The sequence below is a fragment of the Pseudopodoces humilis genome, chromosome 2, assembly GCF_049639895.1.
Source record: "Pseudopodoces humilis isolate 2021_Gansu_Grassland_sample_001 chromosome 2, ASM4963989v1, whole genome shotgun sequence".
NCBI classification, from domain to species: domain Eukaryota; kingdom Metazoa; phylum Chordata; class Aves; order Passeriformes; family Paridae; genus Pseudopodoces; species Pseudopodoces humilis.
The window spans coordinates 84598974-85085109 of record NC_142201.1 but is presented as its reverse complement, the minus strand read 5'-3'; the positions used below and the strand labels follow the sequence as shown (position 1 = coordinate 85085109).

The 486136-nt window shown below is 43.6% G+C and overlaps 16 protein-coding genes and 1 long non-coding RNA gene across 49 annotated transcripts; 4 read left to right on the top strand and 13 right to left on the bottom strand.

Annotated features, from left to right (window-relative positions):
- Window positions 1-280: 280 nt before the first annotated feature.
- On the bottom strand, window positions 281-75161 carry PAK1 (p21 (RAC1) activated kinase 1). Of its 12 annotated transcripts, none has more exons than XM_088051159.1 (16): window positions 75046-75161; window positions 47992-48071; window positions 32109-32319; window positions 28261-28361; window positions 26674-26821; window positions 25509-25546; window positions 23481-23597; window positions 23000-23174; window positions 19996-20059; window positions 19095-19143; window positions 17026-17138; window positions 11599-11716; window positions 11051-11150; window positions 9078-9274; window positions 7379-7516; window positions 282-5516 (listed from the first exon to the last, which is right to left on the bottom strand). In XM_088051159.1, the coding sequence occupies exons 3-16, from the start codon at window positions 32296-32298 to the stop codon at window positions 5430-5432; spliced, it is 1635 nt and encodes a 544-aa protein (XP_087907285.1). In that variant the 5' UTR covers window positions 32299-32319; window positions 47992-48071; window positions 75046-75161; the 3' UTR covers window positions 282-5429. The 12 variants fall into 12 exon arrangements, with proteins under 12 accessions (XP_014115209.2, XP_087907290.1, XP_087907289.1 ...); XM_088051160.1 differs by lacking the exon at window positions 75046-75161 and adding an exon at window positions 74663-75018; XM_014259733.2 differs by lacking the exon at window positions 75046-75161 and adding an exon at window positions 74365-74442.
- Window positions 75162-78663: 3502 nt separating this feature from the next.
- LOC148184902 (uncharacterized) lies at window positions 78664-90609 on the bottom strand. 2 transcript variants are annotated; one of them, XR_015771984.1, is made up of 6 exons: window positions 90503-90609; window positions 90014-90029; window positions 89739-89802; window positions 88384-88505; window positions 87953-88067; window positions 78664-78765 (listed from the first exon to the last, which is right to left on the bottom strand). It is a non-coding gene; the product is annotated as an uncharacterized LOC148184902 (long non-coding RNA). The 2 variants fall into 2 exon arrangements; XR_015771983.1 differs by lacking the exon at window positions 78664-78765 and adding an exon at window positions 86275-87017.
- Window positions 90610-100869: 10260 nt separating this feature from the next.
- On the top strand, window positions 100870-114367 carry AQP11 (aquaporin 11). Of its 2 annotated transcripts, XM_088052275.1 has the most exons (5): window positions 100870-101028; window positions 101063-101167; window positions 101269-101913; window positions 106005-106121; window positions 112863-114367. In XM_088052275.1, exons 3-5 carry the CDS (start codon window positions 101319-101321, stop codon window positions 112913-112915), a joined length of 765 nt encoding a protein of 254 aa, XP_087908401.1. In that variant the 5' UTR covers window positions 100870-101028; window positions 101063-101167; window positions 101269-101318; the 3' UTR covers window positions 112916-114367. The 2 variants fall into 2 exon arrangements, with proteins under 2 accessions (XP_087908401.1, XP_014115214.2); XM_014259739.2 differs by having other exon boundaries at window positions 100870-101167.
- Window positions 114368-116458: 2091 nt separating this feature from the next.
- On the bottom strand, window positions 116459-128935 carry CLNS1A (chloride nucleotide-sensitive channel 1A). The gene is made up of 7 exons (XM_005530998.2): window positions 128786-128935; window positions 126013-126149; window positions 123684-123791; window positions 122829-122939; window positions 122230-122403; window positions 119800-119884; window positions 116459-117250 (listed from the first exon to the last, which is right to left on the bottom strand). The coding sequence occupies exons 1-6, from the start codon at window positions 128932-128934 to the stop codon at window positions 119817-119819; spliced, it is 747 nt and encodes a 248-aa protein (XP_005531055.1). The 5' UTR covers window position 128935; the 3' UTR covers window positions 116459-117250; window positions 119800-119816.
- Window positions 128936-138466: 9531 nt separating this feature from the next.
- On the bottom strand, window positions 138467-199252 carry RSF1 (remodeling and spacing factor 1). The gene is made up of 16 exons (XM_014259761.2): window positions 199021-199252; window positions 174376-174467; window positions 169924-170016; window positions 169075-169280; window positions 166908-167128; window positions 161448-163177; window positions 158864-159061; window positions 157539-157643; window positions 156129-156208; window positions 151467-151521; window positions 150066-150172; window positions 147097-147164; window positions 145783-145990; window positions 143640-143863; window positions 141486-141677; window positions 138467-139758 (listed from the first exon to the last, which is right to left on the bottom strand). Exons 1-16 carry the CDS (start codon window positions 199217-199219, stop codon window positions 139184-139186), a joined length of 4353 nt encoding a protein of 1450 aa, XP_014115236.2. The 5' UTR covers window positions 199220-199252; the 3' UTR covers window positions 138467-139183.
- A 257-nt stretch (window positions 199253-199509) lies between these two features.
- On the top strand, window positions 199510-208936 carry AAMDC (adipogenesis associated Mth938 domain containing). Of its 3 annotated transcripts, XM_088051178.1 has the most exons (5): window positions 199538-199579; window positions 200938-201032; window positions 203054-203204; window positions 207053-207148; window positions 207902-208936. In XM_088051178.1, exons 3-5 carry the CDS (start codon window positions 203070-203072, stop codon window positions 208040-208042), a joined length of 372 nt encoding a protein of 123 aa, XP_087907304.1. In that variant the 5' UTR covers window positions 199538-199579; window positions 200938-201032; window positions 203054-203069; the 3' UTR covers window positions 208043-208936. The 3 variants fall into 3 exon arrangements, with proteins under 3 accessions (XP_014115234.1, XP_087907304.1, XP_087907303.1); XM_014259759.2 differs by lacking the exon at window positions 200938-201032 and having other exon boundaries at window positions 199510-199579; XM_088051177.1 differs by lacking the exons at window positions 199538-199579; window positions 200938-201032 and having other exon boundaries at window positions 203025-203204.
- A 2676-nt stretch (window positions 208937-211612) lies between these two features.
- INTS4 (integrator complex subunit 4) lies at window positions 211613-245992 on the bottom strand. Of its 4 annotated transcripts, none has more exons than XM_088051175.1 (23): window positions 245453-245619; window positions 244940-245134; window positions 242894-243011; window positions 242061-242167; window positions 241671-241856; window positions 240370-240420; window positions 239638-239726; window positions 239259-239379; window positions 238665-238736; window positions 237476-237650; window positions 235173-235378; window positions 232822-232964; window positions 231771-231886; window positions 229835-229968; window positions 228918-229075; window positions 225566-225659; window positions 223299-223379; window positions 221452-221582; window positions 220484-220543; window positions 218668-218827; window positions 218203-218346; window positions 217352-217472; window positions 211613-215131 (listed from the first exon to the last, which is right to left on the bottom strand). In XM_088051175.1, exons 3-23 carry the CDS (start codon window positions 242925-242927, stop codon window positions 214938-214940), a joined length of 2577 nt encoding a protein of 858 aa, XP_087907301.1. In that variant the 5' UTR covers window positions 242928-243011; window positions 244940-245134; window positions 245453-245619; the 3' UTR covers window positions 211613-214937. The 4 variants fall into 4 exon arrangements, with proteins under 4 accessions (XP_087907301.1, XP_087907302.1, XP_005531052.2 ...); XM_088051176.1 differs by having other exon boundaries at window positions 244940-245131; XM_005530995.3 differs by lacking the exon at window positions 245453-245619 and adding an exon at window positions 245922-245992 and having other exon boundaries at window positions 212424-215131; window positions 244940-245131.
- A 1899-nt stretch (window positions 245993-247891) lies between these two features.
- On the bottom strand, window positions 247892-253282 carry KCTD14 (potassium channel tetramerization domain containing 14). 2 transcript variants are annotated; one of them, XM_014259741.2, is made up of 2 exons: window positions 252156-253282; window positions 247892-249494 (listed from the first exon to the last, which is right to left on the bottom strand). In XM_014259741.2, the coding sequence occupies exons 1-2, from the start codon at window positions 252222-252224 to the stop codon at window positions 248823-248825; spliced, it is 741 nt and encodes a 246-aa protein (XP_014115216.1). In that variant the 5' UTR covers window positions 252225-253282; the 3' UTR covers window positions 247892-248822. The 2 variants fall into 2 exon arrangements, with proteins under 2 accessions (XP_014115216.1, XP_087908409.1); XM_088052283.1 differs by having other exon boundaries at window positions 252165-253282.
- Window positions 253283-256844: 3562 nt separating this feature from the next.
- LOC148184901 (mid1-interacting protein 1-B-like) lies at window positions 256845-258521 on the bottom strand. 2 transcript variants are annotated; one of them, XM_088052226.1, is made up of 2 exons: window positions 257927-258521; window positions 256845-257169 (listed from the first exon to the last, which is right to left on the bottom strand). In XM_088052226.1, the coding sequence occupies exon 1, from the start codon at window positions 258336-258338 to the stop codon at window positions 257949-257951; it is 390 nt and encodes a 129-aa protein (XP_087908352.1). In that variant the 5' UTR covers window positions 258339-258521; the 3' UTR covers window positions 256845-257169; window positions 257927-257948. The 2 variants fall into 2 exon arrangements, with proteins under 2 accessions (XP_087908352.1, XP_087908351.1); XM_088052225.1 differs by having other exon boundaries at window positions 256845-257223; window positions 257927-258514.
- Window positions 258522-262843: 4322 nt separating this feature from the next.
- Window positions 262844-263992, bottom strand: LOC148184900 (mid1-interacting protein 1A-like). 2 transcript variants are annotated; one of them, XM_088051564.1, is made up of 2 exons: window positions 263501-263992; window positions 262844-263225 (listed from the first exon to the last, which is right to left on the bottom strand). In XM_088051564.1, the coding sequence occupies exon 1, from the start codon at window positions 263918-263920 to the stop codon at window positions 263519-263521; it is 402 nt and encodes a 133-aa protein (XP_087907690.1). In that variant the 5' UTR covers window positions 263921-263992; the 3' UTR covers window positions 262844-263225; window positions 263501-263518. The 2 variants fall into 2 exon arrangements, with proteins under 2 accessions (XP_087907690.1, XP_087907689.1); XM_088051563.1 differs by having other exon boundaries at window positions 262844-263230; window positions 263501-263991.
- Window positions 263993-269546: 5554 nt separating this feature from the next.
- LOC106629108 (mid1-interacting protein 1A-like) lies at window positions 269547-270691 on the top strand. 2 transcript variants are annotated; one of them, XM_088051568.1, is made up of 2 exons: window positions 269547-270034; window positions 270310-270691. In XM_088051568.1, the coding sequence occupies exon 1, from the start codon at window positions 269615-269617 to the stop codon at window positions 270014-270016; it is 402 nt and encodes a 133-aa protein (XP_087907694.1). In that variant the 5' UTR covers window positions 269547-269614; the 3' UTR covers window positions 270017-270034; window positions 270310-270691. The 2 variants fall into 2 exon arrangements, with proteins under 2 accessions (XP_087907694.1, XP_087907693.1); XM_088051567.1 differs by having other exon boundaries at window positions 269549-270034; window positions 270305-270691.
- A 3117-nt stretch (window positions 270692-273808) lies between these two features.
- On the bottom strand, window positions 273809-276097 carry NDUFC2 (NADH:ubiquinone oxidoreductase subunit C2). The gene is made up of 3 exons (XM_005516146.2): window positions 275910-276097; window positions 274838-274984; window positions 273809-274012 (listed from the first exon to the last, which is right to left on the bottom strand). The coding sequence occupies exons 1-3, from the start codon at window positions 276046-276048 to the stop codon at window positions 273963-273965; spliced, it is 336 nt and encodes a 111-aa protein (XP_005516203.1). The 5' UTR covers window positions 276049-276097; the 3' UTR covers window positions 273809-273962.
- Window positions 276098-278432: 2335 nt separating this feature from the next.
- On the bottom strand, window positions 278433-289255 carry ALG8 (ALG8 alpha-1,3-glucosyltransferase). 2 transcript variants are annotated; one of them, XM_005516147.2, is made up of 13 exons: window positions 289145-289255; window positions 288198-288276; window positions 286978-287171; window positions 285424-285533; window positions 284006-284073; window positions 283348-283474; window positions 282661-282764; window positions 282425-282545; window positions 282011-282150; window positions 281424-281563; window positions 280645-280742; window positions 280170-280242; window positions 278433-279053 (listed from the first exon to the last, which is right to left on the bottom strand). In XM_005516147.2, exons 1-13 carry the CDS (start codon window positions 289222-289224, stop codon window positions 278822-278824), a joined length of 1566 nt encoding a protein of 521 aa, XP_005516204.1. In that variant the 5' UTR covers window positions 289225-289255; the 3' UTR covers window positions 278433-278821. The 2 variants fall into 2 exon arrangements, with proteins under 2 accessions (XP_005516204.1, XP_087907918.1); XM_088051792.1 differs by lacking the exon at window positions 289145-289255 and adding an exon at window positions 289000-289138.
- A 1210-nt stretch (window positions 289256-290465) lies between these two features.
- Window positions 290466-304459, bottom strand: KCTD21 (potassium channel tetramerization domain containing 21). 2 transcript variants are annotated; one of them, XM_014252812.2, is made up of 2 exons: window positions 304420-304459; window positions 290466-296128 (listed from the first exon to the last, which is right to left on the bottom strand). In XM_014252812.2, exon 2 carries the CDS (start codon window positions 296096-296098, stop codon window positions 295316-295318), a length of 783 nt encoding a protein of 260 aa, XP_014108287.2. In that variant the 5' UTR covers window positions 296099-296128; window positions 304420-304459; the 3' UTR covers window positions 290466-295315. The 2 variants fall into 2 exon arrangements, with proteins under 2 accessions (XP_014108287.2, XP_087907351.1); XM_088051225.1 differs by lacking the exon at window positions 304420-304459 and adding an exon at window positions 301633-301904.
- USP35 (ubiquitin specific peptidase 35) lies at window positions 304026-330103 on the top strand. 6 transcript variants are annotated; one of them, XM_088051222.1, is made up of 12 exons: window positions 304026-304163; window positions 306454-306590; window positions 313763-314459; window positions 315619-315754; window positions 319575-319704; window positions 321082-321183; window positions 323016-323174; window positions 323931-324124; window positions 324246-324339; window positions 325822-325928; window positions 326725-327940; window positions 328539-330103. In XM_088051222.1, exons 3-12 carry the CDS (start codon window positions 313778-313780, stop codon window positions 328707-328709), a joined length of 2991 nt encoding a protein of 996 aa, XP_087907348.1. In that variant the 5' UTR covers window positions 304026-304163; window positions 306454-306590; window positions 313763-313777; the 3' UTR covers window positions 328710-330103. The 6 variants fall into 6 exon arrangements, with proteins under 6 accessions (XP_087907348.1, XP_087907345.1, XP_087907346.1 ...); XM_088051220.1 differs by lacking the exon at window positions 306454-306590 and adding an exon at window positions 313197-313434 and having other exon boundaries at window positions 304029-304163; XM_088051219.1 differs by lacking the exon at window positions 306454-306590.
- A 1819-nt stretch (window positions 330104-331922) lies between these two features.
- GAB2 (GRB2 associated binding protein 2) lies at window positions 331923-425759 on the bottom strand. Of its 3 annotated transcripts, none has more exons than XM_005516150.3 (10): window positions 425626-425759; window positions 372069-372369; window positions 349105-349345; window positions 345857-346443; window positions 344734-344828; window positions 343722-344004; window positions 342624-342714; window positions 341207-341309; window positions 340230-340355; window positions 331923-338636 (listed from the first exon to the last, which is right to left on the bottom strand). In XM_005516150.3, exons 1-10 carry the CDS (start codon window positions 425695-425697, stop codon window positions 338493-338495), a joined length of 2043 nt encoding a protein of 680 aa, XP_005516207.1. In that variant the 5' UTR covers window positions 425698-425759; the 3' UTR covers window positions 331923-338492. The 3 variants fall into 3 exon arrangements, with proteins under 3 accessions (XP_005516207.1, XP_014105066.1, XP_014105061.1); XM_014249591.2 differs by having other exon boundaries at window positions 340230-340323; XM_014249586.2 differs by having other exon boundaries at window positions 343722-344001.
- A 12087-nt stretch (window positions 425760-437846) lies between these two features.
- Window positions 437847-485370, bottom strand: NARS2 (asparaginyl-tRNA synthetase 2, mitochondrial). 2 transcript variants are annotated; one of them, XM_014249598.2, is made up of 14 exons: window positions 485193-485370; window positions 482688-482797; window positions 482228-482348; window positions 481402-481542; window positions 478138-478218; window positions 470426-470526; window positions 457279-457411; window positions 451032-451130; window positions 450573-450610; window positions 448733-448799; window positions 447109-447246; window positions 445903-446000; window positions 444317-444343; window positions 437847-438578 (listed from the first exon to the last, which is right to left on the bottom strand). In XM_014249598.2, the coding sequence occupies exons 1-14, from the start codon at window positions 485313-485315 to the stop codon at window positions 438434-438436; spliced, it is 1422 nt and encodes a 473-aa protein (XP_014105073.1). In that variant the 5' UTR covers window positions 485316-485370; the 3' UTR covers window positions 437847-438433. The 2 variants fall into 2 exon arrangements, with proteins under 2 accessions (XP_014105073.1, XP_087907327.1); XM_088051201.1 differs by lacking the exon at window positions 447109-447246.
- Between the last annotated feature and the right edge of the window lie 766 nt (window positions 485371-486136).

The window sequence follows — 486136 nt, the reverse complement described above, 5'->3', positions numbered from 1 at the left end:
TGCTTTCCAGAACATTAACTATGTCAAACCAGTTAAAATAAATGGTGAAAGTCACACTTTCTGCAACAGCTTTTAGTGTAGTCACTTTGCTCAATCAAATAAGATCTGAATAATCTAAAATAGGTCAGAGAAACACAAGCCCTTCTTCAAGCATCCTCCTTCATTTCTACTATCACTGCAAGGATCATTGAAACAGCAAGTCAAGCAGAACCAAATAATTAATCAAGGTTTTATTTAAGGTTTCAGTTTTTATTTTTAAAATGTCTGAGCTGACCTGGCACATTAAACAAACCCAGCAGTACAGTACAGGAGTTATGCCAAAGCAGCATGGGGAGAAGTACATTATCCAGCAGATTTTAAAACTGCAACAGCCCCTGTATTTCCAGGTGGGACACAACACAAAGACATCTACCAAGAGTGGAGAGCTGCAGTCAGAAATCAGTAGGTGCAGAGCAAAAAGCCTTCTTTACAAACATGAGACTGAAGTTGGGCAGCTGCTGACGTGATCCCAAAGCAGAGCTGATCTCAAAGACAAGACACTGGTGCTGCAAGGCAGGAGGGAACAAGCTGCTTGTCATCCACAGAAGCCTGTGTTAAATTAGTTTTTGCTGTTTCACACATTCAGGAAATCTGGCCCCTCTCTTCAGTTCCTTGGCACATCAAGGCCATCTCCTCCATTCTAGCTCCACTTTTCCTTTTCAGCTGAATTTTGTAATTTTTTGTGAACCTCCTGGATTAGCTCCAGCTCTTAGCACAGGCTGTGACTCAGAGCCATATTGCTACTCCTCTCTCTACTTTCAGCGCCTTTTCCCTTCCCAGACTCCTTTCTGCTCTCCTCCTTCAGAGATGCTGCTGCCTTGAGATGCAGCAGGCTGCTGGGGCAGTCCCTGAATTTCCTCAGCAACTGTGTAACTGAAGTTTTAACCTTTGCTGCATCCTACCCTTTGGACCAACTCTGTCTCCCACCACTCACTGTAGGCTCCACTCTGGCAGCAAGTTTCTGTCCAGCTCCCATCTGTACAGCAGCTTTGTTGCTGTTGGACATTCCCCATCAAAGCTGGCAGCTGCTTCTCCAAGATCCCACCTTTGCCACCGTGAGTTGTCATTAGCAACAAACTATGAGATGCTACAGCATTCATTATACATATGCTCCATCCAGTTGGGCTTATGACCCCAAAATACATTTACAGGCTCTCTATTACAGCAGAAATAAGAAGCCATTAAAAAGTCTTACCGTTTTATAATCAGCAGATAATCAGTTCACCTATAACAATTTCAACACTGAGGATGTTGTCATTCACCAGATAAATAGACTATGCTCTTAATTAAGAGTGGGCTTCAAACAAGTATTATTCTTGGAAACTGGTCAGAACCAATTTTGCTGTCAGCCAAGAAGGGTGGGCTCTAAGAAAGGAGGCACCGACTACAGGCCATTGCAATCCTTTCTCGCACAGAACTCTGCTGCAAACGTGCCCTACTTACACAGACCTGCAGCATTTCGAGACATACATCGGGATACTAACAGAGATCTCAGCTAAGAAGAGCCAGACTTTTATACACCTCACAGTCCTGACCAAGCAACATTCTCAGTACTTTTTCAAAACCAACCCCCTGAAAAGGGGCATCAAGTTGGCAACAAAACACTGCAGCAACTCCAGCTGCTTTGCAAAACAGTGTCTTTTGTGTCGATGTGGTGTCTACCCACCAAACCTCTTCTCAAGCCTTAGCCAGATCGTTTAAGTCAAGTAAGTGTCTCCATGGAAACCTCCTTTCTCAAGGAGCCTCCTTTCCTGGAGAAATCCCTGCACCCCTTTTGTTTAAAAGGGGAAGGCAGTTTAGTAGGAGCATAATGCCTGTCTGGAGAAGTGCCTGTAGCAACAAATCAGTCAGATTTTTGTTCTTTAAACACACATCCACTAAATGAAGACATTTCAGGGATGGCTAAAGGTGTGCTACTGCTGCTGCAGCCAGCCAGTTCTGCTGTACCCTCCCATCCCTATCCTGGCTCTTCACTCTCAGCCTCGCAGAATCACGAAATATCCTGAGTTGGAAGGGATCTGCAAGGATCATTGAGTCCAGCTCCTTGCCCTGAACAGAACAACTCCAAGAATCACATCATGTGCCTGACAGTGTTGCCCAGATAACCCACCTTCTTCTCACATGGTCTCCATACCCCTCTCATGCAAAAACTCTTGGACCCAAATAAAATTTGGTTTGTTTAGAAAAACCTCTAAACCCTAAAAATCCTAATAGCTAAAGTAATGCAAATCAATGCCCACTCTTAAAACACAGGAAAAGTCCTATTGAAGATACCAGTTGATACTTAAATAAGATAATCTCTGTGTTTAAGAAAATAAGATGTCTTTTAGCCTCTCCCTCCACCAAGCCCACTGTAAACTGTAGGATATTAAATTTTTTCTGGTATAACATTGCTTCAGATCCCTCAAAAAAAATCAATTTTCTGAAAGTTTTCTGAAACTTAATGTTCTAATATGGAGGAGAGAACTTTAATATTAGCAGGCAAATTAATAATTAAGGGCTGTGATTAAAAATGGTTTCAACTCAGGGAAATCAGTTAATAAGAGAAAGTTAGGAGGGAAAAAAAGGCACCAAAAAAGTTGTCAAGTTGTAGTCATTTTCAAGTAACAGCAGGGACAAGATATTCTCGGAAAAATAAGCCCTGAATATTAGATTTTAAGTCAGAAAGTCACTATTTAAGAGCCCTCTGTAGACAGGATTGTGTCGTAGACAGGAAGGGCTCTTTAAAAGCTAACGGAGGAGCTGGTTCCGGGCAACTCACACACAAAAAGAGAGGAAAAAATGCATTTCAGAACAACAAAATAAACCCATTCTCCTAAGATTAGGCTAATTACACTTTCTTTCAAAGGATTTTCTGATAACACAAAAATATGATGTGTCTGGTAACTGGAAACTAGGTCCAGGCACACTGTAGCAATCGCCTCCTTTTCCCACCCACCCATCACGAGTGGGGACAAAACAGCCTGGGACAAGATGACACACAAGCATAGGCACAGTCTTGCAGCTTTTCCCAGCAGAAGGAAAGGCTTTTGGCAACACTCCTCTCCAGCAGCCAACAGAAACCAGGCAGGACCAAATCAATGTAGAAGCCAACGAGACAGAAGCACATTGTAAAAGGAGGGATAAATAGTCACTGTAGATCCCTTTCCATTATGCAATAGAGGATCCAGAAGAGCAGCTTAGAAGACATAAAAATAACCTTTTCTATCTTGTTTGGGGAAGTTTAGCAGAAATCTTGCTGCAGGAAAATAAACTCCCGTGCATGCTCACAGATAGGGCACATCTGCATTAAGGTTCTCATCTCAATGAGATGCAGAGAAGGGAGTGAGGAAGGGAATCAAAGAGAAGTCAGAGACGTTAAACACATTGTGGATCAAATTGAACCCTGCCTTGTCTGAAAAATAGTCAATTGCCAAATCTGACAGTCAAATGAGATTTCAGATCAGGAGAGAGCTAGACACTAATTCTATTCCTCCCACATATGCCATCCTGAGTCTTCCAGAGGGAATACAAAGTCCTTTTCAAAGAGAATTATTTAAACATAGTGGCCCTTCTATTCTACTATCTCCATCTAAGCTCCAAGCAGATGAGCTCATCAATAGATCATATCCCTTTGCAGGTTGGCAGCTGTACTGTTTTGCCCAAGGAACTCATCCTTGGATATAAACTTCGTGAGAGGAAACCTAACAATTCTGGGAGATTAAATATACATACACAAAGGGAGAGAGGTTGCAAATTTGGGCAACAGATTTCACCCCTCAGCCTTCTGTCAAACAGTGACCACCCTGCAGCACAAAGGATGGGAGAAGGCCCCTCAGAAACAAAAGAACTCACAAAGCACCTATACCCACTAAAGCTGGTGTAAGAGCTGTCATAAACTGTGGAGCCGATCAGTATTTAATCAAAGCCCAGGTCCAGGGAGGAAAGGGCTGAGCCAGCAGCAGGTCTCAACAAGATGGAATGAATTTCTGTCCAACAGAGAGATGAAAGGTTGCTCCAGAATAGGTTTGAGGCCACCCCATATGTGACCAAAGCAGTACAGAGAAAGCAGCTCTCACAGTTACAATGCACATTTTTTGTATCGATTTTCTCCACGTGTAAAGTTACGCCCTTGGGAAACACTCACTGTCCCCAAAGGGCTGCAGAAGGGGTAAGAAACAAGGTTAAATTACTTCATCCAACACATTCAAGAACCTGGTGACCATACGAGCAATGACAGACTTGTCTGGTGACAGTGAATTCTCCAGTTCTCCTCTAGCCCCAAGTTAAGAAATGCAGCAGTCACTTTATTAAAAATCAGTATACAGTTGAACATAAGCCCAGTGTTTACAACCAATCCCTCTTCTAGTAGTTCCAGGTTTCCTGTTGTTTTACAGAATATTGGCAACCCAAGGAATCAGTAGCATAAAGAAACCATCATTTAAAAAAAATTTGTCCCCACATCTCCATGGAGAAAGCAGCATCCATTACCAGTTTGTTTTCCATTGGACTTGCTCTAAGAAACAAGTTTTGAACATATTTTGTGGGCAAATCTTGTCTTTACAATAGTAATTGCTCTGTTTGTTAATCACACAGGACAGCATCTCTAAAAAGCCTCACAGCACTGATAAAATAACCCTAAGAGTTCCCTGTCATTTTGTTCCTGTGATTTATTTCCTAGAACAACAAAAAAATATTCAAGATTTGTTTAACTAGTAGAGTTGCCACTAAAGGAGGAAGGGAGGACTAGGGGGCAGTTCATACAATTTGGCAAAGAGACCATCCATGAATTAAGTTCTTCAGTGGCTGCAGGAAGCACACAGAGGCTTTGTCCATGCTTCCTCAAAGCATCCAGCAGTGCTGCAGGAGGGATGCACCTTCACCTCCTCGTTCCCCTCTCAGCTGACAGCTGTTCACATTGCTGCTGCCTGCTTCCTTCCCTCCTCGAGTCATCCAAAGCACAGAGCAGCCTCTGTGGTGTAATAGCAGCTTGGCAGAAGCAGGCAAAATGCAGCCAGCAAAAGATTTAATTTATTAAGATAAACATGGTCTAAGGCTCCACATTATTTTTAAAAATAAACACCATAAGAAATATGAGAACAAACTGGCTTCACTACTTGTAGGTCAGGTTCAGACGCTCTCGGAAAGATCTTCTCACCCATACAAAATGTTCTTCCCCTCTCGTCCCCATCACGAGGATGGAAGTACAGTTCACCCTGTAAGATCAGCCACGTCCGTGTTGTGTGCCCTTCCACGTACAGTGAACAATGCCCCTGCCACCCTTCAGGGCAAGTCAAAGTTTTAAGAACACCTCTGTGAAGAAGGAGCAGAAGGGGAGAAGGGCAAATAATTCAGTCTCTGAAATGAACATCTAAAAGTCTTGACATGATGACTCTGTTGATTTCACCACTTTAATGGTTGTTCTTGGCTGCCTCTTTAGCTGCAATAATCAGAGGAGTGAGACTGGATAGAGGTTTTGCAATTTTCAAGAACTGGTGCTAGGACAAAACAAAAGAAAAAATGGTTAGATTTTTCAGAACATGCCCCAGAAGTGGCTATTCTAAACATTTTCACCTAAACCCATATGAAATCTAAGAACCTACTCTAGTCTCTGAACACGTGAATCCAGAAGCTCTGTTATTGTGACAAAATTCTGGGGATTGCCTGAAGTAATTAAGAGATTTGCACCCAACACATGCTAAATTATCTAATGTTTGCATATGCTCGAGATCAAACAAAACTCAGCGAATTCCCCGTGGGAATTAAAAGTTGCAAAATCTATAGTGAAATCCAGTGTGAAAAAAGGTGTATTAAAAAACAACAACCTGTGTGATTCAGACACAAGGCACAGGGCTCCATGCAGGAATCACCTCTCATTTCCCTGTTGTCACAGGTCTGGAGAAAGCATTGCCTTTGCTTTCTACAAGATAACATAAATTTGCAAAGCAGCTGAAATTTAGGAGAGCAGCACAGGGCTTGCAACACAGCACCATTCAGCCTCCTATACAGGTGCTCTTCTTTAAATAAAACAATATTGATTATCAAAAGTCTACAAGCTGTTCTGAAAACAAAAAGCAACTATAACCTGCAAGACTTCTGAACATGAGAAGGGATCAATCCCTCAAGGCAACATGCTTCAGGATTGAAAAAAAAAAAAAACAAAACGTAAAAATTCAGAAGCCACAAGGCAGTTAAGAACAGGTTGAAGTGTTACAGCCAGAATGTTCTCCTGCTCCAAGGAACAGGACATAACTTCTTTCTGATATTTTAGGAATGAAAAGTCCAGAAGAAAAAACAATCTTTCAACTACTAGCATACTGTCAGACATTTATGTTTCCTTATAGTCTGGAAGGCAGCAACACATCCAAGTCTGAGCCTAGTACACAAATTAGTGGAGAGAAAGGAAAACAAAAAATGGAAACCATCTCATACATAAGGTCTGAGTGTTCCTGATTACAGATATATTTTACAAAGACTTACATATTCCACCCTCATGGCAAACCTTGACAAAAAGAACACACAAACCACTCCTCTCATCCATATTGGTAAAAATCCTGGCAGCTTGAGCCTCAACTTTCACTGGGAGTTGAGACTAAGACACCAGGTTTTCAGTGAAATATCTAATTATAGGGTGGTGAAGTTGCCCAAGAAGCTGTGGATGTCCCATCCCTGGAATTGTTCAAGACCAGGTTGGATGGAGCTTTGAGCAGCCTGGTCTAGTGAAAGGTGTTCCTGCCCATGTCAGAGGAAGTGGATGGAACCAGAGGATCTTTAAGGTCTCTTCCAATCCAAGGCACTCTATAATTAAGATATCTCACAAGCTTTGTTCCATCATCTCTGTAAGTAGTCATATCAGGTAAAATGTGGTAAAAGTAAACTGCTCCAGTTAATTGAAGCCATGAATATTTCAAAGAGCTTCATGATTCCTTCACGATGAAGGAGACAGCCAGAATATCAGATAGCTAGAAGCCTTCCTGCTGTCCACATTGGAACAAGCATGATAAGACTGTGACAACACACAGGTGTCATGGCCAGCCACGTGAAGAAACCGTGGGAATCAGGGGGCTCAGCATCTGGCAGGCTGGGACGCAGCTATTTTTTGAGGTTGGACACAGAACATGCTGCACAGCTGCTGCCAGTAGCCAGTACTGGAAAGGGAGCAATCTGTTATCACTTTATTATAGATTTATGTTTGAGAGCTGTTGTTTTCAGTTGCTTTTTTTCTCCTGAGAGGTTACCTTAGCTGTGCTTGTGCTTTCAGCTGATGCAGTATTTAAGACCTCAAAGATCTCATCACTAAGCCTGGCCTCACTCAGGATTGTGTGATTACACTATTCCAGTCTTGTTCCCCATCACCTACCTGTAGCAGCTCTTTTGCAGAACCTCTCTTTTCCACGTCCATTTCAAGACAGCGATTTAAGAAGTCTCGGAATATGGATGAAAGCTTTTCTGGATTCTGCAGTTCCGGAGTCCCATTAGTAGCAATGAGATACAGGGCCTGAGACAAAAACAAGCACCCAGGAAACAGGAGGTTATGAAGATTAGATCCCATCTCTGGATTAGAGACAACCATTTCTCCACTCCCTCCCCACAGTTCAATGGGGAGGAAAAAACCCCACCTTATCAGGGTCACTAATCAATGCCTACATTTCAGCAAACAGAATAGTTGCCAGCCCTTTATTGTTTTACCAATCCTTTATTGTTTTACCCTCGTAATCTGGGTTTGGATCCTATAGCCCTCTCAAGGGATTACAAGGACAAAAACAACATTCCTGAAACAGGGACAAAACAGACCCTGTTTACATAGGGAAGTTAATTGGCAGGACTCTACCATTACTCCTCTAGTGACTATATCCTCATGGGAAGGTAACCCTGACTAAATAGATTTTTTTTCTGTTGGTACTTTGCCTGAGTGCACAAGGCCTAAAGCATCAACATATTTAAGATGCAGCTGGCTTCTTACAAAAGATGACCAACAGACCCTTTGGCATCTTCTAACATCCTGCAGAAAAAAGCAGTTTTGCTACTGCTTGGGGATAAAGCATTCACACATCCTCCTCTGAGAATCAAGAGACTCAACATTCATCCATTTCATGATTTCATGTGACAAACTTCTTGGATGAATTTTCAAAAGAAGCAGAATTCTGTCAGAGACTTGTTAATATACAGGCCTTTTGAGCACATCACTCAACACATCCCATGGGAGCAGTCTGATAGCCTGGGAATTGGCATAAATTAAGTTAAATGAGGCCAAAGTATTATTACTTTAACGTAACACTGTTTTATTTCTTATAAAACATATTCTTATATTTCTTCTTGGCTGCTGCACTTCTGTCCCAAAAATCACTTCCATTGCAAGAGATGGGGAAAAAAAAAAGAGAATTTTTCTAGATCACTCCAACCCATGTAACTGGGGAAAAAACCATAAACCTAGCTTATATTAAGAGCAGTGATGTCCTACATGCTGACAGCATATCTCCATTTGTTAATAATTAAACAAAGGAAAGACATCAGGAGGTTTAAACCCTGTCTGAAGGGTTTTCTTCTAATTTTACTTAGAGTGTGCAAGGAGGAACAATTTGCCCATAAGAAAAAGCTCCTACTAGAATAGAATTGAATAGAATCAGAAACACAGAACGTTTTGGGTTGAAAGAGACCTTAAATATCACCCAGTTCCAGTACCCCTGCCATGGGCAGGGAACCTTCCACTTCACCACATTGCTCAGAGGAGAATTCTCTCATTCACAGGGTAGAAAGTTTCAAGACATGACTGCTTTGTTGCCTTAAGGTAGAACTTCTGCCTCTATTAGCATCCCAGAAAGTGGAAAGTCGTGAGTGTGCATGATCTAACTCATAGAACCCACACCTCTGCTACCCAGCACAAACCATGGCTTTTAACTAAGACTATCTCAGTGTTCTCACTATGACATCTAAGGAGACCACGGAATTGTTTGAATTAGATGGAGCTGCAGGTGATGAAACCACACCAGAGGATTCACATGAGCTCAGTTTCACCAGCAGCTTAGTGAAGACCTGAGGAGAAAAGCAGGGTTACTTACTCTCAGAGGGTTCTCATTGAGGTAGGGGGGCTCTCCTTCAATCATCTCGATGGCCATGATCCCCAAAGACCAGATATCCACTTTGGGCCCGTAAGCTTTCCGTGTCACCACCTCAGGTGCCATCCAGTACGGGGTGCCCACCATGGTGCTGCGTTTGCTCTGCTCAGGAGTGATCTGGGCACAGAAGCCAAAGTCAGCTGGAAAATTAAAATAGGGTAGAGGGAAAAGACATAGGAATCAGGAGGTTTCTCCAGAAACAACCCTTACTGACACCAGAGCTACACTACGCTTTACCCTGCTGCACTGTCTGCTGTGCTGCTGCTGCAACTGTGACAGGAGGAATGGTTTTGTGGCTAATGCAGAAGATGGTGCTTAGAGCTAAGTTTCTAAACCTGACTCTGAGGTCATGAGGATTCTGGAGCTGCTGACTTGTCTGTGTGAAAGATGGGGATCAGGAGATAACCACACACAGAATTAAGACACTCAACTGTGCTGCAGCATTGCACAAATGTTACATGCTATGTAATGTATGGTCTAAAGACCATCCCTGGGTATGTAAAAACAGGAATTAATGCAAGTATGACCTACCCCAGACCACACACTCTACTGTCTGGTGATATTTTCAGTCCAAAGGGTATTACTTCCCCTGTAGACATATCATCCCTCAAACAGCATTTATTTTATAGAGCAAAGAGTGCTCAGAATAAATTTAAAGTACCTACATTTATATTGATTGTTTTCTTTCAACAGAGAGAAAGATACAGGGCCTTCACACAAAGATTGCTGCACCCTATGTCCTATTTGTATTTGGCTCACCAAAAGAAAACTAAATCTGTTCTTGAGAGCCCAGCAGAATCAACACAGCAAGATGCACCGCCCATTCTGACCCGCTACGGCATTACAGGTCTAATTTTAGGCAGAATGATGAAAATTAAACTGATTCCTAGCTGAGTTTTCATCAAGGGTAAATACCAGGAAAGGACATATGGTTCATAAACAGGGCAAATTTCCAGCAGAGACAACAAGCAGCTCAGATCCAGAAGGTTACTGCATCATATCCAGAGGGATTTCTCCAACTTTAAACTACAGTCCAGTACCAGCACACTGTGCTCAAAGAAGTTATTCCATAAGAACAGAGCACTTTGTCCCCCATCAGTTATTCCTTGCTAATACTCCTAAGATGTGGCTCTATCAAAGCGCAGCTATAGTTTAAAAAGCAATTATCTGCAAAAAGACCCCACCTTCTTACTCAGCATATCGTCGCTCTGAGAATTTTGAGTCATATCTGCTGTCGCTGCTGACAAAAATAGATTTATTTATGCCTGTTGGGCACTAGCCAACAGAACTGAGAGGAAGAAAAAGGGAGCACCATTCTGTTAAAGCCATAGGTGGAAGATGATAATTCACTGGTTTCCAGGCTTTTCTCTGCATGGACAATGACAAGCACAACTGCTACCTTAGCTCCCAAGGGACAGAACAGTCAAGATTTTCATTACTAGTGATACCACAAGGAGGAAGCAACATTTAGGCTCTAGTCTGGTTTAGCATTGTAAGATTAAAAGATTTTTAGTTACACAGCTTTCAATTCTCCCTCCACTTCCCCTGTCCCTTGAGTACCTGTAGTATTTTCCAGATTGAAGAGGTTGTTCATAAATAAAGACTTCTAGCCTTACATGTTCCAACTCAGCCTTCTAGACTGGAGTAGCATTAAAATACTGTTATTTTAGTTCACATAAACAGATGGCCCAAAGCTAAAGGAAGCCCAAGCCTCACTTCAAGTCTGGTTCACAAGAATTTGTGTTTGCCAATCTCCATTAAAAAAATGCCACAGATATATCTACACTAGCATTTCTACAGCCTGTTCATCATGACAGCATCAAGCACCTCAAACACCCATCTCCCTAAAGTGCCTGGCCCAGAGCAGATAACTGGCACAGGTTGATAAGTCATCAGCAGTAATGTTCCCTGCATACTTAGTTTGACAGAGCCATCCATTCCCAGCAGGATGTTGTCACTCTTGATGTCTCTGTGAATAACTTGGTTTGAATGGAGGAATTCCAGGGCTTGGAGACACTGAAAAATAATTGAGATAATCTTACTGTGCATGAAATGATTTACCAGTCACAATTAGCCAACTAAAGGACTCAAACAGACTGTGCATTTTTGGTAGTAAGGGTGCAGTGTGTTAGGACCTTTCATATATTCAGTATGTGCAGGGCCACGGAGAGATGTCACAATGGGATCAGCAGCTCTAGGAGGACAAGTTAGTCCTGAAAGACTTGAGGTACAGACAAAACCAAGAGGATCCCACCCCCATTTTCCACTCTAGTTCCTCCTTCTGGGGTGAAACATCTTGTATTAGAATTGTGTGCTGCAACCTCGCAAGTGAAATCCATCCTCTAAAAGAATGACTGTCACAGTACAGAAGCTGGAAACATTTCCACAGAGTCTTTGACAGGTTGTGGAAAGCCCATGTCCCATTCCCAACCAGAGCTCCCTCTGAGCGCGAGCGCTGCCTCACCTCCCGGCACACGGCGGCGATCTGTCCCTCGTCCATGCAGGTCTCCGTCACGACATCCGTTAGGGAGCCTCCTGCCAAGTACTCCATCACCACCCACAGCTCTTCTCCTACAAGGTAACTGAACAGCCCAAGCCATATTTTAAAATCAGAATGCACAGGGTTTTAAAGCTCTCTTACAAGTACAATAAAAACAAGAGCTGCATTTAGCAGCATTGAGGAACCACAAACTCCTGGTGCTTTCTGCGCATGGGAGCATCCAATCACAACCCGAATGACCAAAGAGAAGAAGGTAGAGGAGAGATATAACGGGAGAGCTGGCTACGAGTTTGCTGTCCATAAACACAAGGCTGAGTTTTTCTGCCATGGAAAGGATGCAGACTAAGATGGAGACTGGACCTTACAACTGCTCCTGGTGCTGGGAGAGAAGGCAAAGAGCTGCTACTGAAGGATGGGGTCCAAGCATTCAACCCAGATATTTGGCACACACCAATGGCTTCTGAGGGCTCTTGAACTGGAAGAGGTGGGCTGGGGGCTGCTTTGTTATTCCTGGCATCCTGCTGTCCTAAGTGAGTGACTGCTTTGCCTCAGCCCAGGGACAGCTCTGGGGGACACAAAAGAGGGCTACCCACAGTCAATCACAAAAGAGCACTTCTTTTTAAAGCATCTTGCATTTGAAAATCACCTCAATCTTTTCCATATTATCAAACTAGTTTGTGATTTGGTTTGAAAATTTCAGAATCATTCACAAAGGCAAAGGAGTAGAACTTACTGGATGAAAAAGCAATTCTAAAGACTTAAAATAAAAAAAAGAAACCCCCAGAAGGCAGGTCTTTTCTAAAAAGGGCCCTTAGGAAGATGAAGAGTAGACAGCTGAGATGAGAGTGGCTTTTCTCAGTCATTTGGGATATTCCTCTCTGTTGTGTGTGTGTGTACTCATGTCTAAAAGTAGAAGACAGGAGACGAAGCCTTCTGCAATAGCTCATTAAAAACAAACAAAAAATAATTAAAAAAAAACAAAAATAATGAAAAACCCCCACAAAAACAAAAAAACACCAACCATTTCTGCCCCTTTTTGGACCCATCAACACAAACCTCCATGACAAATACATCAGGATGACACATTCCCAAGGAAGGAATAATCAGTTTGAAAACCCACCTTTTCAGCCTATCCTCTCATATTTGAAATGAGTGGACAGATGAGTCAAAAGTGAGAGAGCAGAGAAACTAATTAAAAGCTTCCTCTGGCATTAGAGTTCATTAAGGATACATTTGCTTTGCTATGAAACACTGATATCCCCATCCTACTGAGGAATGAATTTTCCAGGAGCCAAATGCAAAAGCTGGGATAGGTACCAGGGAACAATTAAGTAGAAAGCGATAGTAAAGGAGAAAAAAGCCATTAAACTTGTCGAGAAAAGTAGACAGAGATGAGTGAGACATCACAGGAGTGAGAAAGGTATGGAATTTACCCCCAAAGGACACACTGTTGTTGATGAAAAAAATCCCCCTAAATAGTATTAATGGTCTGAGCTACACCTGGATGACAGCAGTGTTACAGTTATGGACACCTTTTAATTCCAGAGACAAAGTAGACGTCTTGGTTTGCTGTTGCTAAAGACTATGTAGGGAAGTGCCATCTGCAGATTCTTCCAGGATGCAAAACCCAAGGGCACAGGGCTGTGCTCCTGCAGCAGAGAGGTCCCAAACTGCACTACAGAACAGAAGTTGATGCACTGGCATTTTGTTTTCCCAGCTCTACAGACCCCAGCAACAGCAGTACCACCTGCAGAGCAGCCCCTTTGAGTGAGAGAGGAGCAGCAAGACTGTTTTTAGAAGCACTCCTGCTGACTCTGTGGGTCATTTACTTTCTGTTGGGCTCTGAAAGCCCAACTCCACCCACACTCTTCCTTCCTGCCCCTATGCCATAGCTACTTCTTCACTTCTGGCAAATCAAGCTCTCTGCAGATTTTATCATCCCCCTCTTGACAGATCACCCACCACGGACATCACGAGGCTTCCCTTCATTGCTAGTAGCACTCTCTGCAGCCCAAATGCACTTGACTGTAAGAGTAGAGTAAGGGCAGAATGGGCTCTTTGCATGGCAATCTTGGGTTCCACATGTTGGGAGCAAGCTGGTATCTCTCTGCAGCCAAGACAGATGGAGTGAGCCAAGAACCACACTGTGAAACCAAAGCTGAGCCATGAGCAGCCACAAACATGTGCCAAGACCCTGGCAATGCAATAATTGATAGATTTGACATAAAACACAGGAGGTGAAATTAACAGTATCTCCCTGACAGCTGCCACCAAAGGAATGTCATTTCAGGGTGGTACTTTCTTGAGGATCTTTCCACTCTTTTGATAGCTTTAGCCACTGAGCTGCCCACTGTAGGCATGAGTCAAACCCACTCTCTCAGCAGTTCTAGAGACACCACGAGGAAGTCCACACACCTACACGCTGCTCTGATGCGACATCAGGCACAGCATGGTGTCACATATTGTCACCCAGTCACCTTCCAAAGCAAGCTGGCAGTAAGAAAAACCTGAGGAAAATCTTTCGAAGAAGGAGATGGTCTACACCTTTCTCTTCATCCATCTGTAGGAACAGGTAATGTCTGATCCCATAAGGTGTTCTTCAGCCTCCACTTAGACACCTTAGGATACCTTGTTCACCAAGCCCTCTATATCACAAATATACATTCTTTATTGATAAAACTGATGGAATTCAGAGTTGCCCAGAAGTGCAAGTTCATTCACTAAAGAATTTTGCACGAGTAACATGCTTTCTACATGCAAACGTGAATGTAGCCTGGAAAGAAACCGGTGTCTTCTTGTAGCAGGACTGTCATACATCTTCGGCTTTCTTCGCTGACCATCCATCCCTACTACAGTTTGGGGCTGGGGTAACAGAAGCTACCACTTATTTGGGGGGTTTATTAAGTTAAGAAGTTCTTCAGAACAAAACTAAAGGGTAGGAGTTTGCTTTCCCTGGCATTGGGCATCTGATGCCTGTGTTTAGATGGCTGAGCTTAGAAGCAGGGCTCTGAGGGCCTCTTTCATGCAGCAGAAAGGAACTGGCACCCCCAGCAGGTAACTCAGCACAAGTGGCTGTTTGTACAGAAGACTAGTGTCACTGTCTTCAGAGCCAGCTGCTTCTAAATCCAGCTCCCAAGTACAGCTGAATTAGGCCGTCCCACTGTCTTAAATATCACAGCACACCTCTGTGCACTGGCCACTACGACTGCAGCAGAAAAGCTGCTTAACCACAAGCAAGTAGGCCATGCAGTTAACAGAGGACAAAGCACAGGAAACCCCTGCATAAGGGCAGGAGCTGAGAGCACTGGTTTATGCCAGCGACTACCCTGCATGTCCCATTAGGGACTCAGAAGGCGAGACACCGTAACAGAACCACAAAGCAGAAACCAGGACCCAGAGTGGCCAGCACATCCTTCCTCCACCTCCTTCAGCAGGAGGCAGAAGAAGCCAGCAAGTGGCATCCAAATATTAGCTTAATTCAGCACTTGGGAAGCACAGGCCTGTTAGGCTGGGCAGGAGGGACACAGCTCCCCAGCAACAGGATCCTGCAGTTGCAGAGGTGAAGTGGCATAATCGGCAAAAGAACCCCCATGCTCGTCCCAGTTTCTGTTCTGTCCATGTGTACCACTCGAACAAAAGCTAATCCCTCTGAAAAAGATTAGTGAAAATGGAGGACAAAAGCAGCAGCTTTTATTGCTGAAAGTTTGAACAAAAAACAGCAGGATACTGAGCTATTCTGCAGCTGGAATGCACTGGCTAGACAAGTGCATGCACACAGCGATGCTCTCTAATGAGAAGAGCATGTCTCTCAAACAGTTTTGCCAAAACAAAGCCTCTAATGAGCCAAAGGAAAATAACAGTTCTAGCCCAGATGCAACTCACAACCACTTGTTTCATTTTACACTGGTAGCATTCTTCTACTCTCTCTAGGAAAGAGGGTGTGTGCCCAGCATCAGTTCCCTGCACACACACCTCTGTCATAAAAATTTCAGGAGCAGACTTTCTGTCTCCTCAACCAAGTAGCTGTTTACGGCTATGCATGGGACACAGCACCAAAATTTCAGCAGAGCAACTGTTGCAGTTTATATAAGTACCACCTTTTTTGGGTAAGACATTAAAAGCCTGCAAAAGAAATCTATTAATGAAACAGCTGATTAGATTTTGACATACACACAGCAAAAAAGTGTGCAAATCCTTTCTCAAATTTCCAGGGATTCTAGGTCACATCCCTTCATTGTATCTTCCAAAAAACCCAAGCTGCCAAGATTAAAGTCTGCAGCTCACCTTATCCAAGCAGTCTTTTCCCATATAATAAGGCAAACCTGTGGTTCATCAGAACTAGTACATTCAGATGTTGAGTGCAGCAGGCTGACAATTGTGCTGCAGCTCAAATGGAACGAGCTATAGTTTTAACAAGTGAGTGACACCTGCTTGACACAGTGCAGCACCGTGGTGTTGACAGTGAATTCAAACCACCATGGAATGCTTTTGCCTGCTGGGCTTTCGGCATCATGGAATGATAGAATGCTTTGGGTTCAGAGTGACCTTAAAGACCACCTTGTCCCAAACCCCTGCCATGGGCAGGGACACCTTCCTTTACACCGGGCTGCTCAGAATCTCACTCAACCTGGCCTTCAACACTGCCAGGGCAGCTACATCTCCTCTGGGCAGCCTGTGCCAGTGTCTCAGAGTAAAGAATTTCTTCATTATACCTAACATAAATCTACCCTCTTTTATCTGAAAACTTTGTTCCCTCTTATTCTATCACTATCTGCCTTAAAAGTCACTCTCCCTCTTTTTAAAAGTCCCCTAAAGTACTGCAAGGCTGTGTTGAGGTCTGCCCTGACCTCATGTTATGTGTCACATGTCATTCACCCTCATTGTTGTTATGCTCCTGTGCAAAAACCTCAGTGGACAGTTACAGGAACAAGACTACATCTAACCCTGAAAGCAGAGGAGTTTTGCTCCTCTGGCAACAGAACACCAGCACTGCAGAATCAAAAAGGGAAAGGAAAAGAGAAAGGGAAAGAGAAAGAAGAGGAAAGCAGATAGAAATAATACATTTCAAACTGTTTCTTCTTCCCTTTTATTAACACAAAATAAATAAGCAGGAAGTTTATTGTGTCAAAATTAGCAAAGGAGAGAGATGAAAAATGGAGTCCTGACAGGACCTTAGCTGCCAGCATCTCTAAAGAGAGCCTAGACATCCCATTAACATTGGTTCAGATACCTGTTTCTTCTCATTCTGGAGAATGAGGCCACCCACACACCCACAATGCCACATGCATCAAGCAATGCAAGGTTGTCCTACACTTGCATTAAGCTGAGCCAGAAGCCCTTAAGAAGTGTGACAAGTGTTTCCCTTTGTGAGCTCTTCAAATAATGACATACCTGTCCAAGTAGTTGACAATGTTGGAGTTTTTGTTTTCCCTCATCACAAGGATCTCATTAATAATCAGCTCTTTTTTGGGCTGCTGCTGCAAATTCATCTGTTTGATTGCAACCTGCAGTGAAAAGAGATCAAGCAAAGCATTATTGCAGGAATTTCTGAAATTTCTTTTGGTGTTTTTTTCCCTGCTCCCATGCAAATTTTGGCTTCTAGAAATCTAAAGTAGGATGGGTGAATGACACAACATGCTTAGTACTTCAAGACAGTAACTATTTCTTTTATGACAACAAGACCTGGGGGAGAGAAGCATCAATAAAGATAGATAAAAGGCTGAAAATAAATGAATTTGAGTCAGCTTTATGTCCAGTCATGCCTGAACAGCAACAGGGATAGATTTGTCAGCTGCAGCCCTTCGGTTCAGTACCTTTCTTCTTGTTTTAGGAGACCTGCTCTGCATGTATGTATGCAAAAAGCAGGAAGGTTACAACATGCTTTGAATGCTTGTATTCAAGTTTCCACACTACCAATACTTTGTGAGAGCACCTGGCCCTCAGAAGAGCCTTCAAATCAGTAAACCTACTCAGCATTGCTGGAGGCAGAGATAATTCATAGAGGTTACAACTCCAGTGTCTTTGGTACCATATTTAGGCAATTGGAATGAGGTGAAACTATGCCTTGACAAAACTGCTACAAGCAGAGAAAGAGGCCTGGGTGAATGGACCAGAGCCAGCAACTACAGTGACTCACAAAAACAAGGATTGAAAAAAACAAGCCACTGAGTGCCAATATAGATAGATACAATTAGCATTTTGATAGTATAGCAGGGAAGACTATACAAAAGTCCCAACACATGAGAAGGCAAGAGCAGACAGACGTGCTGGTTTTCCACAGTACTCACAAGGGCTGCCAAACAGTACTTAAAAGAAGACAAAAACAAAAACCCCATGCTGGTCTTTGTACAAGACCAGAGAGAAGAATGAAAGATGAAGAAGTGAGGGAAGGCATTTTATGCAGATAAAGAAATTCCCAGTGTTTCCCTGCACTGAGCTCCTGAGTTCATTGCATTCATAGAAAGGAACAAACAACAACATGACAAAGTTACAGCAATCCCAAATGCAGACTTAAAAATTCAGGGCCTGATGACACTAGTGTAATAGGAATGCTTTAAAAGTCTGTTGTAATACAAGAGTTCAAATTTTCATATGGGAGTCACCCAAGGGGTCCAGAAAGAAAGCAGAAAACCATCAAAGGACTTCCCCCTCCTATAAAATTTCTCAATGCTTCAAAATAAATATAAGAACCTTTCCTTAAAGGCTGCAGTTGAACTGTATTAATTCTTCATTAATTAACTGAAAAAGAAGGTGAAGGAATTTCAGCAAAAAGCACAATAATGAAATTTACTGGTGAATAACTCTTACACTGTACAAATGCAAAGTAGACACACATTGTTGCAGACCTCCATAAATATATCTGGAATCACACAAATTTTCATCTTTTTAAAAATTCTCCATCTAGAAATAAAGGTTTCCACAGATGCTGCATATCCACCACTATTAGTTTATTATGCAGGCAATAAGCATGTCACTTTTTATTACTGTGAGGGGAAAAAAGAAGAGACAGGCATTCCTTGTCTCACAACTGAAGGGCAGAAATTAAGTGGGCAAAGGGTGGGACAGGAACTATTTCTCTGCAAGTTAAGTAGTATAAGTGTAGGAAGCAAAGGAGCAGAGGGCAAATAAAAGAGTTTGCATGGAGACAGGCAGCAGTCTTGAGGAAGAATAGAGAAACTTTTACTGAAGAACTGCCCAGACCAAACATTTGCTTCTAGCCTTTACAGTCACAGAAAGAATCTTTATAAATATGAAATTATTCAGGAATCAAAACTTGTGAAGTCATTTTTCCAGTTCTCTGCTTAGACCACTCAACCATGTATCATTAGTAAGCAAATAAAGACCTCATTAAAAATAAGATGTCATGAATCCCTGAAAGACAGTCTTTATTTTGTAGCATCATCTTGAACTTTTGAGACACAATCCAAAATCCACTGCTGTGGTACTCTGGCAGCACTTACCTCCTGTCCTGTAGCTACATCTATTGCTGTGTAAACTGTACCTGAGGCTCTAAACAAAACAGAGGAAAGAAAAAACAAAATAATTTATTAGTGTCTCAAAGTAAAAGTGAGAGCTTAACACCTGTCTCTCTAAAGTGCTCTCAATCCCATTCCTTTACATGCAATAATTCCAGTGGTAAACATCATCTGAAATATTTCTGAGACAAGGCTGTTGCTGGGGCAGAAGCCAGAGGATTTATGGAAAGAAAAGCTCCTAATAAGGGACACTGTGGTCGTCCAAACCTTTGCTGCTAAACCAGCAATCTGTAGGACTGAGTTTATTCCATTTCAAGTGGCACGACCACACTACCCTGGCTTGCAGAATGCCCAACATGATAACAGAGCAACAGGATCAGCTAAAGTAAAAAAATAGGGCATTTGTAGTGAGGAAAACAGGAGTTCGAGCCTCAGCACATGGACCTGACTGCAGATCTGTGTTTTGCCTCAGTACAATCTCTCCCACAGCTTCTACCTTCCCCCCTACCTTGCTTAGAGGAGCACAGCACACGCCTTGAGAAGAGATGATTTAGAAGTAAATCTGTAAATTGAAGATAGTCTTGCAAGTCTCTCCCTGCTTGTAGCTGTATTTATCAACCTGATTACCTAATGGCATAATTTCTTACAACACAATTGCACAAAAATCCAGTCCTTGTCACTTTGCCAGGAACAGGAGAAGATTGGGGAGAATGTGGAACCCAGCAAAACAACCAAAAACAAGAAATCAAATAAACAACCGAACAAAATAAACTTCCCAAAGTATCCTAAACAGCCTTTCCAGCAAGCTAACTCAGCCTAGTTTTGGTGAATTCCTCTTAGCATAAGGAAATGAAAGGTTTAGGACAGAGAAGAAACATATACTAACCCCTGCCCAATCTTCTCAAAATTCGTGTACTTCTTTTTTGGATCGCCCACACTCACGATACTTCCTACAAAAAAAAAAAAATTAAAAAAACCAAGAGGATTTTCTTCAAGTCCTTTTTTCATACAGCTACAAGAACTAGCTGCAAGAACAGCTCCATTGGCCACAGCAGGCTGTGTCTCATGAACCACCCATCAGAAACCCAGGGGCACAGGGATACCAAGGAAGTCTTCAGTTATTTGTGCACATACCAGCTGCAGCACTCCCCTGTATCAGAACTGCCCTTCAGAAATGATGGGACGCAGACATTAAGAACATTTATCCTTCACTGGCAGTCATTACCAGGTGCAGGATGGGAATACACAGGCCTAACACATGGTAAAACAATTATTTGTTGGAAACCTGCTATTTAAAGTCAATCCCAGCTTCAACACCCTGGATGACCTAAGATTCTCCTGCACTACAATATCTCTGAATTTGGAGGCAATAGTCTTATAAAACTAGTCAAAGATCTCCTTACACCATGACAATTTTTAGCAGAAAAACAAGTATTTATGATGTTTTGGTACCAGCACAACCACAACCATTTACTGACCCAGTGACTGCGCTGCAAAACTCAGGAGAGAAGGTAGAGACCGTTCAAAGCCAAACCTCCCCTGGCCTGTCCTTAACAATGCTCAGCTGCTCTTCCAGGAACTTGACACCCAGCACAGGTTTTAGCAGCAGTTACCAGCATCCCTCCAGTTTTGGAGAGCAACCTGAGACCATCTCAGTTCATTCTCCCAAAACCAAAAGAAAGTCTGTCACTGCCTTTCTCAAAGGGAAAAGCACTTTGCCTGGTGTTCCACAGCACGGGGCTGCAAGTGGCTGCAAACTTTAACTGATATTGACAACTCCCCTACAGCAGGCAGGAATAACACCATTTTTAGGGTGAAGGAACCAGAGCCAGCAATTTCTAGAGCTCAGCTGGGAGCCAGTCTCTTCTCGAACAGCACCAGGGTGGTTATAGGATCAAGGGATGCAGAGCTGCATCCGAGTTGGTGTTTGCAAGTCACCGAAGCTGGCGACATATGGTGCTCTCTCACAGGGTCTGGGGCTGAGCCTTAACAGATGTATATTGGCAAAGAAGCTGCTCACGGTCATTAAGCCAAGAAATCCAGTAGCAAGCAGAGCAAGAGCAGGCTATTTTCAGACACCACTGGAAAGCAGCCAAATCCAGAGGGTTTAGGACAGACAGAGGTAGAGGTAGGGAATATCGCTCATGTTTGGAGAGGAGGGCAGGAAGAGAAATCTGGCTTTACAAAACCCACTCTACAATTACAGAAGCAATGCTGTCTGCCCTCAGGACTGGTATTTCTGTACAAATATTCAGAAATTCTCCCTCAAAGCCTAGCACAAGCTACAAGCTCAGACTGCAAATGTTTCCCCAAGGCAAAGACTGGACAGAATGCTGTGGTGACAAGCAGCAGTTGCCAGTTTTGCAGTTTAATGCTGTTAACTCTAAAATGGGGGTAGAGGTGTTTCCTATCTTCCAAAGAGTCAGGTGAGTATTTGTTAATATTTGCATCAATGCTGTGTTTCTGCTGAGAGGCAGAGATTGAGCAGCATCCTTTTAACCTCTGCACACATTTAGCACACATTTAGTACATGTAAATATAGTTTTGCTTTACAGTTTTAATTATTTTAGTAACATGTCAAACTAAAATGTCAAAAGGCTGCTTGTCTGCACAAGTACAGCTCCATTGCCCTCAGTGAAAATACATTTTTACTTAGATTAAGACTAAAGATTAAAACTTCATAACATTTTTCTGACTAGCCCACATATAGAAGCTGACACCTGGAGCAAACATGGTGTTAGAAGGTACATCTGCTTCCCAACACTCCCAAAAGTAGCACTTGCATTTCTCTGCATGACTGAAGCGGGTGTATTTTTATTAGACTACCACTTTTTTTCTGCCACAGTTGCTGCTCGCCCTACCTGGTCACAAAAATGTCTTGAATCCTTAATGTAACAGATCCTGCTAATTGAGTGAGTGAAGTTTTGAAACAGTGGGTCTGAGTTTTCCAATAGTAAGCAGTCCCAGTTACTAAAACATCAAGTCAATTTAGGATTTATTTAGAGATATGAGTTACTCAGATACCATTTTAATATTTTTTAAAAAATTTAAAATTATATCCTCAGATTAAGTGTTCAACTACTGGACTCTTATTCCTAAAATACTGACAAATATATCCACAAACCAAAGAGGCCAGCCTTAGCACAGAGGTGCTAACACAATTTAAGCCAACTGACAAACAAGGCATGGATGTAACTAATACAGGATTAGTAGTTCAAAGAATTAGAAATGTTCTACTCTAATAAAACCTGGCCCAGGCTGAGGATAGCAATCAATTGCATGAAAGAGCTGGTTCAGCTGTTGAAATATGCCACAGCACAACCCAAAACCACCAGGAAGCAGAGTGAAGACTTGTACTGAAGGTTCTCATATGTTAAAGACACGAGAACACAACTGAGAGACTTGCTGAATTTTTCTCAGGGAAAAAAACGACCAATTTGGCTACCCACAAAATGTTAAAGCACTTAAAAATAACCAAGTCACTTTACACCATGATACCGTGGAAGGAAAACTTGGGGATGCATTAATTTTCTCTCCATCTTTTAGACACCTTATGTCTAACATGGCAATATAATCATTCATGCTTCAGAGCTACAGAATAAGATGTGGAATGATCTCAGACTTCATCGTTAAATAGATGTTATTTGTTCAGGGTTTGTTTTGCAGAACCTGAGGAACTATAACTCCCTGGGGACTTCACCCAGTATCACAGGTGCTCAGCTTAAACTCAAGCTCACCCCTTACATCTGCCCCCAATTCTGTGTTGTGACTGCGTGCTCCTGTCTTCAGTAAGGGATTGCAAAATGGGGAAACATTTTAGCTTATTGGCATTCTGAGAAACCAACACAGCAGGACCTGGAATTTAACTTCTTTAAAGAACAAGGACATACTTAATTTTTCCAGTATCTCTTCATCTGACATTTTTGGCTTTTTCTTTTGCTTCTCTGTGTTCCTGACCAGCATGTCGGGTGCTGTGGTGCTGTTTTCCAAGGGAGAAGAGATAGGAGAGGTGGCCACATCTCTGGTAGGCGGAGGAAGAGGATCTATCACTGAGCGGGTGTATATCTAATTTTGTTGAGAAAAACACACAAGTCAGGTGAAGATCTAAACACTTCTATTCTATTGTTGTCAAGGCTGCATTTCTATAGCTGCTTTGTTAGCAACTAACACCACTAATCAAGGACTTGTGCCCTCCCTGCACAACCAGGCAAGTGACAACACTGAGGTACTCTGCCAGAAGAATGGCTCCCACTGCCTCCCTCCTGCTCCCAAGAAGGGCTCAGCATCAAGCCATGTAGAGGGACAAAGAGTCACAGGCAAGGTCTGACTGTGATTGCAGCAGTGCAGGCTGAAAAAAGAAATTGTGCTCACAGATTTGGTGTGTTCAGGACGCGGAGCTATCACAGGGGGCGGCGCTGCATCATCATCATCATCCTCATCCTCAGACACTGAGGGCACTGCAGGGCTCTCAGAGACAGCCTTCACATTCTGCATAGAGTTGCACAAATAGCAAAAAATCAAAACCCAATCACATGTTATAAACAAAATCACAAACACTGGATGAAGCTCCTAACAGAGTTTGCAATTGAGCAACTGCAGAAAAACAAGAATCAGAACAGGTTGGTGAGTTACGGTGTCTGAAAAATTCAAAACCCAAGGTTCCTGGGTCTTCATGACAACTGGATCTGCAGTCCAGCACTGCCTGACACAACTGTTCAGACAGACCTCCTTATCTGCCTGAGTGCAGCAATCCTCTTCCCAAGGACCTGAGGAGACTTGGGCGCTATCACTGCTTTCCCAACATCCACACAGCTGACCAGCAAGTTTTAGGACACCCAAATTTGGAAATATCTGTCCCTATTTATACTGTCTCTTAGGGATTTTTGCTTGTTTCAAACCCTGACCATTCAGTATGGAGATTTCAGACTTTAAATGCTAGAGTTCGCATCAAACTCTTAATGCTTTCTCCAAAAGTTAGGAGGTAAAGTTAACATTGCCTCTGGTACTGTGATTGAGAATTAATTCATTAATGTGAGATTTTGGAATCAGAATCTGGCAAAATCTTTTCAAATATCTTTTAAAATTACTTCCTAACATAAAAATTTATGGAAAAATAGGAACTTATTTTGTTTAGAAACAGTTTTATATATGGTTAAAAATTACCTGGAATTTTCTGCAATACTGTGATTAGGAATGAAAGTAGCTTTTAAGCTTATATATTTGAAACTCAATTTGAAGTTTATTACATTCTTTACACTATAAACATTTCAGAATAAATTTGGTGAGGTCCTCAACCCACTAGACCAGTTCTGTTTGCACATCATCACTTCTGTAAGAGTGGCAGGGGAAAAGTATTAAAAGTCCTCAGAAAGAGGGAGAAAGCAACACAGTATTTTGCCGAGCCTAAAACACTTCAAGTCACCATCATCCTGACAAATAATTGTCAAAATGCACTTGACATAACACAAAAAGCTTAGCTTGTTAAAAGCAACACGGAAAACTTGTGTTCTGGCAGCTTCCTGAATATCCCCAAAATTAAAGATTACTCAATGCCCTCCCTCAGGCTATCTCAGTAGATGGGTAACTACTTCTTTTGTCAGGATTTACTTAAAAATCCAACCTCAGATATTGAAACTTCTGAGGACTGACACACAATAACGTGTAATAATGAACAATGTCAGAAACATTTTTCTTTTCTTTTTAGAGAGTCCTAAATTATCAGATCTGAATAAGCTGCCTTTGGATGGGAGCATAATAAGCCAGTTCTAGGTAATGACATGGCCATGAGAAAGCAAGAGATGAAGGAATTATGGGGTTTTATGGACCATCTTAAACTGGAAGTTTTTTTCTTCCATCTCACAGGCATGTACAGAAATTTATCATGTCTCTTAACAAAGCAATTAGAAGAGGTGCCTGGCCCAGCAATGGCTGAGTAAAGGTCAAGCAGAGAGGAGGAGAACCTCTTATTTCCTGTTCTATTAGAGATTAGTCTGGTTAATCAACATTAGCTTTGGTAAATCAGACCTTGCAGGTTAGTAAATAAACATCATTATATCACAGATGTTTATAAAGACATAAAACCTGACAGCAGAGTGGTTATCAAATTTTAGGTATAGAAAATACAAACTTCTATGCAAACAGAGCTATTTCTACTAATTAATTCGCTAACTTCCATTCACTAATTCACTATTCACTAAAAATCCTACTTCCGTCTGCTTTATTCCCCATCAGCTGAAAAAAAAAGTGAAGGAGCCTGCCTGCTTTTATAAATATGTACTGGCTATACAAATATATATAGTTCAGATTTTAAAACACTAAGCAAACTACAAGTTTACACGTAATTAAGTAGTTTTTGTGGCTTTTTGAATCCCCAAACTCAAGACACAATGTGAGGCTTACCAATGTATTAGATGAATTGTAATCCTCTGCTGATTTATCTGAAAGACAGACAATAATGCCATTAAAAATGAGTTATAAATGCAGCAGCAGTGGGGAAAGAAGAACGGGACAAAGTCTCTTTAGAAAAGGCAGGAAAAAAGGCTGCTCCCAGACTTAGTTCCCTAACTCCAGCTTCCCAGAACCAGCTGAACCCTGGAAGATATAGGAACAGAGGGTAAATAAATGCAGACAAATGCAGAAGTCACAACAAATCCCTGCAGCAGGAGGGTGGAATTGCCCAGAGCAAAACCCGAATGAATATTGTCCTCCATCCATGTGCACAAAGTATTATCAGTGGACTAAGTCCCCAGCAGAGGCACTGCAGCTGATTCCCAACTGCAAAATTTTCAGTCTCATCCACCTAAACTTCCTGGAATAGCACAGAGGACCTCACAAGCCAATGACGGGCTTCTCATCTGACTATCCAGGCACATATGGGGAATATTTGTGCTTTTATCCCTGCTTGGAGCCTTCCTAATTAGTACCAGATCTGGTGACATGGCTCTATCCCCCTAAAAGAACCAATGTAGGGGTTAATATTTAGAAAGGGAAGGAGCTGCAGTTGAAAGGAAAAGGAGTGGTGCTCGCAGATGTTCTTCAGAGGGCAGATAATCTATAGAAAGAGGCACAAAACCTTGGCAGTTTTGACTTTTAGAGGAATCCAGCCAGCAATTTTCAAACATCCAGGCAGCTGAGGTGTATTCCTCAACCATGGCACAAGGGAGCAGAGAGACTCTCATCCCCCAAGTACACAAAAAGCAACATCCACACCCGCCCTGCAAACTGTAACTGGTGCAAAATTTAGCTGCCTGTTTTCTCCAAGGACTTCCATCAGGGTGATCCCAGCCCCAGCAGTCTGGGATCTGCCTTCCAGATGCTGGCTGTGAGCATCAGAAAAAGCATGTGCTTGGGAGGCTCAGCCAGTTGACTGACCTCCTCTTTTGCAGCTATGCTAGGCATCCAGATTAACAGAACAGCATTTTAAAAGAAGGGTTCTTGAGCAGCCAGAGAATCTCATTCACATTTTCCTTGAAAAGAGAGACCTATTTGTTGATTAAACAAAAAGAAACCCCACATGCCCTGACCACAGAGAGTTGGACAAAGCAGCCACATGAGACCCAGGTACCTGTGAAACTCATGTATTTCTGGCTGTTGGAGATCTTCTTGGAGTTATAAAACTCCAACACGTCCAGAACTGCCTGGGGGTTCTTCTTCTGCTCTGACTTGGTGATGTTGGAAGTCTGCAGCAGACGTGCCCATTGCTCCGGCATTCCCTGTGGGAAGAGGCACCTTGTTGACACATGGCTGGCCTAACACGCACAAAACATAAACCCACTGTCACAGTTCTGCCCCAGCTCTTGGAGTTACACAGTACTGTGAGGGAAATAGGGACAAAAGAGGACAGAAAGGGAGAGGAAAGAAAAAGGTGGTGAATGTGTGCCTCCCTAGCCACTGCCTGTGTTACAAAGCACACTTGGGCATGCAAATGTCACTCTGCTCTTGGGTCTCTGGTTGACTCCCAGGTCCTTTGCAGACCAAAATTCAAAACCAAGAGAGAACACCCAATTGCTGCAGTTTGGGAAAAACCTCAAGAAAAAAACATAACACAAAATCCTTTATGCACAGGTATTCACATACTTAGACAAAGACTACAGAAGTAACATATGCTGCATAGCCTCCACCACAATGGACATGCAACGCTCATTTGGGTCTTCTGGTAGCACTAGAGTTCTCTGGTAAGAGCAGTGTGGTGCCCATTGTAACCAGAGCTGGGAAAGCAGAGGTGTTAACTTCACATCAGAAGCTCAGAATTTCATTATAGGGACATCATTTCTGCCAGAAAATAAACACGCCTGGAGAACAGCCAGACTTGTGCCTTTCCTCACCAGCAGGGATAACAGTTTGTATGGACAAAGTGGCAGAGATTGGGATCCATGAGCAATGAAGTTATCCTCCCTGTTCAAAAGGATGGCTGGATACAGCCCTCAGGTAATGCCCCACTAGCACGTGTGGGGTAACCTGTGCAAGTCTAGAGGCTGCCATGCAAAACACACATGTATACATGATTCAGGGTAGGGGAATAAAGCCCCTGAAAAAGCAGCATATTAGAGACAGGTAGAAACAAACAAACAACTCAAGTTCACAACCAACTTCTGCTGCTAGGAAATACTGTCTCACAACCAAAATAAGAATGAAAAGATGATGACGATGATGATGAAATACAACTCTGTCTTTACAGCATTTTTCATGTCAATGAACAAAAAAACCCACCACACATAAAAGCATCTGACATTTAGCCTTAGGGCAGCACATACATGTTCTGGCCTAATTAGCTGTACTCAGCTGTGTGCCTCCCAAAGGAAAACCCTCAGAGCCTCACCTGGGGGACACAGACTGTGCTATAGACCTCTTTCAGCTCTAGTGGAGGGAGGGAAGGGAAAAGAGGAGAGATATACCATGTTTAGCTGACCACAACAGCCAAAAAACCAGAAAGGAAAAGTTCGCTGGCAGCCTGAGCTCCTGGGATGTGCCAAGTTTGACAGTCTCTCAGCATGAATTAGTGGGTAACCTCTGCAGACGTGTTTCAAATGAGATCAAAATAGATGATGGTAATAGCTCTTCCAGCATTAATATATAAAAGATTAATGGGCCCTGGCTCCTCCTAGCAATAAGCTAAACCACACAGTTCTCTTTTTCCTCCAGATTCACTTACTGTGAATTCTCCTGTGACTGCATCAAACCCCACATGAATAGTGTGTTCAAAGTCTGAAGGGAGGGAGATCTCCGGCCGCTCTTTCTCTTTCTTCTTATTGGCTGCAAGAGACAAAAACAACAATAAAAAAAATATCCATACACGCATCAAGAACTAAAATCTCCCCAACAGCTTCAAATTCACCTACATAATCACCCCCCACTTTTGCTAGTCATAGGATTTCAATCTGAAGCAGACAAACAGCAAGTTTAAAAACTTTTTTTCCACACTTAAGAGCAGCCACAATGAAAGAACTACAGAAATAAAAGTCAAGCACAAAAGAAGGAAACTGATATTTTCAGTATGTAAAGTATCAACTAGTAGACTCAGCAGCATGAGAACTATTTACCTAAAATATCCACTCAAACTTACACAGGTCAGAGTCAAAAGCTCTACAGTGGCAGTAAGTGGAAGCCAGTCAGTTTTGAAAACATCTTTTTATTTGTTGCTTTAAGCAACTTAAATATATATATTTTTATGTATATATATGATTTTTATATATATATGTGTGTGTGTGTGTGTATATTATGTGCTTTTAAATATACACTTGTCTCTCATACAAAGCCAGGGACAAAATTAACTACAAATACTGCTTAGAAATTGCTTCCTTCATCCTATTTTCTCAAAAGTTTATGAAGAAACCTAAATATAATGCAGGATTCTGCTATAAAATCTTATGAGTGAAAGCACTTCTTTTTTTTTGCTGACAAAATGAACTACAGATGTTTTTAATAACCAGCTTTGAAGACACGAGCAAGATGGCAGAATCTGGCAGGTGAGAAGCTGAAGTCATAAAGAAACAGGGAAGGAAATAGATCAAAGTAGGTGCACCCTGCAAATTTTAAACTGAGGTCTTCACACAAGATTATCATTATGTACTGGATTAAGTTCATCCATATTCATTATGCATTAAGGACTCCACCTTCCTTTTAGTATTTATTGTATTCAAGAAATTGAGATTAGTTTAAGCAAGAACCACATTCTAGTCAGCTTTGCTGCTGCTTATATTTATGCTGCTTATAGTGGAGCCAGGAGAAGGTGAGCAAACCACTTACATTTCCCAGCTGCTCCCCTTTTTTATCCAATGCCAAACAGAATTTGTTTTGTGGCTGACATTCCCCAGTGCACTTTTGGCAATGTAAATGCCAAACCCCAGGTATCTGAGAAGCCTGCAAGGCTAACACACAGCGTAGCAATTCTTTAAGACACTGCTGTGGTTGGTTGTGTAGATAGGCTCAGGGGTGGCCCCAAAGGACTGAATCCCATTTCCTTCAGTACCAGCTCCGGCACTGTTCTCTGTATCATTACAGAGCTACAGTTGTACAGAGCAATTTTGGAGAAAGAAAAGGATCAGATGCTCCATTTGGGACATGAAGATGGAACAGATTGTTTTTGATCCCTCTTTCAAACAAAGGGAACGGGGGAAGCTGAGTCACAGAGGAGCAACAGAGTTGCCAAGGGGAAAAGAGCCACGCTGGAGGAGCCATCCCTGAGAAGGGAGTGAGGAGGAGACAGGAGCAGCTGCTGGCTAACAGATGGTGAGCATCTGCAGCACAGAGGCTGCTGCATGCACTAGCACTGGATGGAAAGCAAGAGGCAAAGAGGTGCAGGGAGTGCCATCAGAGCCACCATATTCCATAGGTCTGCCTACAGGATCAGTCCACTCTTCCAAGCCAAAGACTGAGGTGCCATCTCAGCCTAGAAGCCCATTGCTCAGGTGAGGAAGAAGAGGACACCTCTACCAGCATCACTATGCAAGAGTTCTGCATGGACAACGGACACCCACACATGGTCCAGGGTGGCTGCCACAGCAGAGTTGAACATATTCCTATAAAAGCTTAAGGGCATTAAGTTGTTATCCAGAAGTCTTAGGTGTTTTTTTATCTAACACATCTAAAAGCCTAAACATTAGTAAACCATGATACAACAGCATCCCATAAATTGGGATGAGTCCCCTGAGCCCAGGAAAATTAAAAAAATTCACAAATCCTGCTAAGAGCAACAAGTCACACAGGCTCTACATCCCATTGGGCAGGACCCACCCAGTATTAAGCCAACAGGTTTTTTAAATACCAGGTTTGTGGTTTAGGCTTGGGCAGAGGAAATCGGGACTACAAATTACTTCCTAAATTTTGCAGGCAGAGCATAACACCTCCAGAGCGGCCTGGCAAGGGGTATAGCTCAATGCAAGTGTGCAAACATGCATGAGGCCCTGGATTTATGCCCCTTTGTATCCCTTACACAACACCTCTGCTCTGTACAGGGCTAGCACAGATTTGCTCAAAATTACTTTCCTCTAACTGAGTGGAAACCAACTTCCCTTTAAGTTCAGCCAAACTGAACACCCAAAATTATCTCAGGCACAAACCAAAGTGTCTGAACACTGAAGAATTTCCCTGCATTTAGGCAGCATGATGCACTAGGAATTTAGCTGCCATCATGAGACTAGAAGAAGTTTTCATAAGACATAAATCAACCAATTTGAAGGTCACAGCATTAAAATGAATTTTTTGCTCAACAGGAATTAGAGGACAGAAGCAACCATTCTCGTTTGGGCAGGTGTATTGCAACAGAAGGCTCTGCTGGGCTTGGCTAAACAAAAATCTCTCATGTCTTGAAGCATCTGCCATGTTGGCCAATCTTCAGTAAACATAGGCAGCTTCAGATCAGTAGCAGTCTGTCTGCTAAATTTCCCCAAACCTTCATTTTTCTCCTTGTTCATAGTTCTCCTTCATAATCCAATTCAAACCAGCATTTCAGGTTCTACTTCTTTTACTCTTTTACAAGTTTCAGGTGATTTCTTTGATCTCTGAAACAGTTGATCCTGGAGATTTAAAAACCCATCCTCCCTTAAGTAAGCCAACACAAAAATTCTGCCACTTTTTTAGGATTCATACTCATAATTACAAGTTCTAACCCAGACCTAGCAGACTGTTAACACTGAATTCACAGGTTTCTTGACTCCAGGTTCAAATCCCCACACTTGTAAAACAATCCAAAGTTGCCAAAAGGATCAGATAAGAATAATACTAATGAATGCCACATTCATTTTGTAGAAAATTATCCACCACCATGCTTATTTAAATTAGTGAAGTTATCATTTCAGTCAGTATTTTCACTAATAAAAATTAAGAGACAGCCTCCCCCCTGAAGCCCAGGGAGTTGAAGATATTTAGTCTTGACTTTAGTTACAAAGTGCTTAGAAACCATTGCAATACAGAAAAAGCTGATGTATTACGAAGAGGAACTCCAAAAAATAGGTCAGATATAAAAAGAAACCAGCACATATTAGGGGATGAATTCTTTTTTTTTTTTTTTGCATCACTTCAAAAGATTCATATGAGAGATTTTTTTAAAATATCCTCATCCTAAGAATTAGAATTTCATGTACAGTTCACAGTTCCTATCTCTTTTTCCATCTGTTACAGTCCCTTGAAAATGAAAAACTTCAGCGCTCAAGAAATATGCAAGAGTTTTTAGTTATAGATTGTTCTTAAAAGCTAGTAGATAGTGCCTGACCCAGACATTAGAACACAGTAAATGGCCACAAGGCAAAATATGACAGGTCTAGTAAGAGATTGCATCTTAATCTTGTATAATTCAAATTATTTGGTGTTTAAAACAACAAAACAAGCAAAAGACCTCCCTCTCCTCTCCACCAATTGCCAATGTGAAATGACCAAGACAGATGCGCAGGAAACAAACACACTTTTTCTAAAACCTCAACCATCACTAAGCATCAAGTGCTTGACTGTGTTCAAGCAGAGGAATGTTCAGACAGGTTTATTAGAAGAGATAAAACACTCTACTTTTATCTCCTGGCAAAATAGATCGGTAAAATCGATCCTTCCTCTTCTTTTCTTCTGGATTGGGAGGCAGAGGTTTCGAGCCATGGTTTAAAGTCCCGGGATCTTTGCTTCCTGAGCCAATCATAGTGCTGGTATTTCTCATTGGAGGAGCAGGTGGTTTGTCTTCTGTTTCAACTCCATTGTTAGACATCTTCAGTTGGGGAGTCCGTTACTGGAAATTGGAAAAGAAAACAAGTTAGAAGCTGCAATTTTTTATTTATTGTAGACTAGAACCACACACTATCAAGCAAATCACAAGCAGATATTTGCAGATGGACCTGCAACCTCAGTCCAACCAGTAACCCAGCACTGCTGTGTTCACCATTAACCATATGCCCAAGCACCACATCCACAGGCTTTTTGAACACTTCCAGGGATAATGACAGCAACACAAACCCAGCACAGAAATTTGTGTCAGCACAAATTCTACTCAGGATCCAAGTTTTTTTTTCTTTTTTTTCTGTTCATAAGACTGTGTTCAAGCATTTGAGTTATTGATCACTGAGAAAAGCCTGTTTCTGGATACAATCAATTCTCAAGAAAACCATGGAGCAGAAGTGCAGAGTGGGAAGGTAGATATGAAGTAGCAAAGGATAAAGATAATCGAGAGGAGCCAACAAGCTGCTGAGCTAATAATACCTCTCAGATCCATGCCAGTTCTCCTAAAAACTACCTCAGAAGGTTTGCATCAGTCTCCAGCACAGCACGATACAGAGACTAAAGTTTGTACTCAGAGTTTTGATACAAATGCTCAGGCTCCTTTGCTAAAAAGCTGCTGAGTGGGTTCAGAGGCAGAGGTGGCCAGGAAGCCCTGAGCTGTACCCACGTCACCTCAGATGCAGCAGCATGGCCCTTGGTTGTGCCAAGCCAGCCCTGGCCTTTCTGCAGTAGCAGCACACTTCAGGAGCAACTCCAACTGCCAGGAAGTTGATTGCATTTTGTTCTGATGGGAGGGTCAAATAAAACTAGATCCCAAACACACACTTAAATCCATAAGTAAATAATCCCTGCTGTGCAGATTTAAAGACGGAAGCTTGGGAACAGGGTAATAGATTATTCTGCAGCAACTAGCTTGTTCCACCCAAATGAGATCAGCATTACTCCAGGCACAGCCCGGCTGCAGCAAGATCCTTCTGGAAACTGGAATTCATCTGCACTATGTTTTCTTTCAAGAGTAAGTTGGGAGTTAACTGCTGAATAAAGACCAAAGTGGGAACAGCTTCTGTTTGGGTGGAAAAAGCAATTCAACAGCTTTACCAATTTCGCAGGCAGTAAGGGAAGATGTTTCACTCAGGGAGAATTACAGGGTGGCAGAAAGTCAGAAGCTGTTTGCTCTCTGCAAGTAAGAAGTCTAACTACAAAGCTGAGATCACTGCTGACTGCCAGGGAGCCGCTTTCCCTAGGCTGGACTCTGTGTGACACTGAGTCACACTCCAAACAGATCCCACCAGCACAGTCCTACGGCCACACAGCACCCAGCCAGCCTTCAGAGTCTTCTTCAGCCAAGCTACTGATCCTCAGCGTAACTGGCAAGATTTGGACCCAGAGCACACTGCTCTCACTGCTGTGGGGAGCTAAGGCAGGCAAACACTGCCCACAGAAGTCACCCAGCAGCAATGTGCCAGGTTTTGCCGAGAGCAGTGTTTCCCTGTCACCTGCCAAGCCATGGCTGGCCTGCGGCTCCACCTTCACTTCCACTTGATTGATTCCCGGTTTCTTCACAATCACCCTTAAATGGGAGGGCTGGCAGTGTTGCACAGCCTGTAAGGCTTTGGGCAAGTCTTCACACACAGGGAATTTTGTAAAAGGTCTGACCCTAGCCCCATTTTCCATCCATTACAGCCATGCAATGGAATATTAAATGACAGACTAGCGTTTGGGGATTGATTTCAATGGTTCTGGCATTTGGGAGGGGTAGGGAGGAAATTATCTGTGCACTTGTCTGGGCGTGTCCTCGCATGTGCCCTGTGCATGTCCCACCACACACCCTTCAGCCTCATGCCATTCTTGGGTATAAAACACAACACAACTGACAGCTGGAGTGCCAGCCATGAGGTGGTTGGTGCAAATGAACACTCTTCCTGCCTAAGCAGTGGAAAAAAAATCTAAGCTAAAACCCAACCAAAAAATTTTGGCAGCCACTGCTGCACAAGTATCCTGTGAAACATGAAGATACTGAGGCCTTCCTGATGGGATTTGCACATCACAGTGTCAGTGGCTGGAACTGAACTGGCACAAACCAGTTGAAACAACATCAGCAACAGTGTCTCATAAGAGATTAATTCTCCGCTTTGATTTTATGTAACTACAAGAAAACAAATTGCCAGGAAGGTGCTAGGAATATACTGCAGACAGGGAAGCAGAAGGAAAAGGAATGTTAGCAGCCTTGTGCCTGCCAAACAGAGCTCCCCAGGAGTGGCACATCTGCTGCTCTAACACCCTGGCTTACCCCACAGGGGTTTGAATAAAGATGCATCCAAAGATTCCCCCATCAACCAGACTTCCTGGAGCTGCAGGCATGGCTGGGATGGAGACTGACTCATTTCTGGGTCCCTCTCCTACTGAGCAGAGAGGTCAGTACACCTGCTGCCAGAGGCACAAAACTAAGCAGGGGACTAAGAGTATTTTACTAAGAGTAAAGTTTACTAAGTTAGGGGCTGGATGAGACTATAATAGAGTAGGATGTGGCTCCAGGCTAGAGAGAAAGAAGTGAGAAGACGAATTAAAAAAAAAAAAACAAAACACCCAGATTACAGGGAGAGGCTGGTCAAGTGTTGGGGGAAAGAAAAAGAACATAAGGAAAAACCTCCAAAATAAAGAGTATAAGAAAAATCTCTGGGTATCAAGCATCCTCCCTCTCAGTTCCACCACTGCAAAACCCCAGCAACATCTGCTCTCAGTTTCTTCAATATAAGAAAGTTTTTCAAAATCCCTCAGTTAGAAAGGATAGTGCACAAGTGAATTACTGTTTTACCGCAGGGACAGAAACTGGCAGTACAAGCTCTTGTTTATCTTACATTACTCCCTGAAAGAGCAAGTTACTGCTGAGAAGTTACATGGTTTTACAAACAATATTGTTTCACACCTATTTGATAACTGCACCTTTGCTGTAGGCAAAGCCTATAGTACAGCTCCCATTTTGCCTCCATCACTTACGCTCACAGACCTTTCTCTTCATCAAAGTCTTATGTTTGGAGTGACATGAGCTGTTTGGAGATGAGGGATTTGAGAGATCCCTTGATCTACAAAACTAAGAGACTTACTCCACAGAAGTTATCCGCTGTAATAGCAGCACTAGAAGGTTCCCAAAAGCCCTGTGCCACTATGTATTTAAAGGGAAAACCAAAAACCTGCTTAAGTGAATCCTCCCACTGCAATACAGAGGTCAAATGCGACATTGTTATACTTTGAGTTTCTATCGCTTCAAAGTAGGCAGATGAAACCCCCTCTTACACCCCCCAAGTCAGAGCTGGGACCCCAGAGCCATGCCAAGTGGTTACAGAAGTAGCCATCTCCCCCACTGCAGCCCAGCTGGTTAAGCAAATTCTCTTTTTCCTAAAATAATCTCCTGCTAATTCACATTTAAGCAGGCTTTAAACAAACCCCCTCATGCAGGCGCTGCTCAAATTCAGAGCACCAGGCAATCACTTCCCCAGCCAGCAGAACATCAGTGCTAGGCCACTGAAATGAGTCACTCTGCTCAGCGCAGTCCATTCCAACAGGAATGCAAAGCATCACTGCAGCACTGAGTTATTTCCTTCTTCACACCAGCACGACTCTGCCTTGAGAAATCCATCTTAGGTTTCCATGGTGTGATTAAGTGAGCAGTGGAAGCAATGAAACAGCACATGAACTTTTCAACCAGAGTCAGATGAGGGAATACATTTTAGCTGCAGACACAATTATTCTCAACTACTATATATATTAAAATACCAGCACTCAAACCAAACTCCACAGACACCACTAGGAAGGCATAGCTGTAATGTAGGACTATTGTTTCTGCAGACATTTGGGAGTATTGAAAGTTTGAATTGTTTCAGCACGCAGCAATCATGAAAAGTTTTATTACATACTGCAATCTGTGACTGCTGTAGTCAAGTTATAGTTGCCTTCAATGCACCCCCATCCCTTCCCATCAACTTTTGCAGCCCATTAGCTACATATCATTGTCCCAGACCCAACAGAGTCCAACAGCAAACCTGACAAACTCTCCTTTGACTCTTACAAAACACTTCTGCAGACAGGAAAAAGACAGGCAGAAGACAGAACAAGCAGAAGAATTGAACAGAAGACAGCACCCACAGGGGTCAAGAGTGGCATCCAAAATCTCAGAGTACATTCACACATGCAAAGATCCATGCAGGTCTGATGATCTTTGTTAAGATGATATAACACGAAAGACAATCACAGAATCATTAAGGTTGAAAAAGACCTCTAAGACCATCAAGTCTGAGCATTAACTCAGCACCATCGTGTTAACCCTAAATCACACTCTCAAGTGCTACATGTCTTGGGAATCATGAAGTTTATGCCTAAAATACAGGCATAAACTGCAGTACAAGCACAGCCCCCTGAGACATTCACCTCACACAGGGACACAGAAGTAGGTGGGACATTCTGACCCTATTGAAGCGCACACACACGCAGAAAAAAGAGACAACAAAGACCCTCTATATGTCATTTTTCCCTCCCCTTAAGCACATCATTTCAAACCTGCTGCTCCACACTGAACTCTAAGTTTCTATCAAGCTTCTTGTGTTCTCTTTGCATTCCTTACCAAGACAGACAGATGACTGATTGCTAAAACAGAAAGCAATTAAAAAGTCAGAAAGGCTGAAACCTACGCTACAGTAGATGCCATACAGATAACTATGTCCGATGCATACTAATTGCAGGAGTCAACATGAAAACTCATAAAAGAGCCATCTATAATTCATGCAGTCTGGCAAGAGAGTAGCTGTAAGTTACTCACTACAACTTACAGATGAATAAACTGTATTAAACAAAACGGGGAGGAGGAAGATGCTCAGCAACTGCTCTTTCCTCTCTGCCTACTCCCAGAAGGAAATCTCACATTTTTCCAAGACACTAGTAGACTTTGTTGGCAGGGTGAGGAAAGGGGGTCTTGCCCACAAAAAAAAAAGAGAGTCTTAACCTTTAATTGAGTTGATCCCGATTAGAGTAAGTGTTTTACCCCTGCACCAGTAACCCTGCATCTTTCCACCCCATGGGTACAAACTGCCTGTGCACAGACACAGTTAAAATCTTCTCCTTTCCCCTCGCTCTGCCCTGGTGAGAAAGAGCACAGGCTGTGCCCTGCTCTGCTCAAATACATTGCAAACAGCAGATTCCCTCCCTGTGTGTCACGCTTCCATGCAAATCCCAGCAGAAAAAGTAACATCAGAGTTTACCAGCTGGGTTTCCACACAGAATGAAAAGACAGTCATTCGTTTTTTATTGCTTTACGTGGGACTAAGTCTCAAACACCAGTCTCACACTGAAGGAAAGGCACCCCACGCATTCCACCTGAAAACGAGGCAAGAGGTGTCCTCTTCCTCCACCCAACAGCAGATGGGACCTGGAACACATGCTGTCACAAAAAAGGCAGCTGCAACACACACACCCCGAGGGAGGACAGACCGATCACCAAATTTAGAGGCGATTAAAAAAACCCTCAGAAATTGTAGCATGGAGCTGTCTCCCCAACCAGTTACTGCACATCTGAGCTCTGTGTAAATGTGCCAATTAAACCAAAAAAGCCAGCAAAGCACCATCCCAGACCTGGCATTTACATGTAAACTAAAACAAAAACAAAACAAAAATATAAACAAACAAACAACAAAAAAAACCCCAACAAACTAAACAGCAGGTTTGCATAAAGTTCAAATAAATAATTACAAAACAGCAGTGTTTGCTGATGTCTTTTTAGAACTTACCTGTTAGACCCAAGCAGCTGCTGCCAACACCTAAAGATGCAGATTAAATTGCTCAATTAAATGAAAGTATAATCACTCAACATCAGTACACACGTAGAAGAGAATGCATCCACTGCTACGGCACGGGTGGGTGAGTGGGTGTGAGGAGGGGGAAGGGAGACACTCTCATGGCAGATGGCCAACTACCAGTTGCAGTCTTGCTCCACTGCCAGCTTTATTTCCATAGTGCCAGACATAAAGGATGACTGACCACTTAAAACTCAACAGGAAAAGCTGGACAATTGCATGGCTTGGAATTTTAAAAGCCAAAAGTCTGGACAGTCCTTTCAAAAAAATCCTTTAATTCAACTCCAACACTTTGGGCTAAATGCAAGAACTGCTGGGTGGGATTCCCTAGTGCAGATTTTGCAGAAGGATGTGGACATCACTACAGTGAGCAGAAGAGCTGCAAAATCTCTCCCTGGGATCCATGCTAACCCATCTTACTGCACAGATATGCTTCTAAAGAAGAACAGACTAATTATAACCACTCGATTCCTAGCAACAGAGTTCTCCTTTCATTCAAGTTAAGGAAGCTTCTTTCTGTTTTGTTTGAAAGAATCAAGGCCCGGTGTTCATCAGCTTCCACTGTGTGGGCCCATGCATGACCACTGTGACGGTAACCCAGGCACACTGAGGGTTTCAGCAGTGCTGAGGCAGGTCAAGCCCTTTTCACCACATTAGGCTTGAATCCAAAACCACAGAGAGGCAATGCCAGCTTAAATTGCCGTGTTTAGACTTGGCTTCAGCTGTTGCACAAATAAATGGCCATATCAAACAATAACCATTCCACAACCAATGCCAGCTACGCCCAAGTACCTGGAACACATGATGAATTACCCTTACTTGTATTCCAGTACTCAGGCTTGGAGAACTGCTGGGAGATCGGGTCTGGCTGACCCCATCCCTGGGCAGCAGTCTCCTCATTTTGACCAAGCATTTACCCACTTCTAACAGCACTTTTAAACAGCCCAAGAGAAATAAACTGCATCCATATTCTAGGGGAAAAAAAAAAATAAATCCAAGCTGTGACAGAAAGCACCAAGAGTATCATTTTTAAAAGCTCTCAGCCCACAAATCATCCTCCTTGTTTCCTCATCTCCAGAAGTGCTGCCTCCCCTCCCCCAGCTACATGCCTGAACAAGCAAGTTGGCTGTTGCAGATGTCAGAACAGGCTCCCTTTTCCAGCACAGCACAGAGCAGCCTTGGCTCCGGTTCTGCTTTTGCTCACAGGAGGGCAGGGCTTCAACCACACAAGTCAAAGTAGTCGCTGGAGTCGGAACTTGCTAAGCAGGGTGGGAAAAATAAAGGCCTCTTATGTTAAAGCATATCCAAAGCTCATATAAGCAGGTTTCCTGGAGGAAATCTGTGCTCCAGAGGAAATGACTAGATGAGGCATAAAGAGAATATATTAATGCACACAGTTAAACCCACCCCCACTACTCTTGCCTAAGTTCCTTGGCTCAGAGTCCTAACTACACATTAGCAGCAACAGCAACTGAGAGCAGCCGAATCATTAATCATTCTTCCATTCAAAAGTTTCCAATGCAGAAGATGGACATAGAGCACAGGGCTCAGAATTAAGCCCTGCTATCTCCTAATGTGGAATAATTCCCAGTCCAACGTAGTCACACTTTAAATACATGCTAGCATTTGCAAAAACCGTACCTTTTTAAACGCAGAAATCTGTCATTTAGCAATGGAGGTGGGGGTAAGAAATATATAAGATGATGAGAACATTGTCAGATCAAGTCAACAACATCCCATAGGCACAGAGGACACTGCAATGCAGTGGTTAGCAGAAAGCCATAGTACATAAATAGATGAAAGTTTACATTAACCTGTAAAAGCTGAGTTTTTTCTGAGGTGAGAAAACACTAAGACACAGAGACCTCTGCAAGGACGAAACCAATGTTCTTAAGAGCAAAACTCATTGAACTCCTTTGTTGCTGGGAAAGTAAAGAGCAAGAAGACATACCAATTATCGTTAGTGAATGAAGCCACCCAAGACCCTCAATTAGACTGAGGGGAAGATGACACAACAGTTCAGTGCTAATTGGAAATGCAAACATTTATCATCAGAGTAGTGCTTGCTCCTGTGTATAGCTCCATTGTGTTCATTGCAGCTAATGACAGCAGGAAGCCCAGTGCTCCATAGTATTTATGTAATGACTGGCAAAGCTGCCACATTCCCTTAATTGCTAGTCAGGATTTTCATACTGGCAGTAGTTTTCAATTAAATAAAATCACAAAGACTGGTTCGGTTTCATGCTGCTTTGCTAAAAGTTTTGGTTCTTCAAAGCTGGGGAAAGAGGGAGAGTGAATAGTTCTCCAAAGATAGGATAAGCTCTGCATCAAATATGAGAGGTTTCTGTAGACAAACTGAATTTAGAGTCAAGCACCATCAAGTACCCAGTGCTGCAAGAGCTAATTTAATATCAGTAAAGACAAGCTATTTGAGAACTGCACATAAATCTGCTTCAGGTTTGCAATGATTACTCCTTCAAGTACAATATATGAAATGCTCTATGAGCAGTTCACTTACAAGGCAAAATGAAAAAGCCTAAGGTGGCTTACAGTTTCTCCCCTAATTAAACTGTCACAGCAATCTTCTTTGCTACAAGAACATCACCTCTGTGCTTATCATTATATGCTATCTAGCAAAACTCCCTATTCCACCTGCTTTATGATACCAGAACATACAGGAGGAGCCATAGTGGCAAGGTCCCAGGTCCCTAGACTTCCTTACTTGCACCAAATGCACTGCAGAGCACTAACTAGTCCATTAAGAATCATCATCATTTAATTTAATGAGCAGCAGTTTGTTTTTAGGAAGCACCATCAAGCCTTTTATCACATCATTTACTCAGATTCCAATCATACTTACTGCATGTCAGCAGAGAAAGGAAAGCTCTATAGGACAGGCACAAAGGAACTGCTGTTTCTGCAAGATACTACAACCAAGTCTGCATTAGCGCTCAGTTAAATAAAGCCCATGAGCCAAGGGAACTATTTTTACTCCACTGAACAAAAGGAAACATAACATCATTTATTACAGTGGCAGGCCCATTTTAAGGCACCATGTAATTAGGAGTAGGAGTTAATTGCAAGGCTAGATATAGCAGGCAAGGTTTTCCTCAACATCTTTGAGCAAGGTTTTTCTGGGGCACAGATCTTTTCACCCTCTGTTCTTGCTACAGTGACCTAAGCAGCTTTCAGTAGGATGCAAGGATCTTCACTGCTACCTATTTAAAACTCATTCTTTCTGAAGAAGCAGCAACTCTGCAGCCATAAAACCCAACCCAGAGGAGACTGACTGAGCTCCCATTCACAGCCCTGTCAGCATCTGAAGCAAGTGACTTGCTTATTTCCATCCAATTCCCAGTGGACAAGCATCTACCTCATACAATTAGTGACAATATGAACTGCAAATTCAGCAGAATTGGGATTTCACTGATGGATAGATTGCCAGTATGCATGTTTTATTCATCGCAAGACTGCTTTGTCAGGTTTGTTGTTTGTCCTCTGTGTACTTAAAATGCTAAGAATCTTTTTATGGTCACTACTCAGCAGACAAGAAGCTCTATAGACAATGTTGTACCTTTGCTAAGTGGTAGCTAAAACTCAACAGATTTCCAAAATGGAGACAACAACCGAAGACAGATGCTCTAGGAAATTATATGAGTTAAGGCATTTTGTTCAATACAGTATCCCTCTCACTGCTTTAAATCACCTTGCTCAAGATCTACAGCTATTTCCTCCTAAGGCCACCAGCATAAGAATCAGGAGAGCACAGCATGCAGCCAGTCCAGGTGCAGTTTTCTGATCTCCCTCCATCTTCCCAGTTAAGAGTCAAGAATGCTCACAGCATGCAGTCATAGAGCTATGGTACCTATTCACAACCCAAAGCTTTCTCAGTGTTTTGGCCACACAAACCCAGCACCCACCCCATGTTACCTGATCAAACTCCCTCTCTCCTATCCACGGGAAGAGAGTATAAAATGATACTTTAAATTTAAAATGTATATTTAAAATTTAAATATGTAAGTAGCACACCATATTTTCACCTCTCACCTTTACAGTAACAGCTCTGTTTGCTAAAAAAACTCAAGATACAAACAGGGCGGTCAGTTTTGGAAACAGCTATTGCACAGTTCTCAAGAAATCCCAGGTTTGGTCCTTGAGCATACCCAGGAGCAATGCATGGGGATGCACTTCCCAAACCAATTTTCCCCCCTTGACTTTATGTCATTTACACTTGTCTCAGGTAAGCACTGCCTTCCTCTTTACTAACAATTCATACACATATTGTGTCACAGCCTGCACTAACTCCGTCTTTCCTGTTCTTACACTCCTTGCAGAGGGGTTCAGTGAAGTAATATACAATTGCTGTGGGAAAGGAGATCCTTCAAATCAATCCACAACAGAGCACGACCTGATGGCTTAAGTGAACTGCCTCCTTTGCAAGTATGAGGTTGCTTCTTCCACTCTGTCCAGTGTTTCCTGTGGCCCAAGTTTTCATAGAACCATAGAAAAGGCTTGGGTTGGAAGGGACTTTAAAAATTAAAACCTCAAGTCCAGCCCCTCTGCCATGTGCAGCAATTCTTCCCAGCAGATCATGTTGCTCAGGGCCCCATCAACTTTTTGTTCCATTCCTGGTTATTCTTGTACTGCTGGTATTTGCAGGTGCTGATTCACAGCCTCCCAACATGTGCACGTTTGGCTGCTTTTATTTTTAAGAAAAATCTCTTCAGGCTGGAAATAACTCTTGTTTTCTTGTGAGCATTCTTCAATGCACATCTAGTTTTATCTGAGGAGCTTAAATATTCTACATTGACAAAAGTTTTGTCAGTCTCTGGTACTCTATTAGAATGTTATAAAACAGACATCTAAACTTGTGGCCTGCTACTTTGTAAGGTCCCTTTTAGCTTTAAAAATAGAAGTTGGATTTGAGCCTAATATATATTCTTTAAACTTACAGCATGGTTTGAATTTACATCCCCCACAGCTGAAACTTCCCCAAAGGGTTTCAATTAGTAAAGATAATTAAAAATCTGCAAAAAGATAATGCTTTATTTCTGACAAAATTTTATCAAGACACATTAAATAGAAGTAGTCAAAGCCCAAACCATGACTTTTTAAAATGGGCTCTCAAAAAGTTGTCCTAAGCAAATAAGCCCATAATTCTGTCATTTTAGTATCTTGTGTTGTCAGCAGACAGCTTCCAGCATAGATCTGAGATGATGTATTGTCTCCAACCCCTGGTCCACTGGCTCCTAACCTTTTCTTCCCCAGAGCATCTGTGCTGTGGGTACTTCCCTGGAGAGTCATTAACTGCTTCTACCTCAAAGGCTGAGATTATTGGCATTTTTCTCCAACTACATTTCTAACTATTTAAAAGACCTGTCAGGACAGAGAAATAAATACATACCAAAAAATAACAATTCATCAAACTCTCTGTAGAGGCATCACAGTAAAGGGAAAACCTAAGTTTTGGCTAATACCTTTAAAGACCTTTCTCTATCTTGCATGCCTGTAAATTATTTACATAGCATTCCACACCCTCTTTTAATGCCAGCATCCCAAGGGAGAAGGTGGATTAGAATATTGGTATCTTTAACTTAGAAGGCAATTAGACCAACAACAACAAACCAGAGCTGTATGTATGCTCAAAACAATCTAGTTAGAATTCTATTTTACTTAAAAATCAGTTAAACAATCCCATTATGCTGAGAATTGCTTTAGGCATGGTTCCAACCAAGCACATCTTTTTATTTAGTATTTTAGTTCCACACAGAGAAAGTGATTGAAATAACACTGTAGACTACCATAATGGTCCTTTCTGTACACCAAATTCCTGTTCCAGCTAGAGAGCTTGGGAAGATACAGAAATAAATGTTCCAGTGTCAGTCAACCACTTGGTAATCCACTTAATAAAAGAAACGAAAACATCTGCTAAAATAAAAGCAGCCTACATCTCAGGCCACTGTGACCAGCAGGTAGAGGAAGGGGATTCTCTACTTCTGCTCCACTCTGGAGAGACCCCACCTGGAGAGCTGAATCCAGCTCTGGGGACCTCAGTGTAAGAGGGACATGGACCTGCTGGAACAAAACCAGAAGAGACCAGAAAGATGCACAGAGGGCCAGAGGACCTCTGCTATGCCCACAGGCTAAGACAGCTGGGATCATTCAGCCTGGAGAAGAGAAGGCTCCACGGAGATTTTAAGAGCACCTTCCAGTATCTAAAGGGGCTACAACAGAGCTGGAGAATGAGTTTGGACCAGGGCATGGAGTTACAGGACAAGGAGGAATGGCCATAAGGCAGAGCATGTTTAGATTAGATACTAGGAATAAATACTTTCCTGTGAGGGTGGTGAGGCACCGAAACAGACTGCCCAAGAAGCTGTGGATATCACATCCTTGCAAGTCTTCAAGGCCAGGTTGGATGGGGCTTTGAGCAACCTGGCACGGTAGAGGGCAGTCCCCATGGCAAGGGGTTAAAATTGGATGATCATTGGGGTCTCTCCCAACAGAAACCATTCTAGGAGTCTGTGAAATCCAGTTTCCTCAGTCTTCATCCCACTGCCTGCAAGCCTCACCTCAAAGGTCACCTAATTCCTCATATTTCCCCCTTTTGCCTCCTTTGTCCTTGTCCCCGCTTTGCCTCCTCTGCTATAGCTGCGCAATTTGCATTGTTTTGTTTTTAAAAACAGAAAATAAACATTTCCAATATCATCTTTCATTTCTGGATTTGTTCTTACATGGTCTGTGGGGCCTTGCTGCATAACAAGCATTTTATCCACAGCAAAGACCAGCAGCACAGCTAAATTACCTGAGCCAGTTACCTACCTGCATCACTGACTGAACTGGAGAAGGGGGCAGAAGGAGCAGGGCAGAGGTCTGTCCTACAGAAGAGAGTGTGGATCTATAAACATGTATATCCACACACATACACACACATTTACATGTGCATATGTGTCTATAACTTGCACCACCCAAGTTAACTCACTTATTTTGTTTACTCCCAGACAGTGAGTATGCATCATGTGATATAACCATTTATAAAACAGTTATCCTCAAGTGAAAGTACTGAAAAGAAAAGTTGTGGAAAGTTATTTTGCACAGACTGCTCTAAATTAATATAATTTGGTATTGCACATTGCCCAATTGCTTCTGTAAGCATTCATACACCGGATCTTGTTTCTATTAACTGGAATCTATATTAAATTATAAAATAAATAAACCTATTCTCCATAGGCATGTAAACAAGGTTGTTGCCAAGATCCATGCTGCCCTAATGCACATCAACAACTACTACCCACAATACTGAAATGTATTTGGGAATTAAATGAGGGAAAAAAAAAAAAAGACACTTCTTGAGGCCATTTCCCCTTCCAAGACACTTGAGGGAGGGAGGGCCCAGCAGCTTAGCAAAGGTTAACCTCACCAATTCCCTCCAGGCTTGTGCTGAAGAAAGAAGAGATTCAAGGTCTTCAAATTCCAGAAGCAGAAATCCTCCTTTGCAGCCATTTTATTCTACCAAATCAACACACAGAAGACAGTGGTGGGTCCTCAGACATCATCTTTACCACTCCTTATCCTGCTGAGCTTTCCAGTCTGCCAAACTCAACCTTCCAATGCCTCTGGCTTCTTGGGAAGTAGAGAAGATATTGTCAACAGACAAAGATAATAAAGTTCCTGAACCACCTGGAGTATTATCCCATTATTTATTTTTTGCATTTGAATGTACAAGTCCAAGGAACTGATGGGTAGAACCAGGTTTTGCTCATCTTGGCGTTTTGTACTAAGACTAAACTTCATTGTGAAGCCCTCTTGCCTCTCCAAATATCATTGGGAAATAAGGCAGTATGGTTTTGGGGTGGTGAATGTGTACATGATTATGAAGAACTGGAAAGGTTTTCCTTATTACACGCTTTCCACAGATTTAAACTTTTTCAAATTCTGCCTGAAGAGACAGAAGCACATTTCTTGCTGCCAGGACAGCAGGGTAGACCCACAGTAGTCTCCATGACTGTGTAACAGTGGTGGACAAATGACCCTTACACTCCTAAACAAAATCAATACAAAGCAACAAAGTCTTAGTCAGACCTGAGAAATTCTTACAGGACACAAGTCAGGAAGCCAGAACAACTTGGCTTTGCATGCCTGCAGGATTAAACACAGCCATCTGACACCATGCCACGGTCCTGCAGGATCAGGATCACCACTGGGCTACAGCCTGGTGGTCACCAGAGCCAAAGCCCATCCCACCTACACACACAAGCCCAGCACGGAATATTGCGTCATGAGTCCACAGGACCATATGGCAGGAGCACCTCTGAAGGCGGAATCAGGCAGCCATGCGAGTGGCAAGCTGACAGAAGAGGTAATATTTGCTCTGAACCTTTTCTGTATCATTAGTGCTTGTGCTAATTACTATAACCAACAGCAGCAGTCATTCTGATGGGAGGGCTGAACAGGAGTGACGCAGCTGTCAACTCCATTCAAAGAACTAAACCCTTAAAAGTTCATCGTTTTGGGGGCAGAACAGAATCCATACAGCAAGATGCACAGGATTGCAGATTTTTTAGGGCAGAAAGCTTCAGAGAGCAAGTACAGCTGACGCAGATGTTAAAAAACTAAGTGCGTTTGCCTGTTTCTCAGGGGGATTTAAACAGCAGGTGAGTGGGGCTGGTCCATGGGACATGACCCTTTTTTATTTCAGCTATTTAGATGCAAATTGTTCTCCCTTCCTCCCCCTCTCAACACCATCTGTTAGCCCAGAGGTTTAGACTGTGCCTAGGATGTAGGTTTTGGGGGAGGGGATATAGATAAAGCATTGAGAGAATTTCAGTTGATGCTACTATTTCCTCAAGGGCACGGTTCTGGAGAGAAAAAGAAAAATCACTTTACAATACTATAATAAAATAACAATAGGATTTTTCCCTCGTTCTACTGCATTTTTTTCCTGACCTCATGGATTTCCTGTCCTAAAAAGAATTCCTTGTCCAGCTTTTGGCCAACAAGCCACATTATATAGAGACATTTATAGCACGTTGCTATGGTGTTAGCAAAGGGCATGAGCTTATATTGCATGAAGTACCAGAGATTCAAGGAATTAAATTCCTAAATAATAATAATGAAGTCCTTTACTACAAGGCACAGTATTTAATATTCTGTTAGTGCTAGTGAAGCTGCCTCATCTCTGACTTTCCTAAGTGAACAGCAATGGATTTTCAAGAACTGTTGAGAGATTTGATTCATTAAACACTTCACCCAGGGCTCTGCATTCTTTATAAAGGAAAGACTAAGGGTGACAGCAGAGAGTCCACTTTAAGGAAGTTTGAAGAAGATGCACTACTGGAAGTGGTGGCTAACAGACCAAGTAGGTGTGCTGCCACTCAGAGGGATGTGGACAGGCTGCAGAAATGGGCCAACACCAACTTTTGCACTTCAACAATGGAAAATGCAAAGCCCTGTTGCTCAGGAGCTAACAGGCAGAAAGGAAGCAGAAAAAGCAGAGCAAGACCTGAGATTCCTGGTGGACCATGAGCCTCCAAACCACCTTTGTAGCAAATAAGGTCAACAGCATGTGGGCTCTATTAGGAAAAACAACTTCCAGCAAGTCAAGGGAAGGGATCCTTCCCCTCTGCTCAGGGCTGGTGAGACAAATCTGGAGTGCTGGGACAAGTGCTTCCTTCCCCAGCAGAAGAGAGACGTAGATATACTGCTGAGAGTCTAGCAAAGGTCCACTAAGATATTTAAGGGACTAGAGTATCTGGCATATAAGGAAAGGTTGAAGGAGCTGGCCTTTTCTTCAGCCTGCAGAAGAAAAAGTTCAGAGGGGTCTTATCAATGTGCATAAATACCTGATGAAGGTGTAAAGAAGATGGAACCAGGCTCCTCTTGGTGGTATCCAGCAACAGGACAAGGAGTCAATGGGCACAAACTGAAATACAGGAAATTCCATTTAAATGTAAGAACAAACCCCACAATAAAAACACAGCTTTTTTCTAGGTGGGGATGTGGGGAGACAGACACTAAACCACAGAACCCTGAAAATCACAGATTGCTTAGGAAAATAATGGGAATTTCCATCCTTGGGCATGCTCAAAACCCCACTGGATATGCCACTGCTCAGACTGTTTCAGCTGCCACCACATTAGGTGGGGAATTGGACTACACTATCCATACAGAGGTTCCTGCCAACCTGCAATTACAAGCCACACAAACTGAGGTTTTAAAGGAGAGAGATACACAACATCATTCAAACTACTTGCCTGAAGCACATTTTTACTCCTCAATATCCAAGCCCCCAGTTTAGTGATGAAGACAAAAGCAGTCACGACAACCTTGAGCAGAAAAATCTGTACAAGTGTTGAGATTAGTACCATAACACCCTCATGAATTTTAGTGTGTGGAGTACAGTCCCAGTACTTAGGAGATGCCAGCTCTTGTCCCAGTTCTCAGAGACCTCATTTGTGATCTTGGAGGTACAAGATGGGGAGAAAGCCAAAGTACTTCTTGTCTGCTCAGCCCTCCTCCTATCAGCCAATCACCTCTTTAAAGGAAAAGCAATTCAGGTAGTTAGAGAGCACGAGAAGAATCCCTTCCAGGAGCTTCTGCAACTTCAGTTCTCAGGAAGAAAAAAAAAAAAAAGAAAAAGAAAAAGAAAGCTATGTACACAATCCTGATGGGGAACTCAGAGGTAAAGGGGGGCATGGAAGGATTTGAAAACCCTTCTTCCCCCCTTAGAGTCCCAGTGATGGGGTAGAAGACCCCTCCTGAGCTTGAAATATGAATAGGCAGTGACCACCTAAGGAGAAATGGGCAAGCAAAACAACACAGTGTGGGCTTCAGAGCCTCAGCTTCAACTGAGCAAGTTCTTGGGGTGCCCTTGCATAACACTTGAGGCTGACACCAAGTTGGGTTCAGTCAGACTTCGATGGTGATGCTTCACTGAGCTGCCAGGAAAGAAGCTCTTCAGTTGGGAAGACCTTCTGCCAGACAAGTTTTGCACAGCAACATTTTCTGAAGAGATTTGGGTCTTTTTCTTTTCTTACTGTTGAGATACTGCTTGATTTTAAGTGTTGCCAACACGAACACAATGTCTTCCCTCTTTCTTGTACAGAGGCAAAGCCAGAACAACGTATGATCTCAGTTACTTGGTGATAGTCAGGAACTTCAGGTACCTACTTGCAGACTATTGACTTCTAAAATACATTTAATTCAATTTTGCTGGAAAGCACTATACTGACAAAAATTGCAGGCATTTCATAGAAACATTCCTTAAAAAGAAATAAAAATCAGTTATCTGAGCTAACAGAATTTCAATAAATTTGTGCTGGTGTTTTGAACGATTTTAAAGTCTTCAGTTTAAAATACATGGGGTTATATATTTTGAAAAAAAATTATTTACAAAAAGTAGAGTTTTCAGAACATCAGTGTTTCCCCTACAGAATGAATAGAATGTCTTCTTCATGCACTGCTCTAAATCACCAGCTAATTTCTGTTTCCAGATCTCTGGCATTTAACCAGCACTACTGAGAATCTAAAGAACAGTTACTGGAAATGTTTTTGGTTAACCAACTTCTTGTTCACAAATCTCAGCACATGTACAAACTTTAAGGGCTGCAATCCTGCAGCTTGATCTCTAGTACAAGATGGAGGCATCAAGTCTCAGTCTCCTTGACTTTTAAAGGACAGAAAGGTCATCTGTAATAGCTATGGGGTACTCGGCCTTGATGCCAGCAAGCCACCCACTGAAAACAGTGGGAGTTTAGCCCAAATTAGGATTTCAGGATTTATCCCTGTAACACCTCCCACACAGTACTACCTGACAGCTTCTGAAAACTAGCAAAATGTGAGGGACATGCCAACACCATCCCAGATGAGGTTTCCAAGGGTGTGTTTTGTAACAATTGAATTCAACCAACACCAGTTTGCATATGCACATATTCTCAGAACTCCAAGGGGGTTTAGCATACTGATTGTAAAAGCACAGTGGCTAGAAACACCTCTCTGACAGCTACTCAATGCCAAACAAACCACACTTTTAGAGGATGAAAAAACACCAACCCCAAACCACAAAGCAGTTGCATCCAGGATATCATTTAACTTGTGCAATAGTACCCCCACCTTCAGATGTTTTTCTAGAACATTTTTCCAGCACCCAAATCCCCATCTTTTCCCACCCAATACCTCCAGAACTGCCCTAAAATAGTTACTGCCACCCCCAACATGACCTGGGACAAGGTGGATGGGCTTACAGCCAGGAGGCACCAAGGTCTGAGAGGCCAGTTTCTGCCCACTCAGTGCCTCTGAACCCAAATCTAATGGTATTGATGCTCAGGAAACCAGTTTACTGCTGGCTGATGAACTTTCCCATCCTTGTCCCACTTTTAACTATGCAAATATTGAGCAGGTAAGTATGTGCCAGAGCTGAGTGTTTCTCCTGAGGGAAACATGTCTATGAGCCCCGTTCAACCCAATCCGGCCTTGATCCTGTGGGGAGCTGAGCAACAAGGAACACAGGTATTCCAGGGGCTAAAGGCTTTGTACAGCATCGCTGCTCTGAATGGGGGGACCTGGGTTTTGCCCAAACTGATGCTCCTGGTTTTACAGGCAACAGCATAGGGTCTGTAGCATCTAATTCTTAAAAAGATCCTTCATTTGGATCCCTGGAGGCAGCAGGGACCCACAAGACAGGGTCAACATGCAATGTTGGTGCAAGTCAGGCCATAATGGATGCACCAACTGAAATACAATAGGTAAGATGAGCAGTCTCTTTAGCTATCACAGCATCTCCCTGACAGCAACCAACAGAAAATAACCCAAACAAATGATAAAAGAAGAGTTTAAAAGACAGTCAAGGACAATGGGGCTTTCAGAGACTGAAACATGACTCATTTTGGATCCAGAGCACAGCTAAGTAGACACGCTGCTGAAGAAACAAGACAGGTTCCACTCTAAAAGCAGCAATTAGTTATCAAATGACAGAAGACTTCCAGAGGGTGTTCAGGATGCTTGCATTTTTCCCTGAAACTAGTCATTTTTAAGAGGATCCAAATGCAGGAAAAGGAAAGAAGTCTGACTCAAAGAAAAAAAAAAAAAAACTCAAACCAAATAGCAAAAAAACCCAAAACCCCATAGCTGTCATACTTATGACTTACATTCTCTAGACAGGAAGTCTTTGGAGCAGCAAAAGCCTCTCTGCCCTTCACTTCACAAACCCTTGATATCATAATCACATTTTTAAAATATTACCTTCTTGAATGATGCAGATTAAGAGGCGTAAGTAATTCTCTGACATACTATTGAAAACCACGCATCAGCATGAAACAGCATTTATCACATTCAAGGCCATTAAACTATTACTTACAGTGCAATAAATTGTATCCAAGCAGATACCACTGTCACTGCTGAGCACAAAACTGAGGAAATTCCTCATCACTGGCCCCTGGGGCTTGAGTGAGAGAAGCTGAACTGCTCCTGCTTGGAGCAGGGTTTTGTCCTGCAGAAACACTGCAGTATCTCAGCTAACACAGCAATTGTCCTGTAATTATCATGCACACTTTATAGTTAAAAAGAGAAACAAAAGGGACCTTTCACTTCAAAAGTAGTTTTTAAGGCAAAAACAGAGGAAAGCTTTTCAAATGATGACTGTGAAAGGACAAGGAGAGAAGACTGTGCGTTTTTATGGGTCAGTAAAGCACTGCTGAAACAAATGTGGCAGGCAATGGTCATGGGAGACCAGGGTTCATTTGCCACACCAAAAGTGGGTTTATTTTCACAAGAGCTAGTGCACTTGTCAAGCACTCAGACACAGCCCCAAACAAGAAGGCAGCCTGACAAGACAGAACAAGACACCCGGCTGGCTCCACAGTCTAGACAAAAACTTGCTTCTCTGAAGCTTTTATATTTTCCCTTCCTCTTCCAGAGTTAAAATTGGAATGGTATCAGTTCCTTTCCCAAATGGAAAGCCCTCTGAGAGCAAACCTGATTTTGAAGCTTTCTAGCAACCACCCAGGTCAGGCCGCCAGAGCTTGCTGCTTACGTGTCTGAGTTCAGGGCATCCGCAGGGTAGTCTTGGGATCAGAGCAGAGCTACAGTTGGATGCTCTCCAGAGGTATTTTAGGAGAACAGCATCAAATTGCCACACAAACGCAATTGCCAAGTTTCCATCTACTGTTTCAGCAATTTGCTTGACACGTTTAATTTCACAGGAGAGAGTGGTAGGGTAATATGTTGGTTTTATTAATATGTCCAAATTCCCTAGCACAGCACTCATATCTTTGGTATGGTGCAGGATTCTTTCAAGTTCTGCTTTTGATAACAGAAAGCATTACAAATTCTTCATGCCGCCTCAAAAAACTATTTGGATAGACTGAGTTTAGGGCAGTCATTGAGAAAGGTGCAAAGCAATATTCTTAAATTACCTATTTAAACTACCCATCAAAATCTACAAATTTGGAGCAGAGAATTTTGGTCCTCTGCTTTCTTTTCAGAAGTCCATTCAGAAAGCCTGTTGAGCATCTGGTCACTTCTTTACCTACCTCTTTCAATTCCTGTAGCCCACAAAGAGCTAACTTATCTGGGAAAAAAATATTTCCTTGCCTTCTGCCCCACAGAATTTAAGAGAGCTCAAATTCTGACCCCTTTTGAAAACGCTGTCCAAGATTAGCATGTTTCTATGCTCCCATCACCAACTCATTGTCCATCCAGCTCTTGCCCATTGTACCTCTCCATTTCCAAGCTTACAGACTTCTCACAGCATTCCAGAGAATACCCTGAGATCAGCTGAATGCATCAATATGCATTTGGATCATCTGTTAAACCCACAAGGCATCCACTGTCAGAAGAGCCTTAAAGAGTGGAGAGTGTGTGTATGACTTCCTCATCACCATTTCTTTTTAAAAATATTTCAGTCTCAATTCCCACAGAACCAGAATGTCACCTAAAGAGGACTGTTTGCCTTCAGAGCTACATGAGAATTCAGGTCTTCAAGCAAAGCTGAGCTATCAAAAAACCAGGTTGCTCATACATCTAGTTTCCATTATGGAGAAGTACAGTATTATTTGTTAGACTCTGCACATGTGAACTGTTCCTCTTCAACATTTCAGAGCAAAAAAGTGAGTAAAGTTTTAACCTGAAAAGTGAGAAGAGATTACAGACCTCTAAAAAAATTACAAAAGCCGTGTCATTCCATAACACTTCACAAGAAGTGACCTCTACCTGCAGGAGTCTGTCATTTGGATTATTAATTTTTTAAACATGAAGGGGCTGTATCCCAACACTGACTTTCAATCCTTAGAGTGTTTTAGTCTGAAGATGATTGACCACAGAAAAAAAAATCAAGTTAAAGAGTGCAGCAAGTGGCTTCAAACCTTTTTAGCAGGTATATGGTTTCAAGCACTAGTTTGATATTAGGTTGAACATCCAAAGACACAGGAAGCACCAACTCTAAGCCAGAGATGGAGCAAGTCCCAACTTACAGTCATACAGAGGCAAAAAAAAAATTCCATTTTATTCTCACCAGCTCTCTGAAGTTCTCTTCTTTCTTGAATCCTTGGAGAAGGGCATTTTTCCTGCTCTATTCCACTTCACATGGGATTCCATGTAAGTTGAAATTCCACCTTTCACATTACTTTTTGGCATAATCTTCACACAGGAAAATAGACTTTAAAGAGAGCTTGAGCTTGTAAACACTGCACCTTCCTACTCCACAAGTCAGACAAAGTGCTCCAAAATCATACTCTGTGTAGTAACAGAAATTAAGATTTTACCAGTTTCCTCAGAGCTCTGCAGAGGCTAAGGAAAATAATTTAATTTTTCAAGTCACAAACACCACTGGCCCCATCAGCCTCACAGATTCAAGAGTGGTTTTACAGAGTGGGTCATGCTTCTGCAGGAAATCTCCAAGCCCTGAGCAAGAACAATGCTGGCCAGAGCTGTGACAATGCAAAAGTGACAAGCATCACTTGAGCTGGTGACAATCTGGTCAACAGTTACTGCTTACAGACCCATGAGAGCTCCATTAGCAATATTATAGAAAATATTTTTGTAGAAATCCACTCTCAGGCACAAAGGTAGAGAAAGGTACAGCACAAAGCTCTCAAGCACTACTTTGCTTGCTCTTGTACTAATGAGAGAAACCCACAGCAGCACAGACTTCAGCATAAGCACGAGCCACTCATGAACACTGTGGTCTTTCAGTACCCAAATGCTGTCTACAAGAAATCTGGAGGGGAACTGCTTACAAGGGCATGCAGGAAGTGATAAGAGGAGAAGGCTTCAAACTGACAGAAGGGAGGTTTAGATTTGATATTAGGTAGAAATTCTCTACTGTGAGAGTGGTGAGGCACTGGCACAGGTTGCCCAGAGAGGCTGTGGATACCCCATCCTTGGGAGTGTTCAAGGCCAGGTTGGATGAGGCTTTGACCAACCTGGTCTGGTGAAAGTTTTCCCTGACCACAGCAGGGGGATGGAATGAGATGATCTATGAGGTCTCTTCCCACCCAAACCATTCTATGATAGATACCCTGGCTCCAAGGCAGCTTAACCTGGTTAAGCCATGACACTGCCCATGCTCCAAATACACCTCCAATGGCAGTGAAGACTGAGCTACAAAGACAAGCACAAAGCCAGGTGACAAAGATTTCAACATGATAACAGAGTTTCAACAGATATTCAAGCACAGCCCCAGTTTCCTCTAAAAATGAAAGGCTTCAGTGAGATAACTCAAGCAATTAAACCTACACAAACTCTTGAGTCATTTGCTGGGTCAAGATCCAGCTGATTCCAAGAATCTGTATGCAGGCTGCTTACCCAGAAATTAACCTACTGCCTCACAAAGTGTTGCTTAATTTAGAAGAGTGATTACTTACAGCACCTGCTGCTAGCCTCACAGCCCCATACACCAGCTTCTCCAAAATTAATGCTAAGTCTTCTAAAATTATTTACATAAGTAATTAAGGAAAGAACTAAAAAAACTGTGCTAAATGTAAAACAAAACAATCAGCTGGGTTATCAGCAGCAATTGAAACTGTAATTTCCAAAGTAAATACTGTGAGTTAAGGCAGTTTGAGCTGAAGTTGCACAGCCAGTCCTTGTGGCAGACTCCTTCCCTCAGCTGGGAATAAACAGCAAACACTGCACAGGAGACACACACCAAATTGTGTACGTACATGACACACCATCTCAGAAGCAGCCCTTTACAAAATAGGTGTCCTGGCTTTAAATCTAAAGCCGAACCCATAATAGCCTTGTCATGCAAGCAAAGAGCCTCTAGCAGCAGCTGAGCCTGAAATCAGCCAGCAATGGAGAAAGGGAGAGAAGAAAGGAGGACCAAAGAGCAGCTGGATTCCCAAGCCTTAGCCCTTCTCTAGAAGTTTCTGTTCACATCTACAGATAGAGACTCAAAATAAGCAAGCAGGCCCTAACAGGATGGATCCAGGAACGCCAAGGGAGCTGGAGGATGCCGCTGTGAGGCCAAGCTCAGTAAATTTTTGATCAACCATGGCAGCTGGCAGAAGGGCCCACAGACTGGTGGAAAGCAAATGTCAATCCTGATGTTCCAGAAGACCCAGGGAACCACAGGTGGGCCCACAGGAACCTCATGAAGTTCAGCAAGGAGAAACACAAAGTTCTGCACTCAGGGAGGAACAACCACAGGCATCTACATGTGCTGAGGGTCACCCAGATGGAAAACACTGGCAGAAAAAGTCCTGGGGATCCTGGTTGTCACCAAGCTGAGCATGAGCTAGCAATGGGTCCTTACAGCCAATAGGGCAAACGGTATCCTAGGCTGCATTAGTCCAAGTATTGCCAGCAGGTTCGAGGCAGATGATCCTTCCCTTCTCCTCAGCACTGGTGAAGGCACACCTGGAGTGCTGGGTCCAGTTCTAGGCTTTCCTGTACAAGAGAGAGTCCAGCAAAGGGCCACAGAGATGCTGAGGGGAGCATCTCTTCAATGATGAAAGGTTGACAGAGCTAGGAGTGTTCAGCCAAGAGAAGAGCAGGCTCAGGGGGATCTCGTCAATAAATACCTGCAGAGAGGATGCAAAGCAGACAGAACCAGGCTCTTGTCAGTGATGCCCAGTGCCAGGGCCAGAGGCCACAGGCACAGACTGAAAGGCAGAGGGCCCCTCCAAACATCAGGAAACACTTTTTCGCTGTGAAAGTGACCAAGCACTTACACAGGCTGGCCAGAAAGGTGGTGGAGTCTCCATACTTGGAGATATTCAAATGCTGTCTGGGCATAGTCCTGGGTAACTGGCTGAGGGTGGCCTTGCTTGATAACAGCAGGTTGGGCCAGATGACCTCTGGAGTTCCCTTCTCACCTCAGCTAGACTGTGGTTCTGTGGAGACATGTACCTAAAGGTGTACAGGCATCAAGAAGAACCCTTCCAAGAGGCAATGCAAACTTTTATCTCAATTTTGACTGCTGAATGCATATTTTTATTCTGCTTTAAAAACAGTGATATTTCAGTAATGGTTGCTGAGATGTTGCATGCTTCTTTCCAGGAGAAGGGGTTCAGAATTAGAGATGTAATCCTTTACCACACAGGTCTGCCTCAGAGAAGAGTCAGGCCACTGGCTTGTGTGCACACAAATTGGAAGCAATCCACATTTGGGGGCTTATTTTTTTTTCTAATCAAGACCAAGTTTATTTGCAAAAATTCAGCTGGGATCTTAAAACCCACCTCATGCACTCAGAAAGACTTTTTCAGCAGATTGAAAACCTCCAACAGTCTATGCCTGCTTCCTCCCCTGACCCATATATATCAAACTCTAAAAGCCACAAGCAGCCTATAGAGAAAAGTTTGCCTTTTAGGAGACGGAACAAAGAACATAACATTCCTGTCTGAGTGCAACAAAAACAGTTTGAACAAGATTTCAAAAGGTCACAGTCATTACAGCCTCCCAGAACTAGAGACACCCAGTTGCAATTCAAGCTACACAGCTCATCTCTTTCAAGCCCAAAAGCTTGGCTAAGTTTGCAGGTCTTTTGGGGACACTAAGCAAAGTACCGGAGTGCCTCAGCTCCAGACACCGGCTGGCTCAGACGCCAAAGCAAGCAAAGTAAAACTCAAAGCACTGAGGCTTAGGAGAACTGTGTGGGCAAAATCTTACTTCATCCATTGCTTTGCAGCTGTGTAGCAGGCCCAGAAATCATCACACTTCATATTATTCCTTATGGTGTTCTTATTTCCCTGCTTATGGCTTATGTATTGAAGCATCTTCTAATCTGTACAGCTTTCCAAAAGAACCCTCTATCTGCTGTTTCACTGCACAATGAATTAATGAAGGTTTGATATAAATAAATAGCCTGAAATTATTTTGGAAGAGAAAATGCACAAGAGTTTCTCCAGAGAAGCATACAACTCCTCCTTCCCCCGCCCTCTTGGCCAGCTCTGCCTATATAAGAGGCTCATAAAATTTCAGGACTTTTTTCTAAATTTTAAGCACTGCACAGAAAACCATTCATACATAAAACACTACTCAGTGATAAAATGTTACTATTGTGGGTGAAACAACTTCTGATGTTTCAGAGTACCTGAAAGTTCACAGTAACTCCACTACCCTTCTGTAAACTGAGGACATAGCTAGAGTGATTTGAGAAAGGTCACACAGGTTTACAGCACAGAAGAAACACATCTTCCAGGCTTCTGTCTTGTCCTGGTTCTGCACCTGCAACCCTCCAACCCCCTGTAATTTTGCAAGGCATGGAGCAGGGACCTGCTGCTGGAAAAGGCTGCCAGGCAGAAGTTGCTGGGGCTGGTACCACACTCAGAATGGAAACAGCTCAGGGCAGGAGGAACTGGCAGTGCTCTGCCATCCTTATCCATCTTCTGTGCAACTTTCCCAATCAGAGACATTGGCACTGCTCACTCTCTTTTGCCTTTCCACCTGAATGAGCCTCACAGATTTGTTCTTGTTTTAAACTACCAAGAGCTTACAACACTTTACCCTACTCCCTATAGGGCACAAGTTGCATAAAGCAGAGATTTGGATCATTGCTCCTGGAACAGTTTATAGTGTTCTTGTTCCAACCACCTATGCCAGGAATGGAATTCTCATGCCACAGAATCATAGAGTCATTAAGGTTGAAAAAAAATCATCAAGCCCAACTACCAGCCCAGCACCACCACCATATTCTTCATTAAACCATGTCCTCAAGTGCCATAGTTACACATTTTCTGAACACTTCTAGGGATGGTGACTCCACCACTTCCTTAAGCAGTCTGTTCCAATGATTTACAACCCTGTTGTGAAAAAAGCAAAAACTCTAATATCTAATCAAAACCTTCCTGGCATATCTTGAGGCCATTTCCTTGTGTTCAGATGAAGGAAATGGTCAGGCCTCTTTCTCTGGAAAAGCATTTCAACATCAGACATTTTTCTACAGCTTCTGCACTCTGAGTGCTTAAAGCCCTCAGCACATCCCCTCAGACCGACACGACTGGCATTGACCTTGCTCCCCACTTCACTCACCTCACACCAGGCTGAATCTGTTGACCTCCACTTGAAGCACATGCTCCAACCTATGAACTCACCCCAAAGCAAAGCACATCCAAGCTGTGACATAACCATCACATTCCTTTCTCTCTAGAGTGCATTTAATGTTGCTCTTCTGAACAGCTGAAGGACAGCTATTCCCACATGCTTATCTTTGCCCCACCTCCTTGCTCATTTGTTTCCTCCTTCCCCAGGAGATTGGTGGCAGATGACCACCTGGGGCTGCAAAGCCCCAGCATCACCAGTTAATTCCCATCAATTTTAACTCCCAAACACTTTTCAGATCAATGGCATGAACTGCCACTTCAATTAAATATTAAGAACTGAGCATCAAAACCCTCCTTTAATTCATGTAAGATTCTGATAAGATAAGCCAAATTTCTAGACACTCTCTAGAGACAGCTCTTGGGACAGAAGCAGAAATAGAACAAAACCAACACTGTCCTCATGGAGTGGCATCACGCCAAACCTCTCTAGGCTTTTGGCATCAGAAAAAATTTCCAGCTACCACCAGATTCAGAAGGAATCAAGCTGAAGTATCAGCTGTGCAGTCTGTCAGCAGTTCAGTTTCTTCAACCACACTGAGGTTCTGATAACAGGATAGTAAAACTATCTCCAGTATGAGAGACTTTCTGAAAGGGATGCTTGCTTCAATCACCACAAACAAGCAGCAGGTACTAACAACATGCCAGGTTTGACTCAAAATTTATTAGCTTCTTTACAGAGTTTGTGGTTTGTTTTTCATATTTCTCTTTGTGCACAGTGAAAGAGATAGTCTTTTATTGGTATGCCCCACTTCCAGTACAGTTCCAGCAACAGCTGAGTTATAACACCTTTATCACTTCTTTTCTCTTAACAGGAAAAGAAATAAACAAAAGGCCACACACACCCCCTGGATTTTCCCTCCTTAATGGTACAGAAACATTTTACATATCTGCTCTCTGTCCCTTTCAGGTCTTACAACTCAGAACAAATTTTAGCCAACAGCATTTGTTTGTGACTTCCAGTACCATTTGTTTTCTTTCTCAAAGATTCAGAGAACCATCTTGACCCAATCCCATTAGAACTGCTATTAAATTAGCAGCACAGCTGGCTGGTGGGGATCACATTTTGATCATAACAGGTACCCCTGTCCCAAGGAGATGGCTACACCAAGTGCTGGAATACAATACCCTGGCAACAGGAACGGTGGCAGCAACAGGACATGGCTGAAAGGGCTGGGAGAAGATTCACATCCCATTTGGCCATTCCCACCACGGGGACAACAACTGCAGGCAGAGCTGCAACAACCACCCCAGTATCTGCCCAGAACCACAGATTAGTGGCCCAAAATAAAAGCTATGAGGAGGCAGTGGAGGCACTGCTGCTGCACTGGTTCAATTCCTCTGGCTGTCAACCAGCTTGGAGCAAGTCCCACAGGTACAGAAAACCTAAGGGATTGGAATCAGGCCTCCCCATTGGTGAGGCAACCCGTTGGTGAGGGATTTCACTGGCTTTATCATCAATCCCTCAGGGCTGTTTTCACTCTCTCATGAGAATCTGGGATATAGTTATGTAAAACAGATTCCTCATCCTTAATTAAAATAAAGTTCACATGCACACCCTGCTGAAAGCAGCATTAGAAAAAAATTATTTCTATGAGGAAGGAATAAGTCACTTATAATTTAAAAAAAAAAATCTCATTGTGCACACAAGGGAGTGTTGAACACTTGCCAGCCACCTGGATAATTGCTTCCTATGAAAAACTGCAGAGGAGAGCCCTGGGGAAAGTAAGGGTCATGCAGAGATTTTTGCAAAGGCAAGAGTATTGCAAAGTGCAAGTGGGATTTGCCTTGCACACGTGAGTGCCTGAAAGCCTGTCACCAAATTCTACATGTTCTGAGGCTACAGTCACCAATTCTCCACTGCACTAGTATGATCTTCCACCTATTTTAAAATCAAAGCCCATCATGTTAATCACAAGTTCCTTGGCTGTAAAAGCATGAGAGCTGATGGTTGATATTAGCTTTACCTGCTGACTTTGTGATTTAAACCTGTGTTCCTTCCCTACTTCCCATATGGAACAGTCTGAACTATTTAAGCTTCTTCTTGGAAGGTAGCCCATTTCCTTGCCCTTTCTGTAATGCCAATGTGCTCTGCAAGAGATATGGAGACCAGAACTGCACATCACCCACAAGATATGGGTGCATTGAGCATTTATACCAAAGCTAAATGGTGTCGTTCATCACTTTCCCAATGAGGATGGTGGCCTTTTTGGTTGCTGCTATACTGATGTTTCCCTCTCTGTCATAAGATGTGAAAATGTCCCAAATTTTTTACTTCCTATTATATCCATGTGGCTTTCAAACCATAAAAACGCCTTTCCTCCAAACTTACAGGAGCTCAAAATGTTGACAGAAGTTTTCTGAAAATCTAAACATCTTTAACCCCTCCTTATTGACACCCCACAGAACTTCATGGGATTGGGCAGCAGGATTTTCCTTTTCAGAAGCCACACTGACTTTCCCAACAATTAACACTTCTCTACATACTCAGAGACCCTTTCCATTCCTGGTAGCATGACTCTTTATTGTGTTGTTCCCAGGATCCCCTCTGGAGCCCTTTTTATAGTTGGGAATCACACTGGCAGCTCCCCAGTCCTCTGGCACAGCAGCCGTCTGTAGTGATAAATTATACAGCTTGGCCAGCAGTTCTGCAATTTCACATTCAAGCTCCTCAGGACTCTTGAATGCCATCCAGCTCTGGTGACTTATTAACATTTATCTATTTGGTCTATTTTTTCCTTTAGTAATTATCTCAAATTTGTTTATCAATCTATTGGCTACAAAAAGTGCACTTGACACAGGAACATCCCCAACACCTCCAGCAGTTAAGACTCAATATTCTCTGCTAATGTTTTATCATCTTCAGGTAGCTTTTTTACACCTTTGTCATCAAGCACTCCCCAAAATAAGCAAATCTTATTGGATTATATCCTCACACATATAATATTTATGACCTAGTGGATATAATAAGTGATGTGCTAACATCTCAGAAGAGCAGTCCCAAGACAGACACCTACCTGGTGTCCCCCTCCCACCAACATGTGCTCTGGCGCAGCTGTCACCCTGCTTTTCCCTCCCGGTGAAAGTTTCAGATACCTCTAGAGATCAGTGAGATTAAACTGTCCCCAAGGCAGCCAGCTGTAAGGCAGGGTGGAGATCTAAGCACTAACAATCCAAGTTTGGGACATGAGCTATTGAGGCCTAAAGCAGAGTTTCCTAAAGCTCCTCCTGTCTGGGAAGGCCAGCACAAATGGACAGCAGCTTCTGTGTGATGTGATGACATTTATAGATGCCAACCAATCTGAGATGCAAACAACTACAGATTTTAGTGGTTTCCCCTGATTGAAGTACTAAAGTGGGCACTTTCCTTGCTGCCACACAAAGTATTTCTGTTCCTCACAAGCACACCCTCTAACACTCACAAGGTTCTATGAAAATTCTCCTTTTGGATGAGGCTGTGTGTGAAACTACCTGCCTGCACAAGCACTTGCAGAGTAGAGACTCAGTCTCCTTCTTCCACACCCTCCATTCCTTGGCATTTATACCCTTCAGTATAGCAGTCCTGCTCTCCTACTCCTTTTATAAAAACTACACAAGTATATAGCTTTTATCTTCCTCTTGCGTCAATCCCTCCAACCCCGAAGTCACTTCTGTTGCTTTCCTTCAACTTCCTTCTGTTTATCTACTAGAAAGTAACAAAGATCAAAGGCACCATTACATCACAATAAAAAAATCCCCCCACCCTTCACACTGATTAGCAACATCAGACCAAATTTTCAGAAAGATATTTAAGAGTTTTTTAAAATACTTTACCAGCTTAGGTGCCAAATCCCAACAGTTTCCGAGGGAATCAAGCGCCCACGCGCTTTCTGGATTCCCACTAGATGCCTACCCACATCTTTTAGTACATAACCACATGAAACACTACTTTTGTTCTCAAGGTTAGGCTCTCAAGTGCTTATAAGACAGTCCCTGAACGTTCCCACTGAAACACACAGGCTACTGAGAGAGTTATGCCTCCTGGTTAGCGAGAAGAAAAAAAAAAAAAAAAAGGAAAACAAAAAGAAAAAGGACAAGGAAAGATGAGAAAAAGGGGGGGAAAAAAAGAAAGAAAAAACCCTCCACAACTTTTAGTTTTTGCTCTTGCATGCCAGGCAGATCTTACCAAATACCTGCTGCACTGTTCCTGCCAGATGAAAGCTTTGTTTTCATCTTGGCTATGAATTCTGAGGCACAGATGTTGCTGAAGTCTTTCTGTACATATTGCAGGGTATTCAGAGATAAAATGACATCATGCTGTATCAGAAATGTGTTCTCCTACTTCTCCTGTGCCTGCTGCTTCTCTGTTTGCCCTTTACACCTATATGACAGAACTAAGCATATTATTTCTCCAGCACAGTTCCATTTTATGCTCACTGAGAGCCTTTACTGGAAGTGTTTAGGTGGAAGGTGACAAGGAATCACAGAACCTCCATGAAAAAGCCATCAAACATTTGTACAACTCCTACACTATAGCACTTTGGCTATGAAGTGGAGGACTGCAAGGTAGCACGGGAACAGCAGAACAGTAGGATTATTTAATTTTGTGAGACTGGCTGCAGCATTAGCAACTTAATTCTGTCTCGGAGTAAAAATATAGTTCAAGCTGAACACCAGAAGTTTGGGCCCAGCTTATAACCATTCTTTCAGTTCTGAAAGACTTCTCAAGAATACATATAACACTTACACGACACAAGGCATTATCCAGATAGGTGATGGGAAAATCCCAAAAGTGCTCTGCTACACTAACAAATGAACCCACTAGGCAAAGTACGGAAGTCCCTACAGCACGACAGAGCTTACAAGAATTATTCCTTATTATGGAATCAAAGCAGAATTCAGAGCAACAGAACAGGATGGGGAGAAATACATGATCCAGTTGTGGTTTTTTGTCAGGGTCTTTCTCACAAAGACATTTATTAACCACAGAGAACCAGCCAGAGAACAGTCAAAATCAAAAGGCTGAGAAAGCTGGGGCAGTTCAGCCTGGAGAAGAGAAGGCTCCAGGGACACCTTAAAGCCCCTTCCCGTAGGTAAAGAAGGTTAGAGAGGGACTTTTGACAAGTGCACAGAGTGACAGGGCAAGGGCCCACCACCCTGATGTTTTTTTCCCCTGATGGGGATGGTATTAAGATGAAGGAGGGTAGATTTAGGTTTGATATTAGGAAGCAATTCTTCACAATAAGAGTGGTGAGGCCCTGGCAGAGGTTGTCCAGAGAAGCTGTATCCACAGCTGTATCCACAGCCCCATCCCTGGAAGTGTTCAAGACCAGGCTGGATGGGGTCTTGAGTAACCTGCTCTAGTAAAAGGTTCCTTGTCCATGGCAGGAATGAGAAATGAGAAGATCTTTAAGGTCATCCCAAGCAATTACATGATTCTGTAAAATCCATTCTGCACCAAGGACTTTCAGATCTGCAGCATAAGCAGGTCCTGCAGGAGCTGACTGAGCAGGTGCTAGAGGTCCAGAGAGCTTGACAGAGGGAAATATAAACAAAATAAGCAAACTAAAAAGCTGTGTACAGCAGGTACCACAATGACAGAATAAAAAGGCACTTACTTGAGTGTCAGTTCTGAGGAGCCACTAGATCTCACCGTATGTCTTCCAGACCTTACTGCCAGCTCTCAGACCTGCAGGCAGCTCCCTGATCTTTAATAGTACACCATAGCTACAGTCACTAAATACTGCTTTGCAAAGTTTCCTGCCAGGTCAGCTCACAGCCAAGTGCTGAAAAGGAAAAGCACCCTTGCCTTTGGATGGCTGTGTGCCATGATGAGCTCAGCTGTGTCAAGCTTCATCCTCCGATCTCAGTTCCTAAGAAACTCAAGTGAAGAGCGCACTCCCAGCAGGTGGAGAGAGATCCCTCCCATCCTTTCATCGTGCACTCAGTCTCCAAGAAAATGCAAGTTCAGAATTATACTTTTAATGTTAATTTTGAGTTGACCACATGAAAAGGAAAACAACTGCCAATGGCCACATCCTTGCTTTATAGTCTGGGGGAGGAGGGGATTGCAAGCTGGTTTTAAGAAAAAAAGCAAAACACAAGCTTCTCATATGCTAGTCAAGAAGAATCTTAAGTCAACCACACTCTCCTCCAAAATTTGTAATTAATTCATTAGGAATTTGAGCCCTCACAGAAAGGGTTTTTAATGCTGAAACTAGCACAAGTTATGACTTATAGAGAACCCTTTCCCTGCTCACCCCATTCACACCCCAGAGAAAAGAAAAACAACGCTCACAAGAGCCCCATCACAGAAGGGAAGAACACGAATTCATGAGAAAGGAGATTCAGAGCACAGAGATCAGGCATGCTCGTCATCTTGGATTTCAGATGATTTACCTACAGCTACAGGAAGTGCAGATGGAACAGGATTTCAAGCCTTCAAAAACAAATACAGCCACACCACACATTGGATGAGATCACCTTGTTGAAGTCACTGCTCCTCGATATTGAGCCAAAATAACAGGGTGGGATTCAAAAAGCAACATCATCAGAAACACAAAGCATACATTGTAACACTAAATTTAAAGTAGGTATGATGTAAAAAGCAGAAAGCCACTTGCTGCTCAGGTGAGATTCTTTTCATATTCATGACCATTACATCCTAAACTGCACATTTACACATTTAATGTTGCCATCTGTCATCATGTGATGAAATGTTTTTGAAACAAACAAAAAAAGCCCACACAAGCACTGTTGGTGGTATTTGGACTAGGTCCCAGGATGAATAAGTATTGAATCAGAAGGCAGGAAGAGCTCCTGCAGGATGTACCTAGTGTTAGAAAGAATTGGCTCTTAAAAAAAACACAAAGGTCATCTAGAATAAAATTGATTATGTAAATTAAAGAGAAAAAAAATTATCCTGATGATCATCTAATAAACTGCAGGAGATAAGGGAAATCAAGACGAGAGAATTTCAATATTAGCATTTTTCTAAAGTAATAAATAAACTTCAAAAGAAGCCTTTGCTTGCAAGAAAAGACATTTTTGGTTGGACAAAGTAAATGAGTAAATTCTTACAATTTTTTACAGCTCATCACTTCTGAATGTTTTTCTTTTGCAACTCAAGGACTTGTTTCAGAGGCACACAAAACAAATGAAAAGCTGTCATTCTGAAGTCTACAAGATAGTGCGATTTCTGATCTGCCCTTGCAGCCTTCTTCTGCCCTGACACCTCCAAATCCCCTCACCATGAGTAAATTGGAAACAAGCTTGGGAGGGGGGACTGTTAATATGAGCTGGCAGGACACTGTTTCAGCAAGTATAACTTTGATGTGAAAGCCAGAAGCCCTACTATGACAGCGCAGTGAGTCACTTGATGACAAGTCACTGAGGTATTCAGAGATGGATTTTGAATTCTAACAAGTACCACTGTTTTGCCTCCTCTAAAGGAAGGATGTGCCTTTATTGAACCTGGAATCCAAACACCGCCTGTGACCGTCTGCCTCCATTTAAAGACGGCCTACACAGAAGAATACACTGTTGCATATTTTCTGTCTTGCAGGAGAGCCCTGAAGGAATCTTGAGTTGTTTGCTTTCTTCTCTTGGATCCAGTTCCTCCTTTCGTCATTCCCAGCCCTACCCTTACCTCCTCAGCCTAATCAAATCTACAGATTTAAATATTTCCAAGTATCTCATCACCAAAACTATCTGCTTGATAGAGGAAAACAATGGATTTCTTCACCTATTCAGTCTTCATCCTCCTCCCAAGCCCCAAAGAAGATGCTTCTTACTGGGGTGGAGGACAAAATGTTTTACTTCCCTGCTGCTCATCTGCAGGATCACAGATGATATCTTCAGGATCACAGAATTATGAGCAATCTGTTTCTCATCAGTCTTAGGAGTGGCTGGAGAAAGTAAAGATAGGCAGGAGATGGACAAGGTTTCTGTAGAAAGGCAAAAGGAAAACCAACAAACTAACAAACAATGCTTTAATAGATATGATCAAGGAATGGAAGCAGAGGAAAGAAACCAAACAGGAAGAATACAAAAGTTAGCTCTTCCCAGACACACTGCAGGTTAAGTTCAATATTGTTGTCTGGGCTCACAGAACCGGCAAGAGACAAGTCTGACACTGGAGGTTACAGATCTAGACAAAATGTCAGTTTAATTTTATTCATACTCTTTAAAATCTGGTTTAAGAACATATGCAAAGGAATTAAAGCAGGCCTGGAAAAGTACTACCAGCCTCACTACTTCAGAGTCTTCTGGTAGTGGATGAGACTCCTGCTGATTGCTGTGAATATGGTACAGCCTTTTTACTCATTCTCTCTGCCACCAAGGGAGTCAAAATTGCACAGAAGAATTTTATAGCACACACAAATGTAAGAGACTGCAATTTTTCCCAGACACCTTATTACCAAGACATATAGGCTGATGCAACAATAAGAAATTTGATGAGCCAGAAACTGAAATGCAGATTTTTATATTAGATCAAGATAACTGTGAGACAATACTTGTTGCAGGTGCTGCAGTTTCCTCTCCTTCCTTCCCTCACAATTTTTCTGGCTTTCTGTAAGGCTACTCAGTAAAGACTTTGGTGATTTTGGAGAATCAAGTTATAATGCTAGTAACTCATTGTAAAGAGGTAGTAGATACCGTCACTTCCTCACCCAAAATTCGGAACTGGAGGCTCAAATCAAAGCCTCTGTGTGCTTAAATCTCTTTATTTAAGTCTTCAAGGCACATTTGGATCAAATTCTGTCATTTCTCTCTACAGATAGGAGTAGGAGAAGTCACTTTTATATGAGACATATTTTTGCATAGCTTTTACATCTCCAGAATCTTGGAGTTTAACAGAAAGCATCAAACACCTTAACACACACCCACAACTGCATACATTTTACCAAAGAATCTTACCCATGAGTTAGGTAATCAAAAAGGCGATGGTTTTGATGAAGGACTATGTGGTTTTATCACTATTTCATTTCTGGGTCTCTCCTTTGAGTTCAGCTCCCAAAGTTTTTTTTGTTATCACCTGTGATCAGCTGTGATCATGAGATCAGAGAAGCAACACTTCTGTGAACACACATCTTATTCCAAAGTGGGACTGAAGGTGAGCACAATGGCAGGGTAAAACAGGGATGGGAACTATAAGCTTGTGGTTAACATTTTGTGGTTAAACAGGAAAATTTGCTCTCCTGGGCAGTGTGGCAAAAAAAATTTTCTGTAGAAAAAAAAAGGAGCAATGACCACATCCATGAGACATGTCATCCACTTAGCAATCACTCCAGGATCCTAGTTCTATGACTTTATATTCCTCCAGCCTCTTTCTTGCATGGAAACTGAGTACTCCTAGAGCAATTTCAGTAAGAATTACCACGAGTGAGGTGGCTCAAACCTTCTCAAGCAAAGGGTTAAAAAAAACAAACAAACAAAAAAACCCCACAACAACAACAACAACAAAAAAAAAACCCACAATACTTAGTAAAACACAGAAATTCACATTGGAAATCCAGTTCTAAGTAATTTAAGGTTCCATAAGGCAATTAGATCTGTATCTTTAAAAATTGCATTTGTGTACTATTGGAGACTATTTACTTATTTCTGAAGAATTGGGAAAAATTTTACTCTTTTCACATTTAGGAACATGCTCTTTCAGATGTTTGATGCTTGAGTTCCTGAGCTTGAGTGAAAATCAATCTGTGTGCTGTGTTTTGAAACAGATTCATCAATTTGCTAAAATTGGCCAATATATGAATATCTGCCATTTATTTTTTGACCCTACCTAAAACATTAGCCCAATTATACACTAATTTAGATCACTCTCAATAAAAGAAACTTTTTAGTACTATGCCTCCATCTTCCAGTCTATTAAAAACATTGCCCTACCAAAAACAATGTTTTCCTAAATAAAACACTGACGAAGTTGGGCTCTATTAAAAGTCAACACAATCTGCGGTTTGCAGAGGAAAATGACATCAAAATTTGCCTTGTATGAGATATTCCTGAAAGGACGAGGACATATAAATTGTTCTATTTCCAGAAGAACTGCAAAATGTAATGGGACTTTCATAATTGAGTGTCTTATTAATTTTAATGAGCTAATCAATATTGCATTTCGAATCCTGATGTGTCTGCTGCTAATCCCTCTTTGTGCTATGCACTCCCTGGTCTTTGCAGCTGTTACCTGACAAATCTACCTTCTATTGTGAAGGGACATGGGAGTTCAGGCTCAGGTGACCAGTTTAATGAGCAAGAAAAGCAGAAGATACATTATGAGCCCGGCCTTATTATTTTTCCTCCTCTACCTTGACACAGCTGGCATTAGAGAGCTCCATAACAGCTTCAAGCACCTCACACAGGTAAGCACAGGGCCTTGAGCTGAATGAATCTAACACCTTCAGTAGTATGCAGAGAATTGGGAAAGAGGGTTTGGAATATCCCTCCCTTCTGCTGCTGAAGGAAATCAGCTTTTGCTTCACCTCAAGCAAGTATGAACTCAGGAAGCGCATGAATTCCACATTCAGCTGTGACTTCTAGACTCCCAAAGCACGATTGAAATAAGATATTCTTGAAATACCTACTAAAGGCAAATTGTAGAATCATCCCAGCACAAAGCCTTCCAGCTGAACTTGTTGGCAAAACTGCATAATGGTTACTTACAGATAGCTGGGGAAATTAAATACAAGTTTTACAAAAGGAATCACTTCTCTACTCTTTCTACAGAAGAGATTGCATTAAGAGGCCAAGCCACTCTTACTTTAGATTATTATTTGTACCTATATATTCCCAAATGCACGTTCTCTGCTGATCCTATCTTGTAATTACTTTATGCTAAATAAGTGACAAGGTATTTTGCATTACACTATATGCAAAAGAAGAAAAAAATCCACATGATGCAAGCCTCTGGTTCAAATAAAAATATTTCTCACTCCAGCTCTTACTTCATGAATAGAACATCAGCCCTGAGAAATGGGCTTTGCCTTGTAAAGGAAGCATCGTCTAAAATACTGGTGTGCCCCTACAGTCATTAAGAAAAGTAAAAGTGCAAAGCCCTACTGATGCTTAGAGAAAGTAACTCAAAGTGGTGCTGTGACCTTAGCAAGCCAGGCTGTCAAGCTGTGTCCCAACCTTTTGTATTTGATTTTCCTTCTCTCTGCTGCCATCTGGAAAGTCATCAAATGCCATCAGCTGTAAACCATGGACAGACACTCTAACTACACGGAGAGATCTTGCAAGGGCAGGAAACAAAGCCTTAAGGTAAACTTGGAAGACTTCTCCATTCCCAAATTTGAATAGCACAATTCCACTCACAATTTGAATAGCAATTATTTTCCTCTCCTGATGTCCTTTTAGATTATAGATGGACAGACTTTATGGAAAAAGAAGAAAAAATAAGGCATGACACAAGTCTTTATGCCCCATCTGCCTGCAGCACACACTCCCCACTTGACTTCCTCACAGTCTCACAGCTAAAGGCCCACCAAGATCAAGGAATTGTTTGCAGCTAGATGTCATATGATTCAAGGCAGCCACAGTCTATTGTGTGTACCATGTCTCCCACACAATAGTTGGGATTACAAAGGGCTATTTTGGTAGAAATTATTTCTTTCCAGAAAGTACCTTTGGTTACTACTTCTGCAGTCTTATGATTTGGCCCAATTTTCACAAATTTGGACTTTTTTTTGTACACCAGTCACCTTTTCCTCTTCCTTTCGTTAAACCTAAGATGATACAAAGTTGCCTGATTCAGCACCACTTCTGACTTTTGACAGGAAGTAAGAAATAAAATGGCTTGAAGGAAGTTATACTAGCTTAAGAGTAAAACAAACTAGCTATATGGCAGGTCCAAAGAGTACAGATTGCAAGAAGGAAAGAAACTATGGAGAGGAAGTTATTGTTTAACCTGCATCTCAGACACACAGGAGATTGATAGTGCATGAGTGGAAGCCAGAACACTTGGATTGCTAGCCTGAAAGAGCTAGCAATTAGTATTGTGTATTAGTACACAAACCAGAACTGAATACTTGGACTTTTTCTCCAAATTCCCCTGGAAAGCCACTTCTCAGAGGGCTCTTTTTGTTTCCTCTTCCCCCATCCCAACAAAAAAATGCTAAAATGAAGAGGAAAAGTGAAAGCCACACGACAACAGTGTTTTTGCAGGTGGATTTGTTAGCAATGCTGCCTGCATCCCCACAGTGAGAGGAGCAGGTAAAACTCCTTTCAGCTGCTCAATATAGAACACAACACATGGGAGACAGAGGAGACCAGGGAGACTACAAGAGGAATCAGCATTTTTAAAGTGCAACTCCCTGAGCTATTTTAAAAATATCTACAGGAGGGTAGAGGTGCATCCTAAAAGGGCCTTTTTTTTCTGCAGTTCATAGTGGGAGCCTGGGGAGATACATTCATCTCAGAGCAACCGTGTTTTGAGTTTGGAGTCATCCATGTGTTCATCAAATGGATCCCATGAAGGGCCCTGAAACCGTGGCATGCACCCCAGTGTCATGTGCCAAAAAGATGACAGACCATGGAAGGACCCAAAGACATCCACAGTTCAGAGGATGTGCCTGAGGTGTGATGGGACAAAAGGCAGCTCCCTTTCCTGCACACAGCCAGGAGCAGTCATCACCACTGGAGCACTGAGCATTACCCCCCACAGCCACAACATCCACATCTGCACATGCTGTGCACAGCTGCACCCAAGTGCAGGAATTTCAAACTTGAACTTCAGTTTGTGTAAAAACCTGATTAGTACAAACAGCATCAGGCCCTCTTAACCTATTCATCCCCAAAGAGCAGATTAAACCTCAGATGGGAAGAACTGATCACTGACTTCTGTGCTACCTGGCTGACAGTCCCAGTTCTGCTGCCACCGAGGGGAATGGACTCAGCCATTCCCATCTCTGCGAACAGGGCTCCTCCCAGGTGAGAGCTGTGCAAGTGCATAAGAAGAGTGAAGAGTCACACACTGGACTCTTTTCTCTTGAGCAAGCCCTCAGCATCAAGCAGAACATGCTGACACTGTCCCCAATTCCTATACAAGCCAAGACATCAGGCTGAGAAAATTAGTTCAGCTCATTGCCAAGTATAGAAAAACACTCTTTGACACAATACAGTTCTGGCACACAGTATTATTTTGCCTTCTCACAGAGGTAAAAAGCCAACCGTACCTGTCAAAGAGCTAATGGCTGGCTGTGCTCTTAAGAAATATGGCTGATTTTTAGTTGTCTGGTTTCAGTCTGTGTCTTGCACATCCTCATCAAGACTGGTCAGTTCCTTTACAAAGTCTATTTTCTTCTGTTATCTGTTGTTGACGGGATGAACTGTAAAACCAGAACACTTTGAGGGTGGAGCTCTGGATCATTTCTGTATTTTTCAACTGAGAAAAGTTTATTTCAGCTCTAGGTTGTTCTGTACACTCTTAAGCACTTAAGGATATTGGACCATAGCAACAAGCTTTTGAAATTACAAAACTTCCCACATCAAGGAAGTGAGACAGGTGCACAAAAAGGAAAAAAAAGGAAAGAAGCCATACTGCAGCTCACATTTATAAAAAGACAAAACCCTTGTCAGCAAACTGGTAAAATGCATGCATTGGAATCAAAGCTGAGAGAAAAGGTCTCTCTTCAGAGACTTGGAAAAGGATAATAAAATAGTTCTTTGACCTCTCAAGCAAAGAGAGCTAGCATCAGTTTTCAATCAAGTGCAAACAAGGCAGTAATAAACACAATAAACGAGCAATATATTTTCACTTGTGGCAGTTATATTGAACTTGCCACATATTACTTCCAATATCCTCATGATGCACAGAAAAGCATTAACTAAAAGCCTCCCTATTTTTTTTTTTCTGAGCAACATCCAGAGCACATAGTATTCCTCAAAAACCAGTAAAAGCATTTTTGCTGTCATGCCACAAGAGCATTTTCCTCTTCAAGTTTATTTTTGGCTTTCATTTCCAAATCAAAGAATGGTAGTTATATCATCCCATTTAAAGATGTGAGTCCTTCCCCACAGGACTCAAAAAAGGCTAAAAAAAATCACCTGGCAGTTTATTGTCCAGTCTTAGACTCCAGCTTTGTTACACAGTACTGCTGAGAACAAATTCTGTTCTGTGGCACAAGACAGGCAATCCAGAGTTAAATCGAACTGGTATTTAGACATACTCAAATTCCCACCATACCTTCTGTTCTCTGTACAGAGATGAGCTTCACTTCTCTGACTTATCCACCAAAAAATGCACAGGGAAAAGCAGTCTCCAAGCATCCAGTGGACACACACGCAAACTGTTCCACAAGGAGGAGTTTTTCCAGCCCGACCCTATAAAGCTGAGAGCAAGATCAGCACACCCACACTTAAGAGATATCGGAGCAGCAGACAGGAAGGTGCTCCCTGCTTGGCCAGGTAATGTGTGCAGCACCAGGAAACTCCAGCTATGGAGAAGGAGGAGTTGGTTCAGTGAAAGGCATTCATAAGCCACTGGGCAAAGAGTAATTGCGAGCAAAGAAAACAAACATTCTTCAGTCTGTGCCCAACACAGCCGTTTCACCCAGCCACAATACCTGCTTTCACTTTGAAAATGAAAAGCTTGGCTGACTGACCAGCTTTTATGGTTGTTCTTACACACATACACATATACATGTCTCATACATAATTACCACGTAAAGTACACGCCTTACAGCCAGTCCCAAGCAAGAGCCAGGTTTTGACACCTATTTATAAATCTTGCTCCTGAAGAAAAAACTCCTAGAGGCAATGTCAGAATAAGAATCAAGTAATGCTCAGCAGGAGCAGATGCACCGTGACACACATACGGATGGAGCCAGCTATTCCCAACAATCGTGAATTCTAAGCTCTCTGGATAACAAAAGCAGCAAGACCAGGGATCGCAGGCATAGGAGAGCTGTGGATTGGGGCATTTCCATGAACAGCCGAAAACAGAAGCGCTACTGCCTCTGAAGTCTCGTCGTGCTGGTGCTGCCTCCTCCTTCGAGCTCCCAGGTGCATTCAAGAGCACCCAGAGATGCCACCCGTCTCCGATGTCCCTCCACTGATATCCACTCCCCAGGCAGAAGCCCCTGCTTTGAAGGAGGCTGGATTAGAGACCACCTGACGTTCCCTCCAATCTGAATTATGCCACCATCCCGAAGTTCAGCTTTGCTTTTAAGTACTTTGCTAGCAAAAAGCCACGGTTTCGTACACACACGCGGGCGGAGGGGTTAAAAGACAAGCTCCCACCTTTCCATCCCTTCTTCACCAGCCACACAAAGCCCGAGGCTTCGTCACCCCATCGCCCAGCACGGGTCCAGTTCCTCAATTCTTTGTGTTTGCCCAAAGCGCCCGCCCCTCCAGCCGAAGCCAGGACGCCGTGCTCGGCAAAAACTGTGGGCTGAGCCCCGATTGCACCCCAGCCTCTGCGCCGGGACCCCAAGCATGCGGCCCCGAAGGTCTCCCCGCTCGCAAAGCCCGGGGGCTGAGAGCAACTCCCTTTGTTAAAATGAATGAGCCGGGGAGGCAGGAGGGGGAAATCAGGAGGAGGGAAGGCAGGCTCAGTACCTTCTTCTAAAAGAAAATTTCAAAGAAGGAGGGAGAAGAGAAGGACTGAAGAAGAACGCACCCGTCCGCTCAACCCCTGCGCAAACTTCCCGGTTACAAAACGATCGAGGAAATCCCCTTCCCCGGCGCGGCGGGACTCACCTTCCGCCCGCCGCAAGGTGCTGCCCGGCTCCCCGCCCGGCCCCGCTGCCCACACCACCCCTATTGTGGGCCCGGCGCCGCCCCCCGCCCGCCTGGCCGCGGCCATTGGCTCCGGGGGGCCCGCCCCACAGCCCCCCTGCCGCCAAGGTGGGCAGCCGGGCCCGCCGGGCCGGGCGGCGGAGCGGAGCGAGGAGGGGAGGGGGCAGGCCCTCCCCGCTCCGCCGCTCGGCGCCGGCGGGGGCGGGCATCGCAGCCCAGCGGCCCGCCGTGGAAAGTTTTTTTGGGAGGGGGGTGGTACCTTCCCGGCGCAGCAGATCGGGACCCCGGGGCTGGCTGCGCCTCGGCGCTGCCTCGGGAAGCCGCGGGCTGTGCTCCGGCCGTGCTGCGGCTGCGGGCGGCTCCCGGAGCCCCGCAGGGCAGAGGGCGGGAGCGGCGCTGGCCTGTCTGGGACGCAGAAGTCTTTGGCGATCACGCCATCAGCGGAGCTGCCACGCAAGGAGTGGATGGCCGGCAGCTGCACCCTCGGCGAGCGGCGCTGCGATGACTTTATTTGTGCTGCCCGTATCGCGCTGCGCTATCGCGGAGCCGGCTCCATTGTGCTGAGGACTGTGTGCGTGCAGATCCAAAAAAGGCAAGAATAAAATGGGCTCTGCTGTGCTGCACGAACCGAGGCGTCTATACCTTATATTGCCGGGATCCGAGTGTTCCCTCTCCCCGTGATGCAAAGCTTGCTGGAAACTTGTCACCCTAGTTAACTGGAGTTTTCGGCTCAGCGCTTGTGCTGTGCCTGGAGAGAAAAAGAGGAGGGGTTTGACTGCACGTACAGCGCAGGGCTCTCGGGAAAAGAGCACGGGCATGCTGAGGTGTTCTTGGGACGTGCTCTCTAGAAGTACCAAGGCGGAATGTTGAAGTGAAACAGGTAGATAGAGGCAAAGGGGAGAAAGGCTGTATATCGAGACAGCATGCCCCTACACACGACAGATTAAAACAGCGCTGCCACAGTCTCGCCCTTCCCCCTTGTACCGACATTTATCAGTTCCCGTGATAAGTTTGTTCGAGACCTAAACCAGCAGAAAATTAACACCGCAAAAGTAAACAAATGGAGGAAGCGAGAATTCGAGTCTGGGGCTGATAGGGAGAGTGGGAATGCCACAGAGTTGATTTCAGCCAGCTGAACCTGCTCTGGAATTGCACACTTCGAAGCGCTTCCCTCTGTCGGATGCATTTAACATTGGATTCAAATCCACGCACACCCGCAGATTGTATGCGCTCCCTCAAGCACCGTCTGGCCGTAGTCTGGTTGCAACGTAAAGGTTTTTATGTAGTTCAGGGTAATAGGTATCAGTCACATCATTTCAAAGACAGGATCAGACCGTGTCCAGAATCCCAGAGATACACGGGAGCTTACAGGATTGCTGCTGGGGGGGCAGGGAGGAAGTGAGGCAAAAACCATGCAGCTCACCTTAAATGCTGGATCCATAAAGGGGGCTCCATCAAAGCTGGAGTTAAAACCCAAGAGTTACCCTTTGGCCCTGAACTGAGAGCTGAAGAGTGTCTTCCTTTTGTAGCATGCTTGAAATCCCAAAGCCTTTTCAGAAACATGGATGCACCCTGACAATTTTTTAAAAAATAAATTTTCAAGTCGGGCAAGAGAGCAGCCCAAAATACTCCATAAACATTCCCGTTTTACACAGTGTTTTACCAAACACATTCTTTCAACCACAGGGATAAGTCAGGTAATGGCAGTATTTGACCTAAGGCCTGGTCCATATACACCTGGTGTACCTCACTCTACTGTGCCCTGGCAAAGTCCATCTGGAGTGCTGTGACCAGTGCCAGGCTCCTCAGTCCAAGGGAGACATGGAGCTCCTGGAGTGGGTTATATAACTATAGTCATAGTGTTTGCCCAAAGCACCTGCCCAAAGAGCTACAAGTATGATGAGGGGACAGGAGCATCTCTCATGAGGAAGGGCTAGGCATGTTCAGCCTTGAGAAGAGACAACTGAGAGGGGACCATCAATACACAGGTTAGCTCAGAAATTCTTTTAATTAAACCTTTGTATATTTGCTCCCAAGGGATCTCACCAAAACTTTTAAGAATCCTTACATTTTCCTATTTTCCTACTCTGTAGTAATGTGGAATCCTAATGCGATATCCAGGAATTACAATACTTAGAGTTTTCTGAATTTACCCAAAGTTCAAGACTTCTTTGTCTGAAACTATTGCTGGATATTTCAGTGGGAGTTCCTAAACTAAAGGAGGAAGATGTCCATGAACAGCATAAAATGGATAGAAAGCTATCACTGAAAACCAGAATTTGGTACTTGAGAAAAGAATGAGTGAAATGTAAATAATTTTATTTGCATTTCTAAGCACCCAGAGCTAAGTGTTCAGGTGTTTTCAGGGAAAGGATCCATCTTGCCTTGCACTCAGGTTAAAGTCAGATGGCCCTTTCCGAATATGGAGGAAAAAGGGGATTTCTTACGCCTCAAAAGGGTCTCCTGTGTTCTGTGGGAAGAAGTCTGGCACCAGAGCCCAGGCTCAAAGACCAACTCTGTTGATCAATCGATTTTACAGTGATCACATAAGAAGTGCATTTTCCTCCCCTTCAGACATACAGCAGAACAAGCAGTACAGCTGCCGTAGGGCCAGCCTGATGATTTCTTCTTTGTCAGCAGCACCAGTATCAATAGTTCTTACTCTGCTGTCCATCTCTGTTCCTGAGCTACTCCCTGCACTGTGCCAACACAACTATTTGTGCAGTATGTAATGGAAGGGATCAAAGAACTGGTCCACCTAGGAGTTTTCCCTTTTAGCCAGATCAAATCCTCAAGTATCTTGGCTGACATGATGCAGGAGGAACATAAGAGAATGTGAAATCACAGGAGCTGAAGCTTAGCTGAGGGACATTAACTTGTTAGGATGTGCCCACTTAGTCACCTGCATTAACCTGTCCACTCATTTAGTCTGCTCAAGCAAACAGAGACAAATTTGACTCAGCCTAAATGGAAGAAACCAGAGTTCATGAATGACTTGAAAATTAATTACAGGTCTCTAGGTCTTAGTAGCAGGGAAAGGAAAAAGACAGAAAAAGAAAAATGGAGTCCTATAGTTATACAACACACAATTACCAAGTTCCTCAGCCAAATATCTTACTGTGAAGATGCAGAAACAGCAAGCACCAGCAAGCAAAAGGTGATGGTGGGTCAGCACACCACTGACTGGAGCTTTTTCACCCAGTAAATCAAAAGTCAATCCAGCAAAGTAAGGTTGTTATGGTAGTGTGAAGTGAAGAAGAAAACAGACTATGATTCATCACTGCCCTACATATCATGTAAGTTTGTACAGCTCTGAAAAGATATGTAAAACACTTTAAAATCACAACTATTTCCTTTTCTTTCTGTCCAGATAATACAGTACACTAAAGCAGTGAGGAATGTGTTTCTGGACACAAATCTATGATGCACAAATGTTTCTGCTAAACAAACACACAAAAGCACAACAGCAACAATCTTTCATTTCCTCAGTAAGTTTTAGGGAGTTTTAGTGCCAGAAAAGCAAAGTAAAAAATTTAAAAAATGGCCAGAACACCTGACTAGCGGAGAGCAGCATCTGGTTCCTATCTTATATATCCTGATGTTTGATGGTGTGTAATACTCAATCACAACAGAAGTTAAGATCTCTTCCAAAATGTACACAAATAGCACATTACTTCTGATGCATATTTAACATGAAAATGCACCTCCTACCATCCTGCAGAAATGTTTGCTATGATTTCTCTGCCTAGAATGAGTTCAAATACAGGAGTGAGAACTGGGGTCACCATTTTAGCAAAGCTGGCTCTGGGTTACACTGTTTTGATCATAGCACTGAAGTCAAAAATCTAGCTTATGCAAAAACATTTCTCAGTATTTTACTATATGCAGTTGTTTCACTCCAGATGAATGGTTAAGGCATATTATACACATTCCCACTTGCCACTTATTCCTCCATTTTTGTACTAAGAAGTTCACAGTAAAGGGTCAGGATCTGTCTGGTACAGTTACAACAGCAATTACAACTTGGTGAATTTTTTGAATTTTTTTTTAATGTTTAAATCCCAAATAATTCTGGTTCTTCTTATGGGTTACTTACTTGTTGGTTAAGTTACCCTATAGTTGGTTGAAAACTCAGAGGAACCTTCATGCCATTCCAATTTTAAATAATCTCTTACCGCTTCATTGAAGTCCTGGAATCTTGCAAAACCTCTGGTGATGAATACACTTTTACATTCCAGATCTCCTTCAGCCAGGAAATTGCACAGAGACAGCTAAGAGCACTCAGTGCTTCGGTGAGCAGTCAGCAAGTCAGGGAATACTAGGGAAGCCACAAATGACTGATTCTGGAAGCCTTGTGTATCTCTGGAAGTCATAAAATACAGATGGGCAATGGCTTAACAGTGACATCAGTCTTTGATTCATTAGCTAACAGCTGAATTTAAGCACATATATCTGAGTTTTGAGGCATGCTGCTAATTCAAGCTTAAAAGCAAGGGGGGAGTTTTGCCCTGCAATGTGAGTTTCTTTGGAGCTGTACAGAATCCCAGCTTTGGCTTAGGTTTTATATGTTCTCTCAATGATCTAAATAGTTTGGGTTTTGGAAATAATATTACTAGGCACTGGTAATCTTAGGTAAAAAAACATATCTAAATGCTGTAAGCTCTTTTCCGTGGGTGGAGGTATAAACTTCAAACACATTGGGTCAGTCACTGGAGCAATAAGAATTCATACCACAGGCTGACCATTTGTATATAAATCCTACATTGTGCAAGAATCTGTGGAGATGAGTGCCATAACAGAAGAGTCTGTTTTCAGATATTAAGAACAGTACTGATGTGCTCCAAAAACAAGAATTTGGTTCAGAATTTCATCTTTCAGTCTCCCAACTGCAGTCATAGCTGTGGTTCCCTACATCAAACTTCACTCTGCCTGCAGTCTGAAAACCCCCTGTTCCTGCCTGCCCCTAGTCTTCTCCAGCTGTATCAAGAAACATCTACTCATTCCTACTTCCTCTCCTTTCCCCTTCCTCCCACCTCCCAGCCTTTTTTAATGACTCACCTCACTTTGAAAAAGCCTTTCCTCCCTGATTCCACCAGCCAACCTAAGGCTAGGATGTGAATATGGTCTAGATACTCTTTTAGGGATCTATGTCCCATCTTGACTGGAAATTATCCTAGAATGGTTAGGGTAGAAAGGGACCTAGAGGACCATTTTCTTCCAACCCTCCTGCCATGGGCAGGGACACCTTCCACTAGACCAGGCTGCTCAGAGCCTCACCCAACCTGGCCTGAAACATTTCCAAGGGATGGGATGTGCACAGCTTCTCTGGGCAGCCTGTTCTAGTGTTTCACCACCCTTGTAGTGAAGAATCATGTCAGCAGCTCTGCTTTACAAAACACAGGCAGCAGCAGACAAAGAGGCACCCAGGGAGAGCAAGAGGGGCACTGCTGAGAGGGAGGGGAGGGAAGGGAAGGGGGAGCTCGTAAATACTGCTCATTCACTTGGGCCTTTGGAGCATGAAGGAATTGCTGCCAGTGAAGGAGGTGTGGAAAGTAGCACAATAACAGCAGGCAGGCAAACATCTCAAGCACATGAGAGGCTGTCTTCCAAGTGACAAAATACCTACAGAAATCACAGAACAATCTATGGTTGCTGGCTTTTGTTCAGCCACCAGTACAAGGTCCTGGACTGATACTGTGTGGCACAGCCTTCTTAGAACTGCTTAAGTGACTGTCCTGGCCTCACATGTGAACTGGTTCTGTGCACTGTCTCAGAACCATGACTCTAATTTTCTCTCCTCAACATAAAGAAATCAGAAAAAAATAACTCAATACTGCCCAAATGTAAACTTGCTACCTAGAACAGGTTTCCCAACAGATTTCCAGGATTCAGCTTACAGACTTGCAATGGTTTTATAAGAGTCAGAATCACTTTTCCATTAATTTAATTGTGGTTTATTGTGGTTTAATTGTAGACCTATGATGAGAAAAATCCTCCCCTGTGAGAATGTGGAAGAGCTGTGGAAGAGCACAGTAGAAATAGATTTATGCATTTCTAGGGCTGAACAACTCCTGCTGAACCAGTAATAAAACAAGTATAACACTACTGAAAGTTAAAACAATCCAAATTATTCTGAACCATGCTATTTTTTAAAAATTTTCTTTTACCCATAAGTGGGGAGAAATAAAAAAGAAAGCATAACATCAAGGGGACACAACTCCGAAAGTGTGGAAGAAAAAGAGTGTGCTAAACTTACCTTTCATTAGGGACTCCTCAAGTTTAATGGGCTACCATGCAAAGAAAATAATAATAAAAATAATGTTTAAATACATTAGCTTTTCCTCTATTTATTGACTTTTTAAAGAAAGCCTCTGGAGAGTTTTCCTTTCTAGTATCAGGGCTTAAAAACATAGCTAGGCAATGCAAGAGATAGTCTGAATGAGACATCAGACAGAGACTACTAATCCAGGGTTATTTATTACTCCAAACCTAACAAGAGCAGCTCATTTTTCTATGCAGAAAGTCATAGTTACATGGGAGGACGCTGTAAACAGTGGAGGGTGAGGCTGAGAGACATTGTAACAGCCTAATGGCACCACAAAAGTAGATTATTTTGCCGGTTTTGCTGAGCTTATTTAAACCAAATGACTCTGAAGACCTGATCCTATTTTAACTGAAGCCAGTGAAAGATTTGCCACACATTTCAGAGTACAAAACCAGTCCTTCAGTCATAGCATCTCTGCCAGATTTTGTTTCACACCCTGCCAAAATGTCATAACTTGAATTACTTCAGTAGCTTGAGCCATTTAAAACTGGACTGAATAAAACCCTGGAGAATAAACTGCAGAGAGAAATCTTCCCCTGTTCTTTCCCTTATCTCTGCTCTTCTGCCTCACTGGGTTACATGAATAGCAACCAAAAACTGCAGAGCACTGACAGACATGGTGTCTCTGGGCATTTCGGATGTTTCACAAGCAAGCTTTCCTCCACTTCTACCTATTTGTATTGTGTCCAAGAGGGCCTAAGTGGATCGTAACAGAAAGATTATAGAGTAGCTGACTTCAAATGTTTTGGGAAAACTGCATTGAATTTGAGAGATTTCATGGCAGCTTCAAACATCAGCACAGTAAAATTTTATTAAAGTCCAAAGTAAAGGTCTTTAGCAACATAATCTGAACTGACCTGGAGCAGACGAAATATCATAGAAAAGGCAAGATAATTCAAGTTATTAACTCATTAAAAAGCTGGAGAGATGGAACATCCGTTTTGCAGGGCAGAGAGCGACTTTGATAGTTAACCCAATAGGGGGAGCTATACAAGCTCAGGGGCAATTTGGCTGAGGACAGTGACACTGACAATTTAATTATGCTGGTTGGTCACACTATAACCAGAGTTACACTAGAGATATAGATCACAACAAGCCTGCCAAGAGAGCTGGCCCTGCAGAATTCTTTTGATATGATGTACATCTCAGTGCTGTCCAAATTGCTGATGAGTCACAGATTGTTCTGCAGGACACAGGAAATCTTAATAAATTATTTTATTGCATAATCCTTTCCTACTGAGTCCTTGTATATACCTGCAGGAACTGCTAAATAACAACATACAACCCCCTGAGCTTTTTCACTGGCTGCCTTAGCAAACCACAAAACTGCCTGCATAAAACAGGTTTCAGGAACATACCAACCTCTAAGTTTACATGCCTGTCAAGTTGCCTCTGCAATTGGAGGAATGTCAAGTTGCACTGGCTGCAATTTGCCATAATATCTCTGATGAGGTTTCTATCCTGAATCTCACCATCTTGTCTCAGTTTGTTAATTAACAGGTTTAGGAATGGCTATTTTTCCCTTTTTTTGCCACATTTCCTGGGATATGAAGAGATCCTTATCAAATTATTACATACTTACCAAGTAATTAACTTCATCAGCATAAATTAATCACCAAACCATCTTAGAAGCTGTATCACAGATGAGGAAAATGAGGTAAGAGCTCAATCTGTAGCCTCAAGCTCTGCAGCAAAACTACTGAAATAATGCTTTTTGAATTCAGGAGTTCCTGCTTCCCATTTCTGCTCTCAGACTAAATCAATCCTTTAAGCTGCCTCTGAAAGCTTCCAATTGCAGCAAATATAAACCTTGTGGAAGGGACCTGGGCCTGCAGTCATACAGAGAACTAATCTTCAGCAGACAGGTGAACTATAGGGAAGAAACATTTAATATTGCCACTTGCAATTGGCAGCCTCTGACCAGAGGCTTTGCGTTCACAGAGAGCAGCCCTGCAGGAAACTGTGATACTGAAACCGATTCTCTGGTGACAGTGGCCTTTATCACAGAGATGAAGGTGCAAATGGCTGTCTAGAGAAAAAGGTTCTAGAGATCCAATAAACAGTGCAGAAAGTGAGTCAACTGCTGATGTATGCAGACCGTGTTTGAAAGAGGAGGGCAAAGCTACTTGCTGAAGGGAAACTGGGTTTGGAACATTTAAGCTTCAGGGTGGACAATGCTTTGTTGTGAAATCTGTGTATTGAGAATTTCATATTTTGCCTGTATGGCTCGATTTCTAAGAAGAGCATTTTCCATAAAACCATATTCAGGAAGCCCATGCTGAAGTAATTCTTTTTCCTCTTTAGTTTGTAAGTGGTTACAAAACAATGAAGCTCTCAGTTCTTTACACTTCACAGGGGAGAATGTACAAAGAGCTGCTTAATCTCTTTCAGTTCAGCTCTTTAATTCTCATGGGTATCCAGTTGCAAGGTATCTGTATCAGTCTCTGAGTTCTCAGCTGTGACTGTTTGCTCTTGTTTTAACACGCTGTTTTAGAGCTGACCAGGTTTCAGCATGAACTTGTGAGGGCTGCTGTGCCTAAATCCGTTTGACGTTGGCAGAGGAGCAGCATCACAAATCCAGCAGTGCTCGCTCTGGTGATGAAATGCCTAGTAAGCACTTTCACAGTGCCAGGCTAATCTCAACGCTGAGATTTGCCATCCAGAAGGAAGCAAGCTGTACAACTAAAGGAGGCACATCACCAAGGAAGATTTGAATGCTTTCTGATTGGTTTCCCAAATAATTATGTCATTTGCTTCTAATGAGGCTAGCTTGCAATTCAAGTATTATATAGTTTTCTCAAGTGCAAACTGCAATTAAAGAATCAGAAGGCAAGATGCAAACCAAACCACAGGATCAGCTAAGAAAAAATGATGAAACCAGATAAATTAATTTTCAATTTATTTCCTTCCATTTTTGCCAGACAATGTCAAATGCAAAGTGAAAAAAAATACAAACATATTTATAGCTAATGTAATAAATTAACACCTGTATTCTATATTAAAGTGTGAAATTCGCTAAATTAAAATGCAAAACTAAAATGCTATATTTGGCTCAGTCACTTAGCAACAGCTGCATCAGTTTAAGACGTTTCCATTCTGCAGCTGTAAGCTGGTACCTCAGGCTGGCGCTCCCACAGAATCATAGAATGGTTTGAGTTGGAAGTGACCTTAAAGCTCATCTCATTCCAGGCCCCCCACAATGGGCAGGGTCACCTTCCACTAGACCAGGTTGCTCAAAGCCGCATCCAACCTGGCTTTGAACGCTTCCAGGGATGGGGCTGCCACAGCTTCTCTGGGCAATGTGTGATGGTGCCTCACCACCCTCACAGGGAAGAATTTCTCCATGGTATCTAATCTAAATGTACCGTGTCTCAGTTTAAAGCCATTTTCTCCTGTCCTCTGACCTCATGCCCTTGTCAAAAATCCCTCTCCAGCTCTCTTGTAGCCCTTTAGGCACTGGAAGGTGCCCCTCCAGGAGACTGGAAGGTCTTCCTGGAGTCTTCTCTCCTCCAGGCTGAACAACCCCAACTCTCAGCCTGTCTCCACAGCAGAGGTGCTCCAGCCTCCTGATAATTTTTGCAGCACTAGTCAGATCCATGTCCTCTCCGTGCTGAGGACCCCAAAGCTGGATTCAGTACTCCAGGTGGGGTTTCACAGGAGCAGAGGTGCAGAATCCCCTCCCTCACCCTGCCGCCGGCACTGCTTTGGATACAGCCCAGGATGTAGTTGGGCTGTGAGTGCACATTGCTGGGTAATGTCCAGCCTCTCATGTACCAGCACTCCAAGTCTTTTCCTCAGAGCTGCCATCAATCCATTCATTCTCCGGTTTGTATTGATACCAGGTGTTGCCCCAATTCACATGAAGCATCTTGCGCTCGGCCTTCTCAACCTCATGAAGCTCCCACAGACCCACTTCTCAAGTTTGTCCACGTCCCTCTGGATGCCATCCAGGTGCATCAGCTGCACCACACATCATCTACAGACTTGCTGAGGGTGCACTCATCCCTCCACCAAAGTCAGCAGAAGGAAATGTGTGCCTACATTTTGCCTGCTCCTCTCCAAAACCAAGTGCCTTAATTCAGATACATTTTTATCAGCTATCTACTAGTTTGGTTTTGTCATCAGGTAGAAGCCTCAGCACCTGCTCATTCTGACAGCTCTGAACTGAAGCAGTAGCCCACACCAGAGGAGCAGAATAAGCAGCCACATCTTAAACTATCACAACAATACTCACCAGAGTGTACCCAGCAGTGTCTGAAGATGAAAATAAATTGTGAAAAAGCATGAAAGTGCCCAAGGAAATAATCACAAGAAAAATCGCTACAGGAATTTTGTCACAGTGCAACAAACTATTTAGAAATTACTATGCCAAAAAGAAGGAGCATAATGGTCAGAAGATACCCCAGGGAAAAGGGATATCTAGTCTTGGTCCAGGCTATCTTGACTACTTAAATGCAATGCTGTAGTTACTTATTTACTTGTTTCCTGATGTGAGTGCTGTGATGTGTGTTCAGGTCAGTGCTGTCCTCTGTGAGACAGGTGTGCCTGGGGCACAGCTTCCAGATCACAACCCTCAGTGGATGCAGACAAAGGAATGCCTACTCTGAGGATCATGCATAGAATTAAGAGCAGTACAGGAGTTGAACTGCTTGCCAAGAAAAATTCAGAAAGCAAGAAACTTTGCCAGCCAGAAAGAAGTCACTTGGGCTAGTGATTTTGAAGGGCAATTTTGAACCTGTACACCTAAATTCCAATAGAATAATGATTCAAAATTAATATTTTGATCATTAGATATTCCTGCCAGAGAACACCACTGTAATAAACAAACTCAGTAAGTTACATTAGCAGAAAGGTCATATCTGTGGGATGGTGCTTACATTTTCTTGTTCAAAAGGATCAAAGAAGTTTCTCTCTAGGAGCTGCACTATCTCCAGCTTCACTGAATGCCCTTGGGCAGGGTGTCATGGTGTACTTGGAGCAACGGGGTACCAGGTATCACCAGGTGTCATCTGCTATTCATTAGGCTGGAACTCCCTTTAAGCACGGGGATGCTTTCTCACATGCTTTCCTTTGGCAAGAAGAGCTACACAAAATCTTTAAGACTAGCACTGCAGCCTCCATAATAAAATTTAAGATAAGAGGGTGCCATCATGCTCAGCCACAAAGAAACAACTGCTATGCTGGAAATTCTGCTTGTTTTATTAATCATCCTAATTTTTCATTGTGTTGTCTCTCTTCACAAACAGAAAGACAGGAAACAGCTATCTGCTTTTAGCCTGTGTATAATCTGCACAGTCACCAGGGATGCCACAATCTTTGGCTGATGTATTTCAGTTTTAAGAACTAAACAGACAAAACACGCACACAGCCTAGGCTGTACAGTCATTAAAATCCCATTTAATGCCCATACATGAAAATCATTCCTGAACCACGTCTTACACAAGCCAAGATCATTGCTCCATCTGAAGGTTTTATCAGTACCCACAAAGGCAAGGACATGGCTTATAGGCACCACTATAACACCAATTATGAGTAATCATTTCCAGCCTAAATGATCTGGTAATAATTTGCCAAGCCTGAACTCAATAGCTCCAGCATGACACACACACACACACATCCAAACCACCCACTGGTACTGCAAAAGGCAAGAGTTACTGTGCTTATTTATTTATTTGCACTGGGAGCAGCACATCCTATTGTAGAAATGGAGGAAAACCACCCAGCATTGCAGATACATGACTAATCCCTGTAACAAACAGGCACTGAAAATATACCCAGGAGAAGAACCTAATGAGCTGAGTGGGCCAAATCCTCCTCTGCTCAGTATCCTTGATAGTCATTTATGTTTTGCCAGGAAGCAGGATAACAAGAGTTCATCACCTCTGTTTTCTTCTGCACTATGTACATGTTCTGCACACACACACACACATATATATATATGTATGTATATATACATATACACACATACACATATATATATATAAATCAGAGCTATTAAAAAAATTATCTTCAGCTTATATGGTACTATAGTCAAACCACTAGTAAATCCACTTAAGCTTTTGTTAGCCTAGGTAGGAATTGCATGTGGTTCCTTCCTACTACAGGAGCTTAATGTCCTTCAGCAGATGGTCCTCAGGCTTAATAAGTAAATATAGAACTGAAGATTTGTGTTGAAACATGAAAAAGAAGTAAGCAGGTCACTATTATTAAACAAATTCCAATCAGAGGTTGCCAGTGCCTGTATCTTTTCCTGGTTTTCTTTCCCAAACCGTGGAAGGTAACCTGATGACTGAGAAATCACAAAAATAGCAGGTTACAAGGCTCACTTAATAAGGGAAAATAAACTGAAATGCATTCCCTTAAGTGCTTTTAAAAACTAAATCAGCTCAGCAAGCAACCTAAATTCTCAAATTTATGGAACTATTTAGGAAGTTCTCTACTTCCAATGTGTTCCCCCTCTTCAGCCTTCTAGGTCTGTTTTGGTTTTGGTTTTTTTAACAGCACAATTATTTGAAGGTATTCAGGGTAAGCAGAAACGCAGCTGAAATTACTGCTTTGCATGGTGTGAGGAAGGAGAAATTTCCCTTTTAAGTCCACTCTGCAAACTACTTCCAAAACCAATACTTAAGTCTTGATCTACTTTATAAAATACTAGAAAAATGATGTTTTGTAGGTTTACAGACAGGATAGAGAGCAGAATTTGCACTTGCCCAGGACTTACCAGCAGACCATGTCATGCACACAGTCATAGGCAATTTTGCATATCCAAATAAGCCAAAAAACCCTCAGGCACAGCCTACGCATACGCAGTGACAACACCCTGACAGCTGCTAGTTGTCAACCCAGACAGAGCTTGGCAAAACCAGAGTGGGGTCTGCCCCTTTTGCTGTTTACCTGCATATTTTCCATGAGTCTTTCCTTCATGACCTGTTAGTTTAACATACACAATATGTCATAAAGCAACCAGTTTAATGGGCTCACAGGATGCAATCACATAAAATCCCAAATAAGTAGGGAACTGTGACCTCACCTGTTTGTGTCACCCTTCTTGCCCTAATCCTTACTTTCACCTGTTTAGCTCAGTTTTCTTTGTGGCAACACACCAGCTACTTCACTGAAGTCCCAAGAGATCCCATTTTCCTTGTCAAAAATCAGTTATTTCACAAAATAAACATACTCTTGTTGTGATACTGTCTATTTTGGTTAACTCCATTTACTTCTTACCTGATCTCCATTTCTTTCTAAATTCTCCAGATTTGTTGTAAAGCCTCTGCTTCCATCAAGGCCAGATTAGTTCTTCTGAGAGGCTTACAGGCTAAGCTGCAGTTTGCTGGTTGCTCTGCAGGATGGCCAACGAAGAAATAGCATACTTGAGAAATCTGCTCCACAGAGATTTGGGTTTTCTTTAAAGTAATTCACCTTTTTGCTTGCAATGCAACTCCAAAGAAAGCATTATATAGCAATGAAGTCATAATGTCAAAGTGTTATTTACACTTTAATTGCAAGGGAACTGTTTTTGTTAGCTATGCCCACTATTTTTGTTAGCTGAGGTATCACCTTCTGTGGCAGAGAGGGACGTCATTAGGAACATCTATACCAGCACTTCTCCCTTGTCTAACAAAGTAATCATTCAAAGTGTTATCGCTGGTACTTACTGCAGATCAAAAGAAGGCAGCTGATGAAACCGAAGTTTGTCTGAGCGCGTGAGATGACTTTTCTTGTTATTCCAATTGGAATGGAAAGTTCTGATCCTGCAGTTCACCCACATGCCTGCAATCTGAGCCAAATTCTCCTGTCAGTCACAAGTTTGCCACACACATGAGACCAGAGACCTTCCAGGTCTAAGTCTACAGACTTCCATGCAATCAAATCATTGCATATTAAGCCTACTGTTGTCTATTTTTTATTTTCACAGAATCTTTTATCCAGGCTTCTAGGATGCTGCAGAAACCGAAGTGTATCACACAACCTCCCTGTATTAAATATACCAAATAAGTTTAAAGAGGAAGAGTGAGACACAGCTGCCAAAGAATGCACTGACTTCCAAGGTCTGCACCAGGAGACCTGAAGAAAGCTGGAGCGGAATGATGGCTGGCATCCACAGAGACTGAGCTCCTCAGATAAGTTCCTTGACCTGAGAAAGCCTGATTCCCATAGCTCAGTCAGAGGGGACTGCTGGGTGAAGAACACGACAGACTGACTGTCCCTGATCACCTGCCTGCCTGCCTAAGGCAAGGACTGACACTGAAGCATTTTCAAGGAAGACAATTCTACCTGGTTCACGTGTTACAAAACCAAGTAGCTTATCTAATACTGTAAGAAATGCATAGAAGCCAGAAACTTTCACAGTCATTACTGCATGCCCAAGTCACTTTGAGCTCTCTGGGAAGGAGAAGAATAATGGATGTCTTCAAAACCACAAGCACTTACAACAAAACAAAATTACAGTCTCTATTGTTTGTTAACAGCACTCAGCCTGCAACATCCAGCTGGGGAGCTCTGACATGCAGCAGCAAGGCTTAAGGATTTTAAAAGGTTTTATATTAAAAATTATTACTAACCATCTTTATCAGCACAGAATTTAGAGTTCTAAGGTGGTAACAAAGGACAGCAGAGATTGTGCAAAGAGAACATGTCTCCAGTTCAAAAAAGCGCACAGTCTAAGTAAAACCAGGGACTACACACTGCTGTTCATGCTCCCAGCCAAAGCTCATACATCCCACTTTTTCAAATGTAGTCCAAGTCAGTAGCAACTGAAAAATCTGGGCTTCTGACAGCTATTCTACGTTGTGACTGCAAAGCCTTAGAATCCTTGCCTAGGGCTTCCAGGCTCTACCTCTATACAAACAATACACAATGTTAATTAAACACACAAAAAAGAGGCTGAAAGAACACTGATGAAATTTGCAAATCTAAGCATTTGAAGGCTGCAAAATGCCAAAGTGAATGTCAGCTGCACCACCTTAATTATTTCCCTTTGCATATATTCCTTATGGTGGATTTTAATTACCTGAGTTGGTGCTGTTTTTCCACAGGTCCCAGCTTCCTCATTTGGTTCACAAAAAGAGCACTCACTCAAGAGAAGATTGATGTCATTTGTCTTTATGCACACAGTTTATGCAATCTTAAGTAAGCTGAGCCTCCTTTGGAAATATTTACCACAATGAACTTACAAAACCATAATTTAGATAATTCATAGATATGTCAGTAATCCACCTTTTAAAGCAACAGCACCTCAATTCCTTTTTTCCCCTAATTTCCTGCATGTTCAAAAGTCATACTCACTGTAAGCTGGCCAAACCTGGAGAGGGAGAATATTACATTATTATATAGTTTCCTATGATTTTCATCATGATAGAACCTCAACATTTCTTCCTTATTTTTATAATATCCTAGAAGATGGAGGAGTTAATCTCTCCAGTCCTATAGGGAACATCTCTTGCTCAGTCTCAGTTTCTCACTTCCCGTACATCCTGTCATTTCTGTTTTGTTTGTCCAATATATTTGTCCCCACGCACATCAAACTGTTTAGGTAAATCTTTCTCTACTCCCCCACAGCCAATTCAACACCTTCATAAGGCCAGTCCTAGTTTCCTGTTTATGTCCCCTCTCTCCCATCATCTCATCCAGCCTCTGTCATTCTCCCACCCACTGTTTTATTTTACTGTTGAAGTTCAGCACAACTCTCTAGAACATGAGAAGTGAGATTCTTTTTTAAAGGCTCCTGACTTGGCCAAATTTAGGTCAATTTTCACAGGCACAAGAAGTACAGACCTGACGCATAGCCCATCCTCTTGCCAAACAAAAAGAAACCCCAAACAAAAATTCCCACACCACAAAAGCAGCTGGACTTCTAAGATATTTTAACACTGAAAACCAACTTATTCTTCTCTTTTCATACTGGGAAACTACTAAACATCTCTGGCTGAAATTTCTGGGGGAGGTAGGGATGAGTCAGGGCAAAACAGACCCCCAGCTGAAAAGCATCAGAGTTAATTAAAACTAAAGGTAGTCTCAAACAGAGGCCCCATTACAAGTCATTAAAGGAAATTGATTACTTTTTTGCAAGTTATGCTTTTTTTGTCATCTGCATATGAGCTGTGCTTACCCTGGTAAAATATCAATCATATTTCTGAAGAAATTTGCAAAGTTACGGTCTACTGACTCTTAACATCAGTTCATTAGATTTATCTCGGATGATAAACACTGAGGGAATTAGGTTTTCACACATTCTTATTAAATACCTCTCCCAATGGGATCCATGCAGCTAATTAATACATTTTGAATATGTTTTAAGTATGTTTTAAATGCATTGCATGCTTTAGTGTATAAAAGGCAACTTTTTTTTCTCCGTACTGCCTTTTATTAGAACCAGTAGGATTCAGTTTCCTTGCAGTATTACCAAGTCTAGTTCCCTGGTTCGTTATAGGTCTGTGTCTTGAAATCTTAAACATTTATTATCCTTGTTATTGGTGGTTTACCAGCTGGAGATTATGGAATTGGTCTGGAGTGAGCACATTTGCAAACACCAATTCAGAATCCTACATAACCAAGATTTCTTTTAAGCCCTAGCTCATGCAAAAGGGGTCAGGCTCTGTCTTTTTATGGTATATTTACTTCTGAAAGTAAACATATGTCTTTCTCACTTTCCTGACCTTCAGTTTCAGTTTTGCTCTTACATGCAAGTCAGTTTTCCCCTGTCCAATTTGAGTCCAATTTCACTTTTCAGAGATTGGTCTGAAGATTCTGCTGAGAGCAGACTGGGAGAGACATTGCATGACTGAAATCCTGTGTTTGATCTTCAGCTTAAATAAAACCCTTCTTCCTGTTTGTATTTATTGTTTAGACAAACTACGCAGGATCAGTGGTGCTCTGGCACAGCCTAATGAACCCTGATGTAACTGATAACTTGACTTTGGCTTTGCTTTAAGATTACTTCCCAGGTTTCTTGGAGGTTGTTGTATTTTAGCAAGGAGAAGTATTACTGACAGTAAATGAGCCTGCACATTTTTCAGCTGTGATTCTCGGAACATAACTGATAATATGACTGGAAAGGAATCCTTGAATCATGAATTTGTGTTCTCTGCTACTAGGAGCATGGGAATCAAAGCTGAAAGTAAGCATGTTTGGTTTCTGGCTCAGCAATGATTGCCTACTTCACATTTCACACATCTTTCCATTCGTTCTTGTGTCAATATTGTTTTTTACATTGAACAGGTCATCTCTCTGTGGAGCTTTAGCTTCTTCCATGTATTCTGAAATAGCAACAAAAGACATTTTAGGATTTCATTTGCCTTCATCTAGGCATGTCTTACAGCTGCCAGCTGGCAACTGAATCCAGATGTTTTACCTCTACTCTTTCTGTAAATCTCTTCTCTTCTATCAGATTTTTTCCTTAGTCCCTAGTACATGACCATATGACTTCTGTTATTCCAGTCCTCAAGGTTATGTGGGCTTCCTATATGATGTTCCACTTCTTCTTTGTTTTGATTTTATCTTCCAATTTTATGTCATTGCTAAATTTAATTAGCAAAGTTTCTCTCCCCTGAAAATTAGCCCTGAAAATATTGTTAATTTATTGCTTTTATAGGTTTTTGTTTGTATTGTATCACTGTTTTCTTCACATGCATATAAACACTTATCTCTTTACTAGATCTAAGTGATTATCTAAGTAGTTAGCACAGTTGTTACATTTTCTATAAACTTTAAAAGTGACATTTTTTATGATTACTTGGCCCCTAGGTGGACTGGGAAATTGTGATGGCACTTCAGTCCAATTCCTCAATAATATGGTAACTAAAATGAGACTATTTCATTTGTTAAGTTCAGAAATATTACCAGCTAAGAAGAAAGGCATCTGTTCATGGTTCTCAGGACTATTTTTCCCAAATAATTCTGAAAACTCATTTCAGTCACATACTGAATTGTTTTTTGAAATCCTGCGGGGTGGAAATCAAAAAGGTGGAAGAAAATGGGTGTTTATAAAAAAAGCTTAAATTCTGGGAAACCAGTGGCATTACAGAAAATCAGCAGCTGTCTGTGGTTATGCACTGGCTGAATCTGACCCTAAACACTCTGTTCTTAAAAATGACATGGAAGTTCAGGCCTGAGAGACTTCAACGTGGCACCCTTCCACTGGTTAAACCTCATAGAAATGTAGATTAGCTGAGAAGTGGCAGGCTTGTTTCTAAGATCTGGTGTCTCAGTGTTATACTTGAAGTTGCCTATTATTATCTGTCTTGAAGTATGATGCCTAACATGTCTCTGAGGAAAAAGAGTCTCTTGATGAGATGAAGACGCAGTGCCCTCATCTCACCCTCATGAAAACTTTCAAAGCTCCTGGTGATTCAGCTTGGGCCCAGCATGCCCACAGCAAATTGCAAACCCATTTCTCACTTTTTAGGCCCAGAACATCTGAGTAGGAGCAGTGGAAGATAAAGAAAACGCAACAAAATCATAGCCAGCCCCCTGAGCACAGACTGTGTGCTCTACACATAGGAACTCCATTATGCTTTCAGGTGTCACAGTTCTTGGGTTACCAATAACATGAAGTGGCTGGAACAAGTATCTGTCAAGGGTGCCAATACCTTGATTTTGTGATCAAAGTTGAAACCTGGGAGTCATGAGGCTCCACATAACCCACAGCCTTCCTGTCATCTCAGACAAGACATTTAACAATCTTTTGGTTTACTGCCCAGTAAAATGAGCAATGTTTTACTGCATCTTGTAATAGTGCTTGTAATAGTAGAAACACACTTTTTAGTGCTCATGTAATATTCCAATATCATTGTTGTTTCTAATTAATTGTATTACACGAGGGCTGGAGATCCCATCTGAGATGTGACTGCATGCCACTTGGCAGTGATGATCCGTAGAGCCAAGTGTTGATGCTGACAGTTGACAAGTAGAAGGCTGCAGACAGGCTGAGCTGGATTCAAAACAAGTCCACAACACACGGTTATGCAATAAGGATTAGACTGCACCTCTCTTGACTAGCATGCATGCTTTGCTACCAGATTACCTCATCTCTCACAAATGAGTTATGATTTGTCTATGGAAAGAATCAACCACTCAACACTTCTTACGCTGCAAAAAAATACATGGATTGAAATATAAAATATAAGCAAACAAAATAATCCCCTATACAAGAAAATACTGTATCTGCTTGAGTGAAGTGAAAGAAACTCAGCTGTGTTAATAAATCTTGAATCTTTAATTAAACTTTCAAAGCAATTATGTGAATGCAATGATAAGCAGGCATGAGATGTCTCCTAGTACTAGAAGCAGCAGCTTCACTAACATAAACTTTTGCCACAAGGAGTCACTCACTCAAAATCTTCGTGTCTGACACTGAAGTTCTCCTTTGCTTCAGCTTCATGGCATCAGGAACAGACAATGAGCAAACGTGCCTTATCAACAGGAATTCTAGCAAAGAGAAGCTTACAAAATGCTCTCTCTGAAGGAAACCACAATGGACATGGGCATGGTACAGCTCAAGTTGAAGGCGCAAACATAAAAACAGGCATAAATCAGAATAATGCTCCTTTTCCACAGTTCCACAATCTTTCCTTTGGCACCAGAGGCAGACAGCATCAGAGCCAACTAAAAGTTGTGGTCGTTCCCTTTTTACCTGGTTCTCCGCTCACCTTTGGTCAAGCTTGCTGCTGCAGCTGTCTGATTCAAATCCTTCTCAGATGGGCTGCCTCCTTCTCTCAAAATCTTTCATCACCTGTTCATAAAGAAAAGCAGAGCTCCCTTTTGCCTTCTGAGCTACTGCTATTGTACTTTTGAGGCTGTAAGCAACATGAGTCACTATCAGTAACAATTGAGAGAGGGAGAACAAAAGAACTCACTTCTTTTCCACAAAGAAGTTTCTGGCACGCTTGCTAACGCACTTTTTTGATAAATGTTTTCATACATGTTGAGGGAATGTGATGTCTGATTACTGGTTCAGAAGGACACTTGGCAGGTGTGCACCAACATCATACAGAGAGATGATTTACACTTGAATACACAGTTTACCTAGAATAAAACTCGAATTCAAGAACTTCTTTGCCTGGGCCAAAACCAAACTGCTTTGGTAACAAGTGCAGAAGGGAGCACCCCTAGCACAAGCCCTCCTGCTCACAGAGCACAGCAAATGCCACTCACAACCCAGACACATGAAGGAGAAAGACAAAACTGAGTGTGAACCAAGTTGAAAAGTTTCCAAAGAGTCTAAAGAGAGTGTGCTATAAAGACTGGTAGATTCCAAGTATCTAACCCAGCCTTGCAAAACACAAAGACATACTGAATATATTGTGGTGCTACTTGAGACAATGCAGTCCCTAAAAACTGTATTTGTACAAAAATATTCATTGGAGCTATTCTAATTCACAGTGGTAATTTATTTGTTGGGTTTGTTCCATGGTACTTCATAAAGAGAAAGCTAAGTATTAGTGAGAGCAAGCAGAATTCAGTAATGTATCTTTCTTTACAAGTTCAACAGAATATTGTATTTTGCACGTATACATTTCTTTTTCCTGGAAATAATCACAGGTAAAAAGAAAATAAAGCAATAATAATTTTTGTTGATCTATGGCACTATGCATATTAAACAGAAACAGAGATTTCAGTTGGTTCTTTTGGAGATTGTAGTCCTAAATATACTTGAAAATTAGTAATTTCAGCTCAGGGCCTTCTAACTGGTTTTTCAGCATTTACAGTTCTTAGAATACAGTTCTGTGTTACTTCATATAATCAAGTAAAGTATGTTCAAAAGCAACTTAAAAATTCTTTTGAAAGTTGGGTGTAGCAGATCTATTGAGACAACAAGCATTTACTTCATGGGACTCCCTGCTCAATACAGGACCATGTTTTAAGGCTGGCAGTTTGATTCTGGAAAAAGCTTCAAACAGATGGAAAGTAACATGATGGGAACAAAAGATGAAGGACTGCACACTGTGCAATTTTTGTTAGCAAGTGTCTTAACTATTGTGATTGGACTATGGCAGCTAACAGCAACACCTAAGAGAGGCAAAGCCAAGGATTGTTTTGTATTACATAATCCAGAAGGGGGGGAGGGGGGAACAAAAAACAAATTGAGAAATGGCCTTGAAGAACAAGAGCCTCTGAAAAATGTGAAGCTTATTCTCTGCCTTTAGCTTTTTAAACTTTTATCCTTTTTGATGAGAGTGGATTTACTGGGCCCTTGCAAACCTCATGATGTTCAATGAAGTTCAAGGTCCTGCATATGAGTCAAGGTATTCCCAAGTAGTGATTTTATCCATTTTAATTAATTTGTATATGTCTAGTTACCTCAGAGATTATGAACATCAGGTGGTTTAGAGATTTCCTTTGTCCGTGATTCACCCCACAAAATAACACTGCTTGTTACACTTACAGGAAAAAAAAGTCCTTCCCATCAAAGCCAACAGCATGATCAGAAAACAAAAATCAGTGGTCTAACTCAGTGCTAGAAGTGCAAGATGGTCAGTCATAACTGGAGAGCAAATAAACTTTCTGGCCCTTTTGTATAAGGCAGTAACCTTTGGAGGCAGAGTAGGGGAACAGATGGAAGCAACCTCCCTTCAGTTCCTGGTGTCTATATCAAGCAGGGTTTGCAAAAACAGCTTTTCAGTCCAGTGGCTGGGCCTAGTCACTGTGATTACACTCACATTAGTAAATTAAACAAGTCTGGGACCAGTCTCTGCCCCTGAGGCCAGCTGGCACAGGGCATCCAATGTCCAGTCCATGAAAGCCTCAGAAAGTCAGTGAAAGTACAGTCTGCCTATTTGTTAACAGCAGGATGTATCCTCTAACCCACACCCTGGAATATTTTGAGATATTGCTCATTGGCCCCAGCTAAAACCACCAGTAAGGATTATGAGAATCAGTAGAAACAGCTGAGTTTGGTGCTCAGGAACATCCCTGATGCTGTTTAATCTGCCAGTACTGGCAGAGCTTTAAAGAGTCTGTACAATTTCCACACTTCGATCTGTGCCAATGCCCTCACCAGGTCCTCATGGCAAGAGCCCTCAGTGCCATTTCTTGCCCTGAAATCAAAAGGCTCCTGGATGTACTATCTAAGAGCTCAGACTCCTCTGTACTGAGCAATTCCCCTGCTGGCGTGATCCCCGGCTCTTCCCTACTGCCCATGCACCGGGATCTCTGCACACCAGGGCTTTCGGCTGCCCTCTGGTGCAAACCTTGGCTCTGGCATCCAACTGCTGTGAAAGGGGAAATGTCACAAACCTCCATAGCCACTTGCTAAGAAAAGCTGTGCTGAAGCTGTGCCTGAGCTTGCCAGGGCCTGCTCAACAAGGATTTTCTGTTTGGAGGCACTATGACTACTTTTACTTTCTGTATTTTACTTTCTGTATTTCCAATGCAGCTTGAAATGTCAGTAGAAATTGACTAATTTTGGGGGGAACCAATTGAACTACAGGAGAGAAAATGGGGCACACAGATTCCCTGGTATATTGTTACCTGAACCACAGAATCAGCTCCTCTGCAATTATTCAATAACATTAATTTGGATGGAAGCATTGGCCAGCATTTTGTAGCATGATAATGCCCAATTTCACCCCTGCAAAACCCATCCAAGAATACTTGGCATGTTGATACCCTCTAAATGACTCAGCCTGCCGTAGAAAAAGGAAGTAGATGAGGGAATTTTAGGAAAGAAAGAAGCTGAAACCATACACAAAGCTAAGAACAGTTAACTGTGTACAGAAAATCAGGAAATTTAAGGGCTTGGGCAAAGAAGAAAAGTAGGAATACGCATAAATAGGAAGGAAAACACAAAGACTGATTTGCATGGGAGGGAAAGTGGGAGAAAAGGATGTGGAGGGACTCTGAAATGAGGAGAAAAATAAATGGGACAAATCAGATAAAAGGGAAATTATATATGTCCTGGTATAGAGCAGGCAGGAACATGAGGGAATCTTGCTCAGGGAGGAGAGAGCATACACAGGGACAACCTGGAATGAGGCAAAGCCACCAATGCCACCAAGAAGAAACTGATAAGCCTAACTAATTCAGTACCAAAAACTATATGTTGTAAAGTTAATTTTAAGAGACATTTCAGACTTGAACACTCGTTTTTACAAATTACAAAATTAAGGGTTTGAAGTTGTTCATAGGAGATCTACTATTCTCTATTCCACTATTCCTTGTGACAAAACACAAAATAAAGCTCCTATAGGAGCACACCAAAAGCAATTGTTTGGAATGGCACTACCCTCTAGTGGTTAAAAAGTACAATTATATGTACACCAGGAAGTAAAATATTCACAACTGGTCATGCAGATAACTAAAAGATGCAATCAATTCCAATCCACACTCCGGTAATTCACCAAGAGACCGTGCTGTTAAATCAAACATCTACCTTATTAGTCTGTTTTAAAATAATAAATTCATGATTGGTCATACATGTAAATAAATGTTCAAGGCTCTGAAAGAGACTGGGTTTTTTTTCTTCCACATTACATATATACAACATCATTGCTGGGTAAAACAGTTGTTTCAATGCATGGTTTTCATGGAAGTGGTTTGAGACTTATGTAATGACTTAGTCATGTCTCCTGCCTTGCCTCACTCAAGCTTTTTGACATCTAATCTTGTACAAACGGTAAAAGCCAAATATTAACTCCTCTGTCATTTTCTCTTTCCTTTCTTTATATCATCACTGTTCAACTGCTGTTTTTCCCCTCTCCTGTTAAAAACAACCCTATTTCTCAAAGTCAAATGCACCTTCCAAATACCCATTTAACCCCAGACTTCTTAGGCCCAGATGTCTCAAGGGTCCTACATTTCTGCAAGTGAGGAAGAGCTTATCATGTCACTCCCTTCTAGAGAAACAATTCTGTATGTTTCAACTTTGATCTTTATGGTAGGTTGACCTTCAACTAAAAGCTTGCTGTTGTTGTTTTGAAGTAATACATCTGTGTATCGCTTCCTTGCAAGAAACACTCTGTGCGGACCTTGATCTGGCAGAAGTCATTCCTGCGAGGTCTGATAAACTGTCATTGATGCCACCTTGTGGCAAAACTACTGAATACCGGAATTCTGTAAAGACATTCAGCATTTGCCCCTCCTTGCAGGTGCACTGAACTGCAGCACAGTGGTTACTGCTGCTTGCAGCACTTCAGTTTTAGAGTTCATAAAACAAGTATCTGGACGCCCCTAAAAACACATCACCAGCCAGTGACAGAGAGGAGGAAAAGTAGGAAGAAGCACCATAAAACACTTTTATTTTTGACTTATTACGGTGAAAAGTAAATCAGTATACCAAATGACACGAAACAACCATTCTTGTGCGCAGAGCTTGGGCACAAGAATTTTTTCTCTTTTCCCACCAGAAAAACACTCTGGCAAGAGGTACAACCCATTCCAAACACTGCAAAATAGCACTACAGGGAGAGACTGAAGGAAAACTCAGCCCCAGCCTAACAGGACAGAAAGCATTTCCCAATTTCCCAATTACCTCACACTGGGCTCACCCTTCTTAGTTACCAGGCCAAAAGAATTAACCTAAAGGAGCCCATGACTATTTTCCCAGGACAGTCCTGATGCCATTTGGGCCCTGCTATGAATGCCAGCCTTACCACATTCAGCAGAATGAGGCTGATGCCTATTTTTAGCATTGCTTCCACCAGAGAAGCCCAAGAATCACCACCTGCTTCCTCCGGGCATACTGTCAAACACCCTTCTCCCAGCAAGTGAGTGGGAGGAAGAGGCTGAGTCAATCTGCACACCTGCGTTTTGCACCACCGGGTTCCCAAAAACACAGGAAAGAAACCCCTCTCATTACAAAATGTGGTACATGTAAAAATTTCCTTAAGAAAGGATGTTCTGTAATGTTTGATCTTCGTATATTTCAAGTCTGATCAACAAGAAAGGAGGTTTAATCCATGAAAGCAGCCAAGAAGCTCTAGGTGATGTCCAGGTGTCAGAAAAGCAAATTGTCAGTAGAATTGTCTTTTTAAGGTTTAGGGTTCAACAAGTTTCAATGAACTCTGGCCTAGAGGAAGCTTTGGAAGAAGGATGTACCGCAGCACAGAATTTACAGGCCACAAGGACATTTGGCAGAACTTACATGATAAGGAAGAAACTAGCAAAGACAACTCAGCAACTGTGCAGAATCAGCTCCAGCTGGGTAAAAGGTAATTCAGGGTGAGAATTCAGGGTGAGAAAGGTAATAGCAGGGTGAAATCCCGACCACCAACTCATGCACCCCTAACCCAAGAAACACACTGACTCAAAAATTATAAACACTGAGCATGCAGACTAATTAACATGAGAAGTGAGGGAATCATTAACCAATAGAAGATAGAGTACTAATAAGAGAACTATGTAACTTGTAGTCGGTGAACAAATCTTATGAGGAGTGTGGCTGAAGGTGCTGGAGGTGCTTATTCTGGAGAACAGGAGGTTCAGGGGGGACATAATCTCTCTACCGCTCCCCGAAGGCTGTAGCCAGGTGGGAGGTTGGTCTCTTCTTCCAGACAGGATGAGAAGGCATAGGCTTCAGCTATGTTAAGGGAGGTTTAGGCTGGACATTAGAATTTCTTCACAGAAGGGGTGATTAGACATTGGAATGGGCTGCCCAGGGAGGTGGTGGAGTCACTGTTCCTGGAGCTGTTTAAAGAAACACTGGATGTGGCATTCAGTGCCATGGTCTGTTGACATGGTGTTCGGTCACGGGTTGGACTTAACGTCATGCTAGAGGTCTTTTCTAACCTAATTGTTTCTGTGATTCTGCAATGCCTGCTACAATGTATAGATAGTAACAAAAGTTCTGATAGTTGGCGTGCTCCTTTTGCTGAACACCACCGAGCACGCAGGCTTGCGCAGCTCTAAATAAATAACCAGTGTCTCTCTCTCGAGCACGTTGCAAACCGCGGGGCGTGGGATGTGATCTCCGCGGGCAGCCGGGCCCGGGGTCGGTGCCGGAACTGTGTCCGGAGCCGGAGCCGTGTCCGGTGCCGTGTCCGGTGCCGTGTCCGGAGCCGTGTCCTGTGCCGGTGCCAGCCCGGGCGACCCCGCGGCTCTGCCCCTGCCCGCCCCGCCGCTCCCTCAGCGCCCCGCGCGCCCCGCCCGCATGCGCGGTGCCGCAGCTCCCGCCGGAGGGGGCGGCGCGGCCGAGCCCGTGCCCGGCTCCGGCTGGGGCTGGAACCGCTCCCGCAGCCACGGACACACCGCAACGCCGATCGCGCCGGGGAAATCGGCTCCCCTCCCGTTCCCCCGCGGCCGGGAGCCGAGGTCCTCCCTCCCCTCCCTGTCCTCCGGCAGGCTGAGGGGACAGGGGAGCCCGATCCGTCCCGCGGCGGAGGGGCTGAGGGGGCAGCCGAGCCCCCTCGGCCCCGCTCCCCTCCCCGTGCTTTTCCACCGCAGGGAGAGAGCTTCCCTGTCCTAACCCCTGCCCTCAGCCCTGCCCTTTGCTCCGCCGAGCGCAGGGTGAGTCAGGCTCCTCGCAGGTGGGAACAGAAGCTGGTTCCTACCTCCAGAGGAAAGCGGCGGCATTTTCCCTCCCTCTCCTGCTTTCTTTCTCCCCGCAGGTGGTGGGGCTGGACCTTCCGCCAGCCGTAGGGCCTGTGAAGCTCCGGGCATGGCTGTCGGTGGGCTCGGCAGCTCCCTGCTGCTGATGTCCGGCGTGGTGGTGACCGTGGGGCTGTGCCGGAGGCTGGCCCGGCGCCGGCTGCGCTCCAACCCGCTCCTCTTCGCTTTCCTTGTGGAGATGTTCAGCACCTTCCAGATCTGCGCCTGCACGAACGAGCTCACCCTGCTCGGCAACGTGGAGCCGAAGCCGCACACCGCCCTCACCCTCACCTACGGCTTCACCGTCCTGCACGGCCTGACCCTCGCCGGCAGCGCATGCAATCCCTGCGGGACTCTGCAGCCCATGTGGGGCGGCGGGACATCGCTCAGGATGGGGGGACTCAAGATCGCCGCTCAGTTCGTGGCTGCAGTGCTCGCCAGAGTGTTCATGCACTTTATCTGGAGTCTGGAGATGGCAGAGCCACATCTTGGAGCACTCTCACAGGGCTGCAGCAGCCCCATGCAGACTACAGAGATGCAGGCGTTCTGCGTAGAACTGCTCTTTTCTGTCGTTTTCCAGCTGGCCGTCCTGCGAGCCGAAAGTGTTAATCCCAAATACAGAGTCCATTTGATTGCTCTTCTCATCACCATGCTTGCGTATGCAGGTTAGTATTTTTACTTTTTTTTTTTCTTTTGTTCCTGCAATAACGTTGTAGTGGAAGGGATTCTTACTGCTTTCTTAGAAGTGTTAAAGTGCAAAATGCTTTTTCATAAGTTACATTTTCCTTGATGATTTCTTTTTGTATCGTCCTACACATGCAGAGTTCATTTGGCGTTTATTATATAAAGTTTGCCCAGTTGCATTCCAGGCAGGTATGGGGTTAAAAACGAGATGAGTTATGCAGTTAAAGTGATGTCAGGTCTGCAAGTACATATGGTTAAGTGTTAAAATATCTCAGTGAAGGATTGTTTCATAATCCAACTATTTATACAGCGTGAGAGATTTCATACTATGTGCTCTGATTACTAAATGACATTGGGAGAGCACCGCTGGCTGCACTAGGAAAAAGTGCTGATTGTGCAACAGCAGGGTACAGACTGGTAATATAGAAGCTCTGCATTTAAATAATGCATAATTCATATCTGTGCAGTTTATTTAACAACTTCCTTCAGTCAGAAGTGGGAATGGTTATTTGTGGAATGCATACAGAAATAATACCTCATGAGACCAAATGTAATAAAAGAGGAAAAAAAAAAAAATAAGTGCCTGTTTTATTAGAGCCTCCCTTGTCTGTAATGTCCTGTGTGTCCATATCCCTGCCTTTCACTACCTGATTGTCACCTCGTGCTTCCCAGAGCTGGGACGCTGTCACCTGTGCATCCTCTCTGGACCAATGGGAAGGGAGAGGTGAGAGGAGTCAATCTGAACTTCTTTCTTCTGTTGGTGTTCCCTCTTGTCCACATCGAAGTGACAAGAGTTGTTAGGTCACTCGAGGACTGCCCTGCAGGGAGTCCTTCTCCTGGTAAGGAGATTGTATAGCTTGGAGAGGTGAAAGAGATGATTACAGAACTCTTGCTGTTGCTACTGCCCCCACCACAGAAAAAGTCATCTAGGGAATTACCAAATCCCTTTGAGAGAGGAAGATCACTTCTCTTACCTGCAAGCATCCAGGATGTCATTGATGCCTTGTCCTAAATGTTTAGCTGTATTAATGCTATTTAACATAATAGCATCTAAAACAGTGTACAGTCACATTTTGAGATGTAGTAATGTAAAAATCTTTACTCATTATCTTTAGCTGAAATTAGCTAATACCTAAAAGATAAAAGTCGATGGGGAATTTTGAGAATTAACTTAGCAATTTGAACTACTTTCTAAAAGCAGAAGCAAGGTGTCAGTGCATTTGAGGACATTAAATATATTTCTGAGTTGCTTGGTGGAAGTGTAGCCAAATATCCTCCTCCCTCTTCTACAAGCTTAAAAATCTGGATTCCTGATTCCTAACATTCTTCTCCTGCTTAGCAAGCAGTCATATAAAATAAAACGTGTCACACTGCCTTTCTTTTAGCTAACTCATACAAAGAATTCACTCCCAGTGTCATTGGCCAAGTTCCTATCTTTTTCTAGCAGAAGGCTGTGTGCCATGTGAAGGTTGAGTGTACCAAGTGCCCTTCTGTGCCATAAAACTTGGGCTTGTTGGGACTCTCCGGTGCAATCGATCTGCACGTACTTCTAGGAAACCTCAGGCCTCTTTTACACCGTGTGCACAACACCCTGTGCTACCGGGACATTTTTCTTTGCATTTCTTTTAAACTGCTATCTACTTGTCTACTATAAAAATATATAGGTATTCAGATCCTGTCTTAGCTCAGGCAGTAATGAGGAGCCTGGTAAGTGGCCATGGACTATGTCTGCAGCACATATCCCAAATATGCTGTAGACCTCATGGCTTAGCCCTAATCATGTCTGTCCCACCTCTGCTTCTTACACGCAGTAGGGAGAGTCACTGACAAATCAAGTGTCACAAATAGTGGCCTGCAGCAGGGTGAGTTCTCAATTGCAGGCTGTGAAGACAGACAGATGCATAATTTAGCTGGGCTGGATCATTCTCAGGAAATCTTCTGCACCTCGTTGTTTACTGTTTAGAGGTCTGCCATGCACCTTACTCCAACAAATAACATCAGGTTATACAGTATTATCAAAATTACAAGCTGTTTCTTTAGTTTTTCTTATACTTTTTCACAATTAAAAATATTTTGATTTGTTTGGGTTTTCTTTTACATTTGGTCCTACACAAACCAAGTTTTTATAGTAGTACATACTGTACACAAAAGGTCCAATACTTCACTTTCTTTTTTCTACTACATAAAGAGGGGAAAAAAGAACATTATGTCTTTGCATATTAAAGGAATGGCTCATTATCTAAGGATGCAGACCATATACAAGATGGTAAAGAATATTTTAATATTTTAATTCCTTTGGGAAAGTACAAATTTAGGAGTCATAAAAATACACCTTTTGAAGGCTTTTTAATTTAAAGGCAGCATTGCAGCTAAGTCAGAATCATATGAAATGGATCAGATTTTTCTGAGCCTAACATATCAAGGTACAAATTACATACATATTTTGAATTCTGAGTTTCTTCCTAATTTTGGCCTTTAATAAAGGCAAAAAGGTAAAATAACTTTCTTATGCACTGTGTAGCATTAGTTCCCCTTTTAAAGTTTTTATGCATATCCCATCAAAGAGATTACACTTCTTCTGCCATAAAATAATTTGTCTTTTCTGGTACACAGACTGAGGTATTAAATAAATAATTTTAAGTAAGATTACAGTGGTACCCCTGGCCTATGGTTGATATTCCAGTAGTTATTAGTAATGGATATTGAAGAAATACAGCAGTTAAAACCCTGTCTAATGCTTGATGTTCATCAACTGCATCCTGAGAGTGAAATTCTGCTTTCAACTGTATGTTTGTGGATAGAAAAGCAGAAGCAGTGGAGTCATAAATAGATTAAAGCAAAGTAAATTATTGTAGCTGGGCTTCCTAGCAACCATGGACATTGCTAATATGTCAGTGTGCAGAAAAACAGACTGCACAGTAAATCTGACTTGTTCTTGAGAGCAAGTGTAAAACCACAGTAAACTGAGTAGGCAAACAAAGATTAAAATTTTCCTGAACTGTAATAATAGTAAAAGAAATAATAGGGAGAATATAGAAAGAGAAATACAGAAGAAGTGAATGACAAAGACCTTACTAAAACTTTGGATAAATGATTGCGCAGTCACAGCAAATGAGGATTACAGCAGCAGGGTAATTTGTACAACGGGTAAGTTCAAAGCTCATACAAGCTTACTTGGGGAGAAGTCAAGAATAAGCTGTAAGGAATTATACAGATGAAATTATAGAATATTTTATGGTAATAGGTTAATACAAAAAACAGTTATGGGGTGGTAAGTAACTAATAGGACAGGAATACAAGTAGTTTAGCTATGAGTAATGCTTTTTCTGCAGAATTGCAATGAGAGGAACAACATATGTCAGAATTAAACACAGCTCCAGGTTCATCTGCAGTGTAATTATGGTTTAGTGCCCAATGTAATGTGTTTGGATCTTGTTATTTAGAAAATGTTTAGACAACTTCATCTACATCTGAAATCAGAGGCAAGGAAAGATGCTTGGCTTCCTTCTACAAGACAGTGGAGTGGCACTCACTTTTATTTTCTTTGAACAACATATAGAGTTTTCCCACAGTTCTTATACCATGTGAAAATCTTAACATTCTGTACATTGATATAATATTGGTGTTCTTATAAGAAAGTATAGAGGTGAGCTTAGCAAGAACACTACTTGACAGCTTTTTCTTTTATCTTGCATATGTGTTTCATGTGACATAAGGCTGTAATGTGATGGGTTTAATTTCTGTCTCCTCTAAAATCATGATACGGAAATAGATTCTAGTTTTATCAGTAGAAACATTCAGTATTAGCCAGACTTATCTCTTCAAAGAGTACTTGTTAGAAAGAGAGAAAGGAAGTTATAGCTTACCCTTCACATGTTTTAAAGCTTTGAGAAAACAGTTAAACTGTCATCAGGTGAATAACTTTAGAAGAGTTTTACCTGTTCAAACTGTTTCTGCTAATTAATTTCATTGCATGGTGTAGATTTCTTGTAGTATGGTGTATGTGCATTTGAATTTAAAGTAAATATTAAGAAACATGGTTTGACTTCATGCTGTGTACATCTTATTGCAGGTGGAAATCTCACAGGAGCAATATTTAATCCAGCACTGGCTTTTTCATTACATGCAGATTGTTTCTATGACAAATTTTTGAGTTACTCACTAGTATATTGGATAGCACCATGCTTAGGTAAGTTCTTAATACATTATGTGTTTGAGAAAGTGTTATTTAGTACATGGTTCATAAATCATAATAAGTGTTCTTTATTTGAGAGTGCTTGATTTTTGTATTAAATAAATCCAGAAAATAGTAAATTATAATGTATATATGAATGTTTAAGGCATTCAGAATCATGGTTTCATTTTGCAAATGCAAGCTGTTAATTTCAAATTTTTTTAATACTCTATGTGGAGTGCCTGTTTTGTGAATTACAGAATTATTTGGATTGGGAAGGACCTTTAAAGATCATGTAGTCCTTATCTGAAAGAAAATATCAGCCTGATTACCTTCAAAAAGAGAAACATACTGGTTACCACACAGTGTCTGTCTTGTTTTGTGACAGTTTACAAAAACATGGGGATGATAAATTTTAAAAAAACCCTACCCACAGATATTGGGACAAGTGCCTTCAATATGCTTTCTCAATTACCACTTTTATTATATCAAATCTTTTTTATCTGCATAGTGTCTAAACTTTTTAGTTCCCATTCTGTGTTTTACCCCTAGTCACTGTTGGACAAGGTCTGCTTTTAGTTTAAGAATAAGAAGTGTTTAGCAACTAGGTTTTTTCTAACTTAAATTATGGTTTTAATTAGGAAGCTATTGATTTTGACATCTAGCTGTGTGCAGGTGAAAATGCTCTATGTGATATTTCATGCTGTTTGTTTACAGTTGGTCCCTACAAATCTTGAGCTTTCTGCTTAGGGTATATAAAGAAGCAGTCTGCTAATCCTGAGTTCTTTCATGAATGTTGATCCTATTAGAAGGTACAACAGTGGTGAAGGCACAACAGGATGTAAAATATACACAGGAAACACTGGAAAGGGCTCCTGTTATGACCAAAAACTTATTTTTCTTGAGTTCACATATGTGTGTGTTCAACTTGCCTTGACTCTGTCAGCCAAAAATGAAGACAGAAGTTTAAACCTAATTAAAATTCCCTTTAATATAATCTTGTTGAATTAGATCTCTAAACAGGATGACTGAACAATAGAGTAAGCTTTATGACTGTTCAGTGAGTAATGAAATTTCATAGGCAAAGCTGATCAGCATTGCTTGGGTCCTTACAGACCACATAATATTTCTCACAATTCAGCTTTAGCTTTCATTAACTGATTTCAACCTCATAACCCTTTAAAGATTTTCCAGGTTGTAAGTATGTGGGATTTAATCTTTTAGCAAGTGATTTAAAGAAATGGGAGGCATTCTGAAACCCCATGTTCTGCTTACATGCCAAGATGTATCCTGCAGAACAGCTTTGCAGAAAACCTCCAGGTGATTTTATGATGTAAGAAAATCAACAGTTGTTAACCAAAATGGACCCACGACTTGAGGAACTTAGAATGCAGTTAGGGAGCAGTGTTACATTTCTATGAAAATTCATAAACAGTGGTCTGTCATTAGTTAACATCTGGAATATACATACAGGATACATTGAATGCTGTCTCTTGATTTATGAGGGAAAGGAACTCCTCCAGACTGAGCAGTTACAAAGGTGTGATTACTCAGGACACATTACTTCTTGCACAGTGTCACTGCTGTAGACAACATTTAGTGACAGATCTCAGGTCTGTAGATCACCTGAAGGACCAAGTAATCTATTGGTGATAAAAATATCTCATTACAGACCAAGGATGTTTTGAGGATACATTTAAGAGACCACATAAATCAAGGGTTTTAAACAAATATAGTGTCTGAGGTAGAAGTATAGAGGGGATTGCTGTATTTGAAAACTGAATTAATGAATACAGGAGTGCAGATCTACAAATCTTAATGTGAACTTTTTCTGATACTTTTTGAAAATAAGAAAATAATAGGAATAGACTTTTTTTCTTCCACAATTGGATCAAATGATGAGGCATCTAAGAAAATTACCTGTTATGATGATAAATTCTGGTGGAAAAAACCTCTAAGCAGAATCATGAAAGTAGATGATAAGAGAAAGGATATTTAAAATTCAATTATAAAAATTACTTTCAGAATCCACGTCAGCAGAAATATTGTTTCAGACTTCCTAGATACTGGCAGAGTCACAATGATATGCTAACCTGATGTCTTACTTCTTCCAGCATCAGCCTTTTAGATGGTTAAATTACTTTTTCCTTACTTTGGGAAATTCTTTCAGAAGGGTTTTTTTGTGTTTTGCTGTAATAACTACCACACAGTAGGCCATGGAATAACATATCAGGAACTTAAAATTGCCAGTGCAAAGTGCAGTATATTATCATTTATGGCTGTAGCAAAAATCCATGAAGGCAAGGATATGGAGAGTGTTCAGTATGTAACTGAATCCTGATCTGGCTGTAAACACATTGTAAACAATGTTCATAGAAAGAACACTTGGAAGAAGAGGAAAGTTGGTTATCACTTTCACAAGACAATGATGAAATGGTAGTTTTCTTTTAGGAGAAACAAATTACTGGTGATTAATGGTCTTTCAGGAATTTAATCTTGAAACTGTAGTTAATTACTCATTTTTCAAAATGGCTTCACCAGTGTTCTGGTGAAGGTGATTCTCCAGCAGCATTAAACTCTGGATTCCTGCAATAAACATAGATGCCAGCAAGTGTTTGTAACTTACCACAGGCAGGCCTAAGTTCTGCACTGTGAATGTGGACTCAGTAAGTACCAGTGGAACAAAGATGGTTTCTGTTTTACTGCCAAAGGATTTCATGTTGGTTGTCCAGGCATGATTATACCATCAGTAATGATGGGGACTGAGCTAATGCTGCTCTTTCAGCTAATGAAATACTCTTTCCTGGACAGGTGCCAGCTTAGCATATCACAGAATTTATGGTAGAATGAGGGACATTAAAGACCATCCAGTTCTGACCCCTGCTAGGGCCAGGGACACCTTACACTAGACCAAGATGCTCAAAGCCAGCCAGCCTGGCCCAGCCTCCTGCTATGCTTCTAACACTATAAAAGCAGAATCAAGGCCCCCTCCTTTAGATCGCTTTTACTAGAAAGACTAATACTATTCCTTAGAAAATAAGTGCCACAACAGTCACTTAGCAGTAGATGTCAATGGAGGAGGCAAGCAAGGGAGAAGGCAACAGGTGACACTTTGACTTTTCTGCTCAGAGGAGAGGCTATTTAGAGGCTGCCAGCAAGTTCAGAACACTTAAGCAAAGAAACAAGAATTCGAAGTCCATGTGCAGTGAAGTGTTCTCAAGGACTTGGAAGCAAAACAGGTTTTCAAGAAACAGCTAGAAAACAAACTACTCCCATTCCCAGACCCTGGTCCTCATAGGGGTTTTCAGCTCCACAGACATCTTCTGACAGAGCAAAAACTCTTATGCAATGAATAGATGCAATCCCTGAAGTTCCTAGAAACTGTCTGTAATTATGTCTAATTCAAATACTAAGAGCCAGTGAGTAGTAATGCTGAACTTGACCTGCCTACAGAGAAGAATGGGTCCTGAATGTGGCCACTTGGGTTGTAGTTCTCACAAGAGTTCACGGTGCAGAGAAAGACTGCAGGTATCTATTTACTGTTGCATAAAAAGCAGAGGTGTCCAGACTTTGGACTTCAAAACAAAATTCTGCTTATTTAGGGAATTGCTAAGTCTGTAGTAATTCCCTTGGAAGCTACTATAAATGGGAAAAGGTGATTTTTAGGAAAAACTTGTTAAAGCTCAATAATACATTTAGATGTGCAGAAGGAATCCGTCACATAGTGTTAGACTGGGAATTTGGACAAAGAGCTTCCCTACAACAAAGGAGAACATGTAAGAAGTTGAAACTGGGACAGCAAAGGAGGAGTATAAGAGCTTTGCGCAGGCACTTGGAAACAAAGTCAGGAAGGTTAGAGCTCAGCTGGAATTAAGAGCAGGGACATGAAGAGTTACAAATATACTAATGACAAAAAAAGTCCAGAGAAAATGCAGATCCATCAGTGGATGGCATGGAAAAGGCTGAGGTACCACTCAAGCAAAATTTCCTCCCAAACCCCTATGTAAATCAGTAAGGTTTTGGAAAGGAAGTAATAAACAGGGAACAATAAATAGGAACAACATATGTGACTGTGAATCCATTGACTCTAGTGTGATTCACCTAGAAATGAAGATAGAGTTGTCCAGTGTTGGAATTGTCCTTCATTTATGAGAAGTTAGAGCAGTGGGAGGAGGTTCCTGCCAATGGGAAATGTGCTAATGCTATTCCTGCTTTTGAGGAGAGAGAAGCCAGGGAACCATAAGCTAGTTGGTCTCACGTCAGTCAGTGGGAAGATGATGGAATACCTAGTCTTGGAATCCATTTCCAACCATTTAAACAATACAAAGATACACACAGGAACAGTCAGCACATATTTAGTGAAGGTAATCCATGCTTGACCAGCTTGGCTGCCTTCTGTGATGAATGCATGTGGCAATGAGGAAGGAGCAGGGATGTAGCATACCTTCACTTCAGTAAAGCTTTTGATACCACTTTCCACGGTGCTCTTTTGCACCTTTCGGTGCTCTGTGGGGTCACACAAAAGGCCTGTTAGATGGAATAAAGATTGGCTAAACCACTGACCTCAAAATGTCACAATCAATGCGTTGACACCTGGCTGGTGGCCAGTACTATGCAGACTATGCTGGTGTCAGAACTGGGACTTCATACTCCACAATATGTTTAACAGTGACCTGAATTGAAGTTTGTTCTCAACAGTTTGGTCTCTCTGCAAGACAAAGCACAATTCAGCAATTTGGGATCAGCATTTCTGCAGAGGGATCTCCACAGGCTGCAGAAGTGGGCTGAGACCAACAACATGAGATTCAACAAGACTGAGTGCTGGGTCCTACGCTTTGGTCACAACAGCCCCATGCAGGGCTACAGGGTGGGGTCAGAGTGGTTGGAAAGTGTCCCAAAGGAAAGGGACCTGAGGGTGCTGGTTGACAGCAGCTGAACATGAGCCAGTATGTGTCCAGGTGGCCAAGATTAATGACACCAGGCCTGTATCAGCAATGGTGTGGCCAGCAGGACCAGGGAAGTGATTGTCCCCCTGTACTCAGCACTGCTGAGGCCACATCTCAAGTACTGTGTCCAGTTCTGGGCCCCTCAGTTCAGGAAGGACACTGAGGTGCTGGAGTGGGTCCAGAGGACAACAGAGCTGGTGAAGGGTCTGGAGCACAAGTCCTGTGAGGAGTGGCTGAGGGAGCTGGGGTTGTTTAACCTGGAGAAGAGGCTCAGGGAGGACAGTATCACTCCACAAATACCTGAAAGGAGGCTCCAGCTGGGGTAGGGGAGGTGTCAGTCTCTTCTCCAAGGCAATCAGAGATGGGATGAGAAGACATAGGCATAAGCTGTGCCAGGGGAGGATTAGGTTGGACATTAGGAAGAATTTTGTCACCAAAAACATGATTAGATATTGGAAAGATCTGCCCAGGGAGGTGGTGGAGTCACTGTTCCTAGAATTGGTTAAGGAAAGACTGGATGTGGCACTCAGTGCCATGGTCTATTGACATGGTTGTGTTTGGTCACAGGTTGGACTCCGTTATCTCACAGGGTTTTTCCAAATGAATTGATTCTGTGATTATTGCCTCCTTCTACTCAATGCTTGTGAGTTGACATCTGGAACATGGGTGGTTTGGAGTCCCCCAGTTCAAGAGGAACATATCAAAAAACAGGATCCAGGCAGTAGAGGATCACCAAGATGATAAAGGGCCTAGAGTACCTGATCTGAGAGGGAAGGCTGAGGGAACCAGGCTGCAAAAATAAGATAAAAGTGACTGTTTTAAGCACAGTCAAGCATTATTTCAAGAGTAGTTACAAGAGATTAACCATTCTTTTTGGCAACAAGTAACAGCAAGGCCACGAATTGGGGCATGGGAAGTTCAGCTTAGACTCCAGGAAAACATTCAGGAGGAAGTGTGCAACAACACTGAAATTAGTTTCCTGGAGAAATGCTACAGTCTCTAGCTTGGAGGTTTTTGGGACTTAGCCAGGGAAAGCCTCACTGACCCACCCAACATAGGCAAAGTTCTGCACTGAGTGACAGACTGGACTAAACAGAACCCCTTCCAATAAGTTTTTTTTTTGTGATCTAGGAAGTTTCATAAATACAAGCTTATGTGTGGGCAACACCATCAAGCAGGTTCTTCTTCGTCTCTGAAAAAATAAACTGATTTTTTTACCCTGCAGTAAAGAAAAGGTCATAGTAAAATTTGGATGCCCTTTGGATTTATGGGTCCCTTCCAACTTGAGAGAGAAGTTTCTTTATGAGAATTTTACACTATATCCAATGTTACCATTTTTTCAACTTCAGAATAAACCCAAAATGAGAATGATCTTCAAAACAGCCCACTATCCTATACCCACTTGGCAGCACCTAAAAATCATGTGGTTATCAAAACAGACATAGCTAACAAACTCAGGTGAGGGATGGAGGTTAAGCTGCTGGTTCAGTCATTTATACATTCAGCTACAAAGAAAAGAGCCCTGATCAGGAACAGGAAGGTGCCCATGTTGGATTCACCCAGCCAAACTCTCTGCCTTTGGCTTGGCTTTCACAGATCAAAGCATTAAGCATACTAAGGAAAACAAGGCTATTAACTCACAGGGAGCACTTGCATGGCCCGTTGAAGCTTCCTTTGCAAAAAGTACTGATGCAGTCCCTGCTGTAGTGTTAGACACTCAAATATTTGAATGTAATGTTTATTTTCCATACCAGTACTGTATCCTCAAATGCATTTAAATAAAGGTCCTTTCTGTAACTTCTCATTTCAGGTACAATACTTGTGGCTTTTATATGGGATGAAATCTTTCCTCAGGTATCTTGAGACATCAAATCCTGAAGTTTGGGAGCACTACATTGAAAAACATTTTCAACATCTGCAGACATAAAGCTTTCAGAGAACTGTTGACAGACTTACATGCCATCTTTATGCTGTATTTTCAGATTTCATGTTTGAAATATTTGACTTACCACTTTGTATTCAAGTAATAATTTTGTAAATGCATTTTGGAATTTTGGGAATATCTGCCACCATTTTCAGTTAAGCCATATGATGTGAAGGACTGTTAAAACACAGACTTTATCACTTTAGCCATAAGTGCCATTTGCTGACCTTTATTAGCATGCAAAACTAATTTTAGAGAAATACCCCGTCCTTTCAAGGTTTGATTTTATTTGATTTCTTCCCATTGAAGGCCCCTCTGCAAAAAGGGAGCTGAAGATTTCTTATATTGACTTCATCATATTCCTACTTGCCATGTACCTACCTCTGGGAGGAAAAAAAGGCTACACTATTTCCTAGAAGAGTATCCACCCCTGTATTCTAGAGGCACCCTACACCAAAATTAAAAGTCTGTATAACCAACATTGTTTTAATAATACCTGAGTGCAGGTAAGTAACCCCTTGCCTTCTTCCAGGAAGGCTCTGTCCCATCCTGTTCCATTGGAGATTGTTGAATGTTTACCTTGGTTGGAAAAAGCAGTAATAAAATACCATAAAATTCTGTGGACACACACATCAAATGGCATTTTAGGCAAAACCCTCTACTTTTTATCAGCAATTACTGCTGCCTCTTCACATAGACACAGTATATAGGGATGAATCATGCAGTACTCAATTTGTCCTTGATTTTATGTAGCTCTTCCCAACTTCTTTAAAAAACAAATGAATCTGCAGTGCAGGAGAATAACAGAGAGAAAAACTACAGGAAAGCTACATAGACAAGCCCTTTGTAGCCTCAGCTGAGGCAAACACCACTGATGGGTACTACCTCTGAAGCTCTGTTTCTAGCACAAGGTTTCTTCTGGCTGCAGCTTAATTTCTAAACATGCCAAAATATATTTCTCAATTTTAAGAGTAAATTCAGGTTTTTTTTGTTTTTTATATGGCTACTTGGTCTGAAAGAAGAGATGGTTAACAAATTCTACAAAGATCTCAGTATTGTATCCCTCACCTCATCATCCAAGTCACCTTGCAAACCATATTTTAAGAGAAAGGGAATCAAAATGGGGGGGTTTTCACAGTAAACAGATGAAGTCTTTAACAGCTACTATTGTCAGCTATCTTTTTTGCAAGAGTTTGGGAAGGAAATATTTCCATGTAATTTCTTCCTTGTTGCAATAAAATCTTTTCTCATTTTATTTTTCCAAGCTACCTATAAGATTGTACAAATTAAATCAATACTACCTATAAGATTGTGAAAATTGACTCAGTCAAAATGTGCTTTACATATAAGAGTCCTGTCCATGACCCTGTATTCAGTTATTAATAATAAAAAAAATGAGCCTGCTAGTATGATGAAGATAAATAGAACTGCTGGTTTATCATTCAGCAGCTCTTTGACCATAGTGTGAGTAGATCTACCAAAGGAAACTTGTCCTTGTTAAAACTCTCCATGGCATGGACCACACACCAGCACAATGAGCCTGAAAAAATACATATTTTTATACCTTGTTCTGTTTCTAAAACAGACCTTTTTTGGGGTTTCTACCTTCCCTTTCTTGCTTTACTGTTTTGTTTTCTATCTCTTTTACCTCCTTTTATAGTGATCCATATCTAAAAACTTTATCCCCCCACTTTTTCACCTCATGTCTTATGGAAACAAGTCTTTCAAAATCTACATGACGTGATGTCTCCTCTGAACCCATGGAGCCCACAGGATAGAGGTCTCAAAAATAAACCTTAAAGAGCATAAAAATAGACAAAGAAAAGAGAAAGCAGATATACAAACCTAGAGGCAAGCAAGATTTGTTAGAGGCCCTGCTTCCACATCCATCTACATCCATTTTTGATGGCCTGCAAAACCGAAGTCCATAAAGTGAAGAGGTCAGATCAGATCTGACTTCTCCATGTCTGGCTTGTTTATTTTGGCACAAAATATAGTTTAAAAGAAATTGGTACAAATCTGGGTGATTAACAAGTAGTTGCTGTATTTATAGGTACTGGAATGCACGTTTTTTTAAAAAAATTCTAGGAATTAGACAAGCCTTAAATTGACTAAATTAATGCAAAACAAAAGAAAATAAAAACAAAAGTAGCAGAAATAATGAAAAATAAACTTAAGCTAGGAACTGAAGAATTTAACTGGTTTTGGTAGTGCAGGCAAAAATGAGTATTTTACATTTGAGGTAACGAATGCTTATGAAGTCCAGAACACAAACACACAGACTAAATACAAAAGTTTTATTGAAAATAAAACTTGTCAATCCACTAGACACTTCTCAATGCTACCTTCAGCATTCATGCAGGTTTGTTTACACCTCACCTAAATCAGCCTTGCTCCATTGATTTGACTGGAAGCATTACAAAATGTCTGCTCCTGGATCTCCACATTACTACAACACAAATTCTCCTTCTGGATGTAGTGAGGAGCTGTGAACAGCCCAGCTGCCCTGGAGTTAACCTTGCCCATCTGCCAGGGTATGTAACGGGCTGCCATTTAACGTGCAAAACAACAGAAACACCACTCCAACTCGGATTTACACACACCTTAGTGAACCAGTCTGCTTCAACAGTGAATGTTGACCTAGAATTCAATGAGCCTTTTGGCTCAATTTTTGTTCCAATTAAGAGTTTTACCTGTCCCAAAATCTCAGGATGCCAAGATTCTCCAAACGCCAGTGCTCTGTATCAAACATCAACTCTGTATCCTCCTTTGTAACTCTGAATCCCTAACAAAAACATGCACACACTCACATGAACAGTTTGTATGTATACAAAGGGGCTGGTAAAGACATTCCTGTAGAATGTCTTGTTGCATAACATGCTGACTACCTCATTTATTCAGCTGTCATGGTTCACAGCACTGTTAAGACATCCCTAATTTGACTGGCATTCCTAACGAATATTCAGCAGAGTGGTTATAATTGTCACGTACCTTGGAACCAAATCACATCCTAAAGTGTAAGCAGAGCCAGTAAACTGTTCATATACCAACATAGCAATACCTCACCCTCCCCTCCACCCCAAAAAAAAATCACAGTTCAACTTCAAAGTGAAAGAGAATGGAGGAAGTTTGGTCCAGACTTTCATTTCAATACTGGAAGAAGAGAGGAGCAACCTGAATTTGCTGGTATTTCCCAGTGGCAAAATCACCACCCCACAGAGAGATAAAACAGGAAAAGCTCCAGCAGGACCAACATCTTGCCAATCTAAAGCTGGGTTCCTAAATTTGGGATGTGTCTGACTAACTCTGTCATAGGCATACTCTGCAAATGCTCTGCCCTTTTATCCTCACATCCACGTCAATGATGAAAATGTCTTTGGCTTCACTGAAGATTTTTTTTTTACAGAAGGAAGTTCTGAAACTCAAGGGCTCAAGCTGCTTGCTGAAGTAAAGGAGGGAGAACTGCAACAGTGAGCTGGTAGTGAGATACAAAAATCTTAGTTTATTTAACAAGTTAACATTTAATACAAAGACACAAAACAGTTCTTTTTGTCTGGACCTTACAGCCTTTATTCCATCTCCTCTACCACCCAAGCTCAGCTCTCAGAGAAATGAAAGGCATAGCACTGAAATGATAAAGCCAGTTACTTGAGGGGGTTTTAATTTAGCTTTTCCTTTAATCCTTGGCCAACCCTATTTCCTTTCAGTCGTAACATTTCTATTCCCATTTCTACTCCAGAGTCAATGACAGGTAAAAAAATATGGAAAATTCTAGGACAGTCCAAAATTCTGTTCTACTTACAGTTTTTTTTTCTGAAGTCCAAGAATTCCTACAAAGACTTCTTTAAAAGGCCAGAGAGTTTGGTCAGAGAGACTGTGGCTGCCCCATCCCTGGAAGTGTTCACAGCCAGGTTAGGATGGGGTCTTGACCAACCAGATCTACTCAATGGCGTCCATGACACATGGCAGGTGGGGTTGGAACCAGATGATCTTTAAGGTCTGTTCCAACCCAAATCATTCTGTGATTCTATGAAATGACCCCTGATTAGCCCCATTCAAGTGTTAGATGCAAGAGGTTTTATTGTTTTTGTTTATTTTGTTTTTTTAAATAACCCCATAGTGGTCACAAATGTCAAACCCTGTTTTAAACATCTCTACAAGCATTTACAGACCTAGATGTCTAAACTTAGGTCATTAAAAGAAAGGTTAACTCCCGATAGTCACTGCAATGCCTTCGGTTTTACAGCTTATTCTGCAAGTGCCACAAGAGGAATCTGAAAGACACAAGACACCCAAGTTTACATAATTGGCATTAAAATAAAAGGTTATTAAGCATCACAGAGTAGTAGCTATCTGTTTGTTGCAGTCAGAGGACCACACTTTACTACAAGCCCATGAATTTTCAGAAGAGCTGAGCATCTTTGCCTTTGGCAGCAGCTCTAACTCAGGTCAGCTCAGGACAGAATGTGCTCACAGCAGGCACCAGGGTGCCCTGGCAGACCCTGCTGCACTCACATGCAGACACACCAGTTGCCTAAGAACAATTGCTGCAGCCTCGTGATGCCACAGACAAAACACCACTTATTGCAGCAACACTGGAAATGTCCTGCACCAACTGCCAGCAAGTCTTCCAGGAGCTTCAGCAGGAGACTGTCACATCTCATTTGGGTGGCATGCAACAGGAGCATCACACAAAGGCATTGTTTGGGAGGCAAGGCAGCACACTGCTCTCTAAGGGATCACCAACAAGATATTCCTGTAGATCGTTTTGCAGTTCAGGAGGTTAAAAGGGCCAAGCTGCTCCATGGAGTACCCACAAGATCACAACATGCTCCTTTTCTACCCCTACATACTTGAGTGTAGAGCCAAGCCATCCTCTGAGCAGGGCGATTAGCACAGACCTCCAAGAGCTATCCTTGTCACTTTCTACCTTCAGTTCTTTATTGCTGCCTTAGAGACTAGATTCCTAAACTTCCATAAATTACATGCACACACTCAGGCTGGGGGTTACTGTAAAAAGGGCCATCGCAAACTGCTACCTGGAGTGATGTCACTGCAGCACCTGACACAGCACGTGCAGGTCGCTTGATCTGCTCTGACAGGGATCAGCCCCGCAGCTGTGATCAGCACACGCAGAAGCAGAGGAGAAAATCTCCAGTCACCTCTCACAGCATTCACCTCCCACAGCCATATGCTGTACCACAGCAGGCAGAGCAATAATTCCACTAACCAACACTACTTCTTACTGGGTGTATTTGTCCTTTTCTAGAAGAACAGTCTACAACACTTCCACAAGCACTTTCAGGATTCTTAGGGATCTGCTATCAACTACTAACTCTCCTTAAACAGTTAAATTTTAACCAGGATAATAGATAAAGCAGTCAAATTTGTATTTTTCAACAGCGTGATTTTTCTTTTTCAGTAATCCATCGACTGAAGTAATCTTGGAGATGGAGTCATCAGAGCCTAAATTTCCATTCGCTTACTAAGAGGCACCCGATCTACAGCTAAAGGCTTTTCTCTGATTTTTACGTGTGTCCTTTACCAAACTGGAAGACCATCCAATAGCAGGATGACCAGTATACAGATTTTTTTTTGAGAACTCTTCCCTGTTCTTCAAAGTCCTTCCCAGGGTAGAAATGCTACTACAGAAGTTTGAGCTCTTGCACTAGACAATAAATACCAGTTCAGGAGCAGTGGCAGTGGTGGAGGTCAGTAAGAGAACACAAGGCTACTCGGAGACTTTCAGAACTGCAGCAGCAAAGAAAAATAAGCAACAGAGGAGGAATGCAGCTGTGCAGCACCCCTACACAACTGCCCTCCTTGGGGACTGCAGACTCTTTCTTTGTGACACTGTAATCCCATATCAACTACTTTCACACTTTTCTTTCAGTGGGTCACACTCCTTTTTGTGTCCCTTTCCTCCTTCCTCCCCTGAGCTTTTGGCTGTCTGCTCCACAGCTGCTCTCTCTGGCATTTCAAGTGGGATAGCTGGACACTCACTTTAAGGTAAGAGCTGTCAGTCTCCTGTCTGAGACAGACAGAAGAACTGGGACAACACAACACCACTTGGCAGCATGTACAGACTGAGCACTAGTGAGCTGAAGCCAGGGTGGCATCACAATCCCACTGTGTCTGTGCATCTCTACAGACACTCCCAGAAAAAGCTGCTCTTCCTCTCCTTCCCAGCGCCACCAAGGAAACACTGGCACATCTTGTAATGCTACTAAGAGGAGAAAAACAGGTGATGGAAGACAAGGGATCACTCTAGCATAACCACCTGAGCAGGGTGTTGTCTCCAAGTTGTTCACTCCTGACAGCAATCCCATCCAGATAGCTCTTTAACTTTACCAGGAACTGCTCCTGCTCTGCTTATAATAAAGGAAGAGCTGGACTTGCAGTGCTATGAAGATCCTGCCCCCTTGAACAGCCTGGGAAATCCTACACACTACAGGCAAAACAACAGACACTAAAGACAGGAACTTCCCAGGGATGCCTCCAGCATTCATAGATCAGCATCTAAGAGCCTTTGAGATCAGACAATTCTTAAATCAACTAAAAGGTTGGCCTGTCTTCCAGACACGCACATCCATGCAGGTTGCCTCTGCAGGGTAACAGCTTATGCCAATAGGCATTTTGGCACAGATCACTAAACATCTTTCTACATTTGTGATAACTCCAGCTCCCTTTTCCTTCTTCTATATCACCATCATCCTGATATCATGAGACACTTCCGGTAGGATCACAAACATTACCCAAATTACAGAGAGGGAAGGCTCTGCAGGACTGAAAAACATTGATGTGAGAAATCAGAAGAACTTACAGCAACTCCTGTCCTCCTCAATGATCGACTTCGGCATCTTCAAACTGTCCAGCAACTACCGGTGCTACGTCCACCTCCATCCCATCTGAAAAAAACAGCCAGTGCTCCGTAAACAAGCGGATGAGGGATGTTTTCACGGGAAAGAGAGCGGGTGCCCTCTGCTGACAAGAGGTGGCCAGGACAGAAAACCCCTTCACTGAACTTCTGAAAGCAGCCTAAGGAAACACCGATGAGCTCACAAGTTTCTGTGTTTGCTCCAGCACTGTTGGCCAGCCATTTAAAGATGTCACCGCTTCCTACAACCTCCTCTCACCCAGTCTTATTAAGGGACTTAAACACTGGATTTTAACTATTCCATGTTTTAAATAAAGTTTAGGTGTAACAAATATCATGATTCCTTTGAATAACTTTAGCAGAAAGAGGCTATATCCTGTTCTGAAACAATCATTGAAAAGATTGCCCTATGCTACAATGTCAAAAAATAAAGTAACTCTGAAACTGAACCCTGGGGATACTTATAATTGCAGAAAGCCAAGCAGCAATACTGTAGCAAATAAGATTAGGAAAGTAAACAAAACTGAAGGAAATTACTCTGAAACACGTGGCATACTTGGTGTCCAATTTATATTCATTTCTGGAATTTTGGGATTCAGAAACCTGACTAAATTTTCAAAGAGCACTGCTGAAACAGGAGCCTATCACCTATGGTTCTCTTTACATAAATTTATTCAAAATTGCAGAACAAAGAGAACCATGAAAACAACTGACAAAACAAGATTAAAAACCTCTCCCTGCAGATGAGAACAAATTAGTTATTATTTTCTAGAAATCCACAACTGCTGCATCATTTTCCATCTTTCAAAAATAGGAGGGCATATAAAAAGCACTGCAACTTACATGTAAAAAAGAAGCAATGCTACTGAACTACTTCCCTGCTCTTCTCCCAGATAATGTATTGCTCTAATGAAAACAGTGCACAGAAAATACAGTGTCTGCAAAGTCAGGTCAACAAAAAAGAAATTTTACTCCTTAAATACACATGATCAATAGAATTAAGAGACAGCATACTTCATAGAAAATATATCTTTTTTAATAAATCTGTTTAAGTGTGTTTGAATGATTCAGAATTCACCCTTAACTCTGTTAAGATAATTGTTGGCTTATAATTTAGGGTATTAGGGAAAAAAACAAAACCAAAACCCAAATAAAAACTGCAACTCATTTAGAGTAGAAACTGCTTTCTAACCCTAGTGTAGACTGACAAGTTTAGTTTTTTTTTAGTCCTAAATCAACTTCACCACTCTTACAGGAAAGCATACCAAGAAGAATCAAGTGCTCTGAACACTGAAGTTCTCACTCTTTAACAGAACAGACCTCAATACACAGCAGGCAACAGGGTGCCCATAGGCATGTGGGTGATCCCTCACCTTCTGCAGGGAGGTATCACCCATGGCATCGCACTTGCTCAGTCCTGCTTTACGGATTAGCCAAATTAGAGAATCACCACTTTCATATCATAGAACCACAGAACGGTTTGGGTTGGAAGGGACGTTGCAGCCATGGGCAGGGACACCTCCCACTAGACAAAGTTGCTTAAAGCCTCATTCAGCCTGGTCTTGAACACTTCCAGGGCTGGGGCATCCACAGCTTCTCTGGGCAAGTGGCTAACCACCCCCATCGTAAAAAACTCTCCTTTTATCATCTGAATCTCCCCTCCTTTGGTTTGAAGCCATTCCCCCTTGTCCTATAGTAAGTGGCCTTACAAAAAAAAGTATCTCCATCTTTAAGTACTGAAAGGCCTCAGTAAGGTCTCCCCAGAACCTTCTCTTTTCTAGGCTGAACACCCCAACTGTCTCAGCCTGTTTCCATAGCAGAGGTGCTCCAGACTCCTGATCATCTTTATGACCTCCTCTGGACTCACTCCATTAGGTTCACATCCTATTATGCTGAGGACCCAGAGCTGGATGCAGCACTCCAGGTGGGGTCTCACCAGAGTGGAGCAGAGGGGCAGATTGCCCTCTCTTGCCTTGCTGGCCACGTTGCTTTGGGCACAGCCTAAGACATGTCTAGTGTTCTGGGCTGTGAGTGCACATTGCCAGGTTATGTCCAACTTTTCATCCACCAGCACCCCCACATCCTTTTTGGCAGGGCTGCTCTTAATCCCCTCATCTCCCAGCCTGTGTTGATACTGGGGGCTGCCCCAATCCAGGTGCAACACTTTGCACTTGGCTTTGTTGAACCTCATGAGGTTCCCATGGACCCACTCCTCAGGTTTGTCCAGGATCCTCTGGATGGCATCCCATCCTTCTGGAGTGTTAACTGCACCCCTGAGCTTGGTATCATTTGCAAATTTGCTGAGGGTGCACTCAATCCCACTGGCTGTGTCATTGATGAAGACATATTCTTTAGTAAAACAAAAGCATGTCTTACCTTCAAATTCCCTTATGGAGTCCTCTGTTCTCACTCCAGCCATGTTGTACTGGGTGCTGACAGACTGGGCTAACATGCCTTCTAACCTCTCCAGCGTGGCCTGGCCTTCTGCGGTTAAATGCGACAATCCCTCTTCGTATGTGTAAAAGCTCGGGATGTCACCTTGTTCTAGCTCTGCAAAGACAAGTTCATCTTCACCAGACCGAAGTTTAGGAGCCAGAAATAGGAGGAATAGGGCAGCAGCTGAGCAATTTATGCTCAGATTGACTGTCTGAGGCTGCTTACATCAGGTACAGAATACACTCAGCAATATGAACTGACCACACAGCAGCACAGGCACTGAACCTGGGCTAGGACAGACACTGGGAACAGGAAAGGCTGTTTTTTGTGTCTGTGGGCTTTGGAGAACAAGAACAATGCTTTTGCTGAATTACTGTCATTTGAAACAGCTAAACTACAGGTTTTCTGCAGATTTATGAATTTCTATACTGTGCCTGTGACAAAAGGGGTGTTTAGGCAAGATGAGTAACAAACAATTATGACAGATACCAGGTATCCAAGTGCTGGCAGGTATTTCAAAAGAAGCAACTGTTACCAACCGCGGGCCTCAACATCGTACTCGTCCCCTTCATAATCGTTGTCTGAGTCCTCATCGTCTGGGTCTGGGTGCAGGGCCTGGCACTCACACATTGCTGAGAACATGGCTTCCACTGCAAGAACACAAGTAATCACAAACCTCCACCAGCACCTCAAAGCAGCAGGCAAGAAACCCCACTCCGAGTGATCAGAGTAAGTGAGAATATTCCTGTAGCAGAACCACAACTGAATTTGTGTTTGAAAACACCATCCAGCAAGCCAGAAGCCATGTAAGAAACAAATCAGGTTTCAAAGATCCAGCCTGGTGCCTCTTACCAGCACTTCTGCATTATTTCATTGATGATAAAGGTTTATCTCTGGACAATTCTGTCTGTGATTACCTACTGCAGAAATCCTTGCAGCATCTCTATCCCTCAGATTCTAAAACTTGAATCCAACTGTAAGCTCCACACCGGACAGCATATGACAGCCTTCCAGTGGTAGTGTCAGGGCATTAGCATGTTTCTTAATGAAATTGTCACTGACTCAAACATCACTGAATTTCTAATTAAAAAGACATTTCCCATACATATTCTCTGTAAATGTATATAAGTGAGATAATCCACGTTGTGTGGATAATCTCATAAATACTGAACAGTTTCTGTTTTAAAGCATTGGAATTTTCCTTGAGAAGCAGCTGCTTGAAAGAGTCCATTTTCAAGCCAGATAAAACAATTTGCTTTGTTCTTTCCAGCACACAGGAATCAAGTCACTAGAGAAGGACACTGAAGGATCATGGTATTTACATCTCTACACCCAAGTGTCTTCCACATGTAGCCAGGACTTTGAAGTATAACACAATTCCAATTTGCACTTACAGGCTGATTTGTCGCTAGGTACAAATCTGAATTCTGCAATTGGTTCAACGTCATCATCATCACTGTCATCCTCCTCCCCTTCAGTCATGGGAGCCTCTTTTGTGTCCTCTTTAAAAAGTTGAAAGAATTAGAAAGAAACATCTTTGTTTTGTAATAATAAAAAAAAAAGTCACATTTGTTTATTCTGTCACGAACACACACATAGTCAAATCAGAAACAACCTAAGAGAGGCACAAAACCTCCACTCCATTCTCCCAAAAACCCCATGAGACTCCAAGGCCCACATGGATATATAAGGCCCTCTCACAGCACCTCAACAACACTTGCAACACATATGAAAATTCTGTTTATAACTTAAGGAGTAAAGATTTCTGTACTGGTAACACAATGTATTCAAGTCTTTCGGGAAAATTTCCAGATTCTTATTAGAAACAACAGTGCTCAAAACCCCCCAATTCACAGTTGTTATAATTTTTTAAATCACATAGATTATTTATGGATCCTTAATGTTATTGTCACAAAATCAGCTAGCTTCCAGTGTGGCCCCTCACAGGGGCCTCTGACATGTGCAGAGGATCTCTGCTTCATTTCCAACATTCCTAGTCAGCCAGCAAGATGTCACAAGTGCACCCAGAACCAGTGACAGCTGCAGTGCTCCCTTACTTCCATATACCTTCTACATGAATAAATAAGCATCAGTGTGGTGTTTCACTTTCTGTGAATAAAACCCCACAAAAAAGGCTGCAGTTCTTCACTTCAGGGCTGGGGACGCTGCACTGACAGCCTCAAAAGTGCACAATTATTTTCTACAGGAGAAGAGGCTGTTCCACTGAGAGTCGTTTTTATCACACACAAAACTGGCACCACCAAGAATACAAAGATGCCAAGAAGCTGCCAGCCAGCTGCCCCAAAAATGAAGTGTGCAAGGAAGCTATCCAGTTCTTTTCCAACTGACACCCGCAGGCACAGCTTGTTACTGCTGAGTCCAGCTCTTTGTTTGCAATGCAGTCAACCCCTGAGTGCCTTTTTCTAAAAAGGGGCGAGCACAAGGCACAAACACACAGAGAGCACATGCAAAACTTTCAGAGGAAGAACGCAATGTACCCTGCACAACTGAGAATGAAGACTGCTGAAGCCAACTAAGTGGAAAGGTTTAACGCTATTCAGCAGTTAAAACTGCAGGCCAGGGCTAGACTTTGGAAAGTAAAATCTACCTGCTGTGGAAGATTTACTGTAGGCAGGGTTAATACACTAAAAAATAGACCCACAAAAAATACCCATTAAAAAGTCAGTCTATTAAAGATTTCTAGATAAAGGCTTTCACAGAATATCCATATTTTCAAACGTCATCATCAGAATGAATTAAAAGCTACCAACAGTATCTATCTTCAGATGAGGCTCTTTTTACTTCAAAATAACCACAGTTAAAGGAAAATGAGGATGAGGAACCAAGAGGCGTATGCAAATGTCCTCTTATTATTTGTAGTGATAGACTGTCAGAGAACGTTAGTAACATAAGAGAAACAAATAATGAAGAACACTAATAGCTTAAAAGCATCTCCACCTCCTCAGAGTCTTGTCATTACTTTCTGGATACACCAAAATAAAAATTAAATGCCAGATTTTAACTTTAGCTGTGATGACCAGTAAGGCATGAAGGGGAAAAGGAGACCTGCTCAATACCTAACACTCATTTAATCTTCAATTGCGATGGCAGTTTTTGACACACTTAAAATGTTAACAGGTCTGCCAGAAGAAAACTATTTATATATATAAATACAATCTTCATACAAACAATGAAACAGAAAGCTTGCTTTCTCTGCATCAAAGCAAGAATGGTTAAAAAGGTGGGTTTTGTGGACCATCTACAAAGATTCATTGAAGCCTGGTAACATGAGCTATTGCCTTTTCTTGTTTGTATTTAACCAAGCTGTGGGAGAAAATGAATGGAAAGTTCCCTGGCTGTGAAACAGCAGGAATTCATCAAGCCTGGAGGGGGGCATCAACATTAACATAAATTCAATAAAGAAAAAAATGTACTCAAGATGGAATCACAGGGAGACTGGCAGAGGAAGTAAATTGTTTAAAACAGTGTAAGAGAGCACAGGACTGATTCTCAGCGGCTTCAGTGTACACAGCCACAAGCTGGGAGCAGAACTGTGTGAAGAAGTGACTCCAAACAAATGCAAAGCTGTGCTTCTAAAATAACTATCCTTCAGGAAAATAAAATAGAAAACACAAGCAATTACTTAAAATCAACATTTCCTCCTTCTGAGAAGGAAATCCTGTCACTCAGGACTGCGTGTGAGCCACAAGCAACACTCCTCACCTTCAAACTTGGCGTTCACCATGACGTACAAGTGCTCCCTTGGGTAGGTGCTCAGGTCCCTGGAGACGGCATGTAAACTTATGGTGGGGTAATCCAAGGAGAAGCCAACCCCAGAGTTTTCCAGCCAAGACAGGCGACTAATGAGGGAGGAGAAAAAGAAGAGACAAGGTAGAAACTAACAGAGGAATCCACAGTACCTGATTGAAGCCTGCAAAAAAGCAAACCAACCCCAAAAAGTGAGTATTTGTGGGCAAGGCACTTGGCCCGCTCTGCAGGCATACACAGTCCCGGACCTGCCCGAACAGGACTTTGCAACAGCATTAACTGATGGCTGAGGTAAAAGACACCTTTGCCTAAAGAATGTGAAGCTAAGAACCCTAAACACATCACAGCTTTATCACATTTGCACTAAATGCTGAATTTCCCTCCTTGCCTCACCATTTTCTCCTCCCTGCAGATAGCTATCATTCCAAAGACAACAAGAGGTTTCAGAGTGTGATTTGTAACTCGAGCTATTAAATGTGGTTTTCCAAGATGAAGAGTACACTGAAAGGCGAGCCAGTGGCATAATTTCTAGAGGATTATAGACCTGATGTGGGTATAGCCTGGATGTAGAAAAACAGCCTGTTGTGTGATCAGCAGAGACAGGTTATGGGTACTCCTCCACTCACAACTTCTGTACTATAGCCTCTGCTTTCCCCCCTTTCACTGTCATCCCTAACCACAGCAAGAGACAGCACAGGTTATCATCACCAGGATGCTTCCTCTATATCAGAACAATCAACATCTTTCTAGACACTCAGTAATCAAATTCAAACTAGATTTGGGTGCCTGTAATCAGTGATGTCACACAGTGAACAGAAATACTCAGGGCTAGAAAGCATGACCTCCAACATGTGTAAAACTCAGCATTCACAAGCTTTTGTGATGGGACAAAACCAATGGAAAGGTCACAGAAGACTCCTTGCCCTGGAAAATCTGGCTGAGAGCAAGAGGCAGTGCAGTGGGAGCAAAGAATTTATTTCCTAGCCCCAACTGTCCAGTCCTCGATATTTACAGCTGCTGATGGAGAGTAAGGACATGGATCAAGAGCCACACTGAGCTCCTGGATGCCCCATTCTCCCATGGCACTCCTGCAAACACTGGTGTTTTCTGTTCATCCCAACAAGTGACTCTGGTGAAAGCTCTATGATGCACTTGAAACACGTGGAGAGGAAGCTGGCAGACCTGTAGGTCCCTCACACAAAAGTCTACTGAAAGCAACTTACAAGGAAACTCAACATTACATGTCCTCAGAGCACATACCCCACAAAGAGAAGTCCTATTAGTTGTAACCAAACTAAATAAAACTGAACAAAATTCAAGAGAGATTCCTCTCCAACACAGCACTAACAAGCTCAGGTGGGGCAAAAACTCCTCTGACAATATTGGCCATTTCATAAAGGTTTCCTAGTCTGAGATTTTTAAAAGACAATTCACTCCTCAGTGTACATTTTAAATTATGTTTTTGTTCCAACAATGCTCTTCAATTGTAGCATATTTTATGAGTACTTTTCATGGTTAAAGAAAATTACATTGTTTTAATCATCAAGCTGTCTCTCCGAGCTATACAATGCAGGGAGAATTGAAAGGAGACCATGAAGAGCTCAGATAACATCTTCCAGAATAACCAGACTGATTTCTGCCTAGTAAGAACAGTCTCCACGTGATTAATGCAACATGAAAGACTTCACAGAACCAGAGTAGTTATTAACAGCAGAAACCCAACAGCCCCGTCTAGTCCCCTGTCAAAAGAGAAGAGCTGCTGTGGTTTTATTATAGAATGGTTTGGGTTGGAAAAGACCTGAAAGATCATCCAGTTGCAAACCACTACCTTGGGCAGGGACACCCCCCACCAGACCAGGCTGCTCAGAGGCCCATCCAACCTGGCCTTGAACACTTAAAGGGATGGGACATCCACTGCTTCTCTGGGCAACCTGTGCCAGGGTCTCACTCTGCTCATGGTAAAGAATTTTCTCCTAATAACCAACATAATGCTCTTTTTCAGTTTGAAGTCATTCCTCCTTGTCTTTTCACTACAGTTCCTGCCAAAGAGCCCCTCTCTGGCTTCCCTGCATGCCCCTTCTGATACTGGGAGGTTGCCATGAGGTCTCCACACAACTTTCTCTTCTCCGGGCTGAACAGCCAACCTTCTCAGTCTGTCTTCATAGCAGAGGTGCTCCAGTCCCCTTATCAACTTCGTGGTGTCTGCTGGACTTGCTCCAAGATTTCCAGGTCCTTCTTATGTTGGGGACTCCAGAGCTGGATACAGCACTCCAGGTGGGGTCTCAGAAAAGCAGCGGGACAGAATTTCCTCTCCTGCCCAGCTGGCCACGCTGCTTATGCTGTGGCCCAGGATACAACTGGCTTTCAGGGCTGCGAGTGCACATTTCTCCAGCACGCTGCGTTTTACAGAACGGTTTGAGTGGGAAGGAACCTTACAGCTATCTCGTTCCAAGGCCCTGCAGTGGGCAGGGACGTCCCCCACTGAACCAGGTTGCTCCAAGTCCCATCCAGCCCGGCCCTGAACGCCCCAGCCAGCCGGGTCCCCGGCCGTGCTGCTTCCTCCTGCCTGGTTTAAAACGAGCAGGAGCAGCGGGACGCCCCGCAGAGCCCCAGAGCCCCAGAGAGCTTCCCTCACATCACGGCCCCTTCACCCGAACCGCCATCCCGGGCCCCTCAGAGCCGTCCCGGGCAGCCCCCGAGGGGTCCCAGCCCCGCGTGTCCCCCGCACCTCTCGGCGATGTAGAGGGTGCCGGCGCCCAGGCTGCGGCCCGCCAGCAGCGCCTCCGTGTCCGGCTGCTGGTGGCGGACGCCGGCGGCCGGCGGCGGGAAGCGCTTGAGGAAGCTCATGGCGCCGCCGCCGCCTCCCTGCTCCACCATCGCGCCGCCGGAAGCGGAACCCGCCGCTCTGTGATGCGATTCCGCCCTGGACACGATGTCACCGCCCCGGGGAAGCGATGGCACCGCCCCGGGGAAGCGATGGCACCGCCCCGGGGAAGCGATGGCACCGCCGCGCTCCCGCAGCGCTCAGGTCTGGGTGCCACGAGTCCGAGTTAAGTCGTTCTTGTCTGGAAAAGAGGAGCGAAGGGGAGTGCTGAGGTGATAGCTGAGGGCTGGAGCACTTCTGCTGTGGGGGGGACAGGCTAAGAGCTGTTCTCCGAAGAAAAGGCTCCAGAGAGACCTTACAGCCCCTTCCAGTACCTAAAGGGGACAAGAGCTGGAGGGGGATTTTGGACAAGGACGTGAAGGGATAAGACAAGGGGAAAAGGCTTCAAACTGACAGAGGGCAGAGTGAGATTAGATATTGGGAAGGAATTCTTCCCTATGAGGGTGATGAGAAACTGGCAGAGGCTGCCCAGAGAAGCTGTGGCTGTCCCATCCCTGGAAGTGTTCAAGGCCAGGCTGGATGTGGCTCGGAGCAGCCTGGTCTAGTGGAAGGTGTCCCTGCCCATGGCAGGGGGTTTGGAACATGTGTTTAATGTCCCTTCCAACTCAAAACGTTCAGATTCTATTACTGACAGTACCAAGAACAGCCACAGAACCACTGAATATCCTGAATTGGAAGGGACCCAAAATGATCATTGAGTCCGTCACCCAGCCCTGCACAAGACACCACAAGAATTACATCTTGTGCCTTGAGAGCACTGTCTAAATGCTTGATCTCTGCCATGTCTATTTTAGCCTGTAAGCCTGGTTGGACAGGTGACAGAGGGAAAGACAAATACAACAGCTGCTCAATTACCATTACTGGATGCTGGAAGGGGAATTTCTAGTGGGTGACCAGCACCCAATGTCTCATAAATACACAGAGAAAAAAATCACAAGTACCTGAGTTGCTTAAAGGGTATCCAGTTGATTTCCCCCAGCAACGATGAAGTTGGGGTCAGGAGCCCGACACTACTGCAGTACCTGGTGAGCAGGGGGTGTCTCAGGACAGCACATTCCAGGGATGGAAGGCTGCCACCCCCTCGTGGCCCTGCTTCTTCCCCCAGATTTACACCATGTCTTGCTACTGCAGTGAGATACAGGGATTACTGATGTAACAGTGAAGTACATCTCTGTCAGGGAATGCTTCTGTTAATGCCATCAGTGAGACAGCATCACTGTAAACATCCCTTCTCCCTGACTTGTCAGGATGGCAAATGCTTCTGCCATAAAAAAAACATACCAAAAGCCCATACAAGTTATTAGCTTGTCATGGATGTTAACCTTCCCTTTCATTAGTTTAAATTTACTTTTTAGGAGTCATTTACCTACTTGTGTGCAAACATGGGTTCTCACAAACATGAACCAATTATTAACAAAACTAGGTCTCCATCTTTCCTCCTCCTGGACTTTCCTAGCTATGGTCTTGGATAGCAAAGAGCAGAACATAACATGGTTCTCTTAGTCTGAGCTATTGACAATGCTTTGGAAAGCTGCTCAACCATGCCTACCCATTTTGGATTTTAATTATGCAAATAATAACACAAATAATTGTTGCTCATACAAATCATCACCTAGACTGAAATGAAAACAAATTCCACAATGAAGTGATATTTAAGCATGGCTGGAATAGCTTGAAAAAAACTGTAACAGAGGCAACATGAAATGAGGAAAACGGAATTTCTCAACCATCTTCAAGTTTGCCACACCAAGAAAAGTGGTCAACTGGAAACAAAAATTTGCAGTTCATCCAAGAACATGGATCAGACTATGGCAGCTGGTGGGAAGAGATCCAAATACATGGAAATACCATTCACTACACACTTTCACTCCTATTCATGTCCACCTCCTTACCTAATGTGGCTGACATATCAGCCACAGAGAGTTCTCACCCACCCCTTGTAGTTAATTCCAAATCACACAACAACTTTAGGTCATTATAAATTAAGATTTCTGAGTGGTTGGGGTTGAGTTACCGCTGGTTGAAGCTGCTGCAGTGAAATAGAACAGAGTTAATTTCTCTTCCTGCATCCAAATGCCAATCTTTCTTCTGTGGCATATCACTCTTCCAAAAGAAAGCAGGAAAAAGGACAGTTTAAGCCCAGGCAGGAAGTTGGTTTTGAGGATGAGACATTAAAGGACGAGAAATCCATATCTTCCTTATTTACACAATCCAGACACTTCACATCAGAGTACTGAGTGCTGCACCTAAGAGAAGCTTAGAGGGGGAAGGCAGATGTTTCCTCTAAGTTTGAATGGAACATAATGGCATTACCTGAAAACTTTTCTTCAGCTGTAGAGCTTTAAGAAGTGAGTTAGGATCCAGCCCCACAATCCAGCCCCACACTGACATCTGAACACTGGATGTCCAACAGTGATTTAATAAACCAGGGTCATGTTCAGAGGCAATGGAGAGCAGCAGGTACCTTCACAGGGTTGTCACCTTAGCACAGAGGGCAGGAGTCAGCATCCAGGGGAGCTTGTTTCTCTCCACAGCACTGCCTGCCATAAGGTGGCCAGTTCAGACTTAGATACCCAGAATCTGTTAAAAATGGAAGTGTAAAGTTCTGGCAGTGGATTTGGAGCAAGAGCATGGATTTCACAGCAATTTTCCACCACTACAGAAACACGCAGCAGTTTAACTTCAGCCACAGATACATTCAAAACAAAGACTGACAAGCTTCAGCAATTCAGAGAGAAGACACTTTCTTCTTCGATTTTCTTTCTCCCTGACTTTCTCCTGGTAAAGTCCCAAAATATCATCCATGTCCATTGCCATGTGTCACAACATCTGCTTCTTCAGTGTGTCTCTGCAGATTTCCATCTTTTTCCCCATTTTTTCCAGGTTTTATACATCTTAGCCTAAATAAATGAACGTGGCTCCTCTGTCAGGAGCACCACGTGGACACCTCGTGGCTGTCTACTGGCTCAGCCTTCCTGGGTACAATGCTGGCTGTAGGCACACTGGTTTTTGTCAAGCGACTGCAACATCACTATGAGATGAGATATAAAAAGTATATAAAAGATGGAACATGCACAGAAAACCATCGTGACTGCAAAAACAAATCCATCAGGTCTTCCCCACCAATTGCCAGAGCTGCTCAAAGAAAGAAAGGTTCTGTCAGTTGAGCTGACATAACAAAACCAACATAAACCAGGAGTTGCCCATTCCCCTAGCAGGCAGTGGCACCATCACAGGCTGGAACAATACATAGCAGGCATTACTCAGTGCTTGTTCTAAAACTAAAAAAGGTGTGTCCATGTATAATGCCCATTAAAAAGCACTTGTATCTGCAATACACATTATACTTTGTACATCAAGTTATTTCAATTTTTTTTTATTATGACAATTTACATGTCATATTTATATGAAAGAAATGACAGTAGATATTATAACAAAACCATTATGAAAGAAAAGTTACACAATTAGGCCTACAAGCTATAAAATGGCTTCAGGCCCAGCTTATACACAAAGAGTTCTGACCAGACTGTAGTGAGAGACAACGCTGAACAATTCATTAACAAAAATATTGGCACCAGCCTTAACATTTTTTCTTACTTCATTTACAAGGAATACAGTATTTAAACAGTTGTGTACTGCAAATCTAAAAACATTAGCTGTTAATAAACTGCAGTTAACCCTTTGAGCACTATGCCACCATGATTTCCATTTAAAAAAGTTTTAACGCAGCATGTTTTACATGCACGTGATATTACCAGTAAGAGGGAAAAGACAGTGAAAGCACCACCCAATTTATGTGCAACAATAACACTTCCAGTTTTTTCAAGGTATCTCCCCCCCCTTCCCACACACACAGTGTGTGTCCCCTGGGTCCTTTGCCTTTGATATTGTAGCAAGTCATGATTGAAGAAAGACTGAAAAAAACAAGGTTCAGGACTCAAAAAATGCAAGGATTAAACTCAACATAAAGAGCTCTGCTTGTGCAACTTTACTGTGTTAATTGTTTAGAGAAAGAAAACAAAAGATGAGGCCAGCTGTGGAAACCATTCTTAAGGACCTCAAGGTGTCTTTGCAAACATACAAACAGCACACAGGAGCAAGACAAAACTGCATTTCATGTAAGTGTATCTTAAATTTTAGACCTATCTGGCAGATTAGTTTCAGTTCTCAAAAGAATACTGGAAGGTAAGCATCCACATGGGACACTGAGAATCCCCAATGTCTGTCTCATGGACAGGATCTGTGTCTGTGGGAGAACTACCCTGCACCCAGGAATGGTGACATTATGCATTTGGGTCAGTCCCATCGTCTCCTGGATGCAGCAGGAGAGCTGTGAAACACAGGCAGGAACCAGCAACTGCACTGGAAAACACAACAGTTTAATGCAGTTAGGGGGAGAAGCATCCTTTGAGTGAATGTAAGATAGGAATAAGGTACTGTACAAGATTTTAGAGTCCATATAACGAGTACAAAATAGAAAACTAAACAAGGCTTACAGCTTTATGATTTTGACTTCCTTTTATACCACTACCTTGAGTGGTAGATTAGTATCTATTAAGGACTTTTATCTGTTCTAACTAACAAACAGTGCACTGTTTACTAGGTCTATCATATGTTTTTGTAGAAGGACTTTATCCCTGTAGAGCCACTTAAGTTCTGACAGACTGATCCAAGTTCAGCTGTGTGGGATACAATAAGAGGAACAAACAAGAATGCAAATTGTGTGGACTCTGACTGTCATCCCTGGAGACAAACATTGTCATAATATTCTACGGACTGATCCCAATTTTTTCTACGTCCACATTGCACAGATGGAGGGACATTATTTAGTCCCTCAAGGAAGGAGACATCGAGTACATTTTCCAGTTACTTTGAAATTCAGGTGAGAAAAGGAGGGTATCGGGATGATTCTCCTAAATGGAGACCTTCCTTTGGAAATCCAGTCTTTAAAGAACAAGCAACGAGTAGTTTCTAGGCCTGTCCAAGACCTGTCTTGCAAATGGCATGAGTTTGCATACACACTATTCCATTCCACTGCCCTCCATCCATTCCCCATCTCCCCCTGTTATTGGAACAAGCATCCAAACAGCAGGAGTGAGTGACTCTGTCTGCACCTGGGGAACCAGTGAGACTGACTATACACAAAGTGCTGCAAAGTGCACAAAGTAAACCAGCCGAACAAACGGAGCTGCGCCGTTGCTCAGCTCTCCTCAGCAACCTTTGGGGTTGTATGGAGCAACAGCAGATCTACTGGCAGGCACGTGTGCCCCTCTAACTGCAATGCTGTCCCCTCTCCTGCTCCTCAGCTCAGGTGTGGGGCACCAGCATTTACAAGATGATAGTCAAAAACCCAAGTTGTAAGACTTGCTTTCAATTGCAGTTGAATAGGAACACTTTACACCACAGTTCCAACTATAAAAACTCATCTACTTTAGAGTGTTTTATTCTTTCCTCCAGAAGCTCTATGCAAAAAAAAAAAAAAAAAAAAACCAAAAAAACCAAAAAAACAAACAAACAAAAAAACCCAAAAATAAATGGATTCTTTCTGCTGGATTTTTTTTAACTTTCTGCCTTCCAAAATTTTAAGTGAGATACAGTCCCTATGCTGTTAGGGAAGGGGAGGCAGAAGAGGCTACCAGAAAATGTGATCTTGATCCTGTAAATTGTTACTTAGACAATATCCTAAACACTTCTATGGAAGTTTTAAAAGTACTTAAGGACTTGCAAAATTCTGCTGCCTTATTTCTAGAGATTCCCACACCATATTCAATGCAAAATTTTTCCCAAAGTTGCTATTTTGTTTGAAGATACTTGATCTTCTACATATATTTTTATATATTTATTTTATCTATTCACCAAATCAGAAGCATATATCAAATGCAAATACATACCTAGTAGGGTACACCCTCCACATCAGAACCATATTACAAGTCTGTGAACAGCAGTCACTGCACATGTATCAAGCCCAATTTTCAAAGCCTATATAAAGCTTTTTTGAATTAGGTGATACAATTCTCTCTGTCAGACCAGTTCTGGGGGCAAGCATTACTGCCATGATTTATTTAAATCATTGTGTACAAAGTGAATTAAAAAGACAGATACCATAAAAATTCCTTGTTTACTTTTCATAAAAAGTAAAGTTTGTAAAAACACATGATTTGAAATCATTATTTGAAGGTTTAGACTAGAGCTTCCTACTGAAGAAAACTGAAAACCATGTTCTAAGCACCTGAAAACAGAGGTATAAAATGGACCCCCTGACAATGAAGGATTAAAATTATTAAACAGTCGTAGCATCTGGATACCAGTGTAGTTCAAATAATAGATGTGAAAAGAAATCAGAGCAAATGTACCACTACCATACAATTTTTCTTTTGTGAACATACATCTTTTGCCCCTCGAGCTTCTCAATTTAAGGTCTCTCATCAAGAGTTCAGATACAGCAATTAGAAAACAGAACTGAACAGAAAAGTACAACTAAGCAATTACCTCCCATAATATGGAGAGTAACCGAGACACTTAATACAACAAAATCTTGAAGGTGACACTTCAAAAATGAGCTTTTTTGCAAAAAGAATCTGTTGTTTCTCCTAAATGCTGCTAGACCAGAACAATCTTTTCATTCTAAAAAATAATCAGGAAGATGAAGTGATTTTATAATGCAATTCAGCATGTACAAAATGAAAGTATCAGAAAGTTGATTGTTCAGCACTGACCTTACTACGGGTTGTTAAATGTGATGTCATTTTCTATCTTATATCAAGAATATACTCAGGTTTATTAGACTCAACCAGAAGACAGAGACTGTGGTGAAACCAACCCAGTTAATTCTATCCCCTTTCTGCCTAGATTAACACACCCCATTCATTACTGCAGAGTGGCCGTGCTTGTGTGTTTTTTGTCGCTGAGTCACAGAAGACCCACACAGGGAAGCAAATAGCCAGCATTTATCTTGGTGGCACAAAGAACATCCACTCCTCCACTTGATTTATATGTTCTTCTTCCCAGCAGTGCTACTTAGACTACATACAGAAATCAGCTTTCTTCCCAATCAGATATATACAGAAGAGCTTGCAGGTAAAAAAAAGACAAAGCTTTTAGTAACAATCATTGTGGAATAAACAAGTTTGCTGAATAAATGCTCTGCATGCTCAGCCAGTAGCTTGTTCTCATTAAAATCAATCCCAGGTCTGTTTCCCATTTCCCATATGCTTTGAGCTTTAAGCCCAAAGCTACACCTGAAGATCACTATTCAAAGACACCTAACTTCTGATTTCACATGGAACACAGAAGGGCACAAGATTGTAAGGACACCAGGAAGACATTTTCACTCTGGAATTACATAGACATATTGTAACAGCATGAACCCTGTGTGATAGCTGGTCTCTTGTCAAAAAATGTCATCTTTCCAAATAGGAGATGATACGTTTTCCACCAAGCAGAAAGCCTTAAAAATGACATAAACACCAAGTTTTAAAATGGTAATACTTTTCAGAGAATTTTTTTCAGTTTTTCCTTGCATACCATTCCCACTGATCTAAGGAGGAACTCTAGATCCTGTGGGATGAAGCCCTATCAGATACCAAGGGTGACTTCTTAGAAGACAGAAAAGTTGCTTTTAAGAAGAGACCTATAGAAAGTACAATTTGTTAACAACTGGCCATTTTTGAAACATGACACTTCTGTTGCAAGCTTCAATGCTCCTATTTTGCTTCCCGGTCTTTCCTGCTTTTAAATTGCTCTAACTCAATACTCAATTTTTTTCATGATTAGTATATCCAGAATTGCAACTTTTTTAATTTCTTACATACACAAGTACATCCCAACTAAGTATTTAGCTTTTGGAGTTGAGTCTACAAGCAAGAACGTTTGATCAGATACTAAAAGGTTCCATCAGACAGCAAAAGCAAATATGGCACTGCCAAAACAAATGAGGAATCATTGATTACACAGAGTTGATGGATGTGAATCAGTTTTCACTGCAAGTATTAAAAATGCTCAGCAGCTACTACCATGGACACATGGAAGCCTTATGTTCTTCTTCTAACACACAAGTATATTAGAATTTAGAAGCACTACATTTACACATCATCTAGACGAAGAAAAGCACTAGAGTAGCTTACAACGCTACATATGCTTTTAAGAACTCATTTTAAGCTTCTGTGGCTCTTCACTACCCCCTTTTAATCATTTAACTGTTAATTGTTAACATCAGTAAGGTAGGAAAACATTTAATCTTTGATGAAATCAAACTGCCATGTAGAGAGTGATTTCTTTTTGTTTTTAATCACAAGCTTGCTTAGCACATCAGCTAATGAGCAAGTTCCATCTTTTTGCATCTTTCTGATCCTAGTTTTGTAGCATGATAGGTGCACTGCTGGAACCCAAACAAGTACGGAGTGGTTCTGACTGACCTTGTGGAATAAGAGGTGGGGAAACAAAACCAAGACTTTAAAAGGCCAGAAGGTAAGTAAATTTTGGATCTAGGTTTTCTAGAGAGGTATTTAGTAAAGGCCTAATGCTGGTTTTATTGCAAGAAAACAGAAGTGCTTAATAACTGACTAGTAAATACAATGGAAGGGAATCAGGTGGGGCAAGAAAGGAGAACTCACTCCTCAGTGGCAGCAGCAGTTTTGGTGCATCCATTGCCGGCAATGGACATAAACACCAAAAATCCAAATCTCAGAGCAAAAGGATTAATAGATGTGACCTTTCAGGATTTCAATGTTTGGCAGATCTGTTTGAACTGTCTGTGTCCTACAACATGTACAAATGCTATAGCCTGCATCTTAATCAGAGTAAAGAGAAAACAGAATGCTCTTGATGTGCCCCATGTTGATTTGGTGGGGTTTTTATTCCTCCATTGTCTTTTTTTTCCCCCTTGAATAAAAGCTTCATATCACTTCATTCCCACTCAAAAGTTGATGAGATGTCTTGGAGTCAAGCGTTTTCTCTCAGAAACTCTGCCTTCTCAAAATCAGTTGGTCACATGACAGTTATTAAACTGTATTTTTAAGAAAATTCTAATGGCCAAAGGCCACCAACTACATTCAAAACCTGCTGATACATCCAGGCAGATAAGGTAAAACCAAAACAAAAACACACACAAACCCCAAACAGGAAACCTCCAAAAGGAAAACTGTTCCATTTGTTTACTTCAATTTGAAGTAGATATTAAGGGCATGAATGGACCAGTCATGATTTATTTGAAAATCCCTCCATCCTCTTATGCACTGTCATTCTGTGGTCAATGCTGTTTGTACAAACACATTTTGTTCAGAGTACTCCGACTGGTGATGAAATTCACGTGGCCGGGCAGCGACCGCAGGGTTCTTTTGTCTGTAAAAGTTCGCAGTGCTTACAGACTTACTTGACATCCAGCTTACAGACTTACTTGACATCACTATGTCCTCCCACTAGACACTGTGCATTGAAGGCCATCTGATGAACTGTGCATGAGATCACTTTTGAAATTCATGGCTAGAATGTTTCGACTGTCAAAAACTTCATTACAGTACACTTCACTGTACAAACACTTTAAAGGATGTTTATTAGGAAAGTCTGCAAGTCATAATGAATAGCAGAGTTCTTGTTTATGGTACCTTCTTGGCCTCTAATAATTCTGTTTGCCTCCAGTATTAAAATCAAACTGCTTCCATGAAGGTGATTACTAAAATGAGCTATGGTAGGTTAACCTACAACTCACAAAATGCGACAGTACAGACATTAATTTTGCTTTTAACTGTCTGTTAAGTTGTAATCTAAGTTGTGAACATTTAAATATAATATATATCTCATATGAAAAAGCTAAAGCACAAGTGCTTCTGCACCACCCCCCTCCCATCCCCCCACCCCTTGAGCCAAACCCACCCCAGTTCCGGTTTGGGCCCTGACTGATTTGGAATGCTTTCTTAGGCCACCCATTTCCACAAATTTGTATGCACTCAGGAAATATAAAGTCAAAAATATACAAATCTCTTGTTGTTATAAGGTTTTTGTGAGTGAAATTACCCAGGACCATGGACTTGGAAGGAGAAGGGGGGTAAGAGAGGGAATTTACAGCAATTCATCTTCAAAGTTCAAAACTGGTCACTTCACAGAAAGACTGCAGGACTGGTGAAATTCTTGCTTCTAGAAAGTGATACTGTAGTGGAGAAATTTCTAGGAAAAATAAAACAGCTTTTAATAACTGGCCCGCTGGTATGAGCTACCGTGGAATAAATTAGCACAAAAATGGAAGTCTTATAACTGTTCACTGTTACAGACGTAATCAACAAGGTCAGTCACTCTCAAAAGTTCATCTTCATCTTCCTCTGGCCCTACCGCTTCCTGCCCACTCCCTGTCCCATTGGGTGCCAGGCTGGCGCTGGCTGTGCTGTCTTTGGGGGCCTGGGTCTTCTCGCTTGGCTTGCCAATCAAGTTCTCAATGGTTTTCCCTGGGCTCTGTCCATTAGTGGAAGGCAAGTCCACCAGGCTGTAGTCCAAAGGGCTTTCTACTTTCCCTACATTATCAAAGTCATCTTCATCATCACTCTCTATCCGGTAGCAGTGCTTCTTGGGGTTGTCTTGGGGGGCTTGTGCTGCTGGCAGCTTATCTGCAGGAGCGGGGGTTTCTGCATCGTTGTTCGCATTTTCACACGCATCTTCCTCGTCGGTCTCGATTCGATTCAGGCGTTTGCGGACAGGCTTCCCTTCCTCCTCCTCATCCTCTCCTTCTTCCTCGGAATAGTCATCTGTACTTCGCCGACGTTTTCGAATCAATCGCTTTGACTCCTTTGTGGATTCATCATCTTCAGAGTTCTTAGATGTGTAGCTCTCTGGAAGAAGCAGCAGACTTAGAGCCATTAGCAAATCTCAGTGCAACATTTATTTTTCATCTTTCACACACATCAACAAGACAGTTCTCTGAGCACACACATTTCTGTCTCCTTCCCTAGGTTCCCTAGCCAAGCCAAGCCAAAAGGCTTGCATTCTTTTTACTTTTTAAATAAACTTCTAATGTAGCAAGTATCAACAATTTATGGATATTCTGTTTCCAAGCTGAGGAGGCTTTGGAAGTAGGTGTGTTCTCACCTGAAACTGCTAACTCCATGCTGGGAATACCGCACAACTGCATGCCTCATCTCTATACCCTAAAGTATGTGCTTTATTTGCACCCTGACAAACTCAGAACCCAAACAATGGCTACTCTGTCATGTATCTACACACACACACAAAGCTGTACTATACCCCTGCCACTCCCAAATTATATACAACTTCTTCTAAAGTCAAGGAATGCTGCCTGTCACCTGAGGTTTGCTGCTCTTTAATGGGAAACTTGTTGTTTTGGCAAACTGGAATATTGCCTACACACTGACAGCCTTTACACTGATCTTTGATAGCTGGGATAAGAAAAGATGGAAACTGAAAAATCAAACAGCAAACATAATTTGGTGTCTCTTTGTGATTCCCGTTAGAAATCATGGGAAGTTTAATTTAAAAGGGTATTATTTAATGCAGGTTCAATTTGATAGACTGTCAGTGTTCCTCTATTTTTAAAGTAATTACAATTCCAGTAACACTGTTGCATGTTTTATGATACACTGTGGGAACTACGGGAGAGCGCTGGAAAGGTTCTAAATGGTGCTGATTTTAATACATGGAAAGACAATACTAAAAATACCCAAGGAAATGGGATTTTATGAAGTAAAGACAATGTCAATCAGGGAATAGTCACTAGTACTGGCAAAAAAAAGCCGCCACAGAGCCTGAGAACAGGGCATAATGAAGATCATGTTTTTGGGATACTACAGACTTGCATCACATACTTTTTCCTTTCACCTAGAGGATACTCTACCACACTGTAATCTCAGGACAATCTCCCTTCCTAAACTGAGGCACTCAGGCTATCAAGGACAGCTCATTTTCTGAGGAAGCCTGGTATCCATTGCAACCTGCACCACCCAGCATTTGGAAAGCCAGACCTAAGGTCTGATAAGTCAGGCACCCACAACCCAAAAGAGCCAAAGTCAGTGGCTGGTTTTGCAAAAGCTAGTTAATTAGCTAAAACATAAAGCACACCAATCACTCGTGGTGTGCCTGACATTACTGAAAGAGGCTTCCTCTGCACTTGGCACAGCTTCTTAAACAGGAATGAAATAAGTCTGAACTATCAACACAAACACAGTCAGGGTACCAAATGCAATGCCCTTCCTCTTACATAAGGGAATCTTTAGAGGCTTGTGGGATGCAGCTTTGTGACCTCTTAAAAGAAAAGTGGTGAAACAGTTGCATTAGTGCCAGTTTTGGAATCCCAACACTCTGTGTCAGGCACAGTTAATTCAGGCCTGGAAATCATGATTAGGGACAATGATAAATTTGAGAAGTGACTCAGTGCATCATAAAGTACCAGGGGACTGTTTCAGAAGGAAAGGGTTTCTGAGAAACATCAAGGAACTCTAGAAAGACAATTCTCTGAAATCTTGGATTTATATAACTTTCCCTTCATGCTGATGCTGACATACACCTGGCTCCTGGAAATGCTGGACTGGACTGTTTATTTTACCTTCACTATCTGAAGTGGAGAGCCTGCGTTTATGAACTCTTCTCAACTCCTTCCCATATCGGACACTTTTCTGTGAGCCTTCACTTTCTGAATCTTCCTTATAATTAACTTGTCTCTTCTGATTCCGTCTTGATCTTCTCCTCCTAGTTTCCAGGTAATCATCATCACTGTAATCTGTGTAATCACCACTCTCTGTACAGAACAAAACAGTGAAGTGCATTATTCCATCAAAGCAAAACTGCCTCACAAAAAAATTAGGTAAAGTTTCCTAATTCAGATAGTTTCCATACAGTGTTTTTGTTCCCTTATCTCTATTGGTGTCAAAGACATCTCTGCAAATCCTGACAGTGGAAACAACCTTACTGAATTAGAATTGATGGTGCACGTTACCAGTGTCTCAGGAGAGTCTGTTCTGCTTTTAAAATTTAAATAAATTGTACTCTACTAGAAGACTTTTAAGAACAGGTAGGTGAAAAATGACTGACAAGATGAAACTCCAAGACCTGAGTTATGTAAGTTAACAACAAAAATCAGTTTCATTCAATTGTGTGTTTGCTTAAAACAGAAACCATTCAGAAGAAACTTACCATCAATCACAGCTCTTCCTGCACCAGTCTACTGCAGCTAATGTCTTCAAAAATTAAATTTATTTACATCAGTTGAAAACAGCCTCAACCCAATTTCAGCTGCTTTTCACTGAGCTATGCCAGAACAATTATCCCAAGATACATTTCTATAAAAGTCACACACTGTTCCTAAGTTAGTGATTGACATGAGTCACAGATCAAAGTGCCATCCTCTTTACTTCCTAAAATATTAGGCAAAGAAACAGAGCAAGTCAGCAAGAACAACCAGCTTCAGAAAGGAATTCCATCTCTGGAGACTGAAAAGAAAGCCTATTGTAGGGCACCTGATTTCCTTAGCTCAAATCAAGCTTAAAGCAGGATCCTGCTTTAAGCAGGATCATATATAGGACAATAATGAGGGTAAGAGAAAAATAGAAACACACAGTTAAGATTATACTTTTAGATATATATGGAATGATACTGGAATCAGTTGATTTTATCACAGATGTTTGTCCACCAGGAAACAAACAGTTGCTCTTGTGCATTTCAGAACAGATAAGCAATCTCTTTAGACTTCTGCCATTACCTTCATTGATACGAACTTATGATCAGTGCAATGATGCACTGAGGACAGAAAGACAACAATCACTCTAATCACTCATATAGTTGTCTTCATCTGTCCATGCATGAACCACCTTTCTTATGGAAATCAATACTTCAAAGCAACTTACTCCAACATGTTCATCGTCTGTATTCTAGACAGACAGATAAAACACTGGAAAGTTAACACACACTGCAGTAAGTTAACACTCCAATATAGTTAGAACCTTAAATTCACAGTAAGAGTGAGAAAAAATGAGTGCTCATTTACACAGCACTTTGTGTCTCAAATGAAGCAGAAAGGAGAAGGACAGTCTTCAGAGCAAGATGCTGATCTCATGAAAAAGTTTATGTAGTGCACAGGTACTATTCTCACACTTCAAACCATGCCAACAGAAAATGAAGTAGTTGAAGGACAAGTAGAATAAAGTGAATTATTAGGTTCTTCTGTGATGCAAGAGTCCTCCGTTACTAAAAATTTTAAGGATCATTTCAGAAGAGAGAGATTCAAGGTGTTTTTCTTTGCTTTCAAGCCTCCCAGAAAACACAGAATGCCGTACAACTGAAGTTTTCTTCCATAAAAGTGAAAGAAAATGTTTCTCTCAATCTTTTTCATAGGTGCGTTCAGAAGGTCCTCTACCAGCTATAAAGAAGCACACTTTTGTCTCCATCCTCTTTCCTATAATCGTGTGCCAAACAGAGAGGTACAGAGGTAGCTGCAACTATCCACAACGGTGGCCTCTAAAATCATAGCACAAGAATTTATTTAAATACTTAATTACCTAGAAATACCAAGAACCTAGAGTTCAATACCAGTTTCCTGAAAAATACTGACAGCAGAACAAGTAGAAAAATGCTTTACAGCAAAGATGACATCTAAGTTGACCAAAGCATGCAAATAAGTTAGTGTCAGTCATGACAAAAACTCAGATTGCTATTCTCCCTCTCTCCAAAACAGCATTTAAAATATTAGATTGCTTATACTCACCAGACTCTCTGCTTGAATTTTCCTCAGACTCTTCATCTTCATCATCTTCAGAGTATTTTTTCTTGACTGTTTTCCTTCGTAACCGCCGGCTTTGCCTCATGGGCCTGGAGAGGTGTCGCCTGGAGATGCGGGCGCAGAACTCGGAGTCACTGTCCTCATTTGATGGTGGGTCATCTTCACTTTCATCCAGATTTTCCTCTGATATTACAAACTCATCCTGAGATCTGTTCAAAGGAAAACCCCAGACAACAGAGATAGGTCTCACAACCAAAGGATTGAACTAGTACTTGCATTTATCACAAGCAAATGATAAGTATCATTTTATACAAAACAAAAAAAAAAGCACAAATCTTATAATGAGGAGCAAACACCCAGAGGGAGATCAAGCTGCCACCTCACTGACATGAGGTTTTAGCTGTGTGTTTGGGATACAGCTCTACAGTGCATGACATAACACAGCAGATTGAAGAGCACATGGAGATAAACTGTGTGTCAAACCAACACTGCCAGTGGCATTAACATAGGACAGATCCTGGAGTGTTCTTATGGTTCACTGCAGTGTAATAATGTCTGCATAGCAGTAACTGTGGAGGGGAAAAAAACATCGACCATATTCTAGCAAAGGTGACCTTTCCTTCACAAACCCAGCATTGTCCCACACAATTTCTGAGAATTAGAATATTGTATCTTAACACAAAACTATGTCTCTGATGCAAAACATGCACCTCACAACCTTATAAACTTGTAACATTCCCATAATTTCAAGTGAGCCAAGGCTTTTTAAAAAACTATTGAGCACTGAAGGTACACAGTCACTTGCATTTGGCTGCTAGCCAAATCTGAATTCCTGTGTAAGATCCAGAAGGCCCTAAGCAGAGGATGGAGTTGAAAATGCATGAGCACATTTTAACAGATCAATGCACTATTAATTCTGTTACATTTCCACAAGCTACACTCATTGATAGGAAATTTCCAGCACATGTAGCTCAGTTATTCAGGGTGCCACTGAAATGTCCTCAGCATAGTCACAGGTGAAAAACAAAGCCCAAAATTTGCATTTATCATGTATAGATTTTCCATACACTGAGTAAATTGACTCAATGATTGCTGTAAAGCTTTAAATGTTACTGGTAAAGAGCCTACAGCCTCATGCTTCCTTTATTAACTTGCTTCTTTGAGGCAAAAAGTTTATCTAAAATTAACAACTTTTCTAACTTCAGTAATTGCCCAGACTTATTGATGAAAAATTCTGTGGAAACTGAGTTTCAGTCAGCCAGACCAATATTAATTTACAGTTTAAACTTCACATGACAAGTATTTGTTTTCTACAGTATAAACCACCTCTTAGACTGTTTTCAAACTCTACGTCCTACAGAGCAGCAATCAAGAACTAATTTCAGAGTCTGCCTATCAAGATCTGGATACTCTAAATAATGAAAATTTTCCTCTTCCAATTTCTAAAAAACAATCAGGAAAATTGTCAATTTTTTCTAAAAAAAACCCCACAAAAACAGGATTTTTTAACTCTTTTTAAAAGGAATTCTTAAAAGGAAACAACCAGCCTCATTTTAGCTGCATTTTTTGTACAGATTTCTGCTCAACAAGTCACATCAGCCATAGAACTGAGCCTACCTGGCTCCTTCACTAACAGAAGCCTGCAGTGAGGCCTCAAACATCCCAGTAACATTTCCAGAATGCGTTATGCTTAAAATACAAATTGGATGATGTCAGCACATGGATCCAGAGTGTAGCTTTTCCACTACAATGACGTTCCCCTGGGCCAGGAGGACTCCACGGTAAGGAGGTTTGGAACTGGGTGATTTTCAAGGTGACTTTCAACCCAAAACATTCTATCATTCTTTGATTTTTACTGGTACTATGCAGTGCCATTACAGTACTGGGAGCATGCTCCTGATGATCATTTCAGGGTGTCTTAGTTTAGGGCAAATTAGGAAGGAAAACTCCAAAGTTTCCTTCCTAATTTAGACTCCTCCTAAAGAGGAGTCTAATTAGACCCCTAATTAGACTCCTCTTCCTCTTTAGACTCTTCCTAAAGAGTCACCCCAGGACACAGGGGCACTGCAGAGTCTCAGAAGCCTGTAGAGGTCAATGAATTATGGTGGGAGTTAAATTGCAGACCTACCCATCACTGATCTTGAATTCATCCTCACTCTCTTCTTCATCCATGTTACTGTCACTATCCAAGTCATTTAGTCGCCGTCGTTTCTTGCGTCGTGCTGCAGCAGCTCTTTGTGGTCGCTTGTTTTCCTTCCTTTCCTCCTCTAGGATTGTAGAAATGTCTTTTCCACGGTGACCTGTGATATTTGACATGTCTTTGCCTCTGCCAATGCCTGAAATCAGTGACAGAAAGGGGAAACAATAGCAAGTTTATTTTCTTGTTTCACTTCTTACATATCTTTCTTGCATGTACTCAACTTCAGTTTATTTTCTGTCAAGCAGAATATTTTCTTGTCAAACAAGACTCTGTCCAGAGTCTTGCTCCTGACACACACAGCCCAGCTGTGGTCACTTGGAAATATTATGAAATATATGAAAATATAATAAAAATATGGAGGTCCATGCAGAAGGTCATGGTTAAGTGTCTGCATTCTGATGCTCAACCCCAATCCACATTATTACCATGCCAATGCCTTTTAAGAGGGCAATTACCAGAAAATACACCTTTTTCAAAGTGCTGAATACCCTTCTTGGGAGATGAAGGTTTTCAGTTGTGGCTTGGCCAAGAAGTGGAATTTTTGAAAAGGTACTTAAGTGTTGAGACTTGGTAATTTTTACTGTAATGGACTTTGTGTTACACACCAACAGACACAATTTTCAGATTGTCTACATACATCCATGAGCCTCTGAAACTGGTGAGTGTGTGGAGGTGCCAAGGCCAAACAACTGAAGGACTATGTTTCATGGCTGTTTTCTTCAGACAAGTTAAGAGAAGCACAAATCCACCTCCATCCCTAAGATAGTGCTGAAGATCTCTGTTTTGGTCCCAACAGAGAACAGAATTTCACTTTACTCGTGTTCAGCTGAAAAGTGGTAATAGAGCTGGATGAACATTAAGACAACTTGGTACACCCAGTCTTTAGGGGGTTCAACTGCAGACCAATGGGTGAGCCCTTTTTACAGGGGACAAATGTCAATAGCACTGCTGCCATTCCAATCTCAAATCCAAAACTTACTCATTATATATATAAAAACCTGTACAGATTGGATTTAACTATCAACGTTTACTGATTTTCTGACATCTTTTGGCTGTGTGGGATGGCCACTCCTAAGGGAGATTATTTAGTTCACATCGAAAAATAGAGCAGTAAAAAAATTCCTGGCAAACTACAGAGTTTAAAGGAGAGGACTGTATTTGTTGCTTCTCATACCAAAGTTAATTTGCTCTCCAACTTCTTATCACCATTGCAATGCAAAACAAGTAATATCACACACATACCTCCTCCATCAGCCTCCTTGATATCATCTTCAATTGCCTCATCAATTGCCTCATCAAATTCATCAAACCTAAAAATAACAGCTTCCATTTACTACTTTGAAGTGAACCTTAATTAAATTGTTACAAAAACATACCTCAAAATCTGAAGAAATTACACTGCACAGAGAGCTGGATACATAATTAAATAACTAAAATAATGGGCCAGAATTTTAAAAAATGGCTATTTTATAATCAGTTGTGTTTCTTATTTCTATTTGCTTTCAGATTATTTACCACTGTCTGTCTTACTATTGAGTTACATGAACAGAAATCCCCTTCCATTTTACACAAAAGATGTCTGAATTGAACAATATATAATCTGAAAGTTCTTTAAATGGTTTCAATAGCATTTTTACACAAAGTATTCATCATTTTTTCTACAACTTTATTAGATCACATTAGCTCTACCAACCTTCAAAACAGCCTGAGAATCATCTATTAAACTAATTGTAAAATTCTTTAGTCTGTCCACATTTTCATTCAGAACTGACTTCACATAGCTGCTTTCTACTCTTAAAGCTCATGATACATTATGGATCTGCAACATTCTAAGCTGAACAGCTAAAACACACAGTACAAAGTTCCTCATAAATCTACATAAACAAGTTGTAATGTAGTGTTACATAACTGAATAGGACAAACAAAAGCAGTCTTCAAGTGTGCTTGTCCTGCAACAGCTTTTATAAAACTGCTTAAATCTCTGCACCCTCACTAATTCATTTAAAGAGAACAGCAAACTAAAGAAAAAAGATACATTACTTTCAACACAAATGACCTCAGTTTGTTTCTTCAGTTATGAATTCAAATTCAATAAAAAAGGATTGTTACCTGTTTGAAAAAATAGATGCCTTGAACTCCAACATGCAAAAGTACAAATTTTATAAACTACATAGATAAGACCTTTTATTTAGATGCAAATTCTTGTTCTCATTTTTTAGAAGTTTTTTTGTGTTTTTTTCAGATACAGACAACTAACAACTGGACAATACATCCATTAAAAATTCCAGTTCTTAGTCATGAAAGAATTATTACAGTTATATTTACCTTGATACTCCATAGAAACCTGCAGCAGTACAAGAAAAAAAATAAATCTAATACCTTACTCTGTATTCCCAATAGTAAGCATAAAGCCCTTTCTCCTTGAAAAATAAGGTGATGGACTTCTGATATTTTTATATTCCTAGGAACAACTACATGCCACTCTCAAGGCAGCTGTACCCAGCAAGGAAATAACTCTGAAATTATTCCATCAGTAAGATTAGTTCCACATTACTCAGTTTTCCCTCCACACAGCTAAAAAAAAAAGCCCTCTTTAAAATGTGACAAATCACTTAATGCTTTCAAGCCACTGCTAACAAATAACCTCAGCTCAGCCACAAGCTGACAGCTGCTTGTCCATCAGGTGTAATGGAACATAATTTCTTCTGCTGCTGCTTTATTTATGATGCAGGTTTTTGCTAACTTTCTCATGAGAGGACTCAACGGATGGGTAGTACAAAGGGATTACAGATCCTTTAGAGAACTAGAATGCTCCATAATACAGATCTGTTTCCTACTAGAATAAGTATTTATGTATTATGTAGCATTTATTTTTCCCTGCTGTCACAACTCTCCGCAACACCAGTGGAACTTCACTGCAGACATATAAATCTGACACGCTGATACACAGAGTATTTTCACCAGCTCAAACTTATGTGTATTATGTAGTCTGTGAAAGACATTATCACTTTTTGTCAGAAGACTGATTCTTCTGAAACATTATATTCAATAAAAATTTACTGCCATTGCACAACACAGGTCCTGCTGAAGTCATGTCACACACACCCTACAGGCAAGGGGTTTTTTGCTCCTGATCAGATGCTGCCTGTCCTGTCATTAATACAATAGCAGTCTATGCAGTCTTGCCTGTAGCATAACATTCCTTACAGGAATGCTTAATGTCCCAAAGCAGCAATGGCATTTTCATTAGTGTGACTTCCGCTGCTCATTCAAAAAGTTACCAAAATCCAACAGCTAAGCAAAGTCAGACTGAGTGTTCTGACCAGGCTGGAAAACCCAGCCTATGCAAACACCATGCCTCTCCTCAGCAGCAAAACCAGGTTGACTATAAATTCAATGATGGTTATTGCTGGAAAGTTATAGTTTTTGATGATAAAGGTCTACATACAGCAATTACTGGAAAGATAGAGGTTTATTTTAACCTTCCTAATGCATCCAGGATAAACCCCCACAATCACTCAGGTAACCAACCACATTCTTTTCTAATCGCAAGGGCATTCTGCTTGCCTGGTGGACTGAAGATGATACAAAGTGTCACAAGGTATTATCTAGAAAGTAGTTTGTAAAAAGAACTTGGTAATACACTGAGAACAAAAGCTGTTATTAAGAATGTTGAATTTTGAAAACCTTAGTGACCTATTCTACTTTCAGAATGCAGAGTCAAAATATCTTGCCACTTTCATTTACTAATTGCATTTTTGTCACAATTTCTCTAAATGCTTGCATTTTATGTGCACTTTGTGATGATTACATTTTAAATTTCATGCCCCTTTCATATAAGGAAGGTCTACGGTGGGGGAAGAGAGCAAGGAATTGCAGGCCTTTGACACAAGGGGAAGTCTCCCTTGCAAGACAGAGGTTTAATTCACCTGCTTTAACTCCAGAAACTGCAGTAGCACTGAAACCCCCTCCAGTATTCCTGAACAAAACACTATACACATTCTCATTTTTTTAATGCATCAGCCCTTCACGATACTACCTCATGCTCTCACAGCCACCAAGCATAAGCAGTATTCAGAGGAAAGAACAATGACATTTTAGTTTGGCTTCTCTGTTAAATGTAAAAGTTTACATGAGAAGTGGTGAGATGATTCAGAAAGGAAACAACAGTATTACTTTTGCTGTACAAGCTATTTTAACAAGCTGCTGACCTGTAGCTTATGCATTTTCGGGTTCTAGTAGATCTCCTTTCAAGTTTCGATTTGGGCTTTTTGGAATCTTTCTTCTTTTCTTCCTGACCTTCAGGTATTTCCGGCTCCTGTTCAGATAAGTCAGAAGTGTCAGAAAGTTTTATCTCCTCCCTCCCTTCATACTTATTATAACTGAACTCATAATACAGATTATTCATTTTGTCTAGAAAGCTCATATGCCCAGCACAGCACATTTTAACTTGTCAAATAGTGACCTATTACAGCAGTTCAGGTGAATTTGCACATTTTATCCTTACAGGCTACATAGCGTTCCAAACACAGAGTTTAAGGGTTCAGGCTATTGGATCATTATGTTTATGCTGTAACACTGAGATCATGCCTTGGGTGATACTTCCAGGACTAGTAAATGTGGCAGCTGAACAAACTGTGGCCACCACCTCTGCATACTGAGCACAGGGCTATCTTTACACAGTGAAGTTTCAATTAAGTTTCATGCAGGTTAGTTTTATTTTATTATTTGCAAGTTATTAATTTAAAAGCAAAATAATCTACCCCCAGGCTACATTTTTCAAATATTTGCTCTCATCCATAGATTCTTTTGCAAGTTTATAAAATCTGTTATAATTTTTCTGTTATTCAGAGACAGGGAGAACAACTGCCCTTGTTACATCCAAGCAGACTGAAAAGCCTATGTTTAAAATGAACGAAGTTCCATTTTAAACTGCAAAGAATGGATTATATAATTCCAGATGAAAGCATTTGGCTAAGACTTCAAGAGACTTGCTTTACAGTGTATTTAAGTGAGAAGAGGCTGTTCTTCATGTGAATCAAAGCATTTTTCCTCTTTTCTCAAGGGAAACCATACAAAAGCATCTGTTAATGAAACACTAAATGTTTACAGTTTTTAATCACGTGACCTTAACATCCACTCATTAAAAGCTATGCTGCCTAGAGATACTACATATTCTCTCTGAATCATAAGCCAGAAACATTTGTTTCCATCAGTTCCAAAGGAAAGCTGTAACAATTAGCTCAGACCTAAATAACTGCACAGCAAACACCAGAGTTAAATAACTGATTCCCACCTCTATAAACTACTGAGTACTTATTGAGCACTCACCTCAAAACCCAACTGTAATGGGCAGGGAGGAAGTCCTGCAATCCCTCACTGGGAGAGGACTCTGTGTGGCATCAGGTGGCTCTAATAAACACCATAAAGCTCTCTTGGTTTCTCTGCTATAGTCAGTCTAAAATGAAGGGTCTAGAATTATTTCTGATCTGCATATAGATGGTTTTTTCCTTCCAAGATGCTATTAGCACCTCTGACACAGTACTGAGAGACTTCTTCCCTGAGAAGTTTGGAAAAATAAACAATAATAACACATAGACACACTAGCTTACCTGAGGTGGAATGATGTTCTCAATACTGATACCCACGTACACCAATCGCTCTTTTCTTGAGGAGAGAAAGAAAATAAAAATAAGATTGCAGAAAGTCTGCAGATACCTAAATTAATGCTGTAATTAGCACCATCTGAAGGTCTTACTATATCACTAGGCAGAAACATCCCAAGAGGAAGTTCCAAGTGAAACGTTATTGAAGTTGGGATTCTGTGCTAATTCTCATGTGATTACATTTTCCTGCATGTATAATGTAACAGTTTTCCAAAAAGTTCTGACAATCAACAGTACTTGAAGATTGTGGGCACCACAGAAATTACTGAATTTGGGGTTTAAAAAGCAAGTAAAAACTGACCAAAAAATATCAATGCTGTGATGAAGATTATGTTGTTAGATCTGTAACTAGCACCAATTGTGAAGGTGATGAAAGATAAAATGGGAATTCAGAATCACACTCAACTGGAAAAAATATGTAAAGATACAATTCAATCTAAAATGGATAAATGCCAGATATGAGACCCAAGCAGGAAGAACAAACTCTAGAAACACCAGGGGACAAATAACTGCCTACAGAGCAATTCTTTGCCAGAGAAGAACAGCCTGAGCAAAGACCAGCAGAATCAAACTGCTGCACAAGAACTATGATGACAGATAGATGTGCAAATAGGACAACAGCCAACAGGACACCTGAAGGACACCTGCCATGGCAGTCAGTCCTGTTCGTACCTGGCTGGAGCACTTAGAACCATCTGGGCCCTACACATTCTCCAAGAAACATGTGATCCAGCTGAAGAGTTCAGACCTAGAAGTGGGAGTTACTGGAGTGTAGCAGACATGCCCTTTAGAGAAGGGTTGAAAAAATAGGATGGATCAGTGTAGAGAACACTTGTCCAAAGATGGGAGAGAGTGGGAAGTACTCAAATACAGGACAGACTCTTGTAAGGAGAAGTAGGCTGTCCTCCTTGTCCACAGTGTGTTACAGGATTAAATCTATGGAAGCAAAATTCAGTTTACTTTGCTTTTCTCAACACAGACATTCTGCATCATATGAATTGCCTCGGGGACAACTCTGGCTCCTGAAGGACACAAGTCTTCTCTAAGTACTGTTGTATGTGTCAGTCTGAACTAGACATGGATTTCCTTACACTTCACAAACATGCTGACCTTCATGGTGCTGGACTGACGTTTCAAAAAAGCAGTCTCTGAGGAAGAATAGCCAAGTACCAATGCAGACTAGGGTGGGTAACCAAATTCCCATCACCATAGGTCCCTACTAGCCTTTTTCTAGGAAAACAAGGGGTAATTTAAAGAAATTAAGAGCACAATGAAAGTTGGTGGCATTTACAGTCTGGAAAGACTCTGGATTTTTGCACTGAAGTGTCTCAATCAACCAGAATCAGACTGTTGAAGTTACAGGGAGTGCTCGTATGAGTCTGTCATACTACACTCGAGTTGCAACAGGACACATGATGCATATAACTGCAAAAATACCCAAGACGTATATTAATTTTAGATATGTTTACTTCACTGTGTTATGTTTTGCAAATAGAAGCACCCACGTGTAAAAATTTTGTTTCCAATACTTCCATTAAATTCTAAAGAATCTACATCTATTTTGAAGATCTTCTGAGTAGCCTTCTGCACTTTCTAGCATAATATTCATAAATAAAATGAACAAGCACTGTTCCTAAAGTAATACTTAAAAAGAGTAAAAATGGATTTTATGTTTACAGCTAAAAAGGCCAGGGACTTCAAAAACTTGGTATCATTATGCCTATGTATCCTAATGTAAACATTCCTAAGTGACAGATGAAAAGAAATCTTCATCCAACTGGGTACCATTAGGTTGGTTGGATGAGGAGGAAGGATGCTATGCATAATCACTATGCTCCTGAAAAGAATAATTAAAATAACATTTCAAAGCAAGGAATACAATTACTGAAATGAGAAAGGAACTAGAAATGCAAACATTTTAGTAATCAGCAAGTGTCTTTGATGATTTACTCAACTTCTCATTTCTTGTAATGCAAAACATCAAGAGACAAGAGATGAGAAAAATTAATCTGTTTTTAAACATGATCAGCAAGGTTTTCCAGTTCTGTTGTTCTTCTCCCTGGCTTGAGTATACACTGCTTAACAAATCAGCAAATGGAACAAGACAATCCTGCTGAGGTCAAGGTTTTGAAATGAAATATAAAATGATATCAAATGAATTCCTTATTCCTTGTGGCAGACAGGAGCTCAAGACTTTAGCCAAGAGTTTAAACATTTGAACCAAGACATCTCCAAAGGCAGCACTGTCTGGTTATAACATCTTCCTAAGCAAATTAAACAAAACATGTTATCTCAATTACACAGCAGCAAAAGCTGTTACAGGGAAATCATAAAAGTGTGTATGAAAGCATGTACTCCACCTGGTTTGGCCTGTGAGAATTAGACAAGTAGCTCCTAGAGGGATTTTCCATCAAGAAGTCTCAGAGTATCTAACATGGATTAAAAGGGAGATCCTAAAAGGCTCTATTGTCCACTCCATCCAGCTGGTGGTAGGACACAATTATAGAATTTAGGCTGTACATGAGAAAGCTAAAATTCAGGTTGCTGTGGTAGCACCTTCAATTCATGAACAGAAAGGGGGGGGGTGGGGAAGATATTATTTCATCCACGTATTTGTAAGGAACGGGAAACCTGAAGGATTCATTTTAAAAAACCAGTGAAATAACAGTTTGGGGATGCACAAGCACACGGCTGAGCAGCTGAATCAGCCTCAGATTCCTGAGAGATGGAAAGAACAGATCAACATCACTATTTCAAAGAGCATGACAGCAACACTGGTTCAAAGAACCTACTAGGTAGACAGATATAAAATGACAGAGTTGGATTTCTTCTCTTTGCCAAAAAGACAGACACCAACCACATGTTTCCAGCAACACTGCATTCAAGTATGCCTGTGCCCTAAGCAACCAACCTGCTTTAACTTATACACCGAGCTGTAATAACAACTATCATTTCCTCTGGCATTATGATTCTTCAGTCTTTTTACCTTATTATTTGCTACAATATAGCATTAAGTTGGAAGACTTCAACATTCAACTACTGCATTATGAAGTCTATTATAACTCAAGCTTATTTCTAAGGAAAAAAAAATAGAAACTAACTAAAAAGTTCAATTTTATGACATACAATATAAAACATTAGGTTCATTTGGTAGGAGGATCAAATTGCAAAACAGTTATTAAACATCTGTTTCAGACACTGAAAACTGTGATGATATCAACCGTATTTTCTCCTGCTGCTCTCAGAAGATTGTGTTTTTATCCAACACTGGTGATTTCAAGAAAGCAAGACAGACTGGCAAAACTTTGCATTCCATGTAATGTTTGCCAGCAGACTATTTACCAAAGTAAGTCCAAAAATACTGTTCACTAGTAATGAGCACTCCCACCATAAAGCAAAGCAGCAGAGTTCCTGTGTGTCCCATACTCCTGCACAGATGGAGACTGTGTGTATATGCTGAGTTCACTCATAAAAACAGCTGATAGTTTCATTTCCACAGCTACAAATTCAGCAGAATTGGCAATGGATAATTTCACCACAGTATGATCTAGATACACTCTAAGCAGAAGTAGTGACATCAGGAACAGTTGGTACTTGAGCTGTCATTATCATTGCTGTTGCAATAATAACAAACAGATTTGAAGAAAGCTGAAAGCAGACACAGACTGTGCTCCCATCTTCCCAGCACTGACTCACTACGTCTCATGTAATACTACAGTCCCTGCCACAAAGACAAGCCCGCACAATTACTTTCTTTAGAAGGGTCTCACCTTCTGGTGAAATTTGCCTTTTAAGATAAAATTCATGCAAAGTTTTGTTTAATAATACATACAGATGTTATTAAATTCTGCAAAGTATTCAATATATGTCCTAAAAGGTATAAATTATGCAGACTGTGTTTCATGTCCCTCATTTCCAGGTCTGAAAACTGCCAATAGAGTATTCCAACTGTTACGGCTGCTGTTCCTAATGTTTGCATTTAGCCTTTGGTAATGGCAGGAGTGGACAGTTGGTGAGAGCAGGGTGGTAATAATGCTGAGATTGTGGGTTCAATCCCTGCACAGGCTATTCACTGAAGAGTTGAACTCAATGATCCTTGTGGGTCCCTTCCAACTCAGAATCTTCTGTGATTCTGTGAAATTTCACCCACCCACTGCCCTACTGCAATTGCTGCATAATCTTGTACATTAGGCAGAGTTGAATGAAATCTAAAGCAACAACTCTCAAATCCCACAGTAATCTGGATGACTTTTGGAGCAAAGTCAAGACTTGAACTTGCTTACAGCATGAACTCTACACAACTGACAAGTCAGCTGAACCAGTGCTGGAAACCCTTTAACTATTGGTATAAGAAAGTCAAATTTATGTTCAGGCACTTTAACTAAAGTTTAGTACAAATGTATTTGCTTCTCTTTTCTAATTATTGTACTTTTCCTCCCTTCTTGCAAGCTGTCCCAGCACTGAGCCAGCAATAATCAGTGGCAACTAAAAATTGGTCTTAGCAATTCCCAGTCTCATCACTGCTTTTCTCCCCAATTATTTTAATGCTTGCCCAATTATTACCACCCCCTGCACAGCACCTCTATGAGTGCATCCAAACAACAGTACCTGCGTTCTGCACGCTCCTTCTTTTTTAAGACAACATCCAGATCTTGTAATTGTTCCTCTAATTTCTCACAGAGTAATTTCTAAAGGAAGGAAACACAGTATTAGTTTATTTCATAACCAGCTATTTTCACACTGAACTAATGTTCACACTCTTCATTCACTCAGTCTGTATCTGGAAGAAGCCTTGCTACAGAGGAGGCTCCTCTTCAATGAACAAGGCTTTACAATAAAGCCTGTCTTTTTAAAACATGAGCTCCACCATCAAGTCAAGGTTGGATGAGACTTTGAGCAATCTGGTCTAGTGGAAGGTGTCCCTGCCCACGGCAGAGGTTGGAACCAGATGAGTTCAGTGGACACTGCAGCAAAAAGCAGAGATACACTTTAGGATCATTTTCTTACCAAATACTCAAGGAGGTGTATACAAAAATTACTTTTAATGGATAAATTGTGCCTTAGAGTCCATGTTAATGCCCTCCTTACACTATTTCCAAGGATGCTCTTCACTCTTTTACACATCACTTTACATACTGAAGACTACTTCAACAGCAACAGAACAAGGATATGCTATAAGTGTAAAGAAAACATTCTTACATATTCAAAATCATCACTACTAAAAACACTCCTCAGAAGACAACTAAAAATCAACACCAAATAGAGTTATCTCACATCAAGACCAATGTCACTAGCTTACTGTCAGGCAACAGCCCTTTTGGCACAGAATTTCTCTAAAACCAAGGAAGGGGGTTGGGATCAGGCAGATTACTCTAAAAATGTGAATAAATGGTTTCCCTTTAATTTAATAAGAGCAGCATCACACACTTTCTGCTTATACTCCCAAGTACCAACCCAGCTTCTAACCTTGGAATAAGGATTCATACTGGTCTATTACTTCACTAGAACAACCCTGGCTTTCCCAGCAGAGACAAACTATACCCTGAGATTCATCAGCAGCCTTCTCTAACCAGCTTCTGAGGAAATGTCTCTGAAGAAGGAATAGCACTTCAGAAATAGCTGTTTGCTCTGGCCACTGATCCATCCCTTGTTGCCTACTGCTTCTGCCTCCTGGATGATAAATGTTTCTTTTGGGAAAAATTAAGACATTATATCTTTAATACTATACTAGTCCTGTGATTTAATCAGAGATGGGACATAATTAGTGTGACTGGAGATTCCCATCTAAAAATCAGCAACATACAGTCACTCATCACTAGCAGAACAAAGAAAGAGAAAACCACGTCACAAACTCAGTTTTACTAATGGACGGGAGGGAAGATCAGCAGTCCTACCATTCACCCCAGTCCATTTGCTAACAGACCAAAGAGATATAGAAAGGACTTGTTAAAGTCCCAGCCAATCTCCACAACCACAAGGAAAGCTGCAAAGAAGAGTGAAGTCACACAGGAACCGTACATGCTGGCAAGGCGGGCAGAACCACTCTCCATCAGGGATGATCATCAGCGGAGGGCGAAGGCAGGCTGTGTGGTAGCCGCTGTCACAAGAGTCACACAACAAAATCTGTGCAAACAAAACATGTCATGAATATTTTTTGGCATTCACATGTAACAAGCTCCAGAATTATTTCTGCAGGCAAGGCAGAAGTGTTTGGACTGTGCCAAAAAAGAGAAAAAAAAAATTAAAAAAAAAAGCCCTGTACTACTTACCCTGTACCACACTTCCAGGGCCAAGGGTGGTTTTTATGAAGAAGTTTATTTATGACTGTTTTCCATGCTAACACCAGATTTCCTCTTACTGTATCTTCTCAGTACTTAGTAGTACTGGCCTATGTAGATAGACTATGTACCTTTAGTGTAAAATCTGGTAATGCTTTCCAGATCCTAGACAAGTGGAAAACTCCATCTGGACAAGACATGATATTACCCATTTTCCCTGTGCTATCTTATGCAGGAAACCTGGCCTTTTTCCTCAGTCAGGATAATTTTATGACCTGGGCAGCAGGAACAAAGTCTTGCAGGCTTGCAGGGCATCCACAATTAGGCAACTACTAGAAGTTCATACCTAGTTGGGAAAATTTGAGATATCCCTTTCCATAATACTTGAGAACAAAGCTAGCATAAGCTGTGTGTATATCTACTTAAATATTTAATCTCTAACATCCTAAAGGTCAAATTTTCTCTCAGCTATGCCAGGATATCTGTCAAACACCCAAGACTGGGCTTGTTTTCTGGATTCGTATCAGGACTGCACATGATGATCTCCCAGACAAAAAGATGAACTCATGATGGTATCTACCACAAATAAACGAGAATCATGAGATATAGCAAAATCTTGTTGTGCTCTGTTTGGGATTTCACTGTACTCAGTCCGCAGGGTGAGATGCAGCTACATCTAATGATGACTATGCAGCTATGTGGCTATGCCATTGATGCCTTGGAAAGTAGACATCACACTGCTGGAGTTCTTTCTAATGTTGCTTCCTCTGTGTTCACTGCAACTGCAAGCACACTCTCAAAGCCTCACCCAGACTGATTTTTCAAAGGGCTATGGTTAGAGTGTTACACCTTGTAAAAGATGCTATTTTTGTTTTGGCAAACAGGAAAAATAACTTCCGTCCCTCCTTATCGAAGGTAACTCATCTACTCCTGAGTTTAACACCTAAAACCTAGATACTCTCCTACAGATGGCCACCCTGAAGGATGATGTGCCTGCAGACACCATCAAAGCCAATCCACCAAATCTGACACAACAACCCACAGAAGCTTTTCCCAAAAACCTACCAGCTCAGGATGATTGGGAAGGCCACACTTCTTGCAGGGCTCATCGTCATCAGCAGGTGGAGCTTCTTCTTCTTCCTCTTCCTCCTCTTCTTCCTCCTCCTCAGAGTTTTTTTCACTCTCAGAGTCCTCAGTCTCTTCGTTACTTGAGTATTTCCACCTGCCACGTGTCCGTGTACCCGTCCACCGAACTTTGCTTCTCTGTGAGACACCATTTCAAAGAAAAAACACAAAGGAAGCCCACAAAGTTTCTTCCCAGATCTTAAAAAAATATTTGTCTCCAGAGTGAAGTGATTCATTTCAGTCAGAACAGCTGCAGTAAATTTACAGCAGAGCATTTGAATGAATATATTGGCTTTCCAAGATCCTTAAATTGCAACCAGATAAAAGGAAAAAAATTGCATCTATGTGTATAAAGAAATTTTCAAGTAAGATTTAAAAGTAGAAAGATAAATTTTTCTACTCATCCCCCTTTTTTCTATTTTAACAAAGCAAACTGGACATGGTAAATTCCACACTTAAATCTTCTGACTTTTTCATGAAAACTTGCTTCGACCCAAAGAGAATCTTATTTTCTACCACCTGTTCCCCAACAAGGTTATGCATATTATTTTACTTTAGAAATGTGTTTGTTTTTGAAATAAGAGCACTGCACCTTTTAAGAGCATAACTTCTATCTAGGTCTTCTTTCACATTTATACTTTTTTATTATTTTTTCTTACATGAAACATAATTCAGTTGGTGCTTCTTTTCTGCTTATCAAAGGGGCATCTACCCCCTTTTATTATATACCATATAACGAATGAAAATATTTTGAATATATATATTACCACATTTTGAATGAAAAACAGATTTCAATTAAAATTCAGAAGACTGAATTATTTAAACTACTTAGTGCAAATAATATATTTTACATTTAAAGCAACATGTCAAACTGAAAAAACTTTTATTCCCATTGACCAATTTGTTTCTCACACCCGTCATTCTCTCACAACTTATTACCCCCTCCCCACAGACACTGAAAATGGGAAGTAACTTTTCCAGCTTTTTCAACTCAAAACATTTTTTGAATTTTGACTAAATGATTCACAGACCTGAATAAGTTGAATAAACTAAAATGCACAAAATTTCTCCTGCAGGGTGGACTCATACCAAGGCAGTATTTGTCATATTGGCAAAATTTTGTTTTGCGTCCTTAATATCCATTTCTACCTGTTTAGAGACTTTACTCTTTCCTAAGCTTTAGTAGCAAAGGTACTTCAAATCCATAATAGTCTAAGTTAGGCTACGGATTCATCATACAGCATCACAATTTTTAAATCAGGTTTTTCTAAGACCCATCTTTAGAAAGAAAAGAAACCCCAAGATATAAAGTAAGCTATTAAAGATCCTGGTATTCTTCATCCTGTTTAAATGATAGAAGCTTAACAGCCTAAAACTTCTTCCTCCATCATAATTATTTTAAAATCTCTCTAGAAAAGTAAACATCTTTAGATGTCTTGATCTTTCACAAATAGAGATCAAGTTAAAACAGTTAAAACACCTGCAGCAATAGTACATCAAAATTCTAATGACTTTAGGACTTATAATCACTCTTACTTTCACATATTTTCTTTTTTAATTAAAATCTTTAAGTGATTTTTTTTTCATTTCTCCATGCATGTGACAGAATTTTTCAGTATAGCTGTTACGACTCACTTAAAAATCAACTGATTGTTCAGTTCATTAAGATTATCCAACACAGTAATATGTGAAAGAAACTTGCTAAATGAGTGAATGCTACATCAGTCAAAAATATGTTGTAGTGGAAAATTAATAGGATTTTACAAGTTGATATAAAAAAGTGCACTTAAAAATACAAACTCATTATTCCTCTTTTGTTTTGTGCTGCTTATCCAAAGAAAACAGAAGATAAATGAATAAAAGGTTATTTATACACAGTCTCAGAAAAACACCATATAAATGCATGTTTAATTTTCTGTGATATATTTACCTCATTTACTTCTAAAGATCTATTCTGCATAAGCAAAAGTTAATATTAAAAAAAACCATCTGTACCCACATTAAAATATGTATCACATATGTGAGAAAAGCTAAATTATATCATTAATTCACCACAACCATACCTTTAGCTTCACTCAGAAAGAGAAGTCATAATATTTTTATTCTTCCCCATTTGTTAGTTCCTTTTAAGCTTATGATCACTCTGACCAACCAGACACCACTAAGTATCCATCTAGTAAATCCAGAGGGGTTACAAGTCTCTATTCAGCCACACAGTTAGAAAGAATCACATCTGATCATGCCATTTTTTAGAAAAATTCACTCAGGTTGATTTGGTCTACTTTGGTTGGTTTAAGTGACAGATTTTATAAACTGTCAAAGTTTATAAAAAGTCAACAGATATTAGCACTCTCCCAGAGGGTGTTTTTAAATTGGTTGAGTCCACTAACTGGATTGGAAAGTTAGTTTCTTGCAAAAGGAAAGACCAAAGGAACATAATCCTCAGTATTTCTATGTAAGAATATTCTCCTTATAGATAAGATTGGGGGTTTTGGTTACTTCCAAGTAATAAAACTGCATTTACCTTGTTAACTTTAGAATTTGTCTCCTTCTCCTGCTTTTTTGCATCTTCTTTTCGTTCTGGTTTTTGTGCTGCTGCAGGTTTCTCCTCTTCCTCTTCAGGTCGCTTCTTCTCAGGCTTCTGATCCCGAGTCTCTACAACTTTCGGAGTAGGCTTGGATATTCTTGGCGACCGCCTTAATGTGCGGCCAATGCTGACCTCTTCTGGCGGTGTTTCTGTCTTTCTCTTCCGACTAGAGATCCTGATTGTTAATTTAATTCCTTCTTTTTGTCTTTCAGAAGTTATTTCTTTATTCTCTGTTGCACAGGTTTCTTCTTCAGAAACTAGCTTATATTTAAATTTGCTTTTAGGTACTGGAGATTCCTTTTTACTCTCTGAGGAGTCCTCTAGATTCGATGCATGGGCATCACCTAATCTATCTGGCTCTGTTTTGGCAACTTCTGGTTCTTCCTCTTGTTTTTCAGGGCTGGATTTTTCTTCTACTTTGCTCTCCTCAGGTAGAGCCATTTTACTATCAGAGTCCTCCTTTTCCAAAACAGGTTTCTCTACTGTAACAGGTGAGGTGGATGCAGGAGGTATCTCAGCAGCTTCTGGAAAGTCGTTTTTCTCCTCAGGCTCATCTTTACTTTTCAAAGTCTCTTCTTCAGCCAGTGCAAGCTTAGGCAGTTCTGCAGGAGCAGATGAATTTGGGGACATCTCTAGCTTCTCTGAACATTCTTTGGGTGGTGGCAGGCTGTCGTTTTTGAGATCAGTGGCTTGTTTCTCTGCAGTTGTTTTGGCACAGTCTTCAGGTTTTGAAGACTCTTCTGCCACTGTCTCAGTAGTTGTGCTGTCAAGGGACTCTTTTTCCACAGGACTAGATTCCTCCTTTGAAGGCACTTTCTGATTAGAAACCTCAGAGACCACAGTCCCGATCTCTTTCAGGACAGTTACTGCATTTTTCTCAATCTCACATGTTTTTATAATTTTACTAACAGAATTTAGGGAGTCTGATACTTTTTCCCCACTTTTTCCATTTTTCTCTTTTAATGAGGGGCTGTCTTCCATAGCACTAGCAGAGTGTTCCGACTTACTATTTTGTATGACGCTCGGGGTTACTTTTTCACAGCTAACCTCTCCATTTACTAGAACTTTCCCATCAGGGCATAGAGCAGTAATGGTAGGGACTCTCTTAAAAGCTTCTTCTTCTGGTTTCCCTTCTTCCTTCAAGACATCCTTTGTTGGAGTAACACATTTACACATGGGCCCTTTTATTGGACTATCATAGTCATCTGTCAGTTTGATCTCTCGCTTTTTAAGTGGTATTTTTGCCTGCTGGTCATTTTTAAGTTTTTCACTTTCTTCCACAGATTTCTCCACAATTTCTTGTGGAGTTTTGACATTAACACAAAATTCTAGCCTCTCTGGCTCATGAACTGCTATTTTGTCCATACAGCTTTTTACTTCTTTTAGGTCTTTGGGTTCTGTTTTGTTTTCCTTCACCTCTACTTTAACAGGCTTGACATTTTCCTTAAAGGAGTCACTTTCTTCCTTGACAGTTTGCTTTTCTTCATTGTGTTCTGAAGGTTTCTCTAATTTCACTATCACTGGCAATTTTATAATTTCTTTTTCTTCCACTTTCTCAATTTTTAGTGCATTTTCATCTTCTTTGACCACAGGAGGAGGAAGGCTTTCTGATTCCACTGACTGTTCCTCTACCTCCTCTTTTTCTTCTTTGATTTTCAATTGATTTTCTGTTGACAGAGAAAAACAGCTATGAAACAACCAAGGGACCTACAGGATTACAAAGAACTTCATCAAAACAGAGGCATACCTAAAAAACCCAACAGTCCAAGTCTTGCACAAAGGACTCTTCTCTCACTGAATTAGTAGAAATCTGGCTTGTCTAACACTGTCATTAAATAAGTGGGCTGACAATTTTTAGCTATAGAACCACTATTCAGTCTAGTTATATACCAAGATAAACCTAAATTTCAGAAGTTAAGAGCAGAACTCTAGGTTTATGCTTCTTTCAACACACATCTCAGTCCCTTCTTCAGTATTACCACAATACTTCCAGAGGATACATAAAACCTAGGCAGAGGCATGAAATCTCACTCAAGTCACTAGACTATTTCAGAAAACAGAACATGGTGTAAGATTCCATGGCCTTCAAGAGAAACTGCTCAGAGAAATGAGTCCCCTGTTTGTACGTGTTTTTATTTCAAGATATACTTAGCTATTGTAACAGTTCAGAGAAAAGACATTCAACATTATGCCTTACGGCAAAATTCATCCAGGTTCTCTGGGTAATGACTAGATCTCGTACCTGCAGACAACATTCTCACTCAATTCATCTGCTGTTTTTAAAATAAGCAATGAATAGTAGTATATCCCAGGAAACCTGCAGAGCTTAAAGAATCAGAAGAATTCCACTGTGCTAACTCAGTTTTAGATCGCTAGGGCTTGAAGTACAGTCCTAGTATTTAGAATAAACCATACAGCTATTTTGTCACTACGCACTTCAGCTTGTTATTTATTTTTACCACAGCCTCTTGAGACTTCAGGGTTTTGTATTTTACCAACAATTTTATATCAGCCAGAAATAGAACTAATCAGAAAAAGCAAATACAATAGCACTGTATATACCAGAACAGCAGCTCCTGCCACCCGGAACATGCTTTTGCAAGTGTGCAACAACTGCAAACAAAAAGATTTTACTTTTTTCCTTGTACTTCACTCCTCTCCAACTGAGCTAGTGTAATTTTTTTGCATGATGAGAGCTTCTGAAAGTGGTTAAAAATATACAGGGGAAATGTCGTGACAGCTAGCAATTACATCAAAGAAATTAATTGTTTTAGAATAGTGAGAAGGAATTCACAGATCTTGTATTTTCAAATACAAGGCATGTATTCATATAAATCTCAGTATCAATACAGTAAAGATGCATCTCTAAGGCTCCAGAAGTGGTAAGCTGCTTTAGAGGAGTGCATTTTGAAGGCTCGTGGCTGGCCTTTCCCCCTTCATAGAAGTGACTCTGCTCAGAGCCCCTGTAAGTGCCTCTGCAAAGATACCTGTCTGTAACAGTGAGAATGAGGTATTTTCTGTGTCCATATTCTTCCACTTTCCCTTTATTTCTGTCTGTCTCAACTTTGTTCAGCCATTTCTTCCCATCACCTACTGCTTTCTCCCAAAATTCATTAAGGACCACCAGAATCCCAAAACCTCACCATACCAAAAATCAGCAGATGTTCTATAGTTCAACTCCCTGAACCAATCACAAAAAATTTCACATATACACAAAATGACTTGGTCAATGCACAAGCTCTCCTAACGCTACTAGAGTCAATCAGTCAGTAAATATGGAATTATTGGGTTAGGTTACCAGGTATTTGCATGTACTAGTTTAATGATACGTGAACAACTGTCAAAGCCAACAAGTGTCAGGGCTTCCAGCATATTTTCCCTACATCTTAGTAGGGCTTTCAGTGCAATCCCTGGACTACAAGGAGGAAATGCTACAGTTTCTCAACTGAAAGGCTCTAAGGAATGTTCTTAGAACACACTGACAGCACTCAAATCATTGCTAATGTAAATAATTTCATTATTCATTACCTAACACAGGACATGGACTTGTAGGAGTGAGGCCATGAAGATGCTCAGAGGGCTGGAGCACCTCTGCTATGGAGACAGGCTGAGAGATAGGTTGTTCAGCCTGGAGAAGGATCTGGAAAGACCTTATAGCATCTCCCAGTACTTAAGGGAGTTGCTTACAAGACTTTTGACAAGGGCATGGAGTGACAGGACAAAGAGGAAGGACTTTAAGAGAAGGGAGATTGAGATTAGGTATTAGGAAAAAATTCTTCACCGTAAGGGTGTGAGGCACATGTTGCCCAGCAAAGCTGTGGCTGCTGCATCCCTGGAAGTGTTCATGGTCAGGCTGGATGGGGCCCTGCACAAACTGATCCAGAGATGTCTCTGCTCATTGCAGGAAGGTTGGACTAGATGGCCTTTAAAGGTCCCTTCCAACCCAAACTATTCTATGATTCTGCAACTAGTGCCTAGAGGTGATTTTACACCAATACACAGCCTAATGCGAGTACTGAGCCAGGTGAGTGTGCCACAGGACTTGGGGAATTATCTACAGTAGGGACATTTAAAATGCTTTCAAATGGCTGCTCCTGAATTCAATGTAAAGCAAATGAACACCTGAAGAAGAGGTCTCAATCAGATGATTTAAGTTGGCCTGACTGAGATAAAAGCATGATCAGTACATGGAATTAATTCCACAGTATTGGTAACTAAGCAGGTTGTGTTGGCACTTACATGCAGAGTTAAATACTGGAAATGCCTTGGACTGAAAGACAATTCTTCTAGGTTTTGTCACAACTTACTGCCATTTCTACAATCATCTCTTAGCACTTCCACAACAACTACAGCTTTATCTAAATATTTATTTATTTCTTCCATTCCACACTGCTTGTTGCAAAGAAGGAGAACAGAAGAGTAATTCCTTCTCTCTGATACTCAAAACCAAGACAAGCCTTGGCTAATTCCACATATCAAATTAACTTCTACACATTTGCAGAAATACCTACTAACACATTGGAATATTTAAATTTTGTTTCTGATTGTAAAAACATTTTCCTATATTTTAACAAAATAGTAGGGCCAGGTAGTAAAACTGGGTAAAATTACTTGGGAAACAAGCTTCTAGTTTTTCATGCCCTGAAAGAAGACCAGATTCTTAAAAAGTCAAATAGTTCAGGCTGACTGATACTTAGCAAAACCAATGCACAAACCAGCAAGTCAGGCAAGTTACTAAATATGTGCAATGACATGATAATAAGGAAGGAAAAAGCTTCTTGGCTTTGATCCTGGAGATCTGCTCCAACCTAAATAATTCTGTGATTTTAATAGCAACAAGATATTGGAAGCAGATAAGGACAGCCTCACTTCTACAATGTTTTAGCATTTTAAATTGCTTTAACTTCAGCTCATGTCTTCTTGAAATATCATGTCAACTGTGAAACATTTGAGGAAATAACCTATATTTTTTTGTTTCGAACTCAAAAGCAAGAATAAACATCACACCCAATACTGTCTTGATTTCAATCATGGCATTGCACAAGCACATTTTTTGCTTTTCCAAATTTTAATGTTGCTAAAACAGGAAAAGTTTGGCAGCAGTTCAATGCCCCACAAAAACATACAATAATGAGCATTTAAAATATTATAAAAAATGTACAGAAAAGAAGTTACTGAGAAAACATTTTTTTCGCACAGCTCTCTTCCTATAAATAAATGTTTGAGACTAAATATGTACTGAAAAACCTCCAAATATATTCAGAATTTCAAAGTATTCAACATTTACTTGATTTACTTTTTTTAATCCTAATCTAACATGGTAACTTTTTGTGAAGCTAAAAATTCTAACATTGCCACAGCAAAACACTCAAAGTTTGAGTAAAGGAGGCAGAAAACCTTGTGCAGCTTCTTCTTCACCCTTTTTGGTGTCTTCTTCACCCTTTTTGGTGTCTTCTTCACCCTTTTTGGTGTCTTCTTCACCCTTTTTGGCGTCTTCATCTTCTATGCTTGGACTTTCACGTGATGAATTCTCCTGCTGAGAATTGTTGTTTTTCAACAGAGCAGGATCAATTTGTGCTTTCAAGAGCTCAAGGGTCTCGGCAAGCTCATTGCGGTTTCTAGAGGAGAAAAACACACTGTCTGATAAGCACTTACCCCAAAGGGATTCATAAAGAATAAACAAACATTATCTGCTTAAATTAATTACTCTGAAAACATTAGAGTTATACAGTGAAAACATAAGCACAGTGAAATGCTTGTCCCACAAGTGGATGCACCTTTGCAGTCAGAAACCTTTCAATTTATCCATACCAAAATAAAATTATGCTTTTGGAAGGACCTTATCTACTTACCTATCTTAATTCCTGCTGGGTCTGGATCCAAGCTCCTACTATTATTCTGTTATTTACAATCCTCTTGTTAGCCATCACTGATTATTCTTTGTCATTTCTTTTTTTCTCTCAGCAGAGAACAAGCTACTGCTCTCTGCTTATGCACCAAAGAAGCAATCATATAATTTGAGTGAAATTTGCAAAAGCAAACAACAAATTAATTTAGGTACTTTTTGCAAGTGCTTATCCTAAACACATGCAACAAACAACACCAAGTTTCTAGAGAACTCCATCAACTCAAGTTATGACAGCAAAAAATGCTGGTGCACATCTGTATGAACATGAATCTCAGTGCGGTGTAACTCCTTATTTAAATTGCACATCCAACTATAAAAAACCCGCTTAATTTATAAAGAATTTGAGCCATGATTGAACAGTCATTGCCTTCTTAATGGATTAGAATAATAAGGCTCTCACATCTCTATTTCAAAGTCAATGTTCAGCAATTTGTTTTCCCCAGATTTACAGAAAGAAAGGAAGCCTGTAACAATCCCAGTATGTGGAGTCTCATGGGCTTTAAAACCATTTCAGGTTTCTTAATGTATTAATGTGGTTTTTTGCTGTGAATGTGGAGTGTTACAACCTTCCCAGCAGACCCCTGGTTTCTTCTTCTTTTGGCAATGCATTTTGGAGTCTATAATGCATGGAAGAGGTGGATGATGCATGGATCAGCTCTTGATCTGTTTGTTTGGATATATTTACTTTATACCCCCACAACAGCTGTCTACACGTAACTCACAGTAATGCTTATCATTTTACGGCCCATTGATAGTGGTTTAAACACTTTTGTACGACTCCCTCAGTTACTGAAGTCATGGCAATATAAATAACCTGCAGATAGTTTGGGTTGGAAGGGACCTTCAAAGACCATCCAGTTCCAACTTCCCTGCCATGGGCAGGGACATCTACAAGACCAAGTTGTTCAAAGCTCTATCAAATCTGGCCTTGAACACTTCCTGGAATGGGGCAGACACAGCTTCTCTGAGCAACCTGTGCTGCTGCCTCACCACTCACACAGAATTTCTCTGTAATATCAAACCTAAACTTGCCCTCTCTATCAGTCTGAAGCCATTCACCCTTGTCCTGTCACTACATGCCTCTTTAATAAATCACTCTCCCCTCTTCCTGAGTCCCTTTAGGTACTAGAAAGGGCTCTGAGTTCTCCCTGGATTGTTTTCTTTTTCTGGCTGGACAATCCCAAGTCTCTCAGCCTGTCTTCATAGAGAGGGGCTCCAGCCCTCTGAGCATCTCCTTGGCCTCCTCTGGATTCCTTCCAACAGGAGTTATTGCAATATAGTTTCCCCAAGAACAAATCTGTCCACTTGTAGCTTTCGTAACAAAGCTGAAGTTAAAGAAGCAAGAGTGTTCCATTTTCTAAGGCATTTAGCTGGCCAGTAAGCAACATGGAGCCATCAGCCTCAAGACAGTCTTCTCTTGCTTCCCTTTCTATATATTCATCATAGCTTGAACTAGCAGGAAACATAATGTGATGGTTGCTACCAACAAATCTGTGAGTTATTTCTGTACATGATTTTTCACTAGAACATAGATGTCAATGCAGAAAATCCCACTGTCATGAATCCTACTGTGTGAGAAATGAAGATTTATTGAAATATATTTCTGAGACTGAATCAAAAATAGCTAAAACCTTCCAAAATAAAAAGAAGGAATACCTAACAATGCACTTCCATGTGGATCCATCCTGGTCATCCTGTTCTTCTATGTACATCCTGACATTATGCTCTTGATCCAGTTGATACCAATACATGAGGCCGTCTTTGTCCCGACCAATGGGCTGCAGACGCATGGCATCAGCATCCTCCTCGTTAATGATATTCTTAAACTTTAGATTGTCATCAAATTGACATTCACAGAGATACTGAAAAAGAAGGAAGACTGGTAAGATATCAAAAATATAAACAGAAATAAGAAAATCAGCTCATTTCATTTCAGTGTGATTTAGAACTTGCTTTTAGGCTGTAGCTATCAGTTTTTTCCAGACCATGTTGTTTTAAAATGAGATACAAGGGTTTGGGTTGGTTTTGGGGTTTTTTTAACCTGTTAAAGCTTACAAGGTTTATTGTAAATTTGTTATACACAGTACAAATTATCTCATTCTACAATAGAACCCATACATAACTCAGAACCAACACTAACAATTTTGTCAAGGCCACAGAAAATGAGTCCCATTTTGCCTTTAGAATTCAGCAAGGTAAAAAACACATTTTAAGCCGTGTATTGCACAGGCAAAGAGCTCTTGACAAAACAGTAAGCATGAGACTATTTTCATACAAAGTGTGAAAAATATGCAAAGTGTTACATGTAGTTTGGGCCCATTCCACTACAATGAATAATAAATACTATGTCTGTTCCAAGATCAGCTCTATATTTAATATATGCACTTATGGTTCAATCAAGCCAAATTTGCAAGACCTTCAAGTGAGTGAGGATTATTCTTTTAATTGTAATTAAAATTACAATTAAATTAAAGTAATTTGGAACCTTAGCTGATGAATGTGTACCTTCAGAATCCCCAGTTTGCATTCAACACTCATTTCTAGGTATCCTTTTTTTTCCATCTCCCAAGCCCAAGTGCTGTTGAATTCTTGACATATCTGTTAAAAATGAAATAAGCAGATTTCTAAGGTTAAGAGAAAAAATCAACTTTACATATTTTTATTACTAGTTCCTTACTACAGTAATTAACTACACATGATCTCTTTGGGATTGCAGTCAGAAAGTATTACAGAAAAACAAAAAGTAAAACTGAAGCACTGTTGAATTTTCATGAAGAGGAGATCCTCGAGGTCCTGATCACCACCACATTCTCTGAACATTCTAAATTAGCATGACTCTGGAATGGGAGGGTATTATTGTCTTTGCTGTGCACATACCTCACATTTTTCGATTTCTGTCTATTTAGAATATAAATTCTCTCAAGTAGACACAACTTCCTATTCTATCTCTTTGCAGCACTCAGCAGACAAGTTACCAGGGTCTCTTGGGGCCCCCTACGTCCTTCAACTTTACGGCAGATAACAAATGCAACTATTACTCACGCCACACTGTGGAACTATCATTCTTTACAAAATATCTTGACCTTCAAGCTGCTTGACAAGTATTTTAAAATATTTTAACCACATCAATTCAATATTCAACCACACCAATATGGGGGAAAAGAATCCTATCACCAGAAAAAGCAGCAGTAGAGGAGAAATAGATTGAACCAGCATGAGCTCCAATAATAAAGGTGAAGAAGAAATTCCCTCTCCTCCTAAACAACTCAGATGTGCTTAAGACAACTCTCATGAAGAGATAAGCTGCTTATCAATTGAGGACACATGGTGGGATCTCCAGTCAGTGAGGCTATTCCAGTGGAAATATCCATGATGAGGCAAAAGCTGATCATAGCTACACATCCAGTTGGAATTATTTTGAAGTGCCACTGCTCTTCAGTCTGCAAGGCTGGACTCAAGCAAAACAGTGCAGTCTCCCAATCAAGAAATTATTATAAAGTGTAAGACACAGTTAACCAAGCTGCTTAGAAATCTTCCAATCACATCTGAATACAGCTTTCTCTGGAAACAGCAGCAAAAATAATCCTAAATTTCACCCACCAAAAGTACAGGTTAAATGACTCATAATGCACAACTCCACCCGGGCTCCAACCAAGTAAAGTGGCTGCTACCCCTCCCCTGTCCCCAAAGCCATACTACCAACCCTCCACTACCCCTAGTACTGACACTATTTCTCAGGTGGCACAAGGGTAAGCCTGCAGTTAGGTCAGCTCAGCCAAACCGTAAATTATACTTTGACTTTAAGCTGTGACCTACAGAGAACAGTGACAAGCACTCTGGTCACAAGGGCTCCTGCTGAAGAGCAGGTTTTCCTGCTCTGAGGTTAAGGAATATTACACAGGGACTTCTCTGATGCCGAACCAAAGCTCACAAGCAGGAGACAATCACTGCTCGCTCACAAAATGAGGCTACTCCCCTTTCTCTCTCCTTTTCAACTATGTAATATGAAAAACACTGGGAAATTGTGTATCAAAACCCTTGCTCAGGGCATATGCCAGTTGCTGTTCATTACTTACTCATTAAGTATGAGAGCAATAACAAGAAGCTTCATGTGCTACGAAGTGTGTGACTGTCAAAGCAAAAGCTTTGAGACATCAGAGCTGATGAAGCATCTGTTCAAACTGAAATGACTACATTTTGACAATTAAAAACCAGATAATTGTGCTTTCTCCTGACAAGTACTGTCACAACCCTGAACTACAGAGCTCATTGATCCAGGCTCTGCTGTGAAATCTTAGTCTCTGCCTTCCCAGAGAGGATGCTTCACACTGATCACAAAGCTGCTGTTTGCAGGAACTGCTGGCTTTTGCGTGCTAAGGTCAGTACCTTTCCACCCTGCAAGAAATGCTAAAACATTTCTCTCAAGTAATTTGAAAGCAGCTATGATGGCATCCAAAACTACAACACATTCCAAATGTTCACTTTAAACAAGAAAACAGGAACATGAAAGAAGTGTCTCCTTGACAGAGGAGTCTCCTTCATCATGGGACTACAGACACGTGAATTCTAACGAGAAATGTGTTCAGAATTACTGAAGTACTGAAGAAGTAGTGATTTTGGGTTGAAGGTTTCAGATGGACTGGTGCAGAGAAATCTTCTCTGTATAAAAATGTAAGTTACATTTGACAATAGTTGAACAAAACACTTTGTCAGGAGACAGTGCAATGTGACCTCACTACATGCTTCTCAGAATCAGCTAAACTAGACACTTCCTCTTAGTAGTTGGAATGCTTAGGACCAGGCATTTTTTTACCTCAGCCATACATGACCATAAAACATTCCTTGTGCAGAGGAGGAAAGTCAGACTCACAGAGACCTACAGCCATTTTCTTCCATAAAAGACTAGTGCACATGCTGGTGGATCCAGCCTGGGTGGTTCACCACCAGAAGAGGGAAGGGAAAGAACTCTCAAGTACCATGTTCACTTCCTATCCCAAAATATATCCATCTGTCAAAACACCAGCCACAGATTAGAGACAATTTTTATGATACTCTTTATATGCACAACAGTCAAGTGAAGCACATTTTATAATTAGTTGGTATATAAACAAAATATAATATATACATGCACACATTTAATATTAAATTTATATTTTAATATAAATTTAAGTATATAATATAAATAATATAAAATATATATTATTTTATTTTATTTTATTATTAAATTAATATTAAGAGCATGCAAGTCTGAATGTCCTCCACTAAAGTTTCTGCCTAACTAAGAACATCTAGAATATATCAAGCCCTGTTTTATCAAAGCAACACATTACTAGTTTCTAACAAAGGAAAAACAGGTCAACGTTGCCTCTTAGAGTGTCATCAATAATATGTGGAACAATACTGCAGGCATCAAGGAAAAATGCTCTCAGTGGTTCCATGTCTTTTCAGTTTTTCCTGGCTTTTGTGGCATTTCCCAATACTCTTCCTTGCTTTCCTAAATTAATCATATTCCTTTGAAATGGGGACAATATTAGCATACCTTTCTAATTAGTTATATTCAAATTCCTTTGTTCTTCAAGGTTCCTTTGAACCACTGGCCAGAATAAGCTTCAAGTTAGCTCTGGAGACTGTTAAATGAAGTAGAATTTATTAACACTTACTTAGTCTTAACAGGGGTGTGAGGGAGGGTTTCCTTACTGCTTCCCTGAAGAAGAATTTCCAAACTGCTTTGAAGAAGATTTTCCAAACTACTCCCTCAAACTTGTTTTATCGCCCTGTTTTCTGCTTACCACACAACTGGTAAGTGACTCCAGTGGGGTACATAATATCACGAGTCAGAGTTGGGTTTTCTCAGTTTGCTGCAATGGTTTTTGGGTTTATTAAGGAATTTAACACAATTCAGTAACCACAGTACTTGGTAATACACAAAGTACACGAAAGTTATATAAGTCATTACATTACTATTTTTAAAAATTACCATCAATGCTTTACAATTGGTTAACAGGTAAGAATTAACAAAGGCCCTTTAGCAGGTTATTTCTCAACACATTCCCAGCCCCAAAAACATCATCATCTTAAAGGGTACACAAACCTCAAGACAAAGTCATACATATGTAGAGCTTATAGACAGCATTTAAGGGGGAGATCTGCAGCTGGATTTGCCAAGTGCCATTATTTGTACGGTTGCTATTACCATGATGCTGTATTTCTACACAAGATGCGATCACGACTGTACAGACCATAACAATATTACAATTCTGTGGATTAAAAGACACATGAAACATATCCAGAGGGGACATGGTAACCTATTAATTTTGACTATCTATATATTTTCATTTTTTGAAGCAGAGTAAATTATTTAAACTGGAAACTATTTGTATGTAAAGTATCAGCAAAGACACAACTGCAATTAAAATACCAAGACAGAATTATGTAAAACAATGGGATGCTCTATTTTTACTGATGCATAATTACATTTTCATCTTAGCTGTGCCATCCTGAGCATGAAGATATAAATCACTGTAATACTTTCTTTTATTATCAACACATGCTACAAGACCTCTGTATGGTTCCTGTATGAATAGCAGCCAAATCACAGCAATTAAATCATATTTGGACAAGTGACATACAAATGAACTGCTACTGTATAAACCTCTGCTCAATTTAGCCCATTTGCAGGCTTCTAAATCTTCTTTATTTAGGGTCTTAGTACCCAAGAAAGTATTTTCCTGCCAATTATGGGGGTGGACACTCTTTCACATGCAGAAGAGGGAAGTTATTTTCAGAGACTTTATTCCACAAGCCTAGGCAGCCTGCAAGTTAAGCTGGGATCTGATGCACGCGTGACAATGCTGGCACAGCCCAAGGCTCCTGTAGCTCATATTAGGGCTTGCTCACACAACTGCCCATCACAACCATATTCCAGCATCGCAGAATAATACAACATGCATATTGTACCTTGATCAAGTATTTTTCCCATCTGTCTGCTGTGACAGACTTCCCAATCTTTCTCATCAGTTTCAAGTGAAGCTCCACCAATTCTTTTGGTACTGCAATATTGAGACAGAGAGAAAGAAAAATACAAAAAGAAGTCATTAAGTCTGGTGCAAATATTCTTCAATGCTAAACACTGATAACACTGAAACACTGTGACAAACTAAGACATTTTAACAAAACAGAGCCTTCAAGCCTGCTGAAGAGCTGCCATGTGACTGAGAAATGGAGAAAGGTTAATTTAATTATGAGTCTTTTTGTTTAGATTTGCATTTAGGATAACCATCACCTTTCAATTCAAGGATATAGAAGTGATAAACCTGTGGAAATTCTGGCAGTGTTAAAACCACAACTGTACAGGAACTACTCCAGTCAAACACCTACAAAAATAATACTGCAAGCATCACACCTGCAGCTGCCTCCAGAAACCCCAAAGACATATTCTGCACCATGCCTGGAATATGGCTGGATCCAAACTATTTTTTCACCAGGTGCATGGTATGGAAGTAACGTTCCTGAAACTGTTTTCACAGACATAGCTTTGCTATACACTTACTCTTGTACTGGAGGAACAGAGAGGTACAAGATACGGCGCTTGAGGAACGGTTGCCAGAAGTGCTGTGGAGTACAGCTGCACCACTGCTGACACAAAATCAAAGTTTTCCAACCAAATTTATGTATTTCTTAGTGTACACTCCTCAGAAACAATTTAAGCAGCTTGTCTCAGCTCACAGCTGTGATTTATAAATCAATTTGGCACCACCAAGTGGCAAATTTGCAGAACATTTCTTTTATAAGTTAATGAATATCATAACTTCTAAAAAGTATGTAATTGATAATTATTAATGCAACTCTGAATGCCCAGTGACATCAGCTTTCTCATCTGTAATTTGTTGAGAAAAACGTAAAAAATTAACTTTTCAAGTATTTTTATTTCTCTACTCTGCATACAATTTTATGTTCTAAAAGCATTTTCAGCACTCCAAGCACACACACATTGAAAGCTTTAAACCCAAAAAAATTTTATTCTCACAATTTATGATTTTTCTGTTTATTTGACACAAGAAAAACAACTCAGACATCAAATACCTTTGTTCTAAACTAGCTATCACTGAGATGTTTGCTCTTTTACTGATTTATACATTACTGGTGTGAATATTTTCAATGCCTAATTTGAATTCACCCAACATTTGTCTTTCCATCAAGTGCCTCGATTTTCAGGTGAATACACTGAGTTGCTAAAAAATCAGTTTGACAAAAATGCTTGTATTGTTTCAGAAATAAAGAAATTTTATATGCAAACTCCTTTGATAAATAAATAAATAAATATAAAAAGTACCAGCCTGGTACCCTCAAAGAAACCTCTTTTCAGTGTAGATAATTCATAAACAACAAGTCCTGACTTGCTCTCTTTCATTCCATTTGCATATAATATTTCCATTACATACTGAAGACACCTAGTACCTCTCCTTGCTTTTCCTGAAAACTGATGATTTTCATGATTTTGGACTAACATCTATTTTAAAAAGAAAAAGATCAAAGGTCTTAACCCCAATAAGTGCCAAGAAGCTGGCACTAACAAAATTAAGCACAAAACACTTTATACACATGAGCAATTCTATCTATTCTATTCTATCTATGTTTAGTCATACAATTAAACCTCTGCTTGTGTTTTTGTGACATGGAACTGAGCCAGAGTATTCAAAATCTTGCTGAATCAAAGCTTTTGTTCAGCATCCTTTTTTGTTTGTTTTTAATCAGACCTCTTTTTATGGGTACATACTGATAGGAATCCTAGTTTAAAGAAGCACAAGTGATTTGTTTCAAATAATCAAATTCCCAGTCAACAAAAAAAAACCCTGCTAGAGCTTTACTGTTGACAAAAATTTTAAAAATTGGACTAATAGCGTACTCTTGGGTCAGCACATCCTGAGTTGTGTCAGTATCTACAGAAACTTCACTTTTCTCAGTTTCAGCATTTCAGCTCTTGTATTTCCAGGATCTTCAGGATGTATCAATGTGATTACTTCTACAGACTTCACAAAACACTTCACATCCATTCTCCGTTTACTACCCTTTCAAGATGCTTTTCATGTATTACACAATATTAACGACTGGATTTCTAGGCTGGCTTTTTGCCTCTTCCCTTCAGTGAGAGGAATCCCACAGTAGCCTCCTGGTGTAATGAAGGAGGCAGGAGGTTTGGAGAAGAAACTGATGTCTAGTTTGCTCTCTAGGGAGCGTGTAGAGTGCAGCCTGACCAGCCATGTGCCCCAACAACCACAGGAGCAGAAGCCTACAGGACTGAGAAACAAACTCTGTATTAAATCCAAAGTAACTGTAAATAATACAGGATGTACACCTGACTTACCAAAAAACACCAGCTAAGGGAGACGGCCTAGGAAGGCTAAAGAGTGGTGGCAAATGTCTCCCAGAGCACTTAGCGGGCAGGGAGTAAAACTGCACTAGTAAATTCAACTTCAGTCCTCTCAGAAATGCACTGAACCTGCACAACTATAAATTAACTTACTTTTGTTCAGACTACAGAGAATTCCTGAAAAGCATTCATTGAAGTGAGACATCGGTACGGATCATTTTTACAACACTGTTCTACCCTACATGTAAGAGAAAGAACATAACACCAAAGAGAATGGACATAACATAACTATTTTGGGTTGTTTCAGCAATTAACAACTGTAGACTACTATCTCCTTTGCAAAATTTCATCTCCATTCATGTGAGACCTGCATCACTCATTTCAGGAACTTGTATAAGAATATTCTGCATTTTTAAAAATTTCACATAAGGGAAGGAACAATGCACAGCATCCTTCTTGTGTAATTGCCATTGTGTGTGAGGTTTTGGTCAAAAAAGCTTGATGGAACGTATCAAAAAGAACCCTCTAAATCTGAATTATTTTCTCCAACTTTTATGAAACTTTGATCTCTTTGGAGAGCAATAAGGAGTTCTCTAAAACATTCTCAGAATATGCTTACGCAGTGGAGAAAACACCAGAACTGTGAACAGGGCTAATAGCATTTGTGCAGCACTTATGTAAAATAACTGTTTGAAAGAATTGGCTATAATTAAAGCATGGTGCATTCTGCTGGATATTCAAAAATACATACTTTGCATAGGAAGAAGTCATAAGCCAGGAAGAATGAGTCACTATATACAATTATAAGACTTCTGGTGGAGTTCAGCCCATTTGTTAAGCCCCGTACCTCCCTGGAGGGCAGGTTGTCATATGGGCCTTTGGACACTATTCTGTCTACCCCAGCATTTCAAGGAGCATCCTATACATCAGCCACATGTCTAATATTGGGAACATCAGAATAATTGAAATGGAAGAGAAAGCATATAAATATGTGAAAACCCCATCATCTGGCTAGAAAAGCTGTAACTTCCAAACACCTACAACACCACAGATTAAAGACAACTTTGCATGTAACCATAACCCCATTTCACCCCTATTTATTTTCCCTGTCAAAATGAAAAGGCTTTCAACTCGCCTAAAAAAGCCTGAAACAGCAGATGAAAACAGAAAACATGACAAAGTCCTGAGTCCACATGGAGGATGGGGGAATCTGTTATTTTGAAAATTATTATAAACAAAAAATCCTTGGTATCAGAGCAGATCGGGAGTGCTGGACACAGACAGGAGGATCAGAATCATCATGTACACAGAGCACCTGATATTGATGTGGATTGCAAAGCCTATGCCTACTGTCCTCCTTCAGGGACCCAGTAAGGGAACACTGAACTCTTAGTGCTGGGGGGACCTGGGGTGAAAGGAACAAAAAATAAAACTCTGGGACACAAAGGCCGCTGGCAGTTTTCATGCTTCGTGAACACAAACAGGTCTTCCCAGTTACACTAGTAAACCATTTTCCATGCTAACTTGTTTTGGCAAGTGGAGGAAATAAAATGACTCATAAGACATATAAGGCAAGTATTTCCATTAACCATTATGTTCTTTTCCATTCTTCTGCCTTGACCAAAATTACCTGTGCATGCTATGACTACACTGTCAAGTAACACTCCACTGAGCAAGAGGACAGCTGAAATTGATGAGATCATTAATGATCTCCCATCTCCTTTCTGCTAAGGGATGGTAGCTCTCAGCAACCTGCACACAGCTGATGTGGATTAGCTACTGGCACCCTGCACAGAGTTTAATGGCAAACAGAAGATGGTTTCCACCCTGTTCAAACTGCTCTGCTGTGAGTGCTAGAAGGAGCTGTCCTGGAAGCACAGGCAAAGGCAAGAGCATCTCCTCAGACATCAGGAAAGAGTCAGTACGTGGCCACTGTGGAACAGGCTGCACAGAGAAGCTGTGGATGCCCTACCCATACAAGTGTTCAAGGACAGGTTGGATAGGGCTTGGAGGAGTGTGGTCCAGAGAGGGTGTCCCAGTCCACAGCATGGCGGCTGGAATGATCTTTAGGGTCCCTTCCAACCCAAACCATTCTATGGTAATTTTCCACTTAGCCCAACACACACTAACCATGCAGTTAATTCCCTTTACAGACAGATCCTTAGGCATAAAAATTTGCTTACAACCAGTCAGCTGCATCTCTTACAAAAGGCAGAAGAGTCCCCAACTGACAAGTGACCACATTTCCAGCATCTTTAATACTCTCCTTCATTTCTGTGTGAAGTCTGAAGTCCCACTAGCAGTCTGAGGCAGCAAACATCTTGTCTTCTAGATTAGTTTTAACCAAAGAGAAATCTCTCATCTGTTTCATTAAACAACTCGCAAACACTGACTAAAAGAAAGGGAATAGTATCTTCCCTTTGGCACCAGCATTGGTTTATAACAAATATTCTTCTTGAAGAACTATCTAATTTGTTTCTTAACTCAGTATAAGGGAAATGTGAGATTCATTTAGTTATTCATAGAAATTTATAGATCACAGAGAAAAATGGCAGCCTTGGTATGAACTTGGCATGATAAATAAATGGAAAGACAAAACCCCCTAGATTGAAACCAGACAAGAAATTTCAGTAAACCTCTGATAAAAAATTGTGGCAATAAGGAGCACCAACACCTTCACACAGCAAGCTTGGCATAAAAATAATAAATTGGAATCAAGTGACCTCATGTGAAAAACAGCAGTTGTTCCTGATTAAAGGACAATCTAAATATCTTATTTTCTGAGTCATTTGATGAGTATTATCCTACCAGTGTCTAAAAAAAAAAAAGAAAAAAAAAGACGCACAGGAAAGGGGATAAAATGAAACTGCTCTGCCTCCTGAGTGAATGAAAAGAGCAATTAAACACACTGTAATTAAACCACAGATCAAAACAGAACGAACAAGTCACCACGTAGCAGTTTTATATCCTGTTCCTAGAAAGATTGTTGGCAGGCATTACAAACAAACAAACCACGCTCACATTTAAATGACATTGTTATCCTAGGAAAGCACTTTGAAATCTGGATGCTCACCAGCTAGATCATTTTCACACAAATATCCGAGTACATTTATCTCTCTAATCTGTACAAATACGTATTAGAAGACTTTCCTCTTACCTGGACTATTCAGAGCACAGGTCACTCTAACATAGCCAGCAAAGGTAAGATTTTTATCCTGCTGGTAAACTCCCTCCTACACATTCCCATGAGAGGAACCCAGCACACTACCACTTTCACTGCCGCTTGCAAATGAATCGTGACCAACATGGCAAGTGTTTTCAACTGGGACCAAAATACCTTTTCTACCACCAGTTCTTTTGGTAATTACATCACCAACGTAACAGACCTTGCTAGCAGAGTTGCATCCTGACCTCATTGCATCAGTCCAATCCAGCACTGCCAAGTCCCAGCACTAAACCACATCCCCAAGTGCTGCATCTACACATCTTTTAAGTAAATCCATGAACAGTGACTCCACCACTTCCCTGGGCAGCCTACTCCAGTGCTTGACAAGCCTTTCCATGAAGAAATTTTCCTAATATCCAAACTAGACCTCCTCAGCACAACTTGAGGCCATTTATTCTTGCCCTATTGTTTGTTACCTGGGAGAAGAGACCAACCTCCACGTGGCTACCACATCCTTTCAGGCAGTTGTAGAGTGATAAGGTCCCCCAAGCCTCCTCTTTGCCAGAATAAAAAATTCCAGTTCTCTCAGCTGCTTCTCACCAGACTTGTGCTTCAGACCCTTCACCAGTTCTGTTGCCCTTCCCTGGACACACTCCAGCACCTCAATGTCTTTTTTTGCACTGAGGGGCCCAAAACTGAACAAAGGATTCGGTGTACAGCTTCATCAGTGCAGGGGATAGTCATTGCCTGGGTCCCACCAGCCACACTACAGCTGATACAGGCCATGATGCCACTGAGCTTCTTGGCCACCTGGGCCCACAGCTTGCTCATGTTCAGTGGCTATCAACCAACACGTCCCAGTCCTTTCCCAAGAAGCAGATTCACAAACACTCTTTCCTAAACCCACAGCACCACCTTGAGCACCCTTTTTTCCCATATCTTTTATTCTACAATCTTCTCTTGTCTAACGTTCAATCTGCTTCAATACACTTTGCTTTCTAATGCCCACACTACCATCAGTCACCTTCTCATTGTATATGAAACTGAGATTAAAAAAATCACTGTCATTGTCATCAGCATAACTCTTGAAGCTGGAATTAAAGGCCATACAGAAGTAAACAAAATTGCTGGAGAGCTGTTCTTCAGCAGCCCTTTAGCAGATAGAAGATGACTTAATTTTTCACAAGCCCCATATTTCATTCTCTGGCTATTAAGTGCCTAGAAATGTTAGGGACTTTTTAAGCTAATATTTTACAAGGAACAGCAGAAAGGATAACAAAAGCAGCACTGATGTTAGAATAAAGCATAAAATTTAGCAAGAAAAGCATGCTGTACCGTGCAATGAAAAAGAATAGGAAGTAGAAGAAAAAAGATTACTTTTAAAACAATGCAGGAAAAAATAGCACAGAATCTATTTCAGAAACTGGAAATAGTCCAGGAAAGACAGCAAATGGAAGCCCAGCTTACTGACTCAAAAAACATATTGAATAAAAAATGGGCTCCAGTCCACAAACTTAGGACATGTGAAGAGCAAGTAAGACAAATCAAGCTGTGGCAGCAATATGCAAAAACAAGCAGAATGCCCCTAAAAACAGGTACTGAAAACATCTGAAATTGTCAGACTGCCATTGTTGGCAGTTAACTCACATGCAGGGACAACACTGTACATTTCTACCGTCTAAAGTCAAGTGCACTTGACTTGCTGATCTGTCATCTGGGAATATGCAAACCCTGACTGAAACTGATGGGACCACACCCCATGAAAGCAAAGACATGGCAGTACAGGTATCCTTCATTCTAGCTGGTACAAACAGAACACTAAAATTACTCCAGGACCCTCCTGCCTGCTGATGCATCTCAGTCTCCAATACAACCAAGATGTTTAAACCATGAACAGAAAATCCTCTTCATTTCCTTCCTTAGCCCCGAACTGTGTAATTGGAATTCTCAAGGTTCAATGACAAAGGTGAAAAGTTATTGTAAAGATTACACTTTAGGAGAGGATTCTAGAGTGCTTCAAAGCTCCTCAGTGCTACTATGCAACTCCATGGCTGCATGGATATACTGGGGTAAGATCACTTCAGAGAAATTTCAGTAGTTAGCTTTTTCTTCCACTGCAAGAAGCAGGCAGAGATGAGCTGCAGTGGTTGGCATCAACATGCCCAGTTCAGGCACTAGGAGCCAACCTTTGGAGCATGATGAAGAATACACTTGCCCACTCTGCTTGTGTTAGGCACAAAGGTGTCTGACAGAAGGCACAAGTGGAGTTAAGAGCCGTAACAAAAAGAACAAGCAGGTTGATCAGAGGGGTTGATCCAACTCTGCAATAAGAAATGCTAAAAAGGCACATACTCAGAAGGGCAAACCTTCTCCAGAAATATCAGTAGCAAAAGGAAGATTTACATCCAGATGTCAGTCTGGACAGAGGCACTTGCTGGCCACTACAATCATGGATATTCACTCTTGCAGAAAGGGTGTAAGCAAAAGAGGTTGAGATGGCAATGTTCACCATGCTCACCTTTTGATCTAACACTAAGAAGCTGCACAGCCATTCCAGCAGTAAAATTTAATTCAGTGTCTTCATTTACTCTCGGACCAAAATTACAACACCCTCTCCTAAGAGGGTGGCCCAGAAAGAAGGTAAGCAATTAGAAGAGAAATGCAAAATTCAAGGGACCAAGGAAAGAAGTAGAGAAAGTATAATTCCTGTGCAAAGGAGCCTGAGCTTTCATGTCTCCACCCAACTCCTGGAATTTTTTAGATATTTTGCCATTAAGAAATAGGAAAGGGCAGCAGCATAGCAGTAGGAGTCATCTAAGCAAATGTAGATATTGACACCTGAGCTAATTCCATATAATCCATTTACAACCCATATAGAGAAACACACTTTCAGAAAGAGTCAGCTCATCCTGAAGTAAAACATCTGAGCTCTGCTAAATACATTTGGAGAGATTAATTTTGTTAGAGAGTGTCTGGCAACTTTTTCCAGAAAAAACACCTCTTTCAGTGGGGGAAGGTCTTAAAGAAACAGGAGTATTATAAGGTACTGGAGGTGGGAACATCTCATTCTTAAACCCTTCCCTAAGCTCTTACGCTCCCCGTTACACATAGAATTACCACTGCAGATCTGACTTGAGCTCCTACAATTTATCTGTGCACAAACACTTCCAGCAGACAAAATCACATCTAAGCATGGCAGCATTTAACTTCAGATGAAAGCTTATATCCTGCTATGTTAAACTAAAGCATCCTCAGTGCAGTGAAATAAGTGAAGTGTTTAGTACACATGAGCATAGAGTTGTACACATCAGTAGTTAAGAAGCTGACAGCTTTATTTAGCTTTATTCATTTAATGAACATAACAAGCTGCTTTTAACACTTTCTATTAGAGGATAAGTTGAATCAAATGCCTTTTTCACTCCATTATATGAAAATAAGTAAATGCATTTTAATCCCTTACTTTGTTTTGTTTCTAGAAACACCCCTCTGGTGTCAATTTTGCCACATTTCTCACGTACTGTCCAAGGGTGAATATTAACAGCATTAACAGGGGGAGGATGTTGATTATACTACAAAATCACTTTCTCCCACATCTCTCACTTGAATAAAAAGGCAGTATTAAAAAACTCAAGTTGAATAAAAACCACCTTTCTAAAGCAAGTTTCATTACCAAGAATGGTATATATGAGGAATTAAAATTCCTCAATCTTCTCTTCAAATGGAAAAATCCAACCAACCAAAAAGAAACAACCCCAAGCCTGACAACACCAAAGAGCCCCAGATATTTATCCTCTTCCATGCATCACATGAGATCTACTACAAAGACATTTCTGTCCTTTCTTAGATTTAATTTTAAAACAGCACTTTTTTTTCTCCAGTCACTGGTGACCCAACCTGTATTTCAAATAAAACTCATTTACATTCACGGTTTCACCATTTTATCTTTCATTTACTAACAATTTTACTGAACCATAGCAACAGGCAAGTATTTCTTTGTAGTTTCTCAGTAGCTGTCAAATATTGCAGACACCTTTTTTTTTTTGAAAGCCTAGTCTTGCAAACCATAATCTTTTTCATATTTTTTATTTACTGGACCCTAAAGAAGTACAAAAATAAAACTACAGTGCAAATACACACATTTTATGCTTTTCAAAGCATCCAGCAGTGACAAACTGGCACAGAAACATTTGAGTACTACTCAATAAGCATTTGGTATTTGACAAGCAGCAGCATTATGTGAACATTAGGTTTTTTTAAGGATCAGGATAAGCAAACTTTGAAGGTGAAGCCAACGCAAGTCATTCTGCAATGCAGAACACACTCCCTGTCAACTGGAAATAAGTAACTTCATGCTTGTTCTGCTCTAAGGTAATATGAGTTCATTAATCTATCAGCAGTGCAAGTGAAATTTTAAAATAGTTTATAAAAATATCAGATATCCAGAATGAGATGCATCATATCTCAGAGACTTGGGCAAAACAATCATAACAGAGCAACATTTCCAGCAGCTGACAAAGATTTCTGCAAAAGGTAGCAGTCATACAGCTGGATGAAAGTTATTCTACAGATAAATTTATGATCCCAAACAAAGAATTCTACAACTTTAACCCAATTAGCACAGAATTTGAAGGTTCTTTTATATCATTTCAGAGCTCGTAGCAACTTTTTGTCCATTATGTCTTAAGAAACCCAGGAAGCATGTGAGAATAGAAATTTAAGAAGCAGAATTGTCCAAGACAGTTATCTGACAAAGTGTTTGTAGTACATAAAAACACAGTGTGGTTTTTCACCAACTCCCTTAAGTCTAGATCTAAAATGAAGAATGATTTAGACTTAAAGCAAACCATATCCTCTTGAGAACTGGTAACCAAATCATGCACTAAGTGAAGATTCACAGAAGCTTCATTCCTTGAAATGCCCAGCTCTTAGGTATGAATTTCTAAGAGCAAACTCATGTTTTGACCTGTCAACACTATTAAGATATCTACCCCCATTAAAATAATTCTTTTAATTGCAATAAATGGTTGTAACTTTGGGGCCGTTGCAGCTTCCCAGGGGAGCCAAGACTGTTACCTTCAGGGTCAACATTATCTCCTGTCTGTCCAGGCAACCTCAAAGCCTCAGACCCCTTTGCCAGACTGGCAGCACTGCTGCCTCCCTGCCTCTCAGTAACTCAGGCTCAGCTGCTATCAGACACCTCGTACACAACTTTTAATGTGAGCTAGAAAGTAAGACAAGGGTAACAGCCTGAAGGGACACTGAAATTGTTGCTACCATTTCCACAATGCCTGCCATCACTGAGTCCTCATGTCTGAGATACAAACTCTCCAACCTACACAACCAGAGACACATGCTATCTGGATCTGGGAAGAACCTGGCAGCTTGGGCTGCAGACAGATGGAAAGTGTCACAAAGTAACCCAAACACACAACAGTATCTGAAAGCATAATACTTCTGCCATCAAATCCTTCCTTCCCTTCCCAGATAATACAAAACAGACATGAAGGTCAACACACTGAGCAGTAAAAACAGCTGAGAGTGCACCGCATTTGGAAAAGAAAACGATGAGCCATGGTGTGTATCACTCGATGTGCCAGTGACCACCAGCTGCTGTTTCAGAACATGTGTAAAGAAAATGTACAGCACGTGTAACAAAATTACCTGCCCCTAGGTTAGCTTTAAATCACCTTTTCACAGAGCCTGGCTTAACATAAAAACAAGAAACTTCATGTTCTTAGTTTTATTTTAAAATATTTTCACTACAACTCAATGTTCATCAGTTTCTAAATATTTCTGGGTTCTGGCCTCAATAATAATTTGCAGCAATCAGCTGCAATTACAGAACATGTGAAAGGCATCTAAATCTCAATTATTTTTGAGTTTCATTCAATGCACCATTTTTCTGGTCTTACACTATAAAAGGAATGCAAAACTCTAGGAGTCTTGCTTTGAATACTTTTAAAAATGCCCTCTGAAGTCAACAGTATAAGCTGTCATGCAGTCCAGTCCTCCTTCCTCTACATTCCACATTATCTTCTAAGGTGGAGCTGCCACAGCTGAGCAATAAAATCGAACAAGCAAACAAGCGAATGACAAAACAAGAGGCAGATACACTACTCAAAATAATATATCCCCCAAGTTTCAGCATGATTCTCAGCCCACTCCTCATGCTATCTGTTACTTTGTTAATTTTAAAACTCCATGTCCAAGTTAATAGGATGCTTTCCTGACTTACCACCATACTACCTAGAGCATTTTGTTGAGCTAACAGCTAATTTTAAATACTCTGGAATGTATTTGTTATAAACATTTTCCTTTATGATGCGATGCATACTTACAACTCTCCTTCATTTGCAGTTTAGTTGCCCATTGGCAATATTATATTATCAACAGCACTGCTTCCCCTTAGGCTGAATTAGCCATCTTATACCTTGATCTTTTAAAAAACAACTCATGCCCTTCTAGCTCCTTAGCAAATGAGATTAATTGTCCACGCTATAAAACAAAAATATAGAAATTAGGAATTCTACTTTATTTATACTACAGTGACCAAAATACAAAATAAACTATTGTTCTAACCAACTTCCTGTTATTTAATCAGTTTAATGTTTATCATGGTGCTTTCCCTCTGCACTGATGGCCACTCTGGATGCTGGCTCACGTTCAGTGGTTGACTTGGCTTGAGAGACGCACTCCCTCATGTTCTGCCAGCTTTCTGCCAGGTAGGGTTGTAAGAGCTGGACAGAAAGCAAAGGCCTTCCTTGGCAAGTTCTAACTTAAAATCAACAGCAAGAACACAGACCACTGGTAACATCAGTTTGCATTAACATGCTGGGCTGTAGACTGCACAGGCTAAAAACATTCTCCATGCCTCACCTGATTCCCCCTGCCACAAAGAATAACGTCAAAGAAAGGGCTGGGCATGAGAACTACTATCTGGGTCATGCCACGTAAGGTTGCTCTGGAACGCCAAGTTAACCACCTTAATCAGTGACCTCCTTAAAAATACTGCATCTGTATGTAAGCATATGTCAAACATGAGCCATCTATCTTTGCTTTGGAGGAACTATCCATGCTTTCAAAAGAAAACAGCAGAGTATTTGTCTCTGGAGAATACCTAATACAACTATTAGAACTCTGAATTTACAATTTCATAAAGTTCATCAAAACTAGAAGTAAAAAGCTCCTTGCTTTTGATTTCTTCAATCTTTGCTAAAGTGTTTAAAACATGCTAGTCGCTCAGATTTCCATTTCTTTACTCAAATACACACCTGTATTTTTTTTTTTTACCAGCTGTACTTCTAAACTTTTTCAGAATGCCAAGCTAATACCTAATCCAGGCAATTCAGCATGCTTCCACATTATTAGCCATGTTCCACATAATTTCCTAATACATCAGTTTCACCATATTTTATCATTTTTACCAGAAAGGCCAAAGATATCAAAAGATAGCAAAAGAACCAAGATATCAAAAATTAGCCTAATTAACACCTTATGCAAAACAGTTATTTAAGTTCTCAGTAACATACTTATTTTAATCATTGCATTGTGGCTGATGATTTTAGCCATCCATGTCTCCTAGATTTTTCTTCTTTTTATGTAACACATTTTTCTGTCCACATGTTCTGGAAATTCCCCTTGGACATTTCAGCTTCCTTCCTTCTACTACTAGCTATGAATATGTTCTCCTCCTGGACTTCAGCGGGGTTAGATTTCCACCTTTCAAACTATTTCTACTCAGCATACAAACCGACCCTTAGCCCTTAGGCTTATCCTCACCATCCTACTCCCATTTGTCCAACTTGTATTCAGAGACATCTACTAGCTTTGTGAGCATGCTCTATCATGTAGGAGATAGTGCTTTTATTCCTTGATTTATGACTACTCCTTCTGGTCTCCCTTTATTAAGGTTAGGTCTTCCAAAAGCTTCCTTCTTGCCATACCAATTTTTCTTACCTGCTGCTAAACTTTCTTAACCTTGATACACAGTGCTAACATGTTATTTAAGAGGTCAGCTAATGCTGTCTGCTACAGATTTTGTCTAAACTTAAATATACATTTCAAGGGATAATTTTGCCACTTAAGGGAAGTGTCTTTTGCAAAGCAGGGCATTCACATCGTCACTCTATGCCAGCTTAAACTGGTTCCCTCTCAACTACCACCTCCAGGCAATACTGGGAGAGGGGTTAAGTGTTCCTTTTTGTTGTTGTTGCACCCCACCACACAGCTTGGATGCTTTATTGCAATATATTGTTGATAACTACAAGAACAACACACTGCAGGCTCTGGGATCAAACTAAAATTTCTACACTTTATCATTCACTAATTAATACAGCTTTTGTGAACTATCACAGCTCATTCTCAAGAGAAAACCTTTATAATCCTGGTAGTCATTAATACTAAAATGAAATAAATGTGCCCTAGCACTGGTGCTCCTAGATAGCTGTAGATAAGTTGGAAAATAGCCAGGGCAGTACCAGAGGGACACTGAGTAGAGTAGAAAATAAAGTGTTTACTTACACACAAATCTAATCAACCATTTTTATTCAGCATACTACTGGTTCAGGACAACTGTTAGGAGAAAAAAATTGTATAGCTCTAGACAACCAAAAAACCAGGCAGAGCTTCATGCTGATAAGCACCATTTTCCTGGAAAAGAGGATTTTCAAGATGAGGATAGGTAAGGTATAATTTGCTTCATACCCATCCTTCAAATATCGACCAAGCCTGTGAGTTCAAAGGTATAAGCAGCATTTTTCTCCAAAGTACTAAAAGACCTAAATGATCATAATGGAAAGAAACCGAATACTAAAAAAGAGCTGCTGAAACATAGGAATCTCGAAAATTAGGCCTCCTCTCACTTAGAGAGATTGTTTTCCCCAGACCACTAGACATCAACATGGTTAGAATATCTATAGAAGTTCTGAGAAATTCTCTGCTGCTTGAGCTTTAAGAGCTTTGTTTAGCTCTTGGGGAATATATGACACACTGACAAATGCTAGAGGCTACTAAGGAATACCTGTTAATGCTAAAATGTTCGTCTAGTTTTATAAATGAGCTGAAGCAAAGGAAAGTTCATTGATTTGGAGAAAAAATGGAAGAGGAGAAAAGGTAATGAAATAGGGTGGAAAGATCAGCTTACTGCTATGAACAGCCACAGACCTTGCTATTCCACAACTAGAACATTGTGCTCTTACTGCAAGGCTGGAGGAAATAAAAGAATACACACACCTTTTACAAATTTTATTATTTCTCAATGGTTTAAACATTTTACTGAACTCAAGAAACATCAACAGCCAACCATTAAACTCCGCTGCACTGCTCTGCCCCATCATCAGTGCTCAAGTAGGGAGTAATGAAGAGCCTGCAGCACAGTGGGAGGGTGCTCCACAGCACCACAGCCCACACAGCCAGCCTGGCAGTTCCCCCACCATGGGATGGGTGATCCCTGCAGTGCACACTGCATTCCCAGGGAACACTGCCTGCGTCAGAAGATACTCCTTGAATGCAAATTAAGCCCTCTCACCAGCCATACACCTACTTTCCCTTCCAGAGGAGCACAAGAGAGATTGTCCTAGGAGGATACCAGAAGAGACTTGTCCCAACTATGGCAGATAACACCAAGTCCTGAACACCTCCAACTCCCAGCTGTCATGAACGTGGAAGAACACAGCTGTACCAAGAAGCATTGTACGGGCCAGAGTGAGACCTTGATATTAAAATGGGCACTTCCAAAGAACTGCAAGATAACTCACTTTGAGGCAGCAGTGAGCACATAGCCACAGCATTCTTTATCAGGTTATCTATTCATCATTTTCCCCATCATCTGCCCCTTCCTGACTGTTCGGTAGCTCCTGTCCTCTGCTTCACCCCACACACAGGAATTCTTTCTGTCATTGTGATCAGGATTAATCAGCATAGATTCATTCAATCATGCTTGACCAACCCAATTGGCTTCTACCATGAAACAACTACCTAGATGGATGAGGGAAGAGCAGTGGATATTGTGAACCTTGACTTTAGCAAGGATTTTGACAATGTCTCTCACAATATTCTCATAGACAAACCCAGGTAGTGTGGACTGGATGAGTAGACAGCAAGGTGGAACAGCTGATCCCAAAGCAGCACAGGATCTAGTTGGAGGCCCCCAAGGTTCAATACTGAGCCCAGTACTGTATAACTCATCCATCAATTACTTGGATGGAGGGGTAGATGGCTCTGCAGCAAGTTCATTGGTGACACAAAGCTGGGAGGAACAGCCAACACCCCAGAGGGCTGTACAGCCCTTCAGAAGGGCCTTGACAGGTTGGAAAGATGGACAGAGAGGAAGGAACCTTCTTAAATTCAGCCAGGGCAAACCCAGGGTGCTGCACCTGGGAAAGAATAAACTCACAGAGCAGCACAGGCTAGGGGCTGACCTGCTAGAAGTGAGCCCTCTTTCTTCCAAAGGACCCAGGGGTCCTTTGGACAGGGTGAACAACAACCATGAGCCAGCACTGCCCCTGTTGCTAAGAAGGCCATCCCTAAGGTATCCTGGGATGCCTTAAGGAAAGCCTTGCCAGCAGGATGAGGGAGGTGATCCTGCCCCTCCACTCAGCCCCAGTAAGGCCACATCTGGAATGCTGTGTCCAGGTCTGGGCTCCTCAGTACAAGAGAGACATGGAGCTCCTGGAGGAGGTCCAGTAGAGGGTTATGAAGATGATTGAGGGGCTGGAGCATCTTTGTTAGAAGGAAAGGCTGAGACCTATGCAGCCTCAAGAAGAGACAGCTGAGAGGGGATCTCATCCATGTATGTAAGTATCTAAAGGGAGGGTGCCAAGAAGATGGATCCAGGGTCTCCTCAGTGGTGCCAAGCACTAGGACACAAGGCAATGGACAGAAACAGATGTACAGGAAGTTCCACCTGATTATGAGAAAGAACTTCTTTATCATGCACTAGAACAGGCTGCCCAGAGGGGTTGTGGAGTCTCCTGCTGGAGATATTAAAGAACTGTCTGGATGCAATCCTTTGCAATGTGCTCTAGGATAACCATGATTTAACACAGAATTGGATCAGGTGACCCACTGTTTTCCCTTCCAATCTGACCTGTTCTGTGATTCTATAATGTAAATGTCAGCTTTGGGATGAGCTCAGAAGGGTATGTACCAGGCAGTGGGCACTAATAACTGCACATATCTATCAGCTAAGTGTTCTTACACTAGACAATACAGCTTGAAGTAATCCCACATAAGAGAAAAGAAGTTCATGGTAAGTACTGAAAACTAAGGAAGACCCTGAGCTACAACAATGGATGCAGGGAGAATATTCTGAGAAACTCTTAGAGCTTCTGTAGACCTCTGAAGCTGGCCAAGGCAAAGTGGTGATGGATTGCTGGATAAACCATCCACCTTACATTCAATAATGGGGTCACACACAACTCATTTTGATGTTTATCAAGTTCTTCAATACAAATGTACCACAGAACACTGGCCACAAGAATTTCCACCTACATTCCTGGTTCTTATATACTTGTCCTGAAATAAATCTTAAGACTGTGACTTGGAAATAATATCAGAAGCTTTTCCTCCAGTTCTGTACCAACCAAACTGTGTCGGAATTCAATATAGCCACCTACTAAAAGCATACCACTCTTCCTCAATGAAGCCACATGCTCCAACAGAATCTGCATAATCCCTAAGAAGGCTGAGCTTTGCGAGGGGGCTTCAGATGCTCTGTAGCTCATCTGTGCCCAGAGAACAGTATCCCCAGTTCCTTTTTTCCATTCCATATGGCATTCTGCCATCTCTTTCAGATGGACAGTGTTACTGGAAAGAGAATGAATTGCTTCTCTCACCAGCAATAGTGTTTTCCTGGCTTCTATGCTGGATCATGAGATGTGGAGTCTACCTAAAACTGCATTAACAGCATAAATATAAAAGCACACTAGGATGAGCTGACATGCCAGCTCAATACACATAAAGGTATAAAGTCTCCCCATGGAAAAACTAACAAAATAGGAATAGTTATGAGATAACTATTTCCAAGGTAAAATTCACTTCTTAAATGAATAACTGAAGAGCATGTGTAGATGTGGCACACTGACCTTAACATCAGATTAATCTACATTGACTGAAGTGTAGACCAGGTGAGTTTATTCTGCATTAAAGACTTATTTCCCATGAAGTCGGCACAAGAATGATCCCCTGGCTACTCATTTTCTCCAGATTTGACCCTTTTATGCTGTTTGAGGATATCCGCTCCAAGTCACTGAAGTCTACCTTCAACAAATTATTCAGTTTGGTGTCTAGAAACATGAGTGTGTAGCCTCCATCATAAAAAATGAAACAAGCACAGAAAAAATACACCAAGTTCTAACGGTCACTAGCTATGCTTTTATTCTCCACTAGTTAGTTCCTAAGTTAAAAATGCAGCATTTTACTAACAGGTGGTGGATGAATAGCTTTGACATAAATGTTTTGGTTCAGTCCCTAGATGCAGCAGGAAGGCACTATTATATACTTATATTCCACAAATACAGTCAGGTCAGCCTGCATTAAGGTGATAACTACTTGACTGATTCAGAACAGCAGTTAAAATTTCTTATTCACAAAAGAAAGGGTGTGAAAAGACATGAACACTCAGGCCTCCAGAGATGAAAAGCATTACCTCCTGATACAGCTTTACGGTAGAAGAAACCTTTTAATATCAATATAGCCACACACTTAATATGTTAACGAAGAAGATGCAGCAATATATAATGTGAGAATAAACCCCACCCACCCAGCACTACAGACACTACCAATATTATATGTCAGATTTTGGACATTTACATAAGAGGACACTGCATGAAATAATCCTTCTTCATTGAAACCAAGTAATAAATCTTATGTACAATATCAATTATTAAATTTAAAGTGAAGCAATGTTTGACAGTACTTCCATATCACATTTATCACCTACTTTTAATACTAACCAATCTACTGTGGATATTACGAGTTGCTGCAACGTATCACAACTTTTTACCTAAGAGTAACATCAAACCCTGTAATGTCTGATCAACAGTACACAAACATGCTTGATATCAAACATTAAATACAAGAAAAATCAAATCACATTAACAGAACACCATTTCACTACCCTTTTCCTTGGGAACACAGCTGATCTTGAAAGTCTTGCAAGCTCCTTATGATTAGATAGAGTTGCCTTTGTTTGTTATATTAAGCAGCTACAAAGTTTCAGGTATCTTTCTCCCATATATATTCAGCAGCAGTTTAAGTCAACTTTAATTGTTAACTTCTTCAGAGAATGGTTAAGAACCCTTGAGCTTAACGTTGTATTACTTTCCTGGTATTGGAATGACAATAAAAAAATCACAAACATAACCTACTGAAAACAAACTATTTCAATATCCAAATTAATTTGAAAAAATGTTTTAGGTGTCCAGAAGATTGAGGGAAAATACAGTAACTTATAAAACATAACTTACTGCTTTGAAGTATGGTAGCCCTGAAGACTTTTTTTTTTTTCAGGTATACCCTACAAATAGTTTGCACAGGTTTTCCATAAGCTGCCTGCCATTAACCTAAGCACTCATTATAAAGACAGAAAAGGGGAGAAGAGATCCAGAAAAATGAACCTCCTACCAGGCATTTGCACCTCACCATGTCTTTCTTTAAATCATAAGCCCTGGTCAAAACATGCAGAGGGGTTTTATTACAACACCCTAGTCAAACATAACACATTCATGCTGCAATTAAGCAACAATCTTCCAGGCTAGGTCAGTCTGTCAGGGTGACTGTCAAGAGTCAAAGGTGACAAAGAAGTTTGAGCTGCAGTGAGAGCATGGAAGAATGCTTCAGATTGGAAATCCACACAAAATTCACTTACTGTTTTCAATAATATCTTTAGCATGATCTTCACCAGCAAGATTTTGATGCAATTTTACTGAAAGAACACACAAAGCATGTGTACTTGTGACCATTTCAATGAAGAACAAATCAAACACCACACTGCTAAGAAAAGCCTGCAAAATCGATGAGCTAATGCAGCCTAGCACACTTTGGAAGATGCCATTCACCTCTGGGAGAGGTTCTCCCATTCACACACCAGGGAACCTGGCAAACCAGCAAGTGTTTTGCGTAGTCATGTGTAAAATTAGATTTCTGTTGTGCAAGCTAACATTCTACTAATATTTTCATTCACAAGAGACCAAGTGCTTAATTAACATCTATACCAATTCTCAAGCTATTTACTGACACAAAGGAGGTGGTGACTTGTTAGCATGGTTCCTTAAACACAGTCCTAAATACAAATATAGTTTTTGCCCCCCTCTACCACATTTTTTACTATTTAAATTTTCAGCTTCTACTGCAAGTAATAACTCTCTCCAAAATAAATCCAAAAAAAGTCCACCAAACCAAAAGGAAAAAAACAACTAAACAAAAAAATCCCAAGCAAACAAAAGAGCCACTACAGCATTTGTTCATAAGAACAAAGAGAAAAAGTATTGCTTTCCTGTGATAATTTGTTCCTGTTTGCAGTTTTGCCTTTGGAAACAAGCAGAGGCAAAGGAGATGCAGTACCATAGCATAAGGCAGGATGATCTATATCATTACCTTAGTTTTGCATCTAAAGTACAGCAACATAGTTGTAATGACAGCTCTCAGCCACCAGAAGTTACAGCTAAAATCATATACTGGGTCCCTGTGGTGGACTTGGAGTTAATATTCTTCATAGTAGCTGGTATGGGGCTTTGTTTTAAACAGTGTTTATCATCCTGGCATGATTTGGGTTAAAAGGGACCTTAAGGATCATCTAATTCCAACCTCCTATCATCAGGAGACACCTCCCACTAGACCAGCTTGCTCAGAGCCCCAACCAACCTGGCCTTGAACACTTCCACGGAATGGAGAAGCCACAGCTTCTCTGGGCAACCTGTTCCTGTGAATACCAAGTTCATTTTGTTGTTGCTGAGCTGCACTCACACAGAGCCAAAGCTTCTACTGCTCCTCACTGACCCCACCAGCAAGGGGGATGAAAGTGTACAAGGAGATGGGAGGGGACACAGGCAGGACAGCTGACCCCAAATGACCCAAGGGATAGCCAGACTACACGATCAGCATGTAAAGCTGGGGCAAGCAGAAAAAGGAGTGGAACATTGGTAACCATGGCGTTTGTCTTCCCAAGCCATCACCTTACACATGACGGAGCCCTGCTGTCCTGGAGATGGCTGAACACCTGCCTGCCTATGGCAAGTGGTGAACAAGTTCCTCATTTTGCTTTCCCTTTTCCTGCTGCCTGTCTCAGCCCACTGGTTTCCTAACTTTTATCCTTCCAATTCTGTCCCTCATCCCACCGTGGGGACAGTGAGTGAGTGGCTGCACAGGGCTGAGTTGCCAACTGGGGTTAAACCACAGCAGTTGCTTTTTAATAAACCCTATAAGAAACAATTTACTTTCAGAGGCATATCAACTAGCAAATCTTGTGAGTTAACACTGCCACCATCTTGACAGACACTCAACTTTAACCCTTTTCTAAGACATTCAAGATTGTCAAAACTGCAACACAAGTCACAACATTGTACTTAAAGCAAGAATAAGCACCCATAAAGGCAGGATAATTATTCTTCATAAAATCTTCACCAGACAACTATAGGTCATATTACTTTTTTTCAATGGTTACAACTTTTAAATGAGCCACCAAGCAGAAAAATTAGGCTATTTTATCACAGAGCTTTTTTAAGTAGCAGACTATTTCCAGATCTCTCAGTTTATCCTGTTATTCAATAGGAATGGGTGAAATCAACACCATACATTCTTATTTTCCCAATCAAGTATGTTTGACATTACTCACTAAATCCCAACCTGTGTACAGTAGGTTAAAGCATGCTACTAATACAGGTTAATTTGCTATCGCAATTAGTCAGACCAGCATTGAAAACTATTCATACCTGAGCACTGCTGTCCTTACTATTTGTCTTGAAATTCTCAGCTAAGGAGAGGTAATACATCAAAGTGTTGTCTATGTGATTACAAAAATCTAAAAAACCCCTAAGAAATAACTGATAGCTTCCTATCTGTCAGCAACTGCTCAGCATCCCTTCCTGTACGGAAAGGTTATACCTTGCTTCCTTAATAATGAGCAAGTACTTTGTTCTAATTGTTAACAGGAAAGAAAATATGACTGTTATACAACTACTGAACAACATCCAAAGTTAAGCTCCTTGTTCTCCTAGGGGCTCCTAATGCCAAGGAAGTAACTTCTGCCGTCATCTCCCAAGAGTAACTCTTCAGACAAGACAATATAGGCCATGCTTAAAAAAAAACTAAACAACCAACCACAAACAACAACACCCACAAAAAAATTCCACATTTTTAAACTGCTGAGTATCTAAACTTTTTTTATCAAAAAAGTTTTAAAGATAATTAAGAAAACCCTCAAACTACTGATTCCTTTCCTTGATTGCAAGATTAATATGAAGAGGAGTTACAAATAGGTGTTATGTCAGTTGAGATTTAATTTCTAAAAATTCAGGAGAAAAACCCCAACACTATGAGGTTCTGTAGCTATTTCCCTAGATTTTATTATGTCACTGCAAATACACTGTCAAGCAATGCTAGTATCAAAAGCAAAACTAACTGTACATTACAAACTGAAAACAAAATCCTTTTGCATTACAAGGAAAACTACATACAATTGTAAATAACAAATGTTCAGAAATAAAAGAACCCCTTCAGTTTTCCACCATTGTTTAGCAACTTTACAACTTGTACCCTTACAAGCACCACCTGGAGGGCTACTTGAAGTAAAAATCATGTAGAGAAATCTAGTCACTGCAGCCATTTTCCCAAAAAATGCACCAGGTAATAGTGTGCACCACAGACCAAGACTACAGACCAAGCCAAATGAGTTGGTTTTATCAAAGGAAAAGATATCCAAGACACCCACCAATTATCAGACTTTCTTTCTTAGAGACGATAATTATCTCTACAATTACATCAGCTACACCAAGCACAAGCAAAGAACCCCACTACTTCACACATTACATTTTCAGAAGGTGCATCTGCTCCCATTTGAGGGGGCTGTTCTAAAGCAGGGAGAATGTCCCTTGCCAAACAGGAAGGGCAATATAAAGTTTAAAAATTCGACAAGTATCAAATCAACCCATAAAGCAAACTGTAACACAAGTCATTTGAAATCTTTTTAGAAAAGAGTCATCCAGTAAACACCGCCCTGTTGACAACCCCCACTGTGCAATTAAAACTCATCAGAAATTATAGTGTTTGGGTATTTTTTAATAAAATTAATATTTTTAAAACACAGGCCACTATCTCACCTTTTCAGTTTAATTTATTCTGCAGTGCACATAACTAAACTACTCTTACATATCCATTCACTTTGTGCCACACAGTAAGAGCATTAGTTTTCTTTGCAGACACCACTTTAAAAATGACTGTTTTCACTAAAAATTCAAACTTTTAAATGTGTTGGTGTTTTTATTAATAAGTTTTGCAACAGTTTAACAGAACAACGTTTTTTCTAAACAGTTTCTCAAGACTGAGACAGTCCTTTATATAGAATAAGAGGAGTGGTGGGGAATTGAATCGAAATATGTTTTCCACAGAATTTTGTAGATTTCAGCTGTCTCTTTCATGTTGACAGACAACATGAGGAGAAAACACATTAATCATGTTTCATTCGGTTTCAGCAGTGGCTGTTGTGAATTCACAGACAGGACACCTGCACTTAGCAAAATACAACTTCCTTTATATGAGGAAACACCTACACGCCGATTTAATCACACACACACACCCCTCTTCCCCTCCCCAGTCAGGGTCTGCTTAATGGAGGAGGCGAGAGCGAGCGCGTTTTGGGGAAAAAGTAGGGGCTTTCGGACCAAAAGCAGCCCTGATCCGGGATTCTCCAGCAGCAGGAAGTTTCCAAGGGGCCTTGCCGAGCATGCGCCATGAGCTGCTCGGGCTCCCTATGTGGCAAGAGTGCAGAGGCAACAACCAAACGAATAACAGAGACAAGAGATCAAGAGCAACAAGCTCCCTCCCCTCCGTATTCCTGCGGCCGCCTCCACACAGCCCTCCTTCCCTAGGCTGCTCTCTTGGCCCGGGCCCTCCCGCATCCATCGCGGGCAGCTGGAATTAGAGAGTCTGGCAACCAAACCTGCTACTGGAGGGGGAGGAGAGGAGAGCGAGAGCAGCTCGAAGCAAACAGCAGAGTGCATAACCTATCCCTCCACCTCGCACGTCTCAGGTGGCGGCGGGGGAGCAGCAGCGAGCAGCCACAGCTTGTTCCCCCCGCAACTGGAAGAGGGGATGGGGGAGGAGGAAGGGGAAGAAAAGAGGGATGGAGGTGGCACACAATGGCTGTCTGTGTTTGTGGGGAGGAGACGGCCCACAACAGCAGCCGGGGGGGGGGGGGCTCAGGGCTTCTCCGTGACACCCATTCCTCATCCCAAATAAACTGAGGTGGGGGGGGGGGGGAGGAGGGTCACTGGGGATCGGGACATTCCCGTGTGTTTGTATATGTGTGTGCGTGCGTTCCCTTCTTGTTTCGGGGGAGAGGTAAAAACGAACAGAGATATAGGGGGACAGGGGGTGGGGAAGAGGCTGTAAAGCGCCCCCCAAGCTGTGGGGAAGGAAGGAGGTGGTAGAGAGACCGGCTACTAGCGCCAAGCTGAACGAAAATAGTTATTTCGTCTAATCCCTGTTTTCTGCAAGGAGTCCCACCCGCACAGAGCTCGGGAACGAACCCAGGGAAAGGGAGGGGGAAGGGAGGGTCGGAGGGGGGTCACAGGCGGCACTGAAAGGAAGGAGAGGGGAGGGGGAAGTCCTCCATAGACAGCTCTCCCACCCAATATACACACACAAACAGCTGCTCCCCCCAAAAAAAAGCAGGGAGAGAGGGCTCCCCTCCCCCCGGGAATCCCAGGCCCCTCCTCTCCCTCGGCGCGCTCCACCCCCGGGGCCGGGAGGAGGCGGGGGGGGGACAGCCCCGGCCCCCCTCCGCCCCCCGGGCCCCCCTCAGCCGGCCGCCCCGGAGCGGGCGGGCGGGAGTGGTATCGGACTCGCTCACCCTGGTCTCCGGGCTCCTGCGGTGGTTGCAAGACGCGCTCCAGCTCGGGGAAGGGCAGCTCGGGCAGGTCCAGCAGGGCCCCGTAGCGCTCGAGGAAAGAGCAGACAACGGCGAAGTTGGGCCAGGAGCCCGGGCAGCGCGGGCCCGCCGGGGCAGGGGGCGGCGGGGATGGGGCCGGAGGGGCCGCCGCCGCCGCCATCTTGGACCTGGGGATGGAGAAGGAGCTGGGGAGGGGGAGGGAGGAGGGGGCGCTGCCGGGCCGGGCCGCCACTATCCCACAATGCACCGGGGGGACGATGAAGGCAGGGGAGGGCAGGGGGCGGCGGCCAGAGCGGCGCGAGCCGGCTCCCCTCCGCCGCGCGCGGCGAGGGGGAATGAAAACAAGGCGGGGAAGAGGCGGGGATAGGCCCAGGGACTGACCAATCGAAACGGGAAGGGGGCGCGGCCGGCAGAGAGTCCTGGCCAATGGGAGGGTGGCAGCGCGAAGGCCTCGCCCCCTCCCCGCGGGGTCGGGCGGAGGCGGAGCCTGGCGGGGCAGTGGGGTCGCGCGCGCGGGGCGGTGAGTGCGGGCGTGCGACGGACCCGCGGCGTGAGGGGAGCGGGCGGGAGGGCGGGCGCGGCCGGCGCCGGTGGCAGTCGCGGTCCTTGTGCCCCGTCACTAAAAGGCCGCGTTTCGGGGGGTTCTGAACTGCACCTTCCCAACTCCCTCCCTCCATCCCCCCGCCGTGCTTCTCAGGGTTCTCTGTCCTCGTCTCCATGCTTCTCTCCGCTGTATTCACAAAGTGCTGTTCCCCCTTCTCTCTTACTACCAGATCCCCGGTTAAGTGCCGACACAAGGCTCCCCAGCGAAATGGAATTGCCGAATTCCCAAAGTGTGTTTTCCTCCTACGTGAACTTGACACCTTCCCCCTCCCTACGCAGTTGATCTAAACTTCTCCCGTCCTTTCTATTTGCCTTGCTGCTGTCAGTTTTCAATCCTGACCTTCCTCTGGCTCCTGTAGCCCCTGGAATGAGAAGTCACCTGCCTCCTGACCCTGCTCCTAGACAGCGCTGGAGAGCCACGTTGTCTTCTGACAGACACCTTACAAGAATTTGTTCTGCCCAAAACTTCACGTACACCGATTTACTCTTCCCCTTGTATCCTCTTCAGTCTCAGGTTGCCCCTTGGATATTACAAAACGTCCTTTCCTTCTGCAGTGTCTCAATCAAATATTATCTGGTGCACTGCTCCCGTTCACCTCTTACTCCTTTTGTTGCTGGTTACCTCCATAGAACAAAGGTGTGCTGGCAATTTTAAAGTCCACCAGCTTGCCCAGCTGCAATTCAATCTCAGCTTTCTTCCGCTTCTTTCTCAGCTACTTTTGTCTTCTGCCATCCTTATCCATCACTTCATTTATCTCTTTCAGTATAGTCCCCTGGCATAAACATGCATTTTTCCACCTTTTAAGTTCTTCTTCCTTTATTTCTGATGTTTTTAAACTCTCATGACTTTGCTTGTAGAGTCCTGAGCCATTTCTGCTCCTTGGTTCTTTGTGTTTGGACTACTGCAGTTTGCAGAAATTGCTGTTTTAGGTTGTACTTGCAAGTCATTTAATTCAAGGTCTCTTTTGATCTTAAGTGTTACTGTATATTTTGATACTTTACATTTCTCACAGTGAATAATTTAAAAAATAATTTGTTCGAGAACTATTTTCCTGCTCCTCAGTGACTGGACCACACTCTACATCAAAGGATGCCCAAAACTTCTGTCAATGAGTGCATTCTTACTCTAAGATATTCTTACTTATTCAAGTGGCTTGACCTTACTGATAATCTCTGGCAGTATTGTGGGAAAGGGTATTAGATGATAAATTTTTACTTGTACCTTGTAAGTTTTGTTGTTTCATATCTGCTATTTACTTATTTTTATGCTGTTAGGAAAAGATTGCATGGAATCCTTGCTCTCCCATCTGCAGTTTGTGCCAGTTTGATTGCAGAGTTCCGGTCTTGTGATACTCTTTGGATTGGGGAAGGTGATATTCCTGATCATTTTATTGTTCATCCACTTCTGTCTAACCTCCAGGTCTAATTCTACCATTTCATCTGAAAAGCAGCACAGGCAAAAATTATTTTCATTCTTCAGAGCCATGTTCTGGGTGCTTTATTCAAGCCTTTGCTCTTTGATTTCATTCTGTTGGGACTACTGCTGGTTATTTCTTCAGCTAGAATCTCCCTTCAAGGCAGACCTTTGGAAAAATAATCTTACAAATTTTTGTTCTAATCCACGATTGCATCGTGGATGTGCGATGAGAGAATTTGGAATATATGAATCCAAGCAAGTTTTAGTCCCCTCTAGCTGCTTCCCTTGCTTCCTGTTTGTCAGGACACATGTGCCACTAACTTCACACGGGAGTGAGAAGGAAAAGAATTGCCCCACTATCCTGTGTGAGAAGCACCTCTGGCAAATTCAGTCCTGTGATGAATCCAAAGTAATATGTTTTTTCCTTCATGCAACGTTTTAGGTGGGATACTGAGATCTGCTTCTGGCAATCCACGGAGAGCATGTCCTGTCTGGCAGTGCTGCATCTTTTGTAGCACGTGCAAGACAGGAAGGGAGGCTTCCAGGAGGACTAGAAGCATGGTTGTCCAAAGATTTATCTTTTGCAAGGGCAGTGCCTTTAATTTGTGCTTCCAGGGTTTATATAATTAATTTAAACTATTCAATTCCTGGTGAATGTAAACAATTAAAAAATAAAGGATGAGAATCTGTGTATCTGGAAGGATCTGCCACAGAGATTTTCTGGATTAGGCAGAGGTAGACCTCTTTTTACTGGAGAAACATCAAGTTTTCTTCAAAATGTGGATATCAGACCATGTGAATTGGAAGGGCAGAAAGCTAACTCTGCCCTGGAGATGTGTCAGTGGACTGCTATGCTAGTCCAAAGCATTTCCACGGTATCATCACCCTGTGGTTACTCTCTTTCCATTGCCAGAATCACTGCAGCAATCAGACTGCAGCACTTGAGGGATTGTGAGGAGTGGGAAGCTTCCTATGGCTGCTGACAAGGTGCCTTGTGAGGCAGAGTCCCTGCCCTGCTGGTGCCCAGCAGTGATCGTGGAAGCTGATCCCAACATCACTGCAGCACACACCAAAAAGCAGTTGAGCTACAGTGGCACTGATAAAGCTCTGTCAAGTTCTAGGCAACTGACATCAAAGGAAGATGTGTACCAGTGGTTGGCTGCTAAAAGAAAAAGGGAGAAAATAAGCAGACACTTGGAAAACATGACTGAAGGGATGCTTATTTAATCTAAATGAAATATAAGAAAAATACTGAGTGAAATCCTCAAGAAAAAAAAAAATGGTGAAAAAGACAAAGATTAAGCTGTTCTATTTGTCTCCAACAGAAAGGATTAGAAATAATGGATTTAACTTGAAACAATGAAGATGGAGGTCAAACAATTAGACAAGTTCTTATGTGGATGTGTAATTATCCTGGGAGACTTGGTCTCTGTCAGCAGTGTCTAGGAAAAGGCTCGACCCCTTTGCATCCCTGAAAGTCTTGTTTTCTATAGCAGTTACACTGTTTGGTTCATGGCTTTATTGTTGGGTTTGTTTGGCATTTCCTTTTAACCTCATTTACTACTTTAATTGTAAAAGAAGAAAGTGGCCAAACAAGTAGTGCAGATTTCTGATATTTTAGGAAATTATTATCATCTTCATTGTTCATTTTAGGGAGAACATTAAAACCCAGATGTGAGAGGATATTTTGGGACCTGATCCTTGTTGATAGTTTTAAAAGTTGAACATCCAATACTTGAATAGATTTAGCACGTAAAATGATTTGCACAAAATCCTGCACAAAATCCCCAAGAGAACTGGTAATTCAACAAATCTGCTGATCCTCAGTTCAAGTCTGTTGTCACAAAACCACGTGGATAAAGTCTGTAATAGCGTTTCCTTCCTAGCTCCTTGGGGCGAGGACAGAATTTTCCATTTTTATTAATGTGCTGCATATGTTGGCCTGATGTTAAGTATTAAATATCCTTTTTCCAGACTTTGTTTCAACTTCATGATGTCTTCCCCTGAAATCGCTTCCCTTTCTTGGGGTCAGATGAAGGTGAAAGGCTGCTCTACAACATATAAGGACTGCAAAGTATGGCCAGGAGGAAGTCGGACGTGGGATTGGCGAGAAACTGGGACTAATGTAAGTTTGCTGCTTCACTACCCTGCGTTTAAAACAGGACTCTGAGAATGGTCCAGAAGACAGTGTCAAAGTTCCAGCCAGAAATTCAGTGAGCTGCCTTTTTCTTTCATCCAGCCATTAGATTTTCCTGGGAAGAACTGAGTGTATGTTTTGGAGGTGACTTTGTGGAGAGGTCAGAGGGCTGCAGTCCCACAACATCCTACACACAACAGGATATAGCAACTGTTCTATAGCAACATAGCCATGAGTTCTGACAACTGTAGCCAGCTGGGGTGGTGGTGGAGTGCCGAGACCCTGCACCTCTCAGCTGCTATAGTGAATTCAGCTTTAGCTTTTAAAAAGGCTGAGTGAAATTCAGCTCTCAGCGACGCAGAAAAAAGAGAGATAGAGCGTCATATTTCATCTCTCTGCCCCAAGAAATCTCTGTACAAATGCTACTGGGCTTACAGGAATTTGACCTTTTATCTCCTGGAGGTCAGGGCGTGTTAAAGGGAACAACCAATAAGAAACACAGAATTAACATGAACTGAAAAGGATGCTGGACAGGTGGCTTTTTGCTTCACCACACCTGCAAAGTTGGCCAGCTAAGTTTTCTCCCCTAAGGAGAGTGGCAAACTGTAAATAGTTTCTTCCCTCCGAGGAAGGACGGGTGTATTGTTGGCTGGCTCACTGTCCCCCACAGACAACCACCCCGACCAGACAACTCACACACACCTTAGAGCTCTCAAACAATATTCCTCATCTGCTTAAGAGTGCAATTGTCGTAAGATGCCAGTAACAACCTCTCTTCAGACTGTCTAAACAAAAGTTATCTTGAGAGAGATAGGAAATTACGATAAGTAAAATAAAAATATAGACAGTAACTGACCTTGCATGTTTGAAAGACAACATTGCATGTGGTTTGGTTTATATCCTTTTCCTTGGGGTCCCTTGTACATATTTCAGATGAAAAATATGCAGATACAGTGTTTCATGCACTATTTTCTCTGTGAAAAGCTCACAGTCTGGCTAACCACACAGCAACTTCTCTTGGTAGCCATATACTAAGTGTTTGCCCTTGTAATTTTTAAAGTTTATCTGTAAATGCAATCAGAATTGGATGAAAGTACATGGAGCAGTATTCAGATTTAGAAGCAGTGTAGCATATATTGTGTTAGGAACACAATGTTGATAATTCTCCCCATATTAGAACTTGCACTGCAATAGATAATTGGCTAGGAAAAAAAAAAGTAAGATGTTATGTAAGTCACTTGAAAAGCTCCTGCTTTAGGTCAGTTCTATCCTTGCACCTGAGGAGTGAGGTGATTTTCTTTTAAAATAAATTGCAAACAACAAGTATTAAGAATAGAACTAAGCTTTTTCTAGACTGTATCTCCAATGTTGAGAAGGACTGTCAAAAATTTAATTTTGTCAGCACTAGAAGCAGTAGGATTCAACAGCTGCATTTTCTGCCCATTTTTTTAATGATGGACTACAGTTTGCCTGCTTTCCTTAAGCATGTTTTTCCTGGAGGTAGCTGGAACTGAAGTGTGGAAAACAAGCAGTGCTGGTCATGTCCTACACTCTAGTTGGAAATAAATTGCTTCCTTTCCTCCTCTGCTGTCACACTGCTGTCTAGTGGAGCATTCTTTCATCAGGAAAATTGTATAACTGGCCCTGCAAGGTTCTGTAACTGAGCACTAACAGTTATTGTGGCCTTAACCCTTGGAGATGAATGGCACCCTCTCTCCCTGGCTGGCTGCATTTCAGTGCCATCTGCTAATGGCAGAAGAAAAGAAGTAGGTATTGCTGAAATAAAGGCCGGATAAAAGAACAGGCAAGAAAATCTGCTGTCAAATCAACAATGATACAGTTATTTCATCATGTTACATGTTTCCTTTAGTAACACTAGTTTCTTACTGGCATCAAAGTGTCTCGTGTAACCAAAGAAAATCCTTTTGTTCCATGGATTTAATGTCTCAGGAATGCTTCTCAGGTGACAGTAAACCTTCCCCAGAATCTAATTATTGTAATTGCAATAAAACATACCAATTCTTGTTGTCTAAGTTTTGAGTCTACTTATAAAAACCCCAAAGGAAAAGCATTGCCTATTCTGTCATAAACAAATACTTAGAATGATTTGGGCTGAGAAAGCTCTGCCTATTCAAGTGAATTCTGCATTCCAGGTGTGGATATGGAATGTAAATGGACTAAGGGGAACACAGCCTTTGGTCCTGGCAGCCCAAAAGGCCGGACATGTCCTGGAGTGTGTCAAGCAGAGTACAGCCAAGGGAGGTGCTTGTCCCACTCCGCTCTGGAGTGGGAGCAGCTCCACTTCAAGTTCTGTGTGCAGTTTTGGGCACCTCAACATAAGAAGGACATCAGACTGTTAGACTGTGATCCAAGGAGGGTGATGAAGAAGCTGAAAGGCCTTGAGGGCAAGGCTTATGACTAGCAGCTGAGGTAATTTGGCTTGTTCATCTTGGAGAAGAGGAGGCTGAGGCGTGTCCTCATTGCACTCTACACTTTTCAGAGGCTGGGCAGTGCAGGGAAGGTGCTGACCTCCTCTCTTGTGACCAGCAGTAGGACCCACAGAAATGCAGTCAAGCTGCAAGGGGACATTCAGATGAGGTGTGAGGAAAAGGGTTTTTTTACCCAGAGGGTGGTTGGGCTCTGGAACAGACTTCTCCAGGGAAGTGGTCACAGAGCACACTTGTCAGAGTTCCAGGAGCACCTGGACAATGCTCTTAAGTTGTGGTTTAGCTTAAGATAGGCCTGTGAATGATTCTCATGGATCCCTTCCAACTTGAGGTGTTCTTGTGGAATAAGTTTAATTCACTCATTGGAAGTAGCACTCTACCATGGAAGGTTTTTTTCACCTGCAACTTTAGGAGCTCATGTGTTTGTTTAGGCTTGAAAAGTCTTACTTGCTCCATTCTCCATGAGTCCACCACAGCATAAATATTACCTACTTCAAGTGAGAAACTCAGACCTCCAGAAAACTTCAGCATTCTACTTAAAAACAAAAGGGGGAGGAACAAATAATGTTTTAAAAATAAAAATGCACACCAAAGAGGGCCCCAATTATAGCCACAGGATGTACAGTATCTTACTCTTGACCACATGAAGACACATAGAAACTGAATCCAGGAGGAGAAGTACTGTAACATCATAATGTTTTATATTAACATTATAGGTGTGTTTATGTGTTGTTCATATGTTTAAATTATAATAGCAGTAAATGGGCGTACTTTTTAAAACCTCTGTTAATGTGCTGTGAAAATTCCTTCTTTCTTTGAGGAGTTTGGTTTCAAATATTCTTTTCTCAAAACAAATAGTGCAGAAATGGATGCTGTTAGCTGAAATGAAGCCAGCCAATACATTTCAGTCCTCTTTGGTGAGATTTGCAAAGTAAACAAGAAAATTATTTAATATTTTTAATTATCTGAGGAGCTCTTTGTATTTAAATTGAGTAAACTTTGGCTTGCAACAATCTTTCTTACAAGTAGATTTTTGTTATTGAAATCAAACAGCATATTGTTGCAATTTACTGGTTTCACTTTAACGGTTAATATTTATAAAATGCCCAAAGTCAAACATAAATGTGTAATACATCTTTTTGGTTTTGGCTGTTTAATAAGGAACTACAATCTTGCTATCAATCAATTAATTATCATCGTTCATCTACATATTAAATACCTTTTTCAGTTTCTAATGTTGTCTACTGTGTGTATGTACAGAAGAGGGTTGTGTTACATTGTTACATGTGGTTCTGCTAATTTACCTTGCTGCTCTGTGTTCAGGACACACAGATGCAGCTTTCGTGGCTGTCAGTACACAGACTATTATTTTCCTTCCCTGACACTTAGCATTCTCCAGGAGTGCAGCCAGCTGACCTTGAAGAAGTCGTCAAGAAGGGTGTTAAAACTATGGTGATTGGTCGTGGCATGAGTGAGGCTTTGCAGGTAGGTTTTTGTTCTGTGACAAGCATAAAGAGAACTGTTTGTTTTCCCTCTCCCTCTGATTAGGAGGAAAAAAATTAGATCGATGATGCTTCACTAAGAGGGAAAAAATTGAGGATCAGTGTGAATAAGCTCCTGTCAGGGGTCCCTCAGGTCCTGAAAGAAACATCATTTGAGCTTCCCTGTATTAGTGTCAATGTCAAGCAGTAAACAGGTTTTTGTTCTGCTACAGGAGCAACTGAAACAAGAATTTTTCAGAATGTCATTAGGCCCCTCCTCTTGCAATAGGTTATAACTGGCTCTCTAGCCTGCTGTAAATACTTTGGTAATTAGGCATTCTTGTCACAATTGTTGCCAGGGTGTCGTTCCAGCAGATAAACTAGCTACAGAAAGCTCACATCAGAAGTGCTGAGCTTTACTTGGTGAGAAGCAAGTCTTTAGCTTTCTGGTGAGATGAATAACACCTTCTTTAGATTAAATTCCTTTAGTTCCAATTCTATTTATTTTTGTAAGAGAGGACTGCATTTTAAGGTGTGCTAAGGAGATAGGAGAGGTGTCCGTATAAAAGTAGCTTTATTGAAGAGAAAAAAAAATCAAATCAATCTTACAACTATCTGAGCATTATCATTTTGGCTACTGGCAGTTACTTAAGCCGTGTTTAACAAATGGCATCAGTACCTGGTTTTCTACAAGTCTTACAGTCTAAGGGGAAAAGAATCTGATACTTGCTTTTGTGATTTCCTTTTCACTTCCGAGGTTCCAGCATCCACCGTGGACTATCTGAAGAAGAACGGGATTGACGTGCTGGTGCTGCAAACGGAGAAGGCTGTGGCGGAGTACAATGCCCTGGCCGCTCAGGGTGTCAAAGTGGGTGGGGTCTTCCATTCCACCTGCTGAAGCGCAGCTCACTCCGCCTTCCTGGCCCGCAGCCAAATCTCAGACACACCTCTGCTGAATCAAATTGCAATCAGCAGAGGGTGAGCTTAAGTGCCAAGGCATTTGTGCACTGACAGTCTAAAGTGCAAAGACAGTTTATTAGTTCAGGATTTAAACAAATCGAGGGCTCACAAAAGGCGGGGCTGTTACTGTAATTAAATTATTCAGTTACAGAATCATTTCCATCTATTGTTGATATTGACCTAATTTTCCTCTGAAGGCTGTCCATAATCTTGTTACTTAATTTTTCACCTGTTGACTAAATCAGGAGATTATGTTTTAAATACTTTTATTAGAAAATGGCCCAAAATTACATTACTGGCTACTGGAACGCAGCCATAAAATAGCTGATGAGCACAAACAAATGGTAGATATGAAGTAGATATAAAGAAGCACTTTACCACCACTGGATAAATAAGTTAAATAAGTTAAAAATAAAATAAATTAAAAAGCAAGCCCAGAACGTACAACTTTATCTCCTGCAGGTGACCTCAGTCAGGGTATTTTCCAATTTATGAACACCACATAATAGAGCACTTTTAAATTTTTCGTTGAGCCTGAAGAAAGGGAAAATGTCATCAGGGTATAAGCATAAAACCTGTGCGAAGAATTTTATTATTAATTGCTAGTTGTGAGAATTTAGTTGTCTGATACATATCTATTCAGAAGTTCTTACATGCTTAAAATCATCAGAAAGGTGTGTTAGAAAACTAGAGTTTGCAGCATAAAAGATTGATCTTTAAATCAGTCTGAATTGCTGCTGGCGAGCTGGGGACGCATGTGAGAATTGGTACCGGTCATCATTATCTGATGATTTAAATGTTGTGCATTATTACACTGAAGATTTAAACTGTTCTCTTGGTTGCTGTTCTTGGTGGGCTTCTATCAGTGTTGCCAGTTACAAGTTAACTACTGTAGAAATTTTGTCCCTCCATGCTCACAGTTTCTTGTTCTGTACATATTAATTCTGTGTGTATTAATAAAAGTACTAAGATGAAGCTTTAAAAGCCCTGAGGCACTTGGAGCTATCCAAACAGTAGTAGAGAGGCTTAGATTGATAGGAGAGCACAATAACTTTTCCAAGACACACAAAATACTATGTTCTTTTTCTGTTATTTGCTCTAGTAATCATTTAAAACTTTTTATCTGATGAAGTATAAAGTGGTGCAAAGGCAAAGTGAGTACTTGAAAGTTTCATCTTGCAGTCCCCTAATTAGAGCAATGTTTTCTGTTAGTGTAGCTACATTTGAGGCAAAATCTTACATAACCCAGCAGGAATTGCCTTTCCAGCTGCATCTGTGTTGTCTGACACAGCAGCTGGTATAATGCTCATTGTAGCTGCTGTGACATTTTTCTGCATAACTTGCCTGAAGGAGAAGGTGGACTACTGACCCAGAAGACTGTGGTCATCCCAAGGGAATGCCAGCAGAATGAGTTCCTACCAGCCCGCAGAGTGTGGAGACTTTTTGCACTACATGTTATCTGATAGTGAAGGTGGTTTCACTCTCTTGATTGTGGTCATGTATTTGTGTTATTTTATGAGCTTCTGGGCCTTAAGGCAGCCTCAAATGGGAAAAGGCTTTGTAATGCGTTGGCTGAGAGGACACTTAAAAAAATGGAACCATGCACATTACACTGTTAGGAGAAGTTGAGCAAACATCTTATCTTACTCCTCCAGGTCTGTTTTTTACGTCTTTTTTTTTTTATTATTTAACACATTTTCATGTTAATGTGGCACATTAATGGTGATGCCACATTCACCAAAACTGCCTAGCTCAGGTCCTGCATTTGAAACAAATGCTGTGGGCTCCTCACACTGCTCCTGCCACATGATCTGTCCTCCCAAAAGGCATGCAGGGAGCAGAGCCTGTTTTGCATTGCCAGGTGACTGAGGAGTACCCTACCCAGCTTTGTGCTGCAGCCTCTTAATTCTTCCCTTCATTTGGCAACTCGTAGGATGCAGAAGATTCCACTTCCAAAACAGGGAGCTGCAGTGTGCAAAGAAATGGATTTCTTTTTTTAAAGTTAAACTGCTAAGTTTCACCACCACCAGTACGAAATTTTGGTGTCAACAAGGAGATTACCTGCTGCAAGTCTTTTCCATCCACGTCTTCTCTTGCTGCACTCATCACAGCTTCCTGAGTCAGCACTGTCAGTTCCCACAACAGCATCTGTTCCACTTGGGCTGCTCCAGTCACTGAAAGCCCGATTTCCTTCTTGGTGTCTGAAATGCTTTGCTATATGGTGGAAGCAGCTGGGATTGATTCATCAAAAAATTCCAGCAGAGCTCAAAATGGTATCTTTGTTAAATTGCTGCTTTCAGCTAGAGCCATAAATAATTTGTTAAAATTACGGGCTCATAGCCCAAATCATGGGAATGCACTTTTATAGGGCAGGATTTCTTACATACACCACTGTTCTGCCTCCCACCAGGAAAACGATCTCCCAGTAGGCAGTGAACTCCCACCCTGACGCTGAAATTAAAGCCGAGCTGCGGCTGGGCTGGGAGCCAGGAAGATTCCACCCCAGCTGCTCTGCCGCCGAGTGGGTCAGTCCCCAGCCTTTATCTTTGTGAAGCAGCATGTGTGAGCTGGCAGCCAAGAGAAACAGGCCATAAAAGGCCCACAGACACCAAATGCAACACAACCAGCATTTTTAAGGAACATTGGGAAGCATTTGTGCAAAGCCTGGCATCCACAAGCCTTAAAACTTTGTATTTTGAAGTCCCACTGATACCACGTTAGCAAACTGTAAAGTAAAAGGACAGCCTTTTCTGCATTCCCAGTGCCTGTTACTAAGAATAAAATAGAAGATGCCAGTGAAATAAGATGAAAAAAGTGATTATGATGATAAGATGAAAAAAGCAAGACAGGATTGCAGAGGAAATCCATCTCTGTGAGCTTGAACCCAAGATGATGACCAGTACAGCATGGTGGAGAGTGCAAGTCTAATGAGGAGCAGCCTGAGGGAGCTGGGGGTGTTTAGCCTGAAGGAGGCTCAGGGGGACCTTATTGCTCTCTACAACTAACTGCCTGAAAGGAGATTGTATCCAGTGGGGTGTCAGTAACAAGAGACAGGACGAGAGGAAACAGCCTATAGTTGCACCAGAGGTTTAGATTGGATATTAGGAAAATATCTCTTTCCCAAAAGCGTTGCCAGGCTTTCAAACAGGCTACTGAGGGAAGTGGGAGAGTCATCATCCCTGGCAGTGTTTAAAAGGCATGTGGATGTGGCACCTGGGGCCATGGCTTAGTGTGGGTGTGGTAGTGCTGGGTTTATGGTTGGACACCATGATCTTAGAGGTCTTTTCCAACCTAAATGATTCAGTGATGTCATGCAGTCCTGATTTAAATGCAGGCCTTGTTTTTTCATCTTCCCAAGAACTCGCTTTGTACTTTTTGCAGTGAGAGTCCCTGCCCATTTACTTTTTCTGGTCCTTTTTAAAATAAGATAGGTGAAAGCCACACCAGGTCTGAGTTAATGTCTCATAAGCTTCAACTTTGTTCCAAATACACTTATGTATTGTTTTATGAGCTCTTGACTCAGTAATTGAATTATATTTACTTCCAATAATGTAAAGGTGAGGGATGTTTCAACATCATTGGTTCTTATCAAATTATTTGCCCTTCCTTCATAGATTGCTCAATCTCCCTATGGCTGCAGCTGTACTGGCACACTGTTCCTACACTTGGAACCATCTGAGAGAGCAGAAACTCCCCATACTTGGGTGACTGTCATCTGAAGTCCTCTGTTCCCCCTTCAACAGAGATGAAAGATGCAAATTATCTTTGTGTGTGACTACAGCCCTTTGTTTTTCTTTTCATTCTGAGATCAATCATTTTATAGGCTATTGCAGTGCAGAAGCCTAACAATTATCCAGAATTAAAGGACAACGGGTGAATGGCATGAATGCCTCTGAGACGACACAAAGAGCATGAACTCTGATGTTTTTGAGAGCAGAAAAACCTTAATGTCTCAAATCTGGGGACAGGAAGAAGTCAACATCTGGATTTCAAAAACTACAGTAACTCCCGCTTTTTATACAAATTTCTTTTCCATTTCCCCATATGCTGGAACATGGTGTGAAATGGGCAGTCCCACACACATATACAGGCTGCACAGAGAATGATTTGAGAACAGCCCTGAGGGGCAACACCTTGGGAGTGCTGGTGGGTGAGCAGCTCAACATGACTCAACAATGTGCCCTGGCAGCCCAAAGGACTCTGCTGCCTTTTTGGGCTGCATCTGGGCAGCAGGCCAAGGGAGGGGACTCTCCTCCTCTGCTCTGGTGAAACCCCACCTGTAGTGCTGCATCCAGCTCTAGGGCCCTCAACATAAGGATGTTGACGTGTGGAGTAAGTCCAGAGGAGACCATGAAAATGCTGACAGGGCTGGAGCATCTCTGCTGTGGAAACAGACTGAGAGAGTTGGGGTTGTGCAGCCTGGAGAAGAGATGGCTCTGAGGAAACCTGAGAGCTCTTTCCAGTACCTGGGGTTATACAGAGCTGGAGGGGGACTTCTGACAAGGGCATGAAGTGGTAGGACTTTAAAGGGGGGGTCTTTAACCTGAAAGAGGGAAGGTTTAGATTAGATGATGAATTAGTCATCTGCTTGCGGAGGTGAAACTGAAGGAGGAAAGGAGAAGCGGTGATTTCTTCCATGATCCAAACCAGGAATCAGAGAAAAATCTACAGAAGAGAAGCCAACTGCAGAATCTGCTCTCATTAGCAGATTGGAAATGTTCATAGCAGCCTTACATCTTCAGCTTGTTTTAGGCATCTTGAAATTACAGTTGGAAGAACTTTTCCACATCCTGCAGTATTTGATTTTTGGTGGCAATACAGAAGGCACTCACTCTTTGCCTGGTATGTTATATAGAAGGGGGACAAGGATAGCATGAGGAGAACAAAATAGTAGCAATTTGATCCAGTACTTAGAAAAAGAGAGAAAGGTGCCAAAACTTTGATATTGAAAATATCTGCTGTGCCTACCACACTGTGGTCTGGAGCCTATGGACACGATCTAAATTAGAAACATTACTGAGATGACAAACTGCACAAAATACTGGTGAAATGCAAAAATGTGAGGAAGAAAAAGGAAGAAGTCTGTAATGAGCCCACTCAACTTGTCAAGTATCTGCCCAGACACAGCTTCCTAATGAGAGATACATCAACCCTGTCTGCTGGGAACTGAACTGAGTATGCCAAAGACAAGTCAGATGATAACAACTTAGCTGTCAGATGGGCAGGAGATTTTCAAAGCAGTGCCCTAAAGACAAAACACCAAAAAACACTTTGTAAAAGCAGAAACAATAAGAAAGTAAATTTAATTCAAGAATACCTAAAGCAGCAGCAAAGTTTTATGGCTATGAGCCTTTGGGCTACAACTTACCAGTGCTAAAAAATAAAAATCACAAGAAACATGCAATGATCTTATTAGCCAAGGACCATGCAGGCATCCATGTTTGCTCATAAAAAAGAAACAGAATAGCATGAGTATTCCAATTTTATTGTAGGAAAGCATGTAAGGGGTTATTTACACTAAATACAACTGGAAAGTATTTCTTCACTGTTTTGCTTACTTGGTAAAAATACACCTTTTTTTAAAAAGAAAAAAAAATCCAAACTAATTATTGAACACAGGCAACATTTGACCCCTGCACTAGAATGTTTCACACATTAGGTCCTCCTAAAAAATCCTACCAAAGGATTGCTACAAATCACAGGAGGCTCCTCAGTCCACTAAGCCTGGCATATAGAAGCAATGCACAGACATACTTCCCAACAGGAACGGCGGACGGATCATGTTTTAACTAATTCTTGTCCCTCTGTACTCCCAGCTCACCTCCATTGGGGAGCACCGACTACCTGCCCAACTGCTGCTGAGCGGACTGTGTTCGGCTACTCCGACTGACAATAAAGACTTTGAGTACCAAAAGTGCTGCTGAATTAAAAATCATATATTTTCACAGCCCACTAAGATTGGTTCAGGCCAGGATCATCACACAGAAACAGATCCTGTAAAACTTAGTGGTTAGGAATTTTCCAACTGGTACTTAATCACATTGCTCCTCAAGCTGCACAAAGGTGCAACAAGACACAAACTGCTTTGTTGCTGTAGCTCAATTAAACTCCACGTCCTGCTGACTGAAATTCTGCCACCTGCACCAAGAGGTTCCTCATGCCCCTGTACCATGAACAGCCTGTGCTCTCCCCAGAGCTGGACCAGCTTCAGTACAGCTGTAGAGGATGTAGAACTGCAGTTGGCAATTTCCTTCCTAGGTGCTCTTCCCACACAAGAATAGTACTTTTTAGAATAGTATTTTTTCTGTTAAGAAATTAGGTACCAGTGCACAAATGTAAGTTTTAGACATTCAAAAAAAAACCCCAAAGCACCAAAACGACCAAACCCCAAAAAACCCAGAAACAAATCAACAAGCCCCCACAAAATGCTGAACTCAGCTTCACTTGAGAGTACTGTAAAAATAACACTGATTTATGTGCCCAAGCATTTACATAATAAATACATAGCAGAAAACCTAGAGGCCTTGGAGAAAGACTTTTGATAAGTAAAAACTGAAGGTACAGCACAGTGAAATTACTACTGGAATGCTGATTGAGAACAGTTCTGTTTCCATTGAGTCAATATAGAAAACCCTGTATTTTCTTGAAACCACTCCTAACTAGCTAAGGAACTCCTGTATTTGCCTGCTGCTTAAGAGACCAACTGTTCTTCAGTTTTATTTTGACATATGACTCCCTTCAGGATGTTTTGGCTTGGTTTGCTATCTTGGACACAGCATCTTGCTTTCATATAACCCAACAAACCCCATAAATAGGTTTTTCAGTGCCAGCCTTCACCGCCTGGCAGGTTTGGGCATTATATACACCTTGACAGGTTTGCTGAAGGGGATGGTCCCCTCTATGCCATTTTCAGAGGATGGGAGAGCCTCCAAGCTCTCACTCCAAGTAGATTTAGGAATTCTGGTAGATGCTTTGCTCCTGTTGGAATTGTAAGCCAGCAGCAATCGCACTTCAATCTGACATGGCTCTGCAGAGAAAAAAATAGAACAATCCAAACGTGATTGTCATTGCATAGTGAACAATCAACATCAAATGAATTTTAATTCCATGTATTCTGGGTATGCACAGATATGTTCTGGAGTGACCAGAATCCAGCCTAGTGTCTGAAAACAAGCCTTTGGCATTACATTCAGCACAGCAGAACTAAGGACTGTTCTAGGTTTATCCCCGTCGCTCTTTGTCATCACTTGAAAAATATCACCACTAACTTGCAACTTTAAAAAATAACTGTTGGAAAGTAACTCCAATGAAATTATAACAATCATTAAAACCCCCACAGAACTAGCAGGCCCTGCTCACTGTATTTCTGTCAGGATCAATCCAGATGACATCTGGTAAAACTTGTGGCATAGGAGATTACTTGAAGATTGTCTTTTGCTGGAAGTTTTCACACTGCAGACAGCTATGCAGCTGGGCAGAGCAAGGTTCTGCAGAACTAGGGTTTCAGTATACACAATATTGCCCTGTACATACTGCTGGATTTACATACCCAAAACAATTCTCCTTTCTAGACTGAGTACTAGAATTGTTTAGGTTTTCTTTATGAACCATACTGGTTTGAGCTGGGATAGTTAATTAGAAAGTTAATTTTCCTTCATAGTAGCTCACCAAGATGCCTTGTTTTGGATTTGTGACCAAAATAATGCTGGTAACACAGGGATGTTGTAGTTATTGCTGCATAGTGTTTTGAAAAACCCATGAGTTTTCTCACATTGCCCTTCTGATCCTCTACCTATCCCAGTGGGGAGTAAGCACCAGGTGGTGTGCAGGACTTAAATGTCTATCAGGGATAACCCATAACAGGACCACAATATTGAAACCTAAATGAAACCTGCTGAAACCCGCAGGATTTTAAGATGCCATGTCCAGAGCTGCAGGGGTCTCCAGCTGAGACATCATCAGCACCAGACAGAACACAAGAAATAATCCTTTTGCACAGGTACTTCACCAATTCTTATTTGCAGCCCACAGTCACCTCTTTCACTTCTGCTCTACACCTGGCAGTTAATCAGTGCTTTGCACTTGGGCATTCTCCTTCCCGAGACTCTTTCTACTGGCCTTTAACAAGTTTCATTGTCTTGAATTAAGGCAATTTCTCCACTTTGAATTCTGACCCTGTTTCCTGAGCCCCTCCCAGCTCAGTGTCTTCCCCCTGTTTTATATGCCTAAGTTCCAATGTCAAAGTTAATGATTAAAATAATGCCTAGAGGAGACACCAGAACAGAATCCCTCAGGGCCATGCTTAAAATGTCCTTCCAGTGAACACTGAAAAAGTAGAAATAAGGACTTCAGCTCCCTCTGGTGAAGTAATATGATCAACCCTTAAACCCAGATACTTCCAGTCCTAGAAACAGTACCATGTTTTCTTCTCCAAAACAAAACAATGACAGCAGGATGAGTGAGTACACCATGGAAGTACTATATAAAAAAAATAAAAGGATACATGAAGGAACACAGCAATAAACAAAATTATGTTAGTTAAAAAAAAGGTCAACAAATCCAATGAAAAACTGCTCAGAAAAAAAACCTCTCAGAGGAAATCCCCATATCTGAGTAAAGGTGAGGGGATTAAAAGAAAACAGGACAAAGGGAGCTGTGAATGAAATACACTCTGCTTTTGTTGTTTGAAGTCCAGAAGCCAATTACTGAAGTGCTTCCATGGGGAAGTACGAACAGCAGTGGAGATTGAAGGGGAATGTGTGAGTCACATCATCATCAGAGCTAAAGAGGGAGTTTTTAGGGCATTAAGAGAGTGAGAGTTGAATCAGCAATGAAATTGTACTGCTGTACTGTTCTCTGCCATGCTCAGATACCTGTGGGACCCGAGACAATGACTTAGAAGGAGTCAGTTTACCATGATCCCTTGTCTTGACCTGAGGTTGCAGACCTGGCTCCAAGAGCTGACTTCGCTCTGCACAAGAGTGCACAAGAGTGGGTGACCTCACCTTGAGCATAGCTCTCATGTGAAGGCTCCCAGGGCTCTCCCAAGACAGCAGCCCCTCTATTTCCCTACAGAGCAGCAGTGCCTGGTAATCAGGGAACTGTAATTACTCAAAGGCCTGATCAACACCAAGGGCAGCACCAACCACAGCTGCAGACTCCAGGATCCTCAGAGCCTCCCAGACTGTGGGTATGTAACTTGTATTTAATGAAAGTGCAGCCACTTAATGTGTATTATTAACGTTACCTGTCCAGGCTGTGTGCGAGAGGTAAACCTGAGTTATCAGCCTGTGCCTCCCAGGGCCAGGATTTCGGAAGTCAGCTGGTTTAGGATGTATTAGCTGTGCTTGTCCATCTGGATACAACACCTGGAGGGGAACAAAAAAAAAAGAAGAAAAGAAAACAACAAAGGAATGACAACTGCACTGGGGATCTGCACAATGGAATAGTGCGTTACTTGGCTGTTTTCTGATTGAGTTAGAAAGGCAAGACAAGCAGGCTTTAGCTTGGAGCCAGGAGTTCAGCTGCCCTGAATATAACAGCCACATGCTGCCATTCAAACCCACAGGTCGAAAAAAGGCCACACTGCCATAAGTTTCTTCCTCTGCATTGTACCTGAGGTTTTTGTTTCTTTGTTAAGCAGTGATGCTGCATATTTTACTTGGATCATACCACTCCTACCTCCTCAGCTGCATCTAAGATTAGTGATTCAGCAGCAGGAATAAAACCTGGAAATACAGAGAGCCAAGAGCCTGCATATTTTTGTACCACTCGGAACAACTTCTTTTGCTCCTCCTCTCCCTCAACCAGCTGGAAGCTCACCAGCACTTACTGGTGTTCATGTCCATGACACGCACAGTGCACATGGAAGCACAGAATGACATCCAAGCACTCAAAGCAAACTCTTAGAATTGCACCCAGGTCAACTCTCAGTGCACTACAGACAAACCAGTTTCTGAATGACTGGTCAAAACACAGAAATCCAGCATTGTTACTAATAAAGCATATCATTATTTGGAATCTAAAAGCAGTGACATCCTTAAAGAAACTCCCCCCAAGACATAATCTTGTTTGCATTTACATGAAATGACTTCTTACCTGAACTTTAACAGTTCCTTGGGGATCCTGCACATGTTCCAGAGTTGCATCAACATCCAGTGCCACAACTAATCCTGATGTAAACCTCAGGGGATTATCAGATTCACCAGTAGGCTCAATGATATTTGCAGTGGCTTTATGGAGCTATCAGGGGTAAAGTGATTGGCAAAAATCAGAAGGTGTGGGAAAGAAGAAAGAAAAAAAAAATCGTAATTACTTCTGCTCTTAACAGACATGTGCATAAACTCTGGATTTTTATTTTTTTTTATACTGCCAGGAATTACTATGTTTTCCATGCTCTTAGCAGTAGTCCGGAGGATGCTAGGTAAGAAGACAAAGAGGAAATAAATAACAGTTGTGTCTGACCAAGACCCTCAATTCAAAAACCTTCATGGCATATATAAAGTAGTCAGTTTCCAAGAAAGTCCTCAAGGATATTGCATTTTAATTTTCTGTTAAACCAACCTGCTCTGGAAGAGGAAGGTGGAGGAAGGTACTTTGCCGGAGTGTTGTCTGGAGAATCTTGACCACTTCTGAAGGCTTGGATGTCACAAGTCTGGGCATTAAGTCCAGCAATTTATCTACAAAACTGCCTTGCATATGTGGGAGCTCAGAGATGAAACATCTGTGTCAAGAACAGATTAAAAATCAAATACTTTTTCCACAGTATTGTTATTTTCACTCAAGCTACTTAATCCTTATATTTAGTTATAATGACAGAATTAGATACCTACATCCCTCTTCTGATGTGTCTCACATGTAAGAGATGACTTTGGCTACTTATGTTGGAACTGTGCCTTGTGCTCAAACTGACACCATCAAGGGCTATGTGGTGTGGGCAGCAAGTCAGAGGGGATTCTCCCCCTCTTCTTTGACCTTATGAGGTCCCACCTGGAGTACTGTGTCCAGTTCTGGAGTTCCCAGTGTAAGAAGGACAGAGGAGGCCATGAAGATGCTCCGAGGGCTGGAGCTGAAGACAGGCTGACAGAGCTAGGTGTGTTCAGCCTGAAGAAGAGAAGGCTCCAGGGAGATCTCATTGCAAATTTTCAGTAGTTAGAGGGGGCTTATGAAGAAGACTTTACACAGGCATATCATGACAGGACAAATGAGAATGGTTTTAAACTACAAGTGGAAATTAGATTCAATTTTAGAAGGAGATTCTTCACTTTGAGGATGGTGAGGCACGAGCACAGGTTTCCCAGAGAAGCTGTGGATGCCCCATCCTTGGAAGTGTTTAAAGCCAGGCTGGATGGAGCTCTGATCTGGTGGAACATGTCCCTGCCCATGGCAGGGGAGTTGGAACAAGATGGTGTTTAAGGTCCTTTCCAACCTAAACCATTCTATGATTCTGTGATTCTATGATTTTACGACTCATCAGGGAATTGAATAGCTACTCCAGAGATACAGGTATCCTTAGTTGGCTGAGCAGAATTTTATTTCTAGTTGTGACTAAATTCACATTTATTATAAGCTTGGCAGCCATGGCTGGTTAACTGATAAGAAAAGGGGACCAAATCTGCCCTACCCTAATGCCCAGCTGGAGCTGGAAGACAGAACTGGTAATTTCCTGTATACCTTTTCTTTGCACTGAATCTCAGGATAAGCAGAACTCATCACTATCTTACAGAAGCAGAACCATAGAATGGTTTGGGTTGGAAGGGACCTCAAAGATTACCTAGTTCCACATCCCTGCCATGGACAGGGACACCTTTCACTAGAATCAATATGATCATCAAATTGACACTTTATATCTATTCTCCCTGGAAGTAAAGATGACTAAGAGGTGGCAAAAGCAGCAGATAGGGCCAGGAAAGATACTGCAGAATTCTTGTCTGACTTATTGTTACATGTTGAGTACATCAAGGGTAATCTGCTTTTTCATTAATCTTTGAAAGGTTTAAACACCCTCAGGACTCCAGGAGACAGAATAACAAAAAACACAAAAAAAACACTGCAAAAAAATCCAACAAACAAACAAAACCAAAAAAATTAAGTATTTATCAAAACAGCTTCCACTCAAAGTAGATAAACCCTTACAAATACAAAAAAAAAAAAAATCTATTCCATAAGAAATTAATTCAGAGCCCATGTTTCTGAAGTACCAGCATAATATCCCCATGTTAAGGACTTCTTGCTTTATTATTATCCCATGATAGCTTGCAATGTAGGACAGCAGGGAAGGGAGATGTGAAGAGATAAAAAACAAAGTGAATATCCCCTGATGACAATGGTGGTGGACATTTTTTTCAACAAAAATTGAAGAAGCAATGGAGTTTGTCACCTCTGAAAGGAATCCACTTCTTGGAGGAATTTTTCACACATCCCAAAAAGAGGTTCTACTCTGTAATGAAAATAATATTCCTTAGGTTACTTTTAAAGAAAGAAAAATGGCTCTCTGGCTATACACATTTAGGTGGTTTGGAATCCCATTAAACCTCCTAAAAATGGGAAGATCTTACAGCTTTTGAACCAAAAAAGTGTTCCTCACTTATCTATATCCCCTTCTCACAAAAAAACCCCAAACATTTGCATAAGGCAGTAATTAAGTTCCCAAAGCCACTGCTAGAAAATACTCATTTTCCACCTACAAAACAAGAGGTTAAAAGGCAAATATATTATGGACCTCCATGGTAACACAGTAAATTGATGGCAATGGACCTGAAACAGAAGTAAACTAGGACAATAACTAATTTGCTCTAATTCCACCAGCTGGAGTTCTCATTCTACAACCATGTGTCACTTCTTTAACTTCAGCAGCCAAAACAAACCACTCAGAGCCTCTTGTGTACCCAAGCCTGCACAGGAACAGTTTATGTCTGAGTCACACTAAGCAGTTGCAGATCAGTCAGGAGGCCAATACTTTCCTGATCCTAAAAATTCAGCAATAAATACTTAATGAAGCAAACATGTTTGGTGCATTTTTTTGATATGTAACTTTTCCTCATTTAAACAGGTCCCAAATATCAACCCTACAATGTTTTTAACCTATTTATATGTGCATCAATGAGAGAACTCAACCCCCAAAACTCATCTTCCCAATAGCTTTGTCATCTAATTCAGGACTGTGTCCCTATACAGCCATATCAAAGGCAAAAGAAGGTTCTTTGTTCTGAATTACTCTACCAAATGGTTACTGGCATGGTACCCTGCTATGTGTCTATTTTATCCTTGCTGTTTTTTTAAACAAAGCTCAAAGACAGTAATTTTAGAGCTAACCCTAAGAAGATCCTCAGACCAAATCATCCTTACCCTCTAGTGGTGCGGGCAGTCACTATCAGCTGCAAGGCCTTCGCTTGCAGTCTCATGTGGTGAATAATGACCACTTGTCTACTTTCCACTCCGCTGTACATGAACTCCATTTTGTAAGTTTCTTCCAGGATCTGCCAGACAGACACCACAAGGATAAAAAACCATCAGACTGTTAAGCCCTGGTACAACGCAATCACCAGCTTCTGGTATTTTTATCTCATACCAAGGAACACATGAAGCAAGAGGAAGTGCTCAGATCAATACAGTTGAGTTCAATACGACTGTGCAGATGCTAAGAACTTTCAAGTTATTTAACAGGGAATATTCCCTTCACCTTGCATTGATAGCAAGTGACCTACATTCACCATCACAACGGAAAACACTTTCCAGGGGATTCACATGCTACTCAAGAGGGCACCCAAGACAAACATTTCAATCAGAGAAGATTTCAAAAGCTGGAAGGCTTTTGTTTCTACTCATCACCAGCAGAGAAGGCTTTCATGGACAGCAGTACCTGTCGGTTACATCCTAATTCTCTGAAGACTCAAAATATCAGCAAGATCTATGAACTTGCTTTTACCCTAGATTTATTATCAGACTATTGAATAGTTTGTTTGCTTCCTTACCTTTTCTTAGGGCTTAGCTTCAGTTTTTCCAGGATCTGATCATTCATACACTTCTACATCACAGAATCACAATAACTCAGATTGGATGGGCCCTCCGCAGATCATCTAGCCTGGTTCCCTGCCCAGAGCAGGTCTCATTAGATCCAGTAACTCAGGGCCACATCAAATTGAGAACACAACGACAGAGGTTCCCCCAGCTTCTCTGGGCAATGGTATTTAACCACTCTTACAGGAAATTTTCCCTTTACAGCTGATCGAAATTTTTCATCATTTGCCAACTGCCTCTTATCCACAGTAGTCTGGCTCTGTCTCATTTATATCCTGTAATGATACAGTGCTAGAGAGAAGTAAATCCATCCTGAAAGCCTGCTCTTCTCCAGGCTGGACAATTCCATCCCCCTCAGCCTTCCCTTGCAGGTAATGTACTCCAGCCCCTGACCATATTGGTGGTCCTCTGCTGAATTTGTCCCAGTTTGTCACCATCTTCCTTCTACTGGGGAGGCCAACACACAACACAGCTCTCCAGGTGGCATCTCCCCAGAGGTGGATCATTTCCCAAACTAAGTCATCCCAGTTGCAGCTGGCCTCTTGCAGTGCCTTATAGTCAATGTACTGAACATGAGGCGATTCCCTTCATTCCAGTTCCCCAGTCTGTTCAGACCAGCAGCCATGCCCTCCAACACACTAACTGGTTCCTCAATTTGCAGGACCCTTACCACTTATTTATTCAGCCACAATCCTGCAAGTCTGGAGAAAAATAAATGATGGGAGACTGTATCCAAGCATTGCAACTTCCACTGCCCTCCCCTTGTTCATAGCACCAGTCCCTCACCATAGAGAGCAGTGATGGTGGTCAGCCATAATTTGTTCTTGAAAAATGCATTTGGGCTTTTCCAAGTAGCTTTGTTGATTTTGTCTAGGAACAGCTTTTTTAAGTATTTGGTACATAACTTTCCCCAGGAAAGAGGCAAGGAGAAGCAGCCCACAGTATTCTGGATTTTCTTTCTTTTCTGGAAGATGAGTGTGATATTGGCCTTCTTACAGCGGGGTCCCTCCCTCACCACTCAGCCTTTGAAAAGAAATTACCCCAGTTTGGGGAACTAAGATTTACTTGGAAGACTGTGGCAGTGGAAGGTCAGAAGTGTGTTATTGTTCCATGGCCAGTGAAAGACTCCTACCCAAGGATTGGCCTCTGTGCAGGCTCAGCTGCTTCCACCTCACCTGCTTTGCTGCAGCAGATGCCAATGCATTCTGTTTCAGGTACAGGGGAGCTGCCACATTCCACAACTTCTCCTGCAAGGCCTACAAGAAAAAAAACATGAAATGATGATAAATATCCAACACAATCTAAATACTTGGTTGAAAAAGCATGCGAAAGCTTTCTTTTGTGCTTTTAAATACAACATAGGGAACCAAGGCCTCCAAAATATAGTGTTTTATAAAGAAACAAAGATACCTATACAACTAGAAAATATAAAGGAAGTTGAGACTAATATTAACAAATATTAGAATAAGAGTGAATAAGAGACTCATCAAGCCAAATTCCTTGTACTTCATAAAGAAAACCAACAGCACACTTGTTATCAACCCCCTGAGACCAAGACTGGGGCAATGGTGACAAAAAGTGGAAATAATAACACCTGTCCCCAGAAACACATTTACTTCCACAGCCACATTTCTGAACTTTCCTCTGCTCCACCAAAGATCCTGGAGTTACTAAGAATATTATGTCTAATTCAGCCACTGATATTGGTATTAAAAAAAACCAAAACAACAAAAAACCATAACAAAAAAACACGCCCCCAAAAACCCCAACCACCTACCATACCCTATTTGCTTTATGTTTTAAAAAAAAATGTAGAAAGCTTGACTGGATGATTTATATCACTACCTCCTTTTTGAAGATGCCTGTCCTTAGACACAGCTATGCACAAGGCTGGCTGTAGCCAAAGCTCGAGAACATACCGACTGTATCCTTCACACAGGCTGGCCTAAGAATCCCAGCTAACTACCCCTAAAATCACAGGATATGTAGAGCCTTTAAAGGTATGGAACCTTTTGAGCCTTGAGAGGCTGGGGAACGAAGATACTTTTCCCCCCAGCAGCTTTTTCTTTGTTTGGACAAGAAGCAACTGGGAAAAAAATCTACTGAAAAAGGCTACTCGGACATTCAGGTTCTCTGCAGTATCAGAATTTCTAATTGTATTGTGGAGTAGAGGGTGTCCCTTCCTGTAAGAAGGGATCTGGAATTAGATGATTCTCAAAATCCCTTCCAACCCAAGATATTCTGTGATTCCTGATATTATCAGCTATTTTTCATTCCATGCACATTACTGACTCCTCTGCACCACTGATCTATTGATTGTTCCACAGCTCAAGCCAAGAATGGCTGATGCAGCTTTTACCCTTCTTCCAAACAGAGCCCACCTCTGCCAGATGCAAAAACCATCTGGTTCATTCCAGTCAAACCCTGGAAAAGGGCAACAAAGCTGTCTCCAAATGCTAGTCCTCTGCCTGCACAGCACATTTCACTTTGGATTTAGCTGGATTGTACTGAACTGTACCACTGCTCATCTGAAATACCTTTGGGTGATAAATATATTCCAATGATTTGAGGCCTGCCATGAGATATGCCAACTGGCAGCTATGCATTAGCAAAGCAACTGAAATCCCTCTTTGGTTTTACATAACGAAGCACTCATTGAGTTCCTTCTGGAAAACTGTTTGCTGCTTGCTTTAGTTCTTGCTTTATGTGTGTGTAAGTTAAACACTAAAGAATGCCAAGAGACTAACTAAAATACTACTGCCAGCTTACAGCCCTGAGCCATCTGATCCAGCAGAATCCCTGACCATGGCAGGGACATTGGAATTAGAGGGTCCCTTCCAACTCAAGATTTTCTATGAAGTAAAAAATTAGTTCCTGTTTACAGCAAGAAGCTGATTTTGAAAAGGAGCTTTTGCAAAGGGCTGCTGCAATGGTGTCTAAGTAGCCTCTTGACCTGCTAATACTAATTAGATAGATAATTTCAGAACTATAAAAGAATGCATGACTGATATTTAGTTCAATCAAGTCTTAAGAACTCCTTTGGCATAGGTGCCAATAAAGCTATCTGCAAATCACCATCTATAAAAATGGCACTTATGGCAGCAGAATAACAAAAAACATTACAGTAGCCACCAGCAGGGAAAGTTACTCTCCTAACACAGTTGCCCTCAGTGTGATTTCTGTCACATCATAAACTCTGCATTGACGAAACGCTCATGAACCAACATAAGCCCTAGGTACAGCAGCAGAGGTCTGCATTGGCAAAGTTACTGCATAAATTATTTGCCACAGGAGGGAAGCAGGATTATCAGAAATCCACAGAACCCGCTCTTTCATCACACATCACTTTTCAGCATGAACATCAAAACATGAAAGCATGGCACTGTGATGGACTGGGGGCATTTTTGAAGAACAGCTAAAAAAAGCCCAGATGAAGCCAAACCTTGATGAGGAGCAGCTGACACTGAAGGTAAGTTGCAGTGAAATCTGCCATCCCTGCCAGTTCTGACTGCAGCTCTCCAAGCCTCTGAAGATCACTGAAGCATGTGGGGGGTGGGAAAGAAAAAAAAGAGAGAGAGAAAATAATGTTGAGACAGAGAACAGTTTAATCCAAATACACTCAGAAGGCAGTGACAATAAAGCCAGCTATTCCTGCTGCCTGCTTTTATTAGAGCAAGCACCAGCAACAGCAGCAAAACACACACTACAAACCAGTTTGCACCTTGGGACTTGGCATGTCCCTTCTTCTGGGAAGCTGACACCAGCACAGCAGTGGAGGCACTAAGTCTGTCAACCCACATTACTCTGCAGCCCCATGGGAACCACACAGAGTGGCAGCTCCAGATTTAACTTAAAACACTCCAGCCTTCCACAGCAGCTAATGACCCATTTGTGTTACACTGCTGGGAAATCAAACTATTCATGTTGGCTAAGAAAGGTTGTTTGGAACATGTCAGGCTCATGCAATGAAGTGTATCTGAAACAGAGCTACCCTTTTAAGCCAAGCTAGAATCTGATGTACTGATATTTTCCCAACTAGATGGTGTGTGTTGCCTGGTATTTCTTGTAAATCATACAGCAATATAAGCAGCTTTTAATATGATAGAAAAAACCTGTCAGTTAATAGAACCCAAAAGGCTTTAGTTCTCTACTCCTAGCCATGTTTTCTTAAAGCGAGCATTAAAAAAAACAAAATTAATTTTTCTTACAGAAGAGAAAATAGGTTGGATGATGTGGTTTCAACATATGCCTTTTCTTCTCTACACTTTGCTTCGATCCAAAGTCTATTAAAATTGTCACTCGACTTCCACATTTCCTATTGCATTATTAATTTTTTCAGATGATCAGTTTCTTTTGTTTATTTTAGATTTGTCTTTCAAATTGTGAAATTTTGGTTCTGCCAAAACAGAAAGTTGCTGAGCCCTGAGACATTGCAAAAACCCATGATATTATCTGTATTATATGCAGCCAAAGAAAATCTTTCCTAAGCAGAGAATCAAAGAATTGTTTATGTTGGAAAATATTTCTAAGATCATCCAGTCCCACCATTAAGCCAGCATTGCCAAGCCCACCACAAATAGCACATCTACAGGTCTTTCAAATCCCTCCTGGAATGGTGAATACATCACTTCCTTGGGCAGCCCTTTCCAATGCTTGACAACCCTTTCCATGAAGACATTTTCCTACTATCCAATCTAAACCTCCCCTGGCACAATTTGAGGCTGCCTCCTCCTATCCTCTTCCTTGTCACTCAGAAGAAAGGACCAGTCCCTATCTGGCTACAACTTCCTTTCAGGCAGTTGTAGAGAGTCAAGTTCCCTGTGAGCCTCCTTTTGTCCAGGCTAAACACCCCCAGCTCCCTCAGCTGCTCTTCATCAGAATAGTGCCACAGTCCTTCCTAGCTCCATTGCCCTTCCCTGGCCACACTCCAGCACCTCAATGTCTCTCACAGTAAGGGGTTGTGCATTTCTCATCAACAATGCACCAACAGCCAAGCCAGCCTCAACCTTACACAGAGATTCCATTTCATCTTTTTCCAGAGAGAAGAGGAGGCTCCCTGGATGCTTAATTCCCATGTCACAATCCATCACAACACACTAATGGGGAACAGGATGTCATCTCTCAGCTAACAACTAGGCAGATATTCCATTTCCCAGTCTTACACAGTTCCCAATTCCACTAATTCTACTTCCTTACAAATCTTAAACAGATTCCAACATCCCTGTAAGAAAAAAAAAATTATTTTGTATAGATGAAGAAACTAAGCCATAGACAAATTCGCTAAACAGCCTGTCTTACATTTCTAACCACACTGCAGATTGAAGCTCCCCCCCAGGCTCTGCAGCCAAAACTCTCCCAACTGCCAAAACTGTCCCAAGTAGACACAAACTCCACAAGGTCTGTTATTTCTGTGGATGACAATGATAAAGGAGGAGGGATTTATATTCCATGACACTGCTATTAGCTGCTTCTATCCCTCTGCTCTCAGCAACAAAATTGCTGGTGCAGGGTTATCTTGCCTTCTGCAAAATAACCTTTAACACTTTTTTTGGCTTTGTCCAAATCCTCCCTTTGTCTTAAGGATGGAAAAGAGCAGCTGGTTTAGTACAATTTCCTGGGGGGCAATACCACAAGGAAAAAAGCCAAGCCAAAAATTTCCATCAACTCAAAGTCATGGCCTGAGAGGTTCCCAGACCCTCATACCTGAGAGTTTCTGGATGCTTGGCCTAAAGATTACCTGTTTCAAGTGTTTAGTGCATTAAATGTTTCAAGACTGTACTTCAGGCTGGCACACAGCAGCTGCAAAACAGCTGAGGACAAACCTCATAGGTCCCACAGCTGGGTTTTCAGTGAGGAGCACACTGTTTACTCTTTGCTGCAGATGGGTGTGACAGTGATTTGCAGCAACATACACACAACAGAAGGCAGCTATTTTGAAGGAATAAAAAGAATTAAGCTTTTTTTAAAAAAATCCACATTCCAAACAAAGCATTTTAGATAGTTTTTCTAACTCTTAAAATAAGGCTCTTTTGCTCTTTCCAAGCAGAGGAATCACATTGAAAGGATCCTTTTCAAGTGTTTTGTTTGTGTAAATCAGTCTAGAGATGAAATGCAAGAGGCAGCACAAAACCCACACTGAGAAGCAACACCACACACCCTTATCTATACAGCAGCAGACAGCAGCATGCAAGAATGTTTTCTATTCCTGGAAAAGCTCTCTGATTTGAAAACTCATGAGGAATGGCCAAGTCCTTTGTAAGCGGGACTGGCAATGAGAACCCAAACCACCAGAAGCAGGTCCTTTCCTGCTGAAAGGCCACAGGACCCAGAAAATGCAAGAGCAAAGGGACAACACCTTACCCCCCAACAAAAGCAAAACAAGAAAACCTTGTGCATGTACATTACAAATAACATGATCAAAATTACAAGGACACAAAACTGAGAATGAGACACAAGGCTGTCACCCATAAACCATAAAAGCTGAGTGTGCATTTTAGCATAAATGAACAGTCCAAAAAGAACACCCTTACCCAACTCTTACCATGCTCTGTAAAGATACCCCATGCCCAAAATGCACACTGGTTATGCTGGGGGGCTGTGCCAGACCTGAGACCATAAATTTTATTTTAAACAGGTCATGAACACTCTTTTATCACAACAGTCTCTAAAGAAAGGCTCAAGTTAAGCACTGGACAGCAAATTACAGCACTCATATTCAGAAGTAAAGCACCTGCATCAGAGTAATTGAGCATCCTAACACATCTTTCCATAAACAGGGCAGCTTGAAGCCTTACCGGATTGTAAATTCCAGCAGCTCTTGTATGCCCTGTGGGTCGAGGTGCTGAAAGTTGTAAACCCTCTCCAGGCTCTGTTGCAGGAACTGCTGGGAAGGATCTTCATGTGGGGTAATACTGGGAGAGACAGCGGATGACACCAGCTTTCCACCTGGCAACTAAGCGAAAAGGAATACACACAAAAAAAACCAAGAGAAAAGTCTAACACAAGGAATAACACTGCAAAATGCTGGCATCTATTTAACAAGAAACTGAGAGCTCCAATTCATTTCTCAAATATAAAATTTATACCAAGGCTTTCAAACATGCATCTTTGTTAGTTAATCCTCCCTACTTTACAATCCACTTGCACTAGAGATCCTCAGGTTAAACTTCAACATCCCTTTGAGGGAAACATCTTCCTCATCCATTAACTTTGACACTGTGAAGTCAAGGGAAATCTGAGACTGCACAAACCACCACTCATTTTACGAGTTCTGATAAGACTTACGGCCAACTTCAATCCCACCCATATTTCCGTGCAGGAAAAACATGTTGCAGAGCAGAATGGAACACATTTCACCCAAGACTAAACTGTTCAGGTAGGACATAAGTGAAATGTTAGAAGATTTACAAAGGCCTTTCCCACACACACAGTCAGAGCTACAGAAAACTCCCAGGAATCCTGCCCTCCGAAGTATTCTTACCTAAGCAGCAAACTACCTACTATTCTCACTTTTTGAGATTATTGAATTGAAATTATTGAGAGCAGTAATATTACTATTCTCTCCAAAATATTACAAATCCCATATAGTAACAATTTAATTCCCGTGGTGCACAGGAGAAAAACCTTTTAGAATTGTACACAGACAGAGATAGAAGAGGCTGGCAATATTTCTAACAAGTGCCAAAGTCCAAACCAAAAAAGTCCAACTTACTCTTAATGGAGGGACCAGGTGAGAGAGACTGTCCCGAAGATAGGCGTAATGTCTGAATGTATGGTCAGAGAACAGGGCAGGCATTGTTGGGCAACTTTTAGCAGCATTAAAAATCAGAACCAGAACAGCAATGTCTATTGCAAATGGATTGTTAAAGAAAAATAATCAACAGCAAGAAGAGCTCCTTGAGGATGGGAAGTTAAAACAACAAGTCAATAACCCTTTGGTCAGGATTTGTCTAGGATGCTCTTTATAGTTGGAAAATATTGAGCAAAATCCAAAGAAACAGCTGTCTGAGCAGATGAAAACCAAGGACAAAGTGCAAACATTACAGGGTGAGCCATTCTGGAGAAAGGATGTTCTGCCAACATGGGGTGGCTCAGAAGCAATACAAGGAAAGGAGCCAGAGATCCCAAATACAGAACATGCGCATTAGGTGGAGTTTCACTCTCCTTCACAGCTTATGCTGTGCTCACCAGTTTGTACCACAGAATCACAGAGTGGTTTGGACTGGAAGAGACCTGAAAGACACTAGTTCCAACCCCACCCTGCCATGGGCAAGGACACCTCCCACTAGACCAAGTTGCTCAGCTTTTTTGGTGCCCTAACAGCATCCAAAATTATACATTTACTGCCAAGTCTTTGAAAATAGATGCATAACCTAAGATGCCATGAAAAATACTGCTCTCTGAATTTAAGCAAAGAATCAAACATGGAAAGATCATTCTGAAATAGAAAACACATTTTCACAGTCTGAGACCCGCAGAAACTGAGATCAGCCAAAGCCTTTAGAAGTTAGTTAGCCCAAAGGCTGACACTTGCAACAGGGCTGATTCCAAGCATAAGCTCTGATTCAAATTTCCTAAGTGCTTTGAAGCAAACAAAACCATGTTTTTAAATATCAGTTTACACTGGAAACACACTATTCAGGTTTACTTCAGTTTCTGGCTCACACGCCTGTCTTCACATAATATGCCTCTGTAAAATTTAATACTCTCTGGTTCCTGGCAGGAAGGTGCACAGAGTTAAACAGCAGCATTCCTCCCCCTGCAATACTCCTTTAATTCTCAACTCACAGGACAACTTTACTCAAATTATTACTAAACCATGTAATTACAGATTCATTTCTCTCCACCTGATTCTAACCCTTTTCAATTCTCACAAGGCATTCATTTAATCTGTGTAGAATTTCTGGTTGATGGCCCGTGACTGGTGAGAAAAATAAGGAGCAGCTTCTAGAAGAAGGTTCCAGTCCAATGTGTCTCAGCACATATCAGAAATAATATTAGGTTCTGCCATCACACAGAATGGAAGAAAGGGGAATAACAACAGAAAAATGCATTTCCAAGGCATCACCTGTTGTTGAGGAGATTGGTGTACCAGTAACTGTTTGTATTCTAAAGCACTGGAAGAGCTAACATTAATATAAGGATTTCTGATATAGAATTATTTCAGAAAGATGAAAAATTCAAAGCATTATGGGAATTCAGGCACTGCTGTACTTAGAGACAGTGCTGTTTTATAAACTGCACAGCAGTGAGCATAGCAAAAGTTTTACCTAAAAAGAAAACAGACATGAAAAAACACTCTTCTTATTTAAAAGCTAAAGCATCTTCAAAATTCATGCAAACTAGACAAATGTTTTGAGATCAAAGGGCTCATCTGCAAAGTCTAAACTTTGACAAATTGCTTGATTATGCACCACAGCATAAAAAGAAGGCAAATTACAGTCCACTGGTATTTATGAAGATGGTTCCAGCTAACAGTTTTTCCATCACTTGCTGAGTTACAAACTAAGTGCACAGGGATTCAGAAATAGGTACAGGATTGTTTATCTGCTACAGTAAGAAATGGCTGAAGAAATGTGAGAGTCAGGAAAGCATGAATAAAATCTACTGCAGTCAAAATTATCAACTGGCTTAATGCATAAAGATACAGGCTGGGTCATCCATGTCTGGTTCCGGAGTGTCAAAGAACGGATGTGTGCTCAGCAGCTCTGGGACTAATGGAAGCACCAGAGTGGGATGCCTGCTTCCCAGGAACTTCAAACATCTGGAAATACACAGATTGAAATATATGTTAGTAAACAGGCACATTTTGAAATAAAATGTTCTAAAGCATTACTACTTTATGTTGCAGCAACACTTTTAGACAGTCAGCAAGAAAATCCTGCTATCCAAGCTCACTGTTTCTTTACAACTGACCATTTGCATTAATATTTTATAGGATCCAAGAAAACTGAAGGACAAGCAGTAATAATTTGTTTTTATTTAAAATGTCCACAAAATAGCTAACATTTGGAGTTATACAATCCAGGAAGCTCTTATACTGAAGACTAATGGATGAGTGAAATTTTTTTTTCTTCAGAAATAAGGAAGATAGGAATCAAAACCCCAAAACCCTCAAACTCCAAAACCAGTGTAAAAGTACACTGGAAGTCAAAGCAGGCTAACATAAGTGTTTCCAGTAATATCTAAGAACTCCATCTCAAACTATGTGTGTGGAGCACCATTCCCTTTATTGATTTCATTAAACAACCAAAAAATCTGACACAAAAGTTCCTTCTTTTTACTTAGAAAAATTCCTCTGACAGCACAATGCCACAGAGCCAATCCACTTATCACATCTGATATAGTCAACTACTGGTAAATATTACTATTTAACACAATGTTGAGTGAGCAAAAACACTTGTGTAGAAGAGATGAGGTTTTAAACTGAAAACTGAATTCATCTTTTCTGTGGATACACTGAGTGCCTGGAATAGCAGGACAATTCCAGAAGTGGTCATCAGTTCTGGATTTCCAGTAGAAGTATTGACAAGCAAGAACAACACAGAGTTTCCACACCAGTCATGAGTGTGTTTACCGAGTAACAGGATTGTACATCTGCAACACCTGTTACCTCCTTAGCAAGCTCAGTATTTCCTAGCACCTCACTTATTAAAAAGAAGAGGAAAGTAAGTACAAAAGGACACTGAACACACTCACTTCCATATGGATTCTCTGTCTGTAGGATACTTGGTCAGGTTTTTCAGCAGCTCCACCAGCGCAAGATGGATGCCTTCTTTAGTTGAAACATTGGTGCAACACAACAGTTCATGAAGTGCTTCCCGAATATCCCTCGAAGAATCCTAAAATAAAAACCCAACCCAGACACCACTGAGCAAAACATGCCAGCACACACATTTACTTTAAAGGTGGCAGTCTCTGTTCCTTGGCAGAGTTAATAAAAGAGCTCTGTGAACAGCAGTGCCTGTTTCTGGTTACCAGAGCTAAGCACAGATGAAGTGACAGACCAAACAACTGCTGCAGGGGCTCCTGGTCTCATGCCCCTATGTGCTTCCTTTACTGGAATGAATGGGAACTGCTTCACTGCTGACCTGCTCAAGCAGAGCAAAAATAACTACTTGGTTTGGGTGATGTATCTTTGCAGCAAGAGAAAAGGAAGGCGCTGGGCAACTCAGTAAAACAATCACCAAAAGTTGTTTTAGCATTTTCACAGCAGCTTTTTATTATTTTCAACCCAGGGAGCTCAATTCCACAGGCCTTCAGCCCAGTCACCACAGCCTCCAGAGGGTCTGAGTAAGCACTGAGGACATGTCAATGGCTGGACAGACTAGAATATTCAGCTGAATAAATTACATTCCTTCTCCCAAAAACCACCTTGACATTCCTTATCCATGTATCATCACATCGCCTGCTATCAGCATTTGCCTGGTGCTGCTGGAAACCTTGTGAAAATTTGATAGGATACAAAAACTGGATGCTTTTCAATGGTGGATTTTACCTTTTCGATATTATAATTTGCTATGTATCAACAGCTCATTCATCACGGTCTTACACAGAAGAAGAAAGAGCAATCCTCCTGTAAAGGCTCTTCAATGACAGCCAACACACTCGAATGATCAAAGGGTTTTTGCTGGTCAAAGACAGACTATGACCACAGAGAAGACAAACTCTAAGGACTGGAATAATCTCAGACATAAAATACTCCAGACCACCAGAAATGCAATACAAACAATGCAGAAGAAACAAACAACGTGAAGGGAGAGAGATGAGCACAATTCAACAGAAACTGAGATAAGGACAAGAGGGAAAACAAATTCCAAAGTCTAGTCAGAAAAGGAAGGAGTACCTGGTATGATATTCTGATAAAGTGAAAGCAGTGGGGTGAAAACAGAAGTTACCTGTAACACCCTGGTGTTCCATATTTATGTTGCTGGAACCAATTTAGGCACCAAAGTTAATAGTATTTTTCCACATCCTTTACTTTTATACTGGAAGATGGATTTTACAGAAAAGCACCAAACTTCTTTCAGAATCAGACAAATCCATTAAAATGTTAATAATTCTACACTTAAGCTATCCCAATGCCTGATAATAATTATGATAGTATAAACCACAATACACATAGGGTTTATCATACACGATAAATCTGCACAGAAGAGCCCAGCCTAACCAGCACATTTTCATACCTCAATGCCTTAAACAAATGTAAATAATGACAAACATGTGAAGCACCTAAAGCTCATTGCTGCATTTGCAAAGTCATGTCATATTCCACAGCATTTGTTACAGACTGATAAAATAGGTTAATTAGTGTGCTACTTCCTGAGGCACATCTGACAGTAGCAATTGCTGACCTGGGTCAAGAAAATAAAAGGTGAAGAGACTGAAACAGTGGATTTCCAGCACCTCCCAAAGCACTTCCTAAAAGAAGCAGAAACTTGCCTACCACGAGAAGCAAATTAATAAAAAAAGAATGCCTCAGGGACTATATCTCAGTAAATAAATAAGGTCTGAAAGGAAGCAGTTTGACACAGTACAATTCTTACAGCTAAAATCTCTTCCTGGATCAACCTCACCAACCAGGAAGAGCAGCTGACTCCTGATTCCCTAAATCCTCAAAATTATATGGCAGAGCACACTGACAAACTCCCTAAACAAAAAAAAGATCTTAGGCCCATGGCCAGCTCTACTTGGTGAGCAAACATGTAGCCAAAGCAGCTGAGGCAAGGAAGCAGCAAGAAAATGAAGGTGCATGTAAATGAGGTGCATAGAATGCTGGACCACAACACAAGACAGAAGGAAACACGTGGAGGCAACAGCACAGTGATCCAAGGAAGAGTTTTAATCTAAAATTTATCTATTTCAGAAGTATTCTGCTGTCCTGGTGCTTACAAGCTACCAGATTTTAGGAACCTTTGGCAGTGTTCAAAAAGTCAAACCCCAAAAAAGGATGGATTTGCTCTCAAAGGAAGGGACTGATTAGCAGTATATAATTAAGCACCCCAGAGCAAGCAGGAGAGCAATTCTTGCCCTCCTCAAGAATTTCTTACCTCCAAGACAGCTAACACGGTATCCAGCTGGTCTTCCCGCAGTGTGATATTGTTGGAAATTTTTCTCATTGTGTGTATTGACTGCAATCTGACCTCCTCAATTTCATCATTAAACATGTCAACCAGAAAATCCAGGCATTTCTCCGCAAAAGAAGGCGAGGACTGAGCCAACATACACAGGGCTTCAACCGCAGCGATTCGAACCTCTGTTGAAAGAGAAGCAAGGAATTAACTGTAAATTAATTAAAACTCTGGTTTAAAATGACATTCACTCAACAGCGAAGTCTTGTACTATTCAAGGGCTGGACTAAGGACAGGAGATGTCAAGGAAACACTGAGGGCAACAGAGCCTAAGCAGGGACCCACTGGGGATCTTTTCAGAGGGAAATCTTCAAATCAAGTCTCACTTTGGGTACAGCCCCTGCTGCTGCCATAAGCATCTGCAAAAGGGACCTGCAGGTGAAAACCAGGTCTCCAACCCATCAATAAATACTGCATGTTTCACAGTGTGTTTTGCAAGCATAGCATTAACACTGGTATCTTAAGCAAACTAATTTAGTTAATTAAACTGTGGTTGTTTTCTTCTTCCTGACATTTTAATTGCTTGGAGCTTTCACTGCATTTTTAACTTGCTATGTAGCACTTTATGAATTGGTGAAAAGCCCCAGAGAATCAACATTTTAGCAGTTAACAGAATGAAAATCTTCTGCTTTCTGACTATAGATTCCTCAAAACAAAGGAAAAAGTGCCACCTAAATATTAAAAAATATTTGAATTAAAGTAAAAAAAGCATCAGAAAGCATCCCGAGTGTACTTAAGCTGTAAAATATTGCAGGAATTTGAAGAATACCCAAATATAACAATGTTAGGCAGACATGAGATTCTCTTCCCTATAATCATCCTCATTAGCTTTCCTAACATTTATGTGGCTAGGATCACAAAAATGGTAATTAATCTGATGTCTTGCAAACATTGTTATTTTAAACACACTTCTAATTTTCACTCAAATTAACTCATCTTGAAAACATTTACTTGAACTTTTGTGGAGCTTTTAGGGCTATTGTTCTTAAAGAAGACATATGACTCCTCAGGATTCTGATCAAGTACAAAAATGCACAGACAGCAAGACCCCTGCCTGCTCAGTAATGAAGCTTTTGTCACAGCTCTGAGTCTCCATGGTCATTAAGACCCAGGTATTAAGAGAAGAGAAACATTTTGCCGATATTACTCTCATAAGCTGACACGCTAATTCACATTTAAGTTACAACATGGAATTCAAGAAATGAAGCAGCGTTGCCAGTCAGGAAAAGCTCAGCACTATTTAAAAATGCTGCAGTGGAGAGAGAGATCTGTGTATATTTCACATTTGTTCATTTTATCCACATTCCTCAACAGCATCATACTGACACAAGACCTGTGGCATAAGAAACTGGAGAATATGTTTCATTGGGCCAAGGAGCTGAACCAGTGAAACATTTTTTATTAGTCAGGAAAAAAAAATGGTGCACTTTCAGCTCAGGGAGAGTTTAGCTACTGGGAAAACCTGCACTTATTTGCAGGACTCATGGAACAATAAACTCACTTTTACATCACAATCTATAGCAATATTTTTGTTATGGTGTTTTTCTATGTTTTAACTTAACCTAGTCCTTCCAGTAACATAAAAGGCAAATTCAAAAATAATATTCAGAGCTTGGAATTTTCATGCTTTGTGCAAATACCAGCCTCACAAGTACCAGGGGAGGTTTAGATGGGATATTAGGGACAACATTCAGGTTGTCAATCATTAGAACAGACTACACAGGGAAGTGCTGGAACCACCATCCTTGGAAGTGTTCAGAAATCATCTGGATGTGGCACTTAGAGACATGGTTTAGTAGTGGACTTGGTAGTGTTGGGTTAACATTAGGACTCCATGGTCTTAGAGGTATCTTCCAACCTAAATGATTCTATGAATTTCCTTCCTGATGACAAAACACCAACAGAACAGCAGCAACTAACTCTGCCAATTTATGGCCACATGCAACTGCTAAATTTAAGTCAACAACAACAAAAAATAATCCCAGTGGGTTTCTGCAGACCAGAAGCAAACCACTTATTACCATACACGTCATTAAAACTTTACCATTTATAGGAAGCTATTTGCTTTTGGCTACTCAACTGAACATTTCTATCCAAAATTCTGTACAACACTACAGTCAGTACCTTTGAAACAGTACCTTTGAAAAAACATTTGAAAAATTATGCTTATTAGCTAACAGACATCTCTCCCCTTTAGCATCCCACGGCAAGTTAACACTTACCGTACATCTCATCTTCCAGGCCATGAACAAAAGCCCCACAAGCTCCTGATTCAATCAAGTTCACAGCACCAGTATCGATTTCCTCTTTGGGAGCGTCATCTCCCCACTTTCTGCCACTTGAAAACTCCCCAGAGCTGTAGAGCTCTTTGGCTCGTTCATGTGCAGTGCGCTTCCTCTGTCCAAACAAGCATTTCAGTTACAACCATGTAAGCTTCAAAAGATGACTGAACAAAATATTAAACTGGATCTGAAAACAGATGTAGCTGGAGGCTTAGGCACTGACACTCATGCAAGTGCTAAGAAAAGCAAACAGTACCTACACTTCTTTGGCTATTTCTAACTGCCAGTAACTCTTTGTAGTTTCGATATAGGGAAAGGATAATAAACACATACATTTTAATTAACATATTCATAGACATCCATTGTAAAAAAAGCCAAACTGGGTCAGAACAAAGGCCCATCTAGTTAAGAACCCAGTAAGTGATCTGCAAAAATGCTATCACTTTGCAGTTCAACTTGTTAAACTGCAATTAAATACTTCAATGCTATCAATACTATCCAGAATTCAGCAGTGTGTAAAATGGGATATTCATTCAGTGTGCTTGCTAGTCTGCCTCCTTTCCTCACACACTCTAAACAGTGCTGCACAGCTTTTTCTTTAACAGCCTCTACAAAGCAGCACACAAAAAAACAGCAGCTCTTCACCATTCTTTTGTAGACATAAAAAAACTAACATAACCTTGAGCATGTTGCTTAAGGAAGGAATGGTACTGAAAAATTTTGCTCACAGGGCTGAGTAGCCTTTAGCTACTCATGTTTCTTGAAATGTTGATGCTTTTTCATCAGATCTTGCAGTATGTTTCCAAGAGCTTGCTCCTAGAACTAGGATGCAATCTTCCCATACACAATAAGCAAAGCTTTTAGCCAAAAAACTATCAGAACACCACAAACATTTGCCTCTCAGTTGCTGTAAAACCTGAACAACCTAGAGCTGTTTCTTACATGTTTGGTTAATGAAATTTAAAACTAGAAATTGCTTCATTGACTTTAAAACAAAACCTGTCATCATCAATTAACTCTCAGCAACACTCAGGCAAGGACAAGGTGAACAAGCACACTCAATATTAACTTATCTCTTGTGTGATTTTAGTGCTTACACATAGGAAAACAAACCCAAACGTTTACATACCCTCAGATCTGACATGAGCTTCTTGTCAAGGGTCTGCTCCAAGAAATGGGAGCTAACTTGTTGCATAGAACCCTAAAGGAAAAAAAAAATAAAAAATCAAAAGGGAGAAACAGGATTATTCCAAACTGCACCATATAATTTCCTGACTTATCCCAACATGGCATCCAATCTTATCCACTCATTTTAACAGCTTTATGCAATGCCTGACACTATTGTACATCAGAGTCTAAAAAAGTGAACTTAAGAGTCGGAACATCTTCTTTTCCCTCTGAGGTTAATATGGCTTTTCTTGAGTTCAGTTGGTTCACATGTCCTGTGATAGAGAAGTAGGGGCAGGGAATTATGACAAGGATTTGTTTCTTTCTTTAATGCTTAACCATCTACTCTCAAAGAAAGGATCATTGCACAGCTGAGCTGAAAAAGTGTTTGGTTTCCTTAACCTCCCTCATTTCTTTCACCTCAGAATTTTGGGAGAAATTTACCTATACGGTTTTAAACATACTCCCATTCTTTTTTTTTTTTTTTTTCAAATATATATGAAAATTCAAGTAAGAGAAACTATTCTCTGCTAGAGAAGAAAAGAACGCAACTTACCAATAACTTTGCAGCTTGTACTCTTACAACCCAGGAACCATCGCTAACCATATGGCAAATTTTTCCAAAGGCATCATCAACCAAGCGAATTTCTTCATTTGAAGAAGGAATTGGGACAATGCTGACATAAAGAAATCAGTTTGTTGACTGTATTCCATACTGGATGGCATCAATAAGAAACAGCTATGCTGAATTCCTATGAATGTGCAACAAATACCAGGAACTAAACCTTCACTGTATCAGTACATTCTCAACAGGCATCAGCCATTTGTTCACGTCAGTTTCCTAACAGTTTCTCCTGAGACCTACTAGCATGAAACCCTCAGGATTAGGATGATTACTTGGCCTGTACTTTGAGGACACTGCATACAGGACATACCTTTCAGGGTAAAGTTGGCTGAGGACCCAAATCAGCTGAACTGCAGCACTGCGCACTTGTTCGTAGTCATCTGCCAACAGCTTGCAGGCCTGAAAGAACATTCATAGTCCAATATACCTGAAACATCTCCACCGGAGCTGTCATTCACTTCCCACAATGTAATCAGCATCCTTACCACAAGACAGTTAGGACAGATTAAAAATCAAGACAAATCCAGTCTTCCCTGCTACTCCCTAGTATTTCCAAGTTTGATCAGGCAGACTAGATCTAATCAAGTCAATCAGGCACATGTTACAAACTCCAGAATTGCCTGTACTATGCAAGAAGGATGAAATGTGAGTCTGCAATAGAATTGATTTGATACAGTTTGCAGCTGCACAGCTTTACTGATATAACAAATACAGGCTTTATGGGTACTCTCCAATGAACAAGGGTTTAAGACTTCTAGACTAAGACTGCCAGATGACAGGAGTGACTTCATCCTGCCTTGCCCTTCCCAGGATCACCTCCCCAACAAACAACAGATAACAAAGCATATGCTTTCGTGCATTTAAGCACAACAGATGCAAAATACCCATTTATTTCCACTGTCATACAACAACAAGGAATATTGGCAACCCAAGTGTAAAATACTCCTCCTCTGCTCAGTGCCCTCCTCCTCACAAAACACAGTGCCAGAGAACTCAAAAAGAAAGATATGCAAACAAGTGCAAAACAAATACAAGGTTTTACCCGACTGTAAATAGCTTGCTGTAACTTTAATCCTCTTTCATGAAGCTGTAGCTACAGGGAAAAAAAAAAAAAAAGTAAGAAAGTGTAAGTACAGGTTTAAGGGACACAGACTAAATTTTCACCACTGTTTTTCTGTTTGAGCTGCTTGCATTTCTTGATTGCTGCTAGAAAATGACATTATCTTGACCCTAAGTACTTTAAATAATATTCTTGACTTTGGTATAATTTTTTAGCTTCATAGTAATTCGTACTTAGGTTAGGGAAAAACAATTTATACAAATACAGTGCTTGTTCATTCTCCCAAACTTCAAATAATTTTTTAGTGTTTAGTGTTAGCCATATTCAACCACAATTAAAACAGATAATTAATCACTTTACTACCATTCCTGAAACATGGATTCAAAAGTAGCATTGCCAATGCATTTTCATGCCATGTAAATCTTCCCATTACTGAACCACAGGGACAGCAAAGTATCCCACATTGTTTCTTTGTATAAGGATGAGTAAGTACAGTGTCCAGAAGAGGGAGATTTCAGAGAGATTCAAGTGCAATCTGATCTCCTCAAATGCATCTATCTTCTTTCTTTGGAGTTTAAGAACATTAATTCAAAGATCCTCGTTGACCATCACATTAGATGGAACATTTTTATAAACTTTAAGGGTAATAGAGAAACTTCTGTATCCCCATACTCTCACAGGCAACTCATATTAAGCAGTATTTTGAAATGCATGGTCTTTGCTTGCATTTTTGCAAAGCCAAAAGCTTCTGAAAGGTCCCCACACAAAAAAAAAACCCCAGTATACAATATATCTAATGAACAGTTAGAGAATACTAATGAATGTAACCATGATGCAAAACATAAACATTTGCTTTAAAACAGAAAACCAAAATTCTTTCTGGACTTATCACACAGGTTTCCTATCATAAGTAGATACCTACTGCATTTTGGAGCACTAGTGGTTTATTGTAGTTTCAATAACCAATACTAAATCAAGAAATAAATTTGTCACTAAAAGAAAGAGCCTACACACAAGCAAAAGAATGAACAAGTTGAAAGGCTTCTTCAGCTATAGCTGAAACAGAAGTGATGAATCACTCAAATGCCCTTTGAGATCTCATGTTACTCTAATATTTCAAGACCTAGCATATTTTTTCAGGTAGTTTTGATACTCTAAACAGGCTTTTACTCAGTAAATTAAAATGATATCTAAACCAAACCTCTTTGGATTAGTTTGCAGCCCTCTCTCAGCTTCCTTACACAACCCCAAACTATTTCTTCCACACTACCAGCTAGACTTACCATGGCTTTTATAGCTGCAGTCCTAACTCGAGGGTCCTGATCATTAAAATGATCTCCTATGATCTTCTGGACATCTTTGGCCGCCTGGCTTTCAGCCTCTTTTGCAGCACCTTTTTCCACTGGGCCAAGACAACCAATTAGCTGAAGACACTTATTCCTTACACCATGAGAAGAATCTGTCAGATGCTGTGGAACAAGAGACGAGCAGATGTAACTGGATTCTTATCGTTCCTTCAGACCTTTTAAATATCGTGTTACGTTTCCTAGCAGTGATTAACCTCTGTATTGTAAGTTTGTTGAGAAAAATTAAAATAACTTAAATACTGACTACCTTTCTTTTTTTTCTTGTGGTAGTGACAAAAGTTCCCTGGCCCAAGGAGGCCTCCTTACCTTGCAGGCTACCTCCACCAGCCTCATCCTGACAGATGGATTCTCTGGGAGTTTTGTGCCAATCACTAACAGGGTGTCCAGCAGCTGAGCAAGGACTTGGTGAGACTCTGCAAAACAGAAGAGTGAAAGGCTATGCACTACTTTGCTAAACTCTTACCATGCTCTTACCAGGATCACAGACTGGTCCACATTGGAAGGCCATCCTGAAACCTTCTCCTTTCAAGGCCTCAACTAGCCCAGCTCTCTCAGCTATGCCTTGTACATCACATACTCCAGAGTCCTCTACCACCTCAGTGGTTCTGCTGAACTCACCCATCCTTACCAGCACTGATCTGGCACTGAGGAACCCAAAACTGCATAAGATATTCCAGATGTGGCCTAACCACTGCTGAGTAAAAGGTTATAAGACTCTCTCCTGACCTGCTGGCTACACTCCTGTTGGTACAGCTTGATGGCTATCATGCTAGAGACTACCACTATCATGCTGGCCTCTAACATGATATAAAAAAAACTCCTCTTAAAACACACTTGCATTTTAAGAAAAACTGCCCTGTAGAACAGAGAACTTCAGAAGCAACTGTTCTCAGATGAAGATGCAAAAGCAAATTTTGCACTCATTTAGAATAAAGATATAGAGCAGGCAGGTCAGAGGAACATTCTTCTCCTCAGAACGTGGTGTTATCTGCCATCATTCATAAAACCAGAAAATAAACACTCTAACCAGCAATTCTCAATCATACATCTGAGATGTAAGGCCTTGCCACTGTCTCAAATGCTTTGGGACAGCATGATTCCCCCTTGATCTCAAGCACCACATCAAAAGTGAGACTTACTCTCATTCTGAAGGGTGTTAATGGCATCATCCATAATGCAGTCTGGGGAAAATCCTGCAGTCTTTGACAACAACCCTAGCAAGGATGCAATCTTCAGTCTTACAGAGGCATCATTCTCCTGGAAGGAAACACCAAGAAAAAATCCCCAACACAGCAAGGTTAAAGAAAAAAAAGAGAACAGCATATATTACCTACATACATCTACTCATTTAAGAAACAGCAAATGCTGTCACAGGTGATAATTACAGAAGTAAGCCTCATCAGTTAATATTTCTTTAAAATTGATTTCAAAAGTTCATGCATTTTAAAGATTTATTTTAAGGCTTCTACAGACTCATGCACACAAGACTTCTGGTCATATCTGGATGGTCCCTCTTTCATTGTATTGCCAAGGATAACCAATTCAGAGCAGAAAGGCAAAAAGTCATCTGGATGTCATACCTGGATCTTACCAAGCATTTGTGCAACACCGAACAGAGAGGTGCAGAAATATTACAATAACAAATATCCTATCTTTCAACAAGAAATTTTACAGTTACAACTGTTATATCTTTCACGTGTTTAAGAGAGACTTCACTGCCACACACAACCTCCAAGTGACAAATGTGACACCCAAGGGAGCAGTCACTTTCTCAATTCAACTGAGAAGCATTTTTTATCTTAGGCTTGAAGTTACGTGTTTGAACAATGGATAGATACTGTCATTAGGACTGTATGGGGACTGATGACATATAGGGATGAAGAAGGCTACAGGACCATCTTAAACAAAACAACGACACTACAAACAAATAAATCATCACATAACTTCCACTGCAGTTACAGCTTTTACGGTCAGATTTCTGAATGATCAGGAAAAGTGCAAGTGTTATGGAGTACTAAGAAACAAGTTCCTTTAAAAATTTTGTCTGTAAGTAAAATAATGTCAGCTACGGTAGTTTTGAAAGCAGTATTTTTAAAAGCTGGACTCTGTACCAGGCTCTGCTCTTGCCCCTGTGATCTCATCTGCAGGTTCATGAGTCTCTCTTCTAATACAGGCTACAAAACAAACTTCCAGCAAAAATAATCTGTGTTATTTGACTAGGAACTCTATTTCATGGAATCAGAGAATCATTTATGTTGGAAAAGACCTCTAAAATCATCAAGTCCAACCCTTAACCCAGCACTGACAAGTCTACCACTAAACAATGTCCCCAAATGCCACATCTACACAATACCTTCAGGGATGGTGACTCAACCATTGTCTTGGGCAGCTTGTTGCAGTGCTTGATAATCTTTTCAGTGTGGAAATTTTTCCAGATATCCAATCTAAACTTCCTTGGAGCAGCTTGAGGCCATTTCCTTGTTCTACTGCTTGCTAACTGCAGAAGAGACTGACCCCTGACAGTTTTTTTCATAGATTTGATATTAGGGAAAAATTCTTTACTGAGAGGGTGGTAAGGTACTGGCCCAGAGGAGGCTGCCCAGGGAAACTGCCTCATCCCACAAAGTGTTCAAGGCCAGGCTGGATGGAACTCTGGGCAACCTGGTTTAGCAGAAAGTGTCCCTGCCTTAGCAGTGGGGTCAGAAGTGGATTATCTGTAATGTCCCTTCCAACCCAAACCATTCCATGATTCTGTGATTTTAAAAATGCTGTTTTTTACCTCATAAGCAATAGCTAAAAGGTTTCTCCACTTCTAGAGAAAATTAAGAACAAGGTAAGCACACATCATTCAGGAAAGAGTTAGATAAAGCTGAAACACCTCTGGACAGCCAAGCTCCATGGAGAACTTGACATGTCTTTTGTCCCTTGCCAAGTTAACCTCCACGCAGGCCATGTGCAGGGATAACACTGTCACACCCTTGTCACAGGCTCCTGAAACCACCAGCAAAGGTGCCAAATAACACAGTCAGAAATCACCTGGGTCAAGGGCTACAGCTATTCACTCTCAGCCCAGGCTGTTAGCAACTGAATCAGCAACACAGGAGCCTGTGAGCTCCTGTTCAACATCCCACACCAAGCAAACAGCAGCAAAAGGAGCAAGCATGTTTGGCTCCCAGCTTCACCACCTTGTAATAATGCTCCAGCAGGATCCTGACAACTCCTTCCACGCTCTCCACTTCCACGGGCTTCCTGGCAAACTGGAGCAGGTACTGCAAGGCATCTGCAGGTGAGGTGGCTTTGCACAGGTCCACATGGAGCGCTGCTGACTTGCTGGGCTTGGTCAGCCGCAACTTCTTAGAGGACAGGTCCTCATGCTGCTGCTGTGGGCAAAGGGACACGGCTCAGAAACACAGCCTATCCAGACCCACTCCTTCCCAGACTGAATATGTGGAGGCCTAAGGAAGGTCCCACGTCCCACGGCAGTCACTAGCCTCTCCTTCATCTGTTTCACAAAGAAACACATCCTCAGACCACTGTGGCTGTTACTGTCCTGCCCAAGTAGTCCCTACCCCCCTGAAACATGGCCTCTCCCCACACTAGGCTGGGTCAAATCCTGCTGCTTCCAACACCGAAAAACTAATCCTGGGCAAACACGACTTCTCTGACTCCCACCGGCCTGGAGCAGCCCAAAAACTCACTATAGTTCTTTTCCCAGTCCCGGGCTGGGGGACGCTGCATCTTCCTCGCAGCAGTCCTGGCCCTACTCAGGTTAATAAATCAACACAACGGGTCTGGTTGGAAGGGGCCACAGTGTGTCGTCTCGTCCAGCCTCCCTCTCAAGTAGGGTCATCTCAGAGCACACTGCACAGGACTGCGTCCGGACGGTTCTTGAGTATCTCTAGTGAGGGAGACTCCACAACTTCTCTCCCGCGCCACCCTGAGGGGAACATCTTCCCTCAGACCCCTCCCCTCCGGCAGCTCCATCCTTCTTAAACTCGGGAACGACCCGTCCCGCTCTTCCCCAATCCCGCAGGGACCGCCCCAGCCCCAATGCCCGGCGGGCAGGCGGCGCTCCCAGGCTCGGCTGGCGTGTTTCCCCACAGCTCCGCCTCCCGCCTCACGGAAGAGCCCAGAGCCGTCCATCCTGGCCCGGGGGCGACGTGTTACCTGGACCACTTTGGTGAACTCTTCATACACCCGCTTCTTCAGGTGCGCCGCCATGACGCCGCACCACGACCCGGAAGAGGAGCCATAGAGTTGCCTCAGGGAGGGGCCAGAGGCGCGGCCTCTCTTTCCGCCCCGAGGCCCCACTCGATGGTCCGGCGGCCTCCCGTTGCCATGGGGACGCGGGCCCAACATGGCGGCCGCGGCTCGGTCCGCTGCGCAGCCAGACACACGGGGCCGCAGCGCCTCTGCCCCGCCCTGCTTCCCCACAAAGATTTCACTAGCATTCGATTTTAAGCCGCCTTTCCTACCTATTTCTACTTTTTTAGCAGACAAAGAAATGAATGTTCATTAAAAATGATGTAATTATCTTCATTAATTAGTATTCTGTCACCTACTGTTTATTTATTCTTGCTTTCATGTTAATCAGTCCACATTTCTCAGTCTTTTTGTTATCTTTTTTCCAGGTAGGGAGTTTTGCAGCACATACAATACAGAGTCTTTGACAGTCTCTTGTTACCTTCTGGTTTCTGCAAAATGCCCTTGTAGTCTATAAATTCTGCAAATTTTGTGCCCAGAAATACATCTCTCTCTCTCTCAGGTTTTGTTCATCAAAGCATATCAGGGTTAGTTTAGCAAAACTGAAAGTTTCAGTGATTTTCCCAATCTAACAATAACAGTTTGTGTAAAGAAACTTGTCTGCATGCTGGCTAAAAGTGACTTAAGACTAATACAGTGCTAATGAATAATATACTGCTTATGATTCATTAACTCAGTTAATTAAAAATAATTAGAAAATTTATTTCCATCAGAATTATACAATCACTAAAGTCAGAAAAAATTTCTAGGATCATTGAGTTCAACCATTAACCCAGCACTGCCAAGCCCACCACTAAACTCCATCCCCGAGTGCCACATCCACACATTTTTGAGAACTTCCAGGGATGGTGACTTGACCAATTCCTTGGACAGCCTGCTCCAATGTCTGACCACCCTTTCAGTGAATAAATTTTTCCTGATTATTTTCCTGGCACAACTTGAGGCCATTTCTCTTGTCCTGTCACTCACCCGGCTACACTCTCCTTCCAGGCAGTTGTAGAGAGTGATAAGGCCCTCCCTGAGCCTCCTTTTCTCCAGGCTAAACACCCCCAGCTCCCTCAGCCACTTCTCATCAGACTCGTGCTCCAGACCCTTCCCCAGCTCCACTGCCCTTCTCTGGACACACTCCAGCACCTCAATGTCCTTCTTGGAGTGAGGGGCCCCAAACTGAACACAGGATTAAAGCGTGTGTCAAACTTTCTCATGGCAGCAGCCCTATAGACTTAGCAGGTTGGTTGATGTGAGGCTTTAACTATTCTATACTGAGGTTGTTTTCTCCTAATATCTAATTTTCATCTCTGTTGTTGTGACTTACTCCAGCTTCCCCAGCCTTAGTATGTACAAAGTGTAATAGATCTCTTTAAAGCAACATTTGTCTGTTGGGAGGCCTCCTCAATCTCTCTTCTTCCAGGCTGAGCACCACCAGCCACTTTGTTATGATCAAAAGAGCCTATTTCCTAAACCTTTTTTTCCTTTCAGACACTGACTGTGTCCATTCTTACCAAGGTTATGCATGTGGGACATCTCAGAGTCCCTTCACACCCACAGCAGAACTGCCCTGCAGTTGTTGGAGTGACGACTGTCACTGGTGAAGGTCCATGCTGAAACATCTGAAACACAGCTTCATTAGGAGTGATTCAAATCTGTTACCCTAAAGACAAAACTTCAGGTCTTTAGAATTTGGGGATCTAGAGGGGAAAATGGCAGTAAATAAAGCACTTCTGCATCATTCAAAAAAATTTTAAAAGTTATTTATTTGAAATCCCAAGGACCATTCTATGGTTCTATGGTTATTGTCCTTGACTGGAAGAAATCCATCTTCTGAGAAGTAAAGGAAATATGATCTTTATCAAATCAGCCATTATGATTCTCAGAATGATTAAACCCGAGCCATCTCCAGTATAAAAATAAACTTTCAAATTCTAAGATTTTTTTAAAACACATTGTAGAATGCAACTTGTGTTCTGTAAAAGAGAATTTGCAGACTGTTGCTTTAGTACCACTTCCTTCCCACCAAATCATGGCAGGTTTTCCCAATTCTTCTAGGCGCTTATGCAGTTAGAAATAGCAACATCATAATAACAAGTGCCATAAGAAAGAGATTAAGATCATGTGGTCTGAAAGAGGAGTGTGTGTCCTTAGATTATAAACTCCTCACATCTGTGATGGTATTTTGGCCTTTTGTTGATCCTGGACTGTAGCTGAGGTTCTCTGTCTTCAGAACAAATAATAAATAATAGTAATAAATACATTGACTAGAGAGTAGGCTGTCTACTGGAGGAATAAGAAGAGATCATAGGACACTGAATCCTTCCTTTTTAACCCAGATTCTAGTGTAGAAAGGAGGGAGAAGAATAGCTTTTGCCTTCCCATCAAGAAACTGAATTTAATTTGAGTATGTGGTAATGTCACTGTTTCAGCCAGGATTTGCATGTATGTGGCCTATTCCCATTTGCACTAAGAGAGCAACTCGACATGTCCATGAAACATATTTGGGATTATTCATTTCCCTTAGGTTGAGTGAAGTTGGCTCAATCCACAGATCCATCTCTTTGAACTGAATGAATAGTAAGCAACACTGAGGAGTAAAATTCTTCCTTTTTCTGGAGCCTTTTAAATCCCCTAAAGCCCAAGTAAAGTGGCTGTTAAGTGCTCTTTGATATGGCAGATAGCCAAAGGAGATCCTTTCCTTGGCCTGTGCTTTTCTTCCTGTCCCTCTGGTAACCCACAGCTTAGTCTCCACAGTCCAGGTTAATTTGTTCCAGTAATTGCTTTCTAATGTTCCCTGTCAATGGTGGCACTTTGCTACCACCAGGTGAACAGGAACTTATAGAAGAAGTCGTGCGATTTGAAACGAAAACCTTTTTCAGCAACATGGGGCTGAAAAGATATTTTATACCCTTTGGCTTCTATATCCATTTGAATGCAGTCCAGCAGATCAGAAATACTTGGCACAGCCTTCCAGGGGCCAAACTTCACCACAGATTTTTTATCCATGTCCAAACTGTTCAAGGCATCCTGACACCTGGCGGCATCCTCCTCAGTTCTGACCACACATACGATGACGCCGGACTGTCGGGATGCAACTGCTTCTGCCCTCGCGATGCGGATCATCAGCTCGATGTTCTCGCTGTAGTTGGGCACACGAGCCAGAAACTGCCTCCTCGCCACGAGCTCCCCAAAGATCTGTGGGGAGTCCTCAAGCTGCTTGATCAAAGGCTCTATGTCATAGAACAATGCCTCCTTGTAGACATCTTGGATGCACTGGGTGGGCACTTGATTACTGCGCAGGTACTCCAAGATGTATTTGAAGTAGGTGCCTGGCCTGTCAATGAAGAACCTCCCCTCAGAGTCAGTCCTGAGTTTGGGCTGGCCAGTGAACATCTCTGCCAGCTTGGAGCCAGGGTGTTTCTTCAAGGTGCTCAGCGTTGTTGTGTACATCTCCCCACCAACATTTAACTCCACAATTGGTGACAACTTAAAAAAAAAAAAAAAAGTGACAAAAAGCCATGCACATTATCAGTCTGAGGTCACCAACATGGAAGTGTCAAGGAAAAGCCAGATGATTGTAGATGGAGTATGGAATGATGGCGTGAAGTATGAGCTCCCATTTTGTGGGCATCAGATGGGAACCTCCACCTGATTTATTGCAAAAAAGCAGATGAAGGATGCTTATACAGTTCTCGCAAGCACAGCAGCAGAGACTTGGACATTTCTAAATGGCTAAGTCATCACCTCATTTCTGGGATGTAGAAAAGTGTCATTTTCCCAGTGGGAAAGAGGGAAAAGAAGTACCCTTCCCTACTCACAGGGAAACAGTGAGTGACTACAGGTTCCAACACTGATCTCCTAAGTCGCTCACAAGCATTGTCCCTGTGGGCCACCTACAGCAAGAGCAGTACGTGAGCTCTCACCCATCCCATGTGCAGAGGGACAAAGATAGAGCCCAAAGCTGTGCCAATCCATTTTCATCACCTTAACTGTTCTTTTCTCTTCAAATGAGAAACTAAAGCTCTTTAAGCTTTATAAATAGGTAGAATTGGCTTCCACTCGTCTGGGGGTTCAGCTACAAACACTGAAGTAAGACACAAAAATCCATCAAGTCAGAAGTGCAGGACAGAAGCTGTTTAGCAAAGCACCTAGAAATGTATGATGGCTTTAGTTAGGAAGTAAAGGAAATATTTCATGCAACTGACATGGACTTAAGAGGGGAAAATGTAAAGATTGTGGGCTTATTAGCATTTTTTTAACCCTCTGTATTAACACCATTATCTGAATTGGAGGAGGCCTGAATATCTGGAAAGCTGGACTTTTTAAATTTACCTTCCTGTATGTTTAATTCTGAAAAATTTTACTAGCTTCCCTTTGCACTTGGTCATTTTATGTAGTGCTCAGCAGATGAACAGAAAAGGGAAGAAAGAAGACAGTTCTTTTCCCTCCTGCCAGCACTACTGTAATGCAAGCGACAAGCTAGGCCAGGGCCACGCCTGCCATTGGGAAGATGTGAATCAATACCAACCCTATTTTCCAGGAGCTCACCTGCACTTTATTGGATCTGATCCAGAAAGGAGCTGCCTCAATGCTGCTGGTCACATGTCTCAGGTGAAGTGTGTACTTAAGTGCTTAGCTGGATCACATGGGTACAGACCCATGGGATGACGTGAGCTGATGCTGCAGTGCACACCAAGAGAAGGGGGGGGGGCTCCCGTGCCCGCTCCCTGTTCTTGTACCTACCTATGTGATCTCTTGCTCACCTCATGCCAGCTCTGCTTCTCTTTCATCTTAGTGAGCTGGCTTGGCTGACAGAGGATTTAACAAGCACAGAGCTGACAAAAGGATGAGACTAGGAACAGACAGCCTGGTGCAGGGAGAGACCTTCCCTTTAAGCAGGAGCAAACTATCAGATTTAGCAGAAATTTGCTCACACCCTAAGCAAGCCAGGGAAGCAACAGAAGATTCAAGCCAAGAACCCTGATGGAATATTGGTTTGCACTAGTGTGGGTAGTTTCATCTCAAGGGTAATAAACTATTTTCACTTGGGTCAAGAAGACTCAAGAAGCACTATTCTGTCTGAGACTATCTTGTGATTTCCACCCACTGAAAAATACAGCCCAAAGCTGTCTCTGTAGTCAGCTCTCTCCCTGGGAGATTTGCCATTAGTCCAAGAGATACCAACAGCACTCCCCACCAGGGATCATTTGAGAAGAGTCTCAGGCTTTTGAGCCTTTGCTCCTTTTTCAGATGGCAGGTCATATGTTTCATGCTGTTTGTCATTAGTACAAATGGATAACATGTTATTCCTTAATACAGTAGCCCAACTAACTTCATGTTCTTGCATCTTGATTAATGGTTTTAGCCTGGCATCAAAGTGGTTCCCAGTGGACTGGAAGTACTGGCACCAGCTGATTCCCAGTCCTGTAATTAGCCAGTAAAGTGACACTCAGGAAAGTTCCATCTATTTGTGCCCCAGTTTACTAATCTGTAAACCAGTTACTTCCATAGGGAAGCATTTTGCAACTAACATGTGAAAAGTGCAGTGTAGGAAGGTTAGGTTTTCTTAATACAGAGAGGTCTGGAGAAGAGATTGTTCAGGTTTAGCCAAGAGGACAAATTGATTAGCAATAGACTGAGAGCAGAGGAAAGTAAAAAGAAATAATCTCATCACTGATTTCTGCCTTGTAACATGCTGCTTGTCTGAGACTGCCATTAATTTTCCTTATAGCTAGAAAAACTACTGTTCCCACCTGATGTCAACAACACAGGGCAGTTTTGGTATCATTAGAGACTCATAAGACTTGTTGAAAACCCCCAAAACCGACGACAGGCTTTTATTTGGAGATCTGACCAATTAAAATTCGTATTAACTGAATTCCATTTCTTGCCAAAGGAAAAGAACCACTCTGGTTATTTGCTGTTGTCAGATCTTACATGTGAGAGATCTGGCCCTCCTGAAACACAGCAGGTGCAAACAGGCCAGAGTCAGACACAGCTTTTTAACTAGAATCTTCTTCTTAGGGATATATTTGGTGAGGCCTGGTGTCTTCAGATTAGCATATGGGGGGAAAAAACCCCACTCAAATGTAGCCCAACAGGGGTGCTCTGATCCCACATAAGGGAATTGTTCCCTTGAGAACATACCTTACTCACCGTATGCAGGCTGCCGGTGACCTGCTTCCCAAGGGGCTTGTGCTCTGACGAAATACTCATCTTCCCCAGGAGCTGAGGACTCAGCTATTTGGGAAAACCTGCTGCTCAGTGCTAGTGTCCTACTGCACACGCAGGATGGCTCCCGGCTGTGCTCCAGCCCTCTCTCACTTGATCTGTCTTTATTGGGTCAGCTTTCCCATGCTCCCAGCCCAGCTGCTGGTGCGGAGGCTCCAGTTTGTCCCAGGCAGAGTCCTGGTTCTAGCTGCAGGTGTAGGGAGAGGGGAGGGCACAGCCTGAAAGCGGAAGTATTTGCTCATTAGTTTTCTGGCAACCAGCAAGGTGCAGGGTGGACTCGGGCTGGCTGCCAGCACACACCTCGTGCCTGGCTGTCTGAGTGGTGACTAAGGGCTCAATAATCCCTTCAAGGGAGGCCCAGTGCCCAGGGCACCTCTGAAGAGCCCCGTGAGGTGTGCCTGTGTGCCCACCTCTGCCTTGACAACTACTTGTATCAAAACCAGCAAATATTTTCACAACTTTTTGGCCTCTGTACACTGTTGCTTTAAAGCACAGTTTGTCCCAAACAATTTCATTGATCCTATTTGTCACTCACACTGATGATAGGTCTGCAGGACGTCTACAACCTGTCCGTGGTGGTGGCATTTTCTTCCTCACCCATGCAATCTCTGGGCACTGAATAACTTGTGCAAGGTAAATAAAACCAAACCCGAATCTCTGCTTGAGCATGAACTCTTCTTTTCAACTGGCCATAAATATTTGATTATTATCTTTGCATGACATTGTTTTCTAATATCCTGTATCCACCAAATATAGAATGTGGACAGCACCACAGGTTTAGTGGTTGTAAGACTATCACAAAATCAAAACACAAGGATGCAGTGAAGGTGAACTTGAAAGTGCTTAAAGGGGGGCTTATAAAAAAGGGAGAGTGAATTTTTGCCAGAGCACATTGTGATGGCACAAGGAGGAACAGCTTAAATATAAAAGAGGAGAGATTTAGATTAGATGTAAGGAAGAAATTCTTTACTGTGAGAGTGATGAAACACTGGCACAGGTTGAGAAAGCTGTGGATGTCCCGTTCGGAAGTGTTCAAGGTCTGGTTTGATGGGACTTTGAGCAACCTGGTCTAGTGGAAGGTGTCCCTCCTCATGAAGGAGGGGAGTTTACAACTAGGTAATCTTTGAGGTTCCTTCCCAGTCCAAACCATTCTGTGATTCTATGATGATTGTCTGTGTTAATTTATTAAATGCAGAGTATTGCATCAGAGCTAGCCTAAATAACCTCTCCAGAACAAAACCACAGTCCTGCAGGGTCTCCTTTATTTCATTCTAGGTGATTCAAAGTGCATTGTTGCTTTCAAATCTGTCCACAGGCCACTCATCACTTACGTGTCTTTGTTTCATTACGGTGGCAAAACTGCCATGGGCATGATTGTCCAAAGATGTAACTTAATGTTTGCAATGAGAGACAATATCTTTTATTAGATCAGCTGATAGAGATGGATAAAACTATCCATGTTTTAGGGCACACAAGGCATTCCCATGTCTGTCAGATTCTCCTTCAGCTTGCTTGGGTTTTTTTTTCCCTCTTTTTTTTTCCAGTTTCTCTTGGTCTAATAAAAGATGTTATCCCTTCTACCAACCTTGCCTCACTCTCTTTTGTTTCAAGCTGCTTCTCTGTACCAGCAACCAAAGAAAAAAACTCAGACAAATACAGCACTTCCTAAAAATCTCCCTGGGGGAAGATATTAACGATAAAAATTGACAGCACAGTATATAAGGAAATAATTTGCACAAAATCTGCATTGTGCTCATGGATACCAGCTTTGTTGCTTTTGAATACTCCAGGGCTTTTGCTGAATCTTTATCCTCTCAGAAGACAGCATTGATCTGAGCAGGAGCTTGATGCACAGAGGGAAAAACAGTTAGAACTTAGACTGATTCACTTCCCTTGAAGCCTGTCCTTATGAAAGCCTCCATCAAAGCTGGGCCCAGACTCTTGAATGCTGTGTGCATTTGGGTAAACCTGTCATTGAACTCATCTTACATTTTGCTTCTGGTTCTCTGAAGCATCCTCAGGGATCCTCAATGATAACCTCTGTCTGAGTTATCTCTTCTGCTTTTAATAGAAATGTTTGAATTTTCCCTTCGCCAAACTAGCAGAATTGGTAGTGCTGGATGTACCAGTGAGGTCTGCTTGGGATCCCAGGTTTTGTGACTTGTAATAAATTTTAAAAGATTAATGCTTACTAGAAAACAGGGAGACCTGGAAGATCTGCATGTTCCAGACCTCTAAGTGCTGCAAATCCCATTCTTTGGGCTGGCTTATGTAGGTGTTTCAGATAATATCTTGGATATAGCTGACAGAGTTCACATCCACCATGTCTTTGATGCTGGTGGTGATAGCTTTTCCTTCTGCAGCTGCAGAACTGGAATGATGGATGGACTATCACCTCTCTGCTCACACAATCTTTGCACTAGGGCAGGGTGAAGGGCAGTAGATAAGTTTACCTTGCTCATCTGAGAGACTGAGGCCAAACCTTCACTGCCACGACAGAAATCCTTACCACTTTAGCAAAAGGAATGGTTCCCAGCTCATGTCCACAACTCTTCTACTGCTACATCAGCCATGGCTGGTCCTTCAGTGTGATGCACATGCTGGTCTGGTTCCTCTGCCTACAGTTTTTATTTGATGTAAAAGGGATATTTCCAAGCCTGTAAGCTCTTTCAGGCAGGGACCATCGTTTCCCTGTTTATTTATGAAAGAATTAGCCTGTGCATGGACCTTGGATGAGCAACCACAATATGAATAATAAGAATTATCATATGAGTGCTTATAAATGTTTAGTTGGTTTACTAAAGAAGAATAATTGACAGTGACTTTGTGGGGCATAAATATGTGGTTTTTTGAAAATTGTATGAATATGCATATAGCAGTGAGCTGCAACATCTCTGTTCTGGTACATACATTTACTCAGAGTGATGAGGCATTGACACAGGTTGTCCAGAGAAGTTATGGCTGTCCCACCCCTGGATGTGTTCAAGGTTAGGCTGGATGGGGCCCCGATTAAACTGATCCAGTAGGTGCATCCCTGCCCATGGCAGGGGGTTTTGGAGCTAGGAGATCTTTAAGGTCCCTTCCAACCTAAACCACTCCATGATTCTGTGACTGTGCATCGGTTTGGAAAATAGTACTACCCATAAAAGTATTTTTAAAATATTTATTTCCTATTTCAATATATTGAATTGGCAGCCTCTGTTAAAGAGACTCAGCAATTCAAGAACCACTCCTAAATCAAACACCATGTGCTGTGCAAACACTGTCAAGCATTCCTAACTGGTGCCTTCCAGCCATTTATCAGCTCCACCCACCTTCTCAGGATGCATGGCTGAAGGCTTGTATCTGAGATCTGAGCTGCCACAGTACATTCCACTGTTAAACAGCACAATATTTTTTCTCTTTTATTTTCTGTGCAATTAAAGTTTCACTAAAATAAAAGCAAGGCAGGAAGTTCCTGCTCTTGTCTTCCTTTCACCGTGTTGTGGATCTTCAATTGCTGCTGAGCAATCAGGACCCCACTAAAGGGGTCCAAATGAATGTGTGAGCAAGGCATGGAGCTGCCTGGAGGTGAATGGAGGAAATAGGGATATCATCTGCAGAACATCTGTTCATTTTATGTGGAGGCTTTTAGAGCTGATGAGTCTCTGATTTTAATCTGAAGGATGGTATTTCACTTTTGCAGTGCAGCAGATTGAGAAAGCACCTGTAGCAAAATGAACACAACCAGAGCCTGCAGCACAGGGCATGGTGACAATCCTCCTCTCACCACAGATGCTCAGAGACCTCCAGTTTTATAATCAAAAGTGGAAACTGGATGGAGAATCAGTTTGTTCAGCCAAAGGAGCACTATTTCAACAGCTAAGTTTTTTTAAAATGTCCTGAACAGGGAAGGGGACACCTCCCTCTTGTAAGCAGCTCAGTAGGACTTCCCAAGGGTGGTGTGCCTGGGAGGGAATGAGTCACTTGGAAGTGGGACCCAACCTGTCCTGAAGGCTCCAACCTGCCTGTCAAGAGCTTACAGCTCCTGCCCACCCACCCAGTGAGGGCTTTGCCTCTGGTCTCCCCACAGCTTGCAGAGGTGAGCAAGGTCCTATCTTCCTACCCCAGCTGAGCTTCCCCACCTCCTCCTCTGTTCCCAGCTCTGGAGTGTGTCATGGCCAAGCAGGGAGTAGCAGAACCACCCCCCTGTTTTGCTGGGGCTTGTGAGGATTCCAACAGGTTGTTCACAGGAGAGGACGCGGTGCTGGGTATGGAGGGCTGGATGAGTGTAGAACAAGGGATGGATGTGAAAGTACTGATGTTGAGTGCTGAAAAGCTGGGAATCCAGAATAGAAGGAGATGTTGCGGGAGGGAAGGAAGGATGCTGAGGAGCAGGCTGGGATCCAGCACCAAGCACAGAATGGTGGAAGGATTACACTGGGGTTTTGCAAGGTGGGAGAGACAGAGAGCTGGGGGAACATTAATCTCAAAGCCCTGGCAAAGAAACCCAGCTCATCTCCTTGCACTGAAGCCTGGCCTTGGTGGCCAAGGTCCTTCACCCTCATGTGCTAGGGGACAGTAGTACTGCAGAAGTGACAGCTGGTAGGAAACACAGGACACACCTGCACAAGGCTTTGCATTTCATTTACATTACCAAAGAGAACGGTTTGGAGGTGTTTAGGCACACACAGAAAAAAGCATCGCTTCAAAGTTACAGACACCTTCTACAAAGCAACTACACAAACCACTCGTCTCTGCCCCGCAGAAATCCCCCTAGGACAGGAGTGAAACGAAGCAGGAAGCTTGCCGGCAGCATCAGCCACAGGACGAGTCAGATGGTACAGGCAGCACCCAGCAGGCAGACAGTCAAGCTCTGCGCTGCTCAAGAAGGACACTCCTCAGTGGAACTTGGTGCAGGAGAAGTGCCACTGGACTTGGACAACAGATGCTGTGGGGATGACATACATGGTCAGGATGTCCTCACTTCTGTCTGAGCATCTTCCTAAATAAGGGTAAAGTCCTGTTAATGCCCTCTGTTGCTGCTATCATTTTTTATCCCCGACATTTCACTACAAGGACGTTGACTGTGAACCCCATCTCTGATGGTTCATGGGGAAGTCTCCTCAAGGGGCCTCAGGGATCAAAGTCCCACCAGGATGGAGAATGGGCTTGCTTTTCAGTCTAGGGGAAGATTGATGTGTCTGAGCTGTTTGCAGGTGGTGTGCCAAAGTTAGATATTTGGAAACCTGAAAGTGCCAAACTACTCCCTAGAAATGACTGTTGCATTTTCCATCAGAGAAAAAAAAAGAGAAATAACTGGAGCACCAGTGTCTGGCAGCTCCTGGAGTCCAGTCATGGTATTTCAACCACCCATCCCCCTTGTCCCTGGTATCTTTTGTGTCTGGCCAACAGCAGAAAGACATTGCCTATGCTGCAGACTGGGGAGTCTTGGGGACAGCATGGATCTCACGGAGTTGCCTTTGCTCACTGACACAGCTTGCACCAGTGGCAATTGAGAAAGACAAATCCAGGAGGAGGTTTCTGTTGAGCAATGGAGTGCAGACTCAGAACTCCTGGGATTTGGGGGTGTGATGCAAACAGTATAACACCACATGTTACATAACACATCAGCTGATGGGGCATGAGGACAAATTATGTTACCCCTCAGCCAGCTCTTCCTTGGCATTGTGTCCCCAAGCTCTTACCTCAGAGATGGGAAGTGCAGGCTCAAGAGCTGGACTGATCTTCACTAAGGTTGATCTGCTCCAGGATCTGGCTGTACCTCCGGGTCAGGGCTTTGGTGTTTTTGGTGAGGTCTGTCAGAACTTGCTGCAATCCATTGACATGATGGGACACGCGCTCTTCCAGATTGCTGTCTTCACCCTCATCTAAGGCTGTGTCTGTGTCGGTACTGGTTGGGCTCTGGTCACCGGCAGAGGCCAAGCCTTTCTCCACCATGGACTTCATAGCCTTGAGGAGCTGGTAGCGCTCGTAGAGGTCCGTGTGGCTCTCAGCATCTGGGGCTGCCCCCTCCTGCTGCGGGAAGACCCCTCGGAGCAGGCTGGGGAACATCACCTCCTGCTCCATCTTCTGGGTGGCTGAGAAGTACTGCTCCATGGCCCTTCTCCTACAGCTCTGACAGTGCTGCTCTGGGCTCTTCTGAGAGTGTCTCCTGCTCCCTGTCCCTGCTGGGGCTTTTTATGCAGTGCCGGGGCACGTCCCTCCCCTGCTGTCCTCTGCTGTCCTCCCCTGCCAGCCCCGGTTGGGCTGGATGGCCTTGGGGTCAGGCTTGGCTCCAGCCCAGCTGGGGCTCAGCCATGCCGTGTCCCTGGCTCTGTACAATCTCTTCTGAGCCTCTCTGTGGCCTTGGCCCAAGCTGGCTGGGGATCTTGCTGCATCCCCGTGTTCTGAGTGTGGTGGTGAGGAGGTGCCTGGGGTCTGTCAGGTACTTTCCCATCCTGCCCTGTCACCACCATCCTTACCACTTCTAGAGACCCAGGATGGTGAGTCCAGTGCCTTCCTCCAGGGCAGACAGGTTGCAGAGAACACTATGGGAAAGCTGCCTTGATCTAGACAGTTTTGAGGAGTGGAGAAAGAGAACAAGTGATGGGTTTATTCAGAGAGGGTGAATTTCCCATGTGCTCTGCCTGAAAACTCACCTTCTTCTGTGCTGGTGTGGGGATTTCATCCAGTCCAACTATGGGCAGCTGGTCTAGAGAGCAAGCCCTGCTAAAAGGAGGTGATAGTGAACAGGTGATACTTGTCTGAAGGGTGCTTGCCCCAAACTTCTTATTAAAGGAGTAATATGACCAGCAGCAGGATTTAACAGTGACTAGTTGTCAGAAGTTGTCAGCCTGAGGAGAAACATGAAAGTTCCAAGTCTGAAGGAGGGTCCTTGGAGGGGCAATGACAGAGTCAGAGATTGTGGGACCCAGCTCAAAGCAGTTTTCCAACTGCCAGAATTCCAATCTCCACCACGACCTGGCAGAGCATCCTCCTGGTCAGGTGCTGTGAGCAGCCTGCTGCCAGCTCCTGGGCTGACAGCACAGGGGGCAGGAGGCAGGGACAGAGACAGAGTCAGTGCTGGAGAGGCTGGAAGGCCCCTCTGGAGACAATCTGTTTCAACAACTGCTCAAGCAAGGTCAACAATGGGACAATGGGTACTGGATATCTCTGAGAATGGAGATTGCACCCCTTTTCTGGGTAGTCTGTGACAGTGTTCAAGCACCTTCAGTTTTAGGAAAAAAATAAAGTTTTTCTCTCATCCCATCATCATGGAGTTTTTTTTTTGTTTCTTTGTTTTGTTTGTTGGGATTTGTTTTGTGTTTCATTTTGTGCCGGTCATTTCTTTCCTGTCTTGTCACTGAACACCAGTGGGAAAATTCTGGATCACCTCTTGACCTCCATCATGTCTTTAAAAACACTGACCAGATTGTTCTCAGCCTTCTCTTTCCAAGTCTGGACACCATCAACTCTCTTAGCCTTTCCTCATATGGAAGATATGCCTGCCCTTCTGTATATTTATGGCACATTTACTGGACCCTCTCCAGTATGTCCATGTCTCTCTTGTACCAGAAAAACCAGAAGTGGACACAGCACTCCAGGTGAGGCCTCATCAGGGCTGAGCAGAGGGGAAGGATTTCCTCCCTCCACTGTCTTTGCCCTGAGTACACCTCACTGGCTCACAGCCAAATTGCCTGACCACAGAGCCAGACCAGGAGTGGGTGGGTGTGAATTTGTGGGGTGCCTTCCCCCAGCAACTGCCCAGGGAGGTGGTAGACAGAAGCAGGGGTACAGATAAGGCCAAAGCACCCCAAAAACTGAAATGCAGGGGTGTATAGGCAGGGAACCTGCCCTGTGAGAAGGGAGGCGCACTAGAAGCCCCCCCCATGGCTGGGGGTGGGGAGGTGGTATGATTAGGGGGTCTGAGACTGGTTAGAGAAGGGAATTTGGGGTTTCTTATACATTCAATATTTTGGGCCAAAACTGGGCTTTATCTCTTGTCTTCCTGACACTGAGCCCTGTGCCAGGTCAGCACTCTCTGATGGATATGATGTCCAAACAGATGTAAAAGAAGTGCTGCCACCCTGATTTGATTCAACCATCTGAAAGAAGAAGACCTTTCACCGTGGTGACCGGCGACAGTGTGGGTGCTCTGGGAGCCTGTCCAGGGCAGCAGAGAGCTAGCACCTCCTGCCACGCTGGAGACGCCTGATCTGTCCTGTCTGCCAACATCCCACTGGGACCAGTGCAGAAACCTCTTATCAGCGGTGGCCAGCAGCAGTGGGCAGCAGCAGGGCACCATCAGGGCTTGACACATCCCTGGGGCAGCGTGATGCAATGCCCTGCAATCAGAGCAGGCAGAATGTTCCTGTGACACACCGGGCTCGGAGCCAGCTGGAGGGACAGCGGCTCTCAGAGACAGACCCGCGGGTCCTGGGGGGGTGCAAGCGGCCCACAACATGTCAGCAAGCCCTTGCAGCTGTCCCAGGTCACTGGCCTTTGGGGACATCCTGCGTCTCCCATTGGTCACGTTCAACAGCCGTGCTCAGTGCGTCACCCCTGCTGTGTCCTGCTGTGACACTTCCCTGGGGCACCACGAGCCTCTCCAGCTGCTGAGCGCCGCCCCAGCCCAAAGCCACAGGTGGCTGCAGGTGTCCCTCGCTGTCACACCGGTGGGGTTTGACCCCCAGCCAGCCACCAAGGCCCACACAGCCACTCCCTCACTGCCCCACCAGCAGGATCAGAGAGAGAACCAAGGGCAAGAACTAGAAAACACGGGGGCTGAAATAAAACCAACTTCAGAGGGAAAGCAAAAGCCAGGCATGCAAACAGAGCAAAACAAGGAATTCATTGACCGCTTCCCATGGGCAGGTGGGTGTTCAGCAATCCCCAGGACTGCAGGGCTCCGTCTCGGTTAACGGTGGCCTGGGAAGTCAAAGGCCATCACTCTAAAAGTCTCCTACTTCTTCCTTCTTCCTCCCACTTTCTGTACTGAGCATGATGTAATATGGTCTGGAATACCGCTCAGGCCAGTTGGGATCAAGTATCCCACCAGCAACTCCTCCCAAGTTCCCAGGCACCCCAGTCCCCTCACCAGCCTGGCAGTTCAGAAAGCAGCAAGGGCCTTGGCTCTGTGCGAGCCCTGCTCAGCACCAGCAGAAACGTCTGTGCCTTATCAACATTAGGTTCAGCACAAATCCAACACACAGCCCCACACCAGCCACGGTGAAGAAAATCATCACAGCCTAAACCAGCACAGCCAGCCATGTTCTCCAGGGGACACAGATCCCACTCTTGAGCTACGGCCTGGTAAAGCACCAGAGGAACGTCAGCCCTTCCGTGGTCCTCTCCTCGCCGGGATCCGGTCTCCATCCATTCCTCATGGTTCAACACCTGGCTCTGCAATCGGCATGGAGGGGGAAGAGCTCCAAAGGCAGAGTTCCATGATGCCGCAGCCAGAGGTGCCACTGCAATGGGCATGGCCCAGGTCTCTCCCAGTATGCCCCACACGCTCCATTTCCTCTGGATGAGACAAGGCTGCAACTTTGCCCAGGCTGAGGAGGGACACAGAGAGCAGGCCAGCTCTGAAATCCTCACTCTGGATAGAGGGAATTGAGTTTGAGGGACTTCAGATTGGCAGCTGCTTTCCCAGAGAAACAAAACTTCTGCCTGCTCGTGCAATGAGCTCCTTGGCTCTCTTTGGCCACAGGGATGGTGTTTGGGCAAGCCTGCCCCACAACTCACCATCCTCCCGGAGAACCCGTCCAAAGCCATGGCTCAGGAGGGGGGAAACGTCACCTCATGTATCTCCAAATGGCCCCATGTCATCCCCAGTACCTCCTGCCGAAACATCTCCCTTGACTCTGATTGCCCCAAACCCCTCAGAACTGTCCTTGGCCTCCCCTGAACCTGACTAGGACCTTTCAGATGTGGGGCACCCCTGGGTCTTGCTTCAGCTGCCCCCTCCAGAGCCCCCAGTCTCCTCAGCTGCTCACTCAACCACAGCTGGCTGGAAACCCTGTCCCTGCTGCCACACTCAGGCAGGACAAGCCAAAGCCAGAGTGGTCCCAGCAGCAGAGAGAAATGGCCGGATCAGGAGAGAGGAGATGGCAATCTCCAGTGCATCCCAAAGCTGGCGTGTCTGGACATGGGGATGGGTCTTGAGAAAGGGAGGCTACTCTCCAGAGGTGCTGAGACCTACAGCTCTGTTGCCCCTCACTCTTGCATGACTGGGCCAAATGTCGGGCACATTCACGCTTTTTTGTACACAGAAATCAGGCATCAGCTTTTGTGGCGTTGCTGTCAACATTAGCAAGAAACTTTCCAGCCTGAGGCTGGTGGCACAAAGGAACAGGTTGCCCAGTGAGTTTGCACTCAGTGGTTGGACACAGCTCTGAGCTACCTGGTCTAGTGCAAAGTGTCCCCACACACACAGCCGGGCATTGCTCTGGATGGTCTCCGAAGATCCCTTCCAACCCATGCAATCTCGTGACTTTGAGATTCTTTGTCCTTTTCCCATTTCCCAGCATTGTCCCGCAAAGTTCCCACCCTCCTGAGGCAGTGTCCCCCCCACCCTCACTGGGGCACTCCATGGGTGAAAGCACGAGACTGACAATGGCTTGACAGGGATTCTTTTATTAGCAGAAACAGGGGAAAATGCCCTCGGAGTCCAGGTACCAGCTGGGAAAGGGCTTGGCAGTCTCAAGGGACTCTTGGAGGTCTGGGTCACCTTACAACACCCCCAGCTTTGTGCTCCTCTTTGAAAATAAAGAGGAGGGCACGAGCCTGCAGTTCTTCCAACGGACCTCCCGGCGCAGCCGGATGCTTCTTCCTATGAGGATAAGGCACCATCCGGTTCTCCAGTGGTCACAACCATCTCCGGTGTCAGTGCCAGTGCCGGGAGATCAGGTCAGCTGCCACGGAGTGGGGAACGCGAGCGAGACTGGGAAGAGCTTGCGATGGTCAGCGACGGGGATGTCTTGTGCTTCCTGACACCAGCACCTGTCCTGCAACAGCAGCATTCCTTAACTCCAAGAATCATCCCAGCGGGACGCATGGTCCATCGACCCTGAGTCCATAGACTCTGAACCCCTGCAGTGTCTGCACAGAGCAATGGGATGGGTTCCTTCCTCCAGCACGGAGAGGCATATCCACCCGCGTTGAGGGGGCAGCCCCCATTTCAAGGCCCTTCCCAGCAGGTCCCCAGCCCCGCACTGTTGGCACCTCTCCAGGGAGAACAACCCTTGTCCTGGACCCTGTACCCCCCCAGCTCTTACCTGGTGGCCAGGACAGGGTCACCAGCTGGGCTGGCCCTCGCTGAGGTTGATCTGCTCCAGGATCTGGCTGTACCTCCGGGTCAGGGCGTTGGTGTCCCTGGTGAGGTGGGTGAGGACCTGCTGGAGGCCAGTCAGGTGGTGGGACAGGCGCTCCTCGAGCTGGGCGTCCCCGGCCTCGTTGCTGTCCGAGGATGTGTCCATGTCGGTGTCGGCACCGCTCGGGCTCTGGTCACCGGCAGAGGCCAAGCCTTTCTCCACCATGGGCTTGATGGCCTTGAGGAGCTGGTAGCGCTCGTAGAGGTCCGTGCGGCTCTCCGCGGCCGGGGCTGCCCCCTCCTGCTGCGGGAAGACCCCTCGGAGCAGGCTGGGGAACATCACCTCCTGCTCCATCTTCTGGGTGGCTGAGAAGTACTGCTCCATGGCCCTTCTCCTACAGCTCTGGCAGTGCTGCTCTGGGCTCTTCTGAGAGTGTCTCCTGCTCCCTGTCCCTGCTGGGGCTTTTTATGCAGTGCCAGGGCACGTCCCTCCCCTGCTGTCCTCTGCTGTCCTCCGCTGCCAGCCCCGGTTGGGCTGGATGGCCTTGGGGTCGGGCTTGGCTCCAGCCCAGCTGGGGCTCAGCCATGCCGTGTCCCTGGCTCTGTGCAGCCTCCCCTGGCCCAGCCTCCCCGTGGCCTTCACCCGAGCTGGCCGGGGGTCCCACTGCCTTCCCCGTGCCAGGAACTACGGGGGGTAACACGGAGGAGAGCTGCCCTGGGGCTCTCCCATCCTGTCCTATATTATCTCAGTCCCTCAACATGTTCAGTTCTGGGGCCCTGTGGGGGTGGGTCCAGCTCCTGCCCCGCAGTTTGGGCAGGTTGCAGGGGACGGTTCTTACTGCCATGCGCTCGGGACGTGAACGCTCCAGGGACATTGAGCAAGCCCTCTTGCAGACGTATGCAAATCTCACTGGAAATACCCTGGAAGTCTGGGGAAAATTGAGCCGACTGGGGTCCCCAGAAATATCCCATTCCCCGAAACTCTCGTTGAGTTCAGCAGGGATGTGGACAGGGACAGGGACTTGACTCCATGATGTGTAACTCCTGTGGCAGCAGCACAGAGCTACTGCTGCCCCCAGGGGATTGTGGATATGGGTACCCTGCCCTTGTCCCAATTCTGGGAGGGCAAAAGCCACAGCCAGGGTGCCAGCTGGCAGTGCCTGTCCCCTCATGTCCCTGTGGCGTGTGCCAATCAGGGAAAATGGCTGTATTTGGGGAAAGGCTGTGGGGTACTCCATTCCTTTTGCGACCCTTGGTGCTGGCAGCTGTCCCTCTGTCCCCACGTGTCCCAGCCAGGTGCCCGCGCTGCCACGCACCCTTTCCCCACCAGACTTGTCCTCGCCACCCCTCCTGTCCCTGGCATCTCTTGGTGTCCTGCCATGGGGCCCGATGCTGCACCAAGGTGTGTGGGTGCTGCTGGCCCCGTGCAGGTGCCAGACAAAGGCTTGGCCACATCAGGGCACCTGGGCCACAGCAGAGCTTCCTGGAGGTGTAGGTGCATCACAGGGCTCTGGGGACTGAGGGACACAGGGCATGCTTTGCCCTCCTGCTCTCCCCACCGCTTGCCCAGCTGCTCATAGTGAGCATGGCAGCACGTCTGCGGGTGACAGTGGCTCAGCAGAATCCGGTTGCTCCCCGGATCCCCACCCTGGGGACATGAATACTTGCCAAATCCTCTCGGTGCCTCTGGGGACCCCATTAGCTAAAAATGGGCCACCACATCCCCCAGAGCCTGCTGGGAGAGGCTGGGGAGAGCTGGGGAGCTGCCACTGCCAGCAGGGATGGCAGGAGCAGGAGGACAAGGCCTGCTGCTGGAGAACAGCACAGCCACCACGGGGGTGCAGCATGGCTGGGTTTGGGCTGAGCTGAACTGGGATGCCAGCCCTGGTTTGGGGCCCCAGGGTGGCTGCTCAGGGCCACCAGGGCCCCCAGGAGCTGCACTGAGACCCCCTGAGTCTCTGCTGACTCAGACCCCCAGGTTTGGGCAAACTTACCCCTGACCTGTTACCCTCCCGGGGAGCCCAGCCCCAGCCCCAGCCCCAGTCCCAGCCCCAGCTTCTGCTCAGAGTGCAGATCATGCCACCACATGTGTCCCCAAGTGTCCCTGTATCATCCCTGGCACAGCCTCCTGTCTTATCCCTCTGTGGCACCATGGGAAAGAAAGGTGGCACCATGCTCAGCAGATGGAGCTGGGAAAAGAAGGAAGAGGGGCACAGTCAGAGTGACAGCAGTCCTCCTGCCAGGTCACCGTGATGTGCAATGGAGCCCTGCTCTCCTGCAGGTGGCTGGACACCTGAGTGCCTATGGGAATGGTGAAAGAGCTCCTTCTTTTCCTTTGCTTTCTTGTGCAGCTTTTGTTTTTCCTGTGAAGCTGTCTTCATCTCTACACATGAGTTTTCTCACTTTTACCCTCCCGATTCTCTCCCCCATCTCACTGGGGGGAGAGTGACAGAGCAGCTCAGTGGGGATGAGTTGCCAGCGGGGGCCAAACCTTGACACCCACAGTGAAGCTCCAGCCTCGGAGTAGATTTGTCCCGACCTCAGGTCACCCTAGCAGGGGACACTATGATGTCTCTGAACCTCCACAAAGCTCCATGGTGGCCCAGAAGTCCCAACAGCGTGGGGGATGGCAGAGTGTGCACACCTCAGTACAGCACTGGGCCCCACTGCAGGACACCCAGGGATGCCTGGAGCAAAGGAGATGTGCCTGGAGAAAGGGACAAGAGGAGCACCCAGGAAGGGACAAGTGGAGCGGTGGGTTCAGGTCTGAGGGGGTGAGGGCAGGGGGCAGAATGGACACCTGGCTGGGCTATGAGGGGACAGCGGGAGAGCTGCCAACACTGAGGGTTGCAAAAGGGATGAAGGACCCCGCGGCCTTTCCCAAAATAGAACCATTTCCTCCAATTGCCACATACTGCAAGATAAGAAGGGACGGGAGTTCTGGAAAATTACCAGCCATGGCCTCTGCTCCAGGATGGGAGTGATGGGGGTGAAGGTGGCACCATCTCTGCTCCACTGTGGGCAATGATAGCTCCACCCCATGAATGCAGCTCTCCTTGTGGCACCTGCTCCCATCTCTGTCCCCATCGTATGTCCTCATGACCCTTGTGGGACTCCATGGAGCAGAGCACTCCCAGTGAGCAGCTCTGCACCGGTGTCTGCTGCCATGTACAGGCTGTCAGTCATGGGCAGAGGCTGATCAATATCCCTGGAGTGATCACATTTTGAGTACCTGGAAGCAAGGAGTGAGGGAGGTGACAATCCCCAGCAGCACTACTGCCTGCAGCCTAGCCACACCAGAGAGCAGAAGTTGGACCCACTCCCACAGGACACAAAACTGAATGTGTTTGGAGGTTGAGATAGTATGGGAAAGGATAGGAGAGAATCCAGGCACCTCTCCTCACTGCCACCCCTGGCTCCTGGCCCAGCCTCTCTGTGGCCTTATCTGACTGGGTTTGGGTATCCCAATGCATCAGCCTCATCACCCCCATCCTGGAGCAGAGGCCATGGCTGGTAATTTTCCAGAACTCCCGTCCCTTCTTATCTTGCAGTATGTGGCAATTGGAGGAAATGGTTCTATTTTGGGAAAGGCCGCGGGGTCCTTCATCCCTTTTGCAACCCTCAGTGTTGGCAGCTCTCCCGCTGTCCCCTCATAGCCCAGCCAGGTGTCCATTCTGCCCCCTGCCCTCACCCCCTCAGACCTGAACCCACCGCTCCACTTGTCCCTTCCTGGGTGCTCCTCTTGTCCCTTTCTCCAGGCACATCTCCTTTGCTCCAGGCATCCCTGGGTGTCCTGCAGTGGGGCCCAGTGCTGTACTGAGGTGTGCACACTCTGCCATCCCCATGCTGTTGGGACTTCTGGGCCACCATGGAGCTTTGTGGAGGTTCAGAGACATCATAGTGTCCCCTGCTAGGGTGACCTGAGGTCGGGACAAATCTACTCCGAGGCTGGAGCTTCACTGTGGGTGTCAAGGTTTGGCCCCCGCTGGCAACTCATCCCCACTGAGCTGCTCTGTCACTCTCCCCCCAGTGAGATGGGGGAGAGAATCGGGAGGGTAAAAGTGAGAAAACTCATGTGTAGAGATGAAGACAGCTTCACAGGAAAAACAAAAGCTGCACAAGAAAGCAAAGGAAAAGAAGGAGCTCTTTCACCATTCCCATAGGCACTCAGGTGTCCAGCCACCTGCAGGAGAGCAGGGCTCCATTGCACATCACGGTGACCTGGCAGGAGGACTGCTGTCACTCTGACTGTGCCCCTCTTCCTTCTTTTCCCAGCTCCATCTGCTGAGCATGGTGCCACCTTTCTTTCCCATGGTGCCACAGAGGGATAAGACAGGAGGCTGTGCCAGGGATGATACAGGGACACTTGGGGACACATGTGGTGGCATGATCTGCACTCTGAGCAGAAGCTGGGGCTGGGACTGGGGCTGGGGCTGGGGCTGGGCTCCCCGGGAGGGTAACAGGTCAGGGGTAAGTTTGCCCAAACCTGGGGGTCTGAGTCAGCAGAGACTCAGGGGGTCTCAGTGCAGCTCCTGGGGGCCCTGGTGGCCCTGAGCAGCCACCCTGGGGCCCCAAACCAGGGCTGGCATCCCAGTTCAGCTCAGCCCAAACCCAGCCATGCTGCACCCCCGTGGTGGCTGTGCTGTTCTCCAGCAGCAGGCCTTGTCCTCCTGCTCCTGCCATCCCTGCTGGCAGTGGCAGCTCCCCAGCTCTCCCCAGCCTCTCCCAGCAGGCTCTGGGGGATGTGGTGGCCCATTTTTAGCTAATGGGGTCCCCAGAGGCACCGAGAGGATTTGGCAAGTATTCATGTCCCCAGGGTGGGGATCCGGGGAGCAACCGGATTCTGCTGAGCCACTGTCACCCGCAGACGTGCTGCCATGCTCACTATGAGCAGCTGGGCAAGCGGTGGGGAGAGCAGGAGGGCAAAGCATGCCCTGTGTCCCTCAGTCCCCAGAGCCCTGTGATGCACCTACACCTCCAGGAAGCTCTGCTGTGGCCCAGGTGCCCTGATGTGGCCAAGCCTTTGTCTGGCACCTGCACGGGGCCAGCAGCACCCACACACCTTGGTGCAGCATCGGGCCCCATGGCAGGACACCAAGAGATGCCAGGGACAGGAGGGGTGGCGAGGACAAGTCTGGTGGGGAAAGGGTGCGTGGCAGCGCGGGCACCTGGCTGGGACACGTGGGGACAGAGGGACAGCTGCCAGCACCAAGGGTCGCAAAAGGAATGGAGTACCCCACAGCCTTTCCCCAAATACAGCCATTTTCCCTGATTGGCACACGCCACAGGGACATGAGGGGACAGGCACTGCCAGCTGGCACCCTGGCTGTGGCTTTTGCCCTCCCAGAATTGGGACAAGGGCAGGGTACCCATATCCACAATCCCCTGGGGGCAGCAGTAGCTCTGTGCTGCTGCCACAGGAGTTACACATCATGGAGTCAAGTCCCTGTCCCTGTCCACATCCCTGCTGAACTCAACGAGAGTTTCGGGGAATGGGATATTTCTGGGGACCCCAGTCGGCTCAATTTTCCCCAGACTTCCAGGGTATTTCCAGTGAGATTTGCATACGTCTGCAAGAGGGCTTGCTCAATGTCCCTGGAGCGTTCACGTCCCGAGCGCATGGCAGTAAGAACCGTCCCCTGCAACCTGCCCAAACTGCGGGGCAGGAGCTGGACCCACCCCCACAGGGCCCCAGAACTGAACATGTTGAGGGACTGAGATAATATAGGACAGGATGGGAGAGCCCCAGGGCAGCTCTCCTCCGTGTTACCCCCCGTAGTTCCTGGCACGGGGAAGGCAGTGGGACCCCCGGCCAGCTCGGGTGAAGGCCAGGGGGAGGCTGGGCCAGGGGAGGCTGCACAGAGCCAGGGACACGGCATGGCTGAGCCCCAGCTGGGCTGGAGCCAAGCCCGACCCCAAGGCCATCCAGCCCAACCGGGGCTGGCAGCGGAGGACAGCAGAGGACAGCAGGGGAGGGACGTGCCCTGGCACTGCATAAAAAGCCCCAGCAGGGACAGGGAGCAGGAGACACTCTCAGAAGAGCCCAGAGCAGCACTGCCAGAGCTGTAGGAGAAGGGCCATGGAGCAGTACTTCTCAGCCACCCAGAAGATGGAGCAGGAGGTGATGTTCCCCAGCCTGCTCCGAGGGGTCTTCCCGCAGCAGGAGGGGGCAGCCCCGGCCGCGGAGAGCCGCACGGACCTCTACGAGCGCTACCAGCTCCTCAAGGCCATCAAGCCCATGGTGGAGAAAGGCTTGGCCTCTGCCGGTGACCAGAGCCCGAGCGGTGCCGACACCGACATGGACACATCCTCGGACAGCAACGAGGCCGGGGACGCCCAGCTCGAGGAGCGCCTGTCCCACCACCTGACTGGCCTCCAGCAGGTCCTCACCCACCTCACCAGGGACACCAACGCCCTGACCCGGAGGTACAGCCAGATCCTGGAGCAGATCAACCTCAGCGAGGGCCAGCCCAGCTGGTGACCCTGTCCTGGCCACCAGGTAAGAGCTGGGGGGGTACAGGGTCCAGGACAAGGGTTGTTCTCCCTGGAGAGGTGCCAACAGTGCGGGGCTGGGGACCTGCTGGGAAGGGCCTTGAAATGGGGGCTGCCCCCTCAACGCGGGTGGATATGCCTCTCCGTGCTGGAGGAAGGAACCCATCCCATTGCTCTGTGCAGACACTGCAGGGGTTCAGAGTCTATGGACTCAGGGTCGATGGACCATGCGTCCCGCTGGGATGATTCTTGGAGTTAAGGAATGCTGCTGTTGCAGGACAGGTGCTGGTGTCAGGAAGCACAAGACATCCCCGTCGCTGACCATCGCAAGCTCTTCCCAGTCTCGCTCGCGTTCCCCACTCCGTGGCAGCTGACCTGATCTCCCGGCACTGGCACTGACACCGGAGATGGTTGTGACCACTGGAGAACCGGATGGTGCCTTATCCTCATAGGAAGAAGCATCCGGCTGCGCCGGGAGGTCCGTTGGAAGAACTGCAGGCTCGTGCCCTCCTCTTTATTTTCAAAGAGGAGCACAAAGCTGGGGGTGTTGTAAGGTGACCCAGACCTCCAAGAGTCCCTTGAGACTGCCAAGCCCTTTCCCAGCTGGTACCTGGACTCCGAGGGCATTTTCCCCTGTTTCTGCTAATAAAAGAATCCCTGTCAAGCCATTGTCAGTCTCGTGCTTTCACCCATGGAGTGCCCCAGTGAGGGTGGGGGGGACACTGCCTCAGGAGGGTGGGAACTTTGCGGGACAATGCTGGGAAATGGGAAAAGGACAAAGAATCTCAAAGTCACGAGATTGCATGGGTTGGAAGGGATCTTCGGAGACCATCCAGAGCAATGCCCGGCTGTGTGTGGGGACACTTTGCACTAGACCAGGTAGCTCAGAGCTGTGTCCAACCACTGAGTGCAAACTCACTGGGCAACCTGTTCCTTTGTGCCACCAGCCTCAGGCTGGAAAGTTTCTTGCTAATGTTGACAGCAACGCCACAAAAGCTGATGCCTGATTTCTGTGTACAAAAAAGCGTGAATGTGCCCGACATTTGGCCCAGTCATGCAAGAGTGAGGGGCAACAGAGCTGTAGGTCTCAGCACCTCTGGAGAGTAGCCTCCCTTTCTCAAGACCCATCCCCATGTCCAGACACGCCAGCTTTGGGATGCACTGGAGATTGCCATCTCCTCTCTCCTGATCCGGCCATTTCTCTCTGCTGCTGGGACCACTCTGGCTTTGGCTTGTCCTGCCTGAGTGTGGCAGCAGGGACAGGGTTTCCAGCCAGCTGTGGTTGAGTGAGCAGCTGAGGAGACTGGGGGCTCTGGAGAGGGCAGCTGAAGCAAGACCCAGGGGTGCCCCACATCTGAAAGGTCCTAGTCAGGTTCAGGGGAGGCCAAGGACAGTTCTGAGGGGTTTGGGGCAATCAGAGTCAAGGGAGATGTTTCGGCAGGAGGTACTGGGGATGACATGGGGCCATTTGGAGATACATGAGGTGACGTTTCCCCCCTCCTGAGCCATGGCTTTGGACGGGTTCTCCGGGAGGATGGTGAGTTGTGGGGCAGGCTTGCCCAAACACCATCCCTGTGGCCAAAGAGAGCCAAGGAGCTCATTGCACGAGCAGGCAGAAGTTTTGTTTCTCTGGGAAAGCAGCTGCCAATCTGAAGTCCCTCAAACTCAATTCCCTCTATCCAGAGTGAGGATTTCAGAGCTGGCCTGCTCTCTGTGTCCCTCCTCAGCCTGGGCAAAGTTGCAGCCTTGTCTCATCCAGAGGAAATGGAGCGTGTGGGGCATACTGGGAGAGACCTGGGCCATGCCCATTGCAGTGGCACCTCTGGCTGCGGCATCATGGAACTCTGCCTTTGGAGCTCTTCCCCCTCCATGCCGATTGCAGAGCCAGGTGTTGAACCATGAGGAATGGATGGAGACCGGATCCCGGTGAGGAGAGGACCACGGAAGGGCTGACGTTCCTCTGGTGCTTTACCAGGCCGTAGCTCAAGAGTGGGATCTGTGTCCCCTGGAGAACATGGCTGGCTGTGCTGGTTTAGGCTGTGATGATTTTCTTCACCGTGGCTGGTGTGGGGCTGTGTGTTGGATTTGTGCTGAACCTAATGTTGATAAGGCACAGACGTTTCTGCTGGTGCTGAGCAGGGCTCGCACAGAGCCAAGGCCCTTGCTGCTTTCTGAACTGCCAGGCTGGTGAGGGGACTGGGGTGCCTAGGAACTTGGGAGGAGTTGCTGGTGGGATACTTGATCCCAACTGGCCTGAGCGGTATTCCAGACCATATTACATCATGCTCAGTACAGAAAGTGGGAGGAAGAAGGAAGAAGTAGGAGACTTTTAGAGTGATGGCCTTTGACTTCCCAGGCCACCGTTAACCGAGACGGAGCCCTGCAGTCCTGGGGATTGCTGAACACCCACCTGCCCATGGGAAGCGGTCAATGAATTCCTTGTTTTGCTCTGTTTGCATGCCTGGCTTTTGCTTTCCCTCTGAAGTTGGTTTTATTTCAGCCCCCGTGTTTTCTAGTTCTTGCCCTTGGTTCTCTCTCTGATCCTGCTGGTGGGGCAGTGAGGGAGTGGCTGTGTGGGCCTTGGTGGCTGGCTGGGGGTCAAACCCCACCGGTGTGACAGCGAGGGACACCTGCAGCCACCTGTGGCTTTGGGCTGGGGCGGCGCTCAGCAGCTGGAGAGGCTCGTGGTGCCCCAGGGAAGTGTCACAGCAGGACACAGCAGGGGTGACGCACTGAGCACGGCTGTTGAACGTGACCAATGGGAGACGCAGGATGTCCCCAAAGGCCAGTGACCTGGGACAGCTGCAAGGGCTTGCTGACATGTTGTGGGCCGCTTGCACCCCCCCAGGACCCGCGGGTCTGTCTCTGAGAGCCGCTGTCCCTCCAGCTGGCTCCGAGCCCGGTGTGTCACAGGAACATTCTGCCTGCTCTGATTGCAGGGCATTGCATCACGCTGCCCCAGGGATGTGTCAAGCCCTGATGGTGCCCTGCTGCTGCCCACTGCTGCTGGCCACCGCTGATAAGAGGTTTCTGCACTGGTCCCAGTGGGATGTTGGCAGACAGGACAGATCAGGCGTCTCCAGCGTGGCAGGAGGTGCTAGCTCTCTGCTGCCCTGGACAGGCTCCCAGAGCACCCACACTGTCGCCGGTCACCACGGTGAAAGGTCTTCTTCTTTCAGATGGTTGAATCAAATCAGGGTGGCAGCACTTCTTTTACATCTGTTTGGACATCATATCCATCAGAGAGTGCTGACCTGGCACAGGGCTCAGTGTCAGGAAGACAAGAGATAAAGCCCAGTTTTGGCCCAAAATATTGAATGAATAAGAAACCCCAAATCCCAAATCAACACAACATCCTCACCCTCCTATGTGGTCAGTGTTTGGATTCAGGAGGCAGGAACCAAGTGAAAAAGGAGAAAGGTTGGATCCTTATTATCAATAAAGGAAAAGCAATAATAAAAAACATAGAGATGGAATTAATTAGGAAGAGCATGTATTTTGGTAGGTGTTCAGAATGAATTTCACAGCAAGACTTTAGGTACAGCATCTACAGGGGCTGGCCAAGAACATGTTCAAGGGTCAGGAGAAATGCCACTGAGAAATAATAAAGATGAACTTATAGAACTCATCTTTGAGTTTTATACAATATATGTTTGTATGAACAACTTTCCAGTCTTGCAATTAAAACAACTGAAGAAAACATTAATCCATGTTCTTATTCTGTTAGAAATACCAGTCATCCACGTATTGACAAACCATAAAGGAACAGAAGAGCAAACAATTAAACACTAACTATTTAATCAAGCTTTTTTTACATGAAAAGGAGTAAAATTTCATCTTTTAAGCCATGGACGGTTCAACAGAGTCAGCCACCTTGCCAAAGTTCTCAGGATGGCAGGAATTCATCCTGTGATGTCTCGCCACTGGAGAAATCCTCAGCGAACTGGGTGGAAATCCTCCAAGAGCTCCCCTATTCTTTTCTTTTCTGTAAGAGGTGGGAAAATCTAATCAGCATCTGAGATCGATTTGGAAGGTGTTTCATATTAAATCTTTATGTTAACAAAACCACCAAAAATCTGATTTTTGCTACCCACAGCAAACCATTAGCTTGCTCTTGTAACTAAATGCACAACTTTTTCTTTTTTTTTTTTTTTTTTCCATATGGCTCTCCACAGGTCCCTGTGGAGTAATCTCAGTAGTAAAAGTTTCTTATTTCTACATATTCCTTCCAATGTGGCATGATGCAGACCACAATCCAACCGACAGAGTCACCCAACTGTATTGTATTAAAAAATGGACAATTTTCACCCAAATTTGCTATTGCATCGCTGGGCTCAGTGACTGCATTTAGTAAAAAAAGTCCTGTTCTTCATCATTGCTCTAAGTCAATGCCATTTCAGGTTTCCTGTCCTTCCTATTTATTCCTTTTTTACCTGTTCTGCTTGTTTTCTGAATATTCATCATAAGATTTCTGAATCTATATGCAACAGGCACTTTACAGGAATAGACATTACAATTGTGAAGTTACAAGAATAAAACCTGTGATTTCTAATTTCAATTATTTCTTCTTCTGTGGTATGTTTGGCCTTTTTTTTGGCTGTGATACTTTTATACTAAAATGAGCTTTTAGGAGGAAGAAGTGGTCATCAATGCACCTCAACAGCTCAATAACAATATCTATTTTCACATCAGAAAATCCTTTAGACTGCTGCAATTCAGATTGTGAAGGAGCAGGGAAGCATTAACCCAGCAACATCTTTACACACAGGTTATGGCAGGCTGAGGTCTCTCTTATAAAATACCAGTGTACCTGTTTTCGCTTGGAAGTCCACTGGGTGGTGCCTGACATACTCGAACAGCTCTCTGTCCACCTTGGCATGCACGTACTCGGCGCGTTTCACAAGCTGGTAGCCCACAAAGCAGCCCAGGGTAGCGAAGAGGACCTGCCGGTGAACACCTGCAGCAGGAGGAGAGAGGAATTATCCCCACCTCTCCCAGCTCCCCGGGGGCTCAGGCAGAGCCCCGCTTTCTCCAGCCCCCCCAGACACTCCTCTCTCCCTGCTTTGCCCCTGCCAAGGTCCCTGCAGCACCCACACCTCCCACGGCCCCTGCCAGGCCCCCCTTTCCTCAGGGCTCCTTTCCCACCCGCCACCCATATCCCTCAGGGAGCCACCTCAGATTCCCTCCACCTCCAAACGATGCCCTTTTCCCAGCCCCTTTCAATTACCTCCCCGTGCCAACAAATCCCTCACTTCAGGGCTTCCACCCCTTGACTCCCATCCCAATCACACAGAGAGCTCCCTTCTCCCGCAACAGCCCCCCCGAACTCAGGGCTCCCTCTCTTCCCATCCCCACTTCATTCATCCCTCAGTGACCTCAAGCCCCACACCCCCCTTTCCCCAGGCATACATACTCCCTCTATCTCCCCATTCCCTCACCTCAGCGCTCCCTCCCTTTCCCCAGCCCCTACATCCCTCACAGTCACCCCAAATCCCATATACCGGCTCCTGAGCCCCCAAACCTCCTCTAGCCCCTCACTCCTGGCTGTTTCCCCTTCCCTCTCCTTTATTTATCCTTCAGAGTGACCCCAAATCCCACACCCCTTTTTCCCAGGCTCACATATTCCCTGTACCACCCCTGGCCTCGGATCTTCCTCCCCATCCCCAGCCCTTACAACCCTCAAGGTCACCCCAAATCCGTCCGCCCGCCCCCATGTCCCTTCCAGCCTCTCACTCCTAGCTGCTTTCCCCTCTGCAGTTTCATTTATCCCTCAGTGAGCTCAAGTCCCACGCAGCCCCTTCCCCAGCTCCTCACCTCAGCCCTCGCACCCCGCTCCGTTCCCCCTCCCCTCAAGCTCCCCCCGTCCCCCCGTCCCCCCGCACCGGATCGCAAGACGGGGCGGTGATTATAGGCGTTGTCCAGCAGCGCCGACAGCCACCCCACGAACCCGAGCCACACCGAGCCCTTGTTGAGGAGCGGTGGCGGCGGCAGCGACCGCGACTCGTCGGGCAGGAACGCCATGGCTGCCGCCCGCCGAAGGTGACTGGGGGGAGCGGTGCGGCGGCTGCGCCTTCCCCCGCCGGCCAGCGCCGCGCTCCCGCGTTCCGCTGCCTATGGTTGTCTTACCAGAAAACCCTTCCCAAAATCCAACTCCCGACCTCACAAACCCACCGCCCGCCCCAAAATCCAACTCCCGACCCCACAAACCCATCGCCCGCCCCGAACTCCCTGGCTGAGGGGCCTTAGCCGCGTCGGGGAGGGGGTTCCTACAGCCCTAACCCCACTGGGTGAGGCGGCCCCCGCTGCAGGGCCAGCGAGGAAAGTAGAGTAGCCAGGTCGGGAAGTAAATTAGGGGGTTAATTAAGCACTAAAATCGAACCCAATTAATTTACAGAGCTCAGATTAAAGACTGATACCTAACCCATAGTGTTAGTTTTTTCGTTTTTAATTAATACGAAATCACATTAAATCACTCGCCCCTCTAGCAGGATTGATGGAACCATTAAAGAAGCCTGCATAAAACATATCATAGGTCGTAAGAGCTTCTCAGCTCTTTCCTAAAAATGTATTATTTAGCCTTTGCCCATGAGAGGAAAGCTAATGTCTTTACAAACACTTTGATGGGTGAAGGTATGGGTGTTAAGTTTTTGAAATGGGTTTTAGTGTCTCTACTGACTTTGGGCAGCAGGTTCATGGCAGAGCCCAGAGAGCACAGCTCCTGAAACAAAAAAGAGTCTGCACAAGCCTGAACTTCTGGGGAAGAACAGTAGGTTCAAGGGGGGAATATGTGCTAGGCCATTCAGGAAGGCTGCACCTTCCCAGTGCCTCAGCAGTGGGGAAAGGAAGAGGGCAACATGTGGACAGCAGCTTGGGATCAGAGGCTGCACCCTCCAAAATCTCAAGAGAGAAAACCCCACAGGTGTGTGCCCCAGTGGGCTCTCCCTTTATTCAAATAAAGCTGAAGGACTCCCCTGCTTCTTTTTGGACATAAACCTTTGGCATTTGTGGGTCTTCCTGGCATCCACACAGGAGGAGGTTGGGCAGTCACTGCTCTGCAGTGGGAGATATTTCAGTTGAACCTGGGATCGTACAATGGCGATGCACGGCCACTTCCACAGTCATGCCCTGAGTTTAACTTCACAGAATCACGGAATGGTTTGGGTTGGAAGGGACCTAAATGGTCATCTGCTTCCAACACACTGCCACAGGTAGGGAGAACTTCCACTAGACCAGGTTGCTCTATCCAACCCAGCTTTGAACATTTCCAGGGATGGCACACTCATGCTTTGCTGCACAACCACTTGGAGGATTTCACAATGTGCAAAGGCTTGGCTGGAGAAGAGCGAAGAGCGGTGTTTGTAGGGTTTTTTTGCATATTAGCATTTCCCTACACAGGACAGCACAGCAGACAGATATACACAAGCATTGTGGATGCCTCACCCTGAGCTTTGAGGCTTGGAATTAAGATACAAGTGCAAGAAGCATTGTGGACCAGTGACAGCCACAGCAGCTAAAAACATGGCAAAGCCCTTAGTGGTGTAAAAATAGCAGAAACTATGAGAAAAGAATGAAAACCAGAGAGAGAATGTCTTGAATATGAACTCACTGGCAGTGAAAACTTTAAATGTACAAAGTATTTGGTTACAGAAACATCCACAGTGGTTAATCTACCTGTTGCCCTAAGAAGAGCCACTCTATTTTAAACACCCCGAATATTCAAAGAACTCAAAAAGCGTAACTATCTCCCTTCAGCTACCCTTGATGAAGGGGTCCCATTTTTCAGCTAAGATGTAAGAAATTTCAAAAACTACTGTAAAAAATAATAATAGAATTACTAAAAAAATGCATCCCTCTGTCCTCACAGTTTTATGTCAGCACTGGAATCCAAACCAGATTCCAACCTCAGAGCAACAGCTTCCAGGGATGTTATGTAGGATTTAAAAGATATAATTATTTATTGCAGAAATAGCTGCTATCCTTTGGGGAACATGAATCCACAGGCAGACAACAATCTACCTTTTCCTTAAGTCATTACAGGAACTGTGGACACTTGGTCTTTTGTTAAGAGTTGTGCAATTTTACATTAATTACAAATACAGCTATGTAGCCACATCATCTGGTACATTTAATGGTGTTAAAATACTTCTTATTTGAATAGCATGCCTCAGTTTGGTCATCTGGTATAAAAAAAAGAGCTACTAGAAGAATATTAAAACCTATTTGCAAAGTATCTATGAAACAAGGAGATAAACAGGACATGGACATATTAAAACTTGATATTTGAGTGTGCACGAGTTTGACAAAGCACCTCAGGACAACTTTCCAGCTACACACTACATCCTTGGTTGTATGGGTGTCCCTCAAAAGCAGGGTTTAGACAGCAGCTGAAATAATGCAAGAAATGCTTAAACAAAAAATACCAAGTTTTTAATTTACAAATTCCACAGAACACAGTTACAATGCTCTCCTATACAGCAATCATCCCTTGTAATTTGCCACAGCAACTTCTATTCAAATACAAAACATAATGGGAAAATCAGGCAGGTTTTCCTCAGGACAGAAGTCTGGACCTTGTTCAGCTTCACAGTTTACCTGCAGCCTTCCCTGTCACTGTGACAGTGCTTCTGATCAGAGGTATCCTTGTTGGGCAGTACAGGAGTGTTGGAAGAAGAGCTCCCATGTGGCGATGGCACATGTACACTGTGTCTCATCATGGATGGCCTTGTGACAACCCCTTACCATGCCAAGAATCCCCTCCAAGTGGTATCCTGGGACTGGTCCCAGCACTGTGGCTTTACTCAGCCTTTTGTCTGACAGAAATTCTCTCAGTCAAGACAGAGATGTAGAGTTTCAGCCAAGCGTATGTGATTCCCAGAGCACAGTACACAGAGGTCAGCAACAGGGGGACAAAAGGGAAGTGCTGTTTCCAGGGGGTCAGGGGAAATATGATTTCACAGAAGATTTCCAAGGGCACTAGTTGGATGAGGTAGATTGTTTCAAGCCAGTTAAGCAGAGGTTTCTCTCTCCTGTCAGAGAAATTAAAAAAGAGGTACTGTTAAAATATATGTTAACTTAAAATAACTATTCTGTTTTTCAGCTATTCCAGTGTGAAAAGAATCTCCCATTAGATTGCAAAAAGGATTTAAATAACAAGTTAAGGAGTTTCAGTAGGAAAAAAACACAGTGTGATAGCCAAGAGTACAGTTCGATGTCCTTATCAAGTTCCAGGGTGCCTTGGAAGCCTAAGGAGAAACCTCATCAATTGCTCTGCTTCCCCTCACTCTATTTCAGTGAACAACTGAACAGCGCTCCATATGAAGACTTGTTCCACAAAAGTTGTTCTGTAACCAAAGACTAGAAATGTCAATTTTTTTAACCTACTCCCCCGCCAAGCTTTCTGTAGGATGGACTTCTCTGTAAGCTGATCTCTCTTGCAAAGGACAATGATGGCAGGAGTTTACTACAGGTAGTTTAAAGAGAATTTCACGTTTTGGCAAGTTAATAACAAGAAAACTGCAAAAGCTCTCTCTCTTAACAAAAATTAAGCTCCTATGGAGTTTTTTAGCTAGAGCTCTTGAGACAGAATGACTGAAGTCTTAAATTTAGAAAATCATCTACAAAAAGCATGTGTGTGAAGTACTGAATACACATTTGCAGTACTTCATTACAAACCATTAATTACGGCTTGGGTTTGCCCTGTAAGGTTTGGGAAATAGGCAAGTGGGGACTGCAGGGGTTATAAGGATAAGCACTATCTTTGGCCAAGTAAGACATTCACAGGCTGTGAAACTTCACAGGATGACTTTGGCAATTGTATGTTCTGCCAACCAAGTACTTGTGGTTTTGTCGACAAATTACAGTTTGCAAATGAATATTATTTACAACCTGTCCCTTCCACATATTAAAATACTGTTACTGCAAAAATCCACAGAACAATTTCAGATAAACAATCTGCTGCAATAGTCCTAATTTAAGCACTGCCTCCTGAGAACAGAGGCAGCAGCATCTTTTGACTAGTAACACCTTAATTTGACTCTTCAGCATCAGTTTTCTCTGCTGTTTGTCCCTTGTGACAATGGCTGTTCCCAACACCAGAAGAAACGTTGCTGTTCCTGGCACCGAGATCAAATTTCTTTAATTACCTGAATAGAGATTTCAATGAAGAGAAGCTATAAACAGTAAACAGCAGCATAAGCAGTATTTTAATTGGAAGTTCTGAAAAACAAAGAACATTATGTACTTTTAAAATTCATTATAAAAAGCTTTTGCAATATATATTGCAGTATCTTTAAATCTTACTAGTCACATTTGTATTATCTGGCTTTATTTTCTCAAGACCTACATGTTTTACTGCTTAGGATACCTAAAAATAAACACAAGCATTTACTAAAGCAAATGCCAAGCATTTGCAATACACTTCAATTATCTATAAACATATTGAACATATTGAACACATAAATTATACTATTTGAGATAGCACTACAGATAAAATTTTCCTTTTCTAAAGGAATCACAAACAACTAGGAAGTGAGTAAAGCAAAAATGACAACCAAATCAAGACTATTGATCTCTATGTTGCAAACTAGATAAAAATTAACTAATAGAAGAATATTTTACCTGGTGGTGTGAACAGCAATGGAAAAAGTGAGAAATGCCCTGTTGTTGCCAGAATCAAGTAGATGCCAGCATCCTTGACTTTCTGAATAGACAATAAGCTAAAAACAGCAATAATTTGTTATGCTTTTGTCTTTTAGCCAAGAAACCTAATTTCAGCAGAACAATATACAATTCACTGAAGATGGAAGAACAAGTCAAACAGTTTCATAGTACCCCCATCGCTGCTAACACTGGACCTGTGATGAAGTCTCCTGTTTCCAAACCATGTGGCCTCAGGGATAAAAACACAGGAGAACAATCAGCCAGGAAACCTTCCCTCAGAAAACCACACACCCACTGAAGAAAACTATCAGCAAGGCCCAGCACAAAACAAAAGCTTAAACATCACTAAATCTCTGAAGAAGGAAAATACAGTTTGTAGCAATACTGTCAGGCAGCTTATGAACTACAGCTTCACTTCTACCCCAGGCAGGCATGAAGCTCTTTTGGTAGAAACTGTGTATTGTTCTGGTCAAGCACAGTGCAGAAGATCCCCTTCCTCAGCTGGCTCCTGAGCAATCTATCCAGCATTTTAAAATATGAACTGCAGCACTGTTCCTGAACCTCAACTGTGCCCGAAATTAATTTACTTTAAGTGCACTACAGTGTTACAGCTTAAGGCATTCTATAAGAGTTCCTCTTTTGAAATATACTGAAAACAAAGTGATTCCCTTTGAGGATTCCTCAACAAGTGGCTGCAGGTTCAGTTTGGCCAACTACTTTGTACAAAATTTACCTACCTTAAAGGCAGAATAGCAAGGAGTATTGCTTTCTCATGCACGTGCCAGCCAAACATGAAGGAGCTCAGTGCACAAAGAACAAGGCACTGTAGAAAGCCTCTGGGCCCTTGAGGTTTAAACCAAAGACAGAAAACAGAGGGCTAGAAACAACAGGCAAAAACAGGACTTCAGTGAAAAGCTTGGCAATCCTGAAGACAAGGCATTGTCCAATGAGATTTGTCAATGTTACTGAACACCACTGCAGCCACGCTGTGCTTGTGTAGCACAAGCGTTACACTGCACTGGAGGAAATCAATCTGTTTGGATGTATGAGTAGAGACTGCAGGATTTCCGTTGAAATACCAGGATGGAAAAGCAGATTTAAAGACAACAGTGAACTTCCCACTATTTGTGTTGCATGCAAAAATTGTCTGTCAATCTAAGCCACTAAACACATTTTATCAGTCACTACATATTAGTAACAATGTTTCTGTTGCACAAGAATTAAAATTAATGTGAATTACTATTGATGTGAATTGAAGTACTATCAATTAAAACCTACTAGGGAAAAAGTGCATCAAATTTAAAAAAATATTAGTTGTTCTTACCAATATAGCTATGAAAGTACAGACTAATGTTGCCAGTGGAGTCACTGAAGGGAGGACAGTGTGCTGAAACTCTTGAACCAGCCCTCCTGTCATGGAGGCTTTAGGGATTTTTGTACTGTCAAGAAGATTGCACTTCAGCCCTAAAAATAAAACATAAATTGATGCTAACAAAGAAAATGAAGTAGTTGAACTAAGTACATGGCCACGTTTTTTCTTTTTTTTCAAGGATGGCAGAGGGAAGCAATTGGTCTCTGACCTACTGCTGATAACTTATGCACTGGATTATGTGGACAACCATATGATTTATGGCAATCTGAAAACATAATTTATTGCCTACATTTCAAATGGGGAAGACTAAAATCTTTGCAGCTCTATCTGCAAACAGGCACCAAAAAGCAAGATTAACATACTGACCAAGAATTGTCAGTGCTTTATCCATGGCATTGTACAAAGCCCAGAAGTTGGGGGCCCAATAGGCATGGCAGAGACCTCGCTTGAAAGGGAAGAGCCGTGAAATGACTTGAGGCAGCTGACCCTACAGAAAACAAGAAGACCAAAGAAATGGCCTCTAGATGAGATATGGTTTATATTTTTATAACAAAATTTTCTAACTGTTCAGGGGAATAACATGTGAAAAAATGGGTTATTACCAATACTAGGAAGGGTCCCAGTGAAAGAGCAGAAACAAGACAGACAATCAGTCCCAGAAGAGTTACATGAAGAAAGCTGAAACTTCTCCACTTCAGGGATCCATCTATAAGAAACAAACAGATTAAGGAAACAGTTGCTGTGGGAAGTGGAAAGGGAGACAAAGCATTCCCCGCTGACAAGGATTTGCTAGCACCTATCTAAAAGGGTTACACAGCCTTTTATGTCAATATATTCTGTTTCTTCCTTCAACAGCTGGCATTTCTTTTGCCCACACTGCAGCTCCTGCATTATACAAGCTTTCAGTATTTTCCAAATTTACCTTCCCTAATTTACAGGAGGAGTATCAGGCATGTTTCAATGCTAAAAAGTGGGGAGAAACTCAATGAAGGTCTTTGAAATAGCTTCTGATAATGTTTAATTGTTCCATATCCAGAATAATTCTTAAGGCTTCCAAGTGCCACCTGCAGCATTTTCATGTTGATCTTACAAAGAACTCCTAAAGAAACAGGAATTGTACAAAAGAAATCTATTTGAAAGATCTTTCAAGATCCTACCAATTCTGCTCTCAAGAATAATTTTTGATTGAATCATTCTGTTCCAATTACATCTGCAGGTATGAGTGCTCTCCTAGTTCCACAGATTAACACCACTCCCCCCAAAAGCCAGTGAGGAAAACCCCATCTTACCTGCATTATTTGCAGTAAAGCAGTAGGATCGTAACAAATAAATGCCATATGCTGGGGCCACATATATGTAGATGTGTTTGAAATGCAGAAGAACAGCAAAAAGAAGAGCACCCTCCAAATACCTTTTCTGAAAGAAAACAAAAGAAAACCTAAGCTCTTCTCTTAGTAGTCAGTTTTAATGGTCCTCTGTTGTACTCCTAAGGTGATGGGACGTTTATTATACATATTAAAAAGTATTTGCTTCAAGTTACAAATTCAGTAATGTTATATGTAACAAGAAAACTATCCTGTCACACAATCACCCCTTCACAGCTTCAGAAGTATGTTTTCGAAGGACTGGTGATTTGGAAGAAGATAAAATGCCAAGAAATGATGCCACATTGCTCAGGGATAACACTGAATGTAGCTTTCTTATGGGGAACTGCAGCGCTGCAGCATCAGCAAGCATTATGGTGAGTTTCAAGTTTTTCTCTTCCCCACAAACTCAATAAATAATTAGACATCCAGCACATTCACACAACTCAACATGAAGCCACTACCATTGCCCAAAACATAAGCAGCCCTGTGATGCACCCAAATTAATTATTAATTATATTAACTATATTAATGCACCCAAAATACGCATGGCAACAAATAGACAAGAGTCACTTGGGTTTACCTGACACAGCCGAGCAACAGAAAGAAGCATCAGCCCAAAGAGGAAGCCATTGTACTGGAAGTGAATATCTGAACTTGAGTCAAGGAATAAAACAAGCTTTCTTTACTACTATGTTTTCTGGAGAAGCCTCAAAGTTATGAGGAATAAATTAAAATGGAATTTAAATCCAAGAAAGCAGCCTTAAATTCACACCACACAGACACAAGTAATTTTTAACCTTACCTGTAAGTACTGTTAGACATAAAATACACTAATGAGGGCATATTACCTTGATAAAATGGAACACAACAACCTACGTAAGCATTGTACAACTTCTGTAGCACAAACCAAAAAAGGTTAAATCTCCACTTTAATTTGTAAGTTATTAGTTTCTGCCACACATTAGTTAATGGATGGTGACAGTAGACCTGATTTTTTTACCACCTCTAAGCAGGTAACATGCACAAGAACTGTGACAGAGAAAATGAAGGCCTTCCTTTAAAACGCACACTGTGCCAAGACTGATTTACAGTAATTTCAGTTTCCAGAGTTATTTTTATTTAGGATATGGACCTGTTGGAAGGCATTCAGAGAAACCATGAAGATGGTTCAGAGGGCTGGAGCACCTCTACTACGGAGACAGGTTGAGATAGTTGGGGTTATTTCAGACTGAAAAAGGGAAGACGCTGGGGAGAACTTGTAGCCCCTTTAGAAGGTGCTTTGAGAGCTGGACAGGGACATTTAACAAGGGCATGGAGTGATAGGGCAGGGGGAATGGTTTTAAACTAAAAGAGCGAGATTTAGATTGGATATTAGGAGGAAATTCTTTATTGTGAGAGTGATGAGGGACTGGCACAGGTTGCCCAGAGAACTTGTGGATGCCTCATCCCTTGAAGTGTTCAAGGTCATGCAGAATGATGCTTTGAGCAACCTTGTCTAATGGAAGATGCCCCTGTCTAAGGCAGGGGGATGGAACTAAATGATGTTTAAGGACCCTTCGAATCCAAACCACTCTGTGACTGATAACTTTAGAAAGACTTCCTAATTCCCATATAATGTTAACCAGCTGAATACAGTCTGAATCTTGAAGCACTGTGAAGATTTTCCTTGCCATGGGACAAGCTTGGAACCACACCCAAAACACACAGCCTCTCTGGTAATACTCCTGCAGGCAGGCAGAGGAACAGCCAGCAGGAACAGGTACATTGCTGCCAGACTGGTTGGACCTCCTCCACTTCTGGCAAAACAGACCAAGAACTAACTTCCATTTTGCCAAACAGTAATTCTAACAAAAACAAAGTTATTTAACTAACCCCAGAAACAAACCCAGCAGTGTTACTTGCAATGACAGCAATAATATAGGATTGTGCCACAAACTGTAACAGGGTGTTAAAAAACCAAACAAAGCACAAACAATCCACAGTGGTTTGAAAGGATACGATCCACAATTAACAACCCAAAATTCCACAAGAGCAGAACAGCAAGAATAAATGTTGGTTTTTCCAGGATATCCTTTGCTGCTCGTTTTCCATTTACACATCTACAGCACCTAAACAAGAGCAGAAGAAACAGAAGCTTTAAATCAAGCATATAAGCAGAAACATTGTTGGTTTTAAGAGTTAAGACCTGCACTTGCTCTGAATTTAGCTATTTAACCAGGATGCAAGGCAACAATAAAATTCTTGCTAAATTCATCAAAGTCAGACAGTATCATGAACATGAACAAAGTTTAGTAAAAAAAGGATTTTCAGTTTCAATAGTTGTTGTGTGTTCCACATGCTAAAGCTTACATTACATAACAGCCTCAGGTTCAAATCTCTCATTCAATGAGTGTTAAGCTGTCACAGCCTGCTTGCCATCATGAGCAGTGTATTGCTACTTCTGGAGGCAACATAGGGAGTCATATTTAAGGTCCTCAGCTGGACATGAACCTCTCCCTCGCTACCACTGCCCCCTGCCATATTGTGAGTTATTTCTGTTGCTTAAAAACAACTTTTTACTTCTCAGTGTGAAGCAATATGGCTCAGAGGACTTTTGAAATCAGTCTTAAATCACATTAAAGAGTTACAATGATTTGTGTTGAAATACTATTAGTGCAACCTCTCCGCCATGAGCAGAACACCTTCCACTAGACTGGGTTGCTCAAACTCCCATCCAACCTGGCCTTAAATTTTTCAAGGCAGAGGGCATATACCACCTCTCTTGGCAAAATGACCTGTGCAGACACCAGCCCTGAGCCTTCAGCCTCACACTCATTCATCCATGAATCAAAACAGTAAAAAGAAAAGAAGTCACAATGCAAAACTAGCCCATTTCAAATAAAGAAAGTAAATAAAGTAGCTTAGGCAGTGCTCCAGTCAGAATTTCCTACCCAGTTTTCAGAAGAAAGAATAAAATGATGGAAGACTCTTACAGCCAAATTATTAAGGTAGGCAATGTATTTCTCAGAACACCCTCCCCATGCTACTCTTTAGAAATGAGGTAAATAATTCTTTACTAAGTCAAACCACACTGAAAGCATTCAATCCTAATTACATCAAACTTGGAATAATCAGTTTATCATCAAAAACACCAGAGCAACTTTGCATATTTGATGATACTGCCATTTTGTGACAAATTTCCTTTATGCTTCTACTCTAGAAGAACAGAGTAATAAGAAAAATAACAGGAAAAAACCTGTTCTGAGCACACCAGCTGTCCTGCAACTCCTACAAAATAAGTCCAGTGACAGAAGCAAACCCAAGCATAACATGTGAAACAGCAACTGGTCTCTGAGTGCCTGCAAATCCATCACATGCTGTGCAATTGTATCTCCAAGAAGAACATGTTATTTTGTGTTTACAGCATATTCCAAGATTCTCTTTGAACAGGTTCAAGCAACTCTGGCATTTCTCTTCATTTACAAGTCTATTTGTACAAATAGTTATTTGTTGTGGCTGCAGAACAAGCCCACATATGAAGGACTACCCATTGTCCCCAAAATTAAGACTTACTCATGAACTGCATATATGAAGAGGGTATCTGTAAAGATGACAGAAAGCCTTTGGAAGAAGATGGTTGCATGACTGGCATAATTCAAGTTTTCAATAACCAACATCTGGGGGTCAAAGTACTTGGCAATGTGAGAAAGTGCATATTCGAACCAAGCAAAAAATGGTGGATAATCCAGGGTCCATTCCGAGGTTGCCTAAAGACAAAATAAGATTAAATAGTTTGTAACAAACCATGCTGTTTGCAGTCCTTCAGGTACAGCTCACTGCAGCAAACCAGCTGATGCATTTTCTCTCAGTAACCTCTGAATCCGCCTTGCTCCAGCCTCACAATTACTTTCACTCAGTTAACAAATTTTAACTATCATACAACCATATCAAGATCAAACAGCATTATGTGATCTCTTCCATAAGGACAGTTGTTATGCCCTGACCAAGAATTAACTCCTTGGCTGTGGAAACAGGAGAGGAAGAGGGATGAACAGAGCAGGTTGGGATGGGGTATATTTTTCAGTGAGTGTGTTCCCAGATGCTTATGCTGTATTGATGAAAGGCATCCTATGTTCTGGCATGGGGTTAATGCTGGCATTATAAAAATCAGTTCGTAAAACAGTCCTTGGATCAGTCCTACAAAGTTCTGATGTGCACAAACCATTGACTTCTAGGTGCTTATGTGGACTATTAGACACTACATTAGCTATCCCTGTACTCCAGCAGATACCAGGAGACAGATTAAAACCCAATTAGGTAGGCTGAGTCTATGACAAACGTAAAGGTGATTCATCTAGATAAAAATCAATGCATGCTACTACCACACCAGCAAAGGTTCAAAATTTCAATACAGTGATTGAAATCATAACAGACAGATGTATATACCCATTAGCATGATTCACTCTTTATTCTGGTAACTGTCTATCACTAATGAGAAGAGCACACACCCCAGCAATTTAAGAGTACAGTGAAGCTTGCTCTTCTGCTACACAGCCTTTCCAATAACCCACATGCCTTAATTGCTTTTCCCATTTTGCCTTCATAAGTACTTGCAGCTTCCCAACTAACTTTCAATTTTTAGCTAAATGCTACACAGGGCCAGCAAATTGTGAACGGCATCTTTTTGTCCCACTACATGACAGTCACCAACCATCTCTTCCAGCATTCACAAGGTCTGTCATACCCAAAGTGTTTGTAATTTATACACAGCTATACACCCCAAACGTCCTTACCTCATAGTACCACTGAGAGAGGGGCAAGTTGTGGGTGATGGCAAGCCAGTTCCTATGGACTTCAAAATCTGTGGAATAACTACAGAAGGTGTATGTTAAGAGTCACACAGAGCACATTACCACATGCAAGTAAGAAGGAAGCCTTTATTTATCAGCTCTTGGACTCCACTGTGATCAAGCAAGTGAAACAGTAACAACGGTGCTGCTCAAGAACTTTGTTCCAAAGATGTACATAGAATGAGTTGGGAGAGACCCTTAAAGACCATTTCATTCCAACCACCCTGCCATGGGCAGGGACACCTTCCACTAGACCAGGTTGCTCCAAGCCCCATCCATCCTGGCCTAGAACACTTCCAGGGATGGGATATGCACAGCTTCTCTGGGCAGCCTGTGCCAGTGTCTCACCAACCTCACAGTAAAGATTCTTCTCCTGACGTCTGATCTAAATCTCCCATTTTATTTAGTTTACAACCATTCCTTGTCTTATGACTCACCAACCATGTAAAAAGTCATTAATACAGGTGCTTATAGGGCAAGGACTATTTATACCTTGGCTTCTTCGGACAATTAATATCAAATTCCAAGTTCTAACTGAAGTTTAACAGCAATTTGTTAGGTTTTTTTCTTCAGTATAAAAACGTAAAATTACAAAGCATTAATGTTTCAGCACACTTATAGGCCTTCCCGAGCAGCAGCCAGCCGGAACGGGCCAGAAGGGCTTCCAAAGAAGGAAGCAAAGTTGTGCCACGCGGCCGAGGCAGCGCCACCACGCTTCCCTCACGAACCCGCGAGTCACACGGACCTTCAGGGCCTCCTGAGGACCGCAGCGCCACGCTGCCCGCGGCCGGCCGCCCTCGGGGTTTCGCGGCAGCCCTACGCCACCCGTCCCCGTTCCCGTTCCGTTCCGTCCCATCCCGTCCCGTCCGGCGCACAGGGAACCTCCTTACTAGGCGGGGATGAGGAGGCACTTGAGGAAGGACACACCGAGCGCCAGCGCGCGGAACCAGCCGCGGCCGCCCGCCGCCATGGCGAGCGCACCCTACCCCGCGCATGCGCCGCGCCCGCCGCGCGGGTTTGAAGCGCGCGCGCGCCCCCCGCCCGCCCGCTCTCGGCGTAGGGAGCGGGGATGCGCGTGCGCGGGAAGGGCGGGGCTGTGTGAGGCGCCGGAACGGGCGCAAGGGGGGCAAGACGAAATTTAGCTTGAGCATCAGAAACTCTTTGTTGTGAAGGTGGCGAGGCACTGGGACAGGAAACAGTTAATGATTAGCCTGCACGAACACAGATAAAGAATCCTATAAGAGACCAAAAATCACCATTGGATTAAGAGGCGCGAGAAGAATGAGTGCACGGACTGAGGGTAAAAAAGCTCAGGCACTTCTTTGTTGAGTGTTTTTCTGGGCAGACCCCCAGCTTGAGCTGAGCTGCTGCTGTACCAGGCTGTTACTTTTAGAAATCCAGCACTTGAGGCTGCTACAGGGAAGCTCGGGTTGAGCCCGAAGGAGGAGGAAGCATGCCTGGGAGTGAGGGGGGGAACGAGGAGTTGGTTGGTGCTGTGAGGCCACCCAACCTCCCCTGGCCAGAAGCTGCTTTAAAGTACACCAGCTTAGCTCTGCTCCAGGGAGGTGCCATCTCCAACCTGTTTTGCTGGTGTCCAAGTCAGCTTCCAGGTACAAAGTGCTCTTGGAGGAACAGGCTCAATTTTTTAAAATATCAGCCTGGAGGGTGGATGCATTCAAGGCTGATGCCTTTTTAGCTTCCTTACACCAAACCTCTATCTATCTATCTATCTATCTATCTATCTATCTATCTATCTATCTATCTATCTATCTATCTATCTATCTATCTATCTATCGTACCTTATAGGAGCTGCATGGAATCATACAGTTAACATGTTCAATTTTTATTTTCCTGTACAGCAGCCATGTATTATGGTTTGCTCAAGCTTAGGAACTAGAGACAAGTCTAACAGCAGTAAAGCATCAGGGTTTAAGAAGGCTTCTCATTGGAAAAACGAATCCTCTCTTTATAAATATTTGAAACATAATTGAGCTAATGCATTTTAAATGGTTTTGACTATTTACAAAGGCTCGTTCATCCAAGTTTTATACAACTGCACTAATTCCGCGGGAGCTTGCAATCCCCAGCCACTGAGGTCGAGGTAAGCATTACAAGGAGGCAATGGTTAGAGAAAGGGAAAGCTAGAGGTGCAGCAAGCATCACTCATGCTTTTTTTCTCAATAAATATGTCAGGGAGAGCACATCCTGCTTCACTCCAATTTTATTTACTACTTTCTAAAATACATATTAGTAACAGTTCACAGAAAGTTACAAGCAGAGGAATGCAATCAGATTTTTAAATGTGACAGCCCTACAGGCAGGCCCTCTGTGAAGGTGGTAAGCAATAAAGACCATCTTTTCAAACACTATTGATTCAAAAGCACGGCCTCTAGTTCAAATTCTGATCAATGGGAAAATCCTGCAATTAGGATTTGGAGTAAGAAAACACTGAGGGTAATGCCAAGAGGATGAGGAGAAAAGAAATTATTAGATATAGCCTTCCCCTATAGCTCCTTTTTTTTTCCTGAATTCACACGGAAAAGATTCCTTGTGTTATTCCCAAGTGAACCTGTGAGCTTGATCTGGATCTTTATACACAATCAGCCTTTCTTGCACAGACTATCTGTGATTGCCCATATTAATTCACATATGAGACTGTTACTGGGAGGACCGCATATTAGCACTGCTTATGCCCTGCATGTTTGTGTCCATCAGCATGTGGGTGCGGAATGGAAGTTAAATGTTTCAAAATACATTGAAATTCTGAGCAGTGGCACCAAGTTCTGCAGGATGAAGTGAAAATAAAACTGCCCAGAGGAGTCTTCTTCATTACTTCTCTATTAATCCATAAAGTATCAGAAGATCCTGGACTTGTTTTCCACAGTCTGTGGCTGAAGGCAGTTTTTATCACTTCCACCAACCTTATATATGGACTCCACCTCCCCTTCCACCTTGCATTTTATTCCTGGGAATAAATCTGATTGACTGGAGATATTTGCTTCCAGTGAACTTAAGCAGCAATTTATACTCAGCAACCCAGTGATAAAGTTCTAAGTACAGCAGTGCCAACGTTTGGTGATTTCAAGCACATGCAAATTGAAGCAAAGCTGCTTGCTCCTGAGAAGCTGCTATCATAAGTCTCGGCATGACCCATATTTAAAGTGCATAATAGGAGATTAAAACTGGAAAGGACCAATGAATCATTCTAACCACAGACTCTTGTAGCAAAATCTTTGTCTCCATTGTTATCTTGCTGTTTTGTTTTTCTTTTTTTCCCTGAACACATCAATATATTTTTATTCTCTCACTTCTAAATCCTGGTTTTCTTGTTATTGTGATTCTTTCAGATCTAACTTTTTACAACTTTATTGTAAATCTTTTATTTCTTTACCACTGCCTGCCGAAACAAATACTCCTCCCATCAACTCCTCCCAGCCTTTAACAGCTGTATAAACCAAGTATCTCTTACTATTTATGTACAGTTTCAGTCTCATCATTGTAACTGGACATTGTTAGATATTTAAGAGACATCAAGCCTAAAAACATGTAAAGAAATCCATGAGTGATTCTTTCTGGAGTCCCATTAAGATGCATTGTAATAGTCTTTTTGCCACGTGAGAAACACCACTGTGCTATGCACATGTTCAGATCTGAGAATGCCACTGGACTACAGCTAAAATCTGCCCTAACTCTTGTACTTTTCTCCTCTAACACTACTGAACACCCTATTCAGTGGTCATTTAAGGGAAAAAAAAGAAAAAAAGAAAAGAGACCATTAAAAAAAAATTGCAGGGCTTGGCCTCATTTTGTACACTAAGGTATTGAGGGAGATGGGCATATGGCAGAATCAGGAGTTATGCAACAAGATGTAAAAGAAAACAGACACAAAACTTTAAGGGAAGAAAATGTCACTAGATCCTTTCCAAGAAAAAAAAAAGTTTGCTCTGAAAGTGAATATTCCACTGAATAGTGAAATAATTTTTAGATGGTATTGCTAATAAATGCCAAATGCTTTCCATGACTAGTGATGGGGTTGTGCTATACTTAGTAGGCTTTGTGCACATTTGCTTCTCTTTAATTCAGGAAAACTCTTGAGAAGAATCATTTTCAGTGCTGTTGACTGGTAAACAAGAGCAAGTTACACCTCCAGGGCTCAGAAAAAGAAGGTAAAAAAAAACAGCTATTCAGATAAAATGCAAACAAATGCTCCGGAGAGAGAACATTCCTATAAACAGTCATTATATCGTAACTCACAGACTGCAGAATTTGGGAGCAGCTATAAATTAAGCTTAGTGTAGAGTCTGAAATAGCAGCTGCATTTGTAGAACATATGTTTGACTGCAATCACAAGTGATTCACTTACCGCCCATTTCCAGTATAAATAGTACCTCATACTTTTTTTTACATGTTTATTGTGCTTAGCAAGTTTGAGGTACCTCAAGTTTTGCTGTTCTTCCCAAAGCATGGCTTCTCTCATGTCTTTATACTGGTTGGAAATTTTGCATCTATATACATATATAAAAGAGAGATACTTTGCATCTCACTGTCTATTAATAAATGACAGAGATCTGGGGCCAGCTGTACCTTTTACTGACTTGGCTGCATGAACACAAATAAATGTGTTCATCTTTTGCATAACAGACTGATAGGTTAAAGCACTCCAGGTGAAGATGAAGATCTGAGTCCAGTTCTCTCCTTTTACAGACTCCTCTTACTTGCCTTTCAACAACAACAAAAAAAATACAGTAATGATTCAACTCTCCCATGGAATATTTCATTTTACTGAAACTGAATGGGGCAGTACTGATCCACAGCTCTAAAGGGTGTAGGTCAGACTTTCCCCCTCCACCCTTTCAAATGAGTTCTAAGCCCACTGCTCTTACCTTTGGATAAACTCAAGCTGATAGGAAACAAATTCCTACCAGTGAGTATTATTTTAGTCATGACATACAAAAGCTCCGGGTACAGGTCATTTAACTACTCTACTCTCAAGGGTCTGGGTTAAAAAGAAATACTGTCAAGAGTCCCTAAAATCTCTGTTATCATAAATTCAGCAACAGCATATCTGTTTCAAGTCACAGATTTGATGAGAGGGTTCTTTTAACAGATCATATTACCAGCACCAATCACCTCTGTCAGTGTCCAGCTGACTAGCTAACTTGTACTTTGTAATTCAGGACTGGGATGGAAAAAAAAAAAAAAGTTCTTCCTAATGAGACTAAATATAGAGGAACATGGTGACTCAAACTGGAATTTGGTCACAAAATCCTGTTTACAATCCTCAAAATACACAAAATTTGCCACGTTTAGTGGTTCTAAGGGCTTCAAGCCCAATCAGTGCCCTCTGACAACATGGTCCCATGTATATGCCGGTTTAGCACCAAGTCAGACAAAGGGTAGTGGTTTGTAACAACTGCAGAATGAGCATTTTACCCATCAGCATGCTGATTTGTGTTGTTCATGCAGTCACAGCTTGGGACAGTAGAAATATATTGATCACACTTTTTTTTACAAAAAAAAAAGAAAAGCTTCTTTATGCTTGTTCACAGGTCAGCTTAGTGTAACAACAGAGTAGTCACTTTAGGAAACAAGAACATACAGAGTACTGAGCTTTGCAGCCCTATGCTAAAAACTTTTAGAAGCACTAAAACTCTAAATGCAAAGCTTAGTTATTGCATTTGCCCTTCTATCCCATGAAAGATACCTGAAAATGTTCCAGAGGGCCTCTCATGCACTCACAGCAATATGGTTAGGGAAATACAGTTAAGATACTTTTAAACATAATTTACTGAGAAAGAACCATCTTGAACATGGCACAAATGATATTTAGAGACAACATGCAGCTAGTGAGTTATGATCTTAATTACAGCACAGACCAGGTGTGTAGGGAAGAGTTTGACCTCTGGTTTCCCACTGCCTTCCCTCTGGCAAGCTGACACTGAAGCCAAGCAAACAGGTAAAATTCTTTAAGTGACCTGACCATTTCACAAAGATATTAAACAAAAAAAAAGGCTCAGTGAACCAGGGTAGGAAAAATGACCCTCTGCTTTTGCGATGAAAAATGTTAGGTATAACCTGGTGAGAATGTTGTCTTTTCAAATGAAATCCATCCTATGTATTCCCATGCATTCCAGGTACTGCTGAAAGGAGTTATGCCCAAAAGAGGCTCAAATGTTTCGAAGACATCTGGGGGCCTCAGCCTCAAAATCTGTCTTCACCTTAGAAAGTTTCAGCAGCATCCTCCGGACAAATATTAACATTGTAAGAGAAAGAAAAGGACTAGTTGTCTTGGATGTCTTTGGAATGTAAAAGTTTAATCTTGGTTTATAATAACGTTATTGTCTCTTCTATGGCTTCCTTGCCAGTCACATTATTCCAACACAGCTTCCCTGAAAGCACAATAAAGCAGGGACTTCCTCACAGGGTTCAGGAAAAAACCCAAGTCAGCTTCACAGGGTGATAGAAATCCTTTGTTGAACGCAAAGAGATGGGATCCCTTACTCATTTGCAACTTGCACCATCCTTTACAGCTGTATTGAGTACATGTGGGAAGGCTTCTTCTCCATGGATCCAAACAAGCTTCCTGAATGCCCTGCACAGGTGATACAGCAAGACATGGCAAATGTGCTTCTAGGGCTGTCTGCTGCACTGCAGCTCCATGGTACCTTTCACTGCATCCGTTCTCCAGATACATCCAAACCATGGTTACTGAACCCTCGTATCCCCTGGCAATGCAGGTTAAGGATCACTCATTTTCCATGAGGAAAATGTAGAGAGGACAGAAGTTAAGTGATTTTCCCCAGAATTGTACAGCAGGTCAGAGGCAGAGGCAGAGACAGTGCCAGTCCTTAATTCAGGATGCTAGACAATATTGCTTTCTGTCTGGAATATAGACACATTCTGAAAGGTCGTATTGGTAAGTACATTAAAGGAAAATCATCTCCTTATTAGTGACTCTTAATCCAGATAAGCATGATTCTGAATTAGGCTGTAAGTGTGTTTTAAAGGGAAACACTTAACCTGTGTTATCTCCATGCTGGCACCACAACAAACAGCCATTCCTACTTGTACCGGATTAGGCGAATAATCTTATTATTCATGAAATCTGAAGTATGTGGATGAGCAGAATCTATGCAGAAACCATCACTCATGGCTATTTTCAGCACTTCTTCCACAAACACCTGGAAACTATTGATTTGCTTATTGTCTGGCACCACCCAGAGTCTCTTCAAGTTCTGCCTGGTGTACTCCTCTTCGGGAAGGCCTTCCACACTCGCAACCCAATCTAAGGTCAAGTGGTTGGGGTCCTGCAGGTAACTGGATATTGAGGAAAGGTTTCCATTGAAACAGTAGTACAGTTTGGAACCAAGAAGCTTCAAGAACAGGCATGACGTGGAGAAGATATGGGCACTGAACACTTCCATGTTGGAGGAAGACAGGCTGTAAATCTGGGGTGCTTCTCGGACAGTGAAGTGAACGGTCTGGGTCTTCTGATCGAGGGTGATGTTGAGCATGGCATTTTTCTCTGCTTTAGAAAGCTCTACCTCCTTCTCCTGCAAGGCCTCAATCAGGGGCTGAATTTGATAAAAATCTACTTCCCGTCGCAGTAAGCCCATTTCCTGAAAATCTTCCGGGAGGTCCAAGTGAGAAGTTCTTAAAAAGTTCAGGATATAGCGGAAGATTTTGCCATCTCTGTCAATAAAGCAGTTGCCTTGGCTGTCCTTCTTGGTTGGGATCTTCCCACTAAACATGGCCCCCAGCATGGAGTCTGGAAAGCTAGTCAGAGTGGACAGAGAGGTGGTATAGAGTTTTCCTCCAACATTGAGCGTGATAGGTTCTGACATGATGGAAAAGTCACGGTGCTGGGACTAATTCTAAAAAAAAAAAAATTAAAAAAAAAAATCCAACACCACACATTTAGTTGCATTAATCTTTTTGAAAGGTTAAACTACAGAGATAAATAGTCCTAAATATATAAGGGTAACCACATGGCAAGGATTCACCATAGAAATTAGAAGCGAGAAATTATGTTTTGAGGTTGTATCTTGAGAACAAGCATAAGGATGTTTTTTCTTCTAACAGATTTGAACAGGACTTTGTTTAATTCAGTTTAGTGCCAGGAATCATGAGTCTTCCAAAACTTTATAATTATGCTAAAAGTAAATCTCTCTCACCAATACCTACAATGAGGGCTGACTTTAAAGTAGTGTTCTGGGCTTGTATGATCTCATTTCCCTCACAGAGAATTTAAAGGGGGCAAAGAAGGAGGGGCCAAGAATTGGACACAACCCAACATCTTCCACAGTGTTTGAAGATATGATTAAAGTAACAAAGCAGCTCAGCAGAATTCCCTGACGTATGTCTGAGTGCAGTCAGCATAGCAGGGAGCCAGACAGCAGTTGCTGCTGTGAGCACATGAGAGTCTGTGGCTCCTTTCATTAAAAAAAACCACCAGACTTTCTCCTTCCAATGTGCTTTACCCTAGAAAACATTTTCTAATTATTTGGGGCCATATTCCAGTTGACGTCGTTTCCATGCAGAGCCTTTGCCATCAGCTGACATGAACTACGGATGCGATTTTAAGGTGCAGTCAAGCCTTAGGAAGGGGCATGCATGGCCTCACCTTGCCCTCCACCATAACATCCCTTATGCCACCTCTGGCACTCATCTGATCCCGAAATGAGCCAGTTTAGGAAGAAAACCCAGTATTTTCTATTCAGCATGCTTTGTTACATGTTGGAACTGGACCAATGCCAGGGCTGGGAAAAGCAAGGCAAAAGAAAGGAGCTGTGTAGCTGTCTCCACTGCAGTTCAGCTCAGCTGTCTTGGGTAGGCGGGCCATCATTCCTGCTACCTAAGGACCTGCAAATCTGTTTTTCCTTGTTTGCTGAATCTAAATCAATCAACAGTTCAGAAGGAAATTCACCAGTGTTTACTTACAGAGGCAGGAGGTAGCTCTTGCTGTAGTAACTACAGCCATTCAACAGAAAGCTGCTAAACAGCTCCCTTAAAATTCAACTTAAGTGCAGGCATTTTCCTAACTAGTAATGGAATAATCACAGAGCTACCCACTATTATCAGTTCTGGAGTCACAGCAAAATGCAGACAGGGAGAAGGTCATCTGTGCTGGAATATCAATTCTTAAATGGCTGCTAAAACCCAGATAATAGTGCTAATGGCATTCTAAAACAAATACATCTCTAGACAGCAGCACATTTTGCTAAGAAAAACATCCAACTAGGGCAGATAATTGACAAGTCAAAGGAGAGCCTGTCTTTAACTTGTTGTTTAAGACTAACATTCCACTTTGTTCTTTAGCCCTTGGCACACAGCCTATATCCCACTGCACAATAATGGAAAGATGCAGATCTCTAAATCTAGAGTGCTTTCCCTGCCTCCCTTAGTTCCATGCATCCAGCAAAACTGGCAGATAAAGATGCATGTGTAGGCCAATGCAACACCACATGCATTGATGGCCACAGACCATCCTTGTGACTAACCTCAGCCAAATATACTCTAGAAAAAACAATCTGATCCTGTGCTAAACTCCCCTTGTTACTGTCTCAGCTTACTTCCCACTCTTGAAGACTTCAACCCAATTTAGATTCAAGAGCTGTTTAAACTTGATCATGTGGAGGCTTCAACTAATCTAATTCTGTAGCACGAGTGGCTACCATACATTTTTCCCCTAAGGGCTTGCAATATGTCTGCAAAAGCATTGCTACAAGAACAATCAGGCATTCACAAAAGCAGCCTACAACGGATTTTACTTTTTTTCACATTTCATCAAACAGAAGCTTCCCCATACCTCCCTACAAATAACACAGTCCTTAGAAGCAGGACTGATAGTGATTCCAAAAGCCATGTTCATTGCTTCCCACTTCTGCTGCCCTTCAAGCTGCTGTAGACTAAACAACCCATTCTTCCTTCACAGGTGAAGCTTTCATATTTTTGAGCCCAAGCTTGCTTATCCACACCATGAGAGTTTTTTTCTCACTCTGTCTGCCAGCCTTAGCCAGGCACAGAGCAAGATGTTTCCCTTGATGTGTCTGTGACAAGGCCTCATGTGGCAGAGTTTGTGGTCAAGAGTCACAACCCAAAGACCACCACGCAGCCCAAAGATACAGATCTTCATTTCAAACTCATCATCCGTCCTAGGTCTACTCTGATCCAACACCTCACTGATAGCCTGAATTAGAGGCTATAGCCCAACCTTAATGGATAACATTTAAATCACCTGTAACTGTTTTTTCTTATCAGCAGTCCAAAAGGGAGGTTGCCAACAAAATATGGGAGTAACATAAGCTCTCTGAAGCTGAAGACTGTATCTCTGCTGGCAACAACAGCATCAGAAATCTAACCAAGCCTTAGCTCTGGAGCTGGAAGAGTAGCACAGAGATTGGCAGCCTCTCAGCATGTGGGCTCTGCTCCTCCCCTACCTCTGAGCATTGCTCAGACAGGTGCACTGGACAGCCCATTCTGCTTATGGCTATTGTGTATTCTAAAGACCCATACAGACTGGATTTCACTCTCCAGGACACCAGCCTGCTCTGATTTTGAACCTGCCCATTACCCCTGCACTAGATTAAATTTTAAATATTTGATGATGCAAACATCTTGCCCATGGATAAGGCTGGAAGATAACTATTCCTCAGCTGTCATTCCTAATTGTCTTCTTTTGCCTAATTCATCCCATTTCTTAGAGATTTATATCCTCATAGTGTGAAGATGAATCTGATAGTCTGAGACCCTCAGAGGAGCCAGAAACGTGAGCACAAATGAGCATGAATGTCTACTAGATTTATCATCAACCTGGACTTAATGCATTGACCAACCAACATACTTGACAGTAGCTGGGGAAAGTCAGTCTTTGCTGTTTTTTTCCCTAAAAACTTGTCTATGAAAAACTGGTAAAAGTTGAAATTAAATGGGTTGTAAGTTTTTTCTCTTTAATCATTCAACCACCATTTGCAGCCCCTAGCATGGTTTTTCAAGCCTGGGTGCTTTGCTGATGCAATATAAAGGCTGTCCAAGAATGCAGCATGAAAACCTGGTGAGATTTTCACAAAGAGGAGGTACCAAGAACATCTGATTTTGGACATGGGAGGCTACGGATCTAGTGGAAGGTGTCCCTGCCCACGGGGGAGGTGGGCTGGAACAAGATGATCTTTAAGGTCCCTTCCAACCCAAACCATTTTATGGTTGTATGATTTTCTAAGCTGCAGTCACCAAGGAGAAGTACAAATTGGGTTATAGTTCTTGGAAGCAGAGAATTTTGTGTAGCTTCTCCCCAAGTAGCATTTAAAATTTGCTCAAATTAGGTCAGCTAGAGATCTAATTTGACAGCTGAAGATGCAAATTGGCTGAATAAATATATCATTTGAAATAAGCAAGATTTATTTTGTGCTTCTAAGAGCAATCAGTTTTTAAGTACCTCTTTTAATATCATGGGGGGGAGGGGGAAGTCTACATTTGATTTAAAGTCATGATCTTATCACATGATGTAAATTGAGAGAAACTAGCAGTGCAGTGGTCAGCTTCATTAAAAAGTCAAACTCCTGAACCGAAGCTGTTGCCTGAGCATCTAAGCGTTTCAACCGACCACAGCTTGTAAATTTTAAATTGAGTTCTACTCCTAGGAGCATCCTCAACAGCTGCATAGAGAACATTTCTGTAATAAACCTCTCCCCTATGAGTTTAGTTCAGCAAATAACTGGTTCAAAGCTGGGAGAATGATGGGGGTTGACACAGCAGGAAAGTATGCAAGTATGCAAAATGACAAAAGCTAACTGTTTTCACTGATCAATGCCTTCACGTATTTAGAATGATCATTATCATACCACTTTGTTTCATAATCATTCTGAATGTAGAACAGCTTTGGATAAGCTCTCCTGTATTCATCACATTTAAGAGCCCTTTAATTAGCTAATAAATAAAATTCTGTATACATAATTTAACTGACTGCCTGTTTCACCCAACTTGGCAAAAACCCACAAGTGTACAGTAATCATCAAAACAAAGAAAAATCCCCATCACTCATAATTTGCCAACGTATGTAAAATGTAAACAAATGGCACAAATATTACTATGTTTTTTTTACCACTGAAAAGGGCATACAGCTGTAATCTATCCTTTTTAGTAAAAAGAATGCAGTTTAATAGAATGTCTAAAGTTATAGATATGTTTATATGGTTGACAAAAGATAGCTATAGCTCTCTCTATATATACATGTAAATATATAAATAAAGACAATTTAAAATAGGATTTCAATCAGGAAAAGAAATTTATTGCCAACACACATTTCACTTTAAAAATGTCAGGGAAGGAAAATGAATCAATCCTTCTGGATTTCAGAGGCAATACCCAAGATATGGATGAGTGGCCGACCCTAGTGTCATTAAGGGGATTTAATTAATGAGATTAATTAAATACAGAACAGCAAAGCAGAGCAATCTGTAATTTGGTTGAAGAGGATCAGGTTGAGTTGTTAAGGTTTCCAAAGTCAATCCCACAGGCTGCTTAGGGCCTCTGAAGCCCTTATACATGGTATTAAAAGCATTAAAATTGTAGCATCCCCTGAAATATCAGTTAACATATGCCATTACAGAAATAGAGCTTTTGCTGCAAGATGTAGCATTACACAGCCATTTACAAAGTCATTGTTTTAATGGTTTTAATTTCATGGAATCACACAATTATAGAATGGCTTGGGTGGGAAGGGACTCTAAAGATTATCTTGTTCCAACCCACGCCTCATGGGCAGGGACACCTTTCACTAGACGAGGCTGCTCAAAGTCCTATGCAACCTGGCCTTGAACACTTCCAGGGATGGGACAACCACAGATTTTCTGTGTAGCCTGTATCAGTGCCTCCTAACCTTATGTCTTAAGTATTGCATAGCTGGCTAATTTTATCATGGAGCCTTCAATAGCTCACCTGTGAAATATCCCTCCACAACTAAAACTTGGAAAATCTGTATTTAGGACAGTGAAATAATGTGCAGCTGCTGTAAGAAATAGTTGAGGACTAACAATGAACCGCAAAATATATACAGAGGAAAAAGAAAAGAAAAATTAAAAAAAAAGAAGAAATTAATTATTTAGGCTGATGCAACAAACGATGCCTAAGTGGCAACAGAATTAAAGCAAGCCAGGGACCATTTCTGCTAAGCATCAGGAAGAGCAGTCAGACTAAAAACCACTCTGGCTTTTTGAGTGTTGCCCAAGAGAGCTGGTGAAAGCCACATCAAGTAGACAAATGTTACAAGAGACAGATCAGGCAGTGCTTTATAGGAAGTAATTCTGCCTTGGGAAGGGAAGGATTGATTTCAGCTCAAAAGGAAGCATGAATAAAAAAAAAAAAAAAAAAAGCTGGGCACCTGTATGGCTGCTGGAGACTTTAAATGGGATTCAGCAAAAGATGGTTGTTGCAGGATGGTGCTCCAGTCTGCTCCATTAGGGAATATTAACTGTGAACACGTAATCAGGCAAAGATGCTTCTTCCTGTGTGAAGCTTGTTCTGCTTTGGTTTCTTCCCCAGTTTCCCACACCTGGCATGTATCACTTTGCTCCACTGTGTCTTACTGAAATACATGTTTTGGTTTGAGGTAAAAATTCCAGTTTCTACAAAACACCTGAGCCCTTAGGAAACAAACAAACAAACCCTCATAAAGTCGAGAACTCCAGACCTGGACACAGCCAAGCCCATGACACTTGCTGTAACTCTACCTGCAGAAGAGTTCTGTGCCTTGTCCCTTCTCCAGGGGACAACCGCGTGGAGGAAATCCAAACCCTACAACCTCGTGCCTTTCTGTGTTAGGGGGGCTGCAAACATGGCAGTTTGAAGCCTAGAAGTCACCTCATGAAAGACAAGATAATAATAATAATAATAATAATAATAATAATAATAATAGTAACTAAAGGGGGTGGGCAGAAACAACAAAAAATAGGATTTTAGGGTTTAACCCCCCCCCCACAAACCACACCTCAACTGACCACTTACCCAGCTCTCAGCAGACAGTAGGCACCAATGAGAGCTGAGTTTTAAGAAGAATTTTGGACAAAATCCATTGCAAGGCCCCCTTCATTTATCCCTGATGCACATTCACTTAGCTCATCCTTTACTATAGAAAGTTAAACATTTACAATACCGTCTCTGCACCCTATATGCTTATTTATGGCACTCTTAGAGAGGAAATACCATGTTTTCTCATTGCTGCAGAACGGACCCACCTGATTTTGGACACTTAATATGAAACCCTCCAACTGAGCAGCACGTTAGAGGTTTAAATTCAGTCGGTGAAGCAGAGCATGGCGTGCCTGCCTGGAGCAATAGATCCCAAAATGAAGCGCCTGCGGGGAGGCACAGCAGCTTTTTGTTTCGGGACTGCTGTGGTGCCTCTGGAAATTTCCAGCAGGCGTTTGGGGAAAGGCCGCTCACCCCGAGGCTGGCACGGGGGACGTGGTGACGAGCTCTGACAAGGGACTCAAATTCCCAGCAGGCGTGAGGCAGGAAACGACGGGTCACCCTTCCTTTCTCTTCTTGCGACAGGATTGCTATGGATCTGCCGGCCACTGCAGTGCTGGGAGACAGACATACTGACTATCCACCTTCGGAGCGCAGCTGCTTATCTGCCAGTTATTTATATTTAATTTATATTTAATTTGCTGACCCTGCTTTGTTAGGCACAGAAACGCTGTTCTGCCAGTGAGCCGCGTAAAGGATGGGAAAGCATGAACGGGAGTTTCGTAACAGCCCTGGTTTGCTGTGGATACGATGGTGTGTGTTCATCCCTTTCCAACCTGCACCTCCACGCCCTTGAGCATCTCCTGGGCTGCGTGCTTAGGGATGCGGCTGAATCCAGGAGGCTTCGCGTAGGCTCTCTGCAGATGCTGAATTTACGCATAAAGAGAAGGGGTAGGGAGGCAGAGGTAGGGAAATAAAGCTCGTGCCCAGTTAGTAAAAGCCAGGAGCAAAATAAAGCAAAGGTCAGGTTCCTTCTGAGAGTGGAGGAACAAAAGCAGCAGCGCACAGCAGGGAGAAGGAGAACGAAGAGAAGGTTAAGTGCCGCCGAAAGAGAACGGCTGACGACAAGATGGAGGGGGAGAGGGAGTGGAGAGCCACAGGGATGCGGCTACAGCCGAGTCTGGAGAATAAAAGCCAAAGTGTTGGCAGTACTCAGCGCTCCCCTGGTGTGACCTTCAACACCCGTGGGCTCAGGGGCTGCTGGGTGGGCAGTGCAGATGGTCAGGAGGGCACTGCCACCGCCTGCCACAAAGGAGCTTGCCTGGGGTCTCGGGGCAGTGGGAGCATCACTTTTCCTTCCAAGCTGATGTAGCCCTCTGTACAGTCCAATACACCCATTTAATGCCGGTTCTGGCAGAAGTTTTCACTGATTTTCAATGTCCTGTCCCAGCACCCATTTAAATATGACTTGACATGCCTGGAGTATCTTCCAGATACTCTTTATTTCCTTCACGGACCACTTTATTTTGTCTCTGAACAACTTCACGGCGCACGTGATAGCCCACTGCCTGCTTGTTGGACACACGGGGTGGTTCAATAATCCAGTTCCCACCTCATCTCCCACTGACACCATTACTTCCAGAACATCCCTGCAATTAGAGAGCGGCTGATTCCCAGCACGGATGTTGCTGCACCACAGCAAAACCCACTCAGAAATCACGCTAACAAGGTAGGCACCACCCAGAATTAGACCCTCTGGAGAGAATATATAACGTCCATTGCCCAGCTGGACCCAGCTAGCTGCGTGTCCCGGGTGTGGGCATACAGGGCTTGGATTCGCTGTGAATACTTAAATTTTGGAGACATTTCATTGGAAGGGGGCAGGGGAATGTGCAAAGTTTGCAGAGTGACGCTGAACCCCGACCCTGTTACGAACAATCGTAGGTACGGCTCCTCCCTGTATAGCCAGGCGCTCACACTACTACGTTAGCTTAAAATGCTAAAAAAATATAATCCCAAATTCCCCTTCAGAAGGGGACTCACCCCTCCTTCCCGCATCCCACAGCGGACCAGCTGCGCGGCTCCCGGCAGCAGGTCCCCGCTTTCTCCCCGTGCCTATGTCCCCCGTTCCCCCCTCGGGGAATTCCGCTGGGGGTGCCCCCGGCCCTCCCCACGCCCCCCAGCCCCACCGGGGACCCACCTGCGCCCCCTCCAGCCGCCGAGCTCCGCCGCTGGCCGAGAGGCGGAGGGAGGCGGAGGAAGCGGGGGGGCGCGGCGCTCCCGGCACGGCCCGGCACGGCTCGGCCCGGCCCGCTGGGAGATGTAGTTTCCCCGTCGCCCTCGGCCCTGCCCAGTACTGCCCTGGGACTGCGGCTCGCAGCCGGCCCGGGCCGGAGGTAACGCGGGGCGGGCGGAAGGGAAAGGGGTGCAGGATCCGGGCGGTCAGGGGTTAGGGTGATCGCAGGAGGCGGGGGTCGAATGCCGGGGAGGTGGTGCAGTAGCGGAGGTCGGGCTCGGGATGTTGGAGGGATGCTCAGGGGAAGGGATGCAGGAGGAGTCGGGGAAAGAGGTGCGTGAGGGATGCAGGAGGGACGCTCGGCGTGAGAGATGCAGGAGGAACGCTCGGAGTGAGGGATGCAGGAGGGATACTCCAGTGCGAGGTAAGGGAGATGTGCTTGGGGTGAGGGATTCAGGAGGAATATTCGGGCTGAAAAGTGTAGGAGGGGTGCTCAGGGGAAGGGGTGCAGATGGAGTAGTTGGGAAAAGGAGTCCTGGAGGAATGCTCAGAGTGAGAGATGCAGAAGTGCTCTGGGTAAGAGGTACAGGAGGAGTGCTCGGGGTGATTAATCCTCTGGGAGAGGGATTCAGGAGGAATACTCAGTGAGAAGGGTATAGGAAGGGTACTCGGGGGAAGAGATGAAGGAGCAGTATTCAGGGAAAGGGATGTATGGAATGAGGGATACTCTGGGTGAGGGATGCAGGTAGGCTGCTCAAGGGAAGTGGTGCAGGAGGGGTGCTGGTGGAAGGTGTTGCAGGAGGGAAGCTCAGAGGCAAGAATGATTGGCAGTTGGGATGCAGGAAGGAGCTGGAAGTAAGGGCTCTTTGAGGGTCAGGATAGAGTTGGTGTTCTCAGGAACTGGGATGCTCTGAGGGAGGGATGCTCAGGATAAGGGTAGGGGTACTTGGGAGGGATACTGAGAGGGATGTTCTGGGGTTGGAATGTAGCAGAGGTCTTGGAGGGAGGTATGCAGGAGAGATGGTTGGAGTGAGAACTGCTCAAAAGGCTGAGATGCAGGAAGGATGCTCAAGAGAGGAATGCTTGTAGGGAGGAGTTTGGGAGAAAGGCCCAGGTTTTGGGATTCCCAGAGAGATGCTTGGACAAAGGGATGCTCTGTGGTCAGGGTGCAGAAGGGAATGGTGCTTGACCATTTGGCTTTTTGGGAATCAGGCTATAGGTGAATGCTTGGAGGGAGAAATACAGGAGCAACATTGGAAAATGGGGGTTTGTGCATTCCCCCAGTGCCTGCAGGGCCGTGCAAACCTGTTTATAAGGCAGCATCTTGTTATAACAAACTGGCCGAGACAGATTCAGGTTTTCCCCAGGGAAGCTGACCTGGGGAGAGACATCTAGGGATGTTCCCATTCCATAGGGATCCAAAGACTCTAAAAGTGAAGGACAAATTCAGATTAGCTGAAATACAATCCAATTTCAGGTTAGATCTGCCCTTGCTTGGACTTTGCAGGTGTTACTGAAGAATAAAAGCAGATGTTGAAATATTTGCACTGCTGTGAGGTTTTCACAGCACTTTGGGAGCTCAACTGTGCTCTGCTGCATCAAGTGGCAGGGAAATTTCAATAGCATGCCGTACCTAGACTGAAAGGATGCAACTGAGCTTTACCTGAGGAGTGGTCTCAAAATGCTTTGGGCACCTTTGTGATGGAGTTCATAAAGTTTGCCATGGTCTCCCTTGGAATTCCTGCTCACTGAATTGGCTGATGCAAAGCCAAATATATTGGGAGCTGGAGGGAAACTGAGGTCTCAAATGGGAACCATACCCCATTTTTTCCTTTCCTGAAGGCACCACCAAAAATTGGAGATCTGTCTCCAAACAGTGAAGCAGTGTCTGATGAATCCCAGGCAGCATTTTCAGTATCTGCCCTCAGTCTGATATGCTTTGGTGAACAGGACGTGGTTTTTCCTTGGGTTATATCCAGGGTTTTAATTTCTGTACAGAGACAAAAGCAGACAGAAACCTGAAGAAAGAAGAGTGATTTTAATGCTATAAATACCTTCAGGAAAACAACCAGCTTTCCGGAGTAGATGTTTTTACAGTCTCCAGGAACAGTGATAGCAAGGACGTTGGCCTGAAGGTCAGTGCAGGATCTGGGCACTTCTAGTATAAAGCCTTATGGAAGTAGGGTGTCACAGCCAAGGCTGAGAGCTCTAGCTAAGCAGGAAAGCAGAAGTCTTTTGGGGAAAGAAAAGGAAGATCTTTCCAACTGGAGGATGCGAGGAGGAAAACTGGGAAAAACTTATCTATTGCAGGTGGGACAGAGCTTTTGGGCATCCAATGCCAAATAAATTCAGAGAAATCAAAAGCACCTGGGGTGGGTTGTTTTTTTCTGGAATTGGTGCTGGGCTCAGCCACGGAGTCATTGGCTTGTCACTGCTGGTCTGGTAGTTGGAGCAAGCCTTGCCTCATGTGCCTTTTTCTCCTGCTGGTTTTCAAGGGAGAGGGGAGCTTAATTCCCTATGTTTTGCTTTCTGTATCAGTACCAGGATGGTTGGTAATATGCTAGTGATGGTTTTGAGATGCTTTATTAGAAAAGGATACCAGTAGGTACTAGAGATGTGTGTATGTGGCTGTTGACTGAAGGGAAGGAATGGAGATGGCAGGAGGAGTCTGGAGAAAGAAAGAATGAGATTCTAGAGCCTTGGGCTTTATTTGGTAATACATGGATTGCTTTGATGTCCACCCTTAGCTTTTTTTTTTTAATTTGATGATTTAGTGCCTAACAGCAAAAAACAGAGCAAGAGAAGAAACTAGGGGATCTGTGTGTACCAAAGGGATCAAAGAAGAAGCACTGGGGAAATAAGAGAGCAGGGTAGGGTAGGTAAGATAGATGGGTTGAAGTAGGGCAGCCTGCCCAGCACTGTCACTTGGAGAGGACTGATAGAATTGCATGATGTGGTCAAACGTATTTATGTTTTAGAGGAAAAAAGAACAGTGAAATACATGGTACTGCAGAAAAAAGGAAAAGGGTCTGCAGTAGTCTGTGGATTTAAAATATCAACAAATTTTAAAGAAAGTAGGGACTACTATATGATAAATTTAGGCTGATTGCAAATAACTATCTTCTGGTTGGTTACTTTTTTGAGATGTCTAAAAGTGTGTGGCCACAAGAGAGGAACTCCTTGTTCCCAAGGTGGAGCTCCTGATGTACAGCAAAGCTGTGCAAAATGCCAGCAGTCCAGCTGGGTGACAATGCTTTAAATAAACCTTCACTCTCTGGAGAGAGCAGAAAGCTACAGAGCTTTCTGGAGAGAACTGAAAGCTACTGTCCTGTAGAGCGTAGGGACAGCCTCCTGCTCTGAATCTGCTACTTCCTGTGGTGCAGGGCAATGTCCTACTCCAATTCTGCTGCCTGTGGTGAAGGACAATCTCCATCAGTGCTGTACTAAAGGCAGTTCTGATTCTGAGGATAGAAAAGCATGAAGAGCTTCGTCAGCCACAAGTAATTAACTCTAGTGAGTAGGAGACACACAACACGAGTCCAATCTGCTACTGGAAAACAGTCTGGGACAGGAAGCAAGGAATATGTGATCTCCTTGAAATGAGAAGGTGAATTTAAAAAAAGCAGATTATAATCACATGCAAAAAAATTCAGCCAGGCTTCTGTGCTGGCATTTTTTTCCCTGTTATGACTGCAAATGGGTAGACTCTCACTTCTCTTTCTAAAGGGCTATTTAATGGGATTTTTCTGCAGTTATTAGCTCTGATTTTCTGCTTAGATCTCATAAAAAATTACCTGGTGCTCTGCTATGCCACAGCACTTTATGGGGTTCAACTCAGCAGCTGAAAGCAAAGTGCAGTGGAGCATTGCCATTGATGTATTTGCAGGTCTGGAGAGGTTTGGCTGCTGACTCTGTCACAACCTACTCCATCTCCTTGAGCAAATGCTTTGATTGAGATAGTCTTTAAGGTCCCTTCCAACCATTCTATGATTCTATGGTCTCGATGTGCCTCAGTTTTCATATTGCTACAACAACATGAGTATCTATTAGATGTGGTAATGGTGTGCAGGCTGTGGTTTTCCCCTTCTTAGCTGGCTGAACAGAGATGTACTTTGAACCAAAAAAAATTCTCTTTGCCTATGAATTCATTGGACATTTGTTCCCTGAAAAAAAAAAAAGTCATTAGAACACAATTATTTTGGTATTTCTGGAAAACAGACCCAGAGAGGTGACAGCAGGGCTGGTCCTTGTAAGAAGTTGTATACCAAGTGGTATCATGGTAAATTCTGTAGAAATTTTAGAGAATAGGGTATTTTTTGTGCTCTAGGAAGGCACTATGTGAGCTCCCTTTTATCCTGCAGCAGCTCAGCATGCTGCAGGATTGAGCCCTAATTGCCTGGCTGCCTGGAGCATGCAGCAGGAATAGCAGTAATGTCTTGGCTGACATAAAAGAAACTATTTTGGCAGGAGTTAAGGACAATAAAAGGTGAGTCTCATTTCAGTACTTCCAGACCTCCAGGGAGTTCAGGGAAATAGATATTTTTCTTTTTAAGTCAGAAGCAAACCACTTTATGTATCACTCTATATTTGGATGGTGGGAATTATTTTTCCTTCTTTAGTGGTATTTATCAAAGTCTCTATGATGCCATTGTAGGAAATGTGCTGAATTTATTACTAAGGTTCCCTAAAGGTAAGATACATCTTGCATCTATGTTTTCAGAGCTTTGTTAAGAGCTAGGGTGGTACTATATTCAGCAAGAAGTACTGAGGAGACTTTACTGGAAATCTGCTGCTGGCAGGGCTAACGGAATGAATTGATTTAGAAGTAATTGGATAGATTTCAATTGAAATGGATCCCAATTAAAGAAAAAGAATAGGCAGAAGAGAACTATAAGTACAGCTTGAAACAGTACAGAGTATGAAGACTAGACCCAGACAAAGTCAAAGGTGATTTTTCATCCTGAGGTTGGGTTTTGGGGTTTGTTTTTGTGGTTTACCCATTTTGGAGAGTGACACTAAGCTGGTCAATGCTGCTTTTTGCTTAAATTCCTTTTCCCTCTGATTTCAAGAACATGCTTGGGTGCCTGTCCTATCAGAGACCCATCTTGTAGTCAGCAAGCATCTTTGATGTCTGTAAGGCTTTTGAGATTATGCCCTGCACCATCCTTGTATCAAAGACAGATATATGGACTGATAATTGGGTAGGAAACAGGCTGGAACTATCCTAGAACCTTTCCTTTTTATTATTTTTTATGAATGACATGGAGGAGGAAATGACAGGGCCGCCATACAGGAGGGCCAGGACATGCTGTGGCTGACATGAACCTCATGGAATTCAACAAGGACAAATGCAAAGTATTTTGGAATGGATTCAACTGGGATGGACTAATCCCTTGAACTGTTGAAGGCTTGGAACTGACTGTCTGGGGACTCACTGGGGAACAATTCCCCAGTGCCTACAAGGAGGTTATTCAGGAGATGAATCCAGGCTTTTTATAGGAGTACAAGGTAGGTGAATAAGAAAAAACAGACATAAAATTAAACAAGAGCTTCCAATTGCAAATAGGGAAACCCTTCCCACTATGAGCTAATTAGAACAGGAGCTGGTTGCCCAGGGTTGTTGTAAGATTTCCATCCTGGAATATTTTCTAGACCTTCAAGGATAAAGCCCTGAGCAGCTGGGGTTGATTTTGGCTGTGGAGAGTTTGGGCTAGAGACCTCCCAAGGTTCTTTTTCTCCTCATTCTGTGATTTTGCCTGTATTGTTCCTGCCAATCATTCACTGGGGTAGCAGAACAGTTTTGCCATTTCATGAGATTTTTTCTTTTTCTCTGCAAAGCTCCTATTGTGTACTCTCTGTTTTATGTGAGCTACAAAACAGATGGGAACCTCAATGTGACTCTTCAGTTTAATAATTAACTCTTTGACCTTCTACTTCATCGTTGTGTGCTCCAGGAACTTGGTTCTGTTCACATGCAGGAATGAGCCAATCTTCCCAGCTCTTCAGTCTTGATGCTGGTGAGGAAGAAGTACAGAAAGGTTGTTCTACTTCAGGAACACTCATTATAGAAGCCTGATTGTCTGAATATTTAGTCTCTTTATTTCAGTATTAAACAGAGGAGAACCAGGGACCAGATCTCCAAGGCAGCATTCAGCTGCCTGATAATGAACTGTCCTTCCCTTTCCTACAGTTCCCTGGGTTATTTATGACACACTTCCAATTTCTACAACAAATGAGACTGTGATCTTACAGACAACACTCCAAATCACTTTACTCCTCCACTGCAAAGCTGATTCACTTTCCAGGGACGTCTTGGGAGAGGGGGGGAAAGTTAATATCAGATGCCTAAGCTAATATTGTTCTGAAAGCATCTAGAGTTGTGCTTGTCTTGAATTAGCCATCTTAATTCCTAGCCTTTGACATGTGTATGATCTTTTAGTGTAGAATGCTTTTTCTAGTGTAGTTTTAAGACTATAATATTTATTACTGCATATTACAAAGCCACTTAAATGTTGCTTTAATGTAGTGCTAAGATTATAATATATGGCCTGGCTAGCATCCTTCATCCTGGCCTTGTCTGGCCACACCCAGGGAGCAGTTTGGTCTACCCTGGTACCAGCAGAAGCATGGACTGGTTTGTCCCCTCTCGTTGAGGGGTTCGTTGGAGAGGTGCAGGTGGGACTGTATTACCTAAAGGCCAGCCTTGTCCTGTAAAGCCCTTCATTGGTGAGGAGAGCATGGACCCTTCATCACAAGGTCACCTCAGGTGGTTCTCCCTGTGTGTCTTCAAGGTCTTAATGTCCATATAAGTCACTATGATGTTTCCTCCTGAGGCAGATGGTTTTTTGGGACTTGTTTGCCTATTGAATGTGGAGGGAGTTTGTTTCAGCTTTGTCCTGCTACACAGTGTCAGATGCAACCCAGTTGCACTCCAGGCAGCAACACTGAGGAAGCCCATCCTCCTGTCCCTTTCTGTGATCAGCCTGAGGAAGAACCAAGTCATTTTAGGAGATGCAAGTTTATCTCAAACTTCAGATGAAATTGGACTCTTTGCATCAAAAATTTGGATGAAATTTGGAAATACTAGAGTTGCTAAAAGCATGATCATAGTGGAGGCAGTAGTGGGCAGCCATCACATCCGAGAGGGACAGCGAGAGCACCCAACACCACGTACACTAGGGGACTGTGGTGATTTATGGGGTTAGACCTAAAAGAAATGTGGCTATTATTTGGCAATCCTGACTGTGTGGTGTTTCCAAATCACTGTGCCAGACTCAGCACGGATTGCTTCAGGGAAGTAATAGTGAGACGTAACCAGTGAGAACTGTAGATCCTTCTATCTCCTCCTGGCCCCTTATCTATGTGCCAGATGACCAGGGTGTCTGGGCTCAGGCTTCTGCAGAGAGGAGATGAAAGGGGTACCAGCCTGACTGCAGCTGTGTGCCAGTTTGTTTCTGGCCAAGACAACCACTGAACTAAGCAAGGACAAATGCTCCTCCTGATTTTGGACTGTCTGCAAGCCCCATCTGCTCTCCACGTTGACTTTTAACCTTTGCTGATACTGTGGTACTTTCTGTTTGAGGTGAAAAGACATCTGTGCGATTTTGTCTTCTATCTTGTCCCTGTTTGCCACTGGTTTAATGCAGGCTGGTCCCTCAGGAGTCCTGTTTATATATTCTATCCTGGGAAAACAGTGTGATGGAGAGCATTAGCTTTGCCATAGCTTGTTGCAGGGAAGACAGCAGTAATGCTTGATGGGGAAAAATAAATCCAGCATGTGAGCGGAGGAATGTATGAGTCAGCAGGCAGGGACCAGAAAAGGCAAGGTGGTTCTTGGAGAGGCATTGATTGCAATGTAGTCTTCAGTCATGGCTGGATGGGAGGTGGCTATATACATGTATATATATTTATTAATAATGTTTTTTTTTTTTCATCCTGTGAGATTGTGGGGAAGCAGTGATGGGAAGAGGTGATATTTGGTGAAGTGGGAAGGCTTTCCAGCCAAGCAGCTGTGAGTCAGAGCTTGATGTTTGTGTCTGGCATGGTTTTACTTCTTCACCCTCAAGCAGCTGTCAACCAGGCAAAAAGATACTCTCAGGCTTACTCCAGGGATGGCATGGTCCATGGATGGCATCTGCTGAGGTCTCTTCTGGATGTTATCTGTGAAAACCATACTTGGGTTACATGTCATCTGCATTTATATTCTTTGTAGACCTGTCCACTTGAAAAACTCCAGATTCTTCCCAAGTGCTAATGAAGGATCTTTTAACCAACCTCACTAGGAACTGGTGCATGTTGTTCTCATTTCACAGATTAGGGAGCTGAGGAACAGAAAGGTGGGGATTATTATTCTGGTCAGATACATGAGTGTGGCTTGTTTTAGGCTATAGGCAGAAAGGGTCCTTCTCCAAACATCTATTTGTGGAGTGTATTGCACTGGGGGGACTTGCTGGGGATGAGTCTTTCTAGTCTCTGTAATACATTACAAGAAATCCTGACTGTCTAATTTTATCACTCTATAATGTGGATTGTTTGTTTGGTTTTTTTGGGTTTTTTTTTGGTTTTTTGGGTTTTTCTGTGCTGTAGTGTATTTAACACCTGGTTATAAATGTTATTCTGAGCTTTTCCTTGGGAATTACTTGTTGTTTTTTAAAAAAAAATCTTCTCTAATGCTTTATTGCTGGTGAATTCAGGCTGTGACAAATGGGGAACTTTGCCTGACTCTGCAGTTTCTCTCCCAGCTCGCTTTGGTCTCGCATACAAATGCGGCAGGTCCCTGGGGAGCAGCCAAGACTGCACCACTCGGATGGAGTGGCTGGCAGCACGGTGTAGATGTTAAACAAACACCCCTGACATTGCACAGAGAGGCTGCAATCCCACCTCTGCTTCCCTGGGCTTTTTCTCTCCTTCCTTGAATGTGAGGACAATCATTGGGACCATCTTTGCCTCTTGAGGACACCTGAGCCAGCAGACACCAGTGTAAGACCTTGGCTCCCTTAATTCCCCACTTGTCCCCTCTGTGGGTCTGTAGTTGGTTGTTTGCAAGACAGAAATGCTCAAATGTGTGATTAATTGGAAGAAGTTCTGTATCTTTGTGTATTCATTCGGTTTTGGGGGACTTTAGTCTCAATCAAACATCACTGGAGTGGAAACTTTTCTGAATACTACATGAAAAGGCCACAAGAATTATCCTCTTCAGAGTGGTTCCAGATAGCTCTGCTTATGTGACCTCCCTTGCCCCAGCCTGGGCTTAAAAGCTCGGCAGACCCTCCTTGAACTAACCAGCTGCTTTGTCCCTCTCTTTTAGGAGCAAGGAGCAGAGATGGATAAGATACTGGAAGCTGTGGTGATGTCCTCTTACCCCAACAATGTGAAGCAAGGTCTTGTGAGGCGCGTTATCGAGGCAGCAAAGCAGCCCATGGACAGTGAGCAGTGCTGGTCTATGCTGGAGCTGTCCACCAAGCTTTATCTCACTGGGGACACCAAGTATAAAAGAGAGATTGGGAAAGAGGTTTTGGAGGTCTATGGCCATTATCACCCAGAGGAATTTGAGGAATTCTTCAATGTCCGCTTCCTGCTGAGTCTCCTCCAGGAAGGCTATGGACCTCTGGGGAAGAGAAGCCATTATGTACTTGATTATATCCAGTTAGGACTGCAGTTTGTCCTGGAAAGCCCATCAGCAAACAACATCTTCAGCTTACTGAGGATTGAGGTGCTCCGGAAAGTCTGCGAGAGGCCCAGCCCCAAGCAGTGTGCGAAGATCAGCAAACTCTTAATGCAGCATCCTCAGTGCATTCCCACGGGAAAACACCAGCTCTTGTTCTGTCAGCAGCTGATCCGGTGCATCGGGCAGTTCCAGTGCATCTCTGAGGGGGAAGAGGAGATCATGGAGTTCTTGGAGCAGGTGAACAAAGTGAGTGGCCTGCTGCAGAGGATCTGGAGGACTCAGACCTCAGCCATCCTGCCCTCTTTGAAAGAACTATTCACCATAATTTCTTCAACAGGTAATTTAAATATTATAATTAAAAAAAGACTGGGAATGTAAACATTGGCTCTGATGAAGTCAAACTCAATTAGTTTGACATCTTGCAGGGTTTTCATCCACTACAGAAATGCAGCCACAGGTGAAATATAATAGACAAGCACCTCTAAAAGTTACTGGGGCTCTGGGCTGGGAAAACAATATCACCCTGAAACCAGAGAGAGTCTCCAGACAGAAGCTGTTAACAGGATTGAAGCATTTGCAGCACAAGTTTGTGTTCAGCACTTTCCAGCATCAGCTGGGCTTAAGGGAAAACATTTTATCTGCGGCTCCTTAGAGTGGAACTTGAGAGCTTTTAGAAATGCTGCTCTGTTATGTTATGGCTGACTTGGTGGTGCTCTGCAGCCTGCTCCCTGCCAGAGAATAGGGATAAAGCGAAGCAGTTATTTCTCACTGACCTAGAGGTATGAAGCCCTACTGACTGTCTGAAGGGTGGTTGCCTCTTAAAGTGAGACAGACAATATTTATCCAAATTCTGGTGCCTTTAGGTTATTGTGGAGGGTTTAAGACGGTTTTTGGAGGTACCAGTGCCATGAAAGGCTGGTGAGCTCCTGCTTTAGCTATTCCTAAGACCACAGGAAATGGGTTTTTCAGTATATCTTCATCCATTGGAAGGAGGCCCATTGCCAGGCAGGCAAAATTGCAGTTGCATCTTTTTGCAATTATTTGCAGTATTTAGTAAAAAGAGAGCAAACAGAGGAAATTTGGTACCTGACTTGGGCCAAATACGTACTTGTGATCTCTTCCTCCCTTGGGGCTACGTATGGCTTCAGGGAACAGCCATCTGCTAAAATCCAGCTTCATTATGTGCTGCACTGGGATTTGAGGTATTATCTTCCTAGCACAGCTAACGGTGGACTCTACACTGCTCATTGGCAACAGCTCAATATCTGCTCCATGATGTGTGGATTGGCTCTTGGGGATGTGGTTTAGTGGTGGACTTAGCAGTGCTGGGTTAAGGGTTGGACTTGATCTTAGAAAGCTTTTCTAACCTAAACAATTCTATGATTCTATTTTTGTGGGCAGAAATTATTTGGTTTTCAGGACAAGAAATGACCTAGTGTGCCCGGTTTTCCTGTCAGCTAACATCTTCATTACTGGGGGCCATCCCTGTCTTGCAGAGGAACAGGAAGCTCCCTCCAATGCCTTGGCCAGTGTGGTTCAGTTTGTCCCTCTGGAGCTCATGGATGGCGTCATAAGAAACCTCACCAATGATGACAGCATCACTGATGTGCAAATGATGATGGCCATTGGCAGGTAGGAGAGGCTGTGTGAGTGAAAGCTTTAGCTCAATTTGGAGAAATGCTCTGTGTGGTTTTATCTCAAGCAGCTTGGCTGGTGTTGCCTGGTGAGGAGTGTGTAGGGAAAAAGAAAACTTCTGTATAATTTCTTCTATCCCTGAGGTCCCAGAGAACTAAAGAGTGGTTGTTGCTATGATTATGGATATTATTATATTTGTTTGGTTTAATTTAGTTTCTTAGAAATAAATTGTATTAAAGGATGTCCAACACAGGCTATCTTAAAGACATCTGATGATTTTTTTTTATCTCTGAAGCTGCTGAGGGCTTTTTCTTCCCAGAAATCTTCTTTTCAGGATTTCCTGATGATCTTTGTCTCCCTCGAGAAGGACATCATCTTAAGCCATCAGTCACAGCTAAAGACTTATGTGAGGGGGATTTCCAGGTCCCACCTTGGCCCTTGTCAGGTGGAAGTGCTGCAGTTGGACAGGTAGAGTCAGTGGAGACCTTGTCAAAGCATGATGAAGAGTAGAGGGTGAAACGCTACCTGATATATTCCAGACCTGGTCTTTGCAGCACCAGTGCCCTCTTTGGCATCACCACATCTTCTTTGCATCCTTATGGCCAAGTCCTACAGCATTTCTGTGCTCCAGTGCCTTGCTCTGCACTTACTCAGGTGTATCTTCAATGATCTTAAGGATATTTTCTAGCCTAAATTATTCCATGAGTCTGTCTTTAACCCATGCTTTCCTTAGAGCTCTACATTTAAATAGATGATATTCACATGCAGTGGTGTGTGCACTTAACACAAGTGACTTGATGTCACTGGAAGCATTTTTTTCCTCTTCTTGTTACAGGGAGGGATTTGTGTCTCCCTCCCAATAAGGTTACATGTCAGAAACGCATTATTCCTGATGGGAGTTTATACATGCAGAAAAGGGTTACTTCTCTTTTGCTTGCTGGGCAAGGTTATGCTTTTCCCAGAATCCAGAGTAACCCAAGACAAAAGATTAAGTTATTAGTTCAGTTCCTAACCCACTTCTCCATCTTTTTCTCCTTCTGGACACTTGCTGCTACAAGCTCCAGACAGTTAATCTTCTAAGAGTTCAAGTGTCTAAATACAGAGGTTGCCAAATCAATTGCATCATTGCTTAGAACATTCTTTGTCACGAAGAAGGACAAATAAATATTAGTCAGAGCCTGCAAAATGTAATTAAGGTCATTTAGGAGAAATGTTGGTGTTTTGGCAGCATGTTTATGGCAAGTGGGTCCCTCAAAAACAGCATGACCACAGGCTGTTTGATGTGTGTGCTCCATGCCTAGAAAATCAAAGGAAAATGTACAAATTTAAGGATCTTTTAGCTTAGAATCCCTGACAAACTGCTTGCACCTAGAAGTGTCTTCTTCTAAAGTTTGGGTTTGGGAGTAGCAGGAAGTAAACTGGACTTCGGGTGGAGCTTCTGGTCAAGCATGTAAAGAGCAAGTAGTGGTAAAAAAAAAAAGCAAGGCTGTCACCTGCTGGCATAAGTGTACACCACAGTCTCTTTTACAGAGTTTGTCTATTTTTAGATAAACTTTATTATTGTGCATCTGTGACGTAAGAGGTATTCACAGATTTGGATTGTGTTTTGTTTTGGTGTTTTTTTTTGTTTTGTTTTTTTTTGTTTGTTTTTGTTGTGTGTCTGTTTTGTTTTGTTTTTTCCTGGGGATGTATCTATTCCAAAGAGCCCAGGTCCAGATGTAGGAAGCATCTGCTGTCACACAGCTGTGCAGGCACTCGCTGTCTCTTGAGATCAGGGTCTGGGCTTCTAAAAGTTTAGCATAACAAATCGATTACTCCTTTGTCAAATTAGGGTTATCACTACTAAAACATTTGTGGATTGTGCAATGTGAATTTAAAATATAATTTCTTCCTACTGTAGCAATATGGGCAGCATTGTAACTTAGCCACCAGTGCTGGCAAAGTATAGCTTCAAGCAACTAAGGTTATTTTATGCCTGTTTAAAGAAGCTAGGGAGAAAAAGGAGCTTTGAATCTCTGGATCAATCTCCCTGCTTTATAGCTTTGACATTACAGACCCCTTTCATGAATGTTTAACTCTGCTTCTCAAAGCAGGACAATGCTCCCACTGCTGTTCTTTCACAGCTCTTCCACCACTGGGTTGCTTTAGTGGGTCAAATCTCTCTTCTGACAGCCAGTCTGTGTGTATTTCTGGCCATCTTACAGTTCATTTGATGTTATGCCAACAGAAATAGCTGAGCTATCTGTTGCCTCCCTGGTGTTTATTCCTTCAATATGTGCAGGAAGAGCTGTCCCTTCCCATCTCTGCTTTCTCATGGCTGTGCTAAACAAGCCCAGTTATTTTAAGCTTTCCTTGCAGGAAGTGTTCTTCATTTCCCCTGCCACCTGAACATGTTTCTTCAACATGGTCCATTGGTCATGGGCACAGATGGTGGTGTTTGTGCACCATGTTCATCATGACAGCCTCACCACAGCCTCAGATGTCACTGTTTTGCTCTAGAGACCTTTCCTTCTGCACCACAGATGGTGCTGGTCTTTTCCATGGCTGCTGTTACACTGGGATCTTGTAGTCACCTGGTATCTGCCTGGTTATCTTCAAGCAGATGAGTTACTGGAGCCTCCACTCCTAGTGGCTTCCATGCCTTTTGAATCAATACATTTCCTTCCAGTTCTACATTTCTAATCCTCAGGGTCTTCCTTGTGACTCCTTGATCTTGTGTTGATGATGCTTGACAGCTGTGCATCTTCACATACAGTGATCACATGGCTTTCCTTGTTCTCCTCTGGTGCAAATGTCTGTGCAAGCTTCTCTGGCATTTGCTTTATTATCCAACTTGGTTTGACTTTTATTATTTTTCAACATACCAACATGTTCTGCTTTTAAAGATTTTTTTACTGACTAGACTTCAATTTTCCCAGTTCCTTGTAAACTTCACTAATTCCTGCTCTTTGCCTTGTGGCTGTTAGTTATCTGTCTTCTCTTTTTTTGATTTTGCATGAGATACAGATTGATAAGCAAAAGGATCTGACTGGGTAAAGTAGCTGGACTCTGGTGTAACCTGAAGATCTGGGGTATCTTCAAATCAAAGGTACTCAAATGGTCAGCAAAGTTTGATACTTGGAGATCCCAAGTCTTATTTACTTGCTGGCTGTTTAACATGAAATTTAAATAGAACCAATGTGTCTTCACTTAGTCTTAGTGAAGACTTATTGTTTTATGAGAAACTTCTGTAAAGCACTTATTTCTTGCAGAAACATGGCAACACATTGGTTGAGTGACTGGAAATTAATTTTTTTTACTTGTGACATTCAGGAATAATTGGCTTCTACTAGTTTTCACATGGCATTTTTAAAGTATGTTCTTGGAAATCAATGTTTCCCACACAGAGAACTAAAATATGTGAATCTGAGTGTTTTTTTCTTACCAGTAAAAATGCAGAGATTAAACTAGTATAGTTTGCTTTCTAATGGTGACAATGCGGAGACCTCAATCAAACCCTCACATGAGTAGTATATAGAGCACTGCACCAGTTTTAAAAACTTGAACTTGACTAGACCAAAGTTTGTGGAAGAAAATCCCCACTTTACTTTACTTTACTTGTGGGCTTGATCCTCTGATGAACCACAGCGTTATGGTGACATTGGGGTATTTCTACTTCAGGCTCTGCTGTGCTTTGAATAACATGTGAAATGCCTTGTGAATAGCCTGTCTCATCCCAGTGACTGGACACCAGTTTGGAGGAGGTTTGACCCAGAGTGGAGCTTGACTTTTATAAGACATGCATTAAATTTATTTAAGAGTTTGTGTTTCATTTCAGGATGATTGACTGGGTGTCCTGGCCCCTGGGAAAGAACATAGACAAGTGGATAATTGCTCTGCTGAAGGGTTTGGCTGCAGTGAAAAAGTTCAGCATCTTGATTGAAGTCACTCTTTCAAAAATAGAAAAGGTCAGTTGGCTCTTTTAAATGTGAATGTGAACCACAGAAATGCCATCTTGTACCTGAAATATCACCTTGCCTTTCAAATGACAAGATGAGATACATAGAGCAAAAAAGAGTTTGCTGTCCCAAGGGATACTGATATTGCAGCTAGGAGTGATGTTCAGCCTGGGATTCTGCAGGTTGTGGTCTGCAGAGGTACTGATATCTTAAAAATTATGAAATAAAGTAGCCAAAGATTTTCAAACCAGTTGAACACTCTCCTTCCTGAACTATGAAGCTCTTGTAAAACTTGCTTTTGGGAATGTGACATGCTCTCCTTTGACCGTGCCTGGGTCATTGCTGGCTGGCACAGGCAAAGTACATATCAGTGAGCATATTAATAGTCTGCAGAGTCACAGGTCAGTTTTAAAGCCTGTGCCCTGGCTTAGTTCTTTTATTAGTGTGGATAAAGCACTTGCTGCCGTTGCCATTACCTGTTTCAGCAGTGAGTACTTGCTGTCTCAGAAAACTGTGATGAAGCACTGAAACTGGTCACTATTTCAGAACTTTTTCCATTCCGTGGTCCTACTCTTCCCTCCTTCGAATGATGGGGATAAAACCTGGCTGAGCTGCCAGAAGAAGTCACAGTAGAAACTACTAAGACAGGGCTCTTAGGGACATGGTTTAATGGTGGACTTGGCAGTGCTGGGTTAACAGTTGGGCTCAATGATTTTAGAGGTATTTTCTCATCTAAATGATACTGTCATTCTATAATTATCAGTAACGGAACATTATCAGTAACTGCATTTGTGACCCCTCAAATGCATTGAGCAGTGGGACAGTAGCCAAGCATCTTTGGCTTTTCTTTCTTTCCTTTAATTTTTGATGCATAGGAAAGGGACACAGCCATAAAATAACGTGATTTTTGGAAACCCCTCAAAAGTACTATCTGACAGCAGTAGAGGATATACAGGTATTTTTTGTAAAATAGAATAAATATCATTATGTAGCCTTTGAAAAAGATGCTTGCTTTTTATATCTTTGTCTGAAAGGTTAGTGATAAAGTTCCAAATACCTGAATAAATTAAGAGGTACATTCTAGAAAATCTAGCATTCTGCTGAGCTTGCATGGCTTCTTCATGAGGAGATATGGAGGTGCAGCACAGGCATTACACAAGCCTGAAAGGGTGAGGATAACACACACAGTATTTTTAAGAGTACCCTGAGCCAATACTCTGGGCAGGAGATGACCCTGGAGACCTAGTTACAGGCTAACTACCAGCATAGAGTAGGAAGAGACCAGCAGCCATGGTAAATGCCCAGTGCCTCTGTTTCCTGCTGTTCCCTTCTGCTGGTTGCAGTGCCATCCTGCCTTCTCACTTGCTTTTTTTTCTCCTCCACCAGGTCTTCTCCAAGCTGCTGTACCCCATTGTGAGGGAGGGGGCTTTGTCTGTCCTGCAGTACATGCTGCTGAGCTTCCAGCACTCCCACGAGGCGTTTCACTTGGTAAGGCTGTGTCTGGCACTTGGATGTTACTGAGTATAACCCTGCTGTGGGGCAGCAGGGATAGTGGGGGGCCTAAGGTGTGGCAGATGTTGCCACTCTGGCTTTGGAGTGCGTTTGGGGGATCCTTTACACTGAGAACATCTCAGAGTGCTCTCCCTGTGGAGGGCAGGGAATATGTTATTAAACAGCCCTTGCTTTTCCTCACTGTCTGTTGGACTCAGTGGGTCCCATTCCACATGTGGCTTTAAATTGTCACCAACATGTGGCACCCATTTCTTTAAGTGGTGGGTCATCTTTGAAAGGTTTGTACAGCATCAGTACAGCAAGACCAGAAGATTGGATCAGAACACTACACTACACAAATTCTCTGTTAAAAGCAAAAAACAACTTTTGGCATCATTTGAATATTCCCTTTTCATTTCTACAGTGATATTTTATAGTTTGTTTTGCTGTTGGCACTAAGGCACAGCTCTGCTTCCTGCTGGTGTTGTCTCTGGAATGCTGAATTTAAAAAGTAAGGCTGAAGGCAAAAGCATGCTTGTAGTGATTGTACTGATAAAAGCAGTGATGAAAAATTACTCCTATTAATGTTTGATTTTGTACTTTCTCATTAAAGCCCTTATATCTGGCTTTTCACCTAAAGTTCACAGAATAAACAGATAAGGCTAGGAAAAAACAAAGCTAGCCAACATTTTCAGCTGATGCTTTTTCCTTTCTCAGCTGGAGATACTTTGAAGGAACCTGAATTTCTTGAGAAACTCTTTGGTTTCTAAAAATAGTCATTCCAATGTATTGTCTTCAGCTGGGCATCAAATTTTCAAACACTCCAAAAGCTGTGAGTTGTTCTTGGCTTGAAGTTTCCATCTGTAGCCCATAAGCATAAATGTCCTCCTTTATTAAAAAAATATTGAAAATCCAACAGGGCCAAACCGTGTCTTTTTGTGTTTGTCCTGGCACTTTGGAAGGGTTTTGAGAAATGTTCCCATCACAGCTTGGCAAAATTCTGATGTATAAAAAGGTGCTGCAATTGATTTGCTTCCCCCAACAGCCTTTCCTGTTGGAAGGGAAATAGTTAAAATCTCAACATTATGTAGGGAAAGAAAAAAGAGGAGAAGAAGAGAGGACCAGGAAATGGCTGGACTGGGGTCCTGATACTTTACTCCAGCATTGCACTGTGCTAAAAATAACTTAAAATATAAATATGAAAAAGGTTATGTAAGTGCCTGGGTCACTCTAGCACATCTGCAGGGTTGGAAATAGGTTATTAATTCTGTGTGCAGCTGCAGGGTCAGCAGAGGGTGCCCGTGAGCAATGGATCATTTGCATTTGCATCTGCATCTGCTTGTGCATTTTTTACATTTTTGAGATGAAAGCAAAGTAAAGAATGTACTGTTTGTATGCCTGTTGCCATCCATCCAACCATACCAATTCCAGTTCAGTATATTCAGTATAAAATAACACCAGAGCACAGCAGCCAACATGCCTTTTAGGCTAATCCCATCTACCTTGCAGATTTGAATCCCTGCACTTGGCAGTCAGCATATCCTTTCCACTGTGGATGTGGGATTTAGGGGAGACTAAAGAATGGCAGTTGCAGCTCAGCAAAGCAGCAGCACAAACCTGCAGGTGTCATGCAACACAAAACACTCTAGGGTTGCCAAAATCAACAAGAGAGTTGCTGTTGAGTTCAAAGGGTGAAGGATGAAGTCTAGAATGGCACTGAACTCCTGTTCACTGTCTTTTCTGGCTGCAGGTGAATTTAATTCCCATAAATGTATTAAAATTCTGTGAATAATGTGGAGTAATTTTTGTAGTGAATTTTTCTTTTCCAGCTACTTCCCCACATCCCCAGGCTGGTGGCTTCTTTGAAGAAGGAGGATTCCAATTCTGCAACCAGCTCCCTGGAGCAGCTGGCCGAGCTCATCCACTGCATGTTCTTCCGCTTCTCAGGATTCCCAGACCTCTATGAACCAGTCCTAGAAGCAGTTAAAGTAAGTCATGCTTTTCTCAGTCATTTTACTGCTTTCCATATGGAAATGGCATCTTTGTTGGTAGCGTGGAATAGAGGGACTGTCCCACTGGTAGGGATGTCCTGACCTCAGCACCTCAGATGGTTGTAGAAGAAAGGGGATTAGAATTCTGAGCGTGAGCCCTGTGTAGGCAGGTTGAAGGAAGTTACTTCTCTAATGGTGGGCCTGCAGAAGCCCTGATAGTGCCTGTAGGTTTTAGCTATAATGTTATTCTCAAATGCCTCTAAAGGACTAATACAAACAGGTAAACTATTCCTTGCATGGAGGGAGGTTCACGTGAAGAACAGGAAATATAGGCTGTATGAACACCTCTAGCAGAGGAGTTTTGCAGTTGCCCATTACTAATTCTTCATGGGAAAAGATCAGTCATAGGATCATAGAATACCCTGAGCTGGAGGGAACCCACAAGGATCATCGAGCTCAACTCCTGACCCTGCACAGGACAACCCCAGGAACCACACCGTGTGCCTGAGAGCATTGTCCAAATGCTTCTTGGCTTGGTGCCATGACAGCTTCCCTGGGAAACCTGTTCCAGTGTCCAGCCAGTCCATGCTGGACACTTTTCCTAATATCCAGCCTAAACCTCCCCTGACACAGCTTCATGCTGTTTTCTTGTGCCCTCTCACTGATCAGCAGAGAGAAGAGATCGATGCCTGCCCCTCAGCTTCCTCCTGTGAGAATAGATAATGATTTGTAACACAGATCTCTCTTTCCAAGGCTCTCCCAATTCCAAATGAAGACCGGATTAAACACCTCTTGGGACAAAATGCTTGGACCTCCCAGAAGAATGAGCTGGCCTGCTTCTACCCACGCCTGGCATCCAAATCAGAGACAGGAAAGATTGGGTTAATTAACTTGGGAAACACCTGCTACATGAACAGCATCATACAATCTCTTTTCATGGCTTCAGAGTGAGTTTTTCCTCCCTTGCTCCCGTTCAAGACTGCTCCGGGGGGTGCTTGTCACTCCAGCCTTGCATGTCCCACACTGATTTTCCATCTCACAGATTGCATCTCTGCTTTTCTTTCACAGCTTTCGGCATTCAGTGTTGAATTTAACTGAGGGCAACTCCCAGCCCCTGATGACAAAGCTCCAGTGGCTCTTTGCATTTTTGGAGCACAGTCAGGTAATTATTTCATGTTCTAGTTATTTGTTTGGACTGTCGGCTGCGGAAAGGCTCGTCTCCCAGTTGCTTCCTGCCGGCTCTAACGTGCTGATAAGGAGCTGTGGATCTTGGTGGGTTTTTGTAATGGGACAAATTTTGTTTATATGAAGGAGGCTAATTTTGGGAGAGGTGGAGAGGAAACTCCTATCACCCATGAAAGTGGGCTATGTTCACACCAGGCTGCCTGTCTTTAACTTGTGGTCCTCTTGGGCTGGGCTGGGCTGATGTAATAGCTAATGGTTTTGACAATGAAGTCCATTAGGTAATAGTTTACATCTGTGGCCAGCTGAGAAGCCTGTGGTGTGAAGCAGAGGTTTTGTTTCTTGCTGTGCAGGAAGGGAGAAGACTGGAGCAGCTCGCTTGTCCCACTGCTGCCCAGCAAAGCACTAGCAATTGGTGAAAATTGTTTTAAAAGTGGTTTTGTTAAAAGGATAATTATAAAAGTCCCCTTAGATTCCAGGTCTTTAAATTTCTCTGTATGTGAAGGAAAGTAAAATAAAAATAACATCCTTAAACTAATTGTAAATATTTCCATGACAAATGTGACTCCTGGAGATACAGCTAGGTCATATCTAATTCCTCTCTTGAAAATATATCTTTCTGTCCCTAGAAAAACCAGGTTTTGGAAAGCCAGTGAATTTTCCCTTGCTGGGTAGCAAGTCATCCAGGCTTCTCCATTTCCAAAGCTTTGACTGTCAGAGCTGGCTGGTAGCATTGTGGTATTATGTCACTACAGATGACCTTGGGGGGAAATATAGACATCCTGTTAAATTTAATATTTGGTCATAGAAGAGCTTAGGTTTTGATGGCAGTTTAGAGTGTCTGTGTTCTGTGATGAGCAAGTACAGAAGCATATTTCCTTGCTGTGTAGCTGATGTTAATTTCCTTTCAGTTATTTTTCTTCTTTGGGTTGTTCTTAAAGTTACTTTTTTGCTAAAGATGGGTCTTTTTCCATGTTAATTAGACATCTGCTTCCTAATGACAGCAATTGCATTACTGGTAACAGATTACCTGCCTGCAGTGATCAGAATATTTGGTGGAATTTAGTGGATTTTTTTGCCTTTTTTTTTTAAAGAGGATTTGATGAGAGAGATCCTGATCAAATTAAATGGAGCAGCAAATTAAATTCAGGCTGAATTAAGTAGAATTATCTGGATCAAGCCAATAAACCATTTAAAAATTGAATAATAAACACATGGGTATTTTATAGAAGTATATGTAAAATAATGTTTGAAATTCATCCTTACCATCCTGGCTAACGGCAAACCAAGTGCTGTGCACAGGGATTAGCCTTTGTAGGGGGGGAAAAGGGACCTTATCAAGCACAGAACACTGTGTTCCCAGTGAACCAGCCAAAAAACCCACTCCTCCTCTCTCCATCCCCCTGTGTGAATTGAAGAAAAACTGCTAGGATTAAATGCATTTCTTCTGTGTTGCTGCCAGCGACCTGCCATCTCCCCTGAGAGCTTCCTCTCTGCCTCCTGGCCACCCTGGTTCACCCCTGGAGCTCAGCAGGACTGCTCAGAGTACCTCAAGTATTTGCTGGACCGGTATGTGACGAGTGCTGTGATCCTGGAGCCTGGTGACAACAGTGTCCCTAAACCTCAATGCGATGTTTAGTGCTCACCCACTTACAAACAGTGGCTGAGACCCAGAGGAGTTGGGAGAGTGGAGGGTTGGGATGGTGAGACTGGTCTGAGGCTCCTTAATAAAACCCTGTTTGGATAATTTTAGGGGTAAGGTCAGAACTTAATTCAACTTGAAAATTTCTGCCTTTGCTCTGAGGACACAAGGAATTCATAAAATTACAGAGTCATTAAGGTTGGAAAAGACCCCTATGATCATTGAGTCCAGCCATTAACCCAGCACCACGAAGTCTACCACTAAATCATGTCCCTAAATGCCACATCTATGCATTTTTTAACACTTCTAGGAACAGTGATTTCACTACGTCCTTGGTCAGTTTCTTCCAATGCCTGACCACCCTTCCAGTGATTTTTCCTGATATCTAATCTAAAATCACCAACCATAGAGATTCACCTGACAAGCCACTCAGCCTAATCTGTAAAATGCCGATTTTTGACTTTTACCTAAAAATATCAAATGTCCCAGTCAGTGGTGTCTCAGTGATCCCTCTAGAAGTGTGGGCTCAGTGGCACATGAAGACTTCAGGTTCCCAAATCCTGTCTGACTCCTTCCCACCTTTCTCCCACAGCATCAGACCCCTGGGTTCAGGCAGGTTAACTGGGATCAACCACTTGCGGTGAAGAACAGGAGCCCTACTTTAGAAACTACCTCTTGGTGTTATATTGATGCATAACACAGCCTTTTTCTCCCCTGCCAAAGATTGCATGAAGAAGAAAAAACTGGGAAAAGGATCTACCAGAAACTCAAGGAATCCAGCTTGATGTCTCAGGCAGTGGAACATCATTACTTAAACAAGACATTGATTGAGAAGATGTTTGGGGGTAAAATGATGACAAAGATCCGCTGCTTGAAGTGCCTGAATGTTTCGTCCCGAGAAGAAGCCTTCACAGACCTGTCCCTGGCTTTTCCTCCGTCGGACAGGAATGTGCGTAGGACCACATCTGTTCTACCAGTGGAAGAAATTGGTGCACAGTTCATTGAGCCTCCAGAAAATGCAGGCCAGCTTATGGGCTCTCCCTGGATCCAGAGGAAGGCCCCCATGGCCAGTGACAACGCAGCCCCAACAGTGTCGGTGGAAACATTAGGTTTCCAGGAACCAGGAAAAGCAGCAAATCCCGTATGTGGCAATGATGTTGGGGTAGATGCAGCCAAAGACCCTGTCTCGACTTTTGGGGAGCAGGCACATGCTCCCAAGGACTCCAGATCTGTCCCAGATTTAATCAACTATTTTCTATCCCCGGAGAGACTGACAGCAGAGAATAAATACCACTGTGAGAAATGTGCATCCTTGCAGGATGCTGAGAAGGTGGCAGAGCTGACAGAGGGTCCACACTACCTCATCCTCACACTGCTGCGGTTTTCCTTTGACCCACAGACTATGAAGCGGAAGAAGATCTTGGACAATGTCTCCATCCCTGTGGTGCTCAAGCTACCCATCCTTGTTGCTCCAGAGGAAACTGAGAAGGTTTGCCGGCGTGGGAAGGATGGTGCTGCCCCAGGGAGTGGCTTCATGACTGTCGTGTACGACCTCTGCAGTGTGGTGGTGCATTCAGGCATCTCCTCTGAGAGTGGCCACTACTACTGTTACTCCAGGGAGTGCACTGACACTGTCCCCCATGGCCAGCCCCGGGATGGGGTGCCAAAACAGGCCTCTGACAAACAATTGGACTTTGAAATCCAGTGGTACCTCTTCAATGACACCAGAGTTTCCTTCTCCTCCTTCGAGTCAGTCAGTAACGTCACCTCGTTCTTCCCCAAAGACACCGCCTATGTCCTCTTCTACCGGCAGCGGCCAGGCCGGCAGAGCTGCCTGCTGCATGAGGCTCTGGCTGAGGCTGGCCGCCTGCATGGCGAACTCTCCCTCCACAAGGACTTGATGGAAGCCATTTCCAAAGATAACATCCTCTTCTTGCAGGTAACTCCTGCTGCTGTGCACAGCAGGGTGCGGTCCTGCGGCTGTCCAGCTAATGGGCTGCGTTCCCACCCATCTAGCAGCAACCACTGTCCTGTGGTTAAAATCCTTCAGATACTCACCCACTCCCTGAAGCCAAATCCCTTTTTGTTTTTAGCACCCAGATATAAACAGGTTATAGTTCCTGCACTGAGATTGGTACAAGACATCTTGTGGCTGTGCTTGGGGTTGACTTGCTATTGTCTGCTCCTGGGAATACAAACTGGAACAGATCTCATTCATCTGATGGAATTCAATGCTTTCCAAACAAGTGTCTCATATGACATGACCTGCACGTGGGGCTATTTGAGGGGTCCCTCCTCTCCACCCATAGGTGACATGGGAGGGCTGGGTTTGATTGCTGAAGAGCTGCAATGTTCTGCTGCAGCCTTCCTGCTGAGCTCTAGAGCACATGGCCTCCACACCACAGTTTAATTTGAAGGAAGCTCCCAGGGGGAACCTTACAGACCCTTGGCTTCTCAGGGGTGGTGGGAGCATCCCCCCACCTGGGTCTTTTATCTGCTGATATCCTTGTGCTATTTTTCCCCCTTCCTTCTCCCAGGAGCAGGAAAAAGAAGCGAGGAACAGAGCCGCCTATATTTCTGCCTTGCCGAAATCCCCGCTGTGGTGGAGAGACTTGGACAGGGACAAGGATGATGACAGCTCATCTGGGGGCTGCAGCCCAGCAGCGGGTGGGGGTGGATCCAGCTCCTTCCATGGACTCGTCTTTTAGCCAACAGCTTAACCCAGATGGGCAGTGTTCATGGGGTCAACCCAAAGCCAGAAGCTCCTCTTCCTCACCCCGATGAGAGTGAACATCTTGGAGGAGGACTTGAGAAATATTTCAATGGAAAAGGTCTCAGGGGCTGATTTGGAGGCACCTGGAGGGTCTCGCTGCTTCCTATGCACTTGGTCTTCATGCCTTAATGTACCTAAGCTAACACAGAGATGAGCAGCTGCTGACAGCTCAGAGAAGTGCCCTTTTGCTTCAGCATAGCCATGTCTTGCCTGCTGTGAGCCATGCCAGCAGCCTGGGAAGGTGACGGGGACAGGCATGTGAAGATGGACCCAGCAGGGCCCCCGGGATGGAGATGTCCCATGCACATCCCATCTGCAGCCCTTCCTGTGTCACTAAGTTGGTTCTGGGGTGACTCTGCTCAGTTATATTTCTTTTTAATGTGGTTTGGGAACCCACCATGAAAAGCTCTGAAGGTAGAAAAAAGTCTGGAAAATGCCCAAATGCAGCAGTGCTGGTCTGTGAGACAGTAAGCTTGTAAGACAAGCAGTGGCAGGTCAGCCAGGGTGGGTTATGCTGCATTGCAAGACATCCAGAAGAGATTGAGGGGGACAAACCCCTCCAGCCAAGAGAGACTGACCTGATCCAGTTAGGGTTTCTGGGCTCCAGTAAAGACCCATTGGGTTGGTGATCACCTCTGGATACTGTTAGTGTGCACAGCAGGCCAAGACACACAGCTTGTTTTTCCAGATGTGTCTTTAGGATTTGATTAGTCTCTTTCTGCTGCTGTCATTTGATGGCTTTCTCGGCTGGATCAGCCCTTTAAAATACAGGTTTTCCCTTGGGATACCGCAGCAGATGACAGAGGCTCTCTAAACTCATGATCTATTTTTTTGTTGTTGTTTTAAATGCTGATTTGCAAGGTGAGTAGCCCAACCAGTTATATCAATCCAATATCAATATATTCTATGTAAAACAATGTATTATATAAATCAATAGTGGGATAGGGGCTCATTCTGATGGCAGATGGCAAACTCAAGCCCCAGGCAGCACATCTACAGGACCACAGCTCCCTCCCATGTCCCTCCCTAGCTGTTTTCCCCTGCCTGCTCCTCCTTCACACCTGTAGTAGAGATTTCTCTGGCTCAAGTGGCAGAGACTTGTGCCTTAGGTCCTAAGTGGAGGGCCTAATCCTGACCATGGACTATTGGGGTAGGAGTATTTTTAGGAGTGTTTTTGTGGAGGAAAAGGCAAAGCACAGACATTACTGTGGGTAATGTGTGCAGAAAGTCTGCTAGAGGGGACACTTGGGGTCAAGTATCTGGTGTATACCATCATATTCTTTTATTTCCTTTCCTATATATAAATAAAGGAAATTAATTCAACGTACAGACTCAGTGTCTTATTGCAGTCTTATTTATGATTGTCTTATTCATTGATATTGAGCTGATGGGTCAAAAAAGAGATGGAGAAGCTGAGGCAGCTATCATCTAGGACATGGGGCAGTCCTGCAGAGTGGTGGCTTGGAAGAGGGGATTGGGCAGAGGTGGAATGGGAACCTCAGTGCAGTGCTGTGTGCCCTCCAGAAGATCACAATACTAATAGCTGAGCCTTGTACATGAGCAGTGGAGTGTGTTTGTTGTTTTTAAGTCAGGTGCTGAGAGGTAATAAATGAAGACCCAAAGCTGAAGTGTCACAGAGAAAGGACAGTGTTTCCTGGTTTTATTAATAGACTTCTACTTATTTCCTGTTCAAAGAGGTTGCCAAAAGTTTTCCTGTTGCTGTCATGCTAGCTCCTTTCTTTATTCTGGAGTATATCACCTGAAGGCATTTTCTGTGCTGTTTGCTGTAAGGTGTTTTTGTAGGAGGCTGTCTTTAACTTGATGAGGTCATAATCTAAGTAATGAAGGCAGATAGTCAAACCAAAATGGAAAATGGCTGTATCATAGATAAGCTCTTTCCTGAATGTCTTTTTTCCTGAAGATTTTCTGAGATGAGCAGAGGTAAACAGCATGCAGTTCTCAGCATGGATGGCAGCCTGGAGAGTGTCAGTGGTGTAATGAAGTTGAATGGTTTAGCCCCTCTTAATTTCCTCCAATTATTAGCATTAGACTTCTGTTTTGGACTCAGCCAATCCTACTATGTCTTTGAGGAAGATATTAAATATAGTACTGGTCCCAATACAGATCTTTGAGGAACACTAGTCATTGCTGGTTTGGACACTGAGTCATTTCATTGACTGTAGCTCTTCCAATGTGGCCATCCAGCCAATTCCTTATTCATCTAATGGTCCATCCATCTATCAAACTCTTCAATTAACAGCTAAGAATGTTAAAAGGGACCGTATTAAAGACCTCACAGAAGTCCAGTATAGTATGAGTGCAGTGTATTATTATCTGTGCTACACCAATTATAGTATATATATAGTATATCTGTACAGTATATGCTATGTTGATGCTAGTGTTAGTAATGCCAGTCATTTTTGCATATGACATATTGATAAAGTATATGCTGTAGTATATGTGGACAGTATGGCTTGTTTTGTCTGTCATACATGCCTCTGGTCAAGGAGAGCCTAGGGGAGTCCTCAGCTCTTGCTTTGGGATTCCACATGTGCTGCAGATGTGAGATGATGCTACTCTTGTCTAAAATAGGTGTTACAGGAGCTGTGCCTAGGGGAGGTGTCTTTTCCCAGTTGTCTTTTTTTAAAATAAGACAGGAACAGGAAATCTTAAAGAGAGGGCCGAACTTTTAACTCTGGAGAAAAAGATTTGTCATTTTGCTGAGGTTCTCTGGGGGCTTTGGTGTCCTGAGCTGAGGTTCACAGGTACTGAGCTGGGTGAGGAAGGCAGCATTTGTCCTCACACTGCATGCAGCAGAGCAGATATATGGTATGAAATTCAATTTAGCAGCTTAAAAATACATGGCTTGGGTTCTGGTACCAGGAAAAACCCTAGCTATATCCTAAAGGCCCTCATTACCCATACAGAACACTTGAAGCTGGTAGGAGACACATGGGAAACAGCCTGAGAAGATGCTCTGAAAGCTTTAAAGGTGCTGCATAATCAAACTTGATCTGCTTATTTCTTTCTCTGCTATGAATCCATGCTGGGAATCACCAGGAAAATATGTATTTTTATTATCATTCTTTTATTTTCCTGTTGCTTTTCTGTTGCATATACAGTACTTAAAAATGAGATCACCTTCACGTCAGGCATGTACCATGTTTATTAACAGCAAAAAAAGTATTATCTAGGCTTCACTCAAGACTGATTTACAGGATAAATAATTGTTTCAAATTACTTTAAAAAAAACCAAACAACAACCCCCCAAAGAATAAATTAATAACTTAAGTGATTAGCTGTCCACAGTGATTTGAAAACTCAATAACCATTCAAACAGTGACACCACAAGAAGACACATACTGTACAGTTTGCCACAGATTACTCTTGTCCTTCCTTCTACAAATGGAAATCAAAAAATTAAAAATACTCCTCTTTAAGAACAGTCATAGGCTTTGAAACACACAAAACATCCCTGCGAATCGGCTGCTGACGCAACAGCTTCACAGCTGGGGCTCCAACCCCTCCTCGCAGCAGGTTAATAAACAAATGGAGAAAACTACCCTAATTTGACTGAGTCTGTTCCCACACAATGATGCCCCAAGTCAGTGGGGACACATTGACTTTGCCAAGGGCAGGGTTGAGTGGGATCTAACTACTCTAAAGGTTTGGTCCTAACCCTATGGGATTCATCGACAGGCTCCCTGTGGAGCCTAGGGTCCTGCTCCCTTCCCCTCTCTGCAATGTGGTTCAACCTCCACGTCCAAACTGCTCTCATACAAAACATGTTATTTTCAGCGTCAATGTGGCAGCAGAACACTGAAAACTGTGCAAATGGTATTTCCCCCACCACCCTCACTCAGAAGAAAATCCTGCCAAGTTTTTTTTTCACCTTGGGTAATTAAGGAAGAAGGGGTTTTTAATGAGTTTTGCAGAGTGGGATGTTCCAGTGCTGTGTATGATGCTGGGCATGACAACAGGGTAGCACCACATGCTGCCCAGCCATTGCCTGCAGACTCAAAACAGCTCTTTGCATTATTAGATGTCAACTAATTACAGCTCATGACACATCTGTGAGGTGGGGAAATAAGTACTAAAAACCTTCATTTTACAAGCCGGAGAAAAAGCAGGATACAGAGTTCACATGAACCCTCTTGTCCCACATGAAGTTACAGTGTGGTGTCACCCAGAGAATGACAATAAAAATGATGGTTTCTTATCTCCTGGTCTCGGGGCAAACCTCTCCCATATGGTCAACCCACTGGCCTACAAATGAACCCATTACATGTTAGAAATGGGCTGCATCAAAAATTAAGAGCCTGCTGATTTGGAGCAAGTCTGTTGAGAAGCTTTTCTAGAGATGTAGCCATGGGGCCCAGATGTTACTGGCTGGTGTTAAAACTTGAACACCACGTACCAGGACCAGCTGGCCGTGGGCTGGAAGGGGACAGCTATATTGTGACACCTTGCTACATATCAACTTTTCTCAAGAGTAAACACTAAATCATCAACCTGATCAACAGAACAACACTAGGAGTTGTGAACAAGGAGATAAAATTGTGACTACAATGATGAGACACCAAGGACAGGCTGATAGAGGGCTGAACTGCTCCAGGCCAAGGAGGAATCACGATGAAAAAGTGCACATCTTGACTTGCAAGAGCCTCATTAACAGCTGCAAGATCATTGTGTACATGTGGGAAGGCTGGACAGAGAAGAGACAGACTCATCAGAGGCCCTAAATTGGGTTATTGGCCCTTGTGATTTGATGCTGGACTGGTTCCTCTGATTTCCTTGATGGCTCTTTGACAGCCATGTGTGTTCTCTGGCTGGTGCCAGGATTATGGCTTTGCCATTCCCCCTTCCTGTAGAACTAGGGCTTCTCCATAATCACAGCTCCACTGCATCCATCTCATCTAGACAGCATCCCCTCCAGTGGCACACACAGTGTGGGTGTCAGCTTTTACATGGAATGGAACTTTTACATAACCAGGTAGGAAAACACCAACACAGTGCAAGCATGACTTGAGAAAACCATCCTTTTACTTGCCTCTTAGGCCAGAAAGATCAGACAGGACCTGGGAACTATTTTAACATCTTCCATAGGACTGGGACATGGCTGTATCCTCCTCCCCACCCAAGGAGCTATGATCATTGGATAGCCAAAACAAGCCTACTCTTCCAGGTATGCCAAGGTGTGGTGATGGCATGGGTTTTCTGAGAGCTCTGGATCTAGCCTAACAAATTTACAGATTCAAGCTGTCTCCTAGTTGCTGGAACAGCCTGTCCATGTCCTGGATGACTTGTTCTGGGCCAGCCAGCTTTCTCCCAGGTGCAAGGGATGGCCCAGTGTGGATTAGGTCTTCTCACTGGGGAGTATGGCCTTAGGGGTTGAGTTGTGTGCCTTGACACTTGGCTTCATGGCCAGAGAAGTGGCCCTGTCCCTGTTTTGGATGTTACAGGGCTCTAGGCAAACCCTTGGGCCCCTTCCCTCACATGGAGGAGTCTTCACTCAACCCTGGCAGCACAGGGTCTCAGTGTGAAAGAGATGCTCCAAGCAGGGTCAGCTATCTGATGTAGATTGGTCTTGAAAAGCTCCAAGGATGAAGATAGCACCTCAAGGGACAACCCTGTAAAACCATGGCACTGCTGCCCTATGAACAGCTCACAGAAGCCCCTCAGCAAGATGTCTCCCAGCATGTGCTGATCTCCACACGTTTCTTGTAGGGTTTCTCCAGCCCAGCTCAGAGCTGGGTGAATGGACCAAGCATGCCTGAACACCAGAGCACAGGCATCACATTGGCAGGACGAACACTTTGAGACTGAAATGCCCAAGGGTGGTGGAAGCTCCACTCCCACCAGTGCATGGCTTTTACTGAGCATTCCACAACCCACAATCTCTGCATACCTCACTCGAGACTCCGGCCAAAGGAGCACATGGTGAGAACCTTAATGGTAAATGGTAAACCCCCCTGCCTTCTCTTGTCCCTGCCTCATGTTCTCCCATATCTCACCCTTGCCAGTGGCTGGTGGCCCAGAGTTCAAATCCATCCCAGTTAGCTCCCAGACAAGCCAAGCCTTCCCCACCTTTTGTTTCTGACTCTGCATTTGGCCCCATCTGCCAGACTCTCAGCTTTGCCCTGGCACAGTCTGTGCTCACACATTATTTTCTTTCGCCAACTTGAGACTAAGACTAAGCCTGGCATCCATTTAGAGCTGGAAATGTATTTCCCACTGAACACTCAAATGCCAGTTCAGAGCAAATCGGCTCCAAGGCAGCTCACAGATCTCACCAGAGAGAGGAATGGTGAGCAGCATTTGCACACTCACAGCAAGGGATACATACTTTTGGAGACTTTTGCCTTTAAAACCATCTTCTTAGTCATTTTCAAGCTTGGGAAAAGCTCTGAGCCATGGACCTGGTGCTTCATGAAACTAAATATTGAGGTCATGATGCTTTTCCCAGAGACAACCCTTCTTCATGAGCACACACACATGCAAACACATCCCTTTTCTAAATCAGACCACAGAGCTGTAAGCAGGCTCTGACGTGAAGGCTCAAGCCAGTTTAATTTCAATTAAAATTAATAATTTGCAATGTTCTCAGTTTCCTTAAATACCTATTTCTAACAAAGGAGCCTGTCATACTTGAGAATCCAAGTATAAAGTGGATGTGATAAACTCAATGCCTTCAGGACAAAGTTCTTGGCAGTCTGTGTAATTAAAGCAGCTGCTTTTCAATATGGTTTAAGACTAAATACTGCACAAATATTAATCACCAGGGACTGCTGTAATCAGCTTGGCAATCATCATGGGTGACTGTTTCCACTGAAGCCATTGGTTACTTAATGTTTTCAGGGGGGGTTGATACAGTCATGTCTATATGGCACAGAGTCTGTGGGCTTCTGCTTAGTTTGGTGGTGTGGTTTGCTTGGTGCTTTGCAGGGGAAATGCTAGAGGAATGTATCTGTTTCAGTGAAAACACAGAATTCACTGCAAAGCAGAGAGAGGCCAGCAACCAGCAGTTGTTAAGTAGCTACTTTTGGGCTGTTTTGGTCTGTAGTCTGCCAAATGCAATGGACCAGTTACTGGGGATATTCATGAGAGCAAATTACCAAAACACAATGAGCCTGGAAAAAGAGCTATCCCATGCCAGTGGTTGCCCCAAGAACAAAGACATTTGTGAAACGTGGAGAAAAGGGACTAGTTTCTCCAGTACCACAAAAGGCTTTTCCAGTCTTAATTAATGCCTTGGATTAAATGTGGGAGTGGGCACTGGATGCACCTCGTCCCAGTGCAGAAGCACAGGGTGCCCTCTCAGCAAATTGCATTTAAACCCACTGTGTTCTCCCTCTTGCCACTAAAGCTAACAGCTTAGAAGAAGAAATAGGAAAACAGCTTCCTAGCAGAGTCACATTCTTTTTGGTGAGGATGGGGAGCTCTCTCCCAGATGGGTGAATGCACACGTTAGTGGGCTCTGGATCAAGCCCAATGCTTAGTCTCCCCTGGGATGCAGAGATGAAAGGGGCAATAGAAATATGAAGTACTGCATTCTAGTCTTAGTTCGTCATCTCACCAGGCAAGTGTACAAGCCCCCAGAAGGGGGCCAATGGCCCTTGAAGGCTGTAACACACCCCCTGACCTTCAGAAAGCATCTAACTGTGCTAAATCTTCCCCTTTGAGGCTTTGGGGTTTTTCCCCTTCTAAAAATAGTAATTACTATTTTTAGCATAAACATTAAGATATTTTCTTCATTGTTTCTATATAAGTCCAACACTTCAATGTCTTAACAGGGTTGTCAGAGCTTTTCCATTAACATCCCTCCCTTTCATGGCACGTGAGAAGAAAATACAAAATGGTGTTGGAAGTTCAGGACTTATTTTACCAGCACACAGCAGCACACAGCCCTTAAAGGACTGGTATCCTATCCCCATGTAGGTCACACCTGGCCCTTTCCAAGCTCAGACCAAGATTAAGCAAACGTGTTAATGCTTAAGCATTAATAATCAATATAACTTGGTGGTGCTGCTGGAACACAGAGCCCACAGCACTGGGAGGGGTTCAGCTTGCAGAAAGAATAGCTCCAGCTATTTAATAAATATTATTACCTAATCTTTCTAATGTCTCCTTCATTTGTCTCTTGGTTTGCGGTCAGCCTGTTTATTCGTGTCAGCGCTTGCTGTCTGGCAATCAGGCTGCTCCATGGCAATCATTAGTTCTTCCTGTTTTCATGAGATCATGAATTATTATCTCTGTATTAAACTGTCTCGTCCTTCTCTCTGTGCTCAGCAGCTGCCTGGTGAGCGATCCCAATGGATGTGTTAAGGATGCTGGCAAGGGACAACGGCAGACACCCACCCATAATTAGAGCACAGGGTCATTAATGTCAGCAAGCCCCACTTCTGTGTTGAAGAAACATTGCTGAAGATGGGGGGAAAACAGTTCGGCCTTTTGCACCCTCCACAAACCAACCACAATGCTACCTTAAAGCTCATACTGAAATGCCCTGCCCTGACTCTCCTGACCAGCCTCTTCCCAAGCTTATGACCTCACCATCAACCAACATTTCAATTACTCCTCTTTCTCCCAAGAAACATTCCACCAGACCTCCTCACCCAACCTCTGCAGTACAGCACCTGCCTTCTCCCAGTCCTTGCAGCAGCCTTCCACTCCCTTCTTGTCACTCATCCTTGTGCCAGTCCACATACACAGGGTCTCCAGAGCCTCCCTTCCCCCCTCATACTCAACCACAGAGCTTCTCACAATGGCCATGATGTAGGTTTCTCACTCTATGGGCTTCTTTTGGTGCCACAAAAGGCAAATTTTGGGTTTTAGGGTCAGACTCACAGGAATTGGTTTTAGACAGGCGGTGGGTCAGTGCTTAAATTCTGCCTTCCAAAGCCAATCCCTCCAGCCCCTTCCAAAGCCATTCTCTCCAGCCCACTGACTTTGAGAGATGATGGGAGAATATAAACAGAAGACACCCCAACAAACTCATGTGAGCATGTGATGGTGTGCATGTGTGTGTATGATGGGGCAAGTTCTGGGCTCCTAAGTGAGCTCAGTGGGATGGTGTGGATGCTCGTCAAGCTCCTGAAGGTTAACAACCCCAACCAAAACCTCGGGGGCTGTCCAGCCAGGAGGAGAACAGCCCTCGGAGGTTTTGAGCATATTATTTACAAGAGACAGGACAACAAAAGTGATTTCAAAAGCAATGGTCCTTGCTCGGTTTTGGGACTGGGAAGAGGCAGAGAAGAGGACAACCATAAGGAGTGGAGAATCAGAGCTGGGGAAGGATATCCTATGGGAGATGCTGCAAACCTGCGTGGCATGGTTTAGGGTACAATGTGGAAGAAGACGGGGAGAGATGATGCAGTGTTAGCACATACAAGGTGGCTTTAATAGCTGTTAGGAAAAGATGTGTAGGGTGAAAAATGGTATTGCTAAGTCAAAGTTCCTGGATAGTGCATCCAGCAGCTAAAGCACAAACCTAGCCACCGAACATAGTTGGTCTTTATCACCGGCAAACAGTATCTGCCAAGTCTTCCCCTGAAACTAAGTTTTGTTTTGTTTTAAGAGAAAAAAAAAAACAATGACACCCCCTCCCCTCCACAGACAAGTCTTAGAAATCCAGCCCAAGTGGATATGGCTGCCCAGCGGGGCCGCAGCTGGGGAAAACCAACAGGACATTTTCCTGTCTCGCTGCCCGCCGCAGGCACTACTGCTTCGTGCTCTTGGCAGGCTCCGAGGACTGCCGCACATCAGTCCACTCCTGCATGGTGCTCTGCAGCGCCTGCGTCTTCTCCTTGTCCACTTGCACGTAGTCAACCTTCTCATCTGAGGCGACCGAAGAGGTGGAGGGCTGTGGGGATGAGAAACAGGGCACCGTCTGGTCACTCATCAGCTCCGTGCTCTTCCCTCTCGCTCCTTTCTGCAGCAGCACCGCGGACGCCACAAGTCCACCAGCACCATCCCTGCTTTCTTGAAGACTCCACTCATCACCCTCCCTCTAACCTCCCAAAGACACTTGGATGAAGGATTTCAGTCTGCTCTGCCTCTTGCTGTCATGAGACTGCAGTGCAGTGGGAGGGTAGAAACAGCATGTGGGTCTCTACCTTCTTGCAAACTTTGGGACATGGATATTTGGTCGTAATTGTGTTCTCTAACTGCTGATTTTTTGAGTTCAGCCTTACATCTTGCTCATTTTCCTATAAAGAACTCCAGAACTCTTAAGAGATATACATAAAAATACCAGCTCTGTACCTTTTAGCTGTGCTGACTCTACCCACCTATGGTACTGGCTCATTTTCATCCCCAAAACAACAGGTATGTTTGCAGGGTCACCCAAGAGATGTGTTTAGAACAAGGAGATAGTTTTTACCATAGCTTCTGGAGCCCTGGAGTTTCTTCTGACTCTACAAGTACTTCAGAGGACCTCCATCTGCTTTTAACTGGAGCCAGAAAATGCTTTTTATTGCTCTAAAATCACTTTTCCAGCATGGGATATAATTTAAATGTGTGATACTTGCAGAAATATTGCTGGGCAGAAAGAAACCATCAAGGGACAACTGTCAAATAGTAAAATGACTTAACCAGTGGGATGCTTTGCCTAGGAAACAAGGTGGTGTTTGAGAGAGAGGCCAAATCACAAGTAGTTGCCACAAAGGTTTATACAACCCTTGTCCTTCACCTTTCAGATGCAAAATCCAAGTCTGGTCTTGGAGGACCTGCTGTTTTGAAGGAGGCAAAAACCAATTCTGATACTTCTTGAGATTACCTCCTGACTGTTTCAATATATAGTCTCCAGCTTAATTTGTGGTCTCATCACCATCCCTGAACCCTGCACATCCACGCTTCTGCTTTGCGCTTCCAGCAAAGCTGCAGACATGCAAGAGAGACCGAGTTTGACCTAGAGTAAATATAGCAGTGGGTCATAGAATGGTTTGGGTTGGAAGGGACCTTAAAGATCATCTCATTGCTACCATGCCATGGGCAGACACACCTTCCACTAGACCAGGTTGCTCTAAGCCCCATCCAACCTGGCCTTGAAGACTCCCAGGGATGTGGCAACCAAAGCTTCTTCGGGCAGTCTGTTCAAGTGCCTCACTCCCCTCACAGCCAAGAGTTTCTTTCTAATATCTAATCTAAACCTGCCCTCTGACAGTTTGAAGCCACTACCCCTTGTAGTGTCACTGTAAAAAGTCCCTCTTCCAGCTCGCTTGTAGCCCCTTTAGGCACTGGAAGATGGTCTAAGGTCTCCCTGGAGCCTTTCCTTCTCCAGGCTGAACAATCCCACCTGTCTCAGCCTGTCTCCATAGCAGAGGTGCTCCAGTGCTCTGAGCACAGAGATTCTTGAGACCACAGTCCAGGGCTTTGGACCATGCTGTTGCCAATGTGCACAGAAGCCCTTAAATATGCATCACTTTTAATCAGAAGTTTATAAAAGCCCCCTTACCTTCCTGTGTGGCCCTGGTGAGCTTGGCTGGAAGTCCAGGGCCAGGTAATCCACACTCCCTGAACTCTTTTTGGGTGCTGGGCTGTTGGTGCCACTAGGAACAGGAGAAGCAGAAATGGGGTTTTGCTAATGCAGGAAAGAGACAGGAGAGATAATGAGGATTAAAATGGGAAGGAAGAAAGGGAAAAGGAAATTAACACAAAACCAGTAATGAAGCATGTTGGAGGCACCTTTAAAAGATCCTGGGGATTTGCTCACCTGCCACTGGGACAAGGATGTGCAAGAACTGCTGGGATACTATACATGTTGTATATTGGGCTAACAAGTATTTCAAGCTCATGCTCTTGATTTCATGCTTCAGAGCAGCTCTGCTGCCTTTCTGCTGATTTGATTCGTATGCCTGACAACAGATGTGGGCTTCAGCATTTCCCAGGAACCACACCTCAGAGAGGCCGGGCCAGCTCTGGGATCTTCACTAATCACAACCATGCTGCACAGAGCACAGATTTCCTCTACCCTATTAGTTACACAGCCTCAAAAATATGCTTCAAGTCAGTAGCTTCACCAAGAGAGACAAAATCCCCTCCCTGTAAGCAGTGCCACTCCCTGCTACTTCTCTGATAGCCCCTGCTCCCACAGAAGCATGATGTCAGCAGCTATTAGGGGAAAAAAATTGAAAAAAAGCAACTTTAATTAGGAAAATACACCCTGACAGTCCATATAAATTTTTATCCCCTCTTAATTCCTGGCAAAGTAGGCGATACATGTTTCTGCTCTCATACACATTTAAAACTCCAATGAGACAAGTCGTTCTCAGAAGGAAACACCCTGTTTTGTGCATTTAGGGATGCACATAAGGAAGTACTGCACACAGTGCTATCTGAGCACTTCCACGTCATGAGCTAGGAATGCATCTGCCGAGCTGGGGAAAGTACATGTCCTGCCAGGACCATCTGTCTTAGCTGTGGGGCCCTTACCATGGCCACGTAGTTCTCCTCGCTGTCTCCCGAGTCAGTGCTGGTGATGCTCTGGGAGGAGACAGGGCGACAGTACTGCAGAGAGCCGGCGTTGAAGGTCTGGCTGCAAGAACAAGGGTTGATGTGTTATTGATGGCTGCAGGTCCTGCTTGTCCTTCACCAAGGAGGGATGGGACAGGGCAGCCCCTGATGCCTGCAACCATCACTGTGATGCAATCTGGGCATGAAGAAGAGCTGGTGGCATTGAGGCTCTCCAGACTGTCCTTTCCATGGGTCGGAAATTCCTGGGTTTGGTCTCCTCAATTTTTTCTTTCTAGAATTTTTTAGTAACACTTTGCTTGCTCTGTACCCGTAACTCTCCTGCTCTCATCTACACAAATCAGATTCCACAAACTCTTTCATTTCACAGGAAACATTTAATTGTGGAGGATGGAGGGGCAGCCTTGGTAAAGCCTCTCACCTCCAGCCTCACCACAGCTACAGGATTTGTTTACTGTACAGGTCTTATCCAAACTTTTTGCCGGAAAACAAATCCTCTGAGGAATTGTCTTGCTTTCAGCTGGCCAAATCTAATTACACCAAACAAAATAATGAAATCAGCTTCTGGCATTAAAATGTGTGTCTCAAAAAGCTATTCGTTGCCTTTCAGTAAAGCAGGGTCATATGATTAGCTGATAGGGGAAAAATCCATTAGCTTCTCTAGGGTCAGACCTCTTGTCAATCAAAGCCTGCTCACTGCTTCCCAGCGCAGTGATTTCAGCACACAGCACTCATGCCCTGCAGTCAGTCTCCACACAATCCAATTTATTAGAGGAGTCATAACAGCCAAGCTTTGCTTCTGCCTTTTACTGGACAACATCAGACCATGAATTAGTAGCAGAGCTGAATTGTGCGAATCCTGTTATTTTTGGCTGGCAGACGTAACTCTGAAGTGCTTTGGTTTAATTTTGCAGACTTCCTTCAGGCTAAGCTTTGCTTTCAAGGCAATCAAAACACGGCTTGGTCAGACCCTGAGAGTCACCCTATGCTTTGAGACAACAGTGGGGTTTTGGGGGGGATAGCTTGGATGTGAAATCATGCCCCCCACACAGCGTGGCTGAGTTGGTCTGGCTCAGCTGCATCATGAATCATGGTGGACCACAGGTCTCAGGTCGGAGCAATGGCTCTCCAGTAGTGGTCAGATCCCAGAAACAGGAAATGTCTTCAAGGGATATTAATTAGCTTGTTAGCCACATGCTGGACTTCCATGTGAAATCCCAATCAAAATGAATTTATCCTCCTGCCACCAGCTGTGATGTGGGGAATGTTTAATCCATGGCAAAAGTGACAGCATGCCTACATGTGGACACCAGTGAGAATGAGACCAGAGAGCTGCTGTTGGAGCAAAGCAAGAATTCATCCCCCAGCCATTACTCACGTTGGCCTGGACCAGGATTTTGTAACTGGCGATTTGAAGGGAAGTTCATCAATGACAGTGTTGTTCCTCAGGTCCAGCGGTGATGGCTTTGCTGGGGAGGGAAAAAGACTATTCAGAGGCAGCATGTTCCTACAATTCAGCATCCATGACTGGCATGAGAGTGTCCCCAACAGATTGTTGATTACTTCCCATTTTACTGATCAGCCCCACAGCCCTCCCTAATGATGACAAATACTCTGAACCAGAACTCCTGTGCTCATTTACACCAGAACTGGGAGAAAACAGTGAATTTCTCCCTCTGCTCCACAGCCCCAAAGTAGATGGATGGTCCCAAAAGGGGAACGTGCCTTACAGGGAATGGAGATCTGCTAAAAATGCCCAAACCCCAAAACCATTCATTAGATAGCTGTGGTAACTAATGCATTAGATGGGGACAAGACCAGGCTCTGCCAGGCCTGAGATGCCTCTGTGTGGAGTGGTTTTCCATAGGAAATGGGAAAGAACATCTGCAAGGTAGTGTGAAAGCTTTTCTCATTATGGATGGTTCATTAGGTGGAAGAGTGTTACACTCCAACGCCAGTCCTTGAACAGAGTGTTCATGGGGTTGGGTGGTGTCACCCTAGAGATGGGAGCTTTCATCCTCAGGATCTCCTTGGCCACCTGTCAGACAATGGATTAGGGAGAGATTTGGAGAATGTCAGCAAAGCCCTCAAGGAAAAACTGCCTGGAACCAGCCAGTAGGATACTGTAGGAAAAATTTGTGTCATCTGAATACAACACTGAGACTTCTGGGGTGGAGCACAGGGAGGGGTGCAGGCCAAGGGGGTGAAATCCTGCCTGTGACATGCATCTCCTGTAAAGGCCTGGAAGGGTTTGAGATGGACTGCTCAAGCACCATGAAAGCTACACTTGCACTACAGAGCTCCTGAAAGAGGAAGGGGATGAGTGGCATCTGAAGGTCTGACTGTACTGGCAGTAGCAAAGCACACCCCACCCAGGACTGGACAAAACTTCACAGATGTAGCCTGAAGTATGAAGAGAATAGAAGGGAAAAGAAGATCTTCATGGGAAGATCTGTGCACAACCAACTGTTCTTACCTTTTCGGTCGGGTTTGAGGTTGCGGTTGACTGGCGGGGGCTGGATTTCACTCAGCCGTCTGTGGCACTGGGCCACGGCTCCTCCTTTATGCACGGGAAGGGTGGCTGAGGACAACCCCACCAGGTCAAAGTGATGCGGCCCAGGGCTCATGGGGATGTAGAGATTTTGGGCATTGTCGTTGGCTTTCTCAGCGTGGATTAGGGGCGAGGAACCAGGGTTCATGGGGACGTAGTTGTCCTCGGAATCGGTGCTGTGGGAGCGGGCCACCGCTGCCTTGGCCTGCTGGGGGACAAGTGGGAGGATGTGCTGTGAGCATCAGGCACTACTCAACGCCATCCACTACAAACCCTTCATTTCATCATAACCAAACAATACCTGAGGGGAGACTCAATCTGCAATCTAAACACAGAGGGAAGGAATGATCTGTTGCCTCCTTGCCCATCAGTTTGCACTGAGAGGCTCTACCTACTTTGTTTCCAGGACATTGCAACATCCTGAGTTTTCAGAAAGGTCTTTATCACCCAAACCTGAGCATCTCCTCATGATCACAGTGAACTGGAGAAGCATGCTTAATCTGGAAAGTCTTTCTTCCCTAGTCTCTGTCCATGACTAAAATGCAGTGTGAAAGGCTGCTGTAATGTCATCTCCATCTCAGGAAATCTTAGAAAGTGCACAAAAGAGGCTGTTCTGGCAACATGTCAAAATTTAGCTCAGCAACATCCCAGGCTTTCAGGAAGAAGGCAAACTCTTGGGTAGTTTGTTCTTTGGGCCAAAGCTGCAGGCAGATACACTGTGTGGAAGCAAAGCTCTGCACCACCTGGGTTAGGTGGTGGCCACTCCATCTGTTTTCTGCAGGTCACCATCTTTAAACTGGAACCACTAATTAGACCCCTTCTTGACTTAGCTCTGCAGGACTGGGCTGTGAAGGCCACCTTGGAACCAGCCTGTCTCTGAATCTGTAAGGTACAAGTGGTGCCTGTCGTGTGGTGGCCCACTCCAAGGCTAACTCACCAGGTAGGAGTTGTAGCCATCGTTCATGGACTCGACTGACTGCACAGCGCTGCTGCCCCCGTGCTGGGGGTACTCGTACGTCTCACAAGAAGAAGCTGCAACACAACCACAAATGCACGTGTCCCATCTCAACTGCTAATTAAAAAGGGTCCCTGAAAACAAAACCCAGGCATGGGTAGGGCAGTATCTGATCTTGTTGATTGAGATGCTGATGAGAAGATGTGATCTTTAGCTCGTTACAGGCTCTCTGCTATGCTCCTTCCCAATTAGCATCACCCTGATGCATCAGCACAACTGCACAATCTGCCGTGCAGACCTAACCCTGTTCTGTCGAAGTCCTGCAAAATCCCAGGGGTAAAGGTGTCAGATAAGGCAGATCATGGTGACAAAACTGGGTTAAGGGGGAGCTCTGTTAGAGCTTGCTCAGTAAATGTAAAGGCTGGCAGCCTCCAGTAAGAGGAGGATGGGTGCTAAGCTCTTAGGCCAGTCTGTCCTGCTAAGCGTGGATCTGATCTCAGTCTAAGTGTGGGCATTTAGGTAGGAGTAGATGGGAGCAGCATTTCAGAGAGCTGTGTGTATAATTTACAGCGTATTTTCTCTCCAGCCACCTTTTCTAAGTTACTTTGCAACTACCTCATCCTAGGCACAAGGTTTGGAAAGGGCATGCACACCTACAGCCCACCCATGGCCAATGGCACTTGTGGCTCTGCTGCACTGGGCACGCTGGGTTTTGGAAATATGCAAAACCAAGGCAGCTCCAGGCTGAAGTATGTTCTGATAAATCTGGTTACGAACTGAAGTAAAGGTAAGCTAAAAATGGCCAAAATAACAAAAATCTGGTGAAGGGCTGCATAAGCAAGCATGTTTGGGGTTTTGGTTCCAGGTACAACACAGCCAAGAGCCGGCTGAGCAGCTCTGGTGGGAAGAACTCTGCAGATGCCTCTCCATGCCTGCTGAATGCAAAAAACAGGGCCAGATCCTGGCTGGGGAGAGCTTCTCTGTGTTCAACCCCCTGGTTGATGCCACCTGCACCTCAGCCCTACCACAGTCCAGTGGGACTGATCCACCCAAGGCTGCTGGATACCACAAAGACACCCCCAGGTCCGCCCCCTGCCAAATTCACCTCGGTGCAGTCTGCTGTTCTCCACTGCTGGCAGCGTGTTTCTCCGGGGAATGGTGGCTGCCATGGGGGTGAGACCTAAATTTTCACCAGGCTGGGGCCGCTGGGGTGGACTGCCCCACCGTGGCTCTGTCTGCCCAGGTTTCGGGGGCCGTGGGGGTGGTGCAGCGGGTGAGTCGCTGGCGGCCATGGCCAGAGCATTGTGGTTCTTGTCCAGTGTAAATGTCCTGGGGATCTGGTAGATGGAGAGTGGGGTGGCAGGGATGTCATAGGAGTCCGTGGAGAGCTCCCCAAACTCCTTGCATAGGGTGTTGTTGGGAGTCTTGTAGGTGTAGACCTCCTCATTATCAGTTTCGGAGCTGGTGAGGCTCGACTTGGGGTGGGTGTAGGAGCCAAAGGAGCGCGGGAGGTCGTAGGCACTGTCCCTGAACTCCGAGTTGTGCCGGCTGGGTTTTGGCAGGCTGTAAAAGCCGTGGAGCTGCCCACCAACGCCGTTCACGCAGTGCCCGTTGCCCTGCGAGAGCTTCTGGACCGCAGTGTCACTCCGCATAAAGAAGGCAGACCTTGTGGCTTGGGAGAAGCTGGCACTCCTGCAGAGGGAGGGAAGAAAGGGGCTGAAGTGGGGGGAGAGCTGGTTCTGGGTGCAGAGAGCTCTGCTCCCTCGGTTTATCACCTTACTGACCTACACTGCCCAACCCCAGGGCCAGGGGAACACCTCAGACCCCTCCAACCACGCCCACAAGCCACTTAATCCTCAAACACCATCAAAATGACTCTGTCGTAAGTGAGAGGTACATGCACTCCAGGGCCATAGGCAAGAATGAGCCTTTTGTCCAGATAAAAATTGCTCCAAAAGGGCAATTTGCAGATCAGCTGGCAACATCCTAGGGCACAGCTACAAAGTGCCAATTTGCCAGAATTGCCATCGTGCCTTGACCACCCATCTGCAGTAGAGGAGGGAGACTTCATCTCACCTTTGCCTGGCAAATGTGTTTGAGAAGGCCTGCAGAAAATTCCTGATGGGGATTATTTCAAAGTTTCCAGCCATGTCATCATCCTGCCCTCTTGCAGGACAAGCACTGGGGAGGTAATAGAAGTCCCCAGCTGGGATCTGGGGTTTGCAGCCCTGACGTGCACAGGGGGAGGAATGAACCTCAGGGCTAATTTCAGATTTGTAAAAGCCCTTGAGTCCTCCAGGGTGAGCAGGGCAGTGTGGTCACTAGATCCATGCTTTGGTAATGATTCCTCGATTTACATGTGGTCATGCCTGGGGACACTCGCCAGAACAGGGGCTTGAGCACAGAGATCTCGGGCCTCTAACAACTGCTGGCCAGCCACTGCTCCTCTGCTGATTCCCCTCAAGGTACCTCATCTCCTGTTTTATCCCTGTTTTATCCCTGTTTTATCCCTTACCTGGGTCAGGCTTTTGGGGACCACACTCTCCCAGTCAGGGCTCAGCCAGCCCCATATAAACACCCTGCCCACAGAAGAAAGCTCTGCCCTGTATCAATCATTGTGGTGTGAGAAAGTGAAATGGTTATGGGGACAGTTTCCAGCCGTGGCAAATCACTGGGGAAGTGCCAGCCCTATGGGAAAAGCTGGGAGACGCTGGTTTACACTGCTCTGGTGTGGCTGATGCTCTGCAGTGACAACAGGGACTCTGTTTCATGGAGCCAGCACGAGATGGCGCTCAGAAATAGGGCTTATTTAGGGGAAAAAGCAAGCGATGCTGCGATAAGACAAATGAATCCCTGCCACCTTTGGACCTCAGTGGTTTGGGTTCTGTCAGAGTATTTTCGGTCGAGGACTTGAAACATCTCATGGGTTAATTATTCTGCACTGCCTGCCAATTAGCTACTATTACCCTCATTTTATGGATGAGTAAAGTAAGAGCTCCAGAGCAGAAAGGGCAGGGATTCCCAGCAGTCCTGCAGCCTGGCCCCATGCACTGGGCATTGATCAGATGATTATTTCTGGCCCAGCTGCAGAAGCTACCACTGGCCAGTTTGCTTCTGCTCACCAAAGCACTGGTGTTTGCTCTCTTCTCCTTTCAGGTCCCAGCCCTGCTCAAGTTCTCAGAGGGTGGCTTTTAGGTATCCTCACAGCTGGAGTGTGAGAGGACCATTTTTTTTAAACACTGTTCCATTAACTCCATCTGAAGTTAATTTTTCTGAGCCCTTTTCTGTTGATGTTTTCCAAGTAGGGAAAGTCAGCTGCAGCAGGAAAGCCCCGTGGATGCTGCAGCCTGAGCTCTGCTCTCACTCCACACCAGCTGGGTTCCGACTGTCTCTCCCTCCCTCCCTCCTCGCCCGCTCCTGCGAGCCAAAACTCTTCACGTCAAAAAATCTCCTCGCTATTTAAGGCAACTGGCTGGGTCTGGAGGCAGGGAGTTGTCACTGGCTCAGCAATCCCACGCCGTGCACCACCAACTGCCACGAAGCCCAGTGAGCTCTGGAAGAGGTGAATGGCAGAGTGGTGCAAACCCTGCCCATCCCTTTGTCCTTTTTCTGGTTAAAGGCAGGAATTAGGGCCCTGCCTGCAGGATCACAAAGTGGTTGAGGTTGGAAGGGACCTGTAGAAGTCATCTGGTCTAAACCCCTGCTCAAGCAGGGCAACCAAAAGTTGTGCCCAGACAACTTCTAAATATCTTCAAGGAGGGAGACTCCTAAACTTCTCTGGGTTACCTGCTCTTGTGTTCAGTCACACTCACGGTGAAAAAAAATGTTTCCTGATGTTCAGATGGGCTCTCCTGTGTTTCAGTTTGTGCCCATGGCCTCTGGTCTGTGGCACTGGGAATCACTGACAAGAGCCTGGCTCCGACCCCTTTGCACCCTCCCTGCAGGGGAGGTTCCTCTGAGCCTTCTCACAATGCCAGCTGAACAGCTCCAGCTCTCTCAGCCTTACCATTTAAGAGAGATGCTCCAGCCCTTCAGCAACTTCATGTCCGTTTGAACCAGATCCCATACTGACCCCTGGGGTACTGCTAGTGACTGGCCTCCAACTAGACTTCATGCCACTGACCACTGTCCTCTGGGTCTGGCCATTCAGCCAGTTTTTAACACCACCAGAAAAGCCAGGAAAGCTGGGAGCTTGTGAGGTCACCACCCTGACCTTCTCCCAACTATGATGAGATGAGACACTCACTCAGGACTTTCTCCTGAGGTTTTGCAGACCTCCAAGGATGGAGGTGGGTTGAGCCACTCCCACCCAGACCTCCCCTCAGCTGTTCCCGAGTGGGCGGGCTACAATACCTTGCATTTTCTGACTTTCTGCTCATACATTGATGGAGGAAAAGGTAGTCCTGGGGGGCACTGGCAGACAGGGTGCTCTGGAGGTGGCTGGCAGGTGAGTCGAAGGTGAACAGGGTGGGCTGGCTGGAGTGGGACGGCGCTGAGGACTTGCGCTCTCGCAGCAGGTGGTGGCTGGCACTGCTGAGCTCTGCTGGGGAGGAGCGCGGGGCGTGGTTCATGGAGGCGATGCTCCTCAGGGTGTCTGTGCAGGGAAAAAACACTCCTGTGAGTGGGAGATGTAGCTACCCCACATCCCATCTTCCCAGGGTTTTCCTTATGTAAATACTCTGGCTTTTAGAGAGGTCAGTTTGCTAATGGCTCCAAGTGGTTCTCTCAGCTTTAGTCAGAGCAATTGCAACTATAGGTGCCATGTATGGAAAGAAAAAATTAGCATATTTTATCATAAATCATATTTCATAATTTTATAATATTTTGTCACATAGTGACAAAATAGTGGCTTGCTGGGATGTCTGCAGGATGTCAACCCATTTCATGGGGCGCTCAGTGGGTTGTTAAAACCTGATTTAAAAGAGAGGAGCTTTCACACCGCAGTGAGATTTGATTAAAGTCACCTCCAACCCTCTGTGTAAGAGCATCACTGCTATCCCTTTACACTTGGGTTAACTGAGGAATGGGGTGGGAATCTGGATGGACATAATGACAGCAAAGATGAAAAATATTCTCATGTTTCCAAATTCTGTATTGATTTTGTGACCACAAGAGAGTTGCTGCTGTTTTCTGTGAATAAAAAGGGATGCAGACCCAAGGCATGACACGTAGTGCCTACTCCCCTGCTCAAGGAGAAACAGACCTTAAAATATTAATTTCAATGGAGAATATCCCAGAGGTCAGGAATAATCACCCAGCTACTCCAGCCCTCTTATAAATGTGCTTCGTGAATTCAAACCACAGATGAATTTTTACAGCCAAGCTGTAAATTCCCACTAAAAAAACAAAAAACAAAACCAAAAAAGCCAAAACAAAACCAAAACACCCAGAGAACCCACAAGCTGCAGAATATTTTGGAAATGCTGACACATCTCTGGTTGCAGAAGAACACACAAAAGCCCTTCCATGCACTCCTGACATGTGAAAACCACTTCACTCACTGTGGTTCGCAGAAGTCACCCTTCATATAATAAATGTGATTTACATTTATCTGGTGCTGATACAAAACACAGAAAAAACCTAAACCCCAACAAAAAGGAGAAATCCACGCATTTTCTAGCCACCACTAATTTTGGGATTGATCTCTGGTTTCCTTGACACCATGTTCACTGACTCTTCAAATCTGACTTCAGGTATCCATGCTCCAACACAAGGATGAGTGACTTTTTATGGATTACCAACCTCTTTTTTTCTACTCCTTTCCTCAAATTCCAGATCCTACCAGAAATATTGCACCTGATTCCTTTATGTTACAGAGAAATGAGTTCTCTATAAAGTGGCTGTCGTGGCTTGGAAAAGGAAAAGATCCACACAGGGTGAATTTTCACCAATTTCTGAATCACGTCAAGAAACAAAATCAATCTGTCTGCTGCTCATTCATTGCTGTTACATTTTTTCCCTGGTGCTGCTGCAAACTTCACTTGGTGCACAAAAAATACATTAATAAAAGCCAAAGAGCCTGGCTTGACTGTGTTGTTTGGTTTGTGCTAAACACAGAAAGGATCGATATTTAACACTGACATTAATGGTGGGGGATGACAGCTTAAAACTCTGATTCCTGTCTTTTTTGCATGGGCATTAAAAATCCCCTGGGGCTCTTCATGGGAGTAAATGGCCATCTCGGTGTCCTCGGACAAAAGAGTGTCTTGACCCTCATTCCTATTAAATATTTATCCCATAGCAGTGCAGAATGATTCCCACTGGAAAAGGAATCTTGAGAGCTATGAAAATTCCAAATTGAGTGCTTTGAGATCAGCCAGGATGAGAGACCCCAAACCCACACTGCCATCAAAAATAGGGGTGCTGCACCCAAAGTGCCTCTCAGGAACCCCATCTTGCCACCTCCCGAATCACCAGCAAGAATTGCCCATGACACCGTGCTTTGGCCAGGACTCTTTGGGCATGGTGAGGATGACAGCTTGGTGGTGTGCTCCCATTCCAGCATCAAGGTCACCTCCGGGGACAACTATGAACTGGACTGCGCTGGGGTCCCTCTGAGCTGTCCTCTCACACTATCCCTGCAGGCTCTGCACTTGCCATTGCGTCAAAATGTCATGGCAAGGCAAAATACACGCAGGAGTTAGAAATAACACTGATTTATTTGTGCTAACACAGCCTGAGGGAGAGATGGGGCTGCAGAGAGGAGACAGTCCCCAGCAACACCCCAGGGCACAGCAACTCCAAATTGTAACACTTCAGGGAGCCCTGGCATTCTGCACTGCCAGGAGACCTTAATCTTTCCCCAAAAATCAGTCTGATTTGAGGAAACCGGAGAACACAGCACAAAAGATGCACTCATTGAAATTAGAATGAGTTACTCCACGGTTACTCCAAACACATACATGAAAATGGGGGATGAAGGGGGGCAGGAGGCAATGTCTGCTAAAAGCATGCACTTCCCTGGGGAAAGCCGCTCTATTGGTATCCTCATTGATTTTCAAAATGAATTCCCAGCTTGCTTCCCACAGCGACCCAGTCACCAAGAGCATTAGTGGGAGCCAATTCAGGACTCACATACTCCATTAGGTCTGTGAGATGAACTCCATAATAGTAGGTGAGAGATGGATTGCTTTGCAGGGCTGGGAGGGTATTGCAAGTGCTGGGAAGATAAATCCTGTTGAAGGAGACTGCCAAGATTGGTCTGGATTTTTTATGTTGTAGAGTTTTTTGGTACTAGAATAAAGGACAGCTCATGTGCCCAGGTCATACACTGACAGCAGGTCCTGCTGGAGGGCAGGAAAGGAGGCAAGAAAGGAAATCATGGCAGGAGAACAGTATCTGCATACTAGCACACGCTAAGGGAAAAATCAGGGCACCATGTGAACTTGAAATGCAGACAGATCCCCATGAGGGTAAGGCATAGAGGATGAATACGAGCCAGAGATCCCAAAGACGTTTTAACTTGCCGTGCTGCAGCGCCCAGCTGCCAAGCAATGAGGACAAACACTCCTTTCCCAAATCCACGCAGAGCTCTTAGTGAACAATCCCCATGGGATCCCATCTGGATGCCTCCAGGCATCGGTCCCACCTGCATCATGACCAAAGATACTCAACTCAGTCTCTCCACAAGCCAAAAAGAATGATGATTCTCAATCCCTCATGGCCATCCACCTTGGGGCCATGGATAAACCCAGGGCCCTCCTTCATTTAACAGTGTAGACATAACCCTCTAATCCTCTGGCTTGATGTTGATATCTTGAGTTTATGTTGAGGGAATGTGTCAAGTACAGCCAAGAAGGGATAAGATCTTGTGCAGTTCCTACTGCCATTCCCAGGGGGGACAGAGTTAAAGTTATGTAGTGGGGCCATGTGGGAAGTGTCATCTTAACCCCACGTTTCCTGGCCAGCTCTCCTCTGAGTTTGGGGAATTGGACTCTCACGGTCTGGAAAAGGCACTGTTGGACGGCCACAAGCTAAAATCCAATGTCAGCAGCAAGATTTATACACATACATCTTGCTGGGCTCAGGCTACAGCTGTTGCACTGGCCCCTGCAAGAAGCCAGCAGCTCTGTGGGGAAAAACCAGCACAGCCCTGCAAAACCCCACGGTGTCAGTGGCCTTTGGCTGAAGGCTTTTGGAACTTGCTAGTCCAGGTTAAGATACACCTTTTTGTCCATGTGTTTCAGCAAAGTGGGGAAAAAAACTTGGAAATCCATCCTCAAAGCAAAAATCCACAACTGTGAGCACAGCCAGCAATGGGATGGACTAGGCTGGGAGCCAGGAATTTTTTATGAATGTTTTCAATCCCCCAAAGCGGTAATTCCCTCCTTGTTGACAGTTCTGAATTCCCTTGCTCAGAGCACTCGACTATTGCTGTGTGCACATAGCTCCACACAGTATTCCTGGGCTTATCTGAGCAAAATAGTAACTCAGCCTCCTTTGGAAACTGTTGCTCTGAATGTCCTTTTCCACCAGAGCCACAACATCAGCTTTCCCTGCTTGAAGGCAGAGGCTAAGACTGCAACTCTCTCTATCTTCAAATTATACTGTGGATAAATTCCTGTGCTCCTGTTGATAGCAGCAAAGGTGCCTGACTTACTTGGCATCTCTGAGTGGCACAAAATTCCTATGATCCCCAACACCAAACTGGCATGGGCTGGTCCAAGAGCTCCACAGACAAGAGCTCCTCAAATCTGCTCTGGCCACGAAGTACCATGGACCACACCGCTGACTTTGTGCCAGTTAAAACTTGTGGCAAATGACTCTTTATTGAGGGAATAGTAGAAATCTACTAGAAATAATCCCTAGAGGGCATAGAGTAGATCATGGTCATGCACCATCGTCTTCCTCACTTTTTGGAGCAGTTCCATCATTTATGAGCAAAAAGAGGGGGAATTTTCTTCATGGGAATCTCCCTGCATCCCCACTTTTGCTGCCAGCTCTCTCCTCAAGCACAAATACCAAGAAATAATTTAAACAAGACAAACAACCCTACCAAAACAAGCCATCCACATGCTTCTCTTGGCAGGAAGAGAACAAACAACATGTCCACTGGATGAGTCAACACACCACAGTGCTGCCAAGAGGCCCTGGGATGCCATGAGGATGAGCATGGCATCGAGCAAGGTTTATTTACTCAGCTTTCCCTATTGCCTCCAAGTTGGTTGGCACTTGGGCAAGCTGTTATCAGTCTAAGGATGCCTTGGCAGATCACTAAAGGTTTTCTCCAGAAGGTTAGTGGGACACAGCATCTGATCTGGATAATTTCCCCCTCCTTCAAAACAGAGAGCTGGGTGCATGGCCACAGGCACCCCAATTCTTACCACTGCCTGAATTTTGGGTGCTGAGCAGGGGCAGCTGAGCTTCCCAGAAGCAAGGACAGGGCACAGCCTCATCCTGACTGCTGAAGAGCTGAGGAGTAGAGAGACAACAGTGACACAGAGCTCTTGAGCTTTTACTTTCCAGTTTGTGACGCTTGTTTCCATTTGCTTTGGGAAGCTGGTCAGGACAGACTGGCCAAAGGAAAGGAGGAGCATCACTCCTTTGCAGACAAGGATCTGCTGCACAGAGTGCTGAGGGCACGGTTTCTGTTATACAATTTCAGTCATCTAAATGATACTTAGCCTATGCTAATTTCCTTAGGTTTTCTCTATGGAGAACAGTGAAATCTCCCAATTATTTAAGCATTTGACAGAGGATAGAGAGAACTACCCAAGAAAGAGTTATGGGAGAGACAGTGAGAAAAAAATGACAATAAATAGTATCGTCTTTCTCCATTAGTGTCAGTGCTTTTCATTTGTATGAAACCACTGAAGAATAGTGGCAAAGTAAGAGAGCATTTGCTTTGGAGAAGAACGGGAAATGGGGGAAAAAAGTCACAGTACTGGAGAGTGAGTGAGTGAGAAGAGAGGGAAAGGAATCAAATCCTGACCTCAAAGCATTATATATATCACTTATTTTAACAGTAATCAATTCTTTGAAGGACAAATGGGCAGAAGTAAGACAGACTGCAACAGAAACAATGCAATGCCTCTCCCTGGAAAACACAGGTTTGCTTCTGCAAGATGAGGCTGCAGAAGCCAAATCCCATTCCTGCCCTGGGAAATACCCCTTGGTGACAGCAACCCATCTCTGTTTCATATCAACATGTCCTGGACATGGCAGTTACCATCTGAAGCGCAAATCTGCCACTTGATGGTGGAGCTCAACACTTGTGTCAATACTTGGAACATTTGGCCAGACTGGGATGCCTGGTGTTCACCTATTTATTTTTGTTATAAGGGCATCAGTGCTTGGAGATAAAAGCAGATGAATGTGGATGCTCACAGACATGGCTTATGTGTGCCCTTGAGCATCCCACGTGGGACACCCTTATCTGAGAGCCCTGGAGTGGGACAGTGACCCACAGCTAGGGGTGAAGGACAGTCCCAGGGGGCAGCAAGGGCTGGGCTGGGCCTCGCTTGCTGCATGGAACTAATCTCATGGATCTTCATTTCTGATATCGCAAAACAAATCTGCTGAGGGCATGCAAAACCCATCTGATTAAATGGGATAAAGAAAAGGCTGGAACAGAGGAAAAGGGCAAAGATGATGTGGTTTAACTGTAAAAAACACAAAGTGGTCTCAAGGTGGGTATTTTTGCCTTTGTCAGGGGAAGTATATAAGATGGCAAAAACAAGTCAATGGGGATGTGTAGAATTAGCTGGTTTCTGTCTGTGGGTGGCACATGTGATTGTGGCAGATGCCAGGGGCATCCTTAGCAAGTCTGTCTGGAGGTACAAGCAGTCTGTGGAGACCAGTGCTGCAGGACAGACTTGAAGCTGTTGAAAATGAAGAGCTATAGAAAGAGAGGACACATTTATATGAGAAAAGGGATTTTTTCCCCCAGAGGCAGACTCATGATGTCCCAGGATCTTACTGTGTGACATGAAGCTCTGGCATCCTGTTTCAGAGGATTGCAATGTATATTATTATTGGTTATTATACTTGGTTATTACTATTTATGATGATCATGATGATGACTAATGATTTTGGCACCTCCTAACCCAGTTTTCCCTTGGAAATTACACTTTTTACAGTGTAATTAGAACCATCTCACCCGAGTGCTGCGGTCCAACACGTCATCAAAAAGTCCAGAAGCTGGTGCACCACTGACTTCCCCCAGCCCAGGAAAAACTTGCTTTTAGGTCCTGAACAAAATTTTCCTCATCATCTTTTCATTCACTTCAAGCAAGTATGTGGGAACCTCTCCTTGCCTGAGCAAACATGTGTGCATGCCTCACTTGGCAGGGATGGAGGAGAAAGAATGAATCCTGGTCTAATCCCTGACAGGGCTTCTTAACAGCTCGCTTTAAATTTTATAGCCCTTTTTATAGACAGTGGGAGCGGAGGTCTTTAATGTTCCAGGAGAGCAGAGAAAAACTTTCACTAGGAGAAAATCTGAACCCATTTTACTTATGCATGATTTAGGACCATTTCTATTCAAGGCAGCGCACAAGAGGCCCAAATATTTGCACTTTGTATTAAAGAAGAACTGCCATTCCCAGCTCTTTACAGAAGTAATTTATTTCGATCTCACCTTACCTTGGGGGAAGAAACATTGTAACTCCCAGTTTGTCGAGGAGTCAATAAAACAGCAGCACTGTTATGTGACTGCATTACCACTGCTCACCAAGGCAGTGCTTGGGAAAAGGGAGCAACCCCAAATTTCTCCTCTCAGAGTCCCCTTCTTCATGGGTGCATTTGCACTCATGCATGGGACCTAACTGCAGGAGTTTGACTCTGTTTTTCTCTCCTCTATGTAAGATAAATGTTATTTTTGCTCTGTGAGTGGTATTTTAGCTGATGAGTTAAAAGGAAAGGGAGGTGGGAGCTGTGGTGCAGGGGTAAGGGGTCAAGATGGGCACAGGTGGATGCAGTAGAGCTCCACATTTTTCACACAGCTTCAGGTGAGCTCATTGCATACAGCCCTGCAAAAATCCAGAGAGGACACAGAAGAAGTCAGTAACCTTCATGGACACAATATTGTGACCCTGAAGCAGCCACAAAACAGCCTGGAAGTCAATGCAAGAAAGAGCCAGTCCAGCTCCAGAAAACATGCTTGTAGGGGTGGAGATTGACTAGGTTTTGTTTTTTTCTTGCTGGAAGAAAGCTTCCCTTTTTCATCTCTGTAGCTTTTTCTCTCAAAACAAGCCTATCTGCAAGGGATTTCCATGTGCTTTTTTGTTTATTTGTTTGTTTTCTAGTTTTTTGTTTTGTTTTTTTTTTTTCATTCAGGGGCATGGGCATACCCTGTCCACATACTGGGATCATCTGAAGAAATCCTGAAGGCAATCCCATTCTTGAGATATTAGAGGATGAAACGCAAGAAGTGAAAACCTGTATAAGCAATGGGAGGATAAGAATGGGAGAGCCCAGCCGCTCTCTTGATGGATTCTGCAACACCATCACTCCAGGAAAAATGCAAACAGCTCAAAAAGCAGTCCTGGATTTTTCTGCCCATCATTAAAAACCTGAGTCCTGCCCATCAGACAGTCTATTAACAGTGCTCAGTGGAAGCAGAGAAAGAAAAGGTCCTTTGCAGCAAGCTATTCACATTGCTCTGAGGTTAAAAATGCCTGTGACCCCCAAAGCTTTACGCATTCAGAGATCGGGAGTTCACATGCAGTAAAGGTCTTCAGTACCAGTTAAAGCCCAGAGGTTTTTCTCTTCCTCTTCTTTTAAGATGCAAAGATGGCAAAAGGACCTGGAATTTATTCCCTACACATCACCATAATCAAATAATATGCTAATGCTATTAGCATGGGACCTTGCATGGTAAATGACTTCGACTCATATTCTCTTTCAAAATACTAGAGTTTCATTTAAATTGGTCTCCACAGCAACCAGAAACGGACTGGAATAACGTCAGATAGAAATTTTCATGTCTGGGCATGGCAGACAAGGAATTTTGCATCAGGGACTGGGGGGAGAGTCATGAAGACAGCCTGATCCCATCAGGACTGGCAGGCTTGTGCTGGTCAGCTCTTTCCCAAACACTCAGTGATGACAAGTGCAAGGACAAAATTCACTTGCACATCCAGGAGGACCTCAAAGCATCCTGATGGAAAAGAGAAGACATGATGTGGCTTATGTAGAGCAAATCCTGAGAAGGCTTCCTTGGTCCTCCTCCCCACAGATGCTTTCTAAGTGGCCCCAGGGCACACATGTATGACAACTGGTTTCATTGATGCTCAGTCAGCTCTTGTCTGTTAAACTCAAACCTGGCTGTTTGCAACTGGTCTGAGAGAGCCAAGCTTCTCATCATGGACCACACTCCTGTTACTTTAGGGTTGTACAGGCACAGACCAAGAAGAAAGTGTTACTGGCTTCCCTCTGTTACAAAAGGAAATGCTGCTGCTTCCTTTATCTCAGCTGCTCACAATCTCTCCATGGTAAGCAATAACTCCCATGAGGATCTAGGATGTGAAGGACCTGCAGCGTTCTCTGACCTGCTCCCACCAGCTGATCACATGGTTCTGTCCCATTGAAAACACTCCCCAAACCTGTCTGAAAATGAGCTGAGCTTTGCAATGCCATGGCTGAAAAGCTGCTGGTAAGAAATTAGCTCTAATTTCCCAGGAAAGTGTTTTCTCAGCTGCTGAACTCATCTTCCCTGCACTTGTTTCACTCTGTGGTAACCATTACATCAGCAGGCATGGTGTGATCCTCATCCTGGTTGGGGCTTCTAGACATTCCCCTAATCATAAAGTGAGTATTAGCAACGTGTCCCACAAAAATGTCTTTGAATTCAATGTCAGAAAGTGGGAATCATCTCACTTGAGAATGGCTGAGAGTTCAGGCAATTAAAAGAAAACAACTCTGACCAGTCTTTTGATTCTGTTTGTAATTATCTGGGTTCTGGTGGGTGTTATAACATCTGTACTGGTTTGGCAGGGAGTGGGGAGCGCAGCTTGTGCCAAAGGCAAGAACTGGTGTGGGCTGAAAGCAGTGCAATACTTTGGAGTGGTATTTGCACTCAGAAATATGGGGCCAGCAGCTCCTCCCACAAGCGATTTTGCGTTAGGGTCAGTTCCAGTAGTGTCCCTGTCCCCACATTCCCCATCCACCATGGCTTGTGCCCCTGTGGGACCACCCCAAGAAAGAGCTGAGATGCAGCTGGGCTGGAGTCTTTACTCCCACTGGGCTTAACATCCTGGTAGACTTTGGTCAACATCAGCTCAGTTCCATCTTATGTTCTGATCTTCCTCTTCCCTGTGCATGAGTGTTTCCACCTGGACACCCTCCATCTCACCGGCACATCTGGTCATGCACAAGCAAGTCTCTCCCCACTGGATATTTCTGCACTGAGAAGCAGAGCAAACTCCCAGCATGGATGTTGCTGTTTGAACCCTGTGCACTAAAGGACAGGCTGGTTTTGTGGTTATTTTTAACACACAGCAGCAGTAGAGCTGTGTTTGGTGGAGCAATGGAGCATAATGTAGAGCTTGAGGTCCTCAGAAGACTTGGATAGGGCAGACTTATCACAATCTCCTTCACAGTTACAGTTTTGGATTTTGGCATTGATCACCTGACTTGGGTACAAAACATCCACTGGCATCCAAAGACCAGAGCAAACCATCCCTGCTCTGATTCTTGCTCATGGGTTGAGAACCATCCCATGGGCTTACTCAGCCTTTCCTCACCCTCCTCTTCCTTGCTCAAACCAGATCACAGTGTGGTAGGTGAGCCCATTCTTAAAAGCCAGAAGCAGCAGGTGACATCACCCCCCTTGCAGCTCACCCAGCCTTGCACCCACCACAGCTGGAACCAGCAGCCAGAGCAAAATCCACATCTTCTTGCCCGGTGGTTCACCCAGTGCTTTGCACTTGGCTTAGGGCCAGCTGGAAATCTTATGACATCGTCCAGCTGGAAAACACCATTTAATCAAAATAGGAGCTTGCCAAGGGATCATTTGAAGCCAGAAATTACATGAAAACTTCAGAGGATAAAAGTGAATTTTAAGTAAAAAGGGAGAAGGTCAAGGTATTTCAATTCATTCTCATCAGAGTGGATAATTTTTGGGGGGCAGATTGCCACTCTTTGACTGAAAATCATCATCGTGTGCTTTTTAGATGTGAAAGTGCAATTCTTGTTTTTTCCTGAAATTCATTCAAATTCAGAATGAAAAGGTGTGAATCAAAATCAGCACTGAAAGAGTATGAAAATGAATACCAGAGGGAGTGAAAAAGAAGATGCTGAATTTTCACTGCCTTTGAAAGGGAGTTTGTTTTGGGCTTGTCACCTGCTCCACTGGTACATAATGCAAAGACAGCATTTCCCCAGATTGCTCTGACTCCATATGGGCAACTTCTGAGCATTCCTTCTTCCTCACAGGGGTGGGATTTATTTAATTTTTGATTTTAATTACTGATGTGACACATGTCTGAACTTAGTGTATTTGGCTGCTGAGACAGATCTGGGTGAGATCCATCTTCATCCTTCATCTATGGGATGAAAAGTGGAATGGTGACAAATACACAATACATTAGACCCATTTCTCTCCAGAGATGGTGGGAAGAACTAGCCAGGATATAATGGCTTTTGGCTACGACCATGGGAATGCAGGGACTGCTGGGACCAGACCAGACTGGAAGCTAGCCTGCTCCAATCTCCCAACCACAACTGCTCTGGAGACAGCCGAGAACTTCACAGGGATCACTCATGCAGCAATGCACCCGCAGGGAAAACCTATTTGTGCGTCACCTCATCACTCATAAACCTTATTAAAGCAAATATTTTAACTTATCTAACATGACTGAGTGCAGTCATGGCAGCACTAATTCTTTGAGCCACTTTATCTGCAGAACAAGCCACTGCGTCATACAGCTCTGTGAACACAGGGCTGGCCTTCCCTTCAGATGGCACCACAAGACACCAGACCAGTAGCATGTGCTCTCACCACTGAGATGTGAGTGGATTTTTTTGTACACAAAGCTCTGTTTGCCCTGGACTTGGACAGCATAGATTTACCTCCATAAATATGTTACTGGCAGGCAGAGGACAGGGTGGTCCTTCCAACATTGTGCCAAAGAAACTCAAAGCATTTCTGAGTCTGTACTCTTGAGTTCTTCTTAGAGGTAGAAGAAATGGTGGAAGTGAGTTTCTGGACTCACAACAGGACCCCAGATGCTCAGAAGGAGCTATGTTGATGCCAAAGAGGAGATATAACGGTATTTAAAAACCATAATAAAGCTGTAAAAGCATCGATGGGCTTCAAATAAAAATCACAAATCCATCCCCTTTTCTTAGAATCACAGGGATGAGGAAAAGCCACAAGAGTCAATAAACTGGGATTGAGATACCTAAAAAAAAGTAAAAAAAATTAAAAAAAAGGTAAAAAAAAAAAGTAAAAAAAAAGAGTAAAGATTTAAGAGATACCACAGTGCTTTCTGGGAGAAACAATCTTCTGCTCTATCAGGAGTTTCTTTCAGACAAATCTCAAGAGACGAAGGCAGAATTTTCATAGGATCATAGAATGCCTTGGGTTGGGAGGCATCTTAATGACCACCTAATTCCAACTGTGCAACATGGGCAGGGACACCTTCCACTAGACCAGGTTGCTCAGAGCCTCATCCAACCTGGCCCTAAACACTGCCCCATCTGGGCATCCACAGCTTCTCCAAGGAACCTGTGCCAGTGCCTCACCAGCCTCAAGTAAAGAATTTCCTAACATCTAATCTAACTCTATCATCTTTTAGTTTAAAACCCTTCCCCCTTGTCCTATCCTTATCTGCCCATGCAAAAAAATCACTCTCCCTTTTTTTTTAATAAGCTCCCTTTTTGTTTTCAGTTGGAAGACCATGTGTTGACCAGGTTTTGACCCTAACACTAATCATCAAAGCAACCATCAAGCAGCAGAAAGATTCATCACAGAATTTATGGATTTCAAGTGAGTATTTGAAAGACTTCATCATGACTCACTGGAGAGCAATATGAACCATCATGGCAAGCCAGCAAAAATAATTATCATCGTCAAGGCTTTATATCAAGGTTTAGACTGTGCAGAGCACACACAGGCTCGAGGGGAGGGTTTACACATACAGCAATGTCAAGCAAGGTGGTGCCTGGCAGGGCAGGTGATCGGCCGTGAGATGAAGGTGAGGATGGAGCCACAGGCACTACATGATGGAACTACACAGGCACACAGGATGGAACTACAGTTCACTACACTTTCACAGGTGATGAAGTATTTGCAAGTGCCCAGACACCTGCCCAACACTTCAAAAAGAGGGTTCATCGTCAGTTATGGAAAAAAAAAAATAAAGAAAAATACCAATTGCAATGAGTCACTCCAGTTTACTTTCAAAAGCAACGACTTACAAGCACAGGGACAGTTTGGCAGTGAAACGATGGAAGGTAATCATACCAAAACTTGGCACAAGCAGCTGTGCTGGCTGGGATGGGATTAGGTCATGTGGAACCGAGAGAGCACATGATGAAATTTTTGAGGTGAAATGTTATTTTCCATTTTAATAAACAGATATAATGGGCGGCAATCAATCAAAGGTGCTAACAAGTCACATTCCTCGGCATGTGACAAGAAGCCAGCAAGTATGAAAGGAAGCTACATCCCCACTAAGTGCTGACATGAGGTTTAGGTTGGATATTAGGAAAAGGTTTTTTACCCAGAGGGGTGCAGGGGCAGCTACAGCAGGTCAGGATTGTGTCCAGACAGGTTTTGAATATCTCCAAGGATGAAGACTCAGGTTGGTGGGTTTTGTTGGCTTTTTGGGGGGGCTGGACTTTTTTTTCCACACATCTTTAAGAATTTGCTTCATCCTCTGTGGCTTACAGGGATTGTAAGCATGGAAAAATGGCAAAGATGGTCCTTGGATGCCTGGTGGAAACCGTAACTCCCTTCTATGTCTGAATCCCACTGAGAAGCAGCTGGCTGTGTGCAAGTGGGGAACAGAAGAGATACATAACTTATAATTTTCCTGGACAGTCTCATTTTTAAACAGGTTTTCCAGGAGTTGTGACCAAGTGTCCCTTTAAAGACCATTCCCAGCTTGGAGGGAACAGGCACCATCACTGATGTGCCTCAGGCAGCAAATGGCTACAGGCAGGAGAAAAGACGCTCTAACACATCTGTACTGTGCCTCAGTGATGAATCCTTTCAAGCAGAGACTGCCCTTCTGCTCAGTGCTTGTGCAGCACCTGACATAGCAGAAGACATGTTTCTTGGCTACATCTACAATGAGATGTTCCCAGCCTTCCTGGGGGGAGCTGGGCCGTGGAAGGAGGCCGCCCCTGGATCAGGTGTAAGCCCCACAGCCCTAAGCAATTGACAATATTACAGCTCTGGTGTTGTACCACAATACATAAATGTATGTTTGAGGAGCAGGCAGCAATTATAACTGAGGCATAGAAACCATCCAGGGAAGAAATGCTATCTTTACAGATAAAATCAGTAATAAATGCTGCTGCATTCATAAATAAGAATCAGTCTGGAAACAAACCTTGACTGGTGTCATGGAAAGTTCACAGGAATCGACAGCTTCGTGTCTCCTTCCTGCTCCATGTGCCTTCACTTGGAGGCTTTAAAGGCTTTTGAAAGCTTTCCCTTTGCTCAGCCTTGATTTTAATTGGAAATATAAAGCAATACAAACCAGCAAACAAACAGGCATTGGAGTCCAGGAAATGAGAGTCTCTATCTGTCCTGGCTTTTATCAGGTTTTACAAAGCAGTGCACAGGGCATATTAAACCATGTCCCTCTCAAAACATTGGAGGGAACAGCAGCAAATATGGAGGTAAGAAATGGGAAATACATTTACCTGGGGGAAAAAAATATTGTCACATTGTGAAAAACTGCCAGAAAATTATTCTTTAAAGAGGTGATTTTTTTCCCTCATCCAACCTGTCTGCACTTGCATTTTGGGGATCTCTGTCCACTGCATTTCCCATGCTGGTTCCTATGTATTGGGAACCACCTGTGGGTCTGTATCCTGCCCTAACACCTGAGAAACTCTGCAGACACAGATTCATGGCAGCTCCATGAATCCCAAAGTGCATGACTGGGGCACATGGGCTACAACAGTCCCAACACCCCTCTGGGAAATACAAACGCAGGCGAATCTGACTGCAAGTTTCCTCTCAGCTGGCTGACACCCAAAAATGCCTCTCTCCCTCAGTTCTGCTCAGACAGTGTCACTTCAAGTCCATCAGCTGTTTTTGTTTCCAAGGGCTTTACATGGTTTTGTTTTTTGATGCACTGCTGATACCGTCTGCCACGCTCATTTTTCCACGGTCAGTAAGTCACCCTAAAAATTCCTCTGTGCCCATTAAACTCACAGAGCTCATCTGACAGGGCTCATAGCCATAAAAGCCAATTACAAAACAAAGAACTATGTTAAATGGGTTTCTGATTCTGGGTGCCAGGCCAGGAGACAGCTCTGTCCAAGGCTGAGATGTGAACTCAGCTTGTCAATCTCTGCTAGGAAACCTGTGTTGGAAAGGCTGGGAAATACTTTTAGCTCTAAAAAAAACCCTCAAACCTCTTGAACTACACATTTCTTCTTTCTCTCCCAGCTCAAATCCCAGCCTCAGCTCAGCTAACCCAGTGGGACTTTGGCAAGGAAAGGGCAGGATTTTCCCCAAAGGCCCCAGTCCTCCAGCTCTGCATTTATCTTCAGAAGAGGCCAGTTGGATACCCTTGAGCTGAGCGCCAGCTGGGAAACAGTCAAGAAGAACCGTTGGTCCTTTTTGAAAGCTGAGCATAAATTTTATTTTCTGCTGGTTGATGGTTTTATTATTTGCAGTGAGATAAGAGCATTTTTTGCCTATAAACCTTGTGCTCCCACAAACAGCTGCATCCTCCGACAGTTCCCATCAGTGCTGGGTATGGTCAAAGGAGGCTCAACAAACACTTATCTTCCAGTGGACTCTCTGGGATGGTAGAGTTATAGGTTTGCAAGCACAAGGCTCAATTATCTTCTGGATTTTTTTTCAGTCTTAAGTATTCAAAATGTCCACAGTCACAATAAAAACATCTAAATAAGAAAATCCTAAAAATTCCTAAATTTCCAAAACGCAAACTGTGAAGAAAGTCTTGGTCCAAGCATTGCAAATGTCAGAGATTTGATTACATCAGATGCCCTGAAGCCAGAGGCTTGGTTTTCTAATCGTGTGGATACCTTAAGACCTTTTCCCTTGCTAAAACCCTCTGCATCCTTGCCTCAGTCCTTTTCCTGGCACCTATATGGACAGGAGACTTCCTCTTGGTATCAAGGACAGTGACCACCACAGCACTGCAGTGTTGACACTGGTCCTGCCGTGTTTCTGAGAACCCAGAAGAGCTGAAGAGCAGAGTACAGCAAGGGAACTAAGGTATGGAAGAATAGCAGGGGCTGATCATTGTCTGGTGCAAATGAAATTATGAAAATGAAATCATTGAAGATCCAGCTTGATAGCAAAGGCCTTGATAGCAATCCTGAGACAGGTGGGGGTGAGTTTTAGGAGAAAGTGGACAGTTGAGCTCATCAGTCCTAATTCCTTGGAGAACCAAGGGAAAGAAATGGCCACTTTCAGGGTGCAAATGATTAGCCTCATTCTAGGCATATTTTTTAATTTTCTCCCTAGAACTGGACAGATTACAACCACCCAAACATGTCTCACTCTTAGCGGCATCAGTTCCCTCTCCAAACTGCCAGGGGAATCACAGCAAGGACACCCTGACCAGCTGGTAGAGATCAGCAAGGATCTCTCCCTGCTTCTGTCTTCTAGGAAGCAAATTCGAGGTCATTAGTGGTGCTCTGCTCTTCAGCAGACTCATCAGTACCTCAACTAGTTTATCTCCAGAGGGAAAGAGGGAAAAAAGGGGGAAAAAGACAGCATGCAGTTAACTGCTCTCAATCCGCTCCTTTGTGCCAATACCACTCCATCTCCGGTATTGTTTACACAGAAATAAAAGCTGAATAGTGTCAGATCTTAAAATAACTTGCTGTTTGTGGAGCAGGAAAACCAGGGTCAGGGAAGTTTGGAACAAATTTAAAGTGGCAGGAAGGCTAAGGAATGAACTGTGACTTTGGCAAGAAGGTGCCTGCATGCACCTGAAGTTTAACCATGAGCCTGGTGCAAAGTGTGTTAGTGTCACCAGGTCTCCCCCACCTATTCCAGCGAGGCTGGGTCAAACCTGGGGCTGAGATATGACATCTGCATTTGTCCTCCAGAGTCAATCTGCAGCCACAGCTGTTTCCCTTGTTAGGAACACTCACAAAATGGAAGGAAAGGATGAGGCGGTTCTGATCCAAATGCCCCTGAGGTGTGCAACCAGTGGATCTGTATGGGACATAGGTGTTTTAAAAGAAGGAGCTCCTTGACACTGAGTGCTGAAAGTATTGATGGGAGCACAGAGGAAAAGCCTGCATCTGCATGTATGGGTGGAGAGCAGGTCAGAGTACAGGGCTCAAAGCTCCACATTCCTGTCCCAACACAAGCCACCTCCAAGTCACAAATGGGGCAGGGGACATTAGGTCTTTGGGTAGGTGAACAAACATGGAAAAGTGAGTTCAAACCTGGAGAGAATCCAACCAGATATGGCCTGTCCATCCCATTGTGTTGTCAAGCTCAACTCAAACATACTCTTGTTCATTGCTTCTTGTACTGTCTGCCAACAGTGTACAACTCACACTAGGCTTAAAGATGGAGTCAAGACCAATTGACTTGTGCCAACAGAAGCGAAAAAGTCAAGGGGTACAAGGGGGAATAAATTTAAACTGACAGGGGGCAGGTTTAAATTACATATTAGGAAGAAATCCTTTCCTGTGAGGGTGGTGAGACACTGGCACAGGTTGCTCAGAGAAGTTGTGGATGCCCCATCCCTGTAAGTGTTCAAGGCCAGCTTGGATGGGGCTTTGAGCAACCTGGTCTAGTGGAAGGTGTCTCTGCCCATGGAGGGGGGTTGGGACTGGATGCTCTTTAGGTCCCCTCCAACCCAAAGCATTCTGTGATTCTAGGAAGCCATGTCCCACTTGAGGGCACAAGGATCCACAAGGGGCTGCCTGCTCCATTGCCCTTAGGTGGCAGCGCTGCCTGCAGATCCCAAAATAACATACAGCAGGACCTGGGTGATGTCAGGGACACAAGGACACCCCCACATATCCCTCCTTGCCCCCAGTTCTCATTCCTCATTCCTCAGCCTTTGCACACTCCCTGGCTGGGCTCTGGGCTTGTAACTCCTCCAGGACACAAGTAGGGAAGGAAGGAGGCATGTGCTAGGCACGATAGCAAGGAAGTTCCTGGTCTTGGGTATTTCCCCTCTGCTTTGGTTCTTCCTGGCTACAGGGCAGGCAGCGGTGACAGGAATGCAGGAACTGTCACTTGTATGTGTTCCCTGGTGCCCTGCTCCTGCATGCAGGGATGGGGAACACTGGACTTGGGAGTGTTTGGGAGAGGTGAGTGGTATACAATGTTCAAACCTGGTTTTACTCTAGCCTTGCAGCCCACAGCCTCTTCACTGAGTTTTGGGCAGCTCCTGTCCTCCCAACAAGTCTTCAGAGGTATCTATGTTGTTTTCTTCTCTCTTTGTTCTCTGTTGGTCCCTCTTGAGCTCCCTTTGTTGGGCAAACACGCAGGCAAACCTGTCTGCAAGGAATCCATGGGGCTGGAGGTGTCACTGGCCTGTCGCTAGGACAAAGATGTTTTCGGGAGAGACGTGAGGAGGGTGCAAGAGCAGCCAGATGGGGTCATAACACAGACTGGCAGGCAACAGGCTGGGGGACAACCAGCCAGCAGCCCATATGGTACCCCTGGCCAAAGCAAGTCAAGTGAGAGCAATAAATTTGCTCTCATGGCCTGGAATGGGGCAACTGGTGGAGGGTCTGGGGCAGAACCAAGCCAAAGAGACCCACACATGTCAAGTGCAGATCTCACCAGTGTGAGCAGAAAGAGACTGGTATCTGCAGGCTGATCCACTAAACTGCTAGAATGAGCAGGTCTGAGTTGAAGGAGGAAGGGAAGACACATCTCCATTAAACTTTAATGCTCAGCCCTGACCCATGTTCAGTGAGACATTGCTGGGTTTGCTGGGGATTGATCCCTGTCATGACACACAGTACCAATGCCAAGCCTCGGAGATGGAGTGGGGAGTTAGCCAGAACCCAGAACCGCCCTGCAGCAATTCCCTGCCAGAAAGCAGAGAAATAAATAAAAGATATTAAGTCCCAGATGATAAAAAAAAAGAAGAAAAAAAAAAAAAGAAGACGACAACATGCCTAGACTGGGTGGGAAAGGCTACTGCTGCCAGACACAACCCATCAGGGCAGGAGCCCAGTGCCATCCTGTTCCCACGCCTTCCTCACCGCCCTCAAGTGAAGGGAGCTTTCAGCTCAGAGCAGGGACATCTACTTACCTGCAAATATTCCTTTCCCTGGTTTCATGTATGGGTTAAACCTCTAGCACAGTGCATTAATGATGTGTGTGAATAAGCTTTTAAACTCCCACCCATGACTGGTCAGCACCCATGAATCCAAGCCCCTGAAAGAGCCTCTTTTCCATGGAGGAGGTAGAAGAGGAGCTCCAGGGAGGTGCTGGTGGTGGCACGGTAAATTGACATAAAGTTAATAAAGTTATTGACTCCTTCAAAATAACTAATCCTTGCATGGGGCCCCTGCAAGGACATGCTCACTGCATGGGTACACACTGTTTTGTGACACATGAAACTACAGGCTACTGTAGCTGCACTGCTGTCATACTAAGGATAGGACAAGGAGGGATTTTGGCTGAAGCGCCAGCTTCAGAAAGGGTTAATGGCACATGAGATATGTTTAGTGGGATTTAGTATTTTTTTTAACTTCAACAAACAAAGCATATGAGAAAATTCAGTTCACAGCTGAGCCCTGGCTGCCTGCCCACTAGGGCAGGGAAAATGCAGATGGTTTGAAATACCCACGCGCTGGCCTTTCTCATGTAGCTTGTGGCCCAGGGTCCCTGGCTAGTCTCTCCCCATTGTATTTGGATCACTCAAGGTGGCAGCAGGGCAAAATGCAGTGTAAAGGCAGCACTGAGACAGGAACAAATCTACTTTCCTTGAGCACGGTTGGCCTCCTCAGACACATAGAGGAGCTGGGATCCTGTGAGGTTCTGCTTGTTCAAAAATAGTAATTAGCTCTCAAAGTAAATATGTGTTAACAGAAACAAAGAGCTTTGCCACAGTCTGGGTAAACACTTTAGAACCAATTTAATTTCCCTTCTCCTGGCAGATGTAATCGTGCTGCTCTGCAATTATTTTCAGGTCGGGGCAGGGAACAAAGTCACCGGGGCGGCTTTGCTGAGCGGCTGCTCCTTGGGACAGCCGGCAGGACCCTCTGCTTCACTGACATTCAGGCCCCTGGGGCTGAAACGAGCTTCCTTCCGCTGAAACAGATGTATAATGCAGCTGGAGATCAGCAAACCAGCAGTGAGCCATAGCATGACATTAAACCGCCCTAAAGTCCAGCCTCCTCCTTAATCCTGAGAGTCCCCCTGTCTAGACAGGACATCAAGGACTAATGTGAAAACCAAGTGACAGAAAATTTACACACTCCCATTGAGCTGCGAACGGAAAGAGGCATCCAAGGGTGTAAATCTGTTTGCCTTTTAATTGTTTTGCCTTTTGGGAGCACGGGAAGCACCTAAGCACGGTCCCACACTGCTGCAGAGGGTTTGCAGCCAGTTTATATCACTGCTTCCAGGTTGCCCATTTGCTTACTAAATCATGCTAAAAAGCCTTTTTACCCTGCCTTTTCCCTACCATCACAGGGAGCTGGTGGAACAGGCTTTTACCCAAACTGCCCCAAAAGCTGATGAGTTTGTCCTCCATCACCGTTGGGTTATAAGCAAACTAGTGACCGACTAGTGGCTGGGGCTCAGCTGATGTGGGGTGTTCCTTCAAAGAGGCAGTAAATCAGCATATGATGGCAACTGTAGTAAATGTGTTTGCCAGTGATGGAGTGTTTCCCTAGCTGAGTACAGCCCAGCTGGGAACAGCCTAGCTGTGGGGCCAGACCCAGCAAGGCTTTTGGGCCAGTACAAAGCAGTCACACACCCAGGAACAAGTACAACCAGAAAAATGTGCACAGTGGCTTCCCTGGAAGTTTCTGATCTTGTTCCACCATGCTGCTTGTCTGCTGGGAGAAGGTTTAGTTAATTAATTGCTACAATTAGCATGGGGCTATTCCTGCCCATGATGGTTACCTTTTCCTCCCCTTTTTTGGTTCATCCAATTACCAACTCCTCCATTCTCCAAGGCACAGACACGTTTGAGGATAAGGGAAGGAAGGTCCAAAAACAAAATGCCAAGTATTGCAAGCTCTGTTTCTACCCAGGAACTGTCTTAATATTGCACAAACTCTTGATCCTCTCCCATCCATCCACTCTTGACTTCAAGGAGGTGATGAAGAGGGAGCACAGCACAGCAGGGTTACAAATATTGCTATGACTGTTTCATTGCCCCCTCCAGATGGCACCTCACGAAGGATGCATGATGAGCTTGTATATGCGAAGATGGACAAGACTCCCAACACCCATCAGGCTCCAATGATCCCTCAACTTCTCCATCCAGCCTCAGGCCATGGGTTCTTCAAATGAGCATTACTCGCTTTGAGAAATGATTTATTTGGCATTACTTAGCAGGGATGGTGAAGGAAAGGTGAGCATGGGGTCACTGCTTAGGCAAGGACCGAAGTGAAGCACTGGCCCTGAATAATTCATGCTCCCTCTCTGCTGCAGCATCTGGACACATCTGCTGCATTTGCTATTGCAGGCTTTTTCTTGGCTTACTCAGAAAATCACACTTTGGCAGCTGGGTACTGTTTCAAGTGGGTACTTTCCCTACAGTGTTAACGAGCTGTGATTCTGTTACAAATAGGGATTTTTGTTCCTCTTTTGCTGATGTCACTTCATGATCCTGCAGGGAATAGTGCTTGGATCTCTGCAGCCTGATGATCCCTGTGTGCCCTTTGGGACAGATGTACTTGCAAGCGGGAGATTGTTTTTCCTTTTGCTGCCCAGATTTATATTTCACTGAAGTCCCGTATCGATCCTCTGCTGCTGGGCTGAAAGCTCATTTTACTAAATGAGAAGAAAAACAGTTCCCCCAGCTGAACACAGGCAAAATGGAAAATCCTGCAACGAAACAGCCCCTAAAAAAGGGGCCTGAACAATTTTGCTGAACCTCGAGGGCTGTGCTGCTGACATTGGAACGGTATGTAATTTATTTAGCCTGACCTTTCCCTGAAAGACCTGACTGGCGACGTTATCAAGGATCCTCTCTGCCACTTGTGCACCCATTGCCAAGGTGACATCCTGTTTCATGCGTCAGTCAGGGAAGATCGCATCCGCGCTGCTGCGATGCTTTGTTTGCTGTCCTGCCTGACAAGCTCTTGGCAGGGTTTCAACTCCTGCGGATGGCAGCTGCTCCATGAGGGACCAAAACAGATTCGAGCTGGATGCTATTATAACGAATTTCATGTAGACACAGCACAGGCCTGCAGTCCCTTGGATGAAACTGGACCATGGATGAGGTGAAGCAAAGGTAGCCAGAGGTGCTACCAGGTATAATGGGATGGGCAGGGGACTGCAGAGCTGCACCCCAGGCTCACTCCCCCAATCCCATCTCACTCGGGATTTATGTGCGCCCTTGAGAGCTGGGAAAGCAGAGGCAGCTCAGCAGTGCTTAATGCAGAGGCTTGCCCAAGTGCAGCGGAGGAGCACAAGTCAGACAATAGGTCCCCTCACTGCACATCAGCTACTTGGAGTTTTCCTTCCCCCTTCCCAATGCTTTCCCTGAGGGTCCCAGGAAGAGATGGGGATGCAGCTGAAGGGAGGATGTCTGTCCTCCACATGAGAGCCTGCCAGCAGTGGGGACAACTGCAGTGGAGAGGAAAATGGTCCCAGTAAAGCTTCTCCCCCTACTCCATCAAGGGACTGAAACCCCTGAGCAAGGGGGATTTTCACTGCTGGTTTCCACCACTCTCAAAGGGGATTTTGATGATGGATAGGGACAAAGGCTGCAACTAAAAAAGTCCCCAAACACCACCAATTTCTTGTTAGAGACTGAAGGGTCTATAATTATGGAGGGTAAAAATGATTGGCTCTCACAGTATCCAAGCTCTTCAGATGTCAAAGGCAGGAAGGCTTATGAAAGTTTCCCACATGTCCATGCATTTCCCACTTAGCCCTCCCAGCCTTGTGGCAGGCTGCACCACCCTCCTACAGGTCTGATCTGAAAGAGCACCTGGGCCCACTGGGAGGACAGGAGAGAAGATGCTCTTAGGCATGGACCTGTCTCTCATGGTACCTGTGTTCTCCTCGGACTGGTTGAAGCCACAGATCTGGCAGATGCTGCGAACCCATTTGTTCATGTCGTCCTCAGTCTCAGCCACCAGGTAGAAGGTCCTGTCACTCGTCTTGATGTCGAAGATGTAGCTGTCTTGCAGCTCCTTCTTGTTGAAGGTGAGGCCCGCGTCCACCTGCTCGCAGAAATTGAGGTTGATGACACGCAAAGGTTTCTTGGAGTGGTCATTTTTGTAGTACTCCAGGACATCGGGGTCACCACTCATCCGACCGCTGCGCAGGACGAACCAGCGTTTCTTCCATGCCTGAAACCAAGACAAGAACAAGCATGAACCCCACTGCTCAATCTGTGAGAGCGAAAAGCCACTGCTAGGCACAGGGTGACAGAGGGACATGACCTGACTTATCCACCATGGGGTTCTCTGGGATGACGCTCAGGCATACCTGCAAGACTCAGTTCCTCAGTTTGATACTAAAATCCAGGAGAATTAAATACTGAACTAGCATCACAGCATAAGATGATCCCAAAAGGTGCCAGTCTTGAGGCTCAGAGGAACCTTGCTTCTACCCTACAGCCCAGACGTGCTTCCAGAACCCAAATGCCGTTCTGTCTGTGCTGTGGGATAATCTGTGCAGTGGCATTACCGAGTGTCACAATGCCAAAATGCCTCGCAGCAGCTCAGGGGAACTGAGGCACTCCGGATGTAGCACCCTGAGTGTCCTAACCTTCAGATAAACCCCTGACAGCATCATAGGATGTGTCTGCAGATACTGACCATGCCAATCTCTGTTCAAATGCCAGGAGAGAAAGACTAATAAAACCAAAGGAGAGCTGGTTTGTTTTTCAAATATCAGGAATAATGCCAGGGAGACCCATGGAGATTCCCAGCTTCATTTGTTTTTCAGCATCCTCTGCTCCCTGGCACATGGGTAACTCCTTAGCAAAGGAAAAGGTTATCATTGATTCTTCCAAGCACTGCTGACGGCGGCCCCCAGCCAAACTACCCGCAGAATGGACTCTGGGGATTGCGGAGTTTGAAGCTAACCAGCAAAACAAATGTCAGCCATCAGCCCTGGCCCTGAGAGCTTCAGCCCTGCTTCCCTCCCCATGCCAGACACAGTTGGGAGACCACAGGAGGGGGAATAGCCACAAGAATAACATGTTAAAGGCTAAAACTGAGGGAAAATTGTGCAGGTGTAACCCCCTATCCCATGAGGTGAGCAGAGTGTTTCTCTGGGGTGAGTGAGGATCATGGCACTTGTGTGAGGGATGAATGGGGTTGAGGAACCACCTTGAGCTCCTCCCTTTTGCAGAACTATGTTCCCTTGCAGAGGCCTCAGCTCCCATGGCCTAGGGAAGGCAAGGATTACATCTAAGTGTCGTCCTTAAAACAGCTTTTTCAGGCTGTCTTTGAAGGCAGCAAAGGTTTGAGCGGTGCATGTGGATAAGCATGATGTGAATTATGATCAGTGCTCCTGTATTACCTGACAAAGACCTCAGTTTGTACCAGAGGATGTCAAAGGAGTGGATGTGATCCCCGCCATCCTGCCCTGGCTCTGGACAGTGGTGCTTTTTAAATGAGACTTACCTTTTTTATATTTTATATTTTATATTTTATATTTTATATTTTATATTTTATATTTTATATTTTATATTTTATATTTTATATATAACCAGAGTTCTGATGATTATAAGAGGTTGGGTTATGAGGAAGCACACGATACTTTTAAGAAGGAAGAACAAACACCTTTAGTGACCCAAGAGAGGCACCAAGGCAAGCAGTGTGCTGGGTCCCTCATGATGCTCCCTGGGTGCTGACCACAAGCTCTACATACTGGTGATGGACACGTGCTAGATCTCAGCCAGCCAACTGCACCAGAATCCCACAATTTTGGAGAATTTTGTGGCTGAAATAATGGTAAGAAACTCTTGTGGTGTTTTCCCTGAACAGTCTGATTCAGACCCTACTTCTCAAAAGCTTAAAAATAGCTTTTGTTAGTGTCTTTGAGATTTGTAATCAAATTAGTTTTGCACTAATTCTCAAAACGGCTCCTGGTGCCAGGAAAGCAACTTCAGTGCAATCTTCCAAAGGCAGTGAAGCAGCAAATTGCTTAGCAAGAGGACGTGCAAGGCTAGCAGATTTTGGCTTAATCTCACCCACTTCTCATCAAAATGGCTGTTTTTGAGTGACAAAATAGACACAGTGGAGCTGTGTCCATCAGGGAGGGCAAAAACCAATTTCACCAGGCAGCAGTAATAATTTACTAGTCCATCTCCTCAAAATGGATCACCCAAATCATTGGGAAAGAAACCCATGAACATTTTTTTCCTAGTTCTAGGTGGTAAATGTACCGTTAGCTTCTTCCTGTTCACACTTGAGTAATTTCTTTGCAGCCACCTAAGACAGGGGCACACATGAGTGAGGGGACTGCAAGAAGATGGAGTTGTGCAACCACATGGACCAGCACCTGAATGCAGACATCCAGCACTGGTTCTTGCTGCTTGGCTTGTTGCTTTCCAACCATCTACAGCCTCCCTTCATGGCTCAGACACTGCATAACAAAACCCACTAAGTGCAGAAACTAGACACTGGAATTTAGAGTTTCCATGGAAAAAGCAGGAGGAAATGCTGCAAGCAACAAAAATGATGCTACCACGACATCTCTTTTTATCACCAGTGTGAGAACCACAACTCCTCCAATTCTCTTTGGTCTGTCTGGTAGCAATGAAAGGCACCACACAGTCAAGATCTGGCAGAGCGGAGAGTGTAACACACAGAGTCTGGTTGTTTTGGGTAAGTTTTAATACAGGCAAGTTGTGAAAGAATTGGTCTTGCAGGCATAACGTTTCTTGGAAAGCTTCAGGAGGTGGAGTATCATTGGAGGGTGGGACCACTGGACAGGGCAGGAGTCCCACAGGCCTGGGTGTGGTGCCCATCCCTGTGGTGCCCTCCTGATGATAAAGAGTTACTGGTGCTCTTCTAATACAGCTTCTGACCCAGAAAAAGAGCTCATGGCAGCAGTCTAAGGAGTGCCTGTCCTGGACAGGTGGCTGCAGGCAGCACAGCTGGAGGCATCTCCCACCACACTTCCCTGCAGCAGGACCAGCTGTTCCTGCCTCCTAAGATCGGCTTCCAAGCCAAAGGAATGAGCAATGATTGCTAGAAGAGAATGGAAGCAAACAGTAAAGAAATAGATAGGAACCTCCTTATTTTTGTGGGCATTTTCTCTGAATTTTTGAGTGCTGGGCTCAGCAAGCATATTTTAATTCTTCCCTGTGGATTTGCTGTGGCTTTATTGGGACCAGGGCTCAGCTTGTGCTTGCCAGGCTGTGGCTGCTCTTGGGGCATTTTTTGTCACTAACACAGCTTGCTTCAACACGTCACTACATGCAGCAAAGGATATGCAGTATGCAGCATGTGGCTCATCCTCCTGGGACACTTATTTCCCCATTCAAAGCTACCAATACCATACAAATATTCTACATTTAGGCTTCCCTAGGATAACACCTTCCTGCAAAAGAGTGATTTAAGGGTCTACTGAACAGCAGCTATGACAGCAGTAAGATGTACAGGATCCATATGTGCACGGCAATCTTACCTGATGCCAAACCTGGGGAGGATGCAACTCCATGTGAGCCTACATACTCTTTCCAAGACCACCTTCTTCCAGCATGAGGCTGTGATGGCCAAGAAGCATCTCATCCTCCACCTGAATTGTCCTTCTCTGCTTATTTCTACCTCTTTATAGGTCTTTTGAAGACCCTGTTGCCATCAGTCTCCTCCTGCCAAAACACTGTGCCTCCCTGACACGTGTTGTGAGCCAAGGGCTGTGTTTATTTAACAGCTTTACAATGTTGAGAGGCCAAAAGCTTAACAGCCATAAAATGCTGCTTTGCAGCACAAATTTCCAGCTGTGTGGTCCTTCGCCGGCATCAGGTTCTTTCACGGTTAAATTACGGCTGCCAAAGGCCCTTAATATCACTGACAAATATTTTGACACTTGGCAAGTACTTCTTTTAAAGACTTGTTTGTTAAAAAAAGTGCCCATCATGCTCCTGTTGTGATATGAATTCTCCCTGGGCACTGAGAATTGTGGCCGCTGCTCAATTTTTTTCCCCCTCAATAGTGCCGTGGCAAAGTTAAATTTTACAAAACGTAACTCTTTCCAGCTGGATGCTACCTGGAGCTGGCTGTTTTATGGAGAGCTGGGCTGGCAGAGGTGAGGCAGTGCTGCTGGGTTCACTGGCTGAGTGTATTTAGCAAGGATGTTCAGGGGGGCTCAGGCAGTGGTTGGGACCCTTCCTGTTCCACCTGCTGGGTGAGGAACCAGAAGAGCAAAACCAAACAGGTGTCTGCTCTTGAGCAACGGAGATGCTGCCATGGGTGGTGGGAGATACCACCCCAGCACTCCAGGAGTGAGGTCCCTCATGTCCCCTGTGGCTGTCCTGGTGGTGCAATGCTGTGACAGAGCTGGTGGCATCAGGGCTGAGAGCTCAGAGAATCTGGGGCCTCCAAGTGCCTAAAAATCCAAATGCTTTGACTGACAGCCCAGAGAGAGGATTTATTAACTATGGTTATAGTGAGGGACATTTGGACAGCTTCCTCTCTGCTGCCCTGTTCTCTGCAAAGTGAACACAGAGATCCAGCCTATACACTGTTTCAGATAAAAAGAAAAGAGGTGAGGAAAATAATAAAGTGTCAGTAAAGCCAGGTATCCGTTGCTGGGGAACTTGCCAAGTGCCACAATTGTGAGAAGGAATCAAACAGAGACAACAAGGAGAGTTGGCTCTTGGTGGGGCCTCTAGGAGTGGCCCACCCAGTATTATCTAAGCTCCAAAGTGAGGAGTTTGAAACCGTCAGAGACTGTTAGCTTTGGGTTGAAAGGGATGTTCTCTCAATTAGGATCAACTTCTGAGCCACATCTCTCTAATCTGAAATATTAATATTTTTATCACCACACCCTTATAGCACATATAGGGAGAAAGAAGAGAAGAGAAGAGAAGAGAAGAGAAGAGAAGAGAAGAGAAGAGAAGAGAAGAGAAGAGAAGAGAAGAGAAGAGAAGAGAAGAGAAGAGAAGAGAAGAGAAGAGAAGAGAAGAGAAGAGAAGAGAAGAGAAGAGAAGAGAAGAGAAGAGAAGAGAAGAGAAGAGAAGAGAAGAGAACCTGTTATATCCCAGGAAATCTCTCTGTCCTGTTCCTTCTCCCCCTGACACAACCTCATGCCCACCAGCACTGCACACCAGCCATGTGAAATAAACCTTCCAAAATCTGATCTGACACAAATCACAGGATTTAATCCAAGCTGGCAGGCAGGATGTGCGACCTAGCCATGACATCAGGCCAATTTCTCACACCAAGATGAAGCTGAGGACTGAGTGATTCAAGCAGGAAACCCCACAGCAGGGCAAGCAGGTGCTAGTGTCCCAGATTTGCCCAGAACCAGAGAGGCCCGGGGTGCAGGATGGCTCGTGTCATTGCCCCTGCGGCCACTAGTTGCCAGTGGGGGTGCCACCACATCCACAGAAAGCCATGAGTCTGTCCCAGCCACACAGTTTTCACTCTGCAGTGCAGATTAGTCTTGCACCCCACTGAGCATGTTCTCCCCCTGGCTCCTGGCACATCTGGTGTGGCAGAGAGGAGTTCACACTTCAGGAGCACGTGTGAAAGACTACAACACCTGGAAAGGTCTCATTGTTCTTCCTGGTCACCATGCCACCTTGATATCCCAACCAGGCCGCCACCACTTTGGCCAACCTGGCAAGATCACCCCTGGGAAAAGGGGATAGAGATGATGTGGGTATGCTGAGAGCATGTTTCAGGGGGCTTGGGTCCTTCAGTGGTGCTACTGTTTTTGCCATCTGCAACAATTACAGCTGTTGGACTGTGTAACCCCGTGCTGGGGTGGATCCCGTCCTGCCCACCCCTCCCCAAAGCCCTGCAGCAGGAACAGGGTCCCCTATTGTGGCTGGTGCTACCAGCATCAGCAAGCAAAGCTCCGTACAGGAGGATTCTAGAATAACCTCCTGGTGACCTGTATAATAATGTTGTCTTCCTCTGTGTCCCTGGGGGCTTTTTAACTCGTCTGATGGACAGGAGGATGCTGGTTTTATTATTCATGCAAGAACACCTCTCCCCTCCGTGTGTTAGTGTTAACTCAAAGGAAATGTGGCTTGGAAGTAGATTTGTAAGCAGCAAGAAAAGCCCCCTCTGTCTGTGCAGGTAATGCTTGTGCTGTCTGATCGCTCTCACATAGCCCCAGTGTCCCCAATTCCCAGAACAAACAGGAGCTCCCTGAGCCCCACTCCTGCTCTTCCAAATCCCCCTGTGGCTCTCCTTGCCCACTGCCTGCTCACAGCACCTTTCCACGTGATGCTTGGGACAGATCCCAACCCCATGCCTGGCACCCTTGGAAGGGATGGAGACTGTTCCCTGCTAATCAGGCTCCAGCCGTGGCCGAGTTCACGGTGGGTTCATTATCAGCAGCGCTTTGGGGGAGCCGTGATTGGCAGCGCTAATAACACCACGCTGCAGCTGCAAGAGCCTGCGGGGCACGGGAACCTTGCTGGGGTACAAAGAGGCTCTTCCTAGCTGGGGAACAGAGGGAAGGTGATGCAGAAACCTCCCCCCCCCCAACCCAGTGTACATCTCAGGCTGTCAAACTGACCTTCCCTCCTGGGATTTTTTTTTTTTGTCCACTCCTGGAGGTGTAATTAGGCTTCAGAGCACACACCGAATCACTGCATGTGACATCCACCCAAGGGGAGCAGAGCCAGCAGGAAACGTCCTGCACCGAGCATCACTCACAGCTGGGTGAGAGGGGGTTTCAAGAAGGTGAGGCACAAACACAAGCTAAAGCCTATTTATTTTTAAGATCATTAAAAAAAACCATAAGCTTCATAAAAAGCTGAAGATGTTTGCTACCAGGGAAGGAAGGGTGTGGGATGGCTCGGAGCTACAGGTACACTGGTGTGAGCTGGAGGACCCGCTCCCCACCTCCACTCTCTGTGAGTGGGATGAGCAACACAGCAGTGACACAATGTGGAAAGCACTTCCCTTCCTATTTATTTAACCTGAGTTCTCCGGTTGGAAAGATTTCAGTAGCTTTGTGCTGCATGGTCAATCTTAGGAAAATAAAGATTTCTCTCAGGGATGTGAGGGCACTGACAGCATTTCTGAAAGGATGCTGGACCTGATTAAGGATGGGATAGAAAAACAAAATACCAAATAGTGAGGCTGTACTTAAATCACCAGACAAGCTGTGACTGTCTGAGAATAAAGGACATGGGAACCTCTGGGAGATCCAGGAGTGTTCCTGTCTGGAGGGTGTAGAAAGGATGGACCCAAATCTACTGAGAGAAGCATGGGGATAGTATGAGATGCAATGGAAAAGTCTCATTAGATGTAAGGAAAAGGCTTCAAAATGAGAGGAAGAACAACAAAAAACCCAGATGGGGTGTTGTCCATTTTTGGAGATATTCAGAACCTGCCTGGACAAGACCAGGAGTAGCATGATTTACCTCCAGACTTGGCCGTAACTTCAAGCTAGACCTGCCTTGAGTGAGAGTTGGTTCAGAGACTTCCAAAGGTCTCATCCAACCTCAGTTATCTCCAAATCTAAATTACTCTTCCAAAATCAGGACCACTCCTGGTGAAGAGTGTTGAACTTGTCAGATGGAAACCTGATGAGACCACTCAGACTCTGAGAACCGATGTGGGACCACTGCAGCCACGCATTGCACATCCACCCACAGCATTTAGCATAGTAATGGACTGCACTGGCATTTTTCAGCTCTCATTGACTGAAGCAACCTTTTCTGGGAAATTCCTTCTGCTGAAAGCTGGATGGCACCTTTGCAAGTGGGAAGGTGCTAGGAAAGCAAGGGGTTCACAGGAAGAACCTGGAGCCTGGCTCTTGCCTCAGGCTGGCTGTGAATGGTGCATGTGCAGAGCCTCCAGTGCATTCCTGCCGCTGTGCATGGATTTTGTTATCTGGAATTATTTCCTGCTATTCAGCCCTGTTCTGTATTCCACTCTGTTATTCCTAGCTGAAATCTCTCCCACCGCCCTGCCAGGGCACATCCTTTGTGGGGTACTGGAGCAGGACCCAGAGGAGGTGCAGGCAGGTGGGTGGGTGTGGGATAGACAGAGCCAGTGGCTCCCTGAAGATCTACAGGATACCCAGGCTTGTACTTTGTGGCCTCTTGGAAGGACACGGAGCTGCAACAACCAAACAGGATGTCCCGGCCGCCTATGAGGTGATATTTCACTTATCACATATGTTATGATACTACAGACATAGATACTTGATGTGATGCACATCAAGGCTGCTGCTCTCCAAGTCTGTTTGTAAAACCCAGCTGCCACTGCTGGCTACACTCAACCCCACGCTCAAGAGCCAACCAACCCAGCAGAGCAAGTCAGCCTGGGCCGTGTGAGCACACCTAGAGCAAGAGCAGAGTTTAGTTTTCTTTTTCAACTTTGGGTTTCTGGAAGCAAAAGCAAACTGTTCAGAGATTTTTTTCCCTCCTGAGACTGTGGTATCAGTCTCTGATAAGAGCTTTCCCGGCTGTTACACAAGCAGGGCTGGACATGGGAACGCAGCATGAATAAATGACTTGGAGCAAAGCATTTTGATAACCGAGTTTTTCTAGCTTTCTGGCCTCTGCAAGATCAAAATAAATTCCTCAGCACTGTCAGCAATTTCCCTTCCCTCAGTCCTAGCTTTGGGCTACCTTGAATTCCTACCCTCACTGCCCAGAGAAGCTGTGCATGTCCCGTCCCTGGAAGTGTTCCAGGTCAGGCTGGATGGGGCTCAGAAGTCTAGTGAAGGTGTCCCTGCCTGTGGCAGAGAGGTTGGAACAGGATGATCTTCAAGGTACCTTCCAACCCAAACCATTCTGTGATTCTGTGAACAGGGATCTGCTGCTTCCAAAAGCACCCATTCTGTGCTGGCAGGAGCCAGTTTCTGCCCCAGGCTGGCAAATGTACACCAGCCTCTGCTCACAAAAAGCTCCTGGCACAGATGCCTCATTCCATGAGTGCCCAGTTAGGAGCATCATGAGATAAAACAGCACTGCACATGTCCCCTCTGCCTTCTCCTGGAGATTGTGGCTGCTCTCCCACCCTGTCACCTCTTGCCAGCCCTCTGTGACCCAGGAAGATGCTCAAGAGAGGATGAGGTTTACTTTCACCAGGCTTGGGCTTGGCTGAGAGAAAATTTCCAGGCAAGGCATTGAATTTTGGGGTTTCTTTTGTCCCACGCCCATGAGCATCCATGAGACCCAGAGAGAGACAGGGAAGGGACTGCTATCTATTCCCTTTCAGCAAACCCTTTTCAAGCTGTAAACACTTCTTGTGTTTCAAAGCAAGGCTGAATTAAAGCAGCGCTTCTGAACAAATAAAAGAATCTGAAAAAGCCAATTTGAGATTTTGTTTTAATCAGTTGGAGATATACATCCATGTCAGCTCTAGCAGTGAATCCCATAATTAAACTGCTGCCCTCAGTTTCTCAGGTGAAGGTGGATGGAAATACAGATGGACTTAGAATTGGATATCAGGAATGATAGGTGTGTCAGGATGCTCTTTCCTTTCCTTGGCACGCTACTTCCTCTGCTTAAAGGCTCCAGAAAAAGCACCTTACAAGGTGATACTGAGACTCTTCTGAGTTTAACAGGCTCTATGCACAGCAAAAAGCACCACCTAATTTGGTTTGGTAGGATGAGCTGGAGATATCATGGGGGTGAAGCTGATAGTAAAGTGTGAGGATGTTTTTCCTGTCATCTAAAGGAGTCTGCCTTGTAGCACAATATTAGGGATAGGCTTGCCTTTCCAGAGATGATTTCTAATTTTAGAAAAGATCTGAGGCTTGTTAATTTTCAGCCACTTTAATGAGCTGTCTCATCGTCTGTAGCCACTTCCAGCTCAACTGTAACAACTCTGCAGCAGGAAAAATTAGCCTGATTTGGCTCATGTTGAACTCACAGTCTGCTAGACAACCCTTTGCACCTCCTCATGGTAGCTGTCTGGGTGGCAGAGCCAACACCACAGCTGCTGGCACAAAGGGGGCAACAAGGACAATCAAAGGGCTGCAATTCCTTGCTTCTCTGCAAGGAACTAGTGAGACAGGTCTGGAAAAGGGTCAGCATAGGAGAGACACTGAGGAAACCAGCAGTGGCAGGGAGAAGGTGAGGGAGATGACCTGCTCACTCTCGCCTAAGACAAGAATGACAGGATATCACAGGAATGTAACAGGAGCCAGGCTTGGGACACACAAAAGGTGACTCCCCTTTGGGCAACACAGTAACGAGCCTGCTGAAGGATGCTCAGGAGCATTCAAGTTTAGCTGGCCCCAGCTGGAGACTGAACAAGGTCACAGAAACAAAATCCCCCCAAAGGTTGCTGAGTGCCACTGAGTGTGATGATGGATGTTTGCAATGGAAACAGTTAACAACAGGGAAAATACTGTGAGGAGAAGGAGGAGGAGGAGGAGGGAGTCTTGACAGCCTAGATGCTGGCTCACTGACCACTGTGCAACACTCCACACTAAAAGGACTTGGGAGTGACCCTCTAGAGATGTTCAAATTGGAAGGGGCAAGGGAGGCAGCACTGTTCACATCGATCCTCATGGCAGAGCTCAACCTTCAGGGTTTCACATGGGTGCTCATGCTTCACTCTGGGAAACGTGGGTGTTTCCCTTTTGGCAAGACAGAGAGGCAGAAGGCTTTGAAGCCAAACACATTAAATGTGGGCAAAAAAGAGAAATGGAGCCAAAAGTTGCTATGAGAAAGACAGCTCTGTGGAGATCAGCACCAATGGCACTCACCCCTCAGCTGGATTCTCAAGGTTTAGTTGATTTTTGAGCATCAGGTTCATTCCTGCAGCTTGAAAGGGCAGCTGAATGAGCGGATTCCCTGGTGCTTCATAACATGTAAGCTTGTGTGAAAGCCTTTCTTTAGCTAAAAATGATTTCTCCCCTCTTCCAGCTCACCCTTTTGGATGAAACTCATGGAGACTTAATTATCTCATCCTTCTGTCAAGCCTCTCTGAGACCAGCTAGGGGTTTACTGGTTTCCAGGAGACGCTCACAGAAAGCACATGAACACACAGAGACTTCCCAAGGCTCTCCCTCAGCCCTGCCAGCTCACAGCCCTGCCCACTGCTCTCCTGACAGGCACTGCTCAGGCAGTCAGGCTAACGGGTTGGAGGGCAGTGGGGGATAATTCAGGGAACACATGGGGACAGCCCTAAATCTGCACCATGCAAGGGTCCAGATCTCACCTGTTGCACAGCTGGTTGAGGGTGGCCAGCTAAAAAATTGCTGGTTTCAAGCCTGCTACAGTGAGGTACATCTTTCCAGATGTGCCCAACAGCCAAACATCTGTCAGTGACAGCACTTGGATGGGGTCTGTGTTGAATCCTCACAACACCTCCAGTTCCACAACCCTGTGCCTACAAAAGGAAATTTTCTCCAAGTTCCCCCATACCTGTGAGAATCACAGATCCAGGCAGTTCAGGACTCCTAAGGTCCTTTCCAACCTGAATTATTCTGATTGTAAACTGATTTCTTTTATATTATAAGCGTTTAATTAAATGCACATTTATGCCCATATGGACCCCATTAACCGTTCATTTGTCCTCACATTTAGCCACCACCTCCAGAAAAGAAAAAAAACAAGCAGGGGGTTGCTTCCAATCTGTCACTTCTTGGGCTTGACATCTTGCAAAGGGCTCCCATGATGCCCTTTTCCACTAGACTGGAGCTCTCTTAGCATGTTCACAGAGAGAAAATACCACAATCACCTGGCTATTCCAACCCCTCATCTCATCCAGGAAACTAACCAGCTGCCAGTCTTAAGGATTTCTGTGCTAAACACCATTTCTGCGGTACTGTCATGTTTCCTTTCTTCCTCTTCAGCATCAACATTAGCAGCCAGCTACTCTAACACATTTTGCTGTTGTTGCACATAAGGAAAAACAAATGCACCTCCTACCCCTTCATTTAGACATCAAAGGTCACTGTAGCGGTTTCTGCCACAGCCTCAACTCACATCAGGAGCTGCTCACGCAGTTTCTTTCTACCAAACCCAGAAAATCCTGCACTTGGTGATTCACTGCTCCTTTCTGTAGGAACAATCTTATTTCTTTCTCCTTTGATGTTCAATTTTGCATTGGGCTGTCTTCTAAAATATTTTTTCAAATGTACTCTGCTTGCCAAGTGATCCAGACTGCCCTGTCTGATGAATTTGTCTTCAGCATTTACCGTTTCATTACCCTTTGTGCCACTGGCAGCTTCCCCCCACAGGAGCCATTAGATCTGCTTCACTTAGGGAAATGCTGAGACTTAATCCCTGAAAAATGGCATGAAGAAGAGCCCCATTTGTAGGTGACATCTTCCTGGGATCTGCCAGGTTTTAATTCACTTGCCAGGTGCCTGGGGCTGTATGGACTAAGCCCTCGTTACCCAACAGCTCACCTCAGATTGGCAGACCTGTGGGCTCCACTATTTGGCCCAGGATTGATGCTGGGCATTGACCTATTGCTGCCTAGTGAGTCCCTTCTGAACGTTTGTTCTGCCTTCTGGATTGGAAGTAACTCCCTTGATCAGGATTAACCTAATCTGTTTCTGCCCATATCTGGAAAGCTGTTGTCTTCTTTTTCCATGCTTTGGTGGAAAGGTGAGAAGATCACTGTTTCCTGGACCTCCATGTGTTTTCATATTGCTCTGCTCATCTTTTCCTCAAATACCAATGTTCAAACCTCTCCATGGCCATTTAGTGATGGGAACCCTTACAAAAATCAAGGGAAGATGGAAGTTTTGGTTGCAGCAGAAGGCTCTAGGAGATGCAGTCTCCAAAGACCATCCCCAAAGAATGTGGAAGAGAGCAAGGAAAGCCCTTGGCTTCCTTGCAGGAAGAAAGACCTTCCCCAAAAGGTAGGACCTCAAAGGCAGACAACCAGGGTTCAATGGGTGCTGCAAGAGCAGATGACTGGGCATTGGCAGAATCTATCATGGCCTTCAGGAACAGCAGTCAATACAGTGCCGAGACATTTGATTAACTACGTGTCTGCCGCAGCCTTTGCCTTTTGCCAGCAAACAAAGCCCAGGGAAGATATTTCCTGAGCTCAAATACTCTGTTTGGCTCTGGGAACTCAACTGCATAATAGGTCCCTTAATAAACGGTAGTACAGTTCAGTCAACATGGATGAGAAGATCAAATGGATGAGAAGTTGGTCCATTCAAAGACAACCTACTCCTAATGAACGGTCACACCACTATTGTCTTCTAAAAATTAGAGCCTATAGAAGCACTTGCAATTGTGTATTTGGGATGCTGCAGGGTTTCTGGTTGTTCCCGTTTCCCATCCGACCAACAGAACAGTAAGAACATTACATATTCTGACTCTGACCTGAAGAATGGCCACACCTCTGGCTGAACAGGGCAGAAAAATAACCTGGGACCATGGTGACAGATTGTCTTGTTTAATGACTCCCTTAAAATCAAGGAAGCCAAAGGAAGTAAATCAGCTGAGGTGCTTTTCAGCACCTCACAACAGCCTAGTATCTACCAGATCAATAGGACTGTTTTGTGTGGCTTCTGTGGATTAGCCTTTTCTCCTTAAAGTTAAATTATTCCATTAAAAGTGGTTGCAGCCAGACACAACTGTGGTAGTCTACTGTTCCCCCTGACTGATCACACTCTCTTTATTTTGAAAACCCAGCTGGAAGCTCAGCTTGGAGCCCATGTGCCTCAGGCTTCAAAGGAGTGGACAGCAGGGTGGGTACTAATTCCACATTACCAGCACTCCACAGCAGTTCCTCCATCTGCCCATTAATGTGTGTTCAAAAACCGATAACAACACTTGTACCAGTGGGCTGAAACAGGGGTAGCTCTGTTTTGTCCTGATGGCACGGATATGGTCATCGGTGGAGGATGATGCCCACCACCTCTCCCTCCAGCAGAATCCAAATGGCCACTGACCCAGCTGTTGACCCCATCAATAGCTGAAAAGCCTTTCCAAAAGCAGCAAACCTCTCTCCTTCCATGTATTATTAAAATTCTCACTGGTTAATTTATTAGGGTACTTTGTACTGGGAAAAATGACCTCTTTGTTGACCCACTTAAACATGCTCCACTCCAACACAAAACTGTCAGAAGGGCGAAAGGGAGAGCTGGGGAAGTTGTGTGCAGACTGATGTCCTTTGTCTCAGTGAGACAGCTCCAGGATGGAAGTGCCGGGACTCCCTGGCACAAGAGCAAAGGGCTAGACACAAGCCTTCACAGACCAAACCACAAAGGAAACATTCAGCCCCTACGCCAAGTGGACACAGCCAGAGAAACAAGACTTCCCGGTCCCGCTTCCTAGGCAGTGCTCATTCCTCACTGAACCTGTGGGTTTGGGAAAGAAACCTTGATTTCTCCCCATGTTGCCTCCTCTAACAACCTAAATGGAAAACGTGACGAAGGGTGGTGGATGAACCCATCCACACGTGGTGGGATTTGCTCATGAGGCAGCAAAGGTGCATCCTGACCATCCTCAAGCCAAAAGTGTCCAGACCTACACTCAGACTCTCCTCTTACTTGCTCCTGTGTTTATCTAGCAAGAGAATCACTAGATTTGCTCCACAGAAATCCCGGATTCAAACTAACTCGTATGGGATGTGGAGGAGCAGGGCACTGCTGAGAAAAAGACGAACTGACAGCGCAAACACCACTCTGCACCAAAAGTAGCCCTGTAAACGAGCAGGATTAGCTGTCATTAGGTCTTGTTTTTCCATTAGCGTCATAAAGATAAAGTCTGCTCTCCTCCCAGAAAGGTGGCCTACAAAATGCTCAGACTCTACAGGACTCTCAGGTTATTAGAGAGGACACAGAAGCTCCATTTGCTTTTATCACTGAGAAAACACCTGAAAAGTGCAGCGATGACAAAAAGACACCACAAGATGCCTTCAAACCTGGTGGGGGGTTGGGAGCTCCATCCTGTGCCCTGCTCATTGTCCTGACTATCACACCAGGCTCCTGCTAGGGAGTGTATTAAAGCTCAAATGCTTTTTTTGTGGTTCATTCTCGTGTGATGCTCTTTATTTGGGACTGCCAAATAACTTTGATACTAAGGGAGTAGGCAATGAAAGGTTCATCAGGACACCTAAAAAGTATCCAAAATTTCAGCCCTAAAGAAATAACCTGGAGGAAGGGCATGCAACACATTAACCCCTGCTTATTCTTAGCTTCATAAAGCTCACATATCCTGGGTGTTAGATGAGCTGGAATACACAGAATGGGAGTGAACAGAATAAATTGCAGCAGAAGGCTGAATGCAAAACCGGGAGACAGGAGTTTGCAAGATCCGATTCTGCTGCTGCCATTAATCTGTCAAAAACCCCTGGAGAAAGGGAGTTTTACCCTGTTATGCCACCTTTTTCCAAGCATCAAATAAAGACTGAATCTCAGAAGGATGTTACCAGAAAAATGACTGAACTGCCATCTGCAAAAATACTTTGGGGGTGGAAAGTGTGGTTATATGATGGCTGAGGAGTAATTTTTCTCCCTGCACCAGTTCTGCAAAAGGAGAGGTAGAACACAGCGCGTGGGCACCTGAACCTGCAGCGAAGAGGGGTGGAAAGAGCAGTAAGTGATCAGTTTTATTGCAGGATATGCTAATCATCTCTCTAGACGATGGACCAGGATGGGGGTGGAGGACTTGGCAGCTGGGATTTGAGATGTATTTGTAATGCTAACACACATCTGGGATCCATCCTGGAACAGGAACACTGTGTCTGGACCAGACAGGCCAGAAGAAAATGTTCTTTGTGGACAACCTCCATGAAGGACCTGACCTGCTGAGCCAAGTGTGGCCTTTAGAGGTATCACTCAAGCAATCTGGGGTCATGGAATACCACAGATACTTTCCAAAGGGAGCGTGGCATTTCTCTGACTGATTTGCTCAGAAGCTGAAAGGACTGTCTTGCATGGACTGCCAAGGAAAAACAGGTCCAGCTCTCACTGTGAGTCCTTGTTCCTAAATTCTTTGGCAGGGCAGGCTGAGCTTGGTGATCTGGTGGCTCAGGTCTGTGCACAGTGAAGTTGAAAGATTGTTTTAGGGTGCTGCACCTTCATCCCAGCATTGCTCAATTCAAATTTTCCTGTTTATCTGACACACTGGTGTGTCTCTCCCACTAGCATAACCCTCCATATTTCAGGCTCAGAGCAGTGAGCAGGGGACCAAAGTGTGGGCACGGGCTTGCAGGCATTCCATGATCAGGGGCTGCACCTACAGGTGATAGGAGTCACTGTGTTCCTGCACAAGCCCCCATTTACAAACTTCTTTGGAGGCATTTCATCTTTAGAAAGCAGCATTAATAAAATATGGGACTTCCCTGCTGTGCTGGAGAATGCATGGAGTACATGGCTTTTCTGCCCCCACCTGCATAGGCTGCTGGGTTTGGGAAAGAAAGATGGGCAGTCTACACTGGTATCTGATACTGCAGATTCCCTGGCTGGGTGTTTCCAAGGGTATGTTTTTCCAAGGACATTCCCTGTGCTCTGCAGGCGTCTGAGGGAAGGCACTCCTTATTACATCACCTCCCGATGTGCAGGGGATCCCATGATTTGCATTTGCTGTGAACTTCCTGAATGCCCTGTGCATCCCTGCACTCCCAGTCCAGCCTGATGCCGCCCCACCAAGCTGCAGCAGCCCTGCTGCACGTGGTTTGTGTTGACTCTATGGATGCCCTTTGTGAGCTCAAGTGGTTTCTGCAGCTGTGTAAATAGGAGTGAAGCCCATGATGGATCCCTGACCTGTCTACACATCGCCTCCTCACCCTCCCACCAGCAAGGATGAGCAATGAAGACCCTGCTGGGTCCTCCACCCTGAGCAAATGCTGGAGACCAGCTGTCCTTCACAGCAAGGGTGGGCTCCATGTGTAGCCAAGGCACTCCTGATAACCACTCTTAGCATCCCAGGATGCAGAAGGAAGTCCAACACTAAGCCAAGTATGTCTCTTTGCTACAGCCAGAAAAACCAACAGAGAAATTATAACAGCAGGAGCATGGAAGAATGGAGGCTTGGAAGATCTGCCAGCAAGACCAGTCTGTGCTTCAAAATTATATCTATATATATCTATGATTATATCTAGTGATAAGGCTTACTAGGGTTTTTCTCTATGGGAGAAAGCAGCACCCCCCCCAGGTGAGTTGGGAGAGAAACTCTGAAGCTCTGAAGATCCCCTTGATGCTGCAGGTCTTCAGAGTGGTTTGAGTATGGCAAAGCTCAGTTTCAAATAACTTCACTAAGGAGAAGACAGGAGGGATGAGCCCAAGGAAGGACCACGGGAAGGATGCCTTAAGTTTTAGCTTTCATATTTTTCAGATTCTAGGTGTGTAGTTTTGAGCTTCACACTAAGTGCCAGTGAGCTCTCTTCACAGAGGAGGCAGACAAAACAATTCCTTTTCCAGCTTGGTACCAAGGACAATCATTACAAGTTTCAGATCCCAAAGCATAAGCAATGGTGAACTGAAGGTAGAAAACAAGAAAGATGGGATTTCATAACCTGAAGCTGTGATTGGAAAGTTAACCCAAATATGCAGATGGACCAAAACCTATAAAAATGTGGAACCTCGTGACCGGTCTTCCATTTTGTGACCATTTTAGATCCATCCTGGTTGTAGCCCTGGCCAGGCTCTTGTACTGCCAAAGGTATAATCTTTAAGGCCTTCCAATAAATAACTGCTTTATTCTTAACTCTGTCTAGCCTCTGTTCAAGGTCAGCCTTCTCAAGGCATCAAGACAGGCGCCTGCTGACCTCCACAAAGATTGGTCCTGTATTAGTAGTGAACAGGGTGGAGCTGGGATAACAGCTGGCCTCGATTAGCTGGTCCCTGGGTTCAGCCAGGGGCCTTGGGGCCACCTCCTGTCTGCACTTGGTCAAACAAGACCAGGAAGCACCTAGGCCCTATGAAACCCAGCATTCCTGGCATCATATGCCTGGATTCCCTATTCATCATTTGGTTTTCACCTAGGATGGCACCTCCTGTATCACCATCACGTTCAGGTGCCAGGATCCCAGGAAAATATCAATAAACTGCAGGAAATTCAGAGAAGAACAAAGCAAACTATTATCATGGAGCCAGAGAGGCTGACTTTCTGAGCTCATGTGTTTAGCTTGGCTTAACAGCAGCTTAGCAGGGGCTTGGCAACTCAACTGTCTGCAAATATTTGAAGGGTGTAAACACCAAGGACAAGAGAGAAATCACTGAGGGAGTTTTACAGAGTAGGCTGAGCAGGAATGTAGGCACTCACTCACCACCATTGCTAACTGGGGCTTGGGTCTCTCCATGTAAATTTACTATATAAAACTAGCTTTACTAAATAAACTAGCTGCTCTCTAGGTCTCTGTAGCACCTGTTGTGCCATGATGGGACTCAGAGAAGCACACACAACCCTTACCTCGGGTGTTACACCTGCAGATGCCAACAAGGAGAAGGCTTTTGGATGCTGGTGCTCACCAAGGCAAGGGCAAGTGGTATCTAACACAATACAACCCTGTTCCCAGCAGGCCTTCAGGCTGTTCAACAAGCACACTTCCACACCTACACCCTGTATTTCTCTACTATCTCTACCAGTTTCAAATCTAAAGTACAGGGATGAAGGGTGATTTTTAGCTGAAATCTTTGAACAGACACAGAAAGAAATGTTTTTGCTAACTCACAATAATTCTGCAAACTTTTTTTTTCTATTTGGTTGGACAAAAACATCCTTTAATTTCCTGTCCAAGCTCCTAAAACAATTAATTTTAGCGTTTCATAACTATGTTTGGATTTTTCAGTTCAACTCATACTCGCTTTCAAACTGGAAGGGTTAAAATAATTGCTCCAAATCAAAATATTTAATTTACAGTCAAAGGAAATACTTATTCATCTTTCAAGCTAACTTCTGTGGCTTCGCAGAACTGCCAGAGAAACCCCCCAAAACAAGTCACCATGCCTCATGTCTCATAAGGTGACTCCAAACTGTTTGGACACCCTGGAGAGACGTTGCTAAACCCCAGACGAGGATATATCCCAGTAGGCACAAAAAAATTGCTTACGGAAGGGAAGATTCAAATTTAGAGTGGCTGCCTATCTATAAATAGTCCGCAGAACTAAAATACATTCCACTTCAGCTGGAAATGCCTTTTTGCCTCATACTCATAAACACTCCTGCCTTTTATAGTTGAAGCAAATATTTGGTTTCTATAGTTATAACAGTGAGTACCCAGTGGTCTTTATTTTTAATCTGCACAGTGTTTGCCTGAAAAGCAGGGTAGTGGTTTGTGGGGACCCTGGAGGAGTCTGGACCACAGGTGCATCATTATAAATAAACCTGTGAACAACACAAAAAGCCCTCCCCAAAGTATCCAAAGGCAGAGAGGTTTGCTAGTAAACAGCATTTGGCTTTCAGATGCGGCTCTAAGTGCGCTGAGAGTGAAAAAGGCCAAGGATCCGGTGATTGCTAATATAATAATGAGGCTCTGTCCTACTAATCTGATGTTCTCAAAGCACTTTGCAGGCATTAATCATCCTCCCAGCAGGGCATGGTGGGGATCATCACTCTGAGCACGTTAGAGGGCCCAGGGCGGATGGGGAGGAGCCGCGTACAGTCTGAAAGATTGCGGATGTCCACGGAGGGGGTGGTCTGCATTGCTTTATGGATATATACATTCAAAAAAGCCATGGCCACCTCCCTGAAACTTGCCTTCAAAGGGGTCTATTTATCTCTCTGACAGCAATACACATAAAAGCCCTGTTATTCAGCGCTTAATAAATCAAACACCCATCCACCAGCATTACTGAGGGAAGGAAAAGGAAATTAAAGGTGACCTGCTTGGCTTGGAGATCACAGGATGCTTCCCCATCCACTTAGAGTAATTTAAGGTGATTAAATCCTACCTGTAAAAACTAAACAGGTTTCACTTATTTTCATGTCCCAGCTCGGAAAGGATTTCAGGGTGGGATATTTGGCTTCCCAAGGGATGCCTGGAGATGATGGTGAAAACCCACTGCCTCCATCCCTCCAAGCAGTGAGCTTGCAAACCCAGACTTGTCCATGGGCAGTGCATTCCCTGGAAAACACCTGCATTCAGCTTCTTTGCAAATCCACAGCTGTTTCACTTAACACACCTAAATTTATTACCAGGCTGGACGTGCCAAGAGGATGATGGGGCAGGAAAGGTGAAAGGTGAGTAAGTCCAGTCTCAGTTTTAGCAGGGTCAGCCAGAGACCTGCTTCCCCTGCTCATGCCCAGGAATGAGGGCTATCTTAATGCCTCATCCTATATCGTCTTCCATCAGGAGAAGAGACTCACACTTGCTGAGGTCTGCCTGGCATACTCCTGTGACTGTTCCTGATGGGCTGATGGATGTCCATGTGTCAGACAGTTGTGTGATGCTGCATCCATCTGGGACAATTCCCCATTTCAGCTCTTCTACCCAGCTACAGAAAAACAAGGGAAAGCTACATGGGGAAAAAAGGCATCTAGAATCACGTGGATTTACTACAAGAAGGAGAATCTTTCAAATTGCCCCAAAGGGGCAAGTTTCTGCATTACTCATTTAGTCTTGACTTCTTGCTTTATTAGAGAATGTTGTATTATCCCAGGCCATGGCTGTCCTTGCATCCAGTGCTGGATGTGAAGAATGGATAACAATAGGGGTAAACAGCCAGTACATGTCCCAGCTTCTGGCAAGGGGCTGAAGAGAACCAAGCACACCCACTTATGGCAGTCAAGGAGCCACTGCTCCCTCCCTTAAATTCATCAGGAATGAACATGGATGCTCCAGGTGAGATCAAAACCCTTTCCACAGCTTTTTGTTACTCACACAGTGCTCTGGGAATAATTCACAACCAGCAATTTTTACCTCAGCAGAGGGAGTTCAGACATCTCCACCACCCTGCATCCTTCCAGACCTGGCTCTTAGCTCTTGCTTAAAGGCAGAGCTGCTGGAAGAACCTCACTGCCCTGCTGTGGGCAGGCTGCCTGCTAGCCACAGTGGGACATCTCCAAAGGAGCTATGACAGCAATGCATGGACCTTTTTGATGCTTAGAGCCAGGCTTTCAACTCTTAGCAGTTGCTTCTTCCTTAATTTACCAAAATTGAGGTGCCACAGAGATGCTTTCCTAAGACAGAGAGGTAATAGCAGCTTCACCAGGGTGCTGTTGTGTAGCCTGGGACATTTGTGCTCCTGGAGTCTCTGCAGAGATGCCACCCCCTCCATGATGGCACAGAGCTTTGAAACCCTCTGAACACTGTGATTTGCCCCAGGAGCTGCTGAGGCTCCAACACTCACTTGTTAGCATGCTGCTACCTGCAAACAGCACGTCTTTGGCACCTCATCCCTCCCTCCTCTCCTCCACAGCATTAAAATGCCTCGTGCTTGCTGTGTCACTGACTTCCAAACCTGTGGCCACTCCACAATATTGATATTCTTGTATTTACCATCAGCCATCTCAGAGCTGCGTGGAAAAGACCTACAGTAAATTGCTTCTGTGATTTAACTGCCCCCTTGGATTCCCAATACATTTCCAAGCAGTGGTGGGAAAGCCGAACATCACTGCATCCATCCAGTGTTGCTGTTTCAGAACCAAACCCTGAACCCCAATCTCTGGCTAAGAAAACCCCAGCTTGCATCAGCTGTAGAACCTGATCTGTTTTGGGGTGCTGGGGGGGCATAAGATGGGCTTTATGCTTGGCCCGTTGGCTACCACTGGCTGCAGGGAATCCATGTTCCTGGCATTGGAGACAATTCTTACATTGTGGTGAAAGAGATTTTGCCCTCTGTAGGCCCACAGAAATGCAGAATTGTTCTAGGAGGGTACACTAATCCCATTTGGAACTATAAAGCAAGACATGGCCAGTGTTTGTGACATGCAACAAACTCCACTTCAAACCCATTTCTTGCAAAAAATTGCCCTGTTCACCTCCTATGATCTCTCACAGCATCACTCTGATTGTACAGAGCTGTCTTTTCCCACTCTGCATGTCTCAGCATCCATGCATGCTCCCCAAGCAGGTTCCTACAGCAGCTGGGAAGCTCCTCCAGGGAGTCCTGGAGTTATTTGGGCAAGAAGGTGAAAATACCAATGATGATTACAAACATTACTTCATCACGTGGCACCGTGCAGAGCATCCGGGAACCGTCCAAGGTTGTACAAGGAGAGCACGTAGGAACTGCACCCCAGGAAGGATCTGTTTGTGTTTCCTATGCACAGGCTCACAGGATGAACAAAATGCTTGTGGCTTTGCTGATCAAGGCTGGGTGAAAAGCTTGTCTAGGATGCCACACATGAGCAAGAACTGACGGGCTTATTTCAGAATAAGACTCTTCTGGGCTTACCTCAGGTCAGGTCCAGCAACCACTCACTGCATGTCCCAGTCTCTCATATGTCCAAATGTCTTATGCAATTTGAAGAAATTAAAGGAATTTCTTTTTCCTTTTTTTTTTTCCCCCTTTTTCAAGAAAAGAATCATTTAACTAAAGAAGTTTAAGGTGAAGCTAGGAGAATGTGACTGCTCTCACCTCTGGATCCTGGGATGGGGGAGGGGAAAGGCAACAGGCTGGCATTGCCCTAATGAAGGGGTTGAAACAACAGGAAGAAGATGTAGGTTTTATACAGAATACAGTGATTTCAACAGCCAAACCTGCTTCAGCCTGGCCCAAGCCATCAGTGCAGCAAAAATAAAGATTTAGGGCTGGATCCTCATCTCAGACACTCAGGTTAAGATACAGACAGCCTCCACTGCTTTTAAGCTCTCCTGGATTTATATCTCTGAGAGGCTGCAAGAACTACCAGAGCCATCAAAAGCTGCAGCCCCTTGGCATTCCTCCAGGTGACACAACTTCCCTGCAACTTGGCTCAGCCATAAGCGCTGACTACAAGAAAGCTGTGACTTGACAGCAGCGCTCTCCCATCTGCCAACTGGGTAAATTCCCTTGTTTTTCCAGAGGAAGATCTGAAAACCTGCTCAGATATGGGAGGTTTTGGCTTCGGGATGCTGAACCCTCAGTGCTCGGTACGTCTCCCCAAGACTACCTGGGATCTACTAGCCTGGGTCATGGCCAAAGGCCCTCCAGCCTCTTCTTTATGCCCAAAGTGCAACTGGTGTCACATGTCCCAGGGAAAGGTGTGGAAATCCCTAAAACTTTGAAATCACTTGACTGTGGGAACAGCATCCCCCTAATCCAGGCAGCACAGGACACGTACAGCACGCAGGGCTCAGCAACCCCCAAACTGCAGCTGTGGCCGATGTGGAGAAATGGATCAGATAACAGTGCTCCAAAAGCTTTTTGCCTATATTTTAATGTCATTAAAAAGTGGATAATCTCCTCCTCCACAAAAGCACTGGCTTCCTCTGGGAGTCTTTTGGCTGCACTGTTGAGCCAGAGCAATCCAAAGGCTGGCTCTGTACTGAACCAAGAGATAGCAACAAAAGTTGTCACAAAACGTGACATTTTGGAAACTCAGCCTGGGGTCTTCAGAGGTGGGATTGAGCTGTAGCAATGGAGCTGTGCCCCTAGAAAGCTGTGAGTCACATATTAAAATGTGATGACCTCTCTGGTGCTGGTGCCATGCAATCCCAGCAGGAAGGACAAATAAGTAATTTTCTTCTCCTTTTATTTTTCTCCTTTGTTATGAGTATTTTAGAAACCTAACAACAAAATTTTACCATCATTACTATTTTTATTTCCTTTCCAAGAAGTGCCTACTACAGTAGATGAAGCTGGGAATCATCCATAGCTCTTTGCCTGCTGCTATTTTGCCTTTTGTGTTTCTTATTTGCCAGCTCTCTGAGGACATGAAGAAGCTGGGAATAAGAAGTGCCCTTTTGGATGAGCACCAGGCATGGCAAGGAGGGATAAGAAGAAGAACTCAATTCTTGACTTCTGCACTCAGATCTCACCTTGCTCCCCTTTCTATTGATGGATTGCAGCAGCAGTAAGACAAGCAGGTAGCCAGGTGCTGCCACATACTCCCACTTGCCCATGCCAGAGCATCAGCACTGTCAAAATCCCAATTATGACACTCTTTCATCTGCTGATTGCCTTCCCTGAGGTGCTGCCTTACAGCTGACGCAGCTTCATAGCACTGGTGCCTGCAGTCAGGCATCTGCTCACAGACACACAACACCCTAAGACTCTGCGAGACATCCCATCTAATCCTCTTTATTTCTCACCTCCTGCCAGGCATGTGCCAGAGATCCAGGGTTTCCCCCAGCCCTTCCCTTTTGCCAACACCTCCCTTCCTCCATTCCCATTGCCTTCCATGATAGACTTCAGATATTTTTGGTGCTGGGGGAAAGGAAGGAGAGGAAGAGCCAGTTCTGCTTTGTTTCAATCCATTACCATTGAATGAGAAGGAGAGGGCTGCAGTGGATGTGCCCTTGGGAACTGCCTGCTCCATGTTCCTATCAAACCCAAGGGTCCCTGTGGAGGAGTTGTCTAGCAGGCCAGACAGCTCTTGTTATATTTAGGAAGAGCTTCCCCTCCTGTGTTGTCAATTTCATGCAGCAGGAAATCTTTTATTGGCTGTTTCACTTAAAAAAAAAAAAGCACAAAACAACAAAAAAATCACCTCATTTCCTGGAGTCTTCCTCTCTGCCTTACTTCTTTCTTTCTGTTTTCCCTGTTTTTAACTATTTGTTTCTAGGTCATGACACTCAGCAGCTTTCCCTGTACATCCAGCTCCAACCCTTGGATGCCAGCATGGACCTCCATTGCACTCACAGCTGCTGCATGGGAGGAATCCAATGCCCCGAGCCACTTCCGGCACCTGGAAAACTGCTCCAGGGAGCATCCTCATGCAAGTCCTACTCCAAATGCCATTCAGCATGTGAAGCTACTCCACTGGCTGTGGCCAGAGCTAGAACTGACCCTTGGGGCACAGCAGGAGCACGTGCAGGCTCCTCTTCCACACCCATACGCTCCGTCCGGAAACATCAGTTCTCTTTCTATAGGAAGGTAGGTTATCCTGGGGCAGAGGAAATGTTTCCTCTTCCCGGCAGGATGTTTGCAGTGAGCCCAGAGCGAGGTATGTATAGAAACTTCCCGATGCAGAGATTTCAGTAAACACCTCCCAGCAAACAGCCTGGACCAATGTTAGTTCTCTTGGGGCAGATGAAAGATAGCCCCAGGGAAACAGACAAATGTAAAAACTCCATCCCACCCTTGCCAAAATCGGGCAGAGTGTCCCCTACTAACCACAGTGATCAATATTTGGAGGGATCCCTATGGGGAGCTCTCCGTATATGGGATGCCCTGAATCCAGGATGATGGTGCCCAGGTCTAGCCAGAAAGGAGTTTTTATTTTTCACTTCCACTGAATTTTCCTCTTGAGTAAGGAAAAGCAAAGTTTTAATTTTTAAAAAAAAATAATTTAAATTTTTTCTGACCCCAAAAAATAATTTATCCAGAATTTCTCACCTCGGTCTGTTAATATAATTGAGATCTCAGCCCTTTATCTTGGTTTATGCATAATTCCTGATGCACAGCTCCTCAAGACAAGCCTCTCTTTCAGGCCCAGGTACCAGGCAAGGTACCTGGCTTCAGGGTTTGAAGACAAAACCTTTAAGAAAATCAGCCCTTAAGAAAATTAAGGGATTCAGGAATTTCAACCCCAAATATTGCATGAGGTCATTAGCTAAATCAGAGCTTCACCCTTTTGGTATTCAAATCACAGCCTCCAACACTGCTTGTGTGAAGAGATAAAAGTGGTGGCTGAGCAATAAGCTCTTCTGGATGCTGATAAACCCCCCCTTTTAATTGCTTGATGTGATTGTAATTATTTAATTTGCCTCTATTTCCCTCTCAACACGAATCCAGTCCCTGCGAGATCCAGCATGGTGCAGCTCTGCCGCTCTATCATCTTTAGGGATGAACACCAGGGAGTCAGAAGGGTAAACATGAGCTGTCCATACACTTCAACAAGGTTTGATACCCAGCAAACCAGGTATTTTAGAAATTTTCTGCAACACAAATAAAAAATAAATGGATTTGAAAAATGTCAGGGTTTTTTCTTGTGAGTAAACCATGCCTACATCTTGCTGCCCTACTGTGGGACATGCCAGAGTGGTGCATAGCTGCTTTCACCACTAATAACGGGTCAGACCATCAAGGTTTATTTTGATTTTATGACCTTTACGAGAAAGTCTTGTGTAGCAATGATTAAAATAGCAACCATCTCCTGTTTGTGCTGCAGTGAAACCGTCTGACATCAACACAGACACACCACCAAGATGGAAAACATCACCCTTCCTAATTCATCACATAAACACTGTTGGCCTAAACTCATCGAGCCAAACAGGCCTTGGACTGACCCAGTGCTTCCAGATCCCCCACCAAGTCCTGCCCATTCATGCAGGACACCCAGCAGCACATCTTCCCATAGGGATTTGCAGAGCAGGGTTGGGGAGGATGTCTGCAGTTGTGCCAGAAGCCTCCCAGACCGTGGTGTGCTTATTCACTCTATCTCTTCTTTCTGCTGAACCTGTCCCCAGGGCTGATCCTTGTCACTGTCACCAGGGAAACACAGACTCACCAACATGAGCAAAGCCATTCCTCCTGCACCTATGTAGTTCCAGTCTCATACGAGCACGGAGCACAGCACAATCAGAGTGAATAGCTGGACTGTGGGAAGGGATGGAAACTTGCTTCGCTAGCCAAAATTTCCAAAACCTTAATAATGATGATGACAATAATAATAATAATAACAACAGTAATAATAAAATTTTTAGGCATCTGATATTCAGAAAGGACCAATCACCTCCCTAAGGAAAACCTCCTTGCACCAGCTTGAGACCTGCTACTCCTTCCAACCACTGGCAGCTAAAAGCTGCAGTTGCCCTACTTGCATTTCTGCTTTTCTTATTCTTTTTTTCTTTGAAACATTCACATGAATGAAGTTTTGTTTGTGGAAAAATTACATCACTTGGGCTGAAGGAGACTTCCTGCTTTTCTTCATCTCATTATCTCATGACTGCTGTCTCTTTGTTACATGCTCACTTCAGTATTTTGGGTTTTGCTACATCAGTGAGATCGGTGGAGGGGTGTGGAGGCATGAGTCTGAGGGCACGAGGGCAATGCTGCCCTCTTGGCCAAACTTTTTCCTTCTCATTGCTTCCCCCCAGCCTACTGCTTTTGCCAAAGCACACGAAATTAAGGGCAGAGGGTTGAAGGGGATATTTCAAAGATCTCAGCTGAAGTCCTACCCAGAATGCCTCCCAACACAAGAAGCCATTCCTTCAACTCTGAGAACAGGTCCTGAGAACTTAGAGAAAAATGTGAGAAATCCACAACCTCTTGGCAAATTGAGCAACCCTGTTTCCAGAGGCTTGGGCTAAAATCCCAGATCTCAAGTCCTCCCAGCTTCACACACAATCATTGGCTCTAACACGCAGAAGACGCGCAGGTACCTGGCTCTGAAGGCAGATGAGCTGCAGAACTAAAGGAACTACAAAGGTAATTGGGGACACATTTCAGCCTCAGAAAGGCTTTAGGTGCTTAGGCAGTGCTAATGATAAGATAATTTAGAAATATTTCAACCTGACAACATAACATATCAGCTCTGGCTGCAATTTAGTGCGTGTTATCAGGTTTTTCATTACTTTTCCCTCACTGTGATGGATTCCAAGCTTGCCGTTATTACAGCCATTACATCCTTGATTTTAATGGGGGTGCTTGCAGCTGTCACAATGGGCTGAAAATATATTCTTTATGTCAGATAGCACAGGAGACATTTCCTCCTTGAGTCACTGACAGGTCACCTCCCCAAACCAATTAGCTAATTGTTTTGTATCACTCCCTGAAGAGCAAGAGAAATGAGTGACTTGTGAATGAACTCTGCCAATAGAAAACACTTGTTCTCTCTTTCCCTCCCTCATTTAAAATTTTTTTAAACCTTAATTTAATCTGTCAGCCATTCCAACAAACAAGGCAGTGTGCCTGCCCATTCCTTGCATTCTGACTCTGTCAGACCATTTTATTTTTTTGTAAATAAAGAGGAATAAAAATAAATAGTGTTTCTTTCCTAGTGTATATAGGCAAGTCACTGCAGCAAAGTGGGTCATCCACAATCACTGGATCACGCTTGGGCCCTACTCCCAAATTTGCCATCAGCTCTTTCTGGCTTGAACCTGATCCCCAAGAGCTGTCAAGGCTCTTGCATAGTGTAAGGACACACTGGTGTCTTCTTTGGCTTCAGTCAGCTGTGTTAGAAAGTATTACTTTACTTGGCAGAACTGCTCCTCAGGCAGAGCCCCCTCTTGGCTCTGGGCTTCACCAGTGTACTGAGCTGTCACTCTTATTTCTCTGAGCTCTGCAAAAGTGATGCAAGTAGGGGAAAACAAAAAGAAAAATTGCTCCTCACTGCATGTATCAACTGAGTTGCATGTTGTATTTCAGAGAGGACAGAGGGGAGTGGGGCTTTATGTACAGCAGCATGGAGAGAGGAGATCCTTTCCACAGCATAGGCAGGGATGTGAGTGGATCAGGAGAGACATGCTGGCGTCAGTACACCCATTACAGGGGCAGACATGGGGGCAAATCCTGAATGACAAACCCCTGTGTGTTGCTGAGCTCCACAAAGAAGCCCTGTGCCTGCCCAGCCAACACCTCCCCTGCTGCTAGATGTTACTGCAGCATTTAATTTAATTACACTATCGTGGCTGAAACGCTCCAAGAAAACTGAAATATCTGTTCCAGTTACTGCTAAATCATATCTTGACCTTCTACAATCCCCTCTGACCCCATGTGATTCTGCAGTAAGACCCCTGAATCACCCTTGACCAACAAGACAGCCCTCCATGGGGAGATGACTGGCTCAGTCAGGGCAGGGGGAGCTTCTTACTGGGATGCTAACAATGCTTTCTTTCAAAGCCTCTCCCATAAGGTCCTCATACACAAACCAGTGAAGTATGTGCTAGGTAACTGTGCAGGGAGCTGGGGCAAAACACAGATTTATAACACCAGCAGAAAACACCATTTAAACATAAGGGTCATCTTTGTTTTTAACTGTGAGGATGGTTAAACACTGGTGCAGGCTGCTCAAAGAAGTTGTGGAGATCCTAAGCAATCTGCACTTGGTGATCCTGCTTTGGGAAAGGGGGTTGAATGAGGTGACTTCCAGAAGTCCCTTCCAGCCTCACTGATTCTGGGCTCCAGTGGATGATGCCCCCTCTCTCATATCTGACATCTTCCTTCTGAGCTGCTTGTCCCTTCTGTGCAGCTGCTCAACGCTGTCATCCTCCCAGCTGCTGCTCAAAGCTCAACACCCTCTCATCCTCCAACCCTACAGCTCAACAGAGGAACTGAGACCCTCAATGGGTCAGGTCTGGGAGGAACTAAATGAAAACAGCAGGTCAGGAGTCAGCATGTCCTTTGTGAAAGCCAGGTATCCTGAAGGTACAAATTGAGCCTGATGCTTTGGCTCTGGCTTCTCCATAATAATAACCTGGGATAATAATGGTCTGCCTGAAACTTTGCCTTACAGGGATGTGAGAAGGATGAAAATAGTAAAGATCTTGACTAACTGAGGTATAGGGCTAAAGGAAGTGGTGGAAATATATCTCAGACAGACAAAGATGGTTAGGACAGGAATGTGACCTGCTCATTCATTTTTCAAGCATTTCTGGACTTGAGATAAAACCTGTAGCCACCACAGCAGAAACACTCCATAGAATGACATTTTCTTTACTGGGTTTTTGAAGGAGTGGGAGGGGCAATGAAACAAACTGACAAGTAGCAAAATATCTTAAGGTCAGGAGGAAAATGAAAGCAGTGAGAACAAAGGAAAAAGCCAGTCCTCACAATCCTAGAAACACTCCTAGCAGCTACAGATTTTAATCCTTATTGAAGCTCACCCAGAAAGGTTGAACTTGGCTTCCCACAGCACCCTGACCCCACTGGCAGTGACCCAGCTAGCCAACACTCAGGGGATGCTCATTAATCCAGCATCTGGAGGGTTAAGCATATGAGAAGAACCTGCCTCAACACATCCCTATCCAGAGTCTCTTTTTTCCCTTGGAAAATGCTAAGTCACTCTTTAGCAAGAGGCCAGGCGAGAGGTTGCTTAGGAACTAAATTACTTCTCATTCTTAGACAGTGATGCTAGCTGGCACCCGGGGTGTGTGGAGCATTCAGAGAGGGGCCAGAGCGCTGAGAAAGCTGCAAGCAAAGGGCTGCAGGGCTATCCTAAAGACCAACATCAGCAGCAATCACTTCTCCCTGCTCCTCCAGACAACCACCCTGGGCTCTGGCAAGAAAACCTTGGGCTTGTTCCAAAGAAGGAATCCTAAAAGGCGAGAGATATCTAAATTAGAAAGGTTTAAACAATGTTATATAAGAGGTGGTGCACAAGCTCACAATCAGTGTCAGGGTTTCTGCTGGCACTATGTCCAATGGGAAGGAGGGATCCTTCAGGAGGAGCAACCTTGCATCCAATATTTCAAAAATGCTTTCAAGACCCAGATGACATGCAGCACACAAGGCTGTCAGCTGTGTCCAAGTCGCTCACAAGAGCTGCCCTCTTTTAGGTAAAAACACTGCTGAAGAAGGTTTTCCCCTAGATGCTTTTAGGTGAAATTAAAAACCTTGTAGAGAGCAGAATCACCCTGGAGGAAGCCACCACTACAGCAGCTTCTCAAAGAGAAGTTGTATCACTGAAGCTGTCCTGTCCTCATGCCATCTGCCTGGGGGAAGCTATTTCAAGGGAATCACGTGAAGAGAGACTGCTGAGTCAACAGTTCGGACCTAATGAAGCAACAAAAACTGCAGGAAGAAGCCAAATTGTCAGATTTCCACTATATGTGCTCTTGGGGAAAGGACTGGTCTGACTGAGCCATGCAGGAAAACTTGGAAGTGGTAAGGCAGGGATATGAGAAGTCATATCCCTTTCTCCTCATCTGCTGAGATAGTCCAGCAGCTCGTGTTGACAGCTCTATTCAAGATTTTACACCACTAGCACTTGATGTAAAACATGCCCAGCTTTCAGACTTTGTAAGACAGAAAATCCCAGAAGTTCTCTGGAATACACAGTCTCTGGATGCCCAGGAAAGGAAGTTAGGCTGAGCCAGTGGATGAGTAGTTTATAAGGACCTCATTGGCAGGGAGCTGCCAGAGATAAACTGTTGTACCTGAATGATTTTCTGGAGGAGCATAACAGAGTTGGATGCTCATCTTCTGATGGATTTCCCATCCATCCACAGAGATCCATGTGAAAATCAATCTAAATCCATTATACTCCAAGATGATATCTTACAGCCACTGGGATTGGACTGGACCATGTCCTATTAGGTCTTCATGCTAATGTTCAAATTAGTCCCTTTTACCCCAGGTGGGCTTTGTACTCTAGGAGATGAGCTCCCTAACACTGAAACAAAGAACCCCAAGGACCAAGTTAGACACCTAATGATGCTTTCTGGGAGGGTCCTTCACAGATGGCTCCTTTCAGCACCATCAAAAATGACCCAGAAGATGAATACAAAGATAATTAGATAATTACACTACAAAACCAAACCATTAGCTTTCAAAAGACTTGGCACCCTTGCCCCTGTATCCCTGAGCCCAGCAGATCAGCACAGATGTCTACCACCTGGAGGGGATAAAACTTCATTGCAGGAACCACATTGACACACTACATGGATGCAGAGTCTGTCACAAGAAGATTTTTTAATATGATATATTTAATGTGTCATTTTCTGTATAATTTTATGGACTGTCATAGCTGAGTTCAGGATATACTAGAGTTTGAGATTAAACATATGTCCTGCAAACATCCTCTCCCATCCTGTAGAACACAGATGTGGGGAAAAGGACACACTAAAGCAAAGGTATTCTCTAATGGACAAAACCGCAGCTTACCAAACTGAATGACAAAGAGGCAAAGTGGTCTTCCCTCCAGTACTCCCACTGCCTCCCTCCTGAATGCCTGTGGACCATGGATTCGCATGAGACCCCAGATTCATGTGAGATGTTTTTTACCCCAGGGTAACTCAAGCACCTCAGGTCAGCTCCACAGAAGGATCAAAATAAATTGCAAGTTCCTAGGGCACAACCAGCTGGAGTAGCTACAAGCCAGCCCATGAGATGTCCTATTCTGGGCACGGCTCATGCACGTAAAAGCCCCAGCTTTCCTCTCCCACATGTGGCTATCACAGCAGTCTTGTGGACAGAGCCGCCCAGACGGCGATGTGAGTTGCATGCCTGTAGTGTGATCAAGTCAAGATGAGTCAGTTCACTATTAAATTCTCATTTAGTGTCTTTGTATCAGCTCCCAGCCAGAAAACAAAATAACTGTCTAGAGAAAGAGCCAAAGGAGAATTCAGATGGATACAGCAGGTGCTTGAGACTCAGTGCAATATGCCAGCTTGCAAGGCTTGTCTCGATCTTTATCTAGGTCATGGTTTTTTTGGCCAAGGCAGTACAGATGTCAGGGACTAGCAGATGGAGCAGTGGCTCTACATCACTACCTTCTGGAGCAGTACCCTCCAGCTCACTTCACTCAGGTCCACCATACCTTCTGGAGCCTTAAGCAGGAATCCTCCAGGCTCCTGGGGGGTATGGGTTTAACTTCACAAGATGGTTTGATCAGTGAATGGTCTCCATGTTACAGTGAAAAAAATAATGCCAGAAGGCAACCACCTTCCACTCTGCAAACCCTCTGCCCCACACCAGGGCACTCATAATACTCTGGTTTTCCCCAAAATTGCTAAGTCCTCTGGTTCCCTCTTTTGCCCTACAGTCCTCCTTCCTGGCAGCTGTCTCAGCATGCCCAGGAGTTTTATCCAATATATTTTGACATCCCCCATCTTGCTTCCAGCCAAGCTTCACAGCTTCTCCTTGGGATGCACCATCCCAGGGTACATAAATCCACATGAATTACTCCTTGTATACACCCCCATGGGGTAAGAGGGGGTTTATTTCTCACCCCATTGCCCCTGCACAAACACAAGAAAGGGCTTAGCACAGATTTGACTCAGACTTCAGTGCCTGCAACCAACTTCACCAAAAGGTGCTGTACCATTCTTTTCTCTTCAAGAACAATTCTGCTGATCTCAGTTCGTGAAGAAGGGTGGAAATCATCTGCCCAGACTTCCAAACTGTTCCCCAAACAACTCCCTTCCCTTCTGCCTGCCAAAGGCAGCTCACATCTGCAGAGCTGCACTCGCTGTGCTGACAGCCAGCATACCCACCCTACTCCCCCCAAAGGGCATGGGAAAAGGCAGCAGGGATGGTGCACAAAAATGTGCAGATGGGAATGTGGCAGGGGAAGGAGTGGGAGACTTTGACCTGCAATTTGTTTGCTCAGCATTTCATCTCTGGATGAAGCAATGTTTCATTTGTGGAGCATAGGAGTCTGCATGCAAGAATAAATTTGGGATAGGGTGAGGGGGACGGCTCTTTGCTCCCCAGTCCTAAAGTCCAGGAGCCACTTTTCTTGCCCCTTGTCCCTTTTCTCCCTACAGTAACCAAGTCACAGGGCAAGAAAAGACACAGTGTGATACAGTAGTCCATTTCCTCATTCAGAGACTTTGGGGGGTCATGAGAAGAGAGGATGGATGATCATGCTGGTGACAAGGGCAGCTTAAGATTGGGGTTTTACATCAGGATTTGAAAGGCTCCCTAAGACCTTACCATCTTTACATTCATTCATCCTAAGTAGGATGAGAATTTACATCAGGCAGAAAAGATTTCCCTTTCTTGTGTTTACTCAGCCCCGTGTCCATCTGAAAGGTATCACCCCCATCCTCCTCACACGATTCCCAAGCTCTCAGTTATGTTTAAAAAAACGAAAGGAAAAAAACCTCCCAAACCACCACTCAGCAAGCAATACACTACATGGACACATGTTTTTCTGCTCACTTGAGCTAAACCTCCTCCACAATTTTTCCTTTTGCCAAATGTTTCTGAGTGGGAGTGCTGGAAAAATAAACTCCCCTGGCGCGGTGGGACGCAGGCGGGTGGCCAGGCTGATCCGAGTCCCAGGGGCTGACAGCCACGGGCAAACCTCTGGGAGCCCCTTCCCAGTCCTCTCTGCAGCACAGGCTGTCAGCTGGGAGACATTTACTGGGAACAAGTGCCTATTGTCCCCTGTCAAGACTGAGAGGCAACTCAGTGGGATAAAAATATAATCAAGTGGAATTTCAGCCTTCCTTTTTGTCCTCTTGGCTTTACTCTTACTCTCAAGTCTGCATAAAGCCCCGGCATTGGTCCTTCCGCCTGCCTTGCTTTTAAACCTAGATAGGCAGCTTTGAAATGACACCTTGAGAAAATTATTATCATTATCATCTCCAGAACAGGTCTCTCCTATTATTACTACTATTTTTCCCTTCTTTGCCTTGCAGCACTGCTCCAGCCCACTGTAGGCTGGGGGTTTTGGATGGCATAATGGCGATGGTTACAAGATTGAAGGCGGCAGGAAAGTTGCCAGGTTTGCTGGAATAAAGACCTGGGTAGTACCTGGTTTCCAGGGCACAGCTGAAGTAGTTCAAAGCAAGCATGTGTCAATGATTGCAAGGTCCATACTGCCTCTTGGGATGAAATCACAGGCAGCCCTGTTGGAGCATGCCTACAGCTGATGCCCATCTGGTTTCTTCGGTGCCTCTGATTCCCCATGTGGGATAAATACACCAGTTTCTCCAAGGCAACGGCTCCTGTGATCCTTGCATGACATTTGTTGCACATATGCCAACTAATAATAATAATAAATATGCTAGCACTATTGCTGAAAGGATACACAGAGCAATAAAAAACAAACAACACTTAGGAAGGACAAGGAGAATAAAAGATGGCAAAGGAAAGCAGTAGCATGGAGTTAATGATCTGAGATCAAACTGGAGGAATTAATGGCCTTTTTTTCACAATCTAGTTAAGTGTGCAAATATTGAAAACCTTCTTCATAAACCTCCAGCAGGGAAACACACAGCAAGTCCAACAAGTGAAGAAAAAATTAGCAGCCCCCTCCCCTAGGAAAACTGGGACACTGGTAGAAGTTGATTCATAAATTGGCCACAAGGATAAAAAACACCTATTATTTCCAAAACCCTGCTGCAGGATGAAAGAGGGTCCTGAGCAGACATGAAACCCCTGCACCCCCAGAGGCCAAATTCTACTCAGGCTCCGCAGCATCTGCCCCGTCCTCTTTTCCCCACAGCTCCCTCCCCAGGTGCCTGGGAATGGTGATGGTCAAAGACTCTGCAATACATAGGCACCTTGGAGGCATTTCAAGCCAGATGAGGACGCCAAGCACGATTAGTTTTACTTCCAGCAGACAAGGCACTCCCCACTTACGTTGAAAATAAACCCATAGAGGCTAATTTAGCGTGTCACAACAATCCATCCAAGCGGACTGGTACTGCCTGGTGTTTCATCCTCTGCATCCCTCAGTCCTGAAGTTGGACCAGGCATGCAGTTGAGGAGCAGCTGCTATGTGCAGATTACCACCCTTACCTTGCTCCAAAGCATCTGCACTTTCAATCAGTCCTCCTTACAACTGGTTCCTTTTATTTTTAGTGTGTCTGTCATTAAACAGGCCTCAAGAATGCAACAGGAAGATGAGCTTCACCTCAAGTTTGTTTAATGCTGTGAACCAGCAAGTCTTAGATTGCATGGGAGGAGGTGAGGTCTTTGGGAGCATCCGTGGACCCATGCTGCCCAAAGCATGTTCCAAGGTATCCCCAGGAGCAGGCAGAGCCTCCAATTCATTTGGGGAAGATATTAAGAAGCTCTTTTTGCCTTAGAGCAAGTATGCAAGGCAAGGTTGGATGGGGGTCTGGGCAACCTGCAAGGTGTCCCTGGCCACAGCAAGGAGCTAGAACTCGATGATGTTTAAGGCTTCTTCCAACCCAAACCATTCTGTGATTCTATGATGCCATAAAGTATTGCTCTGACATTGACAGTCATCTGTTGGTGATATTCCAGCACTGGGGCTAAGTGTGGTGATTTCTACACAGAGTGAAAAGACAGATAACATGAAGGCTGGTCTCTGGGAAAGCTGATGCAGAAACCAGATTCACTGAACAGAAAAAAATGCCACTGCTGCTTGGCTGGAAGCAATGAGAGTTGTGGGGTCTCTGGAGGCATCCTTTTCTGGGAAGGCCAGCGTTTAAAAACATTAAAAAGCAGGCACAGCAGTTCCGAGCTCCCCAGAACCTTCTGAGCTGTTCTGGATGGTCTTCACTATGCAAATATGACTTTCTAAACTTTTTTGGGTACCACTACATAAATGATTTTTAGCTGTAAGCCTTTATGGTTACAGACCTAAATTCTGATTGTTGTGTCAAAGAACAAGATTTACGACACATGCACACATGCAACTGCAGCTTATGTTTGTAAAGGACCACAAGACCACCACCTTCACTTTTTCAAAGGATCGTTCACAGGTCACAGCAATTAAAATTTGGACCTGAAGCTTTGCTGAGGTGAAGGCTGCACTGACCCAAAAGAAATCAGCCTCATCTCTACTCCCAGCATGTTGAAGCCATGTGGCACTTGCTAGATTTACTCTCCTGACAGTTGAGATTTGGTTCCGTTTAGTAAATATAAGCTTGATGGAGCGATCAGTCCTCCATGTCCTTGTTATCCTCATGCCAAGAAAATAACTGGGAGTACTGCTCCTCATGATGCAGCAAGGTCCCTGAGAGCCCATGCCATCATAAACCCATGTCCATGAGCCCCATCCATTCCATGGGTGCTCACAGGACTCTCCTGCCCATTTAAAACATACTTTTTAGATTGAGACCCCCACACAACACCACACAGACTGCAGCATCTCACACTACCACATGCTTCACTGGCTGCCACAGAATAGCTGAAAGTATTTGAAAACAGCAATTAAGCATTTCTGAAGTTTGGCAGTGGGTTTATGTCAGCCAGGAACTGAGAACTGGCCTCCAAAAGTTATCATTTGATTTATTTCAAGAAGAACAAAGGAAATTATAGAGGACACATAGGCTAGGGAGAGCAGCACACAGCAAAGCTGGACCACAATCCCAATATTGCTCTGGCATTCATACTCATCTGTTGATGATATTTGACCAGCACTGGAGGGAAGTGTGGTGAATTTTATGCAAAATGGAAAGATGGAGCAACTTGAAGGCTGGTTGAGCCATTTTCAGCTTAGAAGCAAACTCACACTTGCATGCAACAGGCAATAAACTCAATCTGCTAAGAAAAGCAAAGACAGGCTGTGTAAACTGAAAATGCCACCAGCAGGCAAACTCCAGCCCTGAGGCCCTTCTTGCTGCTCTTAAGTTTAAAAGCAATGACTGAATTTTAAAACCTCATTTGCTTCAGTGCTCTAGGACCTGGCTTTTTATTATGAAATGGTAGAAAAGGACAGAAAAATACAAAAACATGATCACCCTTCCTTTTAGTTTAATAACAGCCCCCAAACCACTCAAAGCACTTGAAACTGGTGAGATAAGTGTCCTTGTTTCAGAGAGGACGGGTGTGGGTGGCACCTCCCAGCACGGGAGGGGACGTTTGTATTGGCAGCCGAGGCAGAAAGCCTCCACACAACCTAGGGAAAAGGACAAAAATTAAAGAAAGAAATAAAGAAGAAAAAAAACCCACCCAGCAAATAAACAAAAGCATTCCTAATAAACTGGAAATGTCATACTACATCAGGGATCACAAGACTGAGCCCAGAAAGGTCCAAGTGGCAAGAACATGCTGTTAAAAACAGATGGGAAAAACAAGCCGGGAAAGGTTGAGACTGTGTTTCTAAACTTCTGTTCCCAACACGGCTTTTAGAGCTGGTGCTGGTGTGGCTGGGGAGACAGCGGGGTGAATTACCAGCTGTCTGCATCATCCCAATAGTCCCTGTGGAAACCTTATTAGCAGGAGGATGGGGGAAAGAGTTTTATGCTAAAATTCCTATCCAACAACTTTGGAAATGTAGATTTTTCCAGCTTCCTAAGCACAGGCTCACCACATGGGAGTCAGGTTAATAATACTGCTTTTTAAAATTTTAGCCTTGGTTTTGTGGAGTCCTGCTTGGAATGGGATTTGCTCCTCACAGCATGGCTGTGTCCAGGCAGAGGTTGAGGCTGGGTTTCTGGGATTCTCTGCAGCACATGGGGATGGCCATGTCAGCCTTTCTGTGCTCATTCCTACTCATCTTAAGAGAGACTTACAGAGGCAGCTCCACTCAGTGCCATAAAACCAAGTGCTCAGCAACCAAAATACAAGTCACGTGCTGGGAAAAGTGTGTTTGTGCTGACAACCCCCTAAAGGTTACACATTATATGAAAAGGAGAAAGGAAGACTAAAATAAAATGGACAGGTGAGGGTACCAAAACATGCAGCCTGCAGAGAGCTGTGCAGAGGAAACCTCTGTGCCTGCCACCCCGTCCCAAAGGCGACTGGAGATGAAGCTCCTGATGACAAACTCCTGAGATAGACCAGATGGTACCAGCTGTTCCCTGAGACATTCAGAGGCCTTTCAATGCAACAAAGTAATAAAGTTTATTGTTCTAGAGAACTTTTTTTGTGTAACTCCTTCCCCGAGTCCGGAGCACACGAAGCTGGAGCCAATACACCTCTGCATGCACAGGGACCTGTTTGGAGTCCACAATTTTCAGATGCATTCAAGCCAAAATCTGTTATTCAGAGAAAGAGGGTCTATCCTGGAAGAACTCAAATACTTTTGAGCTCCACCACCTGGAAGATCTCAAAAGTATTTGTAAATACTGGGGTTTGGCTCAAGTGCCTTTTTATGCAGGAAGAGTGTGGGGGAGAACACTTTTTGAAGCACAAACCAAATGCTATTCTGAAATTTAACAAATTCGACTGATTTGCTCTATTGTTTTGCATTCCTTCATGCTTTCGGCTCCAGAAGATGCCTAAATATCCAAGTGCACAGACTGCCAGCAGAGGTTTTCCAGCCCAGCAGGAAGTAGGAGATATCTTCAGGGAAAGCCTATTTTTGGAGAGCTATCCAGTTCTCAACTAAGCCCTCAAACTTTTTGTTGTTATTATTCGGATTAAGACAGCAGAGTGGGAGAGCTGAGGCATTCCCACAGCAAATCACATCACTCACACTCCTTGTTCTCAGTGCTGGAAGCGGGGTTTTGTACAGATGCAGAGCATGGCTGGAAGTCCAGGGCTAAGATCCTGGGTTTTTTTTTGAGGTCCTGAGCTGATACTCAGATCACCTGGACACTCCGATGCAGTTGCGTTTAAATTTCAAAAACAAGTTCTTAATTCTGAACAACTTATCCTGTGTGAAGCCAAGATGGATGGAGAAGACTATTTTCTCTTTTACCTGAAACACTCAAGGTGAAAAACATGTATATAACAAAGAATTGCATTACAGTAACTTTTCACATTACCCAAGATGTCTGTAGAATCAGCAGCCAAGAGCAGGACACCTCAGAGCCCCCCTGCTGAACAACTAGATTATGCTAAATTAATTGCAACATCCAGTGTTGGGTTTTTTTTTTTCCTTTTACAACTCTTATTTTATATGTAAAAAAACATTTAATAGCCATCCCTCAGCTTATTCCTTAAGATTAATAAATCAAAACAGAAACACTGAGGAGTATGCAACAACAACAACAAAAAAATACTAAAAGCCCCTTGGCTGAATTTAATTTCTATTAGAATCCTTAGTCACGATGGAAATGTATTTATAACCACAAACCTCCGCTAAATTATCTTAACAGCCTCTAGCTGTTGCACTGATGGCTGAAACAGCACAGTAAATTACTGTCTCACCGTACAAAATTATACACATCGCTATTACACCATGTTTCAGTCCCAGCCACTCAAAAGCAGAGCAGATTTATTCTTATTACCCAACTGAGCTCACCCACCAGCACACACATGTGCCCTGCCACATGTGTACTCCCAAAATGGAGTAAATCTACCAATTCTGGCACAACAGCCCTGCCCAGCACACAACAACCACTCACCTTTTCCCCCTCCTTTCCCACGTCTTTCCACTCATCAGGTTTTCCTGTCTGGCAGCTGGACTGAATTTTTAAACAGGATGAATTCACTCCTAACCTTATGCAATGAACTTCAAGGCAAGGCACGTGTGAGAGAACTTGGCTCAGGAAACCTGGGATTTCTCAGCACGAGACTGCAGGGACTGAGCAAGCTGGGATGCAGCTTAGAAATGGGAAGATGAAGATGAGATTGAAGGATGTTGGTGACTGGTTCCCAGCTCTGTGACAGACTTGTTGCAAGCTCTAAAACATTCACTTAGTCCCTGTACACTGCAATTTCCTACTTATAAGGCAGGACCAGTAAAGATCCAATAGTCTGGTGAGCAACCTGGTAGCCCAGGGGCGGAAAGGTTGGAAATTCAGTCAGTGCCCAATCTCTTGTGCCAGCTCTTTCCTTTGTAGGGATGGGCAAAGCTAAAATAATTTATGTTTACAACCCATCTCAGCGTTATAATGCCAAGAACCTGGAATATTCAGGGTAGGTGTATGAGTATTAGTGAGAGTTCAAAGTGCAAGGACCAAAGCCTGGGGGAAAGAAAATGAACCCAAGCCCAGGCCACACCACTCAGCTCTGGGGACAAAAAGGATAAAGGTGGGAAAATGGAAGAAGCAGATGTGATAATATCCAGGAATATAAACCGACCAGGAATAAATGTCTGAGCTACAACTTGAAGAGCACCACAGCCACATTTCTGATTTTGCTTGGGTGTCTCATTTTCCATCAAAGTGGTATTTTGTTGGGTTTTTTTTGTTTTGTTTTTTTGTTTGGTTTGCGTGTATCTTTGTTTTTAAATATATACTACAAGTCAAAAGTCTCCCACGCTTTGAAGGAAAGAAATCCAAGGTTTTGACCTGGCCCTTCCACACTGACAAAGAAGAATTGAACCATGCCTAAATTACAGCTGACTCAGCAGCAATGTGCACAGCAGAGGGGAACACTTAAACCCCAAACATGTCATTCTGGCTTCTCACCTTCCTCCACAACCTGAGCTACAGTTGGTTAGTGGGAGGCTCCAGGTACAAAGAAATTAAAAGAACAGGCTTTAAAAGCTCTTCCTAATTACAAATGCAAATCTTGAAGCTTGTCCTTCCCAAGTGGTACTCAACAGCTCAATTCTATCTGAAATTCCAAGCGTGTCAGAGCAGCAGGTACACACCGCACCCCACAAGACTTAACGACAACATTTAACATGACTAAGTTGGTCATGGCAGACTGTCCCAAGAAGTAAGATGGACAGAGAAAAATCATCACTAGAACATTGTCATGAAATACCCTACTTTACCAAGAACTCATAAAAAAGCCTCATGAACAACCTATACATTGCACAGGTCAAGATTTGCTTTATTTCTCTTTTTCAGCCCCAGCCCAGAGCAATGCGTGAGGCCCAAGACAAACACTCATTGTCAACTCCCTGTGAACATCCAACACACACTCCTGAGCACTGGGTATTCAGTGAAGCACTGCCCATGACACCAACCTCTAACATGCTCTGCCTTCTGCTACATGTGAGGTGCCTTCAGTATTAAAGAAACCCAAACAAATGAACTTTGCAGGCAACCTTTTTTCCTCTACACATGACTCTGTCTTCAAATCTTGCTCCTCAATGCACCTCCCTGTGACAGCACATGATACATCAGCCCATCTGCATGCCAGCTGGCTGTACTGTTTTGATGCTAGAAAGAGCGTATTGATTGATTGCCAGTCGAAGCCTCAGCCAACATGTTCTGCAAATGTTTGATATAATGGCCTGAGCCCTTCAGGCCCTCCCTCCATTGCATTCACTTTGAAGGGAGCAGCTGAAAATGGCTTTGGGAGTAACTCTATGGTGCTAGATGTAGCTAGTCTTGGACTAATGCTCACCCCATTACGCTGTAAAGGAAAGGAGAGAGCCCTATCTCTTGGAAAGACACATCCTCAACTGTTCGACTGCTTTAAACCTCAAAATAACAACTTTGTTCCTTTCCAGTGCTTTCTTCGTGCTATCAACTTCTAAAATTGCAGATATTCACATTATTCATATCTACTTTATAAGGTGCAAATTCAGCATTGGTAGGAAGGATACAGCTTCTCCCCAATCACATATCAATAGCAGAGGCAGAACTTGCTGAAGGATGAAGTAACAAAAAGATCTTACAAGCTTCAACATCTGCAGCCTGCTCCCCTACTGTGTTTGATGCCAAGGGGTCAGACACATCTGGTCACCTCTCCCAAGCACAATTCTCACCTCTCCAAGAGCAGGTTCCAAGATGGGAAGGGACATCACCCTCTTTGGTGATGTGCCAAACGCTTTGGCACACTTCCCGAAGAAGGACCCTGGGGTGCTCACATAAGAAGTCCCACAAGCCAAACTGAAATGCTGTCCCCCCTCTGCATGGACAGCAGCTCTGAGGACATTTATCAGGGCACTTTCTCGTTCACTTTCCTTGGAAGGTGGCTGTCCTTCGCTGCTTTGGAGGCCTGTTGTATAAAGCTTTCCCAGGCTCCTAATCACTCTCATCACCCTTCCCCAAAGATGCTGGTGTCAGGGGTCCACCCACACACATATTGCTGCAGGATAAAGTCCTGATTGCTGGCAGAAAAACTTCCTGCTCCCTGTCCTGCCTCACTCCATGCACACAGAGGGCTCAGAGAAGGACCTGAACAGAAAAGGCTCAGTTAAAACCTCAATTGACAGTTTTGAAGCCTTAAGCAGGAGCCAGCCTACATAATTTCTCAGCATCTCCTTCTGGTCAGGACAGCTAAAAGGACACCTGTCAGTCCATACACCTTGTATCTTTTGCATCTCTTCCTTTTTTTCCTTTCAGTTATATTATTTATTTATTCCCTCCCTCAAAGGCTTTAAGGAGCCATGATCACACAGTGCCCACCGTCTGCATGGCTGCCCCTGTGGATAACATAAGGCCATGATGGAGGTAGCAGTGGGGCTCAGCTGCCAGCTCTGCGCCCCTCTCTCCTGCCACCCTGGCCCTGTGCCCTGACCCCCAAAACAATGAGCTCTTCTATTCCCCACAGCCTGCTGGAAACTCCAGCCTGACATTACGTGTGGTGGACAGCGGGTGAGGCAGGCAGGGAAGGCGAGACGGGGGGAGAACACAAGCCTCAAGTCATTGATTCTTCTTGGGTCAAAGCAAACAAGGTTTTCCCGGGAGCTTCCTATCTGGAGGGAGCTATTTCGGAACAACATAGTGACCCAGAATCAAAGGAGCTGTGTCTAGTATTGATGGCATGGAAGAAGAGTGGCTGTTTTATGCTGTCCATCAGCCAGAAGGGGCATTTACAGAGGGGCATTTATGGAAAGGGCATGGAGACGAAAAGGCTCTAGGGAGACCTCATTGTGGACTTCCAGTACTTAAAGGGAGCTTATAAAAAAGAGGGAGAGTGAGTTTTCACACAGGCACATAGTGATAGGAAAAGGGGGAAGAGTTTTAAACTAACAGAGGAGAGATTTAGATTAGACATTAGGAAGAAATTCTTGACTGTGAGAGTGGTGAGGCACTTGGAGCAAGCTGCTCAGAGAAGTGGTGGATGCTCCATCCCTGGAAGTGTTCAAGGCCAAGTTGGAAGGGACTCTGAGAAACCTGGTCTAGTGGAAAGTGTCCCAGTCCATGGCAGGGGGTTGGGACTAGATGATCGTTAACATTGCTTCCAGCCCAAACCACTGTGATTCTATGGTTTACTGTGCTTGCCCCTTCCTGTGCTGGATGGCTCTCAAACACAGCACCTGTGGGCAAGCAGTGTGAGAAGAAAGGAGATCTGGAGCTGCTGATGTGGCCTCTAGAGGAGTGGTATGGGAGACTTTTAAATGGAGAAACAACCAACAAAACCCGGAATTGCATAGCCAACCTTCCCTTTTTCATGGGGCACAGTTTCAAGCCAAGAGCATCCAGACAGCTGTAAAACCACATATTCCCCCCTTCAAATAAAAAAAAAAAAAAAAAAAAAAAGCCAGAAGATCCTTAAACAACTATGTGGATGAAGATCTGAAGAACAGATCGGTAGCAATGACTAACAACACCATTAAGTATTGTTACTTGAAATTACTATGAGATAAAAAAAATGCAGACAAAGGAAAGCACTGTCCAGTTCAACAGCAGCACCCAGTACCAAAGCTCCCATGTATGTGCAACACAGCTCTTCAAAGCTGAAAGTTTAAAAGACACCCCAGTGCCACCAGTAGAGAGGAGAGAAATGAAAGCTTACTAGTCACTTTTGGAAACGAGACATAATCCCTGGCTGGAGATTATGTTAAGTGGCCAGAAAGCGGATTTAGCAAGTCAACTTGCAATTTTTGGCAGCCACATGAAAAGTCCATTGGCTTGTTCTGAAGGTCAGCAAGGAACCAGAATGGGCGAGGCAGCAGCTGGGATCATCAGCAAAACTTAATCACTGAAAATCCATGAAATTCAGGAGGCCGCAAATCTTTGACTCAGAATGTTATTTCCATCTTACCATATGGATGCGGGACCTGGAACTCCACCAAAGAAATGTCTAAATGCCTTCCAAAGCAAACGCCTTTGGAAAACACCAGGTTTAAATGGAATAAGATGCATAACAAGTACTGAAATGCTATTAGGACAGTATCTTCGATCCAGAAGACATGATGGAAATAGTTTGGATGTGTCCAAAAGGTGTGGAGAAGCAAAAGAAAGAATAAATAATAATTAAAAACAACCAACCAGAAGATAGTTCAGTCAACAGATTTTCATTTCTGTCAACAGATTATTACTTCTGTAACAGCGAGAACAAACATACAGCATTTAAAAATTTAGAGGTCATGTGAAGTCTGGAGTAGGCAGAGACAGAAAAGCTTTTGAAGCAACAGAAAAGAAGAAGTAATCTGAACACTTAATACAGAAATGTTGAAGAGCTGTTCTCAACTGGTCCTGCCTCAAAACCAGATTTAAACTATAAATAAATATGTCCCACTTCTGGCCCAAGAGAGAACTTCCTACCCTGAACACACATCATTTTGGGGCAAAAATATTCACATTTGGATGGAGAAGTTCATTTATAGGTATTAGTGTAATGCAGACAACCAGACTGATGCAAGATTTCCCAGATCAGAACCTTCTCCAGGAAAAGTGCACAAGAATGCAGGAAAAAAAATAGGAACCAAATACGAAAACACAAATCCAGAGATGAAATCAGCTCCCCCCTTCCCTCCCCAGGTTGCTGGATTTAGTCCAGATTCATTGGAGAAACAGGCACCGCTGGCTATCTTACACAGCAAGAAACATATGCTTCTAGCACTCAGATTTTCCTCCTGTCCTTTAAAGGCACAGCTTGCAGGCTAAAGACAGCTAAGAACACTTTTTTTTGACCAAAGCTGCTTTTTAAGTATTTAAAAAAAAAAAATCTATTTAAACACAGCACATATTTAAACTGCTGTATGACTAGATAAGATTGATGACATATGTATGATGGCACTGTGCAGGCTTCCACACTGACCTTGAGGAAATCCTCTTTGTGCATTGCAAGGTCATGGCAGGCACGCCTTGATGCAACTGTGTATGCCTGGCAGCATGCAAATGGTATGGATCTCTTCTTCAGGTCTCAGGTCTGTTTTTTGTGAATCCACATGATGAATGTTTGCTTTTTCTGTCACTAATCACAAATAAGAAAAAAATGTGATCACAGAATTACAGAAGATCCTGAGCTGAAAGGGACGGAATCACTGAAGTCCAGCTCCTGGCCCTGCACAGGACACCCCAAGAGTCACACCACATGCCCGAGAGCACTGTCCAAATGCTTCTTGAACTCTGCCAGGCTTGGTGCTGTGACCACTGCCCTGGGGAGCCTGTTTCAGTGCCCAATCACCCTCTGAGTGAGGAACCCTTTCCTAATACTTAGCCTAAACTTTCCCTGGCACAGCCTCATGCCATTCACTCAGTCCTGTCACTGGTGACCACAGAGGGATCAGTGCCTGCTCCTCTTCTTCCACAGCAGTTGCAGACCTCAATGAAGTCTCCACTCAGTCTCCTGTTCTTCAGGCTGAACAGACCAAGTGCCCTCAGCTGCTTCTCGTAAGGTTTCCCCTCCAGAGCCTTCATCATTTTCATGGCCCTCCTCTGGATGCTCTCTAATAGTTTTGTATCTTTCATACACTGTGGCACCCTGAACTGCCCCCAGCACTGCACGTGAGGCTGCCCCAGTGCAGAGCACAGCTGGACAATCCCCTCCCTTGCCCAGCTGGCCATGCTGGGCCTGATGCTCCCCAGGACACAGTTGCCCCTCCTGGCTGCCAGGACACTGCTGACTCTAACTCAACTTCTGCCCACCAGGACCCCCCAGGTCCCTTTCCATGGCACTGCTCTCCAGAATCTCATTCCCCAGGCTGTCCATACATTCATGATTGACCCATGACAGGTGCAGAATCTGGTACTTTCCCCTGTTAAACTTCATGTGGTTGGTGATTGCCCAGACCTCTAATTCGTCCAGATCTCTCTTGCAGAGAGATCCTCTCTGCCTTGGAGGGAGTCAACAGCTCCTCTCCACTTATTATCCTCAACAAACTTACTTAGTATCCTTTTGAGTCCTGCACCCAAGTAATTTTTTAAGATGCTGAAGAGCACTGGCCCTAAGACTGAGTCCTGCAGAACTCTGCTAAAGATCAGTCACCAGCCATGTTCTACCCTGGCTCCATCTATAGAGCCTCCCACATTCTCTGCCAATTTGCTGTGGTTTAACCCATGATAACCACATGATAACCACAAAGCTGGTTTCACTTGGCAGCAAGGTGGAGGAGCTACGCAGAATGGCAGCAAAATGTCTTTCAGCTCTACTGCTGCTCTATGGGCACCCTGAAGTAAATAAAAATATCTCTCTCATTTCTGCCACCTCCTGAGATACATTTTCTCATCACTGTAAGATGCTGAAAAATCCACCTAATCATTAGGATAGGAAAGTGAGACTTTAAAGGAATACCAAAAGGAAGGGCTATTTATATTAAAAGCAGTAATTTCCAAACCTTTTGGATCCAAACCTTTGGATCCTTGATGACCTTGGCATCCTCATCATCCAAATCCCTGATAGATTTATTATGTACCTCTCTGGACCAGATGCAATCTGTTTCCACAGCTTCACACATCCTCAGAAGCTTGTGAGCACCTTGGAAGCCCCTGGCTCAGGTAGAAACCATAAAGCCAAGGTGAGCTTCCAGTTGTGGGAATAACCCTGAACACAAGTGCAGACAAATCACTGACTTGCTCCATGCCTTGGTTTCCCCATCAGACCAGACATTCAGGGCAGATGTGGTCTCCCCAAATACAGGACATGGAGCCCCAGACACCTCAGCTGCTACTGTAATACAGATAAATAATTTTTGTTCTGCCTTTGAGTCATTACTATAAATTATGTGCCTCAGTCTGGTAAAGACTTTTGCACCATGTCTTCCATCTGATAGTTGCTAAAAGAAAAAGGGAAAAAAAAATAGTTTCAGTATCACTTCTGCTCTATTTCAAAGAGAAATACAGCCGGCTTCCTCACACTATTTCCTTAAGTATTGTCTTTCTTACGTTCAATCTGTGCTTTTCCACCATCCATCTTTTACATCCACTGTGGACTGCCAGGACAATCAGCCAACTCTGAAGTCATGACAGATAGCTGAGGATTCACTCAAGCTGTCTTAGCAAAGCCAAAGCACCAGGAAAATACACTAGGTTCACTCCCCACACAACACATGGACTCCTTACTTCTGTGGGCATGTCCACCACAATTGATGCAATGCCTCAGAACATGCACAGGTTAGTCCTGACCAAACCAGTTTGGGTTTCAGCAGCTGAAAAGCTGCCCCAGCACGTGTGTTGGCAGCAAACAAAGACCATCCGCCTTCACAGTGAGCTGGGCTACAACAGCTCTACTGCTTCTGAGATTCATGGCTCCATGTTCCACCTTACAGAGGTGTAAGAAATGTTGGGTTAGAGGCACCTCGGGAGGTTTCTAGTCCAGCCTTTTATTTGAGGTGTCACTAGATCAGGTCAGTTGGAATATTCTCTAGACAAGTCCTGAAAACCTCCAAAGACTGAGACCCTTAGCCTCTGTGGGAACCTGTTCCTTTACACCATGACCCCCTTACTGGAGGGGCTTTCCTAAGACCCAACCTGAACCTACAAAGCTGGGTTGTGGTTGCTGCTCCTTATTTTGTCACCTTCTACAATCAGGAAGAATTTGACTCCATTGTTCACATAACCATCATTCACATATCTGCCTGTTAATAGATCACAATGACCATGATGACAATACATCACCACCTGACAGTTTCCAGAAAATGCTACAGTGGGCAAAGAAATGCAGCCCCACACTCAAAAAAACCACAGTGACCCCAAAAGGAGGTTGTAGGGAAGAGGTCATGTGTTTTGACTCATCAGCAATAATGCAGCAGAGAAACAAGTTAGAGAGCAGGACCTTTGTGCAGCATTGCACAAGAGAGCTGGTGTAGCAGGAGTGCTGGCAAGCATTGCCTTTGCAAGCAAAATGCACCCCCTGACCTGCAAAACCTTCTCTGGTGGAGCAAGTGTTCATACCTCCTCTGAATCATGGGGCAGATAACAATAGCTAAAATATATGATGGTCTTTTGGAATCAAGCTGGGAGATTAAATGGGAGGAGCAGGGTGCAGCAAGGCAGTTTGACAGATGGAATAAGTGCAAACTCATGGAGTTCAGTGCAGTCAAAACTTTCTACAAAGAACTTGTCAGGACTTCTCTGAGTCCCATCAGAAGATCCAGGTGACATAATTGGTGCCCTTAAGCCTCTTACCTATCTCTCCCTACATCCAGGCTCAAAATCCATAAATTCATCTAAACCAGCACTGGAAGGAACTTCTGGAGAATTTGTCAAATTTATTCCACTGCCTCAAAACAGATTCAGCTCTCTGAAGTGGAGTTTGGCCAACCTGCACTTCAGAACTGCCACGATGGAGACTCTAAGCCCAACCCAAACCATCTGTTCCACTGCTCCACTCCTCTGGCAATCAGAGGTTAGGAAGTTTTTCCTACTCTTGTTTCCCTTGCTGCAGTTCAAGCTCAGCACTTCTTGGCCCCCAATCACCAGCCACGAGAACAGTTTACCCCCTTCCCCTTTACAGCTACCTTTGGCATATTCGAGGGCTGTTATTTCTCCTCTCAGCCCTCTCATCCCCAAACAACCCCATTTCCTTCAGTCTTTCTGTTTTCTATATTTTTGCTCATTTTTTGGTGCTTTTCTCTGGAGTGTCCGCAACTATTTCCTATTTTTGTTAGTGGGTAGAGCATCCTGAATGAGACATGGCACAGCTGAGCATGGGAGTGACCAATTAAAACTCCTTAGAAAGAAGAGGAAAAAAAGGAGATAATTTTGCACAATACCTATCTTCCGCACTTTGCTGCAGAATAAAGAGATGTTCTTTCTTCTCCCTCCTATAAAATTTCATCCATATCAGCACTGTGCCAAACTCCACCTGGTACCTCCACCACTTGACAGCCTATGATATCCCTGCACTAACGGTCCTACTTCAGTCCACATCCCACATTCTCATTTAAGGAGGACATCCTTAAAATGTATTTTCAGGTGGGATACAAAGAGTCTACTTCAGGAACCAAAATAAGCCCTTCATCACGGAGTTGCCCCTAGGAATAGGGCTGCAATCAGTAAATCAGCCCTTTAACCTCTTCTTGCTTGTCCCATCAGAGAGGAGCAGCTCTTCCAATGGCCTTGATTAAACTGCTTTTGCTTGATGTAAGAACGACATTGATGCACAAAGCCAAACCCAGATAAACCAGCTGGGAAGGAGAAAAAAAAAAACCAAACCCAAAGCACTGAAGGACTGTAAAACCGGTACACGACGAGAAGCTTTTGTTTTAGTCAGAACTGCAGACATACATCTCAGCCAGCCAGAAAATACTCTGACTTCATGGTACATAAATGAGCAGGCAGAGCACACTGATCTAACGATAGGGAGCCGAGTTGCTCTACGACAGCAGTTATTTTTCACAGTGCTTCCCTGCCAGACAGTCCACCCCCGAGCCCATCGTGCCGGGCAGCGGACAGACACAAAACACTGCTCTAAACCCACGTCCAACACAGGAAACAACAGACAGGCACGTCCAGCAGGAGAGGACCAGGAGACAGTGAGTCAGTACAGGACCAGCACAACATGCCCTGGTCTCGGCTCACTGGTCACACAACTAAAGCCCAGGGGTTTGTTTAGGGATTGGGGTTTTTTTCTGAAAAAATTTCACGTGTGTTCTAAGGAGGAGCTAGGAGGAGAATTAAAAGACAGTTCTGTGCTTTGTGGCTGTGCATAAGGAGATCCTTTCATGCGTGAAAGTCAGAAAGGCAAAAGGTAGGGACAGGCTTTTTAATAGGGTCTGTAGCAACAGGACACAGGACAATGGTTTTAAACTGAAAGAGGGTAAATTCAGACCAGGTATGAGGAAGAAATTTTTTTTAAAACTGGGTGGTGGTGGGGGGGGTGGGGGGGAAGGCGTGAAACACTGGCACAGGTTGCCCAGACAGGTGGTGGATGCTCCATCCCTGGAAACATACAAGGCTGGATAGGGCTCTGAGGAACCTAATCTAGTTGAAGCTGTCCCTGCTCATTGTCAGGGGATTGGGATAGATGAATTTTAAACATCTCTTCCAACCCAAGCCATTCTATGAAGGTACAAAAACTGTTTGTCTGGAAAAAAGCAATTAAGCAAGAGGACGAGGGAGCTTGATGTCCCAAGCAGAACAGAGGTGAAAAAAAATATTTTGGTACTTCAATTACTTTTGACCTTCAATTGTTTGCTTAGCTTTCATTATCAATATTACAGTAGCATTTACAGCCAAACTGCCCAGAATCTACATGAGCCCCTCTCTGCAGCTGGGAGTCTGAAAAAAGGTACACTTTGTCTCAATCTTTAAGCAATCATTGTTTGATCATTTGAATGTCCCTCAACAGAAGAGAAACAACATTGATATTTCCCAGAGCATTGTACAAATAGGTCCCACAATCTCACATAAACACAATCCTCTGAAGTGAAACAGAGCAGGTATTACTGCAAATGCAAATTAATGCTGCACAGATCAGGTGGGGAGAAGAATCCCCTTTCCCAACTACCCTGGGTGAAAGTTAGAGAGTAAATTTAGTACTTTCCTCTCCTGCCATAGATTTCCTTGAAAAATAAAAGCAAAACAAAACCAGGCTTATAAAAGCACAGCACTTTAAGGACAGCATTAGTAACACACCCATGTGCAGACGCATACATTTCAAATGCACTTGTCAAAGAAAAAAATAAATCTGTCCTCTACCCTGTGTCAATACAGCCAGAGCAGGAACTTCAAACCCCATTAGCAGCATCCTGCAGCCTGAGATTTCTCCTTTGAGGTCTCAAAGCAGAATATAAACCAAAGGTATAAGGAAAGCGGTAAAGCCAGCGATTCAGCACCTTCCCTTTGAGGCTATACAAAAGCTGGTGTAAACCGCCTTTTGTGCACAAAAACCAAAGTCCAGCCATGTGGGTTTATTGTGGACAAAGACAGGTTTTACAGGAGGAAAGTCATCACCCTCAGGCTCTGGACCAGCAAGCTGCTCTGAACTACTCTGGAGGAGAACCTGATCCACACACCAGCACCCTGAATGCACACCACAGCTACATAAATACAGTATCAATAATAACACATTAAAAAGCAAAGGGACAGGGCACCACAAAGTGAGACACAGTCCAAGCTAAAGGACAACACTTTCAAATCCAGCCTCTGATGCAGGAAGCCGGTGCAACTGGCGTGACTGGAAGGGAAGTCCCACTGACCACAGCGCCAGGACCGCTCCAGCGCAGAGATCCCCTCGAGTGACATCTGCCAAGCACCGCTTCCTGCCCCGCGGAGGCTGCGTGGGATGGCCGGGCACATCTCAGCATGGCCGCATTTCCTCTTGGGGGAAAGAGGATGTTTTGAAAACATAGGTGGCTTGCAAAGCACTTCGGGATGTATGTGGATGAAAAGCAGTCTTATGCACATCGATAATTAGCACTAACCGCTGGCATGTCACACCCTCCATGTAGAGCATTTAGCAGATTTATTCAGCTCTTGCTGGAATGCCAGAGCACAAGCTGGATATTCAGACAGTGATGTGAGCGCCCTTTCACGGGGCAGATGCTGGGGAGCTAATGATGTTTGATGAGTTAAGGCCATTGGTGACTCAGGATCAGCAATTAGTTGATTTCTGTGGGAGGAAGGTGCTTTGCTCCATTAAGCTAAAAGCATCCTGCACAGTTCAGCATGCACAAAGTCATTCTGTCCACCTCACACAAATCCTGTCTACATTCATGAGGGGGTTGATACTTCCCACATAAACACTCAGGTTTACCTTACTGGATTCCCTAGCAGTTCCACCCCACAGCCCTGTGTCAACCTGATATTCCCTGGAAGACCCTAAGACACACAAGGAAAAGATTGCCAGGAACAACTGGACATACAGTCTAATGCAAAGGGATGTGGTACCACTGATGTACACAGGGTTGAACCCATTTTGGACAAGGCTAATAATGCTCTGTCACACATCAGACACAACCCCAGTCCTGCTCTAGCCTGCAGTACAGGACTACAGACATCCATCTCCCTCTCAAGGGTAGGCAGTGATGCTTCCATCAATCAATAACAGGCACTGGGGAGACACCAGCTGCACTTGTTCTGCCTGCCATTCCCGAAATGCACGCAGGCGAAAGCAACAGGACCAAAAGATGATCTGGCTGGTGTCTCCCCCCAGTAAGGGAGAGCATCCAGCTCTCTCCCAGAGCCTGCATTCCAGTCATCTGAAGGCTGGCCGAAGCTGGTCATTAGCGTCAGGGAGTGGGACCCTTGGCATCCTGGGGAGCGATGTGCCGAATCATAGGACGGCAGCGCGTTTCTGAGCGCTAATGCTCGTGGCACATGGCAGGACTGTCAGGCGGAGGATGCAAAGAACAGTTATTTCTTTCAATGAGTGGGGAATGTGACAGAGCTGGCATTTGGACCCTCTTTTTACAACTTCTTTGAAGTGTTTGATCTCAGCCGCTAACGACACAAAGGCTATCGAAGCGCTACTGGTGCTATCTTCAAAGGCTTGGGACGTTCAATGATTAATAGGAACGCTGCACGGGATGAGGGAGAGCGACTATTACGGGAATGTCGGGGGGGGATCCAAGATGCATTAGTACCTTTACTCTTTGGGACCAAGGTACTCCCAGCCTCCCCTAAAACAGCCGACTTCAAAGGCGGAGGTGTGACCGTCGCAGGTCCCGGGTGAGCCCGGCCACCGCGGGGCGCAGCCTGAGCGCCGGCCCCAGCGCCGAGTGTCCTCTCCGGCCGCGGCCGTCACCGCCCTCGCCACCACCCCGGGGCAGGCAACAAGCCGGGGGGCTCGGAGATGCTCCCACTCGCCCTGCCGAGCGGCGGGGAGCCAGGAGCGTTCGTTCCCCGCCCGGGCAAGGGGCACCCCCGCCCTGCCGAGCCTCCGCGGCGCCGGCAGAGGCGGCGGCAGGTGCACCCGGGCTGGCGGCGGGGGAGCGGGGATGGAGGCGGGGGGATGAATCCCGGCTTTCCCGGGGCCGGGGTAAGGATGAGGTAGGGTGGGCTGAGACTTACGTATCTCCGTAACTTCTTCTCCGGCGGTGACTTTCGGAGCCAGCCCGAGCACACCACCTCCCCGCCGCTCATCGCGGCAGCCGGGCGCCGCCGGGCGCTGCCTCCCGGCGCTCAGCGCCGGCCGCGCCGGCCCATGGAGGGCGGGCGGGGGTGGGTGGGTGAGCGGACGGATGGATGGATGGATGGGTGGGTGGAGGGAGGGAAAAAGGGAGGGAGGGATGTAGGGATGGATGGGGGGGGCGGCGAGCGCCTCCCCCCGCCGCCGCGGCCGCTCGGCTGCGAGCGGGGAAGCAGGAAACTGGCTCCTTCCCGGCTCACCACGCCTCCGCCCGCCCGGCGCCCCGCCAGCCCTGTTAAAGACACAAACCCCGCGGGGAGAGGGGCTGCCCGGCCCCACGCCGCCCCCGAGGAGCTGCCGCTCGTCCCTGTCCCTCCCACACTCATAGAGTGCCTGTAGAGAAACTTTATCCATACCGCAGCAGGTGACCTCGTAACAGCGCAACGTTTGTTTAATTAAAAAGTACAGCTCCACCCAAACCTCTCACCCCTAAGGTTTCATTACGCCAGGACCCTTCTCCTCTCTTGATGGAAAAGGTCCTTCTCACCTCGGAAAGGCGAGGCTGGCTTTAGCTTCTGTGTGCTCAGGGGCTTGTGCCTGAGGTGGAGGTGCCGTAGGAAAACAAAGAGGTTGAGCAAGAAACAGCTAAACACCAATGATGCCAAAAACCCTCCTAGAGAAAAAAAATAGCAATAAAAAACCACGAGGGGAATCAATAAAAGCTTCGTATTTTATTATTGATTTTTAAGTAATGGAGCAGTGCCCACTGAAAGGGGATTTGACTGCCATTGGAGTCTCATGCAGACAAACCAGGTTTTGTATTACAGTGTATTATACCCTAGCTGAGATTCACTATCAACTTTCAGATCTAGAAACATTGTACATCTCAAAGCCTGATTGTCTCCTCCCCAGCTCAGGCAGTAATAAAACGTCCCTCCACAGCCCTTTGAGTTGGATTATGCTCTAACCTTCCTTTCACTGCACCCTTTAAAACAAAACTTGGGCATGGCTCCCATAAAAGCTAAGTCCTCTTAGCCCATGCTCACGTGGAAAACACAACCCATTTGCTAGGGATGGATTTCTAAGACCTGTCTCTATACAACAGCTCTGCCCCAAACCTGCTCGGGCACATTCAGTCATCCTTGCCTCAGCTTCCCTGCCTGTCCAACCTCTGTGGGCAGGGAGGGTCCCTCCTTACGTGTTTGTGCTGTAACTGGTGCAATAACAACTTCATGCTGGCTGGATGTGCTACTGTATGTCACACAACAACAACCTTTATATAACGCCACTCAAGCAGGGATCTTGCATCACTTCAGAGCAATAATTGCAACTTGCAGTGCCTCTGGGAGGTAGGAACAACACCTCTTTTCAAGATGGGGACAGCATGGTTAAGCCATATGTTGTTGATCATCTTTGTGAATGCATAGAGTAGGGGAATAACCCCTTATAGAACAAGTCAGTCATTTGTTAGGAATGTATTTTCTCAACAGCTTTGTTTTTCTGCCATTGAAATGCAATGGCTAAATAGGAAGATTTTTCTATCTTCTCACTACCCAAAGGAAGGGCTTGATGGCTTGATCCTATTCCAGTGCTGGGCAATCTCTGCAGAGAGAGGCTATGCTCAGATCAGCTTGCCCATCTCTGCCAACGCAGTGTGTGCGATGGGCTGAGAGCAGGGGAGGATGGAGAGACCAGTTCTGTGCTGGCCTCAGCCAGCATCGCCTTATTCAGTGCACTGGAGCTATATCAATTTACACTACATGAGAGCGAGAGTCTCACCTGCAAACTCTCCTGGGTTAGAGGGATTTTGTGCATTTGTACAGAAAACTCTGTCCCGGTGACGTGCACTTGAGAGATCTTCCCGAAACACACAGAAATTTCAGGGAGGCCGGTGAGCTACTGGGGACATAGAAAGATTCGATTAAGAACACAAGATCGTGATTAATACACAGGTATCATGCAAAAGTATTCCATGGTGTATGTTAATGATTCACAGGTTAGGAATTCACTCATACTGACACCAATGCAAAGTGGTATCAGTTTGAATACCAGTTGAAGAGAACCCTGTCTGCATTTTTATGTTAACAACTTCCACCACACAGAATTGGAACACTTCATTTGGGTGATGGATGTTTAAAGAAATGCTCCATAATTATCATTGTGTGAATTGGAATGAATTATTCTACATATTCTGTGACAGCCCTTCGTTTATTACCCTGCTCCCTTGCTGCACTATTTCTTCTCTCTGCTCATCCCCTATTCTGGATCACATTTACTGACTTGGTTATATCACAAGATATATCTGAACAGTGTCTAAAACATGAAACACTCCTGTGAATTATTTTTTCCATGATTTTGGTGATGCCTGACACAGGTATCTCAGATTGCTGGGATTTTTGGATGGGAAATGGGTTGCATTTTCTGTACATTTAAATATGCTGCCATCTCAGATGTGACACAGAATCATAGAATCATTAAAGTTGGTAAATGCCTCCAAGATCATGGAGTCCAACTGTAACATAAGCTCTGTGCAGAAAAATGCTTCAAACAAAGATGCTGCACGTGAACGTGCCTTCCCAATTCCACTGTGGCTGTACACAGAGGGGGAACAGTGAGTTAATTCTGGCATCAGGCTGCTAGATTACATATGATCCAATGCATGTAACATTACAACGCCTTATAATGCTGGCCCTCCTTAAAGCTTTTGGCCAGGAAGATGCACAAACACTACCCTCAGTGCCCCTGGGAGTTAAAGACGATGTCTGTCATGAGCACAGCTCGATTTGGCAGCGCTTGCACGTTCGTAACAGTTTTTACCAACTTCAAGCTGTTCCTCCAACCAGCAGGGGAGAATGAACTCAGGCTGGCCCCAGCTGACTGTGTAAATCTCTGGAGTGTGAGCTAACAGCCAGCAGCCTTGGCGGAAAACTGTGTGAAAACCACATCCCTGTGTTGGAAAAACCTGCCGAGGGAGTTATGCGAAGCCATCGAGAATCCATCTCTGCCAGCAGAAGTAACTGAAGGAGGAACAGCAGAATTAGCAGGCACAGCAAGGGAGAAATTCAGAGATGCCACGTAAGAAATAATATTCCTTGAACAAGGGTATGGCTGAGAGAAACATTTTTCTAAGAAAAAGTACTTGTACTGTCTTTAATGTGCTGGGATGCACGACAAAGTGACACTTTCTTCTGCAGAAGCCTCTGGGGTTTTTAATCGTAACCTTCAGTGTGGTTTCTTTTTCACGTCTGCAACCGAAAAATCAGAACTTCTAAGAAGGAAACCACAATGTCCACCGCTACTCCTTCGTGCTCCAAATTTATTCAAATGAGCTGTGCCATCTGCTGGCAGACGGGAAAGCTGCAGGCGGAGCAATTCCCGTGCTCGCTCCCAGCCGCCGGTGCAAGCAGTGGGGATGGATGGAGACACCGGGCATTTCCTGTGGATTAGGGACCAGCTGGCTGAAACGCTTCGGGCTACTTACCCCAGCCAGGCACAAATCCCTTGGAAATGCCCTATACCGTGGTTGATATAAACCGAAGTAGGCTGGCGGGGGGAAGGAAAGGCTTGAAAAATCTGCCGTGCTCCTTGCCTGCTTTTAATTCTGAGCGAATGCTCAGTCTCCTGAGATCCAGCTCCGCAACAATAAGACCTGACTTTATCTTCACACAACAGTTCCTGCAGCAGAGTGGGATGGGAGCAGCGTTTTGATTTCATGAGGAATTTTCAAGGTTAAAAAAAAAAAAAAGATCACCTCTTTCAAGAACTCGAGTCTTTTCAAGCTTTCCACCCTCTGTAGAAGAGCACAGCAAGCCCCCCAGAACGACTGCAATTGAAGCCAAACCACAAGACAGTCCTTTCCTTCTTGTGACAGACAGCAGCTCCAGCAGCACTGGCTGCTTTCTGTGAGCAGAGGGAATAGTAGCACAAGGTACTTTGATCAGATAATGAGACAGTTTGAAGCATCTTCAGTACAGTGTTTTGGCAAAGACAGGGACATCAGAGCTCTGATGCCTTAATACAGGCTTGAAACAGAGAAGACTTGCAGGCCAACAGTGTTCAAGGCACATAGGCTTGTGTGGAGTTGATGGTCCTACTATGTCCTCTCTCTGTTGGAGATCCTGGCCAGAACCAGCATATCCCATCCAGAACGGATACAGACCCCCTGGGCAGCACAGGGTGGGCCTGGGGTGCTGAGCTGGAAAGTATCAGTGGATGCAGCTGGAGGACACTTCCAGTCCTCACACCTGAACATTATTAAAGAAGACTTCCTATTCCTATTCAGTTCACACTGAAGCTCAGTCCTACTTCTCTCACCAAACTAGACACAAAGAAACAACTTTGCCTGGAGCTGAGCTGGGACAGAACACTAGAAATGCATTTCTCAGTTGTGGAGCCAGGTAGAGTTTTGGGTTTTTTTGTGCTTGGTGATTCCTCCTAGGATGATGGGGTCCTCATGCAAACTTTCTTGCCTGGATCCAGACACATTTTTGGCAGCTACCTTTACCTTTTTCTACCCCACCCCCCCTCCCCAACTTATGCTATTTTTACCACAGAAGGAAAGGAAACTAGGAGGTTTCCCATTTTTTTCTCACCTCCTCAAAACAGAAAACCATTATACAACTGCTTGGTGGAAAGTGCACCAGGCAATGCTCCAGACACAGACACTATTCTGACATAAGCATAAAGGCCACTTCATCCTTGTTTTTCCCCGATGAGAGCAGCAGCTCGGAATGGGAAGGACTCCCTCTACGGACACTATTTGGCACAATGGGGCTTTGACCACAGCTGGACGCAGGGCAAGCAACCATAAAACAAATGATAATAAAACGGGCAGGGAGAAATCTTTGCCGTGCTCCCCTGCCTGCTTACTCAACCCCGGAATACCCTCTCATCCTTAGGCATTACTTCAAGAGCAGATGGTGCTCTGTGGTAGAGCAAATGAGCAATTATCCTCCTGACACCCTGCAAGGCCTCCCCACATGCGATTGCAAGAAGTTACTTCACCCCAAGCTAAGAGCTGTTGTCTGGCTTTTCAGCATAATTGGATGTAATCAAGTTTAATTTGGTTGGTGCAGTAACTCTGAAGACTTTTGTAACTGGATTACTGTTGGCTCAACGGTCATGTGCCATTATATCTGCTGGCCAAAACAGAAGCCAGAATAAAAACAGATGCTTTCCCCCTACTTCTTCCAGTGACACCCTTCCAGGATATGAGCTTGCCCTGTACAGCCAATATAATGAACTAAAAATTCTATTAGAAGAAGGAAGTCATTGCTGTTATATTATGTCCAGGCCTCTTCTACAAAGTGTAAATTACTTAGAATATGTATCTCTACATTTGCTAAAATTGTTGACCGTGCACAGCTTAGAGCCAAAACTACTGGAACACAGAGCTACTATGCCCGTGAGCTTTTAGAATTATAAATCTTATTATTCCAACTATACAAGTAGGGAAGCTGAGACCATGAGCAGGAGTCAGTGGCTGATGAGAATGGACTCCCCCAGGTCCTATTTTCCACTGTAAACCACCATCTGAGAACATGGAATATACAAAATGCTGTCGTCATGGCAGACCTATAGCTCTACTGCAGGTAATCTATAGGTGAGAGAGGGGTATCTGGTAAATGTAACAAAGCCAGCAGCATAAAGACCTTATTTTCAGATCCCCCAGCTGCTACCAGTGTTAAGTCATGGAACAAACATGTGAAAGCCATCATGCTTTAGGTGTCATTTTGCAATTTCAAGAATCTGTTGTCTTTTGTAATGCCCCTCAAATGGTGGCAGTTAAGACACATCGATATACTCCCGAAAGATGCCGAGGGCAGGCAAACAAAGACTGAAATATGGCACTTTTTTAACAGTGAAAATAATCACTGGAGCAGTGCATGGAGGGGATATGCCCTTGAGGTTTCAAAGCATTTTAGCCCATCTAGAGTGTATTATATTCCTGGCTGAGATGTCGACTGCATTTTAAACAGACGTCTCCTAGAAGTCTAAAGGCTCTTGTAAAGAAGAGACTTTGCCGAGATCAGAGCAAAAGCTGCTCTGCAGTTGCCAGCCCCAAATGCTACACAGCAGCCACCCTCCCAGATGAATGCTGTTAAGCTGTGGTTGCAGGCATATGCATCTCTGGTTTTGGCCAGATGGCTATTTTAAGTTTCTAATGATCTGGGAAATGAACACTTCATAATGTTCTATCTCAGAGGGTTTAGCACAAACTTTCTTTCTTTCTTTTATCCATGGCAGCAGTGTTACAGATGGTATTGGATCTCAATTAGGGACTGGAGTAACACAGTGCTAAAAACACCGTGTTTTAACATGTACTGCAAGGACATGGCAAAATAATCCTGCCTGGCAAGTCATCCATCAAGTTCATTAACGAAGAGGCTCATGAAATGTGTTAAACACTTGAACCTTATAGTTCCTAAATCACCACGAACACTAATAATTTATTAATGCCATTAGTAATAATGGAATTTGAAAGACTTTTTGAAGCCACCGTATAAACCAGGCCCTCGGATTTGATTTGTATGGTTGAGTTTTGCAGGTGGCAAAGTTCAGCCCTGTAGGGTGATCTGGACAAACACCACCTATGCATGTTTACAGACAGGCACCTAAAGCATGCCTGTCCCAGGACTCCAGCTGCTGTGCAGAGCCCTGTTTCGGCAGCTATGACTCCATGTACATGCTGCTGAGCCAGCCTGAAAGCACATGGTGATTTATTTATACTAAACAACTGCAGAGGTCATTTCAAGTGCTTCACAGAGATGCCATCATGTGAGCCCAACCTGCCAAAAGGAGACCTTCTCAGTTACAGTGATGACAGAATCTCTGCAGTAGGTAAGTGCTCACAGCTGGATATCCTGGAGCTGCAAACTGGCTAGTGATGGAGCACTGAGTGTCTGTAAGTTCGTGCAGAAATGGGAGAAACCTGTTCTCAACTCTGACAGGGCGGCCTGGAAACGAAACCCTAATCCTGACTCTTGCTTCCCTCCACAGACTCTGGCAAGTCCCTTCATCTGTCACTGACCTGGAGCGTCTGTCCCAGCTGTGAACAGCCCTGGCAGCACTGACACTGAGAGGTCAGTCAGCCTTTGAGCTGGCTGAGGTATGGGAGTTCAGCTGTCTCCTGCTTGGATGCGCAGCCCACGGCCACGCATTCATCAATGGAGCAGCAGCAAATCTGGGGGACAAACAGAAAATGGGAGACCTGTATCTGAGAAAAATGTGAATCATATGCCTGTTTCACACAGCTTAACCACAGTACTGAGCACAGAGAGCCCAGGATATTCAAACAGCCATCAAAGATACTGGAATTATGCTCACTCTGAAGGTAAAGGCACCATAAAAATATTACTAAAAAACATTGTGTCAGTGAAGTATAATTACTTTCCACAATGACTGGAAATATAGCCTCATTCTGAAGCCATGGCACATAGTAGGGAACAGTCCCATACTGAAACTTAAATGTTTACATGATTACCAAGGCCTCCTACCAGACCACACTGATTTTTTTCTGAGCAGTTTGCATAGCAACCTGTATGATCAGTGATTTCTAAAAACTCTGAACTCCATTCTTTCAGCACAAGTATCAGTACATTAACCTGCTGAAGACAGCAAGATACACAGATATCAATGAAGAGCAAAGAGCAAGATCAAGCCTTGCAAAGAAAAATCTACTCTGTTGGCTGCCTCAAAATATTCAGGGAAAAAATCAATTGTAAGAGTAATAAAAATAAACAGCAGGATTGCTATCTCAGAAAGGCCCCGGGACATACAGGGATAGATAGAAATCACTGAAGCACAGTCTAGGATCTTAGAAATGCCAAAAATGTGTTTGAAACCGGATCAGTTGCAAACATCCTGCCTTGCTTCTGGTGTGGCAGTGCACCCAAAGGCAAACAGAGGGAAGTCTCGTGAGGAGGCGCCAAGCAGGGATTTGGTTGATTTGGGTCAGTTCCATGCTTCTGCCACACATCTTCCATAACCTTGGGCAAGCAGATTAATTGCTCTGTGCCTCAATTCCCCGCAGTAAAATAGTGTCAGCAATAAGAGCAACATGGATTTCAAAGTAATTTCATCCGTATTTCACTCACAATAGAGCCTACAATTTCTGATGTAGCTGGTACATGACTTTTAAATGGCTGTACAGTCTTGTCCCTCTCTCGCCCTTTATGTGAGAGCTCTCCCTTTACAGCATCTTTTCTGTACACCTTGTGCAGCAGACACTGCAGTACAGCAGCCATAAAACAACGGGAGCCATAATTTCTTTGAACTCCGGGTCAAGCTTGTTGTTAGCCAAGTCTGTAAGAACTCGTATAGTAAATTACATATGTCTCTTTATCAGCAGGATCGTAAAATAAAACTTTACAACCCTTCTGAAGGTCACGGCTCTGCAACAAACAGTAAGACAAAACAATAAATTCGCCCCCGAGACCACCGTTTTTGTGGCTTCGGCAGCTTTGGTTAGATCTGAGGAAATTAGAACTCTGTCAATCTTTATACAAAGTCTTATTTCTCCTTTGGACCCATCTCTCATTTGTCCCTAAGTATAAGGTAAAGGCTAAAACAACAGTAATAATGGCTGTTACTGGTTTCAGCAACAGCAAAGCCAAGTTTATCTCTATACACACATTTAATGGAAACAATGACAAAAGTGTTTCTTGGCAAATTTGTCTCTTTCACCCCCTGAGAAAAAAGACATCTATAAGCTATTCCCAAAACAATCAATATTAGTCCAGCAAGTAAAACTGTACTTTACGTTTCCCATCAAAGTCTTGGCATTCCCTCAAACAAGTGATGCTTTATAAATTACAACTTCTACCAAAAAGCCAGAGAAAGAACTGCTGAGCTGGGCACCTTGCTGCATTTCCATCAGGTCTGGGGTCCCAAATGCAGGTAATTCAGCTCAAATACCTCTGCTGTCTGCTGGCTTTTAAACATTTGGCCCATGTACCTTTTTGTCTCTGCTTATACAGAAGGTACAACAGTCCAGGATCTGAACACTGCCACAGTATCACAACATAATCGTAAGGGGGAGAACAGCAATCTCTATTCCTTGCTTCCGAGTGTGCATTTGCTCTCCTGTGGATTTAAAAATGAGAAGACTGAAGCAGGGTGTTAGTTCTGCAGGTATTATTTTTTCAATTAAAAATAGAGTACTTTGGGATACTTTGATCTTAGACATTAAAAAATTAAGTGATGGGATTATCTGATATTCTTGAAGTGAACAAAACAGATGTTTTCCTCTAAACACTCTTCTGAGAGGCTGGCATTTAGTTATGCAAAGTTTATGGTGTAGCTCTTTTATCTCCCATCACTCTGTTCTAATGTTGCAAAGCTACCAACGCAGTAATCAATGACACTCATCTTTCCTGTGAAGCTCAGAGTGAGGACAAACTTGAAAAGAGGCAAGCACGGGCTGCTGAGGAACTGAAACTTGAAGAAATACTTACAAAATTATGCTAGCAGAGACAGTGCTGGTCACCTGGGCTTGAGAGCTGACTGCTTATGGCACTAAGAACACCCCAGTGTCAGCTACTACACTGCACAGTCGGCCTAAGAGGCAATTCCTGTGTGCAAAGAGTAACAGCTTTTTATTTGAAGAAGTGTCAGTTTTTATCTGGCCTCATTCGCTGTCAGGGTGCAGACTCTGAAAGAAGATGTAGCAAGGAAAGCTGCTTAAATGAAGAAAATCTTGGTGCATTTCCCTGCTTACATGTCCAGGAGAAATGAACTCCCTGTCCTCCAGATTAACTTCCGTTTGGTTCTAGGAAGGGAGATTCAAAGGAAATACATGACATTCCACATGGAAATCCCAGAAAAAACATGTTGCATTCTTTGGCAATACCAGTCTGTGTTATATATACATAGCACGAGGTGAACAATGCCAGCCTGGAGGGAAACTCCAGGGCTGGCTCCCACCCTTGCTGGCTATCCATAAATTTTCTCACAAGAATGCCAATCTCAGTATTAACCCTGAGCAGGATCATAATGCACAGGGCCTCAGCCTCTTCTCTCTCTCACTGCTAGCAAAACCAGCACATGTTGAAGGCTGTTACCAAGACCAGACAGCCTTTCCTTCCCCTTCTAAGCCATCTGGTTACCTCTCTTGGGACAACTCTGCCCAGCTCCTGCTTCATCTGCCAAATTACCGGGGGTAGTTTTCTTGAGCTTTCAGACCCAAGAGCAATGTCCCCTTAGTTAATTTGATACACAGCTCATCAAGCACCTTGAAATGAACCAGGACACGTAGAAGACTGGGGAGACTGCTCCTCACGGACACCTAGTCGGAAACACAGAAAAACCCCACTCACAGTGCATCCTTGTTACTTCTCTCTAACTTACATCTACTTATCTGCAAGTCAAAGGTTTGACCTTTATCTTCAGTCCTGCAACAATCTCTGAAAAGGGCAAAGAAAGAAAGGTGGATTAGACCAGTTCTTTGTTCTTGCCTTGTCACCCTGACAGCCACCCTGCAAACCTGTTTGAAGCAGTTGTGTCCTTCCCTGTAACTTGTGACTCATGCCACATTAACCTAGAACTTTTTGGCACCTTCCATTGTCTTCTTTTTACATCTTGTTTTTCACCTGTTGCTGTTTAGCCCCACCTTGCCCATCAGATCTGGCATCTCAAGGCAAGATCAATAACTTCCCATTGATGCCAAAACCAACACAAGCAGCCCAGAGCTGCTGTTGGGGAGTGACAGCAGAGCTGACAGGAGGTGTTTTGCCATCACCCCACTCTGCTCTCAGAAGATGGGCTTCCAGTGCAGGCACTCTCATTTACAGGGACTCTGACAGAATCAGTGACTAAGGTTCTCAATAAGGATACCTGCTCCTTGCAAGTGATTTAGGGAACATGCTATGGATGGGGCTGTTTGGCAGCTGTACTCTTTCCACATTTTTCTGCAGAGAAGTAATTCCATAACATAAAGGCCAGCAATAACACTTAAGACAACATACTAAAGGAGAGGTGGTCTAAATGCAGGAAGATACTTGAGCGTCTGTTGTGGGAACTTCTCAGTGGTTTCAAAGGGAAGGCAGGTGCTCAAACTGTTTTGTGGAACCAGACTTGCCAACTCAGGGCTGTACTGGGAAATGCAAACCAGCAAACGCACAATTAACACCTGCTTAATCAAGTGGATGAAGGAGACATGAAAAAGTCTTGATATGCAGGAGATGTCTCAGTGCACACAAGAAACCCCCCAAAGTAATGACTTCATGGTGATGTTGCTTGCATGATCCTAACAGGTGAAAACCCCAGCCACGGAGCACACCGAGACACGGCAGGTGCCACATGACATAAACAGGTATTTTTAGATGCTGCAGGTGCAGTACTACACAGCCTTAGCAGAGAGATATGTGACTACAGTATTACCAGTACAATGCTAGTTGATTACTATTTTTCAATCACTTCCATCTACTTGGAAAAGAAGTTTTCAGGGCTGTCCTGTGTGCCAAAATACAGAGGGGTTCATCAGCAGTAAGGCCACTACCTTGCTTTTTCTCTTTATATACATTGTTTACACTCCAGCCTTAGTGGGCTACAGAGTAGCAAGCACTATGCAAATGATCATTTGCTGTATTGTGATAATTTGGAAGGGAAGAAGGTTTCTAGAAACCCTCAGTTCAAGTCCCAAATAAATCACAGGTTTCCACCTGCCTGAGGCAAGTCACTTGGTCTTCCCATAATACTGCCTTCAAAACAGAAATAAGTATTTCTTTACCTGGCAGAGAAGCTGAGAGCATAAACCCATTACAGACTGCCATGGAGTTCAGATCCTGTAGCGATAAGCAATTACTTAATAGCAGTGCTTGGGAACATCTGTTGCTTGTTTCTCAATATAGACCAAACTGCTTGGTCTGATGAGCACATGAGAGATTTTCTCACTAACAACAACAGAAAAGCAAAGCAACAACAAAACCCCAAGAACTGCAATTTGGCTCTGGAGAGATGAATGGATGAACAAACTCTCATCTAACTGAACATTTCTGTCTGCTATGAATATGTGCTTTCTTGGAGACAGAAAACAAATACCTTCTGCAGAAGTTGTGCAACTAATTTGGTTATACAGAAAATGAAACCTCTACCAAAGACACTGAAGGAAACTCACTCAAGCTGAGAGTTACAGTTTTATAACAGAAGAAGAAGCCATACAGAGTTATAAACAACCCACTGTACATCTTTATTGATGATTCACAAAATCAAACATCATTCAACAAACTCACTCCAGCAATTCCAATATGACATTGTTCCTTGCTAGGTTTGGCTGATTTTTCCAAGGTAAACAGTATTTGCTTTTAAATCAGAGTGGGGAGAATCATGCTATACAGTAGCTATTTCCTGACTGCAGCAGTAACAAGTGTATCACAGCCATGACAATATTTTAGGTCACACTTCCTTATTAATATTTCACATAAAACCCCCTGCTACCTTCAGTACTTGTTCAGTACTTCCACGGCTTGTACTAGTCTCATGAGAATCGTAACCCTTTAGTTAAGTGGGATTTATTAATACTCCTGAAGTGCACAAAAGGCATGAGCTGCTATCAAATTAATTGCCAGTGTCCTTCCATAATCTTACCAGAACATATATTATTTTCAATAACCCAGTATTAAACTGACCAAAAGTTTCACTGATATAAAAAAATGATCTTGATTTCCCACTAAAACACACTCGGTCGTATCCTGGTATGTTATATACACACAGTTACACCAGCGGTTTTCTCCACGTGAGTCAACTGCTGAGCTACAGGAGACAGGAGTGAGAAAACCTGGGGAAAGGAATAACATCTTTGATATTGTCAACTCCCAAGATGTACTGCAGGTAGCGTTCAAACCCCATTCCGAAGCCTCCATGAGGAACAGATCCAAATTTTCGGAGGTCTAGATACCTGTAATTTAAACAGACAGTTACATTTGCAGCATGGTTATGCTGATGTCATTAAGGTAAGCTGTTCAACTAGGGTTTTTTCCATCTTAATTACCTCCCTTTGACCCTAACCATTGTGATTTCTGTGCTGGTCAGGGGTATGAAGAAGCAGAATTGTATTAGCAGAAACCCCAAGTTTAAGCCCATTTAAACCAGCATAGCTATGCTTTGCCAATATACTACAGTATGTTTTTTTAGGAGCAAGAATATATTTGGGTACACAGAACAGCTTGAGTACCATAGCTCTGCTCATATGGAAAACACCTTTGTAGTTCTAGTACCTAAAGCAACCCTAGCAGAGGCACAAACACAGGTTCCTATGGAATCACAAAGCACTTCCACTACTGGAGAGGAAGCTCTCTGCTTGGGCTTGTCTAGCCTGTGCCATGTTGGTGTGGAAATCTGCCCTGCAAATTCTTTCAATTTCTGTTTGCTTTTCAATAGCCTAAATAATTTCATTTTCAGTAATTTCTTCAGAAGCTTAAATAGGTCTTGCTGTCAGTCTGCTCAACATTCCTGCATTTTTATTTTTTTTTTTCTTTTAAGGTAATTATGATGGCTTTTTGCTACTTTTTCCCTGATCACTCTTACAGACGGATTCATTTATTTCCATAGTCAGACAGAATAAAAACCCTTGAACATATCTTTTCTGAAAATGAGATCTGGAACAAGACATTTTGTTTTGCAGAACAGCACCTGTTGTGCACAGAAAACGTTTGGAAGCAGATACTCTGAGTATATGGGTGTCAACAAGATTATGATGATGGTTTTTCTACAGTTACCCATTTCACAGCTGGACTGTGGCTGATATGATACTGTATTTGCAGCTATAAATTCTCACCAACAGTTTTATTTTAATAGAAGTGAAAAACATCTCAGTGCTTCTATTGATTTGTGGGGCTACTTCTGAGCTTGCTGAGGACACCAAGTTTTTCTTCTTTATATGAATGCACTAGTAGGGGATTGAGTGGCTCCAGATGTATTACTTTCTTCTAATCTTGGCGTATGAATATTTCATCCTCACAGTTTAGAAAAAAATCAAGTGCACTTAAATATAAACGCATATGTTTTACTACTTATGCAGTGGAGTAGAGGGGGGCAGAACACTGTGAAAGAAATTAAGATTGGATTGATTGCAGTAAATGGCTTCCCAAACTCTACATACTGTTAATAAACTGCAAGGAAATATTATATTTGTGTATATATATATACTTATATATGTATAAATACGTAAAATATGCATTATGTATATTTGATTGTAGTTGTTTGGACATCAGATCTTTTCGTGGCTTGAAGACTGTATTTTAACAGATTGAAGACAAAGTAATGCCCATGATCACCTTTACTTGCAAAATAGAAGTACTCTCCCATAAATTCTACAGCTGCAAGATTGCCCTGTTGCTCAGTTTGACAGTATGCCTTTCATACCATGAAACATTATTTTTCCTTACAGCCATTACAGTCAATCCAATATTCAGGTTTTTTTCTTCCCCAGTGTTTTTTCCTTCCACTCCACTGCCCAAATAGCAAAAAGAGAGGCAGAACTTACTTCTTCCTAGTAGTACTGACACCCAAAGTGCAGTTTGAAAGCTGAACATCAGGCCCAAGAGTGGGACATGTTTTCTGATGATTGGGACCCACGTGCTTTTCTCTGTGCTGCTGGGTTAGCTTGGCTCACTAAGGCTTGGTGTATGCACCCCACATCTTGTGATGAGGATTATGCTCGTGGATATGAACATGCAGGCTGTGCAACAGCATGGTGGTCTTCATCTCTACCCACTTTACACAGACTGCATTAAGAACTTAAGTCTCTGCAAACACCCTGGAACTGCTCCTAGGGAGCTCTGCTGCGCAGCTTTACAGGGGTTTGCAGTGAAGGTGATGGGCAGACCTGATGCTGAGAGTGATGACTCATGAAAGACCTCATAAATGTGAGGGTTACGGGTTCTGGCTGTGGCAGATCAGTCTGACCCAGCTCAGGGGTTCTGAGCAGAGCTGCCAAACCAGCAGCTAACTACTTTAGCTGTAACCAGGAATACAAGTAACAGCACAAACTTTTCTGATGATGTCTGTAAGTGCATCAGCCTTCTAGTTGTAGTCTCAATTGCTTTTGCAATTCTGCAGTTGAGACTAAGTCCAGCATCTTCTCTCCCTTTTTGCTGGCAACAGAGTTTATAAAGTCATTGTAAGAAGATGAAATAGCTACTTCCAGATGAACAGTAATAATAAATTCTACCCTTGCTTATCCAAGACTTTGATCAGTAGATCTCAAAGCACTTCGAGAAACCATTTTGGCAAAAGGGGCGAAACAAAACCCATCAAAGTTAATGGAAAAAGTCCATTGAATTAAATGTGCTGAGGATCAAGACAGTGAATCCTTTCTGATGACTGTGCATAGAAGAAGCAGAAGAATTGAGAAATTTTCCATTCTTTACAGATGAAAGGAAAAGTAACTGCCTGCAGATGAAGAGAAAAATCCCTTTAGGCTGGAAAATGCTCCCTGAGGTTTTCCTTCATTCAATAGTCTACAGACACTGGATGCTTCTCACCTCAAAAAGAATCATGAACTAGTCTAGTTGTTTTTGCTAGTAGCTCATACTTAAGAGAGGAGCTGAGCACTCTGTTGGCAACTGGTGGACCGTGCAGCATTATTCCACAGGGGAAGTAAGTTTCTGTGACCTCAGCTAGCCCAGGTGTTCCTGCTCTGTACCAGAGCACTGGTAGGTCTTCAGAGATTTGAATCTTACTAAAGTGTGTACTGTAACAACGAACCCCAGCAATGAATTCCAGGAGCTCATTATGTGCCATGTTAGAAGAACATTTCTGTTCATCCTTTTAAAGATTTATATTCTCTTATCATCATCATGAGCTCCCTGTGTTGCACAGCAAGGCACTATGAAGAGCAGTGCTCTCCTAGTGACCATTCATAAACAGAATGTGTTCTTTTCAGTCTCTTTTCAAAACAAATATAACCTCAACCTTTTATGCAATCCCCTTGCTACGCTGAAGGTTCTGTGGCCAGTTTGAAAAATGTAAGGCTGAAAGAACAAAGGTACTATAGTCCATGAAACTGAATATTCTACTGTGTGTGTGTATGTGTGTCTAAGAAAAACCTCCCTGACTTTCTGCCTGCCTCTGTCTGGCCCAGCATGGCACTCCAGTTTCTTCCCAGAAGAGGAATAATATTCCAGGCCAGGTGGCTGCTAAGGACAGTGATGGGTTACCTGTTTTAACTGGGCTCTGAAGAAGGTTAAAGGATGAGGTGAGTATAGTCACTGGCCATGGGCTGCAAGTGGTTTGCCATTGCTACTTTTCCCTAAGCCCAAGTCCTCCTTTTTACCCTGACATGCAAGGACCCAACAAAACACTCTGACATTCAAGCTTCAAAGATTACTGGAAGTTAAAGAGCCCAACACAGCTCAATCTTCTTCACTCAGAGCAGGTGCAAGGCCAAAACAACACAGTAACATCCACTTGAAGACAGTAAACAACATCTGCTCTGCTACTGTGTACTTTCACCAGTGTTATACCAGAAGATCAAAAAGATACCTGGACTGGTAAAGGGTTCAGTATGAGACAATTGTCTCCACTGAAGCACATGAAGATAATCAGAGTAAGGAAAGCAGTGCCTTACACGTAGGAATGTCCAAAACACTGCTCACGCGGATGGTTGTGGGAACACATTGTTCATTACAAAGTTCCTGCTTTGTTACTTTTAAGATGGCACTTGGAGGCTGCAAACAGCATCAAGTCCTCTGTTTACGAGGCAATATACTTAATACTCCCTGGTCACAGAGAAATCAATGAACTCCCAGAGTACTCTCATCACTTGACTTTCCCATCTCATTTCCACAGACCTCTCAGTTTAGCCAAGATCATCATCTACAGCTCTGAGCTATTTTCTATCTAGAATTCAAAGGAAAAAATGTGAAAATAAGATAAAATAACTACAGAATCAAGCCAAATATTACTCCAACTGATATTCTACATGGAAAGAAACTTGCTTAACAGGAAAGATGTAGTATATCGAAGAAGCCTCAGAGTTTGACCATGTCACTTTATCCATCTTTTGAAACACTTCCTAAAAGATAGGAATGGCAAGAAGCAGAGCAGTATTTCAGACCATCAATTGCCTCTGCCTTACGATTCACCCACAAACAAGGCAATCTTGAAACTGCCCAAGAAACAGTCAGACCCCACAATATCCTCTTGCTAGTGGGGGGAAGAAAACAGGTAGAATCAAAGATATGGCAATGGTTAAGGGACTTGAAAGGAAGATCACATTCAAAAGTCAGCAAATACTATATTTAAAAAAGAATGACTCAACTGTTCTTCCAGGAGTTTGTGAGCCAGCTTTGAAGGCTCAATTCAATCACTAAATTGGAGGAGATTAATTTTAGTCTCTCCTGCCACCTCCACTGAAAAGATGGATGCTGGCAAGCCACCTACCTGTATTCTGGCAGATTTTGGATTGCAGTCCAGAAGCATCCAGAATTACTACTATCCTACACCTTCCTAGGAAACCAGACTCTGCTATGGCAGAGGGTAACAACAGCTATCACGTTCTCCAGGAAGTTACATTGTCTGTGATGGAGTGGAGGGAATAAAGGAGGAAAGAGTCTCCAAAACAAGATTACAGCAGGAAGAGTTTACAGAATATGATCATTACATATCATGTGAAAATGCAAATGGGTGACAGGCAATGTCCTAATCTTTTTTTTGCAGGAAGCATGGGGAAGGGCTGTGCTATCTTAGTAGTGCTGGAAAGCTCTGCCATTGAAGACCAGACTTCCTTGGGTTGTATCTCAGGATCTAACCACACAACTTATCACCCTTGTTCAGGATAATCCTTCCCTTAGATAAAGGGATATGGTGTATTCTGGGCCACAAATACAACAACAAAGGAAGAAGTTAAATTCACCCTGTTTGTACATGGATGATGTGAAGATCTGCCATACACTGGGCTCTTCTTCAGTGATTTCATATTGCAGGAAGAGGAGACTGAAGAACTTATACTTTGCTTTTTTTCAAGGCAGCCTTCCTAATGATTACTCCAAATACTGCAGAATATTTGAAAATTCTCTTCTAAATTTAATTTTCTCTGCACTAGCACTCTCTCAGTAGCCATGATGAAGTACGTAGCAAGAAACACTATGAACTTTCTGTCATTTTAATGGGATAAACTGTTAATTCAAAGGTTGATCTGTTTCCTTAGGAGGACAGCTTTAATTGCTTTAACTCCTTTGTCAGAGAAGATTTTTCGACCCAATTGCCCTGTCAATAGCAAAGGGAGTTATTCATAGACCTCTTAAGGGTCACAAATTGCTGTGGTTCTGTAACCTGTTTATCTCGTGCATGGTGGTCAGAATCTACCCAACTTCCAACACAGCCTAATGATTTAATATCAAAAATCATTATGGGTTGTAAATTAATCCACCTCATGCAATCCTGAGAGGAATGACCTGTGTTGTGAGAGGACAAATTGGAGGCACAAATTAAGTAGCATTAGATTAACCTTTGTTTAAATGAACCGGCTATTTCATTCAGACTGGCAGTGATGGCATGGCAACAGGGCCAAAAATTGTTCCTTCAAAAGCAAAGAAATAATAAAACAAAAAACAAACAAACAAAAATTAATTCCAGTTGCTTAAACAGTCTTAAAAGAAGAAAAAGAGCTTGCAGAGCAAGGTGGCATCTTACCATTGATAGGCATCTGTGAGTCCTAATCTGTGAAACAAAAAGAAAACTCCTTGTAAGTAAAGGAACAGTTATTCCACACAAGCAGCACTTTCTATTGTATGAAGCATGCATAAGGAGACAAGAATCCTGTTTTTTCTCTCTAAGGTTATGCTGGTTATGCAGGAAATAGAATTTAAAGGTCTGAAGTATTTGGGCTTAACAAAATGAGATCCTGAGGACTCAAAACTGAGAAAAACGTGAAAGGAGGTGTGATTTAGTGAAGACACACCCCATTTGTGCCTTGAAATGCTTTCTATGACTTTCCTGACAAACAAGAAAGTCTGGCTTCAAACTCCACATGGACTGTTTCTCCTCCTCCCGAGGACTGTGGACTCAAATACTGGCAAGAAGTTTTGACTGAAAAAGTGCAGCAGGCAACATTGTAGTTTACATGAGTTGAAGCATGCCTGCTTCAGAGGGTTTACAGGGAGAGCAGCAGGAAGCACAGCTCATCATCCTACTAAAAACTGAGAATTAATGTTCTGGTGATTTTTATTGCCTGGTGCCTTTTGGATTCATTATGTTGAAGTGGATTTTGCTCTTCTCCACTGACTAGATATAACTGTGTGAGCATGTGTCTGATTTAAGGAACAAATTAATTCCCAATGTGCAAATGGTGTTACTCTGGGATTAACCTTCCTCCAATACTGCTTTGCACAAGTGTATGACTGGCCCAAACAGTCATACAGAACAGAAGTGTTCAGGTGCTGGGTGGGACTTTGCACAATCTGCCCATGGCAGCATGGCTGGAGCTGGATGGTCTTTAAGGTACCTTCCAACCCAAATCATTCTCTGATTCTACAAAATTTTTGAACAATCAGGTAGGATCCAGAGCACAATTGTCTATGGATAATTACCCAGTGTATAGTGTCAATTATTAATTAAAAAGAAGCTCTGATGTTCTGACATTGAAGTTAGCCTAAAATTACCAAAAGTAACAAGACACAGGCTAAAGCAGCAGGGAAAGAGGAGCCCCCCATGCAACAGCACAGACCTTGAGCAGCTCCAGTGAAGCTTCCCATGAAACTATTAGCAAAGAGCCATATTCTCTGAAATCAGGCCAGTCACTGAGGCCAGCTGCATCACAACTGACAAAGCTTCTGACCAAAATTGCAATTCCTCAGTTACACAATGTGATGACAAAGAGATATCTAAGTTCTGTGTATGTGACAACTTCCACCTTCACAATCCACTTTCAGCCACAAAAACTGAAGAAAAGGATGAAGTGTCCCACAGCAGACCCTGCTCCAGACAGTTGCAGCAGAGCTGAGGCATCCTACTGCCCTGAGCTCTTAGCATAAAGAAAACTTTTCTTCTCTGATGAGCTAAAACAGAGAGGCCTTTTGCACACCTATGACAAAAGCACAAGAACTTCTTCACCAGTTTTCAGTCACCTACTCAGATAAATAGACAACACAAAGACAAAAATAGACTTCTTTTAAATACTATTAGCTGCTCTTCCACTCCTCTGTCTTGCCAACCACAGAGAGCTGCTGAAACACTCTCCTGCTCAGGCTAGTCTCCTGGCATCTGTGGATTTTCCATACCTCTGTAAGCGTGATTCGAGGAAGGGCAGTCGCTCCTCTCTCAAGCTGCCTCCACACAACTCCCCTACTCCTGGTACAAGGAGATCAACAGCTGCAACCTTCAAAGAAAAACACCTAATTGAAGTCATGCCACATAGGCACACAGTGATTAGCAGAACAGCTGATTCCAGTTTGGTTTTTTTTGTAAAACCCTACTGTAATTCTTCCAGAGTCCAGGACACTCAGGTAAGGATTTGCACGTACTTGAAAAGTCTTTTGTTGACAGGAGAAGGCTGTGAGGAAGTTGTGCAAGGATAAACATCAGTAATTTACAGAAAACTTAAATGACAGCAGCGATGTCCCAGACTGAGGACATCTACTGCAAATGGTTTGAACTGAATCTCACCAAGTTACTCTGGTGACAACCTGTGTGAGGTTATAAGGAACCCAAGAGCAGCTCAGAAGATAGCAAAGACATATGGACAAGTTTTCTGAAGCGCTGATTCCCAGCTCTGATGCTGTAGCTTGTGTTCAGCCCTATCTATCCCCATTCCTTGAGCCAGCTCTAATGGATATGGTAGCAACGGCACTGATGTGCTGCATCCAAGTATTAGGATCCAAGTGCTACCACTCAGGCTGTTAGGTTTGGGCTGTCTGTCTTCTCTGGTTTGTCTTCTAGGGTTATTTTTCTTATCCCACAGCTGAAATGTTGCTAGAATTAAAGCCACTGAAGACACAGTGGTGCATGGCAGTGTTGTTGGTCTTTTTAGCAGAAGCAATGTTTCAGATTTTCTCAAATCATTTGAGGAATCACAATTTCAAAGCATGAGACTTGATAAAAAGTTTTTTTCTTGTGCCCATCTGCTATTTGAGCATTACATAGATTCTACATTGGGATGACAAGAGAATCACAGATTACTTGGAGTCATCCAATTCTAGGCCTTTCACTTAATAGTACAGAAGTTTACCAGGAAAATAAACAAACTATGGCAAATTTGTCTTAAGGCAATTAAGGGAAAAGTTAACACTGTCCCAACTCCCAATTCTTCCTCCTCTTGTTCCCACTTTGGATATTTTTTCTACAATAAGAAAAAAATGGACAGGATCACCTGATGGTCACATCTTATCTTGATCTTTTTGAGGGCAGGCCTAGCAGATGATTTCTGTCAGTAGGCCAAGACATGTTCCTAGACAAAAAAGTGGTGGAGGTGTGACCCATGGACTCACTGTGTGTTGAGGTCCGTCATCATTGTCCCGCATGTAGAAAGGTTTGAGGTCGTATGGGTAGTTAACCACAAACACAGGAACCTCCCCACAGTGCTTCACCAGGTACTTCTCATGTTCCGTCTGGAGGTCACAGCCCCACTGTAAGGACAGCAAAAGGGGCCTGGGAATCTGCTTTGGTGCCTCTTGCCCATGGCAAGAGACCCAGAAAAGTCCCTGTACATAGAGAGATGCGCTGCTTTGAATAACATGAAACCAAGCAAAGCAACTTCTCATACAGGTCACTGGGAAGTAGACATTTTGATGAGTTTTCAGGCAGAGCAAAGCATGTAAAATAATATGATTTAACTTAACAGGGCCAGATTGTCTCTGCAGCATCAAGCCCAAGCATCTGGTATCAAATCAGAAAAAAACCTAAAACAAGCAAAAAAAATCCCAACCCCAAAAACCCCAGATCACACTCTGCATATCTAAAGGAAAAGAGAGCCTGCTAACTTGATCCAGCAAACCAACCTTATTTCAGTATTACCTTTAGCGTATAGAAAGCAGTTTTCCTAGGCTGATTACTCTCTTCCCTGCTGTGTCCTGTTACATGCTACATTAATTCTCACTTAAGAAAATCTAGCACCCTATTAACCAATTCTTTGTTATCACAAACCTTGGACATTTGCAATGTCCTTCACTTTTCCTTTTTTCCAGGGATGTTATAAATCCTTTGGCTTTTGACTTGAGACTCCCCAGTCCATTTATAGGACATGTAAAGAGTATTAGGAGAATGGAAGGGGAACAGGAAAACAGATCTCCCCCAGGCTCTCTTAATACTAAAATATCCCAAGTTTGCTGTCTCAGATCCAGGTAGTACATAGACAAGATTTGAAGTTCTACACCCACTTGTGCACAGGGATGAGACACCCAACTGGCTATGAGGGTGGCTTCAGCCAGAGGGTTATTTTCCTCAAAGTATCATAATGAGATAATGATTAAACAATATAGACATAAGATGAGCAGCACCACAAAAGCTGTCCCATACTGGAGTGTGTGTTTGAAACTGGGCAAAATATGTTTTTAAGAAAACCATAATCCCATAGCTTTAGAAAGACTAGCACATTACTCTTTTTCCCAGTCAACATCTATGCTTCAGAAAGACAAGGGATTCCCTTTACCTACATGTAGATTACATGGTATTTTCACATGGTATTGGTTTATTAATCCTTGTCAAACTTTTGGTGCTATCCTCTTACCTTTCCTTTTGTTGAGAACTATTACAGTAACTCTTCTTATATGATTGCAACTGAATCAGCAACACTCTCAGCACTAGTCACATACAGGAAAGAGAAGTGCCTTTGCTAAAGACTTGGTCCTTCAACTGCAATCTCATCACTTCCTTCCCTGCAAGTGTTACATGTTCTCCTGCTACAGATCTCACTCATTGTATTGTTCCCATTTCAACCCCAAAGGGCAAAAGTTACACTGGATTTACAACCCAGCAAACAAAACACCCCAGGAGGCAGATAATCTGTGCAAACAACTCTTGTAGTATCAGAGAGAGAGACAGAGAGAGAGAGAGAGTGGAGATTCTATGAAGTTCAGGCTCTGCACAGTGACAAACCAGCTGGCAATGACCTACCTCTGGCTTGAAAGTGAAAGTTTGAGGAGCTTGCTTCAAAATTTCCACTGCTTCACTGTAGGAAATTCTGCAAGAGGAAGAAAAAAGTCTTTAAGATAACTATGAAAGGAATAACAAAGTTTTCTGGCTCAATGCCATGCTGGAAAATTAAGGAGGCATTTCCCCACCACCATGCCAACTTGTGTGTAATGTCAGACTTCCCAGCAATGCTTCTTTGGACAGAAACCAAAAAGCATTTTATATGGCAAGAATCCTATGTTTTCCTGTGCTTCAGCTACATGCAGGGCAGGAAGTGCTAAGCTCTCAACACTTCTGCATTATTGCAATATTGCATTTTAGTCAGAAGTGAGCTCTGCAGGGAATTGCTTCATAGAAATTTGTGATTTTTTTTTAAGAAAACAATATGTCCTCATCAGCATAGCTACAACAACATAGCTCTAGTCCAGGGTGTGTTAGGCAAAAATAACAGTCCAGGGTGCAAAGGGCTTGTAGCTCAAATGTTTCCACTTTACTTTGCAAAAACCATGAGATTTATATGTGCAGCAATGTTTCTCTACTTCTCTGGCAGATTTGAGAGCAGATTCTCCACCAATTTCCACCAACACAAAAGAACAGCATCATGGCAAAGCAAACAGAAAAAGTACAGTGAACAATGCTCCAGGTTTGGTAACTGGAAATCAAGACTCAATGGAAGATAATGTGGCAGCCAAGTTTTCAACATACCAAGCCAAATGTTGTGGACAGAGAGAAGAAATAATAACTTGATCACAATAATTTCATCCTTGTATCACTGGCTAATCCAATGAAAAACCAAATTCCCTAAGGAGCACAAGGTCTTTGCACCCCATTACAAGGTTTCACTAAAACAGGGAAGGCTTCTGGAGGAAATACCTCAAGAAGGAGTATACTGCTCTACATGTTTGGGTTATGTGAGGCCACAGACCAAATGAGGTCTATGACTGGCACAGGTTCAACACATGTAACCAATGTGTGCAAGCCAGGAATGCCCCAGATTTGCCAGCAGCTGATGAAGAGAGACAGAGAGGGAGAAAGAGATGGTCTGTCTCTCTCTCCTTTTCCTTGGTACATGGGAGAAGCTGCATGCAACTTTGTCCTTTCAGAAGTATCAGTTAGGTTCAAAGAGAGGTCTGAAAATGGGAGATGGTAACTTCACTGAGGACTCCCATGGTGCTCATGCAGGCAGAGGATCAGGGGATCAATTGTGATCCTGTTGCCCAGGTGTGGCTGTAGCTGATTAACAAGATAACCAGCGCTGGGATGAGCAGCCCTACAATGTTCTGTGGGATAAATCAAGAGCTTCACCTTTTGAAGAGACAAGCCAGGAGTAGGGAGGTGGTGGCACTCTTGGGGGCCAGTGAGGGAAACTCAAGCCCTTCAGTTCTTTAGCACAAAGAGAACTGGGAGTAGAAGCAACACAATCAATTTGGAATAGAAAACCAATTGGAATTGTTAAATATAATAAAATGCTTCCATAAAAGGAAAGCCACTGGAGTCAAAGTGTGAATGAAAGCAGAGCATCAAAGCCAAAACCAAGCAAGACTGTGAGCAACCACTGTGCAGGTACATGCTGGAAGGAGAATAATTTTGAGGGTCTTGTCCAGGGGAGTAAAAGCCAAAGGTCAGCAGATTCAGGTGTCAGTCTCATGCAGAGCTGAAAGGGTATACCTGACAAACAGTAAAAGGGAACTGCAACTCATGCTCTTTTGAAGACATTATGCTAACCCAGAAGACACTGAGTTGTGAAAGAAAAAGCACATAGACAAAATAGGAACTCTTTCCCCCAAAGCCCTCTGCATGATCATTTTGAAATAGTACTTACATCATAAATTTGTGCTTCAGTATTTGTTCCAACCTGCCCTTGGTCAAAACAAGAAAAACATAAACATGTAAAGCTACTCTTTAGGGTTCAGGGGCAAACTCAGGAAAGTGACGTCCCTCTATACTGTAACTTGTAAGACTGCATTCTGATCTAGATATGGGTCAAAATCCACTCCTGGCCATTCAGTGCTAAAAGGGTACCAAATTATTGAAGCTGATGATTCAGAGGCTACCAGATGAAGTGACAACTACAGTTCTACCACACTTACTACCAGCTACAGAAAGTTTTATGTCCTCTTGCTGTTAGCCTAAACAATCACTTAAGCTCAAGATGGTATTTTCAGAGTTTCTTAACACAGGACAACAGAGTAAAAATAAAATAAAAAAATTAAGCCTTCCTATAGCCATGAACCCCCAAAGACACAAAAGGATTGCAGTTCTTTCCTGTCACATGCATTACCTTCTGTTCAGGAGCTATGTATTTATGAAAAAGCTCAACATCACGAGGACATCTGGAGAGCACAGTGCTCGTCACTGTCTTGAAAAGATCTTCCATAACCTAATAGGGAAAAAAGGAATGCATGAAAAATGAACATTGCTTAGGTGCCCCAGACTATAAATTAAACACAGTACACATCAGCCAAGGGTACAGAAGGAGTTTCTGTCCTTCTGCATGGCCAGACTGCATAAGAGGGAACCACCTCACTAATGCTCCTAATTAGCAGGCTTGCTTAGTAGCTGAAGAGAACTGGAACCTTTATTTTTGTTATGGGTTTAGGGCTTCAATGTTGGCTGATGGCCTCAGTATCCTCAGTCAGGTATCTCCAATGAAAAAAATCATAGCTAAATATTCAAGCAGCAACCCTGGGTAGCCACAGACACATTATACAACAATCTGTGGGCCCGGTCTCAGATTAATTCTTAGTGAGGCATTTGTCCTGTAATGAACAATTCTGGATTTCTGCTTTGTTGTTAGAAAAGGCAAAACTGAAGGAAAGAGAATAAACATGTAGTATGCAGAGCAAGCCCATCAAACAGATCTCAGCTGTAGAGACTCTGTGCAGTAAGGGCAAAGTGAGCATGTACAACATGAGTAGAGAGCTAAAGCAGAGGACACATCAACGAACAGATGTTTGAGAAACTAAAAATATGTGGTTCCATTTCCCTAAACTAATGTGGATTAACTAAATGACATTATCATCCAATTTGGATATACTTATCCAGTAAAACGGGCTTCACTCATTAAGAAATTAAAATGTCATTAAAAGCCCCCACATGGGATGCTGTTGCATTTTCATCAACCCATTTTAAGAGTCATTTTCTCTTCTGGTTAAGCAAAGCAAACCATCCAAGACACTCGCTGTTGTGCAGACTAAGAGTTCCTATGGCTCCCTGTAGTCTTACATCAGCACAAAGCAGGTAGTTGACACCTGCGGTATCAACTGATGATCATTCCATCTCTTCTTCAAAATCACCCTCTTAGTCCCATTTTCATTGTAAAAACAGAGCAATGCATATGGGACTACATGTTGTCTCAGCCTGAGATGGGACAAGGTTTTCCTAACAAAGTGTATCTCAAAGTTCTGGCACATTCTTGGCTGGTTGTGGTGGTTTTGTGGTTTTTTGTTTGTTTTTTGGTTTTTTGGTTTTTTTGTTTGGTGGTTTTTTTTTTTTTTTTTGGTGAGTGTAACAACTGCATCAATTGCAGACCTGAGAGAAGTGAAGTTTCCACTAATTATATCTAGGTGAGCAGCAGCCCCTAGACACCACAAAGCCTGTGATGGTGGAAAACGAACCTGCTGTTCAGTCAGCAGATCTCAAGAAGACCCAATAGGTCTGTGCCTTACAAGGAACCAGATCTTACAGGGTAAGAGGAACACAAGACACAGAAACAAAGCAGCTAGGCTACTGATATAGTCAAAATGAGATTTCAGGCACGTTGTTCACACTTATGCTTAGATGAACATCCTTCACACCTGCCCCAATCTGCTGAAACACTGCTCTGTGCTGGTCAACAACCTCTGCAACCCACCAGCCTAGTGAAGCTGGTAAAGCAGTCCATTTGGACTCTCTGGAGCCAAACTCAGACTCAAGACTCCTGCATCAACCTGTGCCCTCCTTTTAAAAAAAGGGAAGATGCAAATAAGGGAACAGCATTATCATATGCAGATGAACAGTTTTACGCCTCCTGGTACTCAAACACAGAGGAAATGAAAAGCCAGAATTCCTGCTGCTGAGTGGCAAATAACCAAACAGTCAGCTTTGAACTTTCTTCAAAGTAGCTAGAAAAAGGCTTATGCAAATGAAATTAGAAAACTTCTTAGCAATTCATCTGGTTTCACCAGGCAGAGACGAAGGGATTTTACATTAAGCTTCCTCTTTCTAGAAAATGAAAGTATCATCTGGTTTCAGAAAAGCATGTTGTTTAATTAGCACTTTTTTTCCTCACTGTGCGATAAAGTAACAATTAGGTTCCCACAGCATTCAACATAAACAGCTTCCTCTTGTGGAAAAAAGATGTGGGTGGTATGGGAAAAACAATCTGAGAAATATTTCCAGGTTTGAGACTGAGGTTTTATCCTGGCAAAAAAGACAGATACGTGGATCGTACACTGGCCTCCTCACTGCTCTTATTTATGCCAAACAAGTACTAGGCACAAACGGTAGACGCAAAGAAAGAAAAGGAGGAAAAAAAATACTTCAAACTGAGAATATATGTCTTTAAGCAGATAGTATAATGAAGGACTGCAAAGAAGGCTATAGGAAAAATGAGTGGAGAAATGTAATCACTGGCTTGTTGGTTTAAGGGGACACGAGTTTGAGATGTAGGTGAACATACACATTGGTGAACATACTCTGTAAGAAGCATGTTTGACAGGAGACTTAGAAAAAGTCATGGGAAAAAGGCACTGGAATCACAGCAAGTAGCTCATGTCAGAGGTGGGACTCCAGCTGTCCCAAAAGCCCAGTAATTATGACCAGGGTTGAAACAGAGCACATCATCAATAAAACAGCGGTAAAAGTCAGCAGCAGCAACTGAAGGTGCTGTGCACTCCAAGAAAGGTTCAAATCGTCATCTTTACTACGTAAGAAAGTTTACATAAGAAAAATCGCATGACCTGCCAGTAGGATTTTTACGTATGTATTTAGCTGGGCCCTGCATATGGACGCTGGGTAGGTCACAGGCTACTTACATATGAAACACTCACCAGTGGGCCACTGTTTGTTGCCTCCATGCTTGCTCACACCCACTCTGTGTGTGCCCATACACACAGAGGGGAGATCACATCTGATCTATGTCTCTCAGCAACACAACCAACAGCTCAGGCCTGATTTTGGAGAGATGCTGTTGCTGTGCAAGAAAAGAGACTAGTCTGCCAGACCACTGCTCCACTGGCTATTGAAACTGAATGCTGATAAAAGTTAGGGAAGAGAGCAAGCCTGAGCTACACAGCTGGATGCCACTTCAGACAAGGAACCTACAGTCCTGCAGATACGCCAATGTCCCTTAAGACTGTTGTGCAAAACTCTTAGAACAAAGCCTTCCCATGCAATTACTGGTGTTTGCTCCCTCAAAACTGGAGTCAGACCTGCCCAAGTGCCTCAGCCTTGGTACTGAAGATAAAATGCTGAGTGCAAACTAGTCTGGAAGGCAAATCACATACGTGTTTTAGATCCAAGCTCTCTAAAGCTGACACCCAAAATCAGTGCTACTGATTTCATTTCATGCCTGAATTCCCCTCTGTAAAATGGAGGTAATAATGCTCCATGTCACTAGGCTGTAATGACAGCAAATTAATTTTGATGAAGTACATAACCAGTGGAAGACAATACTCCTGCCCTCAGGACACAGCTCAAATACTAAATGTTAAATTGTATACTCCATCTTAAAGAGATATAGTCTCCATCCCTTAAAGAGACAGTAGTGCTAGGATGTAATCTTGTTAAGGACGACTAACACTATGCATAAACTCCTGACAATGCCCTCAGGAAAACTTCCTTCTTGCATTTCCTAACTTTACAGACTAAATAATGTCTTTTTTAGCATGGCTTTGTATGTTTTTTTGATGAAATTTAATAATAACTGTATCATATGGCCTCTTTTAGACTCCATTAGCATCATGAGTGTAGTGGGATCCTTTAAATATACTGCACTGCTGATACAGTGGAATGAAAAACTGAAGATAATGGCCTACAAATAGAGCTACATAACACAGCATTGAAGGGAGAGAGTGGTAACAGGCATCTCAGAGGACAAATGAAACTGGAGACCTTGGACCACCAATTCAGGTACTGGAAGGGCTAATGGCTCTAGGGAGTCCAGACACTTCCACAACTGGACCTCTTCTACTGTCTACCTGACCTTTTCCCAAATCCTTCTCCTTCTCATCCATTTTGGAGAAGTGCCTTAGGGAAACCTGGCAACCCAACTTCTTCACTTGACTTACAAAAAGAGGTCTCTCCTTAGATACCTTTACATGTACCCTGTACATTAAAGCAGAAATACTATCACCCAGCCATGCAGTGTAAAGTACTGCACTGAGCACATGGGGCTTTCCACAGAAAGTATTGTGAAACCAGTACTGTGAGAGTCGAAGCTTCTTTGTAGCACTAAAACACATTTTGGCACAGAACAGAAATTTAGATTGTATGATTAAGACACATGAGACTTCACAAGAACTGTGCTAGTAATTTAGGAATAACTGAGCACTGCCCTGCGCAATTACAAAGAAGCTGCTGCTCTAAGACTTCAGACCCTTTGTTCCCAAATACATGTAGCTTGGTTATTAAATCTCTTTTTTTCATTTTATTCCATAATGTTTCTTTTGGAGCTTTGGCTGAAACATCTCCAAGCCTCACCAGTGAATGGTAAACACACACATCTTTGTAGCAAGGCTCTTTAATGGTGTATAAGCAAATACTTCAAGATGTCCCTGAAGAAGCTGAGCATTCCCAGCACAGTAACTTGCTCAAGTGAGAGATACTTAGTCCAAATGTTGAATAGCAATTTTAAAAATAAATTTTTAATAATCCAGCTCCTTATGTGAGGACAAAGTTCAGATAATAACCCTGGCCAAGAGCCCTGAAGGCTTTCAACTGGGTGTTTTGCACCGAATAAAAGACTTGCAGATGACAACAAACAGGCAAAATACCCGATGGGCAGATACATACGAAAACATTGAATTTAGGTCAGTTACACCAGGCAAGACATTTAGGCTTTAGAGCAACTAGTAAGGTTTTCTGTTGATTTGTTGTTTTTTTTTTGTTTGTTTTGTTGTAAGAGAGATTGCCCAATGATTTAAAAATAAACAGAATGGGAACTCCACTTCCCCAAGTAAGAACACCACAAAATTAAGCCTGTTGCAATACAAACTCACTGTGAGGAATGCAAAATAACGGCTGCTAGGAGACTTTCTGTTATAGGGAAAGGTGCTGGTCAAGGACTTTGGGACAGAAGGAAGATTTAAATGAGAGCACAAGCTGAAATTTCACAAGATACTTAGCAACAACAAAGGCAAAACTGAGAGGGAAAGTTCCCCCTTTCCCTACAAATTCCAGAACAGTTCTCAAGTATAATTCTCTGAATTGTCTGAACTGGCTGTCTATACTTCCAGAGCCAGAAAATTAGGGTTTTCTGCACAAGGTATGTTGATTCTGTGTTGAAGGGTTCAAACACCACTTAACAGAAGACCCTGCTTATTATACTAGAGAAAAAACAGTGAAGATTTCAATTGACTCCTGATAACCTAGAGAAATAGGGCCTTAGAAATTAAGGTGTGCACATATACACAGGCTGTGCTCTAAGAATACACAAAGCTGTGGAGAAAAAGAGACAGAAGAAAGAGCTATTCATGATGGAGCAGAATCCCAAAGGATCAGTCCACACAGCCCAGTGCCATCCAGAGGTCCCAGATTCAGAAGCAGCATACAGAGCACACCAGCTCTGCTCTCAGGCCATGCTGATTCAGCACTATTTATGACCCATGCTGAAGAAACCATCGCCTGGATGTTATTTTATAAATCTGCAGCCAGTGCCTCAGGTATTTTTCTTCATAAGGTTATTTTTCCAATCACTTTCCACAGAGCTTATCTGATAAATGAGAGTGTGTGTGTATGTTTACTCACAAGTCCCACTGGGTGTAAGCTGGCTTATGCTGACACTAGTAAGGTGTATAGGCATCTATCATGTAGTTAAACTGCAACTGAGAGGTCAGTCCTGAAAAATCAAAAGCCAGCTGAGTAAGGATTTCCTCCAGTCTTCTGCTAACCCCACAGTGAACAGTGTATGCCAGAAACTACTGTTTCTTCTTCAGATTTCAATGCAGATTTCAAGGTGCTTTACAGAGCACACCAAGGGACACACTGCTTAAACACTGCTCACTCAGTGGAAAGGTGCTGGATATTTTGAAAGGGACAATGCCACTCATTAGTACTAATCAAGCACATTTACATTCCCTGGCAATACAACAACTGTGGAGCTTCCCATTCAGATGAGGGCTGTGTGCACTTACATCTTCTCTTCCAAATTACCTCTATGGCCTCATCTCTGCTGAGCAAACCCTCATCCTTGGGAAATACCTGTGCAACCTCTACTTAGCTCACACAGGGTGAGAGGAGCTGTGACCTCAGCTGAGGGCAGGGAGCACAGCTCAGGGAAAAGGAATAAACTCTGTTACCAGTCCTGCACAGACAGCAGGAGTGCCCACCTGCATGATGTCCTGAAGGCTTTCAGTGAAGGACAGCTCAGCCTCCACCATGTAGAACTCTGCCAGGTGCCGGCGACTCTGTGAGTTTTCTGCTCGGAACGTCGGGCCAAAGGTGAACACGTGAGTAAAAGCCCTGCAAGGCAGCAAGGAACAGGCAGGTCAGGTCCAGCACCCAACTGGGTCTACTACACCTAAAGCCCTCACTTTTCTCCCAGCATCTAGAAACAATCATGCTTCCATTTCTTCTCTGACCAATTTAATGGCACTGCTGAATAAGCTGCTGTTACTTTCCTTCATCCAGGTATGGAGAGGGGTTATTCACGTCATGTGACTCAGAGATGTTGCGTGCATGCACGCACACGCACACACACACACACACACTATTCAGCTTTCTCTGAACACAAGTTGTGCTCAGGACACTTTTTGTAACTGTGTGGGAATAAACCCCACCATTCTGCAGAATCGGATAACTTGAGAAGCATGCAGATAACCACACCAATCATGCTACCCTCACCCACGTGCCTTTACATTTCTTTTGCTGCAATGCCTGACCTTCACAGGTGCTGTGAGACCCCAGTGCTCAACAGAGCAGAGTGAGCCGTGCTGCTGGAGTTGCCGGGCTGATGGGCACTGAGGGGTGGCCAGTGAAGCCCATCAGGATGGGAGGTGTACAGCATGCAGCCCCCCTCTAGTGGTAAGATAGAAGTTCATTGCTCAGAGAGCCCTGGGGATAAAGAACTGGGCTCTTTGACACAGCTAAAAATGGTTCAGCTGAAAGGGGTCACTGCTGCAGAGAACACATCTGGGAGAGCATTTAATGCTGAAGCAACCAATGTATTTCCTATTATGAAGCCATTTCTCCAGCCACCTTCTGGTAAGTCTATTTAAATACATCCTCTCTTGTTCTGCAGTCATGTCATGCTGTGTTTTCCACTTCCTCCATGAGAAACCTTCCTATCAAACACCAACACACCTTTAAAAGTTTTGATTTTATGTGGGAAGCTGCACTCCAAGCAATACCTTCTACACTGTGATCTATGAGCACTTGAGCTCCTGGACACCCTCAAGCCAGTGAGAGCTTCCTACATACATGCCATGACATCTGTGTTTCCTCTCATGCTGCATGGGAAGAAAACCATGATTGGGGAAGAGAGCAAGCTGCTTCAGAAAAACCATGAACTGGGCAGCTGCTATCTTTGGCACATCTTTAACTTGATGTTATTTTTAGCTGCAGACAGTGTGTAGGAGAACAAGAACCCGATCAGTAGAGATTAAGCACAGTTTGACACTCATGAAAGTGATGCGTGCTAATTGCTGGGGCTGGCATTTGACTTGCATCTTGCTCTGCAATCTTTCAACTTAAAAAGGATGTTCACTGAAGTTTCTGAACAGGCTAATTTTGTTAAACTGAAGTTTAAATAAACAAGACTACAAAAAGCAGCATTTTTCCTTTGCCCCTTTTGGAGACATCTGTGCTACAAATAAAGGAACACACACATTCTGCTTCACTCATCTGTTCCCTCATGTCACATGTTGGTTAAAGGTTATGATCCAAAGAAAGAGCACTTTATTTTTCCTAGTTGTAGTTCTTTTTCCTAGAGCTGCTAGTGGTAAACACACCAGAAGAAAGTTTCAGGTCAAGACTCTGAATACATAGCCTGCCTGTAGGTTTTTTCCCCCATGTCTCTGTTTTCCCTCCTCCAAAAAACATACTTTCTGTCTCCACTTTGCTTTTGTACCTGCACTCTCTCATGTAGGACCACAGTATCTACAACCAACTAGATTTTGCAGCAAACATCTTCCTTCAAGCATCATTTTCAGCATGCCACTTTTCCCTCTGCTGCCTTTCTCACTTGCTGACATGTTACTGTAAACTTCTGTCACTCAATCATCCTCCTTCAAACTGCCCTTTGCTGTAGCATCTATAAAACCTCAACAATGTTTAGATAAGTGATGTACCAAGACTATTACTCACTGTGGAGGTCATTCACTATTATATCATCAGTTCCTTGTGATCCCTCATCTGTAGCCACCTGTTGTCTTGGGTTATACAGAAATTCATGTTCTTCCTCTCATGACCTTTTTGGTTTGTTTTTTTTCCCATGCTCCTAACAGCACCTGGCACAACAAGGTCTTGGATCCAAAGATTAAGAGCCTCTACTGCTATAGCAATACAAACAACAAATACGAAACAGTGAGTCACACAGTCAAAATCATTTTATGTTTAAGGCAGAACTGGTCAAAAGCTTTTGTTTGCCAGGTTGTGGAGGTTGTCCTGCAGTGGGAAACAGGAGTTAGAGGCAGGTTCTTGCTCTACCTGCTCCCAAGTTTCAGGCTTTTGCTCAAATATTTCAATTTGAGGCCCTTCAGTTATAGAAAGAATTTTTCCTAAATAAATGAGTTTAGTCACAAATTCAGTTTGTGACTGAGCCAGGATCAGACACAAGATGAAAATATTATGAAAAGCTTACAATTGCTGAAGTTCTCATTCAGGTCTGCTCAGTTTGATGTGCAAGTCTCTAATGTCTCACTGACATGAAGGCCTCAAAGTAACACTGAACTAAAGTGTGACACTAGCAGGCTAGCATGAGATCCTTTCCGAGAGAGCCAACAGCCTGGCTTCAGGGACAGACATTTCTCAGCGGCTGTCCACGCACCAGCACTGACACTCCAGTTACTGCAGGATACTGTGGCAGGACAGATTCCAGCAATGAAAGCTACTAAGAGCACTTTGAACTGCACTTATTTCCTACTGGTCAGCAGCCCAAGCATGATGACTAGTTACTCATCTTTCAAGGGGCTAGCTGACTGCAAGATGCCTAAAAGCAATCAAAAACAAAAACCCCCACCCTCTTATTGCTCCAAGATGTCAGACATGGTCAAACACTTCATAGTCAGAGATCAATTCTGTAGTGCTAGAACAAAGCTCCTCTGTGCCCAAGACAGCTTTTGGGCAGGGCAAGTGCAGAACAACTCCCACAGAAACCAATTGCTGTCTTTCCTCAGCTCTAGGCACTTATACACAGAGAACCACCTATGTTTACAAAACAAACCATTAGCACTGCAACTCCATGGACCATCCCAAGGTGACAGTAAGTGTAAGGGCTTTGTGATAACCTGTAGAACCTAACATCCCTGGTGTGGGGCTGAATTTGTCTAACCCTTGAAAAAGGGGAAAAACAACACTCACTAGTCCCCCTCCCCATCAAATAAACCCCTATCTGCAGGGAGGGGAGGAACCATTCATTTCTCAGGCTAACTGTAAAGGGAAAGGACAGACAGAAGTAACTATGAGAACTTCACTGGGACCCTGGCAAAGGGAAACTAGCCAGATGTCATGCTGGCAAAGCGATCAAAGGAACGCAGTAAATGCAAGTCATCTGGTAACAGCAATGTAGCACTGACCAGAGGCCTGGACATAACAGAGAAACACAGCTAAAAATACACAGAGTCACTGTTATCAACTCCGTGCGCAAACAATTATTTTCCATCCAGGCATTCATATACTGTTTACTGTGCCCTGCCATTCAAGATAGTAAGCAAATGCCCACTATACAAATCAAGCCTTTCTTTGTACTTCATCTGCTATAAAAAACATATCTGTGATTCGATACACTGCTGTATCACACTGACCATGTACAGATATATCAGAAAAGAGGGATGGGAGTTGATTCTGCTCCAATTTAATGGTACTGAGAGCAAACCCAGTCATTTTGTTCTGTGTGCATTCAGCACCTAGCACAATGGAGCCTCAGTGCAGTGCTGTGACTCCTATGCTCTATGATGCAAATAATCATTTAACATTCCCAGACCTCTGCAAGACTTCCAGCATTTAAAAATATCTTGAAAATTCTGTCTAAGTCTCCAAAAGTGCTTAGGTCAGTTCGGGTTGTGGGCACTCAAGAGTCTTTTAAAAAAAATCAGTAGTGCTAATTCCTCATCTCCAACAAAAGCATACACACAGGAGAGGAAAAAAAAAAAAAAAAGCCCACTAATCTGCTGAGCCTTTTTCTTTAGCCATTACAGGCAGAGCAGTAATGTCTGTAACACTCTCCTTGTACGTGCTACCAAAGAATACAAGAGAGGCTTTGAAACGAGTCCTTTTGCAGTCAGCTTTGCCCAGATCAGAGCTCTGGACAGCAAGCCCAAGAGCATTTATGCAGTTCACAGGCACTGCTGGGGTCGACACCACAAGAAGGCACAGAACCGTTTAATTAATTGCTCCCTTTCTGTGACTGTATTTTGCTCTGCCCAGTTCTCTGGGAAAATTTGAGAGCTTAATGTGGAGGCCAAGAGAGTACCCATAGCGCTCCTTCTAACACACTGAAAGCATCAAAAGCCAGGGCCCTATCCTGCAAAATGCTGAGCTTGCTCACCCCAGCCCAGTGAAGAGCCCAGCCCCTGTTAGCTAAAGGCTCCCAGGAGTCCCCTTGGACACTGAGGCAGTACCTGGAAGTGCTGCTGGGGCACAGCTATCCTCTGCACAGATGGTGGAGCCTGCACTGTTGCACAGGCCACACTTGTGTTCTCCACCCTATGAACAGACAGGAAGGGAGAAACTTTCTACCTTTCACCTTTATTTCACACATTACTAAAACAGTGTCCGGAAGCAGCCACCTTTGGGAGCCTTCTGCCATGCAGAATGAAAGCTCATTTCATTTGAGTTCATTGACATTTCATTATTGAGGAAGTGAGAAGAACCAATAGAGAAGTAATAAGTATCCGTACCCAAAGCTGCTTCAAATCATTCTTTTAATTAAACTCATGCAATGTTTGTAGGCCTCAGTGTCTCTGCCTTACTGGCAACTTTTATGGTGCAATCCAAATAGAATTAATTGTGCTGATGATTCCCAAGCCAGGAATGGATTGTGCTCCTTTTCTGAGCCAGGACTCCACGCTGCTACCAAGGTAATAAAGACTTACTTGTGCTGTTGAACTAAGGGCATATAACTCTGAACAAGGCTATTAATCAAGAAAGTGCAATCCCTGCACAGTCAGCTTACAACCAATGCCAAGGTCACACCATAAAGTAGCGACACAGCTGGAGGCAGAAGCTGGTTCCTGTGACTCAGGGCTAAGCACTAAACCATACCAGTACACACAGGGAGCAAAGATGTTTTCCAAAACTTCATCACCCCAGTGAGTTCTACTGTAAGCCATGAAAATACATTACCAACACGGCAGAGAGGGAACAATTAATTTTCACGGTGCCGTTGCTGTCACCCCAAAATATAACAGATACCTATGTAAACACAAATATATTGATTACTCTGGCAAGATCTGCAGGGATGAGTTAAGCTGAACAGTGACTTGTGCAAATCTCTTCTTTGGCCATGCTAAATGAACACAGCATGTAACCCTTCAACACAGTGTATGTTCCCCTGCACCGTAATCCACCAACCCCTCCCTGCAATACACACAGAAAAATCTAGAAACAATAACTTCTAACCCAAATACAAAACAACACACAATGTCAGCAGAGGAGGAGAAATGCTCAGCAAGGTGATCCTAAAGCCCTGGAGTTTAGCTTTATCTACCCACTGTCCTTTATCTTAAGAAGGGAAGAAGTTAATAAAGTGAGCCATCTGATTCAATTCCACTCTGTTCTGGCATGACCATATTCATATTGAGCATGTAGGACCTGTGTGCTCCACTGAAATAAGCAGATGACTTTGCTCAGCTGCCAGGACACACCAGTTGGCTGCAGTGCTTGACCTCAACATGAATGCAATTGTTCAGGGATGCTGAAATTTGTCTGTTGAAAGATGTTGTGGCCCTGTGTACAAAATCACACACTCACAGGCAACCATTCAAAATATCAGCCCAATGTTTCCTGGGTCTAGTTTTTAGAGGAGCTGGAAACCCAGAGCTCCTAATGATGATAACAAGGTACAGATATCCAGCATCGTGGAGAAGACGCAGAATACTTAAAATCCTTAAGTTGGGTAGACTGTGTTAAAAAATACCTGTTGGAGTTGGACAGAAATATCTGGGGTTTAACCTCAGTGTAAAAATAATACTCCCATTACTATTGTCTGGTGGTTTGGTTGGTTCTGCCCAATGAAAATGCACATTTCCTGTTGAAAAGGCAGAAGAAAGGACTGAATTTTACCCAGAAAAATGAGTTTTGAAAAACTCCACATAGGCCATTTCTGCTTGCCCTCTGATGATGAGAAAAAGCTGCATCTTGACAAGTCTTTTGTAGCAGTATGTGAGGCTCAGGCCCGGGCAGCAGAGCTGGTGTGCTGTGTGCTGAGGTTTCGGCTCATGCTGCAATGAGATGGGACTGTACTTCCTTTTGTAAGCAGCCAAAAATAAATACATAAATTAAAAAAAAAAAAAGAAAAAATAAAAAAGCTGTCTAAGTTCCCAGACAGGGACTGGGAAGTGCCAACTTCCCCCTGCAGCCAGTCCAGACTGAAGCAATGCAGCAGCTTCTCTTGCTGCAACCTCCAAGGAGAGGGATCCACGGTGCCCGCAAGGTTGCAAGTGTACAGCACCCTCTGGCCACACCCCAGGACCTGCTCCCCCCTTGCTACAGCCTCTGCTCTGGCTTCAGCGGCACAAAACAGAAGATGGGACAAGGATTCTTCCCAAGTCACCCCCCCCTCTGCTTGAATATGGTCCAGGCACACTTGAGTAATTAAGAACAAAGTGACCCATATACCCTAATTATCTGGCGAAGCACCCAGAAGTTTGTTTATTAAACCTCACAGCACAGCCAGACACTGGATTGTTAGTCTACAGATGGCAGGAGAATAGGGGAAAACCAGGACAAAGGACCTAAGAGTTACTCAGAGCCATACAAGTCGTCTGCTCCAGGCTTGAAGACCTCATCAGCCTGGATCCTCCACCCTTTTATGCAACAGTGTTATATTTTATTGTCAGTGGAGTCTTGCTTTCTCCTAGTTTTGATATTATTGTTTCTAATTAAAGTCAATAAAATGACCGATTAGCAATGAAAGCTCAAGCTGGGTTCATGAAAGCCACCAGAGTTGTTGAGGATTTATTCAAATAATCATTTCCCATGCTCTAGTTAACAGAGATATTCTACGAAGGAGCAATACAAAATGTTTCCAAGATTTAAATAAAACAGGTAGCTAAGATGTTGTTCAAACTTAATCACCCCATTGACTCCTACTCTAAGGCATTAAAATACATTACCAACATGTCAGGGGGAACAATTGGGTTAGATCTCTTTTAAAGTGAAAAAACCCCATGTTCTTTAGAAACTGCATTATAAGAGCCAGGAAGAGGATATTTAATTTTAATTTTTTTCATTTTTCAGATGAACATCGGTTTTATGAACTCTGCAAATATCAATCACAAGATGAAAAAGCATCAGTGGGTGAATTACTGAACAAAGGGAGTTATGGTTCAAGCCACATTCCAAAGTTTGGGTGTGACTATTTAAAACCACCAAAGCCTCAAATTCTACAGTAACTAAACAAAGTAAGCATCTGTATCCAAAAAATTATTAAAATCCCTATAAAATGCAATATGTTTCAGATGACTACAACATGTATTTATATTCTATTCTACTTTAGCACAATGACAACAAATCCAAGAATTCCAGGGCATGTGCTAACGGATTTGTGCATCTGTTTTAAGGAAAGCTGTGGGAGCAAATAGGGAGGAAGCTGCCTGACTTCACATCTCATCCTGGAGCCACTTCCCGAGGCACGGAGACTCCGTGAGAAGCAGGAGCTGCAGCCTGGACACAAGGCAGATTCATGCTCTCACAAGCTATCAAGTTTGCCATGGCGCTGTTTTGCCACTGATGGTCAGCTGAGCTGCCCGCAGGCTTCTTGCTTGTCTCAGTCACAAAGTAAAATAAGCTTGCAGAAGTCACCATGAATGTGGCTACTATGGCACAGGAACATGTGGGCAGAGGGTTGTGACAGCCCTACTGTCACTCACAAAGCCACAGCTTCTTAAACCCCTGCAGCTCTCACAGCGTTGTCCAGGCACACAGATGAAGTGGAACTGCAAGGCCCTACACACACTGTACGTGGATGTATGTGGATGCTGGGTTCTCCTGACACAGATCCTACAGCACCTACCACTGACTGGACTGGGGATGATGAGGTACTCAGAGAAGGAAAAGGGACTTTGCACCGGATTCAAGACAAAAACGCACTGGTTCAACTTAGCTTACTTGTAAAATGAGAACCAAGAATTTCAGCTGAGGACACCTTTCACCAGATGAGCATAAAATTGGTTCTTCTCTTGCTACCTGCACTTGATTTGATTACAGCAAGGACATAGCACAAAGAGCACATATTCCAAGACTACTGTGATTGCATTCAGCCCTCCTCCATGTGAGGATCCCAGAACATGGCTGAACTGCAGCTATCCTCAGCACACACTCACCATGCTTGCAAGCAGATTACCTGCTTACCCTCCCAAAAAGGTGGAGAGGTAAAAAGGACCAACAGGATATCCATGTGGACTGTAAAGCTCCAACTAGCCAAGCAACTCTAGACTCACTGTTGTACCTACGGAGTTCATGTATTTGGTCTCCCAGTAATACAAAGTCATTAACAATCACTGCACTAGTCATGAACCAGACTGAAGTATGCAGTAATTGATTAAAACCAGACATGCCACGGTAGCTTTTTATAGATCCAATTAAGTGTCAGCCTAATTAATGGAAGTTAGTGCACTAATTATAAGAGTCTGCATTATGACTCAGACTCAAACAAATATTGTGCAAGAAATGTAAGAAATTTTTTTCAGACATCCAAGATAAATAATTACACTTATTTTTGTTACTTCTTAGCAACAGGAATGTTATACAACTGGACATCATTCCTGCAGCTGCATTCAGAAGCATTTAAAATTGTACAGTGTAGAGCAAATATTTGTTTAAAGACAATGCAATCTGTTTCATCATTAGCAAGTCATTTTGGAATCAAATTTTAAGAGCGTGTGTTGCCAGACTGCTGAGAATGAAGCCTCTTTTATGGAAGGCAGCCTCAAACACATCTCTTTTGAGCTCTGCAGTGTTTGCTTGAACATCAAAATCACAGCTCTCTCTCTCATTCTCCATCCTCCATGCTTTGAAAAACACTGAAGTACTGGCATTTTAAAAGTGAAATCAGTGTGACTTAGTACCTTCTCCAAACGACAGGAAATTCACTGAGTTCAGCTCTCTACAATCTCAGGCAAACACAGTCAAAATAGTCTGAATGCTTTTTAGACCCTCTCTGCAACCTTCAAAATCAGTTGCAGGATTGCAGAGAATATCTGGATTAGGCAGAAGAGCAGCAGAATACACGATGGTTTAGCAATCAAGGGGATGTGATTGAGGAGAGGGGGATTAATTATGCTGCATCTAAACCAAATTTGATAAGTAGGTGTTAACAGGCAGAAGTCAGAATTAAGGGCTGAGATTTTAAGTTAGCAGGAAAACACAAGTCCTGGGGATATTGAACTGAAATTGAGAGATCATTCACCAAGATGATATTGTGCCTGAAATAGGTGGAGAGGACAATGAGAACAAGAGCAAGAAGAAACTTAAAAGAAGAAAATTACTTGGGCTAGAAGGGACCTCAGGAGGTCATTGGTCCAGTCTTCTGTTCAAAGCAGAAGGGCAGCAAGGCCAGACCAGCTCACAGTTCCACTTAGCTGCATCTTTGATGAAAAGCACACAGTTTCTCTCATCCATCTCTTTCAATGCTTGACTGATTTCTCCATTATTTTCCCCCCTATATCCACTGAGAACTTCCCTTTTTTCAACTTATCCCCGTTGTCTCTTGTCCTCCTGTCATTCACCACTGCAAAGAGTAGGCCTGTTTTTGGAGAAACTTCTTGCAGAGCTGTAATTCTTGACAATTGGCTTTGGCTGTCTCCAGTATGCCTCTGAATTATTTGCAGCTGTCACAGACCCTCCAGCCCAGTTCAGGTCTGCAAAGGGGCCTTTGTCCTCACCAGAGGATTGGGGAAAAGGAAATACCACATGGACTTTTCAGAAAACCAATGACATTTAAAATCAGATATCAGGACACAGACAGCCCTACACTCCTACCACGCATGCTGGTTACTGACTCATCAGAGACTGAGGAGACTGAAGGGGAGAGCTGTATTACTGAATAAAGACTTTTCTGGAGACCTTAGAAAGCCCATAGATTTACAGCAGCTGACAATGATTCAGACATGCAGAGCAGACAACCTAGATGCTGTCACTGCTGAGATGAGGCACAATGAAACAAGAAGTTGTGCCAAGTAGGCCGTTTGTGTCACACTGGGAGACAAGATGAACTCCTCTGACCTTGCCTTCAATAATATAGCACAGCAGACCACCAATAAATGCAGGAACATCTCTCTTCCCACTTTTCCTCAAAGAAAAAACTCACCAACTAAAAATGGCTCACTGCTCTCTCCTGTGATGAGGAATAGCATCCCAAGCAACCCTGCCATGAAACAGAACCCTGAGCCCTGGACAACACATAAGCATGGACATTCAGATGATACCCTGTGGTCTGCAGATGAACTCTCTGCAAGGACACAGAAGATGAGAGTCCAGACTCATCTGGTACCTCCCTTTCCAGACTTCCAACCACAGCTTTGAGGTTGCCGATAAGCTCTGTAAAGCTAAAAGCTAACCCCAAAATTACATGACTGCCTATCTGACCTTCTGTTCCCCTTCTACATATACCCCCCCACAAAGGACAAATTCCTACCTGCCTCTCACACCTACCCTGCTCCACCTCTGCTTTCTAATGGACTTCTGCAGGATATGTCTCTCTCCCAAGGTCTACAAGTCACAAGAGAATATGGGTCAAAACTGGATGGGGAAGGTTCTCCTCAGCATTTCTACCTCAGTCTCCTCCCACAAACTATCAAGAACAAAGTGTTCTTGAGAGTCTTAAGACTGCAACACTCAACATTATATTTAAGCTAAAGGTTAATTTTTGAAGACTAGATAATTTTATAGATATGAAGAATTTAGTCTGGCTAAAACAAAGGGTAAATTTCATGGAATCAAATCCAAAACAGATAAATGTTTATGTTTTACCTAATTTGTTTATTGGGAACACCAGAATATTTTCATTTTGGAGGTGGAAGACTCACTTTTTACTACTCTAAGACTAAGTATGAAAGTGTCACGTCTTTCAAAGAGAGAGTTCTCTTTCATAATGGGCTTGGTCTTCATCTACACTGAATCTTCCCAATAAATTAACTGAATTAGTATAGTGAGTAGCTGGCATGAAATCAGCACAATAACCCTTATTGGAAGGCACATTTTTCTGTGCAGTTGCAATGTGGGTTCTCCTCAGACATGGTACTTCAGACAAATCACTGCTGGCCAGCTGGACTGCTGATAGAGCCTGTCAGAGACCAGATCTCAGGGAGGTAGCACTGCCGTTGTTTGCCACGCACCAAGGGGGTTCATCGTGAACTTATGGTAACTTTAGAAACACTTTTAAAGTGATCAGTTACTGTGGTGACCTCCTGAAAATGGGAGGGATAAAATCCTAGCTTTGGAAAATGTGTACTTTAGAGATTGGCCTTTTCATCTGGGAGTTCTGACCTGTATTTCTAATAGTATTTGATGTCCACGCCTCATATGCAATGTTGACAATCACTGCTGGAGTTTTTTTATGTAATCATTGTTGCACAGTTTAATTGGCTGCTGATAAACAGCTGCAGTGAAATTGTCCAAAGGGCAATTTTTGCATACAAATCAAAACATATAAATTTTTTCAGAAATCTGTATTCTGCCTGGTTTGTTCTCCCTGAGAGACATGGTCTCTTCTCAGACCAGCTCAATGTCTGTGATATGCTGAAATACTCAAGCTAGACATTTTTGATAGACAGGATGTTTCTCATGTGGTGCCCTCCCTGCTGTGGCCAAAGCACAGGTCACTTGACAGCCAAAGACTGGCATAATCTCAGATATTAGCTGGGGAAAGTTAATGAGGAAGAGATTTGTTTAACTGAAGGGGGGAGAATTTTGTCCCTGGAAGATGAGATGACATGAGTTTGTGTTAGACTTAATTGACTGTCAAGTGCTGTGACCTTTACTGAAAGACAATTTGAATTCCGCAATTCAAATAAGTCCAAAGACAGAACATGGATTCTAATGATCAGCCTGAAATACAACCTCACTCTATTACATCAGGCTGTACCCCTCAAATAGTACACAGTCTGCTCTAAGATTGAGCAGAAAGCTAAACTTGGCAGATTACCTGTCTGGTAAATACTTTTTCCATTGATATCACTCAGATGTACCTTGCTCTCTAAGGACAGATAAATAAAAAAATCAATTCTCTTCAGCATGCAGTACATTACTGCTTCATGTTCCTATTTTACAGTAGTGTGCTGTTCTTACAGGCATTTTGAATGAATCCAGGGCCATCTAAAATTAGATGTGTTTATTCATAATGGAGCATAGCTGTTCTGGGAACCTGCTCCTTTTATTTTTATTTTATTTAAGTACACTGAGTTTTTGAAGCCTGCCGCTCAAGTGGTATTGAATCCCTTCAGTCTTCAAAAAAAAATGAAGCTCTTCTAGATGCAAAAGCACTGCACAGATACATCACACAGCATAAACTCCCTAGATGCTGTGAGACCCTTCAGAATATAGACTCATTGAATGGTTCTGGAAGTGACCTCAAAGACAATGCTGTTCTAACTCTCCAGCCATGGGCAGGGACACCTTCCACTACCCCAGGTTGCTCAGAGCCCCACCCAACCTGGCCTTGAACACATACAGGGATGGGGCAGCCACAGTTTCTCTGGTAGACCTGTGCCAGTGCCTCACCACCTTCAAGTAAAGAATTTCTTCCTAATATCTAATTTAAACCTTTCCTCTTGCTATCTGAAGCCATCCCCCCTTGCCCGGTCACTCCTTGTCCAAAGCCCCTCCTCAGTTCTCTTGTAGCCCCTTAAGTACTAGAAGGTGCCCTAAAGTCTCCCTGGAGCCTCCTCTTATCCAGGCTGAACAACCCCAGCTCTCTCAGCCTGTGTCCATACAACAGATGCTCCAGCCCTCTGTCTAGGCTGGCCTTTCACCATGCCCATCATCCAGCCACTGACACTCAATCCACTTCTCGCAGATAACCATGACAGATATATAATGGATACCAAAATTACCAGTTGAGAATATCCCACAAAGATGAAAACATCTAATTTTGCTCACCCTGCCATTACTTCCAAATGTAGCTGGCCAGAAACTGTCAGGAAGGCAGGCACATTGAAGAATTGGGTCTTTTCTGCAGACTCCTTTGCCTCTCTTGATGTCTGTAACAATGAGCAACAAATCAGACCACTGGTGTTTAAATAAAAAGCACAGTACCTGGTTTATTTTCCCTCTTTTCAAAGCATTGATTTTCACTTTCCTATCAAGATGAACAGCGAGGAGGAAGAGAAGAATCTCTATCATTTGTAGTTTGAAGCTTCATACAGCACTGCCTTCAAAATTCAATTTCAAGCCCGATGAGAAAATAGAGGAGTGCTTTCTGTGTCAGTCCCACTGACTTTCAGAAACTTTAAAAACAGTGTTATTTTCTTTTCATGGGGAAATTAATTTGTTTCCACTGGAAAAAGACAAACAATAATAAAAAAAAGGCAATGCAATATCCTCTTAAGATTTATTATTCATTCTTCAAAAATATCACAACTGAAACAATATTACTTTGAAGACATCAGAGCTTACATATCATATGGGCAATGAAAAATAAACTATGTTTCATTTCAGCTTTTACATGCTTTTTCAGGTCATCAGATATTTTAAGCATAAAAATCTACAAGTAATAGAAAACTTAGCAGTTTTCAGTGTTCCATTATGAAAATAAAAAATGAAAAACAAAGGTCCCAAGAGACAATAGGCATGGATTTAGAAAAAGACACACAAAAATTTATCTGAAAACAAGAATAATCTTTAATATTTACTGTGTCAAGTACTAGAACAGGTTGTCCAGAGAGCCTGTAAAGTCTCCATCTGGGGAGATATAAAAAACTCAGCAGTGGAGTACTGGGCAACTTGCTCCAGCTGACCCTGTTTGAACACAGTGAGACAGATTAGATGATCTCTAGAGGCCACAACTCAGTGACTTTTAAAGAAACATGAAGATAAATGACAGTGTGTTTCAACATCTTGTATATTTCAATGTCATCCCTAAACTTCGGAGGAGCCAAAGGTTCAGAAGAAAAACAAAATGGAACTTCAAAGCTAATCTGAGGTCTGTCTGACTGATCTACATTCACTTCCAAACGAAGACTTTCTTCTGAAATAAGTCTGAAATATACTTTTCAAGGTGTAGCTCCTAGAAGTCATGCTAAGTGTTGCTCATTCAGCTAAGTATGCCACTGCCTCCAGCACTCCCCAACTTGCTCTGTCACAGGTAGCTTTGTTCACCAGCCTTTGATAGTCTACAAGCTGCCATTTTTCTCAATGAGCTTGAAGGTGTTGCTTTTGTTCTCAAAAAGCTCTGCTGCTCATCACAAAGATAAAACAGTGTCTTCCAAAAACCTCAGATCACAAGGCAGTTTTATCTCTTCACAGCATCACACTGAAGAAAAAAGCAAGCTTGCCTTGTTCCACAGAGATCAATGAAAATATGACAATTTGTGGCTGTAACTGCAAAACTGCTTCCTTTGTTTCAGAGGTTTTGTGGTTCTGAAAAAATCAAACACCAAACTCCAAGGATGCAGAAGCAGGTCCCTGCTGTTTTCATCAAATAAACCCAGAGCATTTGCTCAAAAACAATAAGGATATTAATAAACATTCACACACTGCAGCCCCAGAACCATGGCCAGAACACTGAAGAGCCATGATTTCTGGTTTCTCTTTCATGGTTTCTCTTTCCCTGCAAGCTTCGTTAAGACATTCCTTATTCCACCAGTGAAAAATTCCACCTAATTCTGTAGGATGCAACTTCTAAACAATGAGAAAGAGACAAACTGGAAGCAAGAAAAGAACAAGAAATCAGCCACAAAATCTCAGTGCTTCCCCCCAAATTCACAAACAGGATACAGCTGTCTCCAGGAGCTGGGGCCTGGTTTATTTATAACAACTTTGTGTCATTTTTCATTCTCCAAATCAGATGTGATCCCAGAGAGACATAAGGAAAATAGAAATACAGTAAGTGACTGGAGAAAGTGAGACAATCTACAACTCAGCTGGGCTTCTGAAAACCTGCAGCCTGTTTGAGAGGTCAGAGACCCCCAGATGTATTGTCTGCATTATGAGCAGCTCCTGAATGGCTTCTGACAGAAGGTGAAGAGCAAACACAGCAATATTTAGACAAAATTGTACTGCCCCATCACTATCTGATCTCCTCTCCTCTCCACAGCTGCCCACTTGCTCTTCCTCATCCTAAGGCACAATACTTGATACAACTGGGTGTTGTGAGCTGCAGCACAGCTCATGCAGAAAATTCTTCTGTGCTGGAAAAATTAAATGCCTCCCTTTTTGTTCAGAAGGGATACCTTCAGCAAGAGGAGATTCCATAATTAACAGCTGCACATTTCACAGGAACAAGTATCAGCTAAGCTACTGGAGGTGATTCCTCCACTTGACACATTCAAGCACAGGCCAATATTCCCAAGTGCCCATGTCCCAGATTCATGCTCAACCTTTTCAATCAAGGTGGCTTTTTTATTATATGAAACCACAGCCACTGGTACAAGACAAACAAATGGTAGGGGATGTTATCCATTCACTGCTGACAGAGATTGGTTTTCATGCCCATGACTAGCAAAACGAAGCAACAACACTGTGGTGCTTTTACTTCAATTAGATAGACACTTGTCCCAATTCCCAATCCCAAAACAAGGACTTGATAAAAGACTGGGAGGGGAATTACGGGTTTCCTTTCAAGCTCTTTCCATCCCAGAGTCAAAAAAACTATCCATATTACAATGGGGGAAAAGGGAGAGGGAACCTGTATGAAGCAACTTGGTGTCTCAAAGTAAATGTGCTATGAACATACTAGTATTTGACGTGAACTTCAAAGGCTTTTATTCTCATTCTAAATACAAGAACAACTGGATTTAGTACCTGTTTTGTTCTCCATCTCCTCAAATGTCTAATGATTTAATTTAAAATTATTCCCTTTGATGTCAGTCTTGTATTAACTTCTCCTTGAGGCAATTAGCTTCAGGAGAGTACAAACTGTTTGATTCTGTTTTACACTCTATGCAAGCCAAAAGCATGAAGGGATCAGAGAACACTTGAAAAGCTCATAAAAATCATTGCTGTAGCTCTAGCCAAGACCCACACTTCCATGCTGCTGCAGCTTCCCAAAAACACATCTTTAATCCAGATTTTCTCTCTGTGACACCCCATTATAAACATGACTGGATTTTCTTTTTTAGACAACCCCTGCAAAACTCCTAACTTCCAAGAAGTCCTCCTTGCAATTCCAGTCCTAATTCTGATCAGCTGGACTTGCACTGAGCAATAGCAGCTGGTTCTGCTGAGACACACATCTCATAAATATGTACTGGAATGCATAACGTCTCATAAATACGGACTGGACAGCCGGATGTGAATCAGGTAGAAATGAGCAGAAAATGGGAGAAACTAGCAGAAAATGGGAGAGCTAGAACATGAAAAAGCAAGCTGTCCCTCATCTCAGGTCCAGCCTACCCTGATCCTTGCCAAGCACATCTCTGAAGCACCAGTCTCCCAGAAACTGGTTGCCTCCCAGACTATCACACATCTCTAAAAGGGGAAACACTTTACAGACACTAACACTGTTGCGTGTAACTGTGATTCTCCCCAGCAGATCCCAACTTTCTTCAGTGCTGACAAGGATATTTTTCAGTAGTACCAAAGGGGTGGTAGGAGTAAGTTTCTGCATCTTCAGCAGCAGGTACATACATACTGCTGGTGCCACAGCCATCAACCCTCACCTTCAGGAACCTAAAAACTTTGACATTCACTCCTGTGAGCGAGGGGCAAAATAACCCTGAAAGCCCAACACCGTTATGATCTCCAGATGCAATTTAGAGAAGAACTATATCTGGGTGGTTCTTCAGGTTTACAGTTAAATATCCATTCATGTAATGAAATGGCCTGATCCAGACTCTGGGCTCAGGCAAACACCATTCAGGTGCCATGAGGTGGGTGTGTGGGAAGAGACAAACCTCACAGAGATCACATTTTACCTCTGCTGAGCCATCAGTGCAGCACTCCTTACACGCAGAGAGTAGTCCCAGAAAGGAATACAGCCACAGACAATAAAAAACGCATATGAGATCTACTTTAAGGAGCTGTGAATGCATGATACAATTGTTATGCTTTGAAACTCACTTCAGGCTGAGCTCTCTTAAGAGGCTGCAGCTGGGAAACAGGGAAAGTGGCTGTGGAGACCCACACTGAACCAGCTGGAGTGTCCTGGGCCAGACAGGCTCTTAGAGAGCACAGAGAAGCCTCCACCTTTCTCCACAGCAGCTGAGAGAAAATTTTCCAGGGAGCAAAGTGGAAAAGAGATCAAGAGACTCAGAAAGCAGGGAGTCTTCAACACTGCACACAGAGTGGGAACCTACTGAAAACAGCAGGAAACAGATATACAGCTGGGTCACAAAGAAAAAAGTAAGGCAGATTTCCTAGGATGCAGCCACAGAAGGAGACTGGGTAAAGTTTCTTGCAACATACAAAGCTGCTAAGAATTTCAGACTTCAGAAGAAATAAAAGAGAAAAACAAGCAAAAAAACCCAACCCTCAAAACCAAGGAAAGAATCTGTGCTGAGGTGGAGGTGCTAAAACCGCTGGTATGGGAAAATTATTTTCTGATTAAAATAGAGTAAAGGCTATCTGCCCCTGCTGATTTGCGTTCTCCCTATTTCAAGAATTACCTCATCCTGCTTTGTATGATACTAAAACGCTGCTTTCAACAGTCAAAGCTCTTCTAGTATTTTCAATATATTTACTTTAAAGAAAGAAGCACAAACAAGATGCTTTCTCCCCTACACGCTCCCACCACAGGAAGACACTGTCAACGGTGCAGAAAGCCACAAGCTGGTGTTGCTGATGTTCTCTGTGTGGGTTAGGGTCTGCCTAGCTGTCTTCACACTTCTGGCAGTTTCTTCTCAAACCTACACACTTTCCAGGTGGAAAAGTTTCCTCTGGAGTTGTTACCATCTTGTGACTTATTTATTATTTAAAATGTCCTCTGCACTCTCTTCACCATTACGGTACTTCATTTTAAAAACATTTAGTTAATTTGCCCAGCAGAGAGGGAATATGGATTCTCCCCCATCCCAAGTCCTAATATGAGAGCATCCCAACCAAAGCCATGTACAGACTAATCAGTACATCCAAAACCAAACAAAGGTAATGAGGAAGCTGAACATATAAACAAATACAAATCCTACAGGATTAAGTGTTTTAGGAATCAAAGACCATATTTCAAAAAGCCTTTTCATTGTAACTTCAGATACGTTTTTCCCCCTCTCTCCAATTCACATGTAAAAACATATTCCAACTCTCTTCACTTTCTATCACTTCAAAAGAACGCGCAGGCCTGAGCAGCCATCAGATGTTTAATCAGAGGATTAAAATTTTGCCAGTTAGAGAAATCAGCTTTTTAAAGGCAATAGTTCACAGTGGTGCAAAAGCAGCCTCTACTTAGGTCCTGAAGGCTATTCAACTAAAGTTTTCAACTTACTCCACCTGCAGCAGGTCAGCCAAACTGGTGAGACTATTAGCTCTATGTACTGCCCAAGGGAGCTAAAAAAACCCCAAAACCCAAAGGCAGAAAAAACCCCAACCTGTTAACAGTAGATGTACTACAGCTACTACAAATTCAGGGGTAACAGGACACAAATTCTGGTTTCAGCTAGAAGATAGACCTTAAAACTGAAGGAACAGGATTTAAGTATTTTTTGAAACGGAGTAATCTAATTTGAAGGTTGTTTTCATCAATTCCCATCACCAGAAATCATAGCTCCTCCTCAAATATAAGAGGAACATGAATTTATATTCTCCCTTGTCCTGTTCAACCAATGAATTAAAGGCTAGTTTAAAAAGTGACTGAATACAGCAGAAAAGAATGTCCTGATAGTTGGTTTGGTTAAAAGCACATGAAGATTCTGGGCTTTGCTGCAAATACCAGGCCTTTATTATTATGTCTGACACCCTTCTGTCATTCTTATTTTGTGTCTGACAGCATCGTATGCATGGCCCAAGGCAGGCTTAATCTTCCCCACGTTTTCACTGTCAAAAAACAGTGTCACTGCTCCAGTGGAGTGAAGCAATCCCAGCAGGATTGCATGCAGTCTTAGATTTCTGCTAGCCAGGACCAATTGTGAACAGGGCTTTGCAGAAACAAAACTAAGTCCTAAATGAGATCAGACAATGAAGCTGTACTCAAAGAAGAAACAGGAAATCAGGGAGAACTTCCCTCTTCCGAGCAGCAAGTGGGTTTGTGAAGCCCTTCATTTATGGCACAGGCCATTTAATGGGGTCTGACTTGGCACTTGCAGCACACCTTTCAAGCAGAGCTGTAGTTTCATTTCTCCAAGACAGGTATTATTTGCACCTTAGCAATCCCACTGGAAAGGAGTAAAATATCTGCCTTGAACCATGCATTTAGGTAAAAGCCAGTTTATACAAGTTTCAGGCTGACAATTTAGCACCTCATTCAACATTTGCATCAGGGTTTCTGTCACTACCAGCCACCTACGCTGTAGTCCTGCATCCTCTACAGCTTTCAAGTGGATACAATTTGTACTGAAGACGAAATACATTGTACAGCTGCAAACTGCATAATGTTTCCATCATTAAGTGTCACTTGTTTCCACGTCTTAATTTGCATGCAACAGCCTGGAGTGAACCCTGGGTAGCATTAAGACATCTCAATTAAACAGGAACAATTTAGTTTAGCTAATCAACCCTATTGTCCCAGCAAGGAAAAAGCTGAGCCACATGTATTGGTCTGGAAGGGAATCACTGGTAGCACAGGTTAGACCTTGAGATCCTGGAGAACAAGTAGACAAGGTTTTTTTGTCATGAGGCTGTGCAGAGCAGAAGATGTGATCCCATAGCAAGTAACTGCTACCTCAACAATTTTTCTTTTGCTTACAGATGAATCACCCGCAAAACCAGAGCCAATACATGTAAGTGGCAAGGAGGCCGTTGTTTGGGACAGAAGAGTGAATTTCAGATACAGAAGTATAAAATGCAGATGGAATTAATGGGTGCAGTATGATTAATGACTGTGGGGTCTGGAATCATGAGAAATCTGTGGGGGAGATCTTAGTGGCTATGGCTGTGTTTCAGTTTCACAGGAGGTTCCAACCCATGATGTGAAGTACTCTTATAATGATAGATTGTGGCAGTACTTTGTGGTTATGGGGAGGCTTGACAATATTGAGGGAGAATTGCGACATACAACAGGAGGAGCTTGTAGGGAGGAACCTGTATGTACACATTGGTGAAAAGGAGTTTCAGGTATTGCTGACTTTTTTTTTTTGAGGATTATCTCATGATTAATTATATTCTTTGTTTCAAAGCTAAGAAACATTTGAGTGTAGTAATCTGTCCTGAATGATCCATCCCATCTCTTGGGCTCTTATGATCACATTGTTCTGTTTCCTAAGATGTTCCACCTCCCTCCATTATCATCTGTAAATTTTTCCACAGTACCAGGGATGGAACAACCTCATCAGTACAAAAGGTACTGATTAATGCACAAAATACCAATAAAATAAAAGATAATGTATCTGTTTAACTGTCTAAATTATTAGCTGAAGCAAAGGATTGCTATATTAAAAAAAAAAAATCACAAAAGTACATAAAAGGGTTTTATAAAGATAAACATTTCCTCTAACCTTGAATAACTCAAGAATTCCTTTGCAAAAAAAAAAAACCAACAAAAACAAATTTTATGCAACCCAACTTACCTCAATTTGAAAGAGTTCCCCAGCACCTTCACAGTCATTGGATGTAATTATGGGGGTATGAATATGCACATACCCATTATCCTAGAACAGACAAAACAGCAAAGTTAAGAAGCTAAAGATTCCAAACATCACCCTGAAGGATGACATCAACCAGAACACATAACTAGGCCATTATCCCAGCCAGGACAGCACATGTAGTCTTTCGTGCAGCTTCTGCCTTACAGGGACAGATGACAAACTAAATGCCAAGATGATTTAGAAATCAGTGTTTACTACCTGTGCTCCTCTAGGTTTCATAACCAAAAGAGATTTATGTCATTACTATGAGCTGTTTTTTTTGCAATGGCCTGTTTCCACACCATTCCCCTTTCTTCTCACTTCCTTCCGCAATTTTATATTTTTGGGCAGTTTTGATCAAATTCATCCCTGTGACCTCAACACTTTGTTTTTTTCAGCTTTTTGGAAGGCAGTGGTTAGGCAAAGGACAGTCTTTGTGTGCTGCATTAAAAGAAGTGATCAAATGTGTTGGATGACAGAAATCACAGACTAGATGAAAGAGACATTAAAAACACCCAACCACCAGTAAAGTATCAATCCTGCCTTGCATCTTCTAAAATACTGAAATCAAGCTGATTTTAAGAGACAGGGTATACCCTGGCTTGGTCATATTCTAGGTATTACATTCATGTAATAGTTCATAAATCCAGAAAAGGCCTCTGACACCAGAAAGGCTGAATGAAGAAAGAGGCCCTGCTCTCTGGATTTCTCTGCAGTGCAACCTTAGGCTTTTAAAACAGCCGCCACACAATATTCAGTGGATGGATACATCTTAGCTTCACAGCTTTTACCAGAATATTACAATTCAGTCAGTCACATGAGACGTCATGGTCCTTAACCAGCTCGTTAAGGGGCTAGGAAGACAGGAGTAGTATTTACTGCCCACTATGAGAATCAAACTAAAAATGATTTGGAACAAAAACCTCCTATGGACATACAATACATTTTGTGGGAATACAGTAACACAACCAAGAGGGAGCAAAGTCCCTGCAGTCAGCTTATAGGCTACCTTGGTTACAGGTGCAAAGATCTTGGCTCTTCACTTGGCTCCAGTTACTGCACAGAAGGAAGTTTTGGATCCGGAACTACTTGCTTTGCCTGGAGGAGGAAGCTTCAGTCTACCAGTACAAAATGCACGTCTCTGACATAGTTCACTGCATATTCAGAGCCCTGTAGGTTACATGGCCTCCCAGCTCTACTGGAGATGTTTGAAAAATGCCTAAATCCCTCATACAGTGGTTGCAGTTGCTGCAAAGAAGCAGATTTCACACAGATGATCCCTTAAATGCTTCGGAAAGTAAAGCAAACTGCACAGATCTGAAATAAGAGAATCCCCTAAAAACCTCTTGGATAATTCCCCTTATAAAAGCTTTTAAAATAATTCAAGTTGAATTACTGGCTCCCACAAACCCGGAACTTAACGTGCAGAATGGAAGTTGCCATTCACAGTGCAACTATCTTACTGTGCCTAGGAGCAATGTTCCTATCCCACATGGACCACAATTCTCAAAAGAAGATTTAAAGAGGACATTTTAGCTTTCAACATCCAAACCAAAGGCATTTGGCACTAGTCATTCATTCCTGGAAATTAACAGGCTAAAAAATAGAGGTTCTTAAAGTTACAGAGAGTCTTGATAATTTTGTGTATTCAAACAACTCCACTTATTTTCTTCCATCATTAGGCTCCTTACAGCTTTGGTGAGTGGAGATGCTCAAATAATTTGACTGACTTTGAATATTTTGAATACTATTGAATAATCTGAATAACTTTGTAGCTATGGTATATTCTGACATTAACATATAGAAAACTGTAATACTCTTGAGATAATGCAAGTGGCAATTTTAAGACTTCCTTCCATTAGAAATGGAATAAAACCCCAGACATTCCTGGGAGAATGCTAGGAGAGCTCTCACACGGGCATTTGTAAATATCAGGTCTGGGACCAAATCTCTCTTATTCCTTTAAAAACTTAAGTGTAGCTGCCACTGCTAAATTGATGACAGATTCTATTTTTTGACAGAGCTCTGCTCTTGAGCATTGTAAACAGGAAGGTATGTCAGGGCCTGAGCAGGAGCTGATCTGGAGAAGCAAAGCCTGAATAAGATGGTTTTGTATCTGGGCTGCCTTCGGTGTCCAGGTTTGGAAGCACAAACCGTTGTAGGCAATGCCATCTAGTGGCTCGACACCGGCACAGACTGATTCCCAACAGAGCTGGCTTCTGTCTTAGGCACAATCCTGAAACCCACAGCTTTACCTGACACAGGATTTCTCTTAAAAAAACATAAAACACACCCCAGACACCCAACAAAACCCACAAAAGTCATCCAAACGCCATGCACTTCCACACAGACAGCTCTTAGAGTAAGCAAGCCTTCTTTGCAACTGCAGTCAACAAAGACCACCAAACGTGGGACCCGGAATTCACCTTGACATTTCTAAACTGTTCCTTGGGCCACACTAATTATTACATATGGATTTATTCATCAGAATGCTCCGAGTATGACTCTATTCTAACTAAAGACAGCTTATCTAAACTAAAACATGCTTATTTCCAGTAACAGCTTTAAAGAAAGGCTCAGGTGTGCTGGAAGATTTGTAACCTTCCTTTGTCTACTCACAAAGAATCACATGGTCTCTATGTGACAAATGGCATCAGAGTCAATTCACTGCCTGCACAATGCCTGTGCTGTGCCCACAGCTTAAGAGTGACACATTCAGAAAACACCAGGGGCTTCCACCCATCAGTTTCAAATGAATCAGAACAGGAGTCTCCTAATGTCAGCATCCAAACAGACTTGTACTGCAGTAAGAGGCAAGAACTGAGAATAACATGAAGCCCTGAGTCAGCCCGTCTGTGTTCCTGTATCACAGATTTTTCCATGTGGGAGGAGGCTTCTGTCCAAGGACCATAAGGTCACTGCAGAGGATGGGTTGAACAAGTCCATATTATGTTGTGTTCCACAGACCACACACTCACAGACAACTGTACTGCAACTCTGTGAAAGGGATAAATAACAGGAAATGGGTGGAAAGACACTGACAGGCCACAGATGCGCTAACCTGATCATAAGCAACAGTCTGGCCAAGGCCCAGCAAAATCCATACCCTGCAGCCAAGATATCATGCTCCTTCCCTCCTAACCTGCTCCCATAAAGCCAGCCTGAGTGGAGTGTTCTACACATGAGGCTCGGTACAGAAGGGACTACCTGGAAGAAGGAGTGGATGGCTGCAGTGGCTTCACTGCGGATTCGCAGGAGGGCGCCCAGCGTGTTGCTCCTGCATCGCAGGTGAGGGAACTGTCGGACATACTCCAGCGGGTGCCTTTCCTTCATTTTCAGGGGAAATGACTGAAAACAACAAGGAAATCAAAGTAACAGGATGAGAACTTGGGAGTCCATGCAGTTTTACTGCTATTCACGGAATGCCATTTCTCCCTACTTAAACTCAGTCATCATTACAGAGCACAGAATAACTAGATGTTCTTGCCTATCTTTTCTGGTTATTTTGTGTATTTTACAGTGCTTACAGAAGAGCAAGAGCCATGAACACAAGAGGAGGTATTAGCACTATAAAATGCTCCACGTTTTGGGGAGGTTGAGCCCCACTGAAATCCAGCTGTTCCCCTCACTGCTGCAACAGAAAGATGGTTCTGAATGTGCCTGTGCCAGATATGGTTCTTCCAGCTGCACAACCTGAAGCATCTTGCCAGTTCCACTGTTTCTCCAGTTTATATCCAAGCCAGACTTACCAGGTAAGCCACTTGCACAGATAAGTGCTTCAGAGTGGGATAAAGGCAAACTCTACACTGTCAGCTTGTGCACATTTTCCCTGAAGAAACAGCTCTGCCCCAGAAATGAGCTTTCATGGTGATCCAGTGTTTCTCCTTTCATGCAGCCTACAGACACTGCTGACAAAGTCTGCAGGACCACTCAGACTTAAAGAAAATACAGTTTCAAGCACGTTTTACTGTATACTTGGACCTTCCAAAAATTGATTTCCAGCAGTCGTATACCTCCTGCTGCACTGACATACCCAAATATCACAAGGTCCCACCACATGAATTGTTTCAGCTTGCAGCTCCACGTTTTGCATCCTATGAGGACTTCTGACAAGCTTCCCCTGCACTTCCACTGCACTTCCAAAAGTCAGGTCTCTAAGAAATCAAGAAAAAGCAACAGCTTAACTAGGTGCTGATACAACTACATTCAGAAAAGACATTTCTGTTAATTTAGTTGGATCACTTGATATCAAATGAAAAATCATTAAATGCAGAGGTGTGAAAGGGAAGCGATTAACAAAGCTATAGAAGAATTTAGGACAAGGCAGGAATGTTGGACAAGTGGGGAGAAAACTGACAGGTATTTATTAGAAGGGGTTCTTGGTGGGGACAAATGTGGTTGGTGAGTCCCTGGCACAGGGAAGGAGGCCTAAACAAACCCCTCCAATCACTGCTCAGTACATACATTTCTCCAGTTATTTCAAATGGACCTACCTCTTTTCCAGGCTGGGATCAGCAACCACCTGGAGGCTTTCCAGAGAACTGCCATCATTTATGTGCAGGAACAAAACTTCCTTCTGGGATCGGACAGAGCGGACCCAGCCCTAGAGGTAAAAGAAAAAGAGATTTGTTATTTTTTGGCAGGAACGCTGTGTGCTCATGCTCTTCTTCCAGCTGAGCTGGACACACCACTTCAGGCCTATTTCAGCTTCTTACTGAAATCAAAGTAACTGTTTCTTTAGAGGCAAAAGATTAATCATAAAAAAAACAAGAAGAGAAAAAAAGTTAGTGTCAGTTTTTTTTTTTGACTTCAAAACAGAGAAACAAATCCTTAAGCAGAGACATCCTTCTGAGGCAGTCTCTTCCTGAGAACAGAGAGGATTAATAAGATGTATCTGCATCTTTGGGGAGCTGAGAATAAAGAAAGCAACAAAGCATTCTGAAAATGTCAAGTGTTTTGGCAAAGTGCATACTTCTATCAGTGATGTCCCTTCTGAACTCTTACTAAAAGAGGAGAGACCAGTAATACACCATTCTGCATTACAATACACTCAAGACCATTCTGATGGTTTTCAGTATCAGTTTTGTTGTTGTATCCTTGTAGAAAGGTTCAAATCTTTCAAATCTTCAAATCTGTTCACTAGTGGTTTATGTGGCCTAAATTGCTGGAACGGTAAAATAATGTTGCAGCCAATAGATTCACATGAAAAATTATATATTCATGCAAAACCAAAAAAATTATTGCCTTGGATGTTTCTCCTTTCATCTCAAAATCAAGGCTGCTTCACTGAGCCCATGAAAAAAAAAAAAAAGATAATAAGAAAAAAAATTAAAAATACTTTGTCCAGTTTTATGAAAAGAATTAAACTAATAATACCCAAATTCTTTCTAACAGCAAAACAGTAGAACTGACCATGACCTGCGTAGAACGCAGGCTAATGTCTTAATTTGAGCTTTTTAATGACATATAAATTTCAATTACTTTTTTTAAGGGAAATATTTTATCCTCTGTATTCCAGGAAATCCCCAGAAAACACCATGTATGTTATACTGGATACACGTTTAATGTAGAACAGCAGATATTTTTCCTCAGTTTCCCTCCCCACAAACACTCCTTAACAAAACACACCAATAAAAATGAACAAAGAAAAATTCTCAGGAATATTTTTTGCCACCTCATCAAGCTGTTCTGGGATCAATTAAATAAGAGCCTTCCTGCAATAGGAAGTAAGAGCATACCCACAGGCTTGTATCGGAGCAGCAGAGGCTGTGGCAGCAATGTTTTGACCACTTCACATCTTACCAGAATGAATATACAACAGAAGTGACAATCCTGACTGTAACGACTAGACTGCACATCCCAATAATCTGACCATAATAAGGTTGGATTTAAGCCAGACTGCATCCCTAGCCCAGTTTAAAACCCCCACATTTTGCCTGTTCAGGGGAAGAGCAAAGCAGCAATGCTCTGGAGGACAGGGAAGGGGGAGGAATGCCACTACTGCAAATTTTAGCATCAGTTTATTCTAGCTTGCATCATTCATCAAACTACATCAGAGAAGAACCAACACAGGAAGAGCTTCTTCCAAACCTATCAGGCTTCACCTATGTGTGAGCAGGAATACCAGTGTGCTACAAACTGGTTTTTGGGTCAGTAGAATCACAGAAAGGCTTGAATTGAAAGGGACCTTAAATGTTATCCAGTTCTAACTGCCATGGGCAGGGACACCATCCATTAGACCAGGTTGCTCCAAGTCCCATCCTGGCCTTGAACACCTCCAGGAATGGGGCAGCTACATCTTCTCTAGGCAACCTGTGCCAGTGCCTCACCACCCCCACGGTGAGAAATTTCTTTCTTATAAATCTAAATCTAACAACTTTCAGTTTTGTTTAAAACTCTTACCCAGTGCCCCAGTCCTTTTCACATTCGTGGAGAAATACTGACAACTGCACAGCTCTGCATTGAAGCAGGGACTCTGTGTGTGCAACCACCGCTCTGCCATTTGGAAACACCAGAAAACAGGGGAACACACAATCCTACGCCAAGGAAAACTGCTCCACAGCTAAAATGCCCATTAATTCCAGGCTATCTTGGTTCTCAAGAGGAGCCAAATACAAACCTCAGTTGTATTTAAACCTAAGTGCTATCGATGGTTCTACTAACACTGCTCTAAACCTGGATGTACGTGGCACAAGAACTACGGAAAAGCTTTAAAAACAACAGCACGCAGGCAATGGCTCGCTCTCCGGAACAGAACGGGTAATAAAGCCGGCGTGGTGGAGGGCACATTCAGTACAATCCATCACAGCGACAAGGCTCCTCTGCACGTGCCGAGTGACTCCACAGCAGCGAAGGGAGCAGGCAGGGCGGGAGAACACACGGGGAGGCTCTGCGCGACTGCAGAGGAGATCTGGGAGCTCAGCAGAACGCTCTTCAGGGCTCCCACGTTTCCCTCCCCTCCGCTCAGGCTCCGGGCCGGGCCATTCCCGGGCACACACCTGCACTCTGACCGCGTCCGCCGGCTCCCGCGCCCCCAGCGCCTCGCGCACCCGCAGCCGCACGGCCCGCGGCAGGGAGGAGCAGCGGCGGAGGGCCCGCCACCCGCCCCGGGAGCCCAGCATGGCAAGGCCGGGCGGGGCCTGCTCCCCCAAACGCCCGGCCCGAGCCCGGCCGGCCGCTCCCAGCTCCCACTCCGCTCCCGGCCCGCTCTGCACGGGCCCACGTGAGTCGGCCTGACTCACACCGCCCCACGTGACCTCCCGCCCAGCCAATGGCCGCTCGGGCTGCCCCTGGCCAGCCAATCAGAACAGAATGCGCGGCTCAGCCCACCTCTTCCGCCGTTTGGGCGCAAGCGACCCTGGGAAATGTAGTTCCCCTTATTGGGTGTCGGCTCCTAACGGGACACGTGGGGATGGGATCCCCACGAGTGGGGGGAAGGATGCTCCGTGGCCGCGAGAGGGATCCCCTGGTGGGACACAAGGGATCCCCGTGGCGGGGGTACGGGATCCTGCTGATCTCTGGGACCACCTCAGCAGCAGCGCGGTCTGGAGATGGCGCGGGGTGGTTCTCGGGGACCTTCAGCTACTCTCCCGTCTCCCTGGCTTTTTCTCAGGGACCATAGCCCCTCGACATTCCTCGCTTTTCCTGATAAGAGGCGTAGGACTTGGGTCTGCTCTGCAAGTCTTGCTGACGAATAAACCTTTTCTCCTGTTTCTTTTTGAGGCTTATGCCCTTCTGTCCTTCCAGCTCTTCTGGGTGGATGGTGAGGAGCAGCCATCAGGGTCTCCAGCCCTGCAGGGAATGACTTGGCAATAGAGTTGGGCTTAAAATTGGACATGACCCAGCAAAGTGCACTTGCAACCCAGAAAGCCAGTTGTATTCTGGACTGCATGCAAAGCAGTGGGGCCAGCAAGGTGAGGGAGGGATTCTGCTACCTGTTCTT

What these genes read in the sequence shown, in the direction of transcription:
- PAK1 (XM_088051159.1), bottom strand. Translation starts at nt 32,298, where the DNA reads ATGTCTAACAATGGAGTTGAAACAGAAGACAAACCACCTGCTCCTCCA. An exon ending in CAGTCACAGGAGAATTCACA is followed by an intron (nt 26,822 to 28,260) that starts GTAAGTGAATCT and finishes CTCTTCCCACAG; the next exon opens with GGAATGCCGGAGCAATGGGC. An exon ending in GGATGGCTCTGTCAAACTAA is followed by an intron (nt 9,275 to 11,050) that starts GTATGCAGGGAA and finishes TTAATTTTCCAG; the next exon opens with CTGACTTTGGCTTCTGTGCC.
- AQP11 (XM_088052275.1), top strand. Translation starts at nt 101,319, where the DNA reads ATGGCTGTCGGTGGGCTCGGCAGCTCCCTGCTGCTGATGTCCGGCGTG. An exon ending in CACCATGCTTGCGTATGCAG is followed by an intron (nt 101,914 to 106,004) that starts GTTAGTATTTTT and finishes ATCTTATTGCAG; the next exon opens with GTGGAAATCTCACAGGAGCA. An exon ending in TTGGATAGCACCATGCTTAG is followed by an intron (nt 106,122 to 112,862) that starts GTAAGTTCTTAA and finishes TTCTCATTTCAG; the next exon opens with GTACAATACTTGTGGCTTTT.
- CLNS1A (XM_005530998.2), bottom strand. Translation starts at nt 128,934, where the DNA reads ATGGTGGAGCAGGGAGGCGGCGGCGGCGCCATGAGCTTCCTCAAGCGC. An exon ending in GTACGATGTTGAGGCCCGCG is followed by an intron (nt 122,404 to 122,828) that starts GTTGGTAACAGT and finishes TTGTCTTTGCAG; the next exon opens with AGCTAGAACAAGGTGACATC. An exon ending in CTCCATAAGGGAATTTGAAG is followed by an intron (nt 119,885 to 122,229) that starts GTAAGACATGCT and finishes TGTTTTTTTCAG; the next exon opens with ATGGGATGGAGGTGGACGTA.
- RSF1 (XM_014259761.2), bottom strand. Translation starts at nt 199,219, where the DNA reads ATGGCGGCGGCGGCGGCCCCTCCGGCCCCATCCCCGCCGCCCCCTGCC. An exon ending in GCAGGAGCCCGGAGACCAGG is followed by an intron (nt 174,468 to 199,020) that starts GTGAGCGAGTCC and finishes TCAATATTGCAG; the next exon opens with TACCAAAAGAATTGGTGGAG. An exon ending in AAGGAGCGTGCAGAACGCAG is followed by an intron (nt 151,522 to 156,128) that starts GTACTGTTGTTT and finishes TCTCTCCTCAAG; the next exon opens with AAAAGAGCGATTGGTGTACG.
- AAMDC (XM_088051177.1), top strand. Translation starts at nt 203,025, where the DNA reads ATGTTAAGTATTAAATATCCTTTTTCCAGACTTTGTTTCAACTTCATG. An exon ending in GGCGAGAAACTGGGACTAAT is followed by an intron (nt 203,205 to 207,052) that starts GTAAGTTTGCTG and finishes CCTGACACTTAG; the next exon opens with CATTCTCCAGGAGTGCAGCC. An exon ending in GCATGAGTGAGGCTTTGCAG is followed by an intron (nt 207,149 to 207,901) that starts GTAGGTTTTTGT and finishes TTCACTTCCGAG; the next exon opens with GTTCCAGCATCCACCGTGGA.
- INTS4 (XM_005530994.3), bottom strand. Translation starts at nt 245,975, where the DNA reads ATGGCGGCGCACCTGAAGAAGCGGGTGTATGAAGAGTTCACCAAAGTG. An exon ending in AGCCAACTTTACCCTGAAAG is followed by an intron (nt 239,380 to 239,637) that starts GTATGTCCTGTA and finishes TCTTTATGTCAG; the next exon opens with CATTGTCCCAATTCCTTCTT. An exon ending in GACAGAGAATCCATATGGAA is followed by an intron (nt 231,887 to 232,821) that starts GTGAGTGTGTTC and finishes GTGTATTTCCAG; the next exon opens with ATGTTTGAAGTTCCTGGGAA.
- KCTD14 (XM_014259741.2), bottom strand. Translation starts at nt 252,224, where the DNA reads ATGAGTATTTCGTCAGAGCACAAGCCCCTTGGGAAGCAGGTCACCGGC. An exon ending in GCCTGCATACGGTGAGTAAG is followed by an intron (nt 249,495 to 252,155) that starts GTATGTTCTCAA and finishes TTTTTTTTTAAG; the next exon opens with TTGTCACCAATTGTGGAGTT.
- LOC148184901 (XM_088052226.1), bottom strand. Translation starts at nt 258,338, where the DNA reads ATGGAGCAGTACTTCTCAGCCACCCAGAAGATGGAGCAGGAGGTGATG.
- LOC148184900 (XM_088051564.1), bottom strand. Translation starts at nt 263,920, where the DNA reads ATGGAGCAGTACTTCTCAGCCACCCAGAAGATGGAGCAGGAGGTGATG.
- LOC106629108 (XM_088051568.1), top strand. Translation starts at nt 269,615, where the DNA reads ATGGAGCAGTACTTCTCAGCCACCCAGAAGATGGAGCAGGAGGTGATG.
- NDUFC2 (XM_005516146.2), bottom strand. Translation starts at nt 276,048, where the DNA reads ATGGCGTTCCTGCCCGACGAGTCGCGGTCGCTGCCGCCGCCACCGCTC. An exon ending in CCGCCCCGTCTTGCGATCCG is followed by an intron (nt 274,985 to 275,909) that starts GTGCGGGGGGAC and finishes CTCCTGCTGCAG; the next exon opens with GTGTTCACCGGCAGGTCCTC. An exon ending in GGACTTCCAAGCGAAAACAG is followed by an intron (nt 274,013 to 274,837) that starts GTACACTGGTAT and finishes CACCTCTTACAG; the next exon opens with AAAAGAAAAGAATAGGGGAG.
- ALG8 (XM_005516147.2), bottom strand. Translation starts at nt 289,224, where the DNA reads ATGGCGGCGGGCGGCCGCGGCTGGTTCCGCGCGCTGGCGCTCGGTGTG. An exon ending in GTACTTTCATAGCTATATTG is followed by an intron (nt 281,564 to 282,010) that starts GTAAGAACAACT and finishes TGTTGTTTCTAG; the next exon opens with CCCTCTGTTTTCTGTCTTTG. An exon ending in TCATTGAAATCTCTATTCAG is followed by an intron (nt 279,054 to 280,169) that starts GTAATTAAAGAA and finishes TTTCTCTGACAG; the next exon opens with GAGAGAGAAACCTCTGCTTA.
- KCTD21 (XM_014252812.2), bottom strand. Translation starts at nt 296,098, where the DNA reads ATGTCAGAACCTATCACGCTCAATGTTGGAGGAAAACTCTATACCACC.
- USP35 (XM_088051218.1), top strand. Translation starts at nt 306,727, where the DNA reads ATGCGAGGAGGAAAACTGGGAAAAACTTATCTATTGCAG. An exon ending in GAAAAACTTATCTATTGCAG is followed by an intron (nt 306,766 to 313,762) that starts GTGGGACAGAGC and finishes CCTCTCTTTTAG; the next exon opens with GAGCAAGGAGCAGAGATGGA. An exon ending in TCTCTTTTCATGGCTTCAGA is followed by an intron (nt 324,125 to 324,245) that starts GTGAGTTTTTCC and finishes TTTCTTTCACAG; the next exon opens with CTTTCGGCATTCAGTGTTGA.
- GAB2 (XM_005516150.3), bottom strand. Translation starts at nt 425,697, where the DNA reads ATGAGCGGCGGGGAGGTGGTGTGCTCGGGCTGGCTCCGAAAGTCACCG. An exon ending in CCTCAAACCCGACCGAAAAG is followed by an intron (nt 342,715 to 343,721) that starts GTAAGAACAGTT and finishes TTCCCTCCCCAG; the next exon opens with CAAAGCCATCACCGCTGGAC. An exon ending in AAATCCTGGTCCAGGCCAAC is followed by an intron (nt 341,310 to 342,623) that starts GTGAGTAATGGC and finishes TTGTTCTTGCAG; the next exon opens with CCAGACCTTCAACGCCGGCT.
- NARS2 (XM_014249598.2), bottom strand. Translation starts at nt 485,315, where the DNA reads ATGCTGGGCTCCCGGGGCGGGTGGCGGGCCCTCCGCCGCTGCTCCTCC. An exon ending in CGGACGCGGTCAGAGTGCAG is followed by an intron (nt 482,798 to 485,192) that starts GTGTGTGCCCGG and finishes TTTTACCTCTAG; the next exon opens with GGCTGGGTCCGCTCTGTCCG. An exon ending in CTCGAATCACGCTTACAGAG is followed by an intron (nt 444,344 to 445,902) that starts GTATGGAAAATC and finishes TTTGTTTCACAG; the next exon opens with ATTAGGACTCACAGATGCCT.